Below are 568,638 nucleotides of genomic sequence, written 5' to 3'. Positions count from 1 at the left end.
CAGGAGTATGTGGATATTCATCTCTGTTATTAGAGCTTCTTAATCCCAGCTCACAGAGAATCATTTTTCCACCCACTCTTCCCTCATGATTGGAATTGATAGTGGTGCCCTCTGGAAATACTTTTAACAAAAGCCACTGCAGGTTATGGAGAGAGATTGGACTGCACAGTTGCATATAGTGCTCCTTTTTATCCTTTATGGGAAAGGTTGTGTGAATTTATCTGTTTTTTTCACTTGTCTTTCAAACCTACTTCTCCTTTTACTATTATACAGTATGTTAATCTGTCACCTTGATGGCCTAGATATTTAGTGAATGCCATGTTGTGTTTTTCTTAGCAGTGTATTATTTTAGACACTTTTCTATTTTTTTGTTCTTTTTACAGACATGTTTATTTGTAAATGTACTTGTTTACCTGTATTTGAAAGTTAGTCAAATTAAACAGCAGCAATTGAATCTATCTATTTTATACTGATGTGTGTGGGGATCCTAGTGCTTTTTTAAATCATTAGCTATCGCAGTCAACTACATCCATCTAGGATACACCCTGGACACGACCCTAGTCCAGTGCAGGGCAGAGACGCAGACAAACACACACATACACACACTCACACCTAGGGACAGTTCTCCCAGGAGCCAATTAATCTACCAGAAAGGTTTTGGACTGTTGGAGAAAACTGAAGCACCCAATGGAAAGCCACGCAAACAAAGAGAGAACTTACAAACCTCCACGCAGATAGCACCCTAGGTCTGTAACTGAACCCAGGGCCCAAGAGCAGTAAGGTAACAATGCTAACAACTGCACCACTGTGATGCCCTTAGTTACAGTACCTACAGTACCTGCAAATTGTGTCACTGTTTTGACAAAAATAATTATTTTTATCCATAATCAAAAGTAAAGAAGTTTTTAATTTGAAGTTAACAAATGAAGAAACTATTCAATGCTCTGTGTTCAAAAAGTATACAATACATATGTGCACTGTCAAAGGCTCAAGACAACATCTTAAGTGAGAAAAGCTCCTTTCATATTGTCTATAAATTAGCAGACAAATGAGTTGTGCCACAATAACACATAATTAAATATAAATGTGATGGATTTTAACTGAGTAAAACCTGCTTTTTCTCATGTCATGGAGTCCCTGAATGGAACACCAACCTTTTAGGCCCTGGAAGGTTTCATAGGAGGCAACCATTTTGGCTCAGGCCAAGAGTGGGAATTGAGAAAATATACTGTAGCTACTAAGAGCACAATAATTGAGCCAAGGTGTGGTGCATGTGCAGTGAAAATAAAGGTTCACCTAAAGTTTATAAGTCCTGTAAAGCACAGAGGAGAGAAAGGGAGTGGCAGGGACATTGGGAATATTGAAATTTGACCTGAAATCTAAACAAGTAGCATAGAGACTCTGTAATGTTTGTGTTTTGTTGTTTTGGGAAAAACTGCTTTAAGATAGTTTATCTAACCTATTATGAAGCAAATCTCCAAAGGGAGACAGGATTTGTTTGTTTTCTTTTAGTTTCAAATGGGTAACCTTCTGGAATAAAAATGATTTAAGAAACAGGGCTTCTTCTACGGGGAAGAGATTAGATTTGTACTGCCATGAGACAGCCATCTGATATCTCATTATATCATATGTTCTTATTTAATGAACTTCACTGGGGAATGTGATTATGTTTATAAATGGCAGTATTTGTTGTGACACTAGGGTCTTAACAAGAAACTTAACAAGGTCCATGTTCTACAGTGGCCAACTTATCGTCTTAGATTATTCCTGTTCCAAACACTTTTCACTGTACATATAATTTATCCAAATTTTAAAATGGGTTGAAATAAAGAATTGTTGTTATTGTGTGTTTATTTATCTAGCTCCAATAGAAACATATTTTAAAGCAAGTGATATCAACAGCCTATCAGGTCATATAATGGGAAAAATGCTCAGAGGAAAGAGAAACTCTCAGTCCGCTAGAATTTAAGATAATTATAGTGGAACAGCAATCTCAGTTGCATTCCTATGAGCTGCAGGTGGTAATTAGATTGCGGTGAATATAAGATTTGTTTACATTCCAAAAATGAGTCTGCCATTATTTAAATTGCACAGAAGGCTTTTAAGTGTGTGTTGCCATTTTTCACACTGATTAGGAACAGCAAGACTTCTCAAAGGATTCCTAGCACCGTCTGTACCTTGCATTTAAATATCTCATCTGGGAGAAATGACCTTCATTTATTGATAAGATTGTGGGTGGAAATTATAGATGAAGAAATCCATGGTACATAAAACAGGTTTTTGTATAAGATAAACAAGCAATATTATCATTTTTTGAATCTGTAAGACCCACAACAAGCTTTTTTCTTCTCGTTATGGGAGAAAGAATTGCACTTCACCACATTGCAGATACCCTCAGACTGTCCAGTCCAATCTTCTTAGGCATGGTAACTCTTTTACTGTCACAGGAAAATTGAACTGCTCTCAAAATGCTTCTAGCCTTTCCTCTTAAATATGCAGTCACTTTAACAATCCAGTGGCAATTGCATTAATGTACAATTCTGCAAAATAAATTTAAATTTCAATCTCCATTATATATTGTTGCTAACGCCTAAACAAAGAAAGATTAAGTCAAATTTATCATTAAGAGTGCATGTTTTTGGAAAACATACAGTACTTACATATTCATCAAGCTGTGGAAAAATATATAGTATAGTATGCAGCTACAATAAAACTTAAAATTTAAATCTGTAATGAAATGTTTTTTCTGTAATGAAATATATATTTCCAGGTGTAGTAATAATAAATTAGTGAATCACATATCTTCATGGCAAAATCACTTAAGTTCCTAATGTCGTACAGTACCAAAGAAAGAACTATTTTAAATTATATAGGGTCAAAAACTCAAATATCTTTATCCAGAGGTGTAGTGGTCCCGAGTCTGAGAAACACCTCATTGTATTTGGAACAAATCTCAAACCCCTTTCAAATACTTATACATACTTATACACATTGTATTTCTACTAAACGTTAGGATTTAAACACATACTGTACGTGTTAGGGTTTCCATAAAACAGTGGTGTCTGGATGTCTGATGTGTTTGTAGAGAATAAAATTAGAATACAAGCAGTTTGTATTGTACGTTCAGGAACTGACCTTTTAGTTTTAATTGAATTAAACCTCCTTTGAAGAAAAGAGAATTTGGTTCCATGTTGCATGCTTCTTTCCACATTGGTGTGTGGTCAGCACAAAAAGAACAATTACTTTAAATCACACCTGGGATAGAGGCAGGATTTTAAAATCAGCTAAAGACAATTCTCTTTCAGTTGTACTTAGAGGTTCAGGCCGCCTGTCTGTTGGAGATCACTCACCCATTGCAAACATAACATAGTACTATCTACTAGATTTATGCATTTATTTTTTAATATATCAATTTTTAAATTAGCTACAACAATTACAATTTCTTTTAATGCACTAATACAGATATGGGACTTTTCTGTGCACATCCTGAGTGGGATTAAGCCACATCAGGATTAAAACTTCAATTATTATGGACGGTGGCTTTGATAACTAAGCAGTCAAAACCTGAAGTTAATGTCTTATTTAAAGGATGGCACACACTATATAGCATAGCATCTCCTATTACTATTCTGGGTTGGATATTTGTGTGAAAATTTTGGTCCAGGGGGAAAAGTGCCACCTACTGGTTCACCAATACCATGTACAGAAGCAACTTGTTTTTCCTCAGGGATCTTCCATCTCAGTATTGACCATACCCAGCCTTGCTTAGATCCTGAGAGTGATAAAATCGGGCTACAAGGTAGTAATGTTCCTGCTAAGACACTGAACTAAGTTTAGGTAAGGCAGAGTGTGAAAGCCAGAAATGGAATTTAAAAAGGACACTAGTTTAGACCTTTGTTCTTTCAGGTAATTCCATGGCATATTTCATTTTAAATTTGCATTGTATTTTTCTCTTTTTTCCTGTAGTTTTACTATGCATGTACTTTGTTTTTTTTGTGAATAGGTTGAGTTACCTATTATCCTAACCAACTCAATTAGAGCTTTGGGCTCATGCTCCACAATGGACAAATATATCCATTATTTGCTTTTATACAGGCCAACATAATTTTATTAAATAAAACTATGCTTAAAGTTAAAAGTGTAGAATAGGTAGCTGTGTCAGCATGAGTAGGCTGCAAAGGAACAAGTAAAGGTTTATGCTATGCTGAAAAAAGAAGAAAGGAAACAACGTTTCAGCTGTGGAGCCTTCTTCGGGTGAGATAAATTTAAAACAAGAGGTGTTTTTATTGCAATTGTACAATGCAATAGTAAGAGTTTGTGTAGTATATTGTGAACAGCTTTGATTATGATTTTACCAAAATAATAGCAAAAATGATTCAAAAACTACTTTAGGATCAGTCTGGAAAACACCAAACAGATACTTTCTGGGGCTTATGGGAATGTCCCACTCTGACCGGCCAAATGAAATGAACCTTTCTCTAAAACAGCTAAGATTATCAGGGCACATGTTCCAAATATTCAAAATCCTCAAAGGGTTTGACCAAGTTAGTGGACTTCTTCAGAGAGAACAGCGAAACACAAATCAGAGGATGCAAGTGGACATTATGTAAAGTGCATAAAAAAAACAAAAACAGCAGTCACTTCTTTTTGCAAAGAGTTGTGGGAGTATAGAACAAGCTACTCTGCCATGTTGTACCAATACCATGGCTTCTTTCAATTTATGGCTGGTTCAGATCCTACTAAACAGGTAAGATGGTGCAGATGGTCTCCTTTTCTTTGTAAAATGTCTTGTGTTCTAATACTTTACTTTTGACATGTTCATACTACAGTACACTTTTTTAAGTCCAGAAGAAAGAGTTCCAACTTCAGGTGAACAAATAACACTTTTAGGACTGGAGCAACCAGATTACCAACAGATATCACATTCAGGTCAGTGATTAGCCCCACTCTTTCTTGGGGTCTGATTAAATCAAGCCTTGGGGTACTAAAGTTTCTAACTACAAAATTGTTCGAAAATGAAGCACAATACAGTCTTCATGATTTATCTGTTGCACATTATATCATGGCATTGTAATATCTGTGTTGTAAACATGGTTTGATTAGGGCAGGGTAGCCGATCCCTAGAGGGGGAGTTTACTCTGTAACTTTGAAAGGGAACATTCCTGAATATACCACTCAATTTTAAGTGAGGTTAATCGGTCTTGTGTATTCTAGGAAGGTACAGTACTTCTCATGTTATATAAACGGAGGATGAAAATGATGGCATGGTAGCTTTTCCATGGTCGATAGATTTAAGTGTTATTGATTTTGTAATTCTATGCCATGTTTTCATGCGCCGCATTTTCACCTCACATTTCTACAAATGAAATTTTATTTGGTTCCACTGGGAGAGGTAAATGCAATATACGTTAGTATATGCAGTAGAGCATGTCATACATTGTAAAACAATTTTCCCTTCAGCGCTCCAGTTGAGAAAAAAAATGAAATTTATACAGATTTTAGTAATGATAGAACTGAAGTGTAGCTGTATCTACTATAATTCGATAAAGTGAATCCAGAGCAGCTGGAAGAACGTGTTTTCAGAAAATCTGAAAATGTTTGTGGTTTTTATAAAGTTTTTTTCAATTTGAGAGTTTTGATATACTGTACTTGATTGATATACAACATTCTATAGAGCTAATACTGTACATCTTCATAAAAAAAGTTCAGTTGTTTTAAATGATGTATAAAGTGTATTATACTTTTTTCTTAGTAACCCCTTGAGAAAATGTCAGAAGAGATCAAACAAAAGTAGAGGAAAGGAAACAAAAACTACAAAATGTTACATTGAGTCAAATTAATAGCATGAATGTACATTTAATAAAAGAAAGACCAATGTGAGAAAAAAGAAATAAAAGAGGAATCTCAGATATATTGATGAAAACCAGAATATTCAATTGTAAGCGGTTTAAAATGATAATTTTGTATTGTAAGAATTTGCAAAGCAAACAAGTAGACAAGTTACTTTAAAATAAAAAACGAAGGCCATCAAAGGTTAATTGTCACATTAAAAACAGGCTTATATATTTTCAAATGAAGAGATTACTTTCAATTCCTCTTCTGTAAAGATGGCTTTGTTGATAAATCCAGATTAAAAATAGTGCACTTTTCACTGTTTCACTGTTTGAAAATCATATTAAATATGTTACATACCAATGAAATGTTCGAACAAATGAGGTCTGTTTTTCTGGCATTTTACATTTTTAAATAAAGTGTAGAACCGTAATGTAATGTTCTGTCTTGCTGTGCTCATTGTTAGAATATTCACTAGTCTTAAGCAAAAGGAAATGTAAAATGTATAATAGTGTATGTGATCTGTTTGTGAATTTTTTTAGAAAATGCTACTTCATAGTATAAGGAGCTTGCTCATGGAGGTTTCAGTTCAGCTGTAAGAGGATCTGATGTGCTGAATGTCTGCACACTTTAGATTGCACTGATTGCACAGAATGTACAGGTGCCACTGCAGGGTCAAGGTTTATGTTACAAAGTATATTATTGAGAGATAACTGTTTATAGAAATAATTGTTCTAAAGAGATAATACTGTATGTGGGGAAAAGTGGACACTACAGTCAAAATGGAAAAAATCATTTGGAATTGAAATTCTCTTTTTTGGGTCTATTTTTTAATTATTCTGTTTAGAGATGAATATTTTTGTGACTTTGTTATCTAATCTATAATTTTGTCAGTTCATAAATAGAAAATGCATACTGTATGTCTGCATGCATTGTCTGATGAAGAGCTAGCCCCAAAACATGTATTACAGCTACAGTCTGTCTTTAAGCCATGTGCAAAAATCAGTTTGTGAAGTTTCTGTTCCCTCGGAGCATGTGCCAGCATTACTGCATTTAGTGGAATGCTGCCACTGCAGGGAGGCATACCTCCTACTGTTTCAAGAGTTGCTTTAATTTAGCTACTGTAGTTATACTGCCAATGTCAGCCAATATTATTTTAAGTAACACAAGTAAACAAAAACAAAACAAAAGAAAAAACATTAAGTTCTACAGCACTGTTCTCATTCAACACCATTACTTACTTTGCGGTTATAAGTTGTATATGACTTTGTTTGTCTAGAGATGTAAATGTAAAGGTTACACAGCATTCCTAACCATTTCAAGATTTGTGACAAACCATTAAATGTTAGCAGTAAGACCATGAAGAGCTATCAACACAATGTTTAACTCATCTGCTTTGGCACTTCAGCAAACTCTGAGGACAGCAAAATTGCAAATTTGTTGACGCAATCACAATTTATGTCTGATTGTGGTTTTATAAATGTATTTTGAGAAGCACACATTCAAGATTTACTTCATTTCACAGTCATACAGGACTCTGGACTGTAACCGCAACATCTTTGCCCTTAGACTTTATTAAACAGTAACATAAAATATGATATAGACACAAACTCTTAAAGGCGAGGAGCCAAAAATATTTTTTCAGATTAAGATCATAAACAAATGTACAGTAAATGCATGTATTGAAGTGCTAATTTGCTAACTTGGTGATGGAATCTAAATCAGCACAATTGAAAAGACCCAGCAATGCAGAACATTATACATTCAGATATGCTAACAGTTCAATAATATTATCATTTTAAAAAGGTTAGATTAAATTGAATAATGCAATTTGTTTCCATTATCTTATTTAATTTTGTATTTCAAACACTCACAGAAAAAATGGAATGTACTTGTGTGCCCATATAACCTGATTACTACATGGCTGTGTACTGCCATGAAAGCTGATATGACTCCACCCACATGCAAGGCCTGTTCATGGTTATTCTTTGAACAGCATCATTAAAAAGGAAGTTTGTTCCTTGGAATTAAAGGAGTAGTTTTAACTTTTTCACCACAACATTGCTGTTCAAGCTAGTAGATACTGCTGTTTATATTCAACCCAGTAGCTTCAGTTGTTACTTTAATTTACTAACATCTCAGCAGCCTACAGCTGAACTGCTTTGACACAGATATCCTCCAGCCACTGTAACCAATATGTACAAGTAGGAAATGTCTAATCTCAAGTACTTCCTACGCTCACACAGTAAAGACCATTATAGTGATGATCATGAAAGATTCTTGATCTTGATCTTGATCTTGATCTTTCAAGTTACTGTATATTTTAAGTTTTCCATCTAACAATATGCTCCATCAAAAGTCAAAAGCTTCAAAAAGGGCATCTGAAAAGTAATTATCTGAATGTATACAGGGCTAATTAATCTTTGCATAGCTTCTTTGTGTACATCAGTAAAATTCCCCAAGTCACTTTTTTAGAGATGTTATGCAGATGTTTTTATTCTTCCAGCAGAAACCAAAGTGATGTAAAAATTAAATTATTAAACCTTTTTACAATTTAAAACAATAGTTAGTATCATCCAGGGAAAATCCCTTATTGTATGAGTAAATATGCCAACAGGAAAGCAAAGAATCAAAGCAAAAAAGCAAATGAATCAAAGAGTCTTTGTGTACTAAAAAAACCCTGTTGGTTCATTGCAGTTTGTAATGGACAGCCTTTATGTCTGCACCACTACATTCTCCAACTGAATTCCCAATAGTTTGCTATAGCTGACCTAATACAAGCTGTTCTACTTACATTCTGGCATCTCTTAAATATTATTCCTGTTATCTTATTATTGTAATATTATCTGATCTATTATTAAAATATTTTACTCTTTGAAAGTAAAATTATTAAAACAATTCATAATTCATAATGAAGACCCCTGCTGTATCATACAGTATTGTACTTTTCTGCGCAGAGTTTTTATCTCTGTGTTTGATGGCTTTTCACCACATGCTGGTGAGGTTTAACTGGCAACTCTAAATTTCCCCTATGAAAGGGGAAAATGCTTTATCCATTTGTGTGTAGAAAGGTTCCAATGCACATCTGTCTGTACTACACCCTGTTTAATGTCTAAGGTACCACAGATCAAATCTTTACACCCCATTTCTACAGAAGGTTGTCTCTAGTCCTAAATAAGGCATTTGAAAAAGTGGTTCAGGTGGGTAGCTGCATCAGCATGCGTAGGCTGCAAAGGAACTACTAATAGGTTTATTCCATGCTGAAAAAAGAAGAAAGAAAACACAATGTTTCGGTCGTGGAGCCTTCTTCATTTGAAAAAGTGTTTGTTTTGTGACGCCGAAGGGTGAAAATAATTATGTTTGCCATGTGATAATTTTGTATTTTTATAAGAAATACATGACAATAAACACTTAAAGTAGCAGTAGGAATATACTGTAGAAGTATATCGAACTATATCAGGGGAAGCACAGAATGCTCACCTAATAAAAGAGTGGTGTGAGTCCCAAAACCTGGAAACTATTGTTTTAAATCTTGGCTGTTTCAGATTTGGCAAATATACTGTACAGTACCTGGTTGAGCACTGCTGGGCAGATGCATGATATGCACTGATGCAATGATTTTTTATGATTTGCACTAAAGCACTGAGCTTTTCATTTTGGGTGGCATATATTTGGAATTTACTGCCAGCAACAGCTCCTGGCAGACAGATTGATACAGAATTGTCAAGGTGTATAATAGTAGACTACATTATTGTTTAATGAAAAGAAATTAAGCTTTAGACCTCAAGGGCTTGTATAAGCAAGACAGGAAATATATTGATGAAATTAGGTATAATTTTGATATTCACCTACCAGTGCTATTTTTACTCGTATTACAGCTTAAGCAAAATATGTCTAGATTTTGTATGTTACTTCTGGTACTCTTAACTCATTGGTTCAGAATATCAAATTGCAATTTAACTTGACGAAAGCAAGGCACTGAGGTTTTTGATTTATTCCCGTAATTGGGAATCAGTCACTTTTAATAGATTCAATAAGAATATTTCCTTCTTAATGAAAGATTCAGAACCATTTTTAACAGTAACATACAGTATACAGGTACAGCACATTTCATCAATACTTTGTCAAGGAGAGGACTATCAATAATATTAAATCACATAAAATTGAGACCTGGTAAGGAATGCTTTTCTCATTTGTTACTCACATACAGTATACATTAAAAAAGTTCAAAAGAAAAATCCTACTGCTGTATAAACTAGTGGTCTCTGCTGTAAAGGAAATACTAGCATGAAAATACAATGTAGAAGAGAAGGTGGATAGTCATTTGATAATACTTCCTGATGTATGTTGCAAGGTAATCTATTTGGATGAAAGAAAAGGAGTATTAATTGTGTTAAACAAAGTAAGAAACTACTGAAAAATCACACTTTTTAGGATTTAATTTCCAGAGTGACAGGGCACCTGACAGACGAATGAGACAACCTTCCTGATGAATAGATTCCATTGCTATCAAACTAAGTCAAGAATTACGTCGCAATTAAAGAAAATCTGTGTCCAAAATGGATGGATAAGAGATAACATCAAAGAGGGACAAGATGTCTTCATCTTTTTGATGAATAAACCATCTATGACATTAACATGTACAGTACAGTGGGAAAGTACAAGAGAAAACATGTATAATTTTCATTTTAGTTTTACAACCTTCCAGAGTATTTACCAAGCAAAATGTGTATTTTAACATCTAAGCTGGGTGGTTGTTTCAATGTAAAATAATAGGAGACAATAATGGGTATAAGAACATTAAGTATAACATTGATATACAAAATGTACAATTCCTCTGTATTTTAAAAAATAAATAAAAAGTGTGGATGGTTAACAAGTACTGAGAAAACTGCGTAACCAAACCTACATAGCCTTTTCTCTTGGGAAGTAAGCTCCATTCAATATTATGCCTAATAGAGTTAATTTAGCATTCCTGGAAAGTTTAATGCTTGAAATGTATTCTCTAGATGCAACCACCTGCTCCCTGTTCAGTTTTAAAAGCCAGGCAATGATTCACTATCAGGTTGCCCACATCTTCTGCATTTATCATAATCGAGGCTGTCACGGACCCTACACAGGCCATTTAAGAGGTTAGCTACTTTAGAACAAAAACACCCTGGACCCTGTGATTCACAAATTCATCCTGCGTGTGAATGCCATTTGAGGACCTTATCATGAAATTGCCATGCTATTACCCCCTCTGGCTTGTAAACATAACTATTAGCATCACGATCTCATAAGCCTGCACTGCCTCTTATTATGTTAAAACCTTCACTAAGTGCTAATACTGTGTTGTTCCTCACTTTACTGCAGTCTTCTTATTGTATGTACTTAACATATTTTATCAAGGTTGTACATATTAAATATGCTTTGAACCTGTTGTAAACAGAAAGAAGACACCCAAACATCAATATCAGTTTACAGCAGTCTTTCTATTCACGGACAACAAAAATTTGCAAGTAATTTGCAAAGTCAAACAAACAATGCTGTCTTTAGAAAAACAAGCAGGAGGATTCAGTATTCTAAAGCTCCTAACCTGCTTTATATTTATTAAAAATAAATATGCAACTAAAAATAATTCCAAAATAATATGACAGAAGGACAAGTTAATAAACCAGGTCATACATTTTCAAAACAGTCTTTGATTTGTGTCAGCCTTTTATTTAACTTTGGATTTCTAAATATAATTTACACCTTGTGTAAATGACCTTTTAAACAGAAAGAACAACATACTTAAAACACTACTGTAGGGACATAGCAGTCAAGAAATTCTAGATTCATAAAAGCATGGCTAATCCATGAACAACGTCATTCTACTTTGGCAATATATGGATATCTTTTTGTAAGAGTAACAGCTTATGGTCTTACTTTTCTTGTAGTACAACTGGAGCCAGTTGGGACTGTAGTATCCATAGTAACAGAGGTTTATAATGTCTTACATAACTATGCATATGCATTTAAACCTTTTGGATGAACTCCTACATTGGTTGTGTAATGGAGATGTGTCTAGAAGGCACATTTCTAAAAAAAATTATAAAAGCAGTTGCATAGAAAATAGGGCATTCAGTACAATTGGTAGGCTGCAATATCTTCTGAATTAAATTTCGATAGGTGTTTTATTATTTCATTGTAACTCAAAAACATTGTAACAAATATCGTTAAAAGGATGTAGATTGGTCATTTTAGGCCAAACATTTTAGAAAGGATTGTACATTACTAGAAAGGTATAGTTTGGCTGTCAGATATTAAGACCAAACATTCAGACCAAACATTACTTACATCTATGACATTTGCATTGTGTATGTTTTTGAAAGATCTGAGAATATTTCATACACAACTGTGAAATTACCTAGCTGTTAAGTGAACATTGCAGAAGCATTACATTTTTGCTGAGAAATTCAACTACATCCCCTGGACTCTACATATTTACATTGCCACAATGTTTCTGTATTAAGCTGCAACTTTTTTAAAATGTTGCCATAAGATTATTTGGTCAGCCGGGATCCCACTTGTTGCACAATTTAGACTGGAATTACGAGAAATCATCTCCTTATGCTTCACACACAACATGCTTTTGGATCCGTTAAGTACAATACACAAATTAGCATTTTAGTTGTCACATGAGAAGCGCCTTTTCATGTCATTTGAGTATGACTGAATAGCTCTGCATGCACATGCTACAGTGTGTATGGACATGAACTATCAACGATGAACTATCACACTTCTGCTACTCTTAATCTTAACCCTCAATGAAGCAATTCCCAAAAAACTACGAATAATATACTAAGCTTCACATGTTTCCTTTCATTTTTATACATGCCTATTTCAACCCATCTCCACGTCCATAGCTACCCCTTGGTAAAGTTCTCACTGTGCATGGGGGTCCTAACTTTGATGTCCTTTGGTGAGGTGTTTTACACTCAGTCAATCAGGCTAAGCCAAAGATTCCTATGACCAGCGTCTTAATTAAGATTCCAAACCTCTTCTTGTTTTGTCTTTATGCCTTTTTAACAATTATACATTACATTGGTATTTGATATTTTTAATATTTTTTTAGCAAAAATAATTATTTTTGTGAAAACTATTTTATGTCACACTCTACTCATCTCCTATCCTTTCTGAAGCATGATCTATTTTGCCAAATGCTAGTCCACATTGGACTATTTTTGTAGGCATGATATTTAAGGCATTTGATGAAAGAAGCCAAGTGCATCTGGTGAATCTCTCAGCTTGATTGACTTTCTAATTTTTACCTTTTCTGTAGAGTTTGTCTCTGCATACTGTAACCTCATGTCAAGCCCATTGTCATGTCATTTTCTAAGAGACGTTACTATGTTGTCTTTTCCCTTCTTCTCTGTGGTTCAATTAAGTCAGAAAAAAAATGGTTTGTAGAGGTGGCCTATTTTATTTTCGAATTTGAAATCCTTATTCACTTTCCTTTTATGCCCCTTTAATTTGCAATTGCCAACTCTAAACCCCTTTAGCTTTATTGTGAAAACCCTTGTATCCACAAGAGAGTGCTGAGGGAAGTGCCTTCATCATAAGCTTGCCACATTCTGAAACATCTGAAAGAGTTGTTTAAAATGCAAAGACAGATTTAATAAAAAAGTGATAAATGCAGTAGCAGTGAATGAAATATAGCAGAAACATACTACAACATCTCATTATCTTGATGAGTCTGGCAGGTAGCCTAGCCATGTATTTACCATGATATATTTCCAACAGGGTGCCTACAGTTCAGTATGTCACTAAAAAATAGCAGGGAACTGTCACTTCAGTTGGTGGTCTTGTAGCTGCACTGCAAATTACAAGAAACAAAGTGCTATTAATACACCATATTGGTTTGAATCACATCTTGCTTCGTATATTGCGTGTACTTGGGGCTGTTCCAGAACAGCCATCTGCTGGTCTTCGTTAATTATACAATATTGCTTGACATTAAACAGTAAATAATCTTTAGTATCATTTTGGCATTGGAATATTCAATTTTGTTAAAGGGGTGTTTTCTAAGCATCGTTTTTCTGGGAAAATAAAACTGCAATAAATAACATTTATAACTTTTATAAACCTACTTAGGCTTCCAAAGCATTGTATTCTAATGGACAAAAAATGTTACTAAAACTCCTTTTATCTAAAAAAAAAAAACATGGTATGTGTAACTGAACATTAAAGTGACATGAAACTCTACTGACAATAGTTATTTGCATGACTACTTATGTTATTTACACATTATTTCTTTTTTTGTTGCACATTCTATATAGGCTGTAGGGATGTTGTTGTGCTTGATATCCACATCAAAATGGGGGAGGCAGATGTTACTGCACAATGCTTCAAAAAACCAGTGTAGAAGCATTATGTACAAAAGACAGTATCTCTCTGTATTACAATGCAGTATATTCCCCTCTCACTTTCAGCCTTAACCTTTTCAGAAGCAATTATTGTTGTACAGTTAAATACCATAAAAAACACAAGAAATGTGATAAGCCAATTAATGCACACTACATCAGATATAAACAAGAAAAAAACCTCCACAGCATTATGCAAGCGTACTGTTTAAAAAAATGCCTAGCAACATTATTGTTGTGCTTGAAAGAGGGAAAGTTGACTCTCACCTGAGCAGCTGAAGTTCTTCAGTCATCTTATAAGCATTTTGTCCTTGTGGTCCTGCTCTTCTATAACTATTTTTCTTGGAAAGCAACCACACCTAAATCACTTTTTCATTGCTTTTTCATTCTAAATTCAGGACAGCTACCTGTAAATGAGGCTGTTTAGGCTTTGTAACACAAGTTTTTAGCATTTAGAAAAACAGTATAATAATAACAACATAATCTGAAACACACCTGGAAATCTGGATTAAATGCATTACATTTGGTTAAAGATCAAAAAGCGGGTCAGACTGCTAAATAACTATACTGCCATCTCTTGCAGGTTGATAATTGACAGTATGTTATTAGCTACAGCTACCTGAATAATATTTGTGGAAATGGATGTAAAATTTCCACAGAAGGCATACGCAATCTTACAAAATACAAATAAACAAATATTAATGTCTCATGAGATATGCCAGTTGATGTTTTTCAAAAGGACCTTTAAGGCTTTAATAAAAGTTTTTTTAATGTTGTAACATCAACTGAATTGTTGTACACATTGTCTCCCTGGCTTCTAATTTCCAGAATTCTTACCCTTCATTTTTCCCCTGTAGCTGTATAGTTATTGTACCGTTGTACTGTGTTGTCTGCTGTACTGTGCATGTCCTAAGAGAACGGCGCAAATAAGAATTCCAATGTACATATATATATAATATACATGGCAATAAACTACTCCGCTCTCTACTGTACTCCCTGTGAAGAATAGCTCATACCTCTAGGAAATCCAAGTCATTAATGCCAACAAGAGTCTAGTACCACATCAAGGAATCATTAAAAGATGATAAGAACTAGTTTGTTAACAAAAACGGATTTAATGTAATAATATAGTTTTAAAAGAAATAACACACATGTAGTAGATTTAAGTAATAAAAATTGCTTGTCAAAAATGAAATTGAACTGAATAATGGATTGAAAAACTGAGCTCCTTTAATTTAATGTAACAAACTGCTAAAGGTTTATTTCTGAGGCAAAAATGCTCATTTACAGTTTCAAGGTTCAGAGAGGGGAAATACATAACAGCATTTTGAAGAGTTACTATACAAAGGAGATGACAATCAAAACCACTCCATAATCTCCCACAGGAACTGAGTGATAGAAGAGAATAACCTAAAGATTCTAACTTCTTTAAGTCTCTCTGGGTTGACAGAGGAGTTGGGTAAGGTTTATATCAACATATAGATTATTGGGTTGAAGATTACAGTAGTTAACATCCAGGGAATTAGAAAAGACAAGTGGTATCTATGGCTCCACTTAATACGTGGGCTAACTTCACACTTAGAGTATTTAAGGTGAGCAAATTTTCATCTTTGCTTGTACAAATGCCATAAAAATAAGCATGATTCAGTTAAATGTGGCAATTGCCCAACTCCAAGTATCCTTTAAAAAAAACAGAACAAGGTTTAGATAAGAAAGTGTCCCGTTTTTGTTCAATATTCACTCTTAGTAATTAATAACTGCATACTTGGAATCTGCTAATGTAAAAACAGAAGTATGGTAGCTTGGTATTAGGTTAGTTTTCTCTGTGGATGATTTCAGACAATGCTTTGATGAATTAGAGTTCAATATACTGAATCTATGAATTTATAAAAATAAACTACACCATCCTTTGTAATCATATGTACTAATTTCATTTTATGTGCATTTTAGATGCCACGGATGATTTACTTTATTAATAAAAGTCACAAGATTTAAGAAATACATTCAAATATAGTATTTTTAGTACATGGAATATTTGTGTTATTTATAGAGCAGAGGAAGTGAAATGAAATAGTAACATACATATGAAAGTTGTAGGAAATTGCATTAAAAAGCATCCTTTTCTTTTGGAACAGCCAACATCTAAAACATTTGTTCATACCAAAGCAGGTCGTCTGTATATCATAAAAATATCCCTAATTCAGATCACATTTTAACCTGTGATTTTTTAATGTAGCTCCCAAATATATTACCGATTTTGAATTATTAGTTAAATATTACATGAATCCATGAAGAAAAAAAATCAGAAAAGCCATCAAGTGTTAACTATTACCCCTGCTGTTTGAGCCTCCCAGTTAGGTAAATACATTGTACTCACAGTATTTTAGCATAATGAAGCTTTTGGTACAAGTCCTACACTCAGTATGTGATTTAAGTGGCAATCGTCATAGTATGTCTACCATTTATAGAAATTACAGATTTACACTGATGCCTCATTAACCTGAATAGAGGTCATATTTACCTGAGGAATTACAATTACAATCTGTAATCATACCTAAAATGTGGTATGATAGTGCCTGGGTTTGTCATCAAGCACCAGCCTGATGTGTCACGCCCTCATCCAACCAGATTCCCACACGGAATGCTAATTACACTCCAGCCCTGAGCACTTCTTCCAAATGATACCGTTCCTGTCAATCAACCAACCACAACACTCCACCTGTCAGCGCACCTTCCTCCTCTCACAATATTTAAACCGTCTAAAACCCACTGTTCTTTGTCCGGTATTGGTCGCCCCTTCGGAGCTCCTACCTCGCCATATTTTCCAAATCTTCTAAGCCCTTTAAGATACGAACTACAGAACTCGCCCTTGACCACATCTCTTGCCTAGCCCTCTCCTGGATCGGAAGCCTCTTCTACGCCCTTTTGGGTACGAACTACAGAACTCGCCCTTGACCACATCTCTTGCCTAGCCCTCTCCTGGATCGGAAGCCTCTTCTACGCCCTTTTGGGTACGAACTACAGAACTCGCCCTGGACCACATCGCTCGCCTAGCCCTCTCTTACATTGGAAGCTACTGGGTCTTTTCCCTTTGTCTCTTGACCACTGAGGTACCACACAGGGTTCATCCTCCCGATTGCTCTGCTGATCATTCATGACAGATGTTGCAGAAGTGCTCAAAAGGATTTCAATCTTGATTCATCATAGAAAACAACATTAGACCATTGAATCTTATTTGAGGGGAAGATGTTGGTTAGCCTCAGTGGAGCTAAGTTAGGATGTATCTGGGAACAAGACATGGGTGTTCATCAGGAGCATGGATTGCTGTAACCAAGACAAAATTAAATGCTCCTGAAACATATGTAGTTGAAGAGTCTGTCAATTGATTTACTAGAATTTGACACCTTTTAGCTTCAGACAATTGTGACTCACAGGTGAGCATTGGACTTGCTGTACTCACACATATAACTCTAATCAAAGACTGAAAGTAAGATGTCATAAAACCTCTGCTCTTTAACGAATTAGTGGTTTCTGCAAATATAGCAGATAGAAGAACAATTGCTGTGGGCTTTTCATACATGTGGCATCCATGTACTGTATTCCTCAAAGGTTAGTTTGAAATATACAGTGCCAATATTTGTAGCTTCAGACAACATGTAAGGGTTGTGAAGATTAAAGATTTCCCCAAGCCTATTGTTTCTCATTTCACCTATGATGGCCATGATCACACTGATCTCCATCTGTGTGTTCTCAAAGCTGGTTTCCCCAACTTCAACATCACAAAGTCTACAGAAACTAAAATTATCCTGCAGCTAGGATCACACCTTTCCCCTTCTCTCAACAACAGAGTAAAGTTCTTCTAAATTCTCTCTATTCATTGTAGGTTTCATTTCACAGCTCTTCACCTATCCTGACTTCACACTACCCGATTGGCCACTCTGTCTGTTCCCTGCTCCTGCCTCTCGCTCCTCCTCTCTCCCATCTTTTGTTCTCCTATGCTACATTACCTTTGCTTACTGCCCTGTCTTTCTCACACCTGAAGCAGGCTCCATGGCCAAAATGTTGTGTTTTCTTTCTTCTCTTTTCAGCATGGAATAAACCCATTACTTGTTCCTTTGCAGCCTACACATGCTGAGTCAGCTACCCACCTGAACTACTAAAAATTTAACATTTGTCTTTAAAGGTGGTGATAGTAAGGAATCCAAGTGTTGAGATATGTGGATCCTATGCAGATGAATGTAGAAACTGTAGCAGGTGTCCAATCCAAGACGTTAGGCGGGTTCGTAGTCAAAAGGCGAAAGGAGGTTTGAAAGCCGAGAGATACTGAAACAGGTGTCCAATGCAAAACATAAGGCAAGTTCGTGGTCGAAAGGCAAAAGGAAGTTCAAAAGCCAAAAGAGATATCGCTAGAGGGTTACAGGCAAGGTGAGGTAGGAACTCTCTATGAGAGGAAACAATACCGAGCAGCGAGAAGTGGGTTTTTATGATTTAAATAGCGCTGCATGCCGGCACTTGCTATTATTAACCTGCTGCTGGCACTGGTTATCTCTTTTGTGTGTTGATCTCAGCTGGCTTGCAGTCATGACAGTGATATTTTGTTTCATGAGATATAGAAGAGTTCAGATGTGGAAATTATTTTTGACTATGGTAAATAGTCAGGTGTCTAAGTGGACAAAATAAAAAAAACATTCTAATTGAAATAATAACCCTAAAAATTACATTTGCATAGTCATTTTCTATTTAAAACAACATCCAGCACTTTCTCTATTCCCTTCTGTAATCAGCTAGTGACAGAAGCAGGACTGAAACTCCCAGAATCTTCTAGTCCAAAAAGATGAGATGTAGGGGCCACTCTTCATCAGGTTTTATAGGAGACATTTGTGCAAGAGAAAAGAGACGACGTTTACCATGATCTTCAGCATGTGATTTTTAACAGGGACAATGAACCTCAGAAACAAATTCTCTAACTCTGAGCTAGAGCTTTCAGGCCATGCAACGAGATAGAATTATTATTTTTGGCAGCCTCGATGCCAGAGTTGGAATGAACTCAGTAAAAATTAGCATTACTATCTTCCTCTTGATCAAATGCAAGGAACATGGACTTACAGTCATCCTGTTTCACTAGAAACACAAAAACAAGGCTTAATAAAAACTCATCTGATCAAAGAACTTGCACCTGATTGAGTGACACTGTTCATGCTGAGAGCTGCAAAATTGACCACATAACTTGTGCTAATCTGCTTGTCCATCAGACTGACTCTCAAATGATGGTTACAGAAGTATTCATGCCTTTTGTCCCCTCATCTTTCTTTCAAAATGTGTTTCATTCCCCAGGCTAGCTCTCCTCTCGTAGAACACTATTTCCTGGAAGAGATATAAGATAGTAGACTCATGTTTATGACATCACTCAGGAGCAACTCTGTTGTTCAGAATCATTGTTCATTAAGAAATATGTACACAACTACACCCCCAGACATACATGATATATACATGTTACACTTATGGCATATAACTTACTGTTTATGCAGTTATGAAGAGACCTAGAGAAGAATTTAATAGTTAAGGCCCAAAGCCAAAAAGGATTGTTGTTTTCAAAATTTTTATAGACTTTTCTTTTCATAATCCTTCTTTGTAATGATGATTCAAGTTCTTTGGTAATGTGGATTCTTCCTGCCACAAGCCATAGATCTAAAGATATAAGAAAGAAAACAAACAAGCCCTGTGTTGCATACAACTGAAATTTGTTTACACTTTTTTAAAATCAGAGCATGTGGTGGTTTATGATGTTTTGGGCAAACTTTGTTTTGGCTGGATTCTAAAACACAAAAGATCTAAGAGCAATGACAATAAATAGTCAAGCTCTGGATATGGTTATAGCAATCCCCAAATGACATATAAGTTCATATAATTTCAAATTTACATGGCCACTCTCACAGAGAAAGAAAATGGATCTTTGATTTCTTTTCTTCATTTATTTTTAAGGAGATCCTGGGTATGAAAGATATTACTAGTACGCAGGCAACAGTTGCTTTAATTTGATCAATCATATGATATTATGCCTGCAATATAAAATATTTTGAAAGCCTAAATCCCATAAGCAGACCTTTTAAAAATGCAATGAGGGTGGAAGATAATATTTGTACTGTGATTTCAGACTGTGACTATTTTAGGAAATTTTGAGTATAGCCACCTTGCTTTGCATGCATTCAAATATTTTCCTTTTTACAGATTATGGAAATTAAACATTAATAATGTAAACCCATAAAACTCATGAATCAATTATCTCATCACAATTGTTATCTACCCCAACAGCACTAACCCCACCAAAAAAAACAGTTTCAGAAGACATTTAAGAATGTATGAAAGTAAGGATATAATTGCCATTAAATCTTTTTGTTACTGAAAGGGTTTAGGTAGAGGGACAATTGTCATTAGACTAAATGAGAGCACATCAATTTCAGAAGTTCAAGTACGGAGCTGCATCATCATGTGTAATTTGCAAAGGAACAGGTAAAGGTTTATTCCATGGTGAAAAAAAAGAAAAGAGACACAACATTTCGGTTATGGAGCCTTCTTCAGGTTCTTCTTCTTCTAAAAAGGCCTGAAGAACACCTGAAGAAGACTCCACATCAAATTTAGTACCATAAATATGAACCAAAGTATGTGAAAAAGAAAGGTACTTCTCTAAATATGTATAGTTGTCTACTTCTCCACTTTTCAAGTACATTGCACTAAATGTCATTACACTAAATGTATGGTCATTCCTTTCCTAAGAGTTTACAAGATGGACATAATCTAGTGCAAGCTAATCAAATGCCTCTAAAATCTTTTTCATAAACATCTCATAGTGTAACTAGGGCTTACAGATATCATGAAAACCTGACACTTTTGAGATGTGTTAAAAGTACGGTCTGATGACTAAGGTCTGTTCATGGTTAGTTAAAGCATTAGTTCCTGATGCTGACTGTGTGTCCATCTGTCACTACATGTAACTCAAAAAAAAAATTGCTTGTCCGTCTGTCACTAATTAATGCTGCAAAATGACACTGTATCCATCTGCCTGTCTGTCACCATTTGAGAGTAAAATGTTATAAATGAAACAAGTCTAGACTTTATATATAAAAAGGCGTCATCCTTCGGATGAGATGTAAAACCGAGGTCCTGACTCTCTGTGGTCATTAAAAATCCCAGGGCGTTTCTTGAAAAGAGTAGGGTTGTAACCCCGGCATCCTGGCCAAATTTCCCATTGGCCCTTACCAATCATGGCCTCTTAATAGTCCCCATCTATGGATTGGCTTAATTACTCTCTTCTCCTCCCCACTGATAACTGATGTGTGTTGAGCGTTCTGGCGCACTTTGGCTGCCGTCACATCATGGTGGTGGTGGAGGGGAGTCCCCATTACCTGTAAAGCGCTTTGAGTGAAGTGTCCAGAAAAGCACTATATAAGTGTAAACAATTATTAATTATTATTATTATTATTATTATATAGATTAAGCTGGCTTTTCAAATTCATCTTTTCTTTCTTTTAATTCTATTCATTTTTTATGCTGTTCTACAAGGCAAACAACACTGTAGCTGAGACATTGTGAAGATCTTGTTCTTTACCTTTATGTTCTGTATTGTTTTTGGTTGTCATTGAGTGTGTATGTGGAACTCTTGAAAATACGTTACCATTGCCTATCTTCTTCACATTTAGAACATCAGTATATTAGTGTACTTAGTGTATTCGCTACTTTGAATCAGGCAATGGCTAAGTTATCCAAATTGAAGGCACAAAAGTGCTCATGCATCACCAGTTAGGTAGGCTGAAATTCACACAGGAAATTCTCAGCTCACTTTTCATCAGCATTCACCATCTGACAGCTTGGAAATTTTGGTGTCCCCAGTAAGACTTGAGTCAGCCCTCCATCTGATATACTGTGAGAGTCCTTCTCTTTGTGCTCTCAGGATCTCAGAGCAGATGACTTACAGTAATACTACATACTGTGTTTAGAGGCCATATAAACCTCTATGTTGTCTCACTGGTGTGAGGTTTATAGCATTGGGCCAGGATGAGTAACACAATTTATTATTGAAAAGCCACTTGTTCTTTTTAAGGGCTGTGGCGGCCCAGAGCATATCCTGGAAACAAGAAAGGATTACAAACTGAATGGGACACCAGGGATGGAACACCATACGCACACATAAACAAACACACAAGCATACAAGAACAATTTAGAGACACCAGCTAGCCTATTCTGCATATCTTTGTAAAATTGAACTCCACAAATCAATTGCTTCAGTATGGAATCAAATCACCCAAGAGTTGTGAGGCAGCAGCTTTAGCCATGTTCAATGGTAACTATCAATTCTGAATTTATAGGTCCTGAAAGAGCACAATTTAATCTGCTTTTGTTAACTATAAATAAGCACTTAAAGCACAACAAACATCATTGTAATATTAGTGTGAGAGAGAGCTTCTTTAGTGTTCTATAAAAATAAACATTATATTCCTAAAAGTAAATGTACATTAAAAACATGCACAGTAACAGTGAAAGTTAAACACTACATGCAGCTCTTATGATTCTAAATGAATATTCTATTAGTAGTTCTTATTATGGGACTATTTGCATTTGTTTAAAAATCCATAGCTAGTTATCACTAACACCTGGAAAATAATTGCCTTCAATTGAACCAATTTACTATTCTACTTTAATCCATTAAAAAGCAGGTGTTCAAATTAACTATGATTAGTGAACGTAGAAAAAACTGAGACCTGAACTTTGCCTAATGTGTTTTGGGCTGGCTTTATGTCTAACAACTTTGTGGACTTTGTTTTTTTTTAATTGAAAATCTTGTATGGTAAATTTATTGTAAACATTTGAACAAAAACAACATAGTATATTGTTTGAATAAGATATATTTCCATTTCATCTCCTGTTGCATTTACAGCTGAGAACAGGAACTAGTTCTTTACCCAAAGGGTTGGGGGAATATGGAACAAGCTACCCAGCCAGTGTGGTTGAAACCAGTACTGTACCTTTGCTTCCTTGAAGAAATGTCTGGATGAGGTCCTTTTATAAATAAGCTACTAACTACTAAACAGGACAGACCGAATTACTTCATTTAAGCTTTTTTGTTTTTGTTACATATCCTGCTTATTTCTTTGTATGTTTAAAAACATGATAAATTCACACTTATTTGATGTGACAAGTTGGTTGTGTTTGCAAGACACGCAGCAACTCTAATAGCATTCTGAATGAAAGTCAAAGAATCCAATTCCATGAACAGTTGCTGTTATGCTCTTGAGCAAGATACTGTACTTCACTCAAACTGTTCCATTAAATTCCCTTCTGTATAAATGGGTCTCCAGTTTGTCAGTTTGAATTAGAGTTTATCTGGTAAAATAAAGTGTTAAATAATCCTATCATAGCACCATGACCCCTGTTGCCAATACTGAGAGGTTGGTTTTGAAATTCTGCTCCAGAGGAAGAGAGCCATCTACTGATCCACCAGCCTGTTATTTTTTTGCTTTGAGATATGTTCCAATACTGACAAGACCAAGGCTTGCTTCCCTTTTGATATCTGAAAAGAGCAGGCTACAGGATGGCAATGCGGCTGTTGACTGGGTTAATTAGTCCATGCATAGAATCATCTCTTTCAGTGGAATTAAAAGCATGATTGACAAAAGGAGAAATGAGTACATTCTGCTTATGTAGTAGTGTCACTTCAGCAGTTTCATGTCTCTTTCATGTCTCTTGTAAAGATTAACATTAGTTTCAGGTACAATATAGGCAGTAAATATTACTGTTGCAGTGAAACAGTCTTTCTGGAGGTGCTGTGTAGGTAGGTACTGTAGCAAAACATCTCTTAGGTCTCATCTTATATATATATTTATTTTTCAGTATAATTTTCCATAAACAATAATAAAAAAAATATTTGTAAAACCATTTAAAGTATAATAGTACAATGTATAATTACAAAATGCAAAAGAAGATGAAATTATCTTTTAAATGTCTGGTGGCTTTGTAAAAGATCAGAATCTAAAAGGCTGAAATTGGGCACCTACTCTCTATCAAATAACAGGTGACCACTGGGTGTGAAATGTCTGCAGAACATTTGGTTGTGTGATTTACTCCTCCAGTTCATCTCAGTCCAACTCTCTGGTAATCAGCTCCTTCTTATCGTTTTTTTTTTCTTTACTGTATTTAATTATTTAGGACAAAGTTAAAGAAGATACCAGGTTCACAAGAATGGGGTGGGTTTAGTGTTCCAAAGAACTTGGTGGGCTGAAATCTGAGAGCTCTCCTAACGCTCCTGTTTATGTCTGAAGGCCTGTTTGTCTGGATCTCCAGGGAAAGAATAGTGGTAGGGAGTGTCTGTTACCTGACACAGGCCTAGAAACCAAGGTCAGCCTTCTGTTCGTTATCTGAGGAGTCCTATTGACACATCTATTGTGGACTTCAACTCTTTGTATTAATTACTAATTCCATTTTGCTATAAACAGAAAACTGCATGCTCAGCAATACTGACTTATACAGCAATTTGGTTTTAAGAGTTTACTGAATGTGAAAGCATTTAAGAAGGAATAACAATAATTCAGACATATAGTACCTCATTTGGCCCCTTTCCTTTCAGAGTATCTGAAATGAATTGTTTTCAGTGCAGAAACAGAGCATAGTTTCCATTTTGGGGAACTAATATCTGTTATGACTGCGTTGTTGCTATATACAACTTAGCACATCAAGTGTACTGAATAGAATGCTGGACACATATGAAATCCCATGAGGAACAGAAGGACAATTTTTTTATTGACACACTACTGCCAACACAAATCTTCCATGTTCTGATGAAGTACACAGATTTCAACCTAAAAGTTGTCATTTTTAGCAAGTTTCACTCCTGTCTCCCTTGTCCTCAGAGAGTGTATATGTCAATACACCTATTCACTACATGCAATATCTGATGGCCTTATCATTCTGTACTGTTTAAGATAAGATAAAAGGAAAACCATCCAGAAAAAAATAATGGACTATTTTCTGTTTTTATCCTTTGGTATTGGGAAAACCCATGCAAACATGGGAAGAACATAAAAAGCAGTGCAGATAGTACCCCAGGAATTGAAGCAAGAGTCTCAATTTCTGTGAGGCAGTAATGCCTACTACTCCGCCAATGTGCTGCCTGCTTTAATACATGATTTGACAAAACAAATACTGCAGCAACAGTTTAATAGAGAAATAACTGTGTTCTGCTATTTGGTTATATCAGACTTTTCTGAATCGTTAGATTTATGATCAAGGTTGTGCTGGGTGTTATCAAATTTAGGTCTGACAAATTCTGAAACAGTTTTGCATAAATTAAATGATGCAGGGCAATTAAGCTTTAGCATCCTTCTAATAGCGGGGACCAGGTATCAAAGATAATTTTGAATAATATGAGAACCAATATTCTTGTTATTATGGATCTAGTTATTGCAACCTTTTATTCATCCTTCTATAAGCGAAGGTGCACAGGTTACGATGTGGCAGGCTGTACCTGATAGCGGCGTATCACAGACAAGCTGGGAATCCAATTGCAGGAGGTCAGTATTTTCCAGAGGCTTGCAAAGATTGCCAAGGAACAAACGGAGATGTGCAATTATGGAGGACTCAAAAAGTAAAAAAAGAAAGTGGAAGGATGATGATGCAGATGGGAAGATAGATGCAGGAATGCAAGAATGGCACTGCTGGATTAGGGCTTTGCTCCGGGATACAGGCGCGTTTCAGGTTTTAGGTTCCAGGTTCCATGTCTCAGGGCTTTCAGGGTGATGCGTATCCTGGAGCACAGCTCTGTGTTGCACTTCCTCAGTAGCTCAATGACAGATCACCTTTCCAGTGGTGTTTTGGGGATTTTAGCAGCCTGAGCATGTTTGAACAGAAGCCCCAGGAAGAACACGATCCCTCCTGGGAATGTAGCTGTCTCCTGGGGCAGCCGTGGGCTATGAGCCACCTCTGGCCAGGGTGTGACAGTACAAACCAGAAACGTGTCTCCAGTTTATAAGAAACTGCCTTCATAGAGTCTGGTTAATATATCATGAAGCATGAAGTTTAGGACATAGACTGAGTGGTAACTAGGGCATAATGTGAGAGACAAGATTCTAAATATTGATATTGATCAGAAAGAAACCAGATCTAGATAAGTCAGAAAGGAGCTGGTGTATTATCGATGACTAAATCCAAGATGTGACCTTTGGAATGAGGTGAATCATGGACAAGTTGTTTGAACCCAAAACTGTCAAGGTAAGAAATTCCACTGCCAGATTGTCAATGTCAATGTGGATATCATATAGAGGTGGCACAATCTGATTAAACAAAAGTGGGTTTTTGTTTGTGCCAATAAATGGTTAAATATAACAAGTCTATTTTTCTATTATCTGTAAATAATAATGAAAATTATATTTTGATTAGTCTCCATAATATGATAAAAATAACTAATGCCTTGTTGTTTAGTGAGCTGAGCCGGTATTAAGACTAGGGCTGATCTGAGTGAGGCCGACTGTTATTGCTTGATTTCATGCAAAGCATGTCTGTCATAATATTTCCAACGTGTTACTTACAGGGATTCACGAGAAATATGTAAATTTAAGAAATAGGTTTAGCATTTTTGTTAGTTTTCTGGTAGTTAATTACTGATGATGGCTTTAAAAGTGCATTCTTGAGAGTTAAATCTGAATGTCTGTATTGTTTTCTTAAAGGTCAGCTAATGCAATATAGAAATAAAACAGTTACTGGGCACAGGATTTTGGCTAGATAGATTGTACACTTGAAATTATTTTCCATGATTACAGAAAGGGAATGAATTAATGAAGAAGGAAAGAAACATCTAGTGCAGAGAATATCCAGAGAAAAGGAGAACATTTTGATATCTTCATTTTTACAAGTGCAATGAAAGGAAAGCAAAATGTGTAATGTAAATACACAAAGAACAATAATCTTAATTTTTTTATAGTTAACAAAAGCTATTTGACTTAACCTAATATTTGTTAACACCATAGCTTTCTTAGTCTTGTGTGTCAGAATTTCCCACCATTTAAGAAAGATGGTCACTACAGGGCAGAGATTATTAATAGACATTTTTGAAGTGAGAGCCTTCAATGCCGTGCAAGCTGCAAAAAGTAACTTTGTGTGTTTAACAGTCCACACTACTTAAAAATCACCAGCTGGCATTGAAAACAAAGCACATTTCATTTTTCTGCAATACATAATTACCTGGAAAGCTACATTCTACCAAACTGACATCACCTTTCCAGTGACAATTACAACTACTGCCAAATTTCAGTGGGTTATGTGAATCTCTATTAAGTGCATTAGAACGGCAGGCTGGTGCCAACAATACAGCAGTTTTCTATCAAAACAAGACTTGTTCCAGACGCCATTATAATTACGTCTCAAGCAGTAAAGAGTTCTAGCCTTTCACAGAAGGAGATTGGTATTGTCCTGAACTAGAGAGGAAAAAAATAATTGTGCTCCAAACTAATTGCTGTTTCTTTTAAATGCTGCTTGCTCCCACCCCTGAGAGCTGAGTCAGCCTTCAGGTACACCCAGGCAGCTCAGTTCCTAAGATCTTCACAGCACCTTACTCACACTGTTCAAAGTACTGTACATTCTGTACCAGTAACAGTCTCATATCCTGCCTCATGCATTTTCCTTCAGTTATTATTGGCTGATTTGACGTCAGTCTCATAGGTAAGCACACGCAAATGAGTGTTGTTTCACAACACACAAGTCCCAAGGGGATAAGGACTAGAAGCTGTTCAATATGAAGCCTACTATTATAAAAATGTTAATATGTATTCCAACCCATGGATATACTGTATACTGTAACTCTGTGGTTCCCTTAGTGCACTGCCACTATGTATTTCCATACCATTTTGCCCCCCCAAAATTATCATTATCTTACCCTTTGAAAGTGCTTTACTTCACACATATGCAACCCAAAGAAAAGATAAAAATGCATCTATAGTCAGACTACTTCTATATTTATACAAAAACATTTGATTGTCTTTCACGTATGTAACAGTGGAAAGCTCTGTCTTCATTTAATTTAAGTGAAGCCTACAAGTCATTTCAAGATGGTGATGAAACTAACAAGGACTTTTGCCCCTTTCACACTAGCTCTTAAACTTGGGCTATCAACACAGTGTCAAGCGGGTCAGGCAAGTGGTTTCACTCTAGTTTAAAGAAACAGAGTCAACCCAGTTCCAGTGAAGTCCCCTACATTCTATTTGAATGCTGATTTTGATCTAGCAGATGCATACAAAATTGTAAAATAATACTATAAAATAACAATAATAAGGTAAAAATAAAAAATAAATAAAAGATTTTACTGATTTTACTGACAGCTACCATTATACAATCCCAAGAAAAAGTTTATAAACTCCTAATATACAGTATGTAATTATGGGAATTACAATGTCTTACCATGTTGCCCATGTTTAATCAAAACCAATCTGTTCTTAAATAACTAAAATAGTTTATATTAACCATTTCAATGTTTTTTTTAAATATAATGCTGGATGAGGTAGAAGAAAATAATTAAGAATCAGTGTACGTGAAATAATAAGTTTGAGTAGGTATGCAAAAAAGAAACAGGTTTATTCCATGTTGAAGGGAAAATATTTCTGTGAAATAATAAGTAAACCTCCAGTTTGCTTAACACATTTAAGTGTTAGCAACACTTCCAACTGTCCCTCAAGACAGGGATAACATCCATGAGTCAGACTTAGAATTCCTTGTAAGTTTAAGGGCACAATTATTAGAACTAAATTAGAAGATCAACTATGTGGAACTCACATCCTAGAAATCAACATGGATTTAGTAATGATAGGTCTTCCTATGAACGTGTTACAGTCCTTTGAACAAGCAACAATAATAATGGATACACAGAGGGCACATGATATGATGGATTAAGACTTTGAGAAGGCTTTTGATAAATTCCTCATAAAAAGATTGATTCCTCAAACTGTAGTTGGTAGGCATTCAAAGAAATGTGTAAACTTGGGTTGAGAATTGGTTCATAAATTGCAAACTGACATGACGGATAAGGGATGAATGCTCAAATAGAGGTGATCAAATTAGTAAAAGGAGGAAGAGCAGAGTGAGTAGGAAAAGAGAAAAAGGAGAACATGGGAGGAAACAGCTGTGGTTGTTCTGGAGTTCAAGGGAGAAACTTTAGAAGATTGATCAGGGATTCCAGACTTTTTATACTTGATTGATCCTTTTTCTTTAGATCTTAGTTCTATATGACCTCAATATTTTTGCCTTGAGAAAATTATGGACATTTGTGCGGCAGTCCTTCCAGTCCCATCAGTTCTCTGTTCTCTTGTCTGTTCTTTCACAGCAAGATGCAGTTCTACCAGGGCCATGAACTTATCAACACTGTGTGGGGCTCCTTGAACCACACTGTACCATAAATCAGTGGTAAAACTTCTAATTTACAAATGTAGAACCAATATTTCCACTTTTTACAGCGGAACTACTTGGGATTACTTTCTAGCTAAAACCATTTCCTAGCTAAGTGGGTTGAGTCAAACATTTGGGATCGGCCTGGTATTCCCATCTTAACATTACCACGGACAAAGTCTTTGAGAGTGAATGTGATTACTCCTGTTCTGCCCTGAATTTCTTGTTTTAATACCTCATAACAGGAAGAAAGGTTAACATTGAGACCAAAATAATTGTTTTGTGCCTCCTTTGCTGAGAAAAGGGACACTCTATTGTTCTTGTGGACAAACCTGACTTGCAAACATAACTAAGTAGTGTGATGCCATGTAGGGTGACGCAGATTTAGGGGTGTTGATCCAGGTGGATCTGTAGTGTCACCATGTCCTTCATAGACCTCATGCAAATTTTCTGCTGTACCATTTGAGCTAACTCTTTTCCATGTACTTTCCTCTGAGAGTGGGGCTATACTGTATATGGCCCCCTTCAGGGGTAATTAACTAGATTTGAGGAGTTTGGTGCACTTTACTACTACTGGTAGTAGCTGTGGGTTATTCCCATTTGACCGGTATTGCATTCCTTACCTTACCGGCAGCCCAACAAGGCAACAACCGAGTCTGCTGCAAAAAATATGGAGCTCTAGTCTCCTCAAGGTAAAAAAGACAGAGCTCTGGTCTTCTCTGTGGATCTGACTGCCTTAGCAGTGTCTTAGTTTGAAGCACTCAGTATCATTATGTGTTGTGTTGCCTTATGAGTGCCTTTACTCAGAGCCCTTAGCTCTGTGATAAATTAATTTGGAGCATCCACCTCCATGGTGGAGTCTCTCAGAGCTCTGCCTTAGCAGCTTCAGGCTCACCTAGTGGTTCTCCAGGCTGCCCCTGACTTCCACTTTGCACCACCAGGCTGTGTTAAAGATGGACATATAACAAAGACCTCAGGGTTCTTGCCCAATGATGTCTCCAATACCATAGCAGACACCCCAAATTTCTTGGCAGCGTACCTCACACATACATATAACAACATGGGAGTCTTGGCTATGTAATGTGTCTATATCTGTGGCAGACACCCTCCTCTCTTGGCAGTGCACGATACATGCACATTTAACAAAGACAATCATGCTCTGCAACAGCCACAGCAGCTGTCAGCACCTTCTGTGTTCAGCCAGTGCCGCCTTAAACATTTAACAAATATGACTCTGCTCTGCAACAGTCATAACAGCTGACAACATCTTCAACACTTGTTTGGCAAGTCTGCCCTTTGACCTGAGTCGGCATACAGCAGTTAGTGTCTTTCTTCTGTGCCACCTGTGTCACGGAACCTATACGTGGAATAGGAGGATCCTTATGCGTGACACCCACAGGACGCAGAGTAGCAAAGGGACAATCCAAAAGACAAAATCCAAAGGCTGGGTCGATAAGGGAGGCAGAGGGTCCGGTAACGAGAGATATTCAAAAACAATTCCAAAAGACAAAATCCAGAAGGCGAGGTCAAGAGGCGGAAGCAGAAGATTCGTAACGGGAGATCAGTCGAAAGGTTTGGAAACACGCACTGGAGAATATTATGAAAGGCTTCTCAATAGTGACCATGGGAAGGTGTGCGAAGGGAGTTTAAATACTGAAAGGAAAGGGGTGTGATTGGATGATTGGTTAGGGAGTGAGAATTTGAGGAATCTGATGCATGTGAGAATGTGCTGGGTTCAATCAGGGATGAGATTGGGAAGCAGAGGTTCCGGGAATGTAAAGTCGTTTGCGAGGGAGAGTGTGGGGCGTGACAACCTGACTGCGTTCACCAATGAATTTTGGCGCCCCCACACACCACCAATCTGGAATTTCCTAATAATACAATAACAAACACACTTGGTCCATGTAGCTTGTAACTTTATGGGCTGGCACGCAGCTCAATAGTAGTCTCCCAGGACTCTCACAGGACCTTTCTCTCATCACACTTACAGAACAGGCTGGGTTTTTAAACTCTTTATTCCCTCTATTGTGGCTTTAACTCCCTTGCTGGAAACTGAAGAGTAAGTAGTCTGTTTTGCTACTAGCTTCCCTAGTCAAATAACTACATAATCATAGGCCAAAGCCTAGCTGAATAACTGTCTGCTTCAAACACACAATCAGTCTTATAGCACAGTGCTGCAGGAGAGCACTCTCTCTCTGTCCTGCCAGCTCTCCTCTATCTAACTGTTTGGAAGCAGGCAGGTGAATTCTACTTGAAACACTGCTTGTAAGACCACCCACTCCTGTTGCTTGACTGCTGACAGCTGCAGGCCCTTAAAAATGCAGTCTCCAAACGAGACACTCTGTCACTTGTCATGCCTAAGGTGGTCTTGCAGTAGTATCTAGGTCATCATCTGTTGTTATTTTCTGTAGTACATGAGCAGAATGAATCTGCATCGTATGCTCAGGTGCAGTAGAACTTAGGCTTAGGTGGGTGGATATTTGATTTTGTAGAGCCCTACAAAATTGTGGCAACAACATTTTGCTCTTGTTGTTGAACTTGAGCTTTCTTTATCTATTCCCACTATGCTTCTTGCACTTGTTTAAAAGAGTATGTTTAGAAGTATTTGTTTCCTGTTTTCAGCACAACAATTTTTCTCTGACAATCTGACACAGTAACCATCAACTCCAGTTACCCTATTGTAAACTACAAATTCTTCTGTAATACCCTGTACCACACTTCTACTGGCGTCACACCCACAATGTTACCGATCTACAGCTTAATGCTGCAGAACTCCTGCTCTGGTCTTACACATTTATAGTATGTAGTAGGAAATTCAACCCTTTGGAGGTGTTGTTGATTTCAGACACTAGCTGGGTTGATGACTCACCGTTTCCTCCTTTTCTGATTTCCTAACTTTATTTGCTTTTTCACAATACAGCTGATGAATCCAATAAATATCAAGGTTTTCTCTCGAAACAGGTAATTGTGGTGTAAAAAATGTGCTGGTCAGTATATCTGAAAACTGTGCATATTTACCAATACAGCCCGGGTGGGTTCACAATATATACATATAGTAGTTTTAAGTGTAGAAATCAAGGGATGTTATGTTAGAATCATATTAGGCACTAGTATGTTACTATACATCACTTTTAAAAAAAGGTATTTCAGGTAGTGCTGCTCTGAAATTAGACCAGAGAAGAGCAATTGGACACACTCCAGGTCTTCAGGAAATACCCCGCACCAACAGGTTGAAAAAATTTAGCCTTTTAATTTTGAACAAAGAAGATTATAGATGGGCCTGATACAAGTATTAAAATCATCAAATACTTGATACAAGTATTAAAATCATCAAAGACATGGAGCAATTCAGCACTTGACTTATTTAGAATAAACTGCGAAGCACAAACCATAGGACACAAGTAAAAAAACAATGGAAGTGCTTTAAAACTGGAAACAGGTGGCAATTTGTTACCCAAAGTGTTGTGGGTATATGAAACAACCTACCCATCCATGTTGTTGAAGTTGATACCTTGGTTTCTTTCAACAGTGACTGGAAGACTTTCTTGAATTGGTTAACTATTAACTTCATTCAGCCCCAATTGCAGATATGTTTGCGTTATAACCAGAATTCATTAATTGAAATATTTTTTCCCCTTGACTCACACAGTTACACAATATATGGGTGTAAAAATATTTTTATTATTGTGTATCGAAGTTTTCTGAATGATAAAAAAGGGGAATATCTCGTTTACTGAAGTATTCAGTTCACCCCCCGAATTAAAACTTTGTAGAAGCCCACTTGCTTAGTTTGGGAGGACAGCTGGTATAGACAGAGTCTCAGTGTTTCTGTATTCTTTTCATGTCCTAATGATGGACCTGACCTGAATGTGCTCCTGGGAATTTTCATTATCTTTGATATGTTTTAATTAGCCTTCCCCAGATCTATGGTGTCATAAAATTGAGGGTGAATACTTACCCAATCAATTTGTTCCGAAGGCACTGTAACTGTGATTCTTTGTACAGATTTTTAACAACATGTTTTGTTGATAAACTGAATTGAAATACCACACACTAAATACCTGGCATTTTTATGATCTTTATCAGTTTCATAAAGACCAATACCAGTCAAACAATAAATCCATCTGCTTTGTATTTCAAAAGACCCATCAATATAAAACTTAGATTGTTGTGTTTTCATTTATCATCAGTATTTCATGAAAGATTTGACTAAAGCTGGATTAGTATTTGTGCAGCAAAGGAACATTTAGAGGATGATTTAATTGTGTTTATGGTATAACAAAAGTAAACACAATTAAATTATATTTATTTCAACCCCACACACAAAGTTTATGTTTCAGTAGGGACGTTCTAAGTTCAATTATAGTAAGCTGTTAGACTAATAATCACTCCTGATGTCATTTCCTCACTTAAAACATTATAAATACTATACATGTATGTAAACCCCTTCTCTACCTCACATATTTCTTTCTGCTTCCCACCTCCACCCTATTTCTACCTTTGAGGCTACCCCTTGGTCACTCCTTGATCTGCACTGGGGTCTTAGCTTCCTCGTCCTATGGCCAGGGGATTAGCCCTTAGCCAAGTTGGTTAAGCCAAATTGTATTGACTTAAACACTCCATAATCCTTTCATTAATCTTAGTTCTTGGGTGTTGTTGTTCCTAGTGAATTTTTACTAAAAAAGTACTAAAAAGTCTGCAACTGCAACTTGTCAATTAACCTCTACATGTTCCTCAGCTGTGTATCATGCTCTGAATGCAAGCTTGTGAATAAGTTAAGTAAATAAAAATAACACACAAGCAATTCCAAAATTAAGTTAATGAAAAAATAAAATATACAATTATTAATTGCTGAAAGAAGGAATTTGCTTTGTGGTGTAACATAGTCTTCTTATGTTTTGTGCAAAGTAACATTTTAGGGATGCTTTTGTAACTACAACTGGCAACCCACTAAAGATAAACAGGTGTGAGCCTGGTGAGTACCTGGATGGTAGACCTCCTGGGAAAAACTAAGGTTGCCGCTGGAAGAGGTATTAGAGTGGCCAGCAGAGGGTGCTCTCCCTGTGGTCTATGTGGGTCCTAATGCCCCAGTATAGTGAAGGGGACACTATACTATAAAAAAGGCACCGTTCTTCGGATGAGACGTAAAACCTAGGTCCTAACTCTCTATGTGGTCATTAAAAATCCCAGGGTGTTTCTCGAAAAGAGTAGGGGTGTTTCACTGGCATCCTAGCCAAATTTCCTGTTGACCTTTACCAATCATGGTCACCTAATAATCTCCATCTATGAATTGGCTTCATCACTCTGTTCTCCTCCCCACTGATAGCTGATGTGTGGTGAGCGTACTGGCGCACTGTGGGTGCTGTCGCATCATCCAGGTAGGGCTGCAGTTTGGTGGTATTGGAGAGCAGTCCCCATTATGTATAAAGTGCTTTGAGTGGAGTGTCCAGAAAAGCGCTATATAAGTGTAAGGAATTATTATTAATTATTATTGTTTAAATACTTATAAAATATTTAGAAACTCCAGAATTATATTTATTTCAACCCCACACACAAAGTTTATGTTTCAGTCTGTAAGAGATCTTAATCACATGGCATTGAAATATTTATGAAGCTTTTAGACATGTGTGTTTGTATTGCATCTTTTCCTGCAGGCAAGTTATGTAGCCTTGACTTATTTTAGCTTCAGCTGAGAAAAGACAGGGGACAAAACATCCCTAAAATGTTACTTTGCACAAAACATAAGAAGGCTATGTTACACCACAAAGCAAATTCTTTCTTTCAGCAATAAACAAGCCAGCTTGTCTCTTACTCAGTGGTTGCTAGTGTCTGCTATTGTTTTTTGCTTGAGGTTGTTGTTGATGAGCTTGAGAGAAACCCAGTGCTTCAAGAAGGCAAGATGCAGTTATCTCTTTCTGGCAGTTTGGCAGGAGGTCTGTGCTCTGTGCTTCACAGTGAAACGATGCAGCCAAGACTCATGGTAACACGAGAATCCCTCCTGAGGACAAATAAGATCACCATCAATCAGACAGTAGTCACTAACAGCAACAAAGATGTTCCAAAAATAAACCAGGGGAGTCGGGTTTTCTACATACCGTACACTCAGCAGTCTAACAATTTAGCCTTATAGCTGAAAGGGTTTCTCAGTATATACTTTCTTCTAAACTGAAAAATACAGGTTTCAATTAAAGCAAGATTTAAACAAATGACTTTGCATCTGACAATGACAATGTATTTCATCTGGATTTATACTCAGTAAAATATGATCCCATGGCTAAGAAAATGAGTAATGATTTAACTAATTAAAAAAAACTTTCTATTTACAAGCTTTTAATAAAAAATGGAGCGACTGTATGTTGAACGGTTTCCTTATTTAAGCACATACAGTAGTGCAAACAGCAAAGTCCAGTAAATGGATTCATAACATAACATTCAAGGCAATTTCTGTTAGCATTGGTTAGCATTGCTGCATTGATGTGCTGGAGCCCTGGGTTCAATTCCTGGGGAGCTCTCTATGTGGTGTTTATATGTTCTCCCCATGTTTGGGTGGGTTTCCTTTGGGTTCTTCCTCTGACAATCCAAAGACATACTTGAAGGTTAATTAGCTGCTGGCTCCCCTATGACTCTGTATTTTACAAAGTGGTTAGAAAATGGATGGATGAAACACAGGTTGTGTATAAATAAACGTTTATCCAAAGCATGTATGAGTGAATACGTGCAATAGTAGCGAATACATTGATCTTTATAGGTATTTTTGAATGAAAAATTTCAAGAAACAATGGAGCTAATTCTGCACCCCGACACAATCTTTCTAAATATTAAGCACCTCCTATATACCTGTTTACTTCTTCATGAATACCTTTAACAAGCTTTTACTTAGGAATGAATAACAATTTAACATGATCACATGTAATGGTCTATAACACTTTTTTCTAAAGCCTTTCTAGAAAAGCAAATGTCTTTTTATACATTAATGTAGTTTTATCTGATTATTGAGTTTTGCAATTTAAGCAGTTACAGTATATAGTAATAGTTAGGCTACATAACAGAATTATTGGTAAGACAGAAGTGGTAAGAAGAATTACAAAATTCTTGAGCCTGCTCGAGCTTGCAATATGAGTTAATAGACCAATAACAGATATAACACTACATTTTGTAATTACAGTTTGTACACATGGAACCTTTGAATACAGTTTGTGAAAATATCGGCATGGATGGCTGGCATAGTTTGCAGTCACATCTATCCTAAACTAGATAGCTTCTGTGTGGAAGCTGGCCTTCTCTCTTGCAACAGAAGGGAAAGCCCTGGCAACAAGCTCTCTTTCACCATAGTTTAGGGAAGTTCCTGTATGTTCTCTAGTGAGATTGCGTGGGCTGGGTAAGACTGAACAGCTTGACACATCTTGTCATGCTGGAGGGGTAATTAAATGTTTCCAGGAAAGCACAGTGCAGTAGAACTTCAGGACTAATTGGAGCTGAAAATAGTGAATTTGTCAGTCGAAAAAAAAATCTGTATATTTATTATATCCATGCTGTATATCTGCTGAAAACTGGCTTTATGGAATTGTTCACCTGTCCTCTTGTATACTGTATATCATTATCTTTCCAAATATGAATTTAAAATGTATCAATAACAATAATGAAAAAAGATTTACATAAGGTAAAGTTGAGATTTCAACTGCTTAATAACAGTCAGTCAGCAAGACTGTATTTCACACACACAGCAAGAGATGAGGAGTGAATCTCAAAGTATTAATCCAATCAAAAGCAAGATATTCAGTACAGAGAAGCCTTTGTAAAAAGGGTATAGATGCTGAGGTTTTGATTGTTTATTCATTGAAAGCTGAGAAACAATTTTCAAAGCAAGAAAGGTAGGAAAATTAAATTAATTGGAATAGACCAGCGAAATCATTAAAAGAAATTATGTCAAACAGATGTACTGTATGATAAATTACAGAATTCATTGGATGTGAGGTAAATATCTGAGACACAAGTCAAACACTCGAAAATGAAAAAATTAAAATACTTTTGCATTATTATTTTTTTATCCACTCTAATAGTAACTAGTAACTGGCAAATCTAATAACTGGTTATAATAAGATTATAATAAGATTAACTCTAATAAGGTTGTTCTATTTCGAAATATGACCATTCAGCTTGTTTTCAGCATAATTTCACAGTAAAAGTAATAAGTAATATGTAAAATTACTTTTCATGTTCATGTAATCTTGTTCATGGTGTAGATATTAACTCTTCAAATGAATAAATACAATTGAGTTTTGCAACTGATTTCTGGACTGCTTTTCAATAGCAGGTAGCCACAGAACTCTTAACTACTAACAACCAACTGAAAGCTTGTTTATACGGTATAACATCTATGCTAGCTGTTTGGTGTATGGTGTTAGGGCTTTTAACTTTTTAGGGAAAGGTCCTGGATTCAGGTCCTTGCTACAGACATTTTGTACCCTTTAACAAAATACCCTAGTTGCTCCAGTTTATACACATCAATATAAATGACAGATAGCCACATCTTATCACATACTTCAATTTCACATTACAGTAGAGCAACTGGTAGAATTCCTTACCTAAATAAGTACAAAATTTTAATATAGTTCAAGTAGGTAGCTGCATCAGCATGCGTAGGCTGCAAAGGAACAAGTAAAGGTTTATTCCATAATGAAAAGAGAAGAGAGGAAACGTTTAGACTGTGGAGCCTTTTTGGGGTGTCACACCCGAAGAAGGCTCCACAGCCGAAATGTTGTGTTCTTTTTCTTCTTTTTTCCAGCATGAAATAAACCTTTACTTATTCCTAAATTTTAATATGTTTTTTTGCATTATATAAGATATGTGGGTCAAATTAAGCTTTTTTAATGAATGTTTTCTGCACAGGCTTTTGAATTCCATTGTGACAGATACAGAAAATAATATTACAGAAAAAACAAATTTAAAAAGTTCCCAAACAAGAAGTGAAATTACATCTGCATATCAGTTTTTGGTCTGTATTGGAAAGAGCTTATTTCACTTGTATGTACTGTATGTACATCTGTATGTGTACCACTGTTCTGTTGGCATTTACTTAATAATCACTTCCTTCATCTTGGATCACGTGTTGTGTTCCTTCTTCCCATTATAAAAAAAAACTCATCATGAAGGACAAACATACAAAATTATAATAATAAAAAAGATGTGCATTTTAATATGAACAGGATTTCTTAAGTGAACAAGAAAATAGCTGTGAAAAAATTGTCCTGCACCATTTATAGAATCCTTGAACTTTGAACATGTAACATAATGTTTGACAGCAGATCATAGGCACAAGAAAATGTGGTCAAACTTTTATTGCGCACAGTCATTCACAAGCCCAGTTGGTTGCCTCCAAATATTGCTTTATTGCTAACATCAGAATGCCACATACGTGAGCTGAAACCGTAAAAAGAAAATCAAATCAATATTCTGTAATTAGGAAAGATTCTAAAAACCCAAAAAAGAAAGGCAAGATTATATATTTATTAATTAGAGTACACAGTTCCTGCAACACAGAAGGAGGAATGGAAAAGGCCCTCAGGGACATTTATGAAGGGGAGGTGAGAGGATTTTAATTAAAAAGTGTTCAAATCAAGTCTTGGACAGCATGTTTAAAGAAAAAAAACAGACCATTGACTATAAACTAACATTCTTGGCAGTAACAAGGACAGAGAAAATGGGAATCCCTCCTTTAAATTTTGTTCTTGATTAGATTGATTGTTTTCACTACTGAAACTCCTTCACACCATGTGGTGTATTCAAGAACTGGTGACTTTGAGCCTTGAACAGTTTATTTATGCTATTTTCCACTCATAAAACTCACTGAGCTATAATCATACCTTTAGCTGTGGGAATCAGCAGAAACATCTTGAAATCATTTTCACAATTACTTAAAATACTTGGTTAACGTAACAATTTGTGCTGTAAGATGATAGAAAGAGAAGTCTATGTTATTAAAAAAGGAAATCCTGTCTTGAAGAAAATGTTTTTAAACTGGGGCTTGTACTACTAATTTAACAAGAATTTCATGATTTTACAAGATGGTGCACAGGGTGCACATTGCCTGTAGTTAAAATGTTAATATGCATTGGAAAAACATTATTAAAATGATCAAACACAGGAAAAACACAAATTGGATAGATTGAACTGCCACCGTTATCATTAAGTTATTTGCATACTAAATTCTATTCACAGTGCCCTGCAAAAGCATGCACCCTCCTGCAAAGTTCCCACACTTTTTTGCCATCTGAGCACGCAGCCATGACACGTTCAAATTGAAATTCATATTTCCGATCTGATTTCTAAAAAAAAATTGAAGTCTCTTAATTGCATACTGCATACTGTAAGAATATAAGAAAGGTCTACAGAAGAGAGGGGGTTAAGTTTAGTAGCTAAGTAAATAAAATGTTTTTACCATCCGTTATTTAAAGGTCCACAGAATTTGGGCCTCAACTGCCTGGCTTGAAAGCGTGTTCCAGGCACTCACTACTCTTTCAGTTAAGAAGAGTTTCTTATTCTCCGTCCAAAATAGTGCTCCCTTAAGTTTCTGATTTTGACCCCGTGTCCATGTTCTTCTACTGAATTCTGAACAGTCCTCTAGATAAAACCTATTTACAAATAGATAATTCAAGCCTTTTGCTATTCTTGAATGCTTTCAGATCAATTCAGGTACAAAAGAAGAGTTTTAAGGCCACAACTCACATCCAAAAATCAGTGTTAAGATATGGATCTAAAGCACAGATAAAAAAAAAAGGTTACATATCCCTTTGATTACAATGAGGTCCATCGTTAAGAAGAGGAATTTGCATCATATCACCTAAACACAACTTAGATCAGGCTGCCCTACTATACTAACTAGACCGGCAAGTAGAAGACTTGTTAGTCATTAGTCACTATGCCTACAGAGACTTTAAAAGATATGTAGTGCTTACTAAGAAGATATAGGTGTATGGGTGAGTTTCAAGAAAGGAGCTTCACTGAAGAAACTCATCTGAAAATCTCTTATGAAATATTTTCAGACATGTTACACATGGATTTATCTGGTGCACATTTCCCAGTCAGAAATATCCCAAAAGTGAATCAAAGTGGTAGCCAATACATGGTTGAAACACTGTTGGCAGCAATTAAATTAGTGAGACAGTTTTCACCTTTTCTTCTTTGCAAATTTGCAGTTCTGTGAAGCTGGTTAGGGATTGTTGCTAGACAACAGTTTTCAAGTATTGGCACTTCATTTTCTATTAGATTCAAGAGAGTACAGCACATTGACTTGGCCACTCAAGGATATAATTATCTTATTCCTTAGCCACCCCAGTGTAGATCTGGCCTGGTACTTTGTATCACTGTCCTGATAAAAGGTGATTTTTCATCCCAGATTTGGCTCTGATGCTAGTCCTGACTCCCATGAAAGGCGTAGTTTAGGACCCTGAGCAGACAGTATAATCCGGAAGTAACTGGAGACGGGCTACGGGGGAAACATGGTGAGTAATGGAAGGGATAGCGAACAGGGGGCGATGCCCACAGTGATCCAGGTGCATGGGGGTGATCCAGGTGCATCGGGGGCACGCAGGCAAACAAGTCTAAGTATCTATTTTAGACTTAAAATTGAAAACCTTCCTGGTCCCTGCAGAAGAGAATTAGCAGCATAATGTAATGTTGCCACCATCAAACTTCGTAGTAGTAGGTGTTGACTGGGTGATGCACTGGGTTAGGATTTTTCCAGACGTAAGCACTAAAAAGTAGATCCATTTTTAGACCAAAAATATCTCTTCTGACCACAAAATTTTGTATGCCACCAGTTTTCTTGTAGACTGGTTGCTCTGTTTGGAAGGATCTAAAGAGTGTCCAGGTGCTATGGTACATCTTCCCCTTCTTATTAATTGACTTCACTGTATTTAAAGGATATTCAGTGTCATTGAAGTGCTTTCATACCCTTCTCATAACCTGTGCCTTTGGGACCTTGTAGACAAAGGTGTATGTATTCTCATGAGCATTTTGTCATGACAGCCATCTGGCGGCATCCTTTGGCTAGTGGTTGCCCTGGGAAACAGTTGCATTTTTACAGGGCTCATGGTTTTCCGGGACCTGTTGCTCTGACCAGATCCCCTCTGGTGATCTGTCTTCAACAGCAATTATATTATTATTCAATTCCCATTTTTGTATTTAATGCTGAGGATTCATTTTAGCCCAGTTTCTTCCCAATTGCTGCTTCCATTTTTTACACATTTGTCTGCTGAATCAGCCTGCATTTCAAACCTGCACTTTGCCCTGTGCAGCAGTTTCAGCTTCAAGCCCTCACTTCGTGTCGTAAGCTTCAAGCCTGCACTCCACTCCGCCCTCCAGTTTGCACGCTGGCTTTAGGAACCTTGGTACCAATGTTCCCCCTAATTTTTAATGAGCTGTGTGTGCAAAAATTTCAAGTTGTGCACATTTTTTCCCCAGTGACAAAAACTTAGTGCGCACTAAATTGAGTGTATGTGAAATTGTAAACCTGAAATTATTTTTTGTTAATATAGAATAAAGTCATTCTCATAGAAGCATAGAGATCCAAAAAACCAGGACAGTGATTCAACGAGCCCAGTCATAGAGACTGAGTGTCGAGCGAGCATGAGCAGTGAGGTACGAGACTACGAGAGCATACTGTAGTTATCGATTATTTTAATTCAATTTCAATTTCAATTTATTTTTATATAGCGCCTTTTACAACAAAGTTGCCCCAAGTAACAAGATTATCCAGTAGCAATAATAATGCACACAGCCAGGTTTGGCCTCTCGCAGCCAGTCTCATGGTCAATTTAGCATTTTTCAATTGACGACCGTGTTTGCTTTATTATTATTATATTTTGGGGGGAATTTAATTTTTTGTGCACAGTTCAATTTCCTATGTGTGCTGATTTCATAACCTGTGTGCACGCGCACGTGCATTGTTTAGAGGGAACATTGCCTGGAACCCTGACCTCTTTACGCTGGCGTCCAGTTCTTTCTGATGCCTGGTGAGCATCTCTCTGTAAGCCTGAGGTCCCTGAGGATTCTTTGTTCTTGGGTTCTGACCGGGTTCCTTCCATGCAGCTGTGCTGACCTGGGGCACCAAGGATGGGTTCTTTTTTCACCCATTCCTGGCTGACGTCTCCCCTGGTTGATCCAAGGGGCATCTGGGTTCTTGACTCAGTTCATACCTGGGCACTTCCGTCTGAGTGAGATTCCTAGGAGACCGAGCTGACAGTGTAACAGGAGCTAGTCCTGACTCCCATGAAAGGCGTAGTTTAGGACCCTGAGCAGACAGTATAATCCGGAAGTAACTGGAGACGGGCTAAGGGGGAAACATGGTGAGTAATGGAAGGGATAGCGAACAGGGGGCGATGCCTACAGTGATCCAGGTGCATGGGGGGCACGCAGGCAAACAAGTCCAAACGAGGGAAGTCCAAAGGGGAAACTAGGGTGCAGTCCAGGGTCCAAGTGCCGGGATCAGGGACAGGAACAGGAAAAAGGAAATTAAAAACAGAGTGACGAGGCCAGGCACTCCGAGCCCTGGACTCAGCTAGGTCAGTATGCCGATTGGAAGCCAATGCCTTTAAGCCGCAGACGTAGGGTGACTTGATGCCAGGTGGGTCCATACTCCAATGCAGAGCCCTGAGCTTCAGATCCATGAGGTTTAAATAATATATGGTGGAACAAGGGAAAGAAACTAAAACACAAAAAGGATCGGAGCGCCCCCTACAGAAAGGATGACGATCGTGACAGACAGTGCATGCCTGGCCTGGTGTCGGAGGAGACCCCTTACTAGGGTGTGCTCCTTGTATCATCGGCTCCTGGGCCCTTTAACCGGATCACCTAGGCATGGTTTCCTGCCCCACTATTCAGTGAGACCCCTTGTCTCAGGTGGCCGTTCCTTTGTTCAGCACGTCAACCTTCAAGCTTGCCTTCAACCTGCACCCCTGGCTACTCCTGATGGCTACCCTTTAAAACCTGTTTGGTTCCCTTTTTTGGGAGGCTCACTATTTGGTTCCTTCCCGTACCCAAGATTCCCTTATTCCGACCGAAGGGCTGTGTTTAGCTGTGTTTATGGGCCTGGCACTATGTCAAGTCAACCTTTGTCTCTTTTGGCCAGGGATGCAGTTAGCCAGCTTCTCTTTTCCATTACTGAATTAATTCTGTTTTCACCTCCTTTCCCTTTTCACTCTCCCACCATCCCGGAGTGCTCATGCCCCAGTCATTGAGGTCTCTTCATATGTCCCACTCTCCGATCTCTTGATAAATCATCACCCACATGGCTGTATCTGTCAGCATCTTTTATTCTCATGCACAACACTGTTATGGCAGGTAGACAGAGGCCATTTGAATATTTTTGCAAGGCACATATCAAGGTCTTATAGTTAAAATAACCTTTGTATGAAAGTTAAGTATTACTGCTCCATACAAAAAAATACTCCTTACAAAACCCTTCCTTTAAGCACGTGCTACAGTATATCTCACATTTACATACTTGGTGCCTGCTCATTCAATTTCTGTGAAGCTCTGCTGCAAGTAATCTTTCCAAATGAAAGGCTCACAAATCTGTTCATGGTTTCATACATGTCTACTCAGAACCATGCAACCTACACTTATTGCTTTCAGCTGTTTGGCCTGTAGGAGAATTGCAACCTATTTGTTTTTTCTTCCTTTCCATATTTTCCATTTCTATCTGATGTAGGGTTACAGGCAGCAGCACCAGAAATGATACAATAAATGCTTTGTCGCAATAACATCTTACTCAGTGTTCTGGAATTATCACTGTGTACAAGTGTATAAAAAAACTTGTACTTAAGAAGCCTTCAATGACTATTACTCTAGTAGGGCTGAGCTGGGCAATGCTAGTATATATGAGAGAGGTGTTAATGTAACTGCACCTCATTAAACAATGGTTTTACATCAACTGGAGATGTATTCAGTACGTAGAAGATAATTAGCCATGTAATAAATTAATATATTGTCAATAATGGTGTCCTGACTAAATAATACAGCAGTTTTCTTTTCTTTCCTTCTTTAAACCTGGACTTGTCTTGATAGTCTCACTTAGTAAACATATGAAAACATGCATTGCAAAACTTGGTTCTTTCTTCTGAAGTATTCAGCTTCATCAGTCTTTTATAATTTCAATTGGACATTCTTCAATGTGAGTGCTATATGCAGAGGCTTCCCTGGATTGCTGTGAGAATTTTAAACCGCCAGTGTGTAGTCTGGATTGGTAGACTGTATTTTGAACAGATGTGACAGGGTACTCAGGCTAGAACCAAAAAAAGGAGCATGTCCAAATTTGAGGTTTTTCTCCAAAGGGATGCATGTCCAGTGTATTTTCTTTTTCAGAAAGAGCTTTATAAAAAAAAAGAAAAAAAATTCCTGTGGTGACATACAAGATTCCAAAACCCAAATATTTGGCGAAACATATTTTATACAGTATGTTATTTGATGAAATATGGAAAGAGCTATATTACAAATTCAGTTCACAAGTGCTCCAGAAAGGCCTTTGAAAAAAAAACATAAAAGAGTTGCAAATCACCTCACCACAAAGTTTGGATTTACGTACAAATAAACTTAAATAAATGAAATCTTTCAGATACAATGTATAATAATACGCATTCTGAATTATGCAATTCACTTATATGATGTTCACTCAACAGCCATATATATATATAATGTGAATATTAAACACTGTTGTTATTATTCTTCTGGAAATAAAGACTGGCATGTGGAGACCTTTCAGAAACTTTCCATCTTGAAGATGTAGGAATGAGTCAGTGCCCTGCTTATTCTGCAACTGCCAAAGCATTCAGCTAATAAGGCATCATAAAATTTTACAGAAGTCAATGCTAACTAACCTGGGGCTTGAAACTCAGGGTTGACATGGATACGAGACACAACAATGTCCTTACCAAATTTATTAACAATCTTAATTTCTACCAGCTGGTTTGCAAAAAAATATATATAAAAATGTTCATTAATGAGAGAGGGTAGTGTTTATAAAAGAGCATCAGAGCAATTTTTGTTTCCATAAAAATGTTTTGATAACTAAACACAATAATGGAAAAGGAAATTTAGAAATCAATTCTTTGTTTAAAAAACCTATAAACTTACGGTATATGACAATGTTAATCATATATCGATATGCAATTTTTCATCTTTTCAATAATTTTGTTATTTTAACCATACAAAGTTAATACAAATCATGTAAGACAAAGCATGTTAAGTAATTTACCTGCACTTAGTTTTTTACTTTTGTGTTGTTTAATCCATTTGTATTTTAACAATAGTGAACTATACTACAGTAAATAGTAATGTATAACGTTTGTATTTATCACTAAAATTAAGAAAATCTATTATAATATAATATGATATAATGTATAAATATATAATTCTTTTAAAGGGCACTAAAAATAACATTGGCTCCAACCCTGTAAATCACTTTGATGAACTTACTCTTACTCTATATGGGGCTAAAAAACAGTACCCTTAGTAAACCAGTTTGTAATATTTAAGTAAGTACCACTGGAAAGTCTGTTGGTGGCTTAATCTAGTTTAATGCATTATTCACACCTTTCACATGTTAAGTATGAGATGTGGTAGCCTGTCTAACTCTTGAACTCTCAGGTCTCTCTCCCTGTGGTGGTGGGGTTAAAAGAGCTAATAAATGTTGAATTTTAAAAGGCTCTGTAGGTAGCACATAGAATATGGTGCTTTAGCATGAGGTCATGTTTAAATGCTGCTTTGGGATTTAGACACTTAGTACCCACTTAGTCACAACAGTAGGATACATTTCAGTCCTCTTGCTGTAGCCTCTCTGTTTAGCCATGTATGGAAATGTCTGTCACTTTATCCTGTATTGGCATATTCATACTTGTCCTGTATTGTAAGAAAACATCTAGTGTCACCATTGTGCAGGAGAAGAAAATACAAAATATCAATACATTCTGATGAGATCAGTTTTTTTTCCTAGCAATCTGACAAGGATTTAGAGAAAAGGCTTCATAAAGCCACACTTCAATTTTTCATATCTGGGTGTCAGGCAGTTAATGTGTGGTTTTCTTTAAAGAGAAAATACCAAGCTTTTTACTTAGGGAATGGAATAGTTGGCACAGACGTTGTATAAACACATTTCTTTCAAATCCGTCTTTGCTGCAGTTGGATAGATTTTCATAGAATCATATTCCAAATATTTAGCTGAAAATATGTGCACTTCTGTTTCAGTTTTCATTTCCTGCCCCACCCTGTACCATGCATTTGCAATATGTCCATGTTCTTGTGTGTGTGTCCAGCTCAACATTTCCTTGTGGCACCGAATTGAAATCAAATTCAGATTTTCTGCAAGAAAATGAATGTTGTCCCACAAAAGGGAAGCAAAAGAAAAGTAATTCTTAACCACAAAAATAATGACTCCCAAATTCATTATCATAAACATAATCATAATGTCTTAATTTAGTGCCTTGAGCAATTAAGTTCGAATTCAATAACTACTAATTTCACTTTGAAAATGAAAGAATTGATTAATTGTTATTGTCTTTAATATTACAAAATGCCTCAAAGATAGACATATACAACAAGAATGACTATTTTTTTACTCTATCTGAAATGTTTGGAATCCTCCCAAATATTCTATGAGACATGCCTGGTGACATCTCTTTTGAAGCTGACCTTTGAAGACAAAAATGTTATTAGCACTATAATTCTCTTTTGCAACAATTTTCAGTTCTCTAGTGAGTCAGCTCACCATATATAAAGACATGACCCTTACTACTTCTCATAACGTATGTATTAAAGGCCCTGTAGAGAAGACTAGGATTCTTTCTTTTTCACTTGTAGTGAAAATCAGACATACTGTATCAGTATGCAACATGCAATGTAAAAAATACACATACCTAGATTATATACTGTACACTAGATTATATTTCATGTTAGATAACTCCTAGAATCTGTCATAAACCCAAAGGAATACTGAGCTCAACACAATGATTTCAACATAAAAGCAACAGCAATTCAATATAAAATGACATTAATATAAGTAAATTACAAAGAAGTTACCATGGAAAGCTGTGTTTATCGTTTACAACATTAAATTTTGTCAAGATAGTGTTGTTATTTCCTTGGGGATTTTAGTAATTGCAGTAATTTATAATTACAGTGCAGTGATATGACAATAGCATTTACTTACAATTGATGGCTGATTAAAATAAATGAGAAAAACTTGAAGCTTTTCATGATGTTAACATGGGAAGGCATGGCCTTTACACCACACACAGTGAAATCATTTACTGTGGGACCATAACTCAGAATACAGTCCCAAAAGAAAATGTTTCATAACTGCAGTGTTGACATGGACTGTTACAGCCCGCTGACCATATTGATTTTCCCTCCAAAGCTCAGCTCAGATGTGCAGAGAGGGGAACCTCATGGGAGAAGGAGTGGAGTTGATGTTACATTACGTAAAGGCTGCGAGCAATATGATCTGTTTGTAAGCACTCACTAGGGCTAATAATGCCTTAGACAAATTGACTTACTCAGACCCAGAGTAGAATTTGGGGTCATGACCTCACCATAAAGGATTACAAAAGTCATCTGCAGAGAATTGGATGTCACAATCAAAGATATCTGATTCAGATTTTCTAATATTAGAGCTGCGCATAAAGAAAAGTCCATCGTATCGGTTACCCATTTTTAAGACAAGATTTAGAGTACAAACAGCCTGTAAATGATCCTTTTTTAACAAAAAATCTAATTGGACAAATTTAAATGTGTGAACGTGCAAGGACCTTTGAAATGTTTTTCTTTATTTCACAGTTCTTTTAACTTCTTTTCTCTCATGCTTTATTGTCTCTCACTTGTTGCCTGCTTTATTATAAGGCTCCATGTGATTTTGTAAGGATCTCACTTTACAGATTTTAGTATTCTATGCTAATTATTTGTGTAATAATGTGAAAAGACTTCTCAAGATTGACTGCCAGGATGGAAATTTGTAACCATGCCTATTAACTAATGAAAAAAAGAGAATTATAGGTGCCTTCACATGTTATTGTCATTTCTTTGCATTCCCCCCTGAGAAGTGTGTCATATCATTAAGCAAATTAAGGAGATTTCTCTAAAAACTACACAGATAACTGGACGTGAAAATGAAAAGAAGAAATATGTATTCAATAAACCCAACACTCCTTTTCAGAATGAAGGCTGGAAAGTGTAATTAATGTGCAAGTGTCCTATAACTAGTTCAATAGATAATTGATTTAACATATACCTAAGTATTATGCCAAAGTATCTCAAATAAATTTATCTGTTTGATCCATTTCATCCTTACAAAGTTCCAGCAACCTTTTATTCTCTCCCTGTCACTTGAAAACACAAATAAAACACAAGAAAAACAAAAATCTAGGTCCACCATATATCAGAGGCAGATGAAAGCAAGCATTGTGAAGTTCATTTTAAGAGTTTTTATGTTAACAAACAACAGGCATATATTTGGAGTTCTACATATTATTACTTGGGATCCCTTTATAATGTGAAATGGTTTTATTTTAGTTAATCACAACAGGACAAAGACACATGTTATATTCTGAAATAAAAGAGGAAGTGAAAGAAAGGGTGGGAAAGGAGAGACCTTGCTTGTTTAAACGAGGAACAGGGAAACAGTCAAGAACTGTATTTTGTTGCTCTTCACAAACTTTTATAAGGAACATTTGTTAAAAAAAAACTGATTTTTGCTTCTATTTATGAAATCTATTACAGCAACAAATATACTGTACAGTATAATTTCCTACATGCCAGCAACAAATTTCTCATCCCAGTATGTAACTCCCAGAGGAAAATTCAATCACAGTCCAGATTCACAGAGAGTCGAGGAAAAATTAAAAAGTTTAAGATTTGTGCTTTCTTTCTCTGTGTATGTAAATGTAAAGAACATTTTTAATTGTGTGGTTTGTATTTTGTAATTGCATAGTACCAGGAAAGACTTTGAGGACCAGATCATATCCCTTTTGCTTAGGCCCTATTATCAGTACAGTAAATAAGCTTCCAGGAATGATGAAACCCTTTTCCCTTTTTTCCACTGTTATCTTTGTTATTTTCAACAATTTAAGTAATAGAAAAAATAGATAATTGCTGGAGAACCATTAACAAAAAAGAATATAAAATAGGTGGCAATAGGACAATAACAAATGCTTTCTAAATTTGAGTTTGTGCTTTCTATAGTGTGAGAATTGAAGATCCAATATTTTTCATCTGGTTAAAAAGCTATGTTTACATGACAGTTTTGTGTTATTTTACTAAAGTTTCTCATCATGTGAATTAAAAACTGATAATATTTAAAATACAACTTTCTCTTTTATGACAATAACAAATGCTTTCTCATTTTGTGCTTTGTATAGTGTGAGAATTGATACAATATTTTTTTATCTGTTTAAAAAGCTACAGTATGTTTACATGAGTTTTTTTGTTTTACTAAAGTTTCTCATCATGTGAATTAAAAATTGATAATATTTAAAGTACAACTTTCTCTTTTTTGACAATAACAAATGCTTTCTCATTTTGTGCTTTGTATAGTGTGAAAATTGATACAATATTTTTTCATCTGTTTAAAAAGCTACAGTATGTTTACATGAGTTTTTTTGTTTTACTAAAGTTTCTCATCATGTGAATTAAAAATGTGATCATATTTAAAGTACAACTTTCTCTTTAATGTAATATCATGTCATATTTTTTCATATAATGAAAGTACAATTTTTTGGTAAAAAAAATAGATACTTTTTCAGCCTAGGCAATCCCATGAAATAGGGAAACCATTTTAGAATGTGATAATGTACTCTAAATCTCATGCACCTTAGTGGCTGTTCATTCTGAATAATACATAGTTACTGGATTGTGAACTTGTTTTTACTGTCAACCACAAAGATGTTAAAAAGAATTCTGAATTTACTGAGACTTTTCATCCCTATAAAGGTTTCTATGTAGTTCATCTGAATGTCCGAAGATTTATGCTTTCAGATGTTTTTCTTATTTGCTTTCATATTTTTTTTCCCTGGAAAAGCAAAATATACCCTTTGCGGGGACAGTTTCTACTGCAAGAGGAACAGGCATCAAAAGGGATGAAAGATTTATGTACTTGTTGGATGTTCTCATGGGCTATGCATTGAAAAGCAAGCGAATGAAATGTTTTGTTGTTTGCCCATAGAGATGTTGGCAAAATCAAACTTTATTATTTTTAAATGTCATCTTTAATGTGGGATAGGAAGACAATACTGGGCATGGAAAATTTACCCACAGAGGTTTTATTGACATTTTCAATACCCTCTCTAAATAAGCTTTTACCATATTAGTGTTCTGAGGTCTTGCAGAGTTATTTAAATTGAAAGGGAATAAAGTATCAGCAGACCCGTTCAGTACTGTAGCCCCATAGGAAGAAGAGGGTTTAAGGCTGCTTTCAAAAACGCTCTCTCTTTCATCAGTATGAGTGGTGAAACTCAGCAGGGATTCTATTTATGGAGAAACACATGGCATAGAAATGTTTTCAACAGCAAATCCAGTTTTTACAAGGAAACCTCTGAAAGACTTCTCTGTGATTTTGCTATATAACATGTTTACTCTGTTTTACTGTATCACACTTTGCACCAACCACCACTATCACCAAATGCCCTCTAAATCTTCTATCACTCTGTGGTTGAATGAATGTAAGAAAACCTAAACACAGGTTCTGGGACGACTTTTGCATTCCAAAATATAGATTGGACTGGTGCACTTCATTCAATAAGGCAGCATCATAAAGATTGAACCTTCTATTTTAAACATGGATGGAGAGTTTCCTCTTTTTTCCATATTACCCCCTTATTAACTCTGTTTTGATAGTAAAATATCCAGCTTTCGAAAAACCATTCTCAAAAGCGTGCTGGGCCAGATCCAGTAGTAAAATAAAAAGATACTAAAGTACAAGCATTATCTTATATATTTTGAAGGCATAAATGTGTAACCAGCTATTATGCAGGATATATCTTGACTGTCTGGCGCCACAGTGGAACAGGGTTAACATTGCTGTCTCGCGGAGCTCGGGCCCTGTGTTCAATTCCTGGGGTGCTATCAGTGTGGAGTTTGTATGCTCATCCTGTGTTCATATTGGTTTCCTCCAAGTTCTCTGGTTTCCTCACATAGTCCAAAGACATGCCGGTAGGTTAATTGGCTTCTGGGAAAATTGGCTATGGTGTGAGTGTGCTTGTTTGCGTCTATGTGTGCTCTGTGATGGATTTGTGAAACAACACACGGGTAGATTAGTAAACATAAGAAAAATATAAAACTGATCAAAATTTGCAATAAAGATGACAAAGTGATGTATACCTTACAAAAGGGGATTTTCACAAATACAACTTCTTTATTTTGTTTATTTTGTAATAATTTACTGCTATTTGTTATACAATATATAATAATTGTAAGTAATTTCTTTGTTTTTTTATTTGCTGTTAGTAGGTTATTTCAGTGACTTGGACAGAAACCACTCGGCATGAAAGCAGAAATTATGTCCACGGACTCTCCAACAAAAATAGTGAACTAGTGTGTCAGTGGTTAATTTTGGGATTCAGTGTAAACTGTTTCGAGTCTTTGTCGCACTTAGGAATTTTTACTTTTTGCTCGACCTACTGGTTTGAATTCCAGTTTAAGAAAGGAAACAAAAAATAGGAATGTTTAACATTATATTCCAATTCTCTGGTACACCCACGGCCATATTGGCAAAAAAACATGTGTAACAAGAAATGGTTTATTTCCATTGTAGTTGAGGATTGCAAGACAAAGTGAGTGTTAATTATATTGATGATGACAAATAATACCACTGTTTGCACCTGAGTTTCTGAGTTTCTGTGGCATGACTAATTCTTTCAACTAATTCTTTCTCTGCACTTTGCAACAAAAGACAAAGCCAAAGCTACTTTCAATAACTGTCAGTCTATCATGATGTCACAGTGCCATCTTGGGGAAGAAAGAGCTTTAACTGTCCTGTTGCCTGCAAACACAAAAAGCCTGTAGTTCTATGTTGTGGATAGTTGCCCCAGTGTACTTTAGAACCAGAGAGTGAGAGGCATCTTTACTCTCAATGTCCATTACATCCTGGGGCCTCTTTAAAAACTGTATAGTATGAGCAACAATAATAATTATTTTGGTAAACCTGACAACAAAAGGTTCACAAAAAGGTTCTTCCTTGACTTCACAGAAACAAATAAGAAAAGACATGAACAGTGGATTTTAGCTTATTATATTTTAATTCATGATTGCCAATTACCTGTCATTCTCATTATCAAACCCTTCAGTTTTGTTATTTTGTTAAACAAGCCAGCAAACTTCTACAACCCTTATTAAATGTGATAGAAATCCTCTCTTTCATCAACCTGTGATGTCCCACAGTACGAACAGCTGAGCTAAATATTGGATGAAAGGCTGATGCACTATGGACTGATAAACACAGGCATCCAATAAATTACAAGAGTTTCTGTTGCCTGACAAGCTGAAGAATCCTTGACTGCCATAGACACACCCAACTCTTGTGGTACTGAATGAATTCAGAGATGACAGTTGGGAAATACTGGTCACAGCTAGAACATGGCATAGCCTGATATGAGTCTAGTATTTTGTGACCTAAAGAGTCCAATGTGCTCTCAAAAGGCAACTGCTGAAGATTGAGACAATTGACTTCTTGAAATTTCATCCCAAGATTTGACGTACCTATTTTTCACTTTCTCTCTAGTAGCTCAATTTTAAAGGGCCCTGGTTCATCTATAAGCAAGCTTCCCTTTCTGTTTTATTATACCATTTTTACTCCTATAAAACTTATTGCTGATGTATTGCTAAAGTACAATTTGCATTAATGTAAAAAATGTCCATATGTGTTTCTCTCAGCTGCTATTCTATAAATTTAATTTATACTTTAAATAATTATTAGATGCTAATTATATTAAATAATTGTGATACTGTAAAAACAGCTTTCCTGTTGAGCTTAAACATGTTATCCATTAAATAAATCTATACAAGTGTGTCTCTGAACATAAGGCAACAAGATGTCCTATGGCTGAAAACAAGTTACCCGAGCAAGTTTGAGTATATGTAGTAACCTAGTCTGCCATATGGTAGTGTCAAGTACCAGGTTAAAGCTGGCAGCACAAATGTGCTTAGGAACTGAAGTGCATGATGTGTTCTAATTCTGAAATTCAAAGAGTTATACAGATGCCATGTCATGTGATGGAAATTGGTGTGGGTGTGGCACAAAGCCTTTGATGACCAAAAGACATACTTTAAAGAATAAGCAGAGACTGGGGTGTTTTTTTCCCAAATCTCCCAACTCTCTCTAGAAACCTTTAGGTGAGTTTTCAAAAGGGTTATTATGTAGATGTGGTCCACAGTTCTTGCAAAATGTGAATGTAACATACCACACAAAAATTATCCAGGGTATCCAGTATTCATGACATGGAAATTCCATTGTAGCCTCCAGCAGAGAAGTTCAAAACAATTCTCTCAGCAGCAAAGGTCCTGGCAATTATGTTTGGAGGCCATCAGAATTTGCTTTTTGTCTGTTTTCTCTGCTGGGGTGACACTACGAGAATGACTATCACACCCTAGACCAGTTGCGGATTTTTTATTTATATGTTGATGTGTTTAATATTATGCATTTTAAAGTGTCACCTGACGATGAAAAGCTGACTTTCATCTTGCTAATTAGATCATTTATAAATTTTCTCTTCAGTGTAAAGCCTTTCATTTTCAGGATGTGTTCCCCAGCTTTATTTTGCTTCCTGTTTGTTTCACATCTGCCGTGCTGAGATGAGCTCTTTTAATCGGTGCATTAAACCCAGCAAGGAGACTTCCCCTTAGCATCTCCAAAGACTGCAGACCTGACAGCTACAGAGAGCTCACTCTCATTATTACCTGATCAAAGAAATGTTTATAAAAAGACTATTATTGTTCCTCCATTAAAACTATTTTATCCTCCACTGACATTAAGTAGAGCAGTATTTATTAATTCATTAAGGGTGCCTTATATTTGGCATGTGTGGCACACATCAGGCACAATAGACTGGTGGTGCACTGGTCATGTGCATTTTATGAAGTTTCTTTGTTCTGTCCCTTTGTCTTAATCATTTTATTTTTCATTTGCCATGCGCCAGCTGTTTCATATAAACTCGTTTATAATTTTATTATTGCATGGCCTTGTACAGTAATCTCTGACAGTAAGAATAAGTAACTGAGAACTGGAATGGATTTTATTTGTGCATCTATGCTTCCCTGCACTGCTCTGTGGTCACATTTACTGTTGCTCTTGTGGTACATTTTACTTTATTTTGTTTTATAGTGTAACCAGTAAGTCATACAATGCAATATTGTGTATTATTTTGTCTAAATTTCTTTTTGTGTCACTGATAGCAGTGCCTGGCTAATTAAAAACTCCTAAATGGATGGATGCATAAATGATGCTATCATTTGTGGAATGATAGATCATATTAAAATATAAAAAGGAAATTCAGTGATCTTTTACTTGTGAAACACTAAAAATACTAATTGTCTTCATACAATAAAATTAGGGGACTCAGTATCATAGACAACCGTTGAAGGAGGAACAAAAGCACCAATTGATTATTTTCTTTCATTCATTGCAGACTAATGTTTTCAACGTGGTGTTTAAAATTTGATTTTGTTTTCAAATACCGGTATGATACAAAAAAGGTTGTAATTGCACCAACTACTGAAAAAGCTAAGAGAATGTAAAGAGCAACTTCTGCGTCAGACGATGATACTTCCATCCCCAGGAAATTAATTCTTTGTACTGGGGAAGGTCTGGGGGTGTCTGTGGGCTTCATGACAGTGGAAGCTGTGGTAGAACCTGTGTAATAAATACAAAGGTACAATAAATTGCACATGCAATAAAAAGTATAATATCTAAAAATATAAATGTTTCTTTTCAATGGTGTACCTGAGCATTTTCAAAGAGTGTTTATTGACATTTGAAATGTAAAATCTGAAGGTTAAAATATACAGTATGTGACAGAAACTAAGTAAACCAGATAACAACTGCCCCACAACCATCACTCCATTTAGCATAAACCTTAATGTGAACATTTCCATTTGTCATTAAGCTTCCAGCACCACTGCTGTCCTAAATGATTCAGACAAACAGCACGTAGTGCACAATAATTATGAAGTCAGCTGAGCTCAATAGGTGCACATACTTATTTCCTATTCCTTCAGGATGCAGGTACAGTACCTACAGTAACAGAGTTACCGGAAGATGTAAATCACTCTGGCTACTATACACATACATAAGTACAAGAGATATTGTAGAACCTATGACAGTTCAGAGCCACTAACTCACTCACACTGCTTATGGCCAATGCTTTGGACTGTATTTAAACCGCACTAAGATATAAACTTAGTAGGTAGAGTAGCTTCAGAGTGACTTAGCTGTTTTGACTTAGGTTAACCTAAAGAGTGAAATGCCCAATGGAGAGCTCCACAGATCAGGGAAAATGTGAATAATAAATGAAGTATCTTACTTTCTGGTTCTATTTGAAGACAACCATGAGGACCTTGTGTTGGGTCTGGGAATCCGTTGCACCGTATGATTGTGGAATATCGTCTGGAAGATTGTTTGGGAATGCGAGGCAAGCTAGGATCAGACTGGTTGACATAGAATAAACCAAACCTCTCTGCAAAGCCTGTAGCCCACTCCAGATTATCCATTAGTGTCCAGACTGTGTATCCTCGAATATCCACACCATCCAAAATATAAGCTGTGTAAAGAACACGCAATCAGTACAAATGCTAAACTTAAGGAGTTGTTTGTGATACTTTACAATTTTCAATATAGTAGATTTAAAAGTTCCAATTACAAGATGTCACATTGAATTTTCTGATTGAACATCACAGTTTAAGACCACTTACTATAGGAAAGCATACTGGATTTATGAGATTAAAACCAGTAAATAAGGTGTTAGAACAACCTATTTGCATTAACTACAGCTTTTTGTTTTCTGGCTAATTTGAATGATCTTTATTTCTTTACACAATGAAACTTAGTTTTTTGAGTGAAGGACAGCTGCTATCGGGATTATTATCAATTGTTGTTTAAATAAGGTGGAAATGTGTGCATGTACTGTATGGTGATAGCAAAGATTTGACAACAAAGGAAACAGCTGAGATTAGGCATGCTCAAAGATGACTCAGGATCTGTTATGGGCGTCATCCCTCCTCTAGAGGGCGCTCCCACCTTTTTTGTATTGTTTTTAGTTTTAGTACTTTCACCTGTGTCTCGTCCCTGTAACGGACAGTTCTTTTCGGACCCTATGCGGACGACACAATCCGGAATAGTGAGGAAACACTGGGGAAAAAGTCATGCAGGAATATGGGGATGAAAACAGGGGGGCATGTCTGAAGTGCGCTGGTGCACGGGGGAGGTGTGGCCAAGGCAAACAGTCCAGTAGAAATCCAAAGGGGAAATCCAAAATGAAAGGAAAGGTTCATGGCCCGGGGGCTCGGAGCATCTAGTCCCGTCATGTTTTTATCTCCGTGTTCCTGGTCCTAGTTCCCCGTTCCCTGGTTTTAATCGTCTGAGTCTTGGATGGATCTTCCGGCTCTTGATTACGGTCTGCGCCCTGACTACCACTTTTGGAATTCCCTGGATTTGGTTGCCTGCACTCTTCCCCCTGTGCACTGGATCACCACTGTCACCGCCCCCTGTCTTTCAACCTGACCTAACCCTGCTGTGTCTTCCCCTGATGTCCTTTTCCCAACTCTTCCGGATTATACCGTCACGCACAGAGTCTTATCAACACACTTCACAGGAGTCTGACCCGGCTCCCGTGACAGGATCAAGAATCACTGTCTATATCATGACAAATAAAATAATCATCTATGTTGAGAGCATAATAATGCTGGATCTTTGGATTAAGATAGGTGGTGAAATAACAACATGTTAGAATTTATCTCAGGTATGCTTGGAAGTATCCACTGAAATACCAGTGCTTAAGCAACAATAAAAGAAATCAATGTGTCTGCTTCTAGAAATCTTCTGTGAACATACCAATAGTTTTGTGTACAGGTAGTTTTGTGTACCTGTCTGGCTAAAGGTTTTGATAATTTACAAACCCATTACTTGAATATAGGCATCACAGCCACCCCTAACAGAACAATTCTTGATAAAATGAAGAATTTAGCAGATGTCCTTAAAGGCTGTGAGGAAATCAGAGTACTCTGAGAAAACCCATGTGAATACAGGGATCAGCCCCAGGATGTAGGAAAGGATCAAACCCAGGGTCTTGGAACTATGCAATGGTGCTATCTACCAGTTGGTGGAAAATCATCATGCTGCCTTTTGATAGGCTATGTGTTAACCATTTTGCAGTTGTCAATCAAATAAGCTAAATTGGCTGAATTGACCTCTCTCATTAGTAATCTTTTATCAACTTTTATCAGCAGATGAAAGCCTAGATGTGCCCACAAGGGCTGAGACAACTTTCTGATGCAGACTGTACATCTTCAAAAGAAGAGACCAAATCTTTCTAATCTAGTTGTGTTCTACTTTTATTTAATTGTTTTTCAGATTAGTGAATCTATTGTATATTAATTTAATAAGTGGAGAAAGACGTAAACTAAATAGGTATATGTGTAAAAACAATAATGACAAATTTCTAGGTGAACTCTTTTCTGATACAATACTGAAAAAAAATCTATTTCCACTTTGTAGTTACAGTAAATGGGAAAACAGAAACAGGATAGATTTGTACTTCACCTTTCAGAGCCTGATTGATATAGTTATCATGGTAATGAATTCTGTGGTCATCATTCAGATTAATAGGGCCACGCTCAGAGATACCATTTTCGGTGATATAAATAGGGGGGTTCCCATACTCCTCCTTAATGAAGTTTAAGATTCTTCTAAACCCAAAAGGTGTGACCTTTAGCCATGCTGACCCAGAGTCCAGCCAGGCACGATCGGCAATTGTTCCTGCCCCCCTAGGGTAAAACAAAGCATTTCTTATTTAACAAAATTAAACCGCATTTTGCGGTTTTGTATACTCAGTAATTCAAATGTTGACATTATTCTGTCTTTAAATTGTATCTACAATGGTTTATTTTAGGAGTAATTGAAAGCTCAGTGAAACAATATACTTCCAGTCATTTTATGGCTGCATAGAATGTATTTTTTGTCATCTAGTAAAATTTACCCACATTTATAACCCCTTCTCAAAGTCCAGAAACAGAATACATTGGTCTGACTGCTGGAACCAGTCCCAAACATTTGCTTTTACTACCCATTATTATTTAATATTATTCCACATTAAAAGACATACCTGTCTGCATCATAATGCTGAAGATTCTTATAATCCACATTAAATGTCAGGACTGTAGTATAGTGATTAAATCCAAAGTAATCATGGGTACCTTTAATTCTCCTTATCTCTTCTTCTGTGAACTCTGGAAGGCTAAGCAGAAACAAAATCTTCACCTCTTGAGGTTTATTTATCAATTTAGAGAAGGTACCCAGATAATTGCGATTCCTGTTGCTGTACAAGAGTTTGACATGTTCCATAGACTTAAAAACAACACTTATTATTAAAGCAATAGCTCTGTTTGGGCTAACTTACTCTTACCTTTGATATATTTTTGTCCTTTTATCCCCTCAATTCCCTATTATATTGCTCTGTCAAGCCATTACGCTTATATACCCACTTTCATTGTATCCCTTTTTCCCTACAGCTTTAAAGTTACAAAATGTAAATGGCAACTTACTGCAACAAATGCACTGTAAAGTGGATTTGACTATAAACCAACAGAAACCATTTTAATCTTTGTCTTCAAAAGCTGGTCCCTAATGAAACAATGGTTATCCAGTTAATGAATTTAAACATCTTACCGAGACTTTGAAAGACCAGCAGCCAAGCTCCTTTCTCCAATTCTTGTCTTCATCAGTTCATTATAATCTCCATTAAACACAGGGTGAGCAAACCATCCTATATAAAACTATAGTGAAATAAAACATTTCACTTCAGCATCAATAACTGGTGAGGAGTAAATAAAATGTTTTTTCTTTAAAACAAATTAAACTGTTTTTGAATACACAACAGTGCCTGCAGAGAATTCTCTACAACGACAATGAAATGTTTGTTCAGCTGTAATGAATTGCCTTTTGCATGGTAATTTCATAGGAATGTATGCTCAATTATAATTGGTGAAAATAATAGTTTTCAAATTTAAGAGCAACTGTGTCATCTTTAGTATGTAATAATTAAAAATACTGCAATCTAATAAAGCTGCATCTGACAAGAGCATTTGTATTTATTTCAATAGTACACCAGATGGCAGTATACCATCAGTTTATCCATCCATCCATTTTCTAACCACTATTTCTAATACAGGGTGGCAGGGGAGTCAGAGGATATCCTGGCAAGCAATAGGTGCAAGGCACAATACACCCTGCATGAGATGGAAGTACAACACTTCTCCAAAATAGAATCAAAATAACTTAATTGGTCATTATACCATCAATTATACCATCATTTAAAGTTTAGATATAAACATAAACTAACATGCTGTTATCTATTGTAGCTCGCAGCATTATGATGCTAGTCTTACTATAATGATATCTTATTTGAAAAAAACAACTTAAATAACCCTCATCCTAATTGTAGGCGTAGTTCAGAGTTTTCCAAGTCCACTACCTGTAGAACGCGCCTAGCAGCATCAATGTCCTCTTGTTTGTAGGGGTTCCTTGGCTCTGTCCAGTCTGAGTTGATGGTAATGGAGATTAGTCCACCCTGCTTTTGTCTGTATTTGTCATTGTAAAGGTGCCAGGCTTCAGCATGAGCTTTAAGAAGGTTATGGCCAACCACATAAGGCGCTGTGCCTGGCCTAAAGCTGATTCCTTTTAAACAGAAAGGTAAAAATCAAGCAATATTTACTGTTACACCAGTTATGAAATTTAAGTCTCAGGGGGATATTTGTTCCATATGAAAAATGGAAATTGTCTGCAGCAGTATAAATGGCAGGACCTGCTCATTCAGAACATGATACTGTTCAAATAATATAACATGGTGATCACAATGATGCTTTTTTGTCTGAGCCTGCGTCTATGTTTTCTTATTTGTCTTGAAAGATGTCCTGCTGAGTTGAAAACACACATCAACACCCAAGCACATACAAATGGTTACGATTTAAGTTTCCACCTGAACAAATTTATAAATTAATGGGATGAGGACACGTCTCTCCACCTTTTTGACTTTTTTCAAATTATATTTTGAGCATTCAATTTTCTCCATATAGTACTAAGAGGTTAAAAAATATTCTTGCTTATATCAAGCACCAGACTGTTGCCCTGCCAAGGGAGAATCCCATACTGTACCTGGTGCAGCTGTTCCATAGCCATGTCCTATGTTTGCCACATTATAGGGCTCATTGATTGTGATCCAGAATTTCACTTTTTCCCCTAGCCTGCTGAAAATGACATCAGCATAACTCTTAAATCTCTGTACAATGGTTTCATTTTCCCAACCCCCCTCATCCTGCAGAGCCTGAGGAAGATCCCAGTGGTACAAGGTCACCTATACAGACAATAGAGCACAACAAATTCAAGTCACATCAAGTCTCTGTTTAATATCCCATCGCAGAAAACAATCAATCCACTATAATGAAGGATAGTGTTTAAGCAGAAAAGGTCAGTTCTTTAATAGTATTTTAATTATATTATTTCTTTATGTCTTCCCAATAGTTTTAGTAAAGGCTTACCATTAGCACTAAAACAAAATAATATAGTATAGTGTAAAGTATAGTGAAACTTCTGTCGCCTAATCAAAACCCACCATCATTTTGTAAAACATACACTGGATGAAACAAGATAACACAAAGGTCAGTTTATCCAAATGCTTATTTTATTTATGCAGTGTGTTCACAGCTTACCTGTGGCTGTATGTTAGCAGCAAGAAGTGTATCAATAAGACGATGATAATAGTTGAGTCCCTTTTCATTAATGTACCTTGGGGTTCCATCAGGTAGAACCCTTGGCCAAGATATGGAGAAGCGATAGTGTGTCACCCCGAGCTTTTTCAGCATAGCCACATCCTCATCAATTTTGTTGTAGCTGTCACAAGCAATATCTCCATTCTCATCATTACCCACTTTCAATGGAGTGTGTGCAAAGGTGTCCCAGATGCTCACTCCCTTTCCATCGGCCCTCCAGCCTCCTTCAATCTTTAATTATGGAAAAAACGTTTGTGCAATCAGCCTTGTTTAACTGTGCCAATGGTTTAATATAATCAAATAATCATTATCCTAAACACTGGAGTGGAGTATTTCATACCTGTTATGTGACTTTTAAGTACATATTTCCCATCAATGAGGTCATTATTAAAACAAGTTTTTAAGTATTATTTCCTTCTTTTTAGTTGGAAGAAACTGCTCAAAATGAGCTAATTTACCTGATAAGATGCTGTTGCAACACTCCAAGCAAAATCCTTTCTAAACTGTGCATACAAGAGCTTTTCATCATCTGGTATAGGGAATCCGTTATTTTTTATGACTTGAAAAAAGTAATGAGCAGAGCGTTTGGGGGTTCTTGGTCGAATTGGGTTCTTGAAGTCCACATGATGAAGACCAAAGCCAACATTGTAGCCCTCCAGCCATTCAAAAGAGTCCATCAGAGACCAGGCTGTGTATCCTTTTAATCTTACACCATCCAAATTGTAAGCTGTAATATAAACAGCACAAACATTGTATTTGTGTTTTCACATCCATTCTGATATCCAATGAATTAAATCTATATTTAATTTACTACTTGAAATGAAAGCATGCCACTCTATACTCACTCTATTGTTCTGAACACATAATTACATAATTTAAAGTATTGTCATCCTGATGACCTTGATTGCTTGGTTACTATTCTAAAAATGCACATCAGGAAAAACTTTTTAACTAGAAATTTACTTTAAAATACATGCCAGTTTATTCAATTCATAAAGGCTATATGAATTAATTTGTTTGTACTGTGTAGGATCAAACCAGACCAACGTTATATTTAATCAATTGTCCAGTTGTCCTAGAACCAAACTAAAGATATCAATATGTATTCAACTTAATCCTTGAATTAGGAATATTCATTTGGAAGCTTCATATGCACTGCAAAACAACTTAAAAATCTTACCTTTCAGTGCTTCATCAATGTAAGTTTTATAAAAGAACATTCGATCTGTGTCATCCACAGTAGATTTTGAATCAGTTGACACCCCATTCTCAGTGATATAGATTTCTGGGTTGCCATATTCCTCCTTTATCCAGTTCAGAAGTCTTCTCAGGCCCCAGGCAACAGCTCTAAACTCTTTCAGAGCAGTACTAGGCCAGTCATTTTCTACTGCTTCACCAAGATCCCGATCATAATCATAAGAATAGGGCTTTAGCCTGGCGGTTACATGATGCACAATTTTAGTGGTATAAGCATTAATACAGAAGACATCAGCAGTTCCCTGGATATAGGCCTTCTCTTGCTCTGTAAAAGTGGGAAGCCTAGATTCTGGCAGGCCTTGCAACTCACTTTTGTTACCTACCTGCCATTTCAGTGCATCTGGGTAGTCCCCGTTTTTAAAAATGGGGTGTGCAAACCAACCAAGATGGAACTGGAGGTAACGGTCAGCAGCCACTATTTCTCTGGGTACATTTACATCCTTGGGTTCTACCCAGTCAGTATTAAGGCTTAGGGAGACCAAACCACCTTGGAGACTTCTGTATTTCTTGTCATATGTGTGATAAGCCATAGCATGAGCTTTTAAGAGATTGTGAGCAACTCTATAAGGGGCATCTCCTGGACTCTTCACATTGGGAGGCATCAATCCTTTGGCATAGCCTGCCCATGCAATAGTATGGGGCTGGTTAAAAGTCATCCAGAACTTGATTCTGTCTCCAAAGGTTGCAAAACAGAAGTCAGCAAATTCATTGAATATTTCAATCATCTGCTCATTCTCCCAACCTTTAATATCCTGCAAGGCTTGAGGAAGGTCCCAGTGATAGATGGTTACCATTGGAGTTATATTATAAGCCAGGAGACCATTGATGAGTCTGTTGTAATACTCCACACCTTTCTCATTCAGTGATCTGATTCTACCATCAGGAAAAATCCTTGGCCAGGACAAAGAGAATCTATAAGACTTAGCGTTCAAAGCCCTTAACATGTACAGGTCTTCCTCTATTTTATTGTAGCTATCACAGGCCACATCCCCAGTGTCATTGTTCTTGATGCTGTTGGGCTTGTGTGTAAAAGTGTCCCAAACACTTGGTCCCTTCCCATCAGTATTCCATGCACCTTCGATCTGATAGGCTGAGGTTGACACACCCCACTGAAATCCTTCTGAGAAGGTTCCATAGTGGAAAAGCTTCCTCTCGAATTTGGATTGGCGAGAAAACTTCTCCCAGACAATCTTAGCTTTTGAGGGGACATCTGATGGAGGTAGACCAGGCAGCTTGGTAACCTTAGGTTGAGAAATAAGATTTTGGGGCAATATCATGTCTTTTCTGCTTATAAATCCATTATTTTTAATGATTTGTGAATAGAAATAGGCTGATTTTTTTGGTGTTCTTGGCCTGTTAATGTCTTCAAAGTTTACATAATGCAAACCAAACCTCTGACTATAACCTTCCGGGCCTTCAAAACAATCCATCAGTGACTGCACAGTGAAGCCTCTCACATCCACCCCATCTATCTGTATCGCTGATGAAATAAAATTAAATTAATGTTAACTTTTCATACATAATGCAGAATAAAGTACATTTTAAATCAGTCAATCAAAACATTCTGTTCAATACATTTAAATTAATCTGAGAGAATGTGGAAAATATCTTTTAAATCCACCAGAAAAGTCAGTCCTAACCTTCCTGAGAAGTCTTTGCACAATTATTGAACATGAGGCACTTTTATTGTACTTTTAAGATTTCAAGACATTTGGCATATACTCTTTAAATCTACAGGGAATTTATGGTGATACAAACTATAAACAAAGTGATTTGTACATTAAATGCATTTAATAAATACATTGAATTTAGTTAATCTGCATAGCCACAGTTATCTAAATGAAGACGGACAACCCTGAATTGGAAGGAAGTATTGTGAAATGAACAGAGAAAATATCAAAACTCAGTAAACACTCACCCTTCAAAGCTTCATTAATGTAACTGTTAAGAAAATGAATACGCTGTGTATCATTGAGAACCTCTCCGTTGTATTCTGTCGGCATTCCATTTCCTGTTATGTAAATGGGAACTCTAGAGGCAGATGTGTATTCTGCGGCTATAAAATTAAGGAGCCGTCGAATCCCCCATGGGACTGAGAAAATCCAGGGAGAGGCAGTCTTTGGCCAAGAGGGATCAACATCCTCTTTGAAATCCCCTACATTATGTGGTCCTGGGTTGCAGACTTTAGGGCTGGTACTGATCAGCCGAGATGTGTAATGGTTGAGTCCAAAGAAATCAGCTGCTCCTTTAATTTTCAACTTCTCTGCTTCAGTAAAAAGTGGAAGCCTAGCCAGCTCTTTCTGGGGACATTCCTGGTTTTTCTGCTCAATCTGTTTTTTCAGTATTTCTGGATAATCACCATTGACGAAAAGAGGGTGAGCGAACCAGCCCAGCATGAACTGCAGGTAGCGCTCTGCAGCCTCCACATCCTGAAGGCTGGAAGAATTCTTGGGCTCTGCCCAGTTAGAATTTAAGGCAATACCCACTTTTCCTCCTTGGAGAGGTCGGTATTTGTCATTATAAACATGCCAGGCCTCAGCATGGGCTTTGATTATCATGTGAGTCACCTTCATAAAAAAGAAGAAGACAGCAATGAACAGAAATAATAATAATAATTGCTTACACTTATATAGCGCTTTTCTGGACACTCCACTCAAAGCGCTTTACAGGTAATGGGGACTCCCCTCCACCACCACCAATGTGCAGCATCCACCTGGAAATGCACTAATTGCCATTTTTACATTTACAAGACAATTTTCAAACACCTTTTCTTCAGTACAAAAGCTTCTCTCAAACAGTTTGAATGTGCCAAAAACACTTACAGATGCATATCTGGAAAGGGCCAAAGAAAGTGTGGAACAGAAATTAGAAAAAACCTTTTCCTACTTCTAGTTTTGGATTTTCTTTTTGCTGTATTTTATTTGGACATCAAAATAAATTAAACATATTTACTGGAGTAAAAACTTTAGAAGTTGCCATATTCTGCTTTACCTTTGGTAATCCCTGCTTGTGTTGACTACAATATGTCACACATATTGCAGATGTGATACTTTGTATCCTTTATTAAGACTGAAATGTCAATGTTCTTTAGTTTTATTGGAATGCTATTACTTGGTTTCTGTTTCTGATGTTTCAAACATCAGTGTTGCTGTATGTACCTGGTAGGAAGCAATTATTGGGTCAGAGATTCCAGGAGGGTGCTGTCCAGTACCATACCCTGCATAACTAACAACCCAAGGGCTGCTGAAAGTGTTCCAAACTTTCACACGGTCTCCAAACCTAGAAAAGCAAAAGTCTGCATATTCCTTGAATGCTTGTATGATGGATTCATTCTGCCAGCCACCCTGGTCCTGCAGGACCTGAGGCAGGTCCCAGTGATAGAGAGTCACTACCGGCTGAATGTTGGACTGCAGAAGACTGTCAATGAGTTTGTCGTAATAAAGAGCACCTTTCTCGTTTAAGCTGTTATTGTGGCCAGTGGGGAAGATTCTAGCCCAAGAAATGGAGAACTGGTATGTCTTGCTGACGAGGCCTCTCAAGAGGTAAACATCATAATCGATTTTATTGTAGCTATCACAAGCCAGGTCAGCTGTCTGGTTCTGGAAGACATTCCCCTCGTGGGAAAACCGATCCCAGATTGTCTCTCCCTTCCCGTGTTCTGCCCAGCCACCTTCCACCTTGAATGATTCGCTGGACGTGCCCCACTGAAAACCATCTGGAAAGGTACTATTGAGGAAAAGGTCTTGTTCAGACACTGGTTGGTCTGCAAACTTTGCCCAAACAGTCTGATAAGATGAGAAGAGCGAATGGTTGATCACTGTAGTCTTAGAGCTCTCAGCAGCAGCCTTCTCTGAAGCTTTGAGCTCACTCAGTTGACTGGATTAAAGGTAAATGAAAGAAAAGAAAATATCAGTGAACAGAATCCACTATAAGTATTTTTAGTTGGAAGCATGATTAAAGTTAGATTAGAAAAAGAAAAGTACATTGAAAGTAACGCTCAGATTTAAGAACACATTTGGTAAATAAATTTTCACGAGGCATAACTGCCTACATATTTTGAATTTAAATTCAGAATTTTTACTCAGGAAATATGTCAACTAGGCTAGTATTATATTATGTATGATAATATTGTTTATGTTAGCACCATTAACATTCTTTAGCATAATCAGTTTTGTTGTTTAAATTAACAATACAAAAACTCTTCTATTATTTTTTAGTTTTTCATACAATATGTACTACATAACTGTATTGGAAACTGCAATATGGAGCAAATATTGTAAAAGGGCTTTTCATATTAACGTTGGACTTTCAATATTCCATCCATTCATTTTCTAACTGCATCATCTAATTCAAGAGTGTGAGGGAGCTGAAGACTTTCTCGGCAAGCAACATTCAACATGAATTTCTTTTTTTCAGTATTAATATGCTTCCAACATCTCGACTACATAATCACAATGCCTGTAAGTTTCTCAAAACCTGTTAAAGACACAAAAAAATACCCTTGTGAGTTGTTCTTCACAGTCAATTGGTCAAAGAGGTCAATGATGTCACATCCCATGATCCTCAGTTCATTCTGTTGCAGAGCTGTGAAATTGTAATATACTGTGAAGTATCATTCTTCAGGGAACAATATCAAGAACATATGTATAGTTTAGATTATTTTAGGAAGAGTGAAAGTGAGGTTTTCTTAAGAAATGCAAAATATGATTTTGACACTATTGATACTCACTAAAAGGCAAATATTAGATTTTAAAATCTTGTTCACCATTACAGTACTATTTCAAGACTATAAAATGTCTTATAAAGCACTCAGATTTGCAACTTCACAATGCAAGTCAATACCATAAATAAGTCACATCACTTCAGATACTGTATCCCTTTGACTTGATGTTAGACTTATCTGACAATAAGTAAATCTTAATTATTTATTATAATTATAATTATTTAATTGAGCCCCCAAATTCAACTAATACATTTCTAATAAAACTATAGTGAATTGTTTTCAGTTCTAGTACTGTCAGAGCTTTATTTCACATACAAAGAATCATGCATGAAACCAGTAACTTGAAAACTTTGTCCTTTTTGAAGCAGAAAATGATTAAAAATGTATGATTAACTAAATAATTGGTTCAGATAAGGCCCCAACTTTTAAATTTATTTAATTTGAACAGACAATAGATTAATAAGAACCAGTACTCAAAAACAATGGGCTAAAGGTAATACAAAATCATAATTCAGTTTCACAGAATGGAGGTATTTGTCACCTTACCTTTCAGTAAACTGGCTAGGGGCTGGAACTGATGGTCATATGCTGAGCTACAGCCTTCACCATGCAACTCGTAGATCAAAACTGGCACATCATTAAACATGGCTCCCTGAATGATGAATAGCCTCAAATAAAACAATTGCTCATGGTAGTATATCTTTATTTTCACATATTTCACATTTCACATATCGCGGTGTTTCATGACAGTGGAGAATGACTAAAGGAAATCTTAAGGTTTTTTTTACCTGAATTGGTTTTATCATAATTCTAAGTCTAGAATTTATTGTACTGTTAAACTTCACAAGGCGTAAAGCATTCTTCTTGATTTCAGCCTTGATCCATTTTTCCATTTTCCAACTTCTTCAACCAGTACACGAAGGCAGGGGATTCGCAGCCTACACAAGCAACGGGTGCAAGGCAGGGTACACCCTGGACAAGACGCCAGTCCATCGCAGGACATACACAGACACAAAAACACACACACACACTTTTTCCAGAAGCCAATTAACCTACCAGTATGCTTTTTGGGCTTTGGAAACTAAAGCACCTGCAGGAAATCCATGCAAACATGGGGAGACCATACAAATTCCACCCAGATACCGCCCCAGGAATTGAACCGAAGGCCCCAGTGCTGTAAGACAGCAATGTTAGCCTCTATGCCACCCATTTCAGTCTTCATATGCAGTATTTTTGTAATTCTGTTTACTTTCATTCCCTGTTTTTTTTTTTACTTTATGAAGGTAAATAAGTAATTTGAGACAGTTGTGCTGTATTTGTTACCTGTATCTTTAAAAATTCATCCTGCAAGTTTGTTTCCAATTTACAGTCATAGTTGACGTGCACAGCAAGGAAATCTATAAATCCCTAAATGAAAAAAAGAATATTAATATTATTTCCTTAATACTTTCTGTTACATTCACTTAATGAATGTGTCTGGACATCAGACTTAATACAGATTTTCATGTTTCATGCATTAAATACCTGCTTCATCATTACCTTGTACATATTGTCAGTTTGGTAAAAAATGTTTTTTCTCTTAATGTCACTAGCTTTCATTCCAAGGGAGATCTGTCCACCTGTAAGAAGATTAAAAGAGCATATGTTGTTAGAGAAATATAAACAAGTATTATCTTAAGAATACTAGGAAATAGGTTTACTAGGTTAAACTCCTAAAATATTATTGTACAATATTATTGTATCTTAGCAAAAATTGATAGTGTTCTGAATGTATGAATGTACCAGAACACTATCAATTTTTGCAGTAGTAAAAAAATCAGAGATACCTTTTAGCAAGTTGCACTCAAAGCGTATGAATTAATATTTCATGTTATCAACATACTGTAATGCTAATTGAGCATTGTAGAAAAAGGCAAAAACACGAAAATAAAAAATGTAACTGATGTATATATCCTGCAGGACTGATGCCATAATTGACCTTTTAGATTTAGATTTTAGTTTGTTATAGTAAATTATAGTAAATTAACCACTTTATAAGAAGCCTCTTCACAGTTTTATACAATGTAACATGAAAATTATATGTGCCTCCCCATAACTCCCCTGCTGAAACATTATTATACTAGATCCATTATATAATTTTGACCTTTGTAAGCTATGAAATAAAGATAAAAACTGCAGAGTTGCATTTACTCAAAGATAAATAATCTCAGATATGACTTGTAATTGTAGTCCAAAAGGTTTCTCCTAGAACCCTTTGGAGTGACTTGTGACTAAAAAATAATGGTATATTCTGTTTTTCATGCAAAACAAAACATACTGGAAGAACACGAAAATCTGAATCAGTTCATTGGAAAATTAACAATTTAACATGGATACATCATTGTCCTTGCCCTTTTAAGTCAAACTTTTGTAGTAGTTGTGACTCTTTAAAGACCAATTAAATGGAAATACATTTTTAGTAGCTTTTATTGGTTTAAATTAAATTATAGAAAAATGTAGAATACTTAACAGTAAGGAGATCTTTGTTCTACAGACTTTCAGAAAAAAACACAATAGGCCTTTATACAATGCTGTCCTTTAAATGGTATTAACTATTTTTGCTTTGACTGTAAGACAAGAGCTTAACTACAGAAAAATCCATTCATATACACATCTGAAATCATTTAAAAGTAGTCGGATATTTGCTTTTTAGAATTAGAAACATCCTCAATGAGGATATTTCTGATATAATATTCATGACATTGTATTAACACTAGAGCCAGATGAATTCTTACCTTTAGCAGAAAGTAATTGGTGGTAAAGACTGTACACTTTTTTGTGGGCAAGAAAAGCATTTTCGAATACGGGCGTTTTAAGGCTGGAGGAGACCGAACCTTTCTGGTGTCCCTCTTCAATCATCTCATAAAACTGGCTGAATGTTATCCAGGACTCTGCAAGACCTCCAAAACTTGAAAAGACAAATTTGGCATATTCTTCAAAAAGACTCACAAATATCTCATTTTCCCAGCCTCCATGCTTTGCCTTCAAGACCTCAGGCACACCCGAATGGTGCAGCACAATGAGAGGCTTGAGAGTGGCTTCTGACAGCTGTGCAAGGAAGTTCCTGTAGCAGGAAAGAGTCTCCAGGTGAGCGTTCTTCGGATCACCTTCAGGCAGGAGGTTTGTCCAGGAAAGGATCACTTTAAAATGAGTTAGCCCTCTTGAACTAAGGTAATTGAAATAGTCTTGAGCAGAAGGGGGCAGGGGAGATTGACAATTAAAGACGTCTGCCTCACCTTCCCCCTGAATCTTTGAAGCCAATGCTTGAAAATTGAGGGTTCCTCTGTTCAAGGCATTCACAAAGTTTTTAGTTAGGGGACCCCCAAGGAGCATAAATTCTTCTTGGTCTTGTACCCCACTGCCAAAGCAAGTGCATGGTAACAGGAGAAGAAGAAGGATCTTTCCATCTTGCCTCATCTTTGCTGTGTGAAGACACTCTAAGCTATTATTGCCACATAAACTTATGTTTTGTGTGAAACCTTTAAACCATCTCACACTGCAATCTTTTTTTTTTACAATTGCATGGTCATAGCATTAAAAAAACAACTGTGCTATAACTAGTTATCTGTGCTCTATAGCCCTAAAACAGATTACCTAAAAGAGATATGCCACTTTTATCTGCACTTAAAGTGTATAAAGGCCTGATCATAAATGTAAATGCTTGATTCACTTTTCTATCATTTCAGATTGAGTGATTTATCTATGCAGAAATCTTTTTACAGTAAACGATTTCTCAAATTGCCTAACCATAAAATATATATTACCATGTGCAAGGGCAAAGGCACGTTAATAAAGAAATAATAGTAATTTAACTATTGTTAAAGAACATTTTAAACAAAGGTGGAGCCAAATTCCAAAGGAATGGAACAAAGTCAGTTAGTTTGTCTGTACATTTTACAGTTTTATTGTTTCTCACTGATTGGCTCCGAAAATTAACACTTTTTTGTATAAACTTGTGATTTCTTCTTGCGGAAAAACTAGCTTGTAACAAAATTGTTGGCCAGTGCAGTGTTAATGGTTGCATGATAAAAATCTCCAATGACATAAATTGGTGCATGTTCAGCATCTGGCTTTTTCTATGAAAACAAAGAGATGATATGTAGTGATCACTTTGAAAGCAAGAATCCCTGTTGAAGTTCAGTAAACACAAACAGGGTCTAGCACTGTGGATATCAGACTGAATTGTTGTCGTTTCAAATTGAGCAAATATATTTTTGTACTCTTGAGCAATTCACTAAAAGTGCTCCAGTACATGATTTGTTGTATAGGCTAGTATTCAGGTCAACATTATTATGAATGAGAACTTGGTCTCATTTGCTTAATTTTTCACTTATTGTCCTATAGATTTAGGGATTTTAAGAAATACCTGATTTTATGTTGTAACTGAAATACAAAGTATGTGATATAGTGAAATGGTGACATAATGATTTTTTTTTAAATCAATAATGTTTTCTGATCTAAATGGAATGTTGGCTTTGATGCTTTGATCCAGCTGTCTGCATCCTTTTAAAAAAAGGAAATTAGATTCTGACCATGACGACTGCATTGGCAGCATTACATACATCAGAGAATTCTCTTTGTGTTATAGCTGAGGATATTTAAATATTGAGAATATTTATTTATTATTTAAAATGATAAAATCATGCCACAGCAAGTTCTCATAATATTAAATAGGTCACAGAGGAAAAGTAAATTTGGCTTTCAAAAATTCTTGTAATCAAATGACTTATTCAGATTTTCATCACAGAGTGTACTTGACCCTTCGTGCTTTCTAATTTCTAATGCTTTGAAATTGGACCCTAGTCCCTCATGTGGATTTTGATTTGGGGCACTATAGACACCTCACTATATTTCCCAAGTTTTATCTAAATATGGTTAAGCTTTGGCTTCTTAGAGATCACTTTATCAGCCAGGGCAAACAAGTCCAAGGGAGTCCGTAAGAATACCCTGGGAAAGCCAGTGTCCAAAGCCGGGTGATCCATCCTGACACAGACGAATGGAGTTAAAAGCCGGAGCGGGATCCAGATTGGCAGGAACGTCTGGCTTTTATAGCACTGGCGCAGGAACTGAAGGCAGGTGCAGGAGATCAGGAATAAAGGGCTGGAGCGTCCTTAGGAGGGGTTTTCAATCGTGACACAGAGTGATGAACCCAATTCATAGATGGGGATTATTAGGAGGCCATGATTAATAAAGGCCAATGGGAAATTTGGCGAGGATGCCAGGGTAACACCCCTACTCTTTTTTTAATGACCACAGAGAGTCAGGACCTCAGTTCTACGTCTCATCCGAAGGACGACGTCTTTTTTCAGTATAGTGTCCCTGTCACTGTACTGGGGTGTTAGGACCCACACAGATCGCAGGTTGCCTGGCCCCTCTAATATCTCTTCCAGCAGCAACCTTAGCATTTCCCAGGAGGTATCCCATCCAGGTACTGGCACTGACCTGCTTAGTTTTAGTGGGTTGTCTGTTGTGAGTTGCAAAATTTGCAAAAAAATTTAAGAGCGGTACTCTTAAGAGAGGTGGTAACCCCAGTATCCGAGCTAGGCTGTACACTTCACATTAGGCTGTTCAATCTTGCTATCTAAAGTTTCCCTTGATTGATTGGTGAACTACTTCCTCAGACTTCTCTACCTCATCTACTGCCTTGTTTCCACTAACCCACACACTTTGGGATCTTTTGGATACAAAATGCAACAGAAATGTAGTTAAATATGAATTATTCTTTTCAAAGACATCACATGATGATCAAAATGAATGTTGTATGTGTGAATGAAAAAGCAAAAGAAATAAAATGCAGGCCTAAATAATATCTTAGAATAATATTTGGACAGTATTTTATACCCCACAAGGGGAATTGAAATCATTTCTACAACTCCCGTAATTTTCCAATAATATACTCTATGTACCTTTATAATACCTTTACTTTTTAATAAATATAGTAGACTCTTAATTTTTATATTTAAAATAGCATACGCTATTCTAATGAAAAAAATGTAGAAATAGACATATAATGAATAATCAAATAATTAATGAAATATTCTAAAAATAGACCAAGTAACTAGATATTTCAACCATTCTTAATTTTGGAGGAGAAACATTCAGCTTGTTCACCGTATAGCTACTTAGAATACACTTCATTTCCTATAAAGCTCTCACTTCCGGTTATTCACCTCAACCAAACCCTTCAGCTGCATCTACAGGAAGCTCCGCCTATTCTGGACTCTATTGACATTTACTTTTTTTTTCACCGCAATGTGATTGGATCAGAAACCTATCAATCAGATTTCCACGCTAAAGTTTCAATAGTAGCAGTGAACACGTGAGGATAGAGATACTGGAGTGTGAATGTAGTTATTAGTGTTTTTAGATTGTTATGGATTTTTATTTTGGAAACAGACTTTTACTATTTCTAATATAACGAAGTGCTGTATCAGCCTTTAATGTTGTTATGAGTGATTTCCAGCAATATTCGTCGTGTTATAGTCCATATCTCTAGCTAGTTGTAATTTAACTTTTTGTTTTCAGAAAATAGAGCTCTCTTAACAGGCAGTTCTTTTTTATTCCGAAAAATGGATAATGCCGAAGAAGGAGCTGTAGATTTACACGGGGATGAAGAAATCATTGAAGTGATTGACCTTAATGAATCGGAACAGACGCCAGGTAATGTTACTGAATACTACTCGGTGTGCCATGTTGAAATGACTGCATTATGTCAGTGATTTTCAAATTGTTTCTTAATTTCAGTAGATGAATATATACATTGTCAGTTTTTCTTTTACGCGTCTTTGGTTTTAACGTAGTTCATATATATTTATTTTATTTTTCATGAGCGTATTGTATGTGCATAATTACATATGCATGATCTGGAGCATACATAATGCAAAGATGCCCACGTTTTCTCAAATGCTTTGCGTCATAGTTGAAACTAATAGATTCGTATGTGTATGCTGGGAAGGGTTATGAGGTACCTAACGGGCTTCATTTTGTATTTTGCCCAGATGACTTGGCTAACGAGATTGAAGATGTCGATTTTGGTGAGGAAGAAGGAGATTTCGCAGATGATGAGGGCTGGCAAACTGAAGAAGAGGACATGGAAGCTCGACAGGATGACAGTGAACTCACCTTCTCCATGCACACAGGTAGGAACGATATATTTGTGAGGAAACAGTCGATAGTTTTACGACGTACTGCGGTGTTCCTGTGCTGTTAGTAGTAGATTATGAGGAAATGTAGCTAAACGACTGTTGACACCTAGTAGTATATAGAAACACTGTTGAACTGACATTTATAAAAGCAAAGTGGAGCCCCACACTACATACTCTCTATTTTATGACCTTATGACCTCCTGCTTTTCACTTTATAAGTCCAGGTAAACTTATGAATAAATAGAAATCTTATTGTTACTGTGATTGTTATGCGTTGCCAATACTGATGTTAATATTCGTTTCCAGGATCTGTGTTCTGTGTGAGTTTAGACCCGGCCACTAACAGCTTGGCAGTCACTGGTGGAGAAGATGACAAAGCCTTTGTTTGGAGGCTGAATGATGGAGAAGTTGTCTTTGAGTGTGCAGGTGGTTTTCCATATACTAATTTGTATAAATTTATTGGATTTATTTATTGACTAAATTTATTCCAAATCTAATTGATATAAGAACTTAACTGGCTTAAAGTTGTGCAACCGACATTGCCTTATACGGATACTGATTGCATTTCCTAAATGTTAGATGCCATTATTATGAAATTAGAATTCTTTCGGCGATGTCACACTCAGAATTTATGTGAGGACTATATTACAAAAAATCATTTAAAGAACCCATTAATAGTTCAGTGTACAACGATAGTTATTAACACCAAACTACATTGTCTGACAGGCCACAAGGACTCTGTAACCTGTGCTTCCTTCAGTCATGATTCCAAGCTCGTGGCTAGTGGAGACATGAGTGGCCTCATCAAGGTCTGGAAGGTGGAAACTAAGGAAGAGGTCTGGTCGTTTGAAGTGGGAGATCTGGAGGTGAGTACTTTAGCTCACTTAAAGACTCCTGGCTGTCCAAATGCCCCGGAATGTCATTTATAAAGGCCTTCATTAACCACTTCTGGTATTAATATACCGTTAAACCTCTAAATAAAGACTCCTTGTTCAGCTGCAGTTTTGCATGGAAAGTCCTGGTAATAGTGTGAATCTGCTTATACAGAAAAACTAAAATATGCTTTCAAATATTTCCTCCAAAATATTTTGTGAGAATAAAAAACTGCTTCTTTTTAGTGTGAAGGCGTAAAACCCTAGTTTCCCTGACAAACCCAAGTTTTCAATAATTTGGCTAAGTGTAGTCACATCGTCGCTATCAGAACTCCCTCTTGTTCGAGCGGCTGATTTGGCGGTGTGGTTGTTTGTCTCTTCAGTGGCTAGAATGGCATCCTTGTGCCCCTGTTTTGCTGGCTGGCACAGCAGACGGTAACGTGTGGATGTGGAAGATCCCAGGCGGGGAGTGTAAGACTTTCCAAGGGCCAGGCTGCCAGGCCACAAGTGGAAAAATCCTCCCCGATGGTAAGATATTCAGGGCACAAGTCTCGCTATTAGTCTCAAGTGGGCCAAGTGTTGAACTGCACATCTTTATGTCTTTGTACCCTGAGGAAAAAGCCGTTTTAAAACAGGAAAGGAAGACAGTGGTGACGTTTTGTATCTTAAAGGGGGCTTACTATCCTTCAATGCAAAGGTAAACATATATTGGTTTTTGTTTTATTCAGAAATAACCAATAATAATATGTAATACACCTCAAATATTTAAAAACAGTTCTGTTCTTATTTTTGAATTCTGAGTAGTTTCAGCATAACTGACACTGAGGTATTACAGAGACTTGGATGATTAAAAACTGCTGAACTACACTGGGATTAACTGGGATATTTACGCACTAGGTTAAACACAAAGTTTGTTTTTGGTCTAATGTGATCAAATATATGCATGGAATTAAAAATAGAACATTTATGGTAACTGTATTATTTATATTAATGTTACAAATACAAAATATAAAACAAACATAATAGTTTTTACGATTCCAATTTGTTTTGAAAGGGATTTTATATTTTCCCAATAGTTTTTTATGGACACGAGGGCAGTTACTATAGATCTTAAGGATTTTATGTTAAGGATAGGAGCTGTAACTACTGATTGGAGAATTGCAAATCTCACTCCAATTCATAAAATCTGTGAAGATACTTAATGAGGAAACCAAATAAATTTCTGTTATTGGCAATGCTTTGTGAACGATGGAGGTAGACTAGAATAATATTTACAAAATGCAGCTATCTGATGCCAACAACGGGGGTTCTGTTCATGAAAACCTCTGTGGTTGGAAAAGCTGTGGTTTGTAAATATAAGGCCCGAGGAAAGAGTTCTCTTGCTACATCACTGCTGTAAATGCATGGTTGTATATGAACCCTACATTTAACAAATGTACTTTATACAGCAGTGGTTCTCAACTGGGCCACAACCGTGGCTAAAAGCAAGTCTCACGGGCTGCATATATTAATCCCTAGTAGGCCTACCTTATCTGCGTGCATAATAGCTACTGTACTAACCATGTGTATGTATATATAGAGAGAGGTTGGAAACATTATGGTGTAGTACACAAGGTTTCTTGAGAAACAGGAGGTTTCGGACGGAAGTCCTTCATCAGCTGTGCAACTTCATAACAACTTTGCTTGCACAGCTGATGAAGGACTTCCGTCCAAAATCTCCTGTTTCTCAAGAAATCATATGTACTACACCATAGCTTTTCCAGCCTCTACATTTACTACTGAAGTACACTCGCAGTTACTTTCTGGGTTTTCTTATATATATTCTTAACGTTCTGAACTCTGACAGTACTCACATTAATGGGATACTTGATCCTGTCTGGAGGAAACCAAATCCACGTAGTCAAGCTATAATTGTGTGATTGCAAAAGGAAGTTGAGATTCCAGCCTTTAGCTGTGCTGTCAAGTTCTTGGGCAATTCTGCACTATGTCGCGTAACTGTCATTGCTTAGCTGTAAACTTTTTATCCTGCGAGTTGTCTCGCTCTTGCTGCTCAAGTCCTCAAAGGGACATTGTGATTCCAGAGAACAGTTCTTTACTAGTTCACCATCACTGAATGGTTTATCATGTTTAGCGAGTAGCCATGAAAGTTTGAGTGTGGCTAACGCCACCGCCTGGGATGCTTTTAAAGTAGCTTGCATGATTTTCTGCTCGGCAATAGCGTTTTTTTTAGATTCCTTATCTTGAGAGACCTGTCACTTGAATCAGGTGGGTATGGCTTGTCAGAATTTTTGTGAATAGTATCTAAATGTCTTTTTACATTGTACGTTTTGCAAACGCCAATAAACAAACAGAAAGGCTGCCCATCCCTATCAATCACGGCACATTTGCTCCTCCATTCTTCCAGTACTTTCCTACCCTCATTACTGATGCGCCGACTCTTTTTTTCTGTTTGCACGTTTCATTGTCTGTATTTGTTTCGTTAAGATTTTCTTCCTCTGGCCCATGTTGTTTTTCACCCCTTACAACAAACCTATCCATTTTTCTATCTTTTTTTATACGAACTAGCAGGCTACTAGGCTAGGCAGCCCTGCTGTGAGCGGGCTATTCTTTGCGCTCAGACGTATGACGGGCGCGACGGTGAAGGCAATATGAAAGTGTGTTCTAGTGACGGGCGTTATAGCCTACGTGCAGCACAAATTATTAATTAAATTTTCAGATTAATGAAAATTAAAATTAATCTGATCACCAGCCAATCTATCCAGAAGCAGTTTTATGTGACTAGAACACACTCTTAGTGGGGCTGCGAGTTCTGTTAATTTTTTTTTATGGAAGGAATCAAATAAAACAAATGTAATTTATTAAAAAGGGGTCGGACGTTGCGGGCCGCAGGTTGAGAACCACTGTTATGCAGGTACCAGACAAAAATATACTGTATCTCTCACGTAAGAAATCTCAGACAAGTGTTTGCACTAATCCTGTGATATCCAGGGCCACTTTCTAGTGCTTGCTAAACTGTTTTGAAGCACTTGTAAAAATGTGTAATTTCAAAATGAACGGTGTTAGTCCTCAGCTATCCACTTTTTGGTAAATCGTGTGATGTCAGCATTATCTGACATTATGAACATATACTGCATATGTTGAAAAGTCTTGCAATAAGGAAAACTGAGGTGTTTTAGATTTTAATTCTGATTCAACCCTGATAAACGCTAAGCATTAAACTTTATTTTCCTGTTTACAAAGCTCATACTCCTGTAATCAAAACACAGTTGTAAGCTTTAAGGTTCTTTTCAGTTACAGGTGGCTGAAGACTGCATAAGTGCATGCTCTGTCCTCAGATTAGCAGAGTGATTTTTGATCTCTGAAAATGCTCTTCACATTTATTCACAAATATCTATGGATACATCTATGTGTTCAGTTTCTTTTCTATAGAATATTTGCTGAATCATATTTCATTAATAATCATTATATTGTAAGTTAAAAGTGTTAATGATGATTTCTTCTGTAACAACATAATGCATAATGCTAATCATTGATTTTTCTTTATTCTTATTTTCAATTTTATTTTTTTAATTGCTAATATATTGCCATTTTCTTTCAACTTCATATTGACCAAAGGTGTTCAAGGGCACACTTTGTTCTTAAGAGACTTAAATAAATATACAAAAAATGTACATACCCTTGCATGTTTTTGGTAGACTGTTTAAAAGGAATGGAAGAATGTCACTACTGCTGGATGTGATGATCAAAAACCTGTTCATCTGTTGAATATACTAGTTCAATAAAAGTCAAATGTGCAATGATACATTTGACTTGCAGATTTTGTAGTGAACAGCCTTTGTGTGTGGTAGATTCAACAGCTGATTGACCATGTCCATACTTGGCAGGTAAAAGGGCTGTAGTTGGCTACGAAGATGGAGTAGTGAGACTTTGGGACCTCAAACAGGGAAATTCCATTCATGTTATCAAAGGTGAGTCATTGTACCATTGCAGGCAAGTTTTATTGAAATGCAAATTATTTTAGAGCTGTTTCAAAACCATGATGGCTGATTAAGGGCAGGGAGATACAAGTGGCACTGTGAGGTTATAAAGTATACTGGTTTCTACTTCTGCACAACCTATTAACAAGTTCTTTCACATTTTAGGACAGGATGGACACCAGGGCCCACTAACCTGTATGGCCTGCAGTAAAGATGGAACCCTTGTGCTGACAGGCTCTGTGGATTGCCAGGCCAAACTTATTAATACTTCTACAGGAAAGGTAAGCTCTGGCATTTACAATGAAGTCGGAAATAAGAGGATGAAGTTATGAGATCAAAGAATAATACATAATAATAAAATAACCTTTAGATGGCCAGCATAAAATTACTTTCATTGTTGAATACCCCCCTCCGCTCTGTAGAATACATACACAAATCACAAGATTACCAAAAGCAACTTATTTTGATTAGCTTTAAACTGTTACCACAGGGTGGCAGTATGTAATAGGTTTGGGCATTGCTAGGGCTAAGGTCTTCACTATTAATGTCTGAACCAGTAATGATTTGCATGATAGGACAAGGAAGGGCAAAGTGTTTTGCACATATGAAAATCAGATGTCCTGCAGCAGCACACAAACTGTTTTACTCTACAAAGAGTTCAATCTGATGTGAAGTGAAAATTTTAGATTATTGTATTTTAGCTGGATGGTTTCTACTTCGGAATAAGCTTTGTGGTTTTGAGCTTTTGAAAATGTGAAATTTCTCAATTTTTTATATTGGCTATCACATGTGATTGTGTCTGCATTTGATTATACATATCTATATTTAGCCTGCTCAGTCTGTTGTGAAGCTTAGATAAAACGTATGTATTTACTAAAGTGTAGATTATTCTCACTTCCTTTATAAAATCCAGCACTGTGTATTCTTTGCCATGGCCACATGAAATAATTATTTTCCTCTTAGAGAAATGTGTTATAACTGAATTGTTCAGCTGTACTAATTCTTAGGAAAAGGTAATCTAGTTTTACAACTGTAGCACTATTTTGCAGGTAGTGGGTGTGTTTTCAATAGATGAAAAAAAACCCAAAAGCTCAATGGATGGGGAGGTTGAATCTAACTCAGTGGAGTCTGTAGGATTCTGTAATGTGTGAGTATAAAACATCTTATAACGTGCCGTATGTTGTCTTGTACTTTCTAAGTCGTTCTTTGGTTTTATGCACTACAAAACAGTTGTTTTGTCTTTCATTCTCATAGTTCTTTTCTTTTTTTGTAACTTGTTTCACAACCAGTTTTTATGTAAAGTTTACTTAAGGGAGTGTATTGCACGTTTTTGTTTATACTTTGCTCATAGGAGTTACAGGACATTAAAATTGCTTGCATTAGTGAATCCTCAATAAACAGGTTACATTTTCAGAATTTACAGAAAGCAAGCTGATCTACACTGGAGGCTTAACTCAGCATGTTGAGTCTCAGAATCAAAGGAAAGGAGGGCATGAGAGAGGAAGGCTGCATTGGGCAGACAACCTTTTTACTAGACTCCAGTGCTATCTTGCATGGGTTTGGTCACCATTAAAAGTTGATTTTAGATTTACAAGTGTAGCTATGGGTTCAGTTCCTGGAGTGCTATCTGTGTGGAGGTGCGTGTGGATTTCTTTCGGGAGCTCTGATTTCCTCCCACACTCGCTTCTGTAAAAACTGGCCTTGGTGCGCGTGCGCGTCCGCACACCCTACAATGGTGTATGGACCGTCAGGGTGTATCTTGCCTTGTACCCAGTGTTTCCTGGGAAAGGCCCCTGGCTACCGTGATCCTGAATTGGATAAGGTTATTGAAAGTGATGTGATGTGAATGTTTTAAGGGGGCTCCATGGTGAAAGATGCTGACACCAGCTTTTCAGAGGTAAATGTGGCAGTACCACCGTAATCATACAGGAAGTAAGATGGAGCAGATTTTGTGCAGAGCACAGAAGTTTCCGCTTCATGATGACATACATCAGAGAGTGACCAATCATGCTTCCAAGTATTTCAATTCAATTTCAAGTGTCAGCCACAGTCCAGTCCCTAGATCTCTTATTTGTTGGGCATCTGCTTGCTAGAGAGGAATATTAGATAATATTAAAAAAAAAAAACATCTGTTGAAATTTCTTAATAGTGCCTGAAACTCCATAAATTAAGAAAAAAGGTTTTTAAAAATTGTGAGATTCTACCACAAATTCCTAAATATCTTGGTATCTTGGTGTAGAAAATGCAAAACAATTATTAAAGCCAAAGGCTGTCTCTATCTGATGAAAGCAATGCTTCACTGCTAGTTTGGAAAGGTTTTTATGTTTTGTTAGTCATGTGTACTAATTGTTGAACCAATAAATTCCTTGTACTGGTCCAGAAAGTAAATATTTCCACTTTATTTCATGGTTTGCGTCTCATGTTTTTAAACTCTTGGTCTGCTTTCAGACTTCGGGCCTTTACTATTTGTTTTAAGAAACCAGATGCTATCTGTTGCAGGTTTGGTCATTTGAGCCCCCAAACACCATTGAGACTAATTTTCAACAAACCTGTGAAAATCTTTCTTAACATGTTAGCATTTTTTGTTAAAGAAAGCTAAATGAATAAAAAATTAAGGTGAAACAGAAACTAAATAATAGGCAAGTGAAACTGAAATGAAATAAGATTAAAAAGCCAATGATCTTTTATTTCTATTATTCCTTTATGGAAATGTATACAAAATAAAAGAACTTGGCTTGATTTCCAGAATGCTTACTATTGTAATTAGTTTTTTGCACATCTTACTTCTGCATTCCATCCCTTTAGAGGTGTTGGCTGCTGAAAAGTTGTGGTCTCATGACTGTTTTTCTTGGTACATTTAACTTTTTTTTTTAAACATTTTTGAGAAACTTTGTGGGCCGCTCTGAAACACAGGTTGAAGGTCTTGTGGAATTCTCTTCCATTCCTCTTGTAGAGCCTGGACAAGCATGTTTTTGTCCAAGCAGTATGCCATTCTGTACTGTGTTTTGAGCTGTCACAAATGAGTTGAAGCATTCTGGGTAATAGGCTAAATTTGTTACAGGTTCCCTTTGGTTGCAGTTGCTTACCTGGATGGGACTTTGGCCATCTATGATCTTCCCACTCAAAGTCTGAGGCACAGATGCCAACATGAGGTAACAAGCACTGGAAGATTTAAAGAAAACAGCTGTATGTCTCATAAAACTGGATGCCTGCAGGTTTTGAAATTTTGTAACCAAATGAACCAAATGAATGCTCATTTGTTTCATTTTGAATTGTTTTTCTGTGATACTGTGTTAAAGGGTATTTTTCAGTGGCTGTAAAGCTTTACCTGTAGTGCTATTTTCAGTCATAATGGAGCTGTCCTCTCCTGTATCAATAGGCTGGTATTGTCCATCTGCATTGGGAGGAGAGCTCTTCCTTAGTGTCTACCTGCAGTTTGGATGGAGCAGTGAGAATCTGGGATGCTCGATCAGGGAACATGGTCTCTGAGTACCATGGGCACACAGCTGAAATTCTTGATTTCACACTCAGCAGGTGAGTTTTTCTCCCACTCCCTAAAGATGCATTTTTTCAAATTTTGTTGGTAGTTTGTTTACACATTGTTTTTTAGGTCTTTTCATTTTCAAATAGAATTATGTGTATTTTGCTGGTGTTAGATTTACTGAAATCACCTCAACAGAGACTGTTTCTGTGGTTTATTTTGGATTAATGTACACTGTTGTTGTTCTTTGTAGAGATGCCTCTTTGGCAGTGACTGCCTCAGGAGATCACAAAGCCAAAGTCTTCTGTCTTCAGAGACCAGACCGGTAAAAACGCAAGGCTGTCCAGATACTGAGGTCCAGCTATTCATACTGCCATACTGACAGCTATACTATACAACTTTCTTGAGGAGGAGCATCAAGCTACAAAAGAAAATAAAAAAATATGAAATTGTGCTGAAGCAAGCCACTAGTATCTGAAGTCTTTATTTTCTTGATGACAGTAGAAAAGGTTGCTTAATTTATTCTCTGCTGATATTTGATTAAAACCATCAGTGAGTACCCATAAACGTTTGAACTCTATTGTGTGTGTAGATTAGGTTTTGCCCTTGTATATTGATTTGTTTTGTTTGGGCATAACATATTTTCAAGATAGAAGTGGGCTAAAAAGGACAGACTCTCAACTTGATGATGTTTAGTTGATACTCCTAGTAGATTTCAGGTTGGGAAGAAGGTCTTTTTTTACATTAAAACTTCTGATGACATTAATATCCTTTTTTGTTTTCATCTGTTGTATTTCTTCCACTAGTCTGTATGTTCAGTGGCTACTTTATATTATTTAAATCAGTATGTCTTGTGCATTGAAATATTGACATATGCAATTCATCTAGTGAAAATGTTGAAATTTCTAATATAAGGAAAATTAAGGTTGGTTAAAAATCATTGGAAGAGTGATGTTTAAAACCTATGTGTTACTTTCACATTTCCAGTCCTGCATGACGTTATGTACAACCATTTTTTGTCATGTATCACATAAAGATGTGATTTACAACTTAATATAGTCCTTATCTAGATGACCAGATTTTATTAAAATGTTATTTTTAAAAGAACAGGTCTGAGCTGATTTAATTTATCTATCCTTTATTGTGGATTTCAAGTTTCCATGAGGGCACTTTATGTACTGAAACAGCCACACTTAAGTGTTTTTGCCAAATAGAAGTTTTATTTTCAAATCGAGAGAGTTAAAAGCTTTGAAGAAAAGTGGCAAACTGCATTTAAAAAAAATATTTTAATTTTAGGCCTGGCTATATTAGATTCTTTGTGCAATTCAACAGAATTTATGTTGTGTCATTATAAGTAAATAGGTTAAAGGCAAAATAGACACAATCACTGTCAGAGAAACTAAGTGATGTATGATTTATTTCTTAGAACATACAGTGGTGTGAAAAAGTGTTTGCCCCCTTCCTGATTTCTTATTTTTTTGCATGTTTGTCACACTGAAATGTTTCAGATCATCAAACAAATTGAAATATTAGACAAAGATAACACAAGTAAACACAAAATGCAGTTTTTAAATGAAGGTTTTTATTATTAAGGGAAAAAAAAATCCAAAGCTACATGGCCCTGTGTGAAAAAGTGATTGCCCCCCCTGTTAAAACATAAATCAACTGTGGTTTATCACATCTTTGGAAAGCTGAGTTCAATTTCTCTAGCCACACCCAGGCCTGATTACTGCCACACCTGTTCTCAATCAAGAAATCACTTAAATAGGACCTGCCTGACAAAGTGAAGTAGACCAAAAGATCCTCAAAAGCTAGACATCATGCTGCGATCCAAACAAATTCAGGAACAAATGAGAAACGGAGTAATTGAGATTTATCAGTCTGGAAAAGGTTATAAAGCCATTTCTAAAGCTTTGGGACTCCAGCGAACCACAGTGAGAGCCATTATCCACAAATGGCGAAAACATGGAACAGTGGTGAACCTTCCCAGGAGTGGCCGGCCGACCAAAATTACCCCAAGAGCGCACCGACGACTCATCCAAGAGGTCAGAAAAAACACCACAACAACATCCAAAGAACTGCAGGCTTCACTTGCCTCAGTTAAGGTCAGTGTTCATGACTCCACCATAAGAAAGAGACTGGGCAAAAATGGCCTGCATGGCAGAGTTCCAAGATGAAAACCACTGCCGAGCAAAAAGAACATAAAGGCTCGTCTCAGTTTTGCCAGAAAACATCTTGATGATCCCCAAGACTTTTGGGAAAATACTCTGTGGACTGACGAGACAAAAGTTGAACTTTTTGGAAGGTGTGTGTCCCATTACATCTGGCGTAAAAGTAACACAGCATTTCAGAAAAGGAACATCATACCAACAGTAAAATATGGTGGTGGTAGTGTGATGGTCTGGGGCTGTTTTGCTGCTTCAGGACCTGGATGACTTGCTGTGGTAAATGGAACCATGAAGTCTACCAAAAAATCCTGAAGGAGAATGTCCGGCCATCTGTTTGTGACCTCAAGCTGAAGCGCACTTGGGTTCTGCAGCAGGACAACGATCCAAAACACACCAGCAAGTCCACCTCTGAATGGCTTAAGAAAAACAAAATGAAGACTTTGGAGTGGCCTAGTCAAAGTCCTGACCTGAATCGGATTGAGATGTTGTGGCATGACCTTAAAAAAGCGGTTAAGGCTCGAAAACCCTCCAATGTGGCTGAATTACAACAATTCTGCAAAGATGAGTGGGCCAAAATTCCTCCACAGCGCTGTAAAAAACTCATTGCCAGTTATCGCAAACGCTTGATTGCAGTTGTTGCTGCTAAGGGTGGCCCAACCAGTTATTAGGTTTAGGGGGCAATCACTTTTTCACACGGGGCCATGTAGGTTTGGATTTTTTTTTTCCCTTAATAATAAAAACCTTCATTTAAAAACTGCATTTTGTGTTTACTTGTTTTATCTTTGTCTAATATTTCAATTTGTTTGATGATCTGAAATATTTCAGTGTGACAAACATGCAAAAAAATAAGAAATCAGGAAGGGGGCAAACACTTTTTCACACCACTGTATATCTAGAGCATACATTAAAACAACATTTTCTTTGCTCTAAACAGTGTATTTCTGTTTAGCATACAATAACAATTAGTGGCTACCAAAATAGAAATGTGAATTTAATCCCTATTTTGTTTTTATTTGAGTGCTAAAATTATGTTAATGTTAATTAGTTTGCCTCTGTATGAAACTCTGAGAGTTAAGTTAAAGTGAGTTCAAATGAAGTAATTGGTGTCTTTAAAGACATGCATAGGGTTTGAAAAAGACAAGCTAATTCTGTCAGCAGCAGATACACATGGCTTATAAACAAAACAGTAGAAGCTACTGTAGCAACCACAAGTAATGTGTTAACTACAAATAGTACAGGAACAAGTAAAGACTGAAAAGAGGAAAAAAAGAGACAACGTTTCGGCTGTGGAGCCTTCTTCAGGTGTGAGAAAGAGAGGGGAAATCAGTAGCTAAAGAAACATGGGAGAACAAAAGACAGGAGTGGAGAGCAGGCAGGAACATGAGAGACACAGACACAGGAGAGGTGGATACTCGGGGTGAGTCGAAAGCCGAGAGAGAGGTGAAGAGAGTAAAACATCAGTGATTTAAAATAAAGGGTAATGAAAAAGAGCATGTGAGAATGGCCACAGCAGGTGTGATTGGGAATTCAAACAAAATGTTTAAATTAATCTCTGCTCGTTTCTTTGCAGCCTACAAATTGCTGTATATTGTCCCACTTGAAAAGAAACGTTGCTAATGTTAGTTTATCTCTTCCACCAAATATGAAAGCATTTGGAAAAGTGCTATTAAATCTTGTGAAGATTTTTTTATTTATTTTATGGTCGTCTTCTGTAACCAGGAAATAAGCCACAGCTAACTGGAACCATGGGCAGTCAGTGATTTCTTTTCTACTGGTTGTCATGGCTGCATATGTGAAGAGGTCACTCTTTTTACTATTTCCTGTGCTTAGTGCTGCTCTAAGGAGCTGACTGTTTATAAACCTTGACTAGCAAACAGGCGTTGTTACAGTTTGTAGTCCCCTTGGTGTTTTGCAGTACAGGAGTCACACAGGACTAATATCCTAGACATAATTTGATTTTAAAAACAAATTAATTTTGGAGGATTTGAGATAATTTGAGATAATTAAAATATGGTATATATCTTCTGTTTGTTTCAGATCAACAAGAAAGCAATGTAGACCACATCAAACCATTCACCTTTTTTGCCACATAGGCTTGTCATGAATCACTAGAAAGTCTTTTAAGGAGACCATTTGTGATTGCATCCCAGAGGAAGTGGATATATGTGTCCATGCCCAGTAAAAAATATGAATGTGAGTGCTGTACTGTTTTGGAGGAAGATTTGTGCCCAAATTTATTGGTAGCTAACAGCATACTTTACTGTTACTAAGTTCGTAAGAGTAACTCTTAAGTTGGAGCCACTGAGTATATAATACTATGTGTAGTTTTCCCCAGAATAACTTTTTTTCAAAATAACATCTTACAAAGTACTTTTGACCTTTGTAACCATTAGAAGCTTAATTCTTTTGCTTTTTTGTAATGGATGCTAATACCTAGGCCTCAGGTCAGAATCAAGGCTCAGAACAAAATAACTAATGCTCGATAATGTTGCTTCACAGACAATGCTTTCTTTGGAAAAGATCAAGTGCACAGGTGAATATATTGATATATATATATAGATTATCTATAGAAAATAGTTATCTTTGTGAAAAGTCTGAACTGCTGTTGTGCAACCCCTTAATAGATGTTTATTTAATAATGACAGGGGTGTGATGTGTTATGATTTTAAATTATTCCTGGTAGATGCACTACCTTGCAAAAGTTTTCACTTCCCTCCATTTGCACTTTTTGTTGCTCAGCTTGCAATCATGACACTTTCAGAAAGGACATATTAGAATCTGATCTGTCAGCTCCAAACTGATAATACTAAAACTACTGAAAGTAAATTAGAATTTTACATAAAACTAGAAGGTTCTCAATTCGATAAATAGCAACCCTTTTGTTACACCAAACCTAAATCAGCACTGGTGCAAAACAATAATTTCATAGGCCGCAGAAATTGTAGGTCTCAGTGTTTCAGTGTCTCTTGACTTGACCTCAGAGTAAATGCATCTTCTGAGACAATGTAAGCTTCACAGCGCCTAACAGGAAAGTTGGTGCTTAATTGAAATGTGGTGTCTCTCAAGCCTGTGGGTAGCTAGGAAGTCATTACTTTATTGAAGGAGAGCACTGGCCAACTCATCCCAAACCTCTTCCCAGCAGCATACTGCCAACTTAGACACCAGTGACTAGCGACACGATCCAAGTTCAAACATCAGACATCTGGTCAACCTGGGTGTGCTTTTACTGGTTGAAACATTCAGAATTCACAAGCGCCTAATATACAATACATTGTAAATACAATAAAAAGTCTTGGACCAGGGCTGTGAACAGATGTCTCTTTTCTGTGGTTTTACTCATCAATGCTTTTTGTTGATTTCTATGTCAAAGATAACCTCACATTTCTCCGTATCGGTGAGACCAAGGGCATGCTTGTGTTTCTAGAGAACAGAAAATTGGGAGTTTAGGCTGGTCTGTCTCTTCTACCAAGAGACATGCATGTCTTCCTATCTTATTATGATACTGAACATATTTTAGTATAAATGTTGTGTCTTTGTGGTGTGCTAATGTTCTAGCTCAGCTAGACTGCAGATAAACTTTACATTTAGACATACTTGCAAATGATGCATTAATCTGAGCTTCTGGATGGTTTCATGATCTTTGTTAGTCTCATCTTTTAGACCACCAGGCATGACTAGAAAACCAGAGAAAAACGTAATTCACTTAAGTCTGCAAATATTATCCTAGACAGAACAGATATACAGTATGTCCTCCACCTGGTGAGTATAAGCTGTTTGCTTATCATTATGAAACAGTGTTTTGTGGTTTTAACTTTTCCATAACTACCAATTAATCAAGTTAATCATGCAATTTACCTTATTTATGTACTTTCTAAACAGCAACATTTTCAGCATAGATAACGGACATCAGGTGCAGTAACTGGTACTTTTGAAAGTGCTTTATACGCATTGCTTACAAAACAATCTTTAGGCAGTATTTTTTCAAGTTTTTGAACAGAATTAAATGTTGTATTAATTTTGATCTATAGACGTTACAGTGAGTCCTGATAGAGTACATATTTATTTTTCCAGATACGTTTTTGAGTAACAAAAAAACAATAGCAATGCAATTCACCGGATACCTCCTGCTAAACAATAAGATATTACTTCCATCTGTTTTCCCTTCTCCCTGAGGAAATGACAAGCAACTATGCACTTTGTAAGTGTTACCTTCCTGAAGACCCTTTAAATACTCCACTGCAAAACTAGAAGAAAGAAAACGTAGTGGACAAATCGATTCTTCTTTAGTGCCTACAGTATATTTTATATGAACAACAAACCACCGCACAGAAGGATGTGTTTGCCTGAAGAATACACACATTACTCACATTTTTAGTGTAAAATGGTTGGGTTTCGTAGGCACAGTATGTGTACAAATAGATAAGACTGCAGTACATCTGTCTCCTGGTGTCAAATTAAAAAATCATCTGAAACTGCAATTATTTGTTTGTGACAGCAGCTTTTGAATAAGAGCATAATCACTCAAGATAATTGTGTTTGTTCTCTTTCTTTGGAGACTTCTGAGCCTGCACTGTGAATGATTATGAAACTTCTGTCATTGGTGAAGATGTTTTATACATTTATCATTTTAACCTGGGGTAGACATTTAGCACACGTTAATGTTAAAAGGATAAAGGAAAGAGGCTTTCTGAGACTTAATAGAAAATTAGAAGAATTAAATTCAATGCTCATTAAAAATGTTTATTGCTCATACTCCTCTGAACGTGTTTGAAAAGCACAATATTATCTGCTTGAATATTTGTTATACATAGTGATGGAAAAAAGAAACGCAACACCTCCCGGTCACCTTGCTCTAAGGCCAGCAGCATGAAGCCCCACTGTCCTGTCACTGATGCGGGCATTGTGTCTGCTGGCAGTTTCAGCAGCAGTACAGGTGGCAGATCTGAAACGGTCACTCAGATGGACCAGTCTGATGTGTCGGTCCTGCTCTGGTGTGGTCACTTGAAGGTGGAAGGTCATCTGTCCTGCTGGTCTGCCGAAACCTTATCTGCAGTTGGGACACAGTGGAGCGGCTTACTCCATAGTGTCTGGCAACACTGGAACATGACATGCACCAATAACTGACTAAGTGTGCCCTTTTTCTTGCAGTGACCTAAACTTTGAATTAAGGCTTTTTTAAAGGTGACCTGATCAGGCAGTGTTCCACCTGGACCTCGTTGGGTAAAAGTAAAAGCAGCTGGCTGTAAGACATTTACTGTACATGTAAATATTACTTGAGATCTGGGCACAAATTTCATTGATAGTGCAAATCTCACAAAAATATCCCTGGTTTGAAAATCTCTTTTGGGTTGTCTGTAGACAGTATTATTCACAAAGTAATAGTAGTATGAAAATAAGTACAGTCCTATATCATTCTGAGCAGATGCTTTCTAAAGCTTTGGTTATATAGCTTCATTTTTGAGAGAATGAATTTATAAGAATGGCATACGGAGTAGCCCTATATCATGTGCTAAATTCAGGTAATACAAATGTACCATGGAACAGTTCCTCAGGCTACATTCACTACAATTACATCATAGTGTCTGTGTTGTAAAAGCAAGACAAATGATGAAAGCCTTTGTTCTGTACTAAAATGAATGATGACCAGAGAGATATAAAGGCCAATCTTAAAATGCATCATAGGAGAATGAACATTAAAACAGAAAGGCCGCACATGCAAAGAGGCCATTAAGACCATCAACGTCATCTGGTTCATTTTCTCAAAAATCCCATAGCCAGTCCTGATTATACTGGGTACCCCTCCCCCAATTATTAAAGAACCTTATTCCAAAAAGAGACAATTTAGATTGATCATTCACAGCCACTGAAACTGTGAGGTAGCAGTACTAACCACTTTGCCACTGTGCCATCTTATATAAATTAAATGGGAAACACAGCATTTTTTACAGCAACTGCAATCCACTAAAAAGAAAATTAATGGCACAGTAAGCTAAGCATGGAGAATGTTCGGTAGTTGATTTTTTTTTTCTGTAGTGAACCTGTGCATTGGAGAGCGATTTTAATGCTGATATTTTTCAATGCATTTTGAAGAAACCAGTGTCATATAACTGTCTGGAACCTTTCTTATCATATTATGCTTATAATATTATAATGGTTGTGTAGCAGTTCTTTGTTGACGTTACAGCAGCACCTGCGGTATGTTCCATCTATTTTCTAATAGTGGAGCCAGAGCCTAATCCAGCAAGCAACGTGTACATCCTGGACAGACACTAATCTAATGACACACACAGCCACAGAAATGCACAAACTTTTCTTAGAAGCCAATTAACCCACTAGTACTGTATATCTTTGAACTGGGGAAGAAAATCAGCTGAAAAGCGCTGATCAAATATGCAAACTCCACACAGACAGCATCCCAGATCCAGAACTGAACTTAGGTCCCCTGTGCTGCAAGGCAGAATTGTTAACCACTCCACCACTGTGCTGCTCAGTACCTAAGTTCTTTTTAATGAGATATCTTTTAGTATTCACAGGACGTTATTCCTTTTTCAGATGCCAATCCGTTACTGAAGCAGAATATTTAACTTGCATTTGCAATCAAATCTTCAAAATACCAGGTTAAAGGCAGCAATAAGCTCATACATTTGTTTTTTTATTTAATTATTTTTAACTGGATTCATTTTACTTTTTTCTTTGAAGTTTAATATGCCACAGACCAATCTTACAATTTCTGATGGTCAGGGTGGAAACAAATGTGTATAAGTATATATGGATTTTAAAATTCAGTGTGAAACTAACCCTTAAAATACTTAAGAGTTCAAAAATAAAACATCATGCTTATGAATTTTTGTCATGTCTGATTGGTCATACACCAATCTTTCTCATGGATCACACCTATGGCTAATCTAATGTATGCATCTGTTTCATGCTTGGTTAAGGAAGGAAGGACTGTCTCTTTAAAATTTACGAGCATCACTGCCTTGTTGAAACCCATGGTATCTGACTCTTCTCCGCTTTGCACAGAATCTCACGCTCTGAGGGGAGAGGAGCACAGACTTCCTCAGTGTCATTGACAGGCCAAGTTCTTCAATCTTCTTTCTCTTTCTATGACGAGAAACCAGAAACAGAGAGGCTGCGATTCTGAGACATACATGGAGGACATAAATCAGCAAACACAATTTTGCAACTGTTTGGATGTGGTCAAATAACAGAAAATTCTAAAATCTTTACCACTTCGGGAGAAAGGTAGGTACTGTAGTTAAAAAAAGCTTGCAAATATGGAGACTGAACCATTTTTAGAATAATAATGAAATCAACTGAAAAAAATATCTTTGATGCTATAAACTGAATGATAAAAGAGTTTAGACCCTTTACCAAAATTAGTACTATCAGCATCACTTCAATTATATCTGTTCATTACAATGTTTTTTTGACAAACTTAAACTTTAAGACTGAAAATGAACATCATTTTTAAAGGGAAGTAGTGGTACACTATCTAAAAAGTAAATTTGAAACTATGATATATGTCACCGTAATGAATGTGGAGAAATGTGTGGTCTCCAGATTATTGTAAGGATAGAAAAGAAGTAAGTATAACACCAAGGGCCTTGTTTTAATATGTACTAATCAGATACTTTTCCGAATACATGAAGAAAGGTTTAAACAGGTTTTAAACAGCAACTTCACTTTGCTTTGAAAGCATATAACCTGTTGATTTGGCAGCTTTTCATTTTTCAGAACAAAGTTTTAAATATGTTTTTTTAAGTAACATACAGGCTTTCAATTGAACTATTTTTCTGAATGCGTAGTGTACACAAAAATGTATAGATGTTTGTTTTCAAAAAACATTCTGTAGTAAACTGTTGTAATGTGCAGTTTATGTTTTTGGTCTCTAAAACCCTGTTGGTTAGTATACATACAGACTTTACCTTGTAATCTGATATTCTTCTAATCAAAATAAGACATCTTTAATTTAATGGAAAATGTAATTACGTGGGTGGCACAGTGGTTAGCATTGCTTCCTTGCAGCGCTGGTGTCCTCTGTTCAGTTCCTGGGGTGCAATCTGCATGGAATGTGCACAATATGTTCTCCCTGGGTTCACATGGGTTTCCTCCAGGTGCTCCAGTTTCCAGGCCAAAGGCATACTGGTACCTTAATTAACTTCTGTAAGAATTTGCCCTGCCTGTATTTGCATGTGCCCTGTGGTGGACTGTTGTCTGATCCAGGATCTGTCCTGCCTTGTGTCCCATGCTGCCAGCTGAGGGTGTGGTTGACACATGACCCTTATTAAAGTGATTAGAAAAAAGGTGATGAAGATGTAATATTACTAAATTACAAAACAATTTATCTATTGATAGCTGATGTCATTCTCATCATAACTCGAGAATATATTAAGTGTATTTATATGTAATTTATAGTTACAGCATTTTCCAAAATATGTGATGAGTTTTTGCACCTTGTTTACACTCTGTACTGATTTCATGGAAGTTGCATTTTAGGGGCACTTTTCCAATGCATTCTGCCAGTCCTGTGCTGTCACATAACAAGTAGACCATTGCTTCGATTTCATTGTCAGTATGTCACTTTACTGACAAGCTTGTAAACCACTAATGCACAGTTGTTACCTGATCTGATACAGGCTCATCACTCAGTAATTTCACAGACCACCAACCGCACACCTTTATCATGTGCCTGTCACATAATATAAACAGAGCAGACCTGACATTCGACAGCATGGTAAAGAAGCTTCAATTTCAATCAAATCAGCATGATATCATACTCTTGAAGTAAAAAAGATGAGATCTGGAGAAACAGTAAAATGAAATGGTTCTTTTAATGCGAAATCATCTGATGTAAATATTTATAAATAAGATGAAAGCTAAAGTAAAGCACTGGAAAGGCACTGTCTCATACAGAATCAGAAATGAGACTATATAAGGATCTGGATGATTATTATTATTGTGTCGATTAAATGTAGTCACTTATTTCAAAATTAAAATTAATAAAAAGCCTCCTAGTGACAGCGGTATGTGTCAAATCTGGAACTACAGTTGGAGGAGATCTACATTAAGCATTGGTTAATAAAGCAGCCCCACATTTCAAGTTCACATGTGTACTGTGGGTGGATTCTTATATACGTCTGTAGTGACCAGCTTTACCCTACTCATTCTGAATCATGTCTGCAGCAGTAAATTGAACAGCAAAATTAATGGAACCCACTCTGGGAAAACAGTGCCATCATCTTTAGAAATCCTTGGAGAAGGAAGATTAGAGACACCCTCTTTCTGCTGGATTAGGTCCAAACACTTCCAAGGAAGTACTGATCATTCCTGGAAACTGCAGGATAATTCTGGAGATTTGGTAATCCCATCAATACAGGTCTCATTCACCTCTGTAATTTTCTGTCATTAATCAGAAATATGGAGAGTGAAATATTTGATCTATGTAGCACTTTACAGCTTTTACATGCATTCATAACATATCCCTGCCATACATTACTGAACACCATCATTCTTTTCATGAAATAGCTAGTGATATTCTCGTAATATTCAAATAATTCTCATATCATTCTATTCACTGTAAATATAGCTTCTGTTCCATGTCACTATGCAGCATAATCTGAACATTTCTTGCTACATTTCCTAATATAATTGGTGCTCTGGACTGCTAGGCATCCTCATTAAACACCCCAGGGGCAAACAAACAGAAACAGAAAAAAATGCTGAAATATTGATTAAAATGAAAATCAAATTACAGCATCAATGTAGAGTAAAAAATAAATTTCTAGCCTAGAAATCATCCATGATTACACAAAACATGTTTTTTTGCAATGGGGGGCGGGTGGGGGGGGGGTTACAAAATAGTTAGAAAAAAGAAGATATCCTTAATAAAATAATACATTCTGGATTGCGTTGATGATGATTCTTCCTCCCATTATGATCCAACTACTGTAAATGCATAAATTACATAGAAACATTAAAAAACGACACAATAGTTTAAAGAGGAGCTCCACTTCACCCAAATTTAAATTAAGTAATGTCAACACACACGTAGGTTGCACAATTTTTATAGTGTTTTATCTTGAGATAGTTCATAATTAGCTTCCACACTCAATTTATCAGCGATTCTTTGCCATGCGGTGTCTCTGACCTTTGCAGCAGCTACAGTATAGCTTCTCATTACTACAACCCATTTTATCCTCATAGTTTTCCTTAAAGAGTCATAATTCATGATCACTGGATTTAGACGCACATTTTTTCGCTGAGGTTTTGCTGGTGCAGATGAAAGATTCACTGCTTGACCCTCCATGTGTACTGAAATGCTATGTGAATGTGTCAGAGTGTCAGATTGTTCATATCTGAATTGCTTTAACCAGATGACCTTTCGTGAAACAGAATTAACCTCAACTCACCTATTGGGTTAATTCTATCCAGATAACTTGAGATAATCCTGAATTACTTAAACCTGCTTTGTAAAACAGCCCCCTGGCCTCATTTTGTGTTAGTTTCATGGAGTTTTAAAGGAGCCTTACCAGTCTGACATGGATTGTTGTGTGAGATTGAACCGTCAGCCTAAGGAATACGTTAAGTTCACAGTAAATTGCAAATTCAAGTGCAGCGTAGTAATTACTAGGAAGAAACCTTTTTTTTTCCAAAACTATATTTGGAAATACACTCTGCACACTCTGTTTATTCATCCAAATCCTTATGAAATCCAAAACTAAACTGAACCAACTAAACATTGCTTTGTAACAATATTTTACAGAAAAACTTAAAACACACCCCTTCTGGGTATAAGGAAACATTGCGAAATGTTTGCCCTTTAGATCAAAGGTCTTGTCAGTTTGCAAAATTGCTGTTTCTGCTTTAGATAGATCATTGTCAGTTCTAAAGCAGACCCTCCCACTACCTCTTCACTGCAAAGGAAGGTAGTATAGAGTTCAGTGCACAAACCTTCTCAGCTGGCAACAGTAAGAATAAAAGCAGACCCACTTACTACACCTACTGTAGAACATAAATGAGTTATATATGCAAGACATTTCTGTGGCCTTAATTTAAGTTGGATTTAGAAGGATGTAGTGCCTAAAGTGCACTTGTACATATTTTGGGTATGCAATTAAATCAACTTAATTGGAACGAAAAAAGCTGTCCATTTTGTATACATGTAATTAACCAAATTCTGAATTTAATAGAAAAATTCTGGTACTTTCAATACACCACTGAAGGAAAAACACTATTGAGTTACATGTAAGACAGTTTATGACTGGTATTTAATTTGTAATTCAGCTCTGAAACTACAATTTGGTATATAGATAACGAGATACCAGAAATGTCAGTGGCGACAATGTTCTAAATTTGTAACTGCAGTGGGGACAAAAAAAATATAGTAGCACCAATGATGTAAAAACTGACGCTTCTGCTATTACAAAATGGAACTCAGTCATAAGAGAAAGATGATTTGTACCGTAATTACAGTACGTATAACAATAAATGTAGTTGGTTCATGTTATTTTTTCAAATCCCTTTTATTTCAATGTTAATGAACATTTTGATGTGCACTTTTTATCTTTTTTAAAGAGTCAATTAACTTTTTAAATATGTTTTCCAAGAATGTCTTTTCTTAAGAATGGTATTGAACATTTTCAATACTGATATTTGTTCTGAGTGCAACTATTAAAATTACACTTAGAGTAGAAATAAGAATAAATCTTATTCTATTCTAAACTAGCTTTGAACTAGAGAACTACAAGTAATTCTGATGGCTTCCATTGAAGATGAGTCAACTAAGAGGAAACCATAGACACCAGACCTGTGTCAAATGTGTATTGAAGGTATTTTAAACACTTTCTTAAATATTTTTTATAAATATATTTGAAAGACACTTCTGGTATTTTCAGATACAGAGTATGTACTAAAAGGTTGTTTGAAGTCTTTGATTCCATATATGTATCTTGAAACTATCGTATTTTTCCTCCATGGGGATTAAAAACCTACACAACTTATTTTTGTATTTATTTTATCTTCATGAACGCATGTGATTCATCTGAAGACTATTTTTGCATTTGCAATTTTAAACATTAGAGTTTAACAGAGAGTCAGAGAGAAAGCAGCATCGGGCCTAATCAGTGGCAGGGGATACAGGCATGTGGAGATACTCAGCTTCTAGTCTGCTCAGTGTCACATTGAAGTGGTAGCTCTGGCTATTTTTTCAGTATTTCTTTGGACATCATTCCTTTCTGAGAGCTTTGAAGAACTTTATGGATTCTTTAAAGCAGATAACATGTCTAATGGTTCTAAGCTGGAGGTTATATGGGTGATACTTTCTACATTTTCCTGGTGAACGTTGAGGCCAATTCTTTAAGCTCAGCTGCAGCATTGATCTTCTTAATGTTGTTATACTGTACTCTGCTAATCTGAAGTTTGGATCCAAGTCCGAGGCCATTTTATACAGTTATCTTCCCTCATAGATGGAGAGACACTTCTTGATTATCGCCTTCAAGCTGATGATGATCTTGTCATTGTGTTAGTTACTACAAGTAAGATGGTTGCAAATTTTGTAATGCATGGGATGAAGTGGCTGTCTGTAATAATCCAGGGGTTGTGGATGGATAGTTTAGTGGCCGACATCTTGTTTAGCTTTGTGTCATCAGCCCGGAGAACTTACTGAATCATTTTCTGCTGGAAGTTCCACATTGAGACAGTAGTACAATGCAACTGACCCCATCCAAGATACCCCGTGCAAAAGAGAACCTGCACAGTGGCAGTGAGAGAAAATGTCGGAAGATTTCAATACGGGTCTATTGAGGTGGCTAACATATTTAAGGCCATCTTCGCTGCTCAGCTGCAATGTAATCATACGTACCTGTCTGAAAACAGATTTGCTGTTTTAGAATTCACACGTAGTTGTGATATAAAGGTTACAGAATACTCTATATGTATGGTAAGAATTTTTAGTATCCATTTAGGCACATCAGCACACTCTGTTTATTCACCTAAATTAAAATTGTTTTAATATTTCATTTATGGTGGTACCTTAAAATCATTTTCATTTTCCATTGTGGCTTGGAAATGCATTATAATAAATCTGAATATATTTTCACAAAGCAAGTAGTAAAACAATGTCCTGTTACTACGATTCTACTGCAGGTCCTCAGTCCCTATTGTTGTTATTGCAGCTGTCATGTTTGTGTTGTGTGAGATGCTTTCATGACGATTTCATGATGATTAATCATTTTCAAATTAAACAAGAATCTAAGGACAAGGTTCATTATTTCCTTTCATTCTTGTCTTTCATACCATTCTTCTTCAGACAAAGATTTATAAGCAATATAGATATAAATGTTAGAAATTCATATTGCTGACTTTTCAGAATCCTAAACTAGCACTTTTCTGGAATACTTAGAACTGTCAACTATGGAGGTTTGTTTGCAAAACGATATTTTGACAATGTGATTTATATAGATCTTTTTTTCTTTTCCACAGCAATGCTTCCTTTCAGCCTTGGGTTTTTGAAGATTCATGAGCCTAGATGAGAGACAGAGAAGAGTGTCTGGCTTTCAGATTGAAGATGCTGAGCTGAAAGGCCAAACATGAGACACAATGATACAACTAGCTGGGAACTTTCTCTTATCCGCAGCATCACCAACCCTCTCTCCACAGTCATCATCCTAGCCAATCTCCTCATCATCATCGGTATCATCTGTAACAGGAACCTGCATAACACTCCCAATTATTTTTTTCTAAGCTTACTGGTCGCTGATGTGTGCACTGGCATCGCTTTGCCATTCATCCCCAGGATGAGCCTGGAGAGGCATATGGATTTCCACACCTGTCTTCTGCTACATACCTTCCCCAACTTTCTATTTTTGTCTTTTCTCTTCAACCTGGTGATGGTGCATTACGAACGTTACCTCTGCATAGTCAACCCACTGCAATACAGCAGCTTCTGGGCCCACCGTTTCTTTCTCTTGGCTCTGCTGGCTGTCTGGGTTCCACCATTGCTGTATGCTTCCTTGCCAGCTTTTGGGTGGAACAACAGGGCCGCCTTAAACAGCAGCCAGGAGATAGAAGATTGCTCCTACAGAAATATTTTTCCTCATGAATTCATCTACCTGGAGGTGTATGGACTCTTGATCCCTGCAATATTCTCCATTATCTTCATGACTGTGAGAGTACTTTGGATTGCCAGGGAGAAAATGAGAGACATCTGCAAGCTGCACAGAGCTGTTGATCGTGACCAGGCTTCAGATAAAGAACACAGGATGAATATGCGCTATGCTAAGTGTGTAGCAACTGTGTCTCTGACATTTCTGATCTGCTGGGTTCCCTACATCATTTATGTGCATGTTTCTCTTTTTTCCCTTTCACAAGGCCAAGTAAAGGTAGCAGACTCCACGACGCACATTATTCTGTCATGCACTGGCATAGGCAGCACAGCTATCATACCTGTCATTCTGGGACTGGGAAATCGGCAGTATACTGAGCCTATCAGAAAGGTCTTTGAAAGGCTTAGGGACAGATGGCAAAAGAGATAAGTCAGTAAGGATTCTTCCCTTTAGCCCTGAGTTTACCACATCTGCTACATATGTACAACACTACATTTCAAATATATGGCGTAGGTGGAGTCATGGCAAAGGCAGAAATTTCATTCATTTATAGCCTGTATCTACAGCTTGAGCAAGTCTTTTGTAATGCAGAACCCCAATGACTTGTACAAGTTGAATAGTATGATGGTACTGTATGGCATCAATTTGTACAGGAAACACCCTCCTTCTATTCATTCTGCACATTTATATGAAATTAAAACATATCATATCAAACATATGACAAACATATCAGAATTGTTAGTTTACTTTCTAGCAACACAAACTAATTCTTCCATTGTCCTTTCAATATGAATTTACACAATTTACACAACTACTGTATGATGACAGGTTCATATAAAACTGTCATGACTTCAAGGCGACCGTAACCTTTGCTACAAAGAATGGGCTGAAAATGGAGTGGTTGTGTTCAGAACCAAATTGCACTTAACACCTCTCCAGCAGTGTTTGTCTTTAAAAGTCTTGTGTCACTAGCTTGTCGTTCTCCCAAGGGAAAAACAGAAATAACAGTGTGATCGGGGAGCTTTGATACGTTAATTAACAAAGTACCTGTGTTTGGTTTGATATAATTGATCTTTTTAAAAATATTTATTGTATTTGTAAATGAGGTATTATATTTAAAGCATGTCACAGAGATTGAAATGCTGAATATTGTGAGACTGAGGTGAAATAATGGTAATGGAGTTTTTGTTAGAAGTATTTATGAGGACAATTTTAATACAGAAGAGGAGGTATTGTTTTAAAGGGTTATGTGAGTCTTGAACAAGCTGTCTAAACATGTTGTCAAAGCAGATACCCTGGCTTCTATCACAAAACTGGATGAGATCCTTGGTTCACTCATCTATTTGCCAGGAAGTGAGCTAGGAGGGCTAAATGATGTGCTCTTCTTTATAATCTCAAGCACATCAAGTTCAATGTATAAGGAACAATAAAAGAAATTTGAAGGACCTATGTTAGAGTGTAATAAAAAAACCCTAACAGAATTGGTGTCTATAAATATATAGTATTGTAACGCCCTCGCCCAGTCGTGAGGAGGAAGCGCCCCTAGGCGCTCATAGTACCGCTGGGCAGGCTGGGTGTTGTAGCCGGGGAGAGTCTGAGGGTCAGCACGATGACCAGTGGCTGACCCTACCTGTGTAAATAATGTCATAGTAGTTCTAGTGTCCTGTGTAGCCTTAAAAGTGTATAGCTTGTTCTTAAGTAATTACCACCCTAAAGATGTGTACCTGTTCTGTCAGTCTCCTCATGTGTGTGTATATCCTGTGTTTGGTTTTGGTGTGGTTGTTAAGGAATAAAGCTATTGCTTGGTTTGTTAATCCCGTCTCCACTGGTCCTTTGTTCTGAGAAGAACCTGTAAACGCTACAGTATTGTATAGTATAGTATTTCTAGGATTGGTGTTTATAATTGCATCCCCAAAGGTTTTATGATGGCTTTTTGATGATTTCATTTATTCAATAATATATGCTTAGACAATTGGTTTTTGAATGTGTACAAGTTACTATAATGTATTATGCATGCCTGTGATTTTAAATTAATGGAGTGAATGACAACTGAGCCGAAAAAATATGAAGAAAAAGAATTTAATTTAATAAGTTAATGAAAGATCTGTAGGCTTCCTTTTATGATAAAAATCAATTTAGTGTTTATTTCTTTATCAGGTGTCATTGAAGTGTATGTTGGCAGCTCCTGAGACATACAATTTTCAGACAGTTACTATAAATTATTGAGTTTCTTATAATGATGTCATATTTTATGATCTTTATTAAAGTTCAGTCCTTCATAAAGTCATTTTGAAAGCGTATTATCAATTCACCTTTAAGTAGAAGTATTATTTTTCATGATTTCACACAAAAAACTTGAGACGATGAATGAATATAAGTATTTTGTATCCCCAGGACTATTAATGACAACTTTTCCATCCTAAAGGATGATCCCTCCATTGGGGCCCTCTTTTCTGACCGCCCCATCATCTCATATCGCCGACCACCTAATCTGCGTTGTCTTCTTGTTCACAGCTCCCTTGACTGCCCTCAGCAACCATCCACACCAGGCACTTTCCCTTGCAACAGAGCTCGCTGTATCGCAAGTACACATCTAACACCACATTCATTCAAGGCCCCTCAGGACAATTCCAGATCACTCAGATGACATCATGTACCTCCAGCAACCTTATTTACTGTATTTCTTGCAGTAAATGCCCAGCCATCTACACTGGAGAAACAGGAAGGAGACTTGGAGACCGCTTCAGAGAACATGTTAGGGCTGTGAAGATTATAGATTTCTCCAAGCCCATTGTTTCTCATTTCACCTCTGACGGCCATGATCACACTGATCTCTCTGTCTGTGTTCTCAAAGATAGTTTCCTTACTCCCACATCAAAAAGACTACAGAAACTAAAATTATTCTGTACCTAGGATCACACCTTTCCCCTTCTCTCAATGACAGACTAATTTTCTTCTAAGTTCTGTCTATTCATTGGAGGTTTCATTTCACACCTCTTCACCTATCCTGACTTCACACTTCCTGATTGGCCACTCTGTCTGTCCCCTGCTCCCGCCTCTCACTCCTCCTCTCTCCCAGCTTTTGTTCTCCTATGCTACATTACCTTTGCTTCCTGCCCTGTCTTTCCCACACCTGAAGAAGGCTCCACGGCCAAAATCTTGTGTTTTCTTTCTTCTCTTTTCAGCATGGAATAAACCTATTACTTGTTCCTTTGCAGCCTACACATGCTGACGCAGCTACCCACCTGAACTAGGTATTTTGTGTAATTATGTGAAGCATAAACTAATGTTCTCTCAATACTCATGATAACTATCATTACACCATTTAACTAAAAGTGAACATCCATTTGAAACTTCGGTGCTACTCATGAAGATTATTTTATAATGTAATTTTAAATGTTAAGACATTGGATAGTTTTATGCTTGGCCTAGCCAAGGTGTTTGACAAAATAACTGTAAAACCCAACTTAAAAAAGGAAGTAATCACAAAATCTTTCATGGTTAATGCTCCAAAGCAGATTCACTATATTTATAAATGCTTATATCAGAATGGCTGTCTCTATTATATAATTATATAAGCAACTTTTTCCTTCATTTGTTTTTCAGAATACATAGATTTTGGAATATTTGAACTCTCTAAAAGCATAATTTAGTTTAGATTTTTGTCCTGAGGGTATATTTTAGGAGTCAGACCAATGGAAAATTCATTGACACCATTTAAAGGCTGACCTTTAAAAGGCAGGTCAAGATAGGAAGATATACTGTATGAGTGTGGAAACATGAAGACCCCTGCACAATATCAAGACAGAAGACATATTACAGAAAAAAAAACTTGTTTAATATCAACGCAACATTAAAGCTATTTAATTTTTATATTACCTGGGGAAACAACAGGCATCAATACCCAACCTTACACCTAAGTGTAGAAGCACCATAAATCCACAATTGATGTTACTGGCATCTTCTTACTACTTACTACTATCTCCTATTCCATTCATTTATTTTTTTATCTTAATTTGTAGTACCCTTTCAAGCCATATCAGCCATGAGTCAAACAATACTCATTGGTAAGTTTGTGAGAAGATATGAGATGCAATTATACTTAAAAATAAAAATTTGCGTTTCGCTCAGCATTCAAACTCAATAGAAATTGCTATAAACAACCTTTTTTTTAAATCAATGTATCAGATAAAAATAGCTTTGTGTTAGCTGCCAGTATATATTGGCAATATGTGCATTTAGGAAAGATAGCTCAGAGCTTTAAAACTTTGTTAAGACAATCCAGAATACTTATTCATTTAGAAACTGTGGGAAGATAACTTGAACTACATGAAAAAATACAGATGGAATCAGGAATAAACTTTCTCAGAGTCTTCAAAACATCTTATTTCCTCTACAGTTCTTGAAAGATTAATGAGCAATATCTATACTCCTATTGTTGGCTGTACACATCAGAGTTTGGCACTTGTTTAGGTTAAAGGTAGTAGGAGGAGAGTGGCTATTTACGTTATATGCTGCATACATGAATCTCAGACTTATCAAACTAAACACCCCAGTCACTTTATTAAGATAAGTATCCCAAGTGGATCAAGGCCATCTGGGCGTCATGGCCTGGGCGACACTGGTTTGAGTCTACGCCATGTTCTAGCTGACTGTGCCAGTGAATCGCAAGAACTGCAAAACTGTGAGCGTGCTGCTGGGAGTCCAACAAACAAAACAATGAACAAAACTCAGCCCCCCAATGCTGGGGACTCGAACCCAGGCCTCCGGCATCACTCAACAGGGACCCAGCCAATTGAGCCAAAGGAAAATCTCCCGTCAGCCTGACGGCTGCAGTCCCTGCTATTCACAGGGAAGGGCAGTGACGTCACCAGCTAGTAAGCCGGCTCGAACAACCTGCAATGGTGGCTGTATGCTTTACAGTCTCCCCCGCTTAATTCGCCGTCCTCGGCGAAAGGCTATCCCATCCCACTCTAACACCAATGTAGCACTCTCGGGTTCACATTGGGTATGTGCCCTCGCCGTTGCCACCTCAGGTCAGCCCCCCCACCAATTGGGACTCAAACCTGGACCTCCAGCGTCACTCAACACGGACTCAGCCAACTGAGCCAAAGGGAGCCAGCTTGAACAACCTGCAATGGTGGCTGTATGTGTTACAATATGAAGGGGTCTGACTGGTAGGTTACAGAGGAGAGATCCTGCTGGACTTCATTCTTTCAAATCATGTGAGCACAGAAATAATAAAAAACACAGAACTCAATTTCAAATAATTGTATAATAAAGTATGCAAAAGTATACAAAAAGGAGTTTCCATTAATTTCTTTGACATTCAAAGCATTCTTACCTAACACCCAGTCATTTGCCATATAATAAGAATTTATGACTGCTCCCTCAACCCATAAACAAGGAAATATGATTTAATATTATTTATCTTACGTTCATAGCTGGTATTTAGATTCTACATCAACTATTCTTTTTTTCACATTCTAGATCTTCCAATTTAAAATGATTCATAAATTCTCAATCGGCATTAACTTGTTATAATGTACAAGTCACTTTCACAGTAAATATTGTAAATGCACAAATTTAATCATTTATTCATTTTTTTACAATAACAATGTTTTACTCATAATGTTAAGCATTCTCCTGCAATTATTGTTACTGCAATGCGATTCAATAGTCGAGTATTTCATTTGATTTAAAAACTACCACCAGGTGAAAAAATCTCCAACTTAATAGACTTGAAACAGCTCCCGAGAAAAAAACCAAAAAATAACCATAACATAAAGACAAGAAAGTACCATTCTAGTAGAAAAGGTATCAACTATAAGCTAGAATGTTATATGCAGCCATATCACCCTGCAACTCACAATAGGTAGCCCACTGAAACTAAGCAGGTGTGAGCCTGGTCAGTACCTGGATGGGAGACCTCCTGGGTAAAACTAAGGTTGCTGCTGGAAGTGGTATTAGTGGGGCCAGCAGGGGGTGCTCCCCCTGCAGTCTATGTGGGTCCTAATGCCCCAGTATAGTGACGGGGACACCATACTGTAAACAGGTGCCGTCCTTCGGATGAGATGTAAAACCGAGGTCCTGACTCTTTGTGGTCATTAAAAATCCCAGGGCGTTTCTTGTGAAGAGTAGGGGTGTCCTGGCCAAAATTTCCCATTGGCCCTTATCAATCATGGCCTCCTAATAATCTCTGTCTAAGTATTGGCTTCTCCTCCCCACTAATAGCTTAGTGTTCTGGCACACTATGGCTGCTGTAGCATCATCCAGGTGGATGCTGTACATTGGTGGTGGTTGAGGGGAGTCCCCATTACCTGTAAAAGCGCTTTGAGTGGAGTGTCCAGAAAAGCGCTATATAAGTGGAAGCAATTATTATTATATGTAGAACATCACAGTAGATGCCTTCATTCTAGTAGAAATATGACTGGTACTGTATATCTATTATAATTTCACTAGTTCAGTTAAATTAGAATTAATGAGACAAGACAAAGAATATAAACTTTTTTTTTAGCATTTGGCATTAAAACTAAGGTCAAGGTTGACAAAATCTTCCACACCTGCAAGGAATGAGCCAGGGAGGCTGCTACAATGGACTATTTATACATAAGAAAGTTAAATGCAAGATTGAAATTTGACATTCAATGTCAAACATTGACATGTTTAACAACAATAATTAGGCAGCTCTTAGATTAATTTCTAATTGTTTTAGGAACTGTATAGTGTAGTCCTTGGAATCTTACCATCAAGATTGAACACCACTTGGAAAATTTGGATAATTGGCAATCTATGCCCATGTCTATGATTGACAGAGAAAAAGAAATGAAATTAAGGGAGAAAGTTTGCATATAAATCCCAGAAATGAGAAAATGAGTCAGACTTCATCCTCACAGTGAGAGACACTGAGAACCGGAGACAGTCACTTCGGGAATGGCTAGTCTTGTGGCTTCCCAGAGGTCATCCAGTCATCCTTCGTCTCAGTCATTTTGATGAGAACAGGTTTCCTGGGAAAGCTGTGAGAGAGGGGAGGAGGGGCAGGCTGGGGGAGGTCCACAGGTCTCTGTTGCTGCAGACCGTCTGCATAAGCAAGGCAGGGTATTTAGAAATCTAAGCAAAAGATGAAACATTATTTTAGCAGGGTTACTTTACTACAATACTACATTACTGACAGTCCTCTGTTCCACATGGGTGAGCAGCAGCTTTTCTTATTCAGTTACTTTCAGCAGATTCCTTTGTGCTTAACATACTATTGCAGTCTAGAAATGCAAAAATCTTTTAACAATTATATTTTACTGTCCAGTTTTGGTGCACTAAAACACATACAAATGGCAGGAATACTGCATTTTACAGTTAAATCCAGCAAGCTTTATATACATACAAAATGTGTTTTGATGTATATGACACAAGATGTTATAACACGCCAAGCAAAAGAATGTTTTTTTCCTGCACTACTAATTCAGTATCTAATAATAGGTGATACTTTGTTAAGCAAAGTTTAGCATTTGTATAGTGATCCTAATTACAAAAATTTGCATTCCCCATCTGTTGCATACTCTTGCCACATGCAAGGTGCATTATGTAAAAATGTCTGCCTTTACCCATTAATATTCACAAATTGCAGAGAAGATAAAAACTATAATCAGTATTGTTTTTAATTCTGTGAATTTTATTTTTATAAGGACAAAAAGCCATGACTTTGTCAAATAGCCTATACATCCCTGTCTTTGTATTGTCTGACTAGACCAACAGGACAGCAATGAATTCACCGGTGCGGCTATATTCTTTAACCATAAAGGTAAATGTGTTGCATTATGCCCAAGCAGTGAGATATCACCTGTTCGTTGCTCAGCTACTGGCCAGATGACCTTATATTTTGCTGCTTATGGACAGTGGATATTGCTAGACAAGAATAAAATGGTACAGATGCAGCCATTCAAAGTGCGCGGCACAGGCACGTACCGGGGGTAATTGGCTACGTCATCGCGCATTGTGACGCGAGATGACGCAAAATACCGCGGTACGTGATTGGTTGACCGAAAGTGGCACTCGTGGTGCGTTGGTCGGTCGTAGAAAGATTTAAATGTCTTTACTGTGCCCGTTTAAGTATTGAATATTTATATGGAATTTTACCACTGAAGGGAAATCTTAGTAGCTGAGCATTAAAAGAATAGGAGCATACTGTAACGCGTGTGAAGGCCATAAACGATATTAATTTTGGAACATAAACATACAGTATATGGCTGGTCTCGGTACTTTAAAGAAAAAATACACACCAGTATTCCATTTCTCCCTAAACATTTTAAGCATCGAAGTCTTTAACTAATGTGATACCGGAGTCAACAAGCATACTTTTAGAATTAGATTAAAAGGGAATATAATATGGAATCGCGTCTCTAAAGAAATTAATAATGATATAATTATATTCATGTACCGCAACACAAGAATAGTACACGCTGTACATTGTCTGTTGATAATGTTTCTGTAGGGCTTTTTCAACACTCCTCATGTGACCTTGCCAGTGGTGCTGTGGGTTAGCTTCCCAACTCCCACATCACACGTTGGGTGTTTAAATCCAGCCGGAGCCATTACTTTTTTTTTAACAAGTGCATTCCATAAGAATCAACGCTTTTATATAGCGCCTTTAAAGGTGGCTTCTCAAAACACTTTACAGGATAAAAACAACAATAACAACAATAACAATATTGTATGTCATTGCACTTTGACAGATCGTCCTTAAATCAATTGTTAATTTAGTTTGACAGTAACCCTAACACTAACCGTATTTTATTTTTTCAAAGAAATGTTTGTTAAAAAAATAAAGTCATGGCTCCGGCTGGATTTGAACACCCAACGTGTGATGTGGGAGTCAGGATGTGGGAGTCACATGTCAGGGAGTCATGTGATGTGCCATGTGACCACTGGCAAGGTCACATGAGGAGTGTTGAAAAAGCCCTACAGAAACATTATCAACAGACAATGTACAGCGTGTACTATTCTTGTGTTGCGGTACATGAATATAATTATATCGTTATTAATTTCTTTAGATACGCGATTCCATATTATATTTCCTTTTAATCAAATTCTAAAAGTATGCTTGTTGACTCCGGTATCACGTTAGTTAAAGACTTCGATGCTTAAAATGTTTAGGGAGAAATGGAATACTGGTGTGTATTTTTTCTTTAAAGTACCAAGACCAGCCATATACTGTATGTTTATGTTCCAAAATTAATATCGTTTATGGCCTTCACACGCGTTACAGTATGCTCCTATTCTTTTTATGCTCAGCTACTACGATTTCCCTTCAGTGGTAAAATTCCATATAAATATTCAATACTTAAACGGGCACAGTAAAGACATTAAATATACATATACATACTGTATACAGTACAGTTTGCATACAGTAATATGTTTATGTTCCTAAATCAATCTCTTATATGAGCATGTGAAAGGCATGGTGAATCGGAGATTCTCAAAAATTACTGTACTTTGCATGATTGGAAACAAATGCGTGATTGCGAAATGCTGTGGTGTTACTTTTACAAAGACAGTCAATGAAAAAAAGAATGTGGACCAGGGCAATACTTTGAGTTTACAGCTTGTCCAAGGTCATTCATTATTAATACTATTAGTAATATCTCCGTTAAAGACTTTGATGGCGACAGCTCAAACATGAGAGGTTGAGCTTTATTAGCTCCACCTTGCGGAAATTCCAGATACTATTATTTTACTTGCGGTACCACGTGGTATTATGAGGTACTATACAAGAATTTACGGTAACTCGCGGTAGGCTGCGTCAAGCGCACCGCAAAATAATGCAGTATCGCCTGCTTGTTTTGAATGGCTGCATCTGTATGTATAGCAACAGCACTGGAGAGTATAACAGTGGCCACATATTAGTTCTCTGATAGTTGTAGTGTTTGCCACTGTTCACCCAGGAACCATTTTATATGCTTCAGCTAAGTATGAGGTAGTCACACAATCTAGGAAGGAGTCACCATGACCAACACAACAGACTTTCACATCTGTCACAGCAATGTCAACCATGTGTAACAGTCTTAGTTTCCAAGATGGCCCTACTAGGGCTCACTGTGCCCATATCATGGTGGAGCACCTTCAGAGACAGAGGAGTCTAAGCTCCAAGATCTCCCTCACTGAGCCTGTGAACTGTATCCCTTTGCACATTGTAACACATTGTTCATTAGAAGGATGAGACATGTCTCAGACATGCCTGACTGCTAAAAGGTAACCAGCTTCACTGACACAAAATTAAGTCAAAGTCTAACTTGATTGAATTTCCTTAAACCAGTACAAAAAGACGTATATGACCTTCACTTCAACATTGTGCAATAAAATAATTAATGGTTAATGCGCTTATTTGCAAAGAAATATGGCATTTGAGTTCAATCAGCTACATTGTATTTGAGGTTACGTTCCTATATGCCCTAATTATTGTGTGATCTATACTTGAAAACGAAAGCTAAAAATAGAAAAAATGTAACCTTGTCACTTTGCTCTGGCTCATGTTTATCTTGATTCTAGGTTCGCGTTTCTAAGGTGTTTTCAGACTGTATTTGAATACATACATATGCATAGAGCATAATTACTTGCATCTTTTCATGACCTAAGAATAGCATTTATTATTTCCTTAAGCACATTTTTAGAAAACACCATCGTCCCGCTGAGTTGTTTACATTAAATGCTTCTGACCTGTAGTTCCTGTATGCTAATACTCCTTTAACATAGGATTTTGTCCTTCACAGACACAAACACACACATCAGGGCTAATTATTCTCAAAAGCCAATGAACCTACTCGTATGTCTCTGGACTGTGGGAGAAAATCAGTGGGCCCGGAAGAAACCCACATTAACACGAGGAGAACATACAAACTTCACACCGGCCGCACCTCAAAAGCTGAACCCAGGGCCACAGCACATTGAGGCAGCAATGCTAACCACTGAACCATGATGCTGTCTCTTCCTCCTTATTTTTTCTTAATGTATTAATTAAACTATTTGTATTTAAACTACAGGTATGCCCATCCTTTTCCTGCTAAATCCATGTCCATCTTGCCCTAAGGTCTGTTTCATTCTGTGACACTTCATTCCTTAGTTTTCATTCCGTCAGAGGTTTGTTTCGATCTTGGGTGCTTATAGTCAGCTTGTAGAGCTTGTTTCAGTTTAACGTTGTAGGACAGATGGACCATGAATGCCCTAATGTGTCTGCCTGTAAAACTGAACGTGTACTCCTTGTCTTTCAACTGTACCAACTGGTCACAACTAATCAGAATTCAACGGCAGCCTTGTGGAGTTAATTGTGACAGTGTCTTAGAATATCATAATAATGCAATATTTCGACTGCACATTTAGATTACATTAAAAAATCCTGTGTTGCGGATGTGTTTCTGTATATGTATACACATTTTAATTGACTTGTGTACCATGAATGTATTATTTATTTGATGAGTATATTTTGTCATATTGTTAATTTAATTAATTAATTGTTAATTTGAACATTATACATCTGCATCAGCACTGTAACTGCAATTGTAATAGTTCTCGCAAAGAGACGATGCTGGTTTCATTACTACAACATTCCTTGAAAATAACCGTTAAAAGAGATGTTCTTACCCAACTGATTAATACCATTTTGCTGAGGATCACCTTTCATTCTATAGAGAGAAGACAACAAATAATTAAGACAAACCTATAACTATCAACATATCTTTAGCGGTTCCTATAGAAAAGTCTTTTCAATTGTCTTTTCAACTGTCAATTTCTATGATATACGATATCTTTAATTTTAAATGACTTATTCTGCTTAACTACTTTGGGTGGTTTTGCATCCCTTTTTATTTGCACAGTTTGGCTAATTTTGTAGCATTTAAAAAATGTGACACTCATGGGATTACTTTAATATTTTGCTAATTAAATATATTTCAGGTGACACACATTCACAGTTCCTCTATTACAGCAAGAATTCAATAACATTGTGGCTTACTGACATTATTATAATAGGGAAGTGATGATTCCCAAAACATCCCAAAAAAAAAGCATAGGTCTTTATTTATGAGAAACTGACCAAGTGGTAGCCCTTTCAAAAGACATTAGTACCATATTTCTGGAGATATTGCAAAATTTAGTGTGGAATAAGAGTTTTCAGTGTATAAATGTTTAATAAATTTCAGGCTTCTTCCATAGTAAACTGAAGCAAAACAAATACCAATAAAAAACGGTCTTGGTCAGCTGCATATAAAATAATTGTATTGTGAGAGAAACAGTGCATAATTCATTTAAATTACACAAGCAGACAATCTACTGTGGGAGCTTTTTTTAAAAAAATGACATCATAACTTCATGTTACTCCATAGTTGAAGGACAAGATATTTTTCTAATCTTATGCAGTATCTTTACCAAATCTGGTGTGTCATGTAACCTTTTTGAATTATCATTTTGTCCTTTCATTTGTCCTTTCTATAAAATCAAATTAATATTAGTTATGACCATGGCTGCTTGACTAAAGCATGGCATCTGCATGCAAGTTTGATCATTTCTGTCTTTAAACACCTTTGTGAGTTAATGGAAACTTTTCCCATTGTAGTTAGGTGTTCTCAATTAAATTCTTTAGTGATACTTACTGTAGCAAGTGTCGTGATGATGGAGTCCAATACTCAAAACTATATTCCAATTTCCAATCTCCTAGAACTTAAACTAATTGCTGACTACCATCAAATGAACAGAATAGTAAATTTCAAACAAAACTTTATTTGAAAGCTCTTCTCCACATTAAGGGCTCAGTGAGAAAGCAGTTAATCTTACTTCACTTTCCAAGCGCTCTGTAACATACTTAGAAAAACCCTGGTGCTTTCAAGATGTGTTCTTCAATTACCTCATCTCCTCGCCTTCAAGGAGCTTCTTGTAGGTGGCGATCTCAATGTCCATGGCCAGCTTAAGGTTCATCAGATCCTGGTATTCCCGAATCTGTCGGGCCATGTCCTGCTTCGCTTTCTTCAGAGCTTCCTCCAGCTCACGAATTTGCTCTTTGGCATCAGCGACGGCCCCCTGCCCTTGCTCTTCTGCTTCGGCAATGGCATTCTCCAAACTGGCTCGCTGGCAGGGAGCAGGCAGGCAAAAAGAGTGAAGTACTAGATACTGCATATCAAACTATTTTTCATAGATCCTGCAGTTATTGGTATCACCATGTATTCTATTGGTCATCCTGTATTACTACAACTGCAATGCCTATAGAAAGTCTACATACCCTTTCCAAAGGGTGTTTCCTTCCCTTGCAATTTCATTGTGCTTGAACAGTTCTGTGAGAAGGAATGGACATAACATCTAGGAGCGCTACATTGGTACAGACCTATCCAAACAGAATACTGGCTGTAATTCAAGCAAGAGATGCTTCCACTAAATACTAACTCTGGGATGTGTATACTTATCCAAACCATTTTTTATAGGTTTTCATTTTGCATTTACTTTTCAGAATGTTTGAGCATTTGTTTTTCACTTTGAGGTTATGTGTTACAATGTGTGAATAAAGGTGAAATGAATTCTATTTTAATGCATCTTCATTTGAAACTGTTAGGCCACAAAAAGTGTTATTTGGGAAAGGGTGAGAAGTCTTTTTACAGGCACTGTATTATTATTATTGTTTGTAAGGATGTTAAATCGTGAGTACATTATGTTTTGTGGCTTTTTGTATGCTAATGTAGACAGCTTCATTACTTTTGAACCTCAGTAATATAAAATATTGGAATAGTTCAAGTGCATAGGCTGCAAAGGAAGAAGTAAAGGTATAGAGAAGAAAAAAAACACAACGTTTCACCCGAAGTGACACCCGAAGAAGGCTCCACAACCAAACGTTGTGTTTCTTTTTTCTTCTCTTTTTGGCAAAAGATATTGGAAGTTGCTGAACTAAGGTGCACAGATGAAATATCTCCCATTTTTGTCATACACACATCTGTCAGTCTGCTAGTTTGCGTATAACAAAAAATCACAACACTAGCATGTTGGCTCACATGGCAAAAATGTGGATTTAAGAAGCCTTAAAATTATAGCACGTGGTTTGAGTTCTGTGCTATTAAGACATGAACTTCTTTGACTGCACAGCTCAATGGTGGGGACTCACCTGCCTCTTCATGGCATCAGCTTCAGAGTTCAGTCTCTGAATGAGTCGGATTAAATCGGCAATATCTTTTTTCAAATCTCGCAATTCCTTTTCATATTTCCCAGCCTCAGATGTCATATCATTAAACTGAGGGTGGAAAAGGTGGACATTTTTAGGAGAATGAAATGATAATTTTGCCACTATGGCTCATTTCAACAGCATGGGTTATATTAACTTCTAAATTCTAAAACCAATAATCAAGAAATAGAACTGTACTGTAATTCAACGGTATGTCCTTGTACTGCAAGCCGTGTACAGGAACATAATTATCTATGATACAAAACATGGGAAAATCTGAAGAAACTTATCCTATCCCTTGTCCAGCACATAATAAGAAGTTACATTGTTTGTAATGCACAAGTATGATGTACTATACTATTATGAATGAGTTTAATAATAAAACTATAATTAAGGTTTTTTCTAATGCGAGTAAGCGATCAAAAAAATGTCTTCCTAAAGTCAAATTACTAGTGTCTTTGCAAAATGAATAAACATAAGATGCAAGTTTGTCATATGAAGTTGATACATAAGAAGAGAAATGCTTACAGACCTTTTTCTTGTTCCACTGCTCAGCCTCCTCCCTGCTACGGGCAGCGATTTCCTCATACTGGGCCCTAACCTCTTGCACTATATGGTTCATGTCCAGACCCCGGTTATTGTCCATCTCCAGCACAACTGATGTGTTGTTAATCTGAGAACGAAGCTCCCGTATGTCCTGAACAAGAACAAAGACAAATCAGATAAGAGACCTTGAAGCAGCAAAACGATGAGAATACTGTCAAAAATGTCCCATAGACAAGGTAAGTGTAATTTAATAATTTTTTAACTTTGAAATTAAAGGCTGTTAAGGTTCAGTGTTAAGTTTCAGTGCATGTCTTCCATTAGGAATTTGCATGCTGCTTTTTCTCTGGCTGTAGCCACACCTCATCATACATCTTCTTCAGGTAGTCCAATTCATCCATCAGGCTTTCTAGATTTAACTCCAGTTCCACTTTCTGGAGGTAAGCATCATCTACATCCTGAAAGACATGAGGTGCACAGTTTTTCAGATAGTGCATTAAACACAGTTATCCATTAGGAAAAAAAAAGGTAGAAATGAGAAAAAGTTCACACAGCTAATATTGAAGACTCTAAGACAAGCAGTATCATTTTAACCTATCCATCATCCTAAAACTATAGTAAGTCTTTTACAAGAGGGGGTCCCAGTGTTAGGAAATGCAGGATATCTACAAGATGTTATTACAATAATAACTATAATAATATGTCAGCTTTTGGTACAGTATATTCACACAATACTGACTCTTTAAAGTTTTACCTTACCGTGTCAGTTTTGTCACACTATACATGTTACAAAATAACGTCACACTGAGCGTGATTGAACCTTAAACATCATTCAATTTCAATGAAGTTTATGTGATATAAAATAAAACATGTTGGTATGAACAAAACTGAAGATAGTATGTTGTCATACATTTTTTAAGTAAAGGATAATTCCACTTTGAAAGTGTCAATACCAGAAGAAGGCTCAACAGCTAAAACATGGTTCTTCTTTTTACTTTTCAGTGTGGAATATCAGATATCTTCTCACCTTCTTGGTGATGACAAAATCATTTTCTAGTTCTGTTCTCCTGTTGATTTCATCTTCATACCTGTCAAGTTAAGAGTTCAGAAGGCTGAGAGAGCAAGCTCACATTCAGAATGTTTTCATTTTACACTGGTTCTTGCTTTTTTGTATCCTAAAAGAGGATGAGAAATTCTAGACTATTCAGAATTGCTGTATTACTCCAAAAACATATTATAGGCCATAAATCCTTAATTTCCTAAACATTACTTTCTTCCTATATATGGATCGTTTTGGCAGCGGTTAGTAACGGATGGCTAATTAAATTTACACATAAAGAATCGTAGGACAGTGACAATATTTCAGCTCCAAGTTATGTTGTATTATGTTGTAAGTTATTTTGAAAGCAAAGGTACACTCCCATAAGGGAAAGTTGTTCCTTAAATTATCACAGTAGGGATGTCATCTTATATTGTAATGTCCTGACTGCTTCTTCATGAAACCCTGGCTTTTACAGAGGGCCAGCATCAGGATCCTCTTTTTGATTGTTTTTTTTTAAATGAAAGTGTACATTTATCACCTAATGTTGTTAAGTAATGCTTCATAATGTCCTTCAAAACTAATAACTAATGACCGCCTTTGTAACATCATTCTTTGCTGTCCTATTTTCCTTCATGCAGTTACTGAACGACCCTCTATGTTCTTTTTTTATTGAATGACGCATAGATACCATTAAGCAGCAGGCCATTTGCCAAGAGCTTCAATAAATCCTTCACTGTTTGCAGCCAAACTGGTTCTACATCTGAGCTCATTTGACAATCAGGTATTTAATTTAAAATGCCACATAATTCAAAATAATCTGTAATTGAATTCTAAGAATCCAACAATGGGGTTAGTAGAGATTAAATAAAAAACCTATTCCTGTAATGCTGTCACTGCTAAATTTACAGATTATAATCTGTTGTTATACAGATTCACTGAACTATACTTGACACTGTATTATACGTGAAAACTCACTTGTTCTTGTGGTCCTCCACTTGTCCTTGAATGCGTACTAACTCCCTCTCCAGTTTCTTCCTATCCTGGGCCAGTCCATTTATTTGGTTTCTCAGGTTGTTTCTATATTCATCCGCAATCTGATCTGCATTAGACTTGTAGTTGTCCCTCTCTTGCAGAATATGAAGGCGAGTTTCCAAGATTTTGTTCTGTTTCTCCAAATCACGCACCTGAAAGAAGCAATCAGCCATGACTCACTTTTTATGATTTAGAGACAGTGACGAATATTTGCTTGGTATTCAAATAACTTCTGCAATTCCATAGAACTTTGAATAAGGTACATAAAGGTATTCTGTATACATTTCATCGTTTGTCCCCAAACCTTACTCTTCTGTTAGCAGAATTAAATATACAACTTTGCAAACTCGGAGTTATAAATATTGAAAAGATTTTCAAATGAGTTAGCATCTCTTATTTGTTTTATGTCTTCCAAGGTTCTTTCAGCAGAATTTTAGTTTACAGAGTCGTCAGTTGCGATTATTTACCTGTGCCTGTGAACATCTGCGAATCATTGTAATGAGTCTGGCATTACCTGATAATTAAACACATTTATAACAACTCTACTAATACATTAATTATACTTTGAAAGCTAGAAATACCAGCTGTATATTTTACAGCATGGAAAGATATTCAGACAATTTTAGCATTACGCATTAGCATTAGCGTTATTATAGTCTCTCTTTCTCCTTTTGCTTTTTACAAGTAAACCACTTAAGGTGATTTCTTCGAACCATATGCTACTGTACATTTTGCATTTCTAAATAGCTCAAGTAACAGACATTGTGTGCATTTGCTTGTTACTGTAATTGTAAAAAATTCTATACCAACCAATTTCTTCTAGAAAAACAAATAAAACATGAATAAAGCCTTGAGATCCCACATCAGTGTTTTGCATCTAAATAACATCTTTCCTACAACATACTCATCCAGTCTTTGACATCAATGCCCAAGGCACTTTCACAACTGAGAAACATAATTCTGAATTAACTGATCTACAAAGCATGTTAGTTTAAAGTGATTTTACAACCATTTTGAAAAAATGTGCTTTCTTGTAAGATATCCAGTAAGACAAATGAACAGGTATGGGGCTTTGACCTGAGTAGGCAGGCCTTTAATTCATTTCTCCTTCACTACACTGTTACCCTTTGTAGCAGTTGGAAAAATTAGTGTCCCAGTAAGCGTGAAACACAAATAGTAACAGTACCCTGGGAACATAACTATTTATCGCAAATTATTTACAGAATTATTTATATTGTACTGTCATGAGCATATTGAGCAGCTCTCTGACCCTGGACAGTGTACAGACAGGAAAACAAAGTCGCTGAGCCAAAAGATCAGTCATGTGACCCAGAAGGTTTACACCAGTTTACTGTAACAGTCTTACATTGAATGAGCTGTGTTGTATATTCATGTTCCCTGCTACAAGTTTAGTTCTTGTTTTAGCTCTAAGCATAGAAGACTCAAAATACTGTGCAAAAATAGTGAAAAATTAAATAAGCACAAATGTTTGAGATTGTGTTGATTATCTTTTGACTTCAAAGACCTATTTGTTTTTAATTTAGCTGTATTCCTCTTTATTTCTGTCTCACACAAGTAACCCGATTTTTTCTGGTGTCATTTCTTTGGAGTAGTTCCACCAATAATGATGCAAAACTCAGTCCAAATTCCACAAATTGCTAATACGTGGTCTTGGAGTTTTTACTTTTTCCAACAGAAATGAGAAAAACAGAAAAATTCTGAGGTGGCACCGTAGTTTTAATGGCTAATTACAATTTCGCACTGACACATGACACATTTTACACAATGTCACCTACACTGACATTGCTGTGGTCTCTGAACTGATTAAAAGTAGGAGTGATGGTGGTGGCTGAGTTGGTATCGACTCATGGCAACCCTATGGACAGTTCCATGGTCACTATCCATAGATTTTTCATGGCAAGATACGGAAGTAGACTGCCAGGCCTTTCTTCCTCACATACTGCCAACACCGCCCCCCCATACTGCTGCTGCCCAGTATGGGTTATTAGAGAACCCTGTGCCCGACGTGGGACACGAACTCACTACCCTGAGATTATGAGTCTCATGTTCTACCAACAGAGCTAGTAGGGGCTTACAAAAGTAGGAGTGCAGTGTCCAAAAGGTTGTTCAAACTGCAACAGGTTGTTCTTTTAGAGATTTAAGCAAACCTTTGTGGCGGCAAACTCATAATCTAATGCCAAAGGTCTTTCTGCCAAAAAAATGGAAACCAAGCGCCTATTTTGAAAAAAATATATATTTGCATAGACAATAGAATTGGCTTTGAATAGAAAAAACCTTTGTGTCAGTGATTTGACTATACATTTGGCTCTGTCATTATTTTGCAGAAGAAGCAAAAGAAGCATGGGTCTTTAATTTTCAGCCAGCAGAAGGGATCATATTTTTAAAAATTGCCCTTGTGCAAATGTTCCAGTATCCCAGAGACAGATATCCTCAACACTTTACTGCTATCATGCAGGGTATTCAAATGGGGCCTCTTTTGCATAGTGAGGGAGAATATGTGGACTCCTTTATTGTGAATTATTCTTTTGTGATCTCATATAACATAACCCTACTAACAAAAATGATAAAACTTCATTGTAAAACTAAATGAGTTAAAACAAATATAGTAGAAGCCTATGCTTAACTAGTGAAGATGTCTCACTCCTTTAGGGTGATTTCCAACAGTATTTACATGGTAGAATGTAATCATTCTAAAAAAGAGAAATGCATGAATCATATGGTGCCTTATAGCTAGCTCAAAAGACAAAGAACAATCATGACACAGTTCAATGACAAATATCTGATATGTGATATAATACTGAGGCACGGTGCTTTATGGGCTATATCAGTGATTCTCAGTCCTGGTCTTTGGGTTTTACAGTAGTTTTATCTGTTGTTTTAACAGCTGGGCTCTGAATCACCAGTGGTAATTTGTGCTTTAATTAATTTGATTAGCTTTTAATATTGTTGATTTAATTGTTTCTGCATCGAGTCCTGAGTTTTGAAAATACTCACTTCTGGTGTATTTTTTACAGCTGTTTCAGCATACAGAACTGCTCATCAACTTGCTACACCAATAGTTTTAAATAAACTGCTCCTGAAACATGATTAATTTATAATACACTGCCCTAAGGCAGGTGGAAAAGACACTGTATCAAATCCCTGAAGAAGGCTCCACAGCTGAAATGTTACATGTTTCCTGTATCAAACACACCTACTATGAGCTTTTTGTCCTTCTGCATGGCATAGGGTTGTAATATATTTCAAAATTTAATTTAACCCTTTAAGATCAGAAAGCTAATTTGAATGTTTTCCCAAAAGAGAAAACCCTGATCGATTTAATGGTGATTAATAACTTACAATAAAGACAAACTGGTCCCTCAGCACCAGAGCTAGGAACCTATGGGCTTTTAAAACCTTCTGAACATATAGTTAAAACATTGATTCAAGCTCTTTTTAAATGGGAAAGGTGAATTGTTTTATATGAAAATGAATACTTAATGCAGCTCCAATTAGCAGTGAGTGAAAAGATTTAGTGGCAGCAATATGAGGAAGAAAATAAACATATACAGTACATATTACCAAGAAAACTGAATCTGGTGGGAGGAGCAGCAGCCAAATGCACCAGTGTTCCCTCTCAACCAAAAAGCAATAAATTAACATTTTATTAAATTTAGTTTCTTGAAAAAGGATCATAAATAGTTATTAGTATATTTGTTGCGAGGGGGTGTAAAAAGTATGTTACTTGATTAACAGTACTGTTACTTCGAAAAATAAGCAAAAGTATCTTCTTGTATTGGTACTCGAGTATTAGAAAGTAAAAAGTAGCCGTCCTTTCTGTTTACTATGACTATTATTATTCACTATTATTTTTTTAAAAAAGGGTCTCACTGCATTTGTCACATCTTAGGTTTGTGTCTATGAATCCAGTCCCAAATAGTGGACGGTTTCTACAGTCTGACCATTAATTACAGGTTAGGTTGGAGGGGTGTTGCATTTTTACAGAAACGTTCCTTTCTTTTCATTTCACTTCAAAGAATGCTCATTACACCATTTGTTAAAATCATTTAGAATGGGTGTGAAGTGATGAAGTAGAACTACAGTACTTGGCTACAGTACTTAAGTACATTTTTTCGAGATTGGACTTAAGTATTTTATTTTTGGGACGTAAAGTGTACATAAAAAGCCATTATGTAGATTTAAAAAAGCTGACTAGTGAGAACTGAGAAGTATAGAATTTGTATTTAGAGACCAGGAATGTGTATTTGTGTAATGGGATTTTTAAGAGCAAATGTAAATATACCAGCCATTGGGAGATGATGAAATGTTTCATCAAATACAAATATGCTTAAGAGGTGTATCTGCAAACACACAACCAAATTATTTTCATTTCATCCTGTCCTTCAGGTTTATACAAATGTGTATAATGCCCCCCCATAAAGATATGAGCAGCCAAGCCTGTACAGACTGAAGGTTACAACATCATTAGGTTTTTATTTCCTCAAAGGTATTTTGTGATGAACTGGAGCAAAAGTTTTTTTTCCTTATTTCATTTGGATAGCACTATTTATTTTTTACTTTGGATATGAAGGGAAAAAAAGAGATGCAAAACAAAGAAAATAACTCCATGATATCAAATCCAAACAATGGTGTACAACAGTGTATTCGGAAGCACAGTACAGCTAAGTAACCACACCACAGATCAGTTTACTATCTTTTTTGTTGCTTTTAAGGACAAAAATCATTTTGTATTTTGTGTCACATGATGCATTTTGTTCTGCATGATGTGTTTGTACAAATGATTAATGAATTAAAACAAATAATCTGTTTTGTAAACAGACTACCTTTGGGAGTATATATACCATCCGATTAAAACAGACAATAAGGACTCCTGAGTATGAAAATGTGCGCTATGAAACAAATTAGCACTCCACAGTAGTGCCAAAAACTTTAATAAAAATATATAATATATTCCAAAATATATTACACTTCATCATTAATGAAGTGTAAAAACAAAACTTATGAGAATTTAAATAATCATATATATAAAAAACTAAAATACTGTGTTCAGTATTACTCTTTTAGAAGCCTTTTTACAAAGAGTTGTGGGGATCTGCATCAAACTACACAGTCTTATTGTTGAAGTCGATACCCTGACATCTGTCTTAAAATGGCTGAATGAGATCCTTGGATTGATTAGATTCTAAAAACCTAAATGAGCTCTAAATGAGCTAGATGGGCCAAATGGGTTCCTTAAATTGGTAAACTTTCTTTTATTCTTTGCACTCTGACAAAAATACATAAGTATTTATGTATTTATAAGGGTAGGCCTTAAATATTCTGGCACTCCATATTCGTGGGAGAAGAGATCAGGGCACGTTCCACAGAAAGAAAATGAAAACCTCTACAAAACAAAAAGCTGTCATGATTGTGTGGACAGTTTAACTTGCTCAACCTCACAAAGTAAAAATACAACTTAATACCTTACACGTATGTCCACATAATTACAGGTCACAACGCCTAAAGCAAGAGGTTACACGTCCTTTGCAAGGATATTTGACTCATTGTTTTTGCAGCCTAGCATTTCATTGGACTCTATTTAGACCATCAGGTGAATTGTAAATTGATTTTTTGTCTTTTACAAATTTGAAGTTCTTATTAAGAGAAAGAAAGGTATGCTATTCAGTTAAGTGATGTGTATTTGTAATTGCACAATAATTGCAAACATAAAAACAGCCCACAATTATTGATATAAGATTATGTGTTAAAATTAAATGGAAATGCACATAATTAATAATGAGAGAGGTGCGTTTATGACTCGTGGATATTTAAAGACACGCATTTGGGCTTTCTCCTTGCATTATCAAGACACAGAAAACAGATTGTTTTTAACTTCTCCAGAAGATGGCGCTGTAAATCTCATAGTTGCAGAAAGATTGAAAGGCGTGGCTTGCGGCTGGCAGGTGTATTATTCTATCACATACTTTACTCCCTTACAGGTTACTTATTGATCCAGATAAAGGTTAAAGTAAAGTCACATTCAATTTAATTAATATCATATACAAACAGTTATTACAGAAATAGGCCTAAGTGGTAGTTTCTAGATATCTCCTTTACCAGAAAATGAAATCCAAACAGTCTCTCCCCCAACCTGTATATAATTAATGGTGGGTATGTAGTACAATTAACTGAGAAATAAAACTTATAGATGCAGAAAGAACATACAATATTTTAATTAAAACAATAAAGTAGTCATATTCTGTTAAATTTGATAGAATTGTTACAATAGGTATATAATAACTATATAGTAAATTAAGGTATTATTAATACACATTCAAACACCACAATTTCAGTTTTTATGATAATGTTCCATTAATTATATTATTAACTTTGACTAAAGACTGTCTGATAGTCAAATGAATTCAACATCTGTACTGAGTGCATACTGACCTTCTCGATGAAACCGGCGAATTTGTCGTTTAACCCTTTGATATCATCCTTTTCCTTGTTTTTAATCTGATGGATCTGTGGATCTATCTCAGAGCTGGGGGAATTCAACACATGCGCTGAAGGCGACCGATTAATCGCAGGATATCCACCTCGGAGTGAGAACTGTGAATTCGCCCGGGGCGCGTTTGCTCTACTTGTAGGGGTGTAAGACTGGCTACTGAATGACCTCGCACTGTAGGGTCTACGGCTGTAAGCCATCTCGTGTTACTCCTTCTGCTTGGCTAATACTTAAAAGCTGAGGGATAGAGCAGCAATAATTTCACAGAAACGGCAACCCACCTACTTAAGAAAGGTAATTTGGAACCTCCTCTCATGAATTATTTACTTTCTGAAGTTCCGCCCTTCAGGTGGCAGTCGCATTAGCTTGCACCCGTCCCTTCTCTTGTGCTATTGACCAGTTCTACAGAATGTACTGTACCACCCCTTAAGAGCAATTGGTTACTGAAGTGCTCCAACTGATCAGATGTGCTAGATCTTTGCGTTTCCTCTTAAATATAAATTATTGTTATCAATATCAATTATTTCCACTGTTAACATTTACGTTTTAAACCAAACAGAATAATATCAAACAACAAGAAACGACTATTTTGCTTAAGGTATATTGCAGTTATACCTAATTCGCAGTTTAACAAATTTTCTAAAATCTGATCTTGATAGGCAATGTTACAAACGAACGATACTGGGACTCTTGTATTCGTTGTACTCCTGTAGTCGTTGCAAAAAAAGAAATCTTAGGGAATTAAAATGCAAAAATATAAACTTGAAACTTTTTATACGACTACTAACATGTTTATAATTCCAAATGTAAAAGCGAGGTGCTGTTATATACAAATGCATTTTTTTTCTTTTCCTAACCAAAGCCACAATTTCGTTGGATTAGCTTTCTGAATTTACCAATTTGGTTTAGGCAAAGAGTTTCTTAATGGTTACCTAAAACTGACTGGGCACAACCTTTAGGGGCGTCGACTTACCTCTTCCTTTTGTTGTCCGACGAGATACGCATCATGATGAGGTAAACAACGGTATAAATGCAATGCCTCTGCACCTCTACTTCTCCATACCTGTGCAGGTGACAGAGTGGGAGCGACAGAGCTACCTTCGCATCAGCAGACTTTTTACCTTAACTTCTTTCACTTTGATTTAGCATTCAGTATGTCTTTTGTCATAAAGTCCGCAGTCAGCCCCTGGAATTTTTCCAGTTTAAGCGGCACTGAGGCGGCAGTGCAAAGAGGGCTTCGCTCCAGCGCCGGCAGCATGTTCGGGGGAGCTGGAGGACTGGGTTCTCAAATCTCGGTGTCCAGCATTAAGGGGCTTTCCAATACCTTGCGCCCCCATTTTGATATTAACGCCGGGGCTGCCGCTCTTGGCCTCAATAATGAAAAGGAAACCATGCAAGGTCTAAACGACCGTTTGGCTGGGTACTTGGGCAGGGTGCGAAAACTAGAAGAAGCCAACCAAAAGCTGGAAGATCAAATCAAAGACGTGATGTTGAAGAGGGGGAACACCCAAAAAGACTGGAGTGCCTATGAGAAACCGCTGGCCGATCTCAAGAAACAGGTAGTTACACATAGCTTCGATTCTTCTTTGATCAGAACATTTTCAAAGTCAGTATTGATTCAGTAATTAACGTGATTACAAAGAAAACAAACTTAGAAATGTCTTTTTTTTAAAGGAAGTTGGGCTTTAACCACACACAGATAAAATGCTAACTTCTGTATAGAAGAGGAATTAACTGTCTTTTCAAAAGGAACTGTTTCTTGAAATACTACATCATCCATAATGGATTGTGCATGTGCATTTTGAACCTGGGACTATTATTTTAACCTTCAAAGAACATAGTCGTACAATAACTATAAAAATAAATTTGCGTTTCAGCGTTAACAACATATTAGGTTTATAATAAGGTCACTATTGTTAATGGCAGTAGATGAATAGGAATAAAAAACGCTGGAAGGTGATAACGTATTGATAACGTCCGCTCTGAAATTAACTGTAATATTGTTAATCAAATTGATGTATGGGAAAAGAAGGTTGTTAACATCACTACCTTTCTACATTTGTAAATTAAATACTAATTGACTTCTTTATTGCAGATCAGTGATATGACTTTGGAGAATGCCAGACTCGTACTGCAAATTGACAACGCCAGGCTGGCTGCTGACGACTTTAAAGTCAAGTGAGTCATAGGTTATTAAATAATTACTTTAAAATTTATATAATACATACATATATTTGTTAAGGCAAACTGATGCATTTAGGATCTGAGTTCTGTGAATGTTAATTTACAAACATAAATGTTTAAATGATGTATTGAATTTTTTTTCTGTAAATGTGCCATATAAACCAAGCGGTATTTGCTTGATTTAGTGAAGGTGTTCTGGACTTAAAATATTGCAGTAATCCCATTCACCAGGATATAACTGGATAGGAACACTTTTCCTCTCTTTTAATTCATGCCTGAAAAAAATAAAATCAAGGAACTAAAAATGAAATAAAATCAGTAAGCTCAAAATTAGCTTACTAATTACGAAATAATTAACCTAATCAAAATTCCTAATACCTAATAAAAAGACCTAATAGGTCTCAGGATCTTATTGAAAATCTGTTTTGTGCCCACAAGATGGCAGTATGTCTGTTCAGGCCAGCGTGTCTGCTTTTGGTGGTAGTGTTATATATGAGTAACCCATGCAGTTAAAAGAATAAAGTTTATGCAAGGTTACATATCAGGAGTTGGTTAAAACGTAAGAAAATACAAACTGAAAAAGAGTTCCAAATACTCCTTTAAATAACACAATTTTATATGCTCACATAAGCCTGTGGTGTAAGGTTTCCTTAACTTTATAGGAAGGAAAGCCAGTCATACATAGGGACAATTTGGAGGCCACGGTAAAGGCTGGGGGGGGGGGGGGGGGGTAATTTGGCCCGGACACTGGGATAACTCCCTACTCTTATTGAGAAATGCCCAGAGATCTTTAATGACCACCGAGAGTCAGGACCTCGGTTTAACATCTAATCCAAAAGGCATTAGGACCCACACACAGACTGCAGGGTGGGAACCCCGCACTGGTCCCACTAACACCACTTCCAGCAGCAACCACAGCTTCCCAGCAGGACTCCCATCCAGGTACTGACCAGACTCAACCCTGCTCAGCTTCAGTGGGTAGCCAGTTGAGAGCTGCAGGGTGATATGGCTGCTGGCTCCTCCCATTATACACAGACATTTTCTTTTAACCCAATCTGGTGTTCTCACGAACCTAAGGAATTTGAGATATACACTGTGTTTATGACTGTATCACTATATTCAGACCACTTTTTAATGCAGCCCTTCCACTGCTGCTACATTTACTAAATGCTCCCTCTGCAGGTGGGAAGCAGAGCTGGCCATGCGCCAGGGTGTGGAGCAAGACATCAGTGGCCTTCGTAAGATCATTGATGACACCAACATGGGTCGCATGCAGTTGGAGAGTCAGATCGAATCCCTGAAGGAGGAGCTGGCTTTCCTTAAAAAGAACCACGAGGAGGTAACGCCAGACTGAAACGATTCAAAGAAATATAAAATTGAGAATTCTTTCTGTTACCTTTACTTGACGTGTTAAAGAACTCCAACTGGCTTGTATTCCGTTATGTTGCCAGATTACATCTGATTTTTAATTTTGCCTGAAGATACGTTCTTAATTTTAAAATCCAAAAACACAGATATTTAAATCACTAGGGATAGGTAACATGCACAGATTAAGATTTTACTATCCGAATCTAAATTGAAGTCCTCATTCTTTTGTCGTGAATTTATCACTGTTACAATACACCTGCTTTCAGCCCCATTAATAAACTATTTTATTCTGTGGGATGTAATTGTTTCAGGGTAAAAGGTTAGAAGTAGTAGTTATTCATTCTTAAAGGTGGGCCTTCAGGATTCTAATGCTGTTTAATTTTGCATTGCAGAAAATAAAATCAAACGCATATAATAAAACGTTTTCCTTTAATAAACAGTTATTCTTGCTGAGGAAGTAATACCCTGGAGTGCTTGCCAATTCTCACTTGTTGTTATGCGCTTCTCTCAGGAAGTGGCTGCCATTCAAGCCCAGATTAATGACTCCAATGTCTCAGTGGAGATGGACACTCCCAAAGGACCAGACCTCAATGAAACCATTAACCAGATTCGCAGAGAGTATGAGAAAGCTGTTCAGAAGAACCAGGGGGACACAGAAGCCTGGTATCAGAACAAGGTACAGACTGTGAGCTTTCTTGGGCTTTAGACAAGAATATTTCTGTTCACCTTTCTTTCATTGACTTTATAGCAGTTGCTGAAGAATATTTATCCACCGACTGAGTTACAAATCTGAAATAGAATTGTAATTCTACAGACTTTTGATTTTCAGAATTTAAGACTAGTGTTCTTTCAGATTTAATCTTTCATATAAATTCATATCTTTAATTAAAATTACACTTTTCTGTCTAAAGTGTTCAAGCCAGATAGCTGGTTCAGTAGTTTTTGAAATCGTAAACCAATTTATAACCATGGTATAAGTAAATATTTAACATGTACCATAAACATTTCACTTTTAAATAATTCAGAGTTAATAGTATGACAGAGTACACTTAGAAGAGCAGATATTTAAAAAGATAAAAGCTTCAAGCTTATTCACTTAGCTGGTCTGTGAAGACATGTTTACAGTGCTAATTAGATAATGCGAGGTCACAGAATGAAGTTAGAGAATCTTATCTCGAGGAAAAGATACTTTGGAAACTAGAAGGATTGAGAAGGACTGCAAACGTAATTGTTTGGTGAAACTGTTTTAATAGTTTGATGGCCTGTCAGCTGAAGTAAACCAGAACACAGAGGCTCTGCAGGCTGGGAAGTCTGAATTAAATGACCTCCGTCGGCAGAGACAAGCCTTGGAGATTGATCTTCAGGGTCTCCACAACATGGTGAGCACCTTGCGTTTAACATAGTTCTTCAGACAAGAATGCTGTTGCATCCAACCCAGTGACTTTCTTGCCAGCTGAGTTTTTTTTTTTGTCAGTCTTTCAGGAATTGCTGCTGCGTTACATATGAGTGAAGGCCAATGCAGAAACATACTTCTTTTTGCAAAACGTTTTTTAGGATCCCCTCAGTTTATTGTGGATAATGATCTGTCCCTCATCCTGCAGAATCGCTCCCTGGAAGACACCCTACGGGACACGGAGAACAGCTATGCCAATGACATGAACCGACTGAACCAGATCATCTTGCAACTAGAGGCAGAGCTGGGGCAGGTGAGGGCTGACATCGAGCGTCAGGCCAATGAGTACACTGCGCTGCTCAACATGAAGATGCAGCTGGAGGCTGAGATTGACACTTACCACCGCCTCCTGGAGGGGGAAGATGTCAGGTGAGACATGTCAAAAGCAGAACCTTTGTGTTCATTTACATGAAGCACAGTCTCTTTCAGGTTTATAGGCATTTGTGACTGCAGAATTGCCACCCTGTAGCGTTTTTGGAGCCCAAGCAAGATGGGACCTGATCAGTACAGAGATTGAAGACCACTTTGGACAACCTGGTTTTTGTTATGAGTGGTGTTGGTAGAACTGTTCTGTCCAAACCAATGCTGCACTACAGTAACATAACATTGTGACTGAAGGAGGTACCATTCTTCGGATATGATGTTAAACCGAGGTCCTGACTACTTGGTCATTGCAGACTAAGCACTGATCAAGCACTGTATAGCTCTTTTCATCCCAAAGGATCCCAAAGTTCTTTGCACATAGGACGGGAAGCACATTATCCATTACTGGTGTGCATCAGTCACTATGCCCAGCATACCCACTACACAGTGGAAAATTGAGAATTTATTGGTGCATGTTGATATGCATAACTGCACTGACCTAGAACATGTTTTTCCTCATGGGAACAATAAAATTGTTGATGGTCAGGGGCTGTTTCAACACTAATCTGTTTTTCATATCTTTTTTTCTTATAATTGTCATTCTTACTGCCTCTTTAGGAATACAGCTGAAAGCCAACAAGGAACCCATCTTAAATCTATTTTCTTGAATTCCCTACATTCTGTTCTACTTAATGTTATTTTAGCAACATACCACTTACTGGTATAGCACACATATACAGTATTACCATGTTATGTTTTATGTATATCTTCTCATTTAATAAGATCATATCATTAATGGACCAGTTCTCTCTTCCATATCATATTATTCCCTTTGGAGACTTAAATGTTAAACTCTATCGAGGCTACAGGAATGCTGAATTTGGGCTTCAGGAAGAGTTATATCATTACGACAGTAATAATGTTTCATGGTGCCCTGTGGAGGTCAAATCCATCATTTGTTTTCCTGAATTGCTTTCTCTCAAGTGATCTAATCCACCATTCCTCTGTCCTCTGTCCAGACACCATATGTTTGGAAGGTAGTGGGTTGAAATACCTGGAATGATACTCTTGTTTTACTCTAGTACCTCTTTCAGATTGCTTCAGTTAAATACCTTGCAGTTTAAGTGGGTAACTTCCCAGGTCACCATTGTGAATAAGAATTTGTTTCCAATTAACTTAGCTGGTTAAAGAAATGCATATTTAAAACTATACTTAAATATTGAAGGACACTTGGAAGAGTTGGTTTTAGTAACCCAGAATTCATTCCAATCTCAACACTTTTGTGAGTCAGTTTATAAAAATACTATTAATACAACTGTAGTGCAAAAACATTATCTGATGGCAAACTAGCAGGGGTTTTAAAACAGGAAGTTATTTTTCTGTAACAAATGTTTGGAAATCTGATAAACCTATGACAGAAATATGTACCCAAACATTGCTGTGACTTTTCTTGTTATTTGCATCCATTGTTTTCAAGAACAGTGAGATTATCTAAGAGATAATCCTTCCACTGAAGTGTTTTGAATTCAGTTTAATTCAATGTTTAACCAACTATAAAGAGCACACTTCCACTGTGTATTCCTAATATGGAAATTAAGAGAAAATATTAAAAAGATTTGACTGCTTAGAATATATCATAAATGTTGCATCTGGAAAAATACAAAGTGTGCTATGATTCTCAAATCCACAAAATGTCTTCTTGTATTTTCCTTTGTCTTTTTTTATTCTGCAGAGTTGATTTAGAACAACCAGTGAATGAAGGTGAGTTATGCACAAAGACTAATTCACAGGAAACCATGAATCCCAGATGCTGGGTTTTGCACCACAATTTAACCAAGCTTGCAGTGTCTCTGCCCATTAATGCTGCTTTTCATATGGAAATAACCTTCTTCTGCTCCTGAATTCCAGTCGTGTGCCTCACTGCTCCCTTCCTCCTATTATCTGCCTGAAGCTGACTGTTAAATTATTTTCAAAGATGCCAATACAGCATTGAAAAGCATCCCTCAAAAGACATTGATAAACATTAATATTGAGTAAATCAATTATTTATACCTGAAAAGTAATAAAATATTCTATAAATTAATTTGATACACGGACTTTTTAAAATGAAGATTAAACATCCTCACCAGCTATACAAATGAACTCCTTTGCAAAGCTGTTTCACAGTCAACTTCAAGGCTCTGAATTGTTATGCCTGCAAAAGGCACGTGAAGTGTACTAAAATTGTAAAAATACCAGACTCTCCTCATTTACACAATAGCATTGTAGAATGTGAGTATTATTACCTAACCACTGGCTTTTAAAGGTTTTAAAATGTTTGGGAACCAATATTCCTGGTCATAGTGTACATTCTCCCACTTCCTGCCCATCTGAAGTGTCATCCAAAAAAAACTGCACATCTTGCTAAAAAAAAAATCATTCTACTACCTACAACCTGTCCTAATGTATTGTACACTAAACAAGATTTTTCAGTTGAAATTTTGTTTCTATTTCAGAACCGAAAAAGGAAAGTGTTAAGAAGGTGGTGGTGATCAACCAGGAGCTAGTGGATGGCATGGTGGTGTCGCAGAATGAGATCCAATTAGAGCCTTAACTGGCCAGAGCTGCAGATGATACCAAGCACGTGCCCTGCTAATACTTCTATTTGAATCATAGCTTCTTCTTTAATTTGAACAGCCTTTCCCTATCTTCACTGAGGATGGCTAAAAAATATTTGCCTTTGTATACCAGTTCATCAAGTCTCAAGATTGTTTTCTCTTCAATAAAAAAATGGGACCCAAACTAGCTGCCATTATTTCTTTCTCTAATTCATTGTCTTTACATACAGTTATGCAAATATGATTTCCTTTAGACAGATTTATTTGTTTTAGCCTTCATTGCAATATTCTCTATCTCTCTTGACCTTTCTAATGAATATCCCTTTACCAGTGCTTCCAAGTCATTGTACGTCTTGTTTTCTTTACCTGGATCCTGCTGTTTTCCATCAATCCAAACAAGCTTTCCAGTCCTGATTAAATGCATGTTCATTTTGCCCATAGGGTGTTGTCCTGTGCCTTTGCTGCAATTTGTGGCTTGACTGAGCATTAAACCTTTTGCAATATATCACATGAAATGTTAGAGTCGTCATTGTTCAATAAATGCTTCTGTCTTGCCACTCACCCATACAGGTTAGTGTGGTGTAGGGTCCAGTTTATAACACCCATCTCAAGCATAGAACCTTGTAAACAAGTCAGAGTGGGATCCCTAATCAGTCTTGTATAAATAACTTTCTCCTTAGCTGTGTCCACCACTTCATCCATAGCTTGAAAACGTCTTGATCTTTATGTTCGGTTTGTCACATTGCTACATTCGTAGTTCCTTGAAATTCAATCCGATTTTGAGAAACAGATGAATTTACTCTTAAACCAAACTGGATTTGATTGCCACAGTAAAGGGGTTGAAAATGTATGCCATTTAAAAGCTTCATTTTTTATCAGTATATTTTAGCATTCGCAGCTTGGAGGAGACTGTGCAAATCTAAATATGAAGTCCTACTTTCAAGTGTTAAGAGCTGAAGCTGAGACAGCAACAAAACATGGAAACTTTGCAGGAGAATGAATACATTTGGATGGCACAAGAAAAGAAAAACTGTTGATAAGATGAGAATAATAATGAGTTCAAAAGAACTAAAAGTCCTCTCTATAAATGTAAAATTATATTTCATAACTATGTCAATGTTATAACTTGAGTATTTCAGACTAAAAACCATAATTGAATTAATAAAAGAAAGCCATGATATACTAGGCATACCAAAACAAATGCATTGGTAACCAGAAGAGCAAATTAGGTTATGAACCCAAGGAGAGAGAAAGAGATTTAGGAAGTGTTCTCTGGAAAACAGCTTTAATTCAAGCAAACCATATAGGGACCTCAAAAAAACAAAATAGTACCATAATTCACCTGAAATTGATCTAAAATGACGCAGATTGTTACAGTTTAAAATTACAAGCTGGAACATTGTTACATTTCTGTATCACACTGCAAACAATTACATTAAAAAACAGTACTGATAATTTTATTCTCAAGATTTTCACACTGAACGATTAATCTCCCAAGAACAATATACTGTACCACAATCTCCTATGGATAGGAATAATTTCAGAAAAATGTATCTCAGAAGCAAATACATAATGTAAAACAATTAAATTAAAAGTCAGTTCTTTTTACCAACTCAAAAATATGAAATATCGCACTCTTCAATTTAATGGTGTACACCAGACAAAGATTTTTTTTTAATACGAGTTTATTCTTTACCATGATTGCAAACCCCGCAGGTACAGGCAATTCTTCCAGGCAGAGATATAAAGAGAAAAAGAAGGGGATACTGCATTTTTGTAGCGAACACTGTTAGTTCTCAGCAGATGTAGGCTGCAAGGCAAAATACCAAATGTCCAATGAAATAAAAGATCATTTTTTTATTTATAATTATGCAAAGCAAGGTATGCATTTTCCCTCTTTTTTTTGTTTGCAAATTCCCAGCTTCTACAAAATGGAATGTGCTGGCCAAAAAGAAGGCTTTTTATCCAGATAAGGAAGTATAGTACTGATGCTGAAGACAAAACAGGCCGAGGTGCTTGTGTTCTCTTCTTAACGAGCAGCAAAAGTCTTGCCCCTGGAAACACAAAGCCACAGTTAAACTATTCGAAATACGCTTACAATAAATGTAGGTAGAGCATATATTGTGTGACTTCTTTGTTTCAAAAGGAAGCAAAAACATATGCAACATTATGGTGTTTGACAGTCTTAAAGCGTGTGAAGGGCAGAGACATACTTTAACTGAGTAGAAGGCATGTTCCAGCTCCAAATAGGAGCAACAGAAAGTTTAATGATGTTACTTTAGTAGTCATTATTGTCCAACAACTTAATTAAACCACAAGAACAGACAGAATCTGTACTCTTTTAAGAAACAATATGAAATCCTAACGAGTTCAAAATGAAATGTCACACAAAACTGAAAAAAATACAACCAATCCATCCTTCCCAGAAAAAAAAATGTTGTCGTTTGCAACAGTGCCAACAAGACTACAGAATATTAGATCAGTTAAAACAGGATGTGAAACAGGTTATCTTCAGGTATTAACAAGGATCTGGATATGCTAACAGTGTCAATCCAGCAGTTCTCTTTGCAATGCCTTAATGATGACTAATGCAAAACTTCCTTTTGTAAATATTAACAGAGAAGGACAAGACCAAATACATTTTCAAAACAGCGGAGTTCTTTGATCTTCCAGAAACATAAGAACCCATTTTGTACTACAGAAAACAAAATAAAATGAATAAGAACTATACTAATACTACTTTAAACAAAACTGTAAATGCCAGACTGGTGAAGTACAATTTGTTAATTGGTCAATAAAAAAGGGAACCACTTACATGATGAGAAGTAAAAAGGCAAAATAACACTATGGTTTCTTTGTGTGCCAGGTTCTATTTGAAGAAACTACACAGTTCAAACACTTTTTTCCTGCTTTTCACTTTTCCATATGTAATTAACCATAGTTTGCTCCTTTACAGCCCACATGCTATAGCCACTCCCAATTCTAATATCAATAAAAAAGTACACTGTTAATCATGTGAAAAAATGTTTACTTGCATTGCAAATGATATAGTGAAAATTAAGCTGCACTTTACTACAATAAAGTGTCCAGGTAATTGTGGGTTTCTAATAGATTTCAATGTACTAAAATTCAATTATTGTACTTTGTTACTGTTAGCATGGCAAAAATGTCTACTGGTGTATCTTTCTTCCCTAACTCAGGACTTTTGTAAAAGCTTGAAACGCACTACTTGTTTGCAATTTTTCCTAAAAGCATTTGGATAACAGGGTGATACTGTAGAAAGACAACAGCCAGAGCAGTTGATTAGACAGACGGTGAAATCTTAACTGGCTAATTATTTTAAATATTACTGCACAAATGTACCACATATGTTAAAAAAACAATATTTCCTTTGTATTTTATGTTTACAGTTCTGAACTTAGTCCTTAATCAAAATATTTTTTCACACTACTGAGCATAGAGCATAGAGTTATCTTTTATTTGTTCTTTAAAGCCACTTATTTGCATGGTAAAGTTGGAAAATCTTTAGAACTTTCACAGATGTAAAGTTCATCGTGACAGGTGTGCCACTGCAGGGACACCCAAGAAAGGCACCATTCTGCACTGCTCTATGCAGTTAACATCACCTTTTCATAAAAAGCAAATATTTAGTTAGTATAACACTACAGCTGGAATTGGCACTTTGCAAAGCGGTTTCTGCTAAAAAAAATAGACCAGTGTAGTATGAAAATTCAGCTTGCTATACACTGATGCCTGTCTTCCCGTATATCCCACAAAGTTTTCCAGACAAAAATGACTTCTTTGTTCAACTCATTTCTACTCTTACAACACTTACGAAATGGTTTTCATCTCCTTCTTTTCTGCATCAGGTCGAGCCCTGTTGAGTACTTTGAGGAAGTCTGAAGTCTTGGCCCTCATGCGTGTGTGAATGTAGGCCTGCAACAGTGAAGCAATGTTTTAATAAAGGAAAGGGAAGAGACCTTTCCTAATGGAAAAGCAGACACTATTTGCCAAAAATTCAAAATTCCGGTATAAATGTCATTCATATCATTCATGTTTAAAAACAAATTAAACCTCTTTGTAATTACAGGTATTTTATGGGTTCATGAATGGATCCTCCAAAAGAGAAAAAGAAGTTTACTATAACTCTTTCTGGATGTGCAGTAGAGCACACGTACGCATAAAAAAAACATGCACGACAGTTCTGTTAAGTTTATTTGTACTGTTTAGTCTTTCTAGTGCTAAATATTATAGTTTTATCCCAACTGATCCATAGGCAGTACAGTAATCAGTATTCTGTGCTTTTAAAGAAATATGCACTGTATAGGTATACTGGGCTTGCAGTTCTATATACAACTATACAGTATATTAAACATAACTTATATTGAGAGATTTTAGCATGCCAAGATGAATATCACTTTGAAACAAGCCTTGTTTTACAAAATGGAGGCTCTAAGAGACAGAATTAGCAATAAATTACTCCTCTTATAACTCTTTTAAGAAATTCATAAAGTACTTTGGATACCAATTAAGGGGTCACCCTAACTCCAGATATGTTTGGCAGCACAAACTTTACACGTTTAATGCTGTTTTTTCCCTCCTAATCCTGCTTCAACAACCCCTTGTTAATTTCAAGAATATTAAACAATAACAAACCAGTGACCATTCTATGGCTTAGTAAGTAATACACACACATTAGCTTGTACAATAAAGTGGAATTATCAATGCCGGGTAGCACAAGCGATTACAAGAGATTGACTTGGCACCTTTTCTGAAAAAGGGCTAATTCTGAAACCCCAGGATCAGGAAACTAGACAGTTAAAAATGAGCAAACGTTTATTCATGATGACAAAGTATTTTCAAATACTTCTTAAAGGGATTAGGGGATTTTTTTTTACCTTGGAGCACTTTATGTGGTAGTGCAGGTAGTCCCTAAAGGTGTGAATGAGGTTGATGGTGTTGTCTCTTGCATTTGCATTGGTGTGCCGAGGGAAGAGGACTGAAAGGTGGAAGTTTTACATATTAATTGCCAAGCAAAACTTAAAAGTTTAAAATATAATATTACCAAAGAAAACAGCTTTTCCAACCATTTGTGTGTTGGAGGCAACAACAAAAGAAGCAATATGTGCTGTATACATGCAGGGATAACACAAATCCAAAGGATGAAAATTTAGGCTAGACTATAACAATCACCATAGCAGGTGCCCTAAAGAGTTTCCACATTGAATCTTTCTGTTAGTCTTACAAGATCTTTTAGCATACTGATTCATATTTGACTGTGTTCTGTGCAAAATTTAAATACAGTACAAAGACCAGTGTAACAGCTGTTTCTACTCCCAGCTACACATCTGGGAGTGGCAATATTTTGTCTTGTAGCAGTGCAAACATTTCAAAATGAATAGAAAGCTTTTTGTATTGTCAACACAAACAATTCTGTTCCATAGCGAAGCTAAACAGCAGGGAGATTAAATGGTGGCATGAATGCTAAGGAACAGCTGGGTATAATGTTACATGTTCCCTCTGAAATATTTTTCAGAGTACAGGGAGGATAAGATAACCTGAAAGGAACAGAGCATGGCTCCATTCATAATTCAGAACACTATTCACAATGGAAGGTGTCAGCATGCATGTACATTAGAAATATCACACCATCCAGCTAGACAAATAAATTAATGATGACAAGAAAAATCCTTACAATGAACACTGCCAGTTCACCCCATTACATACAAACAGAATAGAACTTCTGCAGCACAATTCAATAAGGTATTTGTTTAATGTTTGCTCTTTATTAATTTCTTGATTATTTTACATAACAAAAAGTAGTCATATGCTTTATTAGTTCAAGTAGGTTGTTGTGTCATTGTGCATAGACTGCAAAGGAACAAGTAAAGGTTTATTCCATGTTGAAAAGAGAAGAAAAAAACATAACATTGTGTTTCCTTTCTTCTCCTTTAAACATGGAATAATTCTTTACTTGTTCCATATGCATTATTATGATTCAATTCTACATATATGCTTCTATGGAGCGGTGGCTCTGTGGCTAAGGATCTGCACCTATGGCTGGAAGGTTGCCGGTTCAAATCCCGTGGCCAGCAGAGCCTGGGGTTAAGGGCTCCTGAGCAAGACCCTTAACCCCAACTGTTCCAGGGGCGCTGTACAATGGCTGATTCTCCCTGTCTATGTGTCTCATGGAGAGCAAGCTGGGGTATGCAGAAAAGACGAATTCCTAATGCAAAGAAATTGTATATGGCTAATCTCCATTACACTCAACTAACCTGTTATACATGCTAGATTCATTGTTAATTTATGCTTATGCAGTTTCTGAAGAAATACAGAGTATGCATAGCAAAGGTTTAATTATATGCACATACCGATCCAGCTTTTAAAATCACAACAGAATTACAGATCATAAAAAAATGGAAATATGACAAAGTTTTAAAAAGTTGCAAACAACTTCTGTGCATCTGGAAATTTCATTTATTCACCATTTGGAAACATACTTAGCAAAAACATTTTTTAAAGAGTTAAAGCAGAGGTTCTTACATAGTATTCGGTAACCTGCAATATGCCAGACCTATTACATCTAAAGCACTAATACAAAGATGTGCAAACTCCTTACCAAAGGTAATGTACCCAATGTTATCTCCGACAGCGGCATCAGTGTCCTTCAGCTCAAGAGGAGGTTCTCTGTGACTAAACAGGACTTGAGGAGCTGTGTGACTGGCACGCCTTCCTTCCTTAAACTCCTATTCCCATATGAAGAAATTAAAGTGGAAAGTATTCAGCAACATAAAACTTCCAAAATGGACAGAAATAGCCAAGAATCAAAAGACATGGGCATTGGAGTCTTTCCTGAATATGGCTGAAATTTCTGGCACTTTTAAGCTACTGATTCTTGGCCAGTCTGCTTGAGATTTGTTCTTATTTACAAATCTGTGAGTTCCCATAAAGACTTTTAAAAGGATCTGTACAGAATTACGCATATCAATTTCACTAGCCAAAAATATCTTTAAGATTTTGTAGAAACTGTCCCAAAGCAGGAGTCATTTTTTGGCATATATTAAAAAGCCTGAAGTTTTAGGAATACAACAATGACATGCATAGATTAAAAAGGAACATGCTTTGAACTAGAATTTAGAAAATTTAAACTATGATTCTGGTTCATTTTTATCCATAGAGTATGTCTGACTTTTTAAAATTAATTAAGACACAGATGCATTATAATATGACAACCATAAAAAAAAAGAAACTGAAGGTAACACAAGGAACTTTAACTGTATAGGCCTTGGTGAAAATCAAGTGCAAAAGGTACATTCCAGGTTAGATGAAACATTAGGTTACCTGCATGAACACCTTGCCAATCACAACATCATCATCATCCTTGAAAACTGTGCTGAAAACCACTGTCACCCTGTCCTTCTTTGCTTCAAGATACCTGGTGAGATGTATAGAAAGAAAGGTGCAATTATGACTCAAAAGAGAAATCAGACAAGTTAAAACAGAAATTAATCCGGCACGTTTTCAGCATGAAGCCACTCAATCAAAACTGCTCCCTCAAAATACAATTTCTGCATGAAGAAATACAATTATTTTTCCCTATGAAGACCATCAACTTCCTTTTCGCTTAAAACTTCGCTCAAGACTGTCCTGAACTAAATACATCTTGCCATGAACAGGATGTTTCAGATCTTTCACCTACATGGTTTCATCATCTCTGTAGTGGATAACAGCCCTCTTCTCTCCCTCCCGGCCCTCCTCCTGGAATTTGAAGTACTTCTCAAAGACTGAAGCAAAGCAGTTCCGCTTCAGCATGCCAGCCTGGTGGATCACCTCGTCTTTACTGGCCGGGACATTGTCCAGGTCAAACAGGAGAGAGACATTGTAGCCTGCAGAACAGAAGACGGAAAACCGCTGGCTTGCACTGATCCAAATGATAACATAAGACAGAGAAATAGCTCTTAATAAAAATTAAAATGCCAATTTAAAATGGTTAAAATCGCTAATGCACAATTTTAGAGTCGCTAGGACCTACCAGCTTCTGGCGACACCAGAAAATTTCCGTAAACCCTTTTCAGCAGCTGGAGGAAAAAAAGAAAACTCAGTTGGTTCCACAAGAGAGATAATAGAGATTAACAATACCAAGGTTTTCTTAGTTTTAACTCTGTTTTCAGTGGATACTTGGAAGACTACAATGGTATTTCATCCACTAAATCCTTCTGTACTCTTTCAAGTGTCCACTGAAAACAGAGTTCCTTTCATTCTGTCCAGGAACTGCAATTAAATGGCCATTAAATGCATGGTAGTCCACAGTAGTTTAGAACACTCAGGTTTTAAAAATTTAAGCAACAAACAAAAAAAACATCATAATCCAATTAACAACTCAAAAAGGATCTTATGGGAAGAAAGTGTGTACAATTCCTGATGCAATGAATTGCTTAGCATTTAAAAACAAATCTTATGAATGCTTACTGAGTTTTCTAATAAGATATATATATAGCCAAAACATATATCTTTATGGTGGATCATAAAGGCAGAAGACTGGAAATACTAACTGATGTGGTCTGGATTAAGGTCAAGAACTGTATTTTGTCAAATTAGTATAGAGTGATCCAAGTGGCCAGTTGGTATATTGGACAGAAACGTAAAAGGCAGAAACGTTGCTGATTCAGAGAAAACACCACTGAAATAATCATCTTAATAAAATAATATTGATCTCCAGAACAAAGAAAATGAATCAGAAACACAAGTAAGAACATGGATATGGTTAATTTACAACATACAACATCTCAAGCTGAAGCTGAATAATTCACATGGGTTTAAATGAACAGGAAACATGCTATATTCTGAATAAAGCCAGCACGCACACGAATAAGTCATTTGCATAGAATTTCCATGCAATTTACTTACAGAGTCAGTGATATAACTGAGGTGACATGCAGCAAAGAGGAAGGTGAATATTTAGTTTGTGAATTCAAAATAAAATAATCTGATGTCTAAGGCAGCTCACTTTGGTCCCACAACAATACTTCTAAGCACTTCCTCTTGGCAAGCACATGTCAAAAATAACATGTTAAAATAACAGTAAAGTAGTGAAAAAATACCACATTTACATAGGTTCAGCTATGGACAAAAGTAAGGATCTAACCAGCCGAAGAACATACCCCAAACCTTCAGTGAAGAAAACTTAAATCAATGCAAAGTTTAATTTTTAGGTTGCTTAAGATATTGAAGGTTTAAGACTACTTTCAGAGCACTACAGAACACTGCAATCTTGTATAGGTAGTAGATCTATTTTTAGCTCTTTAAATCCAACCAGTGCTTTCCAAGACCTCAATAGTAGAAGATAGCACCACCTTAAAATCTTTTTCAGACATTAATGCATTGCTAGCAACTATGACTGAGGCCCTGGACTTCCTCTGTCAGAAATGACTCAGTCTGAACTTCCTGTTTTAGTGAGAAACCACAGCAGCTGCTTTCTTCCATACATGGTGACTCTGACACTGCAGCAGTCTCTCCCCCTAATGAGTAGTATTAGAAACAGTCATTGTCCTCCCTTATTCTTGTACTGATGAACTCTATATAAAGACTGTTTTTTTTAATTAGTGTGGTTCAGACCAAGGCTCTTTTGCTAAAACAAGTAGAAAAAAAATGAAGCATATAGCACGAGGTCTCGAATTGAATGTAACCAACAATTAGTAGCTCTGAATATGAATCACAAAAAAGTGCTGCCACTGAACACTGTTATTTACAAATATTAAGTTAAATATTAAATTAAGTGAGAACTCAATTACCAATTTCCCTAGAAAGTAATGAATGTAAGCTTTTTGCTAAAACATTCAGCAAATTCTTTATATTGAGATCATGCTAAGCAAGTTATGTATAGTAACTTTATAAAATGAAACTATGATCCGTTACTCTGAGAGAAATTAAAATTTATTGGGAATAATATTATTTACTACCAAACTGAGCAGTGTATGTTTGCCTATAAAGCAAACACAGAATGAACTTGTACTTCCCAGTACAAATAGGCAGTAGACAACTCATATATTTAATTAAATCTGATGTAAAAAATTGACAATAAAACAGGTGGCTTTTCTGAGAAAAAGCTCTTACATATTTTTATGGAATAAGATAAAACAATAAACACTACTAAGAGCTGTGATAAATTCTTTTTTGACAAATTATTCAATCAGTAATCTGCCTGAAATGCAAAGGTAAAAAGAAGATGCTCATAGTGAAACAAAAACAAATGGACAGATCTGTTCATTTGTGTTGTTATTTTAAAATTTGGAATTGCCAGCTATATATTTTTATTTTATACCCATCAAGCTACCCCCATTCAGCTAGGAAGATAACACCATACCTACCACCCAATCCACTTGCCATTTGATATGCTATGAGCTCCACAGTGCCCAACAGGAGAGTCAGTGTCAAGAGAAAGGACTTTAATGCATATCTATAGCACTGGGGCAAGTCTGTTTTAAAATGAAAACCAAGCCCTCTTTGGAGATCTAATTCCACCCTGGTGGCACTCTGCCACATGGGAAACACCGCTTGGGGAATATCAGTCACAGTCGGCTTGTGACATAACCCAAACTCAGACCAAGCTCTGACTGAAACTAGGTCATAGAACTCATTAACTGCCTACATTGTTTTGGATGTGTTGCCCTCAGTGGCTTGTCCAATCAGATATAAGAGTTTAACCTGCCGATGTCAGAAATGCATACCTCATCTGTGCCATGCTCCTGCAGTTCCTTGTAGAACTTCAGGGAAATGCTGACCATCACCTTTGTTTTATCACCTCCAGGGTTGGAAATGTGATAGAGAACACCATCAAAATCTAGAGAAAGAAAAATGGACACATCTCCTTAAAGAGTGGAACAGCTGCTCTCATCTACTGCTCTTAAAGATATAGAAAAGTGATTGCATACTTTTCTGGAGTTTTAAAATGCACACTATAGGAGGCTTAAATCTTAAAAGTATTTTACCCACATACAAGAGCATTGAAAAGGGCTACAAATCTTTATCAGAAATCCTGGATGACCAGTGTGTCTGTAGCTTTGCATTCCAATTCAGCTCTTACTGAGCTTGTTACTGGCATTACTGGGTCAATGAGCTTCTCCCAGCTCTTCTGGGAACTGGACACCTCTGCTATATACCAATCAGTCTTATTTGTGTCACTGGAATAGTTATGGAAATGCTGGAATGAAGAATATTTGACAAATAAATGCATTTTAAGAGGTATGCAGAAAAAACAAAAGGTGTGTAAGTTAGAAAAAGGGCTTTGAAAAAGCACAGTTAATAACTCTAAAAATGTCATATTTACATATTTTGATTTCCTATTTTGAACCAAGGAACCTTTTACAAAGCCTTCGCAGAAATGGTTACCTTTGAAAGACAAAGCGATTTCAGGTAATATATGCACATAGACTGAAACTGAGTTATCTAGAAAGAAAAGCATACCCATTACAGAAAACAGTCATCTGAAGGGGCATAACATCTAAATGGGCCAATTTATACTAGCTGTGTACCAAAGGGATCCACTTCAGGTCCATTAATCTTTCTCAGCTATACTATAGATTCTGGTATGGTTACCAAACTAGCTAAATTTTCAGATGATTAAAAAAAGGGAGAGTAGCAAAAATAAAAGCAGTGATGACAAGGGCCTTAGAAAGAGACATAAATCATGTCTCCTTATGACACCAATTTCTTTTAACTGCCACAGCTTACAAAAGTGGGTCTGCTGCTATTCCAAAATGGCCTTAGTCTATATATTTCCATTTATTAACTAGTTCATACAGTGGTTCCTAATACATTTATTAAACTGTACCCCCTTTTAATTTAACTAGTTCTGGCAGTTGTTCCCTTTAAACAATACTAGGGAGCAAGAATATGTTAACATATATGAATAATGAAAGCTTATATTTGTATCAAAGATTTTCTTCAATGTATGTCACTGTTTAATTATAAGCTAAGCCCCTAAAGAGATTAAGGTGTTTATCACCTTTAAATACCAGTTTAAGTCCTGATTTATAGATGATGAAAAACATGTCTGTTGCAGGCTGGAGATGGATAAAAAACAGCACACAGACCTCAGGGAGGAGAAATTCTGTTTCAAAGACTTCAAAGGCTAACAGGTTATAGGAACTCAATATCCTTAGTCTAGAGTCTTGTTTTTTTAAAGAGTGTTTTTCTAAACTAGATAAAATCCTTACACAGCATGTCTTTTGGGTTTAAAATACTGAAGGTTAGAAACTCTTTCTATACACACTTCAATCTCTTACCAGTTCTCCAGTTCTTTCTAAAACAAATGTAAACAGGACTAACCCTTTCTTTCAATTCCAAAGTTCATGCTCATTCAGGTATGCATACATGAGCACTGCAACAGCAGCTTCCTTCCATACATGATGACCGACACTGCAGTAGTCGTCCATGTAGGACATCAAATACGATTATGCAGTCTACTATTTATGAAATGTGTAATAAATATATAGAGAGCAATTCTGTGTATGCCTCACTACTCAGGTTTGACTCAAGCCTCAGCAGACAAATAGAACACTTGTGTACTAAGATACAATTCAACCACTGGTTTATAAACCAGATGTACTGTAGCAGTCAAATAACTTTCCACTTCTTACCAGACCTCTCTAGCAAAGCACAAAAAACTACTTGCAGCTCAATTTAACTGCAGTAGAGTAGAGAGTAGAGCAATTCTTAGTTGTGCTGATCTCTCAGAACATACACAATGTAGACAGTACATTACTAACATAAGAAATAATAACAGAACAATAAATATGAAGTACTAAAAAAACATGGCAGACCATGCATAAAAGGGATAGTGCTGACATGCATTGAGTCTGAGGCACTGCAGTTAGCTGTTGAGGATGTGTACTGCAGTAGGGTAGAAGCTGTTCTTAAGCCTAGTGGTCTGTGCTTTAATAGTGAAGTACTGCTTGCCAGAGTGCTGGGGGAAGGACAGTTTGTGGCTGGGATGGTTGGGATCCTGTATGATGGACTGGGCTTTATTGCAACCGCGAATGGTATGAACCTCAGTCTAGAGTCTAAACAGGGAGTTTCTAAAAGGTTCTGAACTATTTTTTTTTTAATGAAAGACTGAAAAATCATAAGTTAAATGGGAGCTGGACATAATTGTTCTACAAAATTACAGGTTACGACACTACCTTCTTATCAAGTGGTTTGCTTAACACGTTGCTCATTTGAGACCAAAAATTACTCTGAAAATGTGTTAAAACATACAGTACCTGTGAGAATATTTATATATATATAATCTTACAATGAGATAATAATTTTAAGAATTCTTCAGACTTGGAGCTCTCGTGTTACACTGTACACCACCAAAATCTATGATTCATACATTTAACTATAGGTGCAGTCAAGTAATGTAATGTTTTTTAAATTCAACAAATCCAGGTTCCACTTACAATGAAGGGAGGGATGACTGACCACGTAGTTGGCATGTGAGATAAAACATAATTGGTGGTTTAAGCTTGCAAAGCACTTTTTATAACCTTTTAAACTTTTTGTAGTTAAATGCTTTTAATATCGTCTATTTAAATGTTTATTTCAAAGACTCAATGTAGGCGAAATAAAAAAGAACAGAATGTTTATTCTACTAAAATGGCTGCATTTTCCAAATGAAAATGTTGCATGAGGCTTGAGAGGTTATAGTTGATATAAACCAAAAGAGGTATAGATAAGCTCAACCCAGAGGGACTACTACAAACTCAACTGCAAACAAAAAGGGGGGGGGCATAACTGGGAACTAAAAGAATTCGTTTAGAAAGGAGAAGAGGAAACACTTCTTTACACAAAGAGTTGTGGGTGCATCGAAGATACTTTCCAGTCAAGTGGCAGAGCCTCAAAAAGTCTCCTTCAAAAAGCAGCTGGAGAAAATGTTAGAATTCACTTCTCTTCTGAACTAGCGAGATAGGCTACAGGGCTTCTTCTTGTGTGCAACCTTTCTTATAGTCTTATATGTGAATAAAGAACATTGTATTCCAGACGTAAAACCACATTAAATAAGAGATAATTTTCTAATGGACAACATGCACCATTTATAAGAGTTTATAAATAATGTGTCTCGGTGTCACTGGACAAATGAGGAATGGGGATGTTTTTTTTGTTAGAGGCAAAAATACAAAGAGTACTTTACGTTTAAAAAGTTTCACTACATAAGGCAAAGGTTATACATGTTGAACCAAACTGCACTTACCCGCAAATGTTACTTCTACTGCCTCAGGTTTGTTCCTGAAAATAAAACAGAAGTATAATATCAGTTACGTTAACAATAGAGACTCTGTGCTAATGTGTGCGATTATAGACGCACACTCAGACTGCAAACTCAAAAGCTCGTATCAAGGGTGCATCATTTTGCAAAATGTGGTAGAAGTATTAACTAACTCGTCCTTTTAAGAATCACGATAGTTGCAGTACAGTCACTTTTAAAAAATGTTTTTCTGGCCCCTAGCATATAATTTGGCATGTTTCTTTAGAATGGAGACTGTTCTCCAGGGATGCTCCTAGGTCATCATCTGTAAATGTTTTTAAGTTGTTTTATTAAACAATAATGCTTTAGCTACCTCCTACCATAAAAAAATTCAGAAAGTAGAATTATTTCGCTACTTAGATTGAGTTGGTTCAATTTGTTCTAAACTGGATTTCTCAGTCTACCATAGTGCAAGGAAGGTTACAAAAAAGGCAGGAAACTCAATTTTTAAAAAATATTTCTAAACAAATATGTTTAAAACTACATCGAGTTAAATTACAACTAAAGTACTAACCATTTATTTCTTTGAAACAGATTTATTTGTTTTATTTTTCTTTTCAAGGGCATTATTTCCACATGCAGTTTATTTTATGCAATTGCACTTGCTGCAACAGAATTTCACCTGAACAGCATCATTACAGATGATATGTATACTTCCTCTCCATCCCCACAAAAGTGAACCAGTGACTGCCAAGGAACACATTACCTTGTGTTCTAAACAGCATTCCCAGTGAAACAAAAGCAACTAAGTCTCTGCAAAATAATCAAGGTTTCCAGGAACACACACCATCCATAAGATTTCCAACTAAATAAAATTCAGTGATACCAGAAATATAAAACATATGCAACACACTTCACACAATATACTGTTACAAAAGACTGCGGTATTTTGAGCAACGATAAGGTTTTTGCCGTGCACCATGCACTAACAAAAAATCAAACCAGATAACGCATGAAATATATGACTTTATGGCCTACATTGTTTTTCTACGGGGATTTTTTTTATATACCACGAACACTTAATTTTCAAGCCAAAGTCTCAGTATGGCAGCAGATAATCACTATCCGAACAGCACCACAATCAGGTCCCCTCTACATTTCCCCGTTTCTTCAGCGGGGGATGAAGGCGGATTTAGAGGTGCTCTCCTCTAGGTGAAGCACTTTGGTATTCGCTACTGCATGTGCTACTCGCCGGCATGACTACCCCTGCCTGGACTTGAAAGGGGACTCCGGAATGCGGAAGTGCATAGGCAAAGAAGGGGGCTTCCACCAAGCAAGTGGCAAATTTGACGATCATTTATGAAAGAAATGACAAAAATTAAATAAAAAAAGAATTCCAAGCTCGAAAGACCCAAATGACCACAAATATGTAAAACTGCGCCTGTTGCCAATTCATTAAATGCGGAAGTCATACGTTAAAAGCGATCATGAGACTAAGTTTACGAATTCCGACGATAAAAAAAAACAATGAGTGACAATGACAATTATGAGATGTAAAGTAATATGTAGACTGGTGTTGTGTTGTTAGGTGGTGTTAGACCCGTCTCGTCTTAGTGAGGTGTCAGTTTTGCTGTCACTGCAGCTTTACCTCTGTAATGAGGTGTCACTGTCGCGATTCAAAGCTCTCCTAATCTACAAATCCTGAAGAATACAACAATACGTCTTTGTATTTATATACAGAAGAGGGTAAAATGCTCTCATTACTTATAGTCATCAGTTAGAGCAACAGTAGGCTTAAACTTTATTTTCCGCTTTCTAACTTAGGCCGGATGTTGAAGTACTTATTGCATCTCGACTATTACTACCACACCAACCAGCGACAGTTAATGCCATTAAGTAAACTGCAGGAGTGTGAACTCTCATTATTTCTTGACATTAGACCACTTTTAAATAGATTATATCTTAAACGATAGTCTTCACTCCTGTCCTGTAACAAAGATAAAAAAGACACACCCCAGTTATCACTTATGAACACTCCCAGCAAGGCCGCTGCGTTTAACCTAGTATTTTAAGATTCATTTAAGAAACACTGCACGATCAGACTGTATATGTTTAATAGACAAAGCATTTTATTATTAATTTTTAATTTACATTTTCTTACCCATTGGACGCACTCTCGAATTTCAGACTCAACGTCTCCTCTATAATACGGTTGTTGATTTCCAGAAGAATCATGGCGACTGAAAATGAATTCCCAAATCGTAATATAAGACGTACTTTTTTTAAAAAAATGCTTTTAATTAAATTGCAATATTTTCTTTCTCTTCTCCACAATCTTTCTTATTCTCTCCGTCCCTGCAAGGCGGTTCCGCCCAGGCACTTCCGCTTGTCTTCCAAGGACCTCCAGTGAGGTTGTCTGCAACTATGCCTGTAGTAAAACAATTTGCAGCAGGATGACTGAATGTGTTTTTATCCCCGAATTAACATAATTTATATTAAAATAAGTGTATGTGCAATAAAAATATTCTGTTGTATAACCCCAGTTATCTATTCGTACTTATTGTACTGTGTATGAATACCAGTAAAAGGTTGAGATAAAACAAAACCGAAAAAGCTTAAAATATCACATACTACACCGAGGACCCATACAAAGAAGCCTTTGAGTTACTGGAGACGTTGAATGTTTAATAGAAAGATTCTGCTCATTTGCTTCAACCAGTGGACACATATGTGCTTTCTGCACAGGCTTTTATAAACTAGTATTTCTCTTCCATAACATAAATGATCCTTTTCTACAGCATATATAGCTTTTTACTGTCTGCGTGTTACCTGGCTAGTACTGAGCTGGCTTTACTGAGAACTGTGATTTTAAACTGAATATTTGGTTATCACAAGATGGTAGGATTTCTACTCATAGGCCTTTAGAATCTATGAAACAACTGCTTATTCTGTGCTTCAATGAATCACTTGAGTCAAGCAGACACCAAAATAGAGACTGGTTTTGTTCACAATAACTGATTTAATGCCCTTGAGACCTAATGCCCAACTAAAGCCTTAAAAACCAGAAAAAGAGATACTAACTCATAATTTAAATAGTAAATTGTCACTCATTCCCCAAAACATGTTTAGTATTTGCAAGACAAAAAACACATAATGCAAACATTATTCAGCAAAAAGGAAGCTTTAAAGTCTGCCATAATCCCATTTTTAAAATGAAAATAATTTCAATTTTGTATGATATATTTTTACAGTAATACATACTATTAGTACATTTTGGGATGGTCTGTGTATGGACAACATGGTGACACAGTGGTTAGCACTGCTGCCTTACAGTGCTATGGCCCTGGGGTCAATTCAGGACCAAGGTGCTATCTGTGTGGAGTTTGAATGTTCTCCTGGTATTTGTGTGGCTGATTTCATTCCATAGTCTAAAAATATACTAGTAGATTAATTGGCTTCTGGAAAAAAATAGCTCTTGGTGTAAGTGTGAATGTGTTTGTATGTCTGTTCTGTGATGGACTGGTCTCCTGTCCAGGGTGCCCTGACTTGTGTTCATTGTTTGCCAAGATAGGTTCCAGCTTCCCCTCAACCTTGAACTGGAAGAAGCAGTTATAAAATGAATAGATGGTTTATCTGTGCAGGGAACACAAATAGGAGATCTCATCAAAATATTTGTCATTTTTCAGAAGGTAGTGCCTTCATCCATCAATGAACAGAAAGCCAATTATTACTAACGTAACTCAAAGGTGGAAGATCCAAGGCAGGGTTACCCTCTGGATGGGATGCCTGCCCATCACAGGGTAGACACACATATGCATGAGGACCATTTAGTGACAACAAATGAGTTAGCCATAATGTCTTTAGAATGTGGGACAGCATGCAAACTCTACATAGAAAGCACTCCCATAATCAAACTTTGGATTTAAGTGCTTTGAGGCAGAAGCAAATAACTACAATATAAATTATTGTATAATATCATTTAATATATTATCATAATATAAATTAAATATAAAGAAAATGCACAAAAATAATACATTTAATTTTCATTTAATATTATATTGATTATATCATTTACATAATGTACATTTCCAAATTAACTATTTTTAAATATTTTCACACTACCTGCATTGTTTGTCCTTCTTAAAGCTTCTTGCCCTTCATTAACTGCTGATTAAACACAGGAGTTTCCCTGGAAAGGCTTTCATAATGCAGAGTTCACAAGCTCTGAATGTAAGATTTGAAACTTGATATTGAGACATTATTTTCTACTTTCTCGTTTAACAATTCCTGCACTCCCCCTTTCTGTTTTATGTCTCTCTATATATCTTCAGTATTCTATTTAGAAATCCCTGCTTATAAAAGCTATAAAAGCTTTTAACAGAGACAATACTTGGCATTCTCAATAATTTGTATTTCCTTAAATCTCTTCCAGGGAAGTGGGAGTGCAGTGGTATTAGCCTATGTCTCGATGTCCTGAGTAATAAGTCCCATATATAAACAAGACATAAGATTTTTTTTAAAAATCACCTTGTATACCTGTATATAACTTAGGTCTTGCTTATACGTCATCAATAAACACCCTAATCAATCAGCTATTTACTACCACTCAGCTTAGCTTCTAGACACACCATCTGAACCATAATATAAAAGCATATTTATTCACACCTGAAGAAGGCTCCATGACCGAAATGTTGTGTTTTCTTTCTTCTTTTTTTCAGCATGGAATAAACCTATTACTTGTTCCTTGAAATAAATACTGTAAGAGTAGGTTAGTGAGGTGGGGTACCTTAGAAGGGACAATTTAGAGTAGCTAAATATACCATTAGGAATTAGGCAGAGAGTGGATAACCCAGACATACAGTAGAGTAGCCCATCCAATCATTGTAAGAGCATATGGACTCCATATGCCGGGGCACCCTGGGCCAGAGGTGTCATAATGCATTTCATTATAACAAAAACATATTTTTAAATTCCTGGTTTTCTTATATAATAAGAAATATTATAATATTGTTTTCAGAAAACTGCCCTGGCTCGAAAATAAGGAATTGTTTGTATTGTAGTCCTCTCATGTTGTACCACTAGAATCAACTTGCAGCACACCCTGGTGGTGACAGTTGCAGAAAAATAAGATATACAATTATTGTTGTGTGCTGTTATACCCTATTTAATTTTACATTTCTGTTAAAGGCAATGTAGAACAGTAAATGCACTTATTACTATTCATTCTTGTAAGAAAAGCATTGTTAAGAATTGCATTTCTTTTTTGTTATGGAGTTGTGTTGTATATATTGCTAAGAATATAATGTTTGTGTACTGTATTGTGTAAGTAAATTGCTGAGCCTAGAAATATTGCACCTTTAATAGCAATGTGTAACTGAAATTCATTGCATGAATTTCCCTATTTGTCACATATTGTAAATGGAGAACTTGAGAATCTTTTGCATGTTGGGTTTATCTATTCAAATAATATCATTAACACATTTTAACAATGGCAGTTTCAGTATCCTTTCAGAATATATGGTGCACTTTGCTAAAGCAAGTTTTTTCTTGCAGGTCTGCCTTAATAACACTTGTCTTTAAAAGGTTTTACAATGCATAGTATTAGTAGAGGTTTCTTCACTTGCACAAATAGCTAGGTAATTAGAAATTAAAGCTAGTACTTGTTTAGTTTTAATTATGTGTTCTCATAAATGCTCATTTTAGGTATATAATTTAATTATCTCCTTCGAGGAGCAGTGACAGTTTTTTTAATAAAACAAATCAATTGGAGAAAATGCCCCATTGCAAAATATTATGACATGAATGATACATTAATAAGAAGCATTAGTGTGATGCATAATTTAAGTTCATTCCTATTGGTGAGCTTTTTCTTCTAATGCTGTTGCACTGTATTTTCAAATGCAGAAGTGTTCTAAGAAACTGGATGGAAAAGCCATCAGATGAAAATTGAAGAAGTTCTGATTTATATTTCTCCTTAACATTAAATTACAGAGTAGATTATGTTTTTAATTAATGTAGGTTTGTTTTGCTCTGCTACCATTTCTCTTGCTACAATAAACATGTTTCATGTCTCCCACTCTACTCCATTCATCCTCTGCCCAGCTCAAAACCCACCTTCTGTTCCTTTTTCTAATTTTTGTGGAATTTCAGGACAGGCAGGAACAGGTTTAGCTGTAGTAAGCAAGGAACATACAACATACCTGTCTGAATTCCTTAAAGGTACAGAGTGATCTGAAATTGCAAGACTGAAGCCAAGAGTTCTTCTGACGATTTATTTTAAATTATGATATATCAGTGCATATCACATTGCTGTATAATATGATCCATCATAAAAAAAACAAATTTGTAGATGTGAAAAACACAATGGAGACTAATAATAAACACTGGTAAATCAAGACAGCATCCATACAAATAAATCTTCTACAGATTCGTAATTGATCTTTTACAGCATTGATTACTGCGATGCCCTTTTTGCTGGGGTAAATAAAACCACTGTCTAATCAGTATGTCCAGAATTTGGGCAGCTGGGATCCTGACCAGGTGTTGTGTAAGTAATCACATTACTCCCGTCCTAGTCCTTGCACTGGCTCCCTATCAATAATAATAATAATAATAATAATAATAATAATAAACTTTATTTTATATAGTGCCTTTAAAGGTGGCTTCTCAAAACGCTTTACAGAATGACAACAACAATAAATAAAAAGAATACACAAGATAAAACATAATTACAATACACAGAGGAGACCGTGGGTGGTGGTACTAAGTATAGTAGGAGCAGAGGGGTAAAGAATGGAACGTAAAGGCTCTTCTAAAGAAGAAGGTTTTGAGTCTGGATTTGAAGGAGTTTAGAGAAGGTGACTCTCTGATATCCTTGGGGAGAGAGTTCCAGAGCTTGGGGGCATAACAGGAGAAGACCCTGTCACCCATACAATGTAGATGGGCTTGGGGGACAGTAAGGAGACTTGTTTTGACTATCAAGTCTTGTGTTGACTTCAAAGTCCTTATGCTCACCTTTAAGGCTCCACGTGGCTTGGCACCTCAGTAGCTTTCTGACTTATTATCTTCCTACTCTCCACCTTACCATCTTCGTATGTCTGATTCTGGTCTGATGTTCTCAATAACACTCTGTGGGTAACAGGCCCTTCTCTAGTTATACTCCATAGCTCTGGAATTCTATCCTCAAGGATATCAGAGAGTCATCTACCCTGAGCGTATTCAAATCCAGACTGAAAGCCTTCTTCTTCAGAAATACTTTTATATACAGTAATTGGTGTCTGTGTCTGCTCCTTGCATCTCATAGATTTCCAATTCTTTGCATTTCCTTGTGCCATTTTTATCTCCTATCTATGTCACTTTTTTCATTAGATTTAACTGTATTTTTCCTCTAATGTGCTGTATGTAGTTTTAAAGGTGCTATGAAAATAAAGTTTATTATTATTAATATAATTATTACTACAAATGGAAAGGCACAGCTTACAGCTGTCATCTAAGACATTGTTTTTTAAATGTTTCCTGAATCTGTTGGGAGTGTGTCAAAAAATGTTTAAATGCTTTTGCTCATGTTAATGGAAGACCTGTTTCAGCTTTGTTTGTGCATGTGAAACTGAGCCAGCAGGAATATAGGTTTATTTGCAGGGTGGTACAATAAATAAAGATAAAGGCATCATAAACTCAGCATAGTTTTCCTTCATTTCCATTAGGTTTTACAGCAGTTTAATTCTTTATCATGCTAATATGGACTGCAAGTCAAAAATCACAACATAATTCATACTGGGAATCCAATTTTCTCTCGGGGTTGGTTGCACTTTTATTATTTTGACATAAAGGGGCCAATCTGTCCATAGAAAAGAAAGCTTATAATAAGCTTAATGAGGTTTAAATACACCATTGGTGTATCTTTTTCTTAAATAAATTGTGAATAGCATAGTAGTCAATGTTGCTGCCTTATACGTGTTGTATTTTGGTTCGACTGGAATACCTTCTGAGTGGAGTTTTTATGTTCTCCCCTGCTCACAATGGGTTTCATTGGGTGCTTGAGTTTTCCTCCCACCTCACAAAGACATACTTGTTTTTGTGTCTTGAAATCCCGTGATGGACCAATGTCCTGCTCAATTTTGATGTCAAGCTTTATGTTACTGCAGTTATACTGCAGGAGTAAGCAGCTTATCATTAATGGATGCATGGAAGTTAATAGATGCATGTTAATAGAAGCATTTATCTTATTCTTTTCATATTACACTGTCCACGTATTCCTTAGGATGACACCCTGAGTGTTACACATTACTAGAACTTTACTTTGGATACATCTTTTTTTGTTTGTTTTCAGGGTAACATATCAGATTTATCTGTGTTTTACCAGTCTGCTACTGTGCTACTTTTTACTGTGGCCAGATTGCCCATATGATTTAAAGCTTACAACTCCACAACAGATCTATTACCAAGAAATATAATGTATTGCTCAAGAACCTGAAAGGTGTTATAAAACACAGGATACCATAACAGAAGGTGGAGTATAGTATTGGAAAATATATTTCCCAACAGTGCCTTAACATAAATACTTCTTCACATATTATTTTGTGATTCATTGTTATGTTACTTTGGAAAGGTAGTTCAAAATAATTACTGGTTTTGGCTCCATCACAGCATGCTTGTCAAAGTAGAAAACAAGCCATCTGATGCTATAGAGATCTGAATTTCAGCTGTTGGATCACTTTACATTTAATTAGGCAGAGGTCACATAATACATTGGAATTATTGTTCACCTGATCCAAATTTTTCTGCTTCCACTAAATCCAAAACTGCATTTAGTCAGAGCTAGTAAATTGATTAAACAGAAATTTGTCTTATTTTCAAAGTTCTGTATGAGTTAAAGCCAATCTAGAATCTGTGGATTTAAGAGTTAGATTTCAAAATCCCTCATTGTTGCAAAATCAGAATTTTCAACTGTTATGTAGGCAATACAAGAAAACCTGAAGGTCCTCAAGTTTGGAAGTAGTTAGCACCCAATCTCAGTTGTTTAGAGAAAAACATAGTAAAGCCAGCAATTTAAAATCTTTTTAAATTTTTAGCTAACAGTCAATAGTTTTTCCTTAACATATATACTTCATTTTTCTCAGCTCTACATCTTACAATTATTCAGTTTCTATTTAAATGCAAAATATTGTCTGTGTTTTCTATATGAATTTCTGGTATTGTTTCTGCTATGTGGCTGTTATTTGCTAGATTTAATGTAAAAATGTCATTAAAATGTTTTTGAAAGTTGAATTATTGTAACGTGACGAAGAACTAGACTTGTCTTCCAACACAAGTGCATGAGACAGCTAATAAATGGAATCATAAAAACTCTTTTTTGAGTAAATAATTATATTGGAAGGATTAGAAATTTGTACATACACAGTACTGCAATCTTTAACACACAACTTAGTCATTGTGTGTATGCTATGCACACAAGATGATATTTCCTTTATTTCCTTTTCTTTATATCAATTCGCATCTCCTGGCACCATATAAAAAATATAAATTATTTTATTGAGTATATTGAGTATTATTATTTTAAATATTGTATTTCATAGACCATTAAAAAGTGTCTTTAACTGACAAAGATCTGGAATTCTCCCAGGGCATTATCAGATATTTTTTAACTAGTCACTTTTCTGTGAATTGTGCAACTCTGGTTGAGTGGGTAATGGAATGGTTATGTAAACTGGAATGTTAAAGAGACGTTTTAAAAGAATATGGTGGTTTTGTTTAAACTAACAAAATGAAAGCAGAGCCATAAATGGAAAATGAAAGGATAGAACAGCTACTACCATAAAGTCAGTAATTGTTAAGTTATTGTTAGTTTTTCTGTACTGAAACAAATTTAACATTTTATTTGGAAGGAAAGGAAGGAAGGGCAGAGTAAAGGCTAGTTGTTTTTTTCTCTGTGTCCATCCAGCTCTTTTGTATGTCTTTTTTATCTTACAGTGTGCAAGTACTGTATGTTGTTTGATAGATGAACAAATTTGAAACATTTATAAAACTATGATCCAAACAGGCAAAAGTAAGTGAAAAATGTTGATACTAGTATTTTTTGCCAGATTTACTCTTTCAAATAAAGATGAAATACTGTATGAGAACTTGTTTGACCTGAGAATGCATCTGTTCAAAATTGTGATTAAAGTGGTTATTTTTTGTGATGATCCAGTGTTTTCCAATAAGAAGGAAAACTTATCAACGACTTGTTCAATCAACAAGGAAATCAGTCAACAACTTGGTGTTGTTGACTTACTAGCAAACAGCTGCATCTAGTGTTCAACCCTTTCTTTAGCTCAAATCCTCTTTTGCCACCTAACACTCTCTTTATTTACCTTGTTTCACTCACAGTGGCTCTTGGTTCCTTCTCCAAATGCAAAGGAAAAACCCACAGGCATTCACAAGATATTTGCCTAAAGACTCATACTCCATTCCTCTAATCACTTTTCATTTCTCTTTTGTGAAGCTTTGCCCCGAGATATTTTCATTTCAAATTGTGTAAGAGGAAAGAAAATGTTTTGAACACTAGCAACAGCCAGTTTGGTCAAACGGATGAGATGGGAGACAAAGAACTTCTCTGGAAACTGAAAGGGTTGACAAAAATGACATATAAAAATAATAATGTTGTGGGAGCAAAATTAATAGTGAAACAAAGTTGGGGTAATTTGGAATCATTACTGCTGATTTTTTCTAACCATGCTTTGAGAAATATTTTACAATCAAATTGCAGCTGTTTCCAAGCTGCCCGATGAGAAATATCCCACTAATATAAGATAAAATAACTTTATTAGCCATATACAATTTCTTGCATTAGGATTTCATCTTTTTGCATACCCCAGCTTCCTCTCTATGAGACACACAGACAGGGAGAGAAGCTTGGGGTCAGAGTACAGGGTCAGCCACTGTACAGTGCCCCTGGAGCAGTTGGGGTTTAGGGCCTTGCTCAGGGGCCCAACGGAGAAGGATTCCTCTGCCAGCCACAGGATTTGAACCAGCAACCTTCCAGCCACAGTATTGAAAACAGACCATATAAGATCAGATTGAGACAGTAAAGAAAGAAGAGAAAAGGTTGAGAGCACAAGAGAGAGATGAGACAGAAAGAGACTGAATTTAAAGCTTTTGCCAGGTGAGAGTCCCTATCGAATGATCATCCAAAAAACCTGATGGAGCTATTGTAAGTATTTGAATGTTGCTAAGAGAGCATGTTATTCTGAAGCTTTTAGGGATTCAGGAGTTCCTGAGTGAAGAATGCCCTGGTTTAAAATGGCCTCTTCTTCTTCTTGGGTGGATCCCATCTATTTTTTGGCATCTGGGTTAGAGAGACAGACAAAATGATGGACTGCTGTTTAAAGAACTAGTCCCTCCTGGTTATGGTTTGTTTGACCTTCCAAGTCTCTCAGGCAGAGGCGGGGGCATCATTGTTATTTACAACCTAGTCCTATTACTGTACCTCCTCCCTCTTCTTTTGAGTGCCTTGTTTTAAATGTCTCTATCCCCCAATCTACTATCATTGCCACAGTTTATAGACCACCTTAACCCAGCAAAGCCTTTTTAGGTGAGTTTGCTGATTTACTCTGTTTTATGCCTTAAGTTTAAAAGGATCCTTATTCTTGGGGACTTTAATATACACATTGACTCAAGGACTTCCTTTCTCTATTGGGATGCTTTGATTTTACTCAGTTTGTTTGCAGCCCTACACATAACAAAGGACACACCCTAGATTGAATCATTGCAAATGACTCTTTTGTCTCCCACTGCTCTTCTCTTGAACTAGGCCTCTCTGACCACTTAGGTATTCTCTTCAATCTGGAATTACCTGTTTCTAACACTTCCCCCTCACGCTCTGTAAATTTCCACAAGTGGCGATCAATTGATCAGCCAAGGTTTGCAAATTGTGTAAGAGGAAAGAAAATGTTTTGAACACTAGCAACTGCCAGTTTGGTCAAACGAATGAGATGGGAGACAAAGAACTTCTCTGTAAACTGAAAGGGTTGACAAACATGACATATAAAAATAAACATATCGTGGGAGGAAAATAGTGAAACAAAGTTTGGGTAATTTCTGCAACTGGCGATCAATTGATCATCCAAGGTTTGCAAATTCTGTTCTATCCCCCTTATCTTGTTTCTCTTCCTACCCTCTAGAGCAGGGGTGGACAAACTTTTTTGGCCCAGGGGGCAAATAAAATTTTGAAACTGTATAGTGGGATACTTCAGGCTGCTGTTACAGATAGCCTATGACCTATATAAGTTTAAATTCCAACAGCTTATTAGTTCAAGTTTAACGATAACCTGAAAGAAAAAAAAATATTTTAAATATAAAAAAATAAACATTGACATTCAACTCACAAGTCTTCACCTATTACCTCGACCCGATGGGTAACTGTTCTGTGTGATAAACTTATTTTCTCAAATTTGCTCTCTGGACAAAAAATATCTGCAGTTTCTATCATGCACTCTTTTAAGAGCTCCCCTTCATAGAGCTGCTTGCTTTGTTTAGCAATTTTATATGCAGGCAGGTAGCTTGCCTTTGTGCTGGCCTCTTGGATGGTAGAAGGGCGGAAAAATACATTTTGCTGAGCTGCTAGTTTGGAAACTCTATTAGCTGCACGGCTAGTTTGGAAACTCTATTAGCCCACTCCTTGCATGACAGATTGCTAGCATAGTTAGCATGTTTGGTAGAAATATGTTAACTGAGACTGTATTCTTTGAACACTGCGACACTTTCCTTACAAATTAAACATATAGTTCAGGTAGGTAGCTGCGTCAGCATGTGTAGGCTGCAAAGGAACAAGTAATAGGTTTATTCCATGCTGAAAAGAGAAGAAAGAAAACACAACGTTTCAGCTGTGGAGCCTTCTTCAGGTGTGAGAAAGACAGGGCAGTAAGCAAAAGTAATGTAGCGGGAGAACAAAAGCTGGGAGAGAGGAGGAGCGAGGGGCAAGAGCAGGGGACAGAAAGAGTGGCCAATCAGGAAGTGTGAAGTCAGGATAGGTGAAGAGAGGTGTGAAATGAAACCTACAATGAATAGAGAGAATTTAGAAGAAATTTAGTCTGTAGTTAAGAGAAGGGGGAGGGTGTGATCCTAGCTGCTGGATAATTTTAGTTTCTGTGGTCTTTCTGATCTATGAGTTCGGAAACCGTCTTTGAGAACACAGATGGAGAGATTATAGTGAACATGGCCATTAGAGGTGAAATGAGAAACAATGGGCTTGGAGAGATCTTTAATCTTCACAGCCCTAACATGTTTTCTGAAGCGGTCTCCAAGTCTCCTTCCTGTTTCTCCAATGTAGATGGCTGGGTATTTACTGGTCGGTGATATGAGATGATAGAGTGGTCAGAAAAGAAGGCCCCAATGGAGGGATCATCCTGTAGGATGTAGAAGTTGTCGTTAAAAAATCCTGGGGATAGGAAGTGTGTTGGGGTGGTAGTGAAGCACCAAAGGAATGCGGTTGTTACAGCGGGAGTTCCGATTGACTTGATGGTCCGAGGGGTGTTTTTGGCTCGGGAAAGGGCCCTGTCAATAACACTGCTAGGGTATCCTCTGTTGATGAAAAAGGAGTACATTTTGAGGGCTTGGTTCTGGAAATCGATGTTGTCGATGCATAATCGTCGTAGCCGAAGGAACTGTGAAAAAGGGAGAGAGTTTTTAGTGTGTTTGGGGTGAAATGAGCTATACAGGAGATAGCTGTGTGAATCAGTGGGTTTGTAATAGACCGAAGTAGAGAGTCGAGGGTAGTTAATGGAGAAGTTGATGTCTAGAAATGGAAGAGTAGTGGAAGATATGTTAACTGTATATTTGAGGGACGGGTGGAAGTTGGTGAAATGATGCAGAAAGTGCTCAAGCTGGTCATTGTGCATGTGGCGGCACCGACGCAGTCATCAATGTATCACTTGTAGAGGTCAGGGACATAGCCAGTCTAGGAAGCGAAGAAGAGTTCTTTTACCCAGCCGACAAAAATATTGGCATAGCTGGGTCCCATTCTGGTGCCCATGGTGACTCCACTAACCTGTTGCTAAAAAGGTTATTGAATGAGAATGCATTCAGTGTGAGAACCAATTCTGCAAGGTGTACCAGGGTGTGGGTAGGTGGATCAAGCACTGTGCATTTGTTCAGCGTGTGCTTGAGGGCTTTAAGGGCATCATTATGGGGAATGACGTAAAGAGATGTGATGTCCTTAGTAAAAATGTAGTATTCGAGGCCCTGAAATTGGAAATCATTGAAAAGTTGGAGCGCATGGTTGGTGTCCTTGATGTATGAGGGAAGACCTTCAACCAGCGATCTCATGAGGCTGTCGAGAAAGGCCGAGATGTAAGTAGTCGGACAGTTGCATGCTGATACGATGGGGTGTCCAGGGGTGTTTGTGGATTTTGGGGAGGAGGTAAATTGAGATACCTGAGGATGTTCAATGATGAGCCGGTCACCTCCTGGGGGAGCTCCTTACTGCTGATAAGAAGGGAGATGGTGGATACCACTTCCTTTTGGTAGTCAGTGGTAGAGTCCTGTTGGAGAGGGAGGTAGGCAGAAGTGTCGGTTGGTTTTCTAGAGGCTTCAAAGATATATAGATCGTTACGCCACACCACAACAGCACCTCCTTTGTCCACTGGTTTGATGACGATATCATCTCTGTTGCAGAGAGACTGCAGCACCTGAATTTCTCCTTTGGTGAGGTTGGACCTGTGTTTGCTGGGTATAGAGAGTGTCTTGTGAGCTTGATTGGTGCATTGGTTAATGAAATAATCGACTGGTGGAAAACAGCCAGAGGGGGGAGTCCAACAGATCTGTTTAAACTTAATATTGTTAATGACATCAATAACCGGATTGTTGTCAGCTGCCTGTGAAGAAGAAACATCAGCAAAATGTGCTCTGAGATGGATCCTGCGTTAAAAGCGGTTGAGGTCGACTCTGGTCTGGGGGATGTCCAGCTTTCTGGGAACTGGTACAAAACTGAGGCCTTTGCTGAGGAGGGATCGCTCATCCTGTGAAAGGGAAAGGTCAGAAGGTATTGTGACAACAAGGTTAGGATTGGTGAAGTTGTTAGGGGAATTGATGGTTTTCTTCTGTAGACTGAGTTTTTTATCCTTCTCTGTTGAGAGAAACTGGCAGAGTTTGGAGTTGAGAGATCTAATGAGGTTAGTTATAAAGGGAAGATGATGTGGAGCTGTCAGCTGTAGAAATTCCTTAGCATCTTTGATGTTGTTGTCGGAAAGGATAATCTGGTTTTTGAGGGAGAAAATTGTAGAAAGTATTAGTTTCCTAGAAACTGTTTTCCTAGAAACCTAGAAACTTCCTAGAAACTTAGAAACCTTTGCTTACTGCCCTGTCTTTCTCACACCTGAAGAAGGCTCCAAATTAAACATATAGCCTTTGTTCCAACCTCTGTGAAAAAGTATTTTGCAGTCCATCCTTTGTTGAACACTCTGCATTTACTGTCAACTTTCTGCTTCTTCAATCCACTCATTTTGGCGCAGGTTCCCTCACTGGCTTGAGGGCCTGCCAAAAGGGCAAAGTTTCCATTCATTCTCCTTGGCTGTACCCTTCTGTTGGCTTTGTGTTTTAATGAAGCTTGAGTAAAGGTGGACCACCTCGCCTCTTCATTCTCCCCATCAGCGCCTATCGCTTTAGTGTTTTAGTTTAATGCACCACAAATGAAATTATGTCACACATTGAAAACGAGACAGTCAGTTTGGCACCATTACCTTGCCGCCGTGCAGCAGTCTATTGTCTTTAGTAATGCATGGGTTGGCTTTTTTTTTACCTGCACCCACCCACCCCAATCAATAAACTAGTTACACACATGAAACCCACCACATCTATTTAAGATCCCATTCCCACCACTTTTTTTCAGTCCTGTTTCTCTTCTCTCTGTCCCATTGTGGCCAGCAGCCATATCACCTTGCAACTCACAACTGGCAACCCACTGAAGCTAAGCAGGTGTGAGCCTGGTCAGTACCTGGATGGGAGACCACCTGGGAAAAACTAAGATTGCTACTGGAAGAGGTGTTAGTGGGGCCAGCAGGGGGCACTCAACCTGCGGTCTATGTGGGTCCTAATGCCCCAGTATAGTGACGGGGACACTATACTGTAAAAAGGCGCCATTCTTCAGATGAGACGTAAAACCGAGGTCCTGACTCTCTGTGATCATTAAGGGTGTTTCTTGAAAAGAGTAGGGGTGTAACCCCGGTGTCCTGGCCAAATCTGATTGTCATTTGTGTTCTCCTGAATTGACTACTGTAATGCTCTAAATCCACATTGAACAAACTGCAATATGTTCAAAATTCGGCAGCCAGAATGCTGACCAGGTCTAGTGCAAGTGATCACCTTATTCCTATCCTGGAATCCTTGCACTGGCTTCCTGTCAAATTCCGTGTGGACTTTAAAATCCTCATGTTCACCTATAAGGCTCAGTATGGCTTGGCATCTCGGTACCTGTCCGAACTATTATCGCCCTACTCCCCACCTCACAACCTTCTCTCTTCAAATTCTGGTCTCCTAACTGTCCCCCAAGCTCATCTACATTGTATGGGTGAAAGGGCCTTCTCCTTTGATGCCCCCAGGCTTTGGAACTCTCTCCCCAAGGATATCAGAGAGTCACCTTCTCTAAACTCCTTCAAATCCAAACTCAAAACCTTCTTCTTTAGAAGAGCCTTTACGTTCCATTCTTTACCCCTCTGCTCCTACTATACTTAGTACCACCATCCACGGTCTCCTCTGTGCATTGTAATTGTGTTTTATCTTGTGTATTCTTTTTATTTATTCTTGTTGTCATTCTGTAAAGCGCTTTGGGAAGCCACCTTTAAAGGCGCTATATAAAATAAAGTTTATTTTTATTATTGTCATTTAGTGTGTGTCACTGTCATTATTAATACATATTTGTTTAGCCGAGTGTGCCTGGATTATTACTCTTTTCACAACACTATTAAGTGTCAGAAAACAAAGAATTCACTTGCCTCTAACTACAGACGCTCAGATGTATTCTGGCTGAAATCACCTGAAGAAGGTTCCACGGCCGAAACGTTGTGTTCTCTTTCTTCTTTTTTTTCAGCATGGAATAAACCTATTATTTTTACTTTTAACATTGCTATCTAAACCTAGAAAGTACTGTTATTAAGTGTCAGCCCACACATTGTCACAGCTATAATTATTTCTTGTATGTTATGAGAACAGCTTTTCTTTCTCAAGACTACTTTTAAATTTTAAACCACTGATGTCTGATGTAGACATCAAATTACTGAACTCCTCCCATAGTTTTGTGTGTTTTTTGGTTTGTGAACTAAACAGCATCTGTTGATAAACATATGTGGAAACTACAAGTGCAATGTAAGAAATATTTTACACCAGGTAATATCTGATATTGATTTTTTTATCCATGGTAACATTACCAGAACTGACATGGATCAAATTCATGGCAGAAACAATTCTTACATTTGTACTTTTTATGATTGTTATGGTTCTTGATGAATATATTGCTCTTATCTTACTTGGCATTTGTTTCTAAAATGCAAAAAGCATCTCAATCTCAATCACATTTTCTCTTTTTAAGGGGGTGGGACAAAAAGCAGACTTTGTGTCTATTATTTGGAGACTTTTTGTAATGGGAGCCAGTACTGAATTCCCTGAAGTGCGTAGGACCCTATGCAGATGGTATAATCCAGAAAAGACTGGAGAAGGGCTACAGGGAAAACACGATGAGGGAAGGATGATGACGAACAGTGGGCAGTGCCAACAGTGATCCAGGTGCACTGGTGGAGCGCAGGCTAACACGTCCAAACGAGGGAAGTCCAAACGGGAAACTAGGGCACAGTCCAGGGTCCAAATGCCGGGAGATCCATCCAAGACAAATGATTAAAACCAGGAATGGGATCAGGGACATGAGCAGGAACAAGGAAGCTAAAAACAGAGTGATGAGGCCAGGTGCTCTGAACTCCAGACTCAGCTGGTCAGGATGCTGTTCAGAAGCCAATACCCTCAAGCCGCGAACGCAGGGCAACCTGATACTAGGCGGGCTTCCAGGTGTCTGTATTCCAATGCAGAGCCCTGAGCTTTGGGGGGATGGGGTTTAAAATAATATGGGGGAACAAGGGACAGGTGAACGTTATAATGAAACTAATACAAAAGGGTCGGAGTGCCCCCTAGAGGAGGGATGACGATTGTGACACTTTTGTTGACAAACATGATTGTATTTTAGATATACAGTGTATATACAGTACATAGTCTTTTATTACAATGAAATCGGTTTTACTGTATGTCAAAGAACATATGGGAATAAATATACATACTAATAAATACTGAATACTACATCAAAATATTAAATATATGTAATACATTTGGTTTGTCAGAAGCAAGGAGAAGACCTACAACACCAAGAACAGTGGCTTGCTAAGTACTACAGACTATGTAATATCAGACAGCACCTCACCTACCCACAAGACATTGTCAGCAAGACATTAAGACCAGACCTATTAATATGGTCAAGAGCTATTAAAAACATCATCATGTTGGCGCTCACAATCCCATGGAAGGAGCATATTGAGGAGGCACACAAGAGAAAGCTGCCCAGGTACCAGCCTTTGGTGGATCAGTGCAAACTGAGGGGATGGAAAGTCAAGTGCTTGCCAGTGGAGGTTGGAGCGAGGGGTTTCCCAGGACAGTCACTATGAAGAGCACTGAAGATGTTGGACATAACACGCAAGCTTCAAAAAAGAATTTGCAAGGCAGTGGGGTAAAAGGCAGAGAAGACATCACTTCTGCTGTGGCAGAAGAGGGAGGAGCAGTGGTTCTGCCACCTGTCTCAGGTCAGGCCTGGTTGGCACACCCTCTAGAATGTGTAGTGCGTAGTGCCAAAACAGCATATGAAGAAACACCTGGAAATAAAGCCAGAAGCTGGAAAAGTCACCGGCTGTAGGTATGTAAATCTTATCATGGGTACAAAAGCATAATAACATAATGTTCTCATTAAAAATCTCAAATTCAATACACAAAAAAATTCTGAACATTCCTCACATTTTTAAAGGAAGATAAAATGCAGCCACCGGAAAACATAACAAAACCAACCTGAAACAATGTGACACATTTAAAATTTGTGCCCTGCCTTCCACATGTAAATTATAGATGCTCCTAAAATGAAAATGATAACTTCATTTCAATCAATCAATTCTACCTTCGGATGAGATGTAAAACCGAGGTCCTGACTCTCTGTGGTCATTAAAAATCCCAGGGTGTTTCTCAAAATACCAGTCATGGCCTCCTAATAATCCCCATCTATGAATTGGATTCATCACTCTGTTCTCCTCCCCACTGATAGCTGATATGTGGTGAGAGTTCTGGCGCACTATGGCTGCTGTCACATCATCCAGGTGGATGCTGCACATTACATTACCTGTAAAGCACTTTTAGTGGAGTCTCCAGAAAAGCGCTATATAAGTGTAAGCAATTATTATTATTATTCTTTATATTATTAATCATATCTGAGCTTTGGTTCAATATCAGAGTATCAAGTCACTTGAGAAAGAGTCTCATCCTTTTTTCTTTCTTATAAATGTGGTTCAGGTGGTAGCATGCATAGGCTACAAAAGAAGAAGTAATAGGTTTATTCCACGCTGAAAAGAAAGAAAACACAATGTTTCAACTCTGGAGCCTTCTTCTGGTGGATTGGAATGACTTAATCTAGGTTTGGTTTTGCTGGAGCAGTAAAAACATCACTGAAATACATCACCACATATAATAACTCACAATGTCATCATCCCAGCTAGTGTATTTTAAAAACTACCATGAATGTCCATCTTTCCCAGATTAATTCTACTTTTTAACTGCTGTCATTGGGAGGACAACATTAAACCAGATGCCATCTTTAAACTCTATACTGTATAATTTTTTTTACAAAACTAAGTCAAAATGCTTTTTAGGTTGATTAAATTTCTCAATTAAGGTGGGGCTTTGTCAATAAGAAAAAAAAAGAAAACATTTAGAAACAACTTGATACATTTAATATTTTTGCCCTGCCTTCACATTAATGACACGAATATCCATATTTTGTATCACATATTAGTTCCTCAACTGAAAGCGATGTTATCATTTCTGTCATATCTTATTTAAAAAAAATAGCATATACTGTATACTGGATTGGCAAAGGCAAATGATTAATCAAATGTTTAATTTATCGTTATGCACAATGTAATTTAATACACCAGACTTCTAACAGTTCGCAGATACAGTTATCTTCTCGGTCTCTAGCTTTTTTTCAAAACAAAGGTATTGGTTTCCAGGAAAATATAATCTATTCTTGGTAATAAAAACTGAAATTTTAATTCTAGCTGCAAAGTCTACACACACATTTTATCTTCTTCCGTTCCCATACAACTCATTATACAGTATAACCTATCCAGTTATTGCAAAAGCCATAATTTAAGTGACTCATTTACACTAATCCTTTGATAACTCGAATGTTTTCAACTATCAGTCCTGCTTCACTTAAACGTCAAGATTACAACAATGCTGATAATTATTGCTAATTGCTGTTTTGATCAGCTATGCATCCCATATTGCTTTATAACTCACAGACAAGCCTTGGGTGTGAATTTGGAAAAACAACACATTGCTTTCTCTTTACTATCTTTACAACATTTTAAAAAGTTTGGTAGTGTCACTTTGTTTCAGGATATTAGGTACTTCTAATACACTCTAAAGCATGTCTGGTCCAGGAACATTAAATAAATAGCACAGACATTGTGTTTATGTAGTATATTGGATCTACTTATTAATTACAGTAACTACTAACTTCCAAATGAGCTAGATTGGCTTAATAGCCTCTTCTTCTTTATAACCTCTTTTTTGATCTTACTGTATGTATGTAAAGTATATGGCAAAGCTGAAATCTTTCATGCCGAGTTCAGAATGGTTAAACGATGGTAGCAAGAATTCCAGCAAAAGGCAGATGACAGAAGCCAGTTCAATCACAGGCAACCAGTTGTGACTATCCACATGTTTATCCAGTGGCTCAAATTGCATCCTGTTGAAATTATATTGAGATTGACATTGTGACAATGCCCTAGCCATTAATGATTGTAAACCCTGAAGTGTGCTAATTAACTCATCAATTCCCATTGACCTTCTTTCTTATTACTCCCTAATGCAAAATCTGTACCACAAACAGCAGTATGAAGTAATGGTTAGAAAAAGGCTGTTCATGCACAAGTATCCACTATATCCAGTAAAATTCCAATCTGTATAGGCAGGTTCAAATCTGTCATGATCCTCATCCCTCCTCTTAAGGGCGCTCCGACCTTTTCGTATTTTAGTTGATTATGTGCACCTGCCCTCTGTGTAGTCTGCCACTATTTAAGCCTGGCACTCTCGCTATTCCTGGCTCAGCATTGGAAGATGGACGCCTGAAAGCCCACCTACCAGCGGGTCAAGGAGAGACCGATGGCATAGGTTTCATCACGGCGTCCTGACCATCTGAGTCCGGGGCTGAGAGCGCCTGGCCTCGTTTTTAACTCTGTTCCTGTTCCGGATCCCGTTCTGGATTTTAATCTTGTCTGTCCAGGATGGTTCTCCCAGCACCTGGTCCATGGACTGCGCCCCGGTTTTCCTTTTCGGACTGTTTGGACGGTTGCCTGAGCCACGCCCCCCGAGCACCGGATCACTGTCGTCACTGTCTGTCATCCCGTCCTGATCCTCATTGTGTTTTCCCTGGTTTCCTTCTCCAGTCACTTCCAGATTATACCGTCTGCATAGGGTCCTAAACTACACACTTCACAGGAGCCTGGACCGGCTGCCATGACGAAATCTAAATTCTCTTTGACACAATAAATGAATATTTTTAATATGTTTCAGTCATGTAGACCAGGATTGTTGATCTTACCTACTTGATGTCTAAGCACAGTAATAAATTGCATAAGCCAATGGTTGCGCCACAGTGTAAAAACCCACATGTATTCTTGTCAGTGCCATGTATGATTGGGGAATAAAGAGGTTCAGAGGTGTCTGCTTCCATTTAATCCATGGATAGATTCACTCTATTTAATCTCTTTTTGAAAAGGTTTCATATGACGTTCCTTGTATTATGCAATACAAATATCTACTGAGAGAGACATTCACTTAGGAATCTTTTAAAGTGCATTTTCAGATAAGATCTTGACGCAGCTGTTTTTTAAAAAATGCTTTTTGTGTGTGTGTATTTTAATAAAGTCTTTGTTTTGTTTACAATATACTATCTAATAAAATGGTGCAACACAGAACATCTGTTCAGCAGATAACACATTAGCTATAATGGTTTTCATGTTTTAATAGACCGAGCTCTGTATTGTACAAAACAAGCGGACAATATACGCTTTGAGCTAATAACACTACAGTATGAAACACTACAGATACTGTACATTGTAATAAATTTAAACTGGTTTTGTAAATATACTGAAATAAATACTAAATACTAAAAAAAACTTTATACCTGCCTTTATCAAAAAGTTAAATAATAATTTACACTTCCTCTTGTTTCTATTTTTCTTTCATTACATAGCCAGAGGAACTGATCCTAATGTTTTTTCTTTCAATTTTCTTGCCTTTGAAACCTAATATCTTTTTTGTTTGGTTTGCATCACACGTCTTTTGTTTTCACTTGAGGGTTCCCAGTAAGCTTCAATTAAAACAAAATCTGTTGATAGGTATATAATACTCTTAAGAGTACTAAGCAACAACAAATGGGAACAAAAATCAAAGAGGAAGATATTTACTTGTCCTGAAAGACCAGAAATTCTAGATTTATAGTTGAGATAAGAAGTACTCTTTAAGACTCATATTTATAAACTCACTATATATGTCATGTAATCACTTTTGAGACATTAACCAGATTTTACTGTCATTACATATACATATAAAGTAATAAGTGCTTTTGTCACAATGAGACATACTACTGCAATATTATGCTTTCCTTATTCTGTTTTCAGCTAGATAAAAATATATCTGCAAGACTGCTTCACATAACAATGAACAGTGACTACAAAACACCAAATCTTTGTGCATGCTCTTTTTTTCACCTTCTCTTTGACTGCATAACACCTGTCATTGCTACATTTCAGTGTACATTAAACCAATAAGGTTTGGGACACATTTTAACATTTTGTTTCTTACACAGCATTTTGTGGACTTAATTCACCCATCCATCCATTTTCTAACTGCTTCATCCAATTCAGGGTCTGGTGGGAGCTGGAATCTATCCCAGAAAGCAACAGGGATACACCCTGGATGGGACGTCAGTCCATCGCAGACCACACACACTGACAAACATGCACACACTCACATGAGGGACAATTTGCCAAGGAGCCAATTAACCTGTCATTATGTCTTTGGACGGTGGGAGGAAACCAGAGGCCCAGGTGAAAGCCCAAGTGAACATGGGCAGAACATACAGAATCCATGCAGATAGCACCCCAGGAAATGAAGCCAGGGCTCCAATGCTGTTAGGCAAATACTAAACACTGCACCACCATGTTGTGCTGGATTGAATCCGTTTAAAAATATTTCAGAGAGCTTCTGTCCCTGTACGCCACACTCTGGACTGAAAGGCAAATTCAGTTTGGCCTCACATATATCTTAACAGGAAATGGAGAAAGTTTATGTTAGAGGTTTAGTATTTGAATTGTGAAGCTCCTAGATATTCTGCTGTGTGGAAGGTGATATGGATCTGCAAATAAACTTTAAACATCAACTGAATGGTGCTCAACAAGAATATTACAGAATCAATGAACCAATAATCAGTAAATGAGGGTATTGTGTGAACATGGCCAACTTGATTTGCGAGGGTATCACACAACGAGAGGAGAAAGGATGGAAGTCCAGGATGTCAAGTTTATCATATGTTTAATTTAGTAGAAGTGCAGATCTGTTTTTTTTTTTTTAACCGACTGCAATGACATGCATCAGAGGAAAAACCTTCAACAAACTTGCACAGGTGTTGAAGCTGGCACAGGTGGGGGCGGGGAATTTTAAAAGGTATGGTATATAGAGGGACACTGATGTCTGTATACATATATAAAAAACTGTTTGAGAGAAAAAGGAAATCATCAAGAAAACATGTGGTCCATGTATGATTTGTCCTCTGCATGGTTATTGAACTTGAATGCATTCTGTTTTGGCTGATCAGTACCTGTTATCTTGTGCTGCCCCCTGGTGTTATATGCACACATGCTCATTTGCTAGGCCATGGCACTGTACTTTAGATGAATATTCCTGTATCCCTTGTTGTGGGGTGTTATTTATGTTACTGGATTATTCTGTTTGTGAATGATTTTTTTTTCTTATCAACTTATCATGAAACTTACATAGAAACATTTGCTTCTCTGTGTCAGTGTAAAGGTGCAAGTCTTTTGCATCTTTGTGTAGATGGTTGTGCACAATCAGGCCAATAAAATGGCATAACATTTACCAGTGACTGTAGTGTTGTGAGGGATGTGATCAATTAGCAATGTCTTTTCTAAATTCTGAAGATGCAGAAAAAACTCTTGTCACCTGTCACGCCCTCTGCAGCCAGAGGGCGCTCCTTCTCTGTCCTGTCCCTAGTTTCTGGTCTGCTGTCCTTCCTGTCCCTCTCTTTCCCTTGGGCTATATATTTCCGGGTCTTGCACTCTGTCCTCGCTCAGCATTGACGTTCGGATGTCCTGAGACCCGCCTAGCACCAGGGCGCCCCACGTCCGCTCCCTGAGGGCATAGGTTTCTATACGGCATTCCTGAACTCTTTGCACTATGACCCCAGGCCTTTTTCCCGTCTCGCCGCTACGCATATGGGTCTTTTTCCGCTCTCCTGCTCCCCACGGTTAGTCCCTTTGGACGTCCGTGACAGAATGCTGAGCCACTTACTGACCCCGCGAGCGGCGCTTTTTGTCTTGCCGCAGTTTTTTCTTGTTCTCTGGGTTGTTTTATTTTTTACAGTTCCTCTATTCTAATCACTGGATATCACTCCGATCTTCCGTGCCTGTGAGCGGGTCCTACACCTGGCTTTCCTCGGGTAGATCACTCCGATATCAGTGATTGAATGTTGAGCTGGCTTTCCTATTCTTATTACTGGATATCACTCCGAGCTTCTGTGTCTGGAGCGGGTTTTCGTGCCTGGCTCTTCCTGCTCTTGCTCTCTCTCCGATATCAGTGATAGAATGGTAAGCTTTCTGCCGTTCCTCCATTCTTTTCGCTGGATATCACTCCGGGCATCTGTGTCTGTGAGCGGACTTCGGTCTGGCTTTCCTCAGGTTGTCCACTCCGATATCAGCATTAGAATGTGAACGTGCCCTTTGCCCAGTCTGCGGTATTTTTCCCCGGGGTTTTTTGCTGTTTTTTCTTGTTTTTTGCCTTTTGTTTTTGATTTTTTCTTCTTCCTGGTTCCCCCTCCTTTTTGTTCCCCCCTGCTCCCTGTTTTTGGTTCCTATCTGTTTTGTGTGGTTTGTCTCCCTGGTCTTTCCCAGGTTTTTGTCTGTTGTGTTTGTGCTTGTGTACTTTTTTGTTTTAAGTCTCCGGAGCTCTACTCAACCCCCCCTTCCTCCACCCAATAAAGGTTTATACCCCGGAGGAGGGGGTAGCTCTCAGCCGTGGACTCCCGGAGGTTTCCTTTCAGTTAAATTAGGTTTTTCCTCCCCCCAGTGCTGGGCAGCTCATGTATTTGTATGGGCGTCGGGAGCCGCCCATGAAGGGGGGGGTACTGTCATGCCCTCTGCAGCCAGAGGGCGCTCCTTCTCTGTCCTGTCCCTAGTTTCTGGTCTGCTGTCCTTCCTGTCCCTCTCTTTCCCTTGGGCTATGTATTTCCGGGTCTTGCACTCTGTCCTCACTCAGCATTGACGTTCGGATGTCCTGAGACCCGCCTAGCACCAGGGCGCCCCACGTCCGCTCCCTGAGGGCATAGGTTTCTATACGGCATTCCTGAACTCTTTGCACTATGAGCCCGGGCCTTTTTCCCGTCTCGCCGCTACGCATATGGGTCTTTTTCCGCTCTCCTGCTCCCCACGGTTAGTCCCTTTGGACGTCAGTGACATCACCTGAGGGAATGGTACAGAATTTCTTTGGGAATTGAAATGCTGGGAGTTTCTACTGCATCACAAATTAGCTTTGATTGTCAAGGTGTCAGTGGTGAACCTATGTAACATTGTAAATAATCAGACAAGACTCAAAGTCCATTGGATTAGCACTGAAGTGCTCCAGCAACCCTTTCCTGGACTTATCGCCTGATGTTGATTTGGTCAATTATCAAGAATCTTTGACAAGATAAGATGCTCATGGATATTGATTTTAGTGCTCTCAACATAAATCCCAAAATGTTCTGCAACCTTGGTTTTGCTGTTAAAATCAACAGCAGAGATTGTCATCCAGACCTTTGGGTCATTTTGAATTTTTTGTCATTTTCAATTCACTTACCAAATCAAAGTGAAATAATGAGATGCAGTTTCCCCTAACACGTCAGAAATAAATCAGTGGATTTGCTTTTCTATTTACTTTTTTGCCCACAATTCTGGTGACAACTTTGAACATCTACAATATCTTATCACCATAATAATTACATTATTTTTTTCTGAACAATACTTTTGTTTTGCTTACAGAAGCCAGGAACCAAAAAAAATCACTGTATTATTATTTTTATTTAGTGAAACTAACAAAATTGTGATGAAAATATCAATATTTATATGTAAGATTGCATAGAGAATATTATGGTGTTATCTTGTTTATACTGGCATTTTTTCACTAAGAACACTGAAAATCCATTAGTAAATGCATGAAATTACTCTCCACACTGGGTTTCCTGTCTCTGATTGTAAAACCTGTCCTAATTTACCATCACTTATGTTTCCTATTACAAAACCAGAGACAAAATTGTCAACGTAGTTTCCTTTAACGTCACTGGAGAATTAAGTAATTTCAATTTGCAACAAATTTCTGTTTTTTTTTCTCTCATTTCTATGTAACATTTGCCCCATCTGTCTTTCTGTGTGGTCAGAAACCAGCTCTAATTAGGACATTAGAATTAGTGACCATTTTGCCCATCCAGATCATTTGGTTGCTAGTAATATAATTCACCCCATCCAACCATTTTTTTGACAGAAGCAATGGTGTAGGCTTCACCAATGTAGCTGGGCAACTTCTAGATGCCCACAGTTCTTTGTGTATGAAAGCCCTTCTGATTCTCAGTTTTACATGTATTTCACTGTAGTTCCCACATGTGTTCTCTTTTTTATCTTTTATAATAATAATAATTACGTACACTTATATAGCACTTTTCTGGACACTCCACTCAAAGTGCTTTACAGGTAATTGGGACTCCCCTCCAGCACCACCTGGATGATACACCAGAACACTCACCACACATCAACTATCAGTGGGGAGGAGAACAGAGTGATGAAGCCAATCCATAGATGGGGATTATTAGGAGGCAATGATTGGTAAAGGCCAATGGGAAATTTGGCCAGGATGCCTGGGTTACACCCCTACTCTTTTCAAGAAATGCCCTGGGATGGCTACACAGAGTCAAGACCTTGATTTTACATCTCATCTGAATGATGGTGCATTTTTACAGTATAGTGTCCCCGTCACTATACTGGGGCATTAGGACACACACAGACCGTAGGGTGAGCGCCCCCTACTGGCCCCACTAACACCACTTTCAGCTGCAACTTCAGTTTTTCCCAGGAAGTCTTCTATCTATGTACTGATTAGGCTCACTCCTGCTTAGCTTCAGTGGGTTGTCAGTTGTAAATTGCAGGGTGATGACATCTTTCACAGATGATTCTGAGTAATTCCTCATATCCTCAGGTTTTCTCAATATCTTTGAAGGAGTTTGAATCACATTCCCTCTAACCATCATCTTGTCATCCTTTTCCCTATGAACATGCAATATATCATTCTTGTTCATAGCATTATTGTCTGTGATGTTTTTTTTTCTATGGCAGTTAGTGTGGAGGATTAAAAAGTGCAAATAAAATGTTGGGATATTTAGTGAAAAGCATAAACTTTAAACCAAGGGTTTTTATACACTCTATTAGTTAGACATCAGTTAGATGACTGTGTATAGTTTTCATCACTGTGTTACAAAAATATATTGTTGCCCGGGAATCAATCCACTGAAAAGTGGTCAGGCAAATTGTCATTTTAAAGTAATATTCTGCACTGTGTGATTAAAAGAACCAAATCTCTTTAGTTTTGAAAACAGTGGATTGTAAGGAGTTTGATTCAGATATTCGAGATCCTCAATAGTAATGCCAAAGTCAACCCAGAGCTTTTTCAGGATCAACAGTGAAACATGAACCATAGGACACAGCTGGAAGTTGACGTGCATGTAACATGGCACAGGAAGAACTTCTTTACATTTTGAGTTGTGGAACAAACTATGCTGTTAGTATTGTCGAAGAAAAGTCTTCACTCAGGTTAGGTGTGGTCAAGCAGAGTCATTATTCATGAGCATGGGGAGGATATAATCATGCAGATCTGAGACCAGCCTCTCATACAGATCTGTGAGTAACCTCTCCACCGAGATGATAAATGCAATGGGTTTTATACAGCAAATTCACACAGGAAAGCTCATTCTAAGTTTCCATTTCAGGAGTTGTTTTTCTCTCTACAAACATTTCTTTGTAATTGACCACATTCTTTTTAAGAAGCAGTTCTACTTTGCATACAGACAAAAGGAAGTATATAAATAAAAAGTGTGAAATGAGCTAGACATTCTGCAGTTGTACCTTTAATATCAAAAAGTCAAATAATATGCTTGCAGTTGTTCTTTCATACTGTTGCTGGTAAAAGGCATTTTTCAAAGCCAACTAGTCACTGTCTTATACACTTTAAAAAAGGTAAATGCTAAAATTCTTCCTTAGTATTAATACACTGGGATACTTTAAGAAAGAGGAAACAATGAAAAAGTCAGTTAGAAAAAAAAGGGCCAGATGATCTCCTCTTGTTTGTAGTATTCCTTATGTTATAACTGGATGTTTTTAAAATGGTGACTTTTGGAAGCATTACCTGCACAATAATAAAAATACAACAATTCCTACTAAAATCTGACCAAATCGGCAGATTTGTATTAAGGTAGTTCAGGTGGGTAGCTGCATCAGCATGCGTAGGCTGCAAAGGAACAAGTAATAGGTTTATTCCATGCTGAAAAAAAGAAGAAAGAGAACACAATGTTTCGGCCGTGGAGCCTTCTTCAGGTGTGAGAGAGACAGGGCAGTAGGCAAAGGTAAAGTAGCGGGAGAACAAAGGTTGGGAGGGAGGAGGAGTGAGAGGTGGGAGTAGGGGACAGAAAGAGAGGCCAATCAAGAGGTGTGAAGTCAGAATGGGTGCAAAGAGGTGTGAAATGAAACTTCCAATGAATGGAGAAAATTTAAAAGAACAGTAGTCTGTCATTAAGGGAAGGGAGAATGTGTGATCCTAGCTGCAGAATAATTTTAGTTTCGGTGGTCTTTCTGATGTATGAGTTCGGAAAACCGTCTTTGAGAACACAGACGGAGAGATTAGAGTGGTCGTGGCCGTCAGAGGTGAAATGAGAAACAATGGGCTTGGAGAGATCTTTAATCTTCACAGCCCTGACGTGTTCTCTGAAGCGGTCTCCGAGTCTCCTTCCTGTTTCTCCAATGTAGATGGCTGGGCATTTACTGCAAGAGATACAGTAAATAAGGTTGCTGGAGGTACAAGATGCTGTCTGGGTGATCCGGAATTGTCCTGAGGGGCCTTGAATGAGTGTGGTGGTGGCTGTGTACTTGCAGGTGATACAGCGAGTTCTGTTGCAAGGGAAAGTGCCAGGTGAATTTCGCACGGATTCACACAGCTACCTCCTGTACAGCTCATTTCACCCCAACCACACGTTGTGTTCTCTTTCTTCTTTTTTTCAGATTTGTATTAAGATACACATTTCCTTTAAATTTTCGCTTGCATATACTGTACATAGAGCCTATGTGGATAAGATTGGGGCAATCCTGTCTTCCTCTCTTCCAGTCATGTCTGTTTCTCAAAGTTAACGTAAAGTGTCTTCCTGTTGTTGAACCTTTGCCACTGTGAATTTTGCTAAGGACAGACCTGTTATGAAAGTCAGATGTGTCATGTAAAAGGAGTGTGTCATAGGACATATTTCATGACAGGAAAAGCTTTCAACAAAGAATACAAGAAGTGCAGTAAGAGACAATGCTTATGTTAAAGTTCAGGGGGTTGAAAAATGCAACAGCTGTCCTAGTCAAAACTAAAAATTACTACAGGCAATTAAACATAATTATAACATCAGAAAGACAAACTAAAAATAAGAAAAATAACCAGCTCTGGTTAGAACATAACATGTATGAAATGTATTTCACTGTATGTATTTTCTTACTTTTTTAAGATGTAGGCATTTCATTGGACAAAAGGTCTTGATGTTTTGTGATATGTGACTTTAACATTTTACATTGTTTTTTTATTGGAACAATACCTTAACTTCAGTTTTGTGAAAACCTATTCTCTTTCATCAAAGCTTCAGACATAGTCTTTACAGTAGCTATCCAAAGTGTTCAGCCTCTTGGACCTTTACATATTTTATTGTAGTACAATGTGAAGCTGTAATGAATTCTAACTTGGATTTTGAGAAAGTGCTCTACACAAAACACTATATAATGTTAAAGTGAAAACATTCTACAGATAATCCTAATGATAATAATCCTAATTATGAATGATAAATATAAAACAGTATATAACTGATTTCATAATTATTTACCCCCCTTTTCTTTGAATAAATGTGTTTCTCATGAGTTCAGGATATATATACCTGACTCTTGGAGGCTCCACAGTTGACAGTGTTGATTAGCACAAATCAGAGGAAGGGTATAAAAAATGTGAATCTTAGTAGAACAAAGTGTCCTAAAAAAAACTCAGTATCCAAAAAAAACAAAAAATGTTCTGGAATGGCCCAATCAAAGCCTGGACCTTAATGTATCCAAGAAGACTCATGACTGTAATATTTAATGAGAACATCCAGTGAATTATTATTATTATTATTATTATTATTATTTTCTGCATGGACTTCCATGGACTAGCATTTGAACATTTTTCTAAATGAAATATTTTTTGTTTAATATGGCCACATATTACTACCAAATTAATTCTGTATTCATGAATGTGAATGTGATGTCTCATTTGACTTGACTTTAATCAGAGTTTTACAGATTTTCTCTCTGATAATTACACTACAACACATACAAGCTCACAAATAAAAGGAAAAAATAATTGAGTTATAAAAGATTAAATGAAAGTTAAATGATTTTAATGTTACTTCTGCATACTCACATTGTTGTAAGTCAGTTAAAAAATTAAAGCCTAATGTTAACAGAGTTTGGTTACAAGAAATAATTGTAAAAAACCTAAAATAATGACTTCCTTGTGACTTAGTGTAACATATGATAAATTGCCCACATTTTCATTTTGACCACGATTCCTTCTGCTTTTAGGTTTTGCTGTAAACAACATAACAATTTCAACACTTTTGGGATAGTAGATTGTCTGGTTTGGTTCCCATGTAATCACCAGTATGTATTCACAAGCCAGCTTGCAAAAACACATTGAATTAAAGGTATCTTCACATAATTTTTGTTTTTCTTTGTTTTTCCTGTGTGTCCTAGTCTACACAAAACATCTACTGTGTGTTAAACTAAGGTTGGGAGAGAGATAACAGTTTAAGTAAGCTACTATATTAAGCAGAGGTTAATTATATGCTGAAAAACAAAAAAAGACTGAAAGGCTCACACTTGAAGAAGGCCTTACAGCTAAAATATTCTGTTTTTGTATACTGTTTTCTGTATATTATCCTTGTTTTATAGTGCTGTGGTGCTCTATATTATGAACATTTCTGACTAAAACACATGTTTTTTTTTAATTAAGCCTGCAAACCACGGGAATAATAAAAACATGGATTAATTCAAACTTTGCAAAATGCAGTCTTGTAAAAATACAGTTTAGCCATCATTTCCTTTTAATTTTTAAAATTAATGTAAATGGAAAATAGTTTCACTTCAACTATACCAAACACAAAACAGAACAAAGAGGGACAAATAAATAATTTTTAGGTACTTGTTTCTTTAAGCACAGCAATAACAATGTAGTTTTCTTTGTGGCATATTGTTTTCTTCATTCAGGTGCAATAACTTTCATATGGCCTAAATATACTGCAACAGCTTATTTTAATAGTCTCTCCTGTTCCAGGCCTAATTAATATAAATACAAATAGCTAGATGAACCGAATGGCTACATTATAACCATTCTTATGATCTTACATTTCTTAGGTATTTTGACACTTTCTGGAGTGGCTGAAGAGACCAGTAAAGAATTATGATGTTACAAAAATGGTGAAAATCAGGAATTGACTGAGTAGTTTAGTCCAGTGGGCACCCCCAGGTGGTAAACCAGATGACCCTGGAAATTGGTTGTGTGCACTAAACATTCTCCAACAGAACAAGTTGAAAAGAATAGACGCCAAGAGTACTGACGCCAGATCCTATAGATCACGCACACCCATTGAGAACAATGAGGATTATACATTGGTCACTAGGGTTACCATATTTAAACATAAAAAAGAGCAAGTAATATGTTTATTCCATGCTGAAAACACAACATTTCGGCAGTGAAGCCTTCTTAAGGTATGAGAAAGACAGGGCAGACAGCAAAGATTAAAAATAGCACAGAAGAACAAAAGCTGGGAGAGGGGCGGAGGGGCAGAGAGGCCACTCAGGAAATGGAGAGGGGTGAAGAAAGGTGTGAAGTCAAATCCTGCATGAGAATATTAAGGTTTAAAAAAAATGTACCGGAACAATAACATAGTTGTGGTTTTTGCATTTTCAGTGCCTCTCAGTACACAAACATTCTTAACACCATCTTAAGGACAAGTAATTTATTATTATTTATTAAAGACAAATAATAACACTCCTTCAACAGGTACAAATAGACATGGTTACATTGCTTCTTTAATTTTTAAATAAATAAAAAGTCAAAACTTTGGTGGTAGAGACAAAAACAACAATATTTTAAAAGATGTATTTATTAAACAAAACTAAAATGAGAAAAACAAAAACGAATTTTTACAGTTATAATTAATAATTTCATTCATTTCCTCAAGCCCAGCTATTGCATCCAACCTTCCCCACTAGATCCCTAAAACTGATCACCTTAATACATGCGGAAGTGGACTTACTGTAAATATTTATAAAGGTGAGACCAGTAACAAGCAGCGGAGGCATTTGTTTGTACATCAATAAGCGTTAGTGCAACACCATGGTCGTGAGAGAAAGTGTTTGTGAGCCTGACATTGAACTTTTATCAGTTTCATTACGTCCATTTTATACAGAAGCGCATTGCTGCCACCAAGGAAACAAAAAATCCTCACCCTTATCTCGTAACCCTCTAAACGTATCTCAAATTATCTCGGAATTATGACTTATTAATTCTTGCATGCTTTATGTGCTCACGCATAATTGTCGTATATCAAGTAGGTAGCTACGTCAGCATATGTAGGCTGCAAAGGAATACGTTGAAGGTTTATTCCATGCTTAAAAGAGAAGAAAAGAAACACAACATTTTGGCTGTGAGGGCTTCAAAGCCGAAAAGTCGTGTTTAATTTTTTTTCTTTATTTATTCCATGTTTATTCCATGCTGAAAAGAGAAAAAAAGTAACACAACATTTTGGCGCTTTCGGGTTCTCATGGGTTTGCATCCTCGTGGCTCCCACCTCAGGTCGGCCCTCCACTGCTGGAGCTTGAACCCAGGTCCCCTGTGTCATTCGACAGGGAACCAGCCGGCTGAGCTAAAGGGAGATCTCCCCTCAGCCAGGCGGTTGAGGTCCCCACTATCCACAGGGAAGGGCGGTGATGTCACTGCGCTGGCAACCAGCTCACATAACCTGTAATGTTGGTCATGTCCGTTACAATACCTATATCACCATGTGCGGACCTACAGTTTTAAGCAGTTGAAGTGATTGCACGTGTAACTGTTCATAACGGAACCATCATTGCTTTGATCTCTGAATCCCACAAAACTGGGCCTCATGCTTCTAATGATTCTGTTCATATTTGCTAAAAATTGTAAGATTTCATTATGACTAAACCCCAGTCAAAATCTGTACAAATTCTGCAGCGCTGGACACAATCATTAAACCGAAAGTGCCAGCCAAGTTCACCGTAGTTTCTACATGCGTTCTGTGCACAACGTAACAGGTTGTACATACACTGACATAAGCATTGCTATCTTGTAATTATGCTAAAAATAAAAAAAAAAATTTCCCTTGGGGCAGCAATGTGCTTCCTTAATTTTACCTCCCTTGAGAGTTTCCTCAAATTTTTGTAACTGTGGTCTATATTCATCTGACAGCCAATGCTATCAGGACAGCAGAGCAAATTGAGCAGACTGTTCAAAATTTTCAAAACAACTTCCCCGATGCTCCAAATTTCATCATGGGAGATTTCAAACACTGCTCCCTGCAGAAGTCCATCAATATGTTACCTGCCCTACAAAGCATAATAGGGACATAATATTGGACCTGTGCTACGGATCAGTTAAGGAAGCTAACCAATCTGTCGTCAAAGCACCACTGGGATCTGACCACAACACTGTGCATTTGATTCCAACCTATAAAATGGCCCTGAAGAGATGTAAAGGCAAACGCAGAGTGGTGCTGGTCTGGACCAAGGACTCCATACAGCGACTGCAGGATTGCTACGAGTGCACAGACTGGGACATGTTTAAGCACATGTATGGCAGCTACTGTATGTGGAATCTTTTCTTTTATTTTTCAGAAGTCATTAACTCAACAAAAGGTTCCTAAGGTGTGGAAATAATCAGTTGTCCTCTCAGTAGCTAAAGTCAAATCGCCCAGTTCACTCAATGATTATAGACCAGTAGCCGTCACCTCTCTGGTTATGAAAAGTTTTGAACAGATTGTGAAAAATGGGATTGTGGCCAAAGTACAGGATCAGCTAGATCCATTCCAGTTTGCTTACAGAGCAGGTAGGAGGGTGGAAGATGCTACAGCATGCATTCTCCAACACATTGAAGGAAACAAGACCCATGCTAGACTGCTGTTTGTGGAATTCTCCTCTCTATTTAATTGCGACCTCACCTACTGGCTGCTAAATTATTGTCAAACTTTGATCTCTATCTTGATCAAACTTGATCTCAATCTTGTCAGTTGGGTTACTGATTTCTTGACGGAGCCCAGAAGGTGAGAGCCAACAATGTTTTATCCAACAAAAAGCATTCCTCTACCGGGTGTGCAAGTCTGTGCATTGTCTCCCTTACTCTTTGTCCTATACACAAATGATTGCAAGAGCTATCACCACTAAAGACACGTAATCGAATTTGCAGAAGACTCTGTCAGTGTTAGCCTGCTGCAGGCAAATGAGTGGAGCCACGGACCAATCGTTGATGAGTTTACCACCTGGTGTGAACAAAACTTCCTCAAGCTAAATGTGTCCAAGACCAAAGACATGATAACTGACTTCAGGAAAAACACCCCCACTCCCACCCCAACCTACATCGGGGGAGATTCAGTGGAGCTAGTGGAATAATACAAGTACTCAGGGACTGTTCTGGACTTCAGGATCAATTTCGAAGCCAATACTGACCTGATCCTCAGATAAGGTCAACTGCATCTTTTTTTCTTAAGGAAGCTTAAGTATTTTAAGGTTGATGATTCATTGTTGATTTTGTTCTATTGGCCCTTCCTTGAATCTGTTCTAACTTTTACCCTGATCTGCTGGTTTAGCAACCTGAATCTGAGAAGCAAGAACAAACTGGGTAGTCTTGGAAAATATGTCATTAGTGCTGATCTTCCAGCCTTCTCCTCCATCTATCATTCACGTGTTTTGCATAAAGCAAACATGTTTACTTCTATTTTGTAGCCTTCTATATTCTCATTCCATTCTTCTATTTACTTCTCTTATCGAGTGGTAACATGACCAGCTGGTGATTGTCTGGAAATCCCCAAGCTGGGGAAACTTATCTCTTTAAGTGCAAAAAATAATTTGGGTTATACATGAAAAGCAAATGTGAAAATACTCTGAAAAAGGAAATATGATGGTATTACTTTAAAGCTAGAACAATAAAATCGGAAACAGAGAGATAGAAGAGACTACTGAAAAAAAAGACCTCTAAGTATTCATATTTACACATTATTGGCATGTTGCAGACAATGTGGGTAAGCAATTAAAAAGACAAACAAAATGTTAGGTACAGTACATAGTAAGATCTTGACATTCGCAAGGGCTTGCAGAAGAGAAACAGATTTGCATGTAACCAAGTCCACCCCTATACCGGCCCAAAACATAGTATGTACAGTATGAGTAAAACACTCAAGTAACCCTCCCATATATGATAATTAAAGTACTAATGCATTGTGTTTAAGTTAATAAAAAAAACATTGATCAACTAAAACAGACATCGGTAATCACAAACTTATACAGTACTAGTCAGCTAGAATTAAAAAAAATGTGTCCAGCAGCTGTCTGTACAGTACCTTCTCTCTGCCTCCGTGAATTGTACGCCCCACTGTAAAGAAAAGGGCAGTTAAACCATCTGTGAGCCTGCAAAGTTGTCTCCAGCCTGTCATTGTCCACACCACAGACAAGAGCACAGGAACATTCGTTGCAATAGAAAAATAAGAGCACATTGAGATGCAGGTGGTGGGTAGTGGGCAGGGATAGGCTCACTCACTACCTAGATTCCCCTCTTGATCCTAGTCTGTTGCGCAGTTAACATGAAAATTGCTCTTAACAGCCTTCAGCTCAGTTTCATCCAGCTCTGTTCTACTTACAATACCCTTTTGGCCAGACCAAATCGCAAAAAAGCTGATCTGTGGAAGTTACAATTAGCAAATGTGGAGACCCTACTGTACAGTTTAAAGCTTAGAATTTCATCAAGGGATAGATCATAGTCTGTTAAAATGATAAATTGCATTACTAAGGCCTCATTTAGATAATACCCTACAGTGACAGAGAGATCAAACCTTTTTAGCCTTGAACAGATATGATTTAAGGAAGAGAAGATATTGGTTATTTGAAATCATCAAGGGCATTAACAAAGTCAACCTAGAAAACCTCTTCAGAATGAACAGTGAAATTTTAACCAGAGGACACATGCGTAAACTACATAGAAGTGCGTTTAAAGTTGATAAGAGAAAACACTTCTTCACTCAATTGGTTGTCACAGTATGGAACAAGCTATCCAGCCATGTTTTAGAAGATTTGTTTCAAGAAATAGCTGAATGAGATCCTTGGATCAATTAGCTACTACCAAACTGGCTAGTGGAATGAACTGGCTTCTCATTTGTAATCTTTCTTATTTTCTTGTATTACAACATACTGTAAACTTGTGAAGCACACAGTCCTTTGTTATTGAGAAACTCAGGATCCCTTTTCTCTAAAAAGCTTTAAGCTTGGAGTTAAATAGGCATATACTGTAGCATATGGATATGCTACTGTATAATAATGTTCACATAAACCCATGAAATTTTAGTTTGATAAATGATGCTTGAACCTCATATCTAAAATGATTAGTGGCATGTAATTTGAAGCAAAATTTAATTTCTTATAAACATTCAGCTTAGTCTATTTCTCAGTATTCACCACTTACCCAAAAATCAGTGATGACTGTATTGATCAGAAGATGCAAGGATTCTTATTGTTCAGTGATGAACTGAAACAGATTCCTAATTTCTAAAATCAGCTATTTGCTACATTTATTCTTTCCTATGTTTTAGAGCTTTGCTCCAGCACTGTGGAGTTCTGTTTCAGCTTGGGATATTGACATACATATACTTTTACTGTGGTTTAATTGTTTCAGTTGTTTAGGATTTAATTGGGTTTTTTTTGTTCAGATATTCAGTTTACATAACTATTTTCTCCACTTTAATAAGTATGAAATTGCACAATGAAAATACTGTATATACAAATGAATACAGGCAGATACCACTTTCATTAAAAAATGCCTACTGAACAAAATCTCCCTCCCATTTATGACTGTTTTTAGTTCCTCTTAGGTAAAGTATAATGACAAAACATTGCATGTGCCTGTGACACAAGACCAAGCACAGCAGAAGATGTAATGAGGTCTTAAAAGTGAGAAGTGGAGGACACTTGCAGCTTTGAATTGGAATTGGCTTTAGGCACTTCACACAAAACCTGAATATGGATGGTAGGAATAAATATTCTGCTTGGTACTGCATAAGTTTTATGTTTTCAGATTAAAAAATTAAATTAAAATTCCAAATATTGGTATTTTGTATGTGTGGCTTCACATACTGTTTAGAATTTTTTAATTCTTTATGAAAAAGATTATCTGAAGTAGGTTGTATATAGGTTTGTGTAAAATAATTTGTGACTTTGATATGTTTGGTTACTTCAATGCAAATGTTGCCGTCACAATTTTGCCTTTCTTTTCAATCTTTTGCTGAGAGCTAAAAGTGCAAACTTTTCTCCATATTGTTTTCCTTTAAAAGAGCCATAGCTGAAAAATTAACTGCTACCTTCACCAAGTCAATCAGACTGAAAATGGCATAGTAATTTTATTTTTGCCTTCTAAATACAGAAATACACCTTTGTGGTCTCATCTTCATAATTTTACTAAAACATTTTAGCCAATAATGAATACATTTTGCTCAGGAGAAATGTACCTTAAAGTTTTGGGATAAAAAGAAAGAAGACAGAAAGGGAATTATTGTGAATGTTTGCTGTAGTGGATATGACCTTCAGAGTGATGCAAGGATTTCATTAGTGCTTGTTTAAAAGACATCATCAGCGAAAATTTTAAACCCAAAGGACTTCTTTGTCATTGTTTAGTTGAGTACAAACTCTGTGGAGGACTTTTAATCTTTAAAGTCTACATGTTAAGTTAAATGAGGCAGATCAGTGTGAAAGAGTCTGGACAGAGAACTGGAATGTACCGTATATCAGGAATACATTATCCATCTATTCATCATCAGTTCAGTGAATTGATCTCATGTAAACAGTAAAAAATACCCATTTAAAAAGTGTTCTCTCACAGCTAATCTAGAGAAACTTTAAGACCATACTGTTTTTGTTCTTTTTTTCATTCTCCTGCCTATATAAAGAAATATATTTTTATACTTTGCACACCTCATTACATTAATTTATTTCATTTCTATTTTACTCAACAGGTCCAGATACTGCTTTAAGATTAAACTTTGAAGACTTTTATATTTTATTTAACAACTTTTCAGATTATGAAAATCTGTCAGGAAATAGTACTGGGACTTTTCAGATCGATCAAAACACCATCATCTGCCAAGGACCTCATTTCGAGCCAGCTGTGAATTCAGCCATCTGTGTTGTCTATTTCCTGATCTTCCTGCTTGCCATTCCTGGGAACATTATAGTTGCCCTGGTGATTGGATATAATTATAGATTCTTGTCACCCTCTGACATCTACCTCCTTCATCTGGCAGTGGCAGACACCCTCTTTGCTTTGAGCATCCCCTTCTGGGCAGTGAGCACTGTGCACGGCTGGGTGTTTGGAGATGTCATGTGCAAACTGGTCAGTCTGATCCAGGAGGTCAATTTCTACAGCAGCATCCTGTTCCTGATGTGCATCAGCATTGACCGCTACTTGGCCATTGTTTGGGCAGTGAAAGCCCACAGAAAGAGACGGGTGCTCTGCAGCTGGATGGTGTGCCTCTCTGTCTGGGTTCTGGGGACTGTTTTTTCCTTCCCTGTCCTCTTCAATGACGCATTTAAACCTGTGAACTCTGACAGAATTGTATGTTACGAATACCATAACCCAGAGAGTGCAGCTCAGTGGAAGCTTGCCACAAGGGTTCTTAGACATGTCCTGGGCTTCCTCTTACCTCTGATAGTAATGCTTGTGTGTTATGGTTTTACCATTAGCCGACTGCTGGGGACACGCAGTTTCGAGAAGCAAAAAGCTATGAGGGTGATTGTGGCTGTGGTCATTGCTTTCCTTCTGTGCTGGATGCCCTATCACTTATCAGTGATTTCAGACACCCTCATCAGGTCCGGGCTCATCTCGTACAGTTGTGAGACACGCAATTCAATTGATCTGGCTTTATTTTTCACCCAGAGCCTTGGTCTGCTTCACAGCTGCATCAACCCTGTCCTCTACGCATTCGTGGGACAGAAATTCAGAAGGAACCTTTTAAATCTGCTTTACAAAACGAGGGTGCTAGAACGCAGCTCTTTGTCCAAATCCAGCAGATCTACGTCCCAGACATCAGAAATAACATCAACATTCCTATAATGACAGTGTCATCCAAGAAAATATAAAAAAATCCTTTACTTTAAAAAAAATCTTTATTTTTTATTGTGTAGTCTATTTCTGCAGACTATTTTTACACATAGCATTTGGTAATTGAAAATAGCATATATCATTTTTTTTCATAAAACACCATTACAAACTCTCACAGATGTTCTTACATTGGGACTAGAGACTTATGTATTATCTATAAGTGTATATACTGTATAGTTGAAATAAATACATTTTCCAAATATTGTTGTGCTCATTGTTTATTTTTATCTTATACAATTAAGATATTTAATTATATCATACGATTGATTACAGTACTTTACTGTGGTTTGGAGCTCAGAGACACATCACAGAAACATTAGCCTGTTACACTAGACCCCCTCAGACACCTAATAACACTCAGTTCTCCTGCATTGAGTTGTTGGCCTTTTAGTATTGTGGAATTATTAGCAGACATTGTGAGACTTTATGCTGGGAGAATACCTGAGAGATGGTGATCACATCTCAGCTAAGGATGATCTTTGCACATTAGGCCTTGGTTAAATTTATTTTAAAGTCACTGTTTGCCAACACTGTTTTGTCACTCTGCCCATTCATGAGTCTATAAATGATTACTGTAGGTGTGTTATCATGAATACATTTTTCCTACTATCTAAATACTAATACTAAAAACATCAGTGGGTGATGTTAGTCTTTACTCTTTTACCTTTACTCTTATTCTTATTATTACTTTTACTCAAGTGTAAAATTTGAAGTCAAGCCAATAAAACTATTGTATTTATTTGTTAAAGTGGGGATTCTGACCTGTCACTCCAGCCAAGCACAAACACCAAATGTCTGAACCTGCTCTTCCTATTATACTGAGAAGTATTACTATCACAACAAGACATCATCATTTGGTAGAAGGCTCTAGGGATCCCAAAATGTCCATAAATATTATTTGATAAATAATTGGTGGGTCAACATTAAAAAATTATAAACATTTTTTAAATCAAAGAACATTTGAGCAGAAAGAAATACACTGACACAAAGTGCTGTGTATAATTATTTCTTCAAGAACATAAGAAAGATGATTAATGAGAGGAGGCCAGTCAGCCCAAGTATCCCTTTTGGTAGTTGGATCACTGTAAGTGATCCTGCTTTATTTTTTGACTCTATGATTTATTCCAGCAAATGTACAAATTTTAATTTGTAATTTTAATCTTGCCTGCAGATTGTACAGGTGACAAAGTGGAATGCTCCATAAAGGTGACATGATGGAAATAATCCATAAACATGTGCTGAAGCGCTCAGAGCTACTGAAACCTTGAAGAAGGAGTAAACCTATTACTTGTTCCTTTGCAGACTACACATGCTGACGCAGCTACCCACCTGAACCATTTATATAGATTACATCTAAATGTGATAGGTATTGGGTGACTAGGGGCAACAAATTACAAAGAAAGTGCAAATGTTTAAATTAGGGTGAAAATATTAGATAGAAAATCAGCAAGGAAGATGAACAGAAAGTAGAGCCAAGAAACCTCAGGAAAAACAATGAAAAAAAAGGCAATTGTGTGCTTATACTTCAATGACAAGGATATTAGGAGAAAAAAGAAATGAAGCTTCTGCATTAGAAGATAATTAAGACTGTGCAATTATATGTAATTGCAATCACAATATATGGCTAAAGTATTCCCCATTCATAACAAGGGGACAAAAGACTACCACATAATTTGCCAGTGATACTTTTATTCCATATAAGATTCCATATAATGAGAACTAAAGTGGAGGATCATCTACAGTACATGAAAGAAGGCTTCTTGGGGAATGCCAGCAGAGATTTATAAGAAGCAGGTCTTGAGTAACTAAGAGACAGGTCTTGTGTAACTAACCTGTTAGAGTTCTTTGAAGAAGTAACGTCACTAATGGATATAAACAGAGCATATGATACACACTATACTGTAAATATATGCATTGAAAGTATTGGACAGAAACCAAGAATACAGATAAATGTTGATCAGGGTGATATAATTTATGGAATGTCACAAGCAATGTTCCCTCTAATTTTAATGGACTGTGTGTGCAAAAATTTCAAGTTGTGCAAATTTTTTCCCAGTGACAAAAACTTGTGCGCACTAAATTGAGTGTATGTAAAATTATAAACCTGAATTTTTGGGGGGTTAATATAATCATTCTCATAGAAGCATAGAGATCCAAAAGACAGGGACAACGATTCAACGAGCCCAGTCATTGAGACTGAGTGTTGAGCGAGCATGAGCAGTGAGGTGCAAGACTACGAGAGCATACAGTAGATATTGCTTATCGAGTTGCAATATTAATGCACACAGCCAAGTTGGGCCTCTCGCAGCCAGTCTCATGTGGTCAATTTAGCAATTAACGACTGTGTTTGTTTTATTATTATAATTTGTTTTGGAATTAAGTTTTTTGGGTGCAGTTCAATTTCCTATGTGCTCTGATTTCATAACCTGTGTGCGCATATAATGTTATGAGTTGTATGAGTTGTAATATAATGTTGTGAGTTGTACATAATGCATTATTTATTGATAATAAACAGTTGTCGTGACTAGTTTGACTCTCATTTATTGCTGTTTCACTGGAGATGTAAAAAAATCACATGGCTCAAATTTTACTTCATGCTTAGGCTATTTCCTGCCCTCTCTATTTTGTAACAATATAAAATGGGAAACAATGCGTGTAAATTAACCATAAGTATGAAAAAATGGTTGTTTAATGCCTAAACTATGCAAAATTCACATGTTGGTCATATAAGGCCTGTAATGGTTTTGCAACAGAGTAAGCATGATTAAGCTGCCTCAGAAAGTAAGACATGTTACTAATGTTGAACAAATTCAGTTAAGAAACAACTATATAATGAGTTAATAATTTATTATAAATTATTAGCTTTATCAAGAACCGAAATGAGAAAGATTTCTAAGTTGTTTATTTAACCTTCCTGAATCTTACTTTCCATCACAGTGCAGTATAATTTATGTGCAAATCTTGTCATCTTGTTTGCCAGCTGTCTTATCTGATGCTTGATTTCGATTTCTTTAGCATAGATTGTTACTGTTTCTTTATTTTGTTCTTTGAGTTTTCATATCTCAAGTACAAATTAAATTAAACAGGAAATGGTTTACAATGATGTGTTTGCAGAAATGCTCTAAATAACATTTTGTTTTTATATTTTATTTAATAATTGCAGATGGATGACAGGGGTGGTGTGGTGTTGCAGTAGTTAGCACTTGCTGCCTTGCAGCACAGAGGCCCTGTGTTCCATTCGTGGGGTGCTATCTGTGTGTGTTTTCCCCAGGTTTATCCTGTCTTGTGCCCAGTGCTCCCCTGAATTGGCTCTGGGCCAACGTGAGGTGGCTGTTGAAAGAGGTTTGCTAATAGTATAGATAGTTACTGCCCTCTAGTGGCTGTTTGTATGAAGTGTAAAACTGTGCAAAGTCAATGACAAAATACATCAAGTGTTGGTTCCTCTGGTTTGTATTATTCTGAAAAAAACTGGAAGACACATTGATTTCACATTTAGCACTGAATTCCTTTTGTGATACATTACATCGAGCACAAGCCCTCTTGAAGAGAAAGATATCCTGCTGCCCCTTTTCATTGTTCTTTTTGGTACCTTTTATTTATTTTATATATGGCCTCGTAAACAGGTTTCTTTTTTCACTCACAGAGTCCTTTTTGATCAGTTAATTAAATGTATGTAATTAATTCCAAATAAAAGAGTCTGGAATTTTTAAATGAATTTTCTGATACTTTCAATAAATCTCCAAATGAAAGGAAATTGCATTTATTTGTCACGACCGTGAGTCCCTCCTCTTAAGGGCGGTCCGGCTCTTTCCCGTTTTGCTTGATTTTCCTACACCTGCCTCCTGTTTCAGCCCTTCCCTATAAAAGCCAGACGATCCTACCATTCTGGGCTCAGCTTTGGAAGACGGACGCCCGGAAGCCCGCCTACTAGCGAGTCCAGGAAAGGCTCGACGGCATAGGCTTCGCAACGGCATCCTGACCATCTGGGTCCGGGGCTTGGAGTGCCTGGCCCCGTTACCCCTTTTTATTTCCCCGACCCTTCACCAGATCCCATCCCGGCTTTTAACTTTTGTGGTCTCCTTCATGGATGGATCACCCGGCTCCGGACTTTCACCCACTCTGGATTTTCCTTCAGACTCCTTTTGGGCTTGTTTGCCTTGGCCATGCCCCCCCGAGCACCAGTGCACCGTCAACATACCCCCCTGTCTCCCAGCCCTGTTCCTAGTCTTTTCTCCCCTGTGTTTGTTGCAGATTCCTTCCGGATTCTATCGTCTGCATAGGGTCCTGAAAAATGCTTTGTGACATTATTATTATTAGTAGTAGTATTATTAGTATTATAGTAGATCAGGTGGTTAGCTGCGTCAGCATGCGTAGGCTGCAAAGGAACAAATAGTAGGTTTATTCCATGCTGAAAAGAGAAGAAAGAAAACACAATGTTTCGGCTGTGGAGCCTTCTTCGGGTCACACCTAAATAAACCTATTACTTTCATGTCATTCATGTTTCCTTTCAGAACGCAATTAATATGAAAAGGAATAAGTAAAGGTTTATTCAATGCTGAAAAAATGGGGAAAGGAAACACAATGTTTCAGCTGTGGAACCTTCTTCAGTTGTTAATTTGTTAACTATTCATTTAAAAGCTTTGTCATCAGCACAATGAAAGTCAAGCAAGCAATATTTTTTTCTACTGTATATCCTGAGAGAGAGTCTGCTTCATGATAGGAACAAGAGTGTGTTTGGAACAGATAAGCGTTTTCTGATAATACAACACGCATTAACTGTCATCAACAACTTAAAGTCTTAAGTTGTTAAGTCTTAATAGAAATATTAGGTAAAACATTTCAACTCCTAAAGAAATTCCTTGTCAAAGACTCTACTACATGTTTTCAACGCTATATGTATGAATATGTTTACTCAAATGTAAGTATCTGAGTTTTGTATTTTTGTCAGGGAATTATCTTAAAATGTTATTAACTCATACTGTAGGTAATTAAACTATGCTTTAAATCTTAATAACTTCACAGGATTTGATATGTTAGATTGACAGCCTTTAGGGTTTACACTATTGGTTTAGTTTCAAACATTTGTCAGCTTACTTTATATTCATGGTTAAATTAACAAAACAACAGCAGGTTATTATGGCATTGTAAAAGTGGCACAACGATGAAGTGTATTTGGGTGTGTTTGTAATCTACAGTACCTGTATTTGAAATTCTATTTGGATGTATTGAGAGATAATTAAACCATAGAATACTACTTTGGAACAACTAAATAACTACATGAAGCATTGGAACCATATAACCCCATGAAATGATAAATGTACAATGCATGGTGCAGAGTATTTAAGGAAGATAAGAGTAAAATAACACAAAGTTTAAGGACTCTGACTTAAGAATTGGAGGTATAGCATAAATATCATGAAAGTAATCACAGGGCATTATAAGTAATCATACAAACAGCTCGAGGTCAATGATTTTAAATACACTTTTCAGCATTTTAGAATGTTTTCTGGACCTCCTATCTGCACTACAAGCCTTACACCAACAAAATATATTATTTTAGCAAAATATTAATACATTTCTCAATCCATCCAATTTCAAAATGCTCTAATACAGTCGCAGAGGGAGTTGGAGCCTATCCTGCAAGCACAAATACATTTATTCAGTCAGAGTCAGAATCTCCTGAGTTTTACATACTTTGACTTACATAGACTTGATGATGAAGTGGCATTTTTAAAAGTAGATAACCTTAGAAATGTGAATATTTACCTGATATAGAATCTAATTAGTGTGTGAATTTAGGTACAGTATGTATTGTAGATACTATTTCTTTGTCTTGATGTATGTACCTCTGAGATGTTTCCTGATTATTTTCAACAATGTTTAACCCTATTCACATTGCTCCTCCTCTTTCCTTTGGCAGAAGCTGTGTATTTTTAGAAGGAAGCACCAGGTTGAACCAGACCAAATGAAGAAGAAACACTTGTAACATGTACAACAGTGTTACTATAGCAGACACAAACTATTGCTTGTCTTTAAAACAGAAGGTTGTTTCCAGCACTCTGCACACAGATAATGCATAATTGCATCAATCATTTTGATTAGGACTTTGCTGTACCCTGCCTAAACAAAAACAGAACTATTCTGTTTTGTATTTATGGTTTTAAGACATCAGAGACAAAAACTCAAGAAAGTCTGTGACAGGTAAGATTTTAATCTCCATTTATGTGATTTGCAAATAAAAAATGAAGGTGAGAATTAGAGGTCATTCATGAAATGGAAGATGTGTTTTAAAAGTTAAATTGTCTACTAGTGAAGTTCTAAATGTGAGTTGTAAATGAAGTGACAGGAGATTTCTTAAGTTAAACTGTATTACTACTAAAAATGATATTCGTAGTATAAGACAGGTATTTATTATTTTATGATTTTATATGTAAAATTGAAATTGGTGTTTTTAAATAGGTTAATGAAATGACTGAGTAATCACAAAATTACTACTCCTTGAAGGAAAATAACAAGCAGTAGATAAAGTAAATACCAAACTTATAAAGCAGGAAGTTCTAAATTATTGTTCTAAGTTCTAAATTGTTATATTGTAAGCATTTCTAAATCACATTCTTAACATTTAGATTACAGTTGTTTAGTTAAAATAGTGTTTTATGCTACAAGAAGTGCTTTAAACATGTGTAAAGCACTTCTTTAAGAATGTTTTATTTAAACATGTATAAATAAAATAATGGAGGGGGAATGAGCAAACACTCTTGCACATGCACCCCTGTTGAACTATAGGAAACAACTACAGCATATGGTCAGCAGAAATATGCTTCTTCAAAAAACAAGAAGTAATGTTGTTTCAGTATGTCCAGATGTCACCCTCTTCCTTATCTAGTTTTCACACTTTACTATTACTAATACATTAGAAATCATTTCTACTTTAGATTATAAAGGAATTAAGAACTGAGCGCACTGACGCAAATCACGTGAATTCATAGTGGTTTTTTTTAGGCCATAATAACAGTTATAAGAACGGGAAGCTTTGGAGAAACCTTGTTTACTTTTTGCCTAAGCAAGTCAACAAAGAAAATTAGTATTATTGTACTATTAGAAATAATACCAATAAATGTCCATTGAAACTTACTCTATTAGTTACTCATAAATAGAAACTGTTGCGAAGAAGTAGGTAGTAGATTTTTTATCCTCATTTCTTGAAACCTAGAAATTCCACATTTTGTTTATAACTGTGTTATACTGGTTCCTGTATATGTACCTTACATCTTTCCACTATGTTTATTGTGTTACAGAAATACAGATACCCAGCTTGGATCTATTTAAGAACTGCACTTCCAGTTGCAAAGTATGCACATATTTTTTTTTTAAACAAACACTAAAACTAATTCTGTACAAAATATAATGATTTCAATTTTTTCGTTGTTGATGCTTTAAATTATTCATTGCATGTATAATTTACTCAATGTTGGTTGTTAATTGATTTGCTATGAAACATAAAATGTTCAGATTACAAACTTTCTAAATCTACGCAACACATCAAATATGTTCAGACAACTATTTTTAGAGAATAAAACGTTCAGATAAGGCAAGATGCCTAATACTGTATTAAAGATACAAATGGTGTTCCTCATTTGGATGTCATGCTAATCAATATCATTTGTGTTTTGTAACAGGAAACCAAGATGACAGTTTTAAACCTATCAGATTTGGACTTCAGTGACTTTAATTACTCTTATGATGAGAACAGTACTTTTGATTACGATCTATCTTCTTCTCCATGTTCCCAATCCTTTTTTGCCTTGAACAGTGGCATTTTGGTGAGCATTTATACCTTTGTGTTTCTCCTCAGTCTGTTGGGAAATATACTAGTAATATATGTGATCTGCTGCATGGAAAAGCAAAAATCTTCTACTGAAATCTACCTATTGAATTTGGCCATTTCTGATCTTTTCTTTACCTTAACTCTTCCTTTCTGGGTGGTTTATGAAAATTCAGAATGGATATTTGGGGACTTCATGTGCAAGTTAGTGTCTGTTATGCAAGAGGCAAACTTCTACAGTGGTATCTTGCTTCTGGCCTGTATCAGCATTGACCGCTATTTGGCGATTGTCCATGCTACACAAGCTTTCACCAAGAAACGACTACTTGTGCGCACCTTGTGCATTGGAGTTTGGCTGATGGCGGCACTGCTTTCGTTGCCTATCCTCATATACCGCCAGGCTTTCAATTCAGTGTCCCACAAAAGGATAATGTGCCACGAACATATAAATGCAGAACAACTGGGCAAGTGGAGGGTGGCCATCCGTTTCCTGCGACACACTGTAGGCTTTTTCATCCCTTTAGTCATCATGATTTTCTGCTATGGCTTCACCATGAAAACCCTCTGTCAGACCAGAAGTGGGCAGAAGCACAGAGCGATGAGGGTGATCTTTTCTGTGGTCCTTGCCTTCATTATCTGCTGGTTACCCTATAATATCATTATGTTTGTGGATACCTTGATGCGAGGAAATGTCATCACGGAGACATGTTCTTTACAGAATCAGATTGATGCCACCATGCAGGTCACCCGGATTCTTGCTTTTATGCACTGCTGCATTAATCCCATCCTGTATGCGTTCATTGGCCAGAAGTTTCGCAACACTTTCTTCACAGCTCTTTTCCGACATGGTTTCATCAGCAAGAAAATCTTGTCGACATACCGACGGGACTCTTCTCACTACTCTACGTCTGGAAATACATCTACAACACTGTAGACCTTCGTGTTTGGGAGAAGAAACATTCTACCACAGACCGTGAGCAACAGTGATTGCAGATCGAAAAAAATAATCTTTACGTTGCATTCATTGGCAATATAGTGAAATAAAAATAAAAGCAACTGGTCTGAGAATACATGAACAATAACAAGTATGAAAAAAAGAAGAAAGAGAACACAACGTTTCGGCCGTGGAGCCTTCTCCACGGCCGAAACGTTGTGTTCTCTTTCTTCTTTTTTTCAGCATGGAATAAACCTATTACTTGTTCCAATAACAAGTATTTGTTGTAAGGCATGTTCAGACACCAAACCTTTAAATTGAAACTTGTGTTTTAATTTTCATTGCATATTACCTTTTAATATGCCTTTTATATTTTGAGAGCAGCATTCATATCTATTTTTTAAGTTTGTAGATCTGTCAGTTTTGGATATACTGTATGTATTTCAGTTGCACAGATATCACCATATTGAAACAGCAACAAACTTGAGCAGTAGAGGGTTCTCTTCTATCCTGTCCATTTAGGGGCTTAACAATATGAACATATTAAAAACTTTTGCTAATTATATTATATTTTATACTGTATGTAATGTTAATGTCCTGTTGAAACTACTTTTCATATCAAGCAAGAATCATAGTAAACATTACCCTTTGAGGAATTGAGGGAACAACAATGCTTTCCTATGAGAATGCTATATTTCCACAGCTGTGATCTATTAAAGATATCTAACCTCAATGCCATCATTTAGACTTCCAAAAATACTACAAAATTGTAATGAAGTCTCTAACATAATATAACAGCTATTTTAGCTAATAAAACTTGGAGTTTTTTTCACTCAAGAATTATTTATTGATATTACTGTTTAACTGCTGATGTATTTTATCAATTTATGTTCAATCTTTGTCCTGGTAAGAGTCACAGTGACATTATTTATCTTATTTTCCAATCTCTTCCAATCTCTTCAACATTACATCATAATAATAGGAAGTATTTGCATTGTTTTGCAATAGGCTTTAGAAATGTTTGAAACCTGTGAAACAGAAAAATCCCAAAAAGTCCATTACTGAAGTACTAAAATATGGTGCTGATTTAATCTTTTTATTATCAAGTCTATAATCTACAAGCACAATTCTATTTCAAGAAATAAGGAGCAAAGACAAGCATAACGCATTGACTTCTAAGTCACTTATCAGTTGTGTTAATTCGTTCAACGAGCACAAAGAAAACATCACCAGTTGATAAATTAACTTTTTGCATTAGCTGAAAACTGAGTTTGGTGGTGATCACAATCAACACATTTCAGTGGTCCATTTCTATGCTAACATTTTTTCATTGTGTTGTAAATTAAAACCCGCATAGCTACTACTGAAATGGTATTACATATATTGTAACTTTAAACAGAAAGCAGTGAAAGTCAATGGAAAGGTAACCATATGTTCTAAATGAGATGCTCTTTAAGTGGATCTAAATAGAGCAATCACATTCTAAGTCATGAAAACTATTCCAACAATGTCAGCTGATGGGGGATTCATCACAAACGTGCACTTCAGGTGTCATTTCTATGTAATACAATAATTTGAAAATGTGATATTATGTGTCACTTTCCATGTGTTTTTACATCTCCTTCTTCATTCCCAAACATTTTTGTTCCACAGTGTGCTTTTATTCTATTTTATTCTTGATGTTGAGACTACTAAAATGATATGGAATAAAGGAGAGAGTTAAAGAGCCGCAGTCGAATGGATTTAATAGACTAGCCTAGTAACATGCAAGTGATTATACACTTAAGTTGTCAATCTTTTAAAAATGTTTACTGGTATCTTAAGGTAATAGTGGTCACTAAGAGCTCGAGGCAATTATGATGTTTTTATCCAAAATCATCTCTAATTTTTTTGATTTAACACATCACCTGCTTAATCACAATGTAATTGTTCCAGGTCAAATTGGAATTTAATGATGGCCTGCAAAACGTGCAGGATTGGGGTTCTCCAGAATAGCTGCTGGAAATCTGTGTTTAAAAAAGAAAAACCTTGCAGTTGATTCACTGTAGATTTTCTTCACTTTCATATATTTATTTTAGGTTGTTTATATTGTAACGCAACGGGGGCTCAGGCGGGCGCCCTTGCCGCATCAGGTCAGCCCCGCACCGTCCGGGGCTCAAACCCGGGACTCCCGCATCACTCAGCAGGGACCCAGCCCAGTGAGCCAAAGAGAGATTTCTCTACAGCCCAGTAGCTGTAGTCCTGCTATCACAGGGAAGGGCGGTGACGTCACCTGCTCTGGTACGCCGGCTCTTACACAGTGCCTGTCGGCCGTAAGCGTTACACTCTCCCCCGCTTAAATCGCCATCCCCGGCGAAGGGCTATCCCACCCCGCTTCTGACACCAATGTAACGCAACGGGGGCTCAGGCGGGCGCCCTTGCCGCATCAGGTCGGCCCCGCACCGTCCAGGGCTCAAATCCGGGACTTCCGCGTCACTTCCGCGTCACTCAGCGTCACTCAGCAGGGACCCAGATCTCTCTTTGGCTCACTGGGCTGGGTCCCTGCTGAGCGACGCGGGAGTCCCGGGTTTGAGCCCCGGACGGTGCGGGGCCGACCTGATGCGGCAAGGGCGCCCGCCTGAGTCCCCGTTGCGTTACATTGGTGTCAGAAGCGGGGTGGGATAGCCCTTCGCCGGGGATGGCGATTTAAGCGGGGGAGAGTGTAACGCTTACGGCCGACAGGCACTGTGTAAGAGCCGGCGTACCAGAGCAGGTGACGTCACCGCCCTTCCCTGTGATAGCAGGACTACAGCTACTGGGCTGTAGAGAGATCTCTCTTTGGCTCACTGGGCTGGGTCCCTGCTGAGTGACGCGGGAGTCCCGGGTTTGAGCCCCGGACGGTGCGGGGCCGACCTGATGCGGCAAGGGCGCCCGCCTGAGCCCCCGTTGCGTTACAATATACACAATTATGTTTATGCACCGTGCAATGCAAAGGTATTCAGACCCTTCTTATGGTGTCCCATTTTGTGGAATTACAAAATAATTAGCCCCAGTTTTAATTCTTTGGCTGAATGAAAATTGTTTCCCACTAGTATTTGTCTATACTTTCCTCCATCTATGTCTCTTTTAATGCTAACAATACCTTTCAGGCCCTGATGAGAAGGAGCACAACCATGCTTTAGTGCAGGGGTGGTATTGACTTGGAGGTGTGCAGCGTTGCAACTGCACCTAGAATTTAGACCAAAAGTTCCAATTAGGCCTCATCTGAACACAGCACCATTTACTACATTTTGGCAGGATCATTCAGGTGTTTCAAACTCCATGCAATCTTTAAAGTGACTTATTTTTGGTAATGGCTTCCTTGCATCCTGTCATATAATCTAGATATTGTCAATTGATGGACATTTTTATCTCAGCCACTGTTTCACAGTTTCATTGACCTCACAGTGGCATTCCTCACCACTTTCCTCCTTGCCTGGGACCACCTGACTTAAACAGAATGGCTCATAAAAGTTTGTTGATGTATTTTTTGCACCTAAAGTAATTTAGGGTTGCCATAGCGAAGTGTTTGGATATTTGTGCAATAATGACTTTTCCATTTTTCTTTCATGTATACTGTATTATCTGTTCACATTTTCCCTTTTGTCTTTTGCTTCGAAGACTTAAAGTAGGTTCTGTACATAACAAATAGTAATTGAATTTAAAAGTGCCATGACTGCAAACTTTAAAACAACAAAATGTAAAAACTGTGCAAGTGTCTGAATTCTTTCACCAGGAATTGTATATACTGTATTTGTCAATTTTACAATAAATATTTTCTTTTCACTAAATCAAAGTTCTCTCAGCTCATTTTCAAGGCATGTGCGGAGCATCTAACAACTGAATTTTTTAATGTAGAATTTTTTTTCTATTGAGAGAAGCTGTTGTGTCATCACTATTTATTTCTCTTGAGAAAGTACCTCTTATTTTCGCCGAGTCATCTTGGAACAGAAAAACCTCCATTCCATTTCTGCACTGTGTATGTTTAAAACTTACCATATAAACTACATTTTAACTAATTGCAAATCCAGCAGTTCAGTTAAATTCTAATGAATGGGATAGAGGGCCGAATATGTATAGAGTATTTGGTGTGACTCGCCCAGCTGAGGGAACTGCACTCTGCACTGGGATGATGAGAACAATTAATGATCTAGGCCCAGTACATGCACATTATTTGTTTGCATTGGTGAAGCTCAAGAAGGAGTCGCTCATTCCAAGTAGGAGCCCAAAGATCTAGAGAAAGCTTGAGTTCCAGCGGGTTTCAGCAGCACTGATGATTGAGACATACTATTCGGATACAAGCTGTAGGAGGGGGAAAAGGAGGGGGTAACCCAGTCATAGTAGCCATAGTTAAGGGGCACCAAGGGCAGTGGGGCTGTTAAATGCAGTGGCCCAGACCCAGTGCAGACTGACACTGAGGGCTTGCACCTGTAGGGCAGAGCGGGCATCAGTGACTAGGGGGGTTTCACTCATTTATGACTAATAATTTATATATAATTAATGTAATGCTAAATATGTTAATTGTTTTAACAAAGTTATATCTGGTTTTAAAATATTATAATGTGTTTAGTAAATTTGCACAATCAGAATGTTTATCAAAACAAATTGTTTATATTAATTTATTTTTACAGTGATACTTGTAGGACAGGTGAATGTGAGAAAAGAGACTTTGAATACATCTTGAAGTTATTTACTACTAATAACTACATTATTTCTTAACATGACTTTATAGCATATTATTATTTTTAAAATTATGTATATTAAGGTATTTATCTGTTTTAATGAGTGAAAAAGTAAGTGCTTCTTGAAGTCAGGAAATGTATCTTCTCAGAGATACATTTTCCAGGGCTGTGTGAAAACATGAAAAGCGGGACAGAATTGTCTAGTCTGAATATGTACCATCTTAAGTCCTGTTTCCAGCATTGCTCAATTTCCTGTTGGAAACACAAGTTCTGTTCTCAGTGTCCCAATTCACAACCATGGTGTAGCGGAGCTTGTTGCGGCACAGTGACCTCACTGCCCTCCCTGTGCATAACAAGGAACTCAGCTGCCCAGGTCTCCTTTAGCTCAGCCGGCTGGTTCTCTGTTGCATGACAACAGAGACCTGGGTTTGTGCCTTGGTAGTGAGGAGGGAACCAGCAGGGCGTAGTGGCGAGGGCACGATCCTGCGCAGAACCACAATGGTCACAATAGTGGTGTTCTAGACTGTGTCATATCCTGTGGCTTTATTGTCTAGAATAAAATCTGTTAATGCATATGTTTAGGGATTGACATGCACCAGAGATCTTTGCTTACATTTTAATGATGTTTTAGTACTGTGCACAGTTGATAAGACTAACAGCAGAACTTTATTTAGGTGTGGGCTAAGCTGTTTTCAGGAGTTAATATGGGTGGTTCAAGTGGCAGATATTGTACATGTTTATATTAGCAATAAAGTATGCTTGTAAGTCTGGAGGCGTGGGGGGAAATAGTGTTTGATGTGAAGCATGGATAACTACTGTACATTAAAGGATGAAAACAAATATTTCTAATGAAAGTTAGTTCTTTAGCCACAGAAAATAATTCAAAAATACATTGCTGTAATCTAAAAACAATTAATGTGACACACACTGAAAAAGATGCATAATGTTTGTTCCTGTGCATATTTGCTCAAACATAATAAATAATACCGTTAATGTATTTTTTTTATCTTGAAGGCAAATGGTGATAACAGTTGTATCTCTAACTTCCTTAGATTTGAGAACATGTGTTTTAGTCAGATATAGAGATATAGAGATATATTTGATCACTAACTATTGTTAAAGTAAATATTTTCTGGTTTGCTTTCAAATAAAACCAATTACATCAGAATCTTGTTTTCTCATATTTTTACAGCTCTGAAGAATTCCCTTAGGTTTTCTTTAGGAAAACAGTAATAAAAACAACAGAGTAATCTCTTTTTCTGCTGCAAATATATCTCAGATTTACCTAAAAATAATGTTAGAATTCTGATCCATTACAAATCAAAGTCAGATTGTGATTAATTCATTGTTAATATGGATTGTCACATGAGTAGCCTGTTAATATATCATAACTTATTAATATGAAATACTGAGAATATTTCATCTTAACTCTGCAGAAAATCACATATTTCTTCATATCTATTTGCATTACAAATAATAGCACCTTGTAAAGTGTTACCAATCTATTCTCTTTTTATCTGTCTTTGACAAATACAGTAGATGTATGGCTCTGTTTGCATTTTTTCTGGTATTAGCTGTCTCTGGCATGCCAAAGTGCTGTCCACAATAAAAATAATCACTAGAATGATTACTATAAATAGCACATGCCCAGCTGTCAGGTGTAATGTTTCAACAAGATCAGTTTCTGTGGTTTTGCAATTGTCAATCAACCCCTGGGTTTCTCTCATTTAAGAACATTCCTTGCAAACTACTTTGCAGTTTAGACATCACCATTGTCAACTTTAGTGAAAATGTTTCTTACTGTATTTTTAATCAAAGCCTTACTTAAGAAAAGAGATAGAGAAATAATGAACATGTGCACCAGAAGTAAAGTTTGATTTTGAAAGGTGGAATATGTTCTCTACATTTTGAAACATTCAATATGAAAAACACCATAGAGTGTTATAACAGGGCACATAACATGCTTTGAGCCTGTTTTGGTAAAATCACAACGCCTAGGCAAAAGGAAAAGAAACATTTCATAGACAACAGACTGTATGTTTGTTAGTATGCTGAGATAATATTAATACAATGCTTTTATTTCAGTTTTAGGCAAGTATTGAAATAGAAAATACCTCAAATGCAAATAATAGAATGGCATTAAATATTTTTTAAAGATTTTATATGTATTGGTTTTCTATCTTAATGCATATGTAGCATAAAAATAAAAATGTAAAGGAGCATACAGTACAGTATATGAAAATGTCATATTACCTGAGGCATGTATGCATCTTTGCAAGCCAAAAGTTGGGTTTTGTCATTAGTCAGCTAGTGATTCAGGCAAAAGATAAGGGATTCACAAGGGGGTATATATTTTATAAGGAATCCTTTTTTATAGTAAGAAATAAGAAGGTTTATCATATTTTGATGGCTTTGCTAGGAACATGAACACGTGTTTTAAAACTGTTTTGATTCACTCTTTCCTTATATTAGTGTGTACTCCAAGTCCAGATTTACAGTATTTGCAAAAAAACAGAAAGAATAAGTATTGTACAATTAGCCTTAGTTTGTGGTTTAAAATGAAAGGGGATAAACTGTGAAGCACATATTTAACCTTTAAAAAGAAGCGACTTTACTACATGCTGTTAATACCAATCTGTTTCAGTCACATTTGTTTTTTTGTCATGACATTATGGGTAGAGAATATTTGAATACATGTTTTGATAGGTGAAATGGAAAATTGTTAAAAAACAGAAAATAATGCAAACCATTAAATTTATTCCTCTCATAACATATGAGAAGAAAAATGTTTTAACTGGAAATGCCATGTCACATGTACCATCGGTTGAATTTTTATTTTACATTTGAAATTTGTCAGGACATACACCATGAACAAAATTAGTCATTTTATGTCTTGTAAATAACCAACTAACAAAATCAACAATCAATGAACTAACCAACCAACCAGAATCTGAGCATATCAACAAGGCAGCTAACAAATCAGTGAGCTAACAAAAGCCAAACAATCAATGAGCTGAGCAACAATTCAACCAACCAACTAATCAATGAGCCAAGCAATCATCCAACTAGCCATTAGGATTGCAAATGCTCCAGGATTTAACAGAACACTCTAAGGCAGGACAGGCTTATACATTGCCATTTAAACTAAAAAAAGAATAGGTATGATTAAATCTTTAGTTTTGTTCACCTTGTTGGGAAGAGTCCTTGCAGATTTTGAGAGATGTATTAAATAACAAATTCTCTAAATGGTAGCTGCAACAAAAGGAGAAATCGAGTAAAGGATTATTCAACCACTTCAAAAAAAACATGATGTCATATCTACATCACACATGTGCTGCACTTACTATATGCATGATTATCAGAGTACTCATTTTAACTCAAACCATAACTTCTCATAATGTGTATAATGCATTTCTGGCTGCCCAACACCCTCTGCTTTTTGGCATTCATCTGCCCAGGGATCATCACTGTACAGTTAATCAAAGCTCTGACAGCAACTGGAGTGTCAGCCTACCTGCAAGGGAGAGGCCCAATGCCAGTGAAGCACCTGTAAACTTTGCATTTATTATCTCATATACAGTATCACTAATCACAACCGTTCCCTTGCCTGAAATAAAAAAAAAATACTGGAAATAAAAATTATTCTGAAACCTTTATGTCATTGCTGCCTCTAAGAAAGTTAGGAAGCAATATTAATTTTACAATGGGTGAATGCTCATTTTACAGAGTCACGTGTTTCATTTTAGAGGACAAATTTTTTCACAAAATATGGTGGCCAGTAGGAAAAAAAACTCACCAGCCATCCATAGATTAATGACATAAGTGAAAATAAGTGACAGAAGTTGATTTTCTTGTTTGAAATAAAAAATACTGGAAATACAAATTAATCTGAAACTTTAAATTTAAAATTCAACTTTTAATTTTTTATTTTAAAATGTTTTCCTTTATTTAATCCTCCCTTTTAGACATTAAGCAGCAATATACATTTGGCAGTGGCTTAATGCTCATTTTACATAGTCATGCGTTTCATTTTAGAGGATATTTTGTTTCACAAATCAATCATCCATACATAAGTGACATTAGTAAAAATAAAATTCTGTGGATTGATGAAAAAGGAATGCCACAATTGCACAAAGAAGAGGGAGTAAAGGGATTGATGAATTAGAAATAATGAAACCAGCAGACAAGAGAAGAGGCAGTGGAAAGTGGCAAATTCGTTCTTGCTCTTACCCACAAAATGGGACTACTTTTACATTGCTGAGGTTTTTTTTTGGTTTTCACTTTTTTTCTTTAAATTGTTTTACAGTTTACTGTTTAGCATTTAGAAACCAGAGTCCACAAAGCTGTTTACATTTATTTCTAATTAATAAGAATAGCTAAATTACCTTTATTCTCTGTGAGACAATGAAGTGTTTAATTAAAAGATCATTCCAAAATTGACATTCCATATTTCTGAAATAATTTGTTGTTTTAAATGTATGAAATTAAGGTTTATTTAATAGACTCAGTTGCTGAATTCAGCAAGCTGTTGGACTTACATGAGCACATTTGTTCTCCTTTGAGGGGTCTTCAGACCCTTCTTCCTTTATCAACTGACATGTGAAACAGAAGCTGCTAACAACCTACTCATCCTGCAACATCCTTTCTGGGCTACAAGCAGGGTTAAGAAAGATCTTGTGCAATACATTCCAGGGAAGGATGTTGTATAAATGCAGACATTTCTTTCAAAATCTTAACTTTGTGCGTATGTATTAGTCAATATAAACAGGTATTGTATTACAATTCAGTCTCAATATGTATTTTAATAAACATATTAAAATACATAATTAACACATATTTAGGCTTACCTACAGTAATTCTTTCACCCCCTTTTTGTTATTTTTTAATTTAACTATCATGGAACTCTGAATATGCATTCAACACAAAAATTGAGCTTTAAAAGTGACATGAGCTTTAAAAATTAAATGTACAAAACGTAAAATATATAAACTACACTGAAGGCATTACATGGTCAAAAATGTCCTTTAAAGCCACATAAGATGCAACATCTACAAAGATGTACCACAAATGATATATTTACGTGAAACATGATATCAATTATAGCATTTTTAAAGGTAAACTTTCAAGTATATGAGCCAAAAAAAAGAAATATATCACTTATAAATGCAGCAAATTAACACACTTGCTAACGTGTAAATGACAAAGTCTTATGTCATATACTGTATATTATGCTGACTAATGAGCCGCATGGTGGCTCAATGGTTAAGATTGCAGCTTCACAACGTTGGGACCCTGGGTTCAATCTTGGACTTGAGGTGCTATCTGTGTGGAGTTCACCCTGTGTCCATGTGGGTTTCCTCAGGGTGCTCCAATTTCCTCCCACAGTTCAAAGACATACTGTCTTTGAGCCAGTTGAATGGTTCATGAACCAGGCTAAATGGGTTCTATAAAAATGGATATTGAGTGTGTGTCTGTGTGTGCCCTGTGATGGCAATACTGTTCAGGTACTAAATGGATTTTGATGATTTTCATTTGTCATCAACAATGCTTGTTGACAGGGTGTCTACTGTGAAAGACACAAACAGTACACTAGTAATTTGTGGCTACTGTTGCAGATGTTGTCTTGTAAGATTATGTGCTTGATTACTCATCTCTGGGCCCTGCAGTATATACCACAAGTTGACAAAGTTTATCTCATCAATGTTTAGCAGGGCTCAGTTTTGACGAGCAGGACATCCACAGCACAACTGTTACTTTCTTATTATGGAAAAAAGCCTTTGTTCTAAAAAGAAACAAAAGGATGTGCTTTATCCTGTTGAAATCCTGTCACATAAGGATTAGTACGCAGGAAGAGCAGCAAGGAGGTCACTGGACTTAATCAATGTAGAGAAATGCAGACAAGTTGACATCAACCTACACAAACACCTTGACTCATTTCTAAAGAGGACTTGGGAGGTCCACCTGAACTGTTGCTTTTAACATCTCTTCTATGAACAGTAAAGAGCGCTAGTCCATTGTATGGTCATAAAGCCTGAAAACAAAATTTAGCCGACTACTGATGTTGTGGAAATTGCAGTTAAAAATGATGGCAAAGAATTAGCATGAAGGTGTGTTGATCTTAGAGAGTATTATGACTTTTTGTTTCCCATATCATGCCCTATTGGTGACTGACTGTTTTGGCTGTAATGATAGTATAACAATTGCTGTATGTGAACACCCCAGGCATCGAGTGACCATATGCTGCCTAGTCCAGTCTAAAACATACCAAAGAGCCTTGTTCTCCTGATAATAGGGCATAATAGTTCTTACATTGGACAGGCAAATTCACCTCATCATCTCATCAAACCCAATGAGGAAATTTAGTGTTTATTCAACAATTAAAGTCACTTGTTTGTATCATGGTCTTGAATGAATTGGTCATTTCTAAATTAATTAATTAAAAAAAATAGGAAATATATAATCATTAATGTTATGACCCCAGGTTGTCTAGGAAACGTACAGGGACGTAACAATTAATCATATTTTATGCTCAGTATGTTACTAACATAAGTATTTTCAGGCAACAAGAATTGGAGAAAATCTTTTAATTTTATATTTCAGAAAGCAATACATTCTAGTTCTCAATGCAATTTAAACCAATTACCTTACCTACTGTATGTGCTACATTACAAGCAATTGTAATACTGAGAAAATTCTCAGTGTTCACATACAGTTCCCATTTTGCAATTCCTCTTACATTCGATGAATGATGTATCAAAAAATGTGATGCCATATGTGAGAATCAGCGTGTGCATTATATACACATAGGTCTTTCAATTGTAATCATGCTGCATGATACCAAAGATGAGTGAATGAATAAGGGAACATGCTTTAGAAATGCTGGGTTAGTGTTGTCTAATGAAATAATTTGTTCAATTTACAGTAGATCCAACTTTCACCATTAGTATGCAACTAACAGGAACAACCTGTGACTGACCTTGTAAGCTGTGTAGTATACCTAATATTTGTTAGATTATGATGGCGCAGTGGTTAGCATGGATAGGCCTGGGGTGCTGTCTGCATGGAGTTTGTATTGTATCGTCTTCCCTCCTCTAGAGGGCGCTCCTACCCTTTTGTATTCCGGTTACTTTAAGTTCCTACACCTGTGTCTCGTTACCTTTTCTACTATTTAAGCCTGGCGTCTCCGCTGTTCTAGGCTCAGTATTGGAAGACGGACGTCTGAAGGCCTGCCTATCCACCGGGCTCAGGAGAAGCCCAGGGGCAAGGCCTTTTCCTCAGGCGTCCTGACCATCTGAGTCTGGGGCTTGGAGTCCCAAGTCCCGTTGTGGTGTTAACCTTCTCTGTTACTGGATCCCTGTTCCCTATGTTTGTCTGGATGGATCTCCCAGCTCCTGGACCCTGGACTGTCCTCTTGTTTCCCTTTTGGACTTCCCTCATTTGGACTTGCTCGCCTGCGCTCCCCCCATGCACCTGGATCACTGTTCGTCATCCCGTCCATTCCTTGCCATGTCTTCCCTATTGTCCTTCTGCAGCCACTTCCAGATTATACGTCCTCATAGGGTCTTTACTACGCATTTCACAGGAGTCAGGACCGTGACATGTATGTTCCTTGAGTGTTTGCATGCTTTCCTCAGGGTGCTCTGATTTCCTTCCACAAGTAGCTTAATTGGCTTCTGGGAAAATTGTGCCTCATTTGAATATGTATGTGTCTGTCTGAGCACCCTGTGATGGACAGGCATCTACAATTTCAGTTCATTCAACACCATAGACAACTTCTTGGATGCTGTGTCTCACTAGGACATAGGTGAATACAGTTTGTAAATGTATGAGAAACTGTGCAAGGGAACATCATAGTTTAAGCAGTAGCAAAACAGGATTTTAAATTATTAAAACCTGCAGAAGGCATCATAATGTTGTTGCTGATAATAATTTTAAATGAATAATAATTGTTTACGCTTATATAGTGCTTTCTGGACACTCCACTCAAAGTGCTTTACAGGTAATGGGGACTCCCTTCAACCACCACCAATGTGCAGTATCCACATGGATGAAGTGACGGCAGCCATAGTGCACCATTACTCTCACCACACATCAGCTATCAGTGGGGAGGAGAACATTGGAGTGATGAAGCCAATTCATTGATGGAGATTATTAGGAAGCCGTGATTGGTAAAGGCCAATGGGAAATTTGGCCAGAATACGGGGGTTACTGTACACCCCTACTCTTTCGAAAAACACCCTGGGATTTTTAATGACCACAGAGAGTCAGGACCTCCGTTTTATGTCTCATCTGAAGGACAGGACATTTTATAGTACTGGGGCATTAGGATCCACACAGATCCTACCATATGTCTACCATTTATTATAGTAAATGTGACACTGTATGCATTGTTTTAAACTTTCAGCATGATAATGTTTATTTTTACATAATAAGGATCAGTTATACAATAGCTTTATAGCTTTGTGCGTTCAATCTGGAATCAACATCCTGCACTGACATGCTATGGTTTGGAGTCTTAACCCAAACAAACTATTTGTAGGTCAAGTTAGATACTGTAGAATATATTAACATTTCAATTTTAACTAAGCCGGTCAATCTTTTTCAGGCTGAAGTGAAAGAACATCCCTGTGGTCTGTTTGCAACATGTCTGCCTATCTATGTTAAACAATTCCCATGCTTGTCTGTTTTGACATAATGGTAGATACACTTGGTATTAATCACTCATAGAGAGGCTCTTAATGTGTATGCAACAACAACCCTCAAATAGACATGAATTTCAAATTTTCTCATTAATAAATTATTTTCAATTAGTGAAAATGGCAAAGACAAGAATAGGGTAATATATTTTTACCTCCAATTAATGTGTTACATGTATGGTGCTCTATTCAAAACAAATAAAGATAACTATTTGACTGTGTTAGAAGTCATTTAAAGACAAGCTTTCAGTCAGTCTGACAGGATGACAGATCAAGATTTATTTTCTCTCAGGTAACAAACATAGGTTCACATTTAATAATGGAGGCTGCAGAATCTTGTGAAAACTCCCTATGAGCCATAATATGAATAGAATTATAATGCAAAATCATGTTGTTAACCTGGTAGTGTTATTTACTTCAGAGATTGTCATTTATAGCTACATTTTAGTAGCTACTTCCGTAGATTGTCCATTTCTAATGATCAGATAAGATAAGATTTTCTTGTTCCCTGAGCGAACTTTTTTATGGACACCAAGCATAAAATGATGACAATATGAATTGATAAAGACAAATGGATAGCATAAATAATATGTTATCCATAATAATAATAATAAAAAAACAATCGATAGCTTCCCAAAGATCAGCATTCTCACAACCCCCTCACTTACTGGGAATGAACCAGGGAGGATGCTGCAATGGTAAAGCTAGGGTGGATTGTGGGATGCTGGAAATGTAGACAGCGATCGAGTGTTCATACATTATGTATTATGTAATGACCTTTCCACAGATTTCTGTTTAATAACACCATCTATTGTTAAGAACTGTGCTTTTAATGTACTGATGAATTGTGGTCTGCATCTCCTAAAATAAAGCATTGTTCCATTCTTTTTTATGCATTTTTAATTTTTCTGATGGATTTAATACTTTAATAGCTGTAGAAGGAATTGTATAGGGATGAGTTTTAAGTTTTAGGCAGACATAACAAGTGCAAAGATATGAAAATAAACCAAAATAAGCATAACTAGTTTATTTCTTATAGAAAAGTGCAGTGGTATGAAAAATGGAAATAAAAATAAACAGGAATAAGTGTGAACGTTACCAGTACTGTGTTTGTTGTTGTTGTTATAAAAGTCCCTTTCTTAGAATATGTTAAGTAAAAGGGAAGCTTAAACTTCCTTCAACTAGAAGGGAGGAATTATTCAATCTACAATGTCATCTACAATTCTGATTAACAGTATTGTGTACATTAATTAGGTTCTAATTAATTTGAATTAGTCTTTTGTAGTCTAATTTTAGTCTTAAGCTTGTGCAGTAATCCTATCTTTTCAGTGCAAGGTGTTTAAAATCTGTTGATATGACAGCTGTAATTTTGGTTGCACAAAGTTACACTGAGAAATGTGTGAAATATTAGAATCTTAAAGTGAAAGTGAAATTTTATTTTTTAAAAAAGCTTACTTGCTGAAAAAATCATTAATGTAAGCAAAAAATTAGTTAACTAAAATCTTCTGGGAAAAATATTCAACCCACTTCACCTGAAAGTTTAGCATCTGAGAGCTTCAGTTCCTCATTTCATTAAAAACAAAACCACAGCATTAGCACGTGAGGGGGGTTGTCTTCATACAAATCACTGTGAAATTTTGCATTCAATGTGAAAACAAAATGTGCTTGATTATGATAAACCAGGGTGTGAAACAATCAGCATGTCACTCTTTTCCATAGAGGAAAATCAACTCTTAAAACTAATTGAAAGACTAATATTTTATTAAATTAAATTATATTTAATTAAATTACAAATACTGAAACTGCAAGAAAAATGTCTATTTATTTAAAGGAATAAAATGTTTCGAGATATCTATGCATACAAACTTGCAAAACTTACTATGACTATGACCAAAAAAATCACTGGGACAAAGTCTTATACTGTACAGTAGCTCTAACTACTGTATCCACATGGCTGCCCCAGTGACTGGTTACTGGAAGGTTCCTTTTAAACTTCCTCATTACAAAATAAATTGGCATGTAATAAGGCACATAAAAACAATGTGTGAGATCAGAGTTCTTGCATTTTCATTCCTTTCTTTTGCCACAAACCTATGTTTTGTAATAATTATTGCTATATTGAGAAACCAATGTGGAAAAAATAACTTTGTATTTTATGTAGACTGTCATTTGCCAATTTAGGATGAAGTTTCTTTCTTTTTTAACTCAGATGTAAACAATGAGACTTGAATGAAGCTGGTGGCCCTCAAAATCAAAACATTAAACAATGCCTGCCTTTATGAACAATTAAAACTATGTCACTGCTTTTTGATAGCTTTATATTCAATAACTGAACACATTTATTATGGTGATGCTGTATACCGCTTTTCTTTGTCTTTTTTGAGATAAGGAAAATCAAGCACCACAAAATGTGATTTGCAACTAACATTTTCAACAGAAAATGTAGATGTTCTTTTGTAGCTGGATTAACAGTGTCTTCATTGGAGTATGAGCAAAGAAGACTATGCGAACTTGATTAATGATTTCAAATCATCAAAGGCATTGTTCAAGTCAGCCAAATGGGTTTCTTCACAATCATCTGCAGAAAATGGTCCAGACTACACAACTGTAAACCTTGGAAATTGCTGAAAGACTGAAAAGGGAAGCAATTCTTTGCACAAACTAGCCGTGTGTGAGGGTTTCAGATCAGTTAATCAGGTAATGCTAATGTGAACAAAAGAGAGAATGAAAAAGCATCTTGCTTGTTAGATTCCTAATTTGGCAGTTAGCATTCAACTAGCTGAGTGAATGGCCTCCTTTTGTTAGTAGTATGTAATGGCGTTCAGCTGTGTTGTTCATTATTTTGAAAGTTCAATTTTTTACCACTAGGTGGAAGCTTCAACTCATTCAATTCCACTTCTGCCACAGGATGAAATGACAGAATTGTATAGTGATACTTCCATAATTACTTATAGAAAAGGAGCAGATAAAAATATGTATTGATTGATTAACACATTCATTGTTAACAAATCAATGCTGAAGCTTAATCTAATGAATAATTATGTAGCCAATGCAGTGTATCGCTACCTCACAGAAGTGAAATTCTGTTTAGCTTCAAATGTAAAGTGGAAGATACAGAAATTACATGAATAGGATATTAAAAATAAATAAATCACACCGGTAGAATTTAAAATTTATGATGGTATTGGAATGAACTTGAAAAATTGAAGTTGACATTTGTAATACTTGCTCTGGTTGATAAACATGATTAAACTTTTAAAAAGACAATTATATTCTCTTTTCCCCAAATAAGAAGTTTTTGCGATGAAACATACACGTATATATTTGTACTAAATTAGTATAACTCAGTTAAAATTTTTGTTGTTGTAAATATAAAGACAAGAGGATGTGAGAATATTAATATGTCTGCACAGAGGGAAATAGTTTTGACGCATTGCAACACCTGTAAAAAATAGTACAAGTGAAAAATTTCCCTAACCCAGTTTCCAAACTTGAAGTATAAATCATTCAGATGTTGTGGCATGGTGCCATAGTCTTATCAGAATTGTGTCTGTATCTTTCAGTTTCTTTCACTCTGTGCTAGCTACCCTACATTTATTCATGTTGACCAACCGTGCAGGTGCCAGTTTCTCTCAGAGCTCCAGTCTGCATTCCTCTACCACATCCTTCCACAGACTCCCAGCAGGCAACTACCTTTAATCGGGGACCTGGCTGGAATGGGAGGCGTGTAGACTGGCATGCCAAACAGGTGTTCTCTGGGATCTCTGCAATAACCTGGGAATGCAGCAATTACCCGAGCTACAGTTACTGATAATCCTATCCTGTTTAATGTCACCTAAATAGGCTAAACATCCATTCCATTCCTCTTGGAACATGTTGCAATCTACATGAATTTATTCATGGGAATATGGGGTTAAGTGGCACCCGATCTTTATATCTGGTCTGCCTCAGTCTGAACCCTTTTCCCCTACATACAGGTTTCAGATTTCATCCTTAACCCCTGCTGCTAATGCCAAGTTTCTCAGATAAGCACAATCCACATTATTTGACCAAATAACTATGACCTCTAAGTAACATTAGGCTCCTGTGGTGTTAATCCACTTTGTCCCCCATGTCCTTAAAACTAATAATTGACATACTGCATAGCTCTGAAGGAACAAAAACAAGTCTGATGCAAAGTGTCAAAAACATTTCAATAACTATGGTCTCCTTCTGTTTTTTTACTCCAGTTGTTTTTAGTTATCCACCTCCTTTTAATATTCTAACAATATTTCACATTAACTTTTCAAATATAAAACAGTTTTTTTCCAGTGCTTTTGTTCTTGTGCATAATAAACAACTGTTATGCTGGCTTTGTTAGTTGCAATAATCTTTTTCCCATCTGAAATTCATTTGCTTGAAATTGTTACGTCCTACTGACTATTGAGACTAAATCTATTTCAGATACTAAAAATAATTAAAATGGTCAGACTAATGCAACAAAGAATGGGATGGTAACTGCAAATTATGTAGGACCATTATATAATTAAAGCAAAACAACCACAAAAAGATTTGCTTTTTTCCCAAGTGCTGGACCACCCTGCAAGCAAGTCTGATAACTTCAGGCAGTCCCAATCCTTCATATTTAACCTGTAGGCCACACTTGTCTTTGCCCTCAGCTTTTGTCTGACCATTATATCACTACTCTTAAACAGCAGACTTAAAAAACAGCACAGACAATGAGAAACAGGAGCCTGAGGCACGCTGAAAAAGGAAATGAAGTGTTGTCATCAACAACAGCAGAGTATTAATCTACTGATTGACCTCATTGAGGATGGCTGTCAGGCTGGTGTTGGCACCAGAAGCACAGTCACTTGTAGGTCTTACAGAGATTAATTGCACTGATGGTTGAGGCTTCGTTCTACAGAATATAGTCAGAGGTCTGTTGGTTGAGTGTGTGTAGTGGTTCAAATAAGATTTTGCTTACAAATGATTTATACTACATGATCCTAATGATTTTAGTTTTACAGAACTTAAATGACTAGCTGCTAGGATATTGAAAACATGATAGAATAAAAGAGCTGTATCTTATACAAAAGACTTTTGTTATAGTCTGACATCTCTAATTAAGGATAACTGTCAAAGTTAAAGAACACTGCTTATATTGCACATGCTAGCATTAAAATTATAATTTAATATCCTGAAAATACATGGCCTTTTTTACCAGATTTATGTTTTAGCCCAAATTTTTCAATAAAAAGATCATAATATACAAGCAGATCAACTTCCTTCTCTGTCCAAAGAAAAAGCAGGACAGGTCACAGTTTAACTAGACCACAATTAAATACTCCCATAATGATTTGACATTTTTCTCATGATTTGAAGCCAGAATTGGAATTAAAGAAGCAACTTTAGTACATAACTTTCCAGATGAGTAAACCGATAATTTGTTTTTCTTCACAATGAGTGCAGATCGGCTTAAGGAATTTACTCCCAGCAGATTCATATTTCTTCAGCAACACTGAAAGGAAGGTCTGTATCTACAGAGAATGACTGCACTCTTCTGACCCAGGACTTTGAAAGGTTTGCCAAATGTCAGTTTCAAGTGAAACCCCCCAGTTCTGTCTGCTTTTTTCATGTTTGCACTGTTAAAGTGCACCATCAAGAAGCTTTAGAAAAAAAAATCCAGCATGCCTATCTCTTTAACTCTGCATTTTCAAACATTGATTGACACATCCCCATAATCCTTTAACTACTATACAAGATAGGAAAAGAAAAAGAAGAAATAATAATATTTATAAAAAGTCAAAGTATTTTACAATAGTATGTGCATGACATGCAAAGCAAAGAAGCCAAAGCTTATCCTATCATGAAACAGGTACAAGGCAGGATACATTCTAGACGGGACACCATATCATTGCAGGGCAAGCACAAACAGAGACTTACAACAGGGCCAGTTCTCCCAGAAGACAATTAGCCTACCAGTATATCTTTATGAAGAAACCAAAGCAGTGAAGGAAATCCAAATGAACAGGGGGAGAACATACAAACTCCACAACCAGGACACAGGAATTGAACCCAGGACCCCACTATTAAGAGGCAGCAGTGTTTATCACTGTGCCATACCAGAGGTTAACATAATAAGCACTGAATATTTTTTACACTGAAAAGTAAATGTAATACAATTATTAATGGATACAAGCTGTGTGTCTTTCACCACTCACTTATATCATCTCCAAAAGTAAAAACTCCTTTTTTAATGATTTTTTTACAATTATATTTCTTCCACAAAAATGTCAGTCTCTTGATTTACCAGTAGTACAGAATAACTGCCCTTATTAAAATGTATTTTAAGAAAAATAAAAATCTAAGAACTCAAATGTCATTTTGTGGAACAGGGCTATCCTTTTAATATAGGCCTCATTAAATTAATTATTAGCTAAATGTCACAATATGGTCTGACTCAAAAATAATTTAGTTAATGCAAGTCTATTACCAATCTACTCACATTAAGTATTATGCTTCAACTGTTTAATAGTTCTCCAGCTGTGTGAGACATATTCCGTAAAGTGTTTGTCTGTGCAGTCTCACCCAACTGTAAGGTAACGGTTGAATCAAGAAGTGTTTCATTTCCAGCAGTTCATGGCAGCCTTTCAATTGCAGTATGATGATCAAACTGAAGTACTGTAACATGTAGCTATTATTTCCAAGTGTCTATTCATTTACGAATCTGTTCTTTTAGGAGAGAGTTTTTGGCAAAACAGAAAAGTGAGCACTGGAGTCCTGTTACCTGTTATGCTGTTACTGAACCTTGCGTGACTTCACGTTGTGCAACAAGGATGTTTCCAAATATATTTGCATTTCTTCATTTCCTGAAAATCCTTAGTTCATTTTAAAACTTCTCACACTTCTTCACAATGATCTTGCACGAATTTCAACCTCAATTATCTGAGATGTTTCTCTTTACTGTAGACATCAATCAATCACATTGAAGTTTTAGGAGCCAGTCATGAATCATGCTGTTACAGTATGTTAAACTGGGTTTTTGTTTTCTCTGTGTGAGGAAGATGATGTTCCAATGCAGATCAATGTTTAGTTTAGCTACATGTTTTTAGTTTAGAAACCCTTTTTGTGTAGTAATTAATAAATGAACATGATGCACCAGTCAAAATAAATTTACTATTTTAAAGAAAGTTATTTCTTCAGAAACAGACAGACTACCAGCCCTTGTCATTTTAGGTTTTTTTGGCACAATCCCAAACTGTAAAAACAAAAGAATAAAATTACACATAATTTCAATTATACAAAACTACATAATGCTGTCCATCTGTCTGAGCCCTATCAAAAGATAGCTCTTAACTCATTTTGGTTCAGGAAATGGACACAACATCCCACAAATGAGGTTAAATGCTATGCAGACATTACAAATATACCGCAAATTTACAATTCACGACTAAGGGAAGAACAGCAAGGCCACAAACACAAATTAAAAAGATTCGGCCATGAATGTGCCTCAGAGGATCCTGCAAGACATGGAAGGAAAAAAGCATTAGAAGTCACATAAGGAAGGGTTAAGTTCTCAAAAATGTACCCGAGCAAGAAGAAGGAAATTGAAAAGCAAAGGGGATTATCATCTGTTCTGAGCATTTGCTTCTGATCTTCCTTAATTTATTATGAGTGACTGATTAGACTCCGCACAGGGTAATTTGAAGATTCATTTAACCTAGTGATCATGTACAGTAATTTATTTCATAGATCTTGATGAGCTTTCACGGTTCTTCCTTGAGTGTGTTGAAATATTTTCTTGAGGGTTTCAACCATTAACTAAAATTATATGTTGCAGGCATCAAATGGGGGATAGATTTATACAATTGACCTGCTGCTGTCAAGCATAATTAAGAAATTGTTTGCAAAGTAAAACGTTTCAAGCATTGGCAGTATTTCACCTCCTGAAACTCCTTTTGGGAGATTTATCCATGTGCAAGTTATGAATCTAAAGAGGATGTGTTTTGCAGCATTTTCCATGTGACTGTCATTGAAATATGGCTGTAACAACTTATTGGTTATTTCTCAGAACCCCTGCTACTTTACTACTACAACATCAAAAACAAAAATAGGAAGGAGTAGAAGTTAAGAAGGAGAAGAAATAATGATGTTTTGGGATCGTTGTGTAATTCCATAGGTTTCTGTTATTGCAGTTATGCTGCAATATTCTGTTTAGCTAAAGACTGAAACCAAGTAGAAGAAATAAGTAAATATTCTTTTCACCTGCTTTAAAGCATTTTATCTGTACATTTCATTCCTATTGCCTACTTCGTAAGTCCTTGTCTTTAGGGTTAGAACATGCAGTTTGTATTGGTAGGCAATCATTTGCCAGCAGCTGTCTCAGTCAGTTACATAATGCGGATTGTGCTGAAGCAGCAGTTTAAGTGTTCTTGAGTGTTAGTACATACTGTATTTGCATGTATAAAACATATATTACTGAATAAATGTGTCACTGAGTGACAGTAAGTCCTTTTAGGCTTTTCGAAAAATGCTGTTTTATTTTTCCCAATTCAGCAATAACGTCGGTCAAAAACAAAAAAAGGTTATGCAAAGCAAAACACAAAGATTGTGATCTTAAATCCTCTATTTAGTAAATATACAGTACAGTAATATCTTTATGAATTTGTTCATTGTTGAAATGAAATGGAATGTTTTCAATTTGTTATACTATAGAAATATTTGTTCTGCATGCAATCCCAACCAATCAAAAAGATGTAAATGTTAAATGCATAGCACAGCGACATAATATAATTGCTCCTTGTTTGAGGTCATTTTTGTCTTATGGATGATGGACATGACAAATTACACAAGACAATGGCCTTTTACACTTTATTTTACAATGTAATTTGATCAAAATAATTTTTAATTACCTACTAAAGGGACATTCTAAGCAGTATTTTAATTCTTTAGTATACATTATCAGTTCTTGTAGACTTGTTTTGGTTAGATAACCTCAACAGACGTGTTATGATAAACATGCATGGCAGTAGGAAAACTTGCAAGCCTTCCCCTCATTCAAACGGGTGGTTTTATTTTTAAAGCTGCTGACGTGCTTTATCTTTCTTCCATATTATTTACCTTGTTTTTTACTATGCTTTACTGCACTTGGCTGGACTGAAATTTTAAACTCAAAGATAGCGTAACATTTATATTATCCTGGTAGAAACTTAAGATGATCTTTCATTTATTATCGATTTATATCTAAATATGTGGAGACTAGAAAAGTGATGAAAGAACTACTGTTCATTAAAGACAACTATTGAACATGCAATTTTACTTGAAATTCGAAACATTTTACTTGCTAATGTTTATAGACAGAATTATTATAGAACTTTCCAAATAACCAATGAAAGTAATTAAGTTCGATAAGTTCCAGTTCAACTTCTTTGTTTTAAGGTAACATGTGTCTAGGCATAAAGCCTTTCCACACCATTTTACAAAAAGATGCCCTGTAGCTCATTCAGAAGGGTTTTTTATTTTCTTGCATTTAAACTCACTAGGATACTGCAGGAATTACAGTTCCTATGCTTTAGCAATTACCATCCATTTTTGCCTGTTAAGTAGCTGTTACACCGTGCCCCCTGCCTGGACTGCACAGGCAGGCGAGGAGGTGTTACAGACCAGGGATGTCAGGGAATAGCAGGCTGGAGCAGGTAGGACCCTGTGCGTTTCTGGTGGTGTCTGGTCAGAAGGTAGATAAGGCCCCGAATCAAAAACTAATCCAAAAATGAGAGGCAAAGTTGTGGTCGAGTACGGTTGCAAGGAGTCAAAAGCCAATAAGGACAGACAAGCGAAAAGCTCACCTTCAGGAAGGAAGTTGAAGAGCAGCTCAGCGAAGAAACCTCAATAGTGAGCAAGGTCCAAGAGGAGAGTGAGTGCTTAAATAAGAGAGTGTCCGCGGTGTTAATTGGTGTGTGGACGTTTACGGTGAATAGTGCTCATGAGAATGCAGGGGCGATTGTGTGTTTGCGTGCGGTTCATGACACGGTAGCAAAGTAGTCACAGTCTAGGAGTTGTTCCCTGTGGGCTTTAAAATGGACTCTTTCAGATGGAAACAGGGAAAAGAATCAGGCACAGGGACAGGGCTGAATGGAGAGTTCCTGCAGAGGTGTGGTAGGAACCAGGCTGAAGAGTGCAACCTCTGAGAGCCAAAATCAGTGCAGTCCCAGGTGCAGGTCAGGACATGAGACAGGCAGAGAGGCTGGCAGGCTTAGGCAGTCCATTGGGTGGTGCCCAAGTGTTGAGCTGGCTGGCAGGGAATAGGGCTGGATTGCAGGTTGAATAAACAGCTGGAGTGCAGACAGATGAGGACAGGAAGGACCAACAGGGCCAGCAACTGGCTGAACTTTAGAGTGTGGGATTTAGCTGCCAGGCCCCCCAAAGACCCATCACACTAAGATCCAGACCCCACTATCAGCGCACACAGAAAATGCAGTACGACGTTGGCACTAGGGGAACAGATGCAACTTACGCCCACTGTGCGACAAATCCAGTGTGCCGTGAGAACCAGGAGAACAGAAGTGTCTATGCTGCCAGCAGATACCAAACCCACAACCACACGTGAGGATCCCACCGGACAGAGACCCCTGCCGCATGTGACACGCTGGGTCGATGGAGACGAGCACAGTAAGGAACAGAGTCCCTGAACGGAGTCTGGGTTGGTAAGGAGGCAGGCAAACAATGAGAAAAATCCAAGCATGCAGGGAAACAGGTACAGATGGGTTACTGGAGGAAAATCAGGCAGGACTCCACTGGGAAAGAACTGGCTGGTGGATGCAATGCCGGATTGCCGAGGAGATACTAAACAGGGATTAAATAAACCGGAGCAGATGATGCAGCGTGACTTCTCATTACAACCAGCTTCAGGAGTTTTGTCTACTTGGCAATCAGTGTGAGCAGGCAGGAGGGTGGAGGTGTGGCCCATGGCCACTTCAGGACAACACGCCCTGTCGCAGGACCACGGGGTGGTCCTGACAGCAGCATGTTAATCTGGATTGATGGTAACATAAACTCATTTGATAAAACTCATGTGAGAAAAGGGAATGCTCTGCAAAAGGAAAAACATGAATGTTTTCGTCAATGTTCATGCTTGTCTGAACTGTCAGTATTCAGTCTTGAGTGAGCCCTGTACATGTACAGAATGTTTTCTACTCAAACAGTTACATATTTGCAGTCTGAATATAGCTTTATGTATAAACTTTTTAAAAAGATGAGAGATCTATAATGTTTTAAAGACATTAATAATGTATTTTATGGTTTCTGGACTTTATGCAAAAGTTACACATAATTCTGGAAAGACAAAGAGATAGCATAGCGTATTAAGATATACAGTTTCAATAAAACGATTTGCAATGTTAATTTAATTCATGCAAATCTAACTACCATGAAGGTGGTATACAGTAGTTGTGTGGCAGTTAGTGCTGCTGTGTTACAGCTCCAGGGCATTGGGTTTTGTACATCTGTCTGTGTGGAGTCTGCATATTCTCCTTATGATTGTTTGGCATTTCTTTCAATTCTCCAGTTTGATTTTACTGTACTGTCTCAGAATAATCTGGGCTTGATTTGCTATTCTAGGTTTTCTCTATCTCCCAGCAATTGACTGGTGTATCGTCAAGTGAAGGGGATTTGTGTGATTCTGACCCTGCCCAGCAGTCTGTGCTTCTTGGATAGGATGTTTGATTTTAATAATAAATGGTTTTCTGATAATGGATGGATAGAGCAGCTTATAATTCTTCATTACCCCTGTGGCTTTCCCTTTTGATAAGCACTTCTGTATTAAATATCACATCACATCACATCACTTTCAATCTAATTCAGAGTCACACTGGCCCCAATCCTGTCCTGGGAAGTATTAGACACAAGATGGGATTCACCCTGAGCAGGATATCAGTGAATAGCAGGGCAGACACACAAATACAAAGACAGACGTAACCTACCAACATGTCTTTACACTGTGAGAGGAAACTGGAGCGCCCAGAGGGGTTCCAGAGGAGACCGTGCAAACTCCAAGCAGATAGCACCCCAGCAATTGACCCCAGGGACTCAGCATTGTTAGGCAGCAATGCTAAATTCTGCACCACCATGCCACCTCTGTGTCAAATATTCAAATGTGAAATTATGAAAAAAAATATAGAAACAAAAATGCTACTTAAATAGTTCATTTTTGTATTCCATTTCTTATTTAATTTGAATTGGACTTGAAATATGAAAACCTGGAAATCAAAACAAAGAAACAGCAACTACAATGTAAAACATGACAAAAAATATGGTCACAAATTGAAAGGAATAATTATTGTTCACTTACTTTTAAGCATGGATGATTAAAATAGTTTACTCAAAAGTTACTAAATAATGACAGTATGAATTAAACTTAATTCTATTGCATTATATTCAGTTTTATATGCATAAGAAAAGTATTGTAGAAGAATAAAAGTTTGAGGAAGATAAAACAGCGTTTTGATACAATTCAGAAAATGTCTATAAATTTTATAGGAAGTCCTTTCTGGGGATTTGAAGACGACGTTTTGTGTCTGTATGTAGGTATGAAGATATAAGTGAAGGAACTCCATTGGTATCTAAATGGTATTTCCTGACAGTTTTTTTAAAGGGTCAGATTACAATTATAGTCCCAGTGTTCTTCAGTGACCACACATTACTGAGACAATGCCAGGTTCTCCAGTGTCTGCAGACTACTGAGGAAGTGAAAGTGGGCCCCATCCACTGCCGTTTCGGGAGATTAGGGAGTCATTGGCCACTAGTCATGTTCAACAGCTCTTCCTTTGATCTTGATTTAAAGGAGGATTTAAAGAGGCAGCCTTACTTTCAGTGTGTCTGGCTCCAGGGGGCTGGAGAGTCCCCTTTGCCTTATTCTTTCAGACATCCTTAACCTAACACGTAAGGGCACACACCCAAAGCCACACACACCAACATGAAAAAAAAAATCAAGACAGACTATCACATATACATAGCCGACAATCTTAAAACACACACATGCACACATACCAACACACAGATGAGTCAAGCACTGACAAGTAAATCTCAGGAAAAATGCAAAGACGAACTGCAGAGGAACCTTGTGTCGAACTGCTTAGATAAGCGCACATAAAGCAGGTACAGAGCGACAAGCACACTGAGCACACACACTGGTAGTCACCACAGAGACTAATGGACACTTTGACCTTTGCTTTAGATTTACAGTATATTCAGGTTTTGGAAATATGTGTGAATAATGCAATCTTCAAATATCAGAAAGAGAGAAGCTTGGCATTTCTGGTGAATGTTTTTACTGTAACTGAATAATTTCACTGTGACATGTAGATTTCATCCTAGTTATTAGATTTTATTTTTTGGGCTAACACTTTTTTATTCAATGTGACATAACGTGTTTAGCCATTCATACAGCTGGACATTTTACTTAAACAGTGAAGTATCTTACTCAATGGTGTAATGACAGCACCTTGTCCAGGGTTTAAACCTATAATCTTCCAGTTAGTGGAAGTCAAGAACTAAAAGAAACATATGACTATTCCCACTTGCTACTGTGTGCAAGATGTAGACTTCAGAACTTCAACTAATTCCCCAAGAACCAAAGGAAAATATTTTGGTCTCTGACTCAGATGGTATAAGGTTGAATTACATTAACAGAGACTGTGTTCTGCTTGAAGATACTGTATATAGAAATGTTTTTCTTTCTCTGTGTTGAACATTTTTTGTGTAAAATTACCATACTGTTTTACTTAGCTTGTATTTCAGCTATACAAATAATATTTTAAAAATAGAAAAATATAAGAATGAGGACACTACCATCTTTTTCCAGTAGTAGACTGCAATCCTTGAATGCAATATATGGTAAAAGGAGAATGTGAACACTTTCTAAAATGAAAGTACACTGTTCCACTGAGTTTCAGATGCAAATGAAATTGGAAATAAATTTTCCGCAGTGTGCTGTAAGTGTTACTTCCACACTAAATATAATTTAAATGTACTATACATAAAGTATCCCAGGGAGTACTATGCAAACCACATGTACTATGCAGTAATCAAGCTGGCACTTTAAAGCAAAACTAGCCTTTTTGGAATTAAAGTTTATATAATATTATAAATGTCTGTGTTAATGTGCTACATCATTTATCTGTGTAAAAAGAATGTGTGGTTTGTAATAAATGCTGGACTTTCTTCTTACTGTCTAGTTCTTACTCTCCAAAAGACTGCTAACTAAGTGCTCTTGAACCATCTTGTCCACGTGATGGCTTATATGGCAAAATGCATATTATTTCTGCCCATCAAACATTTTTAATACCAGACATCAGTCAAAAGAATGCAAAATCTTTTAAAAAACTAGTTAATAAAAGGATGACATATCCTACATTTCCCTCTTTTTTTTCAATCAGATTGTTGTTTTGGTGTATCCAATGATGAAAAATACCTGAAACTTGGAATCATATCATTATGATACAGTATGTTTTCCACCATAAAGTGAACTATTCATTCTTAATCATGGTGTATAGAATAGGAACATATTTTATAATTCCTTTTATAATAGTAACATTTTTAAGAGTACATGGCCTACATTTTAAAAGGAAATTAGTGTTTCTTTAACTTAGTTATGCTGCAGCTATAACTCGTTGTAAGAGCAAAGAACATTTATCACATGGTGAAGGTCATGGGAAAAAATGTGGGAGACAGTCTTCAAAAAGAGACGAACACGAACTTGCAAGTGTGGAGGATTAGCAGTACAAATATGTCTAATCACAAACTTCAGCAAATTAATTAGGACAAAGTTCTTGAGTTTCAAATTCACAGAGAAATTGTTTAAGGCTCAATAATACCTGTTTATTAATACGGCAGCTGACAAGGGGAATTTCGACTGATAATTCTAATTGACAACGACAGGCTCCATGACATTCTCTTTATTCCAGAATAGTTGATTTGATATATTGACATTAAAGGCATTCTTCTTTTAAAACATATTTTTGCAATGGAAGCAAAAATAAATTTTGTGGATGTAAATCTTAACAGTAAGTAAAAGGGCAAAAAGGATGCCTTTTCTCAGTCTGGTTGAAGTTGTAGCTCAACTAACTCTACTGTGAGGTACTCTGCATAAAATGTGGGAATTTACTGTATTACCAAACGTACCTCAACTCCCTTCATGAGGGCCACGAGGTTTCTGATTTTCCTCCATTACCTCTGAATTTGTCAACTGATGTAACTGTTCATTTAATTGACCCATAGCTTGTAAACATGGAGGACTGTATCCCCTGGTACTTAATTCATTATTTTTAATATTCAATTTTTAATATTTCCTAAATTTACTAGTTACACTTAATAAGAACATTGCCGGAATGAAAACCGATAGTTGGGGTCATTAACATCAGGTCCAACAAACAAGTCCATATATGTGTGTCATGTGCTGTAGGTTAGAGACCTCCAAAGTAGGACCTATGTGTTGCCCATCAGGGGAACTTTCAGCTTTTTAATTGAACCTCTAATTGTTATCATTAGGGAAGAGTAATGGAATCATTTAGTGATACAAAATCACCTGAATAACTGGGACTCTAGGACCTGGCCTGAGAACAGTTACTAACTGTCAGATCTAATTGATATTGCACCCTGTACAAAAATGCAAACACTTACACAGATTCAAGAAAGGCAAATTATATGTATACTGTATATGATGCAATAAAAGCATTGAAAACCTAGATGTACTGTGTCTCTTCAGTGATGGAAAAATTATTTACATTTTATTTTTTATGATATTTATATATCATATTTACTTGTTTTAAAACATTCTTAGTTATAACTGTTATTCATTACCTTAACAGGGCCCTCTGGCAATGCATAATCTACAACACGCCCCACTCTCTGAGAATAGGAACACTATATGAGTGCCGTTGAAGGCCTTAACAACACCCTCTGTTATAGTGCTCTCTGACACAGCACTATGCCGTTCAGAGTACATTAAAGGATTAAAATGAAAAAATGGGGGTAGGAAAGGTGGGATATTTCAATACGTGGTGAGACATTATCTCAAGGTACTGGCAGAATTTTAAAAGGAAGAATTACAGCTTGGCTTTTCAATTGGCAAGAAACCTCAAGCACATAAACATAGGGTTTTTTTTTGCAGACAGACAGAAAAACTATCCTCAATTATGGGCTCATTATGAGTCCAATAGACTGAATCCAAGAAGGCTAAGATTAAGAGAAAAGGAAAATGTTGAGTAAAGAAAAAAATAAATGCAAATCTCCTTAAAAGAAACACTTCTAGAATGAAGCAACATACTGTACAAGGAAGCTATAAGGGTTCTAGGTTCAATTGTCTATACTTTGAATATAAGACATTCAGATCTTTAGGAATATTTTTACAATTCATTCAAGTTACAATCTGAGTTATGTTCGACTTCTGTGATTGTCTTTTGTTACACCTTGGAGAAGACTAATTTTGTTTGATGTGATTTTAAATTGCTTGCTTCATTTTGCTTACCTTGCTTGTTACTTTGTAATTCTTCTTATTAATCATTATATGCTGTTATTCATTGTTGATATTGATCAAATCTGAGAATCTGATGGTAAACCACCTTATCCTTTGGGATATACATTTTATTACATTTATTTATTTATTTTTCATTAACCGGTTAGCAGCTTATGCACTTCAGTCAAAAGGATTGTCTTCCAGGACTGTAAGAAATCAATTTTTTGCATGTTTTTCTATATGTGTTTGACTGCAAACGGGCATTTCTTTCGAAACCTTGAATACGGTAGTATGGAAATACACTAATAAAAGCTAAAAGGTCTGGAATTAGTGCTTTGTGGTGAAAACCTAACAAAGAGATAACTAGGGAAGTGTGCATTTTTACATTTCTTATTCCACTGACAATTACCTAAAGAGATTAACAGTTGCAATCATTTTACTGAAAAATTACTGTTCTCAAGGGCACAACTGTAGTACTCCACCTAGAACCCACAACCCTTAACTGTGCAGTCTACAACCCTAACCACACCTCCACACTGCACTGTGAAACTGAGAAACAGACCCCCATTTAATAAGACGGTGCACAGTAAGCCACTGTGGTCTTCAAGTGACGATACAGAGGACTGGGTGACGTTTGGTAATAAACAAATAAACAGAAATTAAGTTTAAGCATCAGAGCTTTGAGATTGTGTGCTTGCTTATTAAGAGGGTGTGAACTATAATCTCCATGGTTCAAACACATTGACAGTTTGCTACTAAGATGCCCAAACTTTCCAGTACTATGATAAAAAACATTGCATTTATGCTAACTTAAAGTATGATGATAGAAACAGCCCAATTTTTTATGAGAAAATAGCAAAAGTACTTCAAATGAAATGGTTATTTTGTTTGTCTTTCACATGAAGCAAGCTATAAAAAAGCATACTGAAGTATTATATGACAGCATACAGTATTTATCAGATATTCCAAATAAAACCAATTCTTTCTTTCCTGTACAAGTGTGCCTTTATTATTCCCTGTTGATAGATTCTTAATTGTGGCATGAAACTCATTTGCTTTTTCTTACAGACTCTTACACTTTTAGCAGTGTCTTTTCAAATTATAAGTGTGTTGTAGAATATCTAGTTAACCTGCCAGAAAGAAATTTAAGTAGAATCAACAACAGTGTTGTAATCCCCCATTATACAAATGTGGATGAAGTAAGCCACATTGACTTTTAATATTCAATGATACTTGAATGACAGTTTTCTAAAAGGATTTTAAGAAATATGCACACATATCCAAAATGTCTGTCTTTGCATCTGTATAAACAGAAGTTAACCTTTTGGACATCTGAGGCCTGGACCATAAATAACATCCAGATGAGAAGATTTTAGTAGAATCGTTTGATGATTCTTTTACCAGAAATCTATAAGAACAAAACCTAGACTCTGTGCTGTGGTTGTGCCAGATATTTTGAAATTCCTTTGGCTTTAAACATATGAATAGGCTCCACTATAGGGCTTTTGGCACTATCACACAGCTTTCTATTGTTAAAAAAAATCTCGAACTGTTTTATAATATTTTCCAGACTGCTTTATCAGATTGGGTCATTGAGCCATTCTCCAACACTGTAGACCTTTTTATATGGTTGTAATCCTCCTTGATGTTTATAAATTACCATAGTTGTAATTAAACATGTATTTTAATACCCCAATGAGTCCATTAATCACTAACAATTCCATTTTCATTTGTTATTTCAACTATATTTTCCCATAAAAGAATGATTTCCTGGAAAAAAAAGAAAAAGAAAAATCAACATAGGCTTGATTACATAATTGTGTATAACCCTCCATACAGTATGGGTATTATTTTTATAAAATAACATCTAGTTTTATAGCTGCTGAATAGCAGAAAGTTAGCTTGGCCAAATAGTGGAAGTTTCAGATCATGCATCACTGGGGTGTAAAGAAAACACTTGTGATACATTTATTGATGACTAACACTCATTTAAGCAAAAAAGGAATGCATAAAAGCAGAGAAAAAATCCACAGGACCATGAAATTCATTCCGAGCTGATTGTTTTAATTGTAGGCTGTCAAACATATTTATTAAACGTTGTTTCTGACATTACTTATCAATATCATTAATGTTTTATAAAAAAAAATCTCAAAACCTGTGAACTTTACCAAGAGGGGACAATCCGTTACAATTACAATGTGGGGTTATATAGAAAAGGATCTAGTAAGTCAAAAGCACTTTGATTCATTATATTAGACACTGTATATAATGTATTTGTGGTTTAAGCTGCGCTGTTAGTACTTCACTTAAGTGAACTTATATTATATTATTCCTATATTAAAAAGGAAGAATAGTTGTTATTTTAGACTCTGTTATTCTCTTGCTTTTTAGTCTTTACTCTCCTGTAATTATTAATTAAATACAAAGTGTTTGTTACTATTAGGTCTTAATACCATATATTGTAGCAATTAGGGATTGTAGTCTCTAGCCTATTGTGACTCAAGTACAGAAGGCCCCCAAAGCAACATAATTTAGATTGACATGAAATGTCTCGAGCCTCACACCCCAGAACCTGAGGGAGATTTTAAAACATCACAAACAAGCGCTGATGCCCACTAGCAGCCTATACAGTACAACATTCCCATGTGTATTTTACTACAGTATATTCTCTGTGTGTACCATATAATACAAATCCTTGTAAAAAGAAACTCTGGTTTTGACCATCTAAAGAATATTTTATTAGTCGCAGTCAAAGCACTTGATCTTCAAAACAAACAAAAACATTCTTTGTTTATCTGCATAAAAAACTACCTCTCTTTTTTAATAACTTAATTATTAATTAATATGAATTAATAATTCAACTATAAATAAATATTAAGAATAATATGCCTGTGCTGTATATGTTTTCTTTATCACATTCTGGAGCTCAATTGTCAAAGTTTAAATTAATATAAGAACATAAAAACAAGAAAAATTACAAATTAGAGGGAGACATTCTGCCCATCTGTCTCATCATCCCGACATTTCATGACAGAAGCTGCGTTATTGGCTTTGACAACATGGCTGAGCAGACAGTTTCAGCTTCCCACAGATGAACATCTTACATAAAGGAATGCCTACTGCTCTGAACTATGAATGTGCTTCCCCAGGGTGTCCATTTGTATCATATCGCTCATGTTTCACTGCTGATCCTGAAGAACACCACTGGGTTAATTTGTTATTGCTACTGAAAATGTTGAAGCCTGCAGCTGAAGGAAGATTCCTTGCAGTCTTCTCTGTTATCTGTTTAAGATAAAAGAGACCTAGTTTGGTTAACCTGTTAGAGTATGATATTCTTTTGAACCCTGGAATATACTTGGTTGTTCTTCTGTTGCCTGATTCTACCTGATTCTAAAGCAGTGATATTTCTTGTTTATCATGGAGATCTTAACTGTGCATAATATATACAGTATAATAAAAACATGGGTGTTAATTAGTGCATTGTACAATTTTGACATTTCTTGATTTCAGTTCTTTATATCACCTTGCCATTTTGCTCTTCTAGGGTGATATGCACAATTTTTTTAACCCCACTCCCTCTGGCTCTTTCTCACAAAATGATGCCCACATCCTTATTTGTTATAACTCATATAAACTGCAGACATAGTTATTGATGTATACAGCAGATAACTTGAATGCATTTCTTGTGCATATTGGGCAGTTTAACACTTGTTGCAAAATGAGCAGGATTGTAAAAACTGATCTCCAGAAGGCAAAAATCAAAGAAACATAGGAGCTTAATCTGTTAGGAAATATGGAATTATAAATGTTACTTTTTTAAGTTTTATTGTATACAGACTTCAAAAGTCATTTTAAATGTTCCTTCATACTAAAAAAAAATGATTTAATAACAGACGTTTACTGTATGGAACACATGTCATAGACTTTTTATTGTTCACAGTTCATTTTAATGCATAGAATAGAACTTTATGGAAACCATCTGCACAGTTGCTGGTTTAGTTGAGCATATTATTAAGCTTTTCCTTTATTAAGTTTTATTCACATCTAAGAAGGTTTCCCCATGAAACTGCTGTCAGAATCCATAATCATTATGAGAACATCTCTTATGAGACAGCTCTTTTCACTGTTCTTGTTAAGAAAGGGAAAACACAAATGGAAAAATAAAAATCAGGCATTCTGTGTTTTTAAAAGAGGCAAGTGCCAATTTTATTATACAAAGAAAATACTCCTTAGCAATCACCCTTCTGATTTGATTAAAGTATTGTCATTGGTGTGCGCAAAGGTCATCAATTTACAGCAAGCATAATAATAGTAATAATAATTATATTCTGTCACAAAAGCTGTTTATTCATCACAATGGGCTGTGACAATCTGGGGCTCAAGGTTGGACTACTGGCCAGGGGGCCACATGCACAAGTTATAGACACTTATTAACCTAGACAGCATGTCTTTGGATTTTGGAAGGAAATCAGAACATCTGGAGAAACCCCACATGAGTGTGGGGAGAACATGAAAAAGTTGCACGGAAAGCACCAAAGGCCAAAATAGAACACTGGACGCAAACCCCAGAATGCAACACCATTAACCTCCAGGCCACCAGTAAGACATTTAAGCTTAAGTTTATCACTTAAATAATACTTAGTTGTATTTTCTTTTTTGAACTGACTAATGATTCATGTCATTCCAAAACCTATGAGCCAAGTTAGGCATTAGTCTGAACTTTCCTTGTGACAAAATATCCCAAAACCACATCATAATTCTTCACAGAACAGAAAGAAAGAATCTGTTCTTTAAAGAATCATAATTCTTTAAAGAACAGAAAACCAAAAAAGATAAGAGACACATGTCAAAGGGAATCTTTTGGGGAATAACATTTTTTTTCTCCTTTAAATTCAGCACAAAAATGTCTGAATTAGTCAAGTGCAACTTAGGTTGCAAGTAAGAGAGCTAGAGATGGATTCACTTCAAATTCCTTCATTCAACCTTTTGAGAATCAACATTTTTGGAACAAATTTAAAGCTGCAAATCTTTTCAAATACCCCTCATTTGAAAGTAAACATGGTTTAAAGTATGGGTCATTATGAATTTAAAATCATTTTATGTTAAAACAAATCAAACATTGATATATTAAATGTTAAATATTAGATGTAAGAATTAAATTTCTTTAGTAGAAGCTTTGGGAACAGGAGGAAGCCATTATCTTGTTTCTTGTCCCATGTCCAGGCAAAGAATTTTATGTCTGCAAATAGTAAAAAATCGTTTCTAATATTAATCTAAAATAAAACATATGCAACCCACATGGTTTTAATTTATCTGATGTAGTACTCATATAAAAAGTAACACAAAGGCCCAAATTCTTTCCCAAAGTGGACTGACACAAAGGCCAACCAAAACTGTCAGTATTGTTAATCCCCTAGTGGCTACAATGACACGCTAATATACAGTATCAGGTGAACCTGAATGGAACTCTTTAGGCACCAGAATGGAACTCTGTAGGCACCATAATCCACACAGCAGTTCCTTTCTTAAGAAACCAAGAGGTTTGCAAGCCTTTACATGTGAGACAAATTGTGCAGGGTATACTCTATATACAGAGCATATACTTTATTTCAGGATAGATAATGAAAAGCTGACAACTTACCATTTTGCCCTTTTCAAAGACTACAATCAAATTGTACAGTTCACTAAAATGTCCAGTTATTGCACACTATGCACGGAAGCAAAAGGTTAAATTTTCATTATTCATTTCTCTAATCTCTCATTCCCAAATGTCACTCAAATGGCACAAAGCAATGAAACAAAATGTACTTTTTTGTAAACTTGTGACTGAATTAACAAGACACAAACAGCTGGTACAATTTCTGCCATTAAATACAGTAACTCGTACAGTTCTTCATAACTCAATATTCTGTATATTAAAACTGTATGAGATGATGGAGCAAAACCATTGATTATGATGTTTTCAACTTTTTAAGCTCATCACAGGTGATGATACAAAGTCCAAGAACAATTTATTTGAACAAGAGGGGCTCTAAATTACTTTGTATGTAAAGCATTCACATTCCTCAGAGTTTACAAATCCAAAATGTATCTTATGTTTCTCTACACTATTATGTTTAACAGCAAATTGAAAAGATAAATTCAAAAGCAAATTATGCTGTTGATCAGTGATACGCCGGTTTCTGTGGTAACCTGTTAACATACGGTTGGTTCGCTTGTTGTGAATTTTAAATGTACAGTGGGTGGGGATTTTCCATTGACATTCATGTCAGATTGTATTAAGAGCAGATGTTTTCTTTTTCAGGCTGTGGATCTAATTGAATTGAACCAACATTTTTCCCTAGATCTATGACAGCGTTTAATTTCCTGCGGTAGAATAAGGGATTTTGAACCAAAGTCATAGAGTGACTGACTTTTACTGTACAGTAACATTTTGCTATTCTGAATGAGATATTTAATGTACACCTAATTAGCTACCCAACATGAGTCCCTTGGAATGATATATTAATGTTAGTACCAGATGAATAACAGTTCCTTTTGTTCATTCTTCACGTTCTTGTAAGAGACACGTCTTTGCATTTGTAATTCCTTGTATGATTGTATATTTACAATAGTATGTTGAGTATTACACTTATTATTTGCATTTTTAACAGGCAGGGAACCTGGAAAAGGTGACATAAATATAATTTTTCATCAAGAAACCAAAGTCAGAAATAACAGCAGAAAGAGAAAATCATTGACGTGCTGTATGGCTTAGATGACATTTTTGTGGTTTTATATTAAAATCAAGAGGTATTTGTCACATTTTGATTAGAAATCAATTCAGCTACTGTACTTAGCCATTTTACTAGATACTGCATGTTTGCCATAGGGTATGTTAAAGTTGCTCTATCCATTCATTTTCTAACCTTTTTATCCAAAGCACGGTCACATGAGGAGTGCCTATGCTGGAAAGCAACAGGCCCAAGATTGGATTCACCCTGGACAGGACAATAGTTCATAGAGGGGCACAATCAGACACACACGATCTCACACCTGGGGCCAATTTTGCCAGAAGCCAGTTAACCTACCAGCATATCTTTGGACTGTGGGAGGAAACTGGAGAACCCAGAGGAAACACACAAAAACGTGGAGAATATACAGTACAAACCCCGCGCACATCACCACGCACCACAGGAATGGAATACAAGGTCCTGAAGTTGCAAAGCAGCAATGCTAATCTCTGTGCCACCATTCCACCTGCCTGTATGTTAGAGCGGCTCTTGAATTTTTATTTTCTATTTATAATATATACAGTATATATAAAATACTACTAAAATGTGTAATGCTTTATTTCTTTCTGACATTTAAAGAGCAATTTAATGTCTAGTTAATAGTTTGCATAACTGTTTTTGCTTTAAGGCTCGTTATTTTGTTTCAGTTTACTTAAAATATGAAGACAAAAAGGAACAAAAAATCATAGCAAAATACAGAGGAATACATTTTATACAGCAACGAGAATTGTTCTAAAGAAAGACCACTGAATTCATGTGTGTACTGATTACTGAATTCTAAACCAGATAAAGAGTCAGTATGATAACTCTGCATTGCACAATTCCTGGAACTGGGTATCTGGCTGTGACATACTCATCTCAAGTATGAACCTGATTCCAAGTAAAGTCATCAGGCCACTAGTCCTGATATTTTTTTTGCATAGGATAAAAGCATTCATATTTCCTCATATTCATGAGACAGCATTTCTTGGCACAAAATTATGATATATGTTTCTATATGACTAATTCTGTTGTCATATACTGTATTTCTAGCAGAATTAAAAATCCTTAAATAATTTTCCATACATATGCAGAGAACACATTTATTATTGTAAATGTAAATACTTCCTATTAAGAATTAAGAACTGCTTTTAGGATTGTGTTTCATGATAGCAGACATTCAAATTATACATTTTAAATACAGCATATAAACTTCTTGTGCTGTAACCTGTACTTAGTGAAAAATGCAATAGCAGTACTTTGCATTTAGAAATGCACTTTCCTGAAAAGGTATCAAGACACTCTTATGCACATGTACTGTAGGCATTCTTTTCATCCCATCCAAAAGAAATCATGTAAAAACACATACACCACTAAGAGTAGCTACAGTTAGTTGCAATGATGTCAGTGTTTCGCTAATTATTTGCAAGTTGGGAATGTAGTAGTAGTGAATCAGGCAGTTTAGGTAAAGCAATTGTGAGTTTCTGCTAAGCCTAAACCACATTCCATGCACAGCCTGGTATCAAATGATTTCGGAAAACATCTGCTTAACATATCATCTTGCAGTGTAATTAAATTTTCTCATTCACCTGGACAGTGCTTCCAGGGACACTACACACTTAACACTTAACAATAAGCATATTTAAAATGTGTTTGGAAAATAACAAACTTCAAATTATGGGTAAAAATGTCAGGATTATCACTATCTATTGTATCTAGGTTTAAAAGTAGAACTTAGAATCCAATATATTATGAATATTCCTAAAGACAAATTCACTCACATGAACAAACACAATTATAACACATACAGTATACAATATTTGATATACTTTATTTTTACTATTTGGAGAGACAGCGGATTTACTGTATACACATACTAAAGGGATGCAATTTAGTCCAGTTTAAGCATAACACCATAAAACCAGCCAAAAGCAAGTATACTGTAGGTGCAGCTGTTACAAGTGCTCAATTACACGAATCTCTGGTTGTAGAAAGAGATGGCCACAGGGCATGACTTTACATAAGTGCAAGCATCAATTTCCAATTGTTGACTAATTGTCATAATCCATAGAAACAAATATGGAGGTTTGGTGGAAGCTTTCTGAGAAAAATTAAATGATTTCCAAATCAACACAGCTTTTTTTTATGCAAGAGAATGAAAAGTAAAATAATATCTCATAAAATTCTACTTAAATGCTTTACATACCTGGATTTAACAGTTTTGAATGAGTTGCTTATAAAGCATGTTTTAGCTTGATTAAATTGTTGTTTATTAATGTATTTGTTTTACCTAGAGATACATCTATTAAGACAAAGGCTCCATGTTTTGGAACATCCAAATTTGGATCTTGTAGAGAAATAAACTCAGAAAATATATTATCTAAAGAAAAAGTACTAACACTGAAAATCACATTTCATACTGTACATTCAAATATATATATATATTTGTAGAGTAGTTAAAGAGTTTCTTTAAAATGAGTTGGATCCAACAAGTTGAATATTGAATGAAAAATTATTGTAACGATTTCTGAGTAATATTGCAGTAATATATGCAAATCCAAAGATGGGACATTTTAATAACATTCTGTAACCTTCTATAGAGACCCCTTTTTAGAGAAAGCTACTTCATGTTCAGATATTCCAATTTTCTGTGTATATTCCTATATAGAGACCTGTGAAGAACAACAGCAGTGCTGTGCTTTGATGGGAGACCTATAAGGAGTACCATGTTACTGTTGTAAGTAGTGTTGGTGGACCTGTTGGTAGCACATTTCCCCCTGGACCAAAACAATTCTGTTGTATATTGACGTGGGACATTGTGCTGTAAGAGGAGCTATTCATTGAATGAGAAGTTAAACTGAGGTCCTGATACTTCACCATCAAACACAATGAACAATGTAAACATTTTATGTTGGTGGGTTTCAAAAGGCATTGTTAAGGCAAACAATTTGCTTGGCTAAAGTATTTCATTTAAGGTATAAGGAAGGGGTGAAACGCAATAAAAAGGTTTCAATTACTAATTGTGGCTGAGAACATACTTTATTGGTCTATATTAGTCCAAATGTTTGGGAGGAAAACAGTGATGGAGGTGGGGTCCCACTATCACTGCAGTACACCATAATGCACATTTAAACCATATAAAGCATTCTTAAATGTGTCAAAGGAGCAATTAAATTTCATTGCCCCATTCAGCTTTCTTTTTAAACAGTACACACAGTGTGGCTAATTATACCAAATAGCATTTGCTTTCTGATGTAGATTACAGACCACCCAGCTCATTTCAAGTGACCAAGTTTATGATCCTTGACCTCAAGGCCAAAGTGTGACATCTTTTTTGAGACCTAAGCTTTCTGTTCTCCTTGTCCTAGAATACTTGACCAGTCACTCTCACCGAGCCCTAAATATACTTGCTTTACAACTGAAAGAAGTGCAATTACAGGAGGAAAAAAAAAACCTAGAAGAAAAATGATCAGGCTCTGTAGAGATCTGTTGGGGGTAAAGCATTTAAGTGTCAGCAAGTTAATATATGTGATTAGTCTTTGAGTATCATATAAACATATTTTGTATTCACACTGCTCAGTAACAGAATATGATTTTAAGGTCCTATGTAAGCATTATAAAATTGCAACATGCTGGTCTGAACCATTAATTATGGCTGAGAAATCTCTTTGACATATATATCTGAAGCATATTATAACCCATTTTGTACAGATGACGGTTTTTGTAGACAGAGCTATAAATGCAAAAGATTCCATGGTTTGTAGCAGGACAAAGGATTAGGACTCAAAAGGCTCATAAAGCAGCAGGCTCGGCACCAGAAATAACACCCTCTCCAAAATTCTTCCATCTGTCTCTACTTCAGACACTGAACCTGCAAAATATCTTGTGTCCTTCAAATATGAGGTCATTTCAAGCAACTGGTTCCTCTAATTCTGCTTTACAATTTTTTTTTAAATATGGCTTGCTTCTAAATTAGCTAGAGACTCAAGTTGAACTTGTTTTTTTATATGAACTCATTATCACTCATCTATTCCTAAAGCTTTTGGTTGAAGCCTATCTTTGTATTTAAAACAACCTCTAAACTTTTTTTCTAACATTCACAGAGCTTTAAGTCATTTCATTTTAAAACTCTTTGCTTCTTTCTATTATTGTAACCATTAGATAATTCTACTTTATTTGAACTTGGGGGTGACATTTATCAAATGGAGACAGAATATGATTAGAGAACATTCTCTTTTTATATTAGACAAAAAATAGAGACTGAAATTAAATTAGCTAATGAAATTAAGGGTTTATGAAACCTTCCCATTGTTTCTTTTACCATAATGTTACAGCAGTGTTAAGGTTTTGGAAAAATCTCTGCTTTCAAAATACAAAATAAACAAAGCACAAAACTCAGAAAAATCTCATTAAAATGCAACACTGTGAAATTGAACACTCTTCATACACTTCACAGCAGAGTGAACACCTGAATCTTTGTCTGACTGATGCATGTGTGTGGCATCTATTCCTTTATTTATGTGTTAATGTGTGGCAACGTGTTTTAATCGGTTTTCAATTCTGTTATTTTTAAATCCTTTTTTTCAGACTTAAATAAACACCTCCAAGACCCAACATCTTCCCCTTCATTATAGACCTTTAATTGACATTTTATGATGTCATCTGTTAGGTGTGTGGCCATGAATCCCATTCATTCATCCATTTTCTTACTGTTTTATCCAGTAATAAAGACTCTAGGGAGCCAGAGCCTATCTTGGCAAGCAATGGACACATGGCAGGATACACCCTGGACAGGACGCCAGTTCGTAATCTACACACACTCACACTAGGGCCAATTTCCCACTTACTGTAATAGCCACTTACCAGTATGTCTTTAAAAAATGTGGGTGGAAACTACAGCACCCAGAATAAACCCATATGAACATGAGGAGAACATACTAAGGCCATGCAGATAGCACCCCAGGATTTGAACCCAGGACCCCCTGCTGTCAGGCAGTGATGTTAACCACTGTGCCAATGTGCTGATCATTGCCATGAATTGTCATATAAAATTGTGAGTGTATAGCAAGGAGCAGTGTGGGGTGAAAAAAACGTGTGTAGCATTGCACAATCAAGGAACCATTAACAACTGTTAATTGATCTTCGTCTTTCACATCTCCACCTCTGAACTTGTCTACTTTTTAAACTCTGTACAGTATTTGGTACCTCTTTGAATCTCTGCCTACCATCATGCCAGAACAGATTTAACTGGGACTTGTCACTTAACACAACATTTTAATAATGTTAATAATTAAATAAATGTTAATAATTATAATAATTGTGTTTGCCCAGTTTCTGTTGGAATGTCTATATTCATAGACATGCCATGTTGCCCTGTGCTAGTTTATTCAACACTAAGCCATCATTTGTACAATGTCTGTTTCATTGCACTGGAATTGATCTGGCCACAGTGATGTCCTGGTATTTCTGTGACAGTTTGAGGTATAAGATAATGTCAATGCTGGAGATGTCTCATAAGAAGTTTAGAAAGGTTCCTAATGAGATTCCATTAAGCCCAGCTGCTCATTCAGATGCAAGGTGCAGGGTTGGTGTTGCACTTACGGATGTCTTGACCCACTGTTGGTTATGTGATAAACCTGTCAAAACGTATTGTGATTGACAAGATATTGTGAACTAGTGCTACCAAAGTGCCTAGAAATCCTGGGAATTGACACTCCTGCATTCAACATCGCGTTGGACTTTTTCCTTCTACACTGTAAAAGTCATGGTAATTTGGTTTACAAATTTCTTATCTTGTTAATTAATTATTTGGTTATAAAGTGAATGAAGTTCAGTTTCTGAACATATTGTAACCAAAATACTGAAACCAAAAGTTTTAGTTGTATTTTTAAGGCTTTCTCAGTATAGTTATTGCCATAACTGTGTTTGTTAAAGTCAGTAAGAACTTTCCTGCTCCAATTAATACTGTATCTTATCTTGAGACTAGTCAAGGAATTAATTAAATTTGAGATTCTAGCCAAAGTAAAGGAAACAAAAGTGAAGGGACATTAATACAATGAATAAACAAAGACTACGTATACCAGATGGAAGAAGGAAGTAAACTTATGGGCTAGATCACACAAACTGCAGGAAGGGAATACAAATTAAAATTGTTGGCAAGTAGTAAATTATATAAGCAGTTCCTTATTAACCACAATTGTTTAATTGGTAACTTCTGTGAACCAACACAGAAGCCATGGAAACAGAAGGTTATGTAATAGCCACACATACTGTATTGCAGAAAGACTGTAAAAGAGACAGTATAAAAATTAAAAATGGCCAGGTTATTCTCTATCCAATTTGAATTATGGTACAGAAATTACATTCTATTTCCAGTGGTGAACCTTAAACTAGTAGCAAATAAAATGACCGCAACTGCTCTTGAGGCCAAGGCTCTCTTGGGGACTTTTCAAAGGCCATGTACAGGCTGCTCTAGTAGTGCTCCACATTTTTGAAAGCTTTTCAGAGTGAGTATGCTGCCATGTTTAATCCTGGGCACCAGGCTTCAGTCTGGCTATAGGCTGATAAATGATAAAATCCCCCTGTTCTCTGTCATTGTCACGGATGTTGGAAGGGACGAACCGTGGAATGGCAGGAAAGCGGAAAAAGACCCTATGAGTAGGGTTAGAACGGGGAATTAGCCCGGGCTCAGCAGTGCAGGAGTTCAGGAAATGCCTTATAGAAACCTATGCCCTCAGGCCACGGACGGAGCGGCAGCTTGGTGCTAGGCGGGTCTCAGGACATCCGAACATCAATGCTGAGCGAAGGGGAATGTGTGACCTGGAAATATATAGCCACAGACAGAGAGACACCGGAAGGACAGCAAAGCACAGGAAACTAGGGACAGGACAGAGAAGGAGTGCCTTCTAGATGTAGAGGGCGTGACAGTATCCCCCCTTCATGGGCGGCTCCTGACACCCAAAGAACAAATGAGCTGCACAGCACTGGGGGGAGAAAAAACCTCATTTAACTGAAAGGAAACCTCTGGGAGTCCACGGCTGAGAGCTGCCCCCTCCTCCAGGGTAGAAACCTTTATTGGGTAGAAGAAGGGGGAGTCAAGTAGAGCTCTGGAGGCTTAAAACAAAAAATAGACATACACAAGCACAGACCACAAGAATAAACCTGGGAGACCAGGTTAACAAACCACACGAAACAGATAGGACCCAAGAGTTCCATAACAAAGGGGTTAGGGGGACCAGAGAGAAGGGGAAACCAGGAAGTGAAAAATCAAAAAACACCAAGCAAAACAAAACAAAAAATACCGCAGACTGGGCAAAAACACATTCAACATTCTATCACTGATATCAGAATAGACAACCTGAGGAGAGCCAGGCACTAGACCTGCTCACAGGCATGGATGTCTGAAGTGATATCCAGCAATAAGAATAGGAAAGCAGGAAAAAAGCTCAACATCCTATCACTGATATCAGAGTGATCAACCCAAGGAAAGCCAGGTATTTGTAAGCGGATGTCGGGACAGCATACCACTGAATGACCCACTCACAGTCACAGAAGTCAGGAGTAGCATCCCGCGATTAGAATAGAAGAAATGAAAAAAAAGCGCCGCTCGCGGGCTTGGAGATGGCTCAGCATTCTGTTACGAATGTCGGAAGGGACGAACCGTGGAATGGCAGGAGAGCGGAAAAAGACCCTATGCGTAGCGGCGGAACGGGGCATTAGCCCAGGCTCAGCAGTGCAGGAGTTCAGGAAATGTAGTATAGAAACCTATGCCCTCAGGCCACGGACGGAGTGGTGGCCTGGTCCTAGGCGGGTCTCAGGACATCCGAACGTCAATGCTGAGCGAAGGAGAATGAGTGACCTGGAAATATATAGCCCCAGACAGAGAAACACTGGAAGGACAGCAAAGCACAGGAAACTAGGGATAGGACAGAGTGGGAGCACCCTCTGGCTGCAGAGGGCCTGACAGTCTCAAACCTTGAAACCTTGAAAATGAGCTCTCAGGACTTTGGAGTTTAGAGGGATACACAGCTTCTTCATCTCATAATAGAGCGTTACATCTGTGTTTGGTTAATGTAAAACAAAATCCTGTAAACAAAACATTAGTACCATTTAGGTCTGAACTGAAGAACTGCGTGATTTACATAAAGGAGAAGATTTAATTTACATTGGTAGCCTCAGAAGCCGCTTTATTTTAATATAGATACAGATTTGCTAACATTATGCCATTATTGTAATCATGAAAACCTGTTCAAAATCCTTTTATAAATTGAGGATCTATAAGGACCAAGACTGATTTTTCTTGTATGTAAATGTTAATTCACATAATCATATTTTTTGGCACAGATTGAATGTTCTAGCTCAATCAGGGTTAGATCATGCCATCTTAAATGTGTATATCTGTCATAAAAAGGAAAATAAATATGCTTATACTGTATAATTTGTTACTACATTACTTTCTGCTGCGATACTTTAATGCTTGGAATTGTCCATCTGTTTTATTTTTTTCTTCCCTTGGGAGATCGTTAAAGCAAAGCTTTCTGTCATGAAGACATCAATTTTTGAAAATTACTAGTGGAACACTTTGTTGTTCCACTACATCCAGGTTGTAATTTTTGGTTCTGTATATATAATGGCTGTTTTTCTCATAAGAGAAACTGGAGATGTTATGAGCCCTGATTGTTATCTGCTGATGACTTTCCTAAAACTCTCACAGTGCTGCTCCTCAATAAACATTAATTCAATGATTCCCAAAACCAAGAGCAAAAGTCACATGCCCATTTATTTTCTCTAGATGAAAGGTGTGGAAGAAGAATTATTTTATATAAGTGGTTACCACTTATACAAAATTTGTGACTATTGTCCTGTATTATTACACATTATGGTACATATTTTATTTACACTATCTTTAAAAACTTAAGATGGAGTCAGAGGCAATTCAGAAGTTAAAGCTAAACTTTATGATGACTATTCTTAGCAAGAGAAAAGGTTTCCTATCACAAAATCCAAAGAGTTTCTACAGTTTATTTTTTGTTTAATATACTGTAAAACTGCAGCTCCTTATGACATCATCATAAGGAATCATTAGCTATTGTCAATAGTCACTTTGTCTAATCCCAGGAGCTCTGGAAAAGCTAAATAGAGTTCTCAATTAATGTAGAAATAATGTTTTACAAAGCATTTATGTCTTTAGAAGGATAGTCTACATTTGTAGCACTTGGTGATTGTACTGGTTAGTTTCTTTTCAATCAGAATGTATAATACAATATATTTTTATTGCTTCCAGATCTTAATTTAAATTTGTCATATAATGTCAAAACATGTGTACGATTTATTTGTGCAATCCCTTAAAGATTTTTTTTTTATACACAGCATTTTACAAAAGAGAGGCGAGAAGTTACAGATTGTACAATTATTTAATGAACATTTTATTTTACTTGAGCCAAGGTATAGTTTCGATGAAGACTTTTCCGCCTTTCACAAAAGAGGCACAGAAGTCCATTTAATAAAGTAATGACACAAATTAAGTATTGACTTTGGTGCAATGAAAGATGAAAAACCTCTGTCTGTTCAGTGGGTGAATATGACAGACCTATTCCACAAGGTCCAAATATTGGTTAACCAGTTCCCCCCTAGAATCACTCTCCTTGGGCGGGGAAAGAACCCACTTTCTGTGAATCTAGCATCAAGTAAATTCTAAGTTGCATATTTCCCTGTTCAAGTAGGTAGCTGCGTCAGCATACAGTACATAGGCAGCAATGGAAGAGGTGCCTTTGACACCTGCAGAAGGCTCCACAGCCTAAATGTTGTGTTTCTTTTCTTCTCTTTTCTCTTTTCTTCTCTTTTCTCTTTTAAACCTTTACTTATTTCTCTCTTCTACAGTTCTTAATTTTGTTATAAGTGTACTGATTATATACAAGTAGGTAGCTGCGTCAGCATGCGTAGGCTGCAAAGGAACAAGTAAAGGTTTATTCTATGCTGAAAAGAGAAGAAAAGAAACACAACGTTTCGGCTGTGGAGCCTTCACACCCAAAGAAGACTCCACAACTGAAACATTGAGTTTCTTTTCTTCTCTTTTCTGCATGGAATAAACCTTTCCTTGTTCCTGATTATATACAATGTGTATTACAACTGGAAAAAAAGCATTCCCATGAGATTTTGTCACAATATATTTGATTTTTTTTCCAAAGACTAAGTGTGTGAAAGTACCAGTAATCATTGTGGTTCTTTTATCAGTCAAAAAGGTCAACTAATATAAACCTTCCTTTTGTGAATTCATTGATAAGCAAAGTTTTGACTGATTTACATTCTGGATCAGTTATATTGTGTCACAACCTGGTTTGATGTTTAACATGAAAGCATATATATTTTATTCAACTCTTTGCACCAGCAGCTCCTCGCAGAAATATTCAGACCCTTCCTACAGTGTCCCAATTTTTAAAATAAAATATTTTTTTCAAAACCTGAATGCTTGGACTGAAGACTTCTAATGGGAAGAAATGTCACAGTAAATATTAACAAAAAAGTAAAGAGAAAAAAAAAACAAATATGCTGATTACTTACATCTTAAAATCTATCTGGAACTCAGTATTTGGTGGAAGTACATTTGGCATCAATCACAGCTGAAATTTTTATTTTAGTCTCTAGCAACCTTGTGCACTAACCTGGTGCAATTCTTGTCCATTCTTCTTGGGAGATTTGCTCTTTCTCTCTGGTTACCTGAGGATCACTTATGGACCACAGTTTTCAAGTCTTTCCACAGATTTTCAATGGCAAACCCAAATGTAACTTTGGGCTTGTGCTTTGGATCATTGTCCTGCTGAAAGATGAATTTTTCATCCAAGCTTCAGTTCTGAAGCAGGTTTTCCTCTAGGATTTGCCAGTTCTTTGCTTCATCTACTGTATGTTTCCATCAATCTCGACAAGCTTCCCAGCCCCTGATAATGAAATTTAAAACTGTAAGATAATGCTGACATCATCATGCTTGTCAGTAGGGATGGTGTTGATTCAGTGATGCACTATAGTAGGGTGGGACAAACTATGGCCCATGGGCCAGTTTTAACTGGCCCTTGAGGTAAAAAATAAATTAGTCAATATTCGCCATATTCCACATTATTTTGTTTGGTGCTATTTTTCTTACAATTCATTATTCTTGCCGTTAGATGACGCACTAACGTTATACTAATTTGATTCAACGGTCAGAGTGGATCTATTGTACTGTGAGGGAACCTGCACCAAAATGAGTGGAGTAAAGAAGTGAAAGTGTTCAACAAAGAATGGACTGCAAAATACTTTTTCACAGAAGTTGGAATAAAGGCTATATGTTTAATTTGTAAGGAAAGTGTCGCAGTGTTCAAAGAATACAATCTCAGTCGGCATTTTTCTACCAAACATGCTAACTATGCTAGCAATCTGTCATGCGAGGAGCGGAAAAGTTTCATTCTGTGAAGCTGGATGAATTCTTCGCATCACTGAACGAGGCCAAGATTCAACAAGCAGCACAAAAGATACTGGTGTCATTCAGATCTACTTATGTGTATGAGCAAACATTCAGCTTCATGAACATCAACAAGTCACGTCACAGATCACAGCTGAGCGACCACCACGAGCTATGTATTATGGATTGCCTCAACACAGCTGTCAACTGATTTTGATGCTCTTGCAAAAAGAGGTGATCAGTTACATGGCTCTCATTAATCAAGAAGCCTTTTGGGTGAGTTCTTTTCTCTCTGGTTATCGTTAACCTTGAACTAATAAGCCTATGTTGGATTTTAAACTTATGTAGTGCATTGGCTATCATGCAGCATGAAGTGGCCCGCAATACAGTTTCAAAACTTTATGTGGCCCTTGGGCGAAAAGAGTTTGCCCACCCCTGCATTATAGTATGTTAGGTTTACATCAGATGTAATGCTTTACATTAAGAACAAACAGTTCCAACTTCATTTTATCTGACCAGAAAATCTCTTGCCTCATGTTTGCAGTCTCACTTTGGTACTTTGTTGCAAACCCCACGAAGGTTTTGAGATGCTTTTTTTTTTCAGTTCCACACAAGGTCCCTTTGTAAAGTGAGCCACAGACATTTTCTCCAGACTTTGTCACTAAATTCTGTAATTGTCATTGACCTCACAGTGGCATCCCTAACTAGCTTCCTCCTTGCCCAGCTGCTAAGTTTGGTAGGACAGCCTGATGTAGGCATTGTCTGGGTGCTTCCACTTCTTATTGATCAACTTCTCCTTTCTCAAAGAGAAATTAAAGGTCTCTGAAATGCCTCTACATGTTTCTCCTGGTCTGTGCCTTTATACAACTTTATCCCCAAGTTGTTATGACAGTTCTTCCATCTTCGTGGCTGAATCTTTGCTTGAGACTCACTTCCTGACTAAAGGACCTTACAGAGATAGGTATATTTACTCTACAATTATGTGAACCACTATTATTGCACACAGACAGAGACCACCCAACTAATTATGTGGCACATTAAAGTAATTTTGTGCACCTAAATTAATTTAGGTTTGCTACAGTGTGGCGTAACCAATCAAGTCTTTTCTGTTTTTCTTCTGCATTTACTTCTTTCTTTTTTCAAGGTGTTATGACTGCAGACTTGAACAAAACGTGAAAACTAGGGAAGTGTCTGAATACTTTTGCAAGGCATTGTAAGTGCTCCCCATCTAAAATATGCTAACATCCTGAAATATGCATTTCTAAATTAAGAGTTTACTTGAAGTGGTTTGTCTATGTTTAGAAGTATTTGGGAAGGGGAATTTATTTTCCTTTGAAGAGGATATAATCTATAAATTTAAATAGTTTCTGTTTTTTTTCCATAAAGCATTAATGCTAACAATTTAAAGCACCTTCTAAGCACATACAGTATGCTTTCAAGTTGTAAGAAAAGCAGCCAAAAATTGAATGACAGATTCACACTGTGGCAGCATTAACTCAGATCAGGTAATACTCCATAGCAAAATGCCATACATTTTTGCATGAAATTTGCTGACTCTTTGCCTTCATCTACGGTGGTGAAAACAATCATTCATTATGGCCATTTGATCCTTCAGAGTAAGTAGGCGCCAGGAGGTAAAGCACAGCTGATACATACATTAATGATTAATATCTACTTATCTTCGTAAAACAACACTCTCACTCCCCATAAAATCACACATGCAGTTATATAAACTTAAACCGAACACTTATCTCTCTGACACCCATTCACATCTGAATACCATTGGAGAGGCTGTAGCAGTTGCATTAGGGTAAGTTATTGGCCTTAGGTAAGACCATACAATGATCTTAAAATTATAACCTTTCCATTGTCCATGAATGGTTTCATCAATTTGCAAAGATCTTAAGTTCTCTTCCCCACAAAACTCTTTAACATTAAGAAGTCCCACAAACATTATGAAACATATTTTTAATGTGTGGTACTTTGCTTTTGTGTACTATTATTATATGCATTTATTTATATATGATAATTATTCTTTGTAGTTATTGTAGTGTGAATGTACTGTATGTGTATGGTACTTACAGTATAGTTCAATATACTGTATTCCCTGTCATGCACAAAGAGGAGTGTGAGGCAATTAAATTCCTTTTTTGCTGACTACAAAATTTTAATCATCTTTTGGAAAATACACTATTTACAATTATTTACATTATTTTCATTTAGAATTCTAACTTGCATTCACAAATGTTATTGTAATGACACGGAAAGAGAAAGGTCACAGTTGCAATGAAATATTTAAACGTTATTATTAAACATTACTGTCAATGTATAGAGCTTCCTTTGTGAAAGATAAAAGTGTCACAGTTCAGTTAACTTTTCATCTTAATAGATGCATTCTTCCAGTAAATTAAAGACCATTTATGAAAATGATATCTTGATGTCTATGATATCTTGCCATATTGCAACACTTGTAAAGTGAGTAAAGTATGTGTACCATAGAAGCCATATTAAATATGTATAGAACAAATTTGAGTCTGTATATAAATTATATTTATACAGTACATATTAAACATTGCAAATTAGAGTCTCACATCACAATGTGGTACATTATTTTATACTAAAACTTTAATCAATTATCATAGTCCTGTGGGTACAATACAATGCAGCGGATTACCAACCAGACTTAAAATATTGTGGATTAAAATATTTTTAGGTTGTTGAGAAACACTAAAATTCCACCAGAAGGGGAAATGCTTGAAATTAGGGGTTTGCGGTCGGATGTGCAAGGATGTCCTAAAATGGACACCGCAACACTAACAGTGTGTGCGCCTTTCCTAAAGGATGCAGTGTTGAGCCAGGTTAAGGGAGGGAGAGATTTGAAGGGTTGGATTACACACATCCCAGATTTGAAACCCTTTTACTCGACTCTTATTCTGCTTCTTCCTGAACAGCGGTGAAAGAAGCCAAATACGAAATAATGCATGTGATACTGTAAATTAGTGCCAAAAAGAAACAAAAAAGCAGCGATCTTGATCGCGATAATGGTCTACAGATTAGGGGTATAAATTAAATAGAACACGGCAAAATATCCATTTAACATTTGCCTTAATCAGAAAGTTTTTAAAGTCATTTTAAAGTCATCATTGTGGCAACCTGTACCTTATGAATGAGACTCCGTTTAAAAAAATCTAGAAACTTTCTAAACATAAACAAAGAAGGAAAACTGAATAGCTCCGATTAGGTATATTTTAATTTTCTGAATGGGTCAATAGTGCGGGGGTCGGAATCTGCCTGGATGGGATGTACAGTGAGTTTCATCTGCTGTGAAGACGACCTCTTACAGATGCCTTTCGATCGACATGAAAAGAAAAAGAAAGAAGAAACGCGGCTCTTGGTAAAGGTAAGGAGGTCGAGAGATAATACGGAAAACACTGGGAAAAAAAACTTAGCTGGGTCTTGTGGGTTGAACGCGAAGATCGATAAAACGGCGGGGAGCAGGCAAATTGCAAAAGGTAAGACTGATGGTGCTGGATGACTTTTGTTTACCTGTCCAGCAAACAGGCGTCTGAGGACTGGCTACTGTTATCTGTGCATGGCGTTACGTTTTAGTGCATTATGCAATGCGTATCACATTTTTAGTATGGTGTTTCGATGAAGAATTGAGTTCCGGTTCTGTATGTAGATTAAGTTTGAAAAACAATACAACAACCAAAACTCAATACCCGTGCTGTCATCCTGGTGTTGTGAGCATGTGCTGTTGTTTGTACTGTCTTAAACCTATTTATGCCGTTTTAAAAAATAAGCGTGGGAGGGATAATTAGGTAGATCGATTAAATTAGTGTAATTATATTTAAGTTATCTCCCTTACTTTGAAACAAGAACTGATAATTGAGCATTCTTTAGACTACATGTATGTGGTGAGCTCTGACCCCAATGGTAGATATTAGAATCACCTAATGCAGTGATTTAATTTACATTTCATAGTGCAAACTTGTGGAGCACTGTCTCCATTTGTTTGTTTCCCAGTAGTTATGAACAGCTCAAAATTATTCTAATTAAGTAATAGTTGTGGAGTGAGTTTCCATGTATTTTTTCATGTCATTTATCATCAATGTGATCATTATAGGAGGTAAGCTAGACTATACAAAAAAAACCTTGAAGAACTGGTCTAACCACTTTAACATAACTGATGTTTATAAAATTGCAAACAATTTTTAAGATGTGTGCAATTGAACTTCTAGATAGCTTCTCTACTGTAGGTATTTCAAAGGTTTGTAAGTCCTTTCCAGGTTTGGATGGAAAATTAAGTGAAAATGGAAGTAAATCCAAGTACTGGATACAGACATGTGTGCTATGCTTTGCTACACTTCACAAAACATAAAAGAGAAGATGCATTGCATTTGTTGACCAGTAGCTTAGACTGCTTATTACAGTGTATATATGATATTTATATACAGTATATGGTATTTAAATTATAGAGGTGTATAGTTTATGATACAGTCAGTTTTAATTATCACTGCGTAAAGTACATTTTTATGATTATAAAAGCTTTTTTTCTTGTGTCCGCATGGGTTTCTTCCAGGTACTCCAGTTTCCTCCCACTGTCCAAAAAAACAAACACTGGTAGGCTAATTGGCTTCTGAGAAATCTGGCCCTAGGTATGAGTGTGTTTGGGATAGAATTTCACTTGGTATCGCATCTACTGCTGATACATAGCATTTAAAAAAAATCCTAATTTTCTGCATTGCTGGAGTGATTTTCAATGTTTCAGCAGCATAATTCTCAAATATCATAGGTCACACTTTAAAACAAGACAATCAATGTACAGTCTGTAAATAGCCAATAGCAGAGGGCATTTGCTCATAAGCAAAGAATGTGATGATCTATGAAAAAAGGAAAACAAAACATTTAATTACTGTAATTAAGGTGAGTTTGGAACAGTTTTAGCAAGCCCTTGCATTTGAACAACAACAACAAACATTTAAATTATCCCAATGAAAAATGTGCATTGCTCATCAAGTACTTCAGTACACTAACTATTAAGAACAAAAATAGTATTATGGCTGTACATACTATTAAATGGCCACATATTAGCATATATTTAATAAAAACATAGGATGTTTTTAGATATTATAGGACCTTTTAATTGACCATACCTGTATGTTATTTTCCAACTTATATTTTGTTTACACTGCTTAATGCAGTACATAAGCAGCATGTACCCAACACCTATTATAGGAATTCTTGACTTTCCAAAGCCCAGGACAGACATAACCAGAATAGTGCTTGCTGATGATATGCTTGTCTCCTTAGACACCATTTGTACTGTTTATTTTTAAGAGTTATTATTATTCATTTAATTGTCACTTTAACCTTAGAGTTATCAACCATAAACAAGATGGTGCTTGCTTGCTCATTAGCATTAATGCTACAGTATGTGATTGTTAGCTGCTGTATACCATTATGTCTCTTACAGCTTGACTTCCCTCTGTATGCTCAAATTTTACATTGAACCCTTTGGATTTGACAAATACAGGATGCTGTAAATTTAAAGAACATTGAGATAAAGCAGGTTTTGGTCAGCATTGATTGTTGTTTGTATTGTTAAACAGATAGCACCATTAAAAAACAACAAGTAGAATGCTAGTGTTACAATATATAATGTGAAACTGCATTTTAATGTACAAGATAGTAAAGTACTTTTTGACAATATTACATTAAGTTGTAAGCATGGGAAATAATATGAGAGTTTGTTAATGCTAAAGATTGCATGATGGAAGAAAACTATGTAGCTTACTAAATTGACTCTGCTTGGCTCTTACTGTACAATAGGTATTGGAATTATTCTTTCTCATTTGACCTAATAATTCTGAACCTGCAGACTTAAGGTGAGCAGTGCTTTTAGGTGATTAACACTCAAAAGTACAAATGTATCCATCTTGTATACATAGTAGCTGCAGCATCTCCACAGTTTATTATGTGGCCTGGGGACTACCATCTCTCTCCATAGTTTCTTCTGAGTGTTGCTTTTCTGATGGAAGATATTATTGCTTTTCTGATAGAAGAAAATGTATAGATAAACTACTCAATGTGCAAAGTTATTGATCCATTTTTAACCGCTTTATCTAATACAGGGTCTTGGGGAAGCTGGAGCCTGTCCCAGAAAGCAATGCGTGTAAGGCAAGATACATTCTGGATACGGTTAGCCAGTCCATCACAAGACACAACCGCACACACTCACACTATGGCCAGTTTTCCCAGAAGGCAATCAACCTATCAAAAGGTCTTTGGACTATAGGAGGAAACCTACACAAACACAGGGAGAACTTACAAACTCCACATGGATATCATCCCAGGCCTGAAATTGAACCCAGTGCCCAAGCACTGTGTGACAGCAAGTGTGACAGCAGCTCTAACCACTGTGCCACCATGCTGCCCTGTACAAAGGTGTTTCACGTAAATCTGTTAGAGTGTCACAATTTCTTAGAGAATTATGGACGAGCAAGCTTAAACATGAAAATAATATTCTGAAAATGGACCTGGAAAAGTCTTAGGTTAATAAGAGGTTAAAACATACTTAAAGTATGGAGCTAATGCTGATACTTTTCAGGAACAATCAACAGATTTGTATTTCTAAACTTCAATCAGACGAAAACGTCTGCAGACTTTGTTGTCTTTAGGCAGCCAATTTGTCCTAGTTTGTAATCAGCACAGTAATGACTATAATTTTGTCACCGTTATAGGAAGACGTTTTGTAACCTGGTATGATTGTGTGCTGCTTGATGCTCCTTGATAGAAACTCTGCTCTGGAATGATAAATAAATAGGGTAGATAATGTAGGATGGGACTCTTGGGCCAAGGGGGTGATATGGATGGGATCTAAAATTTGGTCTTTTATTGTGCAGTTTGGGTCTAGAGATTTTTACATCTGTTTGTGATTAATTTTGTAATGACAGAGTTAGGTCACTTGAGGCTGACGTATTTAAGCTAGTGTTCCAATGATTTCGTTATAGCACTATAAAGGTCCAGTAGTTTTTATTGATATTTTATAGGGAGCTGAAAATTATTTTACATTAGCGACTTTTATTTAGTTCATTTATAGTTCAGTTACAGTACATTTATAGTTTAGGAATCAACGTTATGATGCAAAGTAGGTATAGCTAACTTACAAGTCATTTGTAGTCATAGAATTAAAAATTAAATTTATTTTTATATTTTGTCACTCTTTATGTTTTATGTTTTGTCAGCATTATTTTAAAACATTTAAATCAAAAATGATATCAATACAATTATTTTTCTTCTTATTATTAGATAGATATTAGTCATAGTAATAATATAATAATGTAAAATAAATGTACAATATATCCATGTTATCTGGGGTTATTATCATACCTACTACATATTTGTGTTTAAACAAATATATTTTATGAAACAACTTAAAAGGAAATATATTTTATTTGCTTTACACATAAAGTGATGGAGACGACACAATCAGTGAAACAAGTAAAGGTTTATTGAAAAGAAAAAAGACACAACGAGACACAACATTTTGGCTATGGAGCCTTCTTCAAGTGGTTAATTTCAGGTCAATTTCTATATAGAGTATGTGTGTTATCACAGCAATTTTAGCAACACCGGATTATTTATTTTATTTCCTTTTGTTATATTCATTACTAATACAGGATATTTTTATGTTGTTTCACTGCAAGATAGATTCTTTATGTTCTGTATATTTATGCTAAAATAACCTTGAGGAGTTTTTTTTTAAATCAAAAGCAGCATAGTTAACAAATTCACTCTAGCTGGACTTTACTCATCACTATTGTCAAAACTAGAACACGCAAATTCAAAGCATTGCAAAAATTAATATTTTCCTTGGACAAGAAGCTGAATTTTAATACAAATACTGTACGGTGACAACCTAGAATTAATCTTTATCATTTCGGATACATCTGAAAGAAGAAATCATCCTGTTATTTAGTATTGTTGAGAAGTTGAGGCAGACTACCTGGGAAGAAAAACTGGACCTCCAGTACTGATGAACATGACACATTTACTATTGTTTTTTTTAACTCAAATCTTAATGAAAAAATAATGAGAGAAAAACTTTTACATTAAAATTTTTAACTTTCAGTTAATCTTTTAGGTCATTCCAGTCAAAGCAGTAGTGTCATCTGAATCAAATTTTGTGGGCCAAATATGTTACACTCCATATACTGTACACTCCATAACATATTATCCATATATCAGAGCATTTTCAGTCAATAGAACTGATCCCAGTCAAGCATTTATTCTTGACCCCTGAGATTGAGATGACACCTTAACCAGTCGAAGGCTGACTTTCTTGTGGAAGAACAGTGCTGCCTCCTGTAGAATATAACCTTGCTGTAGTGTACAGTTAGAGACAATAGTTGATTCTACACCATGATGCAAAGGGCTTAAAGAACTAACTCTTTTAAGTTTTAATCTGAGACTATGAGGTGACCTGATACAAGTTTTCATAATCCTCAAACAAAACAAAAAAGGTAACCCTAGTGGAATCTGGTACCTTTGCTTCTTTCAAGAAACAGCTGGATGGGGTCCTTAATTCTATTCATTAATAGTAACAAAAAGGTCTAATTAGGCCTTATGTTCTTATTATCAAAACAAGCCTTTTATTATCTTTTCTTATGATAAAATGTGGTCTGTAAATGATAGTGGATATGGTTATATAATTTAATGAGCTTGAGCATTCATTTTAATACACTTTATTATACATACTGTACTTCGATACTTGGGAATACACTGCACTATGAATCTGTTCTCAATATCATTTAGTGACTTACAGTATATATATAAAAAGAGCTTTGTATGCACTTTTCTGGAATACTTTCCTCACAGTCATTCTGTAACATCTCTGTTAAATAGTAACAGACATGACAGTCGAATGATATCTGGCCTTAGCGTATGTTCATTAATCAGAAGTTGACAGCGCGTTTGCTAACTGCTCCCAAATCTTTTGAACACAGTTTTGTTTCCTTTAATCCTGCTTGCAGAAATAAATCATTTTTTAATGTTTGCAGTCAGCAGTCAGAGGCAAGAATGGGGATTTCCAACAATTTAGCATAGACATAGCCAATTTAATAAATGAGACCACATTTACCTACTGTACGTGCTAACAAATGTGGCTGAATAATAAGATATGTTTACCTAGGGTAGAACTTTAAATTCATTACTGGCAAAACGTGACACTTGCTTAATTTTCTGTACCACTGAAAACACATGGCTTTAATATCATACTTAATCTTAAAATAAATATCATACTTAAACAAAATAAAATCATGTGATTTCAGGAATCTTAAATCTGAAATTCTTCTCTAATGTAGTTAATTTTTACCTCCTAAGTGTACTGTTTGTCAGAGTTAGAAATTAGTGAACCTATAACCAATAATTTCCTAAATATTTGTCAGCTACTGTGCTAGAAAAGGTCATCATTGTATAACACTGCATAATGCCTACCTACAGCACTACACCTTGTGCTAGTCTTGCAGCAGTGACTGATACAAGGTGAAATGTTCAGAACTTTCAGCAATCAGAAAATGTATTTTGCTTAAGTTAAATATTAACTAAAACTGTACTATGAATCTCTTTGCATCTTAAATTTATGGTGCTAAACATGGAAAATGTCTGGTTTGTGTGTAATTACACACCATTTGATGGTTGTCCTTTTTGCGGTTCACATATGTATTCACTTGCACTTTTTTGTTTATTGTGGCTTTACATGTTTCCTTGTTGAAGTTCAGACTGCTATGTATCCTTAAAGAAGTGACACCATAGTGGCAAAAGGTGTTCATTGTCCTGAAACAAATGGTTTGAACCAATTAAAGCAGGGTGAAAGCATAGGGATTTAAAGCTTTAGAAGGAGAACTGTTGAGCAATACCTTTTATACCATTATACCATTGGAAAATATGCTTACCACCCCCACTACCTTCAGTTTTTGCTTTTATTCTCTTACGTGTTTATTCCACGGAGCTAACAGTCCATGTTATTTTTAGATTCTAACTTCAGACAAACTTTGCTTGCTCCCTCCCTTCTCCATGAACATCAAAGGCTACCTGTCGACTGCCCGCCTACTACACATCTACGCTACTTCATCTGTCTGTTTGTTTGACAGGGGAACAGCTTTTGAGCTCGGCTTCATCTTACAGAAACAGGCGTGCCTCTTCCACATTTGTTTGTCTTTCCAACTCAGTGGCATAGGCAGTGTACACAGTAAATGATAAAAATGAGCCTAAAATTCCTCCCTGTTGCTTTACAAAGGAGGAAGTCTTAATATTATAATTTACTATTTCATTACAGAAAACAGTGTTTCATATTGATGCATATGGGGGAGGCTTATTTTCAAATTACAGAGTTTAGAATTTGTCAGTTGTGAGACCAGCTTGAGTAAGTAAATTATTGCAGATAATAAAACACCTCACAGATCAGGGAAACAAGGTCACATGCTTTCCTTAGTTCTTGTGAACAGTCTGGGGGTTGAGAAATATATAGGCGATATATTTAAGACAATGATTTATTAAACAGAACAATCACTCAGAAAGTAACATTTACAGAACATCATCTACAGTTCCAGAGCTCAAAACACCCCATCTAGCCTTCTGCTGTCAATTGCTTATGCTGACAAACATAACTACACTTAGAGACCTCTTTATATCGGTAATGAAGACTATAGTATTTTCATGAAATAAATAATCCCCTGCAGGGAAGACCACACAAACTATGTTAAAAGAAAATAACCTTTTAATTTAAGAGGAAAAGTAAGTATTTCCACATTTATGAGACTCATATTGTTTTCCCTAAATTTAAGATGAGTTCCTTCAATGTCCAAAGCCTGATAGGTTTAAGTTTGTCAGTGAGGAATCTGAGTTGTGATGATTGTCTGCAGCACTGAAACCTGCTCACCTCTGTATTTTTCTTTCATTTTCTTTCTGTTGTATCTCTTTTCTCCTTTGAAGTATATCTTTTAATTACAGAGTTGGTCAAATAAGCTATGCTGGATACAGACAAATAACATTTCAGTTGTGAATACATTCAAATCTCTGCTATCTTCAATTCAGGTGGGGGCTGCCTATCGCATCAGATAACCCTGGGATCTGAAGACACTAACAATATCCTCTTCTCTGTAGCAATACAAATAAAACTGCTGTGTGAGTCAAAATACAATGACCAATTTGCATATTCTTACCCGACACATAACCTGTTCGGATTTGGCTAATTTAGGATTTTAGATTTCTTTGAAAAGATAAACTTAATATTGGGTGACCTCTCATGTTTGCAATTGTCAGTTTTTTTATTTGTTATTTTAGCTCAGTTATTTTAAAATTATGAATGTAAGTTAGATATAAATGTGGTTTAAAAATATTGCTAAATAATATTCTTTCATTAAAAACATCAAGGACAAATAGAAGAGAAGAGCAATTGGAAAAGAAAACTGCAGTATTCGGACTGTAAAAATAGTTGAAATAGATGACAGACTATAATCTGATTTGTAGATGTTAGGCTATAACATTGTTTATAACTAAGAGATCAAGAAAAAAAAGGTTTGCTCCTTTTGTGCAGATTTTCCTGGAGATGGACACAATCACATATTCCTGTAGGTTGTTCTAGTGCATTCTGAGGTTGTGTTGAGAAGAAAGTTCTGGAGCTGTCCTGGACACACTTCTATTACAAGGGATATAGTGAGTACTGTGTAAGAGGATATTTCATCTGTTAAACTAGTGCCAAACCGCAGATCAGTTTGTTAGGTAAACCCACATCTGGTGTGAACAGCCTGCCAAGTGAGAAACTGGATATCTTCTTATTGTACAGAAGCTTTACAGCCTGATTAGATGTTTAATGTCCAAGACTGAGGAAATTTCATTTCTAAAGCTCTTCAATATTTAATTATAAAAAATGTTAGTATTTAATTATGGTGAGGATCTTCACTTATAGTAAATTATAAAAATATCATACCAATATAAATTTAAAGAATCGACACAAAAATTTCACATTCATGATGAATTTAAATATCATATTGAAAACTTCTTTAGAAGTCAAAGTACTGTAAGTAATCTTTAATCTAATGATCTCTAAAGAAATTCTAAAGACTATTCCAATTAGTAATAAAAGACTTCATTCTCAATACTAAAACAGCTGGCTTAATTTAAATGACATACATGTGATTTATCACATACATCTGGAAAGAATAGCTTGAGATAGATTAACACATCGGAAGAAATGGTTTGTAATTAAGGTCAAGGTTTATCAGGCCATTTCTAAGTTACACAACAGTGTATGTTCTCTGAGTAGAGTGCTCTATTGATAAGATAACCAAGTCACAAGATTATTTGAAAGTCACAGCTTACATGTAGTGAGTATCCATTTTCTATCTGCTTCTTCCAATTCAGGGTCACAGGGGATCTGGAGCCTATCCTGGCAAGCAATGGGCATCAGAGGGCAGACACACAAACACATACTCACACCTGGGGAAATGTTCCCAGAAGCCGGTTAACCTAACAGTATGTTTTTGGAATGGGAGGAAACCGGAGCACCTAGAGGAAACCCACGCAAACACAGGGAAAACATACAGACTCCATGCAGCAAGCATCCCAAGTCCGGAATTGCCACCATGCTGCCCATATCATGAGCACTGTACCTTAGTTCAACTCAGAGTCTGTTTGCTTCAGAGCTACTTGAGAATGCAAAAACAGATTTTTTTTTGAAAAAATGAATGCTTAGACACTGAAATTGAAAAAAAAACACAGAGTTTTGCTTCAATATAATACTTGCTTTTAAAATGGGACATTTTTATAACATAACGTAACATCACTATAACACTACAAAATACATTATTTTAGCTTGCTGATGACTGCACTCCTTAAAATACAATACTAGGTTTTCTTCACTAACCCTGGTTAGTTCAAATGGAATGTAGCCTTCTTTGGTCACTGTCAGCTGACTTTCTGTGTAAAATTTGACATAGATCATGGCGACATAACTCTAGGAGAGAGGCTTCTAGAGAAAGAAGAGCAGCCCACATGTGGCTGGGTGGTTCCATTGCATAGATTGAGCATACTGTCTAAGCAAAGGTTAGTAATGTAAGACAGCACTTCCCCATTATTAATGACGGCATTCCTTTTCCGGAAACCCAGGTTGTGAAGTCAATCTATCATTTGTAAAACATGCCATCTGTACATTCATATACAGTAATAGTTGTGTTTCCTATACATGCTGAGAAAGAGCAGGAGGTCAGGAATATGCCAGGAATAGGTCAGAACCATCTAGTACCTGTTCCAAATTTGGCTGCCACATATTTGGAAGAGTATAGAGAAAAAACATACTCTTTCTTTTCTTTTATACTACTCTACTTTCTCTTTCTTTTATGCTGAAAAAGTGGTTTCCTACCTGTTTTAATTACAACAGCCAAGCTTAGGAGACCATGTTTGTCCCACATTGTCTTCTAGAAAATTGCTGATTTTGACATGGGTTTCCAATGTGCCATTTGTGCCATTTTAAATTTTGTATTTGCCATACCGTACATTTTGCTTTAATATTTGAGTAATCTCACTTGAACTACACTCTTATTCATGTGATTGAAAAGACTATTTACCCCTGCAACACATTTCATAAGACGCTGCACATACTGTATAAATGCACTCATTTATTTTATCTCACCTGACACTTGCGTCATGCGTCATATTTATAAATCTAAAACAGAAAAAATCCTTTAGTACATCAGGGTTCCATGATGCTTTACGTTTTGACTATACTGAAATATTTGTAATGGCTTTGGTGACTGTTAATCAAATATGCACTCTATAGCTGTTTTGCTTCATTAGAAGAAAATGCTATCTAAAAAATTGATTTCTATCAATGCATTTTTTTAACTTTAAAATTCAATCACCTTTACACATGCAGCATGCAATAATTCTTCAGAAGATTAGACCTGTGCAAATAATTTTAATTTTCCTTTTTGTTATGACATTGTAAGTTAAAATGAACCTTCATCCCCATTTTCAGTTTACAAATGACAATTTCTTGAACTTGAAGGTAAACTGGTCAAAATGTAGAAACCTCTGGCTAACAAATAATTGGGGGACAAAATAAAAAAATGCATTTTTTGATCAAACATTCAGCCATGTAACGTATACAATACCATGCAGAAGTATTCAGACCTTGCAGTTCTCACATTTTGTTGCATTAAAATTTGTAGTCATGAAACTTTGATGTAGAATTTAATACAGTATTTGTAATATACATGACGTGCTCCACATATTCAAAGAAAAAACAGAAAGTTTTGCACAGTGCATTGATAATTAATATGAAAAAAAAACTGTGATTTGATTTGATTTGAAGTATTCAAATCCTTTCCTTCGGCTAACTTAAATTACTGTAGGTGCACAAATTAATTTTGCCACACAATTAGTTGAGTGGCTTCTGTCTGTGTGCAATAATAGTGGATTCAGAATAAATAAACCTAGTTCTGTATCTCTTAGGCTTCAGGTCCCCTGCCACTCTGTATAGCATAAGGCTAGAAAATGGGTAGAGGGATTTCTGTATTTTATATCACCAATCACACACAACACAACAGCTCTTTGGGCCAGCAAGATCTAATTATAAATGCTGAAAAGATTAAACCAGCCTTAAAGTTTGAACTTCGAAATATACATTTCACCTGGGTGCATTGAACTCAGAAAGCATCAGATCCAAAGAAATATGAGACATTAAAAAATTCCTACAAAATATTATGTTTTATCACAATTGCGTTTGCAGGGCTTCAAGTGCGTATAAATCCAGGGAAATTCTGTCTCTCTCAGGTCTGTACATGTATTATTGTATCTCATTGCAATACCTTTTCATTTCAACAGTTGTTTGTGTTTGTGCCCAGAAAATATTAAGTAGCCATGCTGGTTACAGGAATATCATTCTTAAACTTTACTTCTTAAGCTTATCTTGTCACCAGTTCAAGATTAAAGCACAATACAAGAAAATAAATGAAAGAAACAAAGGCAGGGGGAGACCAGGAGCTAAAGGTTTCCAAGCCTGAAGCTTATGAGTGATGATTAAAAGAGCAGAGGGAGGAGGGCAGGCACAGAAGATAGAAAAGCCTTCCCTCTGGCAATGAGATTCCCTGCAAAGGCATGATTGTTCTTTTGTATACCTAATGCCTCAGTAATGATGACAGATGTGTGATTAACTTTGCTCTTCTTAAACACAACCGTAAAAGTGAAATCAAATACAAAGAAGAAGCTGGTGGCTCTACTTAATCTAACCTCCTGTTTAGACTGTGCTCATGTGAACTGCACGGGAAGTGATGAATTGCTGCATTATACCTCTTACTCCACCCTTCAGCACCATTTATGGGTCGTGGAATAACATGTTTTAGTTACACACTATACTGAGAACTTGACCAGAGCCGTGAGCTTTTGTCTTTATTATTTTATATGACATCAGTTTCAAACACCACTAATCTTTCAAGGGTGTTATTACATATTTGAAATCATTATCCATTAAGTTTTTTTTTTCTCCCATAAAGAAGCATGTTTAAGACCATAATGGGTTTGAATAGGTTGAGTAACACAGAGCTTATGTTAAAAAAATGGGAAACCTAAGCATTTGAGTGTGACTCTACTTGGTCTGGTGCCAAAAAGAACTATTACTGGTTTATGTACACATAAAACCATAACCATAAGGTCTGCTGGTAGTGAATGCCATTGGCTCCACCTCCACCTGAAATGGCAAAGGTTGTAATGTGAATGTTTCTGCACTCTAGGAAAACGTGATTTATACCCTTAGGGTAAACCATTGTCTGAAGAATTCCATATATAGTGGAGGGTTACTTTGTTCTCTAAAGCAGCACTGATGGTGTCAGATAACACCATAGGATGCCTATTAAGTAATGGAGCTTATCTTAATGTACAGCCGGACCCTGGTGATGTGCCTTCAGTGGGAGGCCGTGGTTGTTATCTCTAAGTGTTACCAGTGTAAACTAAGGAGTGAGAAAATGTCATAATGGGTTTTTAAAGCATTTTATCAAGTCAAACTTAAGAGTTTGTTTCCCAGCTGAATGGCTACTCTAGTATGGCTTAAATATTGGACTGTGGAAGGATTGGTTTTTCACGTGGTCTCATACCATATCAAAAATGATTGTGGGAGCTAAGATGTGTAGTGCAGGTTTCTTGGTTTGTGTAGGACAGAAAGTTTTAAACCAGAGCACCATGTTATGGTTAGTGAAAAAAAAAGATGATGGGCAATTAGGAGAGAAGAAATTATTACAACTCAAGAAGTTTATTGAGTTGTTTTGGAGATGTTTTGCTATCGTACCTGAGAGATTTCAGTAAATAAATAGCTAGGAGCAAATCAGTTAATGCTATGCCCAACAGTAACCATCCATTTTCTAACCACTTTAACTAGTACGGGGTCACAGGGGAGGTGGGGCCTAACGAGCAATAGGGGAATCGCAGATTACTTCCTGGATGGGAATGCCAGTCAGTACTAATCACCACAAACATGCCAGTACTGAACATGAACATGTCATCATTGATTTGATTCTGACCATGTCATCTCTGCTTGGTTCTTAATGATCTTCTAATATCTTCTGTTGATCTCTTGGCTGCTAAATAGGTTGTTTTTAAAGTGTAGGACTAGACTTAAATGAATAAGATCAGGCTCACATTACAATTGCTATTGCAGTTATTATTGTTTTTTTTTCAGTTTTACCAATATAAAGGAAAAATGCAAAAACTTCATTCACTGCTTCATGCTTTATGCATGTAGTGTTCAACCCAAATGACTTCTGTTCTTCGCATTTTCTAAGACCATAATTTATGTACAGTAACTAGGTACTTAGTTGTTAACATATCTAGAGTATATTAGCTGTAAGAGTATTTCAAATGACAGTTTTAGGTTGTTCAGGTTTTATTGTAATTCACTATAAGACTAGTAATTACTGTATGTAATTTGTCTAAAAACTATGACATCTAAAGTGGCTATATTAGTACTGATAAAGAAAAGCAACTGTGCAAAATACTGGGAAAATTACTGAAACAATAATTTCATACTGCCACCCAAGTTTGTTCTCTTGAAAAATACTATTTTTGTTTCATTAAAAAACCCTGCATTTTGGCACTGGATGAAAAAGTACTTCCTTCAGCAAATAATTTTGAGTGGCAAACAAGAATAGCCTGAAACCCTCCCTATTTCTGAATGTTCCTGATGTGACAGTTCTCTGGCAGGGTGTCTGGTGTATTCTGTAATTATCTGACAAGGTATGTGAAGGAGTGTAGGCTTCCAAGAAGTCTCCGCAGCATTCCACTGTCCTGCTGGCTCCAGCCAAACAGTGTGGCCTCTGTGTGTTACTGTAGCAACCCGTCTCACCCTTATCTGAGAGTGCTGTGCTCTTTTTGCCCATTTAATACAGACCATAATTTTTCTTTTTCTTGTAAATGTCTCAAATGGGTTGGCAGTATAGAACGTGCCATTTCTGATACTTATCCTTGATTAAACTATAACATAAGACTTCCTACCATACTGCAATACATGGAGTATTAACTTTTGTCATAAGAAGGAAGATTTTTCTTTTCTATTTCTAGATATGTATTTTGCACATAGGGTCAAGCTCTCTATACTGACCCGTTTCAGTAATTTAGTCTTTCATTGCATTCAGTGCAATTTGCCTACTACAATCATGATACATTACACTGAATTGCAAAGGTTTTTAGTCTTTCCGATGCTGTCCCATTTTTTGAAATTATAAAATGCTGAATATACATTTTATGAATATTTTATTTGAGTTCTCAGACTAAAGGCTTCCTAGGGCAAATTAAGTTACAGTAGATGTCAGTAAAAACTAAAGAGAAAAAGAAACTGATGTATGATTGCACAAGTGTTCAGACCCATGAACATAATATTTGGTAAAAACGCAATTATACCTGCAAATCATTTGGGTGTAAATCTCTGCCAAATTTTCACACTGTCTTGATGTAATCAAGTGGATTTGCTCAAGCTCTCTCCTGTTTCTTAGGGATTGTTTATGGACAGAAATTTTAAATTTTCCCACAGATTCTCAATAGGATTCAGGTCACTATTTTAATAGGACATTCACTTTCTTCTTCTTAAATCACTTTAAAGTAGCATTGGCTTTGTGTTTTGGTTCAAGGTGGGTTTTTGTGTTAGTGTTAGTTGTGAAGTAGGTTTTCCTCTACGATTTGCCAGTACTTTGGTCTATCTTCCCATTAGTACTAACAAGTTTCCCAGTCCCTATTGATGAGAAGCAGAGCTGTAACAAAATGTTGCCACCATGATCGGCTGAAAGGAATGATTTTGACAGAGAGTGATGAATTATATTGGGTTTGTTTCAGATTTATCATTTTTCATTTAGAGAAAGGTTCTGACCACAAAACCTTTTGCCATGTGTTTGCAGTATCAGTTAGGTGCTTTATTGCAAACCACTCGTGGAATTTCTTTTTTCAACTTTGTGGAGTGACCAGGATATTGTTGACCTATGGACATTTTCTTCTTTCATATTACCCACTGAACTCTGTAAGCTTTTCAGAGTTTTAGTTGACCTAACAGTGGCATCCCTAACCAGTTTTCTCCTTGCCTGGCTGCTCTGATTGGAGAAACAGCCTGATCTAGGCAGTGTCTGGGTGCTTTCGGCTTCTTAATGATTAAATTCATGATCAAAGTCCCTTGGTCTACATAGTTGAATCCTTGCTTAAAATTCCTACCTGATGGAGGGACTTGTACAGTAGATGATGTTTTAATTTATTGTAACACTCAGAAATTGCAACAGTACATTGTGAGAGTACTTGACGATTTTTAGAAATCCATCACACATAATAATTTGCAATTTCACAAATGGATTCTAAATATACAATATACAATTTATTGATATAAACTACATAACAAACAGAATATATCTGTGATATGAAAGCTTGATAATTCGCTTGATAATTGATAATTTTAAACTTAAATTATGTTTTTGCTGAATAGACAGTTGCTATTTATAGACAGTTCTTTATATTATAGCTGACATATTTTTGTGTTGAAGACATTTAAAAGAGCAAGGTTACAAGTTTCTGGGTAGCAGCTGAAATTCAAGCATGAAGAAACAAAAAAAATCTAAAGAAAGACATTCTTCATACTGTATTTTCCAGTGCGAAAGAGGTCTACTTTGGTTAGAGAGGGCCATTTCATTAGATCTGGTTAGTGGGCAATTGAATGATAGTTAACATTTATGATCATCCAGCTATAGGAGACTCCAAAAAGAACCTGACATTCCTAATGGATGATACCAAGTGCTTCAGGGTTTTTATTATGCAGTATAAACTGATTTTCTTAAGATTTCACGAATTAATTAATTATATTGTACATTTAAGAGAAAAATATACAGTATACTGTATGTAATCTTTTGCTTACACAGCAGCTGAATAAAATATACAGGTGCACAGGTTCCACTGTATGAAAACCCATCACAATAGAATACAAAAAATACACTCTAAAAGATTCAGTAGTTTTATGTTATGTTTTAAGTTTTATGCAATAAAGCTTTGTCTGTGTCAGCAGCAGCACTCCATGCCTTAAGTATCCCACCCTTACCTCTAGAACCATGGCTCAGAGCAGTAGAGAGCTCCATTTAAATGTTTTTGAATGGGCCAGACTCCAGTAATACCAGGGAAGAGTATGTGGGGGCTCTTGATGCAGCAGTACTATCTTAAACTGCAGTCACACCATCCAGTCAGATCTGTTTCAGCCATTGCAAAAGGACTGGTTTAGAGTGTACACAGAGGATTAGGAACTTGCTTTAATATGGTCCTGTCTACTAGCAGCCATATACACTCCATAAAAAATAAGGGGATCATTCTGATATGATTTTTGGAGAAAAAGTGTATGTTGTCCCAGATATGGAAAGTACAAAAAGAAGAGGAGCCAGGAAGTCTCTACGCTTTGTCTAAATATCTGTTCTTTTTCTTAGCCCCTAGAACAGTTATTTCCATATATTCTACGTCATCTTTCCACTGATACTTTTCTTTCTTCTGCCTATGGCAAACCCATTATGCGAATATTATTTTGGTGTGAGTCATCTTTCTGTTTAACCACCTTCCATTCCCTACTTTACAGCTTTGCGGTTGCAGTACTGTGTATCTTTTTTTGTGCCTATTATTGCCTGAGACCAGTCCAGTTTGAGACTAATTGAGGAAAAGCTGTCATCTAAATGTTCTTAGTCATTGCAGCAATCTGGGAACTCAGCGTCACCATCTCAGTTTTGTCATATCACACCTGCTATTCTGTTGACAGCTCCACCAGCGTGGTCAATTTAGCCAGCTCTGGAGGATCATCCTTTTTTATATTCTTTAGTTGAGGAACAAGAAGAATTATTATGTATTTTGGCTCCCTGTCATCTCAGACAGACTGGGGACTTAAACAAAACAAAATCAGTTAGTGAGTACTGCAAAAAACAAGTAAGACGTAGGCTATAACATGAACATTTCTAGTTGCCATCCCATCCCTGTACTGGTTACCTGATAGCCTGTATATGTTTCCATTTATTGTGTTCAGCCCTCATTGGAACCAAAATGTACCGTCCATTTAATCATGTATACATTAATTTTTAAATTATTTTTCATGTGGAAAGATTCAGATTCTTAAGGCTAATGTATCGCACGTCTGGTTAACCTAGTATATTGCGCATGCTGTTCTCCATCTGTCTGAAACTGGATTTTAAATTGAACATGAGGCAGGAGGGTTACAGTGCCTTGCGAAAGTATTCGGCCCCCTTGAACTTTTCAACCTTTTGCCACATTTCAGGCTTCAAACATAAAGATATAATTTTTTTATTTTATGTGAAGAATCACCAACAAGTGGGACACAATTGTGAAGTGGAACGAAATCTATTGGATTTTTGAAACTTTTTTAACTAATAAAAAAATGAAAAGTGGGGCGTGCAAAATTATTCGGCCCCCTTGCGTTAATACTTTGTAGAGCCACCTTTTGCTGCGATTACAGCTGCAAGTCGCTTGGGGTATGTCTCTATCAGTTTTGCACATCGAGAGACTGAAATTCTTGCCCATTCTTCCTTGCAAAACAGCTCGAGCTCAGTGAGGTTGGATGGAGAGCGTTTGTGAACAGCAGTTTTCAGCTCTTTCCACAGATTCTCGATTGGATTCAGATCTGGACTTTGACTTGGCCATTCAAACACCTGGATACGTTTATTTGTGAACCATTCCTTTGTAGATTTTGCTGTATGTTTGGGATCATTGTCTTGTTGGAAGATAAATCTCCGTCCCAGTTTCAGGTCTTTTGCAGACTCCAACAGGTTTTCATCCAGAATGGTCTTGTATTTGGCTGCATCCATCTTCCCCTCAATTTTAACCATCTTCCCTGTCCCTGCTGAAGAAAAGCAGGCCCAAACCATGATGCTGCCACCACCATGTTTGACAGTGGGGATGGTGTGTTGAGGGTGATGAGCTGTGTTGCTTTTACGCCAAACATATCGTTTTGCATTGTGGCCAAAAAGTTCGATTTTGGTTTCATCTGACCAGAGCACCTTCTTCCACATGTTTGGGGTGTCTCCCAGGTGGCTTGTGGCAAACTTTAGACGAGACTTTTTATGGATATCTTTGAGAAATGGCTTTCTTCTTGCCACTCTTCCATAAAGGCCAGATTTGTGCAGTGTAAGACTGATTGTTGTCCTATGGACAGACTCTCCCACCTCAGCTGTAGTTCTCTGCAGTTCATCCAGAGTGATCATGGGCCTCTTGGCTGCATCTCTGATCAGTCTTCTCCTTGTCTGAGCTGAAAGTTTAGAGGGACGGCCAGGTCTTGGTAGATTTGCAGTGGTCTGATACTCCTTCCATTTCAAGATGATCGCTTGCACAGTGCTCCTTGGGATGTTTGAAGCTTGGGAAATCTTTTTGTATCCAAATCCGGCTTTAAACTTCTCCACAACAGTATTACGGACCTGCCTGGTGTGTTCCTTGGTCTTCATGATGCTCTCTGCGCTTTCAACAGAACCTTGAGACTATCACAGAGCAGGTGCATTTATACAGAGACTTGATTACACACAGGTGGATTCTATTTATCACCATCAGTCATTTAGGACAACATTGGATCATTCAGAGATCCTCGCTGAACTTCTGGAGTGAGTTTGCTGCACTGAAAGTAAAGGGGCCGAATAATTTTGCACGCCCCACTTTTCATTTTTTTATTAGTTAAAAAAGTTTCAAAAATCCAATAGATTTCGTTCCACTTCACAATTGTGTCCCACTTGTTGGTGATTCTTCACATAAAATAAAAAATTTATATCTTTATGTTTGAAGCCTGAAATGTGGCAAAAGGTTGAAAAGTTCAAGGGGGCCGAATACTTTCGCAAGGCACTGTATGTCCTGGAAATATACAGGTACACAAGGTTAAGAGTTAAAATTGGAAACACTGACAATGAGCAAACAGAGCTGTTTACAAGCCATCTGTAAAAGCTCACAGACATCTGGTCATCTGACATAGATACAGAGGTGCCATGTTATGCTTGGCTTTGATGGGCAATATGTCTTGTGCTGGTATGTGTCCTGTGTGCCTGCTATCTCAGGGTAGCTCATCTTGGCAGAAACTGCAGGCCACATGACAGCACAGTGAGAACACTAATAAAAGGGATGAGAGTGAATTTGCAGGACACTGAAAAATGGCTGCATCCCACAATCCTAGAGAGCAGAAAGACCACAAAGTATTTATTTTGGTAGTGAGATCAAAACTGTTGCTTTTTGACCATTTGTTCCACTTTTCCTGTATTGTTTTATTTGAATCTGTTGAATTATTTCTTGTATGGGGAATTATGGAAGAGTTGAAGCTGCTCCAGCTGTTTTGGATTTATTTGACCTAGTTTGATCAGAAGGAAATTTTAGCAGGCACTTGATACACAATTCTTAAATATACAGTATATGTAAGTTCACCAAACTTCTTTCATGAAAGTGAAAAAAAGCAAAAAGCAATTTATACTCAATAAATATTAAACTTAAAAATAGCTTGCTAATGCTCCAAATCTAGGGAATCTTAAAATGCTCTGAAACAGCAAATTGCACTTAAAACTTGGTTGTTTTCTTATTAGGAAAAATAGAAGACAACATAAATAAAATATGTTATTAAATATGAATTGGTGTTTTTAAAGATCGTACTTGGCTTTTCAAGACAGGGATTCCAACTAGTGGTACAAAGTATACATTGCAACCTTAAAGTCTAGCAGGCACTGGAAAATGAACTGTAGCACTTATCATTTGTGGCCAAAATGTTATGCAAAACTGGAAGTCTGCCACTGGAATTGAGTGATTGGTGAAGAAACTGACTCACTGTAACACAAAAGATTAGATTTGTTTATGAAATTTCTGATTGCATTATTTTTCAATGTTACCTTGCAATTCAGAACAAAGTACTCTTTATATTTTTATATTATTGTCATTTTTATCTTAAGACTATAATACAATATCAAAGAGATTCTGTGACGTACAGTCACAGGCTTGCACTGACCTAAAAAACTGTACAGGCCAGTTCCTAGGGAAATTGTTTTTTTTCCCAACTGCCTATGGAAAGTATTGTTTGTAAGTGGAAGAGAGTTCCCTCTGTATATTTTTAGGATTAAAAAATACAAAAAATGTAGGGAAGCAAAAGCTGTAATTCATAAATGTAATGAATAGAGCTTAGAGGGAAACACATGATAGGTAAATGTAAAATAATACATGCTGTAATTGGGTTGTAGCTGTATAACCTTGTTTGCAAAACTATACTATGGAAACATCACAGCTAATTGGCCTTTAATGAGCAGATCTGAGCATGGTTTAACCATTCTGTTTGGTAAAAATAAACGATTATTTTCTAGGGATAAAGAAAATGTCAATGTCCTTTTTAGAAATCTAAACTTTTTCAATGTCCTTTAGATTTCTCTTTGTAATTTGCTGAATGTGCTGCTGTGTGTTGTTTTTCTTCTTGAGCTTTTACTCTGTAGCGTTTTTCTTGTCTTCTTTTTTGCTACTGGGAATCCCAAAGTAGTGTTTGTGCTTAGCAACCATGGATTTCTACAAGGTCTACAATGATGTGACCCTGACTATTTCTACATGGCCTTTACGCTTTTTCTCAATTTCTTTTGATTTAGCCCATTACACCCTGTCGTTGCTTTGTAACTATAGAAAACATATGACAGAGTTAGACAGACTGAAGCATTCACGCATAGTCTGCTTTGGATTTTACAGAAATAGCGCTGAAATGGTTTCTCTCTTTTTGTTTCCATTTTTACCTTTTTGTAAATAAATGCAAGAGACATCCAGGGGAACCGCAATTAGGGGAACAGCAGAGAACACCAAAGCGCTGGTATTCAGGTCGTGTGATCGTGTTTTCATTATTCTGAGAATGTTTCCTTCAGGGAGGTAATAAAATCCCCTTTTGACATGCCGCATTTACTGTGAATAAATGCAGGAAGACAGCTCAACTTTTCTGAAGATTGCAACAAGCTGGGGCAGATAATTTGAATTATTGCTGTTTTGTCTTTTCTCTGTCTTCTTTAATGGATAGGTTTCCATGTTTCTACATTCTTTTTCAAGAGACATCACCTAATAGATATTTGCACTGGAATGTCAGCAATCAAAGTATAGACATAAATTACTGGAAATGAGCTAGACATAGTGTACAAAGTACTTGACCAATTTGCCCAGATTTTTGGTCATCATGGCCACATGATCTTCTCTAAGCATTTCTAAACTCAGCATCTCTTTCTCTTTCTTCTTTTTTTCCATAAAGCTGTACAACCTGTTCTTTTCACTTTCTGGACCAGTGCAAAACATCAGACCCCTCTTGCAGGGGTTCAGTTTTTAATTGACTGGTCAGTAATGAACTGTCACACACCTCCACATTTCAAGTCATTTTCAGACTGGTTTACCTAACTTACACTACCACAATGACTTTCAGATCTCAAATGACCGTTCAAAATACAAAACAAGATGTTTGATATTATGCTTGCTTTTTTAATGTAAACCCCCAAAACATGTCTTCATAATGAAGGAGATTTCATAGTGCAACTATATGTGTATTCATTTGTAAAAACAATATGCATAAAGAATTCACCCTCTTCCTATTATATCCCATTTCATTGGATTGCAAATAATGTATATGTATTTTGAAATATATTTTAATAAAAATATTTTCCTTGCAGTGTTTTCTTACTTTTGAAGCATTCAGTTTCAAATATTTTTATTTCATCTGTCTTTTAACCGAATGGTACATTGAAGTGAATATGTTTGCAAAGTACTAAATGTCAAAAGGTTGTTGAAAAATTGTGACATAAGGTTGTTTTGTCATATCAGTTACTTTATTGCATTGTACAGTATGCTCTGTCAGTGACTGTGGCGTAAAAGATTGGCAGTCTAGATAATGTTTATTTTTGTATTTAGAATTACCGGCAGACATTGTTCAGAAGACTCTATACTTTACTAGGTGGGTCCTCTATTTTTTCACATAAACAGCTAGACCCATAGATTTATGTTGTTGGAAGACAGTATCATAGACTTTCAACACAGCTGGTGGGTGATATGTCCTTGTAATAGCCCAAAAGCTATTAAGAGATTTTATAAATGTCCTGGGCATTTCAGCAAAATTGTAATGTAAAATACTGTAATATCAATATGGCAATACAAACAGGTTTATCAAAACAAAGTAGGGCATTCTGTGTACTTTAGACAAACAGAAATTACATTGTGTCAGATTATCACTTGACCAATTGGATGAGGTATCTGAAATTTACTGTACAAGTTTCGGTTCAAATCCCCCCAAAGACTCTTTGTTGATATTTTGATTATTTTTTTCTCTGAATTTAATTTCTGAACACGTAATGCTGCTAAAACACACTTTCTTATCCAAGCTAATTAGCATTTCAATTCCCTTGTCCAGTTTTTATTTTTTTGCTATGTGCCTCAACGTCAACTTCTTTTTCACCTTTGATCTGGTCAAAGATCTGTTTCCTTCAGTGGAGACACAGTGGCTGTGGGATCAGTTCCATGTAGGCACCCAAGGGGCACAAAGCATAGCAAAATCTGACAGTCAACTAAAACCTACTAATTGAACTCTGTTCTAAATAATAAAACACAGAAAAGTGAAAATACCTATTAAGGTGATCCATTACAGCTTTTGAGAACTGAAAAATGTGACATGTTTTTGAAGTTGAATAAGATTTTAGTCAATGTTTTTCATCTTCACTGCAGTCCAGAACCATAAGCAAGGAAATATATACTGAATGTTAAGTTGTCAACTATGGAGATACAGGAAAATTATAGTTAATGGTTTCTGATGTTGAAAATGTATTTCTCAATACTGAGTAACTACAGAGTATCTCCCAATGCCCTGGAACTGTGTAAGAAAATAAAGTATGAGAAACTGCAGTTTCTTTAGCAGATAGAAAACAAGCACGTGAAAAATCGTACATCTTTAAAAATATCAGTAAGAATTGCCAAAATATAACCCAAAATGTAGATTGCATTTTATTCTTTTTAATCAGGTTCATGGTTGTACATTTAAAAATGAACAATTTAATGGTTAAATGGTTAGTGCCCCTCTTAAAATATGTTCTTCTAGGATGACTAGAAGACTGTCACTGGTTTCACTTAATAAGATTTATAAATTTGTAGAGGTTTGTTAAGTGACATGGATAAGAGATCTTTAAGCAAGTGTAGCAAACCCAACTCTGCCATTCCCTTGGTCAAAAACAGAATAAAATTGCCTCAGGAACACATCTCCCAGAACCCAGTATGGCAAACCATCCCGATACTCTCGGGAACCTTCAATCCCACTGGTGCAGTAAGAGTTTCCATAGTCGCCCTGGTACTGAAACATAGTCACAGGATGTATCCATAAAGTTCACTTCCTTCTGCAGCAACACTGTGTTTGCTTCTATTAAAACATATTACTTCGCCTTTCTCCTATTTTTTGCAAACTTTCTCCTTTTTTACAAACTAAAAAAAAAATAGCCAGCTGATAGAACTTAGGTTATGTGTATTATAACCACAACATAGAATATAGAACAATATAGAAACTGATGACAAGCAAGAAGATTATATTTAATTTGACTGTGATGATTTATATTCATTGCTTCCCTCAGAGAGCAATGCATTATAGATGCCTACAACAGCAGTGAATACTTACCACTAACACATAAGCAGCAGGCTCAAGATGAAGGTGAGCTCCATTCATGATGAACGTGAGAGGAGGCAAGGAGTCTATGCTGTCGCAATCAAAGACATACTGAAAATAGAGAGCAACTGAGTTAAATGTGTCCTCTACAAATTAGTGTTAATATGACAGCCAGGGCTTTGAGGTACTCACGTTTCCGTTCTGATCTTGTTGAGCTCCAAGAGCCTGATGGAGTTCATCTACATATTGAGGGGGGCACGCAAGAAGAGAGGTGCCAGTGTCTACAATTGCAGAGCAACCACTCTGGCACCAGCCTGTGCTGTGGTGGTCTATTTCAAACCTTTGAGAAAATTTGTTAAATGAGATTAAAGTGAAAAATCCAGAGGAATCTCTGACATTGCAGTATTTGTAGCTGCTGTTTTTGTTGAGCTGTCTCATCCACAATTTTGTGTTTTCCCAAGGTGTTTTAGTATTTTGACAATTTTGTTTTGTAGGTTTTCATTTTAGGAAATTAAATAAACTTGAATAATTTTATAGTGGTGGAGCCACTTGAAATTTCAAGAGCTAATTGGCTATTTACTAATTTACGGTAAGCTTTAGTTAACAATGTGTGGGAAACTATTGAAAGTAGACCTCATAATAATAACTCTTAAACCTCAAATGCACCTCAGCTCTTGAAATGATAATTGTAATATACATAATAAGACATGCATTAAAATAGTCATTATGGATAGAGACACATGTTTGGATTAGAATATTGTATAACAAGTTGATAATTCAGTGTGGGATTTATAGAAAATAGAAGCTAGAAGAGAAAACACCTTTCATAAAGGTGCTTTATAATGTCTGGGATGTGTGTCCACATGTGGCTTTAATAAAAGTAACATGAAGGAAAAGAAAAAGCACTAGCTTTTGATTCATGGAGATGTGGAAAAAAGACTCCATAAATTCCTTACCAAGCTGTGGATTTATAATTTCACTTTTTAAGAGCTGGCATCAGCTACCACTTTGTATGATTGTAGCTATGTTGTGTGCAACAAATCTATTAATTCTTAATAAAGTAATGGCTTTGGCGTTAGCGCTTACCACTATTGTGGGTTAAGAGTATACAAAATGTTTTGGAAGTAATTATTGTGTTAAAAATATGAATTACTTGTTGAAGTAGAAGGGGAACTTTTGCAAGAAACTATGTTCTTGCTTTTTTGCAACACTTACAATCACTGAAGAGATTTTCAACTGATTGCCAAAACCTGGACTACATACCCTTCAAAAACCAGCTGCCAGTGGCTTTCATGGGCAACAGGAACCCAGTGAATTTCCCCAGTGTAGTGACTTGGGTCTGTTCCACCAAAAACAACTTCACTGCCCCGTTCTGAGCTCCTTGAGATAAAATTACATACTGTAATCATTCAAAAGAGATAATTCAAATATTTCTAGATCAAGCCCATAGAATAGTATAAATGCAGCTAATTACTTCTGTTGTGCATATAATACAAAATAAAACTTTTTTTGCTTTGCATCATTTTACAGAAATAGATTCGTCTCACTTTGAATATTTAGCATTCAGGTAGAATATACACTTTATGTTGAATACACGAAATCTCACTTGCTGAGGTAGAAAGCAAAGACAGGCTCCTCAAGCAAGTTCTCTTTTATCATGGTGTCCACAATAGTTCCTTCGTTCTGTTTAAACGCTAGTCCCATGATTCCATCATGCAGGGGTCTTGCAAAGTGGTTTCCTGGCTCTGTGACACTCAGACCTATCTTCTGGTTTGTGACAGTGAGATCCCCAAGCTGTGGAGACACACAGAAAACCTTTTCACTTTTCTGCTAATGATCGTAAGGAGGCAATGTATAGTAATTCAATAATTTATTAATCCATGGTTTTCTGATATTCAACTTATATAGATGATGAAAAACGTGAAAAATTAGCAATGTTTCTGTTGATTGAGGTTATTTTTATGTCTTGACTAGAAGATAGATGTCATAATGACCATAAGTTTATACCTTTCATTGCTCTGTTTCATGAATTTCTGAAAAATTCACTGCCACCAAATTGCTCATTCCAAATTGTAGTGGGAACACCAGTGTTAAAAAAGTTCACTTACAGTAGTTGCCCTAATATTCATATTATCCAATGCTCAATATATTTACTTTAGAGGTGAAGATGTATAACTGCCTCAATTTACAGAAAAAAGTGTCAATCATAAATATGGAAAATCCTTTGCTGTTAATGATTTGTCATTTAACATTCCTGAATTATATGCATTTACTTTGTATATTAATTTCAAATGAACCTGTTTTTTTCTCAAAATAGAAATTAACATGTAGTTTGAAGATAAGTACTATATAAGTATAACATTTTATATATCTAGAATAGAAAGACTAGAATATGTCTTTGAATGGTCTGGTCCATGCTACTTCAAGACAGTGGAATTTTATCATTGCCAAAAACAAGTGTTTTAATGGGGCACTCTGAGAAACTCCATTAAGACTGAAATTCCCTATTAAACAGTAAAAAACCCTCCACAGGTCATTAAAGGTTCAGTTTTTTAAGTCATGTCTCAAATGTATTTATATTGGCTTTTTCTTACACTTACATTTATGTATTGCAGTTTTAGATATGCTATGATTGTAACATTTTCAGAGCATTATGACTTTTCTGATATTTTTTATAAATTTCTTTAAGATACATTTATGAAAAAATATTGTTATCTTTATTATAGTGATTATTCATTCTCTGAGGAGAATCTAGTTAATACTTGTGAAACGTTGCACTTTACACTTCCCATAGAGTAAGACCCATTTACTTACAGTGACTGTATCATAGCCAATAACACCTGTGAGGCTTCCTGTTCCATAATGGATAGAGAAGGGCTGCTCATTGCTATGATAGGTGAAAGACTTCTGTGGGTTGAACAGTGGATGATGTGCTATGAGAGAACAAAGAAGAATTCTAAAATTGATACATTAACCAATAAGATGGAGTAATGGAAGGAAACCTGTGATATTAACTGAGAAGGAAAAAATACAATTACCGCTCATCTTTACACATTTACTGTATGAGACATTTTGTGGCTATATTATAAGGGCGCCACTGTGACATGGACATGGCGATTAGCACTTCTGCTTCACAGCTCTTTTGTCCTGAGTTTGATTCGGTTTGATCACATGGGTTTTCACTGTGTGCTGTGGATTCTTCTCTCTTTCCAAAACACATTCTAGCTAAGTTAATTGGTGAATTTAACTTGTCCCTGTATCTGTGTGTGCCTGGCAATGGAGTAGCATCCTGTCCAGGGCAGAATACCGACTTAATTAAATAAGGAATATGACTCATTCATAAGCAGCACCTCACTGGCACTTCATTGGTCTTTTTCTTCAGAGACTGATACTGTGTTGTCGAGAGAAAAAAAAAGAATTTCAAAGTAATTAAACTATTGCAACAAAGGTGTGATTATTGAAAGGTTAAACAAATTTCTATCTGTATGTCATTTGTCTGTCTTTCTTCTTAATCTTTAAAAATATCTCTATGAGCATAGAACAGCTTCATTTAAGGGTATTTTGTCTTACATAATCTACTGCTAAGTACTTACTGCAGGCTTCACTCTTGCAGTAGACTGAGTTGATCCAGAGAGTAGAAGATCCAGTATCAAAATGGACATAAAAAGATTGTGGAGGTGTTCCTACATTAATTTTGCCAAAATATGCCATCTGTAAAAGTCAATGTGAGAGCTATTATTTGTAACTATAATAAGATGGTGCACACTCTGACTGAAAGTCACTATCAAAATTTTAAACTGTATAAATTATTTATCTTGATTTCATACTCTTGAACAGATCTACAGTTCTGCTGATTTGTCTTGCCCAGCAATAATTTAATTGCTTTTATAAACACAATATTCCTAAAAAAGGAATGTGTAATTTTACTGTAAGTATGACTCATGCCACAAATTCAGGATGGCCTGAATATAAAGATTTGCATGTAATAGTAGACTGTATTAATACTTGTGTAGGAGGAAATAGTTGTCTTTGTAATACAAAGAAGTATTTAATTCTTCATTATGTGGATGTCAGAGGATTGCCAAGGTGGTTTCTGAAAAGGGTATTTCCAAACATTTGTAACACAAGCACTTTAAAAGTCATGCTTTAATTGGTCCATTTTTGAATTTTGAAATTACTTTCTGAATCTTTGTGGTTCCTTGTTTGCTTAAATGCTCCAGAATAAGCTTGTTGTCCTTTAGTTATGCCATTGTACTGTACTGTACACGTTTTTTTTCCCTGCAACTATTTAAACTGTGTTCTCAAGAAATTTTATGTCATATGACATACAGCTTATGAATTCATACACAGTATATGTTAATTGTATTTAATATGTTTCTGTAGGGCTTGACTGAAATGTCAAAGTAATAATCAGTTTAAACCTAAAACATTAATTAAGTTTGTTTACTCTGACTTACATTGTGATAATTTACGAGTTGTTCATTGTATGTACCAGGTGCACTGTACTGCTCATTCTTTAAAAATTCCTCCAGTTCTCCTCTCTCTTTCAGTTCCTCGTAGATAGACTTCATGTTCAACAGGGGGATTCTAGTGATAAAAGCAAGTCCAGAAACAGAGTTCAGATCCAAGGGGAAAACAGCAATTTAAAATAATGGTTTGAAAAATAAACTAAACTGTATGGTGCGCTAATCATAATACTGAACTTACATTTTTTATGTACGTAGAATATAGTTAGAACCACAAAAATAAAGCTGACAATATGGTTTCAGTCATATTCTAATAATAACAGCAACACAAATCAACAAATATAAAGTGATATTATGCTTAATACTAGAGTTTTTTGTTGCCTTTCTGAGGAAGTAACAGTGCTTGACAGAGATCAGAGCTGTCACATCCCCCAAAAGAATCCCCAAAACATAGATTTTGAACACTGGGTTAAGAGCAAGCTGATTTAATTGCAGTTTTGCCAGAATGGAGCAGAATGCACATGTAGCATGGAAAAAAATGACAAACACATTTGATGCAGGCATGAGTTTGTTTGATTGAGTAGGTTCAGATGCACAGTGCATTAGAAGCACGTATGATGCAGGTGACAGAATTAACAGCGAGTTTGTAAACAGGTGGCAGTACTAGCATTACTAGTACTAGTACTAGTAGCATTACCAGGGCTAGTTTTAGATTAGAACTCTGTAGTAGCAACTAACTAGAGTAGTAGTACTAGCTATTCTGTACTAATACAGTACTCTGTATAAGTACTACCTACCCTGTGGTAACCAGGAAGAGTAGCCTGATGTGGAAACAGGAAGAGACATTCAGTACCAAATACTGAAGTTTTCTAGATGGATTGAATGAGATTATATTCCAGGATGAACAAGAATTATTAACCACATAGGCTGCTGGACGTTTTAGGAGGGTGAAGAATCAAGGGTTGACAGTGTATCATTTGGACACCAGCTGTAGTGGGTAAATGGGGCACTCATCAATGTAAAAGCCAAGGCCTAAATGCCTGGGACAGTATGGCCAGATCCAGTACAGACTGACACTATGTGCTTGCACCCGAGGGATGGAGTGGGAGTCAACAACCAGGGGTTCCTTTAAGGACAGCAAAAAGGATTGGAGAGATGGAAGAGACCCCAAATGGAAAGAAGGGGGAGAAGAGAGAAGAGTGGCGCAGGCAGGTTTAAGAACAGAACAAAGTGAAAAGGGCAGACAAATTTGCCGAAGTTACTCAGAATTTCTGGAAGACTTGATGACATCAGAAGCACTGAAAGAAAAACGCAGATGGTATGTTGGTAGTAGAGCAGCTTGTTTTCAGTGAAGGGTTAAGGTTGAAGAGTCTAGAAGGACTCTGGTCCTGGGTTTGTATGTGATTAAAGTGATGAAGATAAGGTGCCAGAAATGTAAAGCGTGAAACTTACATTTCACACTGTACTGTACATTCTGGGATGAAGTGAGATGTACTAGAAAAGATGCACATAGTGCCATGTTGATCCTTGGCGCTTTCAATGCACAACAAAAGTGCAAAATTAGAATTTGACAACTGTCTGAACCTCTGTTCAGTAAGACCATTAATACATACTGCTTTTAAGAACAGCTGTTATAGAAATACAAGTAACTTTAATACAGAGTACAGCAGAACATAACCAAGGTTACAAATGGAATGAGACATAATCTTGTAATTACAGTATGGATGCTTGCAGCTTAATGATCCAAAAGTTCTAGAAAGCCATATTTTTAGTGTTACAGAGTCAGCTTCAACAATATGGCTTAGGAATTGATTTCAGACAATCCTTTGAGTAAAGATGTGTTTCTTGTTTTTTGTCCTGACCTTTACTGATCTTTATTTCCAGTTTTTTCCTTAGAGCCTTTGTTTTTTTTAAATTCAGTTCTCTTAATCTCTAGGAGTATAATATTTTCTTCAGATACAAAATTAATCTGTTTGCTGATGGTTACCCTTTAAATCCACTCCAATACCGTACTTTAGTGTAATCACCACCTCAGTTGTTATTTAGAGTCTGTTAATTACTGTATAAATTAAAACACTGAATGCTGCTTCAGCTGAAAAATTGTGGTAGAACTGAAGAAGATTGGAAGGGACACAGTTCAAGAATCCCTGCACTAGAGCAGCATTGTCTCTCTTGTATTATGGTGACAAGGACTGAACACACTATTCTTAGTGAGGGCTAATAAATGTGTTGTGTAATTTTAACATTACTTCTAATTTTAATGCAATTATTTAAATTCTATTCTTGATTGTAAGTAAGGAGTAAGTGGTTCACCTTTTTGATAATCTCACTATTCTGTGTAGATGAGGTAAGTAATACAATGTGTACAATACTCAACAGTTTTAAATGCTTTCCCCTGGTTTCATGGCACAGTTTATACATTACAAATAGTTCTACTCTACTAAATATGAAATTATTTAGGATTACAGCACTCAGGAGTACAGTACTATTTATGGTAACTAATAAATCCATACTGGTCCTAATGATTCAGCTCAAATTAAACAAAATTAAAAAAACATTTTTCTTATCAGTATTGACTATTGCCTGTATTTTCTGTAATGTATCATATGATTAGTCATATATTGACTAACATAATGTTGTTATTAACTTCTAAAAGAAAACAGGAGTGGACTTATTGCATTAACTGTGTCTCAGGAGAATAGTGCAAAACATTTTAAAATGACACTACTATCCTCATTGTTATTTGTGGAAGCATAACTATTTTTTTCCATCCTGAACTGTTTCAGAGGCAGTCTAAAGCCATGCAGAAGATCATGTTATGAAATTGACTTATTGTATCTGATTCTGTAATCATTAGCATTAGCTGGTAGGTATAAAAGTAATTAACAAAACTTTTTTTCAGTTTCCTCACCTGATGAGTCCCTCTGTAAGAGCCAGACACACAAAACCAAGAATGAGATGCTTCATCATGTCGGCACTCTGTTCTGCTGAACACAGTGCACCGTGACCTGTAGTCTTTTATACCTTTTGTAGAATTCAGATCTTTAGCCATGATCTTATCTGCTCTTTCTGTAATGTTTGTACAGTTTTTCTTTATTTGAGAGGGGTTATATAAGTTAATATCCATTATTCATTTCAAAAAGATAAGATAGAGTCTTAAATAAAAAACAAATCTGAATTCAGCACAGATTTAAGCAGGATAAAAGAAAGTTCATTCTTGTATATCTTTGCTGCTTTGTATTTCACTTTTTATACAATTTCGATAAATTGATCTTGTAAGTAATTAAGTCTGGTTTGTATCATAACAAGAACATTATTTGATTATATACTGTACATATTAAATTTTTTTGTTTTTCTGCACTTGTAGTTTTTGTGCGGCAGTTTTTGGCCAGCGAGAAAAACAAATACACTAAAGAACCTAATGAACTTCACAGTCTCCTTGTGCTATCTCTACTTTTTATTTATTTTTACATACAGTATCACTGATGTTTTTTTTCTTTTATTAATTGAAAACCTCTAGAGTTGACTTTGGACCAAATGCTGAGATATTCAGTTTTATTCATTTGTTACATTACTTTTTATTAAAGCACAGGCTTCATGTAAAAGAGGGGTCAACTATCTCCATGACCAATGCAGTACAGTATAAGACACCAAAGATAAAAAGATGCTCATTCAGAATCATTGCACATGTTTTCTAGGGAATTATTATTATATTATTTGAATTAGCTAAAAGGTGCTTTGTAAAGACAGATGATAAAGGAGTCACAAGGTATTAAAATGTTTGCATTATTATGCACAATAATATAAACTGACATTACTATACTGTAGGTATAATCCCTCCAAAACAGTTGCAACTGGTTGAAAAGGTGATTGCAAGGGAGAAATGCAAGGTGATAATTATCTGACTGATGGAAAGTACAATAAATTACTCTGGGACTGCACAAGCATGTTTAAGACTTAATTTAGGCTTTCTATTGTCTTTGCTTTTTTCCATTGATGCCTATGAGAACACCTAAGGCATATTTTAGAACTAAACCAAAACATCCACTTACCACAATCTTTATAGATTTAAGCAAAATAAACAAAGAATAAGGCCTATGTTGTATTGTGGTGCCATCTTAGTTAATGCAGTCATAACAAAATAGTGGTGTTGATGTCAGAATCACTACACAAAATCATAGTGTTCTAAAAAACTCAGTTTTTACCATGGTTTCTTGTATACAACTATCTAGGATCATGTTTAAAGAATGGTAGTCCTTCTTTCTATAATGCTATTAAGCATGTAATCATGCATGTAATCAAGAGCTTTTAGTTTACCTGGTTGTGTATAAGGGAATCAAGAACACTTTCCAAAAATGACAGAAATCAATATTGTATTCATGAGAAAATTCTTAGTCATTTTATTTCAGGGGTAAAAACAGAAAACAAGCATTTTTCAACTGTAACATTAGACAAAATGTGTTTGTAATACATACTGTACTCCAGATGTTATTTTTATAGTTGAATATTGTACTATAAGAATGAAGTGTTGATCCACTTTCACTGTTGATGTAGTCATTTAACTTAGTGGACCAAAACATTTCAGATCACTGTTTAAATATGCCAATGTCAAGCATTTGCTTGGGTCATCATGCATGAAACAGAAATGGAAAATAAATCAAAACTTTAAAAGGAGGAAAAGGAATGCAGAAAAACCATGTGTAAACTGTTACATATACAGAATGGTGGGTTAAATGTTTGATGCATAGTCATTAAGTTAACACAACAAGTTGGATAGTTAACAAAATATTTCCAATAAAAAGAAAAGTTAAAATCTATAGAGTGTAATATACAGTAGATAAATTAATTTAATGGAGCTGGCTAATCAACACACTCTTACAAGAATGTCAATTCACTCCCATGCATATGGTCATGTATCAGAGATACATTGTGAGAATTACTTTGTTTTCTCAGCTTGAGAATATTACATTACATATACAACTGTTTAATTTTTTATCTTGTTGTCCAGCAAGTATTCTTTAGGGGCATATCAATGTTATTCAGGCAAAAATGAAGCATCATAATACTGTTTCCAAAGGGAAATACTTCAGATTATATGTTGTCACACTTTTTATAATATGATTTGCAATCATAAGACAATCAAAATGTGGAGTGGTGGTACTGTGGCTAAGGATCTGTGCCTGTGGCTGGAAGGTTGCCGGTTCAAATCCTGCAGCTGGCAGAGGAATCCTACTCTGTTAGGCCCCTTAGCAAGGCCCTTAACCCCAACTGCTCCAGGGGTGCTGTACAATGGCTGACCCTGTGCTCTGACCCCAAGCTTCTCTCTCTGTCTGTGTCTCATGGAGGACAAGCTGGGGTATGTGAAAAGATTAATTCCTAATGTAAGGAATTGTATATGGCTAATAAAGTGATCTTAATCTTATCTTAAATGGCTGACCCTGCGCTCTGACCTCAGGTTTCTCTCCTTGTCTGTGTGTCCCATGGAGAGCAAGTTGGGGTATGTGAAAAAAAAAACAACAAATTCCTAATACAAGAAATTGGCCAATAAAGTTATCTCTCTCTCTTAAAATCATGTGATACCTACTGTAGGACCCAACTTATGATCATCAATTTAGTTAAACATAGCTGAATTATATTATGTTTATTCCATGCTGAAAAAAAGAAGAAAGAGAACACAACGTTTCGGCCGTGGAGCCTTCTTCAGGTGTGAATTATATTATTCCTTATTACAAGTTATTTTATTAAGAAATGAAAATGTCAAGCCTCTGCTTTGAGAACCCAGAACAAATTCATGTAGACACACATCTGTCACTTTTTTCTTATTGAATAATAATGTTAGTAAGACTCATAATGATGTATTAAATATTTTCTGCTCTTATGAATATTCAGAACAGAACTGTGACTAGCTGAGAGTAAGCTACACTCGTGAGTAGAAAATTGGACAATGAAAATGAATAATGTAAAAGTGTGAAAGGAATCTCTTAGGGAATGTTAGTGTAGTAGAAGGAGACGTCTGCCTCTTTGGTGGAGAAGTACTGAGCGAAGCCATCCGTATTAACTTGAGTGCAGTGGAGCAAATCAGAGCCATGATCTCAGCAGGTGAGAGCTTTAGAATGGGAGAATTCCAAGCAAAATAACTTCCATGGTAAAGTAGTTTTTAAAGGCATTAAGCCACAAAACATTTTGTTTGAACTTGTCTGTAGTTGGGAACCATATTTCTTTTCAGTTTTTGCTATAATTGTAATTATTCAACTTATTTAACTCATATTTTAGGATATTTTAAAGATCTATAAGTTTATTTTAAAGACAAAATAAAAAAGTTTTAAAACATATCATTTATATATGTTTATTAGAATTTTGTAATTTTCTTGAGTAAAAACTCATTTTATTGGTGTATTTATTCACATTTTAGATTACAGTATGTGCGTCATATTTTCCTATGTACTTGGATAGGGAGGGACTTTTAATTTGTTCAGTGTTCACATTCTGGTAACAATGGCAACAAACAACTACTTTATCAGGCAGAAAACTAAGATTTCTTTGGTTGTGGGGGGTGGTTGGGTCTGTGTGTCTATGACCACAAGGTGGAGATATTGGAGAATTGAAGTGGGTTAACAAAGGATTTTAATGATAGACGTCTGTGTTTTTCTACATCTCATAGCAGAGATGTGCTGCTTTGCTGATTATGAAAGAGAAAATAATGGGATTGACTGCACCTTTTAAAATTAAACTACTGACAGTGTGTCGCAACACTCGTAAAAGTAAATGCTTAGTTACAGGAATGTTTTACTGAGGTTTATTATAATGTATATCTTACAGAAACATTAATTTCATCAGGAATGAAAAATAAATCTTATTGACATATTATAATTTACATATTAAGGATTTTGAAATATCTGTTTAATGATAGAATCTTTTTCTTATACTTAATGTTTAGTCAACAATATGATAGTAGGATAGTATTGTATGCAATTGATAATACAGTGTTTGTTTATATCTATGGGTTAGTTGTGATCAATATTTTCTTTAAAAATAATGCTATTAGCTAGACAAGTAAAGGATGTTAAGTTGGACAGTTATACAGCTTCAGACGTTTTATTTTCTGACATTTTCAAGTCTTCTTCTTAATTAAGAAAATAAAAGTACATTTGCATTACTGTTATCCTTTGAGATCAGTCAGGCATAGAACTGCAACAGTTCCATCAACGAGCTAACCCCCCAAAAAGCCTGTATCCTCAAATTCTGCCCTGTGAAATGAGGAAAAAAGGGCAGGGTGGAGTGGCTCTAATTGCAAATATTGAACCTTTCTTTTTCAATTGACAGTCATTTTCGTTCACTGAAAAAGTCCCCGTAATTATCAGCAAGGCACTCGGCAGGAGAGGCTGAACCTTCTAATCCCCCATGGAGTTCACACGCTCTGCCTATGAACTTCATATTCCTGTGTTCCAAATGACTTTGCAGCTAATGAGAAAAGGCAGCTTTCTCAGAAACCTTTCACTGTTTGCAAAAAAACAGGGATTTACAATTACTTATGTTTCATCTGCTTTATTTCACTGACAAAAGATTTTATTTAGATTGGAATACATCTTGGATGATTTATTTAGTAAGATATTTATTTACTGTTAAGCAAAAGGGAGACATTTTTAAATATATTTTAGTTCAATGATAAAAATAACAAAAAGCCTTCCTTATTTAGCAGTGTGTGTGGTGTTCTTTGCTAGATAGCCTGTAATTTCAAATGTGACTTAATTTGATTTTACTTATATCTACTTTGTATTCTGACGTTTATATGTTTAAACTTTTCGTACTTTTTCTAATTTATCTGATTGCTGCTTGAAATTCCAAATTTATCTTACTTTAGCTCCAACACACATGCAGAAAGCTGATTTCATGCCCAGCAAATGTCAATCCTTGTCCTGTAGCCTTGACATTGAATCTGTTATCTTTGCCTCAATAGGTGGCTGTGTAGGCACATCAAAGGACTGATCAACTCTAAACCTAACTGGTTTAGCCCAAAAAACTCTTTGGAGAGGGCTAGCCAAGTGTGAGCTTCCTCTGGGCCCTTCATGCTACTTTCCTGTTTAATATGGGCAATATGTGCAACACAAACAGTTCTACTACTTTGTGTTTTCTGCTCCCAGTAGAATCTTAATACTGTAGCTTTAATGTTTCATTAGATATCTAACATCTTTAATGATCAGTAGACAACACTTTGGAAGGAAAAAACATTGGTGATAATACAACAATGCAGATTAAAACAACAATAATGATGATGATGAAAACCTCAATGTATAGCAGTATGAACTGGCTATGGTAAAGACTTTCTGAGAAATTACCTTCCATTATGGGTAGTAAAAGACATGCTTTAGTTATTTTTTACACAACTGAAAACATAGTTTAAACATTCATGTAAGGAAGTATTATATAGGTTTGGAAATTAACAAGATTTAACGTAAAATACTATAATTAAGCGATGCTGCCTATGCAACATAAGTAGTAAGTAGTTTAATTTACTGTCAGTTTACAGTTCAGAGGCTTGCAGAAAGCTGTCTTAATGCAGTGTTAATCTCCTTCATGCTTCAGGGAAAAACATAAATTGCAGAGATGTTTCCAGAACTCTAGGGAATGTCTTCCTTCTTTAGTGGGCTCTTTTAGGAAGAAAGCTTTGCTGTACAGTATGTGTACAATAACTAAAGCTGATATAGACTGCAGAATTTCACTCTGCCATTGTATCGTTAGGTCATATTAAGTGGTGCACAGGTAATTGAAACTCACAGAGCGAAACCTGAGCAATATATAAGTGTGGGTTATTGTTGATGTGATATGTCTTTTTAGTTTTATTGAAACACATTTGTCATATTTCAATCCTTAAAACATTTTAAACGCATTATAGTTTATACTGTTTTATTTCTTTGTCCCTATTCTCTTAAAATCAAATAATGCATTGACGAGCTCTATTTCAAAATCTATAATGAGGAGTGACCTAATAAACCCATATTTAAACTGGAAACAATGTCTTGCACTGGACTCTTGAGTGTGATCTTCCACCAGAGGGAGGGTTATTAAACTTTTTAAGGCTAAGACAACACAATAATTTGTCTTTCTGTCTTACAAATTCATATTTATAAGGTCAAAATAGAATAAGTATACATCATAAATAAAGTCAAACATATGTAGGAAAACATATAACATGTTCAGAATATAATTAGAAAAAAAAACATTCAAATTCAAAATAGTCTTCTTTCAAGACTTCTGGAACAAATGGCTTTAGCACAGCACAGCCTATTCCCAGTGCTGTAACAAACGTATGGGTGTCCAGTTTGTGGTAATATGACCTTTGTGTTGCAACTTGACTGCCCCAGAGAACTACTTGAACACAGCCTGGAGTTTTTGATGACCACCAGAACTTATGTTTACAGCCTTTTCCCTGACATTTGCACAGATCTAGTAAAGAGGGAGGGGCAGAACTTGCTATAGTTAGTTGTTCTAGCCAGCTTTTGTTCTGTAAAGGACTTCCTGTAGAGAGGCTCAGGGTTTCCTGCCCAAAACCTGTTGATGGAAACTATTAGCTTTCCCATGGCTCACAGTCACCTTCCCTTTTCCATTTTCCACTGTTTGCTATGGTGAAGGAACACTTTGTCCTTAAATTTTTTTCTCTCATCCTTGTCACCCCTATTCTCAAAATAAAGCACATTGGATGATTATCCCCACTAAATACCTAAGACCTGGGAATTCTGGTTATAACACATGCCACATTTACAGTATTTGAACTGTGCCTAAACAATATTAACAAGAATATGAATGTCAAACAAAGAAGAGGGGATGATACGGTTGAAAAGGTTGTAATACAGTAAGAATTTGTTTCAGAATACAGCTATGAATCTAAACATGGCTTTTTGCATGGATATTTGCACTATTAAATATGTCTAGAATCAAATCAAAGGTGAAAAATTTGCTGTTTCTAATGACTCCTGTTAGGGATCTATGTCACATAGTCATTGTCATATTAATACTACGTTCATTGTATTCTGATATCAAAGGCATTTATTGGAAATAGAACTTTGAATATCATGGCATTGCATTTTAAAACACTATTTTTGAGTGTTTCACTTGGAGGTATTTTATGAGTGGTTTAGTTTTGGAAGACTCACTGAAGTGAATATAGAGTTAGTGTGATGGATAGAGAGAGTACTATATTGAGATCTGTTGCATGTTTTTTTTTTTGACGTTGTCTTGCATGCTTATGCCTTTCAGTAGTAAAATTTCAAGTCCTCTATGGAAATGGGACAGACCTTTCAAAGACACAAATTATGGTGTTTAATTGATTTTTTTTTTATTGAGCCTGCCACATGAGGAAGCAGAGCTGAGTTCAATAGCCCACCCTCTTCTGTTGATTTTAAGGGTTTTGACCTGTCTGGCTGCTTGATATCCTCCAGCTCTTGCCCTGTCCTCTTCACCCCTGTTTGACACAGCAAAGAGCGGTTTTTTAACCTCCAGCAGAATCCGGAACAAATCAATTTTTGCCTTTAAATTTTCACCCTTTTTTCTGCTCCACACACTCAGCGGGAGTGCAGATCTATCAGGACTTTATTGTAATTGAGTGGCCTTTTGTTGTTTGTTTCATAGCATCATTTAAATTCTGTGGTTTATGACAAAACGTCAGCACAGGGTAAATATATTCACATACCATCTTAGGAAAAGTTTAATTTACAAATTACAATATTGACATTTCTTTAAAATGCAGCGAATATTAGGGCATTCCAGTTTCTCAGCAGCACTTGGTGTCTTCATGCCTTGCATTACTATACTGTATACTGTATGCATGTCAGGTTGTTGCATTTTTTAGTCTGCTCTAAGGTGGACTGATATTTGAATTGGAAAATACAGACACATGTATTTTATATATGCTAGAAGAATAAATATTTTTGCTGGGATCCCTCAAATATAAACATGTTACAGAAGAATGCAACATTAGATTTAGGCAAATTCAACACGGGCCATGTTTCAAAGAGCATGCAAATTAAGCAATTCCATACAGTCTGTGGAATTTATAAGGGTGCGTGTCATTGAATCTTAGGGGTTCAATTAAGAAGTAACCACACACTTTAATGTTTTGCTGTTTTTTTTTCTTCTCACATGAAAATGAGAATCAATCAGTGTTTTCATGCTTCTAAGGATCTATTTTTGCCTCTCCTATAACTTGCGGATCTGGTCATAGGCTATAACAAATCAAAGAGCAAGATATTATATCTGTTGTACTGTATGTGCAGTCCTTTGCCACTTTGCCTCCTTAAATGGAAACAAATGTCAAAGAGATACAGAACATTTCAAAATGAGTGCAGTTGTTAATTTGTAGTTACTCTTCCATCCTTCCATTATCAGGTTGCCACTTGCACCAGTTAAGAGCTGCAGTAATCTGTTGCTTTTCCTGGAAGAAAGCTAAGCATAGGCCCTGGAATGAAAACCCATCTCAAAGAACATACACAAGCACATGGATTAACCTTAATCGTAGAGGGGGAAGTAACTGGAGCACCCAACAGAATCACCTGTGGACAAAGAGAGACCATGTAAACTTCACCTAGCAGATGTCTGTGAAGTTTGAAATAAACCCTAGGGCCCAAGATTTTTGAGGCAGCAGAGTTTACCGCCACCATACTAATATGCCATACAGTAGTCTTGTCAAAATTATTGTGACCCTACATATTACAACATTGTGCTTTCAATTTAATTGCCAGCTTAGTTTTGCAATAAAAAGCAAGTCCCCAGGGGATCTCAGTTTTGACTAGATCTCACCCCATATCCATAAATTGTTGTTTCAAAAGCTTGTCAAAAGAACCTTGCCATTTTTTTTGAAGAATCGGGTACCATTGGAGCATCATTTTCTTCTGCTCTTTAGTTTGGTGACAGGTCTGTTATTTTCTTTTATTAACTGGTGGTAAATCTCCATTAACGCCCTTTTCTTGTCATGTTTAATAGAACCTTAAGGGGGACTGGATGGTGTTTTGCTTCCCTGACTCTTGGCAGAGCTATTAGAAAAAAGCACAGTACTCTGTCAATAATCAACAAGGAAGTTATGTATCACAGGAACGTCCGTAGCATTCTGTTGGGTACAGGTTAAACTTTGACCTTCACGGAAGGAAAAAAGAGAAAAAAAGAAAAACATTTTTTATACCACTCACGTTGCACAGTAATTAAATCCCCTGAGAGCTGCCTTGGCTGAGATGAATCTTTCTGAAGTTTTTTTTTTAAACAATGCTTATGAGGAAATTTGTCATGCGAAAGCCTGACGGTAAAATATTCTCTTTCAGTGTTGTAATGCGCTTAACTGTGTGGATGAGATTGGTTGTGAGAGTCAAGGTGAACTGTTTTTAGTATTTGGACCTTATTAATACTTACTAAGTTAAGAATGCAGGGTGCTGGCTGAAAGAAGCTGACTGGATTTGTGAGGAATAAGAAACTTGGTAAGCAGTGCCTTTGGAGACTTGGGGCTGGAGTGCGGTTCATAATGGTAAGTGTGTGAGTGTGATGAGCATTATACCAAAAACAACCTCTTTGCCTGCATATGGATTAAATGAATTCAACAACAACGATTATAAATATAAGTAAAAAATAGCCTTGTTACATGGAGTTCTATGATTGTTGTTTGCATTAACAGGGGTTCTGAGGCAGAATCTTTGTGTGGTGTACCACTTATGGGAAATAGAAATTTAAATATAATATTGCCAGAATTGTTTTTCATTGTTCTGGGTACTGTCAGTAAGTATTTGTGGGAATTTTCCATTACATGTCTATGGATTTAAATTAGTCTCTATCAAATTTTGTTGTCCTTACACAAGAACCACTTTCCATACATACAGTTTTACAAAAAATAAAACTTCTGATCATGCACAGTACATTGGTTACTTATTTTTAACCTCAACGTACAGTATGCGTTCTTGTTGGCTTTGGCAATAAGCAACACTGAAAAGTACACCATCATCTAAAGTGTTAGAACTTTTAAATTAATTTAAAATTGGTTTACAGTATTATGCAAGATATACAGTAAAAACACATTTTCTAAAGATGTAAAAATGTAACATTTTGTTTCTTAAATCTTTGAGGGAAAAGTCTTAAGCCCGCCTTGTTTTTTTTGTCTATGTACTAGAAAACTGTAAAGTGCTTGAAACATAGTTCAGCTTTGCACAATTGGTCCAAGCCCTAACTTGTTAATAAGGAGTGCCTTTAGATATTTCTTCAATGAAGTATACACTATTGGTGGTTAAATTGTTTACAAAAGGATCCAATCAAATATATTATACAGATTAGACCTCTGTTTTTTGTATGGGTTTATTTATGTCCTTTTACTGAACAGATGGGAATTGCAAAACCTTTTCCTGTTACTGACATGTCTGCTCAGTGGAAATTACCATGTGTATTGTTCAAACTAACATCTTATTCAAGGTGAGGCTTACAAGCCAGCCAAATTGATTTTTGGCTTAAACTAAAAAGAATGGAAATTTTCGTGACAGTTTAGATTGTTCACCTTACTTCAATGTACAAAATACCAGAGTAATTATACTTTTTTGTACTAGAAACTGTGGAGTCTATGTTTATGAAGAGGTGGTGCATTTCTTATTTTTATTTCATTTAGGAAATACTTTCATTATATAGGTTTATTTGAAAAACTCAACTTTTTTAATTTCATACATACAGTATGTGTCTGTAAGGTATTGCACTGAATGGGAGAGTCATGCCCTCCATAAAGATACATTTTTTAAAGAATGTGATATATTTTAAAATGAAAACCTGAAATAATTCAGTTTATTAAACTGTAAATGGAGCATCACAGCCTGACCTTGAAACTGAAGTTTTTTAAACATGTAACAATATATTGATTTTAAAAAGATATATTTCACATACACAGTACACTTGATTCAGGACTTCAAAACCTGTAAAGTCTAAAAAATAAAGGTAAGGTCAAAGGACCAAAACTGGGAACATACCTAGAAATTAATTTGAGAAAAAGTCTTAGTAGAAGATATGTACAAAAGTGAAGAAAGAATAATTTTATACAGTAGTAGGCAACTAAAGTGGCAGCATTTACAGTATTTGTTTAATTTTATCTGTTTAATTTCAGGGTATGTGCAATGTTGTTGAAATGGTGATCCGCTATGTGATAGCAATACGTTTATGATAAATCCATATTTCCTCACCTAAAATTGGTCATTGATATGAGACATTTGAGACATATAACTAACAGTTATATGTCTCAAATGTCTCATACAAATTTTTACAGTAGTATCAGTGAGATGCATTCTGTCCCCTATCCAAGTCTAGCTACTGTATGGTGACTTTGAATTGTAAAACAGCTTTTAAAGATTTTAAAACTGTATACTGTAGATATACACAGCTATACTTTTGCCTAAAAATATGTAAAGGAAATCACAAGCGTGAGCTTAATATTAAAACTAAAATCAGGGTAAACATAGTTTTATAACAGAGCCTGATTTTTGAATGCAGCTAGTCTATATTTATACAGCTATAGGCTGTCAGGTTGCTGCCTGCACTTGTGTTGCCTTGTTTTCCCTTAATGTTTTGTACTTAGCAAGTTAAGCATTGCTGATCACAACATCTGCCACACTTCTTGGGTGTTCATTTGTCTTTGTGGAATTTGCCCTGTGTCACATTCACTGTATAGAAACTTGTCGGTGGAGCATGTCCTTACGATTTTGTTTTACAAGTGTCTTGCCAATTATTTTGTGATGGAGAAAGGTTTGGGATAATGATAGGCCCTGGATGTACAATGCTGAACAGGAAGCAAAAATGACATGTTTCAGAATAACTTTCAAGTGGAGGCAAACTGACTTGATCTATAGTTTATACCACTTTCTGTTTATTTTTGTGCACTGACTGGTCAAAATACTGTAACTTCTTTGATTGACTTTTTTAAAAATATTTTTTATCTGCTGAATGAGGTTTATTCATTTACTTAGAGCTATTGCAGTTTATAATAAACATTTAAAAAATGTATAGCAGCATACAGGGTGTTTACCACATCTGAAATAGAATGAATGCCTTTCACTTTGTTTCATACACTGTTCTAGTATTTAACTCTCCAGTGTGTCTTTCAGCATAGCTTCTTACAGATTATTGCTGGTTAAACCACAAGTGGAATATGAACTGAAATGGTGGTCACTAATAATGTGTGCAGTAACATACCATTAGTTTTACATTGTTGTGTTACTGCGCAAATACACATTGACTAACAACCACAGGCTGCATAAACCTTTTACTTTATTTCTCGGAATTGTATACAACATGGATCTAGGGAGAATATTGTAATATAATGTAGATATCATAATATGTACACCTTTTTTCCTGGTTGTCACAAAGAGAGAGATGGTACGTTTCTGATAAACACCTTTTAAGATTAATACAGGCTACTGGTGACCTTGTGAGAACATTTGTGGCAGAGAAGCAATATTACTTTAGCAGCAAAGTAATAAAGCAAATGGGGATGGCTGAAGGCTGAAGTAGATGACAGTAGTGCTGTTTTTTAAAAAAGAATTGCCTCCCTCTTATTTCCTCACTGCCTTAATCATTTCTAAATTATTATAATTAAATTTGATCCCAGTAATTTATCCTCAAAAAAGAAGGTGCTAAGCTTTGAGCCAGTGTTATACTGTTTAGAAGCACGCATTAGCTGTGTTTTCCTTTTCTTCACCTCCACCTTGACTCATTCACTTCCTTCAGCATAAGACTGTCTTAGGAACTTGTCCATTTGTGATGTTAGGGTAAGGCTTGCAGTCCTACATTCTGAATAAAAAGTAAGTGTTGTAATGTTATATTTATATTTAAATTTAACAATTTTGGTTCAAGTGGCTAGAGAACACTTTAGCTTTCATTATTTGTCCTGAATTAAATTATTATAATTTATTAAAATAATTCTATTTTGGCTGAAACTGATTTGTAAGAAGGACTATTCTATTATTTGTCAATATTGACTAATACAGTATATGATATGTTTCTTCATCAAATTGACAGTATGAGCACAATCACACAGTAGATGATTAACCCCCTAGTTAGACCTTGATGGACATCTCTCAGGGTTTCATCTGAAAGGCTCATAACACAAGCTGAGACTTAAAATGTTTAAATCACCAAATTTTCAAATCTTGTATTCACCAATCACCAAGGTTGTGTGATTGTGCACAACATGGGGCTTGTGCCTTGATTTGTTTTTGTGAATAAACAGCACACCTTTGGTTATTATTCTCTCTCTGTTCTGCATTAAGACTTGCTTTAATACTTTCATCAGACTGGCATATTACGCTGTGTATGAATAGTGTTTTGTAGCAATCTGGTCATTCATGACTCATTTTGAATCCCACAAATGACTGCCACTGTTTTAAACTTAGTCTAAACACTGCCTTTTAGGATATTAAGCATTTATTAGAGGGGTCAGAATCTTGTTTGAACAATGACAAAAATATATTGAATCTATAAATCTGTGCTTTTAAAAAAAAGTGTTTACTGTATTTAGCTGCATTTTAATTTTAGAATTATAGTAATTTTTTTGTCACAATGTATTATAGTAACATTCTGTCTCCCATACTTTTTATGTCTTGACAAGCATTACCTTCCTATCTTTACTGACTGAGCAATACTTCAGGGGACCTTTTACAGTGATTGCATTAATTAAGAAATTGGAGCTGTCACTACATCTCTTATTTCCAAAAGGTTGTAATCATGGGTGTCTTTAAATACATGGAACAATGACTTTTGCTGAATGGTTGGCATGCAAAGCTTGTCCATATGCAGTAAATTCCATTCAATCACTACTTTTTACAAAGAACATTTGTTTCTCTGTGATTTGGTTTAATTTTCATTCACTAAAGTGCAAATACACATTTAAGAGTAAGTTACTGCATGTATTTGGTCCTATGGAGCACTGTCAGTTTGTTGTGCCACAATAAAAAAAAATTAGGGAGACAATCAGAATGTTAATTATGTTGAAAAATAAAGTAAAAGGATGGTCAGTAAACACAATCTGAATGTTAAAAAAATCAAAACAATGTTATCACTTCATTTTAGGTCTTTTAAAACTATGAACATCGTTAAGGAATGTTGACGATTCAAAATATCATGAAGACTGTTTTTCTGTTGCCTCTATAACATATTGTAAGTGGAGGAGTAATTTATGTTTCTTGGACTCTTACTTTGGTGGAACTAAGAAAAAGCCACAGACAAGAGTAATACTGAACTTTAGAACAGCTTAAAAAAAGATTTTTTTAATGCAACAGACAAGTCTGAATATTTTTCCTAAATTGCAAAAACTGAAGTGTTTAGGCCAAAACTGTATATAGCACTATTCCACCACTCTTCCTAAAGCCGTCCTACTCCTGATTTTACTCTAATTGTTCTCATTTTACTTCTTCAAGGTAATTGTATTGTCCTGTGCACAGGATGCAGTGAAATAGTAGAGTGAGTGCTTGGTTTTGACACCAGTGGAAAGACTGATGTCACATTCCTTTGCTGCTTTTTTTGTCAGCCCCCTTGAAACCCAATTCATGACTCAATTTTAATTCATTGCCTTTAGGTGGAGGGCAGCAGGTCCTTTTGTGGCTTGAGAGAAAAAAAGACTTTATGTGTTTTTGATAAGCTTCCAGCACCCAGAATCCTTAAGGGTAGGAAATGGAATGAATATTCTTTGGCTTTGTCGGCTGCAGTCCCATTGTCCCAGCCTTTCAACAACACCACAGAAATCTTCAATTTAGGAACAAAAGATGGCCAATTATTGCATCATTCAGCTCCCAACAAGTCTCTTCTGTTAATCCTCCACCCTCCCTTTTCCCTTTTTTTCTTATTATTAAATTTGATTTTGGAAATAGAAAAAGGAGCTAAACTACAGTAGTTTATGCCTGTTGATGGTATGTCCCAGACTCACCCAAGTCTTAATCAGTACTCCTCCAGCAGTCAATACGTGTTGTTTTTTACATTAACTATTCTTATTGATCATAAACCTCTATGTGTTTTGTCTAGTTCCCCAGGTTTCCAGTTTTGGCTAAGGACCCAGAGAAACTCAAATGACCTCTCTACTTGCACTGACGTTCTCAGGGAAAGGGAGACATTTTTTATTTTATTGTGTTAAAACAAATTATTTTAAGCAGATGCCGATTGCAGCATGTCATTGTTTCAGAATTTTTGGAAAATCATTGTAGTACTTAAATACTGTAAGAGTGAAACGATTTCTCTCAGGATGGAGAATGTACAGTATACTTGTATTTTTAATTTTTTTGTGCTGATAATGGTTAAAATCAGTTTTATAAAAAAGCCCACCAATATTGTTTTTGTGATAAACATATGTGTTTTTTTAATAGTTTTACATGGAAGAAATACTTTGGGGACTTAATTTCATTAAATGTTTACATAGACCGTTATGTCAATTCATCAAAAATATTGTAATGGTGTTCCAAAAAGACCGCAAGGTTATTTAATTAAGATTGATTTTCCTTCTTAAATCAAAAGGGTGTTTTCTTATTATTGTCTTCACCTTTTTCTGGAGAGTAGCAGCTAACTGGGGGAGATTAGTTAGATTTCTCTAGGGGTTTAATCACAAGGGGCTCTGTCTCGCCCGCTTCTACTCACATGCACCATTTGTCATCTGTCACTTCCCAACCCCTTCCTCACACTTACAGTACCTGCAACAGCTTTCTCCTCTTGGATACTGCTCTTGTTTCTCCATCTTCTGTTTGGCTACAGGACAACGTCTGTAAGATCTTTATATGAGATGATTCCCACCAGATTCACTTGAGATTGCTTTCAAACCTATCAAATAAAGCTCCTGTATTTGAACTCTTTAGCATCACACCAAAGTAAGAATGTTCTTACCATCACTTCCAAACTAACATGTGTCTGCACCTCTAGATACGTGATAAGAAACAGAGAATTTTTATTTCTGAGGCACCCACAAATTAAGACATGTCACCAAGATCCATGTTGATAAATATCATAGTTCTAAAGTTTTATGTACAGTATAGTTTACTTCTTCTCATGATGAAGGAAGACAGTTTTTGGCCTAATATAAAGAATTTTTACTTAAATGAGGCTCATGTGTGCTCTGCTTATACCCTAGATACAGTAGATCAATCTCCTAATGGAATTTTAAATCAATTAGGTGAAAGCATTTTTCACTTTAAAGAATTTAATTAATTATTGAGAAAAGTCATCTAAATATACAGTGCAGTAGTTTTTACATTTTGAACCTGGATTCAGACCTACTTGTAGCTTGATCCAAAATAAGAAATGCTTTAGAAGAAGAGGTTGTGGAAATATTATTTCAAAGAGATATATTTCTTAACATACTGTATGTGGATTTTCCAGTGTAATTTGTGAAACCATAACAGATGGAACCAGAACAGATTATTAATATAAATGTATGTTCTTAGTGATTCTTATAGTGTTAACATCAGTGTTATCAATTTCTCCTACCTGTGTTATAAATTGTAATTTGACCACAACTTCATATCGTATGAGTTAATATACAGTACAAGTCATATTTACAAGATGAGCCCTGAATCCTCTTTAATTATTACAGAGAAAGGATACTAGCAAACCTTGTCAGAGGTGTGAATGAAACTAATTTAAGATTAATAATAATAGCAGTTGCTTTCATTAAGCATTTCACTGATGAATAATAATGGCCAATCTTATTGTTTTGAAAATTATTAGATTAACATAAAGGTACTGTATAAATATACCATAACAAACATAGAAATTGGCATAACCTATTTTGAAAATACCCAGTACAAATTAGAATGCTGTAACTTCACAGTTTTGTGTTCGTACTGTGACAAGTTTAAATCGTTGTTAAGATAAATAATTTTCTTTGTACTATTACCAATTTATACAGTTGAATATGAGAATTGATGTATTCAATTCACTTTAGTTCTCATGAATATATTCTGGCTGTTTAGGAATGTCACTCCTGGAACATATTTTGATATGTCATATGTTTCTCTTCATCTGTTTATTTTGTCATAGAACATTCTGTTCCTAAAAACAAGATTTGTCATGGTCAGTTTATAAACTACATTTAAGAATAATATAATTACCATACTTCAATGTTATACAATTTTATTTTGTATTTGCAGTCTGTATGAAGTCTCTATGATGTACATCTAAGCTGAAAAACAGGGGTTGAATGTACTGCATGTTATCATTAGGGACAAGCAACTAATCACCTTTGTTAAACTGTAAGCTTAAATATGAGAAAATGAGCTCACTGTGGGGTCTTTTATCATTCATATTAAAGATGTAATTCAGAGGCATTCAAGGAAGACTTATATTGCCTGGGAAGCTAAAAAGAATGGGCTTTTAATTTTGTTTCACCAGGAGAAGACTCATCTGATTTTCATCATGGTTCTGGTAGGAAAAAGAATAAGTTACTATTGGCAACGTTCGTATGTTGCACGCACTGAAATAAATTTATTGTAGTTAAAATATAGACTGGGATATTAAAAAGAAGACTTGGTTTTAAAATTTACTACAATAAAAACATGAAATGCTAAGGAAAGTTTGGCTCTAAAATTAAATGGTATACTTATGTTGACATTTAGTAACTAACATACAGTACCTGTTCCAGTTTGTGTGCATGCCGTATAATTGTGAAAATCAGTTTGACCCTGCAATATGTCATATTTCCCCTTAGTCAGAAGTTGGTATAATAATTTGACTTAGTCTATAATTTCTGTATCCAGTGCATATTGTATTTGTATCATGTACTATATAATTTTCTTACTGTTCCTTCTATTGAGTCTTAGCAGTGAATAAAATGCAGGCATAAGTATCATGCGTTTACTTCTATCATCAACACTTACTGTACAGTATTCGGTATTGTTTCAGACAGGATGACAGAGAATACGCCCATCCAGAGGTCATCTTTTGGTTTTGACTTGACTGTTCATTTCCTCCTGATAAAGCAAACACAAAATCCTGAGGGATTGTTTTTCATAATGGAAAGTTGATGAATACAGTCCCCTGTATTGTTATGAAAGTTATGAAGGTTACTTCATATGAAGAATGATCATCCAGGAATAATTTCAATAGGAATAAATGCACACACATATATGGCAGTGGGATTAAACATACTGGATGTCTGTACCAAGTAGGGGTATTTTTTTCTTACAGGTATTATTAATGCCCCCAGTTGGCCAGTAAGGGGATCAGAGGCTGAAAGGAAATTTAATAGGAATTATTATTCCAGTGGAATAATATCAGTGAAAACATTCTGGTTTTCTATGTACTGTAGGTTGAATAAACAGAACAATATGAGAACAATAACACATCAGTTGTATTTCTGTAAGACACCTGAAGTTAGAAAAAAATGAGTTGCTTCAACTTCAGTACTACTTGTACTTCCAAACACTTAGAGTGTGGAAGTGATAATCTTCATGGTATTGTGTGTAATAACCGTGCAACAATTATCATGATGAATGAAAATTAAACATTACCTTGGTAAAACAATTTACTGGTAATGGAACTGTGATCATACTAATTTACTGTTCTTTTCTGTATCAGAATATTTATATTGTTGTCTTGTGAGAAACTATTTTTTACTCTTACAGATGCAATACTTGGAAATCTAGAAAGTAAGCAATTGTCTTTATCTAATTTTTTGCTAAAGCACTTATAAATGTAACTAGGGATATACTGTAAAGTAATGTGTTAAACACAGTGTGTTGGGCCAGGACAGCTGGTCCGAACAGAAATACTACTTTTTGTGGTGATTTATTTGATGTTATACTTTTCCATTTCTACCTAATGGTTTTAAGTACATTTTGTGCAGATGACAAAATATGAAATACAATCATATTTTAACAGGGCCCATTAGAATAATACAATACAAATTGCGCTGAGAAATTGAAAGAAACATGGGGTTGCTTAAGGTGTCCAAAAATAATGAAACATTTTGAAATAAACCCATATATCATCATCACTTATCAGACTTTAATGTAATCATTACTGCTTAAATAAAAAATGACAAAAAGACACATCTATACATGCATACTATATGCTGCCAATACAGTTTTCCATACAAGACCAGTTGGCCGTACTGTACATTATATACATACAAAAAGTGAAATGTATGTTGATATTATATTATATACAGTAGATGCATTTTTATATGTACTGTTTTTACTGTTTATCCATGTGTTTAATGTTAATGCTAATGTGGTTCATTTTATTTAGCAAGAGTAGACCCTTTATTCAGAGAAGATTAGTGTTCCTAAATAGCAGCTGTTTGATGTTTTACAGCCCAATAGTAAAGTGATACCCACTTTGCTGTAATACGAAACTAATACATGCAACATTTACTGTTACAAGGATTTGATTAATGAAGTAGAGCATGGCAGATGAACAAATACCTTATGTACGGATTATTAACCTTAAAGCTGTTGTACCTCAGCTGTAAAAACCATTGTTTGGATAGCAGGAAATAGTGGTCTGGTGTACAGTAGATATTATTTCTAGGCTTAAAAGTTAAGCCTATAAGTACTAAAAAGGCACAGCAGTTCATGCCTTTCAAATCTGAAAGACCTTTTCAACATTTTTCGCCTAGAAGGAAAAACGGAGCTCTTAGTGTAATACTGCAGAATAGCAATGGAAATTAAAGGAGCCACTTGACATATACAGGTAACTAAAATAACCAAACATGAGCTAGTGTCCTTTGTTTCCAACATTACTGTGTATATATAGTACAAGTAGTCTCAATCTTTGTGTGCTCAGTGTTAGCATTTATTTACATGATTTTGGATACCCCATAAAATTGTATAGTAAAACCATAGTGAAAATAAAAAAAAAACTGTGGTACATTTACCATGGTAAATTTTAATGAAGGTAGTTAAGACTAAAATAACAAAGTGCAAATATAAGAAGAGAAGACTTGATTTGTTGGAGAACTATCAGGACTAGGACTTGTACTGTAGAATTGTTAAATTGTTCCAGTGGTTCATCATTCATTTTCTCTCTCTTCTTCTTAGTGGTTACATTTCTTGTGGTCATATAAATCTATTTAATTGGGTGACAGTGTCTAAATTTATAAATGAGTTTAAGTGTTTTTATTTCACCATTCTGTTCTTGACTGTCCATAGAAAAACAGATTGAAAAAAAATACATTGTGGACATCCTACAGTATATGCAATGTTCTCATCTGTCAAAGTCTTTTTTATTGCATGGTTGTTCATTATTGTCTATGGCTCTATGTTGCAGGGCTTGCTATATTTCAGCCAGTGCTCTGTGCGTTTGCATCACTTTTTAAGATTGAAAGCAAGTATATATTGTTAGTCAATACCTGTCTTTAGTGATTGCAGGGTCTATTATTCTTAATGGGTAGTTTAGTTAAGAATGAGGTATGGGCCTTGAGGGAAGAAGGACTGATGTGCAATTGAATTCTAGATTATGAATTGCAGGAATCTTGCTGTGTCTCTCTTAGATACCTGTTTACCTGTGTCTTGATAAAACTAAACAGCAGTGCTTCCCAAAGCTATTCTTTGTTCTCTTAATAGTCCACGATTGTCACTCAGCTATTATCTGATTAGGAACAAGTAATAGGTTTATTCCATGCTGAAAAAAAGAAGAAAGAGAACACAACGTTTCGGCCGTGGAGCCTTCTTCAGGTGTAAAGGCTCCACCTTCTTCACCTGAAGAAGGCTCCACGGCCGAAACGTTGTGTTCTCTTTCTTCTTTTTTTCAGCATGGAATAAACCTATTACTTGTTCCTTTGCAGCCTACGCATGCTGACGCAGCTACCCACCTGAACTATTATCTGATTAGACATTTTAATGTCTATATTAATAATGTAATTTGATTTGTAACACACTGACATGTCGTCCTTTATTTTACTGTTTAGTGTACCACAGCATAAATTAAATGGTTTCTGGTTCTGATTACATGGAAAATCCTGTTATACAGTACATTATTTTATCTCATCTTTATCATTATCATCATACCGAGTTTTGAAATACACAAATATATTGTTTCTTTTAATACAGGTGTTAGTTTCTCTGTAAGTACAGTAATTTCTTAAGAAAACATTCAACATCAAATGATTTACAGTATTATTTTAATTATTTTCGTAAAAGGTGCTGTCAATTAAATTAAACAATGTATAATAAGACTATCACATTTCATAGCAGTTCATGCTGGTAACTGCTACCACTGCTTTTTGCATCCTTAATGTTTTGTTGAAATGTTCTCACCCTTTTCCTGAAGTGGAGAATATGAGCAAAAAGAAAAGCTGAGTTACATTGCATTTGCCAATTTGCATGAGCAGAAATCTTTCCCAGCATGCTGTTCATACTGCATATCAGCTCATCTCAATCAATGTTTCTACAGTATATTTGTTGTTTTGTGTCTCAGCTTCTGCCTTTCAGTTTGAGCTCATCCTTGTCCTTCCAGACTCCTGTTTTCATGTCTTCCTGTGATTATCCTTCTTTCTCTTTTCCTCAGTCCCCTGCCTCCTCCTCCTACCCCTCCCTCTCAGTGAAAGTGCTGCAGCATCCAGAGAGAGATGTAGGTATCCTGAGTGGGGCTGATGTATGACAGGAATGATCGCTGCTAGTCTAGGGTTAGCATGTGCTCGTCTCTGGCAATGTGGGGTTGCACTTTGGCGTCGTCGATAAATGACAGTTAGGGTGAAGAGTGCTGGGTAAGCACAGGGTTTAGGTTCAAATGCATCTTCTGGAGATATTGTGTGTGCATACGTAAGGGTGTACTGGCACCAGCATCTGGCTGGATATCTGGGAATTAAGAAAGACAGCAAGAAAGGAAGGCGGGATGGCCCGTCTGAACTGGTGCTTGGCGACGGTAATCAGCTGGGGAAAGTTCCTGTTCTCGTGCTTCTTTCCTCTGAGAGTTACCAGGAGGGACAAGGTGAGGCTGTTTCTGTACCAGCACTTCTGCCAGCTTTGGGAGACAGCTCTTAGTTGAAGGGTGGCCCCAAGAGGGTGTGTGGGTGTAGCTGGGACTTTTAGAAGAAGAGGTCACCTTGTGTATTTTGCAGCACTTTAGCAACAATAAAAGTACTGTATGCTCGTGTTGTTTTGATGCAGTGTCCAACAACATTATTGTTACAATCTGTTTTCATTTGGCAAGAGCATTTTTTTCACAGACTTAACAATGCACCATCTCTATTATTTTTAAAAGTTAGAATCCCTACACAGTCTTGTCGTTATATTGGTTACATTCTAAGTGCAGAGACTTGATAGGGGTACTCAAGAAAGACAACATATTGGTTTAAATTGATATGAATAACAACATGGCCCAATCACTTCTGCAAATACAATTAAATTAGAGCCTTTTGACTGAGAAGTTAGCCTTTTCCCAATATTATGGTTTATGTGATATTAGGAAGTGTATTCTATCAAGATAATTTATATATGAAATTTGACCTGATACATAATTGGAAATTATTTGTTTGAATCTTTCATTTCCTGGACCATGTTGCTGCAAATAACTTGTTTTCCTTAAAAGGGAGCATACTGTAAAGCTTCTTTGAAAATTATAATTGCAAAAACATGGTTTTGGACTGATTAACTTTGTTTATTGTTTTTCCTTTTTAATGACCCCATACCTTATTGACTATTTGGAAATTTAAAAAAGAATCCCCTTGAATTCTGATGGTCCTTTGAGTTTTGATGCTTGTTTGTATGATTTATTTTTCTATTTTATTACTACATAATACATACAAAACAGAATGAGGTTGTTTTAAAGATATTCATCTGGCACTGCTTGCAGGCTACTAGGTCACATATGGTAGCATATTCTACACTCCTCTGCAGATCTGTACAGGTGTGTTGTGAATTGAAGATGCATTTTGTGTAGTCACACTTCACCTAACTATAATCAGCTAATGTTAAACATGATTGAGATCATTTATACGTATCTAACACCATGCAGGTATACTATTATTATGAACTCTTATGTGTTACTGCTGTTTGGTTAGTTACCCCATCTTCTTTTATCTGTAGTTAAAGATCTTTCCATTTTATGAAGATTAGCACTGGGGAGAAATATGTGGTTGAAAACATTGTTCAGACGTGTCTCTTAAATGTGCTTTTAAGTTAATTGAACACATTGTGCCAAACAGTGCTACAGATTCTCTCTCTCAACTGTCTTTTTTTTGCTTTTTTCTATTTATCCCTGTTAAGTCTCCGTGGGCTTTGACCTATTCCAATTCAGTCTCTCTGTGCCCACACACTGTATTAATTTGTAGCTTGAGAGGGTGCAGGTAGGACAGCCTCCGTTGAACAATGTCAGAATATGAATCACGTGTTGGTTAACTAAGCAGTGTGGTAAATTCTAAAAGGCTCACACGCAAAGGGGCTTTACCGTTTCCACAGCTGGGGTTTATTATGAGAGATGGTATCCATTAGAAAGTGGGGGAGCACCTTAGATCAAAATGCAGCATTGGGGGTGAATACTCTCCTTATGCCTACATTCCAGGGGCCTCACTCACATTTTGAATCAAAGATTAAATGAACTGTGCCAGAAGATAAACACTCAATTCTTACAATGGCTTAGTGAGTCCTTTTTCAGATTACTATGTTGTTATCTTTCAAGGGGAATGTCAATCTCCACTACTTTAATGGAAACAAAAAGATTTAAAATGTTTGTATAATGTCAAAGTTATGACCTAACCTAAATTATCTGTGTTATCTCCTAGAGCATAAATGAAAAGTGAAGCACTCTTTCTTGTAAATATTCAGAAGTGCTTTGGTTTTTAATTTAGCAGTTCAAAAACTACTATAGTCAGTTTTTACTAAAAGTATTCTCTGTGATGAGTATAAGATGTATTGTGTAAAATGCAGCATTGAATCATATACACATGCACACAAGCTGGTCTTGGATTGCGTAAGCTTTTCCATTGTACAGAAACAGTGCACATCAGATTTTAAGTAAAGGTCTGGATTGTACTGATTGTAATCAGTAATCTGATTACATGGTCCTGAGTGTGCACCACATTGGGATTTATATCCCATTGAGTGTGTTTTGTTACTCAAATGTATCACTGCTGGCCAGTGAACTGTTATATAATAAGCATCTAAAAATAAGAATTTGTATTTTTATGAATGTAGGTTAGGTATTGACCTAAGCTAGAATGTTTTTTGTTTTGTAAATCAGTTTGTATAACACATTCTTTGGATAATTCACAATACCTTTCCTCGTAAAAGGCCCTAGGTACAGTATGCTCATATTCCATTCCTATGAAAAAAAATATCAGGAATACAAAAAAAAAGAAATGAGTGGGTGCTGAGAAGAAAAGATCTCAGATCGAGGGATGATTTAGACTCAATAGAAGAAATATTTCTTGGAAATACAGGGACTGTTACTTGAAGATCAGAGAAGGGGCTATTTACTTGTAAAGAATTTTTGGGAATCATAAAATGAGGCTGCAACCATTTTAATTAAAAGAAGTGCGTACAGGGATTGACTAGTCTGACGGAGAGATTCATAAGAAAATGTCTTGGTATTTGCTTTGCTTTTGTCTCCCTTTGTCCCCCCCCCCCCTTCAAGGGCAGCCCAGGGATTCTTGCCAAATAGAAGAGTATCTATTGAGCAAAGTCATTAGTCGTTGTGCTAGTCCACTGAAAGTGTCCAGTCAGCCCCCCGTGATATTCTTAATTAAGGAAGAAAGCACTCTGTCCAGAAGCTCGCTGTTTTACACAGAGAGGGATCTCTGGCTAAATGAGATCTTAGTGAGCACTTTTTTTCCCGTGGAATTAATCTCCCTCTATTGGCACTTTAATAGTGCGAAGCCCTGGTCTCCTCTGTTTTTATTATTGAAGAGGACTAAGCACTTTCTTCTCATTTAACTAATGTCCTCATGGCTCATAAATTAAGAGGTTTACTTTGGAGACAGCTAAAAGGTAAAGGATTACTTTAAACAGATTTTTTTTCTTTCCTTTCAATTGTCATATACAGTATACTACAGTGTACCGAATAATACAGTGTGTTTTTGTTTTGCTGTATGGAAGGAAATTATTTTAAACTTTTTAATCCATATTTTAGGATTGTTTTTAATTTCCCTTCAAACATTTTTAATGGGTTGTAAACTAAATATCTGAGGTTATTTTCCTTTTCCATGCCAGAGATCTCCTTTTAGCAGGTTCCCAGGAATAAAAAGGCAGAACCCTACTTCATTAACAACTTCCCTGTTAAGCTGAAAACCACAGAACTAGCTAATGAAGTGAATTCCGTAACACATATATTTGTCTGGACCTAGTATTCCTTAGACCAGGAGGAAACCTTCTAGTTTTTCTAAGCATTTTAAAATATTATTATTTTCAATCCATGTGGTATCAATATAACTGCATAAAGTATGGTTGGAATGAAGAATAAAAATATGCAATGTAATATAAATCCCTTAAAATGTTACAGGACAATTCAACTGAATTTCAATGTAAAAAAATCAAACAAAAACCTAGACAACATTAGAGGAGCTGAAATCCCGATTTTGTCCTTTAAATAGCAAGAATGCAAATGTTTTTTTTTTCTGGCAAATGTTTTTTACATAAGTGGAGTAAGTTTTCAATATTTTTTTTTCCTTTTTCTGATGAAGTTTTAGATTTTAATTTAATACCTGCTGCCTTCACAACCATTCCCTTCTCTGTGGTTGTTTGTCACAGTCAGGGACTTTTATCATGTGTAATGGAAACACATATTGTACCATGTATTTGAGATTTGCTGCACATGATTGTATGTTTATTCATAGAGGGCTTTTGCTGCCTTGAGCCCATTAGTAATTTATCTTTTATTGTAAGATTATAAGAACGTACCAAGCATACACATACCTTTTTGCAAACCATTTTTCTGATGATGGAGCCCATATATTTTGGAAAAACACAATACCAAATCCACAACTAGTTATGAGATAGCTACAGCAGAATGAAAGATGAGCAGATAAATGTTTTTATTAATCAAATGTACTATTCACAGACTTCAACACTTTATCCAGTAAATGAACCATATGTTCAGTTACAAATCATTTTTATATGGGTGAAAGATGTGACTTGGTTAGGACTTATTTTTACATGTAAGAAAAGAGAGATTGCTGAAAACTAATTGAACAGATAGCTAATTTGAGCTATTTATTTCTTGTTTAGCAAGAAAGGGAAAAAAACTAAAGCATTGGGCACTTTACAAAATCTCTTGTAAAAAACTTTGAATCTCACACACAAACTTTATATAAATGCTGCAGTATAATCATTAAGTATGTTGTAGGATCAAAGTGAGACATGAAGGACAGAGATGTCCGTTCTCACTTTAGAATGTTGATCTGTAGTTTTCTGTTTTGTATTGTATGTGTTCACTATTTATTATCAGGTGGTGTTACACTAATTCTCTGTTGGTACAAGCCCCATCCCCATTGTAAGTGACAGTTACAAGACTCTTCTACTGTTGCCAACCGACAGGTGCATTGACCTAGACCCAGCCAATAACATGTACAGTACGTATTCTAGAAGAACCAGCTGAGGTATCAGTTTTACCCAGCAGCAGCTATGATTGTAATACAAGTGGGTGTCATGGAAGACACAAAAAATAAAATATGGTAAACAGAAGCTCCTACAATGGCAACAGCATGACTCGATGTTACTAGGCTTGATGTGTACAGATTAAAAGAACACACTACACACTGATACACATTACACACTACTACAATAAAAGAACACAAAGTAAACACAAAATAAGCAGCCCCACACATAGTTTCCATACACATTTCCTGATAATGATGGGGTCTAATCTTTTTAGGCAGAAACCATGACTACTTAAAGATTGTCACAGATATTGTAAAGAGTTTGCTTATCACCACTGACAGCGGCCTTGTTATTGGCAGCTGAAGGTGCTTTCTGATGAATCATAGTTCAATGTCTTATTTGGCAGTGGTAGGGTACATATATCTAAGAAAAAACATACAACAGCATTACTGTGGTAGATGTAGTATAATTGTCCCATTATGCCATCCTTTTGAGTCAATTTATTGTAGTCAACTGTAGTTTCACTGTAAAACATTATGTGGACCAGATAATTAGGTTTTCACTCCACCATGGTTGCAGAAAAGCCAACAAAATCCTTTAATCTTTCAATGTAATGGGAAAGGTCAATTAGAAGTGCAAATGCAGAAATTGAAATGCTTGATATGATGGATGACTGCTTTCTTACTCAGCTTGTCAGAGTACTGTCAAGAGAAAGTGCTTGCATTGATTTGATCTTTTCAAGTAACCTCTATAGCATAACAAATGTACAGTACGATTTAGAACATGAAAGGCAAGGAAATAGTGACCACAGTCTGATAATGTAGAAGAGGTATATTATATGGTTAGAAGGTAGAGGATTTTTTTATGATTTTAGTAAGACAGACCTAAACATAAGACTAGGTATGACTATGAATATAGTACTAAAGGCTTTGGAAAAAAATCATTCTTAAGCTTCCTCACTGTACAGTAAATGATGTTCCCATCCTCAACATAACGAGAAATCAAATACATTTAAGTGGACACAAAAGGGACCAGGATGATGTAAAGAATGGAGTGTCTACTGAGCTGCAAACACAAACTACTGTAAGAACACATATCAGAGAAGCTATAAGACAAATGTAAATCTAAATATGATGATATGGCTATTACCAGGGGGCTCTTGCAATACAATAAATTTGTGGTTTAATGGACTAATAGTAGGGAAGGGGTGTCCACTATTACTGAATGTCCATTATATCAAGAATGACGTTATTCAGCCCCAAAACACACTTTTATATAAGATATTTACCGTATATGCTGTATATTAATGATTTTACAGACAAAATTCCCCTTTTTGTCCTTTAAATCTGAAGTCTGTCAAACAGAGGTTTTACTGTAGTACAATAGCAAAATATCAGTAAAGGAAGACGTAAAACATTAGAATGTATTATAGAAGATGCAGATTTAAAAGATGTCTTTACTTAAGAGTCCACAGAGGGAGGTTTTTTCAGCATTCCGAAAATGGCAGGTTAAAATGTCATCCCATTCATTTCTACATGGTTGTAGTATATCAGAAGATGAGATGCTAGTGATACATGATGCTAATAAATATTTAAATGAAAACTACTGAGTTATAAAAGGTAATAAGCATGGATTCAGATAAGGTGTCGTCTGCTGCTTTCTCAGCTCAGCACTCTGCAGCATGCATATATGCAGCATTCAATGCTGCATATTTTTTTGCTATGCAATCCTCTTCCTTCCCCGCTGATAAAAAAATTAAGGTTGCCGGTTCAAATCCCGCAGCCGGCAGAGGAATCCTACTCTGTTGGGACTCTGAGCAAGGCCCTTAACCCCAACTGCTCCAGGGGCGCCATATAAATGGCTGACCCTGCGCTCTGACCCCAAGCTTCTCTCCCTGTCTGTGTGTCTGTGTCTCATGGAGAGCAAGCTGGGGTATGCGTAAAGACGAATTCCTAATGCAAGAAATTGTACAGGGCTAATAAAGTGATGTTAATAAAGTGATGTTACATTGTGGGAAAAAGAGCACCACACCCATAACAAATTTCAAGTTTCAGTTTCATTTTCAACTTCAATTTCAATGACAATTGCCCTGAACTATCAGGAAAACACCTTGGCTTGGTAAGCCATGAGGAGTGTTTACTGAGCTGAGTCACCACCTCTCCTCTAGGCCAGCCCAGACTTAATTTAATGGCCAGCTGTCGCGGAACTCACATACCGCTGAGGTGAAAGTCTTTGTGGACTCAAGAGAGGCTGGGAGTTGTTTTGGCTCTGAGTTAGTGATGCAACTGGAAATTCCTTTGGTTTCATGCCTGAGCTCACCCACATGGTTCGGGCCTTGGAAAGAAAGACCATCGGCCTAGGCTTGATCAAGAAACAGACTTGCCCTTTGAGCCTTACAGTGGAAAGCGTTCATAAGGTAATTGTGTTTTTCCTTTGTACTCCTTCTCCTTAATGTTCTCTGGTGCTGAGATTCTCCTGTTGGAACTAAACAACCCTCAGCTAGACTTGGCTCACCTTGAACTAGTAGCCCGAGGGCCCGAGGGCCTTAGGACTGATGCCTTTCTGCCCCATAACTTCTTTCGGTTTCTGACTTTCACATTGTCTGAGTTGCACATCAAGTATTGGGATTCACTGATATTTTCAGAAAGGAGAAGTCCAAAACCCTACCACCACATTGGCCATACAACTGTTCCATTGTGCTTGTACCAGGAAGTTCTCCACTGAGGGAATACCTGTTTACACTGTTGCCTCTGAAATCCAAGGTGATGAAGGAGTACATTTCCAAGAAGCTCCAGAAAGGCTTCATTCACTCCTCCAAGTCAACTGCTGGTGCTGGGTTTTTCTTTGTACAGAAGAAGAACATGTCCCTATACACCTGCATTGACTACCAAGTTCTCAATAATATTGTGGTGAAGAATCACTGTCCCCTCCCATTGATTTCCTTCATTCTGGAACATACTAGTCAAACCAAGATATTTTCCAGGATTGAACTAAGGGGGCCTACAACCTAGTGTGAATTCGGAGAGGAAACAAATGGAAGTTGGAGTTCAACACCAGCTCTGGGCATTACAGTTTTCCCATCATGCCCTTTTCACTCTGTAATGAGCCAGATGTCTTCCAAAAACTCATGAATGACGTCTCAGGGATTTCACAGAACACTGTGTTAAAGTATATTGACAACATGTTGATCTACTCTAACTGCCAAGTTAGAGAAATGTGAGTTTGAATAAGAGGTGACCTTTCTTGGCTATAGGATCTTCTGCTGTCAGTGGTGATAAGCAAACTCTCCATATGGATCTTGGTAAGGTAGCAGCAGTGAAGAACTGGCCTGTTCCCTCATCTCTGAAACAAGTGCAGAGCTACGTGAAGCTTGCCAACTATTACCATTGCTTCATCTGCGACTTTTTCACAGCGCTGGTGCCCATTACTGCCCTTACTACAGAGGGTCCCAAACAGGGCTGGTGGACGCCCAAAGTGTAAAAAGCTTTTGAGCAACTAAAGCAAATCAGCTCTACTCAAGACACCCGGAACCATTGTAACCCTTTGAAGCTAAGGTGGACATTTCAAATGTGGGAGTAAAAGCCATATTGTCTCAGAGGACCCGATCCCTGCCAAGGCTCCATCTGTGCAGTTGTTTTTCCTGGAAACTGTCAGCAGCAAAACTAGAACTATGCTTTGGGCAACCAGGAGCCACTGGCAGCTGGCTGTGGGAGTCAGACTGGTCCTGGAGGAATGGCAGCACTTACCAGAGTGGCCACTTACTGTACCTCTTCATAGAGAGGTACATAGAGGCCTACATAGAGAAGTCCAAAAGGTTTAACCCTCGGGAGCCTTAATGGTTTGTTTTCTTCTTCTGATTTGACTTTGTCGTCTCTTACTGTTTATGCTCAAAGAATGGAAAGGCAGATGGCCTGTCATGGTTCTCTTCGTCCAATGAACAGGATCTAAAACCCAACATATATGTTGCCTGAATACTGCCCTGTTGCAAGTGGTATCGACTGCTCTTGAGTCCAATCCTGAACCGTCTGAAATCCCGCCAGAAAAACAACGTGTGCCCCTCTCAGCCAGACCTGAGGTGCTATATTGGGAACACAATTACCGACTCGCTGGCTACCCAGGCATTCAATGTACAGCATAATTAATTCAGTGGCACTTCTGGTGACCCACTTTGAGGTCAGATATTGAGTGCTACTGTATATAGCAGTTTGTCACACTTCTAACAGGGTTAAAGAACAAGAACTACTAGGCTTCTTCACCCACTTCCCTCTCCGCATTGCTCATGGTCGTCCATATCAGCAGACACCATCACTGGTCTAATAACTAATAACTAAGTAGCTGAGCACCTGCAGCATGAATTGGGAAGATATGTTGTACTGTTTGTTGCACATGAATAAATTAACATTTCTGTGATTCATGTACAATACCTCTGAAGACAAAGTGAACTTGTTTGGATGTTTGTATTCTAGCTAATGATGGAGAAACCAGCAAATATTGATTTCTGTTGTATGCATAGCTAATTTATGTGCACTGTGTCTTTACAGTCTGTAACTTTTAAGCTTTATTAAATGAAGAAATGATAAGACTGCTTAAACTTATATAAAAATCTCACTTTATAGAATTCTAATTCTGAGTCTGCATTTTTAAAGTATTTAAGTTAATATTGACTAATTTAAAACAAATTTCTTTGCACCTCCATTTGGCTGTTAGCTTTCTTTAAATTTCACATCTATAAATTGATTATTTCTCATTCTGTAAATAGAATATATTTTAACCATTGCTATAAAATGTGTCTTTGAATTTTACAGTGGTGCACAAGACCTTTAAAATGTTTTTTGCACTGGTACTTTTGTTAATATACATCTTGATGAAGAGGTGCAGAAGAAGTATTAGCTAGAAGGAGAGATTATCTCCGTCTTTGCCTTCTCAACTTCCTCTGCATATTGTGTGTCCTAGCTTTTTTTACCTCAAAGGAAGGAAAAGAGAAAGTCTATATCTCATGTGAGGTCAGAGATGAGTGCATCCTTTTCAGGCTTCCCAAGTAAAAGCAATAGGGGCTTGGGGCTCCTCTAGGGCCAGTTGCCAGGCAACAATAGTTTAACGCCAACCTGAAGTGGCTTCCCAACAGGACTCCAGCCCAGAAAGGGACAGCCTACTTATTCTACAAACCAAGAGTTCTCCCCCCAGATATAATGTGTGGTCAGAATTCCACAGATTCTTTCTTTATTTATTATCATTGTATTTATTGTTCTAAGTGACACATTTCTGGAATTAACATGGATGTAATAATTATTTCCATTCATTACCCGAGATCTGCTAATTCCTGTTGACACACAAGGATGTGTCAACCTGGAGCTAATTCTGAAAACACAGGGCAGAAGAAGAGACAGGGTGCAGTCCATCACAGGGCACATATAAGAACTATTTGTAGACACTAGTTAACCTTTCCAGCATGTTTCTGGGAGGTGGTAAGACACTAGACCACCTAGAGAAAACCCACATTAAAATTCATACACAAAGTACCTGTTCTTAAAGGAAGAATATCCATGTCTTATATCCTGTTATGTTCAGAGATTTAAATGATCTATTTTTAATATTACACTATAACTTGATCTTCTTTGTTATCCTAATGAAAAGACTTGCCGTTTTATTTTCTACAACTTATATGTATGTTTTTTTGCATATAAAACATCTAGAGTCATTTTTCTTTCTAAAATAATTCCATTATTTTAAAGTTGTACCTCTTGAGTAATAAATCTGTTTTTTTCCACTATCGATGTCTTCATTTTTGAGAGAAAGAAATGTACATGAACAGAATACAGAAATGCTAGTGTTTTTACTGGTTAAATTTGTTTGATTTAAACTGAATAGAGGCCACAAGGTTTATAGTGCTGACTTTTTTTGTTTTCCTTTAAATATAATAAACTTAAGCACATTTAATAACTGTTTCTAAGGGTGGTTGGTTTATATATTTTTACTTGATTGAACATTCTGCATTCTTCCATCTGTTACGGTGGACCTCATGTTCAATCTATTGGAATCATTTTTAAATTTTAGTTTTAATTTTAGCTTCTTTTTTTGTATTGTGAACATGATTTTCACTTTTGAACTTTCAAACCCAAAGTATATTGATCAATTTTATTGAAACTCTGGGTGTCTATTACTTCATTTATTTAAAAAACATGCATCATGCATGCAAAATATAGAAGTTACCACTAGGAGCTGCTGTAGAGATTTTTCTAGGCTTAGAAAAAAACCCCAAAACAGATTTAAGTGTAGAACTTTTGTGAAGCTCATACAGAACCTTATGTATTTGTGAGTTTGAAATCCTTTGTGGTCATCTGAATACTAGTTGTTTCATAAAGAAAAAAAAATATTCTTGCATCAAGAATGACATTTTTACATGACTTTACTATGGTCTGAATGTTGTACAATGTGTATATTTAAATATACATTTATTTTACAGTTTTTCCTACAACTGAACAAAGTGTACAGCTGTTTAAAAATACAGCCACAAGAAAATGCTAAATATTTAACAATAACCATAAAATGTAAAGTGATGCAATGTCTGTGGCTCCCACTATGTATTTATTTCTATCACTGCTCCCCTCCTGGTCTATGAGGTGGGATAAACCACAGAGTTTAAAGCCTAACTTCTTGTCTCTATTTGTACAGGAATTCTTGGTTTGCATTAGGCAGTTTTGCACAATGTTTATAAGATTGTTGCTGAGCCAATCACAAGGAATAGTTTGCCACAACTCTATCCCATAATTGCAAACGCATAGTCTATTATTAAAGTGTGGAGGTTAGTAGTTTAAGGTCAGCATAATCATGATTTTGAGACGTCTTTGCTTTATTCCCACAGTATCAAGAATGCACATATGTTCATAAACAATTGATACCTCTAAGGATTTGTGTTACATCCAGAACTGTTGGAATTTCTGTCGTGAACTACTCTAGCTTTTTGTGTTGCTTTACTGTATCTGGATTAATAATATATCTGTATCTGAATAACTAATGTGCATGTAATTCTCCCTGGGTTCATGTGGGTTTCCTTCAGGTGCTCCAGTGTCCTCTAACAGTCCAAAGCCATACTGATTGGTTAATTGACTTCTGGGAAAATTGGCCCTGATGTGAGTGTGTGCGTGTCTGTGTCTGTGTGTGCCCTAGTGGACTGGAGTCCTATCCAGGGTATATCTTACCTGGCACCCATTGCTTGCTGGGATAAGCTTTGGCTTCCCTGTGACCCTGTATGGGATAAAGTAGTTAGAAAATGGATGGATGGATATACTTGTGTTTTCCTGTTTTCTTTGCAATATAACCTTGATATTGAAATTTGCATTCAGTGAAAAAAGAAAATCACCCTCAATCAAAAAACCTATTGCGAGAAGAAGAGAAAAATGCACATGTATTTGGAATGTATTTATTATTGATTAAAATGGCTGTTATTATAGCAATATGACAGACATAATGGTGGAAAGTACAAACAGTGGATTTGATTGTCATATAGCTTTTAGCTTTTGTAAATTGCATTTCTTTCAATATCCTACTTATTGCATTTCTTTTGTCTTTAGTATATTTTCTATTTATTTTTGTAATGCCATTTCTAAATAAAATACCTGGAACTAAATTAGAAATTGTGACACTGGAAAATCTTTAAGCAGTGCTGTATAAAGGCCGAGGTCTATAATATCTCATGTATGATCCTGAGACCTTGGTGCTATATTATTTCTTTATAAAGAAATTATACAGTCTTTATATATCTTTACAGTTTGTTGCATTCAACTGTAAGTGGGTTTTCCAGAAGTCTTTTTTATATAGGTGATTATGCCAAAATAACAATTTAAACAGAAGAAAGACTCATACTTAGTTTATATTAGTAAGTGTAGTAACTAAGCAGGAAAATTTAGAGAATATGAAGTAAACGTTCTTTACCTGGACCGATAAAAGTTCTGTGTGTCTCTCTTTAACTGAGGAATGAAAAACGTATTCTAAGCAACCCACTGGCAGTGAGGTTGCCCTCTGTTGAACCATTTCATCTTTTTGAAATCCTTTTCACTCCTGTGGAGAGCAGAAAAGGGGAGGGTCAGTCAGAAAAGCAAGGAGAGAGGAAAGTGAAAATCCCCAGAACTCACCGAGAGAAGGAAATACCAGGGGATTAGTGATATTACCCAGTGTATATATGTGTGCAAGAGAGGAAAGACTGGGATAAAGAGATGTGACAGCTTTCAGAGAGGCAATTTGGATTTGATAGTATGAAAGAGAAGGAAACCACTTAGTAATTTGAGTTTTACTTATGCACTTGTTTTTTGTCTCTATACTGAAGCATTGCTGACTGACTTGTAATATGTGTCTACGTAGTGAATTGCCTATGGGGTGCACCAAAGTGTACTAGAATTGTGTGTCAAGTACCGAGCTTTCTAATGCTGTGAAAGAGCAGCATTAGAGTGTGATAGCAAAGAATATGTATTTTCCTAAGCATTTTATGTTATTTCTTATTTAGAGATATGGAGGGAAGGAAAAAAATTGCAGAGAAGATGGAGTGACTGAATTAATTAAAGATTAAATTAATATCAGGAAAGGGCCAGACTAAAAATGGATAGAGTCTATAGGGTGAGGGATAAGATAGGTGCGCAGGGATGGAGAGAAAAGGATGCATGAAGTGAATGAAAATAAGAATGAAAGAGAGAGGAGGGGCTAACTAAGAGAAAATGGGGAGGGGGGAGTTGGGGATTTTTTGGATAAATAAAGCCCCTTCCAGACACCTCCCCCCTCTCTCCTGAGGAGTCGGGTAGCCTGACCCCAAAAGCATTTGTGAGTCTCTTGGAGGAGGGAGAGAGACGGAGTAAAAGCGAGCTAGAGGGAGAGAGAGGGAGAGCAGAGAGAGGGAGGATAGCTGGAGCGATTCCTTAAGCTCCTTACAACGTGTCATGGATCTGCACTGCCAGAGAGTCCTGTGTGGAATTAGAGGGAATACAGTCCTGGTTTCAGAGAAGGAATTAAGGGACTGATTTGAGGATGCCTTCTGTATCTCTCAGCTTGCCCACTGGCCTTATTGGCCAGGCGAGAACTTGGGTCTGTCTGTCTTGCATGTTCTGGGTAAGTGAGGTGTTTGTCCTCTACAGGATGTATGTCAGTGAAAAGGTAGTGTGCATGTGTTTGTCAATGTGTATTTGGGTGAGGGGGTGCAGAAGAGCGACCCTCAGTTCAGATGCTTTTGTTTACCAGCCTTGAATTAACACACCAGATATATTTATTATTAGAGTGCATTACTGTATATCTGAGAATACAGACATGATATAGTACCTGACTCTTCTCAAAAAGTTTTTTCCCCCCTATTGTCAGTCGTAATGATGTCTGGGAGTGACTTCAGCTTCTCTGCTTTGCAGACTGCCTTGCACAAAGCTATTTCTGTTCTGTGTTGTATAATTTAATCTATTGGTTCTGCTCAATTATAAGTGGCCTTGGTTTGCCAGATGCATATTTATTTCAGTCCCCACAGGTCGATGCAATCCATCAGTCCTGCTTGTTTCGCATAATCTCAGACTATCAGGACACACAGTTATTTTGTGACCTCTTGTTGAGTTAATTAGCATTCAGCTTGATTCTGGGCTCTGTGGGATCAGATGTAAAAAGATCCCAAAGCCCCAGCTTAGTGCCAAGTGACTGATTGACTGACTGAATTGAGAGACAAAGTATAACAATCTCATTTTGTTGAGGGGTGACTGCCCTCTAGCAGAAGGACTGTTTCTGTGGGACAAGTTTTTTAAACACCTGAAGGCTACTATACTGTATATATGGCTGTGAAACTGATTATGAAAATATAAAAAGCAATATACTTCAGATAAACATTAAAATTATTTGTAACTGGGTCAAAATATATTGAATTAAATATTAAAGAGTTTTAGTTTATTATACTTAACATAAACATATCTATTCAAATATATTATCTGCAGTATATGGTTGATGAGATATTTCATAGAGGTGCATAAGAAGGACATACAGTATATACAGAATACATTAAATAAGTACAAAAATACATTTTCAAAAGATGAGATTAAATCTGTGAATTTAATATTATTTTGAGGGAAGACAGAATTGAATACACAGTCTGATATAATATCTGCAGTTCAGTGTAATAAGCTATAAAACTTCTCTCCACAAACATGTGCAAAGAGTTGCTTTCAGTTATCCAACAGTTTGGGTGGATTCTTTGTGGATGTCCCTAGTAAAAATGAGCATACTGTACTAGATGAAGTATATTCCAAAAAAGTTAAGATTTGCCTTCATTTAAAGAAAACGCTGTTTGTTTTTACAGTACCAAGAATAATTTGTTTGCTTTCACATATTCCATTTCATTAAGTAGTTACGGGGCTATAATGAGACCTGTGAAACTCAAAGAGATAGGTACCTTAGGGGCTCCTGTATGGTTGTCAGGAGCATGATAGCAGGGTAAGGGTGCAGAGATACAAATCTTTAGTGTATACTGAAGGTTGAAGTATTTTTAAACAATAAGTTTTTTTTAACCCTTGCAAAGTTTTAAACAGACCAGGAAGGAGCAGACAAAGGTGATCAATGTGCTAACATTTGGAAAGATAATGCACCTATTGATGTACCAATTAACCTTAAACAATTAAAGTTTGGTCAGCCCACGATGGTAACTACAGTACTACACATTACTATTAATATATAAACAAAACAAATTAAGTTAACAAATAATGTTCTTAATGAACCACTCGTAGAATCAAATCTGTCAGATAAGAATTATCTTCACTTTACTAATATCACATTTTTTTAGATTTTAATGTTTTCTGTCTCCTCGGTACATGGGCTGTGCTCACAGGTTGCTCCAAGCAGTTTCCAATATTTAGTACACCATTGAAGAGCAAGATCTGTAGTGTGGCACTATCCATTTTTTGTAGAATTTCAGAACTTCTGATGGTGTTATCTAGTAAATGGAATCTATCCACTAAATGAAAGCTTTCTTGCATTTCATTGAGTGCCTGTTCTGTGTTTGGCAAGGATGTAGGTTCTAAGTGGGCTGTTGCAAATATGTTTTCACCCCCGCTCAGTCTTGGCATGAGAAATCACCATCGTTATACAGTTCTGGGTCTCTCTAAACCAGAGATAGCCCATCTTCACCATGTGTTTTTGGTGCTGCTTGAGTGATTAAAGTATACTGAAAAGGCAGTTCAGTTCAAATCCGTCTGTTATAATAGCTCTTATACCATCTGTAATAAAGAAATGTTGAAGCAGTTTCTTTGGAATAAAACTTCTCAGCCTACTTCTTAACATCAATGTTAAAAAGGAATCTGAGTGAATAATAATGAGAAGAATAAAAACATTTTTTTCCTTAGTGAAACATTAATGGACAGAAAGGTGTGTGAGCTTTTGTGAGTGAGATGCTGTTGAGGAGGAAAGCAAAATTTACTATGGGGCCTCTTTGAATTCTGGCAAAATGTCCTTAATCACAACATCTGGATCAGCTTTATGTAGTCAAATGTGCACAGTCATAATTGATTTAACATGAGATTACTTCTGCATACCTACTAAATTTCATCATTACATTGAATATACTAAATTTGACATTTTCTTTAGTGCCTTCTATAAAAGGAAGTGCACGCACCCTCTCTAAAAGAAAGTAGAGCTGGTTGTCATCAATTATAGTGGAATGGTTAGAGAAAGAGGATAGTTAGGTATTGAGATAAGCAAAAATTAAAAGCAAGAGTTTTGAGCAGGGAAACATCAGAGTTAGATTTCTCTTTCCCGAAATATAATAATACTGTACTGTACCTACTATAAAATAAACAAGGAAAAGACTTTGATTATAGTCAGTTTCTCACAATCGAAAACTAGATGACCTAAAGTATGTCCCCAGCATCTTGTAAGGTATAAGAGTAGGTAGGCAAATTTTGAACACTGATATGTATGCCTTAAAGACAAGATGAGATCTTGTGTATAGAACAGAAAAGAAAAAAATATAGTATTATACCATAGTCAGGAACACAGTGACCATCATGATTTGTGCCACCACATATAGCACCACAGTGCATTGCTTCTGCCAGTGTTTAAGTAAATAAAAAGGCATTTAACCCTGCCCAGGTGATTTATGGCTTCAGTGGAGCTTCTAGTCATTTAGGCTGCTGTGACACACACTACAACTCTCGTGAACGCTTCACTAGTCTGATTGGCATTCAGGGTCTTTTTGGTCAGTGAAACTCCAAACTGGAATTTCTCTTGTTGTAGCCTGCTCTTTTCTCTCTGGGATATTTCTGTTTCCCATGAGAAAGGAAAAAAAACAACAACTTGAAGAATTAAACCCCTTTCTCTACACTTATTTTTTTAGTCAGTTAATGTTTTGGCTGAAGTTTTCAGTGTTGTTTGTTTTGCATGTGGCTTGGATTTGGGTTTCTTGGAACTTAGTCAACAATTTATTTTCTAAGAAATAGGTCTTATTACATTCCCTTCAAAGCGGTACATAAGACTAAAATCCTACACAGAGTCTGTGTTTCAGTTTGTGTAATTGAAAAACCTTAAAAGAGGAAATCTTGTACTTATAACATGGTTAAAATGTTATTTAATGTTCAGTTCCTGTCATTTACAGTATCAACTTTGAATTTAGATCTGTAATTATTTATTAATAAGTCATTTTTGCTGCACTAAAACATGTGAATAGGCTACACACTTCACTGCAAGGACTAATACTATTTTCTAAAATATCATTGTGTTATGCACAAGTATTAGATTAGTGTGTGATGATCAGTTATGATTAACCTACATACTACAAAAACAGATGGAATATTTCATGTCACGCAAAGTAGCTGCTCATTTCTGTAATTGAAGTCTGTTTTTTTACTTCTTACGAACTTCTAGTTTCTGATTTTTTTTGTTTTTCTTTATCTTATCCTGATATAAAAATAATCGAGAAACTGTTAATACATATAATTTCATCATACCAACTACCATTATGCTCACTCACAAACTCCTTAGACCATGCTTTCTAAACTGAATACTGTAGACTCAAAGCTCACGTTCATAAACTAAATAATTATCATTAGAACAAAAATGATTTGGTTGCTTTCATTATTTTCTTTATTTGTGCAATATTTCCTTTAAAAATAGAATGACTATATTCTTTCTTTTTATTGTTGTTTTCTTTTTTGTTCTTTGTACATAGTTCATATTTTCTTATTTCATATTTAATATGGAAAAACCAGTAAAGATATTGTTTTTTTAAAATAGAATGACTAATACAGTTTACTAATTAAAACAAACACAATTTAGCCAAGAATTTCCCTCATTACTGTATAGTCACACAGTCGAAAGAGGAACTGAACCAAGCTTTTCACATAATTCAGTTTTTCAGTTACATCTACACCTGAATATTTCCCATCCATCCCATAGTTTTGTTCTACGTACTTCTAAAGAAAAAAAATCAATTAGGTGATGCACACAATTCCCAATATCAAATATCAGAAAATGTACATATTACATGCAAAATCAGTTTATAAAAATACTGTAGTTCCAAATTTAATTCCTCATTCATTCCAAGTCTGTCAAAACTGCTCTTGCGGAAGTAATTTTCATTTAAATCTACTTTCTTTTTCCTTTTATATTTTACTTTTCAACATTGAAGCAACTAAGTACATGGAAAGTATAATTTGCTTTTACTTCTCTAAGATTTAAACTTAATTTAATATTTTTGAAGAAATCTGAAATAAATTGTGAAATCGAGGGTAATAATAAATGTGGTTTTCTAATTTTGTAATTTCAACGCAGTCTCACTTATTTCCTTTTTATAAGAATATTTATAATGAAAGGCAGTTTATTGCAGTACTTAGATACTACTCTTGTCATCTGAATGGCCAGACTAAAAATAAAATTCCAAATTAGGGGATTTTATTCAGGGATCAAGTTGGATTAACTGAATATTTTCTTCTGCTCCTGCTTTCCTGAAGGGTATTTCAGCCAACAGGCAAACCATGCAGTATCTTCAAAGTATATTCTTAGGGCTGTGGTTTGCCTCTACTTAGTACAAGTTGATTAAGCTTTGTGTCCAAGGCTCATAAAAACAGTAGGCGATTTCTCAATGAGCGACCACAGAAGTTTGGTTTATTAGTATAGGAAGACTGTTAAAGATGGCCCTGGGCTTGAAAAGGAGAGAGGTATGTATCAGCAACAGATGGGTCAATTTCAAAGACAAACCTGTTAGTAATTAAGGTTTCAAAGGCGGGAGAGGGCAGGCACCCTAACTAATTAAAGAAGGCTCTTTCAGCTCCAGAAGACCTCCTCCTCCTTTTTTTAACTATGCTGTGTGGCATGTGCATCAGTTTTCCTGTTCGTAGTGCATTTATTTTGGCTTTACCAAACCATGTTATTTTGTTGTTGTTGTTGTTGCTCTGGCATTTTCTGGACAGTTCAGCTTGATTTCTTTTTTGATTTGCTGCACTGGAATGAAATCTGTTGGTTGCTTTATTAACAGTGCATCCTAGAGCACTGTTTGAACATTGCTCCTTGCAGAACAGTGATTAACTGATTAATAATGTTATTAATGTAGTGAATTTTTGTCCACAGTAGATGAAGGTGCTACAATACCATTTTCCTTTAGTCCACTCCTCCAAGTTATCTGTATTTATTTTCTTTTCCTTTATTGATTATGTTTTCCTTTAACTGACATGTTAAATTAGTCTTTAGTATCTGTTGACAGCTGGTGATTTTGCACCATGATAACACTATCACCAGGTGGCCCATGTCTGACTTCAGACTCACAGTAAATGTGTTTGTTGACTAAGTCAAGGTAATCAATAATGTAAAGATGTGCTTTTTCGCCTGGGACACTTACAGTACATGCTGATTCTAAAATAAGAAAAGTATGAAAGAAAACTAATATGTGTCTAAAATCTGGATTTCTTTGACATAGAAATAATTTGTAGAGTCTGATGACCTTCAATTCATTTAGAAAAGTCTACAATTATATATTAATTTAAAGTGCTAATCAGGTTCATGTAACCTGCTTAACATGTACCTAATTTCAAAGAGAACACACAGAATCATTTTCACATATCCCAGTTATGACTAGTCCTGGACTCTCATCTAAATTAACTTTACATAGTCCAGGTTTGGTGATAATCTGAGTCTGTGAAAATACTGCAGGAATGTTAGAACAGGACACAGCTCTGTGTAAGTTTTTAATTGGAAGGTCTTCTTAAAACATTCTCTTTAATTAATTGAACCAACAACTGGTGAATCAAATAGCACCCCAACAAAAGATTACATTTAGATAGCATTGGTGTATTTGTAATGTATTAAATGTATGAATTGATTAAAATCTGAAGATTACATTTAATCTTAAATCAATTTTAGTCTTATAATCTTGGGATAATACTACTCACTCAGTATTATTGCAGTAAATTCTAAAACTTATCATACTGTGTATTCTTTGTAATATTTAACCCTTTCACTGGGATAGTGATACTGTATGATCAGAGTTTTGATCTCCGCTAGAACATTATATACTAGAACATTACAAATCACAAAGTGTAGATCCTGTTAATATTTTGAGCAAAAAGTGCCTTACCAGTAGAGCACCTAATATCTGAATTGCTACAAAACTATGCGTGTAAAAATAGATACTGTAGTTACAACCCCTGCAAATTGTTTTGTACAAATATATTAGTCACATTAAATACAGTATGAAACTTGGCTAGACTTTAATTCAAAAGTAGCTTTGTCATCCTGATACTCTTTTTGGTCCTTATAGTTCCAGAATAAAAATTCAGGCGACGTTTTTTCCCTTTTCTTGCATCTGTTAAATAGCACCTGGGGCTTTAGCTTAGATAGACTAATGTGGAGCACATCAAGAAGATCACGATTTATAATGTTGTAAGGCCAATACTTTTACTAACAACAATTTTGGCTCAGTGCTGCATTAATATAGCACTGAGCCAAAATTGTCTTTAGTAAAAATCACATTAGTATTGTTTAAAATATCATCAAAATGTAGCAACAGTCCTGATTAAAGTGATGACAGGTTTCCCACAAAATGTCAGCCTAAACTAAAAAACTGCCAGTTAAGCAGTGTTCTGATTTGCGCCTGATAAGAAATGACAAGAATTTTAAAAATAAATATTTTTTCAGCACTTCAGTCTTAGTTAAAATATCTATAATCCATAGAGTTATTCATTTGTCATCTATCCAAGAAACATCATGCAATATATGACATCATTTCATTGCTTAAGTTGTATTCCCAGGTTACTTAGAAACCTGAAGTTTTCTTGTAAAAAATGAACTGAATGTGAGCCAAGGTATGTTAAGTTGTTTACCCACTTACAGTACATTAAATATCTACAATTTATAACAACTAATTCATGACACAATGTTCATTGGCTATAACAAATGGGTGACACAGTAGTTGGTATTGCTGCCTCACAGTGTTGGGGTCCTGGGTTGAATTCCAGACCTGGAGTGCTATCTGCATAGAGTTTGTATGTTTTCTCCACGTTCACTTGGGTTTCCTCCTGTTATGGTCCTGGCTTCTGGACACAACAAGCAAAGACGTAGAAGCACTTAACCAATCAGATTAAAACTCACCTCCACTCACCCCACTCACCGCCACACCTCCACCGTTTAGTATACTTAAGCCCAGGCTACCTTTACCTTCTCGCTCACTATTAGTCTTACCTAGTGAGCTACTCTTCTGGTTTGCGATTCCCCTTTGACTTTGGTGTTTTCCTGGCTATGGTTAGAGTTTCCCCTACCGACATCTATCCTTGGATTACTGTTTGGACTTGGTTTATACCTTCTATGGTTACTTTGACTCTTGGCTTTCGTTTCTTGGCTATGATCTTGGAATGCGATTTTGATATACCTTAACCGATTCCTCTTCCGTATAGGATTCCTAAACTCATCTCTAACACCTCTGAGTGCTCTGGTTTCCTTTTACAGTCCAAAAACATACTAGTTGGCTAAAGGGCCTCCGGTGTAATTTATAATGTAATATTGACTCTCGTGTAAGTTTGTGTGTATCTGTGTCTGTGTGTGCCCTGCAATGGACTGGCATTGTGCCTGTTGCTTGCCAGGATAGGCTCTGGCTACACTGAATTGGATGAAGCAGTTAGAAGATGGATTAGTACACTCTGTTTATTTACCCAATTCTCAATTTTCAATTAATGACCACAAATTACCTTGAAAACCTACTGTCTGTAATTCGAGAATTAATCTATAATTAGGAGCTTTATCAACAACCTTTTGAAAATCTAAATGTACCATACATTTTTCTTAAGGGAACCAGTATACATGACTTTTTGCTTCAGAAAAGAAATCTGACAAGTTAGATAAGCAAGACCTACAGTAATTTGATAAAATCATGTAGACTACCCCAAGGATGTTATTTCCATATAGATGATTCTTGGTTTAGTTCTAATGATTATTTCCTTATAGCCAATAGAAGTAAGAGTTATTGATCTACAGTTACCTCAGTTGTTTCACCCTTTTTACGAATGGGCACTATATTAACAATATTCCTGTCAATGCGTACTACTATTCCTGTTTGGAACATTTGTTGGAAGAGTTGTATTAATTGACTGGGTATAGTATCTCTTTTTTCTTAAGAACCATTGGAAGAATATCATCAGGCCCTGGAAATACAGTATGTTATTGTATGGGTTTCTAGTTTCTACACAATTAATGCAATACTATTTCACTACAGACAACAGCATCTAAGAATTGAATGCTTTGTGTCCGGAATACTTGGTAAGATAAGGCTACCCTCTTGTTTAATGAGTAGCCTTGTGGCCATTGGATTAGGCAGCTTGAAGCCTATTCAAAAGATGTGAACAAGGGGTAACTGCAAGATGGAGATGAGGTGGAGGAGGGATCCTTGAGATGAATGTGAAGGAAGGCATTTGAGTTGGGAATATATAGCTAACTTTATCATGATGGTGATTAGGTATTGCTGTGTGAGATTGACTTGTCATTGGTATTCCTCCAGACCTGGAGGAATACTATGGAGGCATGTTGATGCTTTCTTCCTTGGAAAAAAATCTCATTGAAATGTTTATTTAATATATCAATAATTTCTCATTTGTTGTTTTCACTTTTCCCATTATTATCCCAGATATATTTTATTTCTTACTTTACTGTTAGTTTCCTATTGTAATACTGAATGAACATTTTAATATTAATTTTAAATTCAATTACAATATTCCTTTCTGTCTTTTCTTGTCTTGACTAATATCCTTTTAACCTGTGCTTGCAATTTGTTATATTAACCTTCTATATTTGCATCCTGTTGTGGCATCGTAGTGGTGCAGTGGTTAGCATTGCTATCTTGCAGCATTGGGACCCTGCGTCCAAGTCCTAATGTTCTATCTGCTTGGAGATTGTATGTTCTTCCCATGTTTGCATGGGTTTACTTCAAGTTCTCTGGTTTCCTCCCATAGTCCAAAGACATGCTAGTAGGTTACTTGGCTTCTAGGAAACTGGAGTATATGTGTGCTTGATTGTATCTGTATGTGCCCTACGATGGACTGGCATTCTATCCAGGGTACAGTATATCTTGCCTGTTGCTTGCTGTGATAAGCTCTAGCTCCCCACTGACCCTGCATTAGATAGGGCAGGCATTAGATAAAGAGTGGATCTTTTTGCTTGTGTAAAATGCTTTCTTTTTCCTAATATGTGTTTCCTGTTTTGTTAAACCATTTTGCATTACCGTTTTCAAGTCCTTTCATGAATTTACCTTTTAGGATAAATTCGTTTTGTGTTTTAAGCAGAATGTCTTTAAAATGTTGCTTTGGATTCTCCAGTCCCAACATCGATTCATTGGTCCCATTCTATTTTCTTTGTCTTATTTCTTCCTGGTCTGCTTTCCAGACATTGTATTTTATGCAGACTTGAACTGTAAAGTTTCAAAGTATATTCCAAAACCAAATGTATTAGTTATGCCACTTCTGTTTTCCTCCATATATCTTGTTTTTAAAGCAGTCATTAACCATCTCTACCCTTTCAGTTTCTGTTGCTGACATTCCTATGTTTTATGTCTATGTGGCATAAGTTGAAGTTTCCCATAAAATCTACTTCTTTCTTTTGTATATTTATTCTTAATTTAATTATTTAAGTGTTGAATGCTAATTAATATATGATTTCAACACTATGCATTCTGAATATTTTTTTTATTTGAATCAGGAAGTATGACCCCTGATTCCTCCAGACCAAGTGTAAGTGCCTTACAGTATATAGAGAACCTTAGATTCCATTCTACATTTCACTGGAATCCAGGTAATGTTGGATATATTGAACATATGTAATGCTGCACAGTGCACCCAGTAAATAAGGAGTGACAGTAGTCTTGATAAAATGAAGGCATCTATCATTATTTCATTATAAGATACCCAGAACAAGGATCTTAAATGATCAAAGTTACACAGATGAAAGAAAGATAGACATACCTGTACTACAAATGCCGACACAGGGTCAAAAGGAAGACCCAGCTTTCCATAAAAAGGTTTACTTTCAGCACTGTCATCAGCAACACTAAATTGAATTGATGCACTAAAACATTGTAATGCCTTATGAATAAAAAGTCCCAAAGTTCACTGTTTATTTTGCCTCAAAACTCAAAACTGATGATGGGCTCATGTTCTAGTAGCTACTATTTTGGAAGTACAAATAAATTATTTGGTTAGGATACTTGGAAAATGCAGTGGACCAGCTTATTCTCCAAAAAAAAAGGTTTAGTCTCAAGCAAGGTAAAAGAACATGATGTAATCTACAAACACCTTTAAATGAATATGTGCATTATAATGGAGAGAAACTTAGCATTTTGCTGCATGCTTAATTTCTTTCACCTTGAACACCCCCTGCAATTTTTCATGTGCTTCAGTGTGAGACAGCAAATTTTTCACACTTTGTGAAATTGAAAGTGTGTCATGCTACCACATAACCCATCGGTTTGATATTATCTGTTTTAGGATTACAGGATACCCTATGTACTATGGCAGGTAATACAATTAATAAGCATGTCACTACTTCCAAAAAATGACTTAAAAAGAAAGAATATTGGAGAACGTTTTTAAATAACAGGTTTCCAGTCTGGCTAACTGGTTCTATTATACAGTAAATACTGAGGATGCACATCATTGTTTAATTTGAGATTAGTACCCTGAAAAAGAATTCCAGAAAGATGAGAAAAGTTAATGTTACTCAGCATCTTCTTTGAAGTCTGAGGCTTGTACTGTATATTGGTTCAAAAGGTGACATTTGAGATTTTGTACATCTGAGGCTTTAAAACTTGTGACCACTGGTACTATGTGATATATAATTATTATAAGTGGGTAGTTGAATAAAATAGAATTGTATTTCATCAGTATTATTACACATTACTCTGAATTAGGATTTTAAGCAATTTGTGTATTTATTTTCCATATAGCCTAATTTTCTAGGTCAAGTCTTTCCATGAAGCCACATTTGGTAATAAATGTCCTCATGGCATCTTTATTGGTTTCCTTTATATATTATACATAAAATTATAAGAAAAATAAAAAAGAGATCAGGTTGCCTTAACCCCATTTGCTCTCTTCTTTTCTTACACTGCCTGCAATAGAAAATTGATTCATTTCCTTCCAAGGGAGCTGCATACCCCTTTAATGAAATGCATACTAGGGGATAGGACCTAAAGAAAGAATGGAATGCCTTAGGTGCATTTATATGAAATGAAAAGCAGGTGACTGCCCCACGTGAGGAAACTAAAAAATGGGTGGATTGAGGGGTCACATTCCTACCCCTCGGGAAAGAGGAAATAAAGCAAAGGTCCTTTTTTTTCTTTTAGTTCCTTAAACCTTAATTAGTTCTTAAACTGGTGCCCTCCATTGTTCCCATTATGAAAGTAAAATATGGGCTGCTTCAATTTTGCTTTGACCCTTTCTACTCACATGCTAACCCCAAAGTAAATGACTCTCTTCCTTTCTGTAGAGTCAGTCCTCTGAAAGAGCAGAAAAGTGGACTGCCATCTTCTCAGCTCCTTGAGTCCTTTATCCTTCTGAAATAATGTGGAGTTGGAACAAACACAAGTGAACTAAAGCAGACTACCCCACCAAGCTTTCCAAAGCTGCCCCAGAGGGTGTTTGAATTCTTTGTTAATTACAGATATATAATCTTAAGGGCAGGGTCCTGCCTGCAGGTGTGACATCCTGTTTCAGATGCATGATCAGAAGCCTTTCTGAACAGTTTAAAGTTTAGAGTTTTGTCCCTTACCATTTACTACAATCTTATTAACATATCCACCAATGAAACTTTTTTGTGCAGTATACCATGCAAGGAAAGCATCTTTCACAGAGGAACTGTAAATTAAAAACAATTTAAATGTGGTAGAATCCAATAGTATTTATACAATGTTAATAAAAGCACATTAAAATAATAATACCACGCATTATTAAGAATTTGACACAACACAGTGCATGCAAATTTCTATATGTTAAGGTATGTAAAGTTAACATCAGTACAAACTCACATCCCAGCACCAGTTTATTAGCCAATCACCATTGCTGCACACTTATATTAATTTTTGGTAAACACTCAAAGAACGAAAGGGCAGGTTCTAGACTGAAATGAAGGATGGGTAAGAACATTTTGAACAGAAAAGGGAATGTTTCCCAAGAGTGAAAGCAACAGAGCAAAGACCAGCTGTTAAGAGTTACTGATTTTAATTTCCTAATAACAAAGAAGCCAGAATTTGAAGAAACCTGTTTAATTTTGGTAAAGAATTATTTCTCTACAGAAGCACCAAAAAAGAACTGCAGGATTTTATAGTGAAGGGGAAAGCAGCAGGCAGCAGTTTTCAGGAGAACTGGATCTTAAATCTTTAAGTTGAAAATGGGTTCCCACTAGGAGGAGCTCTGACTTATTAGTGTTTAGTTGGAAGTAGTTGGCAGGCTTCAATGTATTCTAACCAACCATATAGCTGAGAGGAAGTTTCATGGTTAATTTTCATGCAAAGCTGCATGTTATTAGTATAAGGATACAGTAGTAGGTAATGCTGTCAAATTAGACTGCCAAGAGGAAAATGGAATGTATTAAAAAGCAATGGCCCAAGAACCAAACCCTGGAGGACCTCCTACTTTATGTTAAAATTCATGAGGTCCTGTTTTCACCATTAACACTACAGTTTACAGAATACAGACCAGACAAACAGGATCTTTTTAAGACAAGCACTGAAGATATGACAGTATCACCATTTGGAAATAAATTCTTAATAATCTCTGTCAGTATACCAGAACAGATTTGGTGTTGTGATGAAACTGAAAGCCAGCCTGGAAAAATTCTAGTAGGTGGACTTATCCTTTCAATCATGTACTGTTCTAGATGATTGTGAACCTTACCTGTACACAAGAAGCCTGCTATTGATTGACTTACTGTCAATAAGATGTCAGACAGCTGACTGGGACAAAAGCTTAAAGTTAGAAATAGGATTAAAACAGTACAATCAACAGCACACTTCTTGAGTGTAGGTAAGGGCATATTTGCAATCATTTGGAACAGTACATGACTGAAAGAGTAAATTAATGGTGTGTGCCACTATGTATTCGGCTGTTGTTGTTACATGAACAAGTTTGGTCAGCCAAAGAAACCTGGCGTAGGAGTTTGATTTTAGGGGAAATTGAGAAACAACAGATAGAAACTGATAGTTACAGGAGTAAAAGAAGTAGAAAATGTGTTCGTAGAACAGACAGAATTGCATATAACACCAGTTTGTTTCCAAGACACACAAGTCATGGCAAGTAGTGGGAAAGGAAGAAGACATAATGTGGTACGTGGGAGGAAACTGATTTAAAAAGGTATTTAGGTTTATCTTGACCCTTGTTTCTGATCTTGGGATATTTTTTTTAAAGCTTATCTATGAATTGTGAGGCCAGAAACTCTGCATTGCTGCTTAAATATGTGCTAGTGTTCTCAATTCAGGTGTGTACTAAGGATAGTTTCAATTTTGGCTATATTGCAGCCACTGAATCACTGATTTCTGTCAATGTGAAATTGCAGAGCAGCCTGCATCGTCTACAGCTGAGTTGAAACCGCAGTAGACTAAAAATGAGAACACAGAAGGTGAGAGAGTAGAAGGCAAAAGAAGATTCTTAGAACACATAGAAATGGGAACAGTTAGAGAAATTTGTAATAAGGTTGAATTGAGCCTGTTATGGTGATGTAATACCTTAGGAATCTGGATAGAAAAGAGTTTTCTCACGACAGACTACCCAGTATTTTGGCATTGTGGAATTCTCTGATGTCTGTGGCTTTGAAGAGAGTGCATGACCAGCCATGATTGAATCCAGTTCCTTACCTGTCAGAGGTTCATACAGTAGACTAATAACAGATGAGATAAGAAAATGATCAGATCAAGAAATGTCTTGGGAGAGAGATGTTCCAAGCCATGTAAAATAAGTGCATGTAATGCTATGACTGTAGACTTGAGTTAACCCAAGCACGGAAAGCAATGTGTTATTATGTTATTTTCATTATGTTGAAATCTATAAGTCTGTGGGTTTAGTGGTGCTAGTATGAATCAAATTCCAAACTCAGGCTAAACAGCAGTTCTCATTAACAAACTGCCAACCTTAGTGAATGCAAATGGTTATAGTGGGAATGTTAAGGGATGCTGAACTTTACAGAGTAAGGATGGTAAACACTGTTTGCAGTGCACATCCACTGCAGCTCCTCTGTCCCCTAGGGTATAAGGGTAATAGTTCTAAGAAATAGTTTATCCCCTCTGCTGTTCATAACATAAAATAATTATTTTAATAAGTCTTTTATTATATCACTTTTTATTGGATACAATTATCCAATGTCTTGCCCTCTTTGTTGGTGGTGATTGTTGTTGTGTTAGATTCTGTCATAAAGTTAATTTCCCAGAGGGAATAATAATAAGGGTGACACAGTGGTGCAGTGGTTAGAATTTCAACCTTGCAACCCTGGGGTTCAGGGTTCAGTTCCTGGGATGCTATCTGTGAGGAGCTTGTATGTTCCCCCTGTGTTTATGTTAGATTCCTCTGGTGCTCTGGTTTCCTCTAACAGTCCAAAGGCATGCTGATAGGCATGCTGTGGGAGAAAACAGCAGCTTATAAAAGATACAGAGTTGCTACCAGTTAACAATGATTGGTGTCAGAATTAAAAGTAATAGAAAAACTAAAACAAGCTGAGAATATCATAAGTATGTAGAATATAGAAATTTTGTAGTATTTAAAGTTTATGTTGAATTACAGCACGGAAGGCAATGGATTAGGGCAACTCTATGCTCTCTAGGTAATTCTACAAAAGGAATTTATCCTGCTCACTAGTTACTTGTGCTGTGTGTATGATAGATCAAGTACAGTACTTCAGTGAATAGAAGACTTTGCTTCCATGTGGAAGAAAGAGACAAGATGAGGATTTCAGTATGTAAAATGTGTAGGATTTTTGTGGAAGCAAGTGTATTTAAGTTGCTTAGGTGCTGGAGCACTGGAGGAAAGAGTGGTTAGGCTGGAGACAGGCAATGTTGTCTGGGTAAGGACAAGCAGTTAGTCTGGAACTCTTCTGCTATGTGAGGGATTTCCATGCCGTGCTGAAGCTGATAATCCCCTATCCAGGAGATCCCCTGCCGTTGCTAAGAGGTTGGAGTGTGAAGGTATCCCAGGAACCCTGAGCCCGTGCCACGCTGACCTACTGGAGATGAAAAGGAAATGCAAAGCCTCTTATCCCATAGGGGTTTGTGCCACTCCCCACAACTTTTCAGCTGCTGCACTTTTGGTCAGCAGTCAGGCTAGGAAAGTTAAAATGTAATTTATTCCATAAGAGAGTGGAATAAACCAAACTTTATCAATATAATTACATAAATCCTTTAAGTTTGCCTTTACTGTGTTCAGGTTTGGTATAATAAATACCAAACATCAGAGAGTAAACATCAGTTCATACAGCCATTCAGCTACATTTTTGTTAGATGATGTGTTATGTGAAATATTCAGATACAATACCATATTAGAGGTTTGTGTACTAAATGTACACAACATTTTGAGTACACATATCTACAGTATATATGAATTTCCTGTGAGCAGTGTGCAATTATTCTTTGTGTATAACATTGTTTATGAATAAGAGATTCATTTTTCCCATATAATTTGGTTTTATGTGGTGTAAGTGTGCCTTGCATTCAGGTATCTTAATTAATATTAGCCTGACTGTTCCTCCTTTCTTTTGCCCATGCCTTTGCAACTAGATGCAATATTTAATTCCATTATTTAAGTCCTGTATCTAAATAACAATATTTATCAGCCTGTTTTCTCAGCTTCGTACCAGACTTGTAAGCTGTTTCAGTAATAAATCTACAGTATATTGCCTACTTAAAGTAAATGTATGAAAAAGTGAGGGCTAGAGTTAAATAGATTTAAAGTTGAGAATAGTTGCTGTTCAGTAAGGATAGAGGTATAACATATGTCATCAAAGTATTTTCCCTTGAAACAACAAGTTTGAATAAAAAGTGATGTGCAGTATATGGTAAACATACAGTACGTTATCTTTACTAGGTTTTCTTGTATATGTAATCTGGTGTGTCCACTGTAGTTAATAAGACAAACCCTTCTTGTTCTCTTACAACACCTCACATTCTGCTTTTGGATTGTGGATGAGTCCATGTGACTTGTGAATTTTGATGAAATTCTCTGCATTCTGGCAGCCTCCTGATTTCACCCACTATACTTGCTGCAAGTCACATTGAGACAGAGGAGCCCATCTGGAATTGTTTCATCTTAAAAGCCGTGCTTCCTTTCTTTGGAAAAGACTCTGATAATTTAAGCACCATAGAAAGTCTTTACAGGGAATGAACTGGCTTTATTAGCTCAAGCGGTAGAAGTAAAAATGCATTAGGCCAAAACTATTCAAATATTTAGTTTATTTTAAATTGTATTCATTCATTTTTATAATGGGCTCTTTATCTATAGTAATTGTATCTTAGAAACAGTGTGTATGTATTTTGCAATAAGAATTTTTCATTGGACAATGCTTGCTTTGCTAGGAAGTGTCATGAATATAGAACTCATTTGGAAACTAACATAGACACATTACCAGTGCTGATACATATAAGACTGCAGAGTCTCTCTGTGTTACGGTTTCTGTCTTGGATTCATACAAACTGGACAACGAGTTGGCAGTTTCACCAAAATTACATTAGTAGACTATAGTCTTAACTCCAGACCTAGAAACTATTTTCTTAACACTTTATACTAAAGCCTCATATGTTAACATCATTGCACTGTAAACTTTTGTTCCTTACTCAATGTAAAGAAATGCAGATGTCTGAAGTTTAAAAAAATCCCTTCTTCATTTTGATAATATTTTGATTTTTTGAGGAAGTGTTTTGTGTTTGTAAATATATGAGATTCACAATGATTTGAATTATATATATAATTATATAAAATAACAATATAATTAATCACTGACTCCTTTAATCAACAACAATGCATCCTTTTAGAACTTGAATGTGAAACATGTTGCAGTTTCTTCCAAGAGCAGTGTAGCCGCTTTGCTTTTTTTGGCTAATGCCATACAGGCCTTAATATACAGTATGTGTACATGACCATGGTTATAACAATGTGTAAATCTGAACTGTTTAAGTAATGTGTAAGTTTGAAAATTATGCTTCTTAAAGTCCACATGAGTTAGAGTTAGACTGCCCGTTCAAAATAAGCAAGCAAACTAAATCAGTAACTTTAGAGTTGTTGGAAAGAACACATTGTGTATTATATTCTTTCATACAAATCCTGGCACGTTAAGAAGATGCAACCATTAAGAAGACATGCCCCCACCCAAAAAAAAATGTATCTTAGCATTTCATACCCTGAACATATGACTCAACAGACATTAATCTCACTTGAGTTTTATATCATATTTTATGTCATATTTTATACAGCAGTTCAGACTTTTATTCACTGAGCTTCCCCGCTCAATACTGTAGATTTTAGCTTCTCACTTAGGTATGTTTATAAAATTATTAATAGTTTAATTAGATATATTAGTAATAACTTATTAAAATTATTTGCAAAAATTGAGGATACCTCCCCCTATGTATTCTCTATTGTCAGAACCATTGTGAACAAAGAATATTTTATTGCTTTGACTGTCTCATGCCCATGGAGTCTGAATACGTGTTGAATGAACTGGCATTTTTTTAGTTTTTAGAGTTTTATATCAACTTTTCCAAACTTGCCAAATGCATTCAAGAGAATTCCTCTTACAAGTGGAAGTTGTTTCTAGGATACCAACATTAGAAATGTGCTAAGCAAAAAATAATTCAAAAGATTTTCCTTCTTTTTTGCTTTTGATTGTATACAATTCATTCATTTGACTCCCTTACAAATCAATCAGTATGTGGTGCTCAGTGCTCCCCAGTCGTCTTCCTGTCCTCAACAATTTGCAACCAGTCTCCCACTAGGAATCCCTCAGTGTGTCACTAACCCAAGAGACACAGATCCAATTTCAGGGGCTCCATGTGGGGGCCTGATCGTACAACACTGAGGCTCACATGATCTCGTAAATGGAACCTGCTGGAATTGTGCGGGGAGGTGGGGTCTGTAAAGGCGAAAGGGAGGAGGGAGTGTCAGAGGTTACCCTTCCTGCTGTGTGATGTTTTGTAAACTGGAGAAAAGCTGCATTGTGAGAGAAACCATGCGCAGGCAAAGTTTGCTTCTTGGACCAGACCCTGCCTCTCAGCTGTAAGGAAGGGCAATAAACTGAAGCTGTGGCAGGTAACACAGCGAGAGTCATTTCTTCCCCTTAAAAAAGATTAGAAACAGCCGATGCATTTTATGGCCAACTAAGACCTCATTTAACAAGCAAATTTTTATCTTAGACATATGTCACCCCATATATGGAGTGCCATGTCTGGAGATTTGCTTCAGTGGCCCAAAGGTGACATGAACAGATTTTGAGTTTCTTCAATATGCAACAAACATTTAAAAAAAGGTAGTTTTCTTTAGTAGAAGCCAAATCACAATACGTAATAAAGAAATCCAGCTATTGGTGTTCTAACTTTGGAGGGATACATTTTAGCAGTCAATTTAAACTCCACAGCAAGCCTTTCATTTTATCTTATATACAGCCCTCACAAGGTATCATTTGAGTGTCTCCACTGATAGCAAAGTACAGAAGATGCATCCTCATTAGTGTACTTTACAACTGCTAAAAAAAAAAAGTCTGTAAAGTAAAGATCGTATAGTATTTTACCTGGAGCTCAAGATGCACATGGAATAAAATTATAGATTTTTTTTCCCCATCAACTTGGTGTTGAAGCAGTGACAAGAGGAATGATAGAGTTAGACCTTAAAGTCACATAGATTATTCTTTGGAGACAGGCTCATCAACCTTGTGCACCCTGCCGGAGTAGCTCTAACAAGCTAATCAAGACAAAATGTGTGATAATTTAGATTGTATATGTTATATACTGTAGATATAGAGCTATAAAGCTAAATAGAGTTATCCAGTTAATTAAAAAATAGCAAATATAAAAGCACATACAGTGTCAACCTAATAAATCTTCAGAAACGGGTGCAAAGAGGCAATGGTTACGCTCATGTTTGTGAATTCTCTTCACATTCTCTTGATATTCTTGGATTGGTACTATCTCATTAACCCCATTAGGAGATAATGACTGCATCTGCAAACAGCTTCATTAACTGATAAATGGTTTTATGGTAGAATAGAGAAGATGTCTTTATACTGTAAGCTATGGGTTAACTTTAGCTGGAGCTCAGTCAAGGCTCCATTTGATATTTCCAATCCCTGAATCAAGGAAAAAGCTGTTTCATAGCAGCAATATTTTTTTCATGATAATTATGGCAAATGAGCAAAGTAAGGAATACAGACTGACCAGAACTGCAGTATGAGGCTTCTACCTGTTGACAACGTAAACACATGTGTTTTTTGACAAGAACAGTCCCAGGAAGGCAGTGCCCACTGCAGTAAATCAATAAAAATGAGAAAGTTTTATGTCCAGAAAAGCTGTTAACATTATAAAATATGAGATGCAAGACACCAAGGAATCCAAAAAATGACAATAGAAGTTTATTTCTATGTTCTGTGAGCTCCATAAGTTTTGTTTTGTATAATAAATATTATATTTGTTATTTGAATTGAAAATACTATTGAAATGGAGCTAGATTTCACAGGATTTCAGTATAAACACACAGGCAGGGTGATTCGGCATTTCTCCAATATGCCTTTTCAAACTCTATGGGAATCAGATTATGTTTATTGAAAAGTAACAAATCACATGTTTTTGGGGTTTTTTTTAACAAAAAGAGAATTTTACTTGTTATAAACACATGATTGAAACAGGAGTATATGTTGGAGATCTTATTTATGGCAGTTGAAGCTTACTTCCTGCCTGCGAGTTTTTGTTCTGGGGAACAATTCAGGGGAGCTTTCTTGAAGTCAGAAAAAAAGAGAAGAAAAAAAGTTTTTTTATGTGGCCTTATTAAGCAAAATGCTGGAAAACAGTCCCCAATCTGCATTTTTTTAGAAGTACTACATTGCAATTACGGCTATAATGCTAAAACTAAGCTTGTACTAAATGAGGCTGTTCTATTTTTTTTAACTATATGGACTGCAATTTAACTTCAGACCTACAACTAGGGTGTTTTAATCCTTTAGAAATAGTCTGAATCTAGTAGCTTGTCTCATACGTACTTTCAAGCATAGCCTATTTTGATTTTTTATTTGAGCTATTTTGCAAATGTGTGTACGTGCTAAAGGAGTTGAGAAAAAGACCAAACACTTTATTATAAAGCCGCCCATGTTTTCCTACAGTATGTGAATTACCATAGTGTCTAATCTAAATAACTACTGTAAGGTGGTAAAGAAATGGTCTTGGGCACCATGGTCATACGAAGATGCTGCCTTGCTTGAGTAAACTCTTGAGTCCTAGGCTGAATTACACAGATTGAAGTACCTTCTATGTTGATATGACCTCTTTCTGTTCTTATGAATTTTCTCTGGGTAATCCAGTTTCCTTCTATTGCTCAAAGGCATGCTGGATAGATTTGATTGGTTATTCTAAATTGTACAGTATATTTCTCCATAAACATAGTCCGGCAGTGGACTGCTGGCTCTTAATACCGTCTTGTTCCCCTTAGTTGACATTCATCAGGAATATTGGCTTTCTAGGAATGGGTGCATGAAAGCAATACTCTTTACTCTGTTTTATGATTAGAGACATCCATTGATTATAATAAATAACCTGTATACTAAACATCCTACTATATTTATTGTACTACATCCACTCAATCAAGTACTGGAAACCTGCTGGCTGTGAAAGAAGTCTAGTAAAGGTTTGCAGTTGACTTTTACTGTATATATATGATACAGGTGTACTCTACACAATATGTAATGCATCAAGCCAGGTTTTATTATTATTAATAGTAGTAGATGTAATATACGGCATGTCGACACACACACTCATATTGCAGTTAGTCTTATTTCATCCTGTACAGTCTGACGTCTACATAATATTGCAATTGTTTATCATCATACACAGAACAGTATTTTTCACTCACTTATCACACCTAGATCCATCAGGTTTCAAATTCATCCAATGTCTACTAATACAGTTGGATCCTCCAAGTTAATTGGGATTAATTCAATTCAATTAAATGTTCAAGAACAACCCCACCTCTTCATATTTGAAATACTCTGTTCTATTGTAATATTATAAAAGTTAAGGTGCCTTTATTTAGACACAAAAATAGTTCTGTGTTATGGCAAAAGAAGGATAGTCAGAGCTCTCAAATCATCATCAGTGAAACAGTTTATTATGGGTATGCTGTATAAGAGGACAGTACAGGTATGAAAATTAGCTGGGAAATCATTTAATGGATCCTCTACAGCAGCATTTGAATCAAATTAGTTGAAATCGATCTTTGTTCTCATTTTATTCTTTGACCATTTGTCTCCTAACAAACTTTTGGTTTGTTAATTAATACTGTAACTGAAGACTTAACTCAGTGTGGCACTTGTGAAGCATGCTCTTACAATTTTGTTGCCCTGTTTGTTGAAGAGAGCCTTTGACAAGGAAATAGATTGCATCCTGCTTGGCATGGGCCTCTGAGCCCGTGTAAGCAGCATGCTGGCGGTCGGCCGCATGGCCATCTTATGTCCCTTTCACTTCTGTCAAGAACCCCCCCCCCCCCTCCTTTTTCTGCCCACGAGTTACTCCTTTGTGAGGAATGAAATGCCTTCCAGTTACCCCCAAGATCCCCCTTGTACAGAACCACAGAGGGTTCTTCTCACCCCGAACTAGCTGGCTTCATGCCCAGCTTCTTGAACACAAGGGAGAAAGGACCTGACTTTCTCTACTCGAGAAATCCCTTCCACTTTTCCTTTAAGAGGGATCTTAGCCTCGTGCTGTGTGGCACTTTTATCAGCTTCATCTGAAAAAAGCAGATTCAGTGGATTTGATTTTTTAGCCTGTTTCTTTCTATAATACCTCATACTGTACTCTGTGTTTCTGGGATCTTTACATGTAGGCCTTGGAGCATCTTTCTTTTCTATCCTGATGGATTAAAGTGTTCACCTCTTCACAGATTTTGAAGAAAACATGTCTGCATACAGTACAGTGACATAACCCACAAAGCCAGAGATCACTTTTACAGCATGCATATTCCTAGACTGTGATAGTTCTTAATAACAACGGAATAAGTTGTAACTACGTACAACTTAATTATGTAAAGTTTTAGAAAACATGAAAAAATATGTGCTGAGGAAAAGATTGACTGAAAAACGTATGTCCCTTATGCACCTTTAGTCCCGTTTCTTAGTTTATCTACAGTTTTCGTGGGGCTTGAATTGGGAAGGTAATATCGAACCAAATAACAGCATGATCTTTGTCAACGGAAGAAATATAGCCATTAGTGATGCCATTAGCACCTCTCAGGAGCATTCCAATGTGGAGACAAATAATAAGCAGATCTCTAAAGCAGTGGAATTTCAGTTCCAATACAAGTGGATTGTGGTTGCTTTTCAAGTAGTGCCATTGCTGAAAGATAGACATTCCCCAGACATCCTGTGGCAGCAGGCCAGCATTTAGTTAATTTAGTGAAGTGGAATATGTGTGCTCATCAATCAGAGACTGAGGTTTACCTTTGTGGTTAGCAAAATACTAGTGGCAGAGGTTTACGTATCAGTTAGAGGTTGAACCAAATCATACTTCGTCACTGCAGTATTCAACAGAGCTGAGTTCATATTCTCTCCAGGCCTCAGGCAGCATTGTCTGTGTGCATATGGAAGTCTGAATAGAGGGATTCCTTTTCCCATGGGCTTACTGTCTCTTTGACTCTGTATCCACTGAGTAAGGAGATCTATGTTTTGGTGTTGCCTTTGTACCAGTCTGTGCACATGGACTAGTATATTTGCATAGTTGGCAGCAATCCTGAGAGAAAGAGAGAGAAAGGGACATACTGAATGAATCTTGGATGATTACAAAGACTGAGATTTTCATTGCTGCCCCTTTCACTGTCCCTCCGCACACCACTTCTTGATCTGTATTTCACTCGCCCAGGATGATATACAGTAAAAACACAAATGAGAAAAATAAACAGTAATATTTGTAGGCATTTTCCTAATAAATGAAATCAGACAGGAATCTTTTTGTATAATGAGGTGATCATATATATCATATTATGATCTGCATCATAAAGAACCATTAATCCGTACAAATGTATAAAACTTTAAAATACCGGCACCATAACACATCAGTAGTTTAATTTGTATTAATTTATAAGATATAAAAAGCAGAGTTTTGTTTAATTTTATTCACCTTTCCATTCTTGTTATTCTTGTCACCATATCTCCTTTTTTATTCTGGGGCTAAAGGATTCTTTTACTACTGCAGACGTCCATTTTTTATAGTATTTAATGAAATCAAGACATTTTCCTGTCTGGCCTTCTTTTTAGAACTCCCTTCAGTCTTTGGGAGGGATAGAAAAACAAACATCAATGTGGTCATACATCTTGGGATGTGCCTGTCTGTCTCCACACTGGTGCGTATGTGCTTTCATAGGCCATCAAGGGAAGTGAGATGGAACATCTGCACTTCTCTTTTCCAGAATGGAGGAATAGATTTACTGTGGTTTTAGCTGAAGCCTGAGTAACTCATTGGCACGGTGACAAAAGAGAACAACTTAAATCATCTCATTACTTTCATTGAAAATAAATCTAAACTGTAGAGCGGATGTGAACTCTAACAAACCTAAAGATCAACCATTTCCATGACAACTCTGTAAACTAACATGCTAGGTGGCCCAGGCACACAACAACTATGGCAACAATATACAAGCTGATGATAAAGATTGCTGTGTGATGTACAAGTCACGATCTGATCACTTTTAGGGTTTAAATCTGTTTTTGCTCCACTGACAACGTAATATATTATAACAGGTATATAAGGGATTATAGTTTTAAAAAATAATACATAAGACATATTGACATATGCAAAAAAGCATACATATTTCTAAAAAGTGCCCCATGACGTTGATACAGTATCTAAACAGAGAAGGGAAAATGATAGTAATTTCTGGAAAACTTCCCCCCTTCCTTAAACAGCAACGTAAAATGCATTTAAAACACTTGTTATTTTGGCACAACTATGGTAAACATTGTAAAAATTGCCTCATTAACATTATACTTTAAGACAATGGTCTTTGGTAAACATTTGTCTATCTTTGAAGTCACCCCAGTAATAACTGGAAATGTCTTTCCTGAACAGTAAACCAAGAGGCTAGCCAGCTCTGGAGGATTTTACTGAAAATGTCTTAAGACACACACTGTGACCACTAGCTGATTTTTTAGTTGAAATTCACTTTTAAACTTCAAAATGGAGTCAGGATACATAGAGTGACTAAACTAGGCTTCTGCTCAATTCCTTTCTGCAGACCTTCAGTACACATTGCTTCTTTGTGAAGCTCTGTAGCAGTATCACCTAATGGAGAGAAATCGGATTTGCTATTCATTACACACACAAGGCTCCTGACACTGATGTGGCATTTCAATTGCAAACGGTAATAAAGAAAAAAAGCAGGTCCATCTTGTGATGTCCTCTACAGTAATATTATTGCAGAAGTAATCTGTTGTAAAAAACATTTACTACAGCTGGGTTCTCCTTCTGAGACCAACGAAGATTATGGAGATTGGTTTACCATAAAAGAGGCTTGCATAGTACAATTAATGGTTTTACTCTAACAAGATTAGGATAATCATATTAAGGTTGTAGTGCATAACCGAGACCTGGAATGAAAAGGCGGCTGTCTCACTTTCGCCCTGTTCCGTTGGTGTACAGTACGTTCAAGGTCACAAGCCATACACAACTGTTTAATTGTATGCTTTTATACAGTGGGTAGTGGCGAGAAAGCTGATAAGATTCAGAAATCCTTAGGGGAGTTATTTTTCCATTTATTAACATTGTGTTTCTTTAAAACACAATGGTACATGATTCCAATTCCTGCATGCCAGCTGAACAAGATACAGCATTCTGCGTGTATAACCATATTGTAATCCTCATTTTCCAACCAAAACAACCTTACTCTGAAGCATTGTAGTACTTCACTGGGATTTCTCACTAGCACACCACTCTGTCTCTTACCTGAGAATGAAGTCTTTTCTACTTTATAGAACATCAACACGAAATGCATAAGGAAACTATTTCCAACCATATTCCAGCCATATTCAGGCTTGATAATGTTAAGACATTAGCATTAACAGGGTTCTTATGAAAAACAACAATTTACAATGTTTTATATTGAAAGTTCTGTTTTATAAATGAACCAGGTCAGTTATTTTATTTAACCAGCATCTTTTACTTGTGTGTTGTGGTACACATGTTTCTTGTAAACCAAGTTATGTTCTATTAAAAAGGCATTGAATATCAACAAAGACCCTGTGGCTTTCGGAGCGGATGAAAGCCCTGAATAAATTAAACATTAAATGTAAAACAGCTGAAAAAATATTCAGAGGAAATGATATCACAGCCTGAACAACAAAGGATGTCCACTACATACTGTAGCATATGGTTTATAAAAGCAGTTGGTAATAATAGGCATTTTTAGAGATCTGAAACATGATATTTAAAATATTATTGTGGCATCGGCTAATTCACTTTTCTTACTAAGACTGAGCAAAAACATGTCTGGAAAAACAGTTAAACCATACTATCCTGATGCAATAAAAGTTACTTCTTGAAATTCTAAAGTTACTTTAAAAAAATAAGGCAGTTACAATTGGTTTTAGATAAAATTGTTTTAAAACATCTTGTATAAAACACCTGCAGAGAAGATTTACAGCTGGCTGCATACGTTATGTCCAGTCATTTTCTAGGACAACTTGGCTTTTGCTTTCTCTATCCTTACTTGGAAACTATTCCCTAGGCTTCTTGATGAATGCTGGTGTACTCTGTGCCTAACACATGATTAGCGTACAAAAATGACTACCAGCTCTCACCTTTCTAACTCTATATTCTTTCTTAAACAGATGGATTTATTAATTTTAATGAATGGGTAATTGCATAGTTATCAATCATCTGAATTAAATCTGATCAGTCACAACAACTAATGTTAACAGGAGAATTTCATGTTGTTATACCCGCACTGGAGTGTGCTGCATAGCTTTAACAAAAAGTACAGAATATTATTGACCAGTTAGAAGAGGCATTTTTGCATTTTATATCTGCACATCGAGATATTCTTCCTTTTAACATGTTTCTAGAATTTAAGGTATTATTTCTACATATTAAGAACCTATAAAAGAGATGGTTTTTATAGTATACGTTATAGAATTTCAAAGTCTTATTTGTTATGCTTGTCAGTGTAGTTGAGCTTTTTTGTCTTCAGCTGAACCATAACCAATTAATTAAGGTAATAAAAGACAGCAGCATTCAGAAGTGAGTGTATCTGAAAATAGACTCAAATCCATTTGGCTTGATTATGAGATGACCTAGTCAAAGTATATATTTTAATTTGTGTTCTTTTTTTCTGTCTCTCTGCCTTTCCCAAACACAGCCAGAGGAGTTTGAAGCAGTCCATTCCCATACGTTCCGAGTGAAGACCTTCAAAAAGGGAAAACACTGTGGGGTGTGTAAGCAGACAGTCAACAAGGAAGGGCTTATCTGTCGAGGTTAGTTTTGGCATGCTGATGGGAAACATAATGCTGTCTTATGTTGGGAGGATATGACATACTGAACAATTTGAGTTTTTTTTGGTGCAAAACACTATTTATCCTTCTAACAATAAATTGGGAAGCCGTATAATAAATAATTAATCTAGTAAGTAGTCTTGTTAGCCTTGGATCTATATACCTGCCCTAGCATTCCAAATCCCAGGAAGCATCTTGGACAAGGTAACAATGACATACAGTATGCTGATTCCATATGCTAAATAAAGCAGGTGAGACCAGAGGTACCTACTCCTGGACAGTACTAAGTTCTTCTACAGAAATACACACTGAAAAAGCCTTAATACACTGGGGGATAACAGGCCACAGGACAAACTATAGATCCATTGCAAAATTGATAATACACTTTTTATGAAAAAATATTAACATGCAAATATACTAAGGACCATCAGAATAGTGAACTATCTGTTGCCATTATTACTATAGTATAATAGAAAAGACTACAAAGTGAAGAAGAGGCTGCAGTCAGAGAGAATCTTAATCTAGCTATTATCTGATTATATGCTATCTAATTTAGCAGTCACTGCCTACTTACCTTCATCAACCTTTAAGGAGTAGGTGCTGTTCAGCTGTATTATGTGGTTTTGCTCATTTGTAGCATGTTAGAGTGAACACGGTTATAATAAAAGTAAATTTAGACAATTTTCAAATTAAGTAGAATTTGCATCATAAGCAGAAACAGACGTGGTCAAACATAACTGCATTTGCATGCAAATTCTGCTCTTTGGTGCTTACAGCTACTACAGTGTTTTACTGTCAGTTCTTTAGTATTTTGTATATGCATGCAATTTAACCTAGATATCACTTGCATAATTAAAATTAACATTTAGACAGAAAACGTATTTATTGCAGGCATACAACTGGAATTGGATCTTGGCTATGCTACTGCATGTGCTACTCCTTGACTGCTAATTGCAAGGGTTACAAAAAGGAATAAAACAAAAAAGGCATAACAGGCATAGATGGGTAGACACAATTCAAGAGCTCACAAATTATAGACAGTCGAGGGCAGAGATTCAGACACACAGCTGAGTCTAGCACAAGCAGAACCTAAAGCTTAACCAGTGTTGACAAGCAGAAAGCATCTCTATTTATTATGTGATAAAGACAAAGTACAAAGATGGAAGAACCATTTCAGGTCTCCAGTTCCCCAAGGAAATCTTTGTTTCACCCTGCAAACCCCATGTGAAACAGGAGAACCACACAAAAATCACTTATCCTCAGAAATGTATGCTTCATAATCCTGGAGGACAATGTGTACCTTCACAAAGCTTTACAAACCAGAAGGTCAGATGGAGAACTTGGAGCAGTGTAATAAGTTCAAGTAGCAGCACCAAGGCTTTCAATAAATCTTACTTGCATTTCATTTTTCACATCTCAATAAACCGTTGCTTCAGTGAAAGTGAAAAGCCTAAGTACACATGGATTTTTAGCTGTATTTATTTATTTTTCTTTGTTTTCAACATGCCATTGTGAAGTCCAGACACAGAGCTTTGGTTTTTATCACCATCTCTTTTGAAGTGGTTCATTAAGGGCCTTATTTATATTATGAATGTGTCTTTAAGTTTAAGGTTTAGGTTTCACTAAAGCAGAAAAACTCTCTATAGAGTGTGAATACTAAATATTTCATTGTTAAAACTGGCAACAAAATAACACTTTTGCAGGTTAGCTTTAAAATTAAGGGAGTTTGATTTGAAATCACTCAGTCAAAAACAAACCAGGAAAATTAAATAAGATTATGTGTTATTATTTGGCAATGCTTCTTTTTACAGGTGCAGAACTGATTTGATTTAGTGTCTAGTGTCCAGTTAAATAATGCAGTGGCTTTGTTTATAACCTACAGAGAATCCAATAAGACTTGAACATCAGAAGCAAATATCCATGAAGTGCTTACCATTTTATGGGCCTATGAAATATGGAAGCAATATTAATAGTGCTGGTCCCTGGCTGGTAAAAATTGATTATGGACATTCTGAAAAAACACCTACTGTAATGAACAAACATTTATGGGTTTCAGCACCACTTTTCCAATGGACAGCTCCTCAAATAGTCTCAATTGCTGAAGTGGATGGTTGTAAAACTGTGGCTCTAGGAAAGCTTCGGATGCTTTTCTTTGGGTTTCTAGGTCTTTGAAGTGGGATCACATGCAGATATTGTTGTTAAATTATTCCCTTTAAGACAATTTTGATCTAATTTAGGTTGTTAAGAACTGTGTTGGAAAAAAAACCCTGCAGACTACTCCAAAATCAGGATTAACCATTGTTGGTATAAAGAATAAAAGTGCATGTTGTCAGTGGACTATGGTGCATTTCTGCAGAGGCCTCATGCAGAGGCATGTTGCTGTAAATGGACTGTTTTAATGAATATCTTTTGAAATACCTGACACTTTGACTATTTTTAAAATTAGAAGTGCCGCATTATCCTAGATAAAACACTGCTTTGGAAAAAAAACAACATGCTAAGTGTACTGAATAAACAAGAAAGAACTGGGACACCTGGCCCTTTCTAAGTAGGTTAGAAAGTAGTTTTACTGTAGCATTGTCTGCACGTCAGATATCCATTGATTATATGAGCCATTATAAAGCAAGCTTATCTTGTGGATTATATTTGAAGGGAAGGGGTCTTATTTATCTATTTCCCTCTGTCTAAATAAGTAAATCCCCAGACTAAGGAAACTGTCTGTGGGGAATAGTTAAGGGATGGTCAGATGGACTTTGGCAGAGCTAGCCAGAATATTTTGTCTTTGTGATGTATTGCTTGTAACACAGGGGTTTTTAAGCTAAAATCTTGACAGTGAAATTGATACCGTGCATAAAAGCAAATAATCTCTTCCACGTCTAATGCTAATGAAAAAGATCTGTATAAAGAATGGTAAATTACATTAGCTATACTACATTTAAAAATGTCAAGAACAGGAGAATTAATCTGTTATTAGAGTTAACATTTTCCTGCAATTTAGTTTCTTTCTCCTTGCATATAATTTATGTCAATTAAACTTACAGATACTGCAAATGCCATTTAACTATGTTGTATGACTTGAGCAAGATAAAAGTATAGATAATTTTCCAATTATAAAAGATATTTTGTGACCTTGCAATCTTCAATTTCAAATGTAATAATATAGTATCTGAATGCTAATTACTTACTACATTTAATGTTAATGTTAATGCAAATAGTGTCTCTGTTTGGTCATTTGGCCAATTAGTAGTAATTAAGTTTAATATGATTGATTATCGGGGTTGAAGCAAGAATTAGCACTACCCATCACATATATACATAGGAACAAGTAATAGGTTTATTCCATGCTGAAAAAAAGAAGAAAGAGAACACAACGTTTCGGCCGTGGAGCCTTCTTCAGGTGTGACACCTGAATATCAAATAATATGTGATAAAGTTAATGCTCTGGAGCAATAAGTGAAACAATTTAAATAATAGTGTGTGTGGGGATATTTAACAATATTTTGGCATGAAACTGCTTGCTCTTTAATCAATTTTGGACATTTTATGTAGATATTGTGCCTTGCAAAACTATTCACTTCTTGCCAATGATGTCCCATTTAGATTGTTTTTTGCTGATGGTCAGCAATTATCAAGGTATTTCTACAGATTTTCAGATTCAAGTCAGGACGCTGAATGGGCCACTCAGTGACATTAATTTTCTTCTTTTTAAGTCAGTCCAGTATACAGTAGCTTTGGCTTTGGGCTCTGGGTCATTTTCCTGCTAAAAGATTAATTTTCTTTCTTGTTTTAGGCATGTGTAGACTGAAGCAAGTTTTCCTCTATTTTCTCCTCAGTCTTGATAAGCTTTCTACAACATTCCCAGCCTCATAACATAAAGCTGCCACCTCCTTGACTGTAGGAATGGAGTTGACTGGGTGATTAACTATTTGGGGTTTGCATTACAGCTAATGCTATGCATTTAGTCCCGAAAGGTCTAATTTTGCTTCATCTAACCACAAAACTTTTGGCCATGTATTTGAATATTATTTAATACTTTGTTTGAAATGTCAAGCTGAATATGGGATGCTTGTTTGTCAGTAATGACTTCCTTGCCACCCTGCTATACAAATCAGCTTTGACTCGTGGATTTTTTCTCTCATCTCAACCATTGAACTCTGTAGCACATTTAGTTACAGTACTGTTGGCCTCACAGTGACATGTCTAACCATCGTTCTCCTTCCCTGCCTGCTCTGTTGCAGAGACATGTGGTATGATACAACTTCCACTCTTTGATAATTGACTTCACTGCTCAATTTGAAATTCAGTGTCTCTGATTTTTGTAATTCCCTTACAGTATCGGATACAGTATACAGCATTTAATCTGAAATCATTTGAACCACTACTACTGCATACAGATTCCATTCTATGACAATTGTGTGACTTAAAGTAATTTTGTGCAACTACACTAATTTACTGTAAGTGATCAGTATATATTTAGTGTACAGTAATCTCTTGCTATACAGTACGTACATTTACCTTATGCAGTTTTGAGTATCCACAAAGAATTTTCTGTATACCATTTTACCTTGTACAATCCCCATATTTTGAGTATCATCAAGTTCAAGAACCATCTGTTTGCTGCAATGCGTGCTGGCGTGTGAATTTTTTATACAAGAAGAGGATAGGGAACAACCACATGATCTAATCTTGCTCTTTCTTAGTCTACTGTACCTTCTTTGCAAGTAGATGTGAAGAGTCCCAGCATTGCAAAATGATCTAGATCCATGATGAGCTTAGAAGAAAAAAAAAGTGCTCATAATTTGCTGTTGGTTGGTTTATTTGTGTAATTTAAAATGTATTAAAATAAAGAGTGAGGAAACTATCAGAGCAAATGTTGCTTAATTTCTCGTACATGCCGTGTGGCTTGATACAGCATATTTTGGCATCATTACAACAATAAATGTTATAATTATGTAAGAAACACATTTAAAAACTAATGTATCTATACTGATGATATCTATTTTACTTTATTACAGTTGAAAATAAATGTTTGAGGGATTTTAATAGGGTAAATCATGACTTCAGTTCCCCTAACTCAAATAAGGTCTTAAGTTTACCAACTGTGAATTTACCTACCATGAAAGTTTTTTTTAGGAACATACAGTAACCCTCATGGTTGGCAAGGGATTACTCTATGTATACAATATTTCAACAATAAAAGAATTGAGTTTGAGCATTGAAGTTTTGATTTAAAATGTTTGCTGTAATACCATATGTGTCCATTTTGTAATTCACTAAAATAGATCATTGCTGGAAGTTGGGTGAATACATTTGCATTGTATAAGAGATTTCACTTCAGCATAATGCAGCTTTTGTGTAAATAATGTTGTTTAAAAAGACTTTTTAACGGAAATAAATATTTTTGAAGAGGATTCTTAGTGCTGATAGAAGGTTAAATGGTGGTACAGGGTAGTAGACATAAGAATCCTGACAATCCCAGAGAAATCATTTTTTTTTTCAAAATATTGTTAACTTCAATCATGCTGTCATTCAAAGTGATTCTTATCAGCCAGTGCATTCAATGGCTAAAGAATATCAAGAGTGAAATGTTAAGTCTGCAACCATCAAACCTTTGTGAAAGTCAGAGATCTTTAATTGCTTAGCTGCCTAATTAGTGTGCATGATTGAGGAACATTTTAAGTAAAAAGTATGGAATTCATGCTTTCCTTGGTACACGCACACAAAAGTTCTCTTCTCTTAATAAGTTTTGCTAAGTATTTTTTCTTAGCAACTCTATGAAATGTAAGACTCTGAGTTGACTTTTCACTCTATTTTTAATCATTTCCATTCTACAATAGTAAAGTATTACTTTATTTCAAGGTCCAGAAATATCCTGAATAATTGTAGATGTTTCTCTTAACTAAAACTAAAATGGCACAGAAGGCAGCTGAGGCAGCTATAGGATTAAAACACATTGCGTTTTCTGTGCTTCCTGTGCTTTTTGGATTCTTTTATATGTGAGTCATTTGTATCATATACAGTTAATTTAATTTGTCTCCGTATTTTTTTAACTTTTCAACTTTTGAACCCAGGAGAATATCTGAAAATGTAGACTGGCATACTTTTATGTGCCAACAGCTGCACATTTTTCTTTCCTGTTGTGATTGTAAATTGAATTTCTTTCATAATGTGCATTCAGCGCTAATCCATCCATCTGTTTTCCAATCACTTAATCCAATGTTGGGATAGCAGGTTGCCTATCCCAGCAAGCAACATGTACAAGGCGGGAGACAACTTGGATGGGAAACTAGTCCATTGCAGGGTACACACACACTCACACCAGGGTTAGTGTTTGCAAAAGCCCATTAACCCACCTGTACTGTATGTCTTTGGACTTTGAAGGAAACTAGAGCACCTGGCAAAAAACAATGTGAACACGGAGAGTACACACAACCTCCACACAGGTCTGGAAATGAACCCAGGGCCCCAAAGCCACAAGGCAGCAATGCTAACCACTCAACGGAAATGAATTAAAGACAAAAAAATGGGATTCTATACCATCTGGTGTGTGTGCTGTTTTCTTAGATTTTTTCATATAACTAATATACAGTACATTTGGGTAATAATGAAGCTTGTAATGGCATATTTTATTTTATAAGATACATTACATAATCAAAGTCACTCTCGAATCACTTAGACAATGTGCTGTTTACTTGTATTGTTATTCAAACTTTTGATTGCTTACTGTTACTGTTGCTTACTGTGTTTGAGCCTCACTGCTTGCAGTATCATAAATATAGAGGCGGAAAATCTAGAGAAGCAGATTGGTATACACATTAAGTGAACTAACTTCCACTGCTCAGGCTACATGCTTTCACAGCAGTGTTTGTCTTATTAAATATCGATTGGGGAACTAATTAAAATCCAACCCACATAGAAGAAACATTTCATTTACAAATGTATCCCAGGGGATGGAAATGAAGAAAACCAGGGCATATGTAGATCTACATTGTATCGAGTGGATTGGCATAATTATGAGAAGCATCTTACTCAAATAAAACATCTTGGAGTTGTACATCTACAGTTGCTTTCCTAGATCTTTATTATCCCCAAAATGGGTACATTTTGTGAATATTTAGTTTTTACTCTCATTACTTAAGAAAAAATTGCATAATGACAGTCATTTTAAACAGCTATGCATTTCTTATGTGTGTAATTCAATGGAAACATATGACATGCACAGAGGCATGTTCAGTCTAAATGGTGAATGTAAACATTGAACTGTAGTTGTAGAGCTTTTTTTTACATGTTTACAGTATGTTTGTGATATACTGTACTGTACTGTATATATTGATATATTGATTCCAAGGAGCATAATTATTCATGGTAAATTTGGCTTTGTACTACTTTTTAAAGAGGTTAGGACTTTAATAATAGTTTTCTTTTATTTTACTATAATATTATTTTAATTTCTATCAAATTAAACATATTTGATATTATTTTTTACATTTGAACCAAATGGTTCACATTTTACATATTGGTGCATTAGCTTAATTTTGAGTAACTGAAAAGTGTGTACCCAAGTCTGAAAAGCTGGAAAAGGTGCCCAGACCTTACATTCTTTTTGCATTACTGCCATCTTCTGGGCTTTTATTGATTTTTTGAATAACTCTACATCGTCTGCTACATTCTTAGCATAGTTCTCAATTTAATTCCTATGGAACTTCTCTCTTTTGTTTTTTTGCTTCAGATAAGTTTTTAAGTACAGGAAAAGTGGTGAAATTTTCTGTTTATGACATATTTATTTTTTCTCTTATTTCCAAAAAACGTTGAATGTGACATAATTGGTGTAAGAGAGTTTCAGAGCTGCAGTCATTCAGAGATGTTAGCTGAACTGTGACTAACTAAACCTTAGGTGAAGGAGAAAACACTAACTCATTGTGGGAGTATCTGATACATTATCATTCCTACCAATGTTTGCTCATCATAAAGTGGTTGCCTATCAATTTGATATTAAGATCTTTTAAGTCAGAAATATGACGGAGCAATTTTTTATTAGCTGAGAATAGGCTGCATAATGTCACATTGGTGCTCTAGGACCAGAATTGAGAACTGATGATATATTGCATTAATACATTTCTGATTATACAAATAATAAGAAGGAATTTTCGGGGCTCATTTTGCCATTTTAATAATCTCACACAGAAAATTAATTGTCTAGAAAAAGTACTTTCCTAAAACTTTTCTTTAAAAAATTTACTATTTTAAAGCTTTGATTTTAAACTTTAATATAAAATCAATTCCACTTAAAGGTATGATTACCTTTTTCTGTATTTACACTTAATTTCACTTAAATTCATTTCACGACATCATAACATTTTTATATGTCAGTTTGGCTGCTTAATTAATATAAGTGTTGAATATACATCATCAGAGTAACGTAAATTGTGGTTTGCTGCATTGCATTATTTTTTTTTTAGTGGGATAAGCTTACTACTGTTCTAGATTTGGGTAGTGTCAAGATGTCTCTGTGACTGCTCCTTTTCATTCTGTTAGTGCTGTCAGATTGGGAGGATTACCTGAGACACAGGGAACACCAGGTGTGGGGTCAGAGAGCTTACCGATGGATTAAATATCCTTCTCTTTGAAAGATAAGGGAGATGTTTTTAACACAACTTCACTCATGCACAAATCCATGGCCCTCACTTCAAAAAAGGAAAAGTTTATCTCAGCAATTAAAAACTAAGAACAAAGTGTTTTTTAAACCGTAAGTTGCTTGTAGATGAGACTGGCAGAGCACACATGAATGCCTTTCTGGTAGGCTATTATGAAGGAAGAGAAGAGGAGGTTTAGAGTGCTTTATATTTGGAATGTTCCCCTGCAGGAAAGAAGTATATACATTGATGACTATATAATGGTGGAAGAATGGGTGTATCTGCAAGATAAAGGAAAATATTTTCAGACACTTATGAAGACCACTGAATCTCTTAATACACCATTTTCAGAAGCATACATACTGTACATTGTCCACAGGATGGCAGCAGAGTTAACAAAATACTCAAACATGATCTTACTTTCATAGCTTACTTACTATCATAGCTACAATAGGCTATGTTAATTTTCTTCTACTGAATGGCTTTATGTTCATGTTTTCCTAGTCTTTTGGTACATGTTCATAGCACAAAGCAAAATTCTGATCTCTGATGTCTATGATCAGGGTCACAAAGCAGCTGGTCTTAATAAAATGCCCTTTTCATTGAAAAGGCATGTGAAGACCGCATTTGAAATAAAATGCATGGTTCATGATGCAAAATTTAAACAATGCATAGCCTATAAATGGGTTGAGAGACCTCTAAAGAAAATTAGGTTTCATCTTAAGTAGCAGTGGTGGACCAGTACAGTATGTGACATTTTTACTTCTGGACCATCATTTCCAAACCAATGTTACCACATGATAACCATGAACACTTTACTGTAGGTACCATCCTTCAAATTTGATGTTGAGCTGGTGTCCTAATGTCTTCGTCATTAATAATTCCAAGGTTCAAAACCACAATGTGTTAGCTAAATTTCACTTTGGGTTTGCACAATCCACCCTACATAACTTGTGCCTTATTTCAATTGGTGAAGAAACTTATTACTTCTCCCTTATTCTGTACGTAGTGGATAGTGGTGCTGCCAGCACATAATGGCTACCATGTGTCACCCACATCAGTGCTTTACTTCTGTACTGAACATACACTATACTGTACATTCAAGGAATATTATTAATGTCCTTCCCTGCCTGAATGGAATGTATACATTTTGTCTCAGTTGACAGGAATTCTGTTGTCAAAAGCTACTACTGTATACAACAATTTTCTGTTTGTGCATCGCTGTAGTCTAAGAATCTTGTTTCAGGACTCCCAAGTGTGCACAACGCCTCAAAACAAAGAGAGTGTAAATACTTTTGACCACTAATATGTTACTGTTTTTTTTTTTACCAGTCATCCAATCTCTAAGCCGTACGTGAAATGTTGGATATGGAAGGGAAATGGCTCATTAACTTTGCAGTAGATAGGAGAGTCTGTCTCTTGGCAATTCATCTGGGAAATCCCAAATCCTGCAATAGCCAGAAGTTTCTAATTAACATCATGGAATTATTCTTTGTTCATCTGTTTAGCTGTATGCTACAATGTAAGTAAAATGTGATGCTGTATATCCAGATTAAACATAATTATAATATCTGAAACATTCTTTTCATTTCTAAAATTTTTTTAAAATGTTAATTACTACAATCACATTATAGAAGAAATGTAAACTTTGTATACTTTTAAGTTCTTCTTAAAGATAAAATGAAAGTAACTATGATACTAATGTTTAGGCATACATTTTTAGGATGGTCCTTCTCAAAAACATTAATGTTAGAAATGCCTCAAAGTCAATGCCATGTAACAGTATGCAAAACTGATACAAGATAGAACACATCTGAGGAAAGTTATTTTAAAAAATAACAGTAGTTCTATCATGGAAGAATAGCAGGTTTTTTTATTTATGAACATAAGGTGTTACATTTTTTCATTTTAACAATGTGGCTCAAATTTATTGCTGCAATATGCAAGATATTGTTCAATGATAGCTGGGTGTTCTATTACATTTTTAATTTTTTACTACCATCCACTACACCCCTTGCTTCAATTTAAAGCAGATTTGGAGTTGAAATGAGTCATTCAGAAGAATTCAGGCCTGGTTGGCAATTGCTATATCTAAGTAAATTGAACAGAGGACTTGTCCAGTTAGGCCCAGCTCGCACAGTTTAATCTTGGACCACCCAAGTCAGAACATTTAAAAGCCACTGACCCATTCTAGCTGCGGTTAGTGAAGTTGCAGGAATGCAGTCACTTGGAGATTTTATATATGGTTATAAACTGAAGCACTCCTGGACTCAAAGGTGTAGTTCTTCAGAGGGAAAAACATGACTCAATATGGGTAGAGCTTGTCCATTATTGAATCCACATAACATGTACAGACGTGTGGCTTCTCTCAGTTTTTTGTTTGCTAGTATGCAATAGCGAAGGCAGCTACAGTTAGCCTGGACTCTGACTTAAGCCAAAGGAAATATTAAACTCATTTTTACTGATTGTGCTCTCTTTGCAGTCAGTATTAGTCCGTCCCAGAGGGATGTAAGTCCATTATAAATGGCCTCAGTAAGGAAATGCCTGCATTCTCCCCCTTACCACATTCCGTAAATCCTGACTCAGATATGAAACAGCTCTCTTTGGCTATAATCCTTTCAGACACAAGGTACAAACCAGCCTGCCCCCCTTCCACATACATGTATGTTTATGTAAAAACCCTTGATTTCCTAACAAGGTAAGGTCTGATTAAGTCAATAGAGCTATTTTTTTAGCACCCAATATGGCGTTTTCCTCGCCTGCTTAGTTGTGTTTTGTTAAAGAGCTTGGACCTTATGTTTGTGCTGTTAAAATCAAGGCTTACATTTCAGTGGTCTTATTTTTGGAGACGAGGGAGGAGCGAAGACCCTGATTTGTGGTTTGGAGACCATCTTGTTATCAAAGTCATATATGCTTTTGTCTAAAAAAACAGGGTTGTTGTAAGGTGTTGTCTATATTTTTTATAATTTATTGTACATTATGTATTCTGTCTTGATCATTATTAATGTTTCTAACACATGACTGGGATTTTTTGGATCCTAAATGAGGCTTTTTCAAAATTTAACTCTTGTTACAGTTCTAAAGAATACTTGGTTAAACATTGAAAGTACACTTCTAAATACTGAAATTACAAAGGTAAAACATTTTAAGAATTGGTATATTAGAAGTGAAATGTGTAAATGCCGTCTTTGTTGAAATTTCAGTCTTGAAACTAGAGACTTCAGTTTCGAAACACTCTTTCAGTTTTTCTATTGCATTTTATGAAATATCTCATGATTGTAAGCTTTAAAGAGATTTCATCATTTGTAGCTCCTTCTTGCTGTTTTCACCCTTGGGATGTGGAATTACAGTTCTTTTTTATTGTAAAACAGAACAGCACCCCTTATCCTGTTTGTCTGCTGAGGCACTGTTATCTAAAGTCTGTTTATCCCTTTGTTTACAGTTTACACTCAAATGAACACCATTACACAACACCAGTGTGATGTTAAGAAATACACAGAAAATAGACATAAAAAACAGATATTTTTTTTTAAATTAGAATCACTAAATCTGTAATAGAGTAATACAGTGATCACTGTAATATTTAATGACAGTGATGACAGTAGTATTTACATCCTGCGGACGTGATAGCAGTGGTCTTATTTTTATCCTGATATGATTAGCAAAGACACTTCTTTGTCCATAAGAGACATATTCCTTATTGTGCAAGGATAATCTCTTCTGCTGTTACAGCACTCAATATTTGCGTTTGTACCATCTTTGCTGCCCATTGACATTTATACTAATTACTGATGCATTGCACTGCACAACACACTGAACATGCCGAAAGTTTTGTAAAATATGAGCAAAATAAATTGAGATTTATATTCAGATTTTGGAGGCGTTCAAACCTGAATTTACCTATACTGTATATAAATATAATGTTTCAAGTTGATTTGCGTTGAGTTTTGGTTGATCTGATCTCGAAAGACACAGTAAAAGACCATGCAGATATCTGTGGCTCCCTTCTACTTACATCTGATTGAGGGAAAACAAGCCCCAGAGTTCCCTTCAACTTGGCAAGCAGCAGAGCATTGGCTCAGTTCAGAAGCTGAATTTTCCAGGAATACAACACTACCCAGAACTCCAACTCCAATCTCCTTTTCAACTGGGTTCACACTCTTTTTACACAACTCTCCATCTTTGAAACTTTCACTCTTCATCTGGACTCTTCGGTGATCAGCTCACTCATTCACCTTAAGGCCTTTTGTTTTATTGCACATACTGGCCTTCTCTTAGCAGTCAGACTTGTCTATTCTTGCACCAATCCATAGTCCATACCAATTGCAACTCTTCCCTAGCTGAACCAGACATCAGTCCTACAGCTGTTTCAAAAATGTAGCTCCAAACCCGTAACGCCAGTCTGACATTTCCATACACCATTGCAATAGATTTGCTCACTGGAATTGTCATGATGTCATTCTTCTCTATCCTGATCCTGATGACATCAGCCCCCTACAGAGCATTCATGCCCCCTTCGACAAGTGCCAGCCTGACCCACTCTTTCCCTGTCTTCTTTTTCTGTCCATTTGTTTTCACGTTTAAGTGTTCTACCCACTGCAACTTCATCCCCAACACTTGGTGTTTTTGTCTCTTTATCATACCTACCTCTTTCTGATAAGGATCCAGGGTGTCCATGGCATGTGTCTTCATTGGGTTTGAGTTCCATATTAACAGTGTAATCTTTTGTGTATCTTAGTTGTGGCCCTGCTCAATGTCCCTTGGTTTTGGAAAATATCTCCCAGTTTCGCTTTTAAATTCTTAATTGGCATTTTGCAAGCAATATTGCTGTTTTTTTGTGAGTTTCTTCCTGTGTTGAATGTCTCAGTGATCCAGCACCACAACTCCCCATTCAGGAATTATATTCCAGTCATCCTTTCGTCACCTTCACTCAAACAATATTCTTCAGAGCATCGTCCACCAAACTCTCCACTTTCACTGGATGGTTTGGAAAATGTAACTAGTGCTTCCATAGGTATTTTTTGGTATTCTAATTCTAAATTTAATTGAAAATGTACTTTTAAACTGAATTATTAAGTGTTTAACAGATGTGCCGAATCTGAGCTTTAAATAAAAATTTGGAAGGAGGTAAAATTCAGTTCCCTGGCTCATCACTCATGACTGCAGGGGAGGGGTTCTGACAGCCTCATCTTCATGAATGGGTTGTTATTATGTGAACAAGGCAACCCTGATTCAGAAAATGATCCTCCAGAAATTCTGCAGTGTGGAACCCGAATAAATTACAAATATACTGTAGTAGGAAAACTGAGAAATTATTGCTTTCTTGTCTTTCAGACTGGATTTCAGACTGCATCCCAAGCCATATCCAAGAACAGAAAGTTGTTCTTTTTTATTGCTGCATGACAGAATTGACCATTTTAGTTGCTAGAATCCCTGATAAATCAGAGATTGTTACGTTTAATGTTATGTAAATTAATGATCTGTCATTAATGATCTGCCTCGTTTGCAAACAATCGTACCAGCACTAGTCTAGAGTGAATCTAATTGCTTTGTGTAAAAATCACTGGATGTTTTTTTTTCCATTCTGTTTCTATAAATGATTTTAAGAACATGTATTTTGGTTTACTGGTTGCACATTGCAATATAAGCACAAGTTTTTCAAAGTTACGGGGCGGCTGCTTTTCTTAGTAATGCATTACTCTTTCTCCACCCATTACCTTGAATAGTGGCATGAAATGTTGCTGCTGTTAAGAACATGTTCCTTGGCATTTAGCTCCTGCTAACGACATTGTTTAATAGTGTCTGCAACATGGATACAGAGCAGCAAAATGCATTCTGTTTTTCTTGGCAGAACATATCCTTACTCACACGTTTTGTGTGCTCATGACTTTGCTACAAGCATCGTGCTGACAGACTGTCCATGCTATCAAAACCAGAAATCAAATTAAGTACAGATACTGACGTATGTTTTTTGTCAGGCTGTTTTTCCATACTGCAAATCTGTCCATTTCTGAATTCCCCTGATAGGTTTGCACAATTGGTAGAAGACACTTTTTCAGATCAAATATTACATGTAGCATGCAGTATCTTATGATATACATTATGATTTAATTATCATAAAGTAGGTTGCTAAATAACATATCAGCCGAATAAGAATCAAATTACAGTCAGATAAGCAGCCTAACGCGTGTGGGACAAGACATGATTTATTTAAATTTACAATGCTATCTCCACATACAAACTCATACTGTACAAAGTAAAAACATATTTAACAACAATACTGTATGATAATACTGGGGGTGCTTGAGCACATACAGATCTTACACACTTTGTCTGAAACCAAAGTCCAGAGTACTTTTAGTACACTGATTTAGTTCAATCAGACAGATATTCACAGCTAATTCTCCCCAGATTGTACAATGGGAGCATATCCAATTTAGTTGAAGACTCACAACCAGTAAGAAGAAATTAAAAAAGAACATGGAAAAACAGCAATCAGTCTGAATATGGTGCCACAGTCAACGCAGGAGCTTTACCACAATCCGACAGATCAGAAGCACTTTTAACTGTGTCTCAGGGCAAGCATAGCTTTCAGGAGGTTTTGATACTATGAAAATATCATGTGAACTAAAAAAGTATGCGTACGTTTGGCAAATAAAAATTCCATGCTGTTCCTCCTGTCATGGGAAATGTACTCCAGCAATGAAGCTGGAAGGTTTTTGCATTAAAGTAACTTAATGAACAAAAAAAAAAGATTAAAAAAATCTTCCTGAAATGATAATATGCAATTAAAACCCTTAAAACCCTTTGCAGAGGTTTTATTTTGCAATATGTTAATAAGCAAATCTTTATTCACACACACTGTGTACAATATACTGTATGCTACACGGGTATTTTTTAAGATTATTTTCAAAAAGAGTTATCTTTGTCTGAGAGCAACATCAACAGAGCCACTTATTGTACATGTATTTAAAAGACAGAATAAGATGTTTTTTTGTTATTATAAATGGATTATAATTTTGATTAATTGCGAGACCATATAAATTCTAGGTTGCTTCTGTCCAAAGTCAGTATACTTTATGAATTTTCACTGATTGTGACTTCACTCAACAATTTAGTAACCAAAAACAGATTCAACCTCCCCCTTCCATTTTTAAATGATTCAGCCTGATGAAATCAAGATAAAGAAACTATTAAGTTTAATACATAGAAGTTTGGCTCTGAGAAGTCGGGCTGTTTGATTTGAAACCTTTTTTTTAAAAAAAAAGAACTACAATTCCTTTAAAGGTTCTCTGTTTCTGGTGTCCCCTCCCACGTACCATAGGCACAGCAATGTGAGTTGTAAGCGACTGTTCAAGAACAATATGGCCAGTATTTTCCTGGGGTCTGAAACCCTGATCTTGTGAATGTACCTGTGTGGGTTGGACTTGGAGTCAGGCCAGTGTAATGGAGGCTGAGGAAGGTTGAGATCAGATAGCCTACTGAGACTTATCTTTGTGCAGTAGACATCTCACAGAGCACTGGCTGTCCCTCTCCTACAGCCATTTGAGCAGTGAAGCAGCTACAACAATGTGGGTATAATTGGGTCTCTAGGGTTGTTTTGCATTTTATGACTCCAAAGGGAGATTACAGGAACTTGGACAGAGTACATTTAAAGCATGGGAAAAAAAAAAGTTAATGTAATTCGAATGAACAAAGAAAATTGTGTAAATTAAACTAGGTGGTGGCCTTGAGATATTTAGTTATACAGCAAAATTGTTGATTATTCTAAATATCATATACCATAAAAGCAGTTAAAACTGGAATTAGTCTTTTGGAATACGATGACACTAGAGCTTCACAAAAATGGCTGTTGGTGGATATGGATATTGATCATTCTCTGTCTGAAAAAAAAAAATTGAATTTAAAATACATTAGCTAAGCAAAGGTTTGAACATATTTTTTTTACAGATGAAAACTCAATTAACTTGTTTCTTCTTTCTTCCCCCAGTGTGCCGGTTATCATGCCACAAGAAATGTGAGGTGAAGGTAAGACCAAGAAATATCTCCATTATTCATTTCTGAGAGATTGTGGTTAGACACCTGTTTTACCTTACAGTCTTAACAGTCCTGATCTGATGACTTTGAGATGTACCTAGTGGTATGATTATTTGTTTCTGCTTCCTGTTGTTGGTGCAAATTATGGAAAGGTCATGTGCTAGGTATTCTTTTCTCAGCATTTCTGGATCTTGAATGTTTTAGGCTAATGAGAGCTGAACCCTTGAGGGCAGTACTCGATAAAGTAAGCAAAACATTATTTAAGTCAAGAAGCCCCAAGTTAGAAAAAACCCTGTCAATAGAAATGCAACTCTGGACTTATCGACTATTTTAAACATACAGGTTAGATAAAGTCATAGGACATAATGCAGAATTATGACACGGTTTCAGTTTTAAATTTTGATCTCTGTCAAAATCCAAAAATAGTAGGAACGTTCTTCAGCATTAAGATAATCCTGGAAGTACTGATACTTTACATAGACATCATCAGACTATATCCTGTGGGATGTTCTCTAAATCTTCCTGTTTAGTGCAGTAAGTTAACAACAATTTTTTTTCCTCTTGATGGCACTATTGAGTTGGTCCCACAGATGTTCATTGGACTCAGTCCATGAAATGAGTTGGCCAGGGCACAATGTACTAGGGCACAACAAAATTATTTTGTTGAAATAATCCAATGTCATCCAAGTCCTATGGGCTCTTACATTCTTCCGCTGGAAAATCAACATTCCCAGATAGGTCTGCAAAATGGAAGATTCAAGGTCTTTGAAAATGAAGAGGTTAAAAGATTAAGCTTTAAAATTAAGTTTGCCCCCAATCTTCACTTTGTGTAAAGAAGCCTCAAATTGTTTTACTTTCATTCACCATTTGGTTGGCTTCAACAATACAACAGTAACGATAATGTTCACCATGACTTCTCTAGACACGTTGTCTTCTATCAGGTCTGTCAAGTGCAAAACAATATTCGTCAGTAAATAAAACTTCACCTTTCTCTCTACAACCACCTTAGAGCTTCTGGGGCCCAAAGAAGATGGCAGTTTTACCTCTCAGCTTTTGACTTTAATGCTGAACAGCTTTTAAGCATGTTTATGTATTATATACAACATTTTTATTTAGATGATCAGCTGAAATCATTTTGTTCATGCATGATTTCTGCTTTGTGGAAATTCTCAGTATTTTCGAATCCCCAAAAAACAAATCTAGAACTCAAAAACAAACTAAGCATATACTCATTGATTGCAATTTTTGCTAAATTTAAACTGTTGTGTTAATGTGTAATAAACACTCAGCACTTTTCAGGAAGATGTGTTTTTCTTTTCGTAGGTTGAACATCTGGCTCATAAAGTTCAGCCTAGGTCTTTACCAATTAAGCCAATTGGGAGGCGCATCAGAAAGGATTTTTGATAAATCAATTAATATAACTAATATGGGGTATTTTTGGCTGAATGGTTGTTCAATATCTTTGGATGCTCTAGGACTTGGAAACTCAATTTCATATATTTATGCAATAATTGGTAATTAAATGATGGATTGCAAATACTCTCCTAAAACCAGGTTTTTCTTGCTTTCCTGATGTCTTGAGTAGACTAAAGAAGAGTTACTAAATAGTTACTAAATGAAAATAGTTAATAAGAAAAGTATGTTGATTAATTTTTAATTAATAATGACTATACTAGTCAGACAAAGTTTGCTATCTACAGTAAACCATCAATAATAGTGGCTATATTACAAGTTATTTTGGTATTTTTTTCTAGAAAATAGTTGTGGATCTATTTTACTTTACAATCAGTTTATAGCTATTAAGCATATTTTTTTTACCTATTGTTTTGCATAGTGTGTGTCTTTAATTCCAGCAAACCCAGAGGTGTGAATCTCCCAACAAGTGCGGCTGTTCCACATGCTGTTTGGTTTGGCTGAACCTTTGCATGTTTGAGTTCACCCTTCCTAAAAATATATTCAGTATGTTTCTCTTTTGCCTGAGGGGTCATAAAAGATGTTCTGTTATGAAGCAAGCAATTACAAGAAAGTGAGCAGTGAGGGAAGACATGGGGGTTGAAAATACTGCCTTTTACTGGGATAGCGTTTTAAAGAAATTTTAGTTTGAAAGATTTCCCCATCTGGCAGCCATTAATGAAATCATAGCAGTTTGAAAGACTATGTAAGTTGCCAGCACTACCTACTACTCTGCCCCTTTGGTCTCCCACAGGAAATTCCAGGGGTCCAAAGTGGCTGAGCTACAAGAGGCTGAGAGTTCATGACAGGCAGAGTTGTACCTCTGGATTTTCTCAGCAGTCTGGACCCCATGTTTCAAAAATGACTTCATTAGGCTACTTTGATTTTGTAAGCTTACTTTCATACAGTCTCTTGTCTATTTGCAGTGGTGCATTCATCATTTACTTATTGAAATAAATAATTTAGATTTGCACTATAACATCAAAATGGTGGCAAGGGTTTGAAGAACGCAAAAAAATAAAAAAAATACAAGGCAATTACACTGAAAGAAAGTCACCACATTTAAATTAATATGTTTATTTGCTTAGCAGACAGCCTTAAGCTTGAAAATGGTTGTGAACACCTTAGTATTTTCACATATTTAACATACTGTATTTGAAACCTAAGATGTTATTTGATCTTAATCTAAGTAATAATAAAAGATAAAGTTAACTTGATGAAAGAAATGACACAAAACATGATACTGTTTCACCATTTATTTATTCTCAAATGCTGCAACATTCAATATCCATGTGTGCTAAAGTATGTGAATCTTTAGGTTCAGTAACTGGTGGCACCCCTTGAGCAGCAAGGACTGCAACTAAACATTTCCTGTAACCATTGATCACTCTCTAGCGTCAGATTTGAGGAATTTGGCCCATTCATCCTTAAAGAACTCCTTACACTCTGTGACTTTTGCTTGCTGGCTTGCATGGACAACTCTCTTCAGTTCCTCCCATAACATTTTGATAGGGTTTCAAAGGTCCAAACTTTGACTAGGTCATTGTAAAATGCGAAATGTCTTCCGAAGCCATTCTTTTCTAGATGTACAGTACTTGTATGTTTAATATCATTGTCTTGCTGTAAGACCTACTTTTGATGCAGCTTCAGGTTCTGGTAGAATGTCAGTTCTCCTCTAGAATCTTCTGGTACAATTTAGAATTCAAACTTGTATCAATGATGGCAAGCCACCCAGGTCCTAAGGTAGCAAAGCAGCCCCAAACCATCACAGTCCAAGAAAATGCTTAATGGTTGGGATGAGGTTCTTCTGTTCCAAAGGAGTTTTTGGTTTCGGCCAAACATACCATTTCTTAGTTAGTCCAAGAGTTCTTACTTTGACTTGTCTGTCTAGAGAATATAGTTCCAGTAACCTTGTAGGCCATCTGTGCGCTCCATAGCTAACCTCAGATGGGCAGCAATGTTGGATAGCAGTGGTTTTCTCCTTGCTGTCCTTACACGAACACCATTCTTGTTCTGTCATTTCCTGATAGTCATTCAGCAAATTTACATTTCTTTTTATTTCTGAGTGCGTATTCAATCTTTGCAAAAAAGCAAAAAAAATGCAATATTTATATGTTTTGATAAAACCATGGTAATTTTTCATAAATGCTATTACTTCCTCTTCCACATAAATAGAACATAAGGATATTTTCTCAGCTCCATTCTAGATCTCCATTCTGTAATGTTAGTTATAGTTAAGAGTGCTTTTGGATGCTCACACAAAAGGAACAGTATGAAGTTTGAATTACCCTTGAATTACAAAAGCCTAGAGAAAACGCTGATTTCTTCAAGTGTGATGTGTAGAATTACCATACTTTTCTGTATTCTATTAAACACATTAGGAAATTGCTGAATTCCTTTCAGCTTTCATTTGTCTTCAAATCGATCTTATTTCTTGAGAACACAATTCATATATTAACATTCAAGAATAATTTAATGCGTTGTTATTGTTTTTAGAATTGCACATCACATTTTTTTTTAAATGTCACTTAGATAGGACAGCTGTTTTACTTTGACTATTCCAAATATCATAATTCAGTTCAGTTGCATCCAATTAGCATGCATTACAGCATTTTATTTTTCCTTTCTCTTTTTAACTTTAATCAATTTTCTCTTTGTATCTCGTGCTTTAAAAACTTTATCAGTCAGATTTGAAGAACTGTACTTTGCATGCAAAGTACAATGAAACATACTAAACTGTATTCTCCTTTTCATGTTTTAATATGTTTGTAAAATAACAAGTTTTCCATAAATAACAGGCTGTAGTAAATTTTGACATCCTCTTTTTCACGGAAGCTGCTACGTTTCTGTAGTGGCTTTATTGCTGGAATTTAGATGTTTAGTCTCTCAGTGATATATATATATATTCAATTAATTGTAATCTGCTGGATTAAAACACACATTTGGTAAATGCTTAAACACTTTGAATGTCAAACGTTTTGGGGGCTAACTCATTTGGAAAACATCATTTATCAGCCTTAGATTTTGTTGAAATCATAATGGTTTTTTCTTTTCAGACTGGCAGGATTTTAACCGGGAGTTCTTTCAATTAGTATTGTTTCTAACATTGATGTTTACAGTGATCTATAAAGAAACTCAGTTCTAAACACCTCTAGGCCCTGTCTAAGAAATACAAAGAGCAAGCAAAGCAGGAGTCTGCATTCTGCCAAAGGAGTATCTATTTCCCTTAAATATGGGTAATAATGTGGATGTCCTGAAGAGTGTCTTTCAAAATTTCTTTATTTTAAACTTTATAGTCTTTTCAGTGTTTTTAAACTAAACAGTGTCAGTGGCTCTGTTCTGTAAATGCCAAGAAAACACACGAAATTAATATATTGTTGTGCTAACAAACTTCTCACAGAACGCAGTGTTCATTGTTGGTATTTTTATTGTATTCTTAGCTTTTGTTGTCCAGTGTTTTTATACAACAAAATGCTTGTCTTCTAGGTTCCTTGTCTGGGGTCTGATGGTGAGAAAAGTGGGGGGTTTAAGCTGTATCCAAACTGTTTGTTTGGAGAAGGAAACTATGTCTCAAAGTTAATGATGAGGGACTGTGAATCTGATCTCATGACTTCTGTGAGAACTTAGCAAGGCAATTAATAACCTCTAGAAAATGTTTATTTTTTATTCTATTCCCAAATAATGAAACATTTTCAAGAATTAAAGGGAAAACAATGTACTGTGTTTTAAAGCCTGGCATATACTGTACAGTACCTTTTGCAGTTCTGATCTTCTCTAAAACATGCATACCAAAAAGTTGCCAACAAGCCAAGCATGAATAATCTTTCTTGTACAATTAAAGTATTACTTAAATAAAGTGAGTGCATAACATTATAAACTTACTGTGCTCCACAACATGTAAATACTGTGCATTCAAATTATACACAGACACACACATGTATTAATTTAAATAATTTTACTACTACTTTACAAGTAATACATACAGTACTACAATACCGCTCCTATTTCAGAATGGACTATTGCACTCCCGAGTGTTAAACAAGGATCAAAACGTATCAAATGCTCCTGCCATGTTTGTTATATTTACTATAGTAGATTTGAGATTTTTTTTTTAATTGAAGTAGTGGCTATAGTTAACAATATGGTCATTAAAGTGTGACAACCACAAGAGCTCAAACATGGATAATGCAGACTCTCTATCATCATATTTACAACCCTTCTGGTCAAAACCCACATGGGGTGTACCATTGTAAACAGGAAAAGACCATAACAGTGTGAGCAAAGTAATCTCTACAACATGCTTACAGTGTAGTGTTTGAAAGCTCTGGAATTGTGCACAGAGAAACAATACTGATTTTTCTTCCAAAATCCCTGGCCTAAAATAGCTGACACAGACACAGAACTCAACACAGACTAAGGCTTTGGACTGGATACAGATGTGGTAAGAAAACGCAGCACAGGAAACTGTGACTCATTCCCAGTGGGAAAGATGATTTTGTACTCTCAGATATAGGAGCATTAATCCGCATACAGCCTGTGTTTACACCCAAACACAGATGTGCAAAGCTTGGCTCAACAAAACAACCATTTAACTGTTTGCCACAACAAAAATGTTATTTTTTCACTTGGACAAAATGATGAATATTTGAACTCAGCTGTGAAACTATATGAGTAACATGAAAGTAATAGGATTGTTTTTTCACACTATGAGTGCTATTGCATACTCTCTCTCAAAACTCTGCAGAAAACCTAGTGATTGCTTTGCCTCAGTGTACTTTACCTTGGTAATGAGACCAGTATAGATGGGATGGCTCCACTGAGCTTTGAACAACTATAACAGCTACCTGAAACCTGAAAATATAAGCAAAAATATAAGCAAAGTACAGGCACCTAATCCAAAAGTCCATGCTCTTCGCACAAGCGATCTGAATGGTCTAGAGAGACCTTGGGAGTGCCTCTACCATAATAGGCTCAGTATGTACTCAGTGATCCTTGTCACAGTAGCTTCAAACAGATTCCTATTAATTCTGTATTTGCTTAGCAGTCAGTGTTTGAAGATGTCCATTCCCTGCAATGGTATCACATTAGTGGGATCATGGGACTCTGTTTAGTGAGACCTCTGTAACATTCCCTTGAACTTAGTTACACTTATGGGCTAGCACTTGTACATCTCTTATTATGCAATCAATTGCATTCTGTTTTTCAGAGAACATTTATTGCCGAGCGCTGGCTTTGCTCGGGACATCTGTTAGCATGAGGGACGGTGACTGATGGACTCAGCCCTTAGTTACAATCCAAATATTTTTATAAACACTTTTTTTCTTGCAAAGAGGTCAGATCTATCTATCTGCCTAGAAATGTCTTTCAGGTTTATAGTGTATATTGAAAACACTCTCACTGTGAAATATTGGTATGCACAGGATTTATCCTTGGTTGTTTCACAACACTGAGGGGGGCAAAAACATCTAAAAAGACTTTTATTTCTTCCTTTTGCATATATAAAGACAGGCAACTGTTCTGCCTTTATTAGAAGTGAGCCTCTTTAGATGGTTCTGCCCTTCTGAACATTGTAAAAGGACAAGAGCTAATTAATATCTACAGTACCTAATATCTTTATTTTCTACAGCCCTACTGGAAAATATACTCAGAAATTCAGCCTTCTGTCTGCCATGTGCTGTATAATAATGTTACATAAATTCACTGAGCATCTTCAGAATAAAAACTGAATATAAACAAATTATTCTGTAACAACATTAAACTACAGTGATATACTATATTTCTAGGTCATATGCAGTTTGTTTTAAATGAGGAATGGATATACAGTACAGTAGATCAGTTGAAGGCTCTTCAGAATAAGTTCTATATTTTCTATAATGATGATGTCTTAGCTTTTGTAGTGTAAATATTGCATTAATGTTGTGAATAGCACTAGACGTCTGCTTCTTTTGTTTTATTTAAAAATTAGGTGCTTATTTAAAAAAAAGGTGCTGTTCTTCCTGAAAAAGAAGTAGGAATACTTCTGGCTATTATTTATTACAGTATACTGTATCTATTAAAGTATTGTTTTGAGCCTCCAAGACCTTTTGTGTTCTAGTCATGGACCAGCTGGAAAAGGATTGACTTATCGTTCTTGTTTTGTATTTCCTCAGTAAAACAATAATAATTTGATTTGTTTTATCATATCATGCGGCTTGCTGTCTCTCTTGTATATATTGTTGTTTTTATGTATCTATACCTTCCACTAGTAGTTAAATTGCTGAACCACAAACAAAAGTTGCTGTTAAAGCAGTATCATTAATTTTAAGTGTTTGTGTGTGAGAACTAAATAAATTGTGTTGTTTTTACGGGGGAAAAAGAGAAAGGCGAGGTTCAAGAGATGTAATCTTTGTTTTGTGCAATAGGGTGTGTGCATGTTGAATTTGGACAGAGTTATGACCCGAAAGTGCATTAATGAGGTGTAGATTTGAATGCTTGGAAGGAAGTGTGAGGAAAGCTGTGTTCCCAGCTCCCTCACAGACTTGCTTCCTCTTTATGAAACCAGGGCCAGTGGAGGAGTGCCTTGTCTGCTTATAAAATTGGACACAGCAGCATTCGACTATTTGTTAGCTTTCAGCTTTGCATGGAATGCCAGAACTTCGTTCTTGACCGTCTTCTACAGTCTTGCCTCAGCTTCTGAGATGAGAGGTGGGCACTTTAAATTACGTTGTCAGTGATGGTGTGTCGCCTTGTAGGAAATATGGTTCAAGAATTCTTTGAGGACACCTGTCTTTCTGTATGCAGGTGTTGTTATTATTAAGAAAATATGACAGGCAGTTAATCATCAATAATATGAACTAAGCATGTTCCAGTAATAGGGTCTTGAAGGCATTAAGTTACAAGGCTGCACAATAAATATATTTAATCAATCACCTTAGTAAATGGGCATAACAATGTACAGCTGTACAGTACGTCTTATTACACTATAGATTATTGCTTGATTCCAGGCTTGGTCTCTGTTTATTCTTTACATTTCTATACGAAAACCTGACTCACTTTTGCATGCAGTAAAACAGTTAAATGAAATGCATAGATGGATGAATTATATTTATTAAATGTACTTTCCTTAAACGTGTACCATTCCTTCAACTCAATATTGCATACTTTGAAAATTTACCATCATGCTTTACTGTGGTGCTTCTGAAAAGGTGTAGCATAGCAATGAGAGTTCTTTGTAAGAGCTTGCCATTTGACATTATGTTAACATAAAATAGGGCATACATCTGTGAGAATATCAACTATTGTTCTTGGCAAAAGTATTGAAAAGCCAGAGAGAGCATGCAGTTGTGTTTAATAAAACTACATGTTCATTCTGCTTGTCTGTGGGTTTCTAATCCATTTTGTTTTGGGTACTCTTTATGGCATTCCATTGGTTTAGTCCAGAAAGGATACTTTGTTATTAAGAATGATTTATTGCTTTTATATAATTGAGAAACCTTGTTCTGGAATATCAGTGAAATGGTTTAATTATTTCATGGGGTGTAGTCTCAGTTGGTTTGGCATGAAAAGCATAGCTAGCACAGGGAATTTCAATCATCTGCATACGCAGTTAGAAAAAAAATATTTTGGCAATAGTCAACATCTTTGAGATTCATCTGTTTCCTTCTAAGCCTCCCAAGTTAACCCTTTTGGCCCAGGATCAGATTTATAGCTTTTAATTTTTTTCTTATTTTGATCCCTTAGTGCTAAATTTTCTGGCCTTTACTGCATTTGACAGACCACTTGTCATGGACAAATCTACCCATCTATCAATCTACAAAATGTATGAATAGAAATGCATTCCTATTGATTAGAAAGGTAAAGAGCTTTTAATAAACACAACCTGAAGAAAATATTACTTAAAATCTGTATGTTTTGAAACCTTTCTATTGGGCAATAGAACTTTATCCTCTAACATTAATGCGTTGATTCTATTAGAGTAAGCCCGTAATTTGTACTTTTATAGGTCCACAAATGGGAATGCATCACTTTATAAATATATAATATATTTACAATTAAAAAAACACAATTAATTCTAGGCCATGCTACAGTACGTCATTATAGACACATTTTGAAAATGTATTTTTTGTAAAAGATACCCCTGATATACAAGGCTGTCTCCAGTTACTGGTCACTACTTCATTCTTGATGCTGTTTGTACTCAGGCTGAGGGGCTCTTCAGGCTGTAGTCTATTGATTTCATCGTGATTACATTATGATTTTAAACCCTAATAGTATTTTCTTCTATAGAGGAATCCCATAAATACAGATGGAGCTTGATAGTAAAAGCTGACTTGCAGAAAATTAATCGGAATTGCATTATTAACCATAGTTGGACTGCAAGTTAATCGCTCCATATGTGTGTGAGAAAAGGAGAGAAAGAACTATATAAATCTCCTGGGTCTTGCAAAGAGTTAATGTGCATACTGTTTGTGTCTGAAGGGGCAGCCCCTGTTATTATATGTATGTTTGAGGAGGCAGAGCAATAAATTAAATTGAATTAAGAGTCACAGGATACGATTGCCTTTAAAATCTGCTTTTATTATTCAGAGGGAAGAAAGCCTGGGATATCATTTAAACAAAATACTTTGCCTATGCATGTTTTGTTACACAATGGATTTACCTTATCTACCATACTAAAATACATGATATATACCTCTGTATATTTAGGTCTACATGGAAACACCATCTAAGAATGTCCACTTTTTAACAAAAACTTTTTTTTTGTTAGGACAATAATAATAGTAAGCAATATTTTTATTCTTCCTCAAATCCTACAATGTATTCAACTGACAAAAATCAATTTAGGTTTGTTGTTCTTGTAAATCACTATTCTTCAGTGTTACAAATTAAGTACAGTAAGTCCTTGAAAGGATACCATTTGGGAACCTATTGATTTAGCTAATGTTATATATACAGTAGTAAACTTGACCTAGAGGGGCAAGTTAAAATAAAGAACAGAATAAGTGAGTTTATACTTTACAAGATGAAACAATGGATATAAAATCCATTCAGGGAACTGAAATAAAAATGGTATGTAATTGGCACACATGTACATTAAGTAACCATTTTCTTCCACATGCTTTTGCAGCAAAGCAATGTTAGAAATAGAAAGCAGACTTATTGTTTGTCATTTATTAATTCCTATTAAAGCTGCCACCATTCCTATAACAAAGCAAAGCATCATCTTCAAAATTGATTGCATTAAAAGTTACTATATTCTACAATGTGGTAAATAATTATTCAGCCCATTGGTTTTGCTTGAGACAGATATTTATGTTATGATATACTGTACCATTACATTGAAATAGTTTTGTCCAGGGGTTTATTATTTCTAACCTTGACCTCATATCAGCTGCTGTCAGTTTGGCCAAATCACCTTTTGTCTTGTCATAACCATTTGGTTGATTTTGACCTCCAGTTTTCTTAGTTTTCATGGTTGAGAGAAGCCTGTCAATTTGGCTGAGAAGAGCTGTTGTTTCCTGTTCATTGCTGATAAATTGGAGTGACTGCTGGTAAGCAATATGACAAGGTGTTATTGGAAGTGTAGACCTTAAACAGAAACACATGGATAGGTTGGACATTGAGTTCACCTCGTTTAGAAATGTGTGAACTTTTCTTGGCTGGCTGTGTTTGAATTCCCAGTATAGCTCTCGTCTTCAGTATCAAACCATGATAAAAAGAAAACATTATATTTTGGCTTGATTCTGATGTTCTTAGATGTAATTTGCATGAGGTGAGATTTAAAAAATCTAGCTTCTTTCTGCATTGTACACATAAATAATCCCACAGCATCTGTCAAAGAGATACATGGACACTGATTTCAGTTTATTGGCTCAATATCAAACTTTTTTTCTTTAATTTCTTAGGAGAAGAAGATAGGGCCTCTTAAGCAGCAACAGAGCATGCAAAAATGGCTATGCTCTGTAAAGTCCAAATTCTCTGTAGAGGTAATAACAACACTGCATAACCAAAAGAAAGAAGTCTTTATATTAGACTTGACACAGAAGAGAAGAGAGTACTGTTTTTGTGTTTCATAGTAAAAGTTAACGCTTTTATTAATCAAAATTCTTAATCAGAGTGGCATGATAGAAATGGACAGGGACAAGAGAAGATCATAATTCATTTTCACAGCATTAAAATATATTGTAAAACAGCATTGAAGAGAATTAGAAACTAATACTAGAACAAGATCATTGTTTTCTATCTTAATATGAAGCAACAACTTCATATTCATCATATTAAAGTAAAAACAGCTAACTTTTCTCAGTTTGTTTTACGTTATTAATGTTGGTTAGGCTACAAAGTGGCATGGCAGATAATGCTGGTGCCTCACAGCTCTTGGGTTTGTTTTCGGGCTGTGCATGTGTGGCATTTGGATGTTTTTAGTGTGTCCATGTGGGTTTTCACCATGTATTCTGGTTTCTTTCGATTCTCCAAAGACATGGCTGGCTAGGTATCTGTAAATTGCATCTCTATGTGTGAGTCCTGCAATGGACTAGACTCCTATCCAGGTTCCTGGCTTTCACTTTGTTCATCTTGGCTCTAACTTGCCACTGTTGATGGTTGGAGGATTCTCACCTTTGGAATAAACACACTGTGTTTTGTATGCCCAAGATTTGTATGCCCTTATGTATTTTGAATAATCCTAATTTATCAGAGAATCAGAGGATCCTTCAATTGCTATATGACAGTAAATTATATAGAAAGTTTTCTATATGAAAGAAAGTTTTTCAGGCTCACAATACTGCATGGAAATTCATAAGCAAGGGAATATTTGTTGAGTGAAATTGTAATCTACATTATATGACCTCACAGACATTAACCTGGTTTTCATTGCAATATATATTTAATCTTGTCTGAGTTCTTATAGCTCTGAATGCAGCATAATATGATAAGGATAGAAGCAAATTAGACCTTGTAAAGATAAGGTTTTTCATTTGACTTATAACAGAAAATGATTTAAAGGCAAATTTCCCTCACCTTAAACTTATTGTTTTGTGATAGAAATGGCTCAATCCATGTCACATTTGAGATGGAAAAGTTCTACTAATGAAACAATTATATCTGGAATTTTTAGTCCTTATTTATTTACTGTTCTTGATGGGGAAAACAACATTAATTAAAAAAAACTTTGACCAGCCAGTTGCATTCATTAGTAATGGACTGCATATCCTGTTATAACAAAAAAAGGACATAATAATACTATTATAGGAGGATTTAGTAGGAAACAAGATACTACATTTAGGCACAAATAATTTCACATTTAGTGAGGGCTTCACATTTAAATGCAATAATTTAAATTAAGGCAGAGTTTTACATTTCGATTTTATATATTGGTGTTACAGAATATAACTCTTCCTCAAAAACAGTCTGAACTACTACACTTTTCCCAAAAGCTCCTCTCATCGATTTCTGTCTGATTTCTGCCTGTGTGTTGAGTCTCCATAACTTTTTACAGTTTTTTACAGATTTTTACAGTTACGCGCCTAGCCTTCAAAAAAAAAATTATTTTAAAACTTGTATTACTTGTATTGTAAAACTTGATTTTTAATACAAATGTCCATGGCTTTATCCACATCATTATGTGTTACTTCATCTATTGTTGTTTTTCATATGTTCTTCATACTGTATATCTTGACATGGAAAGTGATTTACATTGCATGACAAACTTACATTAACCTGCATTTTACAGATATTTGCCATTAAAAGCAGATATATAGCAGAGTATGTACAGTTTTAATTAATGAAAGGAAACATCTGTACATGTACTTGCACTAATATCCCAATCTACCTCAGTCACAAAGTGCAAAGTTATGAAGTCAACAACTGGTGTATGTTCAAATATTTTAAAATTTGCTTGTTTTTAAGACTGCCGGTGTTTTTTAAGTCTAGCAGAAGTTTTTCCTGGCACCATGATACACACGCTAGTATGTTCTTTTGTTTGTTGTTTTCCATAACATAGTGTTTTTGATCATGCCCAAACTGGGACATTTCTGGCATTTTGTGTGTTGAGGCCTTTTGTTTTTCTTCCAGAGCTAATCTTTTAAAATACACCATTAGTGTACTACTATCTCAGTCTTAATCTAAAGTTGGAACTTGTCCAGTGTCTCTACGATACATTAATTGTGCTCAGAATGTACCAAAGTTAAACCAGTTATAGAAGGTGAACATTGCATAATTTAGCATTTATAATAAGGTAAAATCAAACCCTGATTTCACCTTTTTGAATTCCAGTGTTTATAATTTAAAAAATCAGAAACATGCTATGAAAATCAACTCATCTGAAGGTCTTTGTCAAGGACCTCAATGCTTATACTGTATGCCTATATACTGTAGATAGTCTTTTTCAGAATGAGCTTTTGGGTGCTAAAATGACCATCTGAATCTGAAAATGACCAAGCTGAATCTACCATATAGTGGATAATAGGATATAATCGATATAGCATCAATTCAGGAACTGATTAAAAGATAATAGATGTTACTTTACATAAATGTGATTGTTTACAGTAATTTGTATGGAACAGTATCCAATAAAACATTAGATTTAGGATTGTGTCTTGCTTAAAAAAGTTCCAAAATGTTATATTGTAATTGTAATAACATTGCAAGACATATTAGTCATACAAAATAAATTAATTCTGGAAATCATGAGGGTCAGTCTTGTTTACACCTCAATATATTATTTGAAATACAATCCAACTTAAACAAGTCTACAATAACATTCTACTTTTTTAAAGAAAAATGGAACCTTCCAGAACTATATAGAGACCTCCTAAAGTTTCCTATTCACCTGGGAGGGAAATACTGTGAGACACAGAAGATATTCAGTGCTGTCACTCATCATCATGGTTAAGGTCAGAAAGCACTCTGAAGATTGCTAGCAAATGGTATCCACAAATTAGAGAGGTGGCAAGAGGAAAAATCCACAAAAAGCTGAATCTATCATTTTTGAATGTATTTGTATGACATTTCAGACTAAAAGCCATCATGCCAGGAGGAGGTTGAACGTATATTGTATCACCAGGGTCTATAGAGACAAGTGGTTTGGGAGGCAACTGTAAGTATAACATCAATAGTTTGAGATCTCCAAACATAAAGTGGCAAGTGGCAACTACTATCCAAAGTCACCTACATGAATGTTGAATCCGTGGTCAGGTTGCAAAGCCTTCTTAAATGAGGGAAACTGCATTTGCCAAACTACATCTGATTGACAATTGTAACCATGTCTTATGGACTGATAAGATGAAACCTGGGCTTTCTGGACATGTATTATATTTGGCACAAAAAGGTAAAGCTGATGTTAAGAAATCATTCATAACAATTGTGAAATATGGATATATTTCTGAGGATGGTTTCTACTTGCATCTACTTGAGCCCTTATTATAATAGGAAGAATCTTAAACTTCAATAGCACTGTACCAAGATATTGTATTTAAACACCAGATTCCCTCTGTCAGCTCAAGCATGGCCAAAAATGGACATGGACAAACTATTAACTGCAGGAGTGTGTATAAATGCAACTCTCATATTAATTTATAATGTCAAATATGGTGCTTTTGTTCCTATTTCATTGGAGGTATGACAAAATCTGGAGGGTATTGTAAGCTTAGATAGATATCAATAAAATAGTTATATCTGAGAAGTCCTATCCTGATTCCAGAATATGATTGAATGGTGTATGAAGACATAGGCCATAGTTTTTCACTTAACGTACCTCAAGTACCCTTAAGCATTTTCTTAAGTTTCAGTAACCTTTGTTAAAACTGTATTTAAAGGTAAGTTCTGTGTTAGCTGTTTTCTACATGATACTAACTAACATCTAAAGATGTGTGTTTTGCACCTCCTCAGATTGCAGAAAATATTAAAACGAAATGAAAACATTGATGTGGCACTCCTAACCATTTTAAACACACTAGAAAGAATTTAATCATGGAGTAGAGTTAGTATGTACTGTATGTAAGCTATGACTCCCAGAAGCAAAGAGGGAGAGGTAATCTATGCTGATTAGAGACAGACTGATTAGAAACAGACAGCTTAAACAGGATAAGGCAAAGCCAGGAGAGGAATCATATTAAATAACATCCATTTAAAAGGTTTGCATGGAGAGAACAATATCAGTGGAGCATAAAAAATCATTTGTCTAGATTACTTATATCGAGAAAATATAAATAGTATAATGTATCTACAGGAAAAATAACGTTTTCCTTGAATTAATAATAATATGCCAATTAACAAAAGACAGTGCCAGATCAGGTACAGCTTATATCCACATTTAGCTCTGTGTATAGATAAATGGATTTTAAAAAAGCATATAACAGTGATGAAAGTATGTAGGATATGGTTGAAAGAACTGAGTTTTTGTGGTCACGTTTTTTAATAACTTCTGAAATGGCTGAAAGAAATTCAAAAAGTATGAAGGAATTGCAGTATGTGGAATTATGAAGTAGCCTGGAATGTGTCCTGTGACTGTATCTGGGAGTTAAATATAACGTTTGTATTTAGACAGTCATAAAAACAAAATCGTTATCATGTAACTAAAGGTCACTAAAGGTGGAAATTCAGAAAAGCATTAAGAAACAGCCAGTTTTTCAAATGAATTTACCATTAATTGAGTTATGTGGAATTTACATTTCTATTGGGGCACATGCAATGGATTAGTGCCTCTTATTACATTGTCTAGAAAAGCAGTTTTATCAAATTTCTTCATAAATTGTAATTTATCATATGTTGTACATTAACACTTACTTCTATTAGCACTGCATTTCTGAGAATTATCTGAGAGTTGTTTTTTTGTTTAATTTTTCTGCAGTGCAAACAAACCTCTCCTCAGGTGCCCAGATCCAGTATAGAAGTAATTTGTATTAAAGGGAGTGGTGGTGTTTCATTTGTCAAAGGTGATCAATCAATACGGCTCTATGCACTAACCATGTTTTTGGAGGCTTTGGTATTTTTGGTTTGTGTTTACTTCCTTATCTGTTTCGGGTTCCATTAAATTATACTTCACTATAACTTAACACACCTTGTTTTTTGCCACTTTTCTATGCTGTCACACTTTTCATTCATGTGCTACTGTATTTGGATAAAAAGATTTTTTAGATTAAAGATTGCATAGATTTTTAGATTAAAGGCTTAAATTCCTAACTAATTTCAGTTACAATGTTTTTATTTAATGTAATGTCTGGTGTGTATTAATAAAGTGTTATTTTCACCCCTAAACTAAGTGGTTACCAGAAAAAAGCAAGAAAAAGCCATGGGACCTTATGCGACAACCCTTTATATTGCTTATATTTTATTAATTATATTAATTATATTACTAAGGCTTTCATGAATGAATGTGATTCCTGGATAAAACATGCATTTATTATTACTAAAAAAACAAGATACCAGTAAATTTGGACAATGTTTATTTTTAATCATTTCTCTCTTTCTGACGTATGGACCAAATTATAATCTGAGCTGCTAGGTGCAAACTACAAACCCATTGTGTATTGACAGATTTCCTGTTTTCTATAGGCCTAACAAGTAAAAAGCAAGCATCAATTGCTGAGTTTACAATGAAAGTACTGGGCAGTTGGATTAAGGTTTTGATTTTGTTAGGTGTTGGTTTTTGATATTCACTTTAGAACTAACTTTGCATTTGACCATCCTTTACATACACAATTGATACTACTTCTCTTATTGAGAATGTAGTGTAGCTGTACAAAAAACTGGATACTGGAAATCCACTTTATGTCAGACAAACTGACAACTTGCAGTTCTCTTAAAAAACATGTAGTAAATAAAACATTATACTTTATCAGTTACAGCATATTGCAAACATGATTTATAATAAACTTCATTTTATATAGCACCTTTAAAAGTGGCTTCTCGAAGTGTTTTACAGTGGGAATGAAAGTACACAAGAGGGGACAGAAGAATAACATACAGTACATTACAGTAAGGGTTGGGAATACAGTAGGAAAGCAAAGGGGGAGACACAGACCCAGTTAAATAAAAGCCCTAATAAAGGCGGAGGTTTTGAGTATTGATTTGAAAATGCTCAGGGAAGGTGACTAAGAAGTACGTGCAGCTTTTTTTTACAGCTTGCCAACAAAATCAGCTGCTATCTGAGGACAAAGAGATAAAAGGAGATAAAAGTCTATACTGTATATCATAGACTGCTATTTCACAAAAATCAGTAGCAGGTGCTCCTTAACATATTATAGAGTTCTTATGGGAACTTACAATAGTTACTATGTATTCCTAGTGTGTGATATTTGCGTTGTTTCTTATTCAATAACGTAAGCAATTTTTGTTAATTAAATACTGTGTATTTGAGTAACCAGGTATTTTTCCTGTATTACAGAGAACATGAAATTTGCTTTTGCTTAAATGCCCTACATAGATACTGTTTTAGATGTAATTTTGAATGTGCAGGTATACTGACACAAGTGGTGAAATGTGATTTTACAATGTGTTTATCACTGACATGATTCTACCTATTAGATAATGAAACTCTTAAAACCAGCAATTGAAAGCAGAATAAAAGACTTTCGTTAGCCATATGTTAAAAGGCCTTGATTTACATACAGTACATTAACATGCAGAGTGTAAGTTAATTGAAAATGTCACAATAATCTAACAAAAAGAAGCTTCAATGACAGACCTTTTGCTCAGCACCTTGACAGCCCACTTTGTGCTGTCCCTCTGGGTTTTTGATAGGTGCTGCATGTTTCAACAGGATACTTATAGTATACATTCCAAGTATCATGTGGATCTTCTTATAAATGCTTCAAGGCAGAATTCATGGAATGAAGTGCAAGAATTATTGTGAAAATTTGCTGTTATTTTTGTTTTTTTCATGTAAGAAATATGACATGACAGTTCTTTTCACAAAGAATAAAAATGAAAAGTCACAAGAAACAAAAAATAGCAAAAAATGTTTGAACAAAATATATTATAACATTCCCTGAATGCAAACATACTGTACATCTAATCTAATGTTCCAGTGGCTGTGGAATGCTGTGGAATGTTTACAAAAGTTAACAAACCAACTTCTGATCACGGATAGAGCAACAAGGGGTAAAAGGTTCATCATCATTTCTTTTTTTAAACTGTCTTAAGGGAACCTGAGTTCTTGGAATAACATGTACTAGACTGTTTATGTTGACTTTGTTTATTTCTAGAAGAGGCATTTGTTTTTTGAACAGAACAAGAAAATGGTATCGTACAAGAAAATTAATGTGAGCACATTTTTTCCTTCACTTTCCATATTATTCATGAATAAGTCATACCTCCACTCATGCCACACCTGGTCTCTCTTAACTTGTATTTAATATCAGTCATGTTCTAAACGAACACCTGTTTATGTGCAAAATAAAAAGAACAAACGAGTAGTTATTATTTACCCTCAATTTAAATGCATACTTTTTCAAACTGTATTCTTATAATGACATGTTGAAGTCAACAAAAACAAAAAAACTAAAATCAAATGGCAAAATGTTTATATTTATTGTTTTCAGATATGTTATTATCTCTTCATATATTGTAGAGTTGTCATGCATTCTTTTCTTGAATTGAAGCAGCAGGCCAGATCATACCCTAATATGATTTTCAGGCCAGCACATACGGTAAGAATGTAAGAACATAAGAACAGTTACACATAAGAGAAGACCATTCAGCCCTTCTAGCCCATTTGGTAGTTAGTACGTTATTTATCCAGCTGTTTCTTGAAAGAAGCTAGGTTACCAGATTTAACGGCATGGCTGGGTAGCTTCCACACTCCCGCAACACATTGGGTAAAGACATTTCTCCTATTCCTGTTTTTTAAATCCACCTCTAAATAGTTTTCACTTGCATCCTCTGGTTTGTATTTCACTCTAAATTCTGAAGAAGCCCATGTAGATGACTTTTTCAGGGCTTAAAGGATTTTGAATACTTGTATCAGATCCTCTTCTAGTCTTCTGTGTTCAAGACTAAAAAGGTTCAGATTCTATAGCCTGTTAGTGTTGGACATTCCCTTAAGCCCTGAAACATAACTAGTTGCTCTTCTTTGAACTGATTCTAGAGCTAGAATATCTTTTCTATAACACTGTGATCAAAAATGTTCACGCTATTCCCAGAAAAATAAGAAAGGTTCTTACTAGCGCATTATACAATATTAACATAACAAATCTTGATTAAATTCTACACTTTCAGCAATATATCATAACATTCTGTTTGCTTTTTTTATTACTTGCTAACATTATCAGCACCAATATCTGTTTCATAGGTATCATTATCTGTTTCATAGGTAGTGTCTTCTAGCTTAGTGTTTCCAGTTATGTATTTATACCTGTAGCTTATTTTTTCTACCTGCATGCAAAACCTGTACTTGTCAACATTTAACATTATCATCTGCCTGGTGTTTTTGTCTAAATCTTTCTCAATTTCATTTGACGCTTCTGCAGTGTTTACTAATCTTCCTGTTTTGGCATCATCTGCAAATGTGTTGATTAGTTTCTATAACTGTAATGCAAACTAGATCTTTTAGATTTCTGATATAGAATAGGAGGATGACTCCTGACTGAACTAAGTACAGAGCTTTGAGGTACTGCACTTATTATATCACCCCAAGTTCAGCATTCAGCTGTTATCTGTACTCTCTGTTTTCTGTTTTGTTAGCCAATTTGGTTACCTTCTACAGTAAATCCATGTTTACTATTTCCAAGGATATCATTTCTACATACTTTATCCTCTGATTTTGTTCTCATAATTTTTCTATAACCTTAATTGTAGTAGAAGTTATATGTACAGTACATTATAAGCCTATACTGTAATTACTTGATCCAATTCTCACCTTTCTGTGCACCTTCTAACTTGCACCACTGCCTGGTTACAATGAAAGACAAATTCAGCCACCATCATCATTATTAGGCAACTTCTACATACTGTAAATACATGGAATATACTTATAAAGAGGAGACATTTAGCTGTTCGGTGGTAAAAAAATACTTGTGATCCAGACATAACAGTGAAGACAGCTTTACAAAGCCTTTCAAAATGATTATAAGAAGAACAATTCTGTGTTCATAGAAATCAATACATTTAATACTCAAGTGCCTAGGGTGATTTGTCTATCAACACCAATCCCATTTGTAAGGTTTTCCAAGTAAAACAAGACAAACTATGCTACCATGACACTAAGAGTACTTAACAAACCATGTAGCATACATACAGCAAAGGAGAAGAGAGTTATCTTTTCAGCCTCTCTTAACATAGTGTTTTCCTTTCGAATGGTAAGAGTGGAGAGGTCGTCTACATATGAGGTGTTACTGGAAAACACTTCACTATTATCAGTTGTGAGATATGGGATTATCCAGCAATAAAGAGATTTCACCAGGTTTGTCACAAGTGCTTTAGGAATAATACAGTATAATAAAGTCATTATTTTCTACTATTAGTATTTGTTCTATTAATTTGTAAGCAGTATCATTCCATGAGGAGTAACGACACTCAATAATTAGATGCATTTGAGGATGTTTATTGAGTATTCAGGAATGGTGAGATTTAACCCGTTTACTGAGGGTCAGCCCCCGGCCATAGGATGAGGAGGCTGGGGCCCCTGTACAGAGTGAGGAGTTAACCCAAGGGTGGAGCTTCAAGCTGCAAAGATGGGATGGGATGGATTAGGGATGACAAAAGGTGTTTGATACATATACTGTAGCTTTGAAAAATGATGTGGAGAATGATTACAATTTAGATTAGAACTTCAGTTAAAAATTTGAATGTAATACCTTTATACAGTATGTTGATGTGGACTTACCATTCTTGTTTAAAATTGCATTCAGTCAGCCACTCATAAAACAGCTAGAAAGCCTAAGTCTTCAATGAAGAAAATGGTGGGATTAAATTAAAGTTTTTTTTGTAATTATATAACACTAATAGCAAAGCAAAATCTTGTTTGCATGTTTCTACCCAAACTGATATTGCTATTTTTTAATTGATTGGCTTGAGATTTAACAAAAACATTTCTTATCCTGTTCATATTTGTAGACTGCTTTGTGGGTATTGTAGACATTTGGGGTTCTTTAATTTTATTTTTTAATTTTTTTATATATTTTTATTTTTGACAGCCAGCTAAAATGCAAAACCAACCAAAAAAAAAAATTGCAACCAAAAATAGATATTAATCAAGTTAACTCAAAAAAGTTAAGATCTTCAAAAAAGTGCATCATAAATCATGTGTAAATGATCTCCCTTCATACAGTATGTAACAAATAGACATTGCATTATTGTTCAATGTTATAAATTGGTATTTAATTGTATTAATTGGTTGACTAGTCAAGAATACCTACATGCTTTCAATATTTTAAATGGGTGAATAAGGTCTCAGATTGTGGCAGAATTTTAATACCATATACTGTAGCTACTGTGTACTATAATGATAATACATCTTAAATACATAACGTGTAAGCAAGCAAAACTTAATAAAAGTAGTAATTACAACACTGATCATTACTTTTGGATTTGTAGCAAAACAAAGAAGCCTATTTAGTTTTATTAAAAGTAACTGTGGAAGAGCCAGCACAAAAGATGGCTGTTTTGGAGGAGGGTCAGTGTGCTTAAGCTCAGGCTAGCTTTGAGCTTGTCAACTCATGTTTAACCTGTAAACTGAGAACTTGATAACAACAAGAAGGGGGGGCATCTCGTCTGTCAGACTCAAGTCCAGCCCCTGTACTTTCTGAATTTTGGCTTTACATACTCTTGGCAGCTGAAGTTTAGCACACACATGCATACACAGAGACAGAAAGTGCCGGGTTTGTTTTGCGGTAGAAAAAGAGTGAATGAGGGGGGGTGGGGGGGTGGGGGCTAGAAGGGCAGCCAGACTTCCCAGCTTTTCACATTGTGCGCTTCTTAAGTTTTAGGTTCTGTGATTAAAAGTGGCTTCCTGTCTGCATTTGGCCATATATAGTATTTCTTTTTTCAACAGGCTTGAGAGAGGAAAAAGGAGCCAGTAGTATTTGACTGCAGTTAGTGAAGTCAGAGGCACACACGCAGATACCTCTGCCAACTTCGACAGAGGGCTGTTTCAGAACTTGTGGATTATTTTTTAAAGAAGTGTGAGACGTTTTTCAAGTTGTTTTTCTTCTTGCTCCAGAAGTGATTTGTAAGCACAAAGGTGCATGCAGAGAGAAGAATGCAATGATATTCCTGACAAAGAGATGATGGCAACAGTGGTATATCAGGTAAGAGTGCATAGTCTGAGTGGGCTTATACTACTCCTTTATGTTGCGCTGAGCACTGCAGTGAAAGGTATGCTAGGAATTTTTTTTTGTGTCATTGACCAGCTACTCAACTGACAAACACTAACATGTCTAGTCATGGCTAATGCAGATTGTTTTCTTGTTCTTTGGGAAAAAAAAAAGAAATTAGCAGTTCGGTTCTTATGGATAGGAATGGCAGAGTCTAAAACACAACTGAAATGTACTGTATACTGTAGATCAGGATAAAAGGAGTGGATTTTTATGAATCAAAAACTAATGAAGAATAGTTAGGTAGTTAGTATAGTTGTCCTATACAAGAAAGAAAACATATAATAAGAGAATAGTTACCTGCTTCCTACAGTTAGTATTGTTGATTAGCATGGTCTTTTTCTAGTTGTGAAACATTAACAGTTTTTTGTGTGACCTTGAGAAAAAGAAAAATGTAGTGTTGTATGACAAACATTACATTGGATTAAAGTATTGCTAATTATTGCATGCCATACAAGCTAATTACATAAATAAATATATGCAATTTTCACTTTATTGCACTGCCATAGTTTTTCAAGCGATTATTCACAAATGTACAATAAGCTCACTCTTCCTTTATTTTTCCTTTCCTCTTAGTGCTTTAACCAGTTAAAATATTAAATTGATCTTCTTTCTTATTTAATCTACATGAATTAGTTTAATTAACAATGACCATGTTATTTAAGAACATGCTACACAGGCAATAATATAGCACAAAACAGTTATAATACATGCTTTGAATGTTCCAGGCATTGAACTTTGATTTGATACGTCTATCTTATAAATAACCCAATCTTTGATTAAACACATTGTCTTTTTCAAGTGTCAGTATTTTAAATATCATGGTATCAAAATGTGAAATAATTTCCCATAAACCGGTGGTGAAGCAGAATGTTCAGAGAATTTTTATGAAACAAGCCTACTGATCCAAGAAACTCCTCAGATTGCTCCTGGAATGTTGATATAGAAACTGTTCTTGTAAGATTAGGTAGTGTATCCCATACATTCTCAGTTCTAAAATTTTAATATAATTTCCTAGTCCTAGTTTCTGTCATTATCAGTGCCATTTATACCAAAGGGAGTCTTTCTACATGTGGCATACAGTATATGGTACTTCAGTCATATGTCTATACCACTTGATCTAAAATGAGTAGAATACCATTATTAGTAAGTTCAAGTAAAAAGACAAAATTACTTTGAATTTCAAAATCGAAGATTCTACATACTTATAATACTGACAGCTCTCTTACTAAATATGAACAATACGCTTCCCTTAAGGGATTTAAGCTACTATTCATCTCTGTTTAGGTACAGTAGCAGATATGTTTCTCTAGGACAGGGTAGAGTGGTTGTGTATTAATTTCATTCTCTGGTAGTTTGCATGGAAATTGCTTCCCATCACTCAATGATGACCTGAGGGGAAACTGAAGGGGTGACTAAAAGTGAAAGGTTAAAATTCCTAGTGCTGATATTCTTAGTTTGCAAGTTTTTTTTTCTTTACTTTGGGGATTTGGTAGTGTGTGTTGTGAATACATGGAATCTAAATAATCACTCTTGGACCATAAACATAACTATATGCATGTTAAATTAAAGGAAACTGGATAAATAACAGAACTTTATAAATATATTGTTCAATACATCAAATTATAACCAGAGGATTACAGTACAATACCATGAGTGCTTGTTTTTGGAGCCAACACCTTTTTTTTTTGTCAAATTAAGAAACCAAGGTTTGGTATGAGCAAATCTCAGCAAAGAAAAAGAAATATTAATATTAGATTCAATAGATATTCCAATATCAATTCATAAAGAATGCTTGAGGCACAGGTCTAATAACTAATGAGGGTACAGTATGCTTACCATGATCAGCTGTTCATTTTCGATCTAACTTATAAAGTTAAGTAAAAACATAACTATTTTATGGTTTTAAGAATCTCATAGCATTTTTTTTCTCTTAACTCTAGGAGCAGAGAAATGTTTTGTGAAGTTTAAACAAATATCATAATATTATGTAGTATGTAAAAATTTCTACAGTACTTTGAAGGTTTGAAGTATAAATATTGCATTATCTGCACAGAAATAACTATTGGATTTATTTTAATTTATAAAAGAAACCTTCATCTTGTATATAAAGTTTATTTTAACATTAACATTAGCACTCTTTGACATGGTTGAAGAATATCTACTGGCAACAAGCCAAAGAGCTATTCCTGTTTGTGAATAGCATGTACACATTTTTAGTCATTTTTCTTAAACTCTGATTCAAATTGATCTTTCCTGCTTATGAGTAACAAACCATGGTAGACACAATATAGCCATAAAAGATCAACAATCCTTTTTAATATCTGATTTTAGATTGATTGACGATGTGAGTTAATGTTAATATGAATCTGTTTTATCTGTAAGGAATTCATGACTCTTAAATTTTACAATTTTACTAGCAACTTTTACTTCTAGTTTGCATTATTTTCTTTAGAAAATCAGAAAACATATTTAGTAAATTCTTGTTTTTAAAAGGTATTAATTTTGAAAGTAAAACAGACTTCCAAAAGGTTGAAGTCAGAGACCTTGAGATGAGCTTTACAGTATCTTCTTGCAGAGATATCACTCAAGCTGGAATATGATGAAAGTTGTATAATGTACAAAACTTATTTTACAATTCCTAATTCATTTTACAGTATATTGAGTTGGAACACAGGATGCTGATATCGGAGAATAAACTGAAAAACGTGAGAAAAACCTGCATACAATAACTGGGAAATGATCACAACTTGAAATTCTTAGAAACAAGATAAAACTGGATAGTGTTAATTACTTATACTATTAGTAATTACATACTTCAAATTGTTTTTTAGATCGTGTTCAATAACATTAAAAAAGAAGTAAAATTTATTTTTGGTTAGTTTTCCAAAACTCAACTGACTGAACAACTGTCTTAAAATGATCTGAGTTCATTTCCTCTTTCTCTTTATACAGTATAACTTTTTTCAGTTTGATTAAAGAAGCTGAGCTTGCAATAGTTAATACTGTGGTCTTGGATTTTTTTGATTCATGTATGTTTAAAAACATTTATTGTGGAACTTCATGGATCATTTGATGTTGTGGTTGGAAGTTTCATTTTCTACTTCAGGAGAGGAAAGAGGAGAAATAAATCAGCATTATTCACTGATTCATCATATTGCTATACATTACAAACTCTTGGCTCATGCCTTGATCTGGTTTCTGTGAACAATATTAAGTTATCATGAAAAACGTTTTATGGAAAGGAATTATATTAAATTTATTCAGTTTGACACTTCAACTTGATTAGCAATGATATAAAAACTAACAATAAAGTTTAAGATATTTTTTCATCAAGACATTGATTATATCATGATGATAAATTAAACGTGGGTTTTTTATTGGTTTAATGCCAATAATGTAGGAAATATTTAAATGACAGTTCCAATGCAGTATAAAATGACTAGATTTACTGTACAAGCTTGAGTAAACCGTGTTTACATGTGATTCTTATTTCTATGAAATCAAATGCCCAAGATTGTTTTTATGTTCTTGTAGGAAGATATTATAGGTCTGAAATATGTTTAGGTTTTGCTAGCTTGTGTATGCAGAGCAGTTTATACAGTTTATTGTTTTTGATAATTTAAAATTTGTTTTAAATTTAAAACCAAATCAAGAGAAACACATTGCTTAATTTTCACTATCACAATACAGCAGAGCACTCATTGCTTAGAACTTAATAGCATTTAAATCAGAATATACCCTTACGATGGGATAAGGTTTCTGTCATTTTAAAGCATTTTGGATTTCCAGTCAGAAGACAGTAGATTTACACGTAGGGATGTTTTTTGAATTGTTTTTAGTTGAATAGAAAAACTAATTAGATGACTTCTGAAGTGGCACTCAGAAGTGTGAATAATTGAGAATAGATAAGATTGAAGAGAAGAGACCCCCTCATTTCATTAGTGAGCTCAAAACCTATTTATTGAAAAGCAGGATACCATTTGTTTGCTTTCATTTTTACAACTCTTAATTTCTCAACATCAAGTGCTAATGTTTGTGTTTGATAGATTCTTCATAATGTTTCTCATAGACCATTAAACCTTTGTGTAGACCTTTAGATACCTGCTGCACAGTCTGCCATAGGCTACTGTGTGTGTTCATGCTTTTGATACAATAGAAACATGATTCATCACAATTCTGGCTATTAACATTTAATAATGTAGACATGCAATTTCAGTTGCAGTGCCTGCACATATTTTAGAGTGTAATGTTGAATTTAAAGCATGAGGAGACTAAAACATTCAAGAGTGAAACCGTGAGCAAGATCATTTCTGCTTATTGAGCAGCTGCAGCTGTATACTGTAAATGTACAAATCATGGAATTATTCATACTGTACTTTATGTACAGTAATAGTTAAAGAATAAAGATAAAATATTTATATTTTTAATATATTTTGGTCTTGTCAGGATAAAATGAAAATACAAATTCTGCTCAATATTTAGATAACTCTTATAAAATAAAATGTATACTACTGACTTTAAGTACTGTAACTATTTTTGTAGTTGTTTGCTGCCTTTTCTATGCACTACAAAATATACGGTATGTGTATTTGGGACATTACTTTTAAAATCAAAATCTCCTCTGTAAAATGACACATTAATATCCACAGAGTATTCAATGTATTGTGTCCTCTTTAAAATATATAACCACAAAGCCCATGACTGTAGAAAAAAAAATGTTTCTCTCAAGTTAAAATGAAGAACCTTCAAAAGAGAGAATGGTTCATGATTCAGTAAATTATTTTTTTTTTTAATTGACATTAGGTACTGATGATGACGAATTAAAACAGTATTTTATTTTCACATTTGGACACCAAACTAATGAGATTCCCATTAAATTGAATATTTAATACATTAATATATTAGAGAAACGCCATTGTTATTGTCTTTAATTTATCACTTGAAACGAACATGCATAAGCTTTACTCCACACTTCCTGTTCTCCGTTTCTTCAGAATTATGGAAATTGAATGGCACTGGGCAGAAAGAGGAGACATATGGTGAAGTGGATCAGATATCTCCCACAAAACAGCACTAAAGAGATTTGGCTCTCTTCTTAACTGCTACAAGGCCCAGAGGAAGTAATTTAGAGGAAAATTAGTGAAAACATCCTGCATTTAATTTCAACTGACTATAACATTTGGATGCAGGCTGTACCTGAGAATAATTTGGTACAGGCTATTTAGATTCACCATTTGGACTAATATATAACCCAGATATAAAAGAATGTGTTTATTTCATTTTCATTTAGCTGAAAGCCCTGATTGATTTCAGTATTGTGGTCATGTTTTTTTTAAATTCCAAATAAATAACAGATTTATCAGGATTTAAAATTAGGATTCCAAACTAACCCTACTGTAAATGCACGGCAGGTATCAGCTTAATATTATCTAGGTTGTGAAGAAGAAGCTAAGATAGATGTTTTTAATGAAATCCCTCTTGATCTGAACATGTAAAATTTGTTTTAGAAATAAAAAATCTTATTGTCTACATTCTCACTCTGGATCAAAATTAAATTTAACCGACCAGTGCCAGTGAGCTTTGAATTATAGACTTTGAATAAAAAAAATAGCACACTTTGTTGCATAATAGTTGTGATATGAGCTAATAATTGTGATATGAGCTAATGAAGAGATAAATATACTTGCAGGACAGGGATTATTACTGTGAATTTACACTGAGAACTCTGGTGCCAAGCGACCACATTGAATCAATACAGAAACATAATGTGCCTTAATGGGAACACTGGCTTGTGCCTTTATAATGATCTTTGATTTATACAATTGCTTTATACAATCTACTGTAGCTGTCTAGTTTTTCTATATAATTGGCTTTATTGACTGATAGTTATAGTTAGAATTAAAGGAAAACATAGTTTTCCATTTTATTTTAAGACTATCTTTACTGCCTTTAGCTGGGATTTGTGCTCTGTCAAAGAGCAATGCCAGTTTACATCCCTGGATATGTAATGATTTTAAGAGTGTTTTCACAAGAATGATTTTAAAATATCTTTATTCAGCATCTCATTTATTTAGGGGCATAGTCATTATTTCCCATTACATCTTTAAATCACTTTGTTCATAAGATGTTTTCAATAAGAAATGTATATTCTTCTAATACTGTACAACACAAAACATCAATAACAGTAAGAAACGTTGTGCTTCTTTTCTTCTCTTTTCAGCATGGAATAAAGCTCTACTTGTTCCTTTGCCGCCTACACATGCTGACACAGCTACCTACTTGAACTTCATCAATAACATATATACGTGCTTAAATGGAAACAATAACTCTGTCACAGGCCAAATGACTCCTTTAGTCTCCCTTTTGTAGAAATGTGTTTGAAGTTTGATGTGTCTAGGTTTGGCTAATGATTTGCAGATACTGTATATATTAAAGAAATAAAGCTTTGAATGTTGAACATTAATTTTCATTCAAGTAGTCACATATGTAATTCATAAAACAGTCTTGCACATATCTGACTTATTATTATAAAGGAGTTACTACTTAAATATTCACTAACAATAATATCCATCTTTTAGAATGGACATGGTTTTTGCTTTGCTAGATGGAACATATTTGTAGTTAATACTATAACTGCTTACATTTGTATAGTGCTTTTCATCCCAATGGATCCCAAAGTACTTTACATACTGCATAATTGGGAACTCACTTCATTTGCCACTGAAGTACAAATCTTGGCAAGGCAACATGCTACAGCCATTCCTACAGTAGCTGCATTCTACTATAAGTAAGGAGCTCCACTGTTAGCAGCACATTGAGTAGAGAGGTGAAAAATTGATCCAACAGTAGAATTAAGAGGCAAATTTAGAAAGCCTAGATTATGCAAGCCCAAAGTGGATTTAGGCATGACTTCCCTATTCTTATGAGCAGTGCCAGTGGGTCTCTGATAGATTGTGGTAGTCAGGACTCTGTTTTAATGTCTCATTCAAAGTATGACGTTTCCTACAACACAGTGTCTCTTTCACCATAGTGGGCATTGTTTTGAAAAATCCGGTCTAGAAGAAAGAGTGGACCAGTTGCTGCCAATAACTACAATCATTACAATATTACAACATTACTAACAATTACCTGATTTTTTCCCACCCCATTCTTACTGTACCAGGCCCAGCCTTACTTGGCTTCTGAGATCTGATGATATCATTTTATAAAGTGATTTTAATTGCATCACATCTACTGTATAATGTACAGTTTCTATACCCACTCAGTTCAAAAGTAGTTCAGACACCAGTAATAAAAAGTGTGAAACAGTCACATATAAAAATGGGTAAGAGCCTTTAGAATGATTTAACAGGACAATTAAACACAAGCGCATTACTACTGTGTTTAAACAGAATGAGGGTTTAAATTTTATATCAGTATTTCAATAATTACTCTAGAAGTACTCCCAATCTGAAAATGAAAGTTTTGCCTTTTTTGCAAATCCTTTGCACTCGCACAATGGTAATAGGGGAAGTCTAAACTCATCTGTGTATACATTTTTAGAGTCATACAATTTTTCAAAATGTGTTCAAAATCCCTGTATTACAGTATGTGCCGTTTTTTGTTGTTTTTTGTCTCAGGTATTCTGAGAACTTAAAAGTGAAAAGGTATGTGCTTTAGATAGGATCAACACTATACATTTGATCTCTAGTCTGTAAATTTAGCCAGATGCCTATTGTAATCTCTACAGCCTGAGTGTCTACTGCAGTGTTCTGGTTGTATGGTACTCCAGCAATTTGTTCCAAAGCCTTCCTCTTAGAGAATACAGAAAGAGTCAAGTCTTTAATAAGACTTTTGTCTTATTAAAGTAAAAACAACAGTGCTACACTGGGTTTAGCTAAGCCTGACAGGGGAAGCACCCTTGGTAATGGGGTTGTACATCCAATAGGACTGCTTCAAAGCATTAGGATTATGTATTTTTTGCCTCTGCTGTGTTGCGTATTTTGCATATTTATCATCTAACCTGGCACAGTGAGAAATGAGTCCAAAATGACATCTGTGTATTCAATACAACAAAATGGACAATTAGCATATACCAACATGTACAATGCACAAAAGAAAACAAATGGATTTAGTGAAGTTTTTTCAATATATTGTATTAATCAAATATTTAATCCAAGATATCTAACCAAATCACAGATCAAAGAAACATAAATTTCAGTTTAAGATATGGCACACTGCCAAAATTAAAACATTATAAAACTGGTACAACCTTCTAAAGGATTAACATAGTTATGGTAGAAAGACTGATGTGGAATATTTCTCCCCTCTTCCTTCACAGCTGCAGCCAGCAGTTGTAGTTGTCTCCTAGTGATGAGACACTAGGAGAAAACGATGGCCAGTTGACAACCTTGACATAATTTTGTTAAAGATATGCCATTGTAATTCAAGTAATATGTGGTCATGAATTGCCCTAGAGGAAGAATAACAGTCCCAGAATGACTTGTAAAAAAGGAAAAACTTTGCATAAGACCTTTGACAATGTAGTAGTTAAAGAACTTTGTTGATTGCCCTTGATCTGCACCAAAGGTATTGTGTGTTAAAGGACCTTCCTCCCCAAACTGCCCTTGTCTGAATGGTTAAATTGAACAATGCAACAGTCAGAACCTCACCATGACACCTCCATATACTTGTATGTCATCCATTAGTTTTGTCAAGGGCAAAATGACAATCATTAGTAAATAAAACACTCCAGCACTCTTTCTGCCAATAACTCAAGTGTTTTCCTGCCCACTGAAGGTGACTATTTTATCTCACAGTTGTGAATGTGTTACCCCTGAACAGACTCCAAGCATGCAGATCATTTTTGATGTAGTTATTTGGCTGACATAGAAGTATTTTCAGTCAGGATGTACTGTCCTATGCCAAGTTGATGACACTCTACCTTCCCAGAAGTGGCCTCACAGTTTCCTGGATTCTCTGGAGTACAAGTTGGGGAAGCAGAACATCTTATTGTTCAGGCATCTTCTGTCACAGACAGACCACCTCAGTTATGTCAAATGCAATCAGTCTTTGTTGATTTTCAGAAATGAAGTGGGGCATGCTTGTATCTTTTACTGTTCTTAGGTTAATAATCTTGTACTGTACATCTACATAAATCATAGTCTTATACGTTTTCCTAATCAAGTCATTTTACACTGAGATTCTATGTTTTTGGGGAAAACACATGATTTCAGTATATAATACTACTCAAACAACCAACTAACCTACAATGTATGCATAATCATTAAAATTTAAATAACATTATATATAAGTGCACAATGAAGAACTGCTGTGAATGTTAGACTGCATCATTAGAGGCTCTTAAATTATATTAAGGTTAATTGTGACATGCAAAATGAACAATTACAACAATGTTATTTTGCTTAAAGAAGAGCTGGGGCCGAAGTCAACAGAAGTTAAATGCAAACTATATTAGTGAAACTACCTATTTACAGTAAGTGCAGTAACTTTAGTTCTAAATTCTTCATTGCAATTACATCAGGATTTAGGAAAACATCAGTAAAGGATGAATGTTTGTGACCCATTACGTATTCTTCAGTAATATTTTATTCACTATACAGTATAGTACATGAAAAAAAGAATGCACCAAAATCAACACAATTTTTAGCGAATGAGCAGCCTGGTTCATGAAATGTGTTTAGCAGTTGTCAGTGTTATTAATTTACATACATTCAGAGTAAAGAATGTGGTATTTCATGGGAGCAAAGTAAAATATAGCTTGGTGTTGCTTAACTGAGAGAACAGCAACCCGACCATAATGTCAAAGCTGTCAAAAGTGTCCTGCTAAGTGGCATGAGCCAAGGGTATTGATAAAAATGATTTGAAAATAATGGCCACTGGGAAATTGAGATTCCTTATCACCATCTTAGCAGATGCTTTTATCAATGTCAAATTACAATATATACAATACAGCATGGTATCCTTCCATCCAATTAACCTACGACTATATCTTTGGACTGTGGAAGAAAACCAGAGCTCCTGGAGAAAACTGACTCCAGACATATAGCACCCCAGGAATTGGGCCAAGGGCCCCAGCATTGAAAGGCCACTGTGCCACCCATATACAGTACAAGGCATTTGTAATAAAAACCAGTCCATCAAAGAAGGCAACAAAATGGAAAATAAGGCCAGAACAAACTGGAAGTGTAATGCAAGTATTGTGCCAGAGAAAATGTAACACCATGCAGACAGTGTCGACATCAAGTAATGAGTGCAGCAAAGACAGCCTGGTGGCATGCGCTTCATGTCTACAGTGAACATTTGTGTTTATTTGGACCTGGCAGAAGTTCTAAAACATAAAAGATAAACTAATTCGAAATAAAGAGAAGAATTCCACACATTGCTTTGAGGTTGCAAAAATCCGAAGGACTGAGTAGTACTCAGATTGGAAGCATAATGACTCTAAGAAATCTCCATAATTCATAATCACTTTGAAAAATGCAGGTAAATATTAAAGCCAGATTTAGAATCAGAAAAGAAATGCCTGCCAGTCTACGTAGTGATATGAATTTTACACATATGGAGTCTAGTGAGTGTTCATAATGGAACAAGATAGTTAAATGCCTGCTGGAAGGCTCAAAACATTACAAACAGCATTTGTCCAATTCTGTGTTTTCACAGTATATATTGGTAGAATAAAGATAAGTTATTAAAAGAGATCAAAAGTCCATAAATTATTATGGTAAAACATACTATTGCTTGGTGGTGTAGATCCATGTCCTGATAAATAATCCAGTATATTGGCTGGTACATTTACTCATTGTCACAGTAGTACTTGTACAGTTTAACATGCAAACAGGGATAGGATGCTGGAAGCCTATCTCCATCGTAGTCTTGGTTGAAGATCGTTCTCTAACTTTGGTCTTCACGTCTGGCTCACGTCCAGTGTTTTGTCTAAAATAAATCTGCTTGCGGGGGCTTGAGCTGTAGTGTAATGCACTGTCTCCAAGGAGTGATGTTTGGATTATGGTGTTGATGCATTACATATGTGCTTTCAAGTTGAGCCAGCACTGGAAGGTGCTCCTAGTTCACTTCAGGATTTTTCTTTTTATTTCATCTTCCAGAGGTTTGAGATAAGCTTCATCTGGAGAAGTGGTTTAACTATGGCACGTCAGAACACAAGTGGTGCCATTCTGTTTCTCTCTTGGCTTCCATGCCTATGTCAAATATTTAACTGAAAACACTTAGAGAGTACATGGGAAAATGGGAACATTTCCACTCTAGGGCTTTAGAACTTATTTAGCTTGCGTACTTATCAGGCCTCTGATGTACCCTGGAATGTTCTGAGTAAAGCAGGCTCATATTAACATTTTCAGCAGTGACTTGTTATGTTTCTTTTTATTTTTTGTCCCTTATCACAATAATCCAAATACACTATGCACCAGGCACAGTTGGTCTTGTACAGCATCAAACTAAACTATAAAAGCTGTTTTTATAACCATGTTTATATCATAAGTGGTGAGAAATCATTTGCATTCCTAAAAAAATTATCTCATCAATTTAATTTACAGTAGGCCATATGTTTACTTCATATTGTTTTTGTGCTCTCTTCCAGACTTACCACTGTGACTTTTCTATAACAAAATATGGTTCAACTACTTGTCAGAAAGCACTGCTTTGTTCACTTTTTGATTAGGATACCTTCTGTGTTGGGACTGCATGCTCTCCCTGTGTTAGTGTAGGTTTTTACAGTGCGTTCCATTTTCCTCCCACCTTCCAAACATATGATGGTTAGGCTAATCTGTGTCTTTTAAATGTCCATTTGAGTTTCTGTGTGTACATGTATTTCCAGGTGAACACTTTGGTATGAAAGACAACATTAGCAATAGTCCTTGTCCATACTTGTTTTACAGTCCAGTATATTTGTATACCGTACTTACAGTATGTGAAGTCACATCTAATGCAGCCAATAATGCAAATAACTTTGAGCATGTAGATTGCCTAAACCTTTTGATGAATGTTATTGATTTGGAGAGAAGTAGTAAACATACTTTTAATCTGAAAAAAAATATGCATTAATCTGAAATTTGTCCAATTCCAATCGAAAGAGCTTGGTTGTATTATGGTTGTATATTGAAACCTGTTGTTGAACAGGTTGTCAAAAAATCTTTCTCCCTCACCATAGTGTTCAACTGCGTATATGCTGATGGAAAAAAAAAAAAACATGCATCTAATCCCTACTTAGTAGTCCTGTCAAATCCTAACTAAGGCAGAGAAGTGTGATTTGAAAGTGAGCTTTATTTATGTAATTCACCTAGCTGAGGGAAACAACAACCTGTCCATAGCACAGGACTATCAGTTCTGTTAGAATCCTCTCTTTAATGTAGGATGAGCCAGAAAGCTCCCTTTGCAATGATAAAAATGGCAGAAGAAGGGATGTGGAAAAACAAAACAAGCAATCAATTCAGCAAGAAGCATAATATTTGCACATACTTTAGGTAAGCGGAAGTGGGCAGGATTAGGGTTTGATGTCCTGAGAATCTGACCCTTTTGTTTATTAAAACTCCATTCATGTATATTATGGATCATTTTCACATAGCAACACCAAAGGCTGCTAACACCAGTGTTAGCAAACATAGGAAAACATTGGAAGCACAAGAAGTATCTTATAATTAGAAGGTGCATTAAGATATCGCTAACACAAGTGGGCGTCATGATCCCAGAAATGCAATTATTGTGTGCATTTTCTGGAATTCAAATATATTTGACTAAATAGTGATTTTTTTCCCTAAACCATGGTTTTGATTACATTCATTTTCTCACCTTGCATTGTGTTCATGCAGACCATTCCCTTTCCATCTGTATTATAGTACTCTATAAATACCCCTATCCAAGCACCTTGTTTCTAGCAATCATTTGTATGGCACTTTGTATTGTTATTAAAAAGGTTACTATAAAAGCTATAAAAATACTTTTAAAACATGTTTAAAGTATTTCAGTGTTTTTGAGCATCGAACAGTGATTTGATTGCATGGCCTTTATGTTCAGTACACTTGCATTTCTAGTATGTGTGTCTTAAAGTTCTGATTTGAAATCTTTTTGGAAATTGCAAATTACTCGTTCCTGGAAAGTCGTGGCCAAAGGAACCAGCTTCCCCAACAATAGCAATGTTCAAATATCAGCAGGCTTTGTACATTAACATGGATGATGACACTATCAAAATCGGCCTGGGAAGCAGTTTTTGGGTAAATCATCATCTTACAGTACAGTACGTGATGATGGTACATAAAAACAGCCATGATATATTCATAAGGAATGGACATTGTTTGGTTATAATAGTGCACTGGTTATTAATGGAAGGATATTAAGTGAGGATATTATTAGAAACTTTTTGGTTTTGATTGCAAAAGTCTTTTCTGCATTAATGTGGGATTAATTGCATTCAATGGCCTTCACTATTGCTTCCAGTATTGCCTGATCTTACTATCAAACAAGCACTAATGGGACCAGCTACGCTGATGATTATATGAATATCACTTGATGATGTTACTGATGTTCATAGTACTATACTGTTTATACCTTACACTGCTTGCTTGTAATTATCATGGTAAATAGTGAAATATTGTTTACTTTTACAGGGATGCCTCATGTGAATATATGTAGTCTACCGTACATAACATAAAACCTATCCATCTTGTTTGTCAGAATCCTTATAACACGTTAGGACATACACTATGTGTATATGCATATCCTGAAAGTGAAAACTTTAAATAGCGTGAAGTTATGTTAAAGTACTATAGTGCATTGAGGTATAGTATTGTGTAAAGCTTATAAAAAGACATTTAAAAATAAGGGTAACTGTATTTAAGACTGAAAACATGGGACACGTCTTTGCACAAAGGGTTGTGGGAGTCTGGAACAACCTAACCAGTCATTCCTGCCATCCTTCAGATGATGGTTGAATTAGATCCTCTGAATTAGCTACTAATAACTTTTTAAGACAGATGATGTTGTTTTTGTCCTTTCCTATGTTCTAGAGTTAGGTTGCAAATGATGATTTGAAAAACTTCCACAGCCAAAGAATAAAATATCTTCTTATCAGCAAATCTATCAGCTCTAATGTTTGTCTTAAAACTTGTTTTGCAGTTATACTGTATATTTTCTTAAAGTATCCCATGGAAACTACTATTTATTGAGAACTTAAGTCTTTGTATTTAGATTTAGAAAAACAACTGATTTTTTTTCTAACTTTAAAAAGGTATTACTAATATGTCAGAAAATCAGATAGGTTATCGTAAATAAAATATTTATGCTGGAGTGCAAGTACGATTAATATATGTGAGCAGGAAGTATAACTGTTATGCCAAATAGTTTTGTGCAATTAATGTTTTTTTATAAAAATAAATTACAGCATAATGAAATGTCTAATGTAACATTCTAAAAAGACCCATGTTGATAATAAAAGTCTTGTACCTGCTGTACTGTATGTGATGTTTGTGTTATGGTTGTGTTACTTTTTGGCCAGAATCATAATGTTAGTGTTTGCTTACAGTGGTTGTTACTGTTCTTTGATAGTGTTCTAAATGGTTGTCCACACACATGCTTGTCCAAACCTGTTGAATTTTTCAACAACAGATTGTCATCAGTTATATACTGTAAATACTTTGTTACAAGGTGCTTGAACTGGATGTCCCCCAGATACTTAAGAAATGCTTTTTTTATAATGAGAAGCATCTGATATTATGAGATTCACCTTGCTTGTTTGGCCCAATTGAAAGAAAAGAGGTGAGAAGACTTTTGATAGAGTTATTGATTGAATTGTTAGCAGTTATCCCTCGTGATATCAGATTAACATTTTGCCTGGCTCAGTTGTCTAATTTCTTGGTCCTACAACAGCTAAGCATTTTCATTTTTCTTCCATTGAAATGTTTATTCTACACATCAGCTATACTCTTTCTTATTTAATTTCTTTTAGAAGCATTATTAATTTAGAACATATTTGACCATAACTGTGAGTTTCCAAACATTTTAAGATTTACAGACTCCGTTTTCACCTTTGAAGTTTTGTTTAAAATCTAATGTCTATATAATTTAATTCCCATTAAACTGGTAAAGTGGTTCATGTGAAAATAAGTAAAGGCAATTCTTAGCAGTTTAAGCAGCTAGTTTTTTAGCAGTTTAAGTTCATGTTAAATAAGAATAAAATGAAAATATCAGGTTTTCTGACTATATACAGTATAGGCTAATTTAGATTTTTTTTACAGATCTCTTGACAAAGGAATATCTGTAAGCTTTAAAATACACCAAAGTTGATTTTCGGTTTTTAATATTAAAAGTTGGTATTTAAGATGGAACATATGGACTCATTTTGATAAATAAGAACTTAAATCAGCCCCTTGGGTTTATGGTTTATGCCAAAATGTGGTTACTTTTTTTAAGGCTGAGAAATGTGGTATTTTGCAAAAGATAACATTGTTATTAAATGTATAATTATTTAAACCAATTTAGAGATTAAAGATTAACTTTCCTGAAATGTTATGTTTGTTTTCAGTAAACACTAACAATGCTACCCATTTCAGTGTAGGCCATTCTCAATGAACTTTGCAAATTTAATTGCAAAAATTGCAATATGTAAAATCCAGAAAATATTTAACTACTAACCAGTATAAGTGTATATATATATGGCAGGGATCAGAAGATAGTGTATTTAAGCCAATTTACATCACCCTTCAGGGATACTGTTAAAGCTCAGGACTCTTCTCTTGCCAAAGCACACTCATTCCTGCATTTGAGAGCACTGGGTTCCAAGCACTCACAGGCTGTGGATGATCGCCAGACCCTTAAGGGCGTAGTTTTGTTTTCCAGGAGAAGAGGCCTTTTATGGCAGAACATTTCCATCAAACCAAAGGGCACTTATTCAGAAGAGCAGCATGTGAGTGAAACAGGCAGCAAGAAATGTTATTGTAGAACACAGAGAAAAAGGAAAAAAAGATGGCGCTCACATAAGGTTTACTACAAGAAGTCCATCTATTTTCCACAATATGTCTTTGACAGTAATATGCTACCAGTTATACAGACACAGATTGTGAAACATGTTCTACCACTAACACAATATGTTTTGAGCTTTTTAATCTGTGAATCAAAATATTTTAATAAATATTGTATATATTGCATACAACAATTAAAAATGTCTTTGCATTAAACTAAGATCTTTTTATTTAAACCAGATAGCATTTTATTGTTAAAGCAGACAAGAAGAATTACTTGTAGAATAATATGAACATCAAATGAACAGTACTTTTTTCAGAGTCATCAATTTCACCTTAGAAGCAAAAAGTACTGTAAACAGTATGTCCTATATGACTTGAGACAAATTCAGTCCCCTGTAGGTGAAAATTACCCCATTGAACTATTCATAAATAAACTACAGTGTATCTTGAATAAAACATTAAAACAGAGGTTTTCTCTTGCATTCTTGAGACAGTCTATCCAAAATGGGCAAAGGTTTAATTTTGTACGGAACGCTAAAATACCATTATACTAGATTATATTATCCTTGTCTGTGCATCTTACAAGCACTTATACAGCACACAGAGAGCTTTTGTATTTTTAAAAGAATCTGGATCATGCTTCCATCCACTGATTCCTTTGGACACAGTGGAATCTGCTTTTCCATCCAACTCTCTTAATCCTCCTTTCCTTTTTATAAACACCCTCTGTCACTAGGCAGACATCTAAACAAAGTCTTTTAACTGCGTAGTGTACATGTCCGATTGCTGTCGTATAGTCTCGGTTGATAGATAATTTGGTGAATACTTATACATGAGTATACCCTAAAATTTATAAAAATACAATATTAAATACTGTATCCAGATAATTATAGATCAGGTAGTATGGCAGTTAGTAAGTCAATAATCTCTTCATAAGATGGTCATGAGCTCTCAAGAGAGATTACTGAAAGGTTCTTCATGTTCAAGGTATTAAGTTGAACCCCTTCCAGCCCTTGATTTATCACATAGGCTCTTAGATAGGACAAGATATAACCTGTGTTAGCTTAAAAAGATAAAAAAGAAAGAAAAACCAGTGCCCTTAGGATTTGTAGTGTGTGCAACCAAGGTCAACCCTAGAAAAACATGCCAAACATGATTGTTAAAGACAGAGCCATCTAATGAATAATGACTTTTTAGTAATCCTGAATATTTATGCCTATGTCTTTTCCACAAGATGTCAAAAGCCTAACATGAGCTATAACAAGCTGAGCAGAAGGGGTTGCATGCTGTGGTTGCCTGTGATTACCACAGTGGTCTCTCTTTAAAGTTATTACCTGTATTTATCCCAAACAAACATCTCTGTGGTTTGTTCAGGTTGTGGGATTGAAAAGTAGCCAAGAACTAACACATTGACTCACCAGTTTAAGTAGGATATTAAATAGTCATGCAGCTGGGAGGCCCTTCTGGAAAACCTTTACCTAGAAAGTAGGTTTCAGTAGAAGTTCAGTTGCTTTAAGTTTTTTTTCTTAGAATCCAAGGAAACAGAGGGGCGGTAGTCACATATTTCTAAATTGTGTTACAGATATTGGCATGCAGATTCATTTAAGTTACGTCTTTCTCCAAGAGAGCAATTTATAGCTATATACTTTATAGATATTGCCATGTGTTTTGGATCTTGAGTCATAGTTTTATATCGGTTTGCTATCCATTTGTTTCTTGGTAACAGGAGAACACTGAAAATGATGAGAAATGTTATTTACTGTGTCTAAGTAATGCCAGCATGCTCCTACAGTAGATTTCTATAACTAGGGACAAGTTTAAAATTATTTCTATAACTGGGGAAAATATATAATAGGGAATCCCACTACTTGAAAGTGACATCCTATGTTTTTTAATTCCTTTATGCTTCTGGTATTGGTCTTTTTACCAATTAAGTTGATTTTTTACAGTTCCCCAATCAATATTAGACTTTTCAAATTCAGTTTTTGTTTTATTAGAATCTGTCACTTTTAATTATAGTATGATTTAGTATAGTGGACACACCATTTTTCTATGTCCTATTTGTATACATATTTTGAATTCATTACCTCAAAACTACATTTCAATTTTAATACCTGTTCATAAACTCTAGCTTTTCAATACTTGTTTGTAGCATTACATTACTTTATAGCCCTTGACATTAAATCAATGTTAATGATTGCACAAATTATTTATTTCACATTCACTGCTGTTTAGCCATATTATTTTCTTTGCTTTTAGTCCTGAATTGACTTCCCAGTCCTCTATTGTACATGTTACTATTAGTTTTACTGCCTGGATGGACTCTGGTGTTCATGTCTGTTGTTACTCCATGGGATTTTACCAGCTTAATTTCTGCCATGTGAGGTCTCCTGTTGCTTGCTGAAATCAACACTACATGAAAGCTCTCTCTTATGGTGTTAAGATTCTAATGTCAAGAAATACATATTTTCCATCCTGAAAACCACAAAAAGAGTTTTTGGGTGGACATTATAGATGCCTGCATGAGAAAAACAGGAAACAGTATAATTAAAAAGGTGATAGAATATTTATAGAGTGCAGGTGGTTCAATTGGTAGCATGCTGACCTTGAGAAAAAAAAGGTCAAGTCTTTGAATCCTATCTTGAAATTACTTAGGTCTGGTAAATGTATACCATGGCAGATAATAGCTTTACAGGGTGTGAAGGTGCTGAAATTGGAAAGAGATATGAAACAGACTTTCTTCTTGCTGTATGAAAATGTAGACTATGTTCAAGGGAGGTGGAGATCTTAAAGTTAACTGAACATTCAAATGAAGAGACACAGATTTATTTTAATTAGTGATGTGTTGAATGAAGAACTGCATGAAACCGCAGATGAGACAAAAATCATATAGTCTTTGAACCTTGTCTCATATGTGTTTAAAATCCTCTGGGCTTTGGTGATAGATGTGTATGCAGAAGAGTAATACCAGAAACAACACAGCATCCTCATAGAAGACACTCTTTCATAAGAGTTAACGTAATAATAGTGCTGCAGTCCTCACTTGATATACAACAAAGTTGTATACAACGTAGACAGGCAGTTAAAGTATCAGCAGGCAAATGGTGGCATTATAAAGGAGCTAGTTTGAAGAAGGAAATTCATACATCAGTCCAAAACTGTTGATATACAAAGACAGCATTATAAATGGCGTTACCATGAAATGGGTCAACTGTATATATAAAAACGTTGTCTTTACTATGAACAAAATGCACCCTATGGAACACCACATATTGCATAAATTTAAAAAACTTTACATATTCCCACTTGAACATATTATGTAAGTGTTAGCTTATCCGGCCCGATAGCAATTACATCTCTGTTGGGAACTGGCAAAAGAGAATTTATTAACCATTTGGTGTCTTCATATTTTAAATCTGCTATAATTCCTGAATATTCATTGTGTGTTGTGTAACACTAAAGGAGAAAAATATTCAAATATGAAGGTCTGCTCACATTAATTTCTTCTTGAGTCCTTAGATGAATTTTAGATATCGTCAGTTTTTTCAAGCTTTGAAATATCGCCGATCACTTTAATTTATTTGATATTAAAATCAGATAATTGAGTGCCTGTGGTGACAACTTGTATAACAGCTCTTTCCTTATTGGGCAGCCCAATCCTTCACTAATTCAGACATCTTCACACTAATTTCAGTTGTCTTTGTCCTTTAACAGTCCCATCAGTTCTGTATTGATCAGAAGATATGTTTGACACTTGTAGACAGGCTTATGCAATATAATGAAGTTCAGTCTCATAAATTCAAACATGTGCAATGTGGATAATGGAAAGGGAGAAAACTGATCGAAAATGATCAATCATTTTTTTATGATCTCTCCCTAGCCAGAGGGTGGAAATTCCACTGTGTCATGATAGCAGACTTCCAGATGGGAGAGTGAAAACTGACTGCTCTCTGGTTGGGAGACAGCACAGTTGAAACCCATTTGAAGTCCACAGTTAAAATGGCTGGAGGCTGAGCTGTTTCTTTTGGTTTGACAGACCATTTAATTTAGGATTAAGATTTGGGTTATAGCAAGGTCAAGAAAGCTACTGTAAAACTATATATCTACAAGTTAATGTTGTTATTCATGCCATAAACATGTAAAAGCTACTAAAGGTATTATTACCTTACCAAGTATATATGTCAGAATTGCTAGTAAATAGTATTAGTAATCTCTTTTTTCATTAATGACAAGATGGTCTTTTCAATGGGAGGTGTACTGCTTTGTTTTTGAACAGAAACATGCAAACATTTTACAATCATAATCAAACCATAACATGCAATCATAATCAAGTCACACCATTATAAATCATGTGCTGTGGTCACTTTAGGCCATCTGCTAGAGAAACATCCTGTTGACATTCCCTGAAAGGAGGAAAAGGGAGGGTGATGACAAAAAGGCATATGCAAGACCTCTTTAATCTTTATGTAGCTGATTTTATTTTCCTTCCTTATTAAATATGTGGGATCTGAGAGATACAGTAGAGTCATGTGTGTTTTGAGGAACAAGAGCCAGCATATTTAATCTCCTTATAAACACATTTGTTTATGAACAAAAAAATGAAAACTGAGCAGCAAAAGGAAAAGAAAATCTACAAACGGTATAAACTACGGTTAAATATTGATTGCATAAAATGTGCTATGTTCAGTAATGTTCCATTTATATATTAGCTTGTATTCATTCTATGTACAATTTTGCATAATGCATCTATGATATATAATAGTAATAGATAAGGATGTTGTAGTAGTCATTTAATATTATCTTATTTTGGATCAGTTGCACTTTTATTAAGTTTTATTTCTTGATACATAGTATTTTATTCAGAATGCTCTGTATTCATAATGCCTTATTTCACTGTGTGAAGTATTCAGGAAATTAATTTATTCTTAGTGCTATAATATGAATTATAGTTTAAAAATATAGCACAGATTCATAAATGCAATTTTTTGTTGTCGAAAGGAAAATGATCAACTGTAATTCTTAGGATTACAGAATAGTCTACAGTATCTACTAGTCATCTTAAATGAAAACCTAGAGTTGTGCTCTGTCATTAGAGTAAACTATGAGGGTTTTTGTGCTTCTTGTTGTTTTTTTACTCTTGCTTGCAAGGAAAAATGGAAGCTACCTCAATAACAATACCTGCAGACATAATGCATGTCTCTTCCCATTAATGGTCTTTTGTTGTATTGCAAGAGCTAGGAGTATAGACAACATATTAAACATCAAATACAAAGACACCATCTAAACAGAATGCTTAGTAATTGAAATGAACACACTAGTAGGTCAGATTTGTGTGTTTGTACTTTATTAATTTCAATTTGTGTTGTATCCTTTCCTGGAGCTACAGGAAACATTGTGACTTGATCTTGTGATTAGAACAAAAATAGCAATAATAGTATTAAATCCTGTTTATTGAGTAAACCCCTGTCTTATTTATTTCTTGATTGCATTAAATTTGTTCAAACTTCATTTGTCTCTAGATTTGTGTTTGCTACCAGGAAATGTTGCTGTAGCTATAATTTAGACATACTGTAGCTATTATGAATTATGGGTAATTTGCGATCTTACATGGCAGAGGAGTTTCTGAGAGATGCCACTTAACTCAAAAACACATAAATTAAATACCCATTTCCAATTTCAAGGTATTTATTAATGTAATATGTTTATACAGTTGTACTAAAAGTCATTCTTAAACTGAATAACAGTTAACATTTGTCACGTAAAATATAAAGGGAAGAACTTTGTGGTGGATAGTAAAGAGTGTGGATTACGCATGAGTCATGTGTCTTTACTGTAGATGCATTTGAACTGTGTAGTTACTTTTGGTCCTTTTACACTTTGTGACCCTTTTTATTTCTTAAAATTTGTTTAAAGTCTTGTATGCATCATTACAAATATTTGTTCTTATTTATTTTTAGGTGATTAATTATAGCCTGTTTAATTGCTTTATTTATTAATGTTAAGATTAATGTTTTTGTTTTTCTTTTAAGTGTGACTTAATAGTGATAAACATATTTAATTTCCATTTTATTTTTTTTATTGAAGTTAATATTCAAGATTTATTATTATTGATTTTATTTTAGATCAATAGGCATGTAAGGAACAGACTAAAATTGTATACATATTGTTTATTTATTGAATACGTGTGAAATGATGGGAGATGAACAGAGAGACAAAAGGTCATCCAGCTTTCTGTGTGTCATCCAGCAAATTGTATTTATCCCTGAGAGCAACTGGTTTGTACAGCATACAGTATATTGCCTCGTATACTCTGTCAAGTTTCTTGTCACAAAGAACAAAAATGTGCAAACTGAGAGTGCATAACTTGCCTGTGTTTCCCTTTGAAGTTAGTTTATAAATCTTTTTTTTTTGCTGTTACTCTATACTGTATTTCACTAAGTATTCAGGGTGTAACATTAGTTTGGCTTTAAATTAAAAATATTTTATAACTCAGAGTCAAGCAACATCTTATTTTTCACAATAATTAATACATTAATAATTAATTAATAGATTTATTAATCCCATTTACTGTACATGAAATTGGTGTTGTAGCCCTAAAAGATTGTAGACTAAAAGACTAGCCTGGCACATCTCAGAAAAAAAAACACTGTGCACCTTCTATGTAATGGAAAATATGCAGTATATCTTTTACTTTCTGTCTGTAAGGCTATCAAAGACTTTCTGCAAACTGAGAATACCATGCATTTCAGAATCATTAATTTCTTCAGTGATTTCTTCAGAAATAAGCGTATTTCCTAATTTGTCCTGCTAAAGTCATTCTCTTTCCTCTTTGTAGGTTTCTACATCCTGTGTCCCTGCTGCTAATTATGAGTTGGTAAGTATCCTCATTTTACTTTTGTGCACCTGAACTCCATACAGTGTAGTTTTGTTTAAGTTTTTACTGCACATCAAGCCCGATTATGTGTAGGGACATACTGTAATGTGTTTATTCAGATGGGTTCAACTATTGCTAACAGAGCACGGTAGTTGAACTGCTGTTAAAATTCCCAGTGGAGAAAGCAGTCCAGCAGCCTTGCCTTTTTTGGTTTGGGTTGCAGATGTAGAGGGGACTTCAAAAGGTTTGTTTTCCATATTCTGCCTTTTAGTTTCATCTAAGCTGGCATAGCACAGAAGCTTATGAACCATTACCTGTAAACACTGCTGATATTTTTCTGGAATTTATGATTTAGGATTATTTTTGCTAAGTGGACTAGAGACTTGATTGAGTAATGGATCTGTATCCTTACAAAGAAAAGTTTCCCAATAATATTACTTTTTGTGTTTGTTTTTGATGTTTAAAGATAGGTACTATACACATCTTTAGATATACAGTATGGAGAAAATAAAAATGTTTGTTTGCAGAGCTCAGTATAACATGAAAGCCTATGTTGTCTTTTATATTTTGCCTACTTATGTAACATTGTGAGAGCAGCTGGTCTTCTGTTGCTTAAGAACTATAATTTTTTAAACAACAAATGCTGTAAATAGTGAAAAAAATTAAAATATTATTTCCATTACCTCTTGTGTTGTTACCAAAGCTATTAATATTCCTCTTTAATAAACAAAAGGTTTTCCAAACCTTTTTTACCTAACAGGGAAAGTGAATTTGTTCAAAATATTGTTTTGCCTTTCACAGCACAGTTTTGTGCTTACATTCCTTTACTAGGCATGTTTTAGTTTTTCCCCAGGATGCCGTGTTACCACTTTGCATAGTTTTGTAAGTTTAATAAAGAGGAGTATCCTGTGACATTGCCTTGTAGCAATTTCTATTTCACTTTTGTCCAGAGAATCACATAAAGTGGCACTAATTGCAGGGATTAATGGTGATTGCTTATTTAAACATTAATGATCCCAGCAATAAAAACACATTAAGGTATTCTTTAGGAACTGGACATACAAAAAAGGGATAAATAAATAGAAAACTGCTAGAAGCTCAAAGCTGCTAAACTCTGGAGAGCTGTAAAAGCAAATATAGATTCCAAGCATAACAATTGCAGTATTTGCAATGGAAATGCAAGACACAATATTAATAAACTAAAAGCAACGCCTGCCTCAATAATTCTCAAATCTAATACTTATTTTCCTATGTTAGAATTTACTGATGTGTGGTTAATTTAACAATCTGGTCATACAGAGTATCAGAACTACATAAAATGTATAGAAGCAAAAGTTGAGATGTAGTTCAGAATCTTAAATCTATATTGTTTACATCTGACAGCACCTGCAAGTACTTAACATACTGTACATATGTGGTCAAGATGAGTCTTCTCTGAATTTTTAAACATCTTTTAAATAGAAGTCTGCAAGACAGTAGTGTGTCTTCAAATTCAGAACATAATGTATATTTTAATCTTCACAAAATACTGTAATTCGCTATCATCTTTGAAATCCAACAATTAGACAGTTTAACACTGTAAACTACAGGTCAAACAGAAGGTGAGAACCATGATATTGTGAGAAATTTGGCCATGTATAGATTTAAATAATGCTTATAGTTCAAAATTCTCAAAATATTTTCTTTTTTTTGGTAGATAGCTGTGATTAATGTTTCTTTTTTTAAAGTTATGAATGATCTAATAAACCTTTATTAGGTTAACATCTCCTTTATCCTTCCCAATCATATACACAGACCACAACAGGATATTTCCATATTTACCTAAACTAAATGGAACTATATTTTAGTATATAGCATTTACTTTTGTTTATACTGGCTAAAATAATGCCAATATGTCTAATAAATAGGGAATAAATTGCTCCATTCTCAATGATACAAGACAGAAGGGGTAGAAATTTATAAGTGGTAATCATTCTAATAATTAATCTTGTTTTCCCTTATTACTTAAGGGGATAACTCTTAAGTAAAGGAACAATTTGCTGATAATTAGTGGATAGCTTGTCTTCTAAATGCTTGGTCTTAGGGATACAATTCCAAATTCCTTTTTTGGTTAATTTCTCTGCCTAGAGATACTGTAGGAGAAGCTCAAGATTTATGAGGCTTGGAGTCAGTCTTTCTCTGAACTTAGGTAATGCAAGCAGTAAATTGGGTTGACAAGGTAGACTTTGAAAACAAGAAAAGCAAAAGTACTCCATCAAAATATGGACAGCACTTATTTTAAGTAAAGAATGTTGTGATGATTTATTTCCTTTCTGTTTATCTGAGGAGTTTACAATATTTATTGTTCTTACTTGATAAATACTGTATATCTATTCTTTATATGCATACAGCAAAAAGACAGAATGAGATGTTTAGTCCCCTGTAGTGTCATGATTTGATTAAAATTAATTAATATTCCTACTCCTAACTCACTGCAATTGTATGCTCCTAACACAAACCCCAAATCTGCAATGTTATCACTTTAACGCAAGGTAGTGCTTTACCACTTACACAATTAGTTTCTACATGTTTGTTTATGGTACAGTAGGATTGCCATGTGTAATGTACCAAAAACATGATATTTCATTCTTTTGTTATTGCTATAGCAAATAAAAGCAAGTTGTAAGTTTTAAATAATACTAATTAGCTAGGAATCACTACAAGATCTCAGTCTAAGGAGCACAGGGTACTGGTGAAATATTTTACTAGACAGTATATTATTTAGGAACAAGTAATAGGTTTATTCCATGCTGAAAAAAAGAAGAAAGAGAACACAACGTTTTGGCCGTGGAGCCTTCTTCAGGTGAAGAAGGTGGAGCCTTTACACCTGAAGAAGGCTCCACGGCCGAAACGTTGTGTTCTCTTTCTTCTTTTTTTCAGCATGGAATAAACCTATTACTTGTTCCTTTGCAGCCTACGCATGCTGACGGAGCTACCCACCTGAAGTATATTATTTAAACAAGCAGGGCTTAGATGCGCTGCCTTTCGGGGTATAACAAAGTCTCAAAATAACTTGAAACAACAGGAACTGGAACACCTCGGGAAAACCTGAACAAATGTCAGCCTGAGGGCTGTGCACAGTGATGCTGTGATGTATGTTACATGTGTTTTGCGAACTGGTTTGTGGGCAGGAACATTCCAGAGAAGCACCCTCATATTTGTTTGTGCTGGATCAACAAAGAATGTTTTTATTAGCCAGGAGCGGGACAGACCAAGAGCCAATGGAATTTCAGCCCCGAGGGTACTAACTCTTCCAATATGATAACTTACTTCAGACCCCACACATCCTCCAGTGCTCACACCCTCATTAAAAACATAGTCTCTTTAAAATGGTATAAGTGGCATTGACACCACACAGACATGGAATTTCCCTAAAAAAACACCCATTGTAGTTTCAGGTAAAAGCCACTGGTGGACACGGTAAGCATGGCTTGTGAAAATAATGTAGATCCAATTAACAGAGTTAGGGACAATATTTTCAATGCTAAAAAACACGCAATGATATCATTTTTAAAAGGCAGAAATTGGCAGACTGTTAATGTTTTAACACTTTCTTGCATGGATAGTCCTACAATAGTCCTACAATACTGTATACAACAATATAAAGTATCTAGATGAACAGTATTAACTTTCATGTAGGGATGTTTACATTCCTTGTATAATGTGAGACTGAAAATATCCTTTATTTGCAACAAATGAATTACTTTATTATCTTTGTCCTATTTAATAAAAAACATAAATACATGATCAAACAATTATTTGATATTTTAGACACTTACAATACAATACGTTATCATTCCCCATTAGAAAAAAACCTTTGCTAAAAATTGTCCCCTGGAAGGATAATGTATTTAAGTATCTCCTCCCTGAACCCTTGATTACTTGTAAGTAAGTAATTACTTACTTACCCCCCCCCAGACCGCCTTCAAGTACTTCAAGGAGAACCCTCTCCCATAATAAAGTTATGTCAGTAATCTCTTTCAATGGGGTTATTGTCTTAATATTTATGTGAGTTTAACCATTTTGCATAATAGGGTCAAGTATTCAATAAGAAAGGGCTCTTGTATACCAACGTTCAATAATGAAGCTTTGCAAAAATGAAATAGAAATCTTTAAATTATAAATGCCAACTGTTTGTCCCAGCTGAAAAAAAAAGATCTGGTTTAAAGTACTAATGATATAATAGTACACTTGCATTGCTTATTACCCTCTCTCACCGAATGCAGATTAAATTTGATGAAACAAACATTTGAAAAGGATGCTTTTTTCAGAAATCATGCAACAAAAAGATCAAATGGAAATACTAAACCATGAACTTCAATATATATCACAGAAGGCAGAGGTGATCTAATGACTTACAATACTTTAAAATCCCTCTAGGGCTGATCCCTGTTCAGTATTTCCTAATATCTGGTCATAATTAACATCCAAATACAAAAAAATGAATTGTAATTATGTGTATGTCTAATGCTGCCTAATATAGCAAACTATACTGTACATACTGTGACTAAAGAAGTTTGCATACAAGAAACATAACTTTTTTGGAAAGCAAAAGTTTAATTTATATAGTACCGTACAAGCGTTCCAACTTCCATCTTTGTCCGTGACATCATTCACAACACAGACTAAGCCAAACCAAGTTGTGTTTCTCTACTCAGCTTGATTCTAGCTAATCATCCTTTATGATGTACTATTTACATGTGCATTCTGGCACTGAACAAAGATATATTTAAAAATGTGATAATCTAGGAAGAAGCATTAAAGTTATACAACTTACATGGATCTGAATTTGAAAAGGCTTGTTTTTTCTAGGAAGATTTTTATCTTAAATTGCATCTGTTTAGCTTCTTTCCATGATGATGGTCTTATGATAATCTAACTATTAAAAGCTGGTTTGTTACTGTCTTAAGCAACAGCAAAGCTTGTCTGTTCTTTCCAAGAGGTAAGCTGAGGTTCCTCTGACACACATAAATAAACATGAATGACATTCACATAATCATATTACTGTCTTATAAAGCAGAAAATCTGATTGGAATCGTGGTTCACAAACCTTCAAAACAACTTCCAGTGTGAGGTACTCCAAAGACAGTATTTATGTACTGTATACTGTATATGTTCAGTTTACAATTGTTTATTAAATCAGAAGCAATGGGAAACAGTTATGTTGGGGTGTTACAAAAAATGTTGTCTTATGCAAAAAAGATGGCAAAGATTTATTAATTAGTGTCGCTAAAGATTCTCAAAACCAATTAATCTTAAAAGTTTCTGTTGTATTATTAAATGTATGACATGGTACTGATGCCATTGACAAGTCTATGCCACTGCATTTCACAAGTTGTTATGCAAGAGCATTTTTCATCTCCATTCCTTGTGTATCTCACTTGAAGATTGTCTTTGAAGTCTTCATCTTCCCATTCTAGTTAAAGCGTTTCTGAATTTCTCTGTAGATTTTTTCCTTGCCAAGGTAAAAAAATGATAGAGTGTAATGTGTTAATATAAATATTCCACTTACTACTGATTTTTCTATGGATAATTCAAGAACAAAAAAAGCACAAGAGAAATGTAACACTGTATAAATTGTAGGCTGTATAATATTTGCCATGGTGTCTTACTAGCTGTCTGTGGGCAGTTTAGTGATACATTAAATCTCTGTAGGCTGAAATCTCTGTGTTCCTTCTGTTTGAAACTTCATTTTTTTCGTGTTTTTTTTGCTACAGTACATGAACTTGGATATTTATCAACAACATATAAATCGCCACCTAATTTGCTCTGGAAATACTTGAGAGAGAGTAAAATAGTATTTCCTTTTATGGCAATATGCAGCGCTTTAATGGAAGGCTAAGGCAATAATCACCAGTACTACAGTATGGTTAAACATTCACCTTTAAAAAACAGTACAGTAGGATATCCAATACTGTATATAATATAAAGAAGAAATTATATTCACAATTTTTGTAAAGCTCCATAATGCCTTTTAAATGTGCTCCTTAATTATGACAGACAGAAGACAACTTCAGACATTTAGTTTAGTATTATATTTGAATTCCACATTTGATAGCTATATAAAATTGGCCTGTATGATATCGCTGAACCGCGGTTTTAGAGCAGGACATATCCTCATGAAGAGTCTACTGTACCTTCAACCATACCCAGGGAACTAATTAACTGTGTTAATGTTAGCAAAAGTACAGTGACATATTGTACTTCAGTTGTGCTATAGAATTAATATCATACTGTAGTTTCAAAAATGTATTTTAAAAAGAAATTATAGTAATTTAGTTTAAATAAAAAAAAATCAATTAGTGTTTCTGTAAAATTAAAAATCAGAAAAAATATTTTGTTCAATGTATTTTGATATTTTCCCTAAAAAGTATTAATGATAATGTTATTTAATATATAATATTTTACATTATGTAACTATAAACACTGTCCTTAATTTACAATGTGTAATTTAAGGAAATAAAAATCTGGAAATGTTGGTGTTTGGACATTTTGAGTTATTCTCCATTTGTCCTCAATAATTCATAATGTTGCTTTCCAGAAATCATTAGATGTCTTCTATCATAAGTAAAAGCTGAATGTTTATGGTTACAGTGCTTATTAGTAATAACCAAAATTTACCTGTAGGAGTCAGCACAGACTGGATGAGCTGTAGTACATTTTTCTCTTCTTCTCAAACTCATTATGTAAAGTATTTAGGACCATTGCTCTCGTTCTTTGAGTCTTATGAGCAAAAGTGTTCTGCAAAACTGACTACGTGATGATAGTTTTTTTTATTGTAGTTTATTCCTGAGCATTGATATGTACTGTAAGTATCTTTAAATAAAGAAAATAAATTCCTTTCTGGTGAGTACTTGTGATCCAATCTTTCAATAAAGCCACTGTTATTCCTTAAAGCCACAGCTGGAACAGAAAGGGTTGTGCTAGGATAAGGAAGCTGTGGTTATAGAGTTTAGAAATTCAAAAAAAGTTATTGTAAAGGAGAAGTTTGTAACCATTAGCTATACATTTAAGTTGTAAATTAAAAAGTAGTCTTGTCTATATGCTTGGCAAGCCTGTGAAGAACAAAAAAATCATTGTGAATCCCACTTCCTTAATTGTGCAAACAGTATTTAAAAGCTTTTAAACAAATGTATGATCTTTATGTCATACTTCACATGTTTAATTCCTTAGGTTTTGACATTATATTTTAATATCTCAGGCAGTTTTTTTTTAATATACTGTACAGTATATATTTTAAATCTTATCTATACATTTCTAAGGATTTCTAAAAATCCTTTGATTTAGTTAAGAATGAATGCAAATGTGGTGACGTCTGTGTAATAAAAATAATACATAAAATATGAGAATGATGCAGTGAAGTCCATGATATATAATACCCGTGAGGATGTAGTTCTTACATTCTGGTTAGCCAGAACTGGTAAATTGAGATAAAGGCTGGTCTTTAAAAAGAAAGAAAACACACATGCTTTTTTGAATAAAATGCAACCACAGACAACATATTTGTGAGTTCTAGGGATCTATGCTAACAAAAAAGCCACAGTACAAAATCTTGATGAAGGCAGGCAGGCAAGCAAAGGTCAGACCAACAAACCGCCTTGAGCCCAACTTATCCCAAACCACAAGCACGATGGAATTAATTTGAGCTGTGGCGGGTGAAGAAGCTTATTTCCTGCTGCAGTTGTCCTACCCTACTTCTTAGGCAGGGAGGGGTGGTTCCATGCTGATTCAAACACCACAGCTGGCAACCACCCTCTCACAGCCCTATGATGAAAAATATTCCCCCAACATCTTTCCAAAGAGGCCTCAATTTGTAATGAAACAGTACTGAATGAGCTTTCAGGTTAGCGGAAACAAAACACAACATGTGTTACAGGACTTTGTTGATGTATACAAAAGTGTGAACCACTATTTCATGAGAAACACTTTTATTTCCACACATTCTAAAATTCCCTGCTCCCTTCCAGTCTGTTCCTATTCTCTGAGTTGCCGACTGAAGTATTCATCCCTCTGGCATTGTAAGCACTGCAAACCAGCAAATGAAAAGCGAAAAAATAGCTTGTAGCATCAGTGGAAACTGCTTACAACACCTTGCTTGACAAAGTCATAAAGAGAAAAAATGTAGGGCACTCCATTAGAAACGTGGTTATAGTGGTGTAGTATACTGTACATAAAGAAGCCACAGTGCTGGGAATCATGCGCATTCATTAGTCAGACTGTGAATCAACATGGCCTTATGCAGCACTAATGTAATCCCCAACAAATATAAACTAACAAAAAATCCAGTATTTTTAAAAGGCTTACCATGTTAAATTTAATATTTAATGTAGTAAACCGTGGTGAACTCTTGGCAACAAATAGTAGTGGTTATAACTCTGGATGTTGGGGTACCAAATCATGGGTGGTATGCTGTTGTTGTGATCTTGAGCAAAATACTTCATGCAAATTACTACAGTAAATGCCCTGCTGGATAAATGGGTCTCCAGTGCATTGCCTGGTAAAACAAATATATAAACAAAAGAAAGCTGTGCTACAGCATAATAAATACTAGTTCTTTGGTAACTGGGATATCAAGATAAAAAAATATAGGTGAACATCAGAAATATTGTGCAAATTCAGCATGGATAACTTTAATTAAGGAATATGTTATAAGTAACCCCATTATTGTGTTTAGTATAGAACGTAGTAATGTATTGAGGTTATTGAGGTACAGTATAGAGTACATGGAAAAATGGTCCAAGAAACCTACTATGATATTTATTAAATATAAAAGCAGTTATTAAGAGATGAAACCTGTGGAAATGTTTAAGCCTTTCTGCATTTAAATATCATTCCTGTACTGAAAAGAGGCATAGCAGACCACAAGCTGAATTCTAGGCAATCCAAAGTCTGCAGTATTGCTTTGTTGCAATGACCTAACCTTCACTGATGGCCAAACCAAATCTCTGATACAAATTTCACAGTCCTCTTGAAAATGAGCACAATGTTGTTTTGGAGAGTGTGAGGAGTTTATTTTCATAAAATATTAATCTCAGCCTGTTCAAAAACAGACTTCATGATTTGTTTTCTTTTATATTGTAGCTGCGTTTTTCAAGCAACCTCACATATCTGTACTTGGGCCCTCTAATATTGCAATATTCAAAATTAGCAAATTATTAATAAATGTCTGAATGTCTGAATTCGAGTTATTGATGATGACTGACATTTGTAATCCTGCACAAATAGATTTGCACAAAAAATCCACAAAATCTTGGATAATTTATTAAATTGAATGAAGTTATTATGCTAAGGTGGCTTGTTCTCACTCTGTAGGAGATGGAAGATCAGATTTTCCATTGTGACTAACTGGAAATTTTATTACATACTAGTGACTGAGCACATTACTCCTGAATAGGGAGAAGGGACTCATTTGTTTTTAGTCATCCTTATAGACACAACTTAGAATTGAGAAGAAAAGAAAAATGAAAACCAGTTGAGGAATACACATTTAGGCAGTAAGATACATGTTTATTTCACAACTGAGAACGTCAGGTCAGTAGATGATATCTTAAAGCAATATTGCAGGGAGCTGCAGGGTGGTACTGTATTACCATATTAGGCTTCATAGTCTTAGTCTTAGAAGCATTGAAATCAGTTAATATTAGAATAAGGTTAACCAGTAACTCTTCTTTCTTTGTGATAATGAGAAGAGGATGTTTGTTCTGAAATGTGATAATTTTATAGGAGTTGTTTTGGACACCATACTACTTAGTTCTAAGGGTTTGAGTCTAGAAGGCTAAACCTCAGGCCTACTGAGCACTGTAGTACAGTAGGTCATAGCATTTCCATTAAGTTGTTTAAATATAAATGAAAAAAATGTATAGAATCATATGGAAATGTTTACACAGATTTACCTGTTTTGTAAGGAAGCTCACTTGTCAATGCTGCTTCTGGAAGTGTTATCCATAGCCATAATTGATTGACTGACACACCGAAGTAAAAAGAAATACAGAATTATTGGAGTAACTGCTAACATTACAAGGCAAATGGCTTAAATCCAATAAATTCCATGTTGAAAAATATATAAGGGTACTCCAACTACATGATTAAGTAGGCCATTTAATTTTTCCTGTTTGTGTTTCTTGTTTTTTTCTATTCATTTTTATGAATGGTGGTGTTAAAAGATGATGATTGATTATTGGATTGATTAAATTATCTGAAACATATATAGCCAGAGCATGTTATTTAATTTCCTCTAAAATAAATACTACTGTTTGTTCTCCATTTAAACATGCACTGGAGTTTCTTCTGTTGTTACAGTATTTCATTTTAAGTTTTACCACCCCAGCTCCACACTACTTCTTTGTTATAATCCACCCTGCCTGATATTCTGTCCTAGTTACTAGCCTTAATTAGACAAAAGTCTGTGCTTAGCACAGAACTACTGTAATATCGCTTCAGAAATCCATCCACATGAGGCCATAAAATAGCAGAAGCTAGGGAAACCAGGTGCTCATCTCCTTAGCTATTATTTTAACCTTAAAAAAGTATGACTGAGAATGACAGAGAATATAATAAAAAGAATAATAGTATTTTCCCTTTACATGCTTGAGAACACGTTTCCTTTTAAAGCAACTAGTAAAAGATCCAAGTTCCAGATTTTTTTTTCTATTGGTCTGGTTCGTGGTAGCTCTCTCACTTTAATATAAACAAGTTGAAACAAACCAGATTAAACCTGGCACATGACATCATGGATTCCTGCAGCCTGAGTTCTTATAAATAAACATTTTTTTTCTAAAAGAATGATTTCTTCCTTTGACAGGGAATGGGCATTTGGCAGAGTGGTTGGTATGAAGCCTTGACTGCTGTATATGGTTTGCAAGAGACTCTCTGCTAACTTTACATGTCTGACTAATGGAAAAGAAATTCTTCTTCTAAATATTTAAATGTATTGTTTATAGATGCTCCCACATATGCAGAGATATACTTTGTCTGGTGTTCAAATTGACTACTGCTACCAAGCTTATTTGCTTCTTTTAAACTGATTTTTCTTCAATGTGTATGATCTTTTTAAATATGACAGTACACTGTATTTGAATTTTCAGGCTGCTTCAGTTTGCTCTACATTTTTGTTTTCCTAAATCTGCACAGGATTAGTCTATTTTTTCTAGCAAATAAGAACAATCAAAGCTGTGTTCTGTAGTTAAAGTACAGTGTAGAAATTTGCTTGGAGAGGTCTTTCTTTATATCAGCATCATGTTTTATCTGCAACAATAAAACCATATCTTGATATGTTTTCATATCATTTGTGTCATCGTTTAACTGCACCTTTTATCACTACTGTATGTGTGATAAAACTTAGCAGTTCAAGTAGAAAAGGCATGGCCGACTCCAGAAATTACAATTTCTATCCTGTTTGTAAAGCTGTCTCTGGCAGTCAGGTGAATCAACCTCAGCCAGCTATAGAAGCCAGTACAACAATTAAGTGGCACTCACTGCCAAAAAATTGCAAGTGAGACTCACACTGATAATGTTCTTTATTATACTCTGGGGAGACAGCCATTTCTGATGGATGAAAACTCCTACATCAATGTCAAACCTGCCTTTGCTGATCTTGAATAACAGATGTCTACAGTTCTGAAAGGTATTTCTATTGAAAGCAGACAAACAGGAGGCATCTTTCTGCATTTTACAAGTAGAAAAACCTGCCCGTTTGCTTCTCTGCATTTAAAGGAAAATACATTTCATTCAGTGTAAGTTTATTGCCTACTGCTGTCAGCACCAGATCAACTTACAACATGTGTGTAAGTGTCTGTTCCAGGGATGAGCTGTCAGCTGGGTGTGCGACTACAGAAAATGTCCTTTGTAAATGTGTGTTATTTACCTTATTCTCCAAGGTTAATGGAGTGAAAATGTCTTGCTTCCACATGGAATATTAACTCTCACTGGAATGCTGTGGCTATAAAAGGATTTGCTGGACAGCTGTTGCTGCTGTGGCGAGAGTTTTCTTTTACACTCCTTTTGGTTAATATTAAGATGGGTTACTCTTTCTAACAGCTTCTCTTCCCCCCTCTTCACCTTTTCCCCAGCCTCCAAGTAATGACATCGCATCGAAGCATGTAGACACAACGGTAAGTAAAACACTTGGAAGTAAATGACTTACTGGATGATCTTCTGTGTGTGTGATGCTAACTCCCACTCCATTTTTTGTTGTAATTAATTTACCTATTACTTGTTTCTAACTTATTATTTTTTGTTGTTGTTCTCTGGTGATCTGGTCTCCATATTCTTTAGAGAAGCAGAAGAAGATGATGTTATTATCATCATCTTTAAAATGTTAGACACGGATAGTATCAACTTGTATTAGTAATTTTTTACTAAGAGTTTTGGTTATTGGCTATTTAGATGTTTACTCTTAATTGACAGAAATATCATAACACTTGGTTATGATTTCTGACTGTTGCTCTGTGTGTAGGATTTTAAAGATTATGAGTCAAGTCTGTGGACAAAACATTAAGTTGAACACTGTGCAAGAGGCAAGTAAGCTGGGACAGGAGTAAAATGAAAACAAACATATTTTTAATTCAAAATTAAAAAAAATGTGAAAACATTCAAAATGATCAGACCATACATAAAACGTGGTGAAGGAGCTCCTGTGCTTTAGCGTGACACAGTATCATTGGTCTCTGATCTTAACGAAATAAATGTATTCAGGGATCAAATGCACAATGATTCCATTCTTTCTTTCTTTTTTCAGTACACACTTGCTCAACCACACACAGCTGTGTATGACTAACATTATGAGGATTTGCATTAAATAAAATAATTTTCTATTTCACATGGCCATGCATCACCACAATCGTGACCTTTTGATACAGAAGCACAGTTAGGAAAAAAGCAGCTCAATGGTCAGGAAGACCAAGTCTTTGCTCTCCATAATGATTTTTTCAAAATTGCCTATTATTGTGATGCTTTAGCACGGGGGTTCTCAACTGGTGGGGTGTGCTCCACTAGGGGGACACATAACATCCAAAGGGGGTCACGATAGCTTTTTATATATGGCTAACTTGAAATACAGTACGTACTGAATTTTTCTGACTAAAAGGCAACATTTATTACAGCAATTGATACATAGAAACAAAAGAATTGCCTTCTAATCAAGGGTCTCTTGATATTCATTGTTTTAGTCACTGATTTGTGTCTGCTGCTAACCAGCAAATTCTTCGAAAGACAATTTTAGATAATGAATTCCAGAGATACTTTCTGGACATAATGAGAGAAAATCTTATTTGGAAACTTGTGAAAAGTCCTTTCATCTGTGAAGTTCAGTCCTTGCCAGAGAACAAGGAACTAAAGTTTTTGGAAATACAATTTGACCCAACTGCCCAAGACATCAGTTAACTTTAGAGTTTTTTGGTTTTTGGTTGAAACACTTTCCTGTCTACCCCAAAACAGGCGAGCAAACTCTGCACCTCCTCGTGCCATTTTTATCTACCCGTCTGTGAAAGCTTGAAATTTCTGCACTTTCAATGATCAGAAGCATTGCAACAGACTTGATGTTGAAAGTGACTTGCGTTGCGTTTCTTCCATAAAACTGAGGATTTCAAAACCTGTGGCAAATGAGCAGCTTTTGAGCTCACATAGACAATGCTTGAGGCGAACTGTTCAAATAAATAAACTAATTTTAAATGTGAATTTTGGATCATACTACCTTTGATCTGTTTCCCTGTTTTTAAAGTAAAATTATTTTTAATTGATGTAAGATTAAGCTCACAAATAGCAATTGAAATTAAACGATTTTTAAAAATGTTTAAATAAAATTATTAAGCCATACACTAAGTGGGGGGTATGGTTTTGTGTTAGCTGAAAGGGGGGCATTGTATTTCAAAGGTTGAGAGCCAGTGTTTTAGAGATACCCATATATTCTATTGGTACAGTAGTAAACTCAAATGTACTTGTATTCAGTTGTAGCAAATGTGTTTGTACCCAGCCTAAATCTGTAATACGTCCTTTGCACAAACACAAAGGTATTGAAAATATGCAGATATTGTGCATTACAGTTCATGATTAAATATCATGAAAGGTTCTTCTATTACTGAAAAAACTTTCCTACATTTATTTGTCTTTTGAGAAAGAGATCAATTAATGAATTATACTGAATGTCCATTGCTTTCAGTTAAATTTTCTTTTATAAATTAAACTCAAAAGCAAACTCACACAATAATAACCTCATTATTCAAAAGAAACTGCTTGGATGTACTGTGTGTCATGTGTATAGAATTTATATGACACATCTTTTGGTTTTGACTGGTTTTATTTAGTTTCAGAAGGGAAATATCATGTTAGAGGTGGGAGTTTTTTAAAGGCAAGATACAGACTAAAGTTTAAAGGAATGTACAGTAATAGAGAATCAGTGTAGTATGTACAGTATATGTCTGTGTAAAGAGTGCTTATCTTTACTTTTTTCCTTGATGTCCCCTTCTGAAATTTGAAACTCAACCAAAAGGAAGACTTACTGGGTTTTCTTCTAAATTCACTACTTATGTTTACATTATGGTGTTATGTAGCCTTCACTTAAAGTTTTGGTTTTGCATTTGTGTTATGAGGATAAGATTGGATGGAATTTGACTGTGCCATACTGTATAGTGTAATACATAGAATTTTAGTGTTTATGGCATCAAGTGAATTGTTGTAGTTTGCCATTCACTCTTCAGTTAATGCAGTGTGGTAATAATTGTAATAGTTTGTTAACTCTGACAATGTGTTTGACAATGAACAGTACTGTTTTTGTATGTAATTACCAAAGGAGTCACTCTCCCTCAAATGCATTTATTATTATCGCAATGCAGCTCCTGAAAGTGTAGTAGTTGCTTATGTAAACTCACTTTTACAAGAGAAAGGATCCAAATTTTAAGTTGTGTCACCCTATCTCCTTAGCTTGAGAGGGCAGATACTTACTTATAATGTTTAGTTGGTCTTAATTTGGTCCTCCTAATTTGGTCTTAATTTGGTCCTAACAAATTAAAAGAAAAATACAACAGAACAGTTGCATTACAATAACAAACATCACATGTAACTTTAGTTTAGGCAAAATGTATTCTGCACCAACATAATCCAATAATAAATTGGAAAACCACTGTAGCTTGCTAACAGTCTCAGCAGTATGATGATGGTAAACTGTCTTTGTGTTTAGAGTCCTGAAGTAGTTTCCATGTGATTTCTTTGGTGCATGATTTTCTTGTTCAAGAAACTTATGTTTCGTAGTTGTACTATATTTGTCCTAACAAACTCATTTATTTTAACAAAGTGTTACTTTTAAACTACCATATGGAAAATAAAGTATAGTATATGCTTAGATGTTCCATGAATATACAGGATTCTTGTTTGCTGTAATGAGGAAAAGTGTCGCGGGCAGAACACGGTACTTTGAGACTGTCTCTTCACTGTCTTCTGGATAATCACATATTAGGTAGTAGGAAGTGCTGGTCTGCTCTCCGAATTTACTGGTAATATGAAGCTATCCTTTGCCTTCTAGCTGCTGGGTTTAAAATAATTTTATTTTGTGGCAATGACCACTGTAGATGTTCAGCCTTCAAGCAACAGTGTCATCCCGTACTTTTTATGAGATTTTAAACACTCAATAACAGTCTCTCCAATGCTGTCACCCCACACACTAATTGATGGTGTAGCACTCTATTTCCTAAGTCTCCCACAGGGCACTTCAATGAGAGTTATAATAGGAAACAGATTTGAGGGAAAAGGCCACCAGAGTAGCAGCCTGGTGTGGAGAGGGTTAAGCACTAGGAAAATTACAATGCAGTACATTAGCAGTTCATTTCCAGCTGCAAGGAGTCAGCTGATGAGAGTCTGACCCCAACAGGGACCAGGGTGGGGCAAAGACGAGAAAATCTACAGAACTCTGGATGCCAGCAAAACACAACATGGGAAAGAGGGAGGAGAGTTTCTGTGGAGAGGGGAAAGAGAGAGAGCATCTTGGCTGTACTGTAAATCGGCGCCAGGCATGTGGCATCCTGTAAACAGTTTCAGCTTAAAATAGAGCCCTTTTTCATAGAAAAAGGATAGTTTAGAGAACAGAATGCATAACAACAGTCAGCCTTCTCCTTCCACCATGAACCCCAGCAACTCTCTCCGGAGAAAGTTTGCTTCTTTGAGAATGCCCTGGCGATGGAGCACTGGCTACCTATTTAAGGTAGGGTTCAAGGGTCATAAAGAAAAAAGATGCGTTATAATCCTTCCACTGAAGTTTCATTTTTGGTTTTGTACGCTTAGGTTTTGCATGAATTTTCATTCCAAGTTTTTCTCTGAAACTTTCTATCGCACTAAAACTGCCTGCCCCCCTTCTTTGAAATGTATTGGATCATCCTTGTAACCAGTGCTTGCAGATGTTTTTAATAATAATGATGAGTTTCACAGACTCTTTTGGAGATTTCTCAAGAGTCATAATTGTAGGCAGATCAAGGAAATGTTGAAAGTTTTGATTTGATTTTGAAGGCTTCGATATGTTCAAGTCGCTAAAGAAGATGTATTTACTATCCTCTGTTTTTTCAGGGGGTGATTTCAGGGTGGGAGGTAATTTGCTTGAATGTTTAGTCTCTGAGTTCTCAGGCTTTTTTGCTATGTTTGCTGGAGATATTCAGAAATGTATATTCGTTTGGGCTTTAAGTACTGTAACTGTGTACATTGTTTCAGTATTAACATTTGTTTTGTGTTAAAGAAAATATTGTGCTATACTGTAACCATATACAGTATAGAGAACACTCATGTGGAAAACTCAAAGAGGATTATGACTGTTTTTAACATATTTCCAAGGACAATAAGCATTTTTCTTTAGTTCCTGACAATATATGCAATGCCCCAGTGGTGTTACAACTGTTTTGATGCGGATATTATAATGTCCAAGTCAATAGCAAGCACTTTACTCAGCACTACACTCCCAAGTCAATATAAGGCATTTCTTAATTTCCTATGATTTTTTGCACAACATTGTAACATGTAGTTTTTTCTAAACAGCTTATATGGTAAACATAAGTCAAACTACTGCTACACTTGGACAGATTTAATTAGTTTTTCAAGAAACGTTCTTAAGTGACCACAGCACTTTTTAGAAACCATGTCACAAATTGTTAATGTTAGCTGTGGTCTGTGTGTTGTTTTCCTGTTTCTTTAAAAACTACTTTAATGCAGACCAATGAAACAAATTATTTAGAGAAGCTGAGATGGTGACTCATTAATAAAATGGGTAAATGATATCTGTGAACAGAATTAGTAGCATTGGAATTTTTCTTGTATTAAATGTGCTATTGCACATTTTATATATTAAGTTAGTGCCATTGCTCTATATGTCACTATAAGTCCAATTTTGTGTACAAATACTGTATAACATGGAATATCTTAAAATACTGTACATGCAGTTTAATCAAAAATTGTTTATAATGCTTGAAATTTAAACAGTCAAGAAGTGTAAAGTACTATATAAAAGCCTTTATACATAATAATGAAGGGAAAAACTTGTCAATTGTATATCCAGAGAATATGAAGAAAAAAGGTCATCTAGATTTAGAGTGTTTTACATGATAGATGGCTAAAGATCACAGCACTCTTACTTGCCTTGCCTTCCATGTACTGATGTCAACAAAGACTGAATGTCTCCTTTTGATTGGCTTCTTTGTGAATTAGCGTCAATGCAGGAGCACAGGGGTTGTTAATAGATGCTAATGCGAAGTCTGTTTGTTTCCTGTGGAACAGAAGCCAGGGATGAAGAGAAAACCAAAGCATGTTGCTCTATGCAGTTTTATTGGAGTGCAGTGAAGTTCATCAGTCAACCCATTCACTCATTTGATAAACCATTCTGTCCCCTCTGGTAATTTCTTGCAGTGTATCAAAGTGTCTTGGACGTAACAGTTTTAAAAAAGTTCTCCAATGACAGTTTATTTTTGTAACATTGTCTCTTACGTTTCTCAGTAAGTGAAAATTGAATTAATTTCTCATTCAATTGACTGTTGAATCAAAGAGCATGACTTCAATTTAGGAATTAAAGACCTCAATTTTCTATTTCCACCCTTCTTACCACACCTTTTTCATAATAAAGTATTTGCTGCTGTAAATACTAAAAATGCCTTTTTATAAAGCCAGTGAAAGTAAATAAGGGACTCACAATGGTTTGATAATTGTTTACCAGAAATAACTATACTGGAATTGACTTGGAAGCTCATAGCTGTTACTCTTTAATTTACTGTATAATTCTTCTGTTACACATGCAGAACCACTCATGTTTTGTTCTTTCGTAAACTATTATTTCTGCTATAAACTAAAAACTTACTTCAATCAGTATACCTACAGAAATTAGTATTTACAATCTGTCCAAAATTATTTCACTAAAAGTGGTCATTATTATGGATGAATTTGTTGTCATAGTTAAACTAATGTTATTTTGCTTATTAAAGTAGTGAAGACTACAGCTGGAGATGGGGGGGCAATACTTTTAACTACAGTATGTATGTGTTTAGTTATACTATATATACTGTGTACTGTATATACTATACTGTAGTTAATGATCATGCTACATCATCTTATGAAATTAACATGTTTTTGCCTTAAGAATTGCAATTACAATTTTATGAAAACATTTAATTTAAAAAGACATTACAAATGAAAAGAATTTCCCAACTGAACATGTCCTGTTCAAGCAGCCATTAAAACAAATGCAGCTACACTGTCTAGTATTTATGAAAATTGAACATTTGAACTTAAAAAACAGGTTAATTTGGTAAAAATTTGGTTCATAACATAAATTAATGGCATTCTGATATTTTTTAATTAAGATCACATTAATGGGCAAAATCCTTGATTTATTAGGCTACTTAATATCAAATAATCTTTAATCATTTAACTATGGCTTTTAGTTTTCCTTTTTTAGATTCTGGAACTGAAGGGACTGAACACATTTTCATTTAAGAATCTTTTGTCAGGGAGTGGAGTTTCTTTTCTCTTTCCAAACATGAGATTTTAATTTGTGGAAAAGTCTTAAATCAGTTATTGTTATACCAGAAAAGTTCATCCCTGTCATAACACAATGATATATTGACAACATGCTTTACAAAACAACCTCTTGCAAATTTCTTCATGATTTTTACTGAATTACATTTGCTTAACAGGCCTAACTGTGTTTTGCAGGTGTCCAATACTGTTTTCTGTGTTTTTAAAAAGTGATAGATAATCTTTATATATTTATTTCATTGACTTATTTCATAATCTTTTTAATAACGAAGACATACATACACAAGTATTCTCATACATACTAAAACCACAACTATGCTATAACTGTTAAACAGCTGTGATAATGTTATTTAAAATGTTTACAAAATAAATAATAATATTATTGATTACTAATGAAATTATTAATTATTCATTCATTCTTTCTTTCTCTCTCTTCTGGAAATGGCTGCAGGAGCTGACTGAAATGAATACCATAGACATAATGTTTTTACCCAAATCTAGTATCAGTTATACAGTATATGAGAAATGTCAAAATCTTCAAAACTTAACATAATTATTAGCTTGAGTGAATACTATTATATCAACATATTTCCATTCATATTATTGATAATGCACTGATCAAAATACATGTTTTTAGGGTTCATCTAAATCCTCCAAGAGTATGGAGTCCCACCGTAGACCTTCTCGGTAAGTCCAAAGATTTTATTTTCTTTTGTTGAATTTGGTTTAGTCTAGTTACTGTAAGTACACTCTTATTGAAAAGCATGTGGGATCCTCTGTCCCGTCCTACACGCCTACACCGCACAGTTGTGTTTTATTCACAAAGTTATAGGAGTTATAGGAGTTATCACATATTTGTTTGCAATGCTTCTCATTTCCATCCACATTTTACCTTTACCATATGAATTTTCATTATTATTATTGAATGACAAAGTCATTTAGTTTTTGTGTTTTTTCATATAAAATAAGAAGAACATAAGTTTGTGGCATGCTAGCATAAATACTGTATGCATGTTGAACACATAAAGTGACATTTTGGTAAACATGTTGAAGGGGAAAAATGTGTTCAATGCATATAATAATAAAATATTACTGAATGTCCTTTAACAATTTTCTGAGTACACATACTGTAAGTGATTGGACTGTTCTAAATCTTTTTCAGTGTTTTGGGTTGCATCAAATAAAATATACAGTACTACAGTACATATGAGATGGACTCAAACCATGAAGGATGTTTTTATAGACCTTTTCATTACTTTCTTTGATTGTACTATACAATGGAAAGCTTAACATTATGCTACTATGCAATGCAACAGTCAATGTGTCAGAAGCATACAGTATGTGTGCACACCAGGAGCTTAGCCTGAAGCAGATTGAAGGCTTGGATGTGGAAACTGTGAAGCTACATTCCAGTTGTCTAACTTTCCAAACAATATAAAATGAATTACCCTCAGATTATTCATTTTAACTACCAAAGCAGATAATTGGATATGAACTTGAGGTCATAGGGGAAATATACAATACAATGTACAGTAATTTCAGTATTTTTTGCATTTCGAAGGTGGTTACCGTAACATCTATATTTTCTGTTGTGTAGTACAGGGTTAATTTCTTAAATATAAATTTATGGTTTAACCACTTGGATTCATGGACAAAGGGACAAGACATGACACTCATCTTTACTTAGTTTAGTTATCCTTTTGCATTTATTAAAACTGAAGCCTAATACAGTACATAATGTGAAATAAACACAAAAATAAAAAAAATCAGTTTATTTATGTATTTGCTAGCTTGTTTGATGAATACTGAAATACAGTGGATATTATATGCACATAGAAATAGTGTTGTGTGCTGTATTGTGTCAGTAAATTCATGTTCACTTGGTCTGTTGACGAGGGCAAAAGTATTAACAGGAAAGAGTCACTACTGTAGGTTATACTCACAGCTTCATCACCATATGTAAGGAAAAGCATAAAATCATTACTGTATTTTTAGATACAGTATCTAAAATGGCATGCATGATTTACAGAAACTTGGTTGTGATACACTTTAAGTCTGAATGTTCTGAAATATACATTGATTAATATGCTGAGGACTATGTCATCACATTCACAATATTCACCATATTTTAGTATGCACATGTGTGCAACTACTACAGCTTGTAAGTGTTTTTTTGTGTGAAAGTAATGGTTCAAATATTTCACCACCTAAAATAATTCTACAATCACTGGTAATATAATCTACTGTGATACGCTAGACACCTTTTCTAGGTATTTTTTGATCTGCATTTTGCCTTTCACACTAGTTCTCAAATTAAAGCTTTCTGAATGGAAAGTAATGAAGATGATTGGCAGGGTGGCACAGTGGTTAGCTTTGCTGCCTATCATCTGTAAGGCTCTGGGCCCTATTCCTGGGATGCTTTCCATATGGATTTTGTATGTTGTCCCCGTGTTCGCATGGGTTTAATCCGAATGTTCCGTTTAGCTCCCACAGTCCAAAGATATGTTGGTAGGTTAATTGGCTTCTGGGAAAAATGGCCCTGGTGTGAGTGTGTGCATCTGTGGCTGTGTGTGCTCTGTGATGGACTGGTGTCCCATCCAGGTGGTATCCTGACTTGCGCCTTTTACTTGCCTGGATAGCCTGCTGCTCTGCTGTGACCCTGTATTGGATGAAGTGGTTAGAAAATGGATGGAGGAATAATAATGAATACCAGATCATCAGGATGAGTGGAATGGCCTTCTCATTTGTCAATGTTCTTGGGTTCTTATCACATGAGTTGATAACTGAGAGAATTGAATAGAAAGCAGTGTGTCAACTTAAAGAACATCTAATTAGGCAAATGGTGTACCGCAAGGAGCCATTTTAGGGCAGTTCTTCTCCTGATCATTATCAATGATTTAAATTATGTTAGAGTTACAAATTACTGGAAAAAAATACATATGGTAAAAACAGAGGGAGTGTGGTCAACTGAGAAACAGCAATGAGGCAATTCTAGAAGATTTAGAAAAAATCAAGGCTTTTTGTTCCTCATTTTATTTCAAACCAATAAATATGTAACCAATTTATGGGACACTTCAGGTTAAGAGGCCAGTCAGTCAATATTTTAAACAGAAAAAAAGAAACATACACTATGCAACATGTTGTACAAGTCCAAACTAAAGAGGCCTTTAACCTCAGCATCAACATTCACAAGTTTATTTTACAATAAGAAGGAACATACACTATACATACTGTATCACAAGAAGGATTCTGCGATGCAGGAAGCTATGCATGAAAGAGATCTGAGTGTTTAGAGTGTAGTGGTGGACACTATCAAAGCCTTACTGACCCTGTTACTAAATACCTCAATCTAGTGTTTCTACCTGGGGCACTTTATTGTTAGAGTAGGAGGAGGTTATTGTGGTGGAAATGCCACTAGGGTTAGGGAGATGGTTTACTGCCTTGGGAGGGTTTGAAGGATGGAAGGAGGTGAGCATGGGATGGTGTTTTACATTATTATAGTGTATTATATTGTTTTTCTAAAGAAATGTGATTACAGAATGTGTATAATTTGAAACAAGGGAAACTATGTTTCAGTGTGACAGAGACTGAAAGGAGATTATTAGAAACTGAAAGGGAATCCAAATAGGAAAACTAGGAAATACTTTATCACGTAAGGAGTTGTGGGTGTCTGGAACCAGCTCCCTAGCTAGCTGGATGGATCTCACATTTTGGGGTACTTCAAGAAGTGAAGAGACAAAACCTTAGATTCACTTAAATTACCCAAACCAGACTGGCAGGATGGCCTTCTCTCATTTGCAATCTTTCATACTGTATGTTCTCATTTTTATTTTATTTTGAATTGTACATACTTGCATTGAATACAGTGCATACAGAATGGAGTTTGCTCACTTCACATGAAACAGATAATTGTAAATATTATCATTTTGCTAGTCTTCAAATGTAATATACTGTATAGGGTATTTTTAAATAAGTATTTACTGTATAGAAATGTGAAAATGTTTACACACAGATGAAGTTCGAAATTAAATAAATGTGTAAATGTTCAGTAATGCAGATTCTAGTTGCTGAAAACATTTCTGGCAGGAATCCAAACCACAGGTATAAGGGTTAAATTAGTCAGTAATGCTTGAGGGATATTGAGAAACTCTGTGGTAAGAAGTTGCTGTGAGACTTACTGTGGTTATAAATCAACGTTTATGGTATAATATTGAAAAAATGTTTGAGCATTCATTCACTGATTGTGTTTATAGCATTAACATTTCCACAGGCATTGCATTATGTGTAAATAAATGTAAAAGCACTACAGAAATCAAGAATTAGGATGAACATAACTCATAGTTAATGCTATTAATTATAAATACATTATTTTGTCAACACAGTGAAGTACATACATTGACTTGCAACTGGAGCCCGTATGTTATCCTAAATGTTTATGGTCTATTAATTAATATTAACAAAACGTGTTTTGTAATATTACTGCATTCCCATTTACACCGGTCTAGATTTTGCTGAGTCTTTGAAAAGTACTGTATTTAGCATTGGAATCCACAGATGCATTTCACAAGCTTGTGTAAAATATCCTCAAATCATAGCAATATAGAGCCCTGAGTTGATAGCTGTTAATACTTTTCAGCTTCTTACACTTTGCTCTTCTGTACTAATAGCAATTACATACAGTAGATATTACAAACAAGGACATAATGTTTTGTAGTGATTCAAATACTACGGGAAGAAAATACAGCATTCTCAGGGGTCAGAATAAAAATTCAGATTTTACCATTGAAAATAAATAATTGTATTTTAATTTGCCATGTAAGTTTAGCTAGAAGGCACTGGAAAAGGAGGAATGAAAAAAAACGACTTTAAAAAGTTAATCCATCTGAACAGATGTCTGTGTCTTTACAGGAGCCTGAGTCTGATCCAAGCCATGGATGAGAGTTATGATGTGGATCTTGTCTACATCACAGAGCGTATCATCTCCGTGTCCTTTCCCAGTAATGCTGAGGAGCAGAGCTACCGCAACAATCTGAAGGAGGTGGCAACAATGCTGAGGTCCAAACATGGAGACAACTATTTGGTAAAGCAGAGGATATACTGGCTTCTGTGTTTTTCCTGGTGAAGCTGAATTTCACTGAATTTTGGTTGCTCTTGTGATCGTGCCTTATTTAATAAAATCTGATTATTTCATTGGTGCCATTCCAAAGTTTTCAAGGTTAATTTTATTTGGATGGCTGCAGAACTTCATATAAGTCTGATCAGTATTTTATTTATCAGCTGGTATACAACAACCTTAGTTAGCAGCTGTTAAAAATAGCAGATAATGTACAATTATATTGGAATTATATATAGACTATGAATTGCTCTGTTTTGTGTTCTTTATTCTTTACCATTTGTAACAAATTTTTAAGTCTCTAAAGTTTTTAAATAAAGATCAATAAAAAGTACTAGACATACTGTAGTGAACCTGTTAGACATATCGTACCTACTATGTTAATTTTACTTTAAAACAAGTAATATAGAAATGAAATATTCCAGCATGTATTAAACAAGTGTGCTTTATTTCAGCTCTTTAACCTCAGTGAAAGAAGGTATGACATTGCCAAGCTAAATCCAAAGGTAAATTTACCAGATGTGCACATATTTATCAGACTTGCCTATATTAAGAGAAGACAGATATCTCAGGGAATGACAAAATCTGAGTACAAGTCTAGGGAAGTAAAATTTCCTACCATGTCTCAGATCTATAATTCTAGAATTTATTTGCAAGCACTGTGGGTTTTACCCTGGGATAACTGTCACGTATAAATTTACATTTTGAATCTTGAGCAATCTTGATCATTTGGAATGAATTTAAAAATCAGTGTGTCAATCAATCAGTCCTGTACTATCTTTAAATGTTGATGGGGACATCATGCAGTAAATTATATTTTGGACATATATTAACCCTTTTATTAAAACAGTAGCCCTTCGAGTCCTATCAGTACAATGTACAGTATACTGTACACCGTGGTATACACTGTATGTACCAAGAACAAGTCATCTGTAGTGTTGACAGGTATGATTTTCTGACTGTCTTTTGTAGGTTCTGGATTTTGGTTGGCCAGACCACCACGCTCCTGCACTTGATAAGATCTGCAGCATCTGTAAGGCCATGGACACCTGGCTGAACACTGACCCTCACAATGTGGTGGTGCTTCACAACAAGGTGTGAGACTTCTTTAATCTGCTCTCCTTCCCCCATCTTCACACTCTGTATCTTTTCTCTCTGCTGATGTTCTCCTGTCATGGATATGAAAATACTAATGTTCTCTCATACTCTGGAGGAAGTAAAGTGTCAAAAGGAAACAATCATTATGATTTTTTTTCATAATTCTAGGGAATCTAGAATGTTAATGGTATGTACATCACAATGGGGAATCATAACCCTGTAAGCCCAATTTTATAAGCCATACAGTTCTTTATTTTTATGACAATGATTGCTTATAGTGCTTTTTTTTTGCTTCAGCTACAGTAATACAACACATAACGTGGTGAATCAACCCTCTAGCATACAGCTAAATGTGAAGCCCTGTAAAAATGTCTGCCACATAATATTATGGAGATCAGATATTCATATATGTGCCGTATAAATTTGTGCAAAGCATTGTCTAAAGCTTACTGCATCCAAAAGTATATTTTAAAAATTACATTGTACAATTTTTACATTGTGCTATATTTATAGTCAGCAGATGGCAATATAGAGCCATTCTCATTCTTCAAGACCTCACAGGTCTCTCACATTGTCAGGGCTGGGAAACAAGAAGTTTGGAATATTTAAAAAAAATATTTTAAAAAATAAGCTGTATTTGAAGTACAGTATGTGTTTTATATCACACACTTTTCAGTTACAATTTCTGAATTTTTCATTAATCTACTAAAAAAAAGAGTTGAAAAAGTAGGAAACAAAGTGCTTAGATAGGACTGTTTGTATTATGTTTTTATAGAGGGGTTTTCGATATCTCTAGTTAAAGTTCAACAGAAACAATATTTTTTTCCATTTGTATATCTATCCTTGTCTGTCTTTTCTTTTTTGTTTGTGTACAATGTGTCTGTTGCGAATTACTATTTTCACAATGCCATACATAACCCTACCACCACATGTTTCCTTTCCTTAGAGAGTATAAGCTATGAACATCTCTAGAAATTAGCTTTGATGTTTTTTTATCTGTTTCATAAACTTGAATAATCCCCTCTTTGCTTTCAAAATGTATTAATGATGGGAATTACAGCATTCAAGATAAAACTAAAAAATAACTGATAAGCCAATCTAACATCTTAGACACGTGTTTTCCGACCATTGTACAAAATGTCAACAGTAGCATTAACCAGTGTTTCACCTAATACCTAAAGAAACTAAATTAGTACTAACACTATTTATAAAGCCATAAAAAATGTTCATATATTAATTATATAGCCTCACTTTATTTAATCATATGATGACCTGTCATCTGTTTTATCATGACAGAAAGTTATCATTTCAATGTCCTTTTTTCCTGTCCATAAACAGGATTTACTGGCATGGTGGTTATATTATTGTACTGAAAGGCAATACTATCAAAACACCTCTTTTTCCTCATTTTGCATAGCTGAAAATAATTCCTAAAGAAATTTGATAATGGTAAATGGATTTTACCAGCTGGAAAATGCCATATACTCAATTGCCAATGATAACAATAGAGACTTGACAATGGGAAAAGTTGGAATGATGTTTTATTTAATTTTTGTGGCAGTTTACGGTTAGTGACGACAATTTTCCATCAAATTTAACACACCAGTTGTACATGACCTTCATGTTATTTACCCTCACTATGGTTTTAGGAATGGTTATAAAATATGTTCAGGATGATATGGATATACTATCTTTTTATTAGTAGGCATGGTGGAGAAATGCAAGTAAACATAAAGTATAATTCTAAAATGTGAATTGTTTTCTTTCAACAAAAAAACCCCAAAAATTACCATGGTGACAATTTGTGCCACTTTTCCGCCTCATTTAGATGACAAGGATGAAGAACTAAGCTTCCATTCAGAAAGTCAAAATTAAATTAAATGTTTATTTCTTGTGTTTTGAAAAGTCCTACAGTATTTACAAATTTGATCTTGACCTGAATAGAAGTTCCCTGTGTTGTTTATTACTGGTTTTATACAACACATGAGGGAAATAAATTAATGTTTAACTGTGTTTTCAGATTCAGTTCTGACAAATTTTATTAAATATATTTTTGCGAGTATTTTGTGTCACACTATCATTGCTGATTTTACTTAGTGCTTAATTACAGCTGTTCTTTACTGTTCAAAAACAACAAAACACAATTTTTGATGCTTGCATGCTCAGTCACAAAAAAGAGTAAAAGGTGACATTTTCACTTATGAAGAAACATCATCATATTTAAAAATAGTTCTTATAAAAACAATAATTTTCACCAAAATGTTTACAAAGTCAGTTTTCCTCAGCTTTCCTATATAAATCCATATATGTAGATTCACTTACCTGTACTGTGAAACTGCAGAATCATTTTGTAGGTCTTTATTGGATCATGTTTATTGTGCTCATGAATTGATCAATATAAACTCTTGTCTCATGGAAAATCTTGCAACTTTTTGCAGGGCAATCGTGGGAGGACCGGGGTAGTAGTGGCAGCTTACATGCATTACAGCAATATTTCAGCCAGGTAGGTGATTTTTGTAAGAGATAATATTATGGGTAATAACTCCAAATAGCTATGTAAATGAAAGACATGATCTTTATGAAATTAAATGAGTAGAGATGAGAGATGAAACAGGAAGCCTTAATTTTTCATTAAAAGACTTCAAATATACAGTACAGTATCTATAAAACAATGAGACTATACATTACAAACACTCTGGCCTCAGAGGCAACTGAAATAATGATTTGGAAAACAAATACAAATACAAAAAAACAAATCCTTAACAAAATTTCTACACTAGCAGACATAAATAAAATATCGATCAAATAAATCCTTTATAACCCTAACCCTACTAGTTGTTTTTTATTGATACTATAAGGTTAGGATAAATTGAAGACTATTAAAAGAAGTCTGCCTTTTATTAAAACATTCAGATCCTGTGACAGTTTCATTGGCCTCTTTCAGCATAGGAGACACAGAGCTGTAATTGTAGAGGTATAGCTTTTGTTAAAAGTGGAAATGGTAGACAAATATTAGGTATTGTAAATAAACAGTGGTGATATTAGATATTGTGCTTTAAACATTTATTCACCTTCTCTATCATAACATTGTCCGTTGAGTGATAGAAATTGTCAACTCTGAATCTTTCAGAATTAATGGTATTTATATAGACATAGACATATGCCATTACGGTCATTTATGACAGTAAGCTCATTAGAAGCTGTTTTGCAAGTTGCTTACACTTCATGCGTACCAATGTATACAACAATAAAAGCTGAAATATGGCAGCTGAAGCGAATATTGAAAAGATGCAACTCTTGCAATGCAGTGCAGATCAAGCCCTGGACAGATTTGCCATGAAGAGGTTTTATGAAGATAAAGTGCTTCCTGTGAGCCAACCCTCCCAGAAGAGGTCAGTTTGATTGCACTTCCTGTTTAACTCCTTGGTACCTTCCTGTGCAGTTTATGAGTTTGACCCTGGTTGCAATATATATTATTTTTACCATGGAAAAGTGCTTGTTGTGACACCATCTACAGTATATATTGTATCTAGTCTTTGGGCTGTTCACAGGTTTTCATTGTACACTGTCAATTGATGTACTAAATGGATTTCTGAAAAAGTGGACTACTATGAATGATTTCTTATTATATCAGGCTGAAGTAAAGATGGTAGTTCTCACAAGCTGCAGTACCTGGCATTGAAGAGCTTACTGATTTATTTACAAAGTTAACTGTCTTATAAAACTAATCATGATCCCATTATGGTAATATAGTTTTCAAATTATCAATCATAAATAAAACTAACACCTGTGTTATGGGAATCTCAATAATATTTCAGAGATTACTAAGGAGAAAGAGTGCTTGGTTTTGGAAGTTAAGTGTTAGTTGCTCAGAAGTATATTTTTCTTGGTCAGTGCTTCTGAATTTTTGTTTTATACCACTGTACATGGCCTTCTAGTATATGTGGATACACCCATTTCATTTTATGTTTCTCTTAATAAACAGAAATAATTTAGAAAGGCTGTCACAAAGTGAAGTCCGTTGGTGCTGTAAGAGTGCTCCACTTTTAGAATAATGGCTCACTCCAATCTTTAAAGGGGCTTTAGTTGCCATGCCTCAACTTTATGCTTCTACTCTGCTATTTCCTGACTGATATATAATTAGCCAGGACTGGAGTGCCTAACAGTCTGCAGTTATTATGGGAGGCATGTGTGACATTAACATGGAGAGAGCTGAATTTCTACACTGCCAAACCAGTATTGAACTGAGAGTTTTCAAAGTCTTAATGTGAAATCCACTGCTAGTGTCAGCACTGAAAACTTGTAGTTAGGTATGGATAACAAAGTAGGCTTGAGTACAGTGGTTTGAAATTGGAGCTGATTGTTCAAAAACATTCTGCTTGCTCAAAGATACATCATACATACACTTCTAGAAAAAGATCATGCATTTACAACAGTAAAATTGTATTTAAAGGACACTTGTCTTGCACTACACCCTGTTTTGATGTGGGATGCTTTTTGGATTTAGTCTATATATACCACAGCAGCACACAGAGGAACAAATGAGCTTAGTGCATAGTGTACAGTATGGGTTGCTGGATATGGAAAACATTAATGTCCACACAAAAGAAGGAGAAAATACTGTGAGGTTTCACTCAAGGCGTTTTTGACAAGTTGAGCTGTGGAACTGGTCTAGTGGTTCATGGAAAATAGGTCCTGGGACACAAGCCAGTGAAGCTTTTGCATTGTGGTCATTTTTGTTGTATGTGCAAAGGACAGAGAATTAAACCAGAGAGATTGTTCTAGCTTTTCTGTTTAAGAAACAATCCACATTGATCCCCGTACATAACAGTTTTAACATGTGGTCATGAATCTTCTATATAAATACACTATACATTTTAAACACTATATAAATGTAAAGAATGATAATTATTCCTTTCATCTAGGAATAAAAATACATGCCAGGTTATTAATTAGGACTTCACTGATCCCTTAGGCACACATGGAAAGAGAGATAATACAAACAGCAGCCCACCAGTTTAATATAAAAACACATACTGTACTGAGCACTAAACTAAAAAACATTGATTAATGTTGATTAACATAACATTTTAATATGTTAATATATAATTAACAATGATAATGTTAAATATTTTAAAATAATATACTTTCTAGTCCTTTACTAGACACATGTGCTTACATTTGTGTTTTGGAGACATTTGTTAAGTTCGTATTGTCTTTCTCATGCTATGTTATATTACAATTAATAACAATACTACTGTTAATAATACTCTTGATGCTTACTACTTTGAAATATAAGTCATTCATACCTTCTTGCAGATATGTGCAGTACTTCAGTGGCTTGCTGTCTGGGACTATCAAAATAAACAATAAGCCATTATTTTTACACCATGTCATCATGCATGGAATCCCAAACTTTGAGTCCAAAGGAGGTGAGTGCAAGCTATTTTTCAATTTTCAAGTTTTAAAGTACCTTTATTTATTTTATAACACCAATTATTTATTATTATTATTATTATTATTTAATATATTAATAAGTTTAATTCAGTCACTAACATTCAATAAATTGAATGCAGAAATTACAAAAGATAATCAGATCCCTTGGGAATGATACAGTAGGATCTTGCCAGACAGGTTGGCCTACAGTATGTCGCATTTAAAAGCTGTATGGCATCTGACAGCAACTAAAGCTCTCTGTCACAGAAATGGCCACTCTATGGAAAAGCTGCAATGTATGATTATGATCCACATTTTCTCCTTAGATGAATGGCAATTGACTTGGAACAAAACAAAACAGTGACAAACTGATATCATTTTAGTAACTGTCATTGTATTGTAGGTTAAGTGATTTTCTAAACATTACAAATCAACTAAATATGTTCAGATTGCACTAGAGAGATGAATGAGGTGTTGGAATTCTGTGAATGGGAGGTGTTTAAAGCATGTTTAAGAGGAGGGCAGACAAGTTTGGTGCTGCAATTCTTTGGCCTGGAATTGTTCTTTGAAGAGACCAGCAAAGCTGTTACGTATTTGTGGACTCCTGTCCTTCTCAACCCTCATTTGATATACAGTTGTTTGTCTTGGAAGCTTTGAGGGCTTTGTTTTACTCTGGCCAGTCCCGTTGCTAACGAGTTTTCCTGTTTTTTGTTCTCTGGTGTCTTTCCAGGTTGCCGCCCTTTCCTCAAGATTTACCAGGCGATGCAGCCAGTGTACACATCTGGGATCTAGTAAGTGAAACATTCACTTTAATGCCCTCCCCCTTTTATAATTTCTTGCTGTGCTGGCAAGGTGCCTGAATGGCATCGCTGTAATTAAGAAAAAAGCCTTATAGTTTTCCACACCAATCATCTGGACTTTGTGTATCTGCCATGAAGTGACAGTATGAAGAGTTCCAAAGTCACAAAGATTCATTGTTTCCAAAATGCTGTGGAAAATGAATACCATTCTCAATTGTGTGTTCTGTGGACTTTCCTTGTCATTTCTCTGAATTCCCTGATATATACCATCCAAAAGAAAGCTAATATGAATGTGGAGATATTGTACTGCATATTGTATGGTATAGTGGTAGTATTGTTGGGCTTTTTATTAACTGACATGGAAAAAACAATTTGAATGAGAGTGCATTTGATGGATATCAGTCATTGAAATACATACAATATTATGTAGATATGTATTTTATGTATGTGTGTGAATTTACAAAATTATTTCAAACAAAACTGCCATAAAACTCCTTAAAAGTGGTAATAAATCTGTTGATTCAAATATCCTAGCTGAATTCTGTATTGGGTTGGCACAATCCGGCCTAAGTTATAAAGAATTTCTAAAGTTCTTTAAAGTTCTTCCTAAATTCAATTGGTGAAGCAATTTCTCACTTATCCACATGATCTGATGTGTATTGAGACTGTTGGCTGTGCTGCGCTGTGCATCACCCAGTGGCTACTGCACTTCAGTGCTGGATAAACTAGATCCTCTACTGCATGAAAAGTGATTTGGAATTCTTTAGCTAGAAAAGTACTCAGTAAGTATAAATGTAAGGCATTATAATTGCAATATGATTATTACTAAAATTTGTACAATTTATGTATGTTTTAGAAAGGAAATAAAAGCAAGCATCCTAATATTTTATATTCCTGTGGTTAGTAGAGTTATTTCCACCCTGAAAAGTTGACAGATGAAACATAGAATTTTGTCTATTGAGCCTTCTTCAGATGTGTGAAACATTTTGTTTCTTCTTTCTACTTTTCAACATGACATTAAACTTTACTTGTTACTCTTTTGTTGAAAAGGAATGTCAGGGTTAGTTTCGAGCAGAAAAGCCACAAGAGCACAGCCACTCCACTAAGTGAAAAATATTTGTGTCGTTTATTTGTTTTAAAAAGTCTGAACTTTTTAACTTAAGTTAGAAAAAAGACCAGAGCTTTTGTATTTGCTAGCCTTCTAGCAGACATATGTCAGGTCTTAGATGATGAGCTAGGGATTTGAGAGTAGACAAACTATCTGAAATTCTTATTTTGAAGGGAAAGTGTTCTGTTTAATTCTCTCATTAAGAGCTTAGCCCCAGATTATCCCGACCTGCAGGGAATGCTAACAGCTCTGGTGTAATGGCCACCACCCTGTTTTTATGAGGCTCCTGATACTCTATCTGCACCACAACTCTAGAGGACTGTAACTAAAATAAATCTTGATGGAAGTCAAAGATTCAGTTTCACTGCACTTCTTTTTTCTGCCAACTCTTATAGATCTGCTTGTTATTTTAATGTCACAATTACTACTCCATTTAAACGATCTGAACTTCAAATGTTAAAACTAGAAAAAATATTATATTCAAAACTTGTTGTCAATCTATTTAAAATAGCTATTATTCAACATTCTCAATGAAACAGCAAAATATGTACAAGCAATGAATTGATCTGATTTGATGAACCATCAAAAATAACCTTGATTCCTTTCTCAACTCCAATTCTAGCAATGTCCAGGGAGATAGTCAAACCAGCATCTGCATCACAATTGAGCCTGGGTTACTTCTGAAAGGGGACATTCTGGTAAGATAATAATACAATACTTGCAAACAATATTTGTGGACTGGGATGTTACATTAAAATCTTTTGCAAATATGCAAATTGAGTTTTACAAATTTTTTATATGGCAGGTTTCTCATGTACTTTTGGCCATAACACCAAATTTGGAGAACAGCTGAGAGAAGACAATTGACTGGAACCTTTGGATTGTTTGTCAGGGAATCCCAACAGGATTCAGTATTTTTTATGAAGTAGCAGTATCAAGGAAGGGTGGTTAGGATTCTGGACTCTAGACCAGAGCTAAACATGGGACACTGCTTGAGCCAGACAATTAATTCACATTGCTCCTGTCAATAGCACACAACCATTCACTTTCTTCATTTAATTCAGGGTTGCGGGGGAGCCGGAGCCTATCTCAACAAGTAACAGGCGCAGGATGGGGTACACCCTGGATTGTCTGCGCGTGTGTGTCCGTTTGTGCCATGCAGACACATACAGTACACACAGACATTCACACCAGGGCAAATTGTACTTAGACAAATAAAGTTCAGGTGGGTAGCTGCGTCAGCATGCAAAGGAACAAGTAATAGGTTTATTCTATGCTGAAAAGAGAAGAAAGAAAACACAACATTTTGGCCGTGGAGCCTTCTTCAGAAGGTTGTGTTTTCTTTCTTCTCTTTTCAGCATGGAATAAACCTATTACTTGTTCCATACACAAATATGTCCACAATCACAGTAGGGTCACATTTTCAAAGAAGCCAACTGGCCTACCAGTATGTCTTTAGACTGTGAAAGGAAAGAGAAGCACCTAGAAGAAAATCATGCAAATACAAGGTGAACATATAAACTCCACGCAGAAAGGATCCCAGGTCTGGAGTTGAACCCAGGGTCTCAGTGCTGCAGGGCAGCAGTGCTAACCACTGCATCTCCTGTCTATACCCTGCTGTATAAATGGGCCTCCAGATCACTATTGTGTGAAAATGAGAATGTGTTTTCCATTAACTTCATGAAATAAAGTGGAAAAAAGTTTGTAGTCATCCTAAAGTTAGACCATAAAACTCTTCATTTCAGAACTGAAGTAATGGAACAAGTGACCAACTTCAAATCCTGTTGCATGTGTTGGTATTGCTGATACTGTTGGTATTGTTATGTTGAATTAAATAGGTCTAAAGAAATAAAACATTATAGTATTAGTGTTTATTAAAAAATGAGTAATAATTTTGATTACTAGCAGTGGTCTTGTTTACCCATACACGTGTTTTTTTATGGGGGGATACTCATTTAAAGGTCCTTTAGTAAAAGATAAATGAAGAGACTTGACGGATCCTATTTGTTTTGTTAATATGGTTTACTTTGTGAATGGAAAATTAACATTTATTTAAATAATATGTTTTAAACTCTGGTTGAAACATTAATGTTATGATTATGTGTGATGTTGGAATAAACATTTTGTAACATTTAAATAACTGTGAGGGGCTTTCCTTATGTATATTTTGTAATGTACCACTGTATAACCTTTTAGATGTGCATGCTTTCCACCTTGCACTACTCTCAATAATCTTGATGCGATATAGTGTAAAGCTCACTAATGTCTAACATTTGACATTGTGTCCCATTCGTATACAGTATATATACTGTACATATTCAGGATATACAGAATTAATAAGTAATAATGTTCAGAATTGGACAAGAAAGTGACAATTAGTACTGACATTATAAAATATGGTGCAACTAAAGTTTATCTTTAAATCACACTCATTCAGTTTAATCAGCAATGGATTTTTGATGACATAATAGAAACAAGCAATAGAATAGATTATAGCCATGAATCCCAAGGTGTTTATAATGGGAGACAAACAGACTGAGAAGAGCTGAACTTTATTGGTGGTTCAATCCTGACAATGACCAACTTGTGAAAAAACTATACTGTACATTATATCCATTTTGGTTCCTTGCTACTAACACTGCTACTGCCAGAAAGATTATAAATTCTTGCATGTTTACATTCCCAGATAATCAAGTTGAATTTGCACTTGTAATTTGTGCATTTTTTCACGACTGATACTTTACTATAATAAAAAAGCGCATTTCATTTTAACATTAATATTTATAGTACTTGACAAACAAATCATCCCGTAATTATCTAGATCAGTGGTTCTCAAAGTTTTGTGGTCCGTGGACCACTTACACTAAGTCACAGATGCGGTGGACCACCTATGCCTACGTCCACTTACCCTGTAAAAAGTATCACCCATTAATGTACTAAAAATAACTAATATTGAATTAAAGTTTATGGAAAGTACTAATATTTTTACAAACAAAGCTGCATATTCTGCAAATGTTTTTATTATTTAAAAAGGTAATGTTAAGAATGGAGCTGCTTTTGTTGAGCAGTCAGAGAAGAGATATCTGGATCCAAGCTGGACAACTTTAGTCTCATGTCTGGCTCCACGTTCAGCTGATTTATCTTCTTTGGTTTCAGTCCAACAAGTGTCGAAAATCCAAGCTCACAAGCTTAGGTTGTTGGGAACGGTTGGGAATGCTTCAGAGCTATGTCACTAAGTCCAGCATACTCGGATTGTACATGGAGTAGAAAATCTTAAACTTAAATTAAAGTGATTTTAAGGTTTAAAACTGATGTTTTCATTTTAAATCGGGTGGGGTGGGGTTTTTAAAATAAAAAGCTGACCCGTGCATCACTAACGACAACAGACTGCTGCACAGCGGCAAGGACGTCGCTGCCAAACTGACTGTCTCGTTTTCAATGTGTGACATCATTTTATCCGTGCTGCATAAAACTAAAACACTGTAGCGATAGGCACTGATGGGGAAAAAAAAAGAGGCGAGGTGGTCCGCCATAACTCAAGCTTACTTAAAACACAAAGTCAACAGAAGGGTACAGCCCAGGAGAATGAATGGAAACATTGCCCTTTCGGCAAACCCTCAAGCCAGCCAAGCCTACGACTAGGCTAGTGCTCGCCCCATTACTGACTCATATAGTCCCCTTAACTGCTGGTGAAACCCGATACCTAGAACCAACACACAACTCCCTCCTCCCTCTATTTACAGCTTGCAGTTCTTAACAGTGCTCCTAGGGGGAGCCCCTTCGTAGCGAACAGTGTAGACTTGCTTTAAGAAAGATGATCAGGTCAGCCCATGGACCACCTGGTGCACACTCTGATCCACAGACCACACTTGAGAACAACTGATCTAGATGATCACCATGCAGGATATTTGCACATACTGTACTGAAAAAAAAAATCCAGGGCTAAGTCCACCAGACCTTTTTCACATAACAAAGGTATTTAAATTATTTTTAATTTATATTAGTTAAATACTGTACATCTTTGACAAAGGTATATTACCAACTAGTTACCAACTAGTTGTCAGGAAGCAATCCCCTACTGGTAACCTATGAATAACAGCACACAGTAATGACCATACATTATGTAGAAGCTGGATAAGAGAGAGAGTAAAACAAAATGTCATCTTAAATTGGAGCATTAATTAAAAGGAATGAAGTAATGATTTCCTCTTTGTCAGTTAAATAGAAAGTAATACTCTTTTACACCAGGAAGTACCATTTATTAAATCCTTTATGGTAAGAAAATCCCTGAAACAAATGTTAAGATCAAGCATTAGGCAGTCAGTCAACACAGCTGTCCCCAGTTTCTGAATATTTTCATAGAAATGGTCATTACTATTAAAACAGCTGATGCTATGCATTCTTAGGCCACTTTCAGATAATCCCCAGCTTTGTATGTGTTTTAAGGTAGTTTGTCAGTTAAAAAGAAAAAAGTTATTTTTTTATGTAGAAGAATATTTTATTATTATTGCTAGTTTTCCGTCACTCCTCAAAGGAATTATTAAGTGGAATTTTCATAAAAACAGTATCAAAAAACCCTTAAAAACTGAATTAATTTTGTTTATTTTGTTGCAATCTTTAGTAATAGAAAACCTGTGCATTCTTTGAATCCTTATGCCCTCATTCTAATCTCATAATTATAGTTTTGCTGTCCAGCATGTGGAGGCTTGGATTACCATCATTGGCATGGGACCCAGGGATATTTCCTCTTTCTCTTTTGGTGTTTAATATTGTACTGCAAAGGTGCAGGAAAGATGGTTCATGGATATTCTGTACTGCAAAAAATACAACAAGCAAAAGTAGAAAAAGGGATGAGTTAGAAGAGTGAAAGCTGTAGTTCCAAGGATAGAAACATCATTTTGTAATACTATCATTTGTATACAGCACTTCAATATTATAACTAATCTTTTGTGAATGGATAGTTGACATTTGCTGCTCTAGGCTGGTCTTCGCTGTTGCCAATTAAATACAATGTACTGTATTTTTCTGACGTTTTTGGTTAAAAGCACTTTTATAGATATTTGAATAGTAACCTACAGTATATAACGACATTTTTCTTGCCACAGCAAGCGTGAAGGCTTAATTGAAAAAAAAAAACTAAGATTTAAAACCTGGACTAGAATAGAAGCCTTTGCTGGAATGAAACAGGTTGGCTGTTTTCTTTAAAAAGCCTTTGCCCTTTAAGTGTTTCCTAACAGGATCTTGCATCAGTAGAATCCAGGCTGAATAATGATCCTTTTGTGAAGGACTCATGCTGAACATTTACTAGTCTACATTTAGCTTTTCTTTCTCTTAAATGAGAAGGTCTGCATAGAATTGAGATGCAGAACAGTAATCTACCATACAACCAGTTTGGCAGGTTTGTTTTCTTTCAAATAAAGACATGTATGCTACTTGCATTATTTTTTGTTCTGTGAAACTATAAAACAACATGCAGAGTAGTACATGTAACAGTTTTTTTTCATACTTTAAGTTGATAGTGCTTATGCAGAAGAGCAAAATTGCACATTTAAAATAATGTTTTTTAAGTCTTGTCAGTGTCTTTTTTTAAGTCTTAGTGTCACACTGATATGCCAAAGAATGTTGCACTACTTTATGCGTAACTTAATGAAAAGCCATTTCGGTCACACTGTATTAGAGAATATGTCTTACTAAAGCCAGTGTCACACTACATGACTCTACATGACTTATACTTTGAAAGCATGTCAAATTTAACAACTGCAGTTGCAGAATCTCGCTGCCTTTTCTGTCCTAGAGCATGTCAAATTATATGACTAGGAATCGCAGGGTGTGACTAATTACATGATTCCCCTTATGACTTTTCGTCAGGTTTCCAAATCTCAAATTGTGCCACGAAAGTACCGTGAGGTCACCTCATTTGTCCTCATCAGAACAAGCACGTAAACATCTTGAAAAACGTAACGCAGGCATTGTTTTCCACAAATAAACATCTTCAGAAATATAATTATTTTTATAAATATAGAACACAATTACAAAAATAAAAAACACTTGAAAATATAAAACACCTTTAAAACAAATATTGTAAACAAATTAGTATGGCACTATAACGTGTAAGATAATGGGCACATTATCTTGCAAGTACACTTCTGGCTCACTGCCTTCCCCTACGACTTGCGACTCACTACGATAAAATCAAACCATATTGATTTTATCGTAGCGAGTCGCAGAGAGTCACAGGGGCAATTAAGAGTGCTATGACTGAGTCTCTGGGGGTGTCACACTACACAACTGATGATAACGGGCGCGTGCTGTGACTCTCTGCAATTCGATTTGATTTTCTTACGATTATGTAAATGAAGGCTGTGACTGAAAATCCTAGGAAAAGTCGTGTAGTATGATGCCAGCATAAGGTAGATTATACTGCAGTCATAACTACTTTATTTTAACAGTACATTTAAGACAACATTTAATACTCTCTTAGACCCAGAAGAAGAACTTATAGCATGTTGATCCAAAGTGGCAGCTCTACAACTATTTTTAAAGTCCATGGATGTTTGAACATGGTCTTTACCATGACAAAAGCTTATTGGAATCTCTCCTCTCCCTGCAGCTAAAGTGTTACCACAAGAGGTTCCGAAGCCCCACCAGAGATGTCATATTTCGAGTGCAGTTCCACACCTGTGCAGTCCATGACATAGGGATTGTCTTTGGCAAGGATGAGCTGGATGAAACCTTTAAAGGTAAATATACAAATAAGTAATTTATCTACACATATATTCTAATAGATAACCACCCATGCTTATTTTTTTAAAGTTATTTTCAAATCTATATATGCTACGTTTTATATTTATAATTAATTTAGGAAGATCTGTAATATTAATCACCTTGTAATCACCTTGACATTAAGAGCATTTTGTGTCGATCAATGACAACAATTCAAATTAGATAAATTATGACTCCATATTGTAATAAAATGTGAAAATACTTTTAATAGCCACTGTATATATTTGTACATTTATAGAGTTTATATACAAAACATTGTATATTTTCCTATTGTACTTCTGAATTATTTCTGAATTATCATATTTTGAATTAGTATATTACTTTAAATGAAATAATATGCATAATACATATATTTCACCTACATTTTTATCAGTAATGCCATTTTAGATTTTTTTTCCTATTTCTCTTCTTACAGATGACAGATTCCCAGAGTACGGTAAAGTGGAGTTTGTCTTCTCATTCGTGCCAGAGAAAATTCAAGGTAATTAATTTCTTGTCACTTTTAGAAGTGTGGTATTAATAGCTCATATCTTAGAAGAAACCCTTACCGATGGTGACTTACATTGCTAGAAAAAGTACCGCATGTTGAGAGATGCTGTTCATACAACTTTGATCACAATATATCAATTGGTATGAAGGATGGGAGCTGTACTCACAGAATGGAGAATTTCTAAACAATTGCATAAAAAAACAAAAGTGAACTGGAAAACTATAGACCAATTAGTCTTCCATTACTTGTATAATTATGGAATCAAATCACTAACTGTGTAACCTCTAACGTGCTTTGAGTGGAGTGCCCAGAAATGCGCGATATAAGCATAAGGAATTACTATTATTAATTATTAAATCCAGACCAGGGGTACTATCTGAGTTTGTCTGTTCTCCTCATGTTTGTGTGGGTTTCCTCCAGGTGCTCCGGTTTCCTCTCACAGTCCAAAGACATACTGCCGGGCCTCTGAAAATTGGCCCTACTGTGATGGTGTCCATATTTGTGTCTGTGTGTGCCCTGTCATGAACTGGCAATGACTCCCCCGTGACACTGTATAGGATAAAGCAGTCAGAAAAGTACTCAACATTTGAGTTAAAAACCTTTACATTTCTACCCTTGCCTAACCAATTTCTTGTTTTTCCAAGGAATGGATCACCTGGAGAATGGCCCAAGTGTCTCTGTGGATTATAACACACAGGATCCTCTCATCCGTTGGGATTCCTATGAGAACTTTAACCAGAGATGTGAGGACACCATGGAGGGTGAGTGTTCTTCTTAAAAATAAACTGTTATTGTGGATAACATTCAGGAGATACAGAGTATACAGATAATTGCTCACTTCAGCTTTTTGACATGGAGCATAAATATAGGTTTGCCACAAAAATAAAGCATTTAATGAAATGCTTAATGAAAATGTCAGAACTAAATCACAATTACAGAGAAAAACAGAGAGAACATAGAATAGAATACTTTAATGAAGAACCTGTAGTATTGGTAGAATACCGTATCTAATCGAAGTTATGTCCGGCAGACAGTGATGGTGTCTGGAAAACCTTTCCCTGGGTTTACTTTTCTCTGTAACAGTATACATGAAGAATTCCACAGTCATTATTGCCATAGTGTTTGCCTTTTATCTTTGTAGAAAATCCAGAGTACTTTAAACCTGTGTGAATTCTGTATGTTAATTGAGAGCTTCATCATTTCTTAACTGCAAAAGAGAGCAGAGTGGAGTAATGCCCTCCCTCCCCCATTACCACCCCTTGACCTACACACATTGCAGAAAGGCTTGAGACAGGTGGATGTCAGTACTTGTCATTGCCTCTGATTTAACTAAGACTCCTAGGAGAGCAAGGCAGAGTTTCAATGTCCAGGCTTTGTGATTATGTGTAAGTGAGTTATAGAGACATACTTTACATCCTTTCTGACTCACAAGGACCACCCCTGGTTACAAGGTCTTTGAGCTACTCATAATGTTTTAATTAACATTGAACTGTACCTTGTTTCATAATAAACCTTTTTGGAATAAATATTGCAGCACAGCGAATACTATTCTTTGAAACAACTAAATTTACCATTTCTGGCAACATGCCTTTCAATACTGTATATTGTATTGTAAAGTGAAAGATGATTTAAATATCTCTTTGAAAGAAAATTATTCTTATTTATTGAATATCTTATTTATAATGTATCCTTAACAAACAACACAGACTACATAGAAATCTGTGTAGTTACAGTATATTTATACAGTAATACACAAAATACTGTACATAGTGCATTGTGTGGAAAAATGGGTGATTTAATGATAGAATGTTTTATTTGTTTGTTTTTTTGGTTACAGAGTATATTTGGTGTTTGGGATTTTGGAATCAATGTTATTTGTGCAATTAGATGATTTTCTGATGAATGTAGCACTGTTACAATAGATGCTTGCCACTTCTATTTGGTTAGCAAGTCTTTTATCAATACCTTACCCAATCTCTCTAAACAGTTTCAAATGTATCTCCATGTTTCACAGCTGGCTGCTGAAAGTTTGCATTTTACAATTCCCAGCACTCCTCTGAGTATGTGATTTCTTTCAAATGTCTTTATTTTTTAACTTCTTAACATTGGTAAAATATAGGTCTTGACATTGCTTTCTATGCAGCAATGCTTCCATTAAAACCTGTGCCAACCTGTTTGTCAGACAAGTGATAGGAAAGATATTGAAATACACATTGGTTGCCTCTGATGATAACTACTTGCCTGATTTATTTCTATCCCATAATCGCAATCTATCTTAATCTCAATCTCAATCTAAAGTGTCAGTTTTACATGTGTGTTTCTGTGACATTCATTGTCAGAAATGTTCAGAGTGATTTGCACTAATTAACATTAAATATATAGATTAATAATCCATTATTGTGTATTTTACTTTTTCAGTCTAAGATATTTAAAGCTTATTATGCTTTTAAAACCTAAAATATGTTTCTTTGGTTTTTAAAACTGAAATTTTATATACCATATTCTGACTGTAAGATAAGGTACACTATGTAATTTTAAGTTGTTTACAGTTTTGTTTTAATACACTAAATGTTTTTATCTTATACTTACAATTACACTTTTAAATACACAAAGGATAAAGTCTGACAGAGATAATCTTTCAGAAAAAAAAATGAATTTAATTTGCATATCTAAAGCTTATATTTTAAATCTCAGTATTCTAAGGGTCACCGTGTTTTATATTATTCAGAAGGGTTTTGTGTTTAAGCCGTAAGTGAAGGTGCTGGGAAGAGTGTTAACATTTGAAGAGTAGAACAAGTGCTTGTCAGAAATGAGCTGATAAATATTTATTTTTTTCCACACACTGCTGACACCCGGTTGTCAGAAAGCAGGAATGCTACTAGAGCCTTCAAGGGCTTACAAGCCACTGCTTAGGTGATCTCACCTAACAGAGGCTATATTCTTATTTTTATCCAAATTTTCTCCTCTTCTTCATCCTCTTCCTTCTTCTACCAGCTTCATTGTGGTGGTAATAGCAATAGTAATAGGAGATTTTGTGGTTTGCACCAGTAAGTGGTGAAGCAGCTTACAGAAGCAACATCAGTTATACTGTATGTATATGGGTTAAACATCATAGTGTTTACCACCATTGACAATGTTTACATAGTAAGTGAAAATTTGAGGTATTTTTATATATCATCATCCTATTATCTGCTTTTTTCAATAAGAATTTAGGTTTCCATTTCACATAAATCAAATCAAAATCCATATTATTTGTGAAAGCGATATGCCTTTACCATATTGAGAAAATCAAATCATGGGTTCTTCTTCAATGGGAATGCAAAATCCTTTAAGTGCATTTGTGTTACCATGTTTAGAATGCTTTCCAACACTAAATTAGAGATAATAAGGGGGTCAAGCACCACTTTGGGTTCTGTAAAAGCAAAGACAGATTTTTGCCAGTTCTTTGGGGATCACAGTGCAATTCAAGTGCTAGAAGGCTGGTCTGGGTTATTAAGTACATTTTTTTTATAAATTATGGTTTTAAAGGGGTTTTAATAGTGGTTCAGTAGAGGGACAACCTCATTTCTGGTCGTTTAAATATAAGTATTAGATATCTAACAATTAACCATCCAACTCTTGTGTGTTAATTGCTGTCTATACTATTTTGCTGTGCCAATGCTCCCCAGTACTACCTTTGTTTTTGATTTGCTTCCTTTCAGCCTCCTGTTCCCTTCTCACATCTATATTTTCCATGTACCTAACATTTTAGGTTTGTTTTCCCATTTAACTACAATATAGACTACAGTGCAATCAGATCTCTTACACATGCAGTTAAGACCAGGTTCAGGAACTCACCTCTCTTTGATTTTACTGCAGCTTAACCCACCATTGCCACACATTCCCCACTTCACTTCCAACCAACTATCTGGTTTAGCAAAGGATTGTAGTTTTTTTTAACTTGCAAGAAGTTGTTCTTTTATCGTTTCTCACCTTGAAACAGAACAGCTTGTCAGTGGCCCATCCTGCAACCTGATGTGTCTGTTTCCTGCTGTGTCTCTAACCAGCTTCCCACCTCAGCTATTCTCCTTGTTCTCAAGATCATTACCTCACCCAGATAATCTCCTCCATGTCTAATTATGCTTTTACCATAAGGTTAGACTCATTTAAAATAGTTTTTCTTGCACAGTTTCTTTGCCTTTGTTAAGGTGAATCTGCACAAGGCAGCTACTATGATGATCTCATTCCAGCTCCTCAACCTGAGCGAATGGCAGTAGTGTTCAAACAGATGTTCACGGTTGCTGCAGACTGTACATAATTTCATTGTGTGCTGAAAATAGGACAGCAAGCCCTATTTTGTGAAAGAACAGGCACACACTTATCAGATGTTAGCTCCCTGCAGAACTCCAGTTCCAACCAGAATGAGTAACAGTTCATCTGCTATTTTGTCACCTTTATCATTGTCTTCACTTTCCTTACTTCCCCTCCATGTGTAATTTCTCTCTCTTCTTCTTCCTGCTTTTACACCCTTCCTTAAGGCAGCCTGCTTTGGCACTCAATCCAGAGATTGCCTGACACCCAAGCCATTCAATCTGCAAAGTTTCTGTCTGGTGTCTAGCCCTTTTGGCAGCAGCACAGTTTCTCACCTGTGGCCCGACTGCATCTGCCCTTGGTTTTACTTGTAGTTGGACCCCATTTCCTACTCATATCTCCTGATCATGCCTGCCCCTCAACACTGGACAGTAAAGCTCCAAACAGCTGGGCACAACCTGGTGTGTAGTCCACCTGCTGGCCTGCTTGGGTTCCCTGCCCATCAGTCACCAGCCTCATTGCCTAATGAATTTGCCAGCTGCCTGTGGATCTCCAAGTAGCCAGTAATGACTGGCTAGATCATTGAACATCATTGAACATTTCTTTATATATTTATTTTTTATATACTTATATATATATACCTATTTTTCTTTATACTATATACTTATTATATTTATAATTCTTTATAAACGAATAAAGCTTTTAAATATTTGCTTATCACATATATAGAAAATAATAATGAGGTAATAGATCCATTCATTGTCAGTTGCTGCAGTCTGTATTCCAAGTAGCTCCCCAACTATAAATGTCTATCTTTACTCCCAGCTCCTAGAATACCTATAATCATTTACTGCTGCAGCCCCAGCAATAAAGTTTTCCATGAAGGCAGCACTCTCTTTCAGTATTTTTCAGTACTATGTGAGCTTTATTGTTGTGTTTCTTTGGGTGCCTACTTGGAGTCAGAAAAAAGTGCTCACGTTTTTTTTGGATGTTGATATTGGTTGCCTTTATCCCTTTAACCACAATACCTCCTATTTCTTTGCTTAGTCTTTGATATTCTTATCTCATCTCATGATATTTTTCAGTCCTTATAACATGAAGATTATGATGAGAAATTTATAGCCCTTGGTTGCTTAATTTGATCAGCTTTCCAGGTAAAACGGGTTTCATGAGCAATAGCTCCATTCTTTAAATACAGTATAAAGACTGAACAGAGCTGTGTCCAGCAAAACCTTCCATACAGAAAATGAATTATGCTTTGCTGTTCTGTTCAGAAAATTAATGCAGGTCTAAATTAATTAAAAAATTAAAAATAACTATTAACTGTTTTCATGAATGAATGTGAAAAAGGAGAATCCATCTTAAAGAATCCAAGAATCCACTTGAAAAGAATCCATAAAGAAATCTGCCATATTTTTACATTTTAAGGTATTTTGCCATGTTTTCCTAAGCTTCAAAGACTATGGCACTCTGGAGCTCATTCCACACCTTGGACATTTCTCATGGTATGCTTGAAGACACAGTACAGCTCCGTCCCCAGTGTCTCCTCCCCCAGCTGTTCAAAAAGTCCTGCTGTGTTAAACTAAAGTGTCCTCTCCATGCCAGTCAAGTTTTAAATAGCTGTTTCAGAAATAGGTGGGCGTCAGTCTTCCTCCTGGAAGCCTACAGCTGTAAACCAATCCCCCATCTCCAATGTTCATAGCCTGGATCTGGGGTCAGGGATCCTGGGGACCCCACTCTCTCCCCTTCCACCAAGAGTGAAAGCCCCGTCATCTGACTTACTCTTTTCGGAGGCAGTCAGGTGCTACAAGAGCACATAATTGTCTTAAACAAAACACTAGTGTGCAGTAAAGAAACATTTGCACATCCATTCATTTTCCCCCAGTAGACTAATGGATTCATTCATTTCCAGGGTAACCAAATCTTCCACTTGCACAGATTACATTACACCTCAGCACAGGATGCTTTTTCGGAGCTTGAATACTACTTAATGTTCATTGATGAAGCTAAACAGGGCTCGTTGTGATCAGTACTGGGACTGAAACCTCAAATAAAATGCTGAAACTGTGTCTTTTCGTAAACATTTTTAATTATTTTTAGCTCAGTTATAATTTACTTGATTTGCTCCAATAGGTGTGTTGTATGTTCTCTACATACTGTGTGTAGTATACTGTACATGCTAACCAGTCAGGTCTAGTGAAATAGAATATTTTTTGTTGTTGTTATCATTATTATCTATTTCATTTAATACAATAAAGATGCAAAAATAAATTATGTGTATCACAGTAAAGGAGTGAATAATAAAATCAAAAACTGAGTTTAACTGAATTACAAATTTATGTCATTTTTAAATACTGTATGTACCTGGTTGTTTGTAAGATAGTCAATTTTAATTTAATGTTGAAATCTTCACTTAATTTCATTTTCTTCTGAACTGGAGTAACAAAAACAGATTTTAATCTATAATTTAGTAAATGTTTAATGTTTAATGCAGTATGCTCAGACAAAGCATGCATAGCCACCTGATCTGAAACTAATGATTACATTTACTGACATTGGAGTGGCTGTTTGTGTTGTGTTTCAGCTTCACAGTCACAGGTGTGCATTGCTCAGCATGTATTAGTTCCTATTAGTTCTTTTTTTCCATTAACTCCAGTTATAGATTTGTGGCACAACAGCTGCTGCACTCAAGGTTAAATCACCAGAAGGTCTATTGTTCCTTTATGGCTTACATGACCAGGAAATAGCATCACCTTTTCTTGGATCACTTTTTTTAAACTTGATTCATTTTTTGTTTAACACAAAGGTATTAAAGCTCTACATCACCAAAATTTGCTTATCAGTATTTTTTGCCATATAATTCTGTGTGAATATAGAATATGTGACAAAATGTAATATACTAATAAATACTGTATGTTAGTTTTTCTATGATGCGTGTTGTTTCATTGTCCTGAAGAGATCCTAATTATAATATTATAGTCAAACAAAAACCTTCTGACAGTTATGGAATAATATTGGCAAAATATTTTAATTTTATTATTTATTAATTTATATTTCATTTACCATTAAAATAACACATGTATGGAATGTGCTCACTTATCTTGGGCCCCAAACCAAGTTATTTACATTAAGAGCATTATATACTATGCATGCAAGTTAAAAAAATGAAAACAAAAGTAATATTAACTCAGAACAGCATGGGCAATGGCTTTCCAAAGCATAATAAACTATTTTTAAACTGCAAAAACAAGTAAAGTCTTGCTTTTCTGCAGTTCCTTCACTAAATAGAAAGGGAACATGTCCTTCAAAGATATATTTTTCTTTCCTATAACAAAAATCAGGAAAAAAGAAACAAAACATGAGTCATTATAAAAAGAGAAAGAACGAGTGACAGTTATATGTGGCTACAGAGGAAAAGAAATGTGTTAATATTATAGTCTTCTTTCACTATAGATTCTAGAAAAGTGAGAATTATATAGACATAAAAATTCAAAATCAAATTGGTTAACATTAAAAGAAACAGAGTATCATAACAAACCGGAGAAGCAGTGTGAGGCAGAGGCAGCGTGCCTTGTTTACTGTTGCTCTTTCCATATTTGGCCACAGCACGGCTTATGGCATTTTTGGAATAGTTAGAATGAAAACTGTTTCAGTTGTGAGACATGATTAGAAATGAGTGAGAGCAACACTGAGTGAGGAGGAAACACTGTGTCATACCCTTCCAGTCACTGAGGACTTTTAATTCTTTTTTACTCACTTGTGTGGAGCAGCAGGCATATGTTATGATGCACAACCTGGGAAAGCTGGGGAGAGGCTGATGTGTATCTGCTGGTAATCTGCCTTTCATCTAATTTGCTTCAGGAGCAATAGGTGTGAAGTTTGGGAAATTTTGTGCATGAGTGTGAAAGGTTGACAGTTCTTTAGATGTGTAACGTTCTTTGTGTTGGGAACTTGTTTTGACCGTCGTTGTTTTCTTAAGTTTCCTTCTTTCTGATAACTGCCTGTAAAAACAGAACGCAAACTTTGGGGGACAGTAAATCAGATCAGACTCTTCCCTCTATTTGTCTTTGTCTTTCCAAAGAATTTCTTTAGCACTTTCTAATATCTATGTATCTGCTGACTTATTTTTTCTAAGGATCTGGCTTCGGTTACTGTTGTTCTGGGGGTATGTTTTGGTGCTTTGTTCTGTTAAGCAGAAGAGGTCCTGTTTTGTTTAATTACTGTGTTTTTTTATATTTGCATTTCTTTAAAATCAGGGGCTCTAGAATATTTAGAAATTGTGCTTTCTTCTGAGTCTTTAGCTGAGGCTAATTTTCTGTGTTTCCATGTCAACATTGATTTTTGTTTACAATATGCACTGATATGTTCAACATATGTTTAGTTCCAATGTATTAAGTCTATGTGGAAAATTTTAGGCATGGTTATTATCTATTTATATGCCAGCTGGTGTCCTGTAACTATAAACTTGGCTGGTCGGTATTTTTGCAAAGCAATTTGGTTCCTGTGTAGCGTTCCTTGTTTTATGAAGGACTATTTTATTGGCTGATGTGGTTAAACATAATGACATGACAATATTACAACTGTTTTGACTAAGTTACTAACAGCAACTGAGCAATATTAGGTATACACAAAAAAGTATTGAAAAGTAAAACATAAAACTACAATCTTATATATTTTTTTCTTTTCTAAATTCAACAAACTTGCTATATTGGATTAATCATCACAAATGTAATACTACGGTGAAATAAGACCTTTGTGAATCCTTTCATATTCCTACAAAAATAAACCAATTATTTATTTTAATTATATACAGTAAATAACAGTATTTCTGACAAAAACTACTGGCTCTGTCAGCACTAAAGCAAAGAATCTAGTGATACTTTGGTGAAATGTGTGGTTCAGCATTAATAAGTATCGTATGTTTGCAGTTCTGACAAAGTGGTTATATATTCTTGTGTCATATTTGGGTTACTCCATTTTCCACCCTCTTTTCCTACCCTGGGACTGCTACTGTCAAAGCAAATTTTCATATTCCTTCAACTCATATCAATTATGTTTGGAACCACTGTGGTTCCATCCATAGATTTTCTAACCACTTCACACAATTAAAGTTTGCAGGAGAGCTAGCAATGCTAGTGCAAGGTAGGATACACTCTGGACGGGACACTAGTCTATCGCAGGGCACAGAAAGACACAGACACACACATACACCAGGGACAATTAACCAATCGGTATGTCTTTGGACTGGTGGAGTAAATCATACCCCCACCACAGCAAGGCTGCAATGCTGACCACTGTGGCCACCATGAAATCAGATCATTGCAGTTACAGTATTTCCCTTAATTCAAAAAGAGAGGTTGTATTCATTTTTTTAACAGAGCAGAAAGAGTAGCTGTTTTAGTGGGATCTTCTGGTATTATAACTGTAGAGTTACGTGAAGCTTATTATGATTATAGAAGAAGCATTTCTTATGTACAGTATATTTCATTGAGATTTTATATACATATTTCTTAATTTGCTGATATTAAAAACAAATATATTCTAAGGAACAGGTAAAGGTCTATTCCTTTCTGAAAAGAGAAGAGACACAAAGTTTCAGTTGTGGAGCCTTCTTCAGGTGTGTTTGACCACAGCTGAAATGTAGTGTCTCTTTTCTTTTCAGCATGGAATAAACCTTCACCTGTTCCTTTGCAGCCTATGCGTGCTGATGCAGCTACCTACTTAAATCTATTGTAATACGGGATGCCCAACACCCTTAACTGGTGCCCATGAAGGATTGTGAGATACAGAAAGCGCTGCACTGAATATTGTAAGGTTTTTGATATGTTCAGAAAGATAAAAATATGTTTGAATTTTATAATAATTTGCAGTTACCCAGGGTGTCTGAAAATGAAACAGAAACATTGTCAAATTATGTTGCAAGTGCTTTTTTAAAGATAAATGTTTCTCAGAACAATAGTGTGTTGCTCTGCATGCACAGTTATAAAGAGTAAAAATCTGGATACTCATTATCAAGAAAAATAACATTAAATGATTAAATATGTTATGTTAATTCACTGGGTTCAAATATAAATATTTATATTAATATTTGTATAAATATTAATTCACTGGGTTCAAATATAAATATAAGTTTGATTGGAGGGTAAAAATATACATTTAGAAATTTGCAACTGTGTTCAGTACTTCTGTTCTGAAACCTTTATCTGCTGTTTTTTTAACATTATCATTTAATGTCCTGCACACAACATAAGTCATTTCAAATTATTTTTAGTAATATAAACAAAAGTCTAGGAAGACGCAGTCTGGGTGTAATTATTTAACAATATTTTATCTTTAAAAATACATCTCATTGAAAGCTTGATTTTAAACCTGTTTCACAACAGCATAAAATACTCATTTTTCCTACATTGAAATTCTTACTCTTCTTCCTGAAAATTTATAGCAGCTCACACTACTGTCATTTATTAAGGGAAGTTTTGGAATGGCTGCTTCTCTAATTTGAATAGCTGCCATTTCAGTTGCTACCCAGACAGGTCAGTGTAATGCAGCAGAAATAACAGGCCCTTTACAGGCTATTAACACATACTTGTATAAATGAAGTGATCCTTAGTCTGTTGTTGGTTTACCATGAAATCTAGTGTTTGTTAGTACTGGAAAGGAGATATGTCATTGTTTTTTTTTTTCTGGAGCAGAATGTAAGTCAAATAGCTTGGTTCTTAAAAGTCGTTGTCAGGCTATGAAAAGGCCATGTACTGTAAATGAGAAACGTGTGTGGTCTTTGATTGTTTTTTTAGTTACTGTATCCATAGCAAATCTGTCCTTCTTACATTAGGCAGCATCTTCCTCCCACACACAGGGTGGACAGCAGGCTAGGAATGTGTTGATGTACTGTAGATCATGCTTTCTCATACTGTATCTAGCCCAAAATATTTGGCACATATGTAGAATGATAATATCCGTTTATGATTAATTACAGTATGTAATTTAAGGTAGGTCCATATACAAATAAACTGAAAATACAATATAAATGTTTGCAAATTATAAACAAAATGTACATGGTGAAAAACAAATGAAGTACTGGTAGCTCTATATCCAAATATTCCTTTCATTTAGTGAGTTATTTTTTTTATTTTCCATTTCAGAGTGTAAACGTTTATACAATTTAAGGCTTTGCAATGCAAATGTAAGATCATCTTTTACACAGTAGGTGCAGGGGAGTAATGATTAAGTGTTAATCTATGTTAGGATAAATTATGATATCTGTGAAAAATAATGGCTTGCAGCCAAAACTATATTTTCTTGTATGTGTGGTAAAAAAAAAGACTATTGCATTAAGTAGCTTTACTGTGTTAAAAATTCAGGAGCTCCTTCATTTTGGAGACTTAATGTGGGACCAGTGTTCTATGTTTGGAGCACGATAAACAGGGATGACAGTAGACCTAGGATACATAGTGATAATTGCTGGTATTTCATTCAGAATTCATCACGGTACCTCAGCTGGTCTCCTCTCCTAGCAGCTTTTCTCAGCTGTTTGGCATTAAAGGAAGGCTGTTTTCTTTTTTGGCCTTACCCATTAACAAATCAGATTGCTTGACAATAATGACATCTGCACCAAGATGCATGCATAAATCACATTTATGCACCCATTCATGCACTTTTAAAACAACCTTTTGAGATCCCTCTGCTTTTCTGCTACTCTTCTGAATGAGCACTAGTAGACATTCAGCAAATTGTAAGATTTTATGTACTGTATGCAAAAAGCTAATTATTCTGTTATGCCACAAGTACAATCCATTGATTGTGCATGAACTAATTAGTTGGGAAGGTGAACTAATTTGCAATAAATTGTAATGAATTACATTGGACTTATTGATTGTTTGTTGTAGTCCTTGAATATGCTGTATGCATCAGCCAAATTAAGAAACAGCTGCTATGTTTTCACCAGGTAATAAAAAAAACAATATATGAGAGAAAACTGATTCCTGCTGATGTAAGATATTTTGAACAGTTGGATTAAGAACATAGTGAAACCATAACAATTGTATTTTAATCTATTTTTTACTCCAATGTTGAGTGAATTGACTCAAATATTGCTATAAACGTAAAATCTGCGCACAGTAACATCAAGGGAGAGCAAAGTCTTTTAAAAAAAGAAAACAGAATTTGAAATCTTTGTCATTCTGTAAAAAAACTCAAATTCTGTATATAAAGATCAAAGATTATTTAATGGAATTAGTGTATAAACGAAGGGCTTCACCATTAGTTAAAAAAGGCAAGACAAACTTTATTCAATTTCTCTATTTTGTTTCATGCAATTATAGTCCCTTTTTATATTACAGTACATGTTAACAAGGGTGCAGCTCTGAATTTTACAACTGAATGGATTTGGCTGCCAAAATTGCTTGCTTTTCTTAATTGTTACTTTATTACACTTGATGAGATTACAATAATGAAGCTTTTTTTATTTATATGGGGGGCATATTTGCATAAATGATTGTGTATTACCGTATAATAAGAGGGCTGGGTAAAAGGGTCTTTCATAAAGGCGAGTTGTTTTCAGGAGACACCACATGCCAAACAGGAAAAGCAACCAGACTTTTTAGTGGCACTGTAACTAGAGGAGATCTTCAAATGCAACTGTTTTGTGCCGTACATTCACAACAATGATGGTGATGTTGGGATGGAATTGACCCAAATATTGTGATTTTGGGCCAGTGTATTATGTAATTTCTCTCATACTTTCATTTATTTTTTGCTTTTGTGATACTACGGATTTTTGTGCATGATTTTTCAATATTAGAGTCTCAAGTACTGATTAACAACTGACTATAGTTTCCTAAAAGAAAATTACTAACCGTCAGCCTAGCCACTGTAGAATGTCATAAAACCCCAACTAAAGAGATACAGTACATGGAATCAATTCCTGAAATCAAATGCAATTTTTGGTTTTTCAGTATTTAAGGAATTGTGGACTACCCCTGCTTTCTTGGTACAGCTGCCAACCACAGCAAACCATTGTACAGAGTTCTAGGCAATGCTTCAAAAGGGCCAGTCTGGTTGGAGTGGAACTATTAAGGTTGATTGCTTTTCCTGAGACATTACATCACCTGTACTGAAATGTTATACTAAATATACTCAATTATACAAATTCATTACAAACACATGTATTCATACACTAAAACAGAAATTTGTAGTTACTTTATCAGTTCTTTTTTGAGCCTTGACTTCATATTTTTCTCACTAATTGTTTATGCACATGCAAAATATATGAGCCCGTTGTCTTATTCTTTGAGTTAGATTTGTTTTGTATGTACATAGTACATCTGATACCATAATGGCCTGACATTAAACTCTATTTATAAGATTTAATGTATATTCATTCATAGCAGAACTGCACACGACTGTAAGCCAGTATTGTTTCTGGCATTTTAATCAGTTATGTGGAGCGTGAATTGTTCAATGACATGTCGTTAACAACACAGTATGGCTATGAGAGAGTATACAGTGGTTCCTTTCCAAAAAAATCACTGAAAAGTCTTCTAAAACGTTTTAATTAACTGCAAAAAAAAAATCTTTGCCAAATTGTAGTACTATTGACATCTTACTTTTTTGTGTTCCCATCCTGTTCATTTTTCTTTTTTTTTTCCACAGTAAAATATACTTGCTCTGGTTACTTAAATATGGATGATATAAAAACACCAAATTGTTTTCAAAGAAAACTGAACTTCTGAACTGGAATGAAATTCAGAGATAAGGTTAAAAAAAAAAGAAAAGAAAGAACAAAGAAAGTTTCATTTATGTGTGAATCATTGTTGAGCTATTTTTTTTCCCAGTTTGTTTCAAATTAGGTTATCCCAGCAGAGGTAACATGTACGTGATAGGCTTTTTGTTGTTGTTGTAAAATATAATGTTTTGAATCACTCCTGCTATATGAAAAAATGACAAAAAATGTTTACAGTAAATAAATAATTTTGCAAAAGAAGTAATTTCCTTGTAAATTATATATTTATATTCTGGTCATTTCATAGGTTTCTTATACAATGTAGATAAACCTCATTAGTATTTTTTATAGTTTTTTTGTAAGAGGAACTTGACTGAAGTGATTAAGTTAAAATTACATTTATCTTGATGTAATCTTCCATTTTATGTTTTATAGATTTTTTCTGCAGACTTAAAAAAAAATTCTAATAATCTTGCATTAACTGGAATGTTTACTGAAGGCCTGCGAATGTATTATAGATGTCTATAATGCATTTTTAATGTGATTCAAACTACTTTGGCCTTTTTGTACTTGTTTCTCAGTTACAGCAGAGTGGGTCCTGTACTTAAGCATTTTATGGATTAAGGAAAATGTACATTTGCACACCAGCTGCACTCACTAAAATGCTTACTCCATGAATATTTTGTCCAACACTTTGTAGGTGCCATTTTCACAAGAACATAAAGTGCAATTTATACTGATGGATATGGAAAAGTTAGACCTTCAGAACAGATTCTATTGAACACTCAACACTTTCAGAAGTACATTAATTATTTATCTTACCTTGCAGAAAAGCCCAGCTCAACACAGGCTGTGCTTGTGGGTGTTCATGTCATTTATATAAACGTTGCTATAATTATATACTGTATATATAGATTATATATAAATGTATAAATATACAATATTTGGGTTGTCAAGGTTCAACAACACCTCCACATGATAGCTGACATTTCTAGATAATACCTTCTTCTTTAAGATTTTTTTAAAAATTTGAGTTAAAAACATAGACAGCCTGTAATGGCATTTTGGAAAGTAACCCTCAAAACCTTCCTACTATGACTCTCATGCCATGGGACAAAACTGCTCTTGTGGCTTCATAACACTCATTAATATAATTTTGGAATTCTCTTACTCAGCTGTTTCAAAATCTTCAGAGTGAGTATGACTCATAAGCGTATCTGGACTCTTACGGAAAACCATTTGCTATACCTGGCCATAGAAAAAGTCTATTAAGGGATTTTTTTTTCAATAGAAGAATGCCTGGAGGTCAGACGTCTGCAGCTGATTTATGTCTCCCTCTGAGTCTCTTAGTAATTCCTTCAGCATGCTTGTTGTGAGTTTAGAGCTATTTCAGTAACTATGATGGACATTGGGTCCCTCTGCTACTCCCACAGGGACTCCATAGAGTCAGCAAAGCTTAGGTATTTACATACATTTGTATTCTAGTACCATGTTAAATGACAACATTCCATAGATTTACTTATAAAAAGCATATGTGAAATTTGAAAATGAGGTAAAAGAGCATTAGTATGTTAAGGTTGTGACAGGGGTAGATTTTCTGGCAAGGCTTTGTATCCTTTTTTAGGGTCAGAGGTTGTTTTTTTGGTAGATATATTAAATTGTTAGAAAGGTTTGCATTAATTTAAAAATTAAAAATGGAAAAATCTGGATAATGCATTGGTTTATCCCAAAACACTCATATCAATTTTTAAATGAAGACAAGTGCTTGTACCTGTGGGAAAAAAAACTGCAAAACAAATTTCACAATATGAGAAAAAGTTGTGCTGTTGAATTATAACTATGACATCATTATCACCACCAGTCCCATCTGGTGGCATCTGCTGTTTCACATTCGAAATAGAAGTAAGTGTGGGGCGGTAAACACTCAAACAGCCACTTATTAATAGAAAACCTATTTTGGTGTATATTTTTATTAGGGTATTGCTTCTGCCTAGATGAATCTTAGTCTTGGGCAATGTTTGACAACTACATACAGCACAGCAAATACTATATGTTATGGTGTCCATCATAGTTTGCTGTATATCTTTTAAGGACAACAAGTAAACATTAATTTCATGCATTGAGTTAAAAACACAAATGGTAGGAATATATACAAGGTAAAAACAGAAGCTATTAATGTTTAAAAGTCACAGAACTGCAATTCTACACATTTCACATACAGTATTCTTTGCTTTATATTAGTTACCAAGGAGATCCATTAGGAAACTGTAATAATAGCTGAGTCATAGTTATTTTAAAAACTGTTACATTGTTACAGCATTTGGAGTGAAATTTATTCATGTTGACCCCTGCATGACCCATCATAACAACATGCGAATGAAGCTTTTCAACTTCCCTTAGTTATTGCTAGTGAACTGGATCTACCCAGATCACAATGATTAGATGTATGGTGTGGTATGATATATAAGATGCATGCATGGAAGATTTAGGTCTCATTCTAATGACCAGTGACACACTACAGAAGGGCCCCATCATGAATAAAACTCTTTTAGAGGCTGGATTGAAATCCAAAACATTGTGCTGTGCTAATCATAATCACCAGCACCAGGTCTCAAATTAATTTTCTGTCATTGCGTGAAACACAAAGGGGACTTTTTTTGTTGAAAACTTTCAAATTTTAGCAAAACTGTAAAAAAAAAAGAGAAATCCATTTATAAGCTGTATTGGAATTGTTGGAAGATATTCACAAACAATACTTTGTGGATGTTCTTAACTGAAGTTTGGGAGTGATGACAACAAAAGTCAACTTTCCTCCCTGCCGGTTTAAATCATTATCATTTTCAATGTCATGTCTCCCAGCTATATCATAAGCCCATCTTGCTCTTTTCACATTTTGTCTCATGCATCCTATTCCAACTCATCTCCACTTTTGCAGCTTGGAGCTCCACCCCTTGGTTAACTCCTCACTCTGCATGGGGGACCCAGCCTCCTAGCTCTGTAAGCAGAGTTAAGTCAAATCTCACTATACCTACATGCTCCAGCAACATCCTCAAATACAAAATGCAAAAAAACAACTGAGAGTTTAAATTCAAAGAACTACTATATATACAGCCTGAGACTGCATGTGAATTTATAGACACAATTTAACAAGCAGGTAGTGGTGTATTAATTTCCTTGACTGTCAAGAAAGTAATTTTTAACTTGATAATCTGAAATCTTCCTAATGGTATCTGGTTGAAGCTTTAAATAGTTCATTTATTGTCTATTGAATGTACCTGTCCAAAAAAGAACTGGTTCTGGTATTTCTTATTATGGTTTCTAAAAATCCATTTGATCAAGAGGGGACAAAACTCCAAGCTGAAACCCATAAGTGTGTTCAATCAACCTGTTAGGCAGTTTACCAGAACTGTCCATTACTCAACATAGCACAGGAGTGAAAATAACACATTCCAGAGTGAATCACACTGAAATCCACTGGTAACCGTATTAGGTAGAGAAGGCAGTTTTATTATTAACATTCTGCATTTCAAAGATGACAAGATGCCTCTGAGATTTATGTTATGTAGTACACATCTCTTAGTAATATTTAATTTTAACAAACATATTACCTCACTTTAAAAATCCCACCCATGTCTGAAACAGAAGGAACATTTTGTACCATTTTATTGACTGCATTGCATTTTATTGGCATGAGCTTCAACACTAACTTTTCTTGGCTGTGCCTACCTGCCTCCCAGACTTTCCACAGTGGGTGTCACTACTCAGCTGACAGTGGTATCTATCAATCTATCTCATCAAATACACTTGGCTTAGAGAACCTACATGCTATTATTACAAACATTTTAGCCTTATATTTATTTAATGCTGTTTAAGTTCTAGAGGGATGACAATGGGCAAGTTCAATCAGTCTCAGATGCCCTAAATCATAATCATTATTGACATAACTTTGTCACATTAGAAATTATATTGTGAACTACACAGTTCACATTATAGCCCCTTAGCCCCTTTTCTCCCTCACATTCATCTTTTGCATCCCTCCTGCACCCAATCTCCACCTTTGCAGCCACCCCTTGGACACTCCTCACTCTGCATGGGGTTCCTAGTCTCCTCGTCCTATGGCCAGGTGGTTAGCCCTCAGCCAAACAGGTTAAGCCAAAGTTTGACTAAAACACTCAGTGAACTTACTTCTTGGGTGTTGTTATTCCTAGTGAATTTAAAAATGCTAAAGACAAAAAACTAGTTTTAGTTGTTACGAAGAAGTCTCTTGACTTTTAAGCATCCTTTTGGTTTTTTCAACTTGCAAATCAAGTATTTTGCTTGTTGACCATTTTTTTAAATGTACTATGATTTAGCTCTTAAGTCTTAGAGAATATCTGTACTGACATGATCCTAAGTTTAGAGTTTTCTGTTAATGGCTAAACCATTCCATAATATGTTATTAATTAAACAGCTACCATCACGCAGTATGGGGCAATAGGCTGAGATGAAAAGAAACAGCATAAGTTCTTTTCAAACCCTGTGCATGAGGTATGAATAAACAAAAAAAGTCTTTGTTTAAAGCACACGATATAAGCATGTAAGCATATATGTCTTTCTTAAAAACTATGTTAACGCTATTTATAAATACAATGTTATAGGAAAAATGGTTCCAATATCCTACTACATATGACTATTATGTTTATGATTTCTTTCATTTTAGCATTTGGTTTTGAGTTCTTTTCTTCATACATTTTATCAGTATCTTTACATAAAGGGCAATGTTTAATTGTTTTGCAATAAAGAACCTATCCATCCATTTTCAGTCACTTTCACTTTATATTTGAAAGATCACAATGAGCCAGTGTCTAATTTGGCAGGCAGCAGGTCCAAGGTCAAGGTGGTATTACACCCTGGATGGAACTCAAATGCCAAGACGCATACACATCCAGTATACATAAGGAGGCGTGGCAGAGTAGCTGGAGAGTGAGGAAGTACAGTATGACAATTTAGAGACATTCATGAAACACCCAATGTCCTCAATATTCTGGTTGGGAAGAAACCAGAGTACTAAGAAAAATCATCTGGACGTGGAGACATCTTTCAAGTTCCATATACAATTTGTTCTAGGCTCGTCATTGTGCCTTCTTATAATAAATAATGCAATACAAATTTGACAGTAGGAAATTCTATAGAGGAAATTGCAAATGCACTATTGTTGCTTCTTAAAGTAAAATACATAATAATAATAATTGTAAATGGACATAAAAAATATTAATTTAAAATGATTTATAAGATTGTATGAACTACCAATGTTGTTGTTATTATTATTGTTATATTTTTATACATCTTCTGAAATAGAATTGGACTAGGTGATGTTGAAGTGGAAAAAGAAACATTATAGAAGTATAATCCCTTCTGACATCTATAACAGAAAATTAAATCAATCTTAATCAAATCAATCTCAATTTCACTTCATTATTGGAAGAATAAGAGAGACTGCTGTGCACATGTGAGGTTTTCACCTGTTGAGCTGTTGAGCAACGTATTGAGTCATAAAAGTAGCAATTTCTTTTCAAAAAGATTGATTTTCTTTTATCCCAACCATGTTCTTTCATTACCTAATACTCAATGAGTCTCTCATAGGCTTGCTGCCACTTTGTTCTCTTCAATCCCACCCTTTTCCCCACCCAGCTTAACAGAGGGTGTGGGTCCCTAAACTGAGACACAGATTGTTTCTGTTTTCCGATGGAACGTTCAACAGCTGGAAAAATTTTTCCCTTTCAGATTCGTGGCTGTTTTCCATTTTGCATACAGTACTGGAGTCTAACACCTTTTTTCTTCTTTTTTTAAAGCAATCTTCTGTTTGTATTTTAGCTTGCTTCTCTGTATGCATACAGTATGTATCCATATATGAGCTGCGTTTTGTTTTGCATTCTAAGAATGAGAGAACAGAGGGGACATATCAGTCTGTTGTACACTGACTGTAGACTGGCCTGAGTGATGTCATGCTATGAGGCACATAGCTGTAAGATGATAAAGTCCTCCCCAGGGGGGGGACTCCCACTAAGAAGGGTTGCATTCAGACTTTGCTGAACCAAATCAATCCAGGCTCTGGAAAGAGCTGTAGGGAAGGACACGGCACAAGAATCCAGGACCTGTCTTCCTGTGTACTTTATAGAGCTGCAGCTGCTCCTGTAACACTATGTTTATGTACAGGAGAACGTCCATCTTAGAATTTTAAAACAAACTATGTGTTTCTGTTCTGTAATCTGCAAAGTTAATTTGTCTGGATTTTCAGGAGAGAAACAACAAGACAGGTAGGTAATTATTAATTGTATTAAATGCAGACAGGTGGAAATTCTAATATAAAAAATTCAGACTACTTACAAAATTAATTTAGCATAGCTTTTGCTTACTGTAATGTTTGAATCATACTGTATGCTGCTGTTGTTATCCTATACATATTTGCGTAGTCGTGCAGAAATTGATTGGTGAATTGTACAATAATAGCCATTTCATACAATTTTTCCCATGGTTAAGAAGGTGGAAGATCAAGTTTTACATTTTTAAGTGGCTTTTAGTTGATGATGCAATGGGAATGTTCACATTCGTAATGAAGCTAATAGAAGTTTTAAAATGACAAAATGCTAAGTTTGCCTCCTGTGTGTAGCAGAATATCCTGAACTCATTACTACAGTAGTTTGATTCTATAGACTCTTTGGAACTTCCTGGAGGTTGTCATTGACAACTGCAGCCAACTTAATGGATAGGGATGAGGTCAATTTTTTCCAAAAATCATGTGTAAAAGGAAGCCCCTGAGTGTGTTGTAAAAATGAAACAAAATCACTGAAGAGTCTTGTCTATCTATAAAATAGATCTAAAAGAGCTGCAACATTTTCCTATTGTATTTTTGTTGCAGAAATTGTTTAAATCAACAGTATCACAGGAAATTATGTATATTTCTTTCACAGATTTTAAATAATGTTATAATAAGTAGAAGAACTGAAGTATTTGGTGAGAAAGTTTCTGTATATCTTACTGTGTTTAAGGATGCATTCACGTCTATAGAAGTCATGCTGTAATTTTATTTTTGATCTATTGTATCTCGATTTGCTAACCCTGCATTTTTAAAACTGGAATTTTGGGGCATTTTAATACAGCTGTTAAGTTTGAAAAGCTCACTTATACAAAGGGCAATTGTGTGAAGTAAGACGCTAGATCAGTGATTCTCAAACTTTTTGGACCAAGTACCACCCCTGATCAAACCAAAGCATCCAAGTACCACCTACAGTACAAGTCATCTTCTCATAGCAACCACAGAAAATCTCAATGACCAACATGCACGCACACACACTCTCACACACATAAAATAAAAATAGCAGTGCACACTTAGATAATTTGGATCATACTGCCCTGTAGTCATTTTCTGACACTTGCTAACACTAGCAGTGCTGTCTGTGTCAGGTTCAGCAGCAGAGCTAGTGTCGGTGACCGATGTATAATTCTCCTCATTCTCAACAGGTGTGCGTGATCTGTCGGAGCTGGTGTCAGTACTGTTGGTGTCTATTCCTTTCAGCCATGACATAATACTTGATTTTTGCGAGGTATTAATTTTAGATCATTTGTTTTCTTGGAAAACAGTATGAGCACTGAAGTATTAGCATGTGCTGTATCAACATAGCTAAGTACGTAGGCTGCGTATTTGACACATAAACTAATTTTATTTGAAAAGAAAATATGAAAAATATGAAAACTCGTCCCAAGCTTTCTGAAACCGATTACATTTTTACATAATTTTTAATTATACAATTTTTAATTCCCAATTTTTCAGTGAACACAACAAATTTCCAGGGTCATCTGACACACCACTTGGGTGCACTCCACGTACTGCACCACCAGTGGTACACGTACCACAGTTTGAGAACCACTGCCCTAGATGATTTTCAGCACACATTCCAAGTACAAAAATATATTAATTCTAAGAAAGTTAATCCTTTTACATTCTTATATATTTTTGAGTCCTGGGCAGTCATAAGTGCCCTAGTACATTCGAAAATTAAATATTTTTTAAATATCTATGTACAACATAATTATTTGCAAATTTGATTTTTCATTGGCTTCATTTGCATACAAGGCCTGGGGCTATACTGTTAATGGACAAAGAGGTTCTGCTAATGATTTCAGTACAATATGCTACTAATTTAAATGGCCAGTTGCCTATAAACAACCAGCAACCACAGACTACACTCATCGTTCTGTGTTAAAATTTACAATCCCACTAATTCTGTAAAGCAGCTGTGTTGAGCATTGCTATGGAACAACCCAGAATTCTGAGGAGCTTGCAAATCAAACAACAAGAGAAACCTCTCTCTGGACCTTTCAGTTTTAGTTGGGGACATAGTGAAGTGGGAGCCTGGACTTTTGATTGTGATTTGAGGTGCTGAGAGGTAGGTGTAACTACTAATGATAGATACTGTAAATCAAAACATTACTACAGGTTTTGGTAAGTCTGAAGAACACTACCAATGTTTGCTTTTAACATTCATTGTTTTACATGGATTTTTAAAGTGGCAAAAATGTTTTTAGATTCCAGATGTATCACATCTAAATATTTTTATTTTATTTCTTTTTTGTAAATATCAGAATATTGTGTTGAATTACCAATGATATCTATAGCTTACTGTTTTCTAGGTTTAGTTAGTTGTTACTATTGTATAGGTTTAGTTAGAATCATTTGTGCAACATAGAAATACACTGAAGTGTAGGACAGTGATTAGTGTAGTCTGTATGCTCCAAAAAGTTTTACAGCACATAAAATGCAGCTGTTTTGCAGACAAGATAATTTCCTTCAATTATCTGGCATGCAGAAAGACACTGCAAAATCACATGGTGATAGACAGATGCAACGTGACAACTTCTTGGACTTTCAGAGATGTTGGCAGGTCTATTAATAGGCAGGGTCTGAAACCAAAGTCATATCATTGTTTGGGTCATGGTCAAAATGAAACCTTTGCTCATTGTCACACTTACGACTAACATGTTTTGACAATAGCTGACCAAGGGGAACAATGAGAACATTGTTAATTTAGCAGCACTGTAAACACAACGGCCTACAAAACTGACCAGTAGCAGTTTAGAGCTGTAAGTAGGAGGGAACAGGCTGAGAAAACCTACTGCTTGTGTGTTTAGGAAATGTTTTGCTTTGATTCCAAGGAGTCAGGAAATACCATAAGGCACTTATTTCTTAAGACAGTTTTCCATTTCTGACTCATTCCTCTGGCTCCGTAATTCATAACTTTTCCTGGGAAGATCCTGTAGCCTTTAAGGACTCATCAGAGATTTAGAAAGGCAGTGCTGAGAAAAAAGAGAGATGGTTATGTGGGATTATCTGGGCCTAATCAATAACAGTCCATTTATGGAGAATTGGTAAGATTTTTCCAATGTAAAAGGTGTTATAGAGTTGGACTAAGTTTATTATATGTTTTCTACTATTGCACTGAAAAAATATATTCAGCATATATTCTTGCAGTTACTGTATGAGCCTCCGGTAATTAGAGTGTGTGTATTTACAGTATTTTAACTCAAAATAAAGTTCTAATTCAAAAATAAAAGCTATGTATCTATACTTCATGTATTTCCCCCTATTTATATTTCAAAAGTAAGCGATGTGCCATAGAGACATCATTAATGTACAGGAATATTTTAAAAACAGCACAATGTTTATTAGATTCAATAACAAACAATAACCTCGAAAAGTCCTTTGCAGATGTATAAACAACCTCTAAACAACTGATGTTTTTAATGTACTATTTGACATTGAAACCCACAGAAGCCATGATTCCAAGTCTGGTTCAAAGGGAATGAAGTAAATCAAAAGTTGTGCATCAGCCTGGTATGCATTTCACAAAGATTACTTTTTTTAAGCTCTATGTGTAATGAGCATGTCAGCAAAAGAAGGAGAAAAAGGTTTTGTTGGCACAAAAATGACCTTGTTTCAATAATTGAACAGCTTTTAGTTTTCTGATGGGTTTTTTATTCCCCCTCAGTGTTGTTTTTTTGTGTTTGAGAAAACTGGCAGATGCATTCTGCATTTTCTGTGAAGTCAGCACATTAAGCCAAGGACTTCAGGTGTTAATAATTAGCATTCTGGGTCTAGAAATTGAAACCCAGCCTTGTTTTCCCTAAACATATGCCACTTTATTTTCTATGTGTTAAAGAAATGAAGAAATGCTTGTTTTAATTCAATCAGATAAAAACAGGGTACATGCTTTTAATTGAAAATGTGTTATCTTGTAGTCAAATGTAGGTGGCTAGATCAGAAATGATTATGGTCTTCAGTTACAGAGAATGTAAAGAGTGCTTATAAAACCATAGAAAAGCCCATCATTTCTGGAAAGCACAGTTGGTGACAGCAAAAATAATTTAAAAAAACAATACTTAAACTTTGTTACTTTTTGTGGTCACCCACACCTTGTTTGTGAGGATATGAATGTTTGTGCAGTTTTGTTCAGAGAAATCAAAGAGTCAGTTCAGTTCTTTACAAGGGAAGAGTTTCTATGATTGCCTTAGTGAGCTAGCATCACGATTTCAATTGTAGTCAATCTGTAGTTAGAATGTATGTTTCTTATTTTAATTTTTATTTAATACTTGATACTGTATTGGCTGGCACAGTGGTACGGTGGTCTTCATTGCTGCCTTGTAGTGCTGGGGCCCTGGGTTCAATTCTGGATCTGGGGTGCTGTGTGTGTGGAGTTTCTATGTTCTCTGTGTGTTCACATGGGTTTCCTCTGGGTGCTCCGGTTTCCTCCCACAGTCCAAAGACATACTGGTACTGTAGGTTAGTTGGCTTCTTGGAAAACTGATCCTGGGTGTGAGTGAGTATTTGTGTGTGTGTGTCCTATGATGAATTGGCATCCTGTCCAGGTGCCTTGTTGCTGAGTCCTTTGTCTCTTAGATAAAGCATTTAGAAAATGGTCTTTACAGTTTTTAGGATTGACATAAAACTAAGACTTTTTTCCTTTGATTTATTTCAGATGTTGTTCACACACAAGGTCCTCTAGACGGAAGTCTCTACGCCAAGGTTCGTAAGAAGGAGTCCATCGAAGGAACAGTTACTGCCAACGGCCTTCCAGCAGTTGATCACGCGCTCTCTGTCAGTAGTGACTCGGGTAACTCCACTGCCTCTATCAAGACTGACCGGACCGATGACCCTGGGCAGCAGGCAGCAACAGTCACTCAACCGCTAAGCCCTGAGGAAAAGAAAGAGCTTGATCAGCTCCTGAGTGGCTTAGAGGCACCCATGAATCAACAGAGTTTCTTGGGCACTTTGGCTGGAGGGGGAGGAGGAGGTGGTGTGCGTCATCTAGTACCAGCCCAAATCCATGTTAATGGGAACAATAGTGCAGAGAGGGAAACTGACATTCTTGATGATGAGATTCCTAACAGTCAGGAGGCAAACAGTGTGGACAGCTTAGGGACACTGTCATCCTTTGAGGGCAGAGCAACACCTGCAGAGCTCTATTACCCAATCGAAACAGTGATTAATGGGCAGGATGGCCCTTACCCAGAGAAAATCACCCTTGAAAAATCAGTGGGGATGCCAGTCCAGGGGGTCCGGAGCTCTGCCTCAGCTCAGGACCATATCATGGATTCAAACCTAGGCTCACCGCAGGGCAGCTATGCTAACCAAAATGGCAACATTTACCGGTCACAGTCCTTTGGTGCACCTGGTGTTCCCAGTTTGGAAACTGTCCCTAAGCTGATGCCCAGGGCCCCTGCCAGGAGTACCAGCAGTAGAGAGGCAGTACAGAGGGGGCTGAATGCTTGGCAGTTGCATGGTCTTCCTGAAGAAGGGTCCCTTGATGGTGGTCACTCGAATCCCAGCTTGCAGACTCACAGCCTGCCTGAGTTTCCCCACACAGCTTCCCAGCAGGAAATTGAGCAGTCGATTGAGGCTCTGAACATGCTCATGTTGGACCTGGACCCTGCCTTGACACATCTTCCCAAGTCCTACAGCGCTCCACTTTCTACAGTCCAGGTATTCCCAGGAGACAGCAGTGTGGTAACCACTCAGCCTTCTTTCTCTCAGTTACCAGCCTATCAAGCAGACACTTCAGTGCCACATTATATCAATGAACCTTCTGCCAGCTATGGTCAGGGTCAACAAAGGCCCATCCCTACTGTCCATCCTACAACAGCTGCTGCCCAGAATTATTCAACAGAGCAATCTGCTGCTTTCAGTCCACAGAAGCCTGCAAATACATATTCGCCAAGCTCTGCAGTTTCATCTGAACCATACAATGCACTCAGTTATGGGCAACAGAAACCCAGCAACATAGGTCCAGCAAGCACAGCAGCCCTGCCCTATTCAACAGAATCATCTACAGGTGCATTTGGCCAGCTCCAGTTGAGGCCCCTCAACACTTATCCCACAAACACTGCATCCTACTCTCCTGAGCTCCAGGAACATGACTTCCATGTCTCCTCACCATATGTGGGACTCCCTCGCAGCTACAGTGCAGCAGGGGGCAGTGCTTCCTCTTCCCCATTGCCCCCCGTCACTTCCCAGTCTCCACCACCACCCAAAGAAGTGGAGCCTGAAAAGGAACAGTACAACTTAGAGGGACTGGTGGCTCACCGTGTGGCTGGTAAGAACAATTTTACACTCATTTAATTTTTTAGTAAAACTGGGTTTGACAAATGTATGGTGCAATACCTGAAATACACTGAATTATGGTATTTTATTATGGATATAGAAGAAGGAAAATGTTATATATTCAATTTGAAGAATACGATAAAAATGACCAGCTCAACTGCAATACAGTATAAACTTTCAAAATGTGTATTTTTATTTTTTTATATACAAGATTGTTATAAGGAATGCTGGCTTCCTTGCTTTTGTATTTTCAATACTGTATAACTACTGCTGTATCTCATATCAAGGAATGCCAACTCTGGTCCTATGGCTGTTGTCCAGTAGGTTTTATAGGTCTCTCTTCCTTCTTTGTAAGAACTTGGAAAGGTTTAAAAAGTTGTCCATTCGAAATGGCTTGAAATGCCTCCTGCTTTAAGTCTTTATCTGGTTGTATGCATTCAAATATTAGTATGTTTCACTTGTATTAAAGGTATTCCCAGAACATCTTTTTCCTAGGAAAGCCTTCAGTTTAGAGTATTTTGTCCAATACCTTAATATTTTTCAAGATAAACAGTACTGTAGGTAATAGTTTAATATAAGGACCTACAACCAGTAAAAAAGTGAATCCATTTACTTCAATATACCCTATAAGTAAAACATTTAATGTAATTGTGTTACTGAGAGCTTGACTGGATCAACAATCAGCGGGTGTATGGGTCTCCAGGACAAGGATTGGAAATCCTTCACCTAAAGTATTATGGTACATTGTGCTACAAAAACAAATGCAAAAAATACATTTAACTTGCATTTCATATCTTTGATACCAGAATTACTGATTTGTAGATGTTCATGAAAGCAGTTATTTTGGAACTTGAAAGAGATTTGTTTTTCATTTTACTTGACCCATTTTTCAATATACTTTTGACATTGTTGTTGACTGTACTGTATGATATCCAAAAAACAACCCTTTGAGAAATTCAGCTGGTTTTATTGATAAAATAAAATGGATTTGACCTCCATAAAATGATACAGCATGAAAAAAAGAATAACTGTTTTGTGAAATATAATATTTAAAATTTCAAATCCTGTTAATAGACTTTAAATCCGGAGTGAAATTCTTCCAGCGTGTTCTGTGATCCAAAAGCTGGAATGTCTAGAACTTTAAAGTCTTTCAGAGTCATCTTTGGATTTCCAACATGTTTTATACAGAGGAAAAGCTGTTGCTTCCTAGATTTTGTTTCTTTGGCCACTTATATTTAGAGACATTTTTTACCACAATAGGTCTTATTTTTTATTATAGTGCTGGCACTTGTACAACAGTTTGGCATCATAATAACTGCATTGTTCAGTGCTAAATGCTTGTAGTCCAAGCTTGGGAAACTGTTTCTGCTGTCTACATTGCTGCCCTCCACAGTTCACAGAACTAGTGGTTATATGGAATGAATAGTATAATAAGGTGCGTGTGCTGTATATCCGGCTTCCTATATGGTAAAAAAATAAATCATTTTGATCTAATTTGATTTGAGTTGTTGATTATACAGATTATGTTTGGTAAGAGTTGCATTTAATATGCTGTAGAGTTTACTAAACAGATTAAAACAGTAAAACTAATATTGATAATACTACTCTTTTTTGTCCTTGGCTAAAATACAACAAATTCTCTGACACAACTTAAACCACAACCCTTCACAATTTAAAAGCAGGTTTCATTATCAGTATTCAGGAAGAATTTTACAAGCATCATTTATCATGACCAGTAGTAGTGACTGCTGAATTTCTTCTGGATTTTCAGTTAATGATGTGACTGACACACCATACTGTTTGTCAATTGTCCACTGTTTTCTGATGAAAATCCAGTTTCTTCAAAAATACCAGATGTAATTTATAAATTCAGCATAATCTTAACTCAGAAAAGTAATTATTTTTTTGTCTTAAAAACAAAAGAATAAGCTAATTTTTGTATTTTGGATTAAATCTAGCAGTATTGCTGCAGTAGTCACAAACTGTATAAAATAAGTGAATAGAAGTGCACTTACTTAAATCTCTCTCTTCTCTTCCTACTCTTTCTACTAATAAGGAAGTAATATTATATTTGACAAAAAACATAGTAAAAGTACTTGAGCAATTCTGAAAATCCTATCACTGTGAACTGTCTTACTGGAATATTTTTCACAATATTTCAATCAGGTGGCACAGCCATCTAGTGGTTGCATATGGAAATTTTGTACTCAAATAATACTGTTCTGTCAAATTGTTCTCTAAGTCTAAGTTTCTCACTCCCCAGGAAGCCACACGGTCCTTTGGTTTTAATTCCTAAATGGATTGATTGAATTACTGCTTTATTTGCTATAGAAGATATTAGGTTACCAATAAACTGCAGAACTGTGACTTTCAAGAGACATCTGTTAAAATGTGGCTCATGAGTGAAATTTGTGTAATTTAAAAAAGTGTCCTTATTCCAGATGAAATGTACATATTGTAGCAGATTGAAATTTGAATAGAAGATTTGTGGTTTAAACAGTGGTATTAGCTATGTATACAATATATGATATATACAGTTTACAGAAGATTAAAAAAACATAGAACTAATTTTATTTCAAGTTCTTTATTGTTGTTCACTAAAATACAGCAGACTGCTGGGAATGTGGTTACCTTTTTTCTAAACAACCGAAGAAAGACTTTTGACCAAAACATCCTCATACATATTGTTTTTTGAATCATTAAAGCCTTGTGTATGACAGAAAAAATAATTTTATTTTTTAAGCATTTATCTGTACTCAGCAGTGGAACCAACTTTATAGACATCAACAAAGTCAATATATGTCTAAACCTTTCCATTCAACCATACAAGTATTTCACTAGACATACTATATACAAAACCTTCTAAATTGACATGAACATACTGTACAGTACATTTTATGCAGCATATTGCATACTCTTTCTAATTGCAAGGCTAGCTAAACCCAGAATGGTATTGGTCATTCAAAAGTTAAAAAGTAATCTGGAAAATAAAATATTCATAATAATGTATAGTACTCACACTGCAAACCTAGTTATTGGATATTTTGATTGTAGTTTCTATTCTAGTAATACAGCAAAATGCTCAGTTCTGATACTGGGTAACATTTAGTCTGAGCAGAAAGGGGAGTCACTCAGGAAGATTTAATTCTAGCAGAAGCAGATACTTAATCTTGAACAAATATATTAACATGCTTAAAAGCAGTCTTGAGGAAAAAGTACCTTTTTGAAAAGCCAAAACATAAGCGGAAACTTGGCAAAACATTACAGTATGTTGATAAGGTTTAAAAAAAAAACCCAACTCATACAGTCAGATTTTACCCCGGAGAAAAGAAAACAACATTTATTGACCTGTGTGAGACAATAAAATTTAAAAATGACATAAATTGAGCAAAGTTCTGGTTTATGAACCCTAGCACACATATTGCCAGTGCTGAAACATACAATATATATATATATTTTTGCTTTGAGTTATGTAATATATACAGTAATAACTAATATCAGGCATCAAAGCCAATATTAGTCAGGTGTGATTCTGTTTAAACAGTGCTGAACTATTTGTTGTTTCGGTATGTTTAATTTGTGTTTCTGTACATATGGAAATCTGTAGTAGTCCTGAATTCATAAAAAATATAATATAAATGGGCATAACCAGAACTGTGGATTAAAAGATGTCCCTGTGTTCAAAATAATACTCTTTATATAAAATAGTCTAATTTAGAGTGATTCACATTAAGGTTTTGATGGGGTATTAATTTTGCTGAAAATAACCCAGCACCTTTTTTTCTCTTTCTCTTGTTTTCAACATTTGTTCTTCTGCCCTGGACCATTTATGCATCTCCCTCTCCACCCCCTCCTCTTCCTCTTCTCCTCCTTGGTTTCTGCGTTACCCTGCTCCTCCAGAATACAACGCTCGCATCAGGGGCATCTGGCAAAGCATGAACCCACCAAACACCTCCCATCGCCTGCGGTCTTACTCCTTCTCTGGTTTGTTCATTCCCACCTCTCCTGCTCCTCGCTTTCCTAACCTCTCCCTGTTTGCACCCTCTCTATCGTTTGTTACTTTTCCCATCTCGCATTTCACTTTAATGAAGCTCAGCATGTTTTTCTCTCATTATATTCCATTCACCTTCTTGGTAGCATATTTCAGCCTAGTTCATGGGTGGGGAAAAACAGTAGTGGTAACATGGTTGCATCATTTTTATGCTGCAGAGGAACAAGTTAAAGGTTTATTCATTGCTGAAAAGAGAAGAATGGAAACACAACGTTGTGTTTCCATTCTTCTCTTTTCACCATAGAATAAACCTTTAACTTGTTCCTTTGCAGCCTACGCATCCTGACGCAGGTACCTACTTAAACTGCTTTATTTTTATGCTGTTTATTTTGATGATGCATACTAGCATGATGACTCAACAAGATGTTGAATGTTGTCTGAATCCTATTATTGAAAAAAAAACTAGATAGACTCATAACAACATTGTATGAATAGATGTGCTCTCCAAATTTAGCATTATCAGTGCTTTATTGTTTAAGAAACATTAACATTTTTAGAGGCAGCATTTTATAAATGCATAAGTCATAAGGCTTGTTACCTATAAATGTTTGCGTTTTAGGTTTACACAATCTGTCACAGTAAAATTGTGGAATCCAGTTGTTAAAACTATTTCTTAAACTATTTAGATTAATTTTTTAAAACGTTAGTTTAAACTTACTAATTTTGTGTTGTCCACCTCTTACATGCTATTTGCTTTGCTGTGTTGAATTAAATATTCTTGCTAATTAAATATAGACAGATAATACAAATATTACTTCTAATGATCTCTTCCTTCTATGAGATTGTAACAGAGCAAATACGAAAGGGTACACAGCTAGTAAAAGGACTAATAATGCAAGTATCGGGTGTCAAGATTAGGGTAATGGGCATTTTTTTTGTATAAATTCTGAAAATGATTTACTGTACTGTGTATGAATGATGTTATGTTTTTAGAACAGCATGGTAATTCCAAGTTAATGGGATGTTAATTGTCTTTAAATATTTGCAATGTTTTGCATTTTTTCAAAGACCATTGATTATTCTATTTTATTTTGAAAGATGGTCAATAAGTCCTTCTGTTTACTGTGATGTTGGACAATTCAATGAAAAACCATGGTTCTAATAGTATTTAAAAATAAAGTCAAAGGAGGCAGTGTTTTAACCATGTTTTAGCCTCTTTTGCTCAAGGGAATTGTGTGCAAACTTTAATGAAGACTAACCCCTTACAATTACAGTACATTTTATTTAATGAGATCATAGTGATAGAATTTATCAAATGCAGTGAAATTCATAGGTTCATTTACACAGCAAAACTAATACATAAATTTCTTATTCTTTTGGTAACAATGTTACTGTTGCCTGTGTCTGTGATATGACTTATTTTGGAACAAAGCAACAGCAAAGTTGCTGTTAAACAACAATTATAAATTGTGGGGTTCTTGTAGCATAATGCCCACATTTTGTGATTATTGTATCACAATCTCTGCATTTATTTGTGCCAACATTCCATTTAGGAACAGTTCAATGTTGTTACATTTTTGGTATTTTTTCCTTATTGGTATTTTCCCAATATCTGTGTTACATTCTCCCGATGCCTGCATATTGAGTTTTTGTTATAGGTAATGTCACAGATATAGTAAAATATTATAATATTTATTTTATACTTTTTGATACTTTGAATGTGATTTTATTATCAAAGCAAATGCTTCTAGAAATTTCTTTCAATTTTTATTTCATTTTGCTCTCTTCTAATTTTGTTGGGACTAGACTCATTCTTTTTAAGAAAATAGCCTCTATTGTTATAAAGGGCTCATAGTTTAAATATTCAGAAAAGAAAAAAAAAACTTGCATAAATCTTTAAGAACAATTGGTTTATTTTTTGTCCTTTCAAAGTTAGAAGAGGCAAAAAAATCAGAAAAAATAGCTGAGAAAAAAATCACAAAAGGTCATTCTGTGTTGTGGAATGTAAGGCTTGCAGTCGGTCTCTGTTTACAGCAAGATTCATTTTGTCAGCATTCGCAGAGCAAGGGCAGCTACAGAGACACTTCAATCATTCAAGGTTGGAAAAGGATGTTTTCTTTGATCATTTTTAGCGTTTAAGTTGCTTAGAATAAGAAACAAGCATCCTAAAAAACGGAGGTCATTTTGTTTCTAAAAATTACCGTGCAGCAGCATTAATGTCTTTCCTAAGAAACATTCAAAACAGGAGTCATATTAACTGTGTATTTGTATTGTACAGTAAGTGATAGCAGAACGATTATAACAAAGGAGTTAACTGTATTACCATGAAACAGAAAGAAGCTCACAACCATACTGTATGTGCTAGAATTCTGATAACTTAAATTGATGTTTTACAGCATTTGCAAGGATACAGACAGAAAAAGAGAGAGTGAAAACATATATAGGAGACCCAGAGTGGTTCTTTGTATATTTTTCTAAAAAGGAAATTGTAGATTTTCTGATTTGTCTGTTATACTCTCTCAGTGCTTTGCCAATTGACAGAAAAATCTTTCCATCCTGGGATTCCCTGCTGTACCAGCTGGAATCATTTAGCCAAACCCTGTTGTCAAGGTAACAAGGCCTAGTATTTGACATCTGCAGCTGTGAAGTAGTAAAGTTTTTGGACATCTGGTTTGCATGTTTCGTGGCCTAATACATCATAGGGGAAATGAACTACATGCTCTTTGCACTCATTCGCATGTGAGGTTATAGATTTTTTGGGCATAGTTTTGGTTTTCAAATGGTGATGTGCTCAAATAGACGACCAAAAGAAAAAAAGTTAAAACTGAAAATTTAACAGGATACAACAAACAAAATAAAAAACGCAAGTAGTGAGGTTATCCATGAGATACGTTTTTTCAGCTAATTTTACAAAGGAAGTCACAAAACCGTTGTGGTAAGAAAAGTAAATTCAGCTTCCAGAGTCTTCTGTTCTAGGACAACAGTGTTGCTAGAGATGTGTTTGTATTTTTATAAGACCTTTACAATACTCCACAAATATTGTGCTATTGGTAGTGTTTAAAAATGTGAAGGAAAATGACTGGCGATCTATGTTTGTTGTGGATGGTCAGAATCTTTCGGACTCTCAATTGCACTGTTCTTGACCACTCTGGCACATTGCAGGCTGCAGGCAGCAGGTACAGAGGCTCTTATAGCTGGAAGCTAATATTTCACATTATGTGGAGCAGGCTGACTCTAATGCAAAACATTGGAATCATGTAAATATTTTTCAGATGTTGTAGCTTAATTTCCAAAACTCTGTAACTCACACTTCAATGTTTTTTCTTAGGCTTGGGTAGTTCTGTTAGTATATACGGTGTATGGATGCTTTATATGAATGCATGTGACGTGATACTGTGTATGCAATGTTTTGCGTTATTGCAGGCTTTTCTATCATTTCTCATTCCTTTATATGTGATTCATTGGAAAATTTGTGTTTGAGCTTAGAACTGTGGAAATGAAATTGTGCATTCCCTCTAGGATAATGTACAGAAATCCTTTCCAAATACAGAATTGCAATTTTAAATAATAATAATAATAATTGCTTATACTTATATAGAGCTTTTCTGGACACTCCACTCAAAGCACTTTACAGGTAATGGGGACTCCCCTCCACCACCACCAATGTGCAGCCCCATCTGGATGATGCGACGGCAGCCATAGTGCGCCAGAACGCTCACCACATACCAGCTATTAGTGGGGAGGAGAACAGAGTAATGAAGGTTACACCCCTACTCTTTTTGAAAAATGCCCTGGGATTTTTAATGTTAGTCAGGACCTCGGTTTTACGTCTCATCTGAAGGACGGCGCCTTTTAACAGTATAGTGTCCTCGTCACTATACTGGGGCACTAGGACCCACATAGGCCACAGGGTGAGCGACCCCTGCTGGCCCCGCTAACACCTCTTCCAGCAGCAGCCTTAGGTTTTTAACAGGGAAGTCTTTGTCATTGATTTCCATTACACCCCACTATCTTTACTGATACAGTATGTAACAATCAGAACTCTCGTTTATGAGGATTATAAGACGGCTTCACAAAAAAATGTTTTGTGTATGAAATGGTTTATTCTTGGTTTCTTACAAGTACTCTCTTGCTAAATACTTTTAACTGGAATTTGTGCCGGCAACACAGTGGCACAGTAGGTAGCATTGCTGCCTTGCAGCGCTGGGATTTTGGATTCAATTCTAGACCTGGGGTGATATCTGTATGGAGTTGTTAGGTTCCCCCTGGCTTCACGTGTGTTTCCTCTAGGTGCTCTGGTTTCCTTCCACAGTCCAAAAACCTACTGGTAGTTGAATTCACTTTTGGGAAAGGTGTGAGTATTTGTGTGTCTGTGTTTGTGACTGACGTCCCATCCAGGATGTGCCCGTTGCTTGCCAGGATAAGCTCCGGCTCCCCGCAATCCTGATCCTGAATTGGAAGAATCGTTTTTCAAAAATGGATGGAAAACAGGTGGATGGAAGTTCTATAGCAGGCTTTGTCAAGATGATTATTTCTACAGCCAGGTTATTTGGACGTGCTTTGAAAAAAGTATTCATAATAATAATTTAAGCATTTAAGTCTTATTGTTTTCTTAAGAGTTTCTGTTTATTTTAAACAATGCATTCTTTGTGCTTAACAAAAATTGTTGGAATTTGCTCATTTCAAGCTGTTGCAGGACATTAAGTCAGAAGTGCTATTATCCAGAGAACTAGAATAAAACTGGATTGTTTGCTTCAATGACTAGAGAAAATGTTCAGTGTTTTATTTCGTGAAAATATTGAATATTAAATATTATTTATACTGTGTGTGTTTCATTGTTTTGGAAACCATGTGTGTAATTGATTGACTAGCAGAAAACTTTAACACTGAAGCTCAGGTGTCCTGTTTTTGTGCAGGTGTCCGGTCCCAAGGAATGTTGCCTGATGAATCGTCCGCCCCCACACGACGCAGAACAACCAGTGAAGGGCAGTATGAGAATGGCCACGACGGAAGCTCTACCCACAGTACCATGGTTCGGTCCCCCATTCGATGCGTCTCTCCCGAGGTGGTCAATACTATTGCTGCAAATCCAGGGGGCCGACCAAAGGAGGTACATATTTATAAGATGCTTTCTACAAACCAAGCAAATACATGTTTCCAGTTTTTTCAAACCTGAATAGATGTTCAATCTGTGGCTCCTCATTATGGCTGTTGAGATTTAGCTGTTTTTGTGTAAATACTGTATAAGATGGATGGGTTTAGAAAGTGTTAACAGCAAAATAGAGCATTTTTAACTTTTTACTGGTATCTTACCAATTATTAAAATGTATTCAAAGGAAGTACAGTATATATACCCTGTGATACAATATACCCTGTAATATTCAAAATGACAAGCCCTTTAATAGTTACCTTTTGAATAGATGTTTTTTTTTTATGTGAACAAGTAAAATTATAACAAATACCTAATAAATAATAAAACTCAACAAATCAACAAAGTTGTCAAAAGTTCTGCAATAATATTATAATACTGCATGGAACACATTATTATACACAAATTTGATTTTATGTAACTAACCATTTAGTTCTGAAATAGCCACATATGTAAATACAGAAACTTAGCAACGTGGATACAGAAAGTACTATGATGTAATTCCAAGGTTCAAGCACTGGCTGCTGTCTTTGGCCCACTTATTCCCATTTTTTATTTTATGCCGTATTAGGATAAATAATATGTATTTGTAAAGTTGTAGAATCATGTCATTCAATGACTTAATGGTTGCTATGAAAAGGCATACATACAAAATATCTTGAATCTTGAGGTGTCCTTGGAAAGTGGACCATCAGAGAATAGCTGAATAGGTCTTCTATTGTTAAATAAGTATTTCTCTTCAAGAACAGTGCTGTGTTTTACATGACTTTGTTTTTGTAAGCCTCATAAATGTATGATGCTCTCTTCTTGTCCTGTGCAGCCACATATGCACAGCTACAGAGAGGCATTTGAAGAAATAGATGGCGCTCCACTAAGTCCCACATCCAGCAGTGGTGGTGAGGTCCTTCCCCTGACCCCTGCTTTTCCTGTGTCACCACAAACCCCTTACTACAACCTGTGTAAGTTCACCATCCCTGGAGGAAGAGGGCGCTGTTTAAAAACGAGTAGACTACAGATACTGTAGATGGCCTCCTAAAAACCCATCACTATGTAAATTTAGAAATTAATGGTGCCACATTTTTAATTTTTTGCAGCTGAAGGTTTTGCTTTTTGAATTCATATAATTTTTCCTAACATTCTATGGTAGAACTGTACAGATAGTGATACCATTTTCACTTATTCAGTTTTTGCATGTTACATGTTACATGTTTTAAGGTTTAATACTGTAGGTGTCAAAGTAAAATTGCAACCCGGTTGATAAATGGTTAGGTTGATAAATCACTGTTTACAAAGGTTGTTGGGCGACATGGTGGTGTAGTGGTTAGCATTGCTGCCTCACAGCACTGTGGCCATGGGTCCAATTCTGGATCTTGGGGTACTGTCTGTGTGGAGCTTATGTGTTCTTCACATATTCATGTGGGTATGCTCTGGGTTTGCTCCCACATTCCAGAACATACTGTAGATGTAAGGCTAATTGGCTTTTTGGAAAATTAGAGTGTGTTCATGTTTGTGTCTGTCTGTGCCCTATGATGGACAGGCGTTTCACCAAGAGTACATTCTGCCTTGCGTGTATTGCTTTCCAGGATAGGCTCTGGCTCCCCCACACCCCTCTGTTTCACAAAATGTATAGGAATTGGATGGATATGTAGACAAAATCTGTTAACCGACACAATCATGTACATGACAGAATTCTTTGGTTGTCTTTGTTTAGGAAAATAAGATCATAACCCATTTTCATGTGTTTTTAATTCAATCAATTACTTTTCTTGAGATTTGTAATCATGGCAAGAAATGCTACATTTAGAAATATTAAGCAATTATGCTGAAACCCTGAAAAGAGCAACATATTTTAACAAAAGAAGAACATGACAAAATCAATGACTTAATCAATTATGAATTATTCTCATAATAATGGTGTATTATCTTGTTTAAAAAACATTTTAAAAACAGTGTTGAAATGTACAGATGTGTATACAGATGTATACAAGCACAAGTATTAATCTTGTGACAAAACATTTTAAGAATTTTTTTTCATAGTGCAAAAGTCACAGTATAGGTTAATAATAACAATTACAAAAAACATATTAACTGTTAGTTAACAGAGACTTTAGGTACTACTGAAAAAGGGTGGTTCACAAACACCTGAGTTTTCAATCTAACTTCAGAAAAAGTTTTGATTTTTTATTTTGTCTTATTTACAGCTGTTTCTCTTGGTGATGGGTTTTTATGCTTTGAAGATATCCTTTTCCTATTTCTATGAAGCATTAGTGTTTCAATTAGTTTAACAAATTGTCTATTAGTCAACATTAAAACCAGCACTGTAATATTTGGAATTGCTGTAAGAAAAGAAGATTACAGTACATACCAAATTCTAGGGTCAATATCTGTACAACGATACAATGTTCAGTGTTTTAAAAATATATGTTTTCTTCCCTGAACAGAGTATCACTATAGAATCCCAGCACAATTAAAAAAATAAATTATGTTTATGCCAGTTAAAGTACTGAGCCATGTATTACTTGTAATCAAATAAAATCAGAAAGCACATACAGTCTTATTGACAAGTAATCTTATTTTGCCAGTAAGGGTTTGTGTTGGCTAATAGACATTCTTCAACCCACAGATGAGAAAGAATTCCATCACTGTTTTGCTTTCATAAAAACCTTCCAGTGCTCTTGTGGGCTTTGAAGAATATGCTGTTATGAAGAGATCTCTGTTTGAGGTACCCACTAGGATTTAGCTTCCCAAATCACAAAGAAAGTTATCTTTTTGAAGGAGAAGCAATAAAAATAGTGATAAATCTTAGAATTCCACAATAATTGCAAGTATAATCAAGATTGTACAGTTTTGTTGCATTTAAATACTGACATGCATGTACTGCATATTGTAAATACATGCATTCGGTTTACAGAAAACCTTTAATTTAAATCTTTACTGATATTTGTTAACATATTGATTCTCACCATGAGATCATTACTTAGTTTAAGATGCATATTACTTTAAAACATAGGTACATAACAAAGGTTAAACTATTAGCTAATCCTGTTTGACTTGGAGCAATTTCATGATCCCAGAATTTCATCAGTCCTTTCCTTAAGCAATTTATTAGAATGTTTGTCCCTGAGCCATGCAGCTCTGAATGTCTTCTGTTTCATGTCCCAAAAGCTGCTAATTTTAATGATCACTTGTAGGTCTTTGTTTCTTTGTTGGTGTACCTGTATATAGGATTATATTGTAAAGATTACTTTTTCCCACTTAAGATGAATTCTGAGTCAGTTATTAATGACTAAGATTGGCCCATGTTACAATTTCTTTTATTGTGGTGGTTTTCATGAAAGCAGAATGTTGAAATGAACTCTTTCCTTTGTGAACATTAGAACAAATAGAATGATTTAAGACTGTATTTTATGACGGCTCCCTCCTCCTACAGTGAAATGTAGGTGTTATATGGAACCCATCTAAAACAGCCCAAATGCCATAGCAGTGTGCAGCATTTGGCTGCAAAACAAAGAATTGTTTGGGATTCTTTGGTAAGTGGAAGATGCATGAAACAGTTCCAGTGTCGTGTCTGTCCCTTCCATCCAGCACTCTTTCTCTCCCTCTATTTCATTTTGCATGCACATGGAAAGTAAGATTATGAAAGATATAGAGACTGAGCTGCAAACAAATCCTTTCTTGTTTTATGCTTTTGGTTTCAGAAAGCTGTAAATTATTTTATATACTTAGATACTGCAGTTTGTCAAGCTGGCTTTCCTAGAACATATTTCATTACAAGAAAACAGCAACTGTAACAAAAGTCATCAGGTTAATCTCTGCTCATAAATGTTCTTAGATGCCATGCTGCACAATAGTATTCTTTGCTACATCTTACTATGTTAGTACTAATTTACTATAGTGCTAATGTTATAGTACTGAAACCAGAATAATTTCAAACTGTTGCATGGCAGTGAGGATTTTTTGTGTTATACTGTATGTGTACTGTATACACACATTTATTTCTTTATAACGTGTGTATTGTTTTGTTTTGATGTGTGAGTATACATGAGTACACATACACATTTGCCACATACACATTTGAAAATACTAGCTTGATTTACCAAGTTAAAACATTCCTAAGCATTCTTACCCTTCATTCTCTGAAATTATGTATTGGAATAATTTTTATTGTTACTGCTGTGTCAATTTTCTCTCAAGTGATGACAGACTCAATGAGTAAATTATTCTTGCTACAAATGCTTTTGCCAAACAAAATTTCATTCCAATGAAATTCACAAAAAGAAACCAATATACCACAGGACACTCCAAATATTAAATTAGTACAATTAGTGATATCAGCTTATTAATGAGGTTATGTTTGAAACTATATCAATACTTAGGGACAATTACTGTATGGTTATGAAAACAGTTTGAAAATTTAGGCAAATATAGCGTTGAAACACACAGACTTCCAGAATATGTTGAACACACAGGCATCCACAGCATTTACTGGTAAAACAGTGTTTGTGCTTGATGTTGAAAATGATACTTTCTCTCTTAGGCCGTTCCCCTCCTGGCCTAGCAAAAACTCCTCTGTCAGCCCTTGGATTGAAGCCTCACAACCCAGCTGAGATCCTTCTCCAGCAGTCTGGAACTGGTGAGTCCACGTTTATCTAAAATTGTTCTGAACACTCCTGAAAAATGTTTTCAAGAGATCCAAACAGTAGAGGCCCTGTAAAAGTATGAAAGTGAAAGCACTGTGTATCACCTCGTTTTTTTTTACTTAAGGGCACTGGGGCTTGTTCATAGGTTCTAATGTTAGTTTTTACAATGGTGATAAAGGCAATTATTATTTCATTGTATCCTTTTCCCCATTCATAATATTTTCTGGAGATTTTAATAATTTCTTATCTTTTCATAGAAAATGGTTGAAAACATTATCTCCTTATCCAGAGTCCCACCATATATGAACTCTGACCTGATCTTGCTTATTTTAAATATAAGAAACCGTTAATATATTCTAGTTGCTGTCCATTATATCTAATAAAGGTTAATCTATAGATCATTTGTAAGATTTTAGCACTCTGATTAAAATTAGTGATTTGTGAACTAGTTCATCCCAATCGAACAAGCTTCGGTAAAGGAAAGCAGTCATCTGCTAAAGAAAAATGTGGATTTGACTTGATCCATTACTCAAAAAAAATGTGAATCCTGTAGTAGTAGTCACATTTGATACAGAACATTTGACAGAGCGAGTTGGCTTTTACACTTGCAATAATTCTTATTTTCAATTTTAAAACATCTTGGATTTGGTTTAAATCTTTGTCAAATAGATTAAGATTCTATATATTTTCCCTTTAACAGCTGTTGTAACATCTGTAATAAATGAATTAATTTCACAGATTATTTAGCACTACTACTCTGAAGTCTTAAAGTATTACGCCAAAAGTTAGTCCTTTAACTAAAAACAACCTCTGCTGTTTAAAATGTTTGATGTGGTGTGAACTCAAACTCTGATGGTTCACAGAATGGCAATTCCCTGAACTGATTTATGACTACATGCTAATAGTTTGTGGAAATATACTGTGATATAATATGAATGAAGGCCACATAACAGTGTTGGCACAGCATGCAATCAAGTTGCAAACCAGGTTTCAATGATAAATCAGTCAGACACCTCTTAGATGCTCTGTGTATATATTTGGTTTTTTGGTGGTGTTGGTGGGGTAATTTACATCTTTGACTAAGCAATTTGCTGCCATTTAGAAAAACCAAGAGAGCTCCACTTTGATCTTTGGAGTTATTGAATGCTTTTGTTGGGTTAGAAAGACTCATTTGAGAATGTATTATTTTTCCCTTGCTACATAGAAGAGACAAGAGTTGCTTACATATGAAGAGAAAAAATATTATATATGAAATTGATGTTTTTTAATAAGAGTTGTTTCTCACTACATGTACTTCAGGTGGGTTTACATGTGCAGCTGAAGGATGTTAAGTACAAAACATGATTTTTTGTGCTTGGTTCAATTTAATCTTTCAAAAAGAATCAGGGAGTGGTATGCTCTACACCATGGTGAAACATTACACTATTGATATAACCTCCAAACTTGTAAGTCAAATTTTTCTTGGAAGTTAATAGATTGAACACTTCTGAATTCCTTGTCTAATACTATATATAATTCATTACTAAGAAAGGGTTACATGGCTATTTGAGTAGCAGATTTGCTTACCAAGCAAACTTTGTCTTTCTTTTCATATTTTCACTCCTTTCCAGCTCTTGAATTTTCTGTCCCTCCATTTCCAATATCTTCTCTTTTGCTCTGACCTGATTCTTTCACACTATTTCTCTGATGGTTCTTTCTTCTTCCACTCTCTCACTGTAAAACATCTGTTCTTTGACTCTCCTTTCCTTGTCTTTTTCTGCTGTCAGATGCAGACAGTAGTCCTTTAAATGAAAATGAGGAAGGTAAGAATGGCTGTATGAGAGTACTCCACATCACTTTCTTATCCTGCCACCCTCACATCAGTAACGCATCCCAGGGCTCTCCATTATTCGAAGGGTGCTGATCACACCGTTATAATGTGTCCTGCAAAATAACCATCTCAGTTTTTTGGGATTTTTTCCACATCTTACATTCTTATTGCCTATTCATATTCCATCCATCCATTTTCTAACCACTTTATCCAATACTGGTTAGTGGGGGAGCCGGAGCCTATCCTGGCAAGCAATGGGCACAAGGCAAGATATACCCTGGATGGGTATGCTTACCACTGCAGCACTGTGACACCTCTTTTCAATAGATTTCTTTATTGGATTAATAATATAAATATCAATTTCCTAAATTACAATATCTGAAGGTACTATCTTACAAGTCTATAGTTTACATGTTTATATGTAGATATAGATTCTATATCAATGTTTTGCATTGTGTTACTTTTAAATTGAGGTACAGTAAACATTTAATATTATTTAAGGAACTAATAATAGGAATCATTCAACCAGCCATAAATCCAATTATAATAACATTCTGGGTTCCTTCCTGTTTCAAACATTGTTTTCCCATTCTTAATAGTAGTGATGACATTGTACTTGATTTATAGATTTCCTTCTGTTTAATTTCCTTTTTTAAGGAAGAAACATTGTCATTTCCATTGCTTTCTTTCGGGGTGATATTTATATGTCTCATTTTTAAAGGTACAGAACCAACAATAAGATTGAATCTAGTTTCCTTCTACTTGCCAAAAAATATTCATCCATTACAATTCTTAAACTGCACTCTGTGCACTTGTTCTTGTATTTCTACAATGTGTTGCAATGTATTAAAATGGCATTCTTTTTTTTCATTCAGAATGCTAACAGCATTCTTGAATTTGAGCTTTATGAGGTAACGATTTACGGCAAACATTTGTTTCCAGTCACTGTACACTTAACTTTAGTCTTCATAACGTTTATTTGAATCTTATATGGAGCAAAAGTGATTTCAGCATCAGAGATGAAATTCAAATAACTGTAGAAAATTGGGGAGAACAAAATGTTATGGGAAATCGAAGCCTGCACGAGCTGGAGTGAAAGTAAAGCAGTATTTAATATACCTCGATTACCAATTTTAATCTGCTGTCCCCATACAACCGTACCCATACCTATTTTAATGTTTTGAAAAAAAATATGCAAACAAAAGGTATGTAAAAATATGTAATTTTAAATAAAAATAATTAGATATACTGCATTTGTATCGGTGTAATAAAAATATGACATTTGGTTAATCATTTTAGCATGACCAGTTAAAACAAGTGCATTGAGTTCCTTTGCATTCCCTATTAAGAAGAAGCAGTATATTGTCATTCTGTTCTTGGTAATATACCTGAGGCACAGAGAAAAAAAAAGCATAAGAACAAAGCAAGCAAGTTCAGAGCAGTAAAAAAACCACTAATGATTTTACTACTGAGAAGTGAAAGATGAATGCAGGAAATAACCACAAGAGAAGACATTACCTTTCATTTCAGCACAGAAGACAGGCTTTTATTGAATCAATGCAAGAAACTATTTTGTCTGCATGTAATATTCAGTTTAATCTCTTTTTAATGCTCAGTAGCTAAATTGAGTGAAACAATTTGCTTCCCTTCACAAATGGTCCTTGAAAATTGAACCAAAAAATCAAAATCACTAGGTTCTGTCATTTTAAATACCAGTAAAGTTTAGATTTGATCAAATTTGATTGTGAATCTTACCCATATTGTTCTTGTAGAGTCCATTTCAGTTAGAAACTGTATATAATGTACTGTAAGTAGGTGTTTGGATAATGTCTAAAAATGACTTTTTTACTGAATTACTTTTTTAATGTAATTACTGGACCACAGAAAGGATCAAGACTTGAACAGAAAATCAGTAAATATGGTTTCTCTTTAAAATCACTACAGTGTTAATGATAAAGAATAATCAATTTAAATCAGTACAGTATATGATAATAAAATCTGTTTTCTTGGTGCCATCTTTGTTTACAGAGCCTCGGAGTTATGTGGAGTCAGTTGCTCGGACAGCTGCAGCTGGGGGAGGAGGCCAGCCAGGCTCCCCTGTACCACCCACTTATGGCATGGATAGCCCAGGGAGACACACAGCCCCCTCTCATGCCTTCACCTCGCCCCTGTCAACCAGCAGTCCCATTCAAAGTGCTGAAGGGTGAGCAATAACCATATCTCATAAGAAACTCCCTTAACAGAAAGTAATTACATATTAAGAACCTGGATTTCATCTGTGGTTTTAAAGGAATTGTGAATGAATAGTTGTATGAATTAATTATTTGAAAGAGGTACCTGTAGGACCACATTTATTTTACAATAAACTGCAACACAAATAGCACAAAAGCTTCAGTCACTTACATTTAAATTAATCTCTACTGTGTTCTTAAGGAAATAAGTCTAAGTCTGAAAACCCTTGTGTTTTCCCAAGATAACTGAAGAGGAAATGCATGTAAAGATGTGACTTTTTTATTTCCCTCAGAAAGGCTTTTACTGAGAGTGTGGTTTTCCTGCCTTACTTTTTTTGGCTGTTCTGCAGCTTTATGAAATACACACAGGTTTATACTGTATTTTAAACATATCACAGGCTTAATAAAAGATAATCACAAAACAAATCATAAATTATAATGTGTATGAAACCTGTTCATTTTTAAAACTCAGATGAGAATTCAGGATGGTCCTCTCCTCCTGTTATTTATTCAAATTTGCATCTAGTTAGCTGAATAGACATCAAGAGAATATCATCTCCCCTTTTGATGAGCACATGAGTATCATCTTCATGTAATGTAACTATCTAATGATAATAAAAAAAGTTGATTTGGAGAATCTTTGTGCAGTATAAACAATGTTCAAATTGACATTTTAAATTTCTAATGACCAGCTTATCTTCTCTCCTTCTGTATCAGAAGCTATCCTTCTGCTGACAGCAGTATCCGAATGGGTACACCCCCCCATGTGGCTGACTCGGGTTTCCGCTCCCAACCTTCAGAAAGCACATACCGTGTCCCCACCCCTTCTTTCCCTGGCTCTGGCAGCATGACAGGCAGCTATGTGGGTCCTGATTACAGTCCATACCAGCCTGAAGGTGCTCAGGTCAGTGTTGTGGGTGTCCACACAGTGCCCGGAAGCCCTCACACCCTCCACCGCACAGTGGCAACCAACACACCTCCAAGTCCAGCGCTGGCACGACGGATGGTCAACCAAGGAAGTCCTGCCATGGGACGCCACATAGTGGCAGCAAATGGAAGTGAGCCAGGGACTCCCAGCAGCCCTGTACTGGGCAGGCATCCAGCAGTTAGCCAAGTGACCCCCGGAAGTCCAAGCCTGGAGAGACATGTGATGTATGGGTATTCCAGTCCCGATGAGAGACATGGCACACTGTCAAGACAGAGCAGCTCCTCTGGTTACCATCCACCATCGACACCCTCCTTCCCTGTCTCACCTGCTGGCTTCGCAGAAAGCCCTGGGCTCCGGCAAGGCAGCCCTGTCCCACAGCCTGTACTCCCAGAGAAGAGGCGAATGTCCAGTGGCGAGCGCCCCAATGGTGTTCTGTCTTATGGCACACTGAATGGAAAGATGTCCTCGCCTGTGTCAAGTGGTGGCAGCACCCCAAGTGCATCCTTCTCTCACACCTTGCCAGACTTCTCTAAGCTCACCATGTGCGGTAAGCATAAAATGTTTGGCTTTTGTGTTTTGAAGTATTTATAAATAAGCATGCAATAGGGTACATCATCATAATAATGGAAATATCTTTTTTGGGGGTTTTCAGTTCTTTGAAAATATTTACTATAAATGTATCTTAATTACCGAGGTAAAATAAAAAAGAAGGATAGGGTATTTTCACCGAGATTTTCTAGAATTAAAAAAATATATATTAGAAAATTAGATTGAATAAGTTATTGAATAATTATTTTACATAAACACAGAGGCAGTTTATTGACTACAGATATCATGTATGTTCTAAAGTCACAATGGCACATACTGTATTGTGTATCTCAAATTAACCCCCCGTTCTTTTTTTGTAATTGGTCTTGCTGACAACTCTGTACAGATGCAAGTCCAGAGACAAGGGCCAATGTGAAGTTTGTGCAGGATACTTCAAAGTTCTGGTATAAACCAGACATCTCTCGGGAGCAAGGTAAGGGAGAGTATGCAGGTTGGACTATGCTAACAAAATTAGTTTGATCTAAATTAATTTGATATTGGTGCTGTTTATAGTTCAATACGCTTTAGCTATACTACATATATTAAAGTCTTATTCACTCTACTATTAATTTTAACCAGTTCTTCATAAGAAATCGCCATTTAGCTTAGCATACTTACAGAAGTATAGTTGCAAGCAGTAGCAATGTAATGACATACTGTACATGTGCATCTTAATTTACTCCGTATGCATCTAATTATATGGGAAATACCAAAATACCAAACATATTCTGAGGGCACATTTTATTAATTCTGACTTTGACTTTTATTTATGCTGAATATTATAAAATTAAGTGCAACCCATTATGCACCATCTCTCATTTTCCTTCTCTCTTTCTGAATACAAACACCAAAATAAGGAGATTATGTGGTAACTGTATCTGGAAGGAGATCATAAAACAGTGGATTTCCTCTTCCCTTCTTCTTTCAGCAATCGGTTTGCTGAAGGACAGAGAGCCGGGGGCCTTTGTTATACGAGACAGCCACTCATTCAGGGGAGCCTATGGCCTTGCCATGAAGGTAGCCTCTCCTCCTCCCACAGTGGTACAGCAAAATAAAAAAGGTATGGTATCCCAGCCAAAGCACTGTCTATTGCTCAGTCATTATGAACTAATGGGCTCCCTGCTAAATGGGTCTCCCTCTCAGACAATGCAACAATATGTAAGCATTATCCTTATTACAAATCTACATTACTATCAGCTCTTTAAAATAAGATGTACTGTATTTACAATGCTAGACATTAGTCTTAAGCCTGTGTGACCGTCACGATTCCACGCAGTCTCTTGCCCTCTGCCGCTCCACCCCGCAGATTCGGACTATAACACCTGGGGCGCAAACCCACAGGGAGCCAGCTGCATGAGCTAAAGGAGACCTCCCTCAGCCTAGGCAGCTGAGACTAGCTCCGCTACACCTGGTCAAAGGCATTTTCAACCCCATTGCCTGAATCTTTGTCCATTGCTAAACTGGTGTTATATAATCTCTATGCAATGTTATTGTTTTATTCCTCTCTGACCCACTCAAGCCAAATACTTAAATTTAAAGGCAATTTCACAATTGATTTTCTCCAACTAAAATTCAAAAGTTTTTTAAACACTTTATGACTTGACCTGTCTGAGCAGATATTATTGGATGTTGAGATATCTCTTTAAAGTATTTTAGAGCATTCATTGCCTTTTTGCACTACCATAGCAACACCTATGGCAATAAATACAGTAATATTATCCTTCAGCTTCTCACACACAAAACAATGTGTCCCAACTCTAAAATTGTATTTTTAACATATTAGACTTTGTTATGAACTTGCTTACAAACTTCCCCCAGGCCTGGATCACTGTAGAGAATTATTCTGTATATAGCCATTAAATTACTGTAATCTGTTGTTTTTAAACTTAGGTTACTATATTCATTGGAAATAGTGTTTTGTTTTATAATCAGTCATACTTAAATTAACATTCTACTTTTGAACACAGACATACAGTAAATGCCAGTGCCCAAAAGCATTCTGAGTTTCCTGCATACACGTCTGAAAAAACAGACTTATATTCTTGCTCCTCTTGTTTCAGGTGACATTACCAATGAGCTTGTGCGACACTTTTTGATAGAAACAAGTCCCAAAGGGGTTAAACTGAAGGGGTGTCCTAATGAACCTTACTTTGGTAAGTACTTAACAGATTGGTAATCTAACCAAATTGACTTGGAAATTCTTTGTCCTTTAAAAACCCCTGCACCTTTTGGATTGAGGTTTGTACTGTACAGCAGCTGAATTTTCTATTGCCAAGCCTTGTAGTTGTAAATGCACAGATTTTTGAACAATGTGGAGGATGAAGTCAGTAGATTAGTGTGGTATTTAGTGCCATCTTCTGGAGCTGAGAGTAAGACAAAAAATAAGACAAAAAGGGAGCTTAGTTGTTGAATTAGTTACTGTTAATTAAACTACGCAAATGTGTAACAATAAATGAGTAACAAAGTGCAAGAATACAAACATTTTGTATGTAGAACAATGACAAGCAGGTAGCATTCCTGGCATGAGAAGTAATGTTAAAACTATACAACACATGATTTAGATCTCTTTTAATATAATTGTGAACTTTTGGTTGTCAGTTTACACAGAGAATGATATACTGTAACCATAATCCTATAATAAAAAGATAAATTCATGATCTTTTTAATTTTGAAACAAGGAGACTCACAGGTGACTTTTCAAACACACTGACAAAGCAATCTTGAAGGACTTTGTCAAGATTAACAGTAAAATACAGCCTACAGAACACAAGCAGATATTCAGGAGATGTGTAATTAAAACTGAAAACAGTAGATACATCTTTATACAGAGGACATCTGTGGGAGTCTGGAACAAACTACTCAGTAACATTGTTGAATCTTATACCTTGATACAATTGAAGAAATTCTTGGATTAATCACATTCTAACAACCAAATACACTAGACAGACCATATGACCTTTTCTTGAAGCCCTTCTTATGTTCTTATGCAGTATCAATGTGTAATGTTTCATATTTTTTATTTTTATATTGTATATCTAAGAAAAAAAAACTTCTTCTTCTAAGAAAAAACAGAAGAAGTATAAATAGTAAATATTTTTAGTTGCATAAAAAGTTGTCTATCGTTAAATGTGGTTAACACTAACAAATACGTGTCTGCTGTAATCGGCATGCTTGTATATTTGTTTAAAAGGCAAAAGAGTAAAGTCTTGGAATCTTGTTTAAGTCACGTTTATGGGCTTGATGTTCATGTCGAGATGTTATTTTTATTATACATGTTATATTTAGCTACACAGACAAGAATTTCTTATCACTACTTCCATGTGAAAGGTACAGTACAGCTATGGGTTGGGTTTGTCATTACTTTGAAAACATCCTGTTTGGGTAAATGTTATGGAAGCATCTGTTTATTATTGTGAGAAATTCTGAATGATTGAGAAGCAGAAAAGGAATGGGAGTGTCAAAATAATTTTAATGTTTCAATTATTGTTTGCATTTCTTAAATATACAGTAGTCCTATCTAAAGATTTGTCCATAAATTGTTCAGTGTTATGGCCCAATAGAAGCTTAGTCTTCTTCAACAGTCTGCTTACATACTTATGACTCTGTTGCAACTTAGAATGGCAAATAGCCTAAGGCAGAAGTACATAAGTACATTAGAAACAACTAAACATACCTTGACTAAAAACAAAAAGTGTCCTGATTTATTCAGAAATAATTCTAAATGTTATTCTTCTTATTTCTGTAACTTACTGGTACTTCATTAAAGTGATGAAGCCATGAAACCAGAAAGAGAAGACAATTTTTTATAACATTAATTAGATCTAAATTATAGTATGTATTTAAACAAGTCTGAGGCTTGTGTTTACTTGTTTAATATTAAGTTTTTCAGAGATTAGTTTACACAATTAACAATACTGATGAAATCCATAAGCTACTAATGATAATGTATTTTAAAACCTTTCATCTAACATTCCCCTCCTCTTTAAGAAAGAGCCTTTCTGTTTAATTCCAATCCATGGTCAGATCTAAGCAACAGAAAGAGATTAATTTTTCTTAGCGTGGAAAAGAATGTCTTTTCTAGTGGAAACCATTTCCCTTTCAGCTGTTTACATTAAACTCTCTTACCAATATATAGTTGAATAAATTCTTTGTGCTCAAATATAGTTTTAAGGACTGGCAATCAGGGACCTGTAACATGAAAGGATTAAGTATGAGCCAAAACCCTAAAATGTCTGTTTTACATTTATACTGGGTTAGCCAAGGAGCACAATGTGACTAACAGAGGATTAAGACAGCTCACATATGGTAGCAAGGGCGGCCTGCAGCATAACTTTCAAGAAGCATTTTTATAGATGCCTTACCTGTTCCAGCACCTGGATAAATAATTTAAAAATTCAGTACTTCTACTTTTTTAAATCTTATTTTCTGTAAATGTACAATATGTAAGCATGCTCCATGAAAGAATAGCTTAGCTAAATAGAAAATAGAGCATCAGGCCAATTCTATTTTTGAAATGCAAAAGGACATTTCTTGAGTTTATGATCAATGGCCAGGCATTCACAAAGTCATAAACACAAGGACAACACCAAAACCTGCCTTCTTTTGCCTAGTTTTGCTTTCACAGCAAAGAACCAAAAAATATTAGTGTGAATAACTCTTGAAGTAATCCTGTTTTTTTTAGAATTTCATGTTCCTTGTTTTTTAAGTAATGACATTAATTTACAAAATAGCTTTGAGCTTTTTGTTTTCTTGCATTTTGTACTCAAAATTAGAAAATCAAAACACAGATGCAGCCATTTAGAATGCTTGTCAAATCTCATGTCAATACACTGTGGTATACCACTTTCAGCCCTTAACGCTCAAAACAGATCGATAGGTGGCACTTGTGTTATGTTAGATGTTACTGAAATGGTAGCTTAATTTAATGTTTTTTCTTAGTCTAGTAATCATATTTCTTGATGTTATGTAAACATATAAAATACATAGCCTAGCTAGCATTTTAGGATGTAGCGTGGCTGTGCATTATTTTATTTTTTTAAAAAGGGAATCTGACTTCGATTTTGTAATGTTCCCTGCCCTTTCGTCTCTCTCTTCCTAGTTTCATCCACTCCGATCTTCATTTCTGTCCAAGCGTTTGTTTTACCGCTACATACTGTACTACAGGATAAAAGGGTATTATTCTTTGTTTTCCCAGGGTGTCTGTCTGCACTGGTGTATCAGCACTCAATTACCCCCCTGGCTCTTCCCTGCAAACTTGTTATCCCAGCTAGAGGTAATTTTTTTTTTTTTTGCTTTATGTCACTCTATAAAAAATGGACATTTTGAAGCTCCTGGTTCCTGTTTATGAGCATCATTTAAACTCTGATGTTTAGGCATCTGGCTGTCCAGCTTTTCAGTTATGTTTGTGTTATAGATTGTCTCTTCTCATGTTTCATACAATGTCTTATTGTTTCATGAGTTTTTGACTGCTAACGTTTCTTTGCCTTTTATAAAGTTTCTTTCACCATTAGATTTACACAATACTTTGTACAGTAGAAAATGTACACCATGTTATAGTCCATGAGGTCTTTTATTAGAATTAGCAAAAAAAAAATACTTATTATTGTGAACACCATGCTGATAAAGGTTTGTGTGACATGTTCCAGTGCAAATTAAAGGAATAGACTAGGATATTTTTTAATCCTTTGTCTAATCAGGTATAAGAATTTAGAACAAACTCTCATTTACAGTGATGACCTGGAGTCCCATTTATGCAGAAAGTTATTTAATGGAGCAATCTAAGTGATGTACCTTACTCAAAGGTACAACTGCGGTGTCCCATACAGGATTAAAAACTGTAAACCTGCTCTCTTCAGCACAGAGCCCAAGCTTATTCTCCATAATTTTGAAAAAACAATAAGATTGTTCATGTTTAGTGAAAAAACATTTCACTAAAAATCTATTCTTTTCTACCAAGATCCCTCAAACAACTAAACAACATATTTTTATTCAACACAACATACAGATTAAGTATCCCTTTAATTATTAGGAAAAGCCCAATTAGAGACACTTCAATCATTCTCTGATTTGTGCACATACTGAATTTCTAGATTCATGTTACCTACAAAGAACCTATGGTATGTAACATGCATAGTCCCTGCCTGATTATGTTAGCTGAATATTGCATCTCACTGAAACAATGAATCTATGTTAAATCACTCTCCTGAATTTGAAAAGCATTATTTACTGGTGATTGAATTGCATTGTGCAATGGTCAAAGGAGTCAGTTGAGATCTTGTGATTTTGCACTTCATTTCAAAATATGGTGGCATGGTGGTTAACACTCCTACCTCATCGCTCTTGGTTTTAAATTCTTTTTCATGGACTTTGGTTGTCCTCAATTTTGTGCCAGTGATTCAATTTCCTCCCACCTTCCAAAGACACACTGCCTCAAGGATGATTGGCTTACTAATAATCTACCTCTAATTTGTGACCTTTTACAGTATATGCATTATAATTAGAATAACTGGTATAGTATAATATATCAGGTTCAGTAGGTCCTGTGTTTTTAGTCAATTTGTTTAATCTCTAGGAGGGAATTGAAATTATTGCTGGACTAACTGAATGTTTTTACTTTATGTTTACATTAATTTTTTTTCCTCTAGATCCTCATGATGAAACCCCAGAGGTAGCAACACCTACAAATTCAGCCTCAGATCTTCTGAAACAGGGTGCAGGTAGGGACTAATCAGAAAATCCCTTAACAGGTTTCATTTTTAGTTTTGGTCCACATACTTGACTTCACAGTGTTGTTGATCTTTATTTTGTGGTCAGAATCTAAACAGAAATCAAATGCAAACCCCCCCATTACAATACAATATACTGTATATTGATAGATCTTTATTTATACAATTTAAAACGTCTTTATTTTTTCATAACAATTATGTACACTTAAATAAAATAAATGAACTATAAATAAAGTTTAAAAATAGTAAGATTTTAAATCAATTTACACATTTTTAGCATGTAGAAAAAGAACAATGAAGATATACCAGTAGGTTAATTGGCTTCTGGGCAAATTGGCGTGAGTGTGTGCATGTCTGAGTGTGCCCTGCGATGCACTGGCGTCCTGTCCAGGTTGTATCCTGCCTTGCTCCTGTTGCTTCCTGGTATAGGCTCTGGCTCCCCAGCGACTCTTCATTGGATAAAGCATCAGGAAATGGAATGACGAAGTACTTCAAAAATCATTTAATTTAATTTTCTTAGATATAGAAGCATAATCTGTTTATTGGACAAACCTCTGGTTTAAGCAAATCTTTTGCTCTTTCCGTTTGAGGATTCTTATCTCTTACCTATTATCATTTCCTTTTAAAATTGGAATCTATTTTGTTTGCATTTTAAGAAAGCTAAGTATCATTTAGATGGCATATTATACCCCAAAACAGAATGAAGGGTTTTAAAGAAGAGCTTTTAAACAAAGCACAAGTCACAAAATGCAAGAATATTATCAATTTTTAATATGAATTATTCTATGATTTTTATGAACATGTTATCATTCACAATTAAAGATACAACATTATAGTTGTTAAAATAACGTAGATAAGTAGAAAGATTCACAGACCAAATTATCACAATGTAATTTTTTGGTTACTTTACTTCTAACAACTTAATTGAACTGATAAAGAAAATCCAGAAAAAATGAAAATCTATTGTCATACTGGATTTCATAAAAACATTATTACATGTTTTGCATTTCTTTTGTTTTCCTTTAGATAAAACTGTCTTTAAAAGATTTCTTTTATTATGTTTTACATTTTCCAGGAATTAACAGCTCAAATATTTTTCATTGTTTATGTTGGCAATGTTTTTCAGCTACAATTGTATGGTTTGTGGCAGTTGTGATAATAACAATACATTTGACTAATTCATGTTGTTCATTCAACAACACCTAAAAAAATAAAAGTAAACATTGCCAATTATTTTTTTATATTATTTTACATTGCCATTGTTTAGTTATATGATATCATTAATGAGTCTATTTTTCCCACTCTTTTGTTACTGTCATATTAATATAGGGCAGAAGGTCCCTCCAGAAGCCCATGGTAATTAATATTTTATCTGTGAATCTTTGTCCCTGTCTACGTTCTTGATAATATCGATTTGGACAAGAAAATAAATGCATCATTTTTTTCTATGCTGTGCAGTATTTGCATGGGCAAGTGTTTTTTATAATACAGTATATGGAATTCTGTCTTTCTCTCCTGTTTTAAGACATGCCTAGAGAGCTTGCCTTTAATACTTTTCAATACAGTAAAAATACTTAATTTTCATAAAGGACTTACCTTTTCTACACAGTAGCATGGAAACTATACCATTTGCATGTTTGTGCAGCTGCATCTCCATAGGCTGAATTCCTGAACATAAACTTACTAATATTTGACTTTCCTGATTTTTACATATCTACAAATGTTTTTTTTTAATATTGTTTTATTTAAAAATTATTTTTTGTATTTTGCTTGGTGTGAGAAAAAAAAATGATTTTGCATCTAGTATGATATGCTCAATAATAACCTCATTAATAGCATATAACTTCTCCTTTAGTTTTATTTGTAAGGTAATGGGACGTATGACTGTTTTCCACAGGATGGACAGTAACTAGGCAAGAGAAACACATTAGAGAAATGAAAAAATGAAAAAGTGAAAAGTGTTACACCTGAAACGTGAAACTTCCATTATGATTATGAAATCCTTTATGATGAGCATAAAGACGTTTTACATTTTTAAGACATTTTATTTGTCAGTTTAGAAAAACTTTTATTTATTCCATAAAGCATATATATATGAGGAGTTATTTCAAGTCTTCAGCACCAACTGCACTGTTGTTTCAAAAGGGACAAGTGTTGTACACAGTATAACATTGTCTCTATAGTGCCTTGAGAAAAGATTAAAGCATTGTCCTACTCACCTAGGTTTTATAAGCACTGACTTAAAATTTCATCTCAAGAGTGCAACATATTTATTTACTTGCTTTAATATGGAACAAAATGTTTTCATTATTTTCACAGCTTGCAATGTCCTTTATATCAACTCAGTGGACATGGAATCCCTCACTGGCCCTCAAGCAATTGCTAAAGCAATTTCAGAAACTCTTGCAGCCAACCCACCATACAACGCCACCATTGTACATTTTAAAGTATCTGCTCAAGGCATCACCCTCACAGACAACCAGAGAAAGTAAGTGAACTTACTTTCTTGCTTACAATAATATACTGTAGTTAGCTGTAGTATTCAGGGTATTGAATACTAATGTTATTCAATATTAATTAAGACAAAATAGTATTTAGATAACAAAATAGTATAGTTTTTAAAATATATAATGAGCAACAGCTGTCATATTTTAATATTTTGTTAAAATTATTTGAATTATTAGTTCCAATAGTTATGCAGATACAGTTTATAAACATCAATCATTAAAAGAAGTTACTTTATCTTAAAAGCTGCTGTGGAACTTTTGATAAAACAAAATATTGTTTATTTAGCATAACTAGATCCATACTCAATACACTACCTTTACCCATGACCTCTAACAAAATAATGTAACTAATTTTGATTTTTTCTTGCTTGAAGGCTTTTCTTCCGGCGACACTATCCAATCAACACTGTCACATTTTGTGATTTGGATCCACAGGAAAGAAAGTAAGTATTGTTAGCCAAATTTAATTTTTTTTTTCTTAGAAGTTAATTTTTTAATCTTCGGAGATGTGAGAATTAAACAAAATTACAAAAGTTAATTCTTGCAGAGTAAGCTATTTTGTTGGTTAATTAGCTCATATTTATAATATCAGTTTATTTTGAATGAGTGAAATATTGCAATACTTATCACAGCATTTGTGTTCTTATTAGAACTGGGGTAGACACAACAGAAATGTGTTGAAGACATTCTGAACACATTGCAATTTCACTAACAGAGTCAAAGTACTTCTTAACTTTGATAAATGAAGACTAACTGCAACAATTTTACAGGTGGAGTAAAGCAGATGGAGGCAGTGCAAAGTAAGCTATTATGTTATTATTGTTAAAAACAAAATTATTGGATTTTTTGTCTCTTTTGACTATGTAATTCTTTGTTATGTAAGGTTAGCTAAAGGGATCTTTATACTGTTATAAATGCAAGGTTTCAAAAATTGAGAAAATCGGGAACTGACTGAACAGATAATTCAGTAAGTAAAATAAATAACCATAACCCCCAACTTATAAAGATTTTGCCAAGAATATACTCGCGTGGTTGTTATCTTTTGAGGCATGTGAGTTCTTTATTCTCTGGCAGACCTTTGGTGAAAAGACTAATAATTCAGGCACACTTGGTTAAACAAATATTTATTAACAGTAACAGTGACACACACTACATTACACACAACATATACGTATAACACACAAGTTTCCTTATGCACATTACAAGTTTATAGACAAGGGGACCCAGAGGCCTAACCAAACAGAAAAATCCCAGACTCTTACAAAGTATTAAACTCTTAACACCCACAAAGGCCAGAATAAGAGATTAGCTGCCTTGTAAACTTAGAATACAACCTGCAGTTAAATCTCTCTGCAAACCCCAAAATAAGGGGGAACCTATCTCCCTATTCTGGAATGCACCCACTAAGCAGGATAGATCATTTTTATCCAAGGGATTCTTCACTTAGGAATTTTTCCCCAGGGAAAGTTCCCTAAAATCTACAATATACAGTATCAAGCTCTCTTAACAAGGTTCAAATACTTTGGATGACCTTGAACAAGAACCTCTTGCCTGGCACATGCTTCTGTCAATACACATGCTTTTCAAGTTCTGTTCTCCTGTCTCCTCTCTCACTTTTGGTCTCATCTCGCTCGTCTGTTCTCTGTCTTTTATCTTATACTCTCAATCATTTACCCAGAACTTAGTTAACTAAACTAAACCAGAAGATCAGTGTGTCTCACACCCAGCACAAGTAAGTACACATATCTTGGTTTGAAGCTCTAGGAAGTGGAAATATTCCACTATTAAGTGTTACCCATTGTGTAGATTCTTAGAGACATCTCCACTGTCACCTACTGTACCTCAGCCTGTAACAATACATATGACCTAATAAAACCAACAGTATAACCATATTATAAAACAGCTATACTGAAACTATGTTTTAAAACTATGTTTTAAAATATTACTTACTGTACCTTAAAATATTACATACCTAAAATAAATGTTACTATAAACATGCAATAAAATAATCTTATGCTAAAACAATTTCTGTGAACAAAAGATCCACTCATGAGCTGCAGAACAGTGGACATACTGAAACCTGTCTGGTACCTTATTCAATACCCAAGTCAGTACAGTTGTCTAATCTTGTTCAAATAAGGGCTTATATTCATTTGAATCAGAGGATAAGGGCTCTTCTGTTCACATGAACATGAATGAATATGAATGGATCTCAGAACATTTTTATTTATTTTTCACTTATTTTATAAATTTAAATCATGCTTAGTGCAAATAACTTGTATTGTCTTATATTATTTTTGTAACTGACATGACAATGTCTCAAGATTTTTTCTTCAAATAGCAATTTACTATTATACTGGTGAGGAACAGATATCTCAAATCTGCAGCTTTACAAAGTTTTTCAAAGCCAAAAGTTTTTTTTACTTATTACGAATTCTTCTTTTTGGGTATGTTTTGTAAGTTTTCATTTTCATAGAAGTGAAATCAAATACTGATCCTGACAGAGTATAAAAAACACAAAAATAAATATGATCTAATTACTAATGGAGTTTGTAAACAGAAGTTTGGAAAAGGTCAAATTTTAGTCTCTCTCACTTTTGTTCTAATGCATAAATATATTACTACCTGAGTGCCATTTACAAGCATCTTTTCTTGAAATCAGCTTTTACTCTCACCAGAGACAAATTGTACTTTACTATTCTCCATTTGTGACTTGTCATCCTTTGCTATTCCTACTAGTAGCAGCAGCATTTGTTGCCTGTCTTTTGTGGGTCTTACAGTCCTTACTGACCTTACAGTCAGGCTGTTATTTCCTCAGCCAGGCAAGTTATGCCAAATTTTAATATACTGTCCCATAAATTCTATAAAAATAATTTAACAGAACCTTTGAAACGGTGTTTGTAAATTCCAGGAGTTTCGGAGGCAGTCAAATTTTAATATTGCCAACTTCTGTTCTCTTACATAAAAATATCTCAGATATCTTCCTGAGAGCTCTTTGTGCTCATCTTATCTCACATACCTCCCTGCACCTCATCTTCACCCTTGCAGTAGCTCCCTGGCTCATTTCTTTTAAGTGAGCAGAGACACATCAGCCTTGGCCTTACACTCAGGTTACCACTTCTTCATCAAGATCAGTTAAGGCAAATTGTAATATGTTATCCCTATAACATATATGACGGGTGGAGCAGTGGCTCTGTGGCTAAGGATCTGTGCCTGCGACTGGAAGGTTACCGGTTCAAATCCCGCAGCCAGCAGAGGAATCCTACTCCGTTGGGCTCCTGAGTAAGGCCCTTACCCCAACTGCTCCAGGGGTGCTGTTCAATGGCAGACCCTGTGCTCTGACCCCAAGCTTGTCTCATGGAGAGCAAGCTGGGGTCTGCAAAAAGATAATTCCTAATGCACGAAATTGTAAAGGGTTAATAAAGTGATGTTATTATAAAATCCATCATTTCTTCACATTAATTAGTGTTTCACCAAACTACTGAAATATAAAGTCTACAAAAGCATAAAAACTATGATATTTAGAGACACTAAAACCTGACAACATACTGTACAGTACAATTATCTTTCTGGATTCTAGATTCTTGGCTGTCTCTCTTTCTCATTCATCTCTTTTCTCTTTTAAACTGTATAAACTTTTATATCAGCTTTTTTTTTGTTTCTGTTAGCTTTGTTGTTGCTTTTCTTGAAGCTTGTTGCTTGCTACTAGTTGCATAACCAGTTAATAAACCTTAGTAAAGCATGCAATTAATCTCATTACAACCTGCTTCTGTTTTTAACACTCGCAATGATAGACTTGGATGACCTGGTCACATTCTGTTGTTGGTTTATTTGTGTGTTGCTGATTAAATTGTGTGGTGATGCAGTAAAATAAAACTGTACATGACTAAGAGCAAATCTGGTTTTTATTGCAATAGTTTCTTTTCCCCTTATTTGGCAGATGAATATCGATACCCTTTTTAATTCTCACATCACTTCTGTGTTTGTGCAGAAGTTTGCCGCGTCATACAATATTGAATAAAATATTGAGTAAATTAAATAAAAATCACTTTAATTACAATATAAACTCACAGAAATTTCAAAGTGTCTGATGTATTCCTAAGGAAAAAAAAGCTTTTGATGAAAGGAAAGAGGTCTGTCTAATTCCTAACATACTTTTAACTTTTTGTTTCTCTATTTATCAGATTTTTTGGATTTGTGGCCCGGAAACAAGGAAGCACAACAGATAATGTCAGCCACTTGTTTGCTGAGATGGACCCAGACCAACCTGCCACAGCTATTGTCAACTTTGTCTCCAAGGTGATGATTGGCTCACAGAAACGATGAGTTCCCATCAGCCGTCATTTTGTTTATTGGGAGGAGCTTTTTTGTTTTGGTTTTATTTGTTACATTTTGTTTTTTGGTTGGTGATGTTTTTCTTGGAAGGACTTAGAGTTGAACCGAGATGGAGACAGAGAAAGTGCATCAAGGGGCAGTGGCAGGAATGGTAATGGTGGGAGATAATCTCTATCTTTGTGCACAAAAGAGCAAAAAAGAGGAAATGATGTCGGTGAGCTTACTTTAGGAGAAGGCAAAAGAAAAAAGCAAAGTTGAATGAAAAAAGGGTTTACTGAAATCTTACGGGCTTTGGATTGATTAACCAAAGAATAGAATGTATTTAAAGTACAGTAAGTGATTTTAATTGATGGTCCATTTCAAACAAAGAACCTTTAATAGCATTTTTTAGAACATGCCTGTTAAAATGGATGTAATTCTATCAGTGTAAAAGTGTTCATTTTAAGTTTCTGAATATAGTTTGCACCCATGTTATCTTACATAATAATACATACCGTAGTATAGTGTAGTCAAGGAAATATGCGTGATAGCTTGTTGTAACGTTCTTCATATACATGTTGCAAACACTTCGTTCTAAGTCCCAGAAAAAAAAATATAGTGTTTGTTTTATAATGTATATGGGTGCAAATGTTCTTGAGAACAGAAATGTTCTCTCCCAAATACATGAGATAATATATTTACATCCGTGCACATTGTATTCCTATAGTTGTTAATGTTTGTAGGTATTATTTCCCAAAGATAAAAAATATCTAGTTCGATTAGTCAATCCTAGAGCACAATAGATTTCAGCACTTATAGACGGATTGCTTTTGCCTGTGGACTGTGGACACGGGACTCCTGAATGTACTGCATTTAGCTGTAGTCTTGTATTAGGCTTTGCTTTGCTTTTTGTGAGAGGACAGTTCCTGATTGAAAAAACACAAATGGCTTATTCTGGTTATACACACTGAGATGCTCCAGCATCTAGAAATACACAAGGAGTTTTTTTTAACACTGGAGAGACCCAGAAATTGACACCTGGGTGATTGCACTGTTCTGCATGTAAAACTAAAACTGTAACCTTGCTGCCGATTTTTTGAGCTAAGTGTAAGTTTCCCAGTTTTAAATTATCCTAAAAAACAATTGTCCTGTTCTAACCTTATATATATATACTGACTGAGGACATTGTTTATGCAGTTATGAATGTTAACATATGTAGCAGTCAAAAGAGGGGAAAATATGTGTAATATTGTTTATAATAATGCATGAATGCAAGCATCATTTCTTCCTGGTTTCATTTTAGACATATTATTCAAAACAAATTTCAAATATTAAAATGATGAAAAGGTGTAGTCCTCTTAAAATAGTTGAGTGCTAATGTCTCCAAAAATACTCCCAGCAGAGCTCCTTTACAAATTCAGATTACTGCTATATTTCAATGTACAGTATCTACTTCTCAGACTGAAGGCTGATTTTTGCAGAACAAGCCATTTTATAGCCAAGGATTACTGTCCTCTCAGCCACAATCAGATTTATAGCTACGACATCTATAGAGAGAAAATTTCCTATCACTGCTCAACAGATCGCTTTACTTTAAATATATATACAGTATATATACAGTATATATACACACACCATACCGAAAAGTAAGCTAATCAAAATATATATAAAATACAAAAAGTGACTTTACTAAAATATTTATTTTTTTGCTATGTCGCTCTATGTTAACTCATATATAAAATTCTTGTATAGTCTACGTAAAGATTACGTAAAGCATTTAAAATACTTTTTATTTTGGCTAAGATGTCAAAATCGACAGATTTTGAACAACATTTAAGAAATATATAAGATGTAAAGTGTATGTATGTTAAAGCTTGTCACTATATGTTTTGAATATTTTTTCACTGCATCATTTTTCTTGCCTTGTGTTTTCTTAGTTGGATCCAAATAGGCATGTAAGGGGTTAAATAAATAAAATATTTGAAAAAGTTATTGTTTCCTTAAGTATGTGGAAAATGGCATTTAATGTGATTCCCAAACAAATTAAAACTTTCAGGCCAAAAACAGTGCCAAAACATATTATTTTGTCTTTTTCGAGTTTGTATACTGTATATAAGTTTGAAGATATATACAGTACCTTGCTAATGTATTCAGACCCTACCTTTATTGTCCCATTTTGTGAAATTGCAAATTGATGCGTACACACTTCTTTAAACTATTTTACTCATTCTACTATTTTACTTCTATGGTTAAAAATTAAATTCAGCAAAAACTAAAGCAAAAAAACTGAAATATGTTGATTGCATAAGTGTTCAGACCTGTGAATTCAATATCTAACGGAAGTAGCTTTTGCTGAAAGACTTTTTAGCTCATCTTTGCACACTAGCTTGATGCAATTTTTGCCCATTCCTTTTGGCTTATTTGTTCAAGTTAAGTTCATCGCTTACGGACAGGAGTTTTTAACAGATTTTTAGAAGTACTCAAGTCCGGACTTTGATTGGGCCACTTAAAGTCATTCATTGTCAGTTTGGCCTTGTGCTTTGCATAACAGACCTGTTGAAAGATTAATTTTCTTTAAAATTTTAAGTAATCCATTTTTCACTCAGTCATAAAAGATTTTCCAGTGCCTGCTGAGGAGAAGACTATAAAATGATTCTGCCATCAGCATGCTTGAATGCAGGGACCTGGTTTAAACCAGGTGTGGACCTGGAGATATACTGTGTTGGTTCTGCACCAAATGTAATACTTGGTATTTAAATCACAAAGTTCCAATTTGCTTTCATCTGACCACAATACCTTTTGCCACATTTTTGCAGGGTCACTCAGGTCATTTGGTACAAACATTTTCTCCCATCTCAGCAATTGAACTCTGTAGCTCTTTCAACGTTGTCTGCCTTACACACATAGGTTTATTTATTCTGAATCTATGTGAACTACTATTAGTTTACACAGTGACCAGCCAATTAATCGAATGGCCCAAGTTTGAGGAAAGAGAAGAAAAGAAACACAACATTTCCACAGACGAAACATTGTGTTTCTTTTCTTCTCTTTTCAGCATAGAAAAAACCTTTACTTGTCCCTTTGCAGCCTATGCATGCTGAGTTTATACAATCATGACATTTCCATTTTTCCTTCATATTATTACTTTGCTTCTTTTATTTATTTATTTTGGCTTTGTACATACAGTAACTATTAATTGCTTCATGCTGAAAAAAAGAAAGAAAACAACGTTTCGGCCGTGGAGCCTTCTTCAGGTGTCAACGTGGAGTTGAGGTTCAGGTGACACCTGAAGAAGGCTCCACGGCAGAAATGTTGTGTTTTCTTCTTTTTTTCAGCATGGAATAAACCTATAACTTGTTCCTTTGCAGCCTACACATGCTGACGCAGCTACCCACCTGAACTATTAATTGCTTCTACAAAGTGTCATGACTGCAAGCTTAAAAGCAACAAAATGTGAAAGCTGCGCAAGAGTCTGAATACCTTTGCACGGCATTGCGTTTATAAATGTAAATGGAATTTGGTATTGATATAAAATTAAAATCCAACTTTTTAATTAGATAAGACATAATGTCACTTCTGATTACTCATGGAAAAAGAGAAAAACGTAAAATTATTAAACTAAGAACTTTCCTACAGGCCGGTCATGTATGGATATCTCAAACACTAAACATTGCTGATAAATGTTAATTTGATGTAATGGCAAAAAAATGGTTCTTTTAAAAAATATATTGACTTATTTGCCTTCAAAATTAATAAAAACAAAAGTTAAATTTTTTGTAATTGGAAGCTAAGTACAGTTAAATCAAACTGGTAATAGACATTTAAAATATACAGTGGGAGCTATATGCCAATAGAATCATACAGATAAAAAAATCAGAGAAATCCAACGTACATAAACTTTTATTGGGTTCAATCTAACTTAATCGTTGTGCAGCACTTGTTTGTATCATGTTGAGAAAAAACAACTAAATATGGGTTACATAAACAGGTGTATAATTGTGTGTGAAATATGCCTGTTTCTGACAGCAGATGAATACACTCCACTGCAAATTGAATATTTATAGTATCAGTCTGTACATATACAGTACTTTTATAAAAAAAACACAAAAGCCAAGCTCTGTCTGAGCTCTAGCTGAGCCTTTTCATATTCCCTACCTAGTATTAGAGTATAAAAGTTTTAGAAAACTCACAATATAATGTCTACGTGCTTTTCTATTGGTATTTTTTTTCTTTCTTATTACTCTGGTGCAAACGCATAAAATTGAGCCAGCAGTTCGACACCCTGTTATAAATCCCAGCTTCCTGGTTTTACCTGTGACCAGAACAATTGTCTTCAACCACACTGGCTTGTGGAGAATGTAGTTGAGTTGTTTAAAGTTGTACTTATTTACAGAAATGATGAAAAAACAGCAGAAAATACTTCAGTTTGCTATAAAACACAACAACATGGCACATTCTCACATAAGGTGATATATGAAGTGATTGAAAGGAAATCTAAATATAGAAAAACAAGTTAATAGAAGAGAGTTCTTCGGTAATTCATATGTACAGTACTTCACTTTCAACCTTTTTGTCCCTTAAGAAAGATGGATTGTCGAAATAACATGCAGCAGATTCAGGTTATGTCAGATTGGTGCCTGAAGGTTTGTAAAATGCATCATAGATTTCTAAGTTTACATTGTGAATGTCATTATGGTAAATTTATATAAGCCAGAGCTTACTGACCAATGGAATTTAGAGTATCCAGATCATCATTTATCATTTGGGAAACCTAAAAGCACCAGTTTGCATAAGGAAACACATGGCTTCATATTGTGTATGTGTCTGAACCTTTTAAAGATTAAGTAGCTCACCATATGGATTTTCTAATGATAAAACTGTCAATAAATTCATTTTATACTTATAATACGTAAGAAAACATTAGAAGGCAAAATCACACAGCACTATTATCTCTCTATCTGCATTTCTTTATATAGATTCTCTTTGAAACTCAGAATGTCAATCAGTCTAGCATCAACAATGCAAACCCCAGGGAAAATGGAAAAAATTAGAAGTCTTGGCTTGGCTAATGCAATTGCATTTCAGGCATGCTCCATTATGTGATCTGGATTATTAATAACTGCTATTTCAAATATTGTCTAAGCCCATGTATCTCTAAAGAACATTAAGATATGCAATCTATTTTTATTGCATTTGGTATCATAGACAGAAACTATAGGACATTTCACATTTATGAGTAAAATTAGTAAGAACAACTGCCATGCATTTCAATGGGATGGAACTGAAGCTTTAATTCAAACAGAAACCATACAAACGTTTGTACATATTGTATATGGATCTGTATGAAACATGGTACCAGGTCAAACAATGGCAAATATTTTTGGCAAAGAAAGGATAATATAAATACTTGTAATGTTTTCTGTCTGGTAGTTTTTTTTACTATTTTACTTAATAACTGAAATAATAATAAAAACATAATACAGATTATTTCTATTGACTTATTAAAAAGTAATTTAGTTCTCCATGTTTTAAAATTGATATTGAAAGTGTAAAATAGCTTAAAATATATTTAATTTGTTCCTTGAAAAATTGTACTTATTTTGGCTTTTTTGCTTGGAGACTTGAAAAGGTCTTAATTTTGAAATAAATGAGATACAACCCCATTAAGAGCCTTAAAATTCTTAAAACTTCTTTAAGAAGACATGATAACAGTGATATTAAGCTACGGTTTCTTAGCCATAGTGAGAACAATATCACTATCATACGAAAAGGTTTCTGATTGCAAATGGTTTTCCCAGCATAACTGGACCCAATATGTTGAAAGATAAGTTTAAGGTTGTAAGATTGGAAAAATATTGCATTCCGTGAGATTTCCAACATCACAGTGGTTGCATTATAAATTAAATTGTAATGACCAGTGTTCTTTCATGCTGCTATAGAGCTACTAAATTAGACTTACAGTACTTTTATCTGTACTGTTATTGTTAGCATGAGTTTTAGAGTTCAGAATATTATATCATTGCCTGTGCCACTTTCTCATGACTGCAGACAAGGTTTAGCTTCCAGTAAAAAAATATCTGACAACATTACAAATCATGTGCCTGTTTCATACATTATTACACATAATACTACTGCTTTTTGTCCCAAAAATTGAAGTGAACATGACAGTGACACAAGAAATATAAAAATTTACTTAAGAACAGTAATTTATTTCAATGTATTTGTTCTAACATTCTAACATTTTGCAATTCTAACATTTTGCAATGTCTTCTTTTAATTTGACAGCTACTTATGCAATCAAATGTAATTGGTAATCTGTGTGATGCCATCAACAATTTAAAAATCCTTTATAAGAATAGAACGAACAAAATAGAGACAACCCCTGTTTACAGTATATATTTATATTAGAAGATAGTGTATTTTCTACCCCTAGCCCTGTGATGTACCCTTTACTTAATGATACTGTAGTTAATGATATAGAACGTGTGAATGTATTAACATGGCTGTACAGATCTTTCGTGTATTTTTATTTGCTTTATATTGTATGGCTTTATTGTTTCTGAAAATTAAATAAAGGCAATATAAAAGAGCTATATTAAACTATATCATTGCTTGAAATTATATCTTTCTGTTGTACGTATTTCTGCCTTGGAGAAAGCATACTAGGTTCAGACATATATCTTACTTATACAGGATAAAATAAAAAATTTGTGTCTCATAGTATGATCCCTTGTTCATATAAATTAACAGACAATAAATTCAAATGTGGACTTTGGACGAAAGATAATTCAAAGGTCAGCCATTTTATGAATCGAAACGCTGATTTTTTATGGTGAATTATTTGTATACACATAAGCTAAGTGAGGTTTGGCTCACACACACTGAAACTGTGACATTCACAATCCCAGCTGGCAAACACAGAGGTCATGCATTATCATCAGGAGTAACTTTAACTTATGGTATGGTATTATATGAACGTCATGGAAAAATCCCCTTTTGACTTCTCAGAATTTAGATGAAAATGTCAATGTTAGTGGGGTCATTCTTTGCAAAGGAAGGGTATTGTAGAGAGGTAACCTGATGAACTGGACCTGTTTCTTAGAATTAACCTCGATGCACAAAGATATGAATACATCAGCCACATGAACTACATGATGCTACATGATGCTCCTTATCCTCAAATAACAATTACATATTAATGAGTTTCTACATTGAAATCTTTACTGTTACATGGAATTAATACTCTTAGCAATACATTAGCTGGACTGTATGATTATTAGCATATTAATATACTGTAATGTCTACTAGGTAGTAAGAGTATTGTTAAGTTCTTATGAAGGAAGGCAGTGATGACAGCAGATGACAGCAGTGGGGCTAAGTACAATATGAGAAAAAAAAGACAACCATTTTTAAACAATATTTTTGTTTACTGTTCACAATTATTCTCCACAAATAATATATCCATGGCAAATATTTTCACATCTTTTCAATATAGAAAATACAGATTTGTATACACATTTTATTGGACTTGATTACCAGTTACAGTATATATGCCTACATTAGAAATAAAACATTATGAAATGTTGCATTGTTACTTATGTGCATTGTTACTTTACATGAGTCATATTTTGTGCAACAAATCTTTTGGTTTCCACTAATTCGGAAACTAAAGTTTGGATTTACTGTACTTCCATGATTATAGTGTTATGAATGTCATCATGATTTTATAGTATATGACATCAGATTGTAGTATGCAAAAACAAAAACAAAAAATAAGAAATTAACAGAAATATATGCCAAGAGAAAAGTCAGGACCCCCCCAAAAATCTGAAATTATAACTAAGGAACAAATGAACTGTGCTGAAATTCATACATGCATTTTAACAAGAAGTAAATGCATTGGTAATATACTGTATCACCACTAGGTGATAGTATTGCTCTTTCCAACAGACACAGAGGTAAAAGACCTTTTATCCTTTTCTTGCATAACATTTGATATACTGATACTGTACACACAGTGCTTTAGAAGACTTTCAGATTTTGACATTTAGATTGACTTTCAGATTTTGACTGGTATTCGTCTTCAACAGGAGGAATATGGAGGAAAAATTCAAAACAGTTTTCTTCAACACAAAAACAGTAGGATCAGTATCTCATAGTATCATTTTAGTGGAATTTTCTGGAAAATGTTTTCATTGTTCTGTGATAAGAAAATGTACACAGACAGCTAGAGATGCTTTACTCTCCATAGCAAAATGTAATTCATATCCACAACAATGCACTATGACCTGTAGACAGCTCTTATCCCAGCTGGACACAAATTTGGCGATGGAAGAATTAGGAGGTCCTTGAGGGGAACGGGGGGATGTAATGACAAACTAATCTCAATGTGATCCCGACCATAAAGAGATTAAGCATCAGGAAAAAAATCTTAAAATCAATATTCTGTCTGGTTGGTGACCAAAAGTAATCTTTGTTAAAAGTGGTTGTTTTGTGATTAGCTTTTGGAGGCTCTGCAGTGCAGATATGCAACAATATTTAGCCATTTAACATATATTTAATCCAACTGAGAAAGAATATGCTTGGGTATAACAGTGTTGGGGAAGCTTGTGGTATTCTTATTCATTGTAAATCAGATAATATAATTTTCCAGTTGCCGTTCCAAAAACGTCTAACACTTTTTGAATAATTTTGAAGGCAAGAATATTAATGAAGCTTAAACATTAAGATTTTGTAGGCTTTCTGTTTATCATAATGACTGCTTTTAGCCATGTCCCATTCCTTCCAAAGGTGTTTCTCTGAAAAGTTATTATGCTTCCTAAGTTTTACTCTGAAGAGTCTATATAGACAATTTTAATTGTCTTCAAATGATGAGACTATGAAGGCCACTTAAAAAAAGTAACATCATTTCATGCAAAACATTCCCTGGAAGTACATAATATGCAACAATGTAATGGATTTATCATAAAGATTTAAAATCTTAACAAACATATTTTAGTGTTTGTTGACCTCATTAGACCCTTATTCAGCATAAATAAAGTAACAATTACAACTTTAATCCATTCAATGGTTTTTGGACATCTTTGTTTTAATTATTGTAGTATCAACATATGAAAGTCAAGTCATGTAAATAATGCTATTTCATTTATGTAAATTAAATTTTTACCCAATGTACATGATTTCATGTCTAAGGTCCTATTTGTGCTATTGGTTTTAGTCACTGGTTTCTTCACAGACAATAAGACATAAAATTGTAGCTTACCTTTGCCACTTCAGAAAAAATGACGAGAAAAGAATACACATTATAAAAAGAAAAAAACAGGAAAAACAAAAGAAAACAGAAACATTCAACATTGATGGACAAATATCCCTGCTGTCTCCACCTTGCCATAGCTTGACAACAACATATTGCCCACCAGGAAGGCAAGGGTGGGTAAGGAGGCATTAAGATCCAAGAGCAAGAGCATTACAGTCCAGGGGTGGTGGCCGGCGTAATGCATAATGACTGCATAGGACTACATTTATTAGGGAATTAAACAAGATGAAAAGTAAAGAACAGGGCAGGGCTGGGCTCTTTGCAACCAATGCCGGGCAGGACAAAATAATTTTCATTATTTTATTTGCTTTGGCAACACTGATTGTACCCATCGGTCATGCTAATAAAGCACCTTGAATTGTAAGTCATCAGGGCAGTCCACTGGGGGCATGTCAGGAAGCAGGTTGAATGGGGTGCGTGCTGTCAAGGGGTCTCTTCTAGAAATCTGGCCAAAAGCAAACTGTCAGAGCGGATCAAGAGGCATGCCAGGGGTTGCGCTAAAAAGTGTGCCCACTGAGTTCTGGGTCTGGTGCAGAAGAAGGGGCAGGCCTGCTGAAGCAGAGTCCTGATGCCCAGCTGGAGTGCAGACTGGATGCAGGGCAGCAGGGTCTGCACCCAGAGAAAGTCTGAGTAGGACACAGGTTGTCAGGGGTTGCTGGGGTAGTCAGCCGGAGGCATTCCAGGAACTGCACTCAACAGGGTTCATGCAGTTGAGGCGGTCTTCTCCTGAGATCAGGCCGAACAGGCACACACAGTCAGAGTGGGCTACAGAGGGCTCATCCTGGACCAGGCTGAGCAGTACATATACTCTGGGCTAGAACTAGTACAGAATCCCTAGTGAAAGAAGGGAGTGACATCAGGGTCTTGGAGCCGGGCAGGACAGGGGGCACATTGGACAGGGAGCTCAACTGTAAGTGCACCAGGAATGGTGGTGAGTGGAGGAGTCTCCTCCAGAGGCCAGACCAAGCACATACTGTCAGGGTGAAGTATTGAAGGTATACCCTGGACTGGGCCAGGCAGTATTACTAGTTCAAACTGGGGCCAGTGGAGAGTTCCCAGCCGTACTGCCACAAGAGTAAGCTTGATCAATACCATAGAGTACAACAACAGATGCAGCTTCCAAGGCTTAGTCCAAGCATGTTGGAAAACAGGTTAGCAGAAAAGTGGGAACAGTGAGAACTCTGCTGGGAAGCACCAGGTGGTAGATTGGGAGTGAAATAATGCTGGATTGCTGAGGAGAAACGGAACAGGGTTTAAATATCCCAGAGCACCTGCTGCTGTGTAACTTCTCACTGTAGCCAGGTGCTCTGCATATCCTGTCTCCTCAGTGATCAGTGCAGGGCAGAGGTGAGGCCCACGGCTGGGGCAGACGAAACAAGATTTGGATCAAATTACAGACAACAGCTTATGGACTGAATGTATGCACTTGGTTACTGTCTTGAAAAAGATATTAGAGAGGAAGTACAAATGTACTGAAACTCAATTGACCCTTTTAATTATTTTTGTCTTTACTGTTTAGAGTTTTCTATAGATCATGTAATACTGTAAATACAGAGCTACGGTCTGTTTTACTTCCAAAAATAATTGTTTTGTACCTTTAAAAGAATCCTCCTCTGCATAGGATACTGCTGGTATGAATATTTGATAAGAAAATTCAAAGTTAACACTTTTCCTGTGTTTCTTTTTGATCACTCCAGACTAAAGCTTTCTCTCACTGTTTTGACAGAGCAGAATTTGACATAAAGTGTGTTTTCAACAATCTCAGTGAAATAATGTGGAGCTCTTTAAGGCATCAACCTATTTTAATCCAATAGATTATTAATTGTATGATAAAAAATAATAGCTCTGGGTAGTTTTGGATCTTAGATATCTAAACAGTGTTTAAAAAAATAGTTATGGGCTAACAAACTACTAACAAGTAGCATGATGGTGTACTAGTTAACACCACTGCCATAGTGCTTATCCTTATCCAGGCATTGGCTGCCCATTTGTAAGGAGTTTGAATGTTCCATTTGCATTCATATTTTCTTTCCAGTGTTCCAGTTTCGTTCTACATTCAAAAGATTTGATGACAAGGACTGACTTGATATTCTAAATTGTCCATTTCTGTGATGGAGTGGCTTTGCATCCACAGGGAAATCAGTTGGGTGTCTCAGTCCTGTCTTACATACAGTAGTATCCTTCCAGGACAGGTTCCAGCTTGCTGAGATAAGCAGCTTTCTGATGATGGGTGGATACACATTCTAGACTAGTTAATTAGCAAAATATCAGCCCTATATATGTTTGTAATTATACTGTATATACTGTAACTGTTTTGTGTTACTGAACAATACCAGTGGTGGTTTTTAGATTCCTTAGTTTTGTGCTGCAATAAGACCAACCAATTGTTTTGTAATTATCCTGGGTGTTTGGATGAAAAGGTAACTCTATGTTCGGAGGGTTAAAATCCTACAGAATATTAGTAATATCCAATGACTGCAATGCTTTAAGTCTGCATTCAGACTGTCAACAATGTATCTTGTTTCAGAGCTTTGAACAGAAAATTCTGTTGTACAGTTGGGCATGATTTAATATTCGTAAACTAAAAAGAGGCACTTCAGAATGTTACTGTAAAGGTACACAGACTTGCTTAGTTTACATTTTTTTGGCTTTTATTTTTTTCTCTTATTTTTTTATTCATAAGCAAGGGAGATAAAATTATGCATTGTTTCAATATCACAAGAACACCCAAATGTGTACAGTATATGAAATCTGTACAGAATATGAAGGGAAGCTTTAGTTAGACTAAGATTTCTAAGTTCTATTGCTCATATGAAAAGTCAAATCAAATCAAATCAAAGTTTATTTATCAAATGCACAACAACACAGCGAGCAGCAGTAGTTACTGGCAATGAAATGTCTCTTCTGCGAGCTCACAAAAATCACAAAATTCACAAAAACACAAAAATCACTAAATTGAGGTTACGAAAATAAGGTTACATAATAATAGATGTAATAGATATTGAATTAAACTCAATATGAGTAGAGCTGCTATGTGTCCATGGTGTATGCAATATATACAAGTAGTGCAGTTATGCTGAATACAGTGAAAACTGTGTGTCCATGTAGCCAATACAGGTGATTTGCTAAAGGAGCTGCAGGTTGGCTATTTAGCAGTCTTATTGCCTGGAGGTAGAAGCTGTTCCGTAGTCTGTTGGACTTGGACCGAATGCTTCGGTACCGTTTACCGGACGACAGGAGGGAAAACAGTATGTGATTGGGATGACTGGTGTCCTTGAGAATGGACCTGGCCTTCTTCAGACATCTAGCTGAGTAGATATCCTGAATGTTTGGCAGCTCACAGCCGGTAATGAGCTGCGCTGACTTCACCACCCTCTGCAGTACTTTGCGATCCTGGGCGGAGCAGTTCTCATGTGTGCTCAGTGATGCAACCAGTCAGGATGCTCTCAATAGTAAGTCAGTCAAGTCAATCAAGCAAATGAACTCTTGCATATTTTAAATGTATTCAAAATGCAAAAGCTGTTTTATTTAACAATTAAAAGCAGTCAAGTAAGGTCTACTGGTAGGGAGGGAAAGAGATTCCACTGCATACACCGCCAGTAAGCTTTAGGTTTAAAATGCTGTGTCTATGTTTAAAATCAGCAATTCAGCCAAACCATAAGTGAGATGTAGTAGGGGTAGAATTTGATTAGTTTAAATTGTCTGGCTTAGAGAATGGCAACATGACCGTAAGGATTGAATTCTTTAAAGCCCTCTTTCAATCATTTTATGAGGGGAGAGTCAGGTTGCAACTTTAAGGAGGATGGAAGGGGGAATGTGAAATGATAATGTACAAGTGGTAGCTCTAGAATTGATATGAATACTATATGTAGCTGAAAGGAAGTGGGGAAGGTTAGGGTTTGACTGTCAAAACAGTTAAATATCCATTTCAGTAGTTTGACTAAAACCTCCACTAGACATTTTACAGTGTAGATGTCTGTGTGATCTCAATTTGTTTGCCTTATTGGCTAAACTAGCTTGGTTGAGGAAATGGCAAAGATTACTGTCATGACAAGGATGGATTTCTTCAAACCCCCAAAAAATGAGTGATGCAGAATTCCAAAATGAGTGGAAAATGCTGTGCTGAACTAAAAGAAGTTGTCTGAGACGTGTTCAGCACTAAAGTTGCTTTAGTTAGAACATCTTCAAGGAATCATAGGAACCAGTGGTGTATAACTGTCGATTCTCTGTGATGAATAGAGGGATGGTCAGGATGGTTAACTGAGATAAGCATATTTGCTTCTAAATCTGGAAGGCCTGATTGCTGAGTCTGTATTGCATGTAATGGATGCACTCTACAGTATGTAATAGATTAAATGTACCTTGCCCTCTTTGGTCGACTTTGCTTCTTTTGATAGTGTAGGTAAGTGTAGTACAAGATCTGAAAAAAAGAGGTGAAGGAGGAAAAATCCAAAAACTACTAGTAGAAAGTAGACAGCAAAATGTGACTCAATAACAGAGAAAAAGTAATTGCTTCAGATAGTAAATATGTAGCTGGATAAAATTTTCACAGCTTTCAAACAACAGGCAAGTATTTCCACTTTCTGAAACATTTGATGAGAACTCTGATTTGTGGATGTGAGAGAACAAAGCAATAATTTCCATTATGTAGTTTGTGGAAGAACGGAAGTTAGATAATTATACTGTAATGTACCAATGTGTCCACAATTTGGTTTCAGTAACTTTGAATATAAGCAATGTGGCTTATTGAGCGGAATAATGTGAGGTTAGGGTTTGACCTCTTCCAGAAGCTTTGTCAAAACTCAATTAACAGTAAATATGTAGAAACACTATACCCTTTCATCACTAATTCATCATTAATTAGAATTCATGGGGCATACAGTAACGTGCATGCATTTTCTATTATTATACACTACCTTCTCAGACTAATCAGCTTCAAGAGAGGATGACTTAGAGGTGTTCAGGCATAATCCCACAAATATTGGAGTATTTTCTGCCTGTCAGACTAACATTGTTAAGGCTAGCTTGTACCTTGTAAGCTTTCTTCAATGACTCTCAAAACATTTGACTGGACCTTGTAACCCTGTAAATATTTTTCAGCCTGTTCAGAATGGTCACAGCTGTCTCATTTTATCTTGTTAGGGATTCAGAAACTAGTATCTAATCAAATACTTTTTCCATTCAAAATGAACACCTGTGTTTCACATCCATGACTTTGATAAAGCAAATCAGTGCTTACATTCAGAGTTGAATTATGTGTCATTTTGTCTCATCAGAGGTTAATCCCAGATGGTGATGCCAAATATATATAAAACAACATTGTCACACAAGCACACCATAAAAATATATTTGTTTTCTTAAAACCACTTTAGTTTTTTCTCACCCATTGTAGTTATGTTTTATTTTTTACATTACGTTTCTCTGCAGTCTAAAGTTTATGTGTTAATTTTGACAAATTACAGATACTGTATACTGTATGTGTATGTTATTTACTGTATAAGGAATTTACACGATTCTAAACTCATTCCACAGTACTCCATATGGTTTACATTTTATTATTCATGTTCATTATTGATTTATCTGTACTCTGTGGCTAATGTGGAAACATTTTGTAACTTTAAAATGACTTTTATTAAGATGAAAATCAGGAAATCAAGTGCAGGTTGTGACCAACACCATCAACAACAATAATAAAAGCACTTGCTTTTTGGTCCAACAAATGATAAAACAACACTTTCCTCATCTGTGACTCATGTACTTGTGCTTTCCACTAACCCACTCCCAGCTCCTATTTAGTTTAAAGGTCTTGATTTACCACTTTGTTCAGTGCTCTGCTCCTTCCTACTTCCAGTCTCTCATTCCTGTTTCATATACAGTATTCATGTTCCCATTCATTCTTTTCAGTCACCGGCTAGTCATTCCTCATATCTTAGTCTCCTGTGCCCACTGCTTGCCTAGGCCTATAGTGGAATCAACTCCCTTAAAACTGCAGGATTACACCCCTTTCCTACTGCATTCTCAAATCTTGTCTATTTGCTACAGCTTTATTGCATTTGTTATTCTATTTTCTGTATTTCTGAATCATATTTCTGTATGATACATTTTCATACAGTTTTAAACTCTGTAACTTGTAAAAAAATTTTATTAGAACTCTTGTAATTTTTAAGAAGAGAATGTTAATAATAAAACAATGCTTTATTTTTTTGTTCCAATAGACCTAAAAAATTATATTATTTGCATAACATACAGTATGCTTTGAGTATGCACTGTTGATTTTGTGCAGTAATGTTACTTATTGTAGAGTATTTGATTGATTAAATCATTAATCAATCAAAATTGATTTAAAAAGAAGTAATCAAGTATTCCTTGATTTAAAATCAGTGCTTTTATTAATAACTGTGCACCTACTGTATTGTGGACACGTAGGCTGTAGACAACAGTTTTAATGTTGTACCTCACATTAGAATTTGTAGAACCTTGTTTTTTATTAATAGTTATAATTTGTGCTGTTAGAATTTCTTCTAAATGCTAACATTATCCCTCTGTAGAACTAACTAGAGATTCAGATAGCATGAATATGATAGCATCTCCTACTTTATACAAAATTTATTATGACTTTTCTCCTCAATTGCTCTAGTGACTCAATAAACACCCCTCATATTATCTGTGCTTGGTTTTGCAGAGATAGTCTGCTAGGATGTGAATCCTTGTTCACAAGAGCTTCTTTCTGGCATTAAATGATATAATTAGCACTCTGTGGGGAGGTCAAATATATGACTATATAAATAGACAAGCATGAGGAGTTCATAGGTTAAAGTGATGTGGGCAAAGAAGTTTTAAATACTAGAACAGAGTGTTGAGGCAAGAGAGATTGAATGATGTGGGTAAATTGTTTAATTTTTTGCTATTCAGTGAAGCCAATGGCATTTCAATTCTACACAAAACAGTTATCTCTAAGAATTAAATGATATAATTAATATGCAATCCATTTATCTTTTTTTTTACTTTTAGCACATTTTGGTTTACCTTACATATTATATTTATTTAATGAAATTTACTTAACTCTCTTTTTGAATACAAACGTTACTCATCCTTTCAGGTATTTTCCTGCGTTGCTCATGAACTTGAATAGATTTTTGTTATAGAATTATGTATTTTTACAGTTTTATTTTTCCATGTGACTCTTTGTTTTCAAAGTTTAGAATCTCTGTTACCCTTAACCCATTCCTGCAAAAATAGTCTGCTAAGATAATAATATACAGATGCATTAATTGACCTGTTTTGGGGTAATTTGCAATCAACAGTAATACAGTCCATAATCTAGGGTAATTGCCTGTACAGTATATTTAGTTTATGTTGTGACTGTACAACAACAAAAAAAGAGAATAAAGTGCAGTTTGTGGGCTGCTTTTGGCATGGTTGGTTTTCCATCATCTGAGGAAATATGATTTAACAAAGTTACTTTTTCTGTTTTATGATTTAAGCTGAAAACACAGGGGGTATGATGGTACAATGGTCAGCATTGTTGCCTGACAACACTGGCACCCTAGGTTTAATTCTAGACTGAGGGTGCTATCTGTGTGGAGTTTGTATGTTCTCTGTATTTGGTTGGGCTTTTGCTGAGTGGTACAGTTTCCTCACACAGTCCAAAGACACACTGGTAAGTTAATCGACTATTAGGAAAATCGGCCCCGTGTGAGTGTGTCTCTGTGTCTGTGTGTGCCCAGCAGTGGACTGTTGTCCCATCTAGTGTGCATCCTGACTTGTGCATTTTGCTTGCCAGAATAGGCTCTGGTGCCCCATGGCCCTGAATTGGATGAAGCAGTTAGAAAATGGATTATATTATAATTATATTATAGAGTACATGTATTAGAATCCAGAACCAGGAAATCTATCAAATATCATCTACAGTAGTTCTGTGGAGAGGATTGCTTGTTCTTTAGGCTGCTCTGAAGTTTTGATCATATTTAGTCATTTTCTCCCTTTTGCTTCACAGCTACAATTCAAAGGGTTGCACTCATAGTAATTGTGAATTTGACCCAATAGGCCTGACAGCAAAGAGCTTAATTAACAATGCTATTAACTGTCTTAAAGGGCACTGATGTACATACAGTACAGTAGTTCAGGTGGGTAGCTGCGTCAGCATGCGTAGGCTGCAAAGGAACAAGTAATAGGTTTATTCCATGCTGAAAAAAAGAAGAAAGAGAACACAACGTTTCGGCCATGGATGCCTTCTTCAGGTGTGAGAGAGACAGGGCAGTAGGCAAAGGTAAAGTAGAGGGAGAACAAAGGTTGGGAGGGAGGAGGAGTGAGAGGCGGGAGTAGGGGACAGAAAGAGAGGCCAATCAAGAGGTGTGAAGTCAGAATGGGTGCAAAGAGGTGTGAAATGAAACTTCCAATGAATGGAGAAAATACAGTACAGTACCTCAGTGAAGATAATTTTGATCCTTCTCTCTATCTAATCATTCAATCAAGAGTTATACAGCAATTATACTGGATCTCACTGATGTAATATTCCTAGATCTGAAATATAATTTTCAGCATGTGAAGAATTTCAATGACATAAATATGATCACTAAATATGTTTTACTCCATCTATCAGAGGGCAATATGCCTTGTTACATCAAGTAATAACATTTTTTTTTACATCAGTGGTCATAGGAGTATGGAATAAGCTATTCAACATGAAGAATTTGTTGAAGATGACAACCTGTTTTTCTTCAAGAAATAGTTGGATGATATCCTCAGATTACCCGTGAGCAAACAAATGTGCTAGATTAGCTAAAAGTTGTCTAATCAAGTCATAGAGTCCTAGTCTCAGACCAGGATCATATTTAGCAACCAGTGAGTTTAATATGAAATGTTTTGACTGCCGAATATTTTTCTCAAACTGTGAAACTAATTTTATCATGTTATTTTCTTAATTTTCAAGATACATGTAAAATATTGTTTATGTCTTATAAAGTACATTCTCTAGAAATTTCTAGAAATTTCTAGAAATCACTTTCTCTGTGAGAACAGAGAACCATTGTGCAGTGACCATGAACTTAACATTTTTTTACCTGCTTGAATATATGTGAGAAAATATGTAAAGTAAAAATTTAGAAGAAAGTAAGGAATAAAAAATAGATACAAGCCCAAAACACGACAGCCAGTAAATTTTAGTAAATTATTAGTTTTGAACAATAACATTTGGATTTTTAAGGATCTCTAGATGAGTAACAGAATACTATAAACCTAAAGACAAAACAGTTTGACTGCTCCACCTTTGTTGTGCACTGAGGTACAGTACTGTATATCCATTTACTGAAGCAGGGGGAATGCAATTCATCCTGCTTACACCTATCATAACTATCATCGCCACATTCTTTCCATGGTTTTCAATGCCAAGAATGGGGCTGGCAAGTTATTCTGTTACACCACGACTGTATCTTACCGTTTCTGGTCTGCTGTGAGGATTAAAGCTGAAATCTCTTACACAAAGTTTGTAGCTGCAGTCTTAAGCTCTCACTCCAATTAGGACTTATATTTATGAATTCATACTTTATTAACTGTACATCAATAACGTTCTGTTAATATACTATTTTATTAAATGTAATGTATAGTGAGTAGTGTAAGATAGGGTAATAATTTGTAGATTTAGTTTTAGTTTTATAATAAAGGCAAACTTCACCTCAGTATTGCTTGATATAACATGAAAGTAAAACAAAATTGCACAATGCTGTGTAACTAGTGATTTCTTTTTTGTATACCTATTATAATGGTATAGCGGTATGTTGGTCAGCAAAACAGGCCTAAAATGGTTATAATAATTATATTCCAGTATCAAATAATTCATTGTAAATATTCTTCTCCGTCATCACCTTCATCATCTCTAAATGATGTTTCTAATAACCACAAGCTTCCATAATGGACAGGCTGAGGATACCAAGCTAATGAATCCTAAAAAGGGCAAAACCTTGCTGTGACTGCTGGTCTTGAATTAATATACTGTATGTGAAGCAGTATTTAAAAAAATCTTGAAATGGTTCCACTTTTCTGTTGTAAAATGGCTGCACCTAATAGTTTGCTATGAGGAATGCTGGGATTTGGTTAGATATTTAATAAATATCACAAATAGCTTTGATATCAATTAATATCTTTCTGTTTGTCTGTGTGCATGTCAAAATGTTTTTAAAAGTAAATGTGTGTTACATTTGCTGGAATCCTCCAGATGCCATTCAATTGATTTGTTCTATACCTCTCTGTTGATTATTGTGAGGTTACCTAGTAAAAAGACTGATAACTGTAATCAGTTGCTTTGTTCGAAAAACAAATGTTACCTCATTTGTGCAGACCCATTGATGTTCTGTTCTCATAATCATTCACCCTTCCACAAAAAATCCTAGGAACTATTTTTCCTACTTCTTCACCACTACACACTAACTACACACCAGATTCACACCACTATGTGTCAGATATTTGACCAGATGAGAAGGTGCATTGATTTATTTGTATGTGCATAAGAGTTTATGTGAAGTTGTGGATTAAAATGTAATTGAAAATAAGCAAAGTTTGCAATATTCTATAACTAAGGCATAACATTTGCATCTGTGAGACCAATGTCAACTATGAGTTACAGAGCTCAATGGTTGAGAGAAAATGTCCATGGATTATCACTCCACAAAGTGACAGGTAAAGATTTATTCCATGTTGAAAGAAAAATAAAAGTGACACAACTTTTTGTCTGAGGATCCTTCTTCAGGTGTGAGGGAAAGAGGGAAACCGGCAGATAATAAAGCATGGGAAAACAAAAGACAGGATAGTTAGGAGGAGAGTGGAGCAGGGAGAACGAGTATTGATACTCAGGGAGAACTGGAGGAGTGAGAGTTTCAGAACTCCTATTGCAGAAAGAGATCTGAAAACAAAATTATCCTGGAACTAGAATCACACTTTCTGCCTTCGCTCAATGATAGACCCGTCTTCTTCTAATCCTTTCTAATCATTTGCAGGTTTTGACTTCACACCTCTACTACAATTCTCCCTGAGTATCAATCCTTAATCTTTTCTGCTCCTCTCTCCTCCTAACTACTCTGTCTTTTGTTCTCCCATGCTTTATTATCTGCCTGTTTTCCCCTCTCCCTCACACCAGAAGAAGGCTCAGCCAAAACATGGTGTCTCTTTTATTTTCCTTTCAGTATGGAAAAAACCTTTACTTATGCATATTAACCTACTGTATGCATGCTGATGCAGCTACCTACTTGAACTCTACAAGGTGGACTTGTATGGGACAAAAAGCAATACTTTCAATAGTTTCAAATCTCAAATTCCACATAGGGTTTGAAACAAAGCATTAAAATGATACTGCAAATACAGTATGTGGCAAATAGTTTTGTTTTCAGACAAATCAGAATTGAAACTTTTGGTCTATATGCAAAATATAAAATGTGATGCTCAATACACATAGTGCACCACTCAGTCAACACCATCCCTACTGATAAACATGGTGGTAGCACTATAGTTCTGCTTTTCATCAACAGGAACTGGGAAGCTTGACTCAAGAGAACATGGAGCAAAATACTGGCAAACCTTAGAGGAAAAGTTGCTTCATGTTTAAAACTAGGACAAAAATTCACCATTCAGCAGGACAAAGACCTACAACACTAAGCTAAATTTAGACTTGAGTGGCTTCTGAATAAGAAAGTGACCAGATCTTGAGCAAATCTCCCCCGAAAACTAGGCAAAAACTGATGGTATGCTTTAAGTAGAGACTGACCCAACAAGGCTTGCAACTATAATTGCTGCCAAAGGTCCTTCCACCAAGGAGTTCATTGGTCTGACATTTTATGCAATCAACACATTTTAGTTTTTCTCTTTAGATTTGTTATGAATCCAAGTCAGAATGTAGAAGGATCCTATGCAGATGAGAGAGAGAGAGAAAGAGAAAGAGAAAGAGAGAGAGAGAGAGAGAGAGAGAGTCAAGGCAACGGCAAACACTAATCCAATCTGAATCGCCAGACGAGATCGTGGTAAAGAAACAAAATCAAAATGTCCAAAGCCAAAGAAGTCATTTAAAAGAGTTTTCTGAAAAAAGGGCGAGGTAGGAGCTCTTGAGAAGAGAAACCAATACCGAGCGAAGTGCAGAGAGATTTGAGGGTTTAAATATGCGGTGCAATGGGCGGCGCTTGTACAGTAATTAGTCAGCCACTGAAACCGGTTAGCTCATTTGCAGGTAGATCTCCGTTGACTGGTGGTCGTGACAAGATTTTGTTGAAACTTCCTGTCTCTTATCTTACACTTGGAAGACTTCAGTTTCTGAATTGATTTTTGAATAAAAATATTGAGTTTAAAATGCATTAATATGTATAATTTGTTAATAATATAAAATGAGAAATCATAAGAAGGGGCTGAATACCTTTGCAAGGCCCTTTATTCTGTCTGATTCTGACATTAGGTAGTTGGATAAAATAAATCAATTAAAATAACTTAATTTGCTTTGAATAAAACACTAAGTATTAATCAACATATGAATTTTCCATTTTGAGTTTGTGTAACATTTCTGAAACTTTCTTATTAGCAATATCCAGAAAGTCACCTTTCATTTTCCTTTTGTTGTGCTGAACATGATGTTTATTTCTCTGGATAAATTCAACGCATGGCCACTCCTCAGTTCTATTAGTCAATTTTCAGTGAAGTCATATTGACCAGATGAAATTTAAGACCATACAGACCTAACGGAAACAAGTGACCCGACTAAGACAGTAGTTACGACATCTGTTTGTGTCATCTAAACGAATGGGTCTAAAAAGGTATGTCTGGCCAGACAAGGCCTTGGTTTGCATTGCATACTCTGTTTTTCACTCTTTAGTGCATGTGATGTTGTTTTTCAATGGAGTTTCAACATACTGTATAAATGAGTCATTTTACAAAGAAGCACAACTAAAAAAATAAATTTAACTTTCTCTTTAAATCACACTCTTGAGAATATCATATGGGGGAAGCAGAAGGAACCATGGATCATTTTTCCAAATAGGAAGCGAGTATTTAATATTTTACATAACTGCAAGAGGAAGCTGTGGTTAAGATGACAGTGCTAGAATCCCAGTCATGCGCACGCAAAGAGGCTTCACTCTTTGATGAACAGGGGCAGGTGCAGATTATGCATCAGCCTATGATTTCTCAGCTGCTTGCCTTGTGCAGAGTAATCTTCGGAACATCCCATATAAATAAACACTACTGTGGAATCCATCCCTCTGATATATACAAGACAATACAGTACATTTTTTATTGAGACCTGGAGATGGTGCCACCAGTGTGTCACTGATAACATTGATAGAAAGCTTACTGTTGCACTGCAGTGTGCCAGAATGGAATTACTTACTAATATATAAAGAGAATCATTAGGAAAAAAACAAATACAGTATGTTGAGAATTAAAATATAGAGAAAGTAAAAGAAAACTAAAGCCGCATAGACTACTACATAACATTTGCGATGTTATAATTAATATTTGCATGTAATACTTGTATTTTGTATACTGTATACTGTGCAGTGTTACTTACAACATAATCCTTTTCTTCTTGAAATATCTTCTTTTGTTTTTGTATACTGCACAACACTTGCCCATAGAAGTGTAGACTGTTGTAATAAACCTACAAATAAAATTTTACAGATTCAGTTATAAAATCTTATTTGTTTCAAAAATCACAGCTCCAATACGTTTTTCTGTTTGTAACTCTGGAAAATGGAAGAACCTGTCAGTAATCCCAATGCATTGCTGAAAGCATAATTTACCCTCATGTTTTCCAGATATATTCAAGACGTTCAGCTTCATTGGTCTCAAGTGAAGCACAAGAATGCCTTTTCTGTCCTCTTGGCCATTTGGCTTAGATGATGTAGTTCTGTATAATAGGACCCACCTGCTACATAACCTTGTCCTAATTTCAGATCTCAATTCCAGCTGCAAGAGGTAAGGCAAGGTGACACTACCTTACACGATTTGCCACATGACCTGAAGGCTTTGGAAGATAAATGGTGCCCTTGGTGACCTTTAACTTCCTGTTGCTCTGCTCCTTATCCCAGCTGGCCAAGACAGGTGGTTAAGATTTGCTTTTAGAGAGGTACATTAACATTACACGCCTGAAAAATAACTGTTTGACATTAAAGTTTCCATTATTAAGATCTGTGGGCTTAACAAAATATTTTCTTTTATATTTTGAGATATTTTCAGTAGTTGATGCTAGCCCCGCAGTACAACTGCTTACACAATTTATAAAACCACTTTTGTTTTACATTCCAATATGGTTGTTGTTTACACTTAGAGTAGGTAACAGTTTCTTCTTAATATCTGAAACTTGAAAAGATGTATATAGATTCAGTGATATGGGGAGCAGGGAGCTAGGAAGGCAAGACTATAGAATTTATTCTTTGACTTGATAAATGGGAACAGATTTTCCCTTTCACAATGTGAATGACCCAATACCTAGATCATGCTGCAGAAAATAAAATAGAAACAAATATATTTGTAACACCCATAAATAATTGTATTAGTCACATTGATGCATTCAGTGAAGCATCCACACTTGCACAGTTTATTGGCATAAACGTACACGTAATATTAACTGCCACTTGGACAGAATGGAAATGATTTGGTGTGACTGGTGTCTGAACTGGGCATAGCCACGCAAAAGAACTGCACATAATTATGGAAGTCAGACATTACAGTAAATCTGTTGCTTTTTTTGCCTCGCATCTTGACAATTAGTCCATAAAATCTTTTATTTCCAAATCTCAAAGCTATGTTCCATAATAAAAGAAAATACTTTTCTTGAGTGAATAATACTGTAATTTTCAGTGAGGAATCCTGCAAGAATGATTCTCCTGGACCATTTTGAGAGAGAAAAAATATTTCTAAAGGAGTCCTGCATGTACAGTATATGGGATCCACAAGACTTTTGGTCCTAATACCCTGCAGAATACTTTAATGCAGGAAGAAACCACTCTTCTGTCCAGCTTTGAAATTTTTTTTTTATGTACGTATTAGCATATTAAAAATAATGCTTTATTGTCTAAACAATAAATCCTTTAGAAATCTGAGGTATGTTACAATTCACAATTTACAATTAATAATTTTATTTATTTATTCTGTTCTTTCATCGTAAATTGCAAACGTATTATAATTTCAGACAAACTTGCAATTTTTTGTTGATGATCAAGCTTACTGTACATTAATAGAAATCCAGCATGATTTTTCCCCAGTGTGTTTATTTTAGGTTCCATTTTTCTAACTTTAATTAATTACTTATTCAGGCATTACTCAAAATGAAATCATGGTTCAATAAATTAAAGCTGAACAAAAACAAAATGAAGTGCATTCAGAAGCAGCAGATGGAATTTTTCATCTTTGATTGAGTAAAAGTTTTTTACATTAAAGTAAATGTTTTATAGGAAATACTATTTTATTTCAATACCAAGAGTCTTATTCTGTTATTTAATTCTTTTAGTCATTGACTTGGAAGGAAAAGGCATATCAACATTGGTCACATTTCTTTATTTAACAGAGATAGATACAGAAAAAAGTAAACCTTTTAAAATTACAAGCTTTAAAGATAGACATAATTTATGTTCTGTATGTGTGAGACCAGCTTGGTGGCATAAGGAAGAGACATCATCAGTTGGAAGTGGACCTGGAAGTCTGAGGACTGGCTGGTAGAAAGTGAGTGAACCAGTAGTAATCGAGAGAGACATTGGAGAGTGGGAGGCTAGAGAAGGGAGGTGTATGACATCTGGGGAACAGGGGGCTCCAAATGTGGCATCTAGGATCAGGGAGGCTCCTAGAGAGGAAGAGACATTGAGGAACAGGGAAGACTAGACATAAGTAGTAGCCTTGGTTATTGACGTATCATCCTGCAGCTACAGTAAACATTCAAATATATTGGTTATTTTTTAATAAGAAATATGACCAGTCATTTGTGTTTAGAACTTTAGCCAATCATGCCACCATTCCAGTTAGAATTGATAATGCTGAAAGCTCATATTGTTTTAGGTGCAAATGTGTTTTTGCACTATATACTTGAACTTTATTGCCATATATAACCCTGGTACAATGGCATTCTTACTTATAGAAAGTGTCTTTATTGTAAAAAAACACAAAGTGTAAAAATTAAGTGTAGTGCATTTAGACAATAGCAAAGCAAACAGTAGACAATAGTAAACAGTTCAAATGTAAACAATGCAGACAAGTAAACAATGACTGAAGATGTGCAATAAATAAAATTACAATGAGGTAGATGGTGTAGGTGTGGTTTGAGGGGCATGGCCAAATGTGTTCACTAACCCCACTGCTTGTGGATAGAAGCTATTGAAAAATCCGGTGGTAAGTGTCCATAAGCTCTTGTATCTCTTGCCTGAGGGCAGTGGGATGAAGAGCTCATGCGTGGGGTGGTGACTGGGGTGTTCTCTGTGATGGCCAGAATTCTACCACAGCAGGGGTCCTCATAGAGCTGTTTAATCTCTGTGAGACCACAGCTGATGATCTTCTGGGCCAGATTCACCGTTCTCTGCAGTGCCCTCCTCTCTCAAGAAGAGGTGTTGCCGAACCACACGGTAATCCCATTGGCGAGGATGCTCTCGATGGTGCAGCAGTAGAAGTTTACCAGCACAGGTACTGGCATCCCCCATTGCTTGATGCACCTCAGGAAATAGAGGCGCTGCTGAGCCTTCTTCAAGATAGTGACCACGTTCACAATCCAGGTTAGGTCGTTAGAAATTTGCACTGTGAGTGTGCGGCCTATGTCTCCAAAAGTCCACTATTAGCTCTTTTGTTTTCCTCACATTAAAGTCCAGGTTATTACTGTGACACCACCTCTGCAGCTGTACAACTTCATCCCTGTAAGTGGACTCGTCATCATCACTGATCAGGTCTATTATAGTGGTGTCATCTGCAAATTTAATGAAGCGGTTATTGTGGTGTCTTGCTGTATAGTCCTAAGTGAATAGGGAGTACAACCTTGGATTCAGACAGCAGCCTTGTGGGGTGCCAGGGCTTAGGGTGAGCGGTGTTGATGTTTTATTACCTATCCGCACCACCTGTGGTCTCTCAATTAGGAAGTCCAGCAGCCAGTATATATACTGTATAACAGTATACAGTATAACAGTATACTGTATTTATACAGTACAGTATATATATAACATACATGGAATATAGCCTTTTCTTAAGCTGAACTGCTCATGTTTTATGTTATGTCAATTGCTATAGGATGCCTAACTGTGAATAGCAAGACTGTTTATTTTGTATTTTATTTTAACTCAAGTTCCCTTTCCCTTAAAAATCAAACAATTAGGCACACCAACATATGCTGTATGCTGTCTAAATTCTTTCCTTGTAACTACTTTATGCTTTAAGGCAAATTAAGGCTTCTAACATTTTCATAAGAGCTTTAGACTTACAGTAGAATTTAAGAATGCAAGAATGGTTAGAAATAAAAAGAAAACATTTGGCCTGTCTAGCCATCTAGTAGTTAATAGCTAATTTGTGTCATTTATTGATTACCTGATATAAACATTTTTATAACTAACATAGGTCTCCGTAACACTTGAGGAAAACCTACTTAGCTAAGGTAGAATAAAAAATAGAATGAAAGACATTTTACCAGTGAAAACTATATTGTCTTGTTCCCAGTCTAACCATCAGCTGAATGAAAATTGGAATCCCTAGACTACAACATATTTGAGTTTCAAAGATTTCCATTTTACATCAATTTTAATTTTTTTAAAAGAATATTACCATGTCTTAAAGAATTACTTGTTTTCATGAAATAAATTAAAACTAAATTTGTCATTAAAAAAAATCCTTAAAGGTTTTCACAAGAAAAGACAATTTGAAGGATTTAAAGCTAAACTGATACCACTAATTTCTGTTTTCTGCTGAATTTCTGCTGAATATACTGTAGATTTTTATGTATTTTACAAAAACTTACAATTACAAAGTACTGTATATGTTACATTTTCTAGTATGGCTGCATTTTGATTTTATTATTGCACATGTATTACATAGTAGACTATTAATGAAATTAAATGAAAGTGTAACTACAGTATTCTATGTTGCAAGGCATCCCATTCCATAAGATGTGAATTACTGCTCCATCAAATTAATGCAGTACTTTCTGAAGCTTGCTTTTGATTTGAGTATATTAAAACCCAAAAACCTTAAAATAAAAATATATTTCAAGCATTGTTTTGTGAATATAAAGCTCTGTTGTTTGTAGTACCTACTTTTTTGTATTGTTTACAATATCTTTAGGTACATTGTATAATACAAAAATCTTATTTTAAAAATTATTTATTATTACACATATGGAACCTTAATCAAAATATCAAAATTATATCATATTAGTAAAGCATGGACCAACCAACAGCTGGGTGCTTTTCTTAAAGATAACCAAATATACTTTGCTCTGTAATTAATGATAAAAATCTTAAAAACAAAAAATATGTCCTGCTCTTTGAGCACAGGCTAGGCCCCTTAGCAATTTACCATTTTAAAATGTGCTGTAGAATTGGATCTGGCCCCCTGCATCTCAGGGGATATAAGGTACTGTAGATGTCACATGGTTAGAAATTAAATGCATACCACTCTGGTTAACATACAATGGCAAATCCAGAAACTGCAGCGTTATAATCAACAAAAGTCTCATCTACTGGAAAAAAATTAAACACAACCCATAAAATACACCCCCAAAATGTGAAACTCTGATGTAATAAATGTTGGTCATTTTTATTATCACATTATTTGTGTTTCATTGAGATTATTATAACTTCATGAACCCTGGCTAATATGCCTTATAACCCCCTAATAAATATTTATTTTTAGTCTTATTTGACATCAATGAAAGGCTGCTACTTGTCAACATGTTTTGCTTTACTTCAGTTTTCTACTTGAGTAAACTTTCTGACTATTAATTCTGGTTCAAGGCTCATAACAGATTTGGAGAGGAAAATACAAATGAAAATTACTAACTTGTTTTGAAAGAAAATTCCCTGGAGGTGTAAAATGGTCCTAATCCCTAGTGGAAACAGTGTTGAAATCCAAATTACATTAATTAAAATTGGAAAATTTGCAGATAAAATGGTAATATAATAATAGTAATAGAATTCACAGTAATAATAGAAATGAAACCTGTAGTACAGTTTCAGCATTGCTTCACCAGCAAAGGAGGTGTTTATACAAAAAAATATATTACCTAATTTATAATAAATACTTAATATTGTGCTGCTTGTTGGTGTAGGGATATGGTTCTCAATTTAGATGAGAGAAATCCAGCCCTCAGGAATAAAGATTCAAATGTTAAAAGATTCCCCACATGTTCATATGTTTCTTTCAAGCTAGATGGGTGACATTGTCTCCTCTAATATGTAACCATTCTAAATGTCTGTATCTATTGTCTATAATCTTTTGCTTTTGTATTCTTTCCCCATATACAGTACTGTACTGTTAGACTATAAGAGATCACTTTATTAGCCATATACAATTTCTTGCATTAGGAATTTGTCCCAGCTTGCTCCCCATAACACACAGGCACACATATGGGGAGAGAGACTCCTGGGATCAGAGCACAGGGTCAGCCATTTATACGGCACCCTTGGAGCAGCTGGGGTTAAGGGCCTTGCGCAGGGACCCAAGGGAGTAGGATTCCTCTGCCAGCCATGGGATTTGAACCGGCAACCTTCCAGCCACAGTGCCACCACTCCACCCTATATTATTATTAATGATTTATAATATATTGATTTGCTAAATAAGTAGGAAGTGGTGCCAGGATTTTTATATTTTTTTAGTTGCATACTGGTGGAATGATAAAAGATGTGAGGGATACGCTGTCAGAGCAACACTTGGAAGTACAATATGGTAGCAAAATGAGCTGTAACTTGGCTGAGACATTTAATAAAGATCTGAAAGAGCAAATGCACTGACTAAGAGATTACAACACCAGGATTTTAGTAGGACAGTGCTTTCCAAGAAGACTGTATGGGCGTGCAGTGCTTGCGGGCTGCGTTAACTAATGTTCTGGACTGTTTTGAAACCTGTCATAAAAGATCTAGCAGGAACAATTGCCAACATTCTTTCAGCAAACTCCAGCGTTTACAGAAATGGATCCCACTTGGCCTCTCTGGCTATTTCCCTCCAGTTTATTCTGTTTGTAAGGGATTGCTCAGGGATTTTTTGGGTTTAATGAGGTTGGACAGTGATAGGCAATATGTAGAATATTTGTAGACTGAATTACATGCAGATATTTCAGTTTTGACAGAAAGTAGTCGATTACATATTTCCTGTCTGTCAAGTCCAAGGTGTCTGTTTTTCACAGCTTCATCTCAACCACAAGTATGTGTGTATCACATGTTCAGAAGTATGTATTTGATGTTCATCTACATTATATTCATTAACAATAAGTTTCAAATGTTTGTTGTATCATAAGAAGATGTATTCCCGATCATTTCCTGTAGAGGGCTTTTTTGTTGCAGAGCATTTGCCTGTGTACCTAGGGGGAACTTATTAGAAAAAGTCTTGAATGTACGTACATTCGGTATATTCTAACAAACATGTGGTACACGTGCAGTAATAATTACAGAGCTGTGACTGCATTTTATTACAGAGCCACATGAGCCACACTCCTAGGGTAGCCCATTTGTGAAAATCACGTTCAATTTTTTTAAACTTACATTATTTGAAATCTAAACGCTCAAACTAAATACCTCTAATTGTAAGATAGTTTACGGTAAATGTAAGCCAAAACTAATGAGAATAAAAATGAAATATGTTGATTATAAAATATTCAGAACCAAGGATTCAATATTTGTTTGAACACCTTCAATGGTAGTTACAGATGCACGTTTTTTTGTTTCATTCTCTATCAGTTTTGCTCAAATGCTTGGTGAAAGTTTTGCCCATTCTTCTTGGCACATTTTTTTTTATTCTCTCAAGTTGCTTGAGGATCACTTACAGATGTACACTTTCAAGTCTTTCCACAGATTCTCAATAGAATTCAAGCCACTCATTGAAGCCACTCATTGAAATTTACTTTCCTATTCTTAAACCACGCCAGTGTAGCTTTGTCCTTGTCTTTTGGATCATTGTCCTGCTGACTGGTGAATTTGTGTCCTAGTGTTAGGTCTGAAGCAGGTTTTCCTTTATAATTTGCAAACACATTGTTCCATCTACGTTCCCAACAATCTTCACAAGCTGATGAGAAGCAGAACTATAACACAAAATTAGTGCCAGCAGCTGTTTGACAGAAGAGATTGTGTTGACTGAGTGATGTACTATATTGAGTTGCATAACTCTTTGCAATTAGATCAAAAGTTCTAATTGTGTCTTGTCTGACTACAAACCCTTTTGACACATTTGCGGTATCTCTTAGACGCTTTGTTGCAAACCTCTTGTGGGATTCAGATATTATTTTACTGGTCTATACAAGCACCATTTGTACAGTGACCAGAATGTTTTTTCCCAAATCAGTCACTGGAGTCTGTTGTGAAGTCTTTCAAAGCTGATGTTCAAAGTGACCCTTGGCCTCACAGTAGCTTACTAATTAATTTCCTCTTTACATGATTGCACAGTTTGGAGGGTCACCCTGATCTACTGTAGATCATGTTTGGGTGCCTTCCATTTCACAATGACCATGCTTAATAAGATCTTAGACATAAGGTTTTTGATGTATTTAAAACCCTTTTTTAAACCCTCCTATGTCTTCATATAGCTTTATCACTGCATTATTTTGAAAGTTCATTCGTCTTCATAGTTGAATCTTTGCTTGAAATTGAGGAACTTTACAAAGATATATGATCCAGAGGCTCTTTTGTCTCCCACTGCTCTTCTCCTGAAGTAGGCCTCTCTTACCACTTAGCAAGTCTCTTTAATCTGGAATTACCTGTTTCTAACACATCCCCCTCACGCTCTGTAAATTTCCACAACTCGCGATCAATTGATCAGCCAAGATTTGCAAATTCTGTTCTATCGTCCTTATCTTGTTTCTCTTCATTTGACCATCTAGAGCAGTGGTCTCAAAGTATGGTCCGTGGCTGTACCCTTCTGTTGCCTTTGTGTTTTAATGAAGCTTGAGTTATAGCGGACCACCCCGCCTTTTCACTCTCCCCATCAGTGCCTATCGCTTCAGTGTTTTAGTTTTATGCACCATGAATGATGTCACACATTGAAAACGAGACAGTCAGTTTGGCAGCACTATCCTTGCCACCATGCAGCAGTCTTTTGTCGTTAGTAATGCACGGGACAGCTTTTTTTTTACCCACACCCGTCTGACCCGATTTAAAATGATAAAACTACTGACCCGAAGCCGGTCTGAACCTGCTACATTAGAAATTACACCGAACAATATTCGAACATTCATTTAATCTACGTTTATTGAAACAGCATATCCAGATTCCCTGTTTTAAAGAGACTAAATAGCCTAGTCTTGTGACTTCACAACTGATGCAAATAATGTAACCTGTGCTTTTTTTTCTGTTGTGCTGACTAGCTCACCAAATGTCTCCTACCTGGCTCTTTTTTATTTTAACTTCCTGTTCTGGAGTTGTGTCCTGTCTGCTCTAACTGTATTGTTTTCTTTGTAATACACTGTTTGGTTGCTTATGTCTTCTCCCACTTTGCCTTGTGATACAACCAATTGGGACTTAAATGTGGTACAACGTCAGTTTTAAACCTTAAAATCACTTTAATTTAAGATAAAAACGATCAGTTTTCTGCAATAGTTTGCTTTTGGTTATATATCACCCGCCCAACCCGATCTAAAATCTTTTTTTGAACCTGAGACAACCCGCACATCACTAGTTGTCATGATTGCGTGGTTTCGCTGTGCCTTTGTGCTGATTATTGTTAATACCGTTTTGATCTTACTTTTGAATATCTTACTTTGAGTTTGAAAGTTTAAGGTGTAATTTAACGAAGCAGTCAAAGCAGAAGGGTTATTATGGAGCACTGGCTTAAATCTGGGACACTGAAACACAAATATAGCGAGGATACTGACAGTGCAAGTGCGAGTAAGATGCAGAATTGAAGTGAAAATACGAATGATGTAATTTGTGAACCATACCAGCACTGCTGTAATTCTAATTCCAACAGATGGATAAATGTGATGTGAAAGGAAGCAGAAGGTGTGCTTGATGTGATGTCTTCGTCTGGACATGAGACTTGTCCAGCTTGGATCCAGATATCACTTCTCTGATTGCTCAACAAAAGGAGCTCCATTCTTCACATTAACTTGTTAAGTAATAAAAACATGTGCAACATATGCAGCACTGTTTATAAAAATATTACTACTTTTCATCAAATTTAATTCAATATTAGTTATTTTTAGTACATTAATAGGTGATGAATTTTACAGGGAAGGAAGTGGACGTAGGCATAGGTGGTCCACAGTTACTTGTTGTAACTTGTCTGAGGACCATAGAACTTTGAGAACCACTGCTCTAGAGCACAAAATACAGTTACCTGACAGTGTTCTTTTATTTACCCTTGACACCTTTGCTCTTCTAAAAACTTGAACCATCTCCTTCTCTCTCCCTGCCCACTGGTACAACGACCATCTGCAATCTAAGAAGGCAGTCTCCCGCAAACTTGAGCGTAGGTGGCGTCTTTCTGGCCTAAATGTACATTATCAGGCTTGCAAAGATTACTTGTCTGAATATAAGGTTACAATAGAGTCTGCTAGATCCACGTACTTCTCTCACATTATTGATAATTACCATAACAACCCCAGACATTTGTTCTCCACAAACAGTTTGCAAACATCAACAGTTTGCTAAAGCCAAACTGCCCCCACTACATTATCTGCCTCATTGCAACTTTGCAACACATTCTTAGATTTTTTTACCTTCAGGATCAACAACATCCGGCATTACATTCTCTCCACTATGCATATGATTTCCACACCTCCTCCCTCCTTATCCAACTTTTCTGGTTCCCTTCTCTCCAACTTCTCTCTTCTTGACTCAGCATCCCTCAATAAACTAGTTACACACATAAAACCCACCACATCTATTTTAGATCCCATTCCCACCACTTCCTTTCAGTCCTGTTTCTCTTCTCTCTGTCCCATTGTCCTCAATACTATAAATGAATCCTTGAGCACTGGCGCTGTACTAACAGTCCACAAAACTGCTGCCATTACCCCTGTGCCAAGAAAGCCTAAGATGGCTCTCGACAATCTAAACCAGTTTTCTTCCCATCTCCAACTTACCCTTTCTTGCAAAAATTCTAGAACATTTCAGTTACATAAAAACCTTTTGGCAAATAACCTTTTTGAACCCCTCCAATCTGGCTTCCGTCAACTTCACAGCACAGAAACTGCCCTGGTCAAAGTCACTAACGATCTTCTAATAGCTTCAGATTCTGGTTCTCTTTCTATACTCATCTTTCTTGATCTTAGTGCTGCTTTTGACATTGTTGACCATGACATCTTACTTTCTCGTCTTGACATTGTGTTTGGAGTTTCTGACACTGTTCTCAAATGGTTCAAGTCTTACCTCACTGATCGCTGTCACTTTGTCTCTCTTAATGGGTATAGGTCTGAAATTGGTCTTGTTAAGTCTGGTGTTCCTCAGGGCTCAATACTGGGCACCTTGCTCTTCAGCATTTACATGTTTTCACTTGGTCAGCTTTTGACCTTTGACCTTTTTCACTTGGTCAGCATTCCAGGTGGATGCTGCACATTGGTGGTGGTGGAGGGGATCCCCATTACCTGTAAAGCGCTTTGAGTGGAGTGTCCAGAAAAGCGCTATATAAGTGTAAGTAATTATTATTATTATTATTAAGATCACATGGCCTCAGCTATCATTGCTATGCTACAGATGCAGCCATTCAAAGTGCGCGGTACAGACACGTACCGCAGGTAATTGGCTACGGCGTCGTGCATCGTGACGCGCGATGACGCAAAATACCGCGGTGCGTGATTGGTTGACCGACAGGGGCACTCGTGGTCCGTTGGTCTATCGTAGAAAGACTTACTGTAAACGTCTTTACTGTGCCCGTTGTAGATATTGAATTTTACCACTGAAGGGAAATCTTAGTAGCTGAGCATAAAAAGAATAGGAGCATACTGTAACGCGTGTGAAGGCCATAAACGATATTAATTTTGGAACATAAACATACAGTATATAGCTGGTCTTGGTACTTTAAAGAAAAAAATACACACCAGTATTCCATTTCTCCCTAAACATTGTAAGCTTCGAAGTCTTTAACTAACGTGATACCGGAGTCAACAAGCATACTTTTAGAATTTGATTAAAAGGGAATATAATATGGAATCGCGTATCTAAAGAATTTAATAACGGTATTCGTGTGCTGCGACAGGGCTGTGTAGGGCTGTTTCGCCTGCCTGTTCATGCGAGCTGTCTTGTAGCCGACTGGTCTAGGTGCGTGACTACCAGCTGGCAGGTTGTGTGTTCGAATCCAGCTGGTGCTGGACTTTTCTTTTAACAAACATTTCTTCGAAAAAATAGAATAGCGATATTATGGACAATCAATTGACTTTTATATTTCAAAATATCGCAACATGATCGATATTTGCGATATTTTGAACATATCTTCCCTTCTGACAGCGGTTCCTGCTTCTATTGTGTGTGTGTGTGCAACAGAGTACATTTTTATAGAGAAATGGAGGCTGGACAGTATGCGTTACAATATAAACATTTATATTGATTTAAATCGTGTTCTGATTTAAATCGCAAACGCGTGATTAATTATGTGTTTTTTAATCATAATCAGGCTAATGCATTTCTACATTTTCTGTATGAACCAGCTTAGAGGTTCATACAGAAAGACAGCTTGTGTTTAAATTGAGTGTAAGGTAATTTATGCTTCTAAAGTCATGGTCAGCATTTATTATTGTACTGTGCTGTAAACTTTTTCTGTGCCTAGTCACATTATTTTATAGCGTTTTTATTGCGTTATTAAATCCGGTGGCACTGTGTGTTAGTTTCCTGACTCCCATTATTTAAACTGCGACACTGATCATTCATCTCTAAATAAACTTTATTTTATATAGCGTTTTAAGCGAATAGGTAATTAGATTGCTCATAAACCTAATCGCTTTTTCTACATAAACACAGCGTGATTGCTCTCTGAAAATGCTTTTCCTTTATTTTTAAAGTAGGCTCAGATTTCAACTATAGATCATATTATTATAAACTTTCTTGGAAAAATGTATTTTATGTAAACCATGTTTGCTATTAATTCATTTAGGGCTAAAATACGTTCATTGTCTTCCAATCGAGTCGAGTTGACATTGGAAGCCTGCCACACCCGGACTGTTAAACCAACGCATTAGCACGTCGCCAGTATTGGCTTTAGTATTCCCCCCCTCTCCCCTCAATTCAATTCAATTCAAGGTGTTTTATTTGCATGACAGATGGGTACAAGCAGTGTTGGGTATGTATATTGTAACGCTTACGGCAGACAGGCACTTTGTAAGAGCCGGCACACCAGAGCAGCGCACCGAGGGAGCGTCTGCATTTATAACTTAGTTTTTAAAATTAGTCAAGCAATATGAAGCATCTCCTTTTACTTAGTGCCTGAGCATAAAAAGAATAGGAGCATACTGCAACGCGTGTGAAGTCCATAAACAATATTAATTTTGGAACTTAAACATACAGTATATGGCTGGTCTCGGTACTTTAAAGAAAACATACACACCAGTATTCCATTTCTCCCTAAACATTTTAAGCATCGAAGTCTTTAACTAACGCGATACCGGAGTCAACAAGCATACTTTTAGAATTTGATTAAAAGGGAATATAATATGGAATCGCGTATCTCAAGAATTTAAAGACCAGACAATCGCAAACGCATTTTCAATAAAATTATTTTATTCATTCAGCAGTTTGTGAGAGGGACATCCAGCAGGGAGAGACACACACACCGGTTTTCATTGACAAAATTGTTTTTTTTCAATTCCTCTTGTCTAACAGGAATGTTTTGTTTGTGGACAGACTGTTAGACAAGAGGAAAAGACCGCCTCCTGCTACGAAGCATTTCGTTGATCCGACCACGAATTCTTTTCCAGTCGTACGCAGCAAGGGTTGAGAATCTCCGATTCACCATCGTACTAATGGTTTCCCGGAGATTGCAAGGCAAGGCACTTTTGCCTCTGGACCCATCGAAATTTACAGAAGTGGTCCACCCCCAGTAAATTTCAAAAGTCACAAGATTTCGAAACACGAGGGCGGCGTAGCGGTCGGCTCTTGCTTTCCCGTCTATGCCGATGCACTGCAAGTACAACCCCCCCTCCATCTCCTGGGTGATGGGTAGCAGTTGGACATCTGGGAGAATTATTCGTCCCACTGGCGTCTGTGAATTCCGCTGTGCTTCCTGGGGGGAGATAGGCGGCGGGGACAGCATCAACAGATTCCTGCGCGGTGGTGAACTGAGAGGCCGGGATGGAGTGTCCTGAGGCGGTGTGTGCTCTGCGGGGGGCAGAGCTTCCGCCAGGCATTGCAACCTGCGCGGCGGGGAGAGGCACTTTTCGGGAGACAGCTGCTCAACTGTTTGACTGCTGGAACATACTGTCTCCTTCCTCTGCATTTTCAGGAGTGTCTCTAGCCTCCCAATCCTCCCCAGTAATGCATCGTACTGCTCCCGCTGCTGCCGAAATGTCTCCATACAGGTGCTGCTTCTACAGGTTGGCACCCTGGCCAGTGGCCGAGAGCAGAGACCCACGGCCTGTGGCAAAATAACATAATTCATGTAAGAAATAAAGTCACACAGTAGTATTCATCAGTCGCGGAACAGAAGTCAAAATAAACTTTTCTTTTTTTCCGTCTTACCTCTTTCTTTTTTACTGTCCTGGTGGTAGATCGTTTTGCCCGTGCGGTGTTTTCTTGAAGAACAGGCTACGAAGAAATAATTATAATTGAATTTAAAATTCCAAACGGCAATAATACCTTGTAATATGCGCTGTAATCGCGTATCTCAGATGAAGTCTAATGTATTTGCTTACCCTTCGCTCTTTGGAAGCTGGGGCGACAGAAGCACCCCGTCTCTTCCCGTAAAAGGTCTTGGTCTCCATACTGTACTATGGTCGCTGTAGTGCAGGTTCGCAGTTTTTTTTTTTTGTGATGGGAGCTCACCCAATCCCTTGGTGTCTTTATACTATATTCACATGTACGGCTAGAGTGTGTTCATTGTCTTCCAATGAAAGGCGGGTGCCTTTTGCCGAAGTCGGGAGATATTGGAGGCTTGCCACACCCGGACTGTTAAACCAACGCATTAGCACGTCAAAGCGCATTGAGGACCCGGGCGCAATAGTTGTTTTGTCCCTTGATTTACTGATCTGCATTAATTAAATCTTGTCAGTCAGGTCTTTTTTTCTCTATTTAAATTGTCGTTTACACATGCACGACTTTAAAAGCTAGCAAGACAGGTTTCGATTCACATTAGCTGGCGAGCCTTGTTAAAAAAAACTAATGATAATGTAACATGCCACTGTTTGTTCATGAACAAAGTTATACTGAGATTTCCTTAGATACGCGATTAAAAAATAAGTAAAAATTTGAATCTCCTGCGGAACACATTCCATAAGAATCAGCGGTTCTACAATATATATCGCCTTTAAAGGTGGCTTCTCAAAATGCTTTACGGGATAAAAACAACCAGAACAGCAGCAACAACAATATTGTATTTCATTGCACTTTGAAAATTGCATTTGAGCACGGTTTTTGACTTTTTTTAAATTGCATTTTGGGCGCGGACAGCACATACAAGGGTTAATGAACTGCGCCAAGAAATTTAAAATAGTTTTCTTTAGGTGTGAGGGTAGGAGTGGACTACAGCAGGCATAATCGGCAAACCAGGAAAACAAAGAACAGGACAGGTGAGATGTGTATCCAGAAAGCGAGTGATCAGAAAAAGGAAATGGTGTTACGCCCAGGTTTTTGACCCAATTGTTTTAACTTGCTAATGCATCAGACACATTTCCTGGCGTATTGTGTTTTAAATAAAATAGGAGTGTCTTTCCCTGGCATTAGCTCATCGGTATGGTGTAAGTTTTATCTGTACCATACCATACAGTATATAGGTACAGAATTCAAGCTGCACCACTGTATCGCTTTGGTAAGGGGACGGACAATGGCCAAAATCACGAAGACTCTCTCACACCAAATAATGAAGATGAAAAGAAATGGGAAGTCAACACGGGACATTGTACAGCAGTTGGCTTTGATGGACATCTTCATTTCTGAAAGCACAGTGAGACGGCATTATAAAGGAGAGAGGAGGCAAAGAGAATCTAAACCGAGGACGATTCAAAGGTAAATAAATTTCTAAAAAATACCTTTCTTGCATGTAAATACAACTACGCACATTATTTTTAAAACTAACTGCTGATCTCTTTTTTTTCAAGTCCTATTGTGCGAGCTATCGACAAACTGACTGATGAAAATGATGAGCCACCGGCGATGCAAGTCCAAAGACGGCTATGGGCTGACCTCGGTGCGACCGTTAGTCCGACATCGATAAGAGTGCGCAGGAGGCTTGGATGGAGATACAGAAAAACCAACACATGCCCCATGATAAGGCTAAAAAACAAAGAGGAAAGACTCAAGCAAGCGCTCCAATGGATTGAACAGGGGGAGGCATTTCAGGATGTACTTTTTACCGACGAAACAACAGTGGCTCTGGAACAGTTTTCAACAATGGCATTTTGCAAAAAGGGGAGACATGTGGACAAGCCAAAGCCCAAACATCCACTGAAGGTTCACGTCTGGGGGGGTATATCTAGAAGAGGCCCGGGACCACTTCTTATTTTCGAAGGAATTATGGACCGTGTATTCTTCGAGGAAGTCGTGGTCACACAGCATGCTGCCCCATATATCAGGGAGCAGTTTGGATCAAGGCACCGTCTCTTTCAAGACAATGATCCGAAACACACAGCAGCAAGGGCGAGGCTTATAGCAGAAGGAGTGAACTGGGTGAAAACTCCAGCCGAATCCCCAGATCTAAATCCGATAGAAATGGTTTGGCATTCGTTGAAAGACTACGTTCGGAAAACCGCTAAGCCCGTCACAAAGCTGGAACTGATCGATGCGATCTATAAATTCTGGGAGGAAGAACTGACCGAACAAAATTGTAACAATTTTATTAACAGGCTGTTTCGTGTTCTTCCTAGGATTGTTGACCGGGGCGGGGGACATTCGGGAATGTAAGTCAGAGAAAGACAGTCTCACGTTTGTTAATTATAATTATTTCTTCGTAGCCTGTTCTTCAAGAAAACACCGCACGGGCGAAACGATCTACCACCAGGACAGTAAAAAAGAAGGCGGTAAGACGGAAAAAAAGAAAAGTTTATTTTGACTTCTGTTCCGCGATTGATGAATACTACTGTGTGACTTTATTTCTTACATGAATTATGTTATTTTGCCCCGCAGAGCACACACCGCCTCAGGACACTCCATCCCGGCCTCTCAGTTCACCACCGCGCAGGAATCTGTTGATGCTGTCCCCGCCGCCTATCTCCCCCCAGGAAGCACAGCGGAATTCACAGACGCCAGTGGGACGAATAATTCTCCCAGATGTCCAACTGCTACCCATCACCCAGGAGATGGAGGGGGGGTTGTACTTGCAGTGCATCGGCATAGACGGGAAAGCAAGAGCCGACCGCTACGCCGCCCTCGTGTTTCGAAATCTTGTGACTTTTGAAATTTACTGGGGGTGGACCACGTCTGTAAATTTCGATGGGTCCAGAGGCAAAAGTGCCTTGCCTTGCAATCTCCGGGAAACCATTAGTACGATGGTGAATCGGAGATTCTCAACCCTTGCTGCGTACGACTGGAAAAGAATTCGTGATCGGATCAACGAAATGCTTCGTAGCAGGAGGCGGTCTTTTCCTCTTGTCTAACAGTCTGTCCACAAACAAAACATTCCTGTTAGACAAGAGGAATTGAAAAAAAACAATTTTGTCAATGAAAACCAGTGTGTGTGTCTCTCCCTGCTGGATGTCCCTCTCACAAACTGCTGAATGAATAAAATAATTTTATTGAAAATGCGTTTGCGATTGTCTGGTCTTTAAATTCTTGAGATACGCGATTCCATATTATATTCCCTTTTAATCAAATTCTAAAAGTATGCTTGTTGACTCCGGTATCGCGTTAGTTAAAGACTTCGATGCTTAAAATGTTTAGGGAGAAATGGAATACTGGTGTGTATGTTTTCTTTAAAGTACCGAGACCAGCCATATACTGTATGTTTAAGTTCCAAAATTAATATTGTTTATGGACTTCACACGCGTTGCAGTATGCTCCTATTCTTTTTATGCTCAGGCACTAAGTAAAAGGAGATGCTTCATATTGCTTGACTAATTTTAAAAACTAAGTTATAAATGCAGACGCTCCCTCGGTGCGCTGCTCTGGTGTGCCGGCTCTTACACAGTGCCTGTCTGCCGTAAGCGTTACAATATACATACCCAACACTGCTTGTACCCATCTGTCATGCAAATAAAACACCTTGAATTGAATTGAATTGAGGGGAGAGGGGGGGAATACTAAAGCCAATACTGGCGACGTGCTAATGCGTTGGTTTAACAGTCCGGGTGTGGCAGGCTTCCAATGTCAACTCGACTCGATTGGAAGACAATGAACGTATTTTAGCCCTAATGAATTAATAGCAAACATGGTTTACATAAAATACATTTTTCCAAGAAAGTTTATAATAATACGATCTATAGTTGAAATCTGAGCCTACTTTAAAAATAAAGGAAAAGCATTTTCAGAGAGCAATCACGCTGTGTTTATGTAGAAAAAGCGATTAGGTTTATGAGCAATCTAATTACCTATTCGCTTAAAACGCTATATAAAATAAAGTTTATTTAGAGATGAATGATCAGTGTCGCAGTTTAAATAATGGGAGTCAGGAAACTAACACACAGCGCCACCGGATTTAATAACGCAATAAAAACACTATAAAATAATGTGACTAGGCACAGAAAAAGTTTACAGCACAGTACAATAATAAATGCTGACCATGACTTTAGAAGCATAAATTACCTTACACTCAATTTAAACACAAGCTGTCTTTCTGTATGAACCTCTAAGCTGGTTCATACAGAAAATGTAGAAATGCATTAGCCTGATTATGATTAAAAAACACATAATTAAACACGCGTTTGCGATTTAAATCAGAACACGATTTAAATCAATATAAATGTTTATATTGTAACGCATACTGTCCAGCCTCCATTTCTCTATAAAAATGTACTCTGTTGCACACACACACACAATAGAAGCAGGAACCGCTGTCAGAAGGGAAGATATGTTCAAAATATCGCAAATATCGATCATGTTGCGATATTTTGAAATATAAAAGTCAATTGATTGTCCATAATATCGCTATTCTATTTTTTCGATGAAATGTTTGTTAAAAGAAAAGTCCAGCACCAGCTGGATTCGAACACACAACCTGCCAGCTGGTAGTCACGCACCTAGACCAGTCGGCTACAAGACAGCTCGCATAAACAGGCAGGCGAAACAGCCCTACACAGCCCTGTCGCAGCACACGAATACCGTTATTAAATTCTTTAGATATGCGATTCCATATTATATTAGCAGAAAAGCTTAAAACTACCACTTTTTCACATGCTATTTCACATGCTAGTTAAATTCTTCGATGCTTAAAATCGTTAGGGAGAAAAGGAATACCGGTGTGTATTTTTCCTTTAAAGTGCCGATTCCTGGAATCTGACTGGCTGACACCCCTCTGAAGTGGTTCCATAAAATCTGGTATACGGAAAAGAAAGCGTTGATAAATACAAGTGTCTTTTAATACACTCTTTGCTGTGCTCTTGAGGATCCTTGTGATATTTTAAGCTCTAGTTGAATGATAGGTGTCGCATTTTAAATCATTTTCGTAGTTAGAAATTATGAAACGCCCTGTTAAAAGCAAGGAAGTTTTTATGCCCGTTGAAGTAAAACAAAATGCCTGACAAAGTATGGCTTGGACAGATTCCAAGTGCTTGTACAAATGTGCTAAAGAAATTATACTTTGAGTATACAGCTTGTCCAAAGTCATCCATTATTAATACTATTAGTAATATCTTCAGTAAAGGCTTTGATGCATAAATATTTCTGATAAAGGTAGGTTGTGTACTTTTGTCCAACTGAGCAATCTTGCTTTCATAAAATATACCAACATTTTAATGACTGATGATTAACATGCTGTAATACACAGTTCAAAATTAAAGGCTCAAATGCTGTACATGAGAGGTTAAGCTCCCCCTGGCGGTTTTACAAGGCGACACCGGATAGTTAACCACGTGACACCACGTTAACTGCGTCATACCGCGTGATACTGCGACACGCCCACCGGGGTATGCCGCGAAATACCTCACGCATTTTGAATGGCTGCATCTGTATATACTCAAATACTCAAATATACATCCATACCAAACCTGACACTGATGTGGCTGTCTCTATTCTATCTAAAAGCATCTCTGACATAAAAACGTGGATGACTCAGTATTTCCTTCATTTTAACTGTAACAAGACTACTTATTGTGAGAAGTCATGCTTATTAGCACCCCCCATCAACTTTGTAAAGCCAGTCCTGTAACTCTATCTGTAGATGGTTCCGTACTTGAGCTTCAGTCTAAATTGAAAAACCTTGGGGTGATATTCGATTCTGGCTTAACATTCGATCCACATGTGCAGCACATTGTCAAAACATCTTTTTTTCACCTCAGAAATATAGCTGGACTACGCCCTACAGATGCAGCCATTCAAAGTGTGCGTCACAGACACGTACCGCAGGTGACGTCGCTCAGTATGACGCAAGATGACGCGTGGCACCGCAGTAAGTGATTGGTTGACCGACAGGGGCACTCGTGGTCCGTTGGTCTGTCGTAGAAAGACTTACAGTAAAAACGTCTTTGCTGTGCCCGTTGTAGATATTGAATTTACCAATGAAGGGAAATCTTAGTAGCTGAGCATAAAAAGAATAGGAGCATACTGTAACGCGTGTGAAGGCCATAAACGATATTAATTTTGGAACATAAACATACAGTATATAGCTGGTCTTGGTACTTTAAAGAAAAAAATACACACCAGTATTCCATTTCTCCCTAAACATTTTAAGCTTTGAAGTCTTTAACTAACGTGATACCGGAGTCAACAAGCATACTTTTAGAATTTGATTAAAAGGGAATATAATATGGAATCGCGTATCTAAGGAATTTAATAATGGTATTCGTGTGCTGCGACAGGGCTGTGTAGGGCTGTTTCGCCTGCCTGTTCATGCGAGCTGTGTTGTAGCCGACTGGTCTAGGTGCGTGCTTAGCAACTGGTAGGTTGTGTGTTCAAATCCAGCTGGTACCGGACTTTTCTTTTAACAAACATTTCTTCGAAAAAATAGAATAGCGATATTATGGACAATCAATTGACTTTTATATTTCAAAATATCGCAACATGATCGATATTTGCGATATTTTGAACATATCTTCCCTTCTGACAGCGGTTCCTCCTTCTATTGTGTGTGTGTGTGCAACAGAGTAAATTTTTATAGAGAAATGGAGGCTGGACAGTATGCGTTACAATATAAACATTTATATTGATTTAAATCGTGTTCTGATTTAAATCGCAAACGCGTGTTTAATTATGTGTTTTTTAATCATAATCAGGCTAATGCATTTCTACATTTTCTGTATGAACCAGCTTAGAGGTTCATACAGAAAGACAGCTTGTGTTTAAATTGAGTGTAAGGTAATTTATGCTTCTAAAGTCATGGTCAGCATTTATTATCGTACTGTGCTGTAAACTTTTTCTGTGCCTAGTCACATTATTTTATAGCGTTTTTATTGCGTTATTAAATCTGGTGGCGCTGTGTGTTACAGTAGTTTCGTGACTCCCATGTCACATGGTCTGTGATTGAATCCCATAGAACTATGACTTTATTTTTTAACAAACATTTCTTTGAAAAAAATGAAACGTTTCCCTTAGTCAGAGATTAAATAAAACCTCACTCGCACCAAACAAATTTATATTTCTAAATATCACAAAATACGTTCATTGTCTTCCAATCGAGTCGAGTTGACATTGGAAGCCTGCCACACCCGGACTCTTAAACCAACGCATTAGCACGTCAAAGCCCATCGAGGGTATTGAGCCAGTATTGGCTTTAGTATTCCCCCCCTCTCCCCTCAATTCAATTCAATTCAAGGTGTTTTATTTGCCTGACAGATGGGTACAAGCAGTGTTGGGTATGTATATTGTAACGCTTACGGCAGACAGGCACTGTGTAAGAGCCGGCGCACCAGAGCAGCGCACCGAGGGAGCGTCTGCATTTCTAACTTAGTTTTTAAAATTAGTCAAGCAATATGAAGCATCCCCTTTTACTTTGTGCCTGAGCATAAAAAGAATAGGAGCATACTGCAACGCGTGTGAAGTCCATAAACGATATTAATTTTGGAACTTAAACATACAGTATATGGCTGGTATCGGTACTTTAAAGAAAACATACACACCAGTATTCCATTTCTCCCTAAACATTTTAAGCATCGAAGTCTTTAACTACCGCGATACCGGAGTCAACAAGCATACTTTTAGAATTTGATTAAAAGGGAATATAATATGGAATCGCGTATCTCAAGAAATTAATAACGATATAATTATATTCATGTTGCAAAAGAACTGCAACGGACATAAAAACTCCCTTGCTTTTAATAGAGCGTTCCATAATTTCTAACTACGAAAATGGCAGGTGAAAGGATTTGTAAACATATTTTGTTAAAGCAAGTCAGTTTTTTCCGCAACACATAAAAGACATTTTTCCAAGAAAGTTTAGCCTTTGTCACTAATGAAATCACTAAATAAAGACATAAATATAGAAATCTTAAGATTTGTTTTATTTAATGTTGGTAGCAGGATGAACTGTCAGAGTGTATATTTTGTCGCAGAGTTGCTGCAAGATGTTAACAGTGAAAAAGGTATTTAGAAATGAGTTATTTCAAGATGAAAATTTTCAGAATAATTGCAAATCTAGCAGGATAGAGAAAGCACAGAAAACTGGCAGTTAGATTGATCAGATTAGTATGAAAAGTCATTTAGCAAAGGGAATTAGAAGAGTGACAAACTAGTATACTTTAGATCTTTTTTTTCTGAACCAGGGACAATCTGATCATGTTTCCCTATAACAATAATAAAAAACTTTATTTGATATATCACCATTAAAGGTGGCATCTCAAAGCAATACAGTAGATGTAAAAACAGATAAAAGGACCACAGATTACAAAGTAAATGCATATAAGAAAGACAAGCAGGTAGAGGTGCTACCAAAATTAGAAAATGAAGCAGATACAGACACTAAGTCTTCTGAAAAGAAAGGTTCTGAGGTTAGATTTAAACTGGCCCTGGTGTGTGTGTGTGTTTGTGTCTGTCCTGTGATGGACTGGCGCTATGTCCAGGGTGTATTCTGCCTTGTGTCCGTCGCTTCATTCATGTGCATCCAACACACAGTTCAACGCTAGCAACTACACAAAATCTAAAATATGAGCTCTACTTGCCACTTACAGTACCAACAGTACCAGCTAACTTTAGTAGTGACATTTTCATGGATCTTTTTAACAATAAAATTTACAACATCAGACTTCAGACACAATTAAACAGGCCTCAAAAAAGTCTGGTACAAACATTTTCAGCATGGAATAAACCGTTACTTTAATGGTATAAACCTTAAATGGATTCATATTCTCAATAAGATTTGGTGCTCAGTAACATGACTTAGAAAATGACAGAAGACATACGTATCATGCTTATCCTTCTATTTTTCATAATCGTAAACTCCTTAAGGCAGTTACATTTTCTCTGTTCTGACCTGGAGTTACAGAGAAATTTAAATTCTAATAAGAGATTTGTAATGAGGAAAGTCATACCAATCACTCATACAGTACCAGGATTTGCAATTACAATACAAATACTTTCTTTCTGTATGTGTTTATTTTGCAGTTTGAGTCTATGGCATTCCTTTGGGGGTCTATACTCCAAGGCATGACTTTTTTATGTATAAACATCAGTATTTACTGCTATTAATTACTGTACGATTTATAGTTGAAATCTGAGCCTAGATATAAAGTTAGATATAAAGTTAAAATCTCGACAAAGCAATGTAGGAAATACAGAGAAAATAAATCCTTTCTGACATCTAAAATCAGTTTCGATCAAGGTCTCTAAAACGAACAAGAAAAAGAAGATTTTCGGAGGGCAATTACGCTGTGTTTATATAGAATAGGTGATTTATGAGCAATCTAATTTCTTGTTCGTTTAAAACAGTGAAATGTCAGCTGTAAAAGATCGCACCAGAAACAGCACTCTCTCTGCCTGTCATAGACGTTCAGGAAAGGCTGAATGAAGTCATGTCAAGTACAATAATTCGGAGATCAATAATACCAGTTGTAGGACAGTATATAAGGAGGATAAGGATTTTGAAGTTGACTCGAAATCTGATAGGTAACCAGTGCAAGGACTTGAAAACAGGTGTAATGCATCCCTGATAGGATTCTTGCTGTCATATTCTGAACATATTGAAGATTGCTCAGTGTGGATTTAATTTCCCCAGTGAACAGGATGTGCATTTATTAATTCTAGAAAAAAAGCCTTTCTTGATTTCTCTAGTTCTTAGTTTCTCTAGTTCCCTTTAAAATAAACTATTATTCCACAATGCAGAGTATTACATGGCCAGTATTTACACATGATATTTGTGATTTAAAGAAATTAACACAAGCAGCTTTTGGAGATTTAAGTGTTGGCTGAGTTATTGCAGGATAAAAGACTAGAGATGTTGGCAAGAAGAAGATAGTTTGGGGAAAGCTGAGGAATACACTTATAACAAGAACACTTCCTAATGGGGTTAGGCATACTTTTGATGAAGATGATGAAGTTAACAGACTATATGTTTACATAGATACTGAAATAAGGATTGTATTTTAGATTATGTGTAGTTGCTGGCATTGAACTGTGTGTTGGATGCACATGAATTGAAGGAATGGGCAAACATAGCTGATGCGGATCCACAGAGCCAGCATATTAAGATGTTTATAATTAGAGGCAATTTGTTTAAATAACTAGGTATGGATACTGATGTGCAAGAGAGGTGGAAAGGCTGTTTCCTTAAGCCAGCAGTATAAAATATTTTATTCTCAGTGAGATGCTGCCATTTCATAGTGGGTTTCTAACACTGTGTATAGTTCCATCCACACAGTGCCTTTACTTCCATTTCTAATCTCTTTATCCAGTACAGAGGATTTGGAGCCTATCCCAGTAAGCAACGGACACAAGGCAGAATACACCCTGGACATAGTGCCAGTCCATCACAGGACAGACAGACACAAACACACACAGACCAGGGCCAGGTTTCCCATAAACTAATTAACTTACCAGTATGTTTTGGAGTGCGAGAGGGAGTCATATCACACATATGGAGAAAAACCATGTAACCCAGAGAGAACATGTAAACCCCACACACACAGGATGGCAGGAATTGAACCTAGGACCCCAGTGCTGCAAGATAGCAATGCTAACCACTTTGCCACCATTATAAATGGATGAATATCTTAGTTATCTTTCTAGTTCACAGGTTTGCATGCATAATTTAATTTTGAAAGCCACTGAGACATCAGGTACTACTGTTGTATTTATGAAAAAGAAACAAAACAAAAAACATACTAACAACTGTGCCATCCTACTCCTTAGCTAATACATTTTATTATTCATAAACAGTTAACATTGTTAGCAAAATATTTTGAATTATATTTAACCCTATTTTTTCTTTAGTTTTGTATTTAACTTATTATATGATAGTCAGACTTAATGTATATTTGAACAATGAAAATATATTTTTACAAGATTTTACATTAAGCACTTAAAATTAATATGGTTAATAATAGTAAACTGTAACATGCTGTAACAAGATCGGTTAAACAGCGAAGAAAATGCTTTCAGAGAAAATGTTTCAGGTGTGAAGAACATAGATCTCCAATGCAATTTCAACCAAACCTGTTCCCACACACCCTGCCCCCACTACCATTAGAATATACACAAAGCACTCAAATCTTTCGAGCTAATGATCAGGTGACCCGAGAGAGAGCGAGAGAAACACCAAGGGGTGCGGAACCAGGGAACTATTTACATGGAAAACGGGCGATCTCCCCAGACTGTCCGCCCGTTTCACTGTTACCTGGATACCTCTTTATTTAGAACTCACTAACACTGATTTTTAGTTTAGAAGGATTCAAGTAGGGTTTTAGATGAAAGGCAGCGACCTTAATCAAGCCCAAATCACAATTGAACCCATTCAGAGCTTACATTACATTTTAGCGTTTCATTCTGAGCAGAAGACCCTCACACCTGAAGAAGGGGGAGGTGTTTTTCGCTGGAAATCTCGCCTGCTTCTACTTTACAACCGGAGTGCTGGCTGTGACGAATTAAACCGGTATTACAGGTTTCAATCACAGACCATGTGACATGGGAGTCAGGAAACTAACACCGCGCCACCGCGGCACAGAGCGGTGAATATTATTATGCATAAGACAAAGATAACGATCCTGATCAGTTTAGAAATCTGTGTACGCTGTAAGGTTTTTACTTCTTAAACTTTTAAAATACACGTTTTGAATAGAAAGAAATCCTCTTCCTGTTACAGTATGTATAGCAAACTAGCACGTCTTTTTTCTCCAATCAGAGGGGTGTCAGATGGTGTCAGCCAATCACCATTCTGCGTTGGGTAGCAACGGGTGACTGTTCTCAGGCGGAAGATGTAAACAGCTTAATGTTCGTGTTAAATAATTTTTTAAAATTCAATTAAACGGGCACAGTTAAGACATTAAATATACATATACATACTGTATACAGTACAGTTTGCATACGGTAATATGTTACGCGATTAAAAAATAAATAAATAAAACTGGAAGGTTCAGCACCAGCTGGATTCGAGCACACAACCTGCCCGTTGGCAGGCACGCACCTAGACCAGTCGGCTACAGTCAGCTCGCATGAGCAGGCAGGCGAAACAGCCCTACACAGCCCTGCCGCAGTACACGGATATAATCATACCGTTATTAAATTCTTGAGATACGCGATTCCATATTATATTCCCTTTTAATCAAATTCTAAAAGTATGCTTGTTGACTCCGGTATCACGTTAGTTAAAGACTTCGAAGCTTACAATGTTTAGGGAGAAATGGAATACCGGTGTGTATTTTTCCTTGTGATATTTTAAGCTCTAGTTGAATGATAGGTGTCGCATTTTAAATCATTTTCGTAGTTAGAAATTATGAAACGCCCTGTTAAAAGCAAGGAAGTTTTTATGCCCGTTGAAGTAAAACAAAATGCCTGACAAAGTATGGTTTGGACAGATTCCAAGTGCTTGTACAAATGTGCTAAAGAAATTATACTTTGAGTATACAGCTTGTCCAAAGTCATCCATTATTAATACTATTAGTAATATCTTCGGTAAAGGCTTTGATGCATAAATATTTCTGATAAAGGTAGGTTGTGTACTTTTGTCCAACTGAGCAATCTTGCTTTCATAAAATATACCAACATTTTAATGACTGAAGATTAACATGCTGTAATACACTGTTCAAAATTAAAGGCTCAAATGCTGTACATGAGAGGTTAAGCTCCCCCTGGCGGTTTTACAAGGTGACGCCGGATAGTTTCCGGCAGAGCGTCAAATGACGCGCGATTAACCACGTCACACTGCGTGACACTGCGTGATGCCGCGACACGCCCACCGGGGTATGCCGCAAAATAACGCACGCATTTTGAATGGCTGCATCTGTATATTATCACTAACTGTGGATGAAAAGCTGAACAACACATTTGTTTTTTCCCAAACTGACTACTGTAATGCTCTACTCTCTGGGGTATCTAAATCTACATTGAACAAATTGCATTATGTCTAAAAATTGGCAGCCAGAATCCTGACCAGGTCTAGTGTAAGTGTTCACATTACTCCTATCCTGGAGTCCTTGCACTGGCTTCCTGTCAAATTCCGTGTGGACTTTAAAATCCTCATGCTCACCTACAAGGCTCTGTATAGCTTGGCACCCTAGTAACTGTCTGAACTATTATTGCCCTACTCCCCACCTCGCAACTTTCGCTCTTCTAATTTTGGTCTCCTAACTGTCCCCCAAGCCCGTCTACATTCTATGGGTGACAGGGCCTTCTCCTGTTATGCCCCCAAGCTCTGGAACTCTCTCCGCAAGGATATCAGAGTCACCTTCTCTAAATTCCTTCAAATCCAGACTCAAAACCTTCTTCTTTAGAAGAGCATTTACTTAACTGGTTCCATTATTTACCCCTCTGCTCCTACTATACTTAGTACCACCATCCACGGTCTCCTCTGTGTACTGTAATCTATTGTATTCTTTTTATTTATTCTTGTCATTCTGTAAAGCGCTTTGAGAAGCCAACTTTAAAGGCGCTATATAAAATAAAGTTTATTATTATTATTTACTCTGACATCACATAAACACCACTATTTCACACAGACGAAGGCTACTCAGTTAACTTTGTGGCTTGTTACAGTATTTTTGTGCATCTAAAATGAATTAAGGTTTTCCACAGCAAAGGTATTTGTGGAAGAGGTTGTATATAGCAAATATCAATCACTACTTTAATGGCATGACAAGCTTTTAAGCAACAAAATGTGAAAAACTTTGTAAGGATTTGAATACTTTTAAAAAGGCACTGTATACTCACTAACTGCCCTTTAATTTTGGAGAGTTAAGATGTGGCATTAATATGAGTGATTGGATTTACAGACATTTCGTTTAAATTATTTTCACTGACTTTAGTGATTCTGACCTGATTCTATTATACCTAATATTTCTAATAGCCTGATGTATTCATTTATCCATCCATTTTCTAACCACTTTATCCAACACTGGGTTGCAGGGGAGGTGGAATCTATCCCAGCAAGCAACAGTCAAAAGGCAGGATACACAATGGATAGGACGTCAGTCCATTGCAGGATATACACAGACAGGAATACACACACTGACACCAGGGCCATTTTTTTCTATAAGCCAAATAACCTACCAGTGTGTCTAGGGACTGTGGAATTAAATTGGAGCACCTGGGGGAAACCCACATGAACACGGGGAGAACCCAAAAACTCCACACAGATTCCAGTTTGGAACTGAAACCTGGGCCTGTGGTCTGTGAGGCGGCAATGCAAACCACTGTTCCACCCTCTGATGTGTTCATATGCTTTAAAAAGTTGAAACGTGAACACATTTTGAAGTACTATAATGGGGAGAACAAAGTGAAATCCTATAGTTTGCTGTTCATGAAAAACAGAATGAATAAGCACCTTTTAGATCTGATACAGAAAAATGAGCATCTGTGGAAAATGTCCTAGACCTGACTGAATTTTAGAGCATAAATTCATTAGAATTGTTCTTAGTAAAATTGTCTTATGAAGGTCAATATATGATTCAGCACATAGATCAAATAATGTCACGATTGGTCTATGACTTGCTAGAATGGACTTCGGTTCTAATTAACACACCCACCTGTTTACACACTCTATAATGTGCATTGCTTCAGAACAACTCGTTAAAGTCAGCACATTGCATAGATTATATTGAATTGGCTAGATGTGTGCCAAAACTAGTGCTTTGTTCCTAGTATACTAAACCACAGAATATAAGTGCTAAAATAATTACTGAATGCCATGCATATATTATTAATATAAAAGATGTTTTAAAAGTTACAAATGACTAAACAGTGCATAAATAGGGATTTTAAAATGTAGTAGTAATAATAATATCATTATTATCATCTTGCAATTAACTGAATTGATCAAGCTTTGTTTTAGCTACACTACAATCTATTAAAAATCTCCTTCATTTAAATTACTTGGCATTGGACATTTCAGATGTTTTTTTTTTCAATTTTTAATTGATAAATTTACCCTAAAGAAGAGTTATTTGTTTCTATAAAAGGTTTATGATATTTTACACCTCAAAAGATAGATACTCATCAATCATAGCAGAGATCATGTTAATTAGGTATAAATGATTAAAAAAAACTCTTTGGAAATATTATATATTATATCTCATTCTTTAGGCAATGCCATTCAGCTTCTCTTTATTTCAAGAAGAATCAATTTTAAAAGATGTTAGCACAGAACTGCAGAATACAAAACTAAGGAAAATATTAACTGCAGAAAGCATGCATGTACTGTAACAAACACATTTTACGTGTATAAACTTGATATTTCTAATAACAGTTATTGCCCACTGTTTGTAAGAAAATGTATTATTTTTGTTAGTCTACCTTCCTTATTTGAATAATTTCTATAAAAGTCTGACTTATAAAGCAGAGTACATTTTGATATGACTACTTTTTTCACAAGAATTAGTCAAGGTGAGGATTTTATGTGCAAACTGTAAAAGCAGTGCATATACTGCTTATATAAACACACAAATAATTGAGTTATGAAACAGAACAGATTTAGAAAGGGATTTTCACCGTGTGAGAACAGGTTTTCTTCAGTTCTGCAAGTTTATTTTTGTTCATTGTGTGCATTTCTCTAGATTTGCTTTTAGCTATTTACTTAGGTGAGGTAATGGATGCCTGCTCACAAAGTATTGCACTATTCAGCACTTTACAGTATAATGTTCAGTATGTACAGATGTACACAGGCTCAATCATTATATATGTAAACACAATTCAGTATAAAGTATAACTGCTTTAGACAAATGTCAATAATGGGGTAGAGCTGTCCCACACCACTATCCTTTTGAGATTCTGGATCCTATGTTAATCTTTAAAGTTGTTGTCCCAGTTGTAAAGAGTTGTTGGTCCCATACAACTGCAGTTTCTCTATGATTGAACTTCCTTTCCTGATCAAACTCAGTAATACATGTCCGTTTATAGTACAAGAGATGTACAGATGCGGCCATTCAAAACAAGCAGGCGATACCGCATTATTTTGCGGTGCGCTTGACGCGGTGTACCACAAGTTACGGTATTAATACCGTATATTCTTGCATAGAACCGCATGATACCGTATGATACCGCAAGTAAAATAATAGTATCAAGAATTTCTGCAAGGTGGAGCTAATAAAGCTCAACCTCTCATGTTTGAGCTGTCGCCATCAAAGTTTTTACCGAAGATATTAGTAATAGTATTTATAATGAATGACCTTGGATAAGCTGTAAACTCAAAGTATTGCCCTGGTCCACGTTTTTTTTTTATTTGACCATCTTTGTAAAAGTAACACCACAGCATTTTGTTGATCCAATCACGCATTTGCTTCCAATCATGCAAAGTACAGTAATTTTTGAGAATCTCCGATTCACCATGCCTTTCACATGCTCATAAAAGATATTGATTTAGGAACATAAACATATTACTGTATGGAAAACTGTACTGTATACAGTATGTATATGTATATTTAATGTCTTTACTGTGCCCGTTTAAGTATTAAATATTTATATGGAATTTTACCACTTAAGGGAAATCTTAGTAGCTGAGCATAAAAAGAATAGGAGCATAACGTGTGTGAAGACCATAAACGATATTAATTTTGGAACATAAACATACAGTTTTACAGTATGTAAACTGTATATGGCTGGTCTCGGTACTTTAAAGAAAAAATACACACCAGTATTCCATTTCTCCCTAAACATTTTAAGCATTGAAGTCTTTAACTAACATGTGAAATAACGTGTATAAAAAGTGGTAGTTTTAAGCTTTTCTGCTAATACGCTCGATACCGGAGTCAACAAGCATACGTTTAGAATTTGATTAATAGGGAATATAATATGGAATCGCATATCTAAAGAAATTAATAACGATATAATTATATTCATGTACCGCGGTATGACGTGCGATGACGTAGCCAATTACCCGTGGTACGTGTCTGTGTCGCGCACTTTGAGTGGCTGCATCTGTTACTGATTTTTTGGTGATACATAACATTTTCTAGTATTGCATGTTTCTATTACTGCATTTTATTTATAAAAGCAATCAGATGTCATAAGATCTACCCCCTTATTTCATAGAAACATTTATTATTAAGGACTAGGTGATTTTTCAATTTGTCCAGAGTGTTGTTTGAGACACAATTGTGATATTTATATTGTGTACATACAGTATCTACACAGTAATATGCCCTTGGATTAATGGTCACCTATAGAGTCAAAAAAGCTATACATAATATTTTAACAACATAAGTGAAATTCTGAACTATCCAGTTAAAAGGTGTGTTCTGCACTTCATTAAATGGTAGAACATTTTCATTAATTTAGTGTATTTTCATTAAGTAGTGTGCCAGCTACTGTATGTCACTAGAATCAGTTTCACATGGTTGTTAGAATAATTTTTGTCATCATTGGAAATATATGTAGTTTTTAACTGCAAAATGCCACCTGTGTATATTTTCCTCCTACATAATTTGTCATAACAGTATAAATATAAATTGACCTCCTAGTGGTGTCCTGTCCACAGTCAAAGACATTTTTGTGCACCTCTGTAGGCACATATCTATGTTAAATGAGTCCTGTGCAAGATTTTATTTTTGAGATTTCTAGTAACAAATCTAGGCCTCTGATTTTTCAATAGTATTTAATCATTCATTATAAAGGCATGTCAATAAATATCAACATAATTACCAGTACAATAATGTAACACTATGAATGAACGAAACCGGCAATAAAGTAAGTTTATCCACCCTTTTACCTTTTACCAAGATGCCATTAAAAAAACATGGAAATACATATTTGATGTTTGATGACATTGGCTTATTCATTAAACGTATTTATACATTTTATCTATTGTCAGTATTTGTTTTATAGCCTTATACTTTAAAGAACATGCCAGAATTTAATCAATCCATTTTGTTATCTTCAAATTCAGCAGCTGTTGAGTTCACCTCTGAACAAGATAATTGCATCACACTGTACAAATAACTAGTAATATAGAAAAATAGATGTGGGTTAAGCTGTGTCACTTAAAATGATATACTGAGTTCTGCTTTATTAATAGATAATATAGGAGCATACATTTATTTATTCTGGCTCTGGTACCATGTTTCTAAGACAGATGCGTGACCACATTGTAATTTAACACTCACAATTCTCTCCAAACTGAAAGATGGCATGTAAAAATATAACTATGACACAGTTTTTATGCCAACAGAAAGTACTCATGTAACCATTCTCAGATTTCCTGTGGAATGCAGATTATAAACAACATCAACAACCCATGCCATCCTTGTTTTCTTTTTGAATGTTCTTGAACTTTCCAAATAATTTTAAGAAACAACAAATAAGGATGATAAAACACTGTTACATGTACAGTACTGTATGTGGCTAATCAGTTTAAGAAGGCCATTACTGATACTGATACAGATGAAGTGAGTAAAAACTTAAAGCTTAAGATACTCAAGAGAAGACTGGATTGGACCCTATTAGCATTGCTGATTCATATCTCAATTATCTCATCAACTGACCTTGACCAAGATTCCACATCCATACATCCTCAGCTGCAGCAAGAACCACAGGCAGCTGTGACATTAGATTGTTATCAACGAGAACTGCATAATTCTTCACAAAGAAATAATATTCTAAGGGCTATATTATACAAAATAGAAATACTACTGCAATGAGCCATGTTGATTAGGCACAACAATGTATTATTCTATTCTGGAATAAAATTAAATTAAAAAGAAAATTCAAAACTCTGGAATAAAATGCAATTAAAAAGAAAATTCTAAATCAATTCAAATATCTGCCATCAAAATTACTAGGATTTTGCAGAACATTAAAGAAATGTTACACTAACTAAAAAACAATTTATAATCACAAGATTTTATTTATCAAAGCATGAACTGTAGGAAGGAGGGTATGTGTGTACAGGGTTGCTCTCTAACATTTTGCCAAAAATAAACAATTTGGAGTGACGTGACGGAGAATGTATGATAGATGAAAACCTTTTTGACCTCTCAGCCACAGTTAATTTAAACTGTCAGCCCAATCAGAAAACCTTTGCACCATTCTCCATAAGATGAAAAGTAACTACACTCTATAACTCCACATTAAAAATGCTGTACCTGAAAATAAGTATTTCATGACAGACTATACAGACCAAGCAACAGGTCCATTCTGCACTACAGCAGCTTTTGACAGACAATTGGAAGTCTTATTGTATTATTTTTCTAATAGGGTACAGTCACATCATATGATAATGTTTCAGGACTGCATTTTGAGTGCTAATGCAGTTAAAATATGCATTTTAGATCAAATATTTTCTCTCTTCCCTAAAACTTTTATTAAACAAAGCAAAACATTAATTATATATAATAGCATTTATATAGTATATATGAAAGATCAATTAGTAGCCTTTCTTTTCTATTTTAACAAAGGGGTTGTTTTGTCTAATGAGAAAATGCTGAGTTTCAGGATCTTGATTTCAACAATATTTTGCAATCTCTATTAGGATTGATAGTTTAGGCACCGCGGTATCCTGGACAACACCATATTGTGACATTTTAATTTTCTGAAAAAATCTGATGCAGGACTGTAATACTCTGTAAAACTGCCAGATGACACAGTGAAATACCATAGCTGCATATGGTTGTCAGACAAATCATTATAGTGTTAAATGTTTATTAATCCATTAGTGCTTTCCTGTGCTAAGCAGACTGTATGCATATAGTGATTACCACATTGGTACCACAACTCCAAATGAGATACTGTATTGTATTTCACAATAATGTATAACACTTATATTGTCACACTCTCCTGTTTAATATTTAATTCTCACTTTTTAATTCCATACAGTATACAAAATTATTTGCATTATTAGCAATTTAATACTGAATGATTCCCATACTGAATGATTAAAGATGGTCCAACCCCTCTTTTATTTTTAAAAGGTCTATTTCAAACACAACAGAATGTTTTTCCTTCACAGCATGTAGTGTTTAATGCATTGTGAGCTGAATACATGGACAAAAACACTACTTTTCCTGACATAATGTTTTGATAAAAGTTAAAAATTAATAAATATTTTAAATAAAAAATAAATGTTTTGAGTGGAACATGCTTTATCTCAATGGCAAATTGAAATATTAACAATTTAAATATTTTGATCTAAATGTAGTGCTGACTTGTGTCAGCTACAATGCAACTTCCAGTATGCGACCGACTGTCATTCAAATCACGACTCAAAACTTCTTTGAAACTGCCTTCTGTCTTGCTTTTTATATGCTTATTTGCTTTAGAAATTATTCTTTTAAAGCCACTGTATATTTGTTATGATCAAAATCTAAAATACGTTTTTTTCTTACTATATTATTTATATTCAATTACTAATAATTCTGTATCTTATATTTACTATATGTAATTACAAATCTGTTTTCTAATGACTATTTATACACAGTTGCTAATAATTTAATAAATACTGTATTTAATTAAAAAATACAATTAGTAAAAGTTCTATTAAACAAGGGAGTATACTATACATATTACATACTATTGGGACATACAGTACTGTTTCTCTTTTCAGCTGTGGTAACAACATGGTAATAGTTGTATTTGGTGAAATTGTTACTAGTACAGCATGCATACACTATGATTAGTACAGGAAGGAACTAATGGGTTAATAAATATTTAATACTGTAACAATTTGTCCGACAACCACAAGCAGCTGTGGTACTTTAAGAATTTATTGCACAGCAAATTACAATATTAACTATTTAATTTATCTCATGGAGTTTCACTCCATAGTCACGTTACATATTAAGAAGGTAGCTAGGCTATGTGTTAATATGTTTTAATTACACATAAAATCCTATTGTTTCAGGACATATGATTATTTGACAAAAAGGACAGATTAAATGATGCCACCTCTTCACTATTTCTACTACTTTATCTAACACAAAACAAATACCACCTATTGATCTTCTTGAACAGTGAAGCACTAATCTTGGTATGACAAAACAGAATGCACTATAACAGTTTTCTTACCTCTGATGTGACTTTTGACACACATTCGAAATGGCTGCATCTGTGGTTCAAAACAGAATGCCCTGTTGAAACATCAACAAATAAATCAGTTAGTTAAAATACAGTATACAATGATAAGGATAAATGTATAAGGGTACATACAAAGATCCATTCAAATTCTTAAATTGCATATTTACACAGCAACAACTTCATTAATTTTAATACTAATAAAGATTAAACATAAACTGCTTGTAGTTTGAAGTGTCACATACAAACATAAATCAAGAAAGATGATGTAATATAAATATCTGTATGAATTAGTTTTCTTCTTAAACTTATATTATATATTAATGTTTAATTTTGTGCTTTATTAAGTGTACATATATATATATATCTATATAAGTTTTTTAACATTAATATATGGGGCTATTTAATTCCATATCTGTAAGTGTGTCGTTACTGTTTATATTAATTTTAAGCACAGTTCTGTTAATGTTTAAGATCGTGTGCATGTTAGCCATGGGATTTTTTTCTGAAACTCTTAAATAAGCCTTGGCAGTTGAATTTTAATTTGTGTTCATTTTAACTTCCTTCCTATAAACACTAACAGAGCACAATTTGTTACTTGTTGACTGTCTTTCTAAAATAAAATAGTAACTCTGTTTCTATTCCTGCAATACATTAGTGATTGTGACCTTCCATTTTTCAACTAAAGCAGGAGTTTTGACAGTATCCCTTGGGATTGTAATTTTCCTCCTGTCTGTTTGAGTTATTATGATAATCCCTTGTAAACCAGAGTGTAGTAAACCACAAACCTTGCTTCAGGTCATGCACAGACCACTGGGTAATTTAATTTCCATTCACATTGTGCAGATCTGATTTCACAACTGAAATGACAGTGTATCACCTTAATTACAGCATTACCACCATATCTTCATTGGCCTGGACTCTTTTTCAGATTTCTAAACCAGACTTTGGAAGCTGATATATTTCAGAAACATTTACAAACTTGCTGGGTGTTATCTAGAAGGTAATCTGTCATTCCTCTACACTTGATCTGGTGTCTGCTTAAAAAATCCAGGTTTCTACATTTAAATATGGCCGCCAGTTACAGTATCAAAGGATTCAGTCATCCCAAGTTTAAAGTTTAAAACTCATAGGATTTCCAAAGATGTTTTGCATGCAATCCATCTTTTTGTGCATATTCTCCTTCAATTAAAATACTTTTACTGTTTTACTAAGTATACCTTTTTTATTAGAAAGATGCTTGTTCTATTGAGGGCTGTGGCATCCTGGATCATTGGGAGCAAGATGCGACTAAAAGCACAATACTGATCTTGTCCTGGATAAGACATAAGACTGGATTGAATGAAAGACAATTTAGAATAGCCAATAAAACCTAGCCAGAATGTCTGTGAGAGAAAGCTGGAGCACTCTAATTACACATCATGTAGTGAAAACTCCACACAGAAGCTGCCCCAGAACAGACCCAGGAAGCAAGAGCTGTAAGGTACAGGTAGCAGTGCTAAAGCCATTCAGCCATTTTACTAAGTATTTTTTTTTTTAAATATGTATGTACCTTACATTAAGAATTGCATGAAACATCTATATTTTCTGTAATTTCACATATTTCTTTATTGTAAAACAAAACTGAAAAATGAAGAGGAATAAAAACATGATTTTATATATTATGACCCTGATTATAATATATCATAACCAGTAGCATTTACTTTATTTAGACACTGTATGACTGTACACTGTGGAAGAGAACCTTTGTGGTTTTGAGCCATGGAAGTCACACCTCTTAATAATAAAAATAATGAATGCAGTATATGTGACTCTGCCTTTTTTCTCAATCTCCTGAACATTTGACACAAATTGCAACCTTTAAAGCTCTTCTGAAATAGCTGAGTCATATTGAAAGGTCAAACCAGTACAGTCACACAGTAATTTAGAATTACGATACTTTGCCCCTTCATGATAGCCAAGGACAATTTAATTATTAACATACCCCCCATGTCAGTACAACTTTTTTTTTCAAGCTTAGAAAAGGTATACAACAGAAAGGATATTTGAACGCAGAACACAAAGGGCAGAGTCTATTCTACAGCATCATGTATTATAAATCAGAAAGCCCTCAGGTGAAAATAAATGCTCACATGAGGCAGATGATACTAAGATGGGAATAATAATACAGGAAAGGTAGTATGAGAGTAAGTTCATGTTCAATATTTCATTAAATATTAAGTAGATTTGTTTTAAAATTAATAAAAAAAGAAAGACATAAATGATCAAAATGTCTTAAGAGATGCAATGTGCACAGATGCAGCCATCAAGAATTTGTGTCAAAACTCGTGTCAGTGGAAAGCAATACTGCAGTATATTACACTCCTGTCAGACATACCAGCTTTCAAGTCTTCACAGCTCAAAACTGATTGCTAAGTGGCACCTGTGTTGTATTAGATGCTAACTGAATCGGTAGCTTCTTTTAATAAGTTAATTAGTTAATTTTCCATGTCTAATATTCATATTTCTTGAAAAAATAACATATTTTATATGTTATATACTGTAGACATAAAATACAAATCCTAGCAATGTACAACTTGGCTGTATAGTATTTTTTTCTGAAAAGGGCATTACACGCAGTACCAAGAATGTAGTGGCCTCGATTATACCTTAATTTTTAATGCACCTAGTTTCACAGAAATTCTCAGAAAACAAGGAACCTCATGGAGTGTCTATAAATTAATCAAAAAACTGGAATTTTCTATATTGTAAATTGCCATTTATATTTTTGAGGTATGCACCACTCTAAACATTTTAAATTCATTTTATTGATCGCTAGCAAAATGTGGTGTAAATAATTGAATCTAGTTATTTGAAAGGCAGATTAGAACATCTGTGTGGGAAAACTATGTAATAATTGCTGAAATTCAGAAAACAAATGTCCTTGTCACTAGGTACTATGAAAACCAAATGAGGTGTACTACAATCGATTAGCAGTTACTGAGCTCTTGGTGTCACACAATCCTGTCTCTGTGGGTAGTGTAGACCAGGATGCCTCCACCGAGCTGGACCTGAATCATCAAAAGACTTAAAAGTCAAGTTTCCAGGATAAACAAAGGATAGATTTATTAAGGTAACAGAACTAGTTACTGTAGGACCACTAGCCAACTTAAGGTGTCTCACAGGAGCACAATACAGGAAAACAAAAATCTTTTTCACAATACAAGGATAAGAAAAATACAACTAAAAAAAAATACAAAATACAAAAATATATAAAATACAACAAAATTACATCATATACAAACCAAAAAATAAACCAATTGTTGCTTCTATACTGTACAAGAAATTGCTAACCAACTCCTCTGAAAAAAAACCTTCTCTACTCTGTTTCCCAGCATCCCTTTTATATAGCCTTATATAGCCTAGAATGTTCCAAAATAAACAAACAATTTAACCATAACAATAACACAATATATGAAACAATCCATAGTCAATTAAATTATATACAGACACAAACAATAAAGCAGAGCAGTACAATTCATTATGGGTATTTTTATCATATTAAATGTCATTCATTCATCATCTCTGGTAATTAAAAATGGTTTATTCCTCTGGCTAGGCTTGCAAGCCTATAAATGGCCTACCATAAATGTGGGTCTTTCTTTTCCCTGCAGCACAAATGCTGGACTGCTAGCTGTGCAAAGGTAAAGTCACAAGTTGTTTACTGCTGCCAATGCATCAGTGGCAGACTGTTCTGTCACAGAGAGAGAACAAGTGGACCATATAAAATTTGCACAGTCACCCAGGGTCAGGATGTGTCTGTGTTTGAAAAGACATTTCCCTTGAATCTTCCCCCATTCCCCACTTTGAGGATGAGCAGGCAGATACCAGCTGCATGGTGATAAGTGACCAAGGGGTAGTTGCAAAGCTAGAGGGCTGAAGGAAGGGTGAGGAAAACGAGGAATCTGGTATCATGACACATTTAGTGAGACAGGTCATTATGTAGTATGAGTTATACTGTACATGATCGTCATGTTCTTAAGTATTAATATACATGTGCAAATTAAATATTAATATTAAATTAAGACACAGTTTAAACTTGAAGAAAACAAAAATGTTCATGTAAACTATGGAGATTCGTCCTTTCAAAATGTTTGTGAGCACTGCTTTTCACTGTAACAACATAAACCTCCTTTAAAGTAAACAATCTTTAACCAAGATTGTTAACTCTGAGCTTGTACTGCCTGCTCACACTCCAGATCCATTTTTCTCACATCTCTGCTCGGGTTTGTAGTACTAAGTACAGTAATAGGGTGACTGTATTCCCCTCTCCCCAATTTTCCATTTTTTCCTAAATATCTAGGGAGTGGTTTATTCTTTAAATGGAGCACACTAAAATATTGCACATTGAGACAATGTCTGCATCTCGAAGACCAACCCCTCTTGCTCGCCGTGAGAGGTGGAAACCAGCGTTAATTTAGTTGATCAAAATATAACATAAATGTTCGTCAACGACCTGTTTTTTATTTTAGTTAATGAAGAAGAAAAGCTGATGAAAATAAGCCACAATGACGGTGACGCACATCCAATTGCACTCTTTGCAATTCTGCATTCTTTGCATTTTTGTTTGAGTGAATTAAGACAAGACGAAATGACATGTCTGATTAAAACTCCTACCGGAATTAAATTTGTCACATGAAGTTCACCGTTTGCATATTTACTTTTAATTTTGACAAATAGCAGGCTGGCTGTAATGGATATAATCCCAGGGCTGTGCCTGTATGTGGACTGTGTGGTGCCACGGGGCTACACTTGTGTGAGAATCGCAAGTTTTGTGGTGTGCCATTTTCTCTCTTCTTCTCTTCTGTTTTCCTTCACTTCCATTCGGTCTTTTTCACACCCCAAGTCATTAATTTTTGTTTTCTCTTAATTGATTGGTACCCAGATAAACAATGAGATGTATACGCTGTATTAATAGTATTAAAATATTAAAACTAGAGCACCTAGCTTTTCTTACAAAGAGAAAAGCTGCAGAGACGCAAGAAACACCTGTGGTTCTCCATGCTTTCAGATGGAAGGATAAAGATCTGGAGTCTAGCAGTACTTTATATAGGATGAGCAAACCAGGAAAAGTTATTATAAAACATTACTGAAGATTAAGAAAACGTGGCTACATTATTAAGTGAAAACTACAGAAAAAATTTGAGCACCATATGAGTTGCATTTTGGTATTAAAACATCCATTTTATACACTGTATCTAGTCAACAAATTAACTAGACATTTAAGCAAGAACAAACTGTATTTTTCAGTCTGTGTGTTATGAAATTATTATTTTTTGTCTTGGCTAGAGATTAATGTGTAAGTAATGTGTACATTTTAAAATGTAAGAGTTGTTCAAAGATGCCATTCATGCTCCATTTCAGCTTCATAAAGGCTCTATGTTAGAAATGTGATTTTTGTTCACATTTTATTTTGAAAATGTTAAGTGAGTCTGAAAAATTCTTTTTGCGTACTGTACATTTCACAACATGTAATAATAATTGGAAAATATGGTCTTTAATTACATGTAGTTGTTTACAGTATGTGGCTGGGTGTTAAGCTAAGTGAGAATATTATCATAGCACCTTAGACGCATGCAGGCATTTATTTCTTATTTATATATTTTTCAGAAGAATGTGGAGTGAAAGCGTTGTGACACACCTGAAGCACAGGCCTGTCACTGTGTTAGCATGATACTAGCATGATGTCACTAATACTTAGAGAACTCTTAGATTATGGTAGTTTTTTGGCTGAAATATTATAGTGTCAAAAGGGTTAGTTGTTAAAGAATTAAAGAATGTATATATTGCTTGTCCTGTCTGAATTTTTAATTTTTAAGTAACTCATGCAGTAATTCCTCTCAAACCAGATTTATAATAATATTGCTTTTAAACTTTGAAAAAATATCTTTGAAAAAACCTTATATAAAAGAACAGAATTATTATTAAGAATGCCAAGATAGATTTTCTTATTAGGAAAGATTCATATGATGTCTCTGTATAAGATTTATTATAACTGTTTATTGCACAAATGTTTCTTGTATTTGACATTTGACCTTTCTGGGGATAGATACACTTTAGCTTTTTATCAGATGTGTTAAATTTCCATAGAAATACATTTTATTATACTTTTATACATTTTAGACAAATTAAACTACTTCACTGAAATGTGACAAACACTAATTCTGTTTTATTGGATTAAACGTACAACTAATTATCTAAATTTAGTCAACTAGACTATATTAACAGTGGGTGACTAGAAAGTGACTATGATTAATAGACACTTTAGTTGACTTGGTTAGACTATGACTAAATTAACAACTGGTGACTTAACACTGGTGGAAACAGACAAGAGATTAGAAGATTTATGGTGAGGTGAATTTTAACCCACATGACTATTATAGTAGTCATGAAGACCATGCTGGGTCAACCTGAAACAACCGGCTAACCAGACCCTTTTGAAGCTTTGACAGGAAGTGGAAAATTTATTGCTCAGGTAAATAAAAGGAGAAATAAACAGAAGGATAATGGAAAACAGACCAGAAAGGACAAGTTCTTGAAACGTATGTGGACTTAAAAATAATAAACCGGATATCAGTGATTTCATGAAGAGGTGGAAAATATCAGTGATTGATATTTCAGACTGTAGGCAAAACAGCTTATTTTGGGAATTATATTTGGGCCCATATTGATATACCACTACTGAACAATTACAATGGGGAACAAATACCAACATTCTGTGTGGAACATGGACTGTGGGTCACAAACACCTTTTAAAACATAAATATGGCCAAAAAAAAGACTTGGAAGATAGACTTCATACTGACAAGACCCGGAAATAGAAGTCTCTTCAGAGACATGAGGGCTATTCTAAACATAGGTCTTGATACAGATCATTGCCTAGTCATGATGTACACAAAAATACACAGATACATGTGTAGACCACAAAGACTCATAAAAGAGACAGCTAGTTAATTTATTTTATGAATACATTCTAAAATCAAATATTCTGTTTTGTAATTACTATTTATACCCTTCTAGTGAACAAGAAGGTTACGCAGATTAGGTGGTTGGCGATATGAGATGATCGGGCGGTCAGAAAAGTAGGCCCCGTTGTGTTTTCTTTCTTCTCTTTTCAGCATTGAATGAACCTATTACTTGTTCCTTTGCAGCCTTAGCATGGTGACGCAGCTTAACTTAACTACCTTAACTACTTCAACCTACTTCTGCTGCGACCCACAATGTCTTCCTCTAAATCTTTTCCTAAATGTCTTCGTCGTTCCCTCTCTTCCTCCCTGGGCTACTTGCCCCCCTCTCTTACTAAACCAGCATTCCGTCTCTTCACAGCGATCTGTTCCAAGACCAGGCTTTCTAACCACCTCCTATTCCTTTACAGAAGTTGTCGTTATAATATAATTCTGAAAGGATTTCACCTAAAATTCAACACTTTTTCCTCACGCAGGGACTTCTACAACAATTTTTGCAGAAACTAATACTTTCTACCATTTTCTCTCTCAACAACAGATTACACTTTCTGACAACATCAAAGAAGCTAAGGAATTTTCACGGCTAACTGCCGTTAAAATTTACATCATCTTCCCTTTATAACTACAGTAACCTCATCAGATCCCTCAACTCCAAACTACCAGTTCCTCGCTTCAGAGAAGGTAAAAAAACTCCTTCTATAGAATAAAAAACATTAACACCCCTACTACCTTCACCTATCCTAACCTTGTTATGATTGGTGATTGGTGATCTAATCTTGTGGTTAGACAAGATGGTGGCGCGAACAGACGCAGCAGCTAATCCAGGTCTGGAAGAAATGGTGTTAAATGTTGTTCCTGTGTTAAATATTGTCTCTAGTCCTAATTTACCAAGAATCTACGATCGCCTGACCCTGCTGGATATTGGAAACCGATGCAAAGACTCTCCGCTGAATATTCTGACGGAAAGATTAGGTGACCTTAACTTACTGCGAGGATCAGGTCCTGTACTGGCAGCGCCACCTGTTGTTGTCGTCCATATGAGGAGACACTGAAAGCAGTGGGAAAGGAAACAAAAGCGGGGCAAGGGGCTAAAAGCCAGTCCTCACAAACCGGCTCTCCCGTCAATTTTTCTTTCAAATGCCCATTCTCTAGAGAACAAACTGGACTATCTAAGATTACAACTGGTGATCCAGCGTGAGATGAGGGAGTGCTGTGCCCATAACTGGTAAGTCAGATGGAGGCGGTCTGTGTGTTTATATAAACAGGAAGTGGTGCATTAATGCTGCATTGCTAGTAGAATTTATGACGGTGAAGTGTCGGCCCTTTTATTTACCAAGGGAATTTACTACTGTTATGATTGTAGCTGTGTACATCCCACCCAGTGCTGACTCTGTGTGTCATTTAGGGGGCCTTCGGTGATTTACAAGCTGCTCACCTGAAGGCTGTGTTATTGTTGCCAACTACTGCAACGACACGAATCTTAAGGCAGTCCTCCTTAATTCTACCAATATGTTAACTTTGCAACCAGAAGGGCGAACATACTGGACTTAACTTATACAAATATCTGCAATGCATACAAAGCTGCTCCCCGCCTCCACCTGGGCTATTTTGACTATATTTCTGTGATGCTTATTCCAGCATACAAACCACAGCTCAAACATGCCAAACCAGCTTTGAAACAGATCAGGGTATGGCCAGAAGAAGCCACTTCAGCATTACAGGACTGCTTTATGCACATAGACAGGAAAATGTTCAGGACTGCCGCTACCTATGAAAACTATATCAATCTAGGGTAGTATGCAGCAACTACTGTATGTCTTGCTACATCAGCAAGTGCATAGATGATGTCACTGTCTCTAAATCTATTATCACATGGGCCAACCCCCACAACCCTGAATTCAATGAAGAAAGTGAATGGTTGTGTGCAATTGACAGGAGCAATGTTATTTAATTATCTGGCTCAAGCAGTGTCCCACCCATGTTTAGATCTGGACAAGAGTCCAGAATCCTAACCACCCTTCCTTGATACTGCCACTTCATAAAAAATACTGAATCCGGCTTGGGGTTAGAGTTCAGATTTTCTTTAATCAAACCTAACACTCATTTAAGCAGAAAAAATAACTCAGGGCATCAAAATATTACTCTGAAAAGACTTAGCAGCCTTGCCACACCAAAAAAAAATATATCAACTGTGGTACAATTTCAATTTTTGACAAGAATTCTACTATTGGAAAATTGGT

The 568,638-nt window shown here is 35.8% G+C and overlaps 10 protein-coding genes and 1 pseudogene across 23 annotated transcripts; 6 read left to right on the top strand and 5 right to left on the bottom strand.

The window, feature by feature from the left end:
• Nucleotides 1-55,294: 55,294 nt before the first annotated feature.
• LOC148821867 (lactase/phlorizin hydrolase-like) lies at nucleotides 55,295-71,091 on the bottom strand. Its single transcript, XM_088929987.1, has 16 exons — nucleotides 70,480-71,091; nucleotides 68,959-69,042; nucleotides 68,182-68,287; nucleotides 67,412-67,496; nucleotides 66,071-66,788; nucleotides 64,831-65,479; nucleotides 62,836-64,392; nucleotides 62,114-62,382; nucleotides 61,596-61,886; nucleotides 61,042-61,240; nucleotides 60,362-60,564; nucleotides 59,557-59,663; nucleotides 58,994-59,125; nucleotides 58,432-58,655; nucleotides 56,198-56,434; nucleotides 55,295-55,527 (listed from the first exon to the last, which is right to left on the bottom strand). The coding sequence occupies exons 1-16, from the start codon at nucleotides 71,089-71,091 to the stop codon at nucleotides 55,295-55,297; spliced, it is 5,706 nt and encodes a 1,901-aa protein (XP_088786113.1).
• Nucleotides 71,092-73,969: 2,878 nt separating this feature from the next.
• aamp (angio associated migratory cell protein) lies at nucleotides 73,970-84,258 on the top strand. Its single transcript, XM_088931196.1, has 11 exons — nucleotides 73,970-74,334; nucleotides 74,673-74,813; nucleotides 75,126-75,245; nucleotides 75,546-75,685; nucleotides 76,075-76,219; nucleotides 79,576-79,659; nucleotides 79,834-79,949; nucleotides 80,718-80,815; nucleotides 82,730-82,820; nucleotides 83,048-83,202; nucleotides 83,403-84,258. Exons 1-11 carry the CDS (start codon nucleotides 74,244-74,246, stop codon nucleotides 83,476-83,478), a joined length of 1,257 nt encoding a protein of 418 aa, XP_088787322.1. The 5' UTR covers nucleotides 73,970-74,243; the 3' UTR covers nucleotides 83,479-84,258.
• A 14,648-nt stretch (nucleotides 84,259-98,906) lies between these two features.
• Nucleotides 98,907-99,851, top strand: gpbar1 (G protein-coupled bile acid receptor 1). The gene has a single exon (XM_088931214.1). It carries the CDS (start codon nucleotides 98,907-98,909, stop codon nucleotides 99,849-99,851), a length of 945 nt encoding a protein of 314 aa, XP_088787340.1.
• A 5,141-nt stretch (nucleotides 99,852-104,992) lies between these two features.
• On the bottom strand, nucleotides 104,993-122,997 carry LOC148821864 (intermediate filament protein ON3-like). Of its 2 annotated transcripts, none has more exons than XM_088931208.1 (9): nucleotides 122,678-122,997; nucleotides 116,171-116,379; nucleotides 115,181-115,241; nucleotides 114,516-114,611; nucleotides 114,143-114,307; nucleotides 113,554-113,679; nucleotides 112,312-112,532; nucleotides 111,054-111,094; nucleotides 104,993-106,532 (listed from the first exon to the last, which is right to left on the bottom strand). In XM_088931208.1, the coding sequence occupies exons 1-9, from the start codon at nucleotides 122,933-122,935 to the stop codon at nucleotides 106,525-106,527; spliced, it is 1,185 nt and encodes a 394-aa protein (XP_088787334.1). In that variant the 5' UTR covers nucleotides 122,936-122,997; the 3' UTR covers nucleotides 104,993-106,524. The 2 variants fall into 2 exon arrangements, with proteins under 2 accessions (XP_088787334.1, XP_088787333.1); XM_088931207.1 differs by having other exon boundaries at nucleotides 106,317-106,502.
• A 798-nt stretch (nucleotides 122,998-123,795) lies between these two features.
• Nucleotides 123,796-131,201, top strand: LOC148821863 (keratin, type I cytoskeletal 18). 4 transcript variants are annotated; one of them, XM_088930793.1, is made up of 8 exons: nucleotides 123,798-124,294; nucleotides 124,831-124,913; nucleotides 126,102-126,258; nucleotides 126,799-126,963; nucleotides 127,541-127,666; nucleotides 127,889-128,109; nucleotides 129,836-129,864; nucleotides 130,599-131,201. In XM_088930793.1, exons 1-8 carry the CDS (start codon nucleotides 123,890-123,892, stop codon nucleotides 130,694-130,696), a joined length of 1,284 nt encoding a protein of 427 aa, XP_088786919.1. In that variant the 5' UTR covers nucleotides 123,798-123,889; the 3' UTR covers nucleotides 130,697-131,201. The 4 variants fall into 4 exon arrangements, with proteins under 4 accessions (XP_088786920.1, XP_088786919.1, XP_088786918.1 ...); XM_088930794.1 differs by lacking the exon at nucleotides 129,836-129,864 and having other exon boundaries at nucleotides 123,796-124,294; XM_088930792.1 differs by lacking the exon at nucleotides 130,599-131,201 and having other exon boundaries at nucleotides 129,836-130,092.
• Nucleotides 131,202-131,968: 767 nt separating this feature from the next.
• Nucleotides 131,969-147,375, bottom strand: arpc2 (actin related protein 2/3 complex, subunit 2). Its single transcript, XM_088930097.1, has 10 exons — nucleotides 147,089-147,375; nucleotides 144,934-144,968; nucleotides 141,428-141,540; nucleotides 138,733-138,778; nucleotides 138,400-138,586; nucleotides 138,042-138,135; nucleotides 137,320-137,446; nucleotides 135,599-135,699; nucleotides 134,536-134,636; nucleotides 131,969-132,754 (listed from the first exon to the last, which is right to left on the bottom strand). The coding sequence occupies exons 1-10, from the start codon at nucleotides 147,160-147,162 to the stop codon at nucleotides 132,730-132,732; spliced, it is 903 nt and encodes a 300-aa protein (XP_088786223.1). The 5' UTR covers nucleotides 147,163-147,375; the 3' UTR covers nucleotides 131,969-132,729.
• Nucleotides 147,376-158,045: 10,670 nt separating this feature from the next.
• Nucleotides 158,046-160,465, bottom strand: LOC148821861 (uncharacterized; annotated as a pseudogene).
• Nucleotides 160,466-183,101: 22,636 nt separating this feature from the next.
• Nucleotides 183,102-185,199, top strand: cxcr1 (C-X-C motif chemokine receptor 1). Its single transcript, XM_088929985.1, has 2 exons — nucleotides 183,102-183,108; nucleotides 184,091-185,199. The coding sequence occupies exons 1-2, from the start codon at nucleotides 183,102-183,104 to the stop codon at nucleotides 185,185-185,187; spliced, it is 1,104 nt and encodes a 367-aa protein (XP_088786111.1). The 3' UTR covers nucleotides 185,188-185,199.
• Nucleotides 185,200-191,218: 6,019 nt separating this feature from the next.
• Nucleotides 191,219-194,143, top strand: cxcr2 (C-X-C motif chemokine receptor 2). The gene is made up of 3 exons (XM_088930724.1): nucleotides 191,219-191,436; nucleotides 192,534-192,586; nucleotides 192,915-194,143. Exon 3 carries the CDS (start codon nucleotides 192,924-192,926, stop codon nucleotides 193,992-193,994), a length of 1,071 nt encoding a protein of 356 aa, XP_088786850.1. The 5' UTR covers nucleotides 191,219-191,436; nucleotides 192,534-192,586; nucleotides 192,915-192,923; the 3' UTR covers nucleotides 193,995-194,143.
• A 50,862-nt stretch (nucleotides 194,144-245,005) lies between these two features.
• Nucleotides 245,006-507,655, top strand: tns1b (tensin 1b). Of its 10 annotated transcripts, XM_088931349.1 has the most exons (34): nucleotides 245,006-245,468; nucleotides 339,285-339,399; nucleotides 356,041-356,078; nucleotides 401,639-401,677; nucleotides 413,785-413,826; nucleotides 421,350-421,399; nucleotides 425,621-425,792; nucleotides 426,281-426,331; nucleotides 426,798-426,920; nucleotides 429,362-429,426; nucleotides 430,232-430,315; nucleotides 432,243-432,355; nucleotides 433,090-433,150; nucleotides 434,890-434,965; nucleotides 440,878-441,007; nucleotides 441,466-441,531; nucleotides 442,185-442,301; nucleotides 466,564-468,177; nucleotides 472,086-472,169; nucleotides 477,093-477,286; nucleotides 478,146-478,284; nucleotides 481,863-481,958; nucleotides 485,804-485,978; nucleotides 486,724-487,481; nucleotides 487,869-487,955; nucleotides 488,451-488,582; nucleotides 489,583-489,675; nucleotides 492,717-492,794; nucleotides 494,167-494,238; nucleotides 495,577-495,603; nucleotides 496,567-496,735; nucleotides 497,129-497,197; nucleotides 497,525-497,554; nucleotides 500,939-507,655. In XM_088931349.1, exons 1-34 carry the CDS (start codon nucleotides 245,364-245,366, stop codon nucleotides 501,078-501,080), a joined length of 5,406 nt encoding a protein of 1,801 aa, XP_088787475.1. In that variant the 5' UTR covers nucleotides 245,006-245,363; the 3' UTR covers nucleotides 501,081-507,655. The 10 variants fall into 10 exon arrangements, with proteins under 10 accessions (XP_088787475.1, XP_088787479.1, XP_088787477.1 ...); XM_088931353.1 differs by lacking the exon at nucleotides 472,086-472,169 and having other exon boundaries at nucleotides 478,146-478,221; XM_088931351.1 differs by lacking the exon at nucleotides 472,086-472,169.
• LOC148821858 (gastricsin-like) lies at nucleotides 268,779-276,685 on the bottom strand. Its single transcript, XM_088930595.1, has 9 exons — nucleotides 276,627-276,685; nucleotides 273,707-273,836; nucleotides 272,843-272,960; nucleotides 272,064-272,182; nucleotides 270,856-271,043; nucleotides 270,513-270,629; nucleotides 269,442-269,589; nucleotides 269,262-269,360; nucleotides 268,779-268,943 (listed from the first exon to the last, which is right to left on the bottom strand). Exons 1-9 carry the CDS (start codon nucleotides 276,683-276,685, stop codon nucleotides 268,779-268,781), a joined length of 1,143 nt encoding a protein of 380 aa, XP_088786721.1.
• Nucleotides 507,656-568,638: the final 60,983 nt, after the last annotated feature.

The sequence above is a fragment of the Atractosteus spatula genome, chromosome 13 (assembly GCF_055471065.1).
Source record: "Atractosteus spatula isolate fAtrSpa1 chromosome 13, fAtrSpa1.hap1, whole genome shotgun sequence".
Taxonomy (NCBI): domain Eukaryota; kingdom Metazoa; phylum Chordata; class Actinopteri; order Semionotiformes; family Lepisosteidae; genus Atractosteus; species Atractosteus spatula.
The sequence above is the reverse complement of the archived record's forward strand: the minus strand, read 5'-3'. Positions and strand labels throughout refer to the sequence as shown.

What these genes read in the sequence shown, in the direction of transcription:
- LOC148821867 (XM_088929987.1), bottom strand. Translation starts at nt 71,091, where the DNA reads ATGAGGCAAGATGGAAAGATCCTTCTTCTTCTCCTGTTACCATGCACT. An exon ending in TTGCAACAGCATCTTATCAG is followed by an intron (nt 61,887 to 62,113) that starts GTAAATTAGCTC and finishes CCATAATTAAAG; the next exon opens with ATTGAAGGAGGCTGGAGGGC. An exon ending in CTGCTAACATACAGCCACAG is followed by an intron (nt 61,241 to 61,595) that starts GTAAGCTGTGAA and finishes TTGTCTGTATAG; the next exon opens with GTGACCTTGTACCACTGGGA.
- aamp (XM_088931196.1), top strand. Translation starts at nt 74,244, where the DNA reads ATGGATAATGCCGAAGAAGGAGCTGTAGATTTACACGGGGATGAAGAA. An exon ending in TGGAAAAATCCTCCCCGATG is followed by an intron (nt 76,220 to 79,575) that starts GTAAGATATTCA and finishes CATACTTGGCAG; the next exon opens with GTAAAAGGGCTGTAGTTGGC. An exon ending in TCTGTAGGATTCTGTAATGT is followed by an intron (nt 80,816 to 82,729) that starts GTGAGTATAAAA and finishes AATTTGTTACAG; the next exon opens with GTTCCCTTTGGTTGCAGTTG.
- gpbar1 (XM_088931214.1), top strand. Translation starts at nt 98,907, where the DNA reads ATGAGACACAATGATACAACTAGCTGGGAACTTTCTCTTATCCGCAGC.
- LOC148821864 (XM_088931207.1), bottom strand. Translation starts at nt 122,935, where the DNA reads ATGGCTTACAGCCGTAGACCCTACAGTGCGAGGTCATTCAGTAGCCAG. An exon ending in ATTTTGTCATCACCAAGAAG is followed by an intron (nt 114,612 to 115,180) that starts GTGAGAAGATAT and finishes CATGTCTTTCAG; the next exon opens with GATGTAGATGATGCTTACCT. An exon ending in CTGATGCCATGAAGAGGCAG is followed by an intron (nt 112,533 to 113,553) that starts GTGAGTCCCCAC and finishes GCTCCCTGCCAG; the next exon opens with CGAGCCAGTTTGGAGAATGC.
- LOC148821863 (XM_088930792.1), top strand. Translation starts at nt 123,890, where the DNA reads ATGTCTTTTGTCATAAAGTCCGCAGTCAGCCCCTGGAATTTTTCCAGT. An exon ending in TGGCCGATCTCAAGAAACAG is followed by an intron (nt 124,295 to 124,830) that starts GTAGTTACACAT and finishes TCTTTATTGCAG; the next exon opens with ATCAGTGATATGACTTTGGA. An exon ending in GCTGACGACTTTAAAGTCAA is followed by an intron (nt 124,914 to 126,101) that starts GTGAGTCATAGG and finishes CTCCCTCTGCAG; the next exon opens with GTGGGAAGCAGAGCTGGCCA.
- arpc2 (XM_088930097.1), bottom strand. Translation starts at nt 147,162, where the DNA reads ATGATTCTTCTGGAAATCAACAACCGTATTATAGAGGAGACGTTGAGT. An exon ending in ACCACATAAAGTGCTCCAAG is followed by an intron (nt 134,637 to 135,598) that starts GTAAAAAAAAAT and finishes TCACTGTTGCAG; the next exon opens with GCCTACATTCACACACGCAT. An exon ending in AAGGAGATGAAAACCATTTC is followed by an intron (nt 132,755 to 134,535) that starts GTAAGTGTTGTA and finishes TTGTGTTTCCAG; the next exon opens with GGGCAAGACTTTTGCTGCTC.
- cxcr2 (XM_088930724.1), top strand. Translation starts at nt 192,924, where the DNA reads ATGACAGTTTTAAACCTATCAGATTTGGACTTCAGTGACTTTAATTAC.
- tns1b (XM_088931349.1), top strand. Translation starts at nt 245,364, where the DNA reads ATGGGATGTACAGTGAGTTTCATCTGCTGTGAAGACGACCTCTTACAG. An exon ending in AAACGCGGCTCTTGGTAAAG is followed by an intron (nt 245,469 to 339,284) that starts GTAAGGAGGTCG and finishes TCCCAAACACAG; the next exon opens with CCAGAGGAGTTTGAAGCAGT. An exon ending in TTGGATCCACAGGAAAGAAA is followed by an intron (nt 497,198 to 497,524) that starts GTAAGTATTGTT and finishes ACAATTTTACAG; the next exon opens with GTGGAGTAAAGCAGATGGAG.
- LOC148821858 (XM_088930595.1), bottom strand. Translation starts at nt 276,685, where the DNA reads ATGATGAAGCATCTCATTCTTGGTTTTGTGTGTCTGGCTCTTACAGAG. An exon ending in AACTCGTAAATTATCACAAT is followed by an intron (nt 272,961 to 273,706) that starts GTAAGTCAGAGT and finishes TGACTTTTACAG; the next exon opens with ATGGCATATTTTGGCAAAAT. An exon ending in TTTGCTTTCTACCTCAGCAA is followed by an intron (nt 270,630 to 270,855) that starts GTGAGATTTCGT and finishes TTTTATCTCAAG; the next exon opens with GAGCTCAGAACGGGGCAGTG.